The sequence below is a fragment of the Colossoma macropomum genome, unplaced genomic scaffold (genome assembly GCF_904425465.1).
Source record: "Colossoma macropomum unplaced genomic scaffold, Colossoma_macropomum, whole genome shotgun sequence".
NCBI lineage: Eukaryota > Metazoa > Chordata > Actinopteri > Characiformes > Serrasalmidae > Colossoma > Colossoma macropomum.
In genome coordinates, this window is record NW_023495392.1 from 1 (window position 1) to 445,840 (window position 445,840).

At 37.0% G+C, this 445,840-nt stretch overlaps 10 protein-coding genes, 2 long non-coding RNA genes and 1 other non-coding gene across 24 annotated transcripts; 6 read left to right on the forward strand and 7 right to left on the reverse strand.

Annotated features, from left to right (window-relative positions):
- Positions 1-17,211: 17,211 nt before the first annotated feature.
- On the reverse strand, positions 17,212-53,310 carry trpc5a (transient receptor potential cation channel, subfamily C, member 5a). Its single transcript, XM_036562475.1, has 10 exons — positions 52,924-53,310; positions 45,877-46,398; positions 34,462-34,798; positions 32,868-33,007; positions 29,742-30,064; positions 25,608-25,803; positions 24,835-25,038; positions 20,607-20,648; positions 20,308-20,397; positions 17,212-18,504 (listed from the first exon to the last, which is right to left on the reverse strand). The coding sequence occupies exons 1-10, from the start codon at positions 53,308-53,310 to the stop codon at positions 17,620-17,622; spliced, it is 3,126 nt and encodes a 1,041-aa protein (XP_036418368.1). The 3' UTR covers positions 17,212-17,619.
- Positions 53,311-70,313: 17,003 nt separating this feature from the next.
- Positions 70,314-74,135, reverse strand: LOC118802023. The gene is made up of 4 exons (XR_005006610.1): positions 73,890-74,135; positions 72,950-72,996; positions 72,484-72,578; positions 70,314-70,804 (listed from the first exon to the last, which is right to left on the reverse strand). It is a non-coding gene; the product is annotated as an uncharacterized LOC118802023 (long non-coding RNA).
- A 6,022-nt stretch (positions 74,136-80,157) lies between these two features.
- zgc:174945 (uncharacterized protein LOC793867 homolog) lies at positions 80,158-83,126 on the reverse strand. Its single transcript, XM_036562473.1, has 3 exons — positions 82,973-83,126; positions 82,460-82,792; positions 80,158-80,499 (listed from the first exon to the last, which is right to left on the reverse strand). Exons 1-3 carry the CDS (start codon positions 83,049-83,051, stop codon positions 80,390-80,392), a joined length of 522 nt encoding a protein of 173 aa, XP_036418366.1. The 5' UTR covers positions 83,052-83,126; the 3' UTR covers positions 80,158-80,389.
- A 7,609-nt stretch (positions 83,127-90,735) lies between these two features.
- On the reverse strand, positions 90,736-95,594 carry LOC118802025 (OX-2 membrane glycoprotein). Its single transcript, XM_036562474.1, has 5 exons — positions 95,242-95,594; positions 94,773-95,114; positions 93,446-93,748; positions 93,147-93,251; positions 90,736-92,018 (listed from the first exon to the last, which is right to left on the reverse strand). The coding sequence occupies exons 1-5, from the start codon at positions 95,282-95,284 to the stop codon at positions 91,984-91,986; spliced, it is 828 nt and encodes a 275-aa protein (XP_036418367.1). The 5' UTR covers positions 95,285-95,594; the 3' UTR covers positions 90,736-91,983.
- A 13,844-nt stretch (positions 95,595-109,438) lies between these two features.
- Positions 109,439-121,248, forward strand: mpc2a (mitochondrial pyruvate carrier 2a). Its single transcript, XM_036562476.1, has 5 exons — positions 109,439-109,676; positions 112,512-112,552; positions 114,542-114,626; positions 117,518-117,629; positions 119,522-121,248. The coding sequence occupies exons 1-5, from the start codon at positions 109,538-109,540 to the stop codon at positions 119,568-119,570; spliced, it is 426 nt and encodes a 141-aa protein (XP_036418369.1). The 5' UTR covers positions 109,439-109,537; the 3' UTR covers positions 119,571-121,248.
- A 22,411-nt stretch (positions 121,249-143,659) lies between these two features.
- atp1b1b (ATPase Na+/K+ transporting subunit beta 1b) lies at positions 143,660-156,857 on the forward strand. The gene is made up of 6 exons (XM_036562472.1): positions 143,660-143,903; positions 149,100-149,228; positions 153,336-153,491; positions 154,077-154,261; positions 154,510-154,593; positions 154,830-156,857. The coding sequence occupies exons 1-6, from the start codon at positions 143,810-143,812 to the stop codon at positions 155,088-155,090; spliced, it is 909 nt and encodes a 302-aa protein (XP_036418365.1). The 5' UTR covers positions 143,660-143,809; the 3' UTR covers positions 155,091-156,857.
- Positions 156,858-169,760: 12,903 nt separating this feature from the next.
- On the forward strand, positions 169,761-188,579 carry LOC118802020 (cyclic nucleotide-gated channel cone photoreceptor subunit alpha). The gene is made up of 9 exons (XM_036562468.1): positions 169,761-170,077; positions 179,665-179,803; positions 179,977-180,006; positions 180,834-180,986; positions 183,024-183,092; positions 183,681-183,869; positions 183,994-184,095; positions 185,360-185,466; positions 185,561-188,579. Exons 2-9 carry the CDS (start codon positions 179,712-179,714, stop codon positions 186,943-186,945), a joined length of 2,127 nt encoding a protein of 708 aa, XP_036418361.1. The 5' UTR covers positions 169,761-170,077; positions 179,665-179,711; the 3' UTR covers positions 186,946-188,579.
- On the reverse strand, positions 188,579-212,432 carry cfap221 (cilia and flagella associated protein 221). 3 transcript variants are annotated; one of them, XM_036562466.1, is made up of 24 exons: positions 212,266-212,432; positions 208,786-208,963; positions 207,722-207,822; positions 207,369-207,455; positions 205,358-205,453; positions 204,667-204,767; positions 203,406-203,509; positions 202,530-202,689; positions 201,548-201,662; positions 200,927-201,056; positions 199,715-199,823; positions 199,494-199,581; positions 198,157-198,246; positions 197,924-198,019; positions 196,979-197,072; positions 196,294-196,388; positions 194,483-194,563; positions 193,475-193,582; positions 193,183-193,344; positions 192,005-192,163; positions 190,913-191,016; positions 190,349-190,444; positions 189,555-189,665; positions 188,579-189,366 (listed from the first exon to the last, which is right to left on the reverse strand). In XM_036562466.1, exons 2-24 carry the CDS (start codon positions 208,910-208,912, stop codon positions 189,249-189,251), a joined length of 2,532 nt encoding a protein of 843 aa, XP_036418359.1. In that variant the 5' UTR covers positions 208,913-208,963; positions 212,266-212,432; the 3' UTR covers positions 188,579-189,248. The 3 variants fall into 3 exon arrangements, with proteins under 3 accessions (XP_036418359.1, XP_036418357.1, XP_036418360.1); XM_036562464.1 differs by having other exon boundaries at positions 196,294-196,391; XM_036562467.1 differs by lacking the exon at positions 188,579-189,366 and having other exon boundaries at positions 189,602-189,681; positions 196,294-196,391.
- A 425-nt stretch (positions 212,433-212,857) lies between these two features.
- Positions 212,858-216,953, reverse strand: knstrn (kinetochore localized astrin (SPAG5) binding protein). Of its 2 annotated transcripts, none has more exons than XM_036562471.1 (8): positions 216,865-216,953; positions 216,182-216,304; positions 216,064-216,090; positions 215,877-215,973; positions 214,502-214,616; positions 213,704-213,753; positions 213,467-213,541; positions 212,858-213,257 (listed from the first exon to the last, which is right to left on the reverse strand). In XM_036562471.1, exons 2-8 carry the CDS (start codon positions 216,286-216,288, stop codon positions 213,126-213,128), a joined length of 603 nt encoding a protein of 200 aa, XP_036418364.1. In that variant the 5' UTR covers positions 216,289-216,304; positions 216,865-216,953; the 3' UTR covers positions 212,858-213,125. The 2 variants fall into 2 exon arrangements, with proteins under 2 accessions (XP_036418364.1, XP_036418362.1); XM_036562469.1 differs by lacking the exon at positions 216,865-216,953 and adding an exon at positions 216,635-216,828.
- An 84-nt stretch (positions 216,954-217,037) lies between these two features.
- On the forward strand, positions 217,038-239,851 carry knl1 (kinetochore scaffold 1). The gene is made up of 25 exons (XM_036562463.1): positions 217,038-217,131; positions 217,473-217,527; positions 217,850-217,889; positions 219,166-219,225; positions 219,345-219,427; positions 219,514-219,569; positions 219,817-219,841; positions 220,273-220,313; positions 224,509-224,558; positions 224,950-227,880; positions 227,998-228,121; positions 228,225-228,292; positions 228,592-228,690; positions 228,764-228,879; positions 228,990-229,080; positions 229,356-229,472; positions 229,817-229,904; positions 230,006-230,129; positions 230,333-230,437; positions 231,877-231,977; positions 232,077-232,142; positions 234,702-234,811; positions 235,127-235,248; positions 237,526-237,651; positions 239,362-239,851. Exons 2-25 carry the CDS (start codon positions 217,499-217,501, stop codon positions 239,456-239,458), a joined length of 4,869 nt encoding a protein of 1,622 aa, XP_036418356.1. The 5' UTR covers positions 217,038-217,131; positions 217,473-217,498; the 3' UTR covers positions 239,459-239,851.
- A 3,033-nt stretch (positions 239,852-242,884) lies between these two features.
- Positions 242,885-407,771, forward strand: dmd (dystrophin). Of its 9 annotated transcripts, XM_036562454.1 has the most exons (80): positions 242,885-243,120; positions 260,467-260,528; positions 261,795-261,887; positions 263,138-263,215; positions 263,561-263,653; positions 264,068-264,240; positions 265,691-265,809; positions 270,735-270,913; positions 271,693-271,827; positions 276,111-276,302; positions 276,552-276,733; positions 278,080-278,230; positions 280,010-280,129; positions 280,445-280,546; positions 280,793-280,894; positions 281,400-281,579; positions 282,046-282,212; positions 287,484-287,607; positions 287,779-287,866; positions 288,212-288,453; positions 290,288-290,468; positions 293,609-293,754; positions 294,831-295,043; positions 295,983-296,096; positions 296,614-296,769; positions 296,919-297,089; positions 299,125-299,307; positions 299,446-299,580; positions 300,539-300,691; positions 300,814-300,975; positions 301,171-301,281; positions 304,015-304,188; positions 304,414-304,569; positions 304,858-305,028; positions 307,101-307,280; positions 307,588-307,710; positions 308,538-308,723; positions 308,880-308,996; positions 309,558-309,689; positions 312,001-312,153; positions 314,978-315,148; positions 315,292-315,402; positions 317,455-317,600; positions 317,952-318,075; positions 318,238-318,413; positions 318,695-318,842; positions 319,711-319,842; positions 319,962-320,111; positions 324,222-324,302; positions 324,435-324,516; positions 324,604-324,773; positions 328,504-328,621; positions 328,941-329,131; positions 330,688-330,842; positions 334,957-335,146; positions 340,615-340,787; positions 341,453-341,609; positions 344,477-344,594; positions 346,352-346,620; positions 347,715-347,861; positions 348,356-348,434; positions 350,082-350,142; positions 359,036-359,097; positions 365,455-365,529; positions 367,701-367,902; positions 370,024-370,109; positions 371,623-371,780; positions 372,958-373,124; positions 373,674-373,785; positions 373,967-374,103; positions 376,162-376,200; positions 378,257-378,322; positions 378,782-378,847; positions 379,663-379,821; positions 379,973-380,216; positions 392,919-393,039; positions 396,696-396,788; positions 402,306-402,331; positions 403,156-403,184; positions 407,214-407,771. In XM_036562454.1, the coding sequence occupies exons 1-78, from the start codon at positions 243,036-243,038 to the stop codon at positions 402,326-402,328; spliced, it is 10,743 nt and encodes a 3,580-aa protein (XP_036418347.1). In that variant the 5' UTR covers positions 242,885-243,035; the 3' UTR covers positions 402,329-402,331; positions 403,156-403,184; positions 407,214-407,771. The 9 variants fall into 9 exon arrangements, with proteins under 9 accessions (XP_036418347.1, XP_036418346.1, XP_036418348.1 ...); XM_036562453.1 differs by lacking the exon at positions 407,214-407,771 and having other exon boundaries at positions 403,156-403,663; XM_036562455.1 differs by lacking the exon at positions 407,214-407,771 and having other exon boundaries at positions 392,925-393,039; positions 403,156-403,663.
- A 250-nt stretch (positions 407,772-408,021) lies between these two features.
- LOC118802016 lies at positions 408,022-409,102 on the reverse strand. Its single transcript, XR_005006609.1, has 3 exons — positions 408,986-409,102; positions 408,823-408,885; positions 408,022-408,089 (listed from the first exon to the last, which is right to left on the reverse strand). It is a non-coding gene; the product is annotated as an uncharacterized LOC118802016 (long non-coding RNA).
- Positions 409,103-415,033: 5,931 nt separating this feature from the next.
- Positions 415,034-415,223, forward strand: LOC118802028. Its single transcript, XR_005006611.1, has one exon. It is a non-coding gene; the product is annotated as a U2 spliceosomal RNA (small nuclear RNA).
- The last annotated feature ends 30,617 nt before the right edge of the window (positions 415,224-445,840 follow it).

A 445,840-nucleotide genomic window follows, 5' to 3' on the forward strand; every position in this document is an offset into this window, starting at 1 on the left:
CTTCTGAAGTAATTTGGTAGAATATATAATCAAGTACATGCAGACTTCCTATTGGCTGTCTTAGGTGTTCTGCTTAGGCCCACAGTATGAACTTCTTTTCACTGTATCCATAGTTTAGTTTCAAAATAAAGGTTTGGCTGAAAAGCATTGAACTACTGGCAAGGCAGCATGGTCTCCCATCCAGTCACTGATCTGGACCAGCCCTGCTTAGCTTAACAGCTCAGTCAAGCCCAAGGGTTCCCAGCCCCATAGAGCCACAGGTTGAGGCTGGCTTCCAGTATTGGCCATTTAAAGTATCCCACCACTCTATTAGGACTGAATAGAGGCTGACTTTTTTTTAAATTCTTCATTTAAATTGAAAGTTATTTTCATTTCTAAGTAAAGGTTAGGTTCATAACCTGATTGTAACTGCTAATGTCAGTTAGTTTTTAATACAAGCCCTGACCAAGCCCCACACTGCTAAGTTTCTGGCATGACTCCCCACCAAGGGTTCTCATAGATTTGTACACACTGGCTGAAGCTGGAAGCCTATACATGACTTCTGAAGTAATTTGGTAGAATATATAATCAAGTACATGCAGACTTCCTATTGGCTGTCTGTTACGTGTAAGCACGTATTCTGTTTTTTTTTTGTGTGTCTGTGTCTCTCTCCCTCTCTCTTGGTCTCTTCCTTCATAGAGGTACCTGCTCTGGAACCAATCAGAGGCCTGGCTGGTGCAGTTAGGGGAGGAGCTTATGTTTTAAAAGAGGCCTTCAAGATGGCCGAAGAGAGAGGACTGATTACGTGTGCTGTTTTAGTGTGTGTTTTAATCTCTTGTGTTGGGGGTGTGCTTCTTTTAACTTAGTTTGTAAGACGGTCTTTTATGTTAGAGGAAGTGCTTCAGCTGTGGTATTTTACCTGCACACTTTTAACTTTGTTTTACAAGAGATTGTTTGTACCACCTGGGGTTTCAAACAGGTAAGAGGGGCGCGCCTATACATTTGCACCACGTAGATGTCTACTCTGTCTAGCTCCCTAGGTCAGAGGGTGGGCACCGCCACATGTACTTTTGGTTACTGGCAAGGGAAGTTTAGAGTAGTTAGCTTTGGTTTCCTTTTTTTTTTAGATTAGCTAAATACTTTTGGTTTCAGAGTAGGCAAGCGTGGTTCGGTTTTGATATGTTCTTTTCTTTGGTGCCGTCCAGTTTGATTCTTCCAGTGTGCTACTAGGTATCACAGCACTCTGGTTTTATTGATGTTTGTTTTAATAAAAATGGCTATAAAAGCTCTATTTTGGTCTGTTCCTCACGCTTCTAATCGATTCTCACCAGTTCAGTATTTTAATGCCACATGTTACCGATCCCACATGCCCTAGACAAAATGTGGGGTCGTAACATTTGGGGGCTCGTCCGGGATGTTTGGTCCCTTATAATTTGGCATTTTAATGAGCTGGTGTAGTTGAGGTGGGGAACTGTGTGTTAGCATGAGCTTGAAGCTAATGCTAACTTGTTGCATTTGATTTTAGAGCTTTTTAGTGTGTGAAGCTGTTAGTTTGTTAGAGGGATGATTTGTTAAAATAGCTGGTCACTCCAGTACTCCCATTTTGTGAGTTTTTAAAAGCATTGTTTTAGATTTGTTGGTTGAGCTTAGCTTTGTTTGTGGGTCCATCTGACTCCATCAGATGAGGTGGAGGATGTACAGACTCCCCCTACTGTTGTGGAGGTGGAAAAGTTGGAGAAGCCTGTGGCAGTGGTGCTTGGCCTGGTGTGTCTTTGCCTTTGTGTGAGCTGGTCTCTTTGGATCCAGATATGTGGCAGGCAAAGTGTGTTTAAAAGCCCTATACAAAGTACTCGGAGACCAAGAAGGGATTCAACTGTGACTTGGAGATAAGGGTGAAGGAGTTTGCCTTCCCTCCAACAAAACAGTTGGCTTCTACTTGGATTTTACCTCCTATGGCTGGTCACTCTGCTTCTCCCTCCATTTCTTTGTTTGACCTCATTTTGATTCTCGCTCAACCACCTTTTGATATTAGTAAACACTTGGTGCTTTAGTCTTGGCCAATTGAAGTGATCATCTATTTTAGTTCTTGGATTCTGAATATGAAACAGGTCTGATTTGGTTTCCTGACATTTGCTTGTAGGGTCCTTCATGTGGAGGACCTGATTCGGTCAGTTAATCTGACATTTGCTTGTAGGGTCCTTCATGTGGGGGACCTGATTCGGTCAGGTGTTGTTTGTTTAGTAGGACCTGATTTCTTGTGAAGGGTCAGATGACATTAATTTTGTAGGATCTTTCATATGAAGATCTGATTTGGTCATTTGACATTTTTGTAGGGTCTTCCATGAAAGACCTGATTAGGGTCATTTTTCATTTGTGTAAACCGTTGTCATAGGGTCAGTCCATTTGTCTATGCATTAGCTTTAATCCCTCTAACATTAGTCCTTCAGTCCTCTCCTGATTAAATTTTGTACCCACTTTCTGTTAACTTTAGAAACACAACTAGAGTTGCTTTCTTTTGGGTGGGCGTGTTATGTGTAAGCACGTATTCTGTTTTTTTTTTGTGTGTCTGTCTCTCTCCCTCTCTCTTGGTCTCTTCCTTCATAGAGGTACCTGCTCTGGAACCAATCAGAGGCCTGGCTGGTGCAGTTAGGGGAGGAGCTTATGTTTTAAGAGGCCTTCAAGATGGCCGAAGAGAGAGGACTGATTACGTGTGCTGTTTTAGTGTGTGTTTTAATCTCTTGTGTTGGGGGTGTGCTTTGTTTTAGGTATTTTACCAGTGCTTCTTTTAACTTAGTTTGTAAGACGGTCTTTTATGTTAGAGGAAGTGCTTCAGCTGTGGTATTTTACCTGCACACTTTTAACTTTGTTTTACAAGAGATTGTTTGTACCACCTGGGGTTTCAAACAGGTAAGAGGGGCGCGCCTATACATTTGCACCACGTAGATGTCTACTCTGTCTAGCTCCCTAGGTCAGAGGGTGGGCACCGCCACATGTACTTTTGGTTACTGGCAAGGGAAGTTTAGAGTAGTTAGCTTTGGTTTCCTTTTTTTTTTAGATTAGCTAAATACTTTTGGTTTCAGAGTAGGCAAGCGTGGTTCGGTTTTGATATGTTCTTTTCTTTGGTGCCGTCCAGTTTGATTCTTCCAGTGTGCTACTAGGTATCACAGCACTCTGGTTTTATTGATGTTTGTTTTAATAAAAATGGCTATAAAAGCTCTATTTTGGTCTGTTCCTCACGCTTCTAATCGATTCTCACCAGTTCAGTATTTTAATGCCACATGTTACCGATCCCACATGCCCTAGACAAAATGTGGGGTCGTAACACTGTCATAGGTGTTCTGCTTAGGCCCACAGTATGAACTTCTTTTCACTGTATCCATAGTTTAGTTTCAAAATAAAGGTTTGGCTGAAAAGCATTGAACTACTGGCAAGGCAGCATGGTCTCCCATCCAGTCACTGACCTGGACCAGCCCTGCTTAGCTTAATAGATCAGTTAAGCCCAAGGGTTCCCAGCCCCATAGAGCCACAGGTAGAGGCTGGCTTCCAGTATTGGACATTTAAAGTATCCCACCACTCTATTAGGACTGAATAGAGGCTGACTTTTTTTTAAATTCTTCATTTAAATTGAAAGTTATTTTCATTTCAAAGTAAAGGTTAGGTTCATAACCTGATTGTAACTTCTAATGTCAGTTAGTTTTTAATACAAGCCCTGACCAAGCCCCACACTGCTAAGTTTCTGGCATGACTCCCCACCTAGGGTTCTCATAGATTTGTATACACTGGCTGAAGCTGGAAGCCTATACATGACTTCTGAAGTAATTTGGTAGAATATATAATCAAGTACATGCAGACTTCCTATTGGCTGTCTTAGGCCTTCTGCTTAGGCCCGCAGTATGAACTTCTTTTCACTGTATCCATAGTTTAGCTTCAAAATAAAGGTTTGGCTGAAAAGCATTGAACCACTGGCAAGGCAGCATGGTCTCCCATCCAGTCACTGACCTGGACCAGCCCTGCTTAGCTTAATTGATCAGTTAAGCCCAAGGGTTCCCAGCCCCATAGAGCCACAGGTAGAGGCTGGCTTCCAGTATTGGCCATTTAAAGTATCCCACCACTCTATTAGGACTGAATAGAGGCTGACTTTTTTTTTAAATTCTTCATTTAAATTGAAAGTTATTTTCATTTCAAAGTAAAGGTTAGGTTCATAACCTGATTGTAACTGCTAATGTCAGTTAGTTTTTAATACAAGCCCTGACCAAGCCCCACACTGCTAAGTTTCTGACATGAGACCAGACCAAGGGTTCTCATAGATTTGTACACACTGGCTGAAGCTGGAAGCCTATACATGACTTCTGAAGTAATTTGGTAGAATATATAATCAAGTACATGCAGACTTCCTATTGGCTGTCTTAGGTGTTCTGCTTAGGCCCACAGTATGAACATCTTTTCACTGTATCCATAGTTTAGTTTCAAAATAAAGGTTTGGCTGAAAAGCATTGAACTACTGGCAAGGGAGCATGGTCTCCCATCCAGTCACTGACCTGGACCAGCCCTGCTTAGCTTAATAGATCAGTTAAGCCCAAGGGTTCCCAGCCCCATAGAGCCACAGGTTGAGGCTGGCTTCCAGTATTGGCCATTTAAAGTATCCCACCACTGTATTAGGCCTGAATAGAGGCTGACTTTTTTTTAAATTCTTCATTTAAATTGAAAGTTGTTTTCATTTCAAAGTAAAGGTTAGGTTCATAACCTGATTGTAACTTCTAATGTCAGTTAGTTTTTAACACAAGCCCTGACCAAGCCCCACACTGCTAAGTTTCTGGCATGACTCCCCACCAAGGGTTCTCATAGATTTGTATACACTGGCTGAAGCTGGAAGCCTATACATGACTTCTGAAGTAATTTGGTAGAATATATAATCAAGTACATGCAGACGTCCTATTGGCTGTCTTAGGTGTTCTGCTTAGGCCCACAGTATGAACTTCTTTTCACTGTATCCATAGTTTAGTTTCAAAATAAAGGTTTGGCTGAAAAGCATTGAACTACTGGCAAGGGAGCACGGTCTCCCATCCAGTCACTGACCTGGACCAGCCCTGCTTAACTTCATTGATCAGTTAAGCCCAAGGGTTCCTAGCCCCATAGAGCCACAGGTTGAGGCTGGCTTCCAGTACTGGCCATTTAAAGTATCCCACCACTCTATTAGGACTGAATAGAGGCTGACTTTTTTTTAAATTCTTCATTTAAATTGAAAGTTGTTTTCATTTCAAAGTAAAGGTTAGGTTCATAACCTGATTGTAACTTCTAATGTCAGTTAGTTTTTAATACAAGCCCTGACCAAGCCCCACACTGCTAAGTTTCTGGCATGACTCCCCACCAAGGGTTCTCATAGATTTGTATACACTGGCTGAAGCTGGAAGCCTATACATGACTTCTGAAGTAATTTGGTAGAATATATAATCAAGTACATGCAGACTTCCTATTGGCTGTCTTAGGTGTTCTGCTTAGGCCCACAGTATGAACTTCTTTTCACTGTATCCATAGTTTAGTTTCAAAATAAAGGTTTGGCTGAAAAGCATTGAACTACTGTCAAGGAAGCATGGTCTCAGATCCAATCACTGACCTGGACCAGCCCTGCTTAGCTTAACAGCTTAGTCAAGCCCAAGGGTTCCCAGCCCCATAGAGCCACAAGTTGAGGCAGGCTTCCAGTATTGGCCATTTAAAGTATCCCACCACTCTATTAGGACTGAATAGAGGCTGACTTTTTTTTAAATTCTTCATTTAAATTGAAAGTTATTTTCATTTCAAAGTAAAGGTTAGGTTCATAACCTGATTGTAACTTCTAATGTCAGTTAGTTTTTAATACAAGCCCTGACCAAGCCCCACACTGCTAAGTTTCTGGCATGACTCCCCACCAAGGGTTCTCATAGATTTGTACACACTGGCTGAAGCTGGAAGCCTATACATGACTTCTGAAGTAATTTGGTAGAATATATAATCAAGTACATGCAGACTTCCTATTGGCTGTCCTAGGCCTTCTGCTTAGGCCCACAGTATGAACTTCTTTTCACTGTATCCATAGTTTAGTTTCAAAATAAAGGTTTGGCTGAAAAGCATTGAACAACTGGCAAGGTCTCCCATCCAGTCACTGACCTGGACCAGCCCTGCTTAGCTTAATAGATCAGTTAAGCCCAAGGGTTCCCAGCCCCATAGAGCCACAGGTAGAGGCTGGCTTCCAGTATTGGCCATTTAAAGTATCCCACCACTCTATTAGGACTGAATAGAGGCTGACTTTTTTTTAAATTCTTCATTTAAATTGAAAGTTATTTTCATTTCAAAGTAAAGGTTAGGTTCATAACCTGATTGTAACTTCTAATGTCAGTTAGTTTTTAATACAAGCCCTGACCAAGCCCCACACTGCTAAGTTTCTGGCATGACTCCTATACATGACTTCTGAAGTAATTTGGTAGAATATATAATCAAGTACATGCAGACTTCCTATTGGCTGTCTTAGGTGTTCTGCTTAGGCCCACAGTATGAACTTCTTTTCACTGTATCCATAGTTTAGTTTCAAAATAAAGGTTTGGCTGAAAAGCATTGAACTACTGGCAAGGCAGCATGGTCTCCCATCCAGTCACTGACCTGGACCAGCCCTGCTTAGCTTAATAGCTCAGTCAAGCCCAAGGGTTCCCAGCCCCATAGAGCCACAGGTTGAGGCTGGCTTCCAGTATTGGCCATTTAAAGTATCCCACCACTCTATTAGGACTGAATAGAGGCTGACTTTTTTTTAAATTCTTCATTTAAATTGAAAGTTATTTTCATTTCAAAGTAAAGGTTAGGTTCATAACCTGATTGTAACTTCTAATGTCAGTTAGTTTTTAATACAAGCCCTGACCAAGCCCCACACTGCTAAGTTTCTGGCATGACTCCCCACCAAGGGTTCTCATAGATTTGTATACACTGGCTGAAGCTGGAAGCCTATACATGACTTCTGAAGTAATTTGGTAGAATACTGCTTTAAATGGCCAATACTGGAAGCCAGCCTCTACCTGTGGCTCTATGGGGCTGGGAACCCTTGGGCTTGACTGATCTATTAAGCTAAGCAGGGCTGGTCCAGGTCAGTGACTGGATGGGAGACCATGCTCCCTTGCCAGTAGTTCAATGCTTTTCAGCCAAACCTTTATTTTGAAACTAAACTATGGATACAGTGAAAAGAAGTTCATGCTGTGGGCCTAAGCAGAAGGCCTAGGACAGCCAATAGGAAGTCTGCATGTACTTGATTATATATTCTACCAAATTACTTCAGAAGTCATGTATAGGCTTCCAGCTTCAGCCAGTGTGTACAAATCTATGAGAACCCTTGGTCTGGTCTCATGTCAGAAACTTAGCAGTGTGGGGCTTGGTCAGGGCTTGTATTAAAAACTAACTGACATTAGAAGTTACAATCAGGTTATGAACCTAACCTTTACTTTGAAATGAAAATAACTTTCAATTTAAATGAAGAATTTAAAAAAAAGTCAGCCTCTATTCAGTCCTAATAGAGTGGTGGGATACTTTAAATGGCCAATACTGGAAGCCAGCCTCAACCTGTGGCTCTATGGGGCTGGGAACCCTTGGGCTTAACTGATCTGTTAAGCTAAGCAGGGCTGGTCCAGGTCAGTGACTGGATGGGAGACCATGCTCCCTTGCCAGTAGTTCAATGCTTTTCAGCCAAACCTTTATTTTGAAACTAAACTATGGATACAGTGAAAAGAAGTTCATACTGTGGGCCTAAGCAGAAGGCCTAGGACAGCCAATAGGAAGTCTGCATGTACTTGATTATATATTCTACCAAATTACTTCAGAAGTCATGTATAGGCTTCCAGCTTCAGCCAGTGTGTACAAATCTATGAGAACCCTTGGTCTGGTCTCATGTCAGAAACTTAGCAGTGTGGGGCTTGGTCAGGGCTTGTATTAAAAACTAACTGACATTAGAAGTTACAATCAGGTTATGAACCTAACCTTTACTTTGAAATGAAAATAACTTTCAATTTAAATGAAGAATTTAAAAAAAAGTCAGCCTCTATTCAGTCCTAATAGAGTGGTGGGATACTTTAAATGGCCAATACTGGAAGCCAGCCTCAACCTGTGGCTCTATGGGGCTGGGAACCCTTGGGCTTGACTGATCTATTAAGCTAAGCAGGGCTGGTCCAGGTCAGTGACTGGATGGGAGACCATGCTCCCTTGCCAGTAGTTCAATGCTTTTCAGCCAAACCTTTATTTTGAAACTAAACTATGGATACAGTGAAAAGAAGTTCATACTGTGGGCCTAAGCAGAAGGCCTAGGACAGCCAATAGGAAGTCTGCATGTACTTGATTATATATTCTACCAAATTACTTCAGAAGTCATGTATAGGCTTCCAGCTTCAGCCAGTGTGTACAAATCTATGAGAACCCTTGGTCTGGTCTCATGTCAGAAACTTAGCAGTGTGGGGCTTGGTCAGGGCTTGTATTAAAAACTAACTGACATTAGAAGTTACAATCAGGTTATGAACCTAACCTTTACTTTGAAATGAAAATAACTTTCAATTTAAATGAAGAATTTAAAAAAAAGTCAGCCTCTATTCAGTCCTAATAGAGTGGTGGGATACTTTAAATGGCCAATACTGGAAGCCAGCCTCAACCTGTGGCTCTATGGGGCTGGGAACCCTTGGGCTTGACTGATCTATTAAGCTAAGCAGGGCTGGTCCAGGTCAGTGACTGGATGGGAGACCATGCTCCCTTGCCAGTAGTTCAATGCTTTTCAGCCAAACCTTTATTTTGAAACTAAACTATGGATACAGTGAAAAGAAGTTCATGCTGTGGGCCTAAGCAGAAGGCCTAGGACAGCCAATAGGAAGTCTGCATGTACTTGATTATATATTCTACCAAATTACTTCAGAAGTCATGTATAGGCTTCCAGCTTCAGCCAGTGTGTACAAATCTATGAGAACCCTTGGTCTGGTCTCATGTCAGAAACTTAGCAGTGTGGGGCTTGGTCAGGGCTTGTATTAAAAACTAACTGACATTAGAAGTTACAATCAGGTTATGAACCTAACCTTTACTTTGAAATGAAAATAACTTTCAATTTAAATGAAGAATTTAAAAAAAAGTCAGCCTCTATTCAGTCCTAATAGAGTGGTGGGATACTTTAAATGGCCAATACTGGAAGCCAGCCTCAACCTGTGGCTCTATGGGGCTGGGAACCCTTGGGCTTAACTGATCTATTAAGCTAAGCAGGGCTGGTCCAGGTCAGTGACTGGATGGGAGACCATGCTCCCTTGCCAGTAGTTCAATGCTTTTCAGCCAAACCTTTATTTTGAAACTAAACTATGGATACAGTGAAAAGAAGTTCATACTGTGGGCCTAAGCAGAAGGCCTAAGACAGCCAATAGGAAGTCTGCATGTACTTGATTATATATTCTACCAAATTACTTCAGAAGTCATGTATAGGCTTCCAGCTTCAGCCAGTGTGTACAAATCTATGAGAACCCTTGGTCTGGTCTCATGTCAGAAACTTAGCAGTGTGGGGCTTGGTCAGGGCTTGTATTAAAAACTAACTGACATTAGAAGTTACAATCAGGTTATGAACCTAACCTTTACTTTGAAATGAAAATAACTTTCAATTTAAATGAAGAATTTAAAAAAAAGTCAGCCTCTATTCAGTCCTAATAGAGTGGTGGGATACTTTAAATGGCCAATACTGGAAGCCAGCCTCAACCTGTGGCTCTATGGGGCTGGGAACCCTTGGGCTTAACTGATCTATTAAGCTAAGCAGGGCTGGTCCAGGTCAGTGACTGGATGGGAGACCATGCTGCCTTGCCAGTAGTTCAATGCTTTTCAGCCAAACCTTTATTTTGAAACTAAACTATGGATACAGTGAAAAGAAGTTCATACTGTGGGCCTAAGCAGAACACCTATGACAGCCAATAGGAAGTCTGCATGTACTTGATTATATATTCTACCAAATTACTTCAGAAGTCATGTATAGGCTTCCAGCTTCAGCCAGTGTGTACAAATCTATGAGAACCCTTGGTGGGGAGTCATGCCAGAAACTTAGCAGTGTGGGGCTTGGTCAGGGCTTGTATTAAAAACTAACTGACATTAGAAGTTACAATCAGGTTATGAACCTAACCTTTACTTTGAAATGAAAACTACACCAGCTCATTAAAATGCCAAATTATAAGGGACTAAACATCCCGGACGAGCCCCCAAATGTTACGACCCCACATTTTGTCTAGGGCATGTGGGATCGGTAACATGTGGCATTAAAATACTGAACTGGTGAGAATCGATTAGAAGCGTGAGGAACAGACCAAAATAGAGCTTTTGAAGCCATTTTTATTAAAACAAACATCAATAAAACCAGAGTGCTGTGATACCTAGTAGCACACTGGAAGAATCAAACTGGACGGCACCAAAGAAAAGAACATATCAAAACCGAACCACGCTTGCCTACTCTGAAACCAAAAGTATTTAGCTAATCTAAAAAAAAAGGAAACCAAAGCTAACTACTCTAAACTTCCCTTGCCAGTAACCAAAAGTACATGTGGCGGTGCCCACCCTCGGACCTAGGGAGCTAGACAGAGTAGACATCTACATGGTGCAAATGTATAGGCGCGCCCCTCTTACCTGTTTGAAACCCCAGGTGGTACAAACAATCTCTTGTAAAACAAAGTTAAAAGTGTGCAGGTAAAATACCACAGCTGAAGCACTTCCTCTAACATAAAAGACCGTCTTACAAACTAAGTTAAAAGAAGCACTGGTAAAATACCTAAAACAAAGCACACCCCCAACACAAGAGATTAAAACACACACTAAAACAGCACACGTAATCAGTCCTCTCTCTTCGGCCATCTTGAAGGCCTCTTTTAAAACATAAGCTCCTCCCCTAACTGCACCAGCCAGGCCTCTGATTGGTTCCAGAGCAGGTACCTCTATGAAGGAAGAGACCAAGAGAGAGGGAGAGAGACACAGACACACAAAAAAAAACAGAATACGTGCTTACACGTAACAGACAGCCAATAGGAAGTCTGCATGTGCTTGATTATATATTCTACCAAATTACTTCAGAAGTCATGTATAGGCTTCCAGCTTCAGCCAGTGTGTACAAATCTATGAGAACCCTTGGTGGGGAGAAGGGGAAGCTTCTGAAGTAATTTGGTAGAATATATAATCAAGTACATGCAGACTTCCTATTGGCTGTCTTAGGTTTTCTGCTTAGGCCCACAGTATGAACTTCTTTTCACTGTATCCATAGTTTAGTTTCAAAATAAAGGTTTGGCTGAAAAGCATTGAACTACTGGCAAGGGAGCATGGTCTCCCATCCAGTCACTGACCTTCGACCAGCCCTGCTTAGCTTAATAGATCAGTTAAGCCCAAGGGCTCCCAGCCCCATAGAGCCACAGGTAGAGGCTGGCTTCCAGTATTGGCCATTTAAAGTATCCCACCACTCTATTAGGACTGAATAGAGGCTGACTTTTTTTTAAATTCTTCATTTCAATTGAAAGTTATTTTCATTTCAAAGTAAAGGTTAGGTTCATAACCTGATTGTAACTTCTAATGTCAGTTAGTTTTTAATACAAGCCCTGACCAAGCCCCACACTGCTAAGTTTCTGGCATGACTCCCCACCAAGGGTTCTCTTAGATTTGTACACACTGGCTGAAGCTGGAAGCCTATACATGACTTCTGAAGTAATTTGGTAGAATATATAATCAAGTACATGCAGACTTCCTATTGGCTGTCCTAGCTGGATCTTTGCATTAACAATTGTGCCAATATTTAATCTACCTTATGGTGGCCAACAATTAAATAAAATTAGTGCTTGTTCTGTGGTGTTCTGTTACCCACAGCTTGTGTTCAACTGGGTGGAGAAAATCAAACAGTAAATATCAATCAGTATGAGTGGGTTCCCTGTAAATTTTAATATTAAAGGTCCCGCCACCTTTTACGAATGCTGCTCAGACTAAAAGACCTTAATGTTTTCTTGTACATTCACCCATATGAACCTGGTTTATCTGTGCACTGTGTTAAGTCAAGTGAAAGGCTATACCTCCAGGATTGACATCTGTGTATCTGAACCAAGTCTTGCTCCTGGGACAATGTTCTTCCTCCAAAGGTTACTTCTTAAAAGTGCCAAAAATTCTTTAGAGAAATACAATAAGAGAGACACTTTTTGTTCACTAAAAAACCTTTCAATAGCTGGAACGGTTCTTGTAAATGAGTGAATTCGAACAATCTTAATCTTAAGTTTAAAACATCGACATAACAAAGTTTTTTGTCTTAGAACCATATATCCAAGCCAAGATCCTTTTAGGAGCCTTTATTTCTGAAAGTGAAAGTTGCCGACCACTGGAGACACAGTTGACCAAGGGCGCTTCAGTACAGAAAATATCCACACTGAATATATTTGAAGTCGGTGGTGTTTGGGCAGATAACAAGTAGAAAACACACTTGATCAGAGGGTATCATTGCAGTCGTGAAAAGACTGCAGTTTGGGAGAAAGACCCTGTCTGAAACTCCACCTCTTTCCTATCTAACTTCCTATACATTTCCAGCATTCTGCTTCCTGTGACAACGTTTTCATACCCCACCACTTTTCCATATCTGGCTTTTTAGTGCAAAGCAGAAGCTGCCCAAAACTCATACATTGTTTCCTTTCGCATTCCCCCCAACCAAGGTTTATATAACTTGGACTCTTAGTAATGAATTCTTGTAATTTATGTGTAATGCATGTTAATAATCCCAACTCATGATGCAATAAGTAAAAAATGTAGAATATCAATTACTCCAGATGTTGCCTCAACTTGCCAAATAATTAATCATTATATGTTATTCAGAATAATCCATGCACACATGTAGTCATGTTTTAGGTTAGAGAAATGAGACCATTTTACATTTTGTTGTATTATGTATCCCTGGGTAAATAACATGGTCGATGAAAATCAGAGAAATGTCACTGTTATTGTTTGTTCTGAATATTATAAACTTCAACTGCAGAATATCAATTCAACCTAATAAACAATATAAAATACAATATTAAATACACAAAGTGATATTAAAATGAATATATTCTTGATTAATAATAAGAAATTTAAGCAGATGAACATTTGCAGATGAAAGGCAAATAACTTCTTCATTACTGGCACATACAGTGAGATTATTAATAAATTTTTAGATATAGATATTGATTAATAAACTGGGAAAAAGCATTTCAAATGTGAAAATGCAGTAGAGAATGTACTATGTCATTGTGTTGCATGTACTGATACTCTGTTTTACATATCCCCCATGTACTTTTTTTAACCTAAATGCTATTGACATATTTGTCCAGCAGAGGGCAGTCAGTAACTTCTGCTGAAAGGTCAAACACATGGTTGCTTGGTTATTAGCTGTATTATGCTAAAGGGATACACTGCAGCATCTTTTATCACTTGCTTTGTTCAGATTGGGCAAAACAGTTAAGTACTCCTGCTGCTAGAACATATCAGTAATAAGTACTCACTCACCAAATTTCGTAAGGTTTGAAGTTAAAATGATTGAAGTAACATTATCAGAGAAAACAGTCATCTGCTTATAAACAATGTCTTCTTGGGGTTTTTTTTAGTAAAGCCTCTGGACTTGGTATAAAAGGGCTGCCCTTTATGAAGTGCTGGATCAAAAATGTATAGGCTAGAAAAAAATCTGACAGTACTACCATAATTTGGTAAATATTTGTTTAATGCACTCATGACAACACTTAGCAAATTATGCTAGTATTATGCAATTTGTACAGCCTGCTGATTAACTGATTATAAATAAAATTTATTGTAAACCCTCCTCTTAATGGCACTCGCTTGCTCACCTTGCTCCCAGCATAGCAGAAATCCTCTAATCTGGCAAACATTGAACATTTGGAAACCATGTCGTCACTATGGCTTGTGATTTATTTCCGTACCATGTGTAATTGATTTTTCAGTTTTAGATTCTATTGTTTTATTAATAAATGGTAGAATATAGGGATCACCAAGTTCTACTCTGATATCACTTGGTATGTTAGTACCAGCCTGTCCAGCCTGTCCAGCCTGCCTTCCACCCAGTGATTGCTGGGATAGGGTTTAGCACCCCCACGACCCAGGAGGATAAGCTGTTTGCGTGTGTGTGTGTGTGTTTGTGTGTTAGTATCATTATTTAAGTAGTGTAAACTGTAGTGAAAACTGTAATTTTTCCAGATTAGAAATTTATCAATTCTTACCCATGATTAAAATTGCATGTGAGGATATTCTTAATATAATTTATTTAATACAAATTCTTGGTTTGGTATTTCCACATTAGTTCCACAGTATTTTGAACTTATTTTGAAGTCTCACAAGACTCTGGACACTTACTGACCTATAGGTAATGGCTGAACAGACTCTTGGATCAGCTTGGGATAGGCCTAAGGATGGCTCCTGCTTCAGGACCTAGAGAACATATTTTGGTTTGCTAGCAGCATAACTGGCACAAACACACTGCTGATAGCCAAGCACCTGAAAGAATGTGTCCATCATTTGGTCCACCTTTAGGGACAGTGTGGTTGCTGTGTTGTATAAAGTGCATCACACAACCTCATGAGATGTCAATTTCAAATTAAGAGAAGGTTGTTGGGTTGTCGCCTGTACAGAATGTCCCTGGATTGTCCATGTTTTTGGTTGCCTGTTCAAGAAAAAGGACACAAAATGTCCAGGAACCCAAGCATTTTTATATGTTAGTATTTCTTATTTAGTTAAAACTGTTGTTTTTATCCAGCCAAACCATTTGTATACCAAGAATGATCTTAATTGGTTCAAATTACCCTCAATGTAGACAAAGTGATTTTGAAAAATTGCTTTGTTGTTGACATTTAGGCAATAAAGAGCACTTCAAAGCAATGACTAAAGAAGTTCTGTAGCTAAATTGGTCTGTCTACCTTAGACTGCCATTATGAGCACAGCCACCTGTCTACTGAATTTTTGCCACTGATTGAGTGTCTAGGAATTTTACGGGGCTGAAGTGGTAGGACTAAGCAAATGTCATTAACGGAATGATGCTATAATGAGAACCTGAGTGCAGCTTCACAAAGATGTTCTACTCCCAAATGACTACACAAGTGGCCATTTGCAAAACTAGCTAAGCAAACGTTGCTTAGCAAGTAACAGTTACTTCAACAGTGATGTAGAACATATTAGGTAGTTTGTCACATAAATCCCAGTTTGAATGTTGCAAATCATTATAGTTTCATACATTTATTTAAAAGTATTTCATTTCTGTGGCAATCTGAAGTTGCATCAGATGATTTCAGGGCAGGTTCTGCTGTTGAAGTCTACATTATGTTGATGCATTAGGCTAATACTCCTTCATCCTGGACATCACTCCTTCCAGTCACTGCCCACTGGTAGAAAATTCAGGCCCATCAAATCCAGCACAACCAGACATGCTGAGAGCTTTTTTTTCCCCACAGCTGTAGTGCGTATTAAACACAGTGGACACCTCACACTTTAAATTTGAACTGGACCCAACAGCCTCCCTTATTGTTTTACTATTGTAAAACTTCTCTGTAACATAATGCCTATTTGCACAGCTGCACGAATGTTCATTTTTACAAATGTTCTAATCATTCTGTAATATTTTGTATAATAGTTCTTATATGTCTATTCAGACCAGCATAGATGTACAGATATTTGCACATCTCTTTAGCTCCTTTCATATTGGCTCTTTATTATTCTTTGTTATTCTTTTCTGTTTATTGTAGTTTTATTTTATTTGTCCCTTAGTTAAATATTTGTTAATAGGCTGTTTGTTTGTCTGCTCAGTATGTTCCATGTCATACGTGTCTGCACTCACCAAGACAAATTCCTTGTATTCCGTGTAACATACTTGGCAAAATAAAGTGATTCTGATACAGTAATAGAATGACCCTTAGGGGATTTTCACAAGGGGAAGTGATAAAAAACAATAGTGGAATAAGTGCAAGCTGGTGGTAAAAACAGCAGTGGAATGAAAGGCAAGATAACTGAGTTAGACAGGCGAGTCATAGAGAATGCCTACAATGTATATAATAAAAAAGGATAAAATTATCTGAGCTGCTGCATTTGTCAATTTGCATTGGTTAGTTTTCCTTCTTGTGGTGATAGAAAGGTTGAGAAATGGGCGACTGTTAACAGCCAATCTTGCCTGTCTGCTATTTTCATACCTTTACCCAGTCCCTCCAAAAATGGGTCAGAATTTGTTTTTCATTTTTTTGTATCAATGGTGCATGCTAGTATGCAAATGCTAAGGCTCAGCTAGCTGTAGTTAGATGGTGCTAGCTGCTGTAACCAGATCTAAGGGCTTTATGTGGCATGATTTTGGGGGTCTCCCTTTGTTCACATTCACTGGTGAAGCAAAGAAAAAAAGACACTAACACTAGACCTAAAATGATTTTTATATGGTAAATGTTTTTCTTTTAAGAATTTAGTGTTGTTCGCCACAGAAAACCCTTTAAACCTTTAAAAAATATTAGTATTATTTCTTCAGCTATATTTCAATTTGGTTCACTTTTATTTATAGTGATTGTATAACAGAACTTCTCAAAGCAGCTTTACCAGCATATTTCCTAAGTATTGTGTTGTATTTAAATAAATACTCTGACTGTTTTTATATCTGAATATTGGTAACAGCTGTGAAGATACGATGGTGGCTTACCTTTACCGCTTCTTAACCACTGATGTGCACTGGCGTATATTGGCTGGATAAGATAAATCCTTCTTTTCTTTTCTGAAGAAGAAATAGTATGCTGAATAGTATGCTATGATCACATATAAGTGATTTGTAAAGACCCCCAAACATTAAGTTAGAATGAAATTGAGCAGATTTCTAAATCTAATAGTTTCCAGATCATCCAAACACCAATTAATCTCTGAAAACAATGTATTCTGGTGAACACTGTAACTACACAGTAGTAAAAAAATATCTTTTAAACAAGAGAGTGATAATAACAGCTATGATCAGTGAGTGTGGTAATCACCGGCCACTGAAAGGTTTAGAAACTGCCATGCTGACCAGCATGCATTACTTTCATTCGTTTTATCTGTAAGAAATCAACCAGTCAACTTACAGTCATCCTGCAAAAGGCATATTATGTTTGTAGTGTGACTGAACGTAGATTTTCTGGTGTTTATGAGGGAAACTTAAACATAAGCATGTGTTTTGGTGTGTGTGTGTGCGTGTAAAATACTAAACATTTATTAAAGTAACATTCAGTGCTTTATTACTTGCAAGAAGTGCTGTGATAGGACAGGGGTTGCTCATACAGTTATTGTTAACAGTTTAAAGTCTGCTGGCTATAACACTCTTAGTCCCCTCTGTTATCTTAAACTGTTTAATCTTTAAAATCAGCAAGCTATTAATACTTGATATAAGAATAATGCAGATTACTAAAAATGTATTCACTTGTCAACAAGCCACAAGTATTCAAAATGTCTTTGTGTATAACCTGCTTTTGTTTTGGCTCAAATCTTACTGAAAATGAAAAAATATTTCCATCAGTTCAAATAAAAAAGTGTTTGTCATTAATAGAAATGTCACTGTTATTGGTATCATCAAATATTATTGTTGTAGTTAAAGTGCTGTCACCACAGTGCATGCTTGCAATACTATAGCTGTGTGGTCACTGAGTCATCTTGCTCCACCTCACGGTGGGCTGGGTCTGGCGTGTGTCCATCACAAGGCCCGACTAATCCCTGAAACACATCCTCATTCGAGTCCAGGAGGTGAGAACTGGAGGCAGAGAAACTGGAAGCACAGTGCAGGGAAGGGGGCGCAGCCAGGGGCCCTAAAGTCAACAGAATGTCTCTCCCGTTGGTTCTCTGTCTGTTTGTTATCCTAGGAGCGCTGCCACAGTCGGTGGTGGTGGTGGGTGTATCTGCATGATTGAGGTTGCTCTCGTTGCGGGTGACCGGACCATCGCCACGAGAGATGCCCAGGTCACTCCAGGCTCCTGGTGGGTGGAGCAGTCCATCTGAGATAGTGTATGTGGCAGAACTAACACCAGCAGGCTGGGGAAGGTGACTGCCCATGCGGGAGAACAACAGCCCCAGACGTCTGAAGGAGTTCTTCTTAGAACCAGAAAAGCGTGTAAACCTGCTCCACGTTCTCGAGACTGCAGGCCCAGCCGCAGTCACTGAGGAAGTGGAAGAGCAGGGTGAGGGGTTTTTCCTCAGCCCATTGATCTTTGGTCTGTCCTCCCTGTTGTATGTACTTATTGCTGTCGCTGATGTGGGAAACTCCATTGCAGAAAGGGAGTGAAAGAGAGCAGAGACTCCATATGGGGAGCCTGCAGATGAAGCTGCTTTAAAAGCTTTGCCTCTGCTGCTATCACTGTCACCACGGCAGCGGTTATTTGGGGCATCGCCATCATCGCAGGCCTCATCGCGAAGTGTAGCCTCACTACTTGAAGAGTAAGTACGTCGTGGTGGCTTTCGGTTCCCAAGAAGGTCCATGACTTCATACCGAAAACTAGAGATGTCCTGCTTCAGCTCCTAAGTAGGATGACAATTAGTTCATTCAGCACTCTACACAAGTTTCAATAAATACAGTTTACAGAGTTTACAGTTTATTAGGTACACCTACAGTACTATGCAAAAGTCAGCCTTTCTTTTATTCAGTTTCCAGTGAAAACAGGAGTTGAGTATGAGTTTTTTGTTTTCAGTGACAGAAAAAAGCAGAAAACAGTTTTCCTGTTAAATATGTCAACTCCATCTGTATTTAACTTACCTACTTGTTTTTTTTTTTGTCTTCTGCCTCTGTTCCATCCTTTCAGTCTTAAAAACAATGAATTACAGCTGTCTTCCCAACAAAAAGTTCCTAAAGGTGTCACTGACATTATGCTCCCCTTCAAAGAGACACTAACATTCACACAAGCAGTTACCAGAACACACCTGAACTTCTTCTTAATTTTGTTGCACATATCATAAGAAAATGGTTTAAATGAAAAGCCTTGCAAGGTTAAACTTTCTTTGGGTGTGTTAACAGTATTAAATGAAAGGTTTTTTTTTTCGAATTCTGTATTAGCCATTTGTTATACAGGGGACCAAATCGAAACTAAACTAAAAGGGCTGCATAGGCCCTTTAAAAGTATATGTATATGTGCATGTGTCTGTCCCGGTATTGTGAATCGCTGACTTTTTTGATTCAATATAACTTCAAAAGGATTGTTTTTGTCTTTCCTGTTTGGGTTTACAAACTCTTTGCAAACTCTTCTACTCTTAGTGTATTGTACTCGGACTTCAGTAACTTTCTTGGTTGAGAGTGACAAGGGGATTGCAAATTTCTTTCTTACATGCACCTAAAATGAGTAAAGGAGATACTTCTGAGTTCTGAGAAGTACTTAAAGCTTATATTTTTGGGAGATCTCCACAATTACAGATTGGAAAAAATCAGTGGCAAACTATGACTACTGAGCTAGGCCTTTAATTTGAGCCATAAATGTCAAAATGGTCAAAAAAAGGGAAAAAACCCTCTAAGATAATTTCTGCTAGTATCCCTATAGTTTGTTAGTGCTAAGCTATTGGCGATTTGCAGTAACATTTTCTGGAGGTTCTAGTTTAAACACAAACTTGTGAAGCCTCTAAAAGATAGTCCATGTTTTACATAAAGTTTGTGGAGATTACTAGGTAAGCAGAAGATGCAAACAACTTCTAAGACGTGTTGAAAATATACCTGCAGATTTCTTTGACAAACTCAAAGCAAGTCTCCTGAAAAGAATGGCAACTCCAATAAAGGCAAAGAGTGGATACACTAAATACTGAAAAGAAATTATATTATGTTTAGTAGTTGAGGCTTCTGGGTAATTTCTGCGTGATGTTTTCCATGAAAATGAATAACTTGTATTTAAAGGCTGTTTTGACTGAAAATAAATAAATGAAAGGGAGGTCTCCACCTTTTGCAGGGTACTGTACTTTTTCGTTACACTCCTTGGCTATATTATCAGCTGCTATTTATAGCTTTAAGTTACTGACTGTTGCCCATAGATTGTCACACAACTGAACCTTTCTACTACATCCATCAAAGGAAAGATACCACCCTAGGATAACCGCTGACCCAACGAGTGTGAGTACAAGAGTGACAATGTCTAATCCTGACTTTCAAGTGGTTGAAAGTAGTTTAACTGTGAAGTAAATGTGGTGGGATTTCAGAATTTCTGATGAGTTTATTCAGGTATGTTTCTCCACTGCCAGGAATCAATTAGGAAACTATATTGTAAAGTCACCAGTGTTGAACTCTTGAGGTATTCAACTGAATGCATTTTATAATTTGTGAATAAATATATAAATGAAGTTTACCTTAAAGTTCTCCTCCGTCAAGCCCTCATTTGTCTTTGCACTGCGGATCATAGCTGCTACATACCTCTTCACTAGATTACGAATCACCTCCTAAGAAAGAGAAGAGATAAGGGCAAGAGAAGATCAAGCATTTTCCTATTCTTAATGAGCTGGACCTTTTGGTTTGCAAATCAAATTGAGGACAGCAGTGTTAAATTGATTTCTCCTGCCTCTAAATGTGTGTGTGTGTGTGTGTGTGTGTGTGTGTGTGTGCTTGTACACATTTGTAGTTTGTGTTTTTAGACCTCTTTCCTACATACCTGATAGTGTTTATTCTGAATAATCCTGTCAGCATGCTTTTCCTGAAAAGAAAAGCACAGAATTTAATTCACACAAAACACAAAATGCTTAACTTGCTAGGGCAAGGTTATTTCACGTTCAGGGAAATAATTATTTTTCATTTTCTCCCAGTTTCAATCAACAGTAAAAGATAATATCCATAGTTCTAGGTCACTTCTACACCTTGATTTCTAATTTGTTTATTTCCAACATTTTATTTTAAATTTGACTTCTTAATGGATGCTTTGCACTAACCCTTGATGATTAGCTATCTAACTTCATTTATCTCAGTCTAAGTCCAAGGCCAGTGACATGGGACATGCTTATGAGGTGGACCTGAAACTAAGACGCAGTTGTGTTAACAATGATTCAAACCTTTTCCTTCACTCCTTGTATACACAACAAATCTCAACTCAGTTCCTCAGGGAAATTACTGTGGGTTCACACGTCAATGCTGGGCTTGTGGTGGGCTTGTCCAGACAACTTCTACATCAGTCTCTGGAGAGTATGAAATGAGAATCTTTCTGAATTGCTGCCTGCACAGCATCACTGGAGGTAAATGCTTACACAAACTGTGTAGCCAGCGATGAACTATTGTCTCTACCTCTATCTACAAGGTAGGAGTGTCTAATAGAGTGGACAGTAAGTGTACATAGGTTTTAAAAACAGTATCAGTGTCACTGCAGTGCTGAAAATGGTTCACCACCCAAATAATACCTGCTCTGTAATGATCCTGTGGGGTCCTGACCATTGATGAACTAGGCAAATGCAAAAGCCATCTCATACACTACAGTAATACACTGTTTAAATCTGTTATTTTAAGAAAATAATCACACATCATCTCAGCATTCTCTCGTCTTAAAAAAAAAGAAGACCTTTTGTTTATTTCACATTTTTTTCTTTCCAGTATATTCTCTTTCCATCGTACCTAAAACAGTATAAAGTTGGATCAAAAGAGGGAGCAGTGCACTCGCAGCTTAAACTCAAATGCCTATGAGCACAGCCACTGGCTTACAAGCTGCTGAATGCTGTCATTTTATTGGCCTGCTACTGAACAATCTGCATAACTTAGGGCATGCTTCATGCATCCACTGAAAGGTCCTTTAAGGAAGCAAAAGTGATTCTTCTTCTAGGGCAGTGTTTTCCACCCCCTGCCCTGCACACTTCAGGGAACATCCTTGCTTATTTAGTTAAAATCCCTAAAATAATTAGCTGTTTAGTCGAAATAGGTGCATTAAAGCAGGGATAACACAAATTAGTAGAGAAAGTGACCTCCAAGGGCAGGGCTGAGAACCATTATGGCATTGCTCTAAAGAACCCTTTCTGGCACCTTTATTTTTAAGAGTGTACAGATCTTTGACAGTCAAACTATTACTAATTACTAATTAGCCCTTAACCCTCTGTTTTGCATGTTCAGGAGTAGGGTGTCCCGATTTTTGTTGCGATACAGGGGTAGGGTGAAGTGTTAGGGCTACATGACCCTCCAAACTGAGGTTTTTCAGAGGCACACTCCAAACGGAGTGTTAAGAGAAAAAAGAGAAACTGGCAAGATGGCTGCAAAAGCAACCAAAGAAACCAACAAATGTGAGTATTTTCTCCAATAACAAAATACTATAACCGTTGTATTATCTTAGTTTAATGTCATTTCAATGTATTATGGTCCTTTTCTTTTTAACAAGCATAAAAAAATCACTAGTAGTATGCTGATGTCTCAGTAGCTAGCAGCCTAAATTTCTCGTTCCACCTTAAACGGTGCAGCAGTTACATTCTGGCCTCAGGCATCGGAACTGCTGCACCGTTTAAGGTGAATGGGAAAATTCAAACAAGAAGCTGGCTAATAGCTGACTTCAGCTTCACATCATTGAAGAATTAGGGGTGGGCAATAATAAAGAATTGTCGCAGCCCCCCTCTTTAAAGGCATATGATTCCCTACATTTAACTAAAGATCAGAAGCGAGGTTGCTGATCTTTACCGCACCTCTGGTACCACTGCAGACTGGCAGGGCTGCCTACAGAGCACTGCTAGTAGCCTGTTAATGAAGCAATGTTGTTTTTCATTTGAGGTTTGAAATGGGATTTCATAGTGGAAGATTTCAACCACTACTCTTTGTAATTCAGTTTTAAGGGGCAAGGTGACACTCAAAAACAAGGGATAAGGGTAAAAATAAGAAATGGGATTGGTCCTTAACTTTTATTAGCCTTGCTATAACTTGTTCTAGTATCTTAAGATGCATGTATTTATAAGTATTAACAGCTTTGTGCCTTAACACTCAGAAATGTCTGGGCACTTGGTATCTGGGCGATTCGCAAGCAATCACCTTAAGCCTTGCAAAATACACAATTTAAAATGTATAATCTAATAATCTAGTCCCATCATGAAATGAACCACCAGACCCTTCTATGCCTTAACTGAGGACCAGTAATTATAAATAATAGATACAAAACATTATTTTATCATCACTGAATCACTCCAGCAGTCCAGCACATTTCTCTCTCCTTCTCATTTCTCAGTGCCCCCACCCCTCTCTCTCTCTCTCTCTCTCACACACACACACACACACACACACACACACACCCACACACATGCAGACAGCACAATGCTGAGATCAAATCTCTAGAGTTATATAAAGCTGCCTACATGTAAACCTAAAAGCAGAACAGCTATCCAACAATCTCAGCCTCTATCTGATGAAAGCAGTGAAAAAAGAAAACTCTCAGCTGATACTGATATGTACCACGGTCCTGCGGATAGAGCATCTATCCTCAATATCTCAATGTGTGGACTGCTTTAAATAACAAGATATGAAATGCTGTGAGTTATTATTTAACAATGGAATGTTTGAGAATGTTATAAAACAAAACTGTTATAAATAAAACTAATATAGCATAATGACAGCTGAAGGTTTAGTGGTCATTTGTAATCTAGTGTTACGCTTTCTGCAGTGGTCAGGTCAACCTCAATTTTCAGATCACAGTATTGCCTGGACATGTTATCCTACAAAAAAGAAACAAAAAAAACAGTCCTTTAAATTTTAGGCTCTAAAGTTCTACAATTTTTTTCTTAAGTAAATGAATGGTCGTCAGAGACATTCAAATTGGCCATTATGTACAAGTTATTCATTCTTCAGCATCAGGAAAAAAGCAGAAAACAAACTTAATATAACAGCTACATATTAAGATGCTCATGCATTACCTTTACTACCGCTTTCATTCTTTTTGAGAGGCTTGCTTTCAGTTTCAAAGAAATTTGCAGGGATATTCTTCCATATTTTCCACTTCTAAAGTTGTCTTAAAAGTTGGTTGCATTTTCTGTTTCTCACAATCCAAGTAACCAAACACATTCAATGATGTTGAGTTCTGGGCTCCAAGTCCATTGTTCTGCGAACACCAGCAGCTTCATTTACTGATTTGCAAATGTTTTTCCTTTTTGTCTGATTTCTTTTCTCAGTATCAGCTTCTTGACAACTACATATCCTTTCAGACCCACGGTGTTGAGTTGTTACAGTAGAAGCATGGATAGAAACACAGATTTTTTTTTTTCAGATCTGAAGCAAGAGTCTCTCACTTCCAAAAGATGAAAGCTTTAAGCACTGTTTATTTGATGTGGACTGTTTTGGTGGTCTACCAGGTCTTGCACGGTTCTCAATACACCCTATATCTTTTAGCAATTTCTTAACCTATCTTTTCCCACTTATTTTTCTTTGATTTTCTCCTTCCTTATGGAAGTGTAGCTTGCATAAGAATATTATAAATCTAATCTCTAAAATAGCTCCTGAAAATGAATAACCTGGATAACATGGTCATTTTGACAGGAAATTAAGTAAAGGGTGGTCTCTGACTGGCTCCAGCACCAGCCATTTAGGTTGCTTATGGTTTTGATGTAATAAAAATAATGATTAAATAAACATATTGTACCACAAAACCAAAGCACTAAAGCACATGTAAGGCAAAATGTACACACAAAACCTCCAACCACATAATTTGAAGGACCTCAGAGTATTCTAATGTGAATATTAATTTCTCAAATTTGCTTGTAGTCTGCCAATGAGAACGTGGACCATTGTATTCTTAAGCACCACCTGGTTCATAACATAACAAGAATGGCAGATTCTGGAGACAAAAGCCACGTCTTTAGTACCTGAAGACCAAAACTTTACACTAAAATGGCCTGTAATGAAACTGAACTTGTTTAATATATGTATGAGCTTACTGTTAAGTCCTTGAGATTCTCATGTTTCTCATCATGTGGAGTGTCGCCTCTCCTGCATAGCCATCTGTGCAGCCAGAGGCAGAGGTACCAGGCTGACTTTGGGCTGGGGACGATGTTGAAAGGCGGTGGAAGTGTGCCACCCTCATCAAAATAACTCATCCAGAGCTTAGTCCTGGCAAACTTCCATTCAATGTCTGCATGGTCCTAAAGCACACCAGCACACACACACAGACCGGTTCATATTGTCAGATAAAACTTTGAACTACATGACCAGAATCAGAAGTGTTTACAAACGCCCACAAGCTTATATTCAAGAGCATGGGTACCTCATTATGGAATTTTTGGGCTGATAACGATATCTGACAAAACCTTGTTACTGCTGGAATTAATACCAATTTATTGCAGCATTCTCATCTGGATAGGGAATCAAGCCTGCTATCTTCAATGTGCGGTGGTGTTATCCACTGTGTTAGTAAGCTGGAAATGCAAAATGGAAATGCCCAGCACTTGTCACTATAGCTGTGTCAATGCCTTCACAGGCTAAAATATGGAGCTAAATTATTGGTTGTAACCATTGGCTGCAATTCCAATACTCAACTGATAATAACCTTCCCAAATACCTGCAAATTAATATACTGGCTGCCAATATTATGTGTGCCTGCTAACTGAGCTGTCTGTACTTGAATGCTGAAATTAAGAATTTATAGTTCTGTTTCAGAGCAAACAATACATGCATATTCAAGCGTAGAGATTTTGAGGTTACAAATACTCACGGCAATAAGCTGGTATGAGTTGTTCATCATGGCAATAAGCATGTTGAGGAGCACTACCAGTGAAATAACGTTGTAGGTGCCAAACATGGTGGCTCCAACAAACTCTGTGAACTCATGCCTCGCCTTCACATTGGTGACATAAAGATTCAGCAGGCCAAATATGGACCAAAACAGAGACTGAAGAGTCTCAAATAACCTAAGAAACAGATATAGATGGAAAAGATTAATGCCTAGATACAATAATTTTTCTCTGATGTGGCAGTTTTATGATGGGTAGAGCTGATATGTCTCATGCCTGAAAGAATTGACAAACTAATGTTACATAAAGACAGAGGTTTACAATGGCTATTCAATTTACACCAGATAAACATTTAGGGTCGGTTTCCAAGGATTAAGCTTAGTCCTGGGCTACACTTTGCTTTCAGTGGACAATTTCCATTCAGAAGGCTATGTAGTCTGGGACTAGGCTTAATTCCTGTGTGGGTAACTAAGCCTTAATGGCATTGCTGGAAAAAACATTTTCTGTATTTTTAGTCATGGAAGCTATGCAGGCTAATACAGAGCAGCTTGATTGTATGGTGAGACTAAAGTCAGCTCTAGGTATTCTAGATAACTTTCTCAGAACTCCCTTAACTCACTGTTTCCATGGCCAAGGAAAATTTGTACTCAGGGTTGTAACATTTAATGTTATTTATCGTTAAATCATCCAACAATTTTTTTCCAGTATTTTCCATTGTTTCCATTTTCCTTTTTTTATGATTTGAAGACTTTAAATAGCATGCTTCTAATATGACTCTAATATATTGCTAATTAAGCGATGCAATATTCCCCAACATTTGTACTATTATTTCCATCTTATAGTAAGACTTGATAAAAAAGATGTAATCTTTATTACCCTGTAACTTGTCCAGAACTATTTTTCTGCTCCACATTCATTTGACATGTTGTGAGTAGTAAGGAGTTTCTACATTCTACAGCCTCCTTCCTGTCAGATGCTAGATGTCAAGCTCATAGGTAAATAACTATTTTAAAGGGTTACCAGGTTAGCTATTCACAAAATTCATAATTCGGTTTGATACGATGCAGTGGTGTCTTCATTTAATCAATACATTTTCTGATACAGCAAAAATCAGGAGTGCCTGCATATCTGCCTTTAGGTTAATGTATCCATTCTCAGTTCATTGCTAGACGTGCTTTTCCCATTTGCTTTTTTAAAAGAGGGATGGAGGGACAGTCTGCCCTCATTGAGGGCTTACTTGTTTAATTTCTATTATAGGCCATGCAATTTAGTGTCAAAATTAGTATTAAAATGAATACTTTATTTGCTCCAGTCTGTTGAGTGTACTGTTCGATGCTTCTGGATATTTAATTGAGAGGCTTGTATTTAATGATACAATACAATATGCTGTCATGTTATATTCCTATTTTTGCTGAACGTTGTGGCAAATACCTTGAAATAGTTATTCACATTTTTATGAATGCAGTTGTATGCTTGCAGATGCATCTGTATGTTGTGTGAAAGACCACTGGGCATCATTTTTTAGCCATAGGCCTACCTATATATTACAGGGCTTTAGATCAGATGGCTAGTTATTTTGCTGAATGCAAAGGCTGGGTTCACTTAAGAAGCATTTAAAATTATCAGGTTACTGCATGGATAAAAAGCAGATTTTAACATTATCATTCTAAAGAACATTATTCTTAACAGCATTCAAATCTCTGAAGATTCAATTCAACTCATATGACAATATTACAAGAGTCAGTGCTTATTGCAACACTAATGAGAAAATATGTAATCCTCTGGTTCATCTTAAATCATAGTGTCTCTTCTCAGTTCATTAATATTCATGAGATGGTTTGATCTTATATAACATACAGTAACAGGCATTTGTGTGCACATGGATGTGTCATTAAAGACATCATTAATAAGCAGGAGCTCCTGATGAATATTCACCAGTACTCACCTACAAGTCTAGAGTAGTGTAGTGGAAGAGGTGTGTGTGTGTGTGTGTGTGTGTGTGTGTGTGTGTGTGTGTGTGTGTGCGCGTCTAAGGAAGGTGATGAAACAGAAACAGCAGAGGAGGAAATAGGAACAAGGAGGAGGTCAGAAATGGAAAACAGGCAATTTAAAGTCTGCCTTCAGAGGAATACTACACTATTTTTCAGCTGTATCTCTGTCTGCTGCATCTGTATCTGACTGTCAGTCACCACTTCCTCAGCACCTACCCAATGGCTTGTATTGTAAGTGTGTTTTAAGAATGGACATAATTTAAAAAAGTGCTGGGGACAAGGATGAGGGCCAGGCCAAAAACAAAAAAAATACTCGTAATGTAGTGGCAGTCGGAAATAGTGCTACAACGTGTACATGCACATACCCAAAACGCATGCACACATTTACCAGCTGAACTGTTACACTGCTTTACAATTCAAAATGTCTTCCTTGGATTTAGTCTACAAATATTTCTCTTTAATGTATGTGACTTTTCATTATTCTCATTACTTAGCTAAATACACCACATTCAAAAGGCTTTTCACTTTGTTAAGCACTGCCCGGCTTGATTATAGTTGCTTCGTCTGACAAGTTTTGTGTCCACTATGGAGTTTTCAATGGCAAAGGTAAATAAGTGTGCATTGGAATGGGACATACAGAATACCTTTATCTCTCTGCAGCCAAATAGCGCTAAAATAAGCTTACAAACCACAGCCAGAAAGTGAGAAGATCCGTTCAGTTGTATGAAAATGTCTGAATGGCCCAGTCCATAATTGTTTTATTGATGTACAAAGTGACACAGTTAAATTCACATATTTAAGTGGAAATACCTAAATGTGTAATTTTCCTGCAAATTTTAGTGCACGATTTCTATTTATTTGCTGAATATAACTATATAAAATGTGCTATAACTTTTGCACAGGTGGCGTTTTCTGTTTTATTTTTTCCCAATATGTTAAATTCAGCAAATAAACAGTAATTGTGCACTAAAATGTGCGTAAAACATGAAATATTTGCAAACATCTGTAGATGTACTGTACTGCAAAGTGGCAAAATATATGAATATAAGCTTTGTAAGGATAACATTTACTGTACATGCCTCTTTGGGTTTTATTTAATATATTTTCATATGAGCTGAGCTAGCTTGTAAACTGTTTCCATTTTCATGATATGCTTTTTACACCTAATACTTTACGCTTCATCAGTGTAATGTTAACCTGAAACATAGCTTGCTATCTAAGGGTACATAGCTCAAACTCAATATATAAGACAATTAGTAATGTTGTCTCTGAATACACTGTAAGAGCTTATCCCATATCACGCTATTTACATTTGTCTTTATAAAATATCAGAAGGCCTGCACCCACTTTCTATTTTTACTATCTCAGTATACTCACAACAGAACCGTTCTTATTTACCGTTAGTACACTACATAGTCACTAGTGCATCATGTGTTAATGTATTGCTGAGGAATGACTAAAAACACTTTTCTGCAGAGCCTTATAGATGTTTTTAGAAAGTCTTTGAATGGGTATCTGCAGCAAACAATTATAAAAAAAAAAGATTGTAAGCAAACTACACTTTTAAAAAGTGGTAGGGACAAAATTGGCCATTTGGGATATTTTGGAATTCCAAAAAGCGATAGGGACACGTGCCTCGCGTTTGTAGTTTAAATGATGGCTAGTTTAAATAGACCCTGGTCATATTACAGTTTTTTGCTTTTCCAAGTGAAAAATAAGTTAACACATCCTCTATAGAGAACACACTTCTACAAACAACGGACAATGGACAACTACTGTTTATTTGCTGAAATTAAAATACTGGGTAAAAAAAACAAAATGTGGCCTGTGCAAAAGTTATGGCACATTTTTTATTTTATTTGTTTTTCAATATGTTAAACTTACATAGAAACTATGCAATAAACTGTGCAGAAAAAATGATATTTCTAGTACAGAAGGTGTTACAGAAAATAAACAAAACATTATTTGACCAGGAGTTTTCAAACATAAGTATGCATACAGAATGGACCTGAAAAACACCATGGAAATTACTGGCAACTGACCGTGTGACACAGATGCAGCAAATAGAGATTATGTTGTAAAGCACTGAAGTATTCCGTCACGCACATATATATACAAACTCACGTGGAGAAGGCGTTGTTCTGTTTCTCACAGCGGATCCCCTTGCAATGGTTAGGCTCATCCGCAGCCTGCGTCTCGTAGTAGAAGTAGAGCTGGTTGAGGCCGTTGGCGAAGGCCAGCAGCACCAGGCAGTAAATGAAGAGGAACTTGAGGATGTCCAGCAGCATGCGACCCAAAGATATCTGCAGTGGGCCCAGGTGAGAGTTGGCGGTGAAGAGAGAGATGAGCCGCAGGGAGCTGAAGATGTTCGCGATGGCAAATAAGGCCTCTGCCATCAGTGTCGGATGCCACATTTCCCATTCCTCACGTGGACGAGAACTGTTATACTGTTGAAAAAATGCAGAAATCACTGTAAAATTATAGACATTAGCACTTTAAGTCAGACATATCTCTTACAAATGACTTGTGCCATCACTCACTTTTGTTTGTCTAACTTGTACTCAACATGTTACTGCAACCAGCGAAATGCTTTTTTTGGACATATGAGTATTGGATTCAACAGTTCAACAGTATGTATGATAAATGCTATGCACGTTACTATGCTTTACAGTTGGTATGAGGTTCTTGTGAATAAATGCTGTCTTTGGTTTTCGTCAAACATGGCTTCTGGTTCTGTGGCCAACATCTCTGACTCATCTATCCATAGTACATTGTGCTGGTCCTTGCTTTGATATTCAGCAAAGACTAAAGCAAACTTTAGGCCTGCTTTGGGAGGGGCACTCTTTTTTTTTTAAGACAACAAAGGTGCCCCTCCCAAGGAGGTCACATTTGTGTAGTCTGCATGCACATCAACAGTGGCAAAAGCTACCTGAAGATCCTGTGATGAAATTCTTAAAGACTTTTTAGAGTTCTTATGGTCTGCTTTCAGATTTAATTTGCTGGGGCAGCTTGGCCTGGACAAGTTGGCAGTGATTTTAAATCTTTTCCACTTGTAGATGATCTTTTGGACAGTGGAATGAATGTAAAGAAAAGGTACCTATAAAGCAAACAACAAGGTTTCTGCATCAAACATTGCGCAATGACGTGTTTGGCTGGCACATGTTCATAATTCAGTGACTGTGTCTGGCTTTCAGTGTAAACAAATCAGACACATGCGGTCTCTCTATACCAGGCATGTCAAACTGGGGACCTTCCCGGACATAGTGCTGCTGAGATTAGGGTTTATGCTCTAAACGCTCTGAATTCAGTTCATGAAGGCCTTGCTAATTAGCTGATAAGCTGAATCAGGTGTGTTTAAAAAAGGAAAGTGTGCTGAAGTCTGCAGTGTTTTGCAATGACTGGAACCTGACACACGTCCTCTATATTGTGCTCCACTGCAGCCATTGTTGAACTCTCCATCACCATACAATGGCCACACCCCCTACCCTGCCCCCTCTACTGAGAGAGCCAACGAGAGTGGTCTTTAATATGTAAAATTAACACCCATTAAATGACCTTTTCTTTATAGAGGAGCAAAATAACAGCATAAAACACATTATTCGAAGGGTAATTTTTTTTACTCTTCACTGTTGTCTTTCAGTGACGGAAAAATATTTCTCCTTTAAACAGTAGCTGAATGCGTAAACGAATAAACATATAAAACATAAAATGATGAAAAACGCAAATGATGTGGGCTTATAAGCACTGAAAATACAATGTTAGATCAAGTCAATACAGTAAAGGCTGTTAAAAGACAAGGCTGATATAATAAGTTGTATAATATGTTGTGCAGACCACTGTTCTCAACTCCTCAGACACTGACTATGGCTGTTACACTCACCACACATTCAAGTTTTGTACATCTTATGTTGGCCAGAATGCTTTCTTTGGCACAGTGGTGGCCAATTTTGCCTCCATTATTCACATGCTCACAGTGATGAGGATTCACAGTTTCTCTCCTTGTTTCTTTGCCTCTGTTTCTTCTTTTTTTAGGATTCAGTGGACAAAGGAAGGCAGCAAAGCAGTTATTCATTGCTAGGCATAAGTGAGTTCTCTCCTAATTCTTCTAAAGTGTTTTAATGTGGTGATTGATTAATGATTAATTTAGCAGTCTGTATTTTCAGATCTGATTATTGTTTTAATTCATCTTAGCTGCATATGATGACTGAAAAATGGAGCATCCTGATGTGACATACAAACTTCATAAATTTTCATCTCAACTTATTTACAACATTTTTTTCAAAGATAAACAGTATGCTTTTTCATTTTAGGTTATGTCAGTTACATAAGATGAATTTAGGTAACATTTTTCTGAAGGGCAGCATTTGTAGAGCTACATGACACCTATATAAGCCTACACGACAACTGACAAACCTATGTAGACATTTCGGTAACGCTTTACTGTAGGGTTCTGTTCATAAGGCTACATGAGACCTACACAAGCTTGTCATAACAACTGACATAACCCTACATAAATGTCTATAAATGCTTATTCCATCTGTCATAAAGACTACTTTAGCTAATTTGATGAAAACTGGCAAATGAAACCTTTATAGTGAATAAGGCCTGTCGGAATAACCATTTATAGACATTTATGTAGGGTTATGTCACTTATCATGATTAGCTTATGTAGGTGTCATAAAGCCTTATGACCGGTACCCTACAGTAAAGTGTTACTGACATTTCTAAAAGCTTATTCCAACCAGCACCAGTTGTAACAACACTTAATGAGGTGAAATACCATTAAAATTGACAAAAGCAGCGTTAGGACAACTGATGCTTGTTGGAATCAGCCTTTAAAAATGTTCATGAAGAGTTATGTCAGTTGTCATAAAAGGTTTATATAGGTGTCATGTTGCCTTATAAATTCTGCCTTTCAGTAAAGTTATCTAAATTTGTCTTTATTTAAGAAACTTGAGTGAAATAAATAAGAATATTGTTGATTTTTGAAATAATTGTTCAGTGGAGATTTGATTTCAATGTATATTTGAAATTTTATACAAATATATTATATAATCTTGTGGATTATCTTAAACATAGTGTATTTTTGTGTGTCACCCAAACAGGCTGCAGTACGCAAGAGACTTGTGTGGGTTTGAAAGACTTGTCATGTATGGTGACTCACACAGCTGCAGATGGTCATGTAATCTTTGTGTGTGTGAGTGTGTGCTACTGAGTATATACTGGAACATGGTTTGGTTTGTTGCTTACCTTGACATACGCGACAATCTTTAGAGAGATGGTAGCTAAGTAAAGAGAGTTCATAGCGAAGTCCATTAGATTCCACCAGTCATGTACATACTCGGTGAAACCTCCATCCCACATCTCCTTAATTTCAGCCCAGATAAACCCTGTGAGCGTAACACAAATACATACACACCACATTTAGATGAGAAACTTAAACAAATGAAGTAGTTTAAAAGCATTTTGCTATACACTTTCACAAAGTTGCCTGTTTATTAAGTGCACCAACCTTGTAGCTACACTCAGCGGTCATTTTCTCAGAAATACCCCCCATATAGGTGCAATTTGTAGGTTTAGAGATACTAACTGTAATTCATCTGTTGCTGTTCAATTTATCAGCCTCTCTTTACCTCCATCAATTCAAAAGAGACCACCGTAGGACCACCACTGACCAAATATTATTTGGGTGGTATACAATTCTTAGCACAGAGTGACATTACCAGTAAGTGTTGTGTTAATGCAAGTGTACCAGGCACCTCAATGTCACTGTAAGGTTGAGAATAGTGCAGACTTAAAATAATCCATTTAACAACGTTCTTGAAACTGACCACTGATGAAGAGGTACAGTATGAGTAACACAGATTTTGCATGGAAAAATACAACTACAAGATGTACCAACAAGGTTGATGTATCCAATAAAGAGGCCAGTAAGTGTAAACTGTGTGTCTGATGCACCTGCACCATGAGAAGTAACACCACAATGCTACTACAGTGTTGGTACATCATCCAAGAAATAACTGGTCAGCTGTGGTCCTATGTTGGCCTCTTTCTACTAATGGATGGGGTAGAGCGGGGCTGATAAACTGTGCAGCAATTGATGAGCTAGGGTTAGTAAATTCTTCATTTATTAAATTTTTAGTCAAAATAGCCATTATGTACAAGTTATTCATTCTGCAGGAGATATATTTAAGTATAATCCACTTGCATAAGGAAGGTGAAATTAAAAGGAAAATATGTGAAAAAACAGTATATGTAATAATATTAAAATATTATTAAGATAGAGAGAAAACGGAACTACTCACCACTGTGCAAGATGCAGTAGAACACCAAAACTATAATCATTATATAAACAATACTTAAAGCTTTCATCTTTAAGAGAGCTGCTTCAGATCTCAAAAAAAATCCACAGGTGTTTTTGTCCATCCTTACACTGTGAGAAGAAAACTTAACATTATGCTATCTGAAAGGACGTCAGCTGTCATTAAGTAATTACTTAGAAAGGAAAATAGACAAAAAAGAAGACATTTTGCAAATCAAACAAAGAAGCTACTGGAGGGCTCAGAACAGACTGGCTACCCCAGAGCCCAGACGTAATCATTACTGAATGTGTTTGGGATGACTTTTTTTGCACAGTACTGAAGAAGTACCTGACAAAGTTGCAGCTGAATGTATGAATGTATGCTATATATGTTTTGCTCACAGAAAGTACATTTTTTGAGTTTTCCCACAGCCTTCCTTTGAGGGGTCTTACCACACTGAAGGAAAACGATAGCATGCTTGAACATGACAGGATACACACAAACACACACACACACACACACACACACACACACACATTTACCTAGCACCCAGGGCAGTATCATCCACTCCACTACAGTAGGCGGTGGACCTTGCATGTGGAGGTTGGTGCGTGCGATGTGCTGGGAGGCGAGGAGTAGGAGGAAGAGGAAGGTGAGGTAAGAGGCAGTATGGCAAATGAATTTGATGAAGGGCTTCTTAATGAAGAGGCCCAATGAGCTTTTGGGAGCCAGCAGGTAGACAATTGAATAGACAGGGAAGAGAAGGCCGATGATGATGCACATGACCAGTTTGACGGCCCAGTGCCGACGGCGCCATCCTGGAAAGCCATCGTACCAGAGTGTTGCCAACAGCTGCTGACAGTTTGGCTGAGCCACAAACTGTAACAGAGAATAAGAAGGAGGGAGAGAGGATATTTCAGCATTTTACTTGTTTGTGCTCCTTCACTGTAGTGTGTAGGACGCTAATGTATATTTGCAAAATGCACAAAATGTACAATAAATGACCTAATTTGTCAACAATTTTGGAAATAGTTAAATGAGAACAAATGTATCAGTGGTTTATGTAAAAACCTTTGTGAATTTTTACATTTTTTTTATAACTAATTTTTCCTCCCTAGTTTTAAGTCTTTGCCATTTCCCACTCTCAATCTGACTCTGACTGTCCCCTATGGCACAATTGCTAAAATTTGGGCAACGGAAACAAACTTCTGTTGTTTACCGTGTTTACCGTTGCTACTGAAATAATGATCAGTGAACTTGACTATGGTTATATTGTGTATAATACTGTGTGTGTATATTATATATTAGGGGTGGGAATCTCTAGGCACCTCACGATTCGATTTGATTACAATTCAGAGGGCTGCGTTGCGATTATAAAACGATTATCGATGCATCTCAATGCATCTTTTTTTCTATATAGCATTTATATTTTCTCACTGTGTGAGCTCAAGTTTCAAGTTCAAGTTTGTCACTTGCACAACATGTCAGGACATTTATGCATTGAAATGCTTGTGGTGAGGCTCAGCTAATCACTCTACAGAAAGTAAATAAGTAAAAATAAAAATACAAGAAAAACCAACTGAAATATATTAAATATACACAAAATATACACACGATATATACAGAATGTAGAGACAATCAACATTTTAAAGTGACTAAGTGACTCTGTGTTATTGTTATTTAAAGTGACTTGGTACTTTTAAAGCAAAGTATTTGTAATGATCCATAATGAATTTTCCAATATCTTTTTTAATAAAACAAATGGAAGTGATGTGGCAAGTGAACTAACTGGAAGGCTCTCATTCAGTGCTGCTGCTACTCATCTGCGATAAAATGCGCAATTACGGTGAAATAAGATCCAGTGGCAGTGGATGTCCACACAGCATATGTTACAGCTATTCTACCCGTTTTCTTTAGTGATTTTATAACTTCGTTTTGGTCTCATTGTAGAGACGGGGGGATCGCTGTGTCAGTGAAGTATCTTTGAGACGGGACGTGTGCAACATAGCGCGAAAGCCCTGTTTCGCAACGACTGCTCCCATGCTGGTTTGATTTTTGTTGAAAGGACAAAATGGCTCTTCTTATCATTTGGGCTGTGACTCCTGACCTAACCTGGCTTTTAATGCAGAGGGAGCCGGACCCCTATTTTATATAATATGTATATATATATACACAGCACAAATTGTTTTGTAGGGTCAGAACAGCTTCAATGCACCTTATAATAGACTGTATAAGTCTCTAGAACTGTACTGAAGGAAGGGAACAAGATTGTTCCAAAGCATATCTTCTAAACTGGTGTTTTAATGATGGTCTGTCCAATTGCCCTGTGGATGGGGCATTGTCATCCTGAAAGAGACTACTATATTGATCGAATACAAATGTTTTATCATGGGATAAAGGTGTTTAGTCAGTATAATTACATATTGATTTGCAGTGAGTCTGTCCCCACAAGTGGACCCAAACCATAACACAGCCACCAGATCACCTCATAGTAGGGGTCAAGCATTCAGAGGTGTACCATGCTGTTGGTGTGTGCTGTACATGCACTCGCCTGCTTGTGGAGAAAATGGCGGAGGATGATTCATCTGCCTGTATTACTTTTTTCCCCCACATCTGTAGACCAGTAACTATAGTTTTGCACCACTGAACTCTTAAATGTGCATTTATCTTTGTAATAAGGGGTTTAGGCACTGCAGACCTACCATAATATCCCTCTCTATTTAGTTGTGGACTTCCTGCATTGACATTCCCAGTCACTCGAGGAACAGCTGTCCTGATGTGTTTCCTATAGATCTAAATGCAGCTTCACTGTCTACTGAAACACGAGCCAGCGGAGCAGTCTGAAGCTCCTGCAATCAGTGCCCCAATAATGAACGCTTGTTCAAAGTCACTTGAATCTTTTCCTCTTGCCATCTTGATCCAAACTCAAAGTCAACTGGACCTGCTCAGCACTTTAAACATGTCACAAACACAGCCACAGTTTTTCATTAAATATAGTTAAATCTTAAGTGGCTATGACATGTTGACAGATCAGAAAATAAGTACTGCCTAAAAGCCCATTTGTAAAATTGGAAAACACCACAGGGGGACATGGGATGTAAAACTAAAACTCTGAATAACAAAAAAAAGACTTAAAAAGTAAGCCTGACATAAATGTTAATTACATATATTCCTTCTACATATACCCATTACTCTGACAGTGGTGAGGAATTTAACATCATGTCAGTGGGCCTCTGGCAGGCTAGGGCCTCAGAAAACGTGCAGTACATCCAGCATTGCCATGTGCTGTGTGATGAAATAATCTCTCACACATGAATCAGTAGAATTTGTCCTACAAGATGAATTTGGAACAAGGGATTTGACAGGATAATCACATTTGGATGGCGTGAGAGGAGAAACCTGTGACAATGTGATTTGGCTTTACGACAGATTTACCCAAATATATTTCAATTACTCATCTAAGCTGCAGGAAATTCAGAATATGATGAAAAATTACAACATTGTAAATCCAATACCATATCTAGAAAGCACTCCTGTACCTTAGGGCCAGTAGAATCAGTACTGTCTCTTCATATACTGGCATAGGACCAAGGCGAATGTGTGTGCAGATGCTGTAGGGCTTCGACACAGTTGCAACAGGTGCCCCAAACCCTTCTCATCTAACCATTTCCCTCCCTATTCCACTTTCCTTTGACCTTCTTTCTCATACTCCTTTCTTCATGCCAGAGCTCAGCTAGCTCAATCTCATTTTGCACAGTTCAGGTTGGATGTGATTTAAATGCTAATTCACTTAGTCCTTACTGATCCCTTGGCTGCTCTCACTGCAGCAAGGCAATCCTGTAACACTCAGGAACTACTCCAAACAACAGATTACAACTACTGCTGGTTGTATGTGCCTCTAGAAGTGATCCTTTGACTAATCAATCTTCTGGTTCCTGTCTGACTGGGCCTACAAAACTAAGAAATAGGGGTGGACAAAATGATATGTTGGCGTTTTCTGTGACAAATTATTGTCATGCTTTCTGAATTTATCATAGTTATTGTCAGTAGCTCTAGAACAACAAACAACTGCATCTCTCCTAAAAAGATTCTGTCATAAAAAATTATAGAGATCCTGTAAATAACAGCAATCACTTTTTAAACAGCATAACAAGATGTAGCTGACTAGATGGCAGCCAATGACATCATGCCATTTAATTAATTCATTTTAACCAACTGTTTTGCTTTTTCCTCCTCTTATTTCTTAAACAATATATGTTTGCTGACACAGAATTAAAAAAAAAGACTCATAATTTTATACTCAAAGTTTTTTATAGCCTTTTTAAAATTCACCCATTATTTGATGTGTATTATGTATGCATACTTCAATCTGAGTGATCCAAGTAACTGAGTAACTCAAATTTCTCAAACCATGGACTGCTATGAATCTTTATTTGCTGTTTACTATCCAAAACGACAATTGAACCTACATCTGTCTTCTGAGGTTTTATATGTAACGTTGATCATGGTAAAATAATGGCAACTACAAAAAAAGTTTCTATTTTGCTTTACAACATCCTTCATGTACCTTTCCACCATGAATATATAAAATACATACAGTGTCATCCACAAATATTGGCACCCTTGGTAAACCTGAGCAAAATAGGCAGAAAAAAACATTCGTTATCGCTTACCCTTTTGATCTTTCATTCAAAATATAAACATAAATCTAACCTTTTTTGAAGTACAATGATTAAAAAAGACCTAAATCTTATCAGGAAATAAACATTATTTTCAAATCTGTGTGTGCCACAATCGCTGGTACTCCTTTATTGATTATTTTGTGCAGCCTCCCTTTGCAAACCTCTGAGTCTTCTCTTATAATGCTTAATGAAACTGAAAAACACGTGGCAAGGATCTGAGACCATTCCTCCATACAGAACTTCTCTAGAGCCTATGGACTCTCACACTGTGGACTCTCCTCTTCAGCTCATCCCACAGGTTTTCTATGGGGTTAAGGGCAGGGGACTGGGGTGGCCATGGCAAAACTGTGATTAGTGAACCATTTTGTGTTGATTTTGAGGCGTGCTTTGGATCATTGTCCTGCTAGAAGATCCAAAATATGGCCTAGTTTATACTCCCTGGCTGAGTCAGTCAGGTTTTGATTTAATTTCTGCTGGTACTTCATAAAGTATATGATACCATGTATCCAAATAAATTATCAAAGACCAGGTCCAAACAACTTGTGGTTATATAGGTGGTGTTTGATTGTAGTTTGGGAGGAGATGTGACCCCAAGACCTAACTAATGTCTGCAATTCTTTGATCCTTGAAGATTTTTGTCCACTCGAACCATCCTCCTCACTGTACATGGGGTTATTACAGACATATGTCCTCTTCTGGGCAGATTCTTAACATCTCCAGTTGTTTTAAGCTTTTTAATTATTGCTCTGATAGTGTAAATGGGCCTTTTAACTGTTAAGCTATTTTCTTGTTGCCATTTCCTAATTTGTGCAGCTCAACAACTTTTTGTCGCACATCACCGCTGTATTCTCTGATCTTTCTCATAGTGATGGATGACTGAGGGAATTTGGCCTGTGTTTCTGCTCATATGTATTCCCTAGTGACAGAGGAAGTCATGGCTGACCATTTAAGTGTTCCTAATTGCGAAAAACGTAAAATATAAATAGGAATATACTTCACTGAGATTTCACTCTTAATAATTTCAAGGGGAGCCAATAATTGTGAAATATTTTTTTCTTTCAATCATTATACTTCAAATAAAGGTGAGATTCAAAAGGATAAGTAATTAAGAATATTTTTTACCGCTCATTTTGTACACATCTTGTGTACCATGAAAACATAACTGGTACATAACTGGCTTTACAAATCACAAATCAAAATCTGATCATGCTTATATTGTATTTGCATTTTTCAATGAAAATTTATTAGATTACTGAAAGTGAAACAGAAAGTGTTAGATCAACTGACATGATACAGGAAATTTTCTAAACAAAATAATAATAATAACAAAAATAATTTTAATTCAACTTAATCTGTCTGCTGCATTTACTACAGAGTACTGCAGAAAAACACACTCATAACAGAAGCCAATGGGCAAATGGGCAGTTGCTTCAGCTTGAAAGCTTACTGCCTTCAGCTTCGAGTTAACAGGTTTACTCTAAGAATAGGCAAATGTGTTACAATGACTGTCTGAGGTCAGTCAACTGTACGATACGTACAGATAGGGACACTGCTAGTAATTTTGAGCCCCCTTAGAACTTCACTGCTTTACCTCATTTGCCTGTCGCAACATTGAATGTGCCATTTTCCATATTAATCATATTTTGTTGTATCTCCAGAATTCCGAATCTTGCTTTCACCATGCTGTCGTCATTGCTATTGGCACGGTATCTAACACTAGTGTAGTATTATTTAATGAAAATAATAAGACATTTTAAACTAAATAAATAAATTTAGAGTATTTACAGCTATTCATTTTAATACAGGTCCTGGAACCCACCATCTCTCACATGTTCTGCATATTTTGTACAGACATTTGCACACACACCTATCACATATTCAGCAAAGCACACTTTAATATGGTCCCTGGCATCAGGTTGGACTGGAAGTGCTATTGATGGCACTACTGATTGTTATGCGGCTCCTCATTTCTTCTTCTATTACCTCTATATCTATTATCACTTTTCTTTATCTATATTCTACCTACAACTCACACAGGTGTATACACCTCATGTTCTGATTGCACTATATATGCTGCTGTGTCCTAGCATAAAGAATCTAAACACGTTTACATTTATACTATATCTTTATTATTCATCTTTTACTTTTACTATTTATATACAGCACTGCTATTTACTATGTATATAGCAGTGGAGTGGGTAGTCACATACCTCATTTCGTTGTATTTGTGCAGTGACACTAAAGCTATTCTACTCTAACCCAAGAGCAAGCTAAATGTTCAAATTTTTATACGAGATATTTTCTCTCTCTCTTGCTCCTTCTCTAATAGCTTAAATAATATGCATTTAATGGCACCTCAGGTATTATGTCCTTAGTTTGTGCTTTAAATTCTTTCAGTAAGACCCTATTTGTTATTTTTGGGCTGTTTTGACCTAAACAGTATTCACTTCTAGAAAAGGCCTTCACACAGTGGTTATGTTATATTATACACTTGTTTCTATGTAGATCATTATTGTTTATCCAGTAGACAAAGTGCACCCTCTAAACCGTCTCTTTTGTTTGTGTATAGTTTGTTGATGAAGCATCTTTGTCCATTTCAGCTGAAGTATTGTTTAATTTAAAGGGCCTTGCTATTCTTGCGTAGCCGGATGAATAAGATGAATAAATGACGAGGAAGGAAAACGCTGTTGTAAAATCAAACAGGCAACAGAGTGAAAACAGCTCCCACAGAGTAGTTCATGAGCTGCTGTGGATAACTATGATGCAATTGTGGTCAAAATTCATTTCCTTTGTGCTTTATCATACTAGTGTCTACCATGTTTTTGTTTCCTCTTTTGCCTTTTGCCTTCCATCTTCATTCTCTCAACCTCCTTTTTTCTTTCCTTGACTTCCTTCTCTTTTTGCAACCTCCCTTCTGAATGCATCGGTTCTTCTCTGCCTCCACCACTCCTACTGCTTTTCCCAAAATAACAGATTACATTAATATTTTATAAGGAAATTACTTGTGCATGTAGCACCTAACTCCATGTGACAGGTTAAGTGGGGCAGTGGCAGTGCTCACAGGAAGCTATTACATTTGAATGATGAACACACACATTGTATTTTAATATGGGTGGAAAGAGCATCTCTAAGGACACAAAGTCAGAGGAGGATAATGGGAAATGGCTAGCCTTTTTAGAATTGTTGTTTCATGTGTTTAACAATAAAAGTTTTAACACACCTAACTATGATTCAAACATAATATATTATGTGCAGTTTGAAGTCCAGGTAGAACCATGTCGAGGTTCTTCAGCCTGACAGGTTGTCTTGGGATTTGGTGGCTTGTATGACAGAAACAGTTACAGTGCCCTCTAAATTTACTAGATAAGGAAAAAAAGGCTATATATAAACTCAAAGCTACACAATACCTACATAAGCCTTTCATGACAATGGACACAGACCTACATAAACATTTATAAACACATATTCTACTGGGCGTCATTTGTCATAAAGACAAACGTCAACTTTGAGATGATAACATCAATCTATACTTGTCTTGGGAGCATACCAATATTTCAGATCTATAGCCTAGCACACCTCCATGTAGACCTTGTATTTTATCTTGTAATTTGCTTAATAAGTAGTCCTTTAACCAATTACAAAAGCTACAATAATGGTAATTTAGCATTAGCAGCCATATGCAGTGTCCAATGTTATGTTAGCAACAAGCTATCTGTGGTGGAGTTTTTCCACACTGGGTTTAGTAGGTCAAGATGAAACATGAATATTATTGGAGCAAATCATTAGGTTGTTATCTAGACAATAAACTGTTCAAAGACAAGGGGCAGACAGGTTATAAAACCAAGCTGTTGCCTAATGCCTGTAACTGTTAGCTAACCACGCAATCTCCACAATAGCAAATGAGATGTTGGCCCATTATGCCATTATGTAATTCGTTTATTTTTGCCAGCTGTTTGTTTTTTATTTCCTCCAAACATTTAATTTTTGCAAACAAACGTTGTACTGGTTTGATTAGTTTTTCACACTCTTTTTAAAAAGCAGCTTAACCTTTCTGTGTCTCAGAAATATTGCAAAATGTATTCCCATGCTTGTAAATGAGAATATGTTTTTCAAAGCACACTCCTCCTTAACATCAAAAGCCTTCTCTTACACATAAATAACTTTATAAAGTGAGAACTAATCACATGCCTTTTCTAAGAATGCCATTTTCCTTCTCTGTCATATTTTTGGTAGTAAGGTCTATCTTTAATAACCACTATGAGAAGTGAAGGCCATCTGCTTTGAAAAAAAAGCAAGTTTTGGGCTTTTGAACTAAGGTGGATAAATTGTTCACATTCTTCTTTCATACACCAACTACTCAAAGTGAAACGGATACCATACTTCCCTCCCTCCCTCAGTCCCTCATTCCCTCACATAAACAAAAGGCACAACTGCTGCTCAGTTACCCAGGAGCAAGAAATCGATTTGTGTTGTAATACTCAACAACTGTTTGTTCTCAGTCAGCTTTCACTGGTTTTCTGTTCTTAAAGTCTTTCTCTCTGATTTCTCTCTATCTGTATGAGACAGTGAAGGAGTGACTAAGAGAGATATGGGGGGGATGTTATTTAAGCAGGGTTTCAGAACAGAAAGATAAGAATGGCAAAATGCAACATCACATTGCTTGAAATACAGTATCTGTCACAATAATTGTTGCAAATTGTAACAGTAAATGAATAAGATAGTGACATAATTGACTGACATTGAATAATTCTTTTTTTAGGATATATGCAGCTGTTCAGTGATCTAGAAGCACTGATGATACCCACATTTCTGAAACACAGAAATGTTATTTCTGTCTATGACACTGGTCTGCATTCTTAAAAAAGATGCTTCAAGGGTTCTTTAGTAAAGAAAATGGTTCTATATAGACCCATGAACACTCAAAGGACCCTTTGTATGACTAAAGGGTTCTTTGCATTGTGAAATCGTTCTTCAGATTGATGGAGAATGTGTTGTATATGGTTCTATATAGAACCTTTTTGAAAGGGGTTCTATATAGTACCAAAATGGTTCTGCTATTGTTATGATGTAAAGCTTGTAACAGTATAAGAACACTTTTTGGTGTTATATAGAATCCTTTTCAACACTTTGATTATCCAGCTATCCAGTAAGTAGGAGTACTGAAGTTCCATAAGCCACCGCACCTACAAGGTAAATGGATCATTTATATGTGAAAACATTACACTATACATAACACCGTATATAAACAAATAGTGTTGCACCTACACCGATACAGTATCAGTATTGGCACCAATACTGTAACATAAAGAAACCAGTGTCCATGGAGCAAATTCTGTCAGGCACCCGTACTAGTGAGCGAAGCTTGTATGTGTGCCAGTAGATGGAGCTTAATTGAAGCAAGCAACATGTCGGCGGTGTGGTATTATTTCACGCTTTCATGCTCATTGCAAAATCTGTCATGTCAGTATTTCAAACGGCATGACCAGCAAGGATTTAAATAGATAAAATTTAAATAAGCATTTAAAACTCATTCTAATGTGAAGTTATCCAATTAGTAAATGCAATTTGTTCAGGCTTACTATGTCTTGTCTGTGACATAGAGCTAAATAATTAATAATTAAATAATGAATATAATTAGTTAAAAAATGTAAATTTTAAAAAGGCATAAACATGAGGATTTCTAGGTTAAGAATTGGTACTGGTGCATCCCTATGAATAATCCTTTCTCTATTTTTGACCTAACACTATAAATTAAATCCCAAGAAATAAACATATGTGACTTTTTGTAGGATCAGAGTTATTTTTATAGTATTTGATTTTCTAGGAGCACATCACTTCTTGGTTCATCAACTCTCTCACTTCCCTCTGTGTGTATGCATCTAATTTTGTTTTGCACCCATCTTTATCTGTGTTCTTGCCAATTCCTAATGAGACCAACAAACAATTAAAGCTAATTGGAGGTGCATGACTAGTCTATCATTAACTAGCCTATTTCTGTAACACCAAGGGGCTGAAAACATTCACCTCTCACACATCACCATCTTTTTCAGCCTTTCAGGTTACTGTATCTGCTCGTACTGAGTTAGAGTAGATGTACTTGTAAATGTAAGTGTATATATAGAGACATTCAATTGTAGGCACAAGTGTGGATCAGTCTGGGTGGGTAGCATGGCATCTCCCCCATCACTCAGCACAAAGCCAGCCAATGTGGGCATCTACTCCGAGCATGTTACGTTACTGGCAGATTGAAAATATGTGATGGCTGGCTTGACATGTCTCAGAGCGAGCATGTGCTAGCCTTCACTCTCTCAGCTTGGTAGCCTCGTACGATGGAGGTGACTTATCAGGTGGGAATTGGCCACCACTAAATTTGGGGGAAACCTGGTAAAAATTACATAACTTATAAACTATAAATGTGAAACTATGGAAAAAAATAAAATGCCAAAAAGCTTATTTGGAGCAATACCATAAAGGAACCAGATGCTTCCTTTCATGTGAGAGTGTGAAGCCCTTAAGAATCAAACTTGTATTATATTCATCTTGTAAATACTTACGAGTAATCAGTGTTCAATGTAAATTGTAAACAAAATGAAAAAATGAAAAATAAGCATTCACGTGTAATATGGCTGGGATTATAATGGGTTAAAGCTCAAAACAACCTCCACATAATGTGAATGAGTTCCACACCAATTAGAGTTTTTTACTAGAACTGTACATTCATGCTGAGAATCGTTTAGGAACCTTTATTTTTTGACTGTGTACTTACTATTGTGCAAATTCTGACAGAATGGCCTGCTGAGAGGTGGTACCAGCTGTGGTGTTAACTCATGGAAATGTGTTAGGGACAAGTTTGAACAAAATGATTTCCTAATTATGTTAATGTGTAGTTACATCAGAGAATTAAACATGAAGATTCATGACTGACTTCCACTCATGCGCTTTTTTTTTTGACAGGTTTCTTAGAGGAATCTGCACTGCATCTGAGGTTTATTTAATTCCCAATTTGAGAAGGAAAATGTAATACCTTATACACTATTTTGTAAAAATGATTATATTAAAAAAAAAAAACAAAGTTCTTTATATTATATTATAAATACTGTGAATTGATTATACTCCTGATAACTAAAAGGTCATAAACATTATATACCAAAAGTCTGTCTGCTTCAATTTTAATTATTCTCTGTAATATTCAGTACCTTCAGATGAAGAATTGACAGAATGCTTTACATAGAGCAATTATTATCTAGTTTAACTTGAGGTTCTCAAACTCCTCACCTCCTTCTGGTGATACTTCATGGCCAATTTAAGCTTGGCCAGGTCTCGGCACTCTCGCGGATCCAGTTCCTCGCTCTGGTCATCACGGTGGTTGAGGATGGTTTCCAGTTCACGGGAGCTTCGCGCCTGGTCCAGAAGATCTTTGGCAAAGCGTTTACACTGTTGTGAAAGCTCCTCATACTCTTGACGGAATTCATTCTCCACTTTGCTGAGCTCCTTCAATTCCCAGCCCAGTCTAAAAGCAGTGAGGATGGGGTCCTCACTGGAGAGGGCAATGAGTGACGGACTGGCCAAGGCTTTGTAGATGTTGAGGCGGGAACGGGAGTGACGCAGGCTGTCCACCTCAGAGCTGGACACACACTCCACACAGTCACAGCGGATCTGGTGTGGTCTGGGAATGGTGACTTTGTGCTGGACCAACAGCTTAATGATCTCATAATTGTTAGTGTGGGCAGCAAGCATGATGGGAGTGATGTCAGGCGTGAACTCTGAAAACTGGGCATCCATCATTAAAGAGGGTACCTGAGGGAGAGGGAAGAGCAAGAGTAAGAACGGAGAGATGTACAAATTTACAACTTTTGATACTCAGGTAAAACAAATTATCAGCATGCCCAAGAGTACAACTAAAAAACATACTGTACTATTCAAAATTAGCCAAGGCATTTTAGGAACTATGGATTAAAGTGGTAGATTCAGATGATAAGAAAACTTGAGTTAATGAGCTAGCATTAGAGTTAAGAGGAGAGCTAATGCTAGAGTTAAGACTATAAACATTAGAGCTAACAGTAGAGCTAACTAAATCTAGCAGAAGACATCAGGTGGTGAGGGGGAAGGAGGACTTGTCTCATACATAAGGTCTTTTCTCTTCATATGCTAACATGTTAGTTTGTTGAGTGCAGAATTAAGTATTAAGTATTAAATATCTTTTGACTGTTTCAAGTTCTAGCTAACATCAGCTGTCATACGTAGCCTAGATACAGAGATACAGTCATATGACCTCTTTCATTCATATCCCTGGCAACATAACAGCTCACGTTACAGCACTTGTGTTTTACAGCAGCAATACAATTTTTTTAATGTTGCATTTGCTCTGATAGTCTTTTTCTGCAGGCCCTCTACTAGCAATATATATTTAATTAACAATCAAATAAAATATTTTATATTTCCCTATAACTGTTAGATTAACAAGGACACTGCTCTCTGTGTTGAGCTGCGAGTGAGTAATAATGGGTGAAACGGGAGGGGTGAGAATCAAATGTTGTGGAAAAAATTAACTTTACAGCTACTGTGAAAAAAAGAGGTTAAAACGTAAAACTGGTGTTTCACTGAAATGTTGACCTCTATATTTTCTCACTGACTTACCATGGTCCAGCAAATAAATTCCTAAGTAGCAATTTCAGTATTTACTGGCATCTGAAACAGCTACCTGGCACACCCTTAAATTGGACAGTTCATGACCAGCAATTTCTATGACTAGGGCTGAGATTTTACCGCAATTTACTGCACAACAAATTCATTGTACAAGAGAGAGAAAAACTGTGAGATCACACTGCAATGTCCAGGGCAGCTCTTTAATATGCATTTGATAAATAAATAGTAAATAAAAAGTGAATTTGAAAGGAAGATCATATTCTTTATGAATATATCTGCTCAAAGTATAAACAGAAAGCGCTCCTGAAAACAATGCTGCAGTGAAGGATAAAAAACAGATGTGACTTCTGACTAGAATGATGGGAGAAAGGAGTGTGAGAGAGAGCGGGAGAGTTGAGAGAGCAAGAGACGAGGAAGATGATGGAGGACAGACTTCTCTGACTTGATCCCACATGTTACTGGAGAACTGACTGTATTGTGTGTTGCTTTTATATTGCTCTTTTTTCTAACTTCCTATTTACTTGGTTGAAATATTGAAGTGTCCCATCTCAAAATCCCCTTTACTGACATAAAGAAATATCAAATGCTCTTTAACAGTAGCAGACAATGAAGGCAAAAATGTTACTTTTAGTTCAAGCTAAGGGCATCAGCAATCAATAAAACTATTGCTGTACATGCAGTATTGGAATTAATTATTTCTGTGCCTCTATTACTTTTGTCAAACACAAACATATGCACCATTGACTGGGGAAATATTTGATTTCAATGAGGAATTTTATTTTATTGTATTTTTTTTTATGATACATTGACCCCCCCCTTATGTGCAGTTAAACAAATACCCAGTCATTAAATCAACAGATAATCAAAAATTTAAATTCAGAATGCACATCCCAAAAAGCCATCCTCTTATAATCAAAGACTAAATGTACATTAGGATTAAAACATGATCACACTGATCATAAAAAGAGGAAATATCTATGAGATAAGCCAGTGTCTAAATGTTGAAAGTCTGGAGGAGATCAAAGGGCTTTGCATCATACGCAAAATAAGAAGTATGAACATATGGGAGTTTTACAAGCAATTTAGAGGTTCAAGTAGAGGTTGGCAGTTCACCATGTCAGTTTTAGATTATGAGATTTAGGACTGTATATGGTGGTAGACTTATTGAAGTGATTTGTACATGCTATAAAATATGTATAATTCATATATTTTGATATTTAAAGATATAAAATACGTACAGCAGTGTCTCAAGACCATAAACTATTGGAGCTATTTTGCCAGAACAGTCAATGAGCTTTATATGTTTTATTTTTGCAAATAATCAACAATATTTGTCTGATGTAAAATTATGTTTGGTTAAATGTTTGTACTGAATTTGTGTATTTAAAACAGAAAACTGCAGTACCACCATGGCGCACTGGGAGGCCGCAGCCTCCAGGTTAAAAACCAGTGTTGTACATGTTTATATGAAATCTATTGCTTGAGAATCTAATTGATCTTTTTCAGGATGGCTAATACTTAACTGAGCATTATTCGTTTGTTGATGTTCATTTGCTCACACAGGTTCACACATCCCTGAGAGCAGATTGTAAAGTTGTTATTACTATTTTTTCATTTAATAATAAAAACTGATGCAGTTTAGTTTATGTTCATTTGACTTTAGATGGTGAATCTGAATACATTTTAAAAAAGAAAGGAGCAGAGAATAACCTCACCGCTGCTTTCAGTTACAATGCAGTTTGACCAAGACTATATATATAAAATGAAAATTAAGAATGTTTTAGGCTAAATATCTGAAGAAAAAAAAAAACAATCTGATCTCCGTCTTGCCTCAGTCACTATATCCAAATCGGGTGACTTGTGTGGGAATTGTTCCAGAACTTTAAAGGCCTTTTTAGATGTTTTTTGACAAACTCTAATCTGATCTTCCTGTTTTTGAGGCTTACCAATGGTTTACATTTTGAGACAAAGCCCCTGTATTTACTCTGGTGAAGTCTTCTCTCGATTGTTGACTCTGACACAAATACGCCTACCTCCTGGAGGGTGTTCTTGATCTGGCCAACTGTTGTGAGGTTTTCTTCTTCACCAGGAAAAGAAAATAGGTGAAAATGGTTGTAATTCCTTCACCCTTTACCCGATTTAGATGTAACTACCCTCAAATTAAAGCTGAAAATCTGTACTTTCAGCTCATATCAAACAGTTTGCCTAATGGACAGTTGCATTTTTTAAATTTAATATAAACAAACCAATTTACTTTTGTACACAACAGGACCAAATACTCACCAGCAGTGAGGCATTCTAGAAACATGCTTTGTAACATGGATCTATGAACAGTAAGCAGTTAGGCAGGCAAGGTTTGCAAGCGCATTTTATTTTGAGATTTATTAGCAGTCCATTAGTACAACCGTCCTCCCCTCAGAACTCCCATGTGGCTGCAACAGTTGCTATAGTGATAGTAATGAAAAGTATACAAGGCTGTGAGAGCTTACATGAACGCTCCAGTTTAGGCCTCATAGTATTTTTACACGACTAAATCTGTTTAGAGAGATTGCACAAACTGAAGCATCTAAACCCTTTTCTTCTCACACAAACCAAACAAACACTCATTTATCCACTATCATGACCACTGAAAAACAATTTCTATTCTCAATCTGCAGACAGGTACTACGGAAGTCTGAATTTACCTAACATGAAATTGTCCGATTTGATTTTGTGTCATTATTTTATGAAGCCTGCAAAGTACATGTACACTGTATTTTGAATCCTGTGCATGCATTGTTTCATATCAATGTATTTGTTTAGTTTGTAAAGTGTGAGCTTTGGGTAAAGAGAAAACATTTCTGTCTTTCTTGCCTGCTGCTTTACCTTGACTAATAAAATTCCAAAATTCCATTGGCCTACCCCTAACAGGTACAACTGCACCCTGCCTTTGGAGAGAAAGAAAATATTAATCTTGGTAATATAATGTAATGTAACCAAATGACAAAATGCTAACTTAAAATAATAAATTAATCACACAATTCCTGGGATTATGTTGTTCTCATGCTTCAATAATGTTTTTTGCCTCAATTCATAACTTATAGATTTGGCCATCTAATAGGTTGGCATGGGATAATGAACAAAGAACAGACAGGACAAGGTTCATAAAAAGGGATGAATATAGTCAATATAATTATTGGTAATGGCACACTAATGTTTTCAGAATACATAAAAGAAAGTACAACTTCAGTCACTCTCTGATATTAGATAATCCTCAACATCAGATCGCACCCCTTGAAAGGAAACATGGAATCAGACAAATACTTATAAGGTACTTCAAAGAACATCTGGGTTCTTCAAAGCACTTTAAGTGTCTTAAAGGACCTTCAAACTCTTAAACACCTAGTTTATTACCTAGATTAGTCTGCCCGTACATCTATTCTCTCATAAATAAAAAGAGTAATTTAAGATAATGTGTGGGCTCATCAAAACATAGCAGCTGTTAACACAATGATCTAACCTAAATGAGATGAACCCACTTGAACTTGGGTTTTTTGTTTGTTGTGAGATGTATACTAGACTGCTCCAGACTTTGAGTTTTTTTGACAAAAAACACATTTCACATGTGTGAGTGTGGGACTTTTGTGAAAGGTAAAAAAATATACCTGTTCCTTTAAATATGGATCTTATGTGTTCACACTTGGCAATCCAATCATAGGTACGCAGCACTACGTATAGATGTTTACACCTGGCAATATCTATGTGTCTTCGATGTGTCTCCAGGCACCACACAGATTTTGCAACTGCAGGAACAGTACTGTGCACATTTACTACATCTCATTATTACTCTCAATACATTTGCTGTGAGACACATGTACTGTGAGTCCTTGTTAGTGCAAATGTATAGGCTGTTAAACACTGTTGGATCACATTGATTGCAAACACATCTTGAAGCGGTGGAGACGAAGAAAGAAACTACACAGATGCTTCATTGTTGCCAGGGCTGCATTAGGATATTCATACTCACGTTTTGTGGTCATATGTGTTCTTGACCCCTCCAAAGGTGATTTGAATGACTGGATCACAATCCTCGTTAACATGTGGCATTAACATGCAGGTGGTATAATCATAAGTGTCCTACACTCAGTACAGGTATGAATGAGGTACAATGTGTCTTGGATTGTGAACTAATCACCAAACCACCTTAGTGTAAACACTTAAGCGCCTCAATGTGTTCTTGGCAGTGCCGAATGACCACTTTAATAAGAGATGAAAGCAGCTGAGTTGCTTATTTTTTCATCTCCTCTCCTACTTGTTTACAAGTTGCATTAACAATCTTTGTGGTCTAAAGGTTTGTATTAGCCCATACATTCACACAAACAATGATTCATAGGACTTTTGTCTAACAACAAATGCAACAGGAGACTTACATAGTAAATATGTACAATACCCTATAACCAGTCATGATCTCTAATCACATGATTACTGGAGATGCTTTCGAAACACAGGGAAATCCCAGACGTGAGCAGTTATACATCTCATTGTCCACGTATGACCAAATTCCTCAAGATAGATGTAAATAACTGTTGTTAACTGTCAACAGGGCCATAGTGCATCTCCAAGACACATTGGGTCCCGTTCACAACTGTGCTTAGTAAGGATGTACATAGGCACTTGAGTGTTTGATTAAGCATTTGAGCTGCCAGTATTAGAATTCTGAAATCACTATTCAGTTATTCATCCCATTTCATCTCAAGAAGACAGAGAAAACAGCTCAGTCAAATGACATTTTTGTGTTTTAAGAATACAGTAAAATATGGCGAGACTGTTCATATATGCAAGTAAGTACATTATATTACACTTTGCTACTATGACAAACTAACATGTTGGCACCTCGTCCACCGGTAATAAGGCAATGAGTCCTTATCAGCACCCAGTGTTGTACCGGTTACCTGTAACTTTAGCTCGCAGGCTCATCTGAAGAGGAAGCTTCTCTTGGTCATCCAAAATGAAAACCTACCAATTTATCACAGTTATTTAGTGAATCACCAGTGCTTTGACCTATAAGGCAAGACTGTAGCTCTACACCAATTATAGCCAAAGTCCATTTGTTTAATTTGGTCCATTTAGAATGCGCACCCCTAGCCGACTTATGTTTGGATCAACCAGGACATGTGTTAATTCTAAGTCTGAACAGGGCCCGAGAGGAAAACCTACTTTTCTTTTTGTTTCGTACTTCTACCCACTTTTGATGTTTAGATTAGCGCCTGTAAAACCCTTAATGAAATATATATGAAAAAGAAGACACCAGCAAAATCTATATGAAAAAGTGCCTCCAGCAAATTGTGTTCATTTCAGGATGCCCCCTAGTCATTAAGCTAAGGAGTCTAAATGTATAATAATCTTTTAACAGCAGGAAGTCACATGTCAAAATATAAATAGGCGATTTTGAAATGTAGCACATACTTTTCAATTCAATTTCAATTCAGAAAAGTAAGGAATGTTGCAGTGAGAACAATTCTTGGTTAATCTGGCCACTGGATGAAAGGGAAAGATTGCAAGATAACATAATCCAGTGCAATCCAATCAACTAGAGATTTGTCGTATTATGTAAGGACAAAAGGGTGAAATTTGACAAACCACCTCCACCTCATTTCTCTCTCTCCTACTTCTTTTAACATTCACATATATACACACCTGTTTTTCTCCGCTTGGTCTTCTGTGAGATAACAGCAACTCCACCGCTCCCACCACTTCTTTGCGAATGGCATAGAGCAGAGCGTCTCCAGTGTTCACTCCGTGGTCCAACAGCAGCTCCATCACCTCCAGGTTCTCATTTTCTATGGCAATAAGCAGGGCACTGCGGCCCAGTGGATCCACACAGTTTACATCTATGTTGTAATATACCTCTGCTTCCTGTAGCGCATGCTTGACCCCGGCATAGTCTCCCTTCTCTACAGCCGACAGGAATGACCGTTCCTCCTGAGAGAGCTCCACCTCCGCCCGGACGATGTGCAGAGGGATCCGGTCCCGATATGGAGAGTAACTGGATTTTTTGTAATAGAGATGGGACATAGGATTCATGATGGATTCTAAAGGAGAGAGAAAGAAAGAAGAAAAAAAGAGTGTGAGAGAAGACATTGTGATGATCAGTTCATAGTTCATAAAATTTCCATTTAATTGACCAACAGACTTTACAACAAGCTTCAAATTTGACTTTGTCCTAAACACACTACACACAAGAAAGCATGCAAAAAACAGTTTGTATCTGTCATGTCAAAACATTGTGACCTCACTTAAAACAATGGCAAAAATGAGTTTCAGGCAAAACCTTATCTCAAAACTATCATAAAACAACGTCTCAGGCATCAGGCATCATGCTCAGAGCTCAGTAAGGTAAGTCTTAGGAAAATTACACACTTAGGATGTCTGGTTCTGATCTGCAAACAATTTTGACTTTCAATTTTGAAAGTTGTGATTCATTCTGAGTCAAGTTTCTTTCATCTTCTTATCTTAGCAATCTAATTATGTTGAATTTTTGAAAAATTGGTGAAATTGTTCTTTTAGGATGATTTAGAATGTTTTGGAGATTGCTACATTACCTACATTACATTAGCCTCTCAGAAAGAACAAAAGGACAAAATTTTCCTCCTACTAGCCATTTTGTGGGTTAAATGAACACACTATCAACAAATCACTGAAATTTTGCGCAACTGTTTTTTTGCACTCTTGATGTCTTTGCATCAAATGTGTGGTGCTGCTGTAGTAATCAAAAAATTATGCGCGCCATTTTTAATAAGCTCTAAATGCTTAATATGTTGCTGTGCAAAACCCATGTAACACTTAAAACTGTCCCTGGAATCTGGGCTTTCAGTTTATATCACACCACAACGGCAGTGGATCTGTCTGACTTCAAGGCTGCATTCGAGTCACTCAATAAACCTTCTTTTCCTATCTGCTTTCCTTGCCTAGGCCTGACCTGTAGCTTATGGTATCACTAAATATACTGACAGAGCTGACTAGCATGTAGATCCTCATGGCTACCAGACCAGGTGAAATCAAGGCAAGCAGATAGGAAAGGAAGTCTGAAAAATTTGGCAGCCCAAAATATTCATGTTTGCTTAAATTTCACAATGCATGAGACAGAAAGGTATACCACTCTCATCTGTTATGTTTCGTAATAAAAATGTCATGACAGTATGTCTACATTATAAAATCAGTGTAATTTAATACTGATGTCAAGACAATGTGAGTCGATAACAGTAACAATAACACCAACACATTTTATTGATGAGCTAAATGTGATTATCAATGGTTATATAAAGTGTTTGAATTGACCAAAAAATTGACTTAAATATACAATACATTAGTGTAATTAAAGGTCTGTATACAGAATACCATAATATTAGAATAACTTTGTCCATGATAGTATTTTCAAATACTGAAAAAACTGTCAACCTATCTGTCTATAATGGAGTTTTGCTGCCATTCAGAGAGACAACTCTAAAAACTTCTTTTTTTCAGTTGCAGGATGCTGTAAAAGATTTTTCCCAGACCACAAAAAACAGGCAACATCATAACATCGACCCCTAGGGATGCAGGAGTGTGTTCAATTTATTTTCAAAATTTAGTGTATTTTATAGGCAGGTTTTAAGTCATATTTATTGTCTTAAATTCAGTATTTGTTTTTTAAATGCAGTTTATAGCAAAAAACAAAAAAAATGTAGGAATAGTGCATAGTATGAAGCAATTTATAAATATCAATTGACTAGGTGTTTTTTTAGGGCCCTTATCCAAAGTAATCCTTCTGAGCAAGTCACATCAGTTCATAAAAACAATTATGGAAAGTGGTTACTGACAAAATCTAATCATGATCTACAGTTAGTGCTTCTAAATCACATCCTGGTCTCCTCCATTCAATTTGCTAATATGTAAAAATCAGGTAAGCACATCATTTTAGTCTAATGATACCCTGACAAGTAATGCACTGAATTTACTTGATTATAATGCGTACATTCCCGTGAATAAAATATTATATCACCGGAGTTCTTGCCAAAATAAAGGACAAAATAGCCTTGATGTGTTTTATTAATGTGGAAATTATTTCTACATTAATTGTTTTTTCAGTGTAACAAATGTAGTAGAACCTGCACTATTTGTAGTTTACGGGATGGACTATACTTTATTATTAAGCATTATTTTGGAAGTTTTGTACTTTACTCTGGTATTATTGAAACTGAACACTTGTACTCAATTACACAATTACATTTTCAAGAACAAAAAACATACTTTTCCTCTTTACATTTTCATGTACACCTTAAAACTACAAATCTCAAATGCTGAAAGATTTTTTCCTTTTTTTCTTCCAGGTTCCGAGGTATTTTAAATTATTTTTAAATTTAAAAATCCAGTAATATTCAGTCACTGTAATGAAACTGCCTAACTATATATACTAATTCTTTGCATGGCGAGTACCACCCAGTCACCCCATCACATACCACCTACTATGCCCCAATTCTTATTGCAAGTATAGATTCCTTGACATATACCTGTACTCACTACAAGCTGCTTGTGCTTTATTAACCAATTTGACTTGGTGACTTACGACATTCATTCAAACACATTTTTCCCCCCATAGGAATGAGTACCCACCTAAAATACTACAGTAACAGCCTAGCAACACCTTAACAACCACCAAGCAAAGCCATAACAACAAGCAGGAATACCATTGCAACCACATAGCAACACCATAGCAGCGACCTGGAATTACTATAAGAACTCAATTAAGTTATCAAATACAACCAATAGTGTACTGCAACTGCTTTAACTTTTGAAGTTCTGTTAGCTGGCTTTCCCTTTCTGATTTTATTTTGCTGTTGTATCTCACTCCATTGCTGCTCTTATTTAGTGCTAATTACAATTCATGTCTTGGTTATGACAGAATCATCATTTTAATGGACAAGGTTCTATTTAGCCACACAGACTGGAGCAGGAGCACTGAATGCTTTATGATCAGTATTAAAGTATAAAAACGACAGAAGTAAAGTAAAAGGGTATTCTCAGTATGAGAGTAATTTGTATTTTTTTAATTAAAAGGAAACAGCGCTGTATATTTTCTGACAATCCAGTAAGACAGGACTTTCAGATTCTAATACATTTAACAAAATTCATTAAAACACTCAGCACACTGAGTACACACAGAGAGAACTTGTAATTAGTGAGAGTTATTAGAGGTTGATGAGGGATCTTGCTTTGATCTCATTTTGCCTGAAAGAGAAGATGAACACACATACAAACACACCAGGTGTTGTCCTCCATATGGTTCCTCTTCATCTCACTTCTCCTCTTCAGTAATAGAACCAACACTTGCAACTTTTAAACTGATACATGGCCAAACATTAACATAAGTGGCATTAATATTAGAATAAATTAGTCCAGTCTCTTTAATCCTGAAACTAACCATAACCTGAACTTGAACCCTAGCCTAACCTTAACCTTGATACTAGGCCTAACTCAAGTTGTAAACATTAACATGCCCTAACCAAAACAGTAAGCATAAGCCCAATCCTAAACATAATTTACTAAGAAACTATTCTTTCAATTTATGTTTAATCTTGGGCTGTCAGTATTGATTATATTAATGTTGAAGTATTCTACCAATTATTTTGACAATCCAATAATTTGAGATTTTTTTTAAAAGGCCAAACAGTAAAAGTGAGCTTAACAAACCATACATAGTCTTTCAAAGACTCCAAAACAAAGTCACCAGAACACATTCAAACTCATTAAACCCCTCAGTGACCCCCTGTGGCCTGTGGACGGGGGCACTGTCATCCTGAAAGAGAACACTCCCATGAGAACAGAAATAATTTATTACAGGACAAAAATGATTTGCTGTAACTTTTCCCTCTAAGGGGACAAGTATACCTAAACCATGCTAGCAAACTGCCTCTACAAGATAACAGAGCCACCAGATCCCCTCACTATAAGGGTTAAGCATTCGGGCCTGTACCAATCTCTTCTGTTCACTACACATGCACTTGCCCACTTATGGAAAATATGGTGATGGATTACTTGTCTGGTCCTATTACTTTTTTCCACATCTCTGTACATTCATCTTTGTAATGAGGGGTTTATGCACTGCAGCCTTACTATAAAATCCCTCTTTACATACAGACTGTTCTTGCTAATATCCTGCATGACATTCTCAGTCACCTGAGGAACACTTGCTCTGCTTTTCCTTAGATAATAATCGCAGTAACGCATGAGCATCACAATCACTGAATGCGCTCAACCACAATTCCAGTCCTACTTACAGTTGTCTTTGCCACAGATCTAAATGATGTCACCTTCATTACTGTTTCTATTGAAACACTAGCCGGTTGAGCAATCTTTGTGACTCAAGCTCTTGCCATCCATGCTCAAGTAATGAATATGGGTGACAACTTTAAGGAAAAAACTGAATAAATGAGTAGAGAAATATCTTGAGTGCAAAAGCTTCCAGACAGGTGATAAAATTGACAACCTAACATGCTCTGTGGCATGCATAAAAATGCTGAGCAGGCCTAGCTGACCTGAGTTTTGGATCAAGATAATAAGAGGATCCAAAGAGGATTCAACAGGAACAATGACTAAATTTCACATCTATGTGTATACATATATACAAAATAAGACTCAAGATTTTTGGTCGAAATGTTCATTCAGCGACCATGCTGCTCATGCATTAGAAAGATATGTAAAGCAACACCTCCTCAGGTGAAAACTGCAAAAACACAATTTAACTTTACAATGGTGATAATGTCATTTTTACATGGAAGTCTATTCAACTAGTGAAACATATGTTATTACCACATGAATGGATGGGGTGTTCTTGAAGTTATAAAGGTTTATAATTTGCCTACACAGGTCATTGTGTTGTCTTCCACCAAAACTCTTTTACTCATCTCCTCATTGTCTATGATGATATACCATACATGCATGAAACATACAGATTTTAGAATACATTATTATCATATTCACACTTCTCAAGGGCCTCTATTAGAGAGATAATTAGAAAATTAACAGAAATATGGGCATATTTAAACAAACAATCATTACATCACCCTTTTTAATCTTTTGCACAACAGGCCCCATTTAAGCAATTATCTCTGAAGTGCAATTGCAGATGGCTTTGTGTAATGGATCTGTGTTTATTAGTTATTCGATGTCCACATCTCTCTGAGTAACAGCATTAGAGTAGAAGTTGGCTGGTGCAGCTGCTGCTAAATTAAAAGTAATTGAAGCTTGTGTTACTGTTTTAGCCATTTCCTCAGAGAAGATAAATTCACTGCAGAAAAACTGGAAACCAATGAGGACTGTTGCTCAAGCCACATAAGTTTACCAACTTTACCAACACAATGTATGTGTTTTTACATAGCTAACAGTTTGAATTAGGTGGCAATTAGGTATATCATCCTTAATCGTAATAAGAACCACTTTACAAATTGACATTATTATGAAAAGCATTCCATATATCAGTTTCTATAAATGCATATTCTCATACATCTTGCAACGGCAAACAAACTGAAGCTTAAGTTTTTCATTAATGATTCACACACTAAAGCATTCTGCTGTTTCAAACAGTCCTACATTCTGTTCACAGGAAGGTCAGAGCGGTCAACTTGCACTGCAATTTGTGAATATTTCACAACATTCTGGCATTTCTAGATATTGTGTTCTTGTGATAGAGACAGTATACCTGTCATCTAGAAAAGTCTCATTATAAACAACTAAACACAAATAGCTTAAAAATTCCCTGAAATCCTGAAATAAAACATGTAATCTTGCCCATTTCCCTCATTTCTCCTTCATGTTCTGGAGTTAAAGATAAGTATACAGCTTCAAAAAGAATTTTAACATCTCTCTCTCTTTCTCTCTCTCTCTCCCCAACAGGGCACTGTCTAAAAACACTGTTATGTGTTTTATTAGTTTAATTAATGGCAAACAGAATGCAGTAAGATCAGTGTGAGAGCCCGTATTAAATGATGATTCTTATATTGTGGATTCAAAACACTGGCACCGTAAGCAAGGAGTTACCTATAATTGAAATGGTGGTTTTCAACATGGATTAATGTGAAGTCCAAACCAGCCAAGCATGTCATTAATCAGTACAAAAAGTCTAATGTGCATTAAGTATTTGGTTTAAAACAAATACTGCAGTAGCACTGACAAAGCACAATGCCTGTATTATTATAAGGATTATTTCTCCCCCAATTACAGTGCAACACTGACAAAAGCAGCAAATATTTTTTACATTCTGATTAACCTTAAAATAAAAAAATAATGGAAAAAACAGTTTTTTGTAGTAAACATTCTTAAAAAGAACAGTAGAACCACTTTTGATCTTAAGATGAGATGTGAAAAAGATTTTTAAAGTTGAAAGAACTTCCATATAATGTAAAAGTTCTACACCAAGTGTTTCCTAGAACCATACATCTGTTGTATATGCTTACACTTCCTGAACTTACATGATGAGTAATGTAAGATTACACTGCATTTCATATCAACTGCATTGTCATTCTTGGAAAACATAGTTACATCATCTGTGTTTTACAGAATTTTTTTTTTTTCTTCATTTATTTTTAACAGCCATAACCACAATGTGCTGTTGTTGAACAGCTTCATCATCAATCTGGCTGATGAGCTGCCAGGTTGTGGCTCAGTTTTGGCATCAGTGATGCATAAGCAAGGGTTCATACAACTCACAAAAGGTAAAACACTTGAAACTCTCTTAAAAATACAGTTGCCTAAAAGGGTTCTTTGTATGATGTCATATAAGAATGAAAAACTCAAACTCAAACCTCAGGGCCCCCCATATGCTCAGGAATGGAGCAAAAATGCGTGTTGGGAGTTGGGATCCAGCAAAAAAAACTGTGGGGGCCCCTCTGGGGGGCCCCTTGGTATTAGTTTGAGAACTACTGCCCTGAAAAACCTTTCAATCTATGGCTCTTAAATACACTATTTTAGTAAATGAGAGAAGTGAGCGTGAAAAAGGTTTGAACCTCCACATAATGTAAAGGTTCTAGGAACCCTTATATCGGTATAGAACCTTTACATTATCTGAAGATTTCTAAACCTTTTTCAAACATGGTTCTTTGGGGGACCAAAAGTACTCCTCTATGGCATTGCTCATCTTTTCTTGGGTAAAAGACACTACTGAAGGTGCTTCCATACATTTGAGAAGTCATTCAACATTCCGTACCTTCCGTAAGTCTACACACAACACACTAAAAGAAAATAGTCAATTGCTTTGCTAAATCTTTGGCCCAAAGCAAAGCAGGTGGCTTATTTCCCAAACAGACCCTAAATAATATTGGTCAGAAAAATTGTAATTAGATATTTTGCCCAAATCATTCAGCCCTACGTAGGCCTACCCTACATCTATCAAAGGAAAGGGACAACCACAGAACCACTTCTTACCAGATATGATTTGGTAATAAAATATACGGTGCTATGCCAAGGTTTAAATACCCATGGTCAAATGACATGTTCTGTTGAATTTCTAAGTAAAAATTTAAGTTAACACCTCCTCTACAGAGAACTAAAATACAGCATTTCATTGAAAATTTGCTAAGTGTAATATACTTGAAATAAAACATAAAATAAGAAATGTGCCATAACTTGTACAGTCCCCATTCGTTTTATTTTTTTCCAATATATTGAATTTACCCAACAAACTGAGCAATTGTGCATCAAAATGTGCAGAAGTGCGTTCTCTGTAGAGGATTTGTACTTATTTTCACTTAGAAAATCAACAAAATGTAACTTGACTTTCTTTAGCTTATTTAAACTTTGATTACACTACGATTGGTTAGACTCTCATCTTATATTCAAATTGACAGTTTCCATTAAGTGGTCCTTCTATGGCAGGGATGTCCAACGTTATCCGTGAAAGGGCTGGTGTTGCTGCAGGTTTTCATTTCCATCAAGCAGGAACACACGTGATTCTATTTATTTAATCAGTTGGTCTCAGTCCAATTCAGCTCCTGCTTTGTTGGAATTAAAACTCACAGCCACACCAGCCCTTTGCAGAGAAAATTGGACAATAATGTTCTATCAGTCCAAAGAAACATTTTGGCACCCTCACTTGTAAGAGTGGATCAAGAAAACAGGAAATAAAATGAAAATTACATTCAAGATTAAGTTTTTAGGCAAGTGAGTGGGCAATAAAAAAAAGTCTCATCTTGTTCATAGGACAGTTAAATATACACTGCCCTATAGAGTGGGCAAAAATACAATATCACGATACTTGAAGACACTTTTACATTACATAATATGTATAAAAATACTTCCTGATGTTCGAATAGTTGCACCAGACATGCACCAGTGGTGCCACATTAAAAATACTATTAAAAAACTATGAAAACAATGATGTTTATTCAACATTTCACATATTGTGCTGTATTAAATCCAATTAAACATGACTAATTATGCTTTGTTTCTAATGAAACATGCAGTTGCTCATTAATTAAATATTAAAAGTGCACGTCAGCATTTGTGTGCATGTTTGTGTATTCTCAATCATTCTAATGAGCACGACCATAACAAGTGCACATGCACACACGTACTATAATTAAAGCTCTATCATTAATATCTGTCTGTTCTAATCTGCACTAAATCATGTAGTATAGTGACAGTTCTTTTTAACAAAACAAACAATTGAATGCTCCTCCTGTTGTAAAAATCTGTTGAGATTATTTATTTTTTATTTTATAAGCATTGTTTTTTAAAAAAATCCCTCTTGCTTGTTAGTGTTATTTGTGAAATTATGTAAATGTGACTTTGCTATTGTGTAAATGTCTGCAGCTGTCATTTATTCACTGCCAAGTAAAGCTTCTGAATATATCTTTCGGGTTAATAGTCAAAGCTGCATGTTTTTTATTTTTCACTTAGACTGAAGGGTAGAATTAAATTCTACACTACAAAAGGGTGCCAAAAAGAATTCTTTGGTGGGAGGCTTCTTTTAGAGTTAAAAGGCCCATGTCATAAAAACCGAAGGGTTTTTATTGTGGAAAACTGAGTTCCTCACTTTTTTATGAAATAAAAGTGCCCGATGTAGTACAAAAACATACTTAAATAGACTGCAAGAACAGCTAGTTTTAAATTCACTGTTTTTGTGATGTCACAAAACCCAACACAATTTTATATATCTGTCACATTCTATAGTATTTCAGCTCCATCCATTCTTGCCCTTGGTATAAGGAATGTTTCAGCCCAGACAGTTTTTGAATGGAGCTTAATACAGGGCAACCAATCAGAACAGAGATCATTAAAATATGTTGGTCTTGAAGGCACAGTAACAAAAACTGCGTGTTTAATTAAAAGAGCATTTTCCAACCTCTCCTCATTTCATGTAGAAATAAATTATGACTGTTTTTGGTACATAAAATCATCATAAGTGGACTTCTGAGAAAAAGATACAGGCAAAATGTAGCATGTGTGCCCTTTGAAAACTAAATTTCTGTAAATGAGAGGTACAAGTGTGAAGAATCTTACATTTTAAAGGACCACTAAATAATGTGTAGGCTCTATACTAATTACAGTTTCTCCTAGAATCATTCAACCAGCCCAAGACTCATTTAAGAACTTTTTTTAAAGTGACACTCAAAATAAAGTTGCTAAAATGGGTTCTTCGTACAATGTCCTAGAAGAACCACTTCTGATTCTCTGAAAAACCTTTCAACGGATTTTTAAAAATTAGGTGTGTCAGTATGAAGAACCTTTTTAAAGTATCAAGAACCTCCACAGAGTGTAAAGGTTCTAGGAAGCACCTTTAAATTGGTATAGAGCAGATGTGAAGGTTTTTTAAACCTTTAAAAGGTTCTTCACACTCACACATCTCTTTCAAACATGGGGAACTAATAATTGTTCTTCTGTGGCATTGCTCAAAACCTTTTGTGGCCCTTTTTTTTTTTTTAGAAAAGTTTCTATGTTATTGAAATTGTGGCTGGACGCAGACAGTACTGTGAGGCTCTGCAGGTGTAACATGAATATATAAACATTTTCATGCACTTCATGCTTTATTTACATTTATGCATCACCTGACAGTGGGGATGAGGATGTAAGTGCAAGAGTTGCAATTTTTATCATAGCCTACATCATCCACAGGGAACATAGTTCTACACATTGTAATGCACAATAACTGTTTATTTGCTGAATTGAACATACTGGGGAAAAAATATGGCACATTTTATATCTTGTGTTTTCTTCCATTACATTAAACTCAGCAAAAAATTAGGAATTGTGCACTAAAGTTTGTTGCCTGATAATGATATGTTAACTTATTTCCACAGAAAATCAACAAAACATATTTGTATTTTGCATACCACTACAGATATTATTCTCAACACACTAGTGACACTGATAGTGCAATGTTAGTGTATAAGGCAAAAATATATTTTGTTGGTCCCTTTCTGGGTAGACAGGGTAGAGGGGGGCTGATAAACTTCAGCAACCAATAAGCCACAGTCAGTCACTAAACCTACAAAGTGCAGCTATATGGTAGGTGCTTCTGATAAAATGGACAATGACTGTAGGTACAAGGTAGGTGTACCCAGTAAAACTCAATGTATTTGTGCATATACCAAACATCAAGCAATGGTCCCTTAATTACGTGGCATGTTGAAAAAAAATATGTTGATAACATTTTAAGTTTTGAAACTAAGGTTTCATTTCATATAGCTACAATATGGCAACAAAACAAATGAAAGGGAATTACCTTGTTTGTAAAACTGCCACCTGCAATTCATCAAAGCCACTTTATCATTACACATAACGACTATTTACAACCACAATAAACATTTTCCCAAATGCATGATAATAATGAGTTACTGAGTTACTGTTTAGGCTGGAAGGAAATCAATTAGGTAAATGACTGTGCTGAGTCATTACTTCATTAGCAGGCCATTTCTGTGCAGTGGTGTAGGAGTGAGGATATCTTTACTTTACAAAAATGTAATTGCTTTTTCTCTACACCACACTGCTTTTTGATGCACAAAAAGATGCATTTAAGGGTACACATGCAAGAGTGCAAAATAAAATGCTGCTACTAATAATATGATACAATTATTTAAGCAAGAAAACACAAAATGGAGTGCATTATCATTATTGCAAGATTATTGCAAAGTAAAGGAAAAGTATCTTGGCCGCAGGTGTCTTTTGTAAAAGGTAATTAATATTTGATTAGAACAATACACTTAGACGGACATGTGTTTAGTTCCTGACTACTTGGTGCAGGCCACTGTGGATTTGTTGAATTGCATCAGCAGCGCACCTGATTTAATTTAATAAAGGACTGAGCAGCCGACTCCGTACTAGACCGTACTGGAAGGCAACTGACTGTAAAAACTGGGCTGCTTCAAGGACAGATTTGGAAATGAAGCAATGAAGTTACAAAGTAATTAGCTGAACACAATCTAGGCCTATTGAAGTAGCTAGCTGAGCTAACAGCCTTGGCTACAGTAGTTTTTTTTAAACCAGGAGAGAGCTACAGCTTGTTAATAAGTTGATGGTGCTGTACTAACAAAACCATAGCTGTTTAAGAAGGACACATTTTTTTAATTGGCAAAATATAGAACCAAAAGCAAAAAAGGGTGCCAAAAAGAAAGGTGTCAAGAAGCTCACAGGTCACAAGTCACAAGGACACACTGAACAGTAGTTTCATCTCCCCCACATATACGGTTATGTACAGTTATAAATACAGTCAGATATAACAGCACGAGTAGACTGCTTTCTAACCAAGCAGACTGTGTCATCAGAACTGTAATTTGCAGAACTGTAAATTAGTGTGGGCAATTATTAAAATTTTGCTTAAAACAACAAGCTTTGTTGTAGTGTTATTGTCAGCAAGGTTTTAAGCATTTAATTATTTATAATGTGATGCTCATTTAATTCTTAACTTGGAGACCACTTGGCACAATCATTATTTTACATTAATAATAACTTACAGTTTCTTCAGAAACTGACTGCAGCCTGTCTGAAGGTGGAAATCAGCAGAGGTGACTTTTGGTTGACAGGGCCAGACAACACAAGCCATGAGACACTCAGTCAATCCATTTTATTAACTTACTACAAACTAAATATGATTGTCTCCCTTGGTGTCCTCTTTCTCCTTTGCCATTACTTTTTTATTTTCTCTTGTCTCTCCCTGTTGCACTGCTTACTTTTAAACATCCCTATACTCTATATGCCACATGCACACTGATTCACTCACTGTTGCTCTCCTGAGCATTTCCAACTGCCTCTACAAAACACCAATTAGGATGTAGGAGTTAGGATTAGTACTGAAATTCAATAGTTTTATTGATGGAATTACTTCAATCGCGCAGAGTAACAGAATACCTTATGTCATTCAATACCAAATATCAGTCTTTCAAATCGTAGACCCTAGGGTACAATTCTGTAACTAAATTCTGTGACTATACACACACACACACACACACACACACACACACCCACACACACACACACAGTTGTATGCATTTTCTAACATGACATTTTAGTATTTTATTGCACAAGAGAAAATAAAAATAAAAAATATAAAATGTTACATAAATTGCCACATTTTATGTTGAACTGTTTTCCTCAATATCTTAAATTCAACAAATAAACAGAAATTGTGCATTAAAATGTGCAAAATGTGTGTTCTCTGTAGTTCTTATTGTTCTTATTTTCACTTAGATCAACAAAGTATATAATTTGACATATCATTCAATATAATTTAATATTTTCTCTTGTTAATAGCAATAACCCAGTCTTTCTTTTTTTTCTTACCAATGGGAATACTTCTCCTAGGGACACGAAAATCAAAATCTCTTATAATAACAGAAGCTCATGGGCAGCTGCTTCAGGACCTACTCCATTGGCTTTGACATTATAAGCGCAATCTAATACAGGAAACTTTATAATGCAGAGGGGTTAACTCCTGGAAGCCCACAGCACTGCTGATCCCAATCTGCTCTGCAGTGCTTGTGGTCCTCCAGGACTGAGTCCAATATCCCTCCTCTTGTGAATCACCAAACTCTAATCAGCTGATTCAGTAGCAGGGCCCTGATGTCTTTAGGACATTTTCATTATTCAGATGGAGCTCTAGGGGATATGATTTAATCAATTCCCAAAGACATCAAGCCAAATTAACCCTTCTTTACTAATAGTTAGGCTGAGGACTGACAATGCGCTCTATAGAGCAATACTGCGTACACTGTAGACACATTTATGTACAACTGGGTATATGGACCAGAAAGACTCTTAGCACCTTCTCATAGTGTTGCTCCCACCTATGTTTCTCCCTCTTACCAGAATCCTCCTGATAATAAATGAACAAAATCTCATTTCATCTTCCCCCATCTCTCTCAGCAGCACACACTCACAAAAACACACATAGACACACACAAAGTCTGCATAGATAGGTGGAAACTCTCCAGCTGTAGGCTATGCCAGGATATCAATACAATAATTACAATGCAGGGATAAAATGCCTCACGTAAGCCTCTAGCCAAGCTTGGCAATTCACTTAGACACACTTCATTATATGAAAAGCAGGAAGAGGGCTTTGTTTACATAACCATTGTCATGTGGGGAAACTCATATCACCACTGCAGCATTACCAACTCCAACCAATCTGAGCATGTTCACACACGCACACTAATATATATATATATATATATATATATATATATATATATATATATATATATAACCACACGGTTTGCACTGTGTATAGAGTGTGTTGTGTGTATATTGTGTGTAGTGTCTTATATGCCTTTGTGTTGTATGGAACATGGAACTAATGTAAATTAAATGTATAGCTACATATAAATTAAATTAACATTACGGTATTCTGATTCTGATGTAAATGAGGCTTCTCTACACGTGAGAGCAGCAGAAAGTCATTAATGAATCCTCACCTCTAAGGTACCCAATTCATCTCCGTCTGCACTACAGTATAAGTACTTCAGGCTATGACTGGCTAATTCTGTAGCATAAGCAAATTAATAAAGGGACAACTGCTGACTGTAAACTTTGGAGCCCCTTCCACTGGCTTCTCTTACAAAAACCTATTAGAAGAAGGCAGAAATAATGAAATGTGATCCCACGTTTCACAGCAGGTCGCTTACCTGTTATTCCTGTGGCTTTCAGAATCTCCCTCGAACCAAATAGGGCTCCTCACGACGAAATATTCCTCACAGGGCGTGGAATGGGCTCTGTTTCACATGATAGATGCTGATATTGACAGTTTGTCAGAGAGAACCTCATACTGCCGCATGGACCCGATGAGATGCAGCTCGCACGCTTTTCTCTCTGCCAGTCTCTCTCCCGCACGCTCGCTTATGCACACGTTACCCTACGCTTAGCGCACTCACGCACACACATACACATACAAGGGAACTGAAGTGAGCACCCCTTAGTTTAATTTGATACACCCCCACCACCACCATCCGCTGAACTGCCTGTCGCATTAAGCCCCTGATATTTTCATTTTGCATACGAGCAGAAAGATGACGCTTTAACATCTTTTAAAGGGTGAAGTAAAATCCTCATGCCAAGCACAAGGCTGGAGCTGGCTTTGTATTCGCCTGCTTCTTACTTGAATTTTTCGTTCCACGTTAAATGGTGCAGCAGCTACACTATGTCGCCCACAGGGGCCAGAATGTAACTGCTGCACCATTTAAGGTGGAACGGAAAATTCGAATACGATGCTGGCGAATGAGACGCTACCTCACGCACGCAGGCATACAGTGCAGGTGGTCTTGGTGTTTGGTTTATTGACGACAGACTGGAAGACTGCAGTCTTTCACGAAAAGCAGAGCCGCTTTCTCTGTTGAGCTGACAGCAGCAGCAGCAGCAGCGGTGGCGTTTTCTCGCGGTTGGTGTGGCGGTTGTGAGGATGCCAGCAGGCGCGTGCTGTGGTTGTCATGGTGCTGGAGGAGCTGTGGATGCGGTGCCTGTTGGTCGGGCAGCCTCCATTTCCACCGAACTGGAATCAGAGTCGCTCTCATTAGGTGTCCGGTGTTCCTTCTTCCCTAAATGTAGGCCTCACAGCTTTATCCTTTGTGGTCACATTTTGCTGCCAGCTCTGCTAATTAAAGAGGCTGAACAGGGGCTTACTTTATTGAAGGCAAATTCCACGGATATTTAAAATTTTCTCCATATTTCAGTCGTTGAGATATACACTATATGGTATTGGGACACACCTTTTTGCCATTAAATTCAAGTGTTTCATTCTGTCTCAGGTGTATAAAATCAAGCATCTAGCCATGCAGTCTGCCTTTACAAACATTTGTGAGAGAATGGGTAGTTCTATTAAATTTGAGCGTGGTACTGTAATAGGATACCACCATTGCAACAAGTCAGTTTGCAAAATTTCTTCTGTCCTAGATATTCCACGATCAACTGGTTTTATTAGAAATGGCAAGCGGTTAAGACTCACAGCAACTCAACTACGAAATGTCAGACCACATAAAGTTACAGAGCGGGGTCACCGAGTGCTGAGGCGCATAGTGCGTAAAAGTTGCCCTGCTGACTCAATAACTGCTATGTTCCAAACCTCCTCTGGCATTCACATCAGCACAAAAACTGCACGCCAGGAGCTTCACGGCATGGGTTTCCAACCAACTTCATATTAATGCCTTTGGTTTTAGAATGGGATGTCCTAAAAGCTCCTGTAGGTGTAATGTGTGAATGTCCCAATACTTTTGCCTATATCGTGTATGTCATTTAGAGTGTTTTGATGGAAAGTGGTTCATTCTAGAGAAACCTCGGTGGAATTCCCCTTTGAGGAATTCCAAACAAATGCTCTTTCCATTCTGGCAGACTAAAAAGAATCAAAGCCAGCTTTTCAAACCTCTTCTTGATTTCTAAAGTAGGCTAATATTGTTTACAGCGCCTTCCGAGTATGCATTTACATTTAATGGCTCTACTGAGCTCTGTTCTTCAAGGCAATTCCTTTTCAAAAGCAGAAGAGCTGAACCATTTTTTCCCATCATCAGCTGTGCATGAGCACTATTTACATACATTAATGGTGAAAATAAATAGAGCTTTTAAATGTTTGTTCATGTTACTGACTACACTGTAAAAAATGTGACCAATAATACTTAAAAAAATTATGGCAACAAGTGACACGTAATAAAATTGAGTAGATTTTAATTACCTAAACTTCGACTAAAATGCATTAAAGAAGTGAACTAAATTTAAGCAAAAAATTAAGTAAATGTTAATAAAAGCAACAGTTAAAATGTGTTGTACTCAGTAATAGTATGCCACATTGAGTTAATGTAACCCACAAATATTTAGTAAAAACAAATTAATTTAACAAGGAAAATTTAGTAATATCTACCAAGTGAGCAAAATTACTTTATATTTACTCAATATCTGGGGAAAATGTATTTACATTTACTAAATGTCTGGGGAAAACTGGTTTATATTTACTACACTTTACTACAGCTGTGGTTGCCAGAACTTCACCATAAAAATATACTGGCAAGGTATGAGACATTACTGTATGCTTTTTTAGCAGCCGTAAATTTCACTGTTGAGAACTGTTTGTTTACAGTTAATTACTGTGAAAAAAGCATATATTGTAAATGTGTATACAATACATTATTTTAAAAACAACAGGTATACTGTTAACATAATTACAGTCTGTCAGTGATACACAGTATAACTGTATGACACATTACAGTATTTTATTGCAAAGTTCAACTTTACAGTAAATTACCGGCAGCTGTAGTAATTTCATTGCAAACAAATACAGTACAGCACATAAGGAATTACAATTAGTTGGCACAGATTTAACAGTCAACAACTGCTAATGATAAATCACAAAGGAAATAACAAATAATGGGGCGGCACGGCGGCGCAGTGGGTAGCGCTGTCGCCTCACAGCAAGAAGGGCCTGGGTTCAATTCCTGGCCAGGCAACCGGGGTCCTTTCTGTGTAGAGTTTGCATGTTCTCCCCGTGTCTGCGTGGGTTTCCTCCCACGGTCCAAAGACATGCAGTCAGGCCAATTGGACATGCTGAATTGCTCCTAGGTGTGAATGTGTGTGTGATTGTATATGTATGTCTGTCTGCCCTGCGATGGACTGGCGACCTGTCCAGGGTGTATCCTGCCTTCCGCCCAATGACAGCTGGGATAGGCTCCAGCACCCCACCGCGACCCAGAAGGATAAGCGGTTTAGATGATGTATGTATAACAAATAACACTCATTACAATCCAAGGTACAGACTATTTTGATGAACTTTAAGAAACTTTTCTTGCATTAATTAAATGAACAGGATACTCACAAAGCAGTGCTGAGATGCTGAAAAAAAGCAGCATGCATCCATATATATATAAAGGATAAGCAACTTGCCCTGGTTGATCAAGAATAATGAGTCACTGAGTCCAGACTTGACCGAAGAGGGTGCTCATCATGGGATAGAGTTTCACACAGACATGATGTTGGATGATTACTGGAACTTAAAGTGTGCACTGTCACCAGTTCTGCATACGGACTCGCATGTTGACCATCAGGTGTTCACTAGGGACCAGCACAACCCTCTCTGTAGCCAGAAAACCAAAACAAAGCAAAAGTTAGATTAATCAGTGCTTGAGCAGGGAGGCCTTCTGTTGCTCAACTGATCTCCAATGAAGTATACATGGGAGAAACCAGAATTCTGGAATACAGTGTTGCTGGTCACTTTTATAATTGATACAGGGGTTTGGGAGTGAAAGGTTAAAAAAGGTCGCATTTCAATGCTAAGACATCATCAGCATTTGTTTCACCTCCGTTGACTAGCAGCCTAAAGCAACAAACTTAGCAACAAACTACTACAGCCTAACAAGCACGTCACTCGCAACCAACTAGTTCATCTTAGCAACAACCTAGAAACACCCTAGCAACTGCCAACAAACACCTTAGAAACCAACTAATACATCTTAGCAACCACATAGTTCGCCTACATAACAACCCAACAGCCACCTTATGCACCTACACTGTAAAAAAAAAAAAAAATAGTTTGTACAAGAAAAAAATCTAATACCAATTTTCCCAACTTTATCTTGTTCGGTCAACTTCCGAAAATTACTCGTTTTACTGACTGATATCTGTCAACACTAAAATATTTAGTTGAGCTAACATAAGAATATTTGTTGTACTAAGTACAACTAGTCTCAAGCAAAGAGGAGAAGAAGTACAACACAGGTGAACACAGCTGATTAATCAATAATCTGCCACTGTTCTAAGAACGTAAGATATACATTATCATATATTAATATCATATATTAAGCCAATACATACTGTATCATGTCTTGAAAAGTTCACAATTCTTAAAGCTCACCTGTGTTCACATGTAAGCATACATGAATTGATGACACCAGAAATCCTTTAGAAATGATTACGATGCATTAACTGCCTAAGCAAAATATATACAGAATTCAGACATAACGAGTGGAATAGCAGGTAACAGCTACAATGGTATTAACAAAAAATATAAATTACATCACTGTGCTTGATTACATTTATACACTTACTGGCCACTACATTAGGTAATGCTGCCTTGCATTTACTTACTTTTCTATTGAATCAGGTCCATTAAATACATATGTGCACTTTGTAGTTCTGCAATTGCAAATTGTAGCTGATCTTTTTCTCTGCATACTTTGTTAGCCCCCTTTCACATCATTCATCAATGATCAAGACCACCACAAAGCAGGTATTATTGGTTAATTCTCAGCACTGCAGTGACACTGACATAGTAAGTGTGGTACTAGTGTATTAGGTACAGCAATGTTTTAATCACCTCAGTGTTACTGCTGGACTGAGAATAGTCCACTGATGAAGGACTAGAAGATGACCAACACAAACTGTGCAGCAGCAGATGAGCTATCATCTCTGACTTTACATCTACAAGGTGGACTGATAAGGTAGGAATGTCTAATAGAGTGGACAGTGAGTGGACACAGTGTTTAAAAGCTCCAGCTGCACTGCTGTCTGATCCACTCAGACCAGCACGACACACACTAACACACACCACCACCACGTCAGTGTTACTGCAGTACTGAGAATGTTTTATGAATAATACCTGCTCTGTGGTGGCACTGTAGTAAAAAGGGAAGGGGGGGGCACTGTATACAAAGAAACAGATGGACTCCAGTCTGTAAGTCAGGAGTACTGTAAAGATAGCCAGTGAGCATACATGTAGAGTATGCTTGGGAGAGAGAACGAACATCTGAATCCTACCTGTTAAATATACTCAGATCTTAACAGATGTGAAGGTCTCTGGTGAATTTCTTTGCCACTTGCAGTTTGTGAAGATGGATTCCTCATGACTGCATCTAAAATGAAGAAATAAGTGAGCAAAATTAGTAGTAAATGCTCACCATACAAAATATAAGGATAAAGAATCCTGAACAAACAGTAAACAGTATCAAAAATAAATCTACAAAGTAACAAGAAAAAGCAAAGGTATATGCAAAGCAATACAAGCAAGAGCATGTTACTGTGAACATGTCTTTTACAATAGCACACAACTTTAAAGTACTATTGTTTTCATACAACAGTTTTGCAAAGTAAAGAAAAAGGCAAAGCAGGTGAGTCAAACAATACATAATGTTGACAATGTCTTGTCTTGTGTTAAAAATATTTAGCGTAAGATGTACTAATATTACAAAGAGCAATACCATAAAGATACTATAAATTAAAGTACCTGGGACAATTCCTGGCCAGTTGAGAACCACAGGCAGCAGTGGCTGGCTGTAAAAGATAAAACATTTGGTAAAGGTTTAAAATACTATCTGTCAACAACAGAAACAGACACAGGCTCATTTATGTTGGCTAAAAAAAGAAAATATAACATAAGGAGAAGAAACTTTACTCTAACTCTAAGAACTTTAGTGTGATATAGGATTGTTAGCAAGTAAAATCACTTGGCAGCTGAGTTGACCTTATTAAACTAATGCTTTAACTGTACCAGTCACTGGACATCTCCCCCTTAGATTTCTGTTTTTATCCTCTAAACTCGTGTGAAAAAAGCATCGGACATGCTCTGTAGTGTGTGAGCCCGTTAGCCTGCTGGCCACCAAGCTAACACACCCACACATCACAGACCATAGTTAGCTAGCTAGCTAGTCTCTGCGTTTCTGTCATTCAAACCCCAGTCAGTCACTCGACGTCTCCCGTTCAGATTTGAGCCCATCATGGGTCAGCACAGGTTAGCCGGAGTGGACCAGTCGTCCAACAGAGCTATTAATTTAGCCTAAACTCACGCATATGTAGCTGAGCTAGCTGGATTACTTAACCTAGGTTAACTAGCTAGGTTAGCTAGCAACTCTAACAAGTGTACACACTAGTTTATCATACCATAAATTCGACAGCCTTTTCACTTTAAAATTGCAAATTAGCTAAAAAGGTGCCTCTCTCATATTTTGTGAGAGCAAACAGTCATCTAAAAGAGGTGACTCGCTAGCGAGCTAGTTAGGTTAGTGTTAGCTAGCTAGCTAACTTGACTGTTAGCAAGTGATGCTTATTTTCGTTTTGACATATGAAGAGTTGAACATTCACAAATTACAGAATTAGGTTTGAATAAGTATCCGATTGAAAAACTGCTGCTACGTCAAATAAACCAATAATTTATTCACCAAACGCACTTTGAATCCTTTCGTAGTTTTCAGAAGCGGCTATAGACGCGCAGTTGTCGCCTCCGCGGTAAAACGTTGGTGACGGCTCGGAGCTCAATACGGGTGTAATCTGCTCTCCTCAATACAGGTGGAATCTTCCCGTATGTTATTTGTCGACACATCAGAGAACCTCGCCTCTGTCTGTACCTTAACAGTAACATCTGTAATTTAAGTCCAGGCCATGCTTCTATGCTAATCAAAACTAAAATGCATTCGCTAGCTGTTAGCTTAAATGTACGGAGCCCCGCTGGTGACATCCTGTATAAATAAAAATAATGCGTGGCCACGACTTAGTAAGGCGGCTTAATAAGGTGGGAACCTTATTATTTTTATTTATACAGGATGTCACCAGCGGGGCTCCGTATAAATGTGACTTACAGCACAGGAAATTTGAGATGTTTGGTAAGCTGCAGTAACTTAAAAGAATGGGCAACTGCTACAGCGACCTACTTGGAAATTGTTTGTTTCCTAGCAATAATTAAAAAGGTCTTACCTTTGGGAAGTTGGAGGACTGCAACCCCTGAAACGTGTAGTCACTGGTGTCCATGAGGCACAAAATGCGTTGGGCGGAAGTGTGAGGTGATTAAAACCAATGACCTCCCAATGAGTAAAATCTAATCAATTTTCTGCATCGTTGTTGTTCCTGATAAAACATTAGTAAATTCTACTCAATGTATCACAGCCAATTTTATTCAACCAAAACTGTGTAAAATGCAATTAATAAATCATTCAAATTTATTGGATTCAGCTCAGTTTGATTTCTAACTAAACATAGTCTTTTTATTATGTAGAGGTTACTATTAGTTATGTAGTAAATATTAATTAACCCAGTCCTACTTTTTACAGTGTACTCATTCTTCTGGACAAATAAGAATCTATAGTTGTTCAAATATGGAGAGCCTGTTTTTAATGCAACAATTATGTATCTGTTCCTCATACCTGCTTAATCCAAATCTAAGTTTTCTTTAATTCTCCAGGCATATTCAGTTCCATTCCTGGGGGGCCAGCATTCAGCACAGTCTGGTGATTTCCCTGTTCAAACTCACATACTAAACTTGGCAATCAACAGATGAGTTCAATGAGTTGTATTCAAGCAGAAAATCTCAGTTTAAAAAAGCAAGGCCAAAAGTCACAACTGACCCTATATCCCTCAGGCAGCACTGCATTAAAAACCGGCATGCTACTGTGATGGATATAACCACATTGGCTCAAGAAAACTTTGACAAATCGTTGTCAGTAAACACTGTTCATCACTGCAACCATAAATGCAAGTTAAGGCTGTACACTCCTTAAAATAATGGTTCTTCTAAGGTGGCCATGAAAAACTCCCTAAGAGCAACAGGAAAAAACCTTGAGAGGAACCAGGACTCAAAAAGGGGAAACCACCCTCCTCTGATCATTACCTTTTTGCTTTTATTAAACATTTTTAAAATGCTATTTCACAATTTTATTGACAGTGTTTTACACTGAAATTATACTTATATACCAACATTGAAGACATTCTTAGAACTAATTTTGCAGCAACATTCACATGACTTTAATGTACCCACATTCAGAACATTGATACCTTAGTGTCACAGTAAAACTAAAATAATGTTGGCATACCAAAATTGAAGACGGACTGACAACTTGTCATAATAACATTAAAATTATGCTCATATGTTGGATTATTTGCACCCTAGACACTGTGTACTGGCCATTCAAATCAAGTGAGTGCCCACTGTTGGCTAACTGATGTGGACCCAGTTTGGAGTGACCCACGGTGGACTTGTGTCAGGTTATCTGTGGGCGAAACCAGTGATTGCCCATCCAAATCTTTTGAGGGCCCACAATAGGCAATATGATGTGGGCCCTGTGTAGAGAGACCCACAGCAGGCCTGTGTCAGGTTATCTGAGGGCAAGCACAGTGGAATACTGCCCACCCAAATCAATTAAGGGCCCACAATGGGCAAAATGATGTGGGGCCCAGTGTGGAGTGACCCAGTGTCAGGTTATCTGTTGGCGAGCCCAGTGGTGTACTGCCGAAACAAAAACCCTTTAGGGCCCATTGTGGGTTCAGTGATGTGATCCCACTGTGGGCTGACTCACAGTGGGCCAATTCAGGGTTAACTGTTGGCCCTAGCCCACACAGCCCACAGATAGCCCTCAGCAGGCCCACACGGGCATTCTTGCAGGGGCCCCTACCACTGCATCTTGACACACGAGCAGGAACAGTGATAAGTGGCTGCATTGTGGCTTCATCTGATTTCATCTCATCGTCTGTCTGTCTGATTTATAGTGAAGGTGCTGCTGCACCATTTGTTGTGTAAATGTGAATTCAGCTTTCTGGTCTTTCTGGGTGATTTTGTTTAAGTAGTGTTGGAATGACGACTGCTGTTAGGAATAGGAGGCTGTATCCTGATGTAATGACATTGCATGACACCAGCGGGTATAGAAACTGTGTCTACAAAGTTGGTCTACCCACTTTGTGAGTATGTAGAGTTTGGCATGGTCTGGCCTGCATCATGTGACTCCCGAAAACAAAGTCCCACACCGCCTTGCTCGCTTAGCTAACACTGGAAGTAGGTTATTTAAAAATATCTAATGGGGAATGCATTCCAATCACATTTACCTGTTCAACAGTAGGAACAGTGCTGCTCCTTTGCTTTCACCTGCCTGGATATTTGATGAGGCTTAATATCTTGTCAGAATCTGCAGTCTTCTTTATCTTACTATCCTTTTAGTGCCAGTAGGCTGCTGAGAGATCATGTTATGTATGTATTGCTCCATATCAACATTAAGGGTAACATCAGATAAACAGTGAGAATTTTCGCAACATTTATTTGGATATAATATAACTTTGATATAAAGTTCTATATTTGCAACCAGGTTATGGAGTGATTGTGTAGAGAGTCATTTGTAATGTGTTGGTGTATATTTTGAACCGTACAACGCAAATCTTGCAGGACTGAGACTGGTCACTATGTGTTTCTGAGATATAACTTGCCTATTTTACAAGTGATGTGTGATGAAATGTCGCAAAGTATGAGTATGCTAGCAGTACAATATTAAATTTGTGCTAATGGCATAGTATTGGCTTTCAGTACTGCCTGGGAACTGAATCAGCACTGGCCATACAACTGTATAGGTTAGATGGGCCTTTCTGCTCTCAAGCAATGGGAGCAGATACAACTAGCAGATGTCCCTACATCCAGTTCCAAAGTAAAAATTTAATGTAACCCAACATGCTTGCAGAAAATGCTGGGCATCAAGAATATAATGGACCATATTTTAAGATGGTTAAGATGTGAGATGTTAAAGATGTTATAGATCACCTATAACCTACAAGACATGCACAGAGCTGAGTGATTTTGAGTGTGATCACCAAGATAATCAAAACCACTCTAGTGGTAAGAGTTTCTCAAGTAAATCTGAAAGTGTGCTTGCATGTGGACCACCACCATTAGCAGTTTCACAGCGAAACACATTCTCCTGTCTGCATATCACACCTTACCTCTCCTGTCACATTCAAAAGTATTCTCTTCAAAAAGTTTAGGCTTCTGCAAATCTCCCCATGAAACAGTTCCTAATGTGAATAACGTATGACCCATACTGGACATGACTGAACTGATCCACAAAGATGACAAACTAATTATTGTGCTCCTCAAGAGAAATTTTTAAGTGCTCTCGGGACATGCCTGCCAGCCAATGCTAGTTCTTACAGCACTGGAGCTGTGCTGCTGCAGAAAATGCATTATTTTTATTTCAAGGCCACTGGCTGAGGCCCAACAAATGTGTTCAAATTGAAGAGGAGGCACTAGTCTCCACCTGAGCAAGTGAAAGACTGTCTGTGTCTAAGGTTCTCCCTACAGGCCACAAGCCTTTTGGGGTGTAAGTAGGCTCCAGGGCATCAGATGAATTCCTGCTTAGGTTTTCTTTTGAGTTTCTACTTGTCCCAGGAAAGCAGTTTATATTAGCAGATATGCTTTTGCAAGTGTTTGTCCTGCACCATCCCGCAAAAGATAAAGAGAGAATGAAAACGGTTCAGATCTTTGTAGATATAATCACAGCCATGCTCCATACCATAGATCACAGCCTCAAACTTTAGAACACAAAAAGCAGATAAAGTCTGCCCAAAAGGTGATTTAATTCTCTCAGACAGCCTGGTTTAGGAAAAACACCTCCCATATGAACTAGTTCCATGCTGGAGAAAGCAAGATGACAGTGGCAGAGACTGACAATGGGAGAGGATTGCTATACTTCTATGAGAAATTCCCTCATGCAGAATTTCTAGTATTTTTTTAATACTAGAAATTCTGCATCAATCAGCCATCAAGAGATAGTGAAGTGCCATTTCAGAAAGTACAGAGTTGTTTGGTGGTCATGACTGTTCTTTCAAGAGCAGAAAATGAAAAGCTGCCTGAATATAGAAGAGCCATTGCTGCTCACCTTGCAATAGGCTACCACATGACCTTTCAGTCAGGATTATAAATTATATCATTTAGACTTTTTTCAGTTTTTTCAGGATATTTTGTTCACTAAGTCAGATCTAAAGACAGCAACCACAAAAGTGGTCATCAAAGGATGCCTCAAGGATATAACCAAACATAGTACATAGTCATAGGCATAATTTAAATACCCCTGGTCATATTACATGTTTTGTTGTTGACTGAAGCTAAGACAACACATCATAATTTTGGTGCACAATTTGAGTGTATTTGCAGAGTTTAACACATTCTGAAATAAAACATCCCAATAAAATGTTCTATAACCTTTGCACGGGCTACATTTTATGGTTGTTTTTTTTTGTATGCATTGCGGTAATTCGCAAATCAACAGTAATTGTGCATTAAAATGTGCAAAAGTGTGTTCTCTGGATAGAATGTGTACTTGTTTTCATAACATAAACAAAACATGTAATCTGACTAGGGGTGCCCAAACCTGCATATGACTGTACCAGAGCACCTTCTGTATTACAGAGGGTCCACGATATATGCGTGAGATGTCTAAGAATGTAAAGACATGACTCCATAAGCCATGATGCTTTAGGGTGATTTTCTTTGTTACAGCATGTGCTCAGCAGTGCATACTCATGTGGTTTTGTGAATTTCCTGTTTTGAAGGTCAGAGGTACAAGTAGCTAGAAGACATGACATAAGATGTCTCATATAACAAGCTGAGTGGTGTGCTTGCTTCACGTTTTGACGTTACGTTTTTATACACACATAAGCCAAAAGGGAAGACAGATTTCGCATAACGTAGTCGAGTAAAAAGTAAGATATTTGACTTTGAAATGTAGTGGAGTGAAAGTAAAAAGTCACCCAAAATGGAAATACTTCAGTAAAGGAAAGATACACAAAAAAACTACTTAGGTACAGTAACGAATTACATTTACTTCGGTACTGTCCACCACTGACAATTTCATAACTTTGTTGCTGTTAATCAAATTACTAGCATTGGAAACTCTACCCAAAACTCTAGATGGCATATGGCTCTGCTAAACAAAAGCCTTACTTGAGCTCTTTTATATTAGTTTTACCTGGGAAAGAGCTGTAATTCAAGTGATTATTAATGAGGTATGAAACTGAAATCCAGTACAAATTTGCAATGTTTGTAGTTTTTACCAACTAATAATTCCGGTGCAATTCACCTTCTATAATTTGTCAAACCTGAAGATCTGGAAAAAATAGTCCTGTTTGAGTCTTCTAACAGGGGCGAACCCTTACGGCCTTCTATGCCTTCAGAGAAGGCCTATTTTTTCTAAGAACAAAAAAATGTGAGAGTAATTTGTAGTTCATTTTTTGATCAATAGAATCATGCTTGTATTTAAACTCTGCAAGTACAGTGCTACTCTTTCAATGTTAAGGTCTGGATGGAAACAAAAGGGTTTAATTCTTAAAACTCCTAGCAGAAAATTGGCTGATTTGAAATTGTTTTTCTCTGTGGTATCTAGGCAAATATAGCTAAGTGAGCTATTCTATTAGTTAGGATTTCAAGAGCTGAAGAGGATCACTTCTGGCAGAATAAAACATCACTCTAGGCCAGGGTTGCCCAGTCCTGGTCCTGGAGGTCTACTAACCTGGAGTTCAGGTCCCACACATCATTATTTATTTATTTATTTATTTATTTATTTTGAAAACCTGAATAAAACCTAAAAAAAAGCTTGTGACATCAAGCCATGAAATTGGACAAGCAATCTAAATTTTGTTAGCAACATACCCCAGCACAGAAAGGAAGAACCCCCATGTCATTGTACTGTGTTAGTATCTCAAAATAAGTTTATTAAGTTACTGCATATATTGAGAAAGTAGCACATACAATGATATCTTCATAATACATGAAAAGTCTATTTAATAACTTAATGTCTATTGAATCATTTCATTTTGGGTTTTTACATTGGTGCCCAGAATATAATGGCGTCTCTGGTGTGCTCAGAAATGGCTCACTTGATAAGTTTGCAGCACAGGAACTAGACATCTGAAGTGTTTAAAGTCACATTGCAGGGATCCATGAAAGAGTGAAGCTGACTACCAGAAGAATCATATCCACACTGCAACGGTCACTCCGATTCTGACCATTCACATGATTTTTATTAGGATTTTCTGTAAAGCAGACATGATATTTGTTATTGCTTAGAAGATCATGAAACAAATCAAAACAGGGCTCATTTGAACAACAGAAAAATGGTGAATAAAATGTTTTTAAAAGTAACACATTCCACAAGAAGTCTGCACTACGTCACTTAGGTGCAAATACCTACAAATAATGAAAACTATCTGACTGCTTTTTTGCTACATTTCAGTGTTTCTTCTAAGCTTGTTTAAAAATGGTGGTGCTCCAAGTACAATCAAGAACTTGGTATATAACTGCACCATTTATCAAGAACTCACTGAGCCTGCATACAGCAAATGTTTTGAAGAAGACTTCAAATAAATGAAAACCGTAAGTTTGTGGGGATGCAATATAGGTCAGAGGCAAAGACACGTTATCTGATTAAAGGTATTTAATCTAAATTTACTCAGACAAAATTGAATAATCTTACTTTTATTATTGTTTGGATGGTGGCCAGCTTCTTAAGCATACTGTGGTGTCAAAAGTCAAAGAGGAAGTCTACCAGTTTTTCAAAATTCTGCATAACTTTATTGTTAAGATTTGAGCAAAGTCATTCACAGTGGTTTGATGTGAAATGTTTCATTCTAGAGAGACCTAACGAGCCACAATTTTTCACAGTGGTGGTAACAGCAACTGATGTCTATAATGTCTCTAAAAGCTACATCACACCATCACCACACAGCTATAACATGTAATGGTTATGAATATGCTTCCTGACACCTGATGACAAAATTTAACATTTTATACATATTTTTAAGAACGATTCATAGCTCAGAAGTACAGGCAGAGTGTCCCCAAAGAATTTTTTTTTTTTTCTCAAATTAACCACTATTTTACCATTAACGACATTATATATTAAACCTCAGCATACACGTTAGTTCACTGATCATTTTAGAAATGTAAAATATAAACTGTAAAATATAAAAAGTATAAAATAACTGTACTTGCATTGCATATATGGTTCCTATCACCACAACTGAAAGAAATGTCGCTCAGTTTCTCTACAATTAACAATTTCACATCAAAACCTTGTGAATGTTTGTTAAAATCTTAATGACTAAATTATGCATATTCCCTCTTTAATTGAACTGTATATGCTGTATTGCTTGCTGTTTCAGCTTCAAATGTATGACGCTGGTTTTCAACCATCATGTTTTCAAAAAAAAAATTTAAATCGGTTTTGGCCACCAGTAGCCCATGTGATGTCAGGGTTTATCAGAATTAACTTCCAGTCCTACATCTTTCCTTACACAAGACATTAAGACATTAAAGACTGGTAAAATAATCCCAGATCAATGAAAGCTTATTATTCTCAAATAAACCACAAATTTTAAAATCACAAAAAAAGTCTGATTTGCATAGAGACAAAGCGACTTTCATAGTTTTCCTAGATGTTTTTATTGGAAACCAATATGGTTTGCTCATAATTCCTGTTTTGTTTACACATAAAAAGGCACATGTAAGCATTTAAATTACATTTAATAATAAAGACATTTTATGCTCATATTCAGTTACCTAATTATGAAACAGACAACCACAAAAGAAAAATCACAAAACTTCTAATTCCAGCTCACTCCACTTAAAGGATTATACTTGGACTGATTATCCTATCACTTCAGCTGAACTGTATGTTATTTATTGTTACACTCCTAAAAAATAAAGGAGCCAAAAAGGGTTCTTTTGGTGATGCTACAGAAGAACCACTTTTCATTCCCTAAAAAAACCTTTGAAATGATAATTCTTTAAAAAAAATCTTCTCATTTTTGTAAATGAGATATGTAAATGTAAATAATCTCTGTATAATATAAAAGTTCTTTACTAGCTGAAGGTGTTTCATATTAAATCCAAGCCAAAAAAACACTTTTTAAAAAATAAAAGTATAAAAAAGTAATAAAAATAATAGTTTATTTTACAGCTGTTAAGGATTTAATCATTGGTAACAAAGCTCACCTGTTACAGTGAGGTTGAGGAGACGTCCCATGGCTGAAGTTCCAGGATGTCGGCATACTGCAGTACACTGATACAGTGCAGTGTCACTGTGAGACAGATTCTTAAACTGAATAAATACATCTCGTTGTCTGAATCCAGGTTTCTCCATTTTAGTCTCATTAATGTGGATCAGGTATCTGTCAGGAGTAGTGAGTGGCCTACACTGCTCTCCTGGCAAGCACCACCAGGCCTTAAGGCCTTCACACTGCACTTCACTGTACTCCACTGTGCATTTCATAGTCAAAAACTGTCCCTCCATTCCTCTTACTGGCTCTCGTGAATATTTCACATTCACTGCAATACAAAATGAAGGAAGTCAAACAAGAAACAGTAACAAAACCATTGTGAACCATTTAAACGTTGCAGATGTGTTTCAAACAAGAAGTAGTTGAAAAAAGTCATACTTTTGAGCATTTCTCAATAATACTATTGAGTTGAAAGAGTTTACAGCAAAATAGAATGAGCAGGACTTACCAATGCTGTCCTCCGTAGATGACCGTCTAAAAAAAGCGATCAAGAACAAGAACAAAGCAGCGGAGCAATAGGTCGTCATGGCTGCTCTGCTTCAAGCTGTGAGGGAACTGAAATAGCTGTCCTAAATGAGTTTATTCCACCAAGCAGGGGCCACTTCCTCTCACCAGACCACTCTGAAAAAAAAAAACTTGCAGAGAGCACGGAAAGCCTAGTGTCGTTTGCAGGTAGGCATTAAATGATCTGAAAAAAAGGGGTGCGTCAGCCTCATCAGTTTTGAACAAAATGTTATGTAATGTAGTTGATCTTACGTGTGTGTACAGTTAAAATAGACCTTGTGTTCTAAATTTAGTTGAGAACTGTTTCATGTAAGAGCTTTATTATTCATTTCATCTGAGCTACTTGCCTGTGTGTTTTGTGTGTCTGAACAACAAAAACACTTCCTTCAGCACATAGGCCACAAGACTGTACCTGTAACTGTTGCTCTCTGCAAAGCTGCAAAAGATGGTGTATGACGGCTGTTTATGTAGAGGCATAACATTATGTCATCAGAAACCAATAGGAAATAAAATTATATTTAACCTTGTGGTGTAGTTTGAAATATTATTATTATTATTATTATTATTATTATTATTATTAATATTATTATTATTATTATTATTATTAGTTATAAAATGGATTATTGGCCCTGGCAATTTATGAACTTGAAATTAAAACATTCATGCCTTGTGCTTTTGCTCCTTGCTACTTGAAATATAATGGATGATTACTTATGAGCAGTATCAAAAATCAGTTGGCTGGAAATTCATGTGGTCAGTAGAGGTTGTAAAGAATGTGGTATACACTGTGAAACATAAATGGACAAACAGATGAAAACACCAATATATGGATGTTCATATTAAAGTGTAGGCCTTTCCTTTTGACTTCAAGCAGACCTAATATTTCTTGGAAAGCTGTAATTCATGTTCAGAATATTTTTGGTTTTGACAGAAGAAAGAATAGTAGGAAGTAGGCAGCATGGATCCAAGGCCTTCTATTTGATGTAAAAGATGGAAAAACCTGTGGAATCCCTGCATGTCATTTACTCAGTCTGTAATATACAGATGTTTGTTATCATATGTCATACCCAGAGGGACAAGATGAAAAAACGTCTATAAACAAATAAGTAACTTGACAAACTATATCAAGTCTACTTGAAAAAGCTTTGTCAGCAGAAAGTCTTTGTTGTAATGTAACAAGCAAATCATGTGACGGAAATTTACAAAAAGATTGAGGTTGAGTAATGCACATCAAGCATGTTGTCTTGGTGATGATATGATACATGACATGAATTTGATAATATGCTGTAACTTTCCACACACCTGTGTGTAATATTTCTTGAAAAGTTCAGGAACCAATTTTTTTTACCATCATCAGCTTCTGATTTGGGTATTCCAGCAATCAGGGATTCATACAAAGATTAATTCTCTTGTAGAACATTTTATAAACCTGTTGCTTCAGAGTGATTGTTTCCTTGTTTGTCTCTGCCGTCCTGGATTTTTTATCAACCATCTTGTAAGGAAATGGGTTAATCTCAATTATCTAACCAATGCCAGTAAAAAGAAGTAAGAAAACACAGCACAACAAAAATGGCATAAGAACAAAATACAGAAAGCATGAGAGGGGAAGACTAAATGATACTGAGTCAGATGTGTGGTCAGTGAAATACACTTTCTTTATCTCAGTTGCAGTTTAGGCTTAAACACATGTTTAAACCTGAAGGAGTCACATGGATTCTTAAAGTTGCTTTGTCCTGAACACAAACGTAGTGTCTTAAAAATCGCACATTTGTCACTAGATGTCACTGTGTCTGAGGTTTAACTTAGATTTATCTTTAACCTGCTACAGACAAGGGCTTTGCTAGGCCAGTTTTAGGCCTGTTGTATGTGGATGGATATATTGTTTAAAGCATATTACATCATTACATCTGTGCTTAATACAAACTATATACGAAGAGACAGATCTTCTGTATGGCAACTAGATGAAATGGTCATATATATACATATATAAGTGTGTGTGTGTGTATTTTTTCAATTTTCAATTTTATGCCTATTGCTGCACTAAATATTAATGTCAAACAGACATTTTAGGACCATTAAAAAATTCTTCTTGGTGAGCACATCCCCCTAGTTAAGACTTAGCCCCCTTATCTATAAAACTCTAGTGATGCCCCTGGCTACAGACATGGTTTTACCAAGAGTCTTGTTATTGAAGCAAATTTTCATCTCAGATATTTTAGACCTTGCATCATAAATGACTTAAGGCACATTTTAATTAAAGGCCATTTTTTATTATACACACTCAAATGAATGGTGTTCAGTTTAATGTAGGCTAAAAATCTAAAAGACCTGACACATCTTTGAATGGTTCATTGGATTTCTTTTTTGAGACATTTTAAGACACACAGAATTAATCACTTACTAGAACACATACACACATAAAAAGAACTCATAGACTTTGGTATGCACAGACTTTGGCAGGAGTATGGACAAAGGGGTGGATTGTGATATTTCCGGACCAGTACCACCCCCTCCTTAAGGTGTGGCTTCAGTAGCAAAAAATACTACGTGGGAACGTACTACTATGGGGAAACCAGGAGCCATGACAAAGGTGACAGGAGGGGTCAGGTGCACAGTTGACGGAGGCTGCTGGACCAGTGTCAACTAGGGTAAAAGAAACAGAAAAAATCCACTGGAACAATGAGGTCAGGAGTTGCGATGAAGACCAGAAGAACAGGATTTACTTCTGCAACAGAGATGGGAGAAGAAGAAAGGGGGCTAAAAAGAGTACATGGATAGTAAACAGAATACATGAAGTGTTGGCCCTGTTTCCTCCATTTTTGCATATTTGCCACACTAAATGGTTTAAGATCCTCATACTAAATGTAAAATATGAGAAAATGAGGAAACACAAAACCCTTTTTTTTAAGTGATCATTTATTGAAAAAAAAAGGTTTGTAGCACCTACATTGCCCATGTGGAAAAAATAATTGCCCCTTAAACTTAATAACGGGTTGTGCTACCTTTTAACAGCAACAACTGCAACCAAATGTTTCTTATAACCTCTTATAACACATCACTATGGAGGAATTTTGGCCCGCTCTTCTTTGCAGAATTGCTTTATTTCAGCCACATTGAAGGGCTTTTGAGCATGAGCTGCCCGTTTAAGGTCTTGCCACACAGCATTTCAATGGGGTTCAAGGGAGGCCAGTCCAAAATCTTAATTTTGTTTCTTTTAAACCATACAGAGATGGACTTGCTTTGGTGTTTCGGATTGTTGTCTAGCTGCATACATGCAAGCCTCGCTTGCTCAGTTGCTCTTGAGCTTCAGATCATGGACTGATAACAATTCATGGCTCCATCAATTATGGCAAGTCACCCAGCCCCTAAAGCAGCAAAGCATTCCCACACCATCACACTACCACCACCAAGTTTGACTGTTTGTATGGTGTGCTTATTGTGGAATGCTGATGTGATCAAATCCCTGTCTTCCAAATTGTTCCACTTTAGACTCAGTTCACAGAACATTATTCCAAAAGGCTTGTGTGTCATTAAGGTGTTTTTTGGCAAATGTGAGATGAGCATGTATTTCTCTTGGTTAGCAGTGTTTTTTGCCTTGCAACTCTCCCATAGATTCCATTTTGCCCAGTCTTTTTTTAAATATTAATTCATGAAAGCTGACCTTATTTCAGGCGAACGAGGCCTGCAGCTCTTTAGATGTTCTCTGGTTCTGACTTCCTGGATGAGTCATTGCTGTGTTTTTAGAGGAATTTCGGTAGGCCAGCCACTTGTAAGAAGATTCACTACTGTTCCAAGTTTTTTTTTTTTTCATTTGGAGCTAATGACTCTTACTGTGGTTTGCTGGAATCCATTCGAAATGGTATTGTAACTCTTTTCAGACTGATATATTTCAAAAACTTTCTTTCTTATCTCTTTTTGCTTTATTTTATCACAGCTTGTGTGCTGCTTGTTAAGATCTTTTAGCCTACTTCACATTACTGGAAGGGTTCTATCAAAGTGATGTTTACATTCAGTAGAGCTGGCAGTAATGAAGCTTGGGTGTCTAGTTTAATTAATCCTTATTATCAACTAAATGTGGTTAGTTCTGTAACTAAGGAGGCAATTAGTTCTTTCAACAGGACCAGTCTTTTCCTTCAATATGAAATGATCTTTCAAAAATTGTGTTTTGTGTTCATTCAGGTTGTCTTTGTCTTTAAATTTTGATAAAAGACGTTTGCTGAAGATTACGAATAACTACAAAGACTGGGACAAGCATACATAGGAGAGTAATGTGAGATAGAAGGTGAGAGTTGAACTACTTTGAATGGCAAATCCAAGGACAGGACCAAAAACTTTAATATTTAGAGAACACAGTGACAGAGGAAGAGAGAGGGCCATGCCCAATGCTGAGGGCAGTAACAGATCCTTAATTAAAAATTTAATTGAGTTTCTTATGTGGACCTAAATCCTCCCCTAACAGAAGTGGGGATTTAGTGTGTGAATTGTAGTGCGGTTCAGGGGCTAAAACGGGGGTCCAGACATGGTCAGGGAGTAAAACAGAAATTATGACTGTGTCGAGCACTGAGGCTAGAGCGCCACTTATAGATCCAAGTCACTAGAGGGAAGGAGCTTGCTTAGCTGGACTGTACTGGATGTGGATTTGACAGCAGATACCTCAAAGGATGCAACAGCCATGGAACAGGCAAAAGTGATGGGGAGTCCTGGATTGGAACCAGGAGTTGAGGCTGAAGTGCACGTATTCAAAACTTCATCAAGACATATCATATTTGCGAGGGCCAAGGATGGAGCCTGGATTAGCTGAAGGACCAGGCTTGAGCTGTCCTAGGGGTCAGCATAGACTCCGGCAGGGCTGCACCAATGACCTCTGGCAGAGGACCTTAAGCAGCTAGATATTCTGCCAGGGGCTGAGAGGCTTAAGATACTAAGAGCAGACAGAGGGGAAAAAGCAGACATAACCTGTGGATTGTCTGACCAAAGCAAGTTCACACTGTAAAAAATGAAAAGACTACTCAACTCAAAATTATATTTCAAATTATTGTACTGCATTTTTTGAACACTAGGAGTTAACTCAAACTTCTTAGTTTAGTTAAAAGTTCTTCTAACTCACATTTTTAGTAATGCATCTTAGGTAGAAGATATAGAATATATATGCTGTATATATCATTTTCTTAATTCTTTGTACAGGTTACAAATAAAAGGTCAACAAATTTAAGTTGGATTTTTGAACACATGAAAAGTCCTCTAATGTCTGCACTTCATCATCCCCAACATTTGTAGTTTACACAGTTACGTCTCTTTCACTCCATTCCTCTTGCTCCTGTCCTCCTCATGACTCCTACATGTTGTTCCATGATCTTGCTGCTTTTCTAGGGAATAAAAAGGAATCAGTTCCACTGAAAGCCATATATGCCCATGCCATAATACTACCCACTACCGTGCTTGACAGATAAGACTGGAGCTGTTCCTTCACCTCTCCATACTCTTGTCCTCATACATCTTCGTCTCATCTGCCCAAAAGATCTGTACTTTGTTTAGATGATCTTTGGCAAAGTCTAATCTGCTCTTCAAGCTTTTAATACTTACCGGTGGTTTACATATTGTGGTAAACCTTCTGCATTCACTCTGTAAGGCTTCTATTGATTGCTAACTTTGGCACAGAATACACTGGAGGGTTTTCTTGATCTGGCCAACTGTTGTGGAGGGGTTTCTCTTTACCAGGAAAAGCATTGTTCTATCATCCACCACAGTTGTTTTCTGTGGTCTTTAAGACCTTTTGATGTTTTAAAGTTTACCATTTTTTTAAGAATGTACCAGTGGTTGTTTTGGCCACAGCTAATGTTACATTCTCTCTGATGGGTTTGTTTTAATTTCTGATGTCACTGCAGAAATCAATATTCATCAAACCTGGTGAAGTTGTTTTTTCAACTTTCAGCTGTTCAATTTTATTTTAATATCTGGGGCTGTATTACTGGAATTTCTTAACTCTGAAAACTGATCTGTTTAGTCACCATGACAGCTTCAGTTAAGAAACTATTACAGAACAACCGTTCTTAAGTTCATAATCTCATAACTCCAAATGATAGAACAACAACCACACTGTCTGATCCAAAACTGGACATTGGCAACCCTATCTGAAGCTCTTGATCCTGATTAAGATTTGATCAGGATCAACCAAGATTTGGCTGATTTGATAATGGCGTGACTGAGGAGGTGTACAGGTGTTCAGGTGGCCAGTGAGTGAAAATTTCTAATCTAGCCTTAACTTTGATTGTATAAACCTATTCCATTGTTCACTTAAAGTGCTGAACAGCCCCAAAATATATTTTGTTTTTAGAACAAGTTAAATAACATTTTTTTTCTTATTATTTACAGGCTATCTACTTAACTTTCTAGCTCACCATGGCGACAGCTTCTAGCTCTTAGAATTTTTTTCGACCCTTCAGCCAGTTTTACAGACACACATCACACAAACGTTATGTATTTAGAAGAATAATAGTAATTATTTCCAATACATTTGTTTGTTTTTTTTTTCCACCCCTAATGAACAAAACGCCCCTGCACATATCCAAGGCTATACAGCTCAATGTTGTATTCATTTTTCTTGGTCTGTCTGTCCCTTTGTGTAAACCTTATATTTTAGGAGGCTTCACAGATACCTGTTAGGTAATGCAGGGGAAATGATCTAGAGAAACTTACACCCATAGTTTAAGCCAGGCAAGAACCTACCACTAGAGGGCAACAAATTGTTTGCAATAGTGACTCTGCATTACATAGCCATATACAGAAGAAGTCCCTTTAGAAACAATGTGCTTTTACTGTAAAATTAAACAATATTTGTACATGAGTTAAGCATTTACAGAATGATAATGTCTAGGAGCAACAGCATACAAATAATTAATTGGTACAATTAACAATTTATTTGGTAACTGCAAATGATTATTGAAATATATAATTATGTGTGGATGTAAACTCCCATACAAACTCAACTCTAGCAAGATGGCTAAAAATGTTGCCAAATTCTAAGTACCAGTCACTATTCTATGATTGTATTAAGATTTTTTATCATAAAGCCAAAAAGATGTTCAACAATGACTTGGCTTTAAGGTGGAAATCTTAATAAATATTTGGGCTAATATGCTAAAGGAGGCCCTTTGCCTTGTGTAACTACATCTTCACTGTTTCTGCTGTCTGCACACTCACCATAATCATATGTTTTAAGAACTTTCATTATTCAACACAAGATAAAAGCACAAATTGCTATTATGCAATTACAAAAAATTGAGAAACTGAACCAAAAAGTTCCCAGGGGAATAAACCTTAGGAATGCATTGATCCAGATGAAATTTTACAATTATTCAGTAAACTCATTTTTAAGTTAATGAAATATAAATTAACTGTGCATTAGAAGTTGCAGAAAAACGGTTAATTTTAAAAATAGTTTGATCCAGTTGTTGAGTTTACTGTATTTTGAGTTTTAATACAAAAATACAAATATAAAACACCTTTTGCACAGACAATATGTTTTGTTTAAATTTGGTTAAACTTAGCACGTAAACAGTAATTGTGCATTAAAATCTGCAGATGTGAGTTCTCTATATGTACTTATGACCTGGTGTGCCCAAACTTTTCAATATGACCGTATATATCCAGCACCTAGTTTTGTTAATCAATCCTTTAAATTTTTTCTTTTTACTTTTTGCTGTATTTATATTTATTTGTATTCTAATGTTTCATAGTGCTTTTGCTGGCATAAACACACTTACTGCCAAGATAAATAGTTTTTTTTTGGCTGCCTAATAATTTTGCACAGTATAGAGTAAACTGTACCCCTCCAGAAAGGGGCTAAGTCACACTGGCCAGGAAAGCAAATGTGAACACAACATATCACACACACACACACACAAGCATAACCAGACTGTGCTTTAATAACACATAGGTTGACACAAAACCAAAACAATGTATGCTGAAATAAAGCCTGGCCAGGCCTACTCAATACACTTTAAACAGTGTCTCACATTTTCTCAGTTCTCAAGCCTTAATACCTCTCTCAGCTTGGAGGGCTTCTATAAAACATCTGTGCTCCTCCCCCACTTTGTTCATGCTTCCATGATAAGGGGTAGGAGCGCTCTACAGGTGGCTGAGGCAAGAGTGGCAGCTCCGCCTAAAGTATTTTAAACTTAGAATCCTAAAATTAGAATCCTAAATCTCTACACTAGGCAACAGATGCAATTTGTGTCAAGTTGACGCAAATGAATTTATTAAAAGCAGGAAACTGCTATGGAATTACAAGTGAAATAAACTAGAGTAACTAGAGTACATAGAGTCAGTTTCCCAGACTGAGATTAAGCTTAAACCTTGAATAAATTGGACTGTTACAGCCACATTACAAAATCCAGATCCACCACCGTACTTCACAGTGAGGAAGTTCAATAATATATTTAATAAAAAAATAAATAGACAGATACATGCTCTTTATAGGTTCCTATGGTTCCTATACAGTGCTACAGTGCCCAGAAGAATAAGGGGCATAATCAATAATCAATAAGGACACAATCAATAGACAAATCAGTGCACAAACATAACAACAACAACTGAAAACATTCACATTCAGTGGCATGTGGGATGTGGAACATTGTGGATTAATGTAAAAACATTAACATGCATGCAAAACATTCAGTAGTATGGAAGTAGAAATGCTGAATATACAGTAGAATTCTGGAATGATCATTTGTCATATTATGAGTGAGTATGAGTGACAGCAAAAATTTAAGTTTATAAATACTGAAAAAAAATCAAATGGCAATAAATAAATAAAAACACTTTTTGTATATTAAAACCATGTTAACATTCAGAATGTGTTTAAGTGCATTGTTACTAGCTTATGAGAACTGTATTTGAAAAATCCTAAGATGTTAAAGTGCAGAGTGAATGCAGAATGCAGATCTTCCAATGGTGTTAGACCTTTTCTTCAATGCTCCCTTTTCCACATTCTGCAAAAATAAAGAAAATGTCCTTTAGAATGCTTTTTTTTGTATCACCATCATTTTGTCTCGCACAAGTCATCTAATAACAGTTAGAAATACATCTTGTGTAGGACAAAATTAAGATCCTGATTTGTAAACATGTAAACACCTTCTTGCCTAGATATACATACGAGATACAGAAATACTCATTTAGCATTTACTTTGTGAATCTAACTTAACATGTCCCCAAATGGAGGAAGATCAAATCATTGCTCAGATGGCATTCTGTCCTAGCACAGACGCTGTACAGAAGGACATTTTTGTTATATTTAGCACTAGAGTGTTTTTTTTACTCTAAGGCCAATCTCCTAAAGATACCCTGAATTGCCATAGGATTACCAATGGTGGGTCTTTTTTTGGCATTAACTTGCCATCAGTATGCCTTGTTTCTCACTGTGAGTGTTCTGGCAGAGGGATCATTGGCTTCCTACATATACTGACAAAACTGCTAGTATCTGCTGCTAAAAGCAAGTCCATAATGCTACACTCTTAGCAAAAAGAGTTCTGTTTAGTACCAAAAAAGGGTCTATGACTAGCACTTTTTGGTGCTAAATATAGAACCATTTTTAATGTTGTTTAAAGAACCATATCCAACAGGTTTTCCACCATAGAGAAGAACCATTAAAGCGTGTAATAAACCATTTGCTGTCAAATGGCTCTTTTAGTTGTCATAGTTCTATATATTACCATGGTTATGTTACATTATGTTATGTACTTTTATGGGTCCTACAAGGGAAATGTGTCATTTTGCTGCCTAACTATGCCTGATCTGGGAGCATATTATAGATGATAATTAGATACAGGATATCCTTAGGAGAATGGCCTTAAAGTAAAAAAAAAACAAAAAAAAAAAATATATAAACAATATAAATATAACAAAAATGTCCTTCTGTACGACACATTGCCTTGGTAAACCCTGGAAGAACCACTTTTTAAGGGTGTATCACCACCACACTTTGCCAAGAGAATAGTGTTCTCAATGTGGCAGATATGCTAATTGAAAATCTTTTATTAGACTGGCTAAAAAGACAAGCAATCAAAAACAACGAGAAAGCTTCCAAAGATGTAACAAACGAGTAAAGTCATACTACTTACCTTTTACTTTCCTTCTGTGTAAAACAATGGCAATAGAAATGGCACCAATTATACAGATGATCACAACGAAAAAGGCGGGGTAACGTCTGGGTGCCGCATTGTTCTCTGAAAAATAAATGAAAAAAGTTAAACTTTTACGTGTTTATAATTTAAATAGGAAAGTTTTCAAGTGTTGAGATTATATGAAATAGTTTTCCACAGTAAAAAAGTAAATGTGTGTAAAAGGTGTGTTTTGCAATTTTGTTGCCAAAACTGTATGTATATAAGGGAGCATTTTGATGGGTGATATGGGCTTGTACCTGTAGCATCCTGTCGCTGGTCATCAGTCAGATTGATATGTTCACTTCTTGACATTTTCCCACTTTGAGCAACACATTCTACATTTTTTTCATGTAACTGTGACTGTGGCAGTGTGAGGTTTTTTGTAGTTGTGATCGTCCCGTCAACATTGATTACTGTGACTTTTTCTCCTGACTCTATGTCCTTCTCTCTATACCTCCAGTTGACCTCTGGAGCAGGTTTACCCGTGGCTGAGCATGAGACGACAACTTCCTTTTCAGTAGTCTCATCTAAAAACTTTGATGTTGTGAAATCTGATAGACCTGTAAAAAGACAGTAACAGTATTCATTAACATATACTGCACACATTTATTTTTGCCTTCTGCATATGTGTCTGCTAACAGAGATGAGTTCCTTTTAGTTACCATAAAAGAAAATTCTAACAAATATCCCTTGTTCCTCTTTAGGACTGAAACTATGAGTTAATTAGTGACAAGCGCATGACTGCTGGTGTTTCTCCCCAGATTTCAGTAATTAGTCACCTGGATCTGAACTAGTCTTGCATTATTATGTGTCTTGACGTAAACTGTTCTCTATCCTAAGACATTGCAACAGGTGGTGGGCGATATGGCAAAAATATAACATCACGGTATTTCAGAAATGTTCTAGTGAATCATAGTTGTTCAGTGTTATTTAAGTACTGATGATCTGCACAATATGCTCAGAAGACCATATTGTAACATACCGTGATTTAATGTTTTGCGTTAATGATATTGTCATATTGCCCAGCTCTACTTCTAACTGGAGTAGCTGCAGTTTTAATCCGACTGTACAGTCAACTGCAGGGGCAGTGAAAGTATCCAGTGATTTTTTTTTTTCCTGATTTCCTGTCGTTTTCTGACGTGCAAGACAGTATACATTAAAGGCACTGACCATTGAGGTTACATAAACTTTTTTGCTCATGTTTATTATTATTATTATTATTATTAGTAGTAGTAGTAGTAGTAGTAGTAGTAGTAGTAGTATATAGATATGCAAAAAGTGCACAAGCATCATATTTAACGCCACCGAACTGAACAGAAATTACTTATTGCAACAGTCTAATGTCCTCAACATTACGGCTTGAGTTATTTTATACAGCCTGTTAGGCTCGTCGATGATCCCTATCCAATAGGTACAGTATAAAAAAGGTACAGTATAAAACACGCTGAAATATCTCTTCGGACATTATTTCTACGTAGATTTTTGGTGAGAAAATGAGACTTTAACTTTAGGAAAGCCGTTTTAGGCTCAGCATTTTCGAGTGTCATTTCACACATAGCGGAAAAACACCCCGAACAGCCTTACCTTGAACAGTGAGGCATGTCTTTCTCCGCTCGGTTCCGGACGGATACACGTTAAAAGTACAGATGTAGCAGCCTTCGTCCGCGAACGTTATGTTCTTTATCACGATAGTTGTGGCGCTCAGCGTCGCCTCCGTGACCTCCACTTTGTCCAGGTACGAATCGGTCACTTGTTGTTTGAAGTTCTCGCTGAAGGTGACCATGGTTTGGACGGAGTCGTCGTGTCCGAGCCGCTGCCAGGTGACCTGCTTTACTCCAGCAGCGTTTGGCAGCGAGCAGGAGAAAGACGCAGACTGACCCAAATCCGTTAGTACATTTTCTTCAGTCACCAAAGCCGCACAGCCAGCTGTGAAACACAGAACCATTAGAGCGCCGGTTAACACCGTACAACTCTTTACCAAACTTACTTCAAGTACCATTTCTCTGTATATCCGTTCTACAGTGATTTAGAGCCACCCATACGGCCTACATACCCAGTGTTAGCAGGCTTAAGAAAACTGTATAGTCCAGCATCATGTTCGTTCCCCAAATAACCGTTTCCTCTAAACTGAAAGGGAAGCCTGCGCTGCATAGTCTTTATAGTCCCGAAGAAGTAAAACTGAAACAAGACCTGTGACTCAACGTAATTTCATAGTGCTGTTTCCCAGATACGACGCTTGTTTGGAAAGCCCCCCAGTCAGTTCACATGTCAGTTCATCAATCAGTAGTAAACACTGACACGAACCTATATCGGCGGTCAGCATTAATAGTTATTGAGAACAACAACTATTAGTTCTATGAAATGTTTGTGTGTGTGCGTGTGCATACACACACATACACACACACACACACACACACACACACACGCTGCATTGTAGGAAGAAGCCCCCTATAGGGCAAGATGTGCTCATTCCTGGGATTCCTCTAGGAACTTTTTTTTTTCTGTCACTGAATAGTAGTCTCTATATTTTCAATTACAGACTGTAGGCCGTCTGTTTCTCAGCATACTTTGTTAGGCCCCTTTCACCCTGTTCTTCAGTGGTCAGGACCCCCACAGGACCACCACAGAGCAGGTATTATTTGGGTTTTGGATTATTCTCAGCACTGCAGGGACACTGACATGGTGATGACGTCTTGGTGTATGTTGCACTGGTTCGAGTGGATCAGACATAGCCATGCTCCTGGAGTTTTAAACACCTCAGTGTCTCTGCTGGACTGAGAATAGTCCACCAACCAAAAATATCCAGCCAGTGTGACCACTGATTAAGGACTAGAGAATGACTGAATAACAAACTGTGCAGCAACAGATAAGCTTTCGTCTCTGACTTTACATCTAGAAGGTGGACCAACAAGGTAGGTGTGTCTAATGGAGTGGACAGTGAGTGGACACAGTGTTTAAAAACTCCAGCAGCACTGCTGTGTCTGATCCACTCATAGCAGCACAACACACACTAACACACCACCACAACGCCAATGTCACTGCACTGCTGAGAATGATCCACCACCCAAAAATTACCTGCTGCCTGGTGGTCCTGACCAGGAGAGTAGGTCAGAGTAAAAGGGGGCTAACAGAATATGCAGAGAAAAAAAAACTGTAGAACTACAGGTATTTAATACAAGATGTAACAAAGCAATATGTTTTTACCCTTTATATTCCTTAAATGTAACCAATTGTCTTTTTATTGGATATATTACACTGCAGTGTAAAATGCATTTAAAAGGAACCAAATTAGTGGGTGCTACAAATATCTTTTTGGCAGTCTCAGTCTCCTTTGCTAGCTTTGAAATAAGAGAACCGAGCTGTTTTGCTAACACTATAACTGAAAGAAAGCGTAATTTTACAAACTTTTGCAAGACTATCTTGTTTACATCTGTTTTTAAAAACACTGGAGCTGGAGATCCCCCAACAATTCCATCACTCAACAACAGAAACAGATCTTGATTAGGCCAGTCTGTACGCACAGGCATGAGATCTTTTGAAGCTACATTTATGTTTTGTTTTGATATAATACAGAAAAGCTGTTTCCGAACCATAAGAGATCCTTAGATGCTGCAGACAAAATGTGTAGTGTACAGGTACAGTTGGAAAAAGCCCAGGCATAATCATTGCAGACAGGGTGACTAAGCTGGTCTAGTGGCCAAAGCTAATCCACAGTGTCTGGTTTTGTGGAATCAGAAAAAATTACTAAACTAGTGCTGGGAGGGTGAAACCCAGGAAAAACCTTAGTTTTGGCATTTATGTATTAATGCTGGCCTCTGCATCAGGCTAGAAATGTACCAGTAATTTACAATATCTCCTTATTCACTACATAAATGTTTCACTGCATGTCACGTGGTTGCTTGGCTTGTGTTGTGAAAAAACCCAGTCTGCCTTTCCTCATCTGTTTTAGTGTTTTCTTTGCTCTGTACACCCACTTGAACTCAGTAAGGACTAGTTAATGAGATGATGATTTCAATCAGGCATGTAGGGAGCAGGAAAAAATCTAAAATGTGAAGAACAGTGGGCCTCCTGGACCAGGGTTCAAAAATACTTACTTAAACCAACATTTGGAGGTGGTCAGAGATGGATCTTGACCATTTAACACAAGCGTAAACCAAATGCATTTTTGTTATCTGTATACAATCATGTGAGCGGAAATGCGTCTGCCAAGCACGAAAATGAAAGATTATATGCAAGGCTGGAATGAGCCCCAAACCACTCAATTCCAAAGAAAGCTTCCAGTAGGCAAGCTTATCCACTCGTAATGATGAGAAAAGTAAACAAAAGTCAAATGGAAACGGTACGTGCTGACATGGTTTTTACACAGGAATCAATCATATCTCACTGGAAATGCATTTTTAGTGAAAAGTGTAAATGGAATCTGGTCAAAGTTCATCCAGATACGATCCAAACATAAAACACATGTTAATGAAAGGTGTAAACAGGCTCCAAGAGTAACTGTTTTGTTGTTTTGTTTTTTTGGATTTACAGTACTTTAGATATCAACTAACCCAAAAAAATCTTACAATCAAAGGGTTCAAATTAACACCACTTTTAGACACATCACTTAAATCTTTCAGAAATTTTAAAAGAAAGAAAACTGCCAATGATCCAAAGTTTAAAGTGATAGTTTGGCCAAAAGTCACATGTATCCAACTATCTTTTTATGCCACATTTGCCAACACGTTTCATGTCTGAAGTTTGCTTCTTCAGTTTTGCACAGGAGCTACAAGGTAAATTTGGCAAGTAATAGAAGCTTATAGCATTGTGCAAACTGCAGGATTAAATTATTACACACTATTGTGAAGGATGATACCACTGTGATATTATTTCTTTCTTATAAATATAATATTTTTGGATAACGGTACATCACACAGTGCCAGCACTACACTAACATGGTGTACATAAGCTTTCATTACTAGTTATCTACACTAGCCTCATAGCTCCAGTGCAAAACTAAAGAGAACTTCAGCTAGTCTCAGCTATGGCTACAGAGTTAGTGATGCATTAACATGTGACACTTAAGTTCTGATCCATAGAATTTACCCTTGCAATATAAACATGTTTTCTTGCTATTTTACAGGACCAACACAGTATGTATGAAGTGATGCCTAAAAAGTCTAACTCCTATCTTAGAATTATACATTAATACAGTTGTATGCAAACGTTTGAACATCCCCAGTCAAATTGTTTTGTTGATTATCTAACTCATCCTCTATGTCCTCTACTGTTTTTTTTATAACTTACAACTTAAATATGGCATTTTTCTGCAAATTTTAATGCACAATTTCTATTTTTGCTGAGTTTAACATAATGGAAAAAATAAAATATAAAACGTACCATAACTTTGGGCAGTTTCATTCTATTACATAATCTTGTTCGTCACCTTTTCTAAAAAAAAAAAAAAATAAAAAATAAAAAGTAGTGTCCTACATTAATACATCTTAAGTAAGCACATGACAGCATGCTGAATTTTGAACAGTCTGAACACTCTTCTATATATGCTGGTAGTCTACAATTTTCCATTTGATTAAGTAGTAAATTAAGTTATGTGGTAAAATAATTTGTAAAAAATGGTTTAACCTTGCAGAAATCTAATTACATAACACACATGCTTGTTCAGCTGAGAAACAAATTTTATTTTCAAAAAGAATGATTGTACTACCTATATATTAGTTCTATATTCTTGTGCAAAACAGTCTTCTTGTAAAACAGTACAACTGAGCTGTAAACAATACACAAACCTAAACTGCCTCATATAAAAGCTCATATAGCACTAGTGATGAAATGGTTACTGTTTCAGATTTTAACTATCATTAATACCATACTTGATTACCTTGCTTTTAAAAACACATTAAATAGTGTCCAGCATTACCCAAAGTTAGCAACTGTCCCCAGGTCGCAGGCGCGCAGGTGCAGCAGGCAACATGGGATTGTTTGTCAATGTAAACATGGCAGAAGCCAGTGACAGTGTTCCGGCGATTTTTCCCACCTTCTAAGAGGACCAAGCATTTTGTTTTTTAAAAGTGTTAGAAGGAAACTTATGATTCATCTTTGTGACTGCCACCCATTAACTTATTATGCGAATGTGTTCTGATGAATTGTGCTACCTTTTTGAAATGTCCTACCGAAGCGCACATTTATAGGTAGCTCCGTACATAAAACTCCAGATAGGATATTTTGATAGCTTAAATCACCTTGATCAAAAGAGCCTACCAGCATTAAAACTGTGAGGCTGAAGTCAGCTTCTTTTTCACCAGCTTCTTCTTTGCATTTTCCTGTTCCAGTTTAAATGGTGCAGCAGTTATTATAATGACTGTACCGTTTAAGGTGTAACGGGAAAATTCGACCAAGAAGCTAGCGAATTAGAAGCCAACATCAGCTTTGTATTAAAACCGCAGGTAGGATAGTTTGATACTCTGAATGATCTTATCAGAAAATGTTACCAGCATTAAAAAGAATAATTAGGATATTTTGATAGCCTAAGTCCAGTTATCAGGGGGAAGTAGTAATATTAAACGATAAAAGAGTCTGTACCCGAATTAACATTAGTGTTAAGTTTTATTGTATTTTTAATGTTTGAACCGTTTGAACCTCTGACGGCCACATGGTGCCACCTTTAATGTTAGTGCATATTTTACATGGTTTTCATACTTTTACATAAGGTATCGCCTATATTATTATTTAAACGTTTATGCAAACAAAGTGCATAGTGCTGCTAATACTGAAATTGTTTTAAAAGGCTGAAAGTCTTATCGTTTACAGTAGCAGCATGGTGCAGCATAAGAGCTTTTCCCACAAAGTTGTTTGGAGTCAAACCTCAATAATGCTACAGCTGTTTTTAAACATTTATTTGTTCACTGAAGTCCACTGATCACTCTTTGTTCCTGTCTAGGCTAGTTGTACTGTGTGTCAGCACTTCTCATAGTTTGGAGTGAAATGCTATGTTTAAGGACAATATGGCAATATTGTAGGCCTACATAGGGACAATTTGACCTCAAACCCAAGAAATAAGAACTAGGTCAGTGTCACTGAATACAGTCAATGCAATTGTTTTATTGTGTACATATTTACACGATCCTCCAGTACATACACAGGAAATTAAAAAAAAAATCCAATTAGATTGTCCCCACACTTACTGAACCGATGAGTAGTTTCATTTTGGCTGCCTGGATGCCAAATGCTTATATCAAGTAACAAGAAGCAGCCATGACTAAGCATCCCATTTATGTAGTTTTATGACACTGCATAACATGAGAATGAGGCAGCTGATGATTCAGGCAACAGCTATTGAGGGGAAGCGAATGACACAGCATGTCACTGCTTTATTTAGAGAACTGAAATTTAAAGTATAAACTGGACATTCTCCTAACCTGCTGTTAAGAGAACATGCTGTTAACCGTAATTTAATCCTACGCTGTCTCAGCAGACGCTGCTTGTAAGAGCAGAAACTACCCTGTGGTCATCATAAGATGCAGCAAAATGCACAGGGCCAGCAAACAGTTTCACTTTGACCACCATGTTAATATCCTGCTGTTAAGTCTGAGAAATACTCCTGCTCTGTTGGTTTAAAGCAGGTGTGGCTCCAAAAGTGGTGAGGCAAAATTGATGAATCTTTACACACACACACACACACACACACACACACACACACACACACGCACGCACACACACACACACACACACACCCACACCCCCAAAGTATCCAAAATCCAAAGTATGCTAGTGGAACTGTAGCTAACTGACAAAAGACACTGATCTACTGACTGACTAACTAAAAATTAACTCAGCACTACATAAAGCATGTCATGGCGATAAGTCCCAATAAACCTATTTATAAACAGTGTCAGTGTATGTTTTGTACCTGTAGGCTCATTGGCTTCTTCCAAAGTCCTTATATTAAAAGGAGGAGGAGACAATTCAAATAAAGGTGCTTTATTGGCTTGTCAAATAATGCTAGATTTGTGCCTGGGTTACAACATAGGTTACAAAGACTGAGTGTAAAATAAAAATCAATTAATAAATTATGTAAATTATATGTATGAGAGTTTCGTGTTTTTAGATCTTTTCTCAAAGAGATCTCATCTTGTATAATTGGAAGCAACTCCCCTTGTCTATATGTTTCTAGTTCCACAAATATAGGAAACTTTGCTCGCTAACATCTCTATAGAACATCAAATCTTAGTTGAGTGAGACAGCAATAAGAAATATCAAAACTGACATTAAGTAAATTGCACATAGTGCACAAGAGGATACACTACCACAAAGTGTTTACACCAGGTTAGTGGGTCACAGCAGTCCTGTCACTGAACACAATGCAAGTTTCACTGTTTGGGAAATGTTCCACCCCTCAGCTGAAATGGAGGTTTTGTTTGGTTCTGCTGCTGAGTATGACTCTCTGTCTTTTATGCCTGTAGTCCAGTGCTTTGAAAAGTGATAAGTCAAATTCCTGCATACTTCTGTGGTTCCTGTGGCCATGGTTTGAAGCAGTTATTTCTAACCTGGTTCTCAAGGATCCCTCGGTTCATAATTTTGCCCCAACCCACCTTGCAACACACAGGAATAAAGGAAAAATGTGGACCGCTTTGCCCTGAGGACTGGGTTGGAAACCACCATTTTAAAGAAAGAAGACTGGGGCTACATATTGGCAGCATTTTCACAATCTAAAACATATACCACTCAAAATGGTAATTATACAATACAAAGAAACAGAACAGCACAATATATACAACGTAATATTTTTTCTGCATTAAATGTAATAACATTATGGAAAGGAAGGTAAAAATTTACAGGAATTCTTTGACTCAATATATAGCTAAGATCAGCTGTCACACCATTCATGAACTTGTGTTCAGGTAACTGAAGCAGTTCCTACTTTTCTTTGTCACTAGCAGTTACAAAGGTTATCTTTCACACTCTTCTGTTTCAAAATAGACCTACTTTGTAAATATGTATATTATTCATAATTTAAATCGACCTGCTGTAAATTTGCAGTGTTGTTCAAAGAAGAGGTGATGTAACACAGTGGTAAACATGCCCCGTTCCAACTATTTTGAAATGTGTTGCTGTCATCAAATTCAAACATAAAACTGATCAGTTTTAACATCTGATGTGTTGTCTTTGTACTACTTTCAATTAAATATAGGGATTAAATATTTTGCACATCATTGCATTCTGTTTTTATTTATATTTTGTGCAGCATCACAACTTTTTTGGAAATATATTTTTTTATTTTTAGTAATGTCTTCTATAGTGTATGGCTGCTGTGCAGTGATTTCAATGATTTCAGTTATCACAGGACACATAAATTTCAAAGAAATAATGGTGTTTCATATGCAGATTTTAGCCCTGATGAATCTTGCAAGTGCTGAGTCACAGCATTAGTGATGTAGCAGCAGACATATATGGGAGAGTGGGGTGAGTGAGGGTGAAAGAGCAAGCAAGCCAGAGAGCGCGCGCATGCGCACGAGAGAGAGAGAGAGAGAGAGAGAGGGAGAGAGAGAGAGAGGGAGAGAGAGACTACAAACAAGCCAGAATGAAACTAAACTGGACTTCCTGGTTCCCCGGAAGTTCCGGACTTCCCCACTGCTACTGTCACAAGTGCATGTGTAACAGTTTCAGGGGATTTTAAATGGAAATTTACTCTTTGTCTGGTTCAATGCTTAGTTTTTACTCAGGACTTTCCAAGAATTGTCTTGTGCCATCTTCCAAGCCCTTTCTGAATAAACAACCAGAAATGAATTTCTCTATTATGACATAATCCACTAACTGAAGAGCACAGGAAATTGTACAACATATATATTGTTCCATCACTCTTCCTCTAAACTCTAAACCCATGTCTCCCTGAGAAATCTACCAAACTACTGACAGGAACAGGAGGAGAAGAAGGTGGTTCTACGCCACTGACTGTACAGGAAGTGCAGTCATAGGAAATCATGTGGTTACTATTACTGTAAAAACACAGACGAAGGGAATCACTAGATTACTTCATTTCACACAGACGGAGCCAATGGTGTTCCATATAAACCCTTACTTTTGTGTTTTGCTGGAATGTTAGAGAACATTACTAAAGTTCCTCGATTATTTATCTGAAACATTACATTATCAAATTTAGGGTCTGTTAAGTGGTAAAATCATTACTATTGTCTACGTATGATTGTTGAGTTATAACTAGATTACTGTATTTTTATTAAGTAAATTATATTTTCAACAAATACACTAAATACACTTGCATTCAAAGGTTTTTAATCACTGTTTTCAATAATATGAAACCAGTTTTGTCGCAGATACATGTAGGAAATGATTGTGATATAATACTGCCATTCTGTATGTTTCATACAATTTTGTAGGAAGCTGTAAACATGAAGAAATAACGATAATTGAGAATAATTGAGAAAGCTGTATAACACTGAGAACTTTAACATTAATATTATTAATCTCACTGATAATGTAGATATTTGAATTTACTTCATGAAAGAAGTCTAACTAGAAAATAAGAGTTTATTGGCATTTACTATTTTACTGTTTTGACTTCTTCTTGTTCCCAAAATACTTTGAACTGTGAATAAACTATCAGCTCACAGTTTTCAATTTTTCAATCTAAACTGTACAAGTTATTACTGAATAACAAATATTGATATGACAAATGAGGTTTACCTTTATGCATGCCTAAGCACAAACCCACTTGACTCAAAGCTAAAAATTCAACTTTTGAGGTCTCAAAATTGACCAATCAGAGTGCTCTATTTTGTTTTACCAAAGAAATACAGCTCACAGTGACCATAAGAGCATTATCTCCCCTCACACGGAAATGAAAAAAGGGATGCAGGACAGTAAGCACTTTATCAGGTCAATCTCCGAGTTGCATCATAATACTGTTTCTCTTATCTGGAATTGCACAGACTGACTTTTCTTTTCTGTAGAACCTCGTTATTCAAATTTGACAGCTGTGCCACATTATTCCTGTTGGGAGTGGTTTCAGTGAGAGAACTGCTCACCAATTTGCTTACGGTTTTTATTTTTTTTATAATATAATGAATAATGATTTTAATGCCATTTCACACACATGTGCCAGTGGACCTTTACATTTTTACTTTATGTTCTACTTATGACCCAATGGCACTTCATAAGAAGCGGGTTAACCTTACATTTCCCTTAGTTGACTTTTCCTGGCGCAGCAAAGCCAGGGAATTCCTTGCCTGACCAGATATTCTTGCCATGCTTGGTACGGGGAAATAAGTACTACAACAGAAATGCTGAGAGGAATCGCTGCATAATCAGACCACTTGTAAACCAGTCCACACACACAAAAAAGACGGATTAGGGCTGTCACTGTCGGCATTCACCAAACAATAAAAATATGTCTAACTGTAAAACAGCATAGTATGTGGAGCCTTTCAAAGATTCAACAATGTTATAATAAAAAGAAGACTTGACAAATCCTCGACAAATCTTTAATGCCACATTGGGGGATTTATTTCATGAACATGTCAGAGCCAGATATCATATATATATATATATATATATATATATATATATATATATATATATATAGCAGTGTTTAATGCAGAAATCTTAATTTTATAAGTAACCCAAGTACCACCCCTACGATAATGCTAACTTTCTGCTAGCATCTATATAGGGATTTCTGGGATAAGACATTCAAGCAGCATATTCTTTACTTTGTATGCTGCAGTTTTCCAGTGAGGCCTAAATGACATCTAAAAATATTCAGCACAATATTTTTTGAGATTATTGATAATATTGCACTACATTATTACATAGCAATGAAACTGGAAATGAAACGAACTTCCTGAAAAGTAAGCATTTTTTATGCTACAATTTTTTTTTAATTTACAAATTGTGCTTAAAAGTAAATGATGAGGAATACATAAATGTCATTTATTGTAATTGATGTGGCATGGACAATCAAGTAAACCCACAAAGGAAGAGGAAATTCACAACATTTTGCATTAGTCAAACACAGCAATAACAACAGAGCTCTGAAGAAGTCATGTGTCATTCTATAGTCGGCATCATGCCCATACTGGAAATCTCCTGTCAAGTCTCTTTTCTCTTCAGGGAAAAAGCATACTGTCACATCATGTGGTCAGTAAAAATGTTCCAAACCCAATATGGTCTTGTCCTGTGTAATTTCTTTCACCTGACTAAATATACTCTGAATTACAGGGTCCTTTAGTGGTTGAGTCAAACTGACTTGCCTCAGTTAGTTTTCCTGGTTTGATTAATGTAAACATGGTTTCCAGGATTCACTTTTTATTTTGACTGGCCAATTAACATGTACGTCTCCACTGAACATCTTGTAAAGCCAGTTTTTTTTTTATAAAATATTTCAAATTTACCTCTTTGTACTTTTATTCTTTCCTTTGTGCTACTAAAGCCAGGTAGTCAGAGCTGAAAATTTGACATATAGCAACTGTAACTAAAGGAGGCAGGATCAAGTGACAGCAGGGAGTAGTCCATTACAACCATGACTTGGGGTGGGGCTAAAAAGAATCCCACACACATACGCACGCACACACACACACAGCTGCTTATTCTTCAGGGTCGCAGGGGGAGCTGGAAGCTATCCTTAAAAAGAATCATAATGACAGAAAATAATCACTATGATAGCAAATAACAGCATTTTTAAATGCATGTACATTTTAGAGTAGGCTGTTTAACATCAATACATATCTAATCTGCATTTTCATCAGGCCCTTGGCTCAGGGGGGTCAACAGACAGCTGCTTATCTTTGCCTCATACAAAGCCTGCGCCTGCTGCCAAAGTCACTTCACTATCATATTTGACAGCACTTTCTGGTTTATTTTGCTGAGGTTACAAGTCTTATCAGATCAGCATGTAGCAATATTCATATATTGAGGCCTTAACAACCTCATAATTTAGAATATCCAGGGACAGTCAGAGGAAAATGGCTTCATAACATTTTTGTTTACCACAGGGCATGATAGCAGCAATTGTTGAATACAATGTTCCTTAGAGAAATTTGTTTAGAGTCAGAGTTCCTAATATGGTCATAACACCAACTATAAATTATGCACTTCACAACTTCACAGGTAAAAACAATGAACAATGACTAGGTACATAAAGGTGGGTGATATAAACTGAAATGTATTCTTCATTCATTTATTCTGTCTATGATAATATATGATCTATGATATACCCTAAAAAAATAAAAAATGAAGCATAACATGTAAAGTTATTTTAATTATTAATAAATAATACAAGGTTTAAATTTGCCCTATAAAACATAGCAAAGTAAGACATGCAACTGTAAAGCTTTCTTTTCTTTACTGCATAATGCTTGTTGTTGCTCGTACTCTAGTAGCTTCTCCATATTCCCATACAGGGTTTTCTCTGGTGAAAAGATTGCTGGTGTTTCTCCCTTTAGCTGTACAGTCCAATGACATATCTGTATCCACAATATTGTAAATTCCATATCATGACACATTATATTCCTATTTATTATACCCACTATGTAATTTTGATTACTGACAGCAATAGCAATACACTGCAATCCTTCCCATTATTACAGCATCAGTCTCGCTTTCCACAACATACTACTTTATTGGCTTTTTACAATGCATGAGGTGAGTAAGGCTTGGGTCGGTGTGTTGGATCTATGTGACTGGTGAAGCACCGCAGGTTTAGCCTACATTAGTTTCTGTAGTGGTTCCCAAACTTACATACACATTATGCACCAACACATATACATACGCATACCTGTTTGTCGTGACTTTTTTCGTCCAAATACCGTCACATACAAGCTGGACAGGTTTTAGTTCTGTATGAGTGGCGGGGCAGGCTAGAAGTGCTGGACAGATAGCTGTCAATCAAGCTGTCAATCAACCTTAGCCATGCCCACACAGTTCTCAGATAGGACTGATCAGGCCTGATTTTAAGCCATGTTTTATCATATGTATGTCTTCTATCTTTCATTTAAACTTTGCTGGATGTTTAGCTCATGTGTAGTATCATAAAAAATTTTAATAGTTTATTGTGTAAACACGTAAATAAAATGCTGATGGTTAAGCACTAAACACAACAGCTACTTTTCTGTGAAAGTAAAACTAACCCAAGTACACGACTGTATCATACAGGTCTTAACAACAGTTAGTAAAAGATACTCAGTTCATTCACACACAGCAGTGCAACTGAATTTTTCAGGGCAACATCTAAAAAAAAACAAAACGTGCTCCCAAAATACATTTGAAGTGGATCTGACATTGCAGACCATGGGGGAAGTACAAATTGACTGGTGTCAAAATAGCATAGCCAACATTATACTCTGATTAAGTCTTCCCTGTTGAACTTAGACATGTGCTTTAATTGGTGCCTACACACAAAGGTAAGTCACCAGAATAAGTTTGATGTGAATCAGGTCGACCTTGCACCCCCGGGGGGTATAATTTTGGTAGGTTTTAAAACTCCCTCTGCCTATGTAAAATCTGCTAACATTAAAACAAAATTAATCATTACTGCCATATTAAAAAAAAATAATTAATTAGAAAATTAAATAAATCAAAAAAAGTCAACAACTGTTCATGCAGCACAGTGTGTGCATGTTTATAACTTGATAAGCACTCTACATTTGTCCTAGCTATATCACTTAGCTAATTATATACAACTTAGGGTAAATTTGTTCAACATGACATCTCTGAATTGTCTTTCAAAGAGCAGTGAAAGTGGCTTTGTCCAATAAGGACGAGAAAAGAGAAGTCTTAGTTCGTTACATTCAATAAAACTATCATTGTGAGACTCTCTATTTGGCTTTAGGTCCTGTTCTGGTGCTTACTGTTAAGCAAAATTAAAGATAAACCGTTTTACTGAAAATCGTGATTGTAATCTGTAGGTTAGGGTCCATATGCCTTGCCTGACGCGCGTGAACGCGAAGGGAAGTCGGATTCTGAATGCGAGTCGAAAATCTGCACAACACCTGCCGATTACCCCCAGGATATCTGTAGGTCATTCGACGTATCCCCAAACGCGTTTGGAAACCACTTCTCTGGCCACTTTTAAAAGCCAAACTCTTAAAACGCAAGAGTTTTAGCTACAGCAGTCTGTGTATGCGCAGATAAAACTCGCCTCTGCGTCGGTGAATGAAACGTTTGGTCGGCGGCTGTACAATCCAATATACTTACATTATCAATATTCGTCCGCCCCTCTGCTCCCCGAAGTTTTTACTTGGGTTTTACCCAGATTTTACTTCCTCCTCTTACCCAGCTCGCACAGGCGGAAGACCAAAGCGGCAGCACGTTCTAGATGCAACACCGCCATCTGCTGGACTAGCATTGGTACAATTTGTGTGAAGACCTGGTGGTTAAGATGTAAATAAAGTCATTCAGAGTTGTTTGAAGTGAAATGCGTCATTTTAGAAAATCTTACCGGGTCAGAATTGTTCACAGTGGTGGTGATAGGAATCAGACGACTGAAACGTTTAACGTCATTAAAAGCTACCTCACAAAGGCTATTACTTGATATTGCTACCAATATCTTGCCTGATACCTGAAACATTGTTTCATGATAGTTCTGGGTTTAACTTAACTGTATTTTAAATGTGTTCAGTTTTGGATTGCAAATAATATGGCACTGTAGAGATTGCCACCTGGCTCCTTTCGCCATAAAGTAATCTAAACTGGTAATTTTCTCTATAAGGCGCCATTTCATATCAAACCACTCCGATTGGCTTTGTTTATATGGCAAAGAAATTATGCAGCAACTTTGAGATAAATCTGGGTGAATAAGCTTTAATATTGATCTTTCAATCAGTTGTCACTGTACTGATCCATCCACTCCGCCTGATTGACTGCCTGTGTTTTACTGGGGGGAGGGGGAGGGGGAGGGGGAGGGGGAGTGGGGAGGACACGCAGTCGAGACCAGGGTGACATTCACAAGAAGCTACATGATCAAGTAGCCCCACTGCAAACGATATCTTAAAAGAAGCCTCACCAACACACTGTCAGCAATTCAACCCTGATGTATTTAGCAGTACGCCATATTATTTAACGTGTTTCGCCGTTTGTGAGAATTTTTTATGACGTTGTTGCTGTTGGCTAAAGCGCTCAGGTTAATGAGCTGCTGTCCTTGAGAAACAGTAGACACTCAGCACCGACGTGTCCCTGTGTCGCGGATTAAACAGTGGCGGTTTTATGGGCGTGTGCACACTGAGGAGGGCACTGTGATAGGTCGTGCCGGAGGGTGGAGAGATGGTGTGAAGATATGACCCGGCACTGCTGGATGAACGGGTCTTCTCCAAAAATACGTCCAAGGGTAGACCGATCAAACCGCCATGAACTGCACCAAACTCTGCCTTCGACTGCCGCGCCGTTATTATTCGGCCAGTCTGAGGGCTACATACCACAGGACTCTGGACAGGATCGAGCTAATGCTCCCGCCTAAACTAAGACCTCTGTACAACCATCCAGCAGGTAACCAAATCTTCGGCTAATGCCATGACTAACGTTACTGTGTTTTCAAACCTGCCACTTTCACTTTGACAAGGGTACTGAAGACGTAGCTAATCTGTGCGCTAAATGTAGCGTTCGACGGCGTATTTATTCAAAGATGTCTTTCTAATTTTAATGCTTTTCTGTACAATTTGAGGTGTGCAATTTAGCCTTCTTTGTGGTTCTTGCCAAAATGAAGAGTCTGAGACAAAGGCAGGCCAACATCCTCTTTCGCTCTTTTCCAAAGAACCATAAATCATCGTCTACAGCAGCATCCGCAGACTGCTGGTTAAGAGTTTGAGCCGACATTGAGTTGGCCTTATAAAGTCGATACTAAACCGTTTTGTTTACACCTTTTGACGCACTGTTTATACGGTTCAGGCTCATTAGCTTAAATTAGCTTTCAACGTCAAAGTGACCTCATTTATCATGTGAGGGGTTGGAGCCGGCTTCAAAATCTGCGGGCACGCCCACTTTTTGGGTGAAACTAGGATCTTTGTTGATATCCATTCAAAGCACTTTTCATTTATTCTATATTTTTCAACTGCACAAAATATAGAAGAGCATTTCCTCCCTTTAGCTGTTCTTATGTTTATTCTTTCATTTATGACTGGCGTTCAGGATGTGAATACGGTGTTGCACTGCATTCAGCAAGAAAATCAGTGCACTTCAGCTGTGATAAAGTCTGAGAAGTTATGGGAAATTAAGAACATGAAAAATTAATTTTGATGGCGATTCTAAAGGCTTCCCTTTCTCAAAGTTAGAAAAATACCACCTTGGTTACACCTGGCGCCATGCTGCCATTCACTGTAATGAAGAGTGAGCTCATTTTGATTAGCATATTGAGTTGACTGTCCACTGCAACACAAGTGAAATTGTTTGGTTGTAAAATATTTTTTTTGCTAATACTTGTTTGAATAGTAGGCTTTATTATAAGTATTTGTGACAGTGGGACACTAGAGGAAACTGTCAGGATTAACTTTTGGACTTTTTTTTTTTCAAAAAAAGAACTTTTGTTTTTCATTGCCTTATTTAAATTTGGTTGATGTTTACTGAGCCAAGTGAGTGACCTAAAGTCCTCCAGTGTCTATAAATTGTCCTTTCAGTCTTACACTTGAGTACCATTTGAATGAAATACTAGTGGCCATTCCTTCAAAAACTGCAGATATATTCTATTTATATTAAAACATTTATTTACAAAGTGCTTGCTTTTCATTTTCGTCAACACTGCCCCTGAACAGTTTTCCATTTAGAGTCAATTTTGTCATTTAAGGCCTGTAGTAGAGTTAGGTTATCTACACTGGTCCCAAACCTTTTGAGCAAAGAGACAAACGCAACATGGTTTATCGGCAGATTACGTTTGTATTAACAATTGTTTACCTTGAAATCAGTGTTTGAAGATGCCAGCTGACAACAAATAATCAAATCTAAATCTAAACAAATTCTAAATCAGTCCCATATGAATTTAATCATCATTATATTTTAAGGAATATTAGTCTGTAAATCGTTTGGGCTGACTGAGCTGAAAGGCCAAAAGAGAACATATAAAGTATTTTTTTGGCTCTGTACTCGCTACTTGAAGTGACACAGTGATGAGGCCAAAGTGAAGCCTGACATTTCAGCCGTGACAAATGAATGATTTTAGTGCCCATTTTAGAAGGGGAAACCAATAACACAATCTAAATATCTTCAACATAAGTATGTTCTTGAACTCTTTGGTGTTTAGAGGACATTTTGTTCATGTATATTTTGATTCTCTCAGTTTTCAATATCTCATCCATCAGTGAAACTTCAAGATATGTATCTGTAACAAGCGTATTCTTACTCACTAGCGATTTGCATTCCAGTAGTGTCGTGTTTTAAAATACAGTCCAAAGACTGTCCAATCTGGCCTACCAGCAAAGGAATTTTTTTTTTGCACTCCACACATGGGATTTGAAGTGAAACAATAACAAGTGCAGAGTGTCAGCCCTTGATAAATGTGTGTGTGGTGTGGCTCATTTCTATAGATTTAGAGGCATGTTTGCTATGTTTAGCCTCCAGTTGATGGTATAATTTGTTTGGCTTCAAAGCTTCATTTGAAAAGGCGTATAGCGTTTTCTGTTCTCGGACAAGCTTAAAGGCCTTTGCACACTAAACGCAAATTTTTCATGCAGTTTTTTCAGACAACAAACTAATTCGAGCACCTGTCCTCTTTTCCCAGCAGCAAGAACACACTGACCAATCACGGTTGTCTCTGCTGTTGGCATAGTGACAGACAAGCTGATAAAGCAGCTGTGCCCAGCAACTAAAACCTATTGCTAAACTTTGGAAAGATTTTTTTCCTTCTCCTTTCTCACATATGGTATTAACATCTCCAAACACAGCTGAAACGGGGCACGTATTGTGTTGCAGACATCCTAACTGTACCAAAAACTCTCATAAAGTTCTAGCTCTTGAATGAGGTGGTGAACCTCTCTGCCTGCCTTTTACATTTCCAACATGGAAAGTAGCCCACCCAGTGATATTGTTTGCCTGTTTTGTGAGGAGGAAAAATATGTTTGTCACCTGAAGACATTCTGCTTGTTTGTTAATTTTTGTTGTGATGCGATAAAGCTTGCTACTCACTGGTGTATTTGCTTCGTTTCAGTTTATGCTTGGTTTTCTTGGTCTGAAACTGGGGGCTGTTTCACTTGTAGGTGGCCCAGCCTTGTTCTACTTTTTTCAAATTAGTCCAATTTAAAAATTGTACCAACTAGCACAGTACTACTGCGGCCCACAGGTTGAAAGCCACTGATCTACAGATTTGTAATAAGAATTTCTGTTTTGTTCTTTTAGGGCCAAAGACGGTTTTCTTCTGGGCTCCTGTCTTTAAATGGGTGAGATGAATCTGCTATTTAATTTTAATGTTTAACGTTTCTCTCTCTCTCCCTCACTCTCACTCTCTTTCTCTTTCTTTAGTGATGTTAAAGTGTAACTGCATCAGTTTTAGACAACCTCTGCCCTTTTTCCTTTATGAAATGTTCATGAAAAGTGCACTTGCATCAGCTGGGTTATTGCAGTTGTAGTGGTGCAAGAACGAGGTATGTCATTAGTACAAGTAAAATGTAATGATGCAACATACCATTAACTGTTTAACTACTAGTGTCATTACTAAAACTGATTTTTTTTTTTTTTTTAGCACACATGCATATTTGTGTAGAGTCTGAAATTAATTTTCCAAACGCCTTTTATTATTGGGATAACATTTGCAAAATTAACAAATAACCAAGACAAAACACTGCACACAAAGACCAGGAACTTAAGGATGTACAAGGCTTCATAATGCTTAGATTTTAAGAAGGTAGTTTCAGGTTTGTTTTTTATTTTTTTATTTTTTGTCAAGAGCCACAAACTCTCCAGAAGTCAGTACTCAGGGGCTGTCTTGTTGGCCTCTATGACTGGTTTGAGGAACACTGGTATAGATTGAACCTGTACTGCTCCAAGATTCTTCACTGTATTGTAAGCACTTGCTAAGGATCCATGGGGACAGAGAAAGCTGTAAGCCTCAGTAGCTTTAGAGCTGGAACCTGGTTCATCATATTCCTTGTGGAAGCTAACACAGAGCTGGATACACACAGTACAGAAAATGACATACATACCGCCATGTGATGAACCTACCACATGCCTGCAAAAGGTGTATAGTTTACCCCCCATTGGCTTGTCAACAGATCCAGGGTCATTGGCTACTTTTTTGAATCTCTCTCTGAGCCTACCCCTTTGCCAATGTGAATTCAAGATGTGACCAAGCTGATGGGTGGAAAAATAAATGTGATATTGGGATTGCAGGAAAAAAAAGGCTGTGGATGAAGTTTTGGATCTTCCTGTTGTGACAGCACAGCCCCACTCCCAGCTCAACTATGAAACTACATAAGGCTGAGATGGATCCAGGTGCCATAGGACTTGGGCTCCAATGATGTGCTGCTTGAGTTCAAAGAAAGGTTACAACTGGATAATTAACCAAGTGCTAAATATGAAGAGTTTCACTGAAATTTATCATCTTATACAGAGAAGTATAAGATGGATGCTGGATCCGTCCCAAACCAGGAGTGCTCTTATCACTGGCATGGCTGTGAAGAGGCAGCTGACAGTGTCTCAGTACTTAGTCAATCATTCCTGAAGCAGAGGACAGATTAGTATTCTGTTATACAAATAAAGGAACCTGAAAGCATTCAGTATATGCAGAAAAATGTAAATAACTTACTGCTGTCCTGGATCTGGACTTGCTGTTATTACATCTCTTATTGTTGTCTTACTATGGCAGTGTTTCTGAACCCTGGTCCTGGAGGCCCACTGCCCTGCACTTTTTAGTGTTTGCTCTGCTCCTAACACTCATCCAACTAATCAGCTCATTAACAACCAGTATGTGAGTTGAAGTGGGTGTGTTAAAGCAGGCAAAGCACTAAAATGCAGGGCAGTGGATCTCCAGGACCAGAATCGAGAAACACTGCACTATGATGATGTGTGGCCTGAAGAGCCCAAGTTAACCGCCATGCCTGGCAGTCTCTAATACATCTGATCCAGCCAAACAGGGACTTGGGAACAGGTTGATTGGCTGAAGCAGATGTGGCAAATTGTGGTTGGAACTAGGCTCTGTTAGAGGGTAGCTCTCCAGGACCAGGGTTGGAGACCACTAGATTAGGTGTTAGCATTATCCATCTGTCTAAACTATAATTCGGCACTCACCTTAATTGGTTGGTAGGGTTTATGTGATTGGTGTAGTAAACAGTGGAGAAGAAAAACATTGTGATGCATAATAATAAACACATATATACATGGTTACTTTACATAGTTAATCTGTCTTCCACCCATCCCTCATCTCTCCACAGGGTTTGGTTGTTGCCGGGTTTTCTGATCTGACCCGCCCACCAGAAAAGCTGAGCGTCTCCCAGTCATGTGTCATCACAGCCACAGGTACTGGGTCAAGAAGGTGTACGGTTATGTGCAGTTGTCAGAGACCACCCTTCACTTATTTAAACTGCTGTCAAAACAGCTCTTAAGTACAAGTCATTCATTTTTCAGGGGATATTTCTGAGGAAATTAGATATAATCCACTTGCACATTGAAGGTGAAAGTCAAAGGCAAATTACTGGGGAAAAAGAGGCGTTTCCAAAAGTTAAAAAAGGTTTTTAAAAAAATTAATGGTTCCAGAGATAACATGATTCCTAACAACCATGCAATACCTGGTGGACTGCCAGGTATTGCACCATTAATCACCAATAGATAAACAGTACTAAACAGTACTAAAAGCTTTCATCTTTGAGAGAGAGGAGAAAATCAAGCTCTACTCTTGATTTAGATCCAAAAAAATATCCACGTGTTTTTATGTCCATTCTTCCTCTGTGAGAAGACAGCTCAGCAATATGAGTCTGAGAGGGTGTGTAGCTATCAAGAAGCCATTACTGAGAAAAGGAAATAGACAAAAAAGAAGAAGATTTGCAAAACAAGCTGCTGGTGTTCTCAGAACATTTGACTGGCCACCCCAGAGCCCAGACCACAACATCACTGAATGTGTTGGGGATTACTTGGATTGTAAGAAGCAGAAAATGCATCCAGCTTCTAAGACTGAATAAAGGAGGTGTAGAAAAAAAATCCTGCTGATTTCTTTAAAAAACTGAAAGCAAGCCTCCTAAAAAGAATGGAAGCTGTACTAAAGGCTGGACACACTAAATATGGAAACACTTGAAATTATATTTAGTTGCTGAGACTTGGGTGCAATTTTCTGTTAGCCAATGTGTGGTGTTCATGTTTTTGTTACTTAATGAGTTTGGTGGACTACATTGTTTTTCTACAACCCCATTTCCAAAAAAGTTATGACGCTGTGTAAAATGAAAATGAAAACAAAATGCAATGATGTGCAAATCACTTAAACTCTCTATTTATTTGAAAATAGTACATGGAGAACATATCAAATGTTGAAACTGAGAAATTATTATTATTTTTTTTAAATGCATGCCCATTTTGAATTTGATGCCAGCAACACGTTCCAAAAATGTTGTATATCAAGTAAGAATGGAAAAAGTTTCACTTTAAAAACTACAGCAGTTGGTCTTCTTAGTTACCAAACGCTTACAGGGTGTTGTTAAAAGAAAAGGTGATGCAACACAGTGGTAAACATACCCCTGACCCAACTTTTTTGGAACATGTTACTGCCATCAAACACAAAATGGGCATTTATTTAAAGAAAAAAAAAAACAATAAAATTTCTTAGTATTTGATATGTTGTCTTTGTACTATTTTCGAATAAATATAGGGTTTAAGTGATTTGCACATCACTGCATTTTGTTTTCATTGACATTTTGCACAGCATCCCAACTTTTTTGGAAATGGGGTTGTAAATCAATACAGCCATAACAATTTATGTAAAAATACTAGATGTATAAAATATCAGAAGTGGCCAGCATAAGGTTGTCTTTTAGCAGCTGTAGCCAGTCATCAGCCTGTCCTTGTTGTCCACCCTCACAAACACGCACACATATACAAACATATACACACACACACACAGACATAAACACACTAACAGCGGGTCATTTAGGAGGAGAAGAGAGTGAAGGGACATAGCACCTCCACACTTTTATTTCCCATGGGTTCGCCCCAACACCACATGTGTAATGCTTTTTTGCTCATCTTGAAAATTAGGAACTTTTTTCTTAATATCCATTTTGAGTAGAAATCAAATAAATGAAGGCTGATCTCTGACTTTCACACAGTACTGTATACTGGATGTGGGAGTGTGTGTGTCGGGGGTATAAGACTCAAGTTTCTTATTGCACGGTCTGTGTACGCTACTATTTCTGTTTATTGAAGTGTAAACTTCAGAAAATCAGGGTACTTAAGTCTTCCCATGTTCCTATAGTCAGTGACGTCTCAATAGTTATAGCTTGACTAAGGTTCCTGATGTTTAGTTAGGACTATTAGTTATACACGAGGCTCATGTGGCCAAAAAAAGAACCTGAATTGAATCCAAGAAACAAATCTGTAAACAGAGACTGCCAATGGCCTCCTGTGACCCCTGTCGGTCATACAAAATATGTAACCAGAAGGAATTTCCATTCCTCCTTGCTCTCATGCTCTTGATTTCTTATGAATTTGTTTGCCTGAGAAAATTTCGCCTACTACGAATTACGCAAATCACTGTAGTTGACTCTACACAGTGCTGATCTATTCTGGCATCTTCATAGGACATCAGCTGCTTTGTGCGCCATTTTGGTATTTCTGTTCATGCACTTCATAACTTGCACCCCTAAATAGCTCAACCAGTAGTATCACAGATTTGCCACTTTGATTTGTGCCCGAGTACCTACCGGTTGAAGGAAAAAAAGCAATCAAATGAAATGGTGCTGTGCAAAGTTTATAAACCACTTTGTTGTAAAATTACTGGCAACTGCTCTTGATGGAAGCACATTTATTTGCCATTTTTGGCAGTACAGGTGACACTATAACTCAGTGGTGACAAATAGCAGTGTCTGATGTTTTCTGTTTGTGGGTGGTCTCTGATTTTTTGGACAGTAATATATGAATACACACCAAACCCCCAGTTTCTAGGTCTGTAACTTTGTAATATTTTATTAATTGTCATCACCCTAAAGTGCAAAAGAATTCCAGCAAAAAAGTGCAGTAGAAGTCAAAATGGAACATTTAACCATTTTGTATGCAAACATGTGAATTAGGAAACCTTAGTGCAACCTTCAAGAAAGAGCAAGATGATTCCTAGAATTTTTACTTTTTAAAGCTGTAAAAACCTGTCAAGACGTTGCAGATATAGTACCAAAAAGACAACTGTCGTCCCCATGGTACTCTTCCAGGCTTCATTTGGTCAAGGTACTGCTTGGTGATCATTCCGAAGAACTGGGCACTCTTTGCAGTGAACTTTTTCCTGGGTTTGTGTGGAAGCACCCAGCTCATCCGAATCTGGAGGTGAGTATGTATTCAATAATTGAGACTAGGGATGCATCAATACTAATACCGGCATCAGGTACCGGTCCGACACCGTGCTCATTTACTCGTACTCGTAATCATGAAAATTCACAGAGACCAACATTCCGATACCAGTTGATACCATGTGACATAAGCCGAATGTACACTGCTGCGCTAATTAACGAAACAGTGAAGTGCTGACTCCATGACTCCAGCACATTGAAATCTTAACTGACTCCATGACAGACGCAAAGTTGTTGATCAGTTTAAACATTCCTGTCAGTAATACACTGTGCAATTACAGCCCTTTTTTAAACAAACACAAACACAACCACTTCACCGATACAGGTGGAGACATGTGGGTTAAATAAATGGAGACGAAAAAGTCAACATTGGCTACTGCTGTCCATCTATGTTGAATCAGTTTGATTAAATAGAATAGCAATGTACAAATTTTAATACAGGGTTTTTTTGTGCCATATGCACAAAACAAGTATTTAGACTGTACATTGAAATTTTTACTTTGATAATCCTCTGTTTATAAAAAAAACCATAAATAAAGAGGTAGCCATGAATAAGTAAGCTTAGTAGTTTAAAAAATAGGCTCTAGAGAGACTTATTGTCCTATTGTGTACATCACTGCCTGGTTTTAGCTTCAGTGCACACTGTTGGCAGCACTGCTCAGTTTGTCAGTGTGTTACCTCAGTTCTCGGAGTCCAGCATGTTGTTTTAAATAAAATATCTTTATCTGAAATTGTTCATAGACAGAGCAGTCTGTAAGAGCAGTGCGAGTCAACAAAGAACAAGATTCCTAAAATCACACAGTGTATGTCTGGCTTTAGAGGACATTCAACTACAGCTCAACCAGTCAAACAAAAGACTCCAAGAAGACATAAAGCTCCACAAATGAGCTCATTCGATTAGCCATAGATGTAATTCCTGCTGTCACTGCTACAGGGACTGTTGTTGAAAGAAGCATGCGAGGAGCAAAACTATGAAACATACTTTAGTTACAGCAGTACGGAAGCGCTCTTCTGATGTGGAACAAAACCCGCTCTTCTCTACTGCAATGCTTCTTGAGTCAAGGTGGCAATGTAGCTTAGCTAGCTAATGCACTTAATTTAAAATCAGCTAAATGTTAATGATTCAACTGTTAAGAGGAACAGAGGAAAACATGCCCCCGTCCCAACTTTTTTGGAACGTGTTGGCATAAAATTCAAAATGGCCAAATATTTTTGAAAAACCAATAAAATTTCTCAGTTTCAACATTTGATATGTTGTCTTTGTACTATTTTCAGTGAAATATATGATTTACTTTATTTGCACATCATTGAATTTTTTTTTATTTACATTTTGCACAGCATCCCAACTTTTTTGAAAATGAGGTTGTACAATTAAATTGCACATTGATCTTTGTTTCACACATAATCCTCATATACCACTTTATGGTGGAAAATGTTTATTTTTATTTTTTGGTTTAGTTGAAAGCAAGTATATCATACTACACCTGCTCACTTGGTGTGAACAGGCAAACTGCTTCATTGTATTTCATGCCTTGAGACACAAAGCAACTACAGGAGAGTATAATTGTATCTGCACACTTCTTAGATTAAGTTCCTCAACAAAATAATAAATCAAATTTACATTTACACATTTGATTTGGGGGGTCATGATGATTAAAAACCTGGCTGGAATTACAGACAAATCAAATTGACTTGTCAGAATGGCTTGAGCCATCATTATACACGTAGACTCTGTAAACATTAGCCATTTATCAGCTGGACCAATATAACTGCATTCTTTATAAGGCCTAGTTTCTGTTAAGATGTGTATTTCAATGCTGTATTTTTTTTATTTATGGATTTGTGGATGACCCTTTCTTTCTGTCAAAGGTACAACCAGGAGTTAAAGCTGAGAGAAGGTGGAGTGCAACAGTCCTAAAACTGACAGGAATGGAATTGACCGGGTACAATGATAATCTGAGAGAGAGAGAGATTGCTTGATTACTTGATTGATTACTGGCTTATGGAATGTTGTAAATGTTATATTGCGGAACGGTTTCCTTTTCGGTTACTGAAAATGCCATGAATCAGTAATTTTGCACAAAAATGTTATGACACAGTGTGTGACCCAAAACATGATAACCAAAGGTTATATAATAAAATTAAAATGGATGTTGTTTATAATCAAACATATGTACTGAATGCCCTGAAAATCACTGTATTCAAATCATCCATTCAGTGCTAAATAATCTAAGAAGATTACTACAAATTGTAAAAAATACTGCAAAACTGTATTCTGAAGTCTGTGTTGTCTGGTTTTTGGACTGCAGTAATTTGGTGGTCCAGTAGTTTTTTCGCACTTATGACAATGACCATGATTAAATTATGTGACCTGTTAAGGCAATATTATGCTGCAGAGCTAATTTAAATTATTACATTGAGTTGTTAATTATTAAAATTTTAATGCTTTGTGTTTTTTTTAATAGGACTATTTTAAATACATTTTAAATTAATTGCATGGTTACTGGCCTCACAGCCATATTGGCCTGTTATACTGGACAAGAGAATGAGATTTCAGTGCTCACATTAGGTTTTTTTTTTGTTTGTTTTTGTAGACCTTTCCTATCATTGTAGGATAACGATGAATAAGTTTCAGGTTGAAAGCCTTGGGCGATGGCTTCCGACTGCAGGAGAGAGATTTACTCGTCAAAAGACTACTCATTTCTGTTTGTTCAGAAAGGAGTTGAAACTTATGCTCTGTAAATCAGATCTTCTTTTAAACATGCATATAAAACAACTTGTATACAGACAAGTGACATATTAAAGGAAAAAAACAGTTCATTAAGATGATGAACCACCACAAGTTGCTAGAACAGCTTCAGTGTAACTTATAGATAGATATAGCATATGATTTACATAATTTTCATACTCCTCATACCATTTAGTGACCCCTCATACCATGTGGTTGAGGGCATTGTCACCCATTCGCTTCAGGATAGAAATGTTTCATCAGTAGGAACCGATGCTTTATAATTGTATGATCTCCACTCATTTATTTAGTTTTTTCCTTAAATTTTTCACCATCTGTAGATAACATGCATCTGTGTATTCATTGTGATACACAGTGATGTTAGCTTATTGTTCACAGGGAGAGTTAACTAAATATTTATTGTTAATTTTATGTGACTGCTTGAAGCTTAGCACACTCTAAGCGCTGCAATAATAATACAGTAATATAGATTTCAGACAGTTTGACAGTGGCAAATTGCTGCTGTCGGTACAAAACCTTGTATCATCATTTTTGTCCTGTTTCAGTTTTTGACATAATTTAAAAATGCCTGTTTACTTTTGACATTGTCTGCAAATTGCATGATGAACAGCTCAAAGAAAATGACCTAGAATGACTTGGAAAAAAGTCTGATTACATTGCATAAAAAATAAAGTATGTTTTTTCCTTTTCCTGTAAATTATCAGTTTGGAGATACAAGGTTTTATTCCAACAGCAGCAAAATATTGATCAATACATTTTGTTTTTCTTGAATCTGTTGTTTGTTGTGTATTGCATGGACGCCTCCATTTACCAGATCAGTACCTGAATAAAATAATAATTCTTTGCATTCCCTGTCTCTGACTGTGTGCTGTGTGGAAACAGCATTATGTGTAATTAGTATGTTTGCTTGGTTTTTGAGGAACAGAGTGCTTAATGTTTAGTATTAGATAAGAAAACTTAATACTGCAGCAGCAGTTTCAGTTCAGCTCACATGTACACACTCATTCCCCTTACTTGTGATTACCATTTAAAGTGTCTGGCTGTGATAAATGAATTGAGCATCATGTTGGTATCACTGCAGGGAAGCTGTTCAGTAATAATGAAGCAAGCTGCTAAAAATAGCATGTAGTGACGTCATAGCTACTGGTTCTTCATGAAGATGTTAGCATGACGCATTTTCTGCAGGAATCCAAATATTGATATGTGTAATTTTTTTTTTGTCAACAAATGTGTATTTAATTTTTAAACAACAAGAAATCTACTGAAATGAGCGAACATAATATTTTGACACATTTCATGCATTTCATGTGTCAGCTCATTCTATCTGCATCCAACAGCAACTACATAAACACATATGCCTTTTTTTTAATACAAATACAAACATAATTAAACATTTAGGTGTGCAAAATGTAGTAGACAAATGAAAACAGTGATTTGGAAATGCTAAAGGAAAAAAAGACTGCTCATGTAACTAAGTATACTGGCATTATGCTGTTCATTTTCTGGCAAAATAAATTTCAGTGAAGATATATTTTTATTGATGCTCACATCCACTAGGGGGCACTAGAATGACTACCAACAGCATTTTCCATCAATTAAACCCAAAGCTACAGCCTTCAGCAATTGCAAATGTTGAGCCTACCTGGTAGAGTTTATTTCTCATTATTTGGGAGGTTAGCTAAACACTGCTCCAAGCATACAAAACTGTACTGCAATATCAGAAGAAGACTAAAAGGGAAGTAAAACAGGTAGATAAAAGCAAGTAATAATAAAGTGTATTGAAAGCAGTACTCAGAACACATAATATAGGTGTCTCTATCCATCCACACTCTTAACAATAATGTTCTTTGAAGCAGTTCCTTAGAGGACCCACTTTGGTTCCCTAAAGAACTTTTCTATAGATGGTTCTTAAAAACTTTTTTGAAAAGAGTGTGTCAGTGTGAAGAAACTTTTTAAGGTCCAGAGAACCTCCACATAATGTAAAGGTGCTATACCCATTCATTTTTCCCCTAGAACCATATGTCTAAGCCAGAAAAGCATTTAAGTACCTATATTTGTAAAAGTGTGTAGCACAGTTTGTCTAATTTAAGATTATCTGAGGGAGTATTTGTAGGATTATTTTCTCCACACAATGTGATTTGTGACTGATTCAGAATGAACATTAAATGTTACCTAATATGAATATGTATGAGTGCTTATCTGTTTTTCAATGTCATCTTATTTATTAAGTTCTCTGGTACACTGTTGGAATATCTGTAACTTCTGTTCTTCAATTCAGTATTTACATTTTTGTCTTTTGACATTTCTACACACAACCAGCTAGATTAAAATTTACAAACATATACAAATTTTCTGGAACAAATTACATATTTTGTTAATTTTCAAAGTGAAAAGAAGTAAACCATTCTGCAGCAAACTACAAAAATAAAATTTTCTGCAAATGTTAATTCACCTTTATATTTGATAAACTTTTTTTGATTTTAATAAAAAAAAATTGTACTTGTAGCATGTGCAAAAGTTTGGACACCTTGTCAGTTACCAAGTACTTGGTAATAGAGGTGTACACAGAGGTCCCCGAGAGCTTTAGGAAGGGCATCCTCTTTTACCATGGTGGCATAAAATCTTGCCAACTAATGGCAGAACCTTGCACTGAAGGAAATGATAAAAGTGACTAAACAAATAAGGAACACTTATGACAAAATATTTTGAGAATTAGAGCTAAACAAATTACTTAACACTTTACGTTTTTAAAGAGATTATTATAATATAACTGGTGGCTCTAAAAGCTTCTTCTAAAAGCTGACTTCACCCCTTTTGCCACTATAAATGGGCCTTGCTTTACCTACTGGCAAGATTTTCAGACATGCAGTAGCGTTTAAATATGAAGTCCCTCTTGGACTTCCTGCATGTGTGCTTGAAAAAAAGACCACTTGAAATCTTGAATCTTGGTTAGGCCTACATGTCCAATTACACAACAGTTAGGGCCTGGGTGGATAAGTGATATCAGTTCTTTTCATCACCATCAATTGTTTTCTTAAGCATCTTTTACAAGGGGCTTTCAAACAAACCCTTCTCTTTGGGGATGCTACTTGAGGCATAAATCAGTATTATCTTTTGTATTGGTGGCAGATTTTTTTATTTTTTTATTTATTTTTTTTTTACTAGAATGTAAAGATATCTTTTGAAGTGGCTTTTGACAACGTCAGAGACAGCCTTAGAGTCAGCACAGTAAAAGTTTATGTGGAACTACTGAAAACTTGCAGTGATGATGTGATAGTTGGTTAATTTAATCACCTTTTAATCACAGTGTGACAGGTTTCAACTCCTTTTACTTCTGTCTAACCCTTCTGGACTTGAAATACAGTGGTTCATGTCTACATCTGCATGATAAAAACATTTTTATTGTTGTCACAATGAGTTTCCATTCTATCATTGCACCATTAAATGCTGCAATGACAGAATGGATAAAACTTCCTCACATATGCAGCACCAGACTGACGTAATTAGATTCGTGGGGATATATCATTAGAAGCCCAATAAATGCTTTTCCCCCACCAGGCTTGAACTCTGATCTCCCACATGTAGAGTGGGTAACTTAAGTATTCGATTAAACACCCAGTTACAATGTGCACACATGTACAGCTGAAAAACTACTCTATCCTTAACTGCCTGTAAAACATGCTTAAAACATGACTATTCTTAGTCCCAGTGTTGTGTGTAAAACAAACCTGCATCACTATCACCATGAGGAGCTTTCAAAGAATCATTTATTTTTCTTGGTCTACAATTAAAGGAAAAATCTGCATATGTATTAGTATCCCAGCTGATCGCAATTCTTTAAAGCAACATTATGTAACAGTTTTACCTTATAATAACAGCTTTAAAATCATTTTGATGGTACACTGTCTTATAATAGGGAGAATGGCGTTTCTGTCGTTGCCACTCTGGGTCCGCGATGCCTAAAGCGCTATGTCATTTTGGAGAAGTGGATATAGATGCACTTCTCACGAGAACTGCATAATGCTTACAGCGCCACATCACACACCAACCAAGAATTATGGGTCTTTAGCTAGCTCAGTTATTCCAGTATGGACATCATGGCAGAGGCTGCCAAGAGATCGAAGAGGATGCTGTCGGAGGAAGCAAAGAAGACAAGCAAGAGACCAGACAAGAGTACTGGCTTTACTCGTTGGCAAGAGCTAAAAGGGATGCAAGGATGCAACTCTCACGGCAAATGGGAAAATACCAAAAATCTTACAGCAGACTGAACATACCTGCTGATGTTATAAATAAATAATAAATATTTAAAAAATAAATTAATTAATAATAAATAACTTAATTAATCTCAAGTCAAAAAGTTTGGTCAATCTCTATCAATCTCACGCCAAATAAGCCTTGAAAGTTTGTAACCTCCTGCAATAAAATCCTGTAATATTACTGTACCTGTAAGATTGTTCTTTCTCCTCTGACAGTCTTTGCCAGTGTTGTGCCAAATTTTGCGTCCATGACAGAATCCAACTCCTCTTCACTGAGCTGAGGCAAATTTATGTAACTGAAAAAAAGCAGAAAATGCATTTATTGGCACACATCATGGGTATTTCAGAAAGAACTAATTCTAATTCTAATTCTAATTTTGTGTTCTAAAAATTAGAATTAGAAGTTCTAATTTTGTGTTCTAACACCTTTAGAGGGCAGTGGTGAGTAATATTTGTTTATTTGAGCTCAAATTTGGAAGCTACTAAGGCCCAATCCCATCACCCCTTACCCCTACCACTTAGCTCTACCCCTATTTTTTGTGCTCACGTCTAGGTTTAGGATGTCCCGATTCTTGTTGAGATAGAGGGGTAGGGCAAATTGTTAGGGCTACATGGCCCTCCAAACGGAGGTTTTTCAGACTCCAAATGAGAAAAAAAAAGAAAAACAGGCAAGATGGCTGCGCAAACAACCAAAGAAACCCACATGTGAGCATTTTCTCTGTTAAAAAATTACAATAACAGTTGTATTATCTATAAAGTTTAATGTCATTTCAATGTCCTTTTCTTCAGAACAAGCACATAAAACGCTAATAGTATGCTGATGACTCATTAACTAGCTTGCTAAATTTCCTGTTCCACCTTAAATGGTGCAGCAGTTACATTCTGGCACCTCAGGCATCAGAACTGCTGCACCATTTAAGGTGGAACAGGAAATTTCAAACAAGAAGCTATCAAATAGCTGACTTTAGCTAATAAATAATAATAATAAATAATTGTTGTAGCCCCCTCTTTGAAGGCATATGATTCCCTAAATGTAATTAACGCCCAGCAGTGAGGCTGCTTAACTTTACCCTCCTCTGCTATCACTGCAGACTGGCAGGGTCGCCTACAGAGCACTGATAGTAGCCTGTTAATAAAGTAATGCTCTTTTGTATTTGAGGTTGTCCCATTTCATAGAGGAGGCTTTTAACCACTAGTCCTTGTAGCTCAGTTCAAAGGGGCAAGGTGACATTCAAAAACAAGGGGTAGGGGAAAAAAAAGAAATGGGATTTGGCTTAAATCTGTTTTCAGGAGGAAGTATGGATAGCTAGAAAGTAAGATCAGCTAATTTAACCAGTTTAGGCTTGTACTTTAATGGTTGCATACAATACAATAAAATAAGACAATTAAATTTTTAATTGCATTTATTTGTAAAGCAATTCATTGTCAGATAAAATTTATTGATTGTGATAGGCCTGTTTGTTAGCTTTTGTAGCCTTTAAAGAAAAAGCTGTCCAGAGAATGATGACTGTTTTCAGCCTTACAGAAAAAAAATGCTTCTAATTAAATCAGAGGCACACTGTCTTAATTAATAATTTATTCCTAATCACATTGTGACATCCAACAGCTTTATTGAACACTGTCTAGCTGCTAAAGTCCTGACCAATGAGAGTTTAAATACAACAAGCATGAAGACTATATTAAATAAAAATTAATGTATTTTTTACATTTCCCAGAAATCATTATGCCTTCATTATGCCCTCCTTATGTCTGGCAAAACTGTACAATGCTGTGCCCTTTCTGAACTATTATTAAGCACATTAAAAACCACAACTTGACAAGCATTTGATGTACAGTGAACTGAAGCAGCCAGCAGATGTCTATGCTGAGGACTGTATCTGAAACGGCACAAAAATAGTGCAGTGTACTGCATGGTCAAAGTCACTGGCACGCTAGTGAGGTCAATTTAACTGAGGACAACGTAGACTGCAGTGAATGGTGTTTTTATCTGCGAATCAAGGATATTTCACATATTTTAAGCAATTAAGTATGTCAAATTGTTGTAATGAATAGCTTTACCTGTGGAGCTAATAGTTTTTGGTCCTCTGTTATTGCCTCTGTAGTTATTTATTAATGTTTTATATATTTGCATTTGCAAATTCTCACAAATCTACAATTTACATTTTACAAATCTCTCAAATTTACATCGGCTTTTGAGTGCAGAGTATGAAAACAAATGTTTGTTATTTTCTTTTTTACATTAGGACCATGACAACATTGGACAATACTTGGTATGGGAGAAAAGATACAGTATAATATCACAATATTTGGGGTTTAAAAATAGTATAGTATTGTTCCAGGTATCAATACTGAATCATTTAATTACAAATGTTTTTAACATGTGTCAAGTCCGTTATTAGACTAATATATGACCAAAAACTGCATTTTTTGTTGTAGACTGTAAGATGGAGCTGTTTCGTTCTGGTGACTCTAAGGTTTTCATCAGTGATGTCATTATTATGACTGGATAGTGTAGTGGATTATATGCTTCCCTTGAACCTGGGAGAATGGGGTTCAATCCCAATATTCAGGCTCAGAAACGTCAGTATTATAGAACAATAATACTCAGTGGTGAGATTCCAAACATTACGTTTACCAGCCAGAGTAAATAACTCTAATAAAAGCATTTGTTAAATGTGTAAGAATGAGCCTGTTTTTATTGTTATTCAAGCATCTGTAAATATGTAAATATAAGAATAATGTATATTTGAATATTGATTGATTTGTCTATTTGACAATTTTGTTTTGTAAAAAGTAGAGCGAGCTGAGCAGAATGCAAACTTCATTAGACAAATCAGAGAGATTTCTTTTGGAGGAATGATTTGCATAATTGCCAATATGTCACAATATGCCACATTGCAATATGTAGTACCACATACCAATTAGCATATCCTTAAATATTGCAATACAATCATGTTGTGGCTCAAGTATCATGGGGCCTGTAGCAATTCCCACTCCTACCAAATGCATTCTAGAACATTATAATTAATGAATAAGATGGACATGTTCTTATACTAGAGGATGCTGGTGCCCTTGACGAAAACAGATTCCCCCAATCTCTGAGATCACAAGAAAGTGTTGCTTAAACATCTCTTAATACTGGCAGAATGCAGTTTACTGTAAATACAAACCTCACTACGAACCAGCTAAAAATCTATATCTCTTGTTACGCAAACAGTTCTTGTGAAAAGACTACAAGACTATGTACAAAGTTCACTCTTACTATAAAAATTCTAATGGTTTCTTTATATAGTTTTTATTTTCTTGCAATAAGCAGTATATTGAATTCTGAACATTTTGTAGTGTGCAATGGAACAATGAAACCATTCTTGAGGAAAATGCTCACTCTTCTGTTGAACAGCTGTAAGCAGCTGAGACTTGACGATTTCTTTTGTTTTGTTGTTGTTCTTTTTTGCTTTCTGAAAAAGAGAAAAGAACGCTGTCCCACTGCTCTGAAGTCTAATTTTAGGTCCTTGAGGTCATACTGGGAATTTTGTGCATTTCACACTGGAATGTGAATGCAAATGTCAAGCTTGTCATAAAGCGTCTAGAAACTAATGGTCCATTGATTTTGATTGTCTGTCATCTGTCATAATATATTACAATATTAGTTAACAAATCTGTTATGATAACTCATGTCAGCGTATGACCTCTTCTTTAACATGTTTATGGCATGGTTATGTCAATGTTATGTAGCAGCGTTTAAGTAAAAAGTTGCCTTTGAAACAGTGCCATTGTAGTTTTTAGACGTGGTCTCCTAGCACATTTGTACCATATGTAGTTTGTTAGCAAGTCTGACTCAATTGTGTAGCAGGTGCTCATGAGTTTAAAACAGATGTGTTTGAGAAAGTAGTGAATTACTACAATTGGGAAACACTGATTTGTTGCAATTTTTAAATGAGATTTAGTCACTTCCAAAAGTGTTCCCTTGCATCTCCTACATTTTCTGATTCCCCAGCTCATTTGCATATATTCATTTGCACTACCTACTGTCAGAAAGCTTCATAACCAGACAGATTGCTGACGGTAGGTGGCACAATAATACAAGTACAATGTCCTGAAACAACCCATAAATTAGGCCTAAGAGCTATACTAAACTTGTTCAAGGTCAAGTGTATATAAAGTGGTTACATAATAGCAAATTGTTGTCTGACTCCATTTAAAACATCTTTGAAACACCATACATCTGAGGTTTTGTTTACTAAGAAAGGTGTTAATATGCAATGTCATGATGTTGATTTAGGCTGCTGTGCAAGGGATGTAACAATAGACTATTGCAAAATGCAATAGTTCTAAACCTAAACGCTTCCTGCAAATGCATGCTTATACAGCTGCATTCAGTGCAAAACCAAAGCTGACTACTCAACGAATACATAAAACAGGTCACAATAAGGATTGCTGCTAAATATAGCCTGTATCTACCACAGAGAATGATGCGAAGCTGCTGCCAGAAATATCACGGCTGGGGTCTTACATTAGTTCTGTAGGAGCTCCTGAGAATTCCATGTCCGTCACACACAGAAACCTTGCTGTGGTTGCCGTGGCAATAGAGGCAATGACTCAGCGAATGCCGAAATGTGGTGGCAGATATGACTTACCTTTTAACAGAGAAAGGCACATCCCGGAGGAAAATACAGCGATGATAGCATATATATGATATATTCAGTGCCTAAGACAACTTGAGTCTGGAAAATGTTTTATAGTGTTTCAAGAACATTCTGTCTACATAAAAGATTAGTTGACAAGGGGTGCTATAATCTCCCTAAATTAAATTCACATTTATATTCATTCTGAATATACAATCTTATAAAATTATTATATTGATACTCCATGTAAGACATACCTTTATCAAAATAAATTAATAAATTAAATTAGATAAATTAATAAACAGCATAATTAATGAGTTTGTACTACTGCTACAAATTGTAAAACAGGCTCAGCATATCCAGGCATGCATACACTCCCTTTTTCCATGGTTTCCATGTTGAAAGTTGCTGCAGTATTAAATGGTCTTGTTTGTTGAGTAATCTGAGTAAGTTATCAGCAGGAACATCATCTGAGTAATCAGTCTGCACACTAATCCTATGATCTACAACTCTTTATTGTGGCAACAATGTGAGGAGAATTTTCCTTCTTACTCACTCTTTCTCTCTTTCAGCTTTTAAATGTAATATTTCTTTTTCCATGGGGGTATTCCACAAAGTGTGTAGATGTTTGCAGGACGGATCTACAGTAAGGAATACGATCACCTGCATGAATGACTGAAATTACTTCAAAACTAAAGATATCAAACATATTAGCAGCGTAGCTTTCACCTTAAATAGCCCTTATTCAAAATTTACTGAGATTTCTTTAAACAAACTCTGCAATGTTTATTCACCTGCTCTAACTCATCAGGCCGTATTCATTAAGGATCTGACAAGCTGAATGTGGTGTATTATGGCAGAACTTACAAACAAACAGTACAGCGAGAGGTGTTTTGAAAGACTGTTTTAGCGAGACGCAGATATACAATATTAGTCCTTGGTCTACCAGCAGCTCTTATGGTGCGTACATTATTCTGGCATCTCATCACCCAGTAATTTTTTAATTAACCTGTAAAATGTGCAGTTACTTTTTTATTTAATGCAAAGATTCACACATCAACAAACCATGCAGCAATTTAAAATGATTGATTGGGTCTTATCAACTAAACCATAAAAACAAACAAACACAACAAAAATAAGAAACCACTGTAACAGAAAGCAAAAAAACAAAAACAAAAAAAACATTGATGCTTCTTCAATAATGCCATTCTTAAAGTCTTCTGCACATTTCCACTCAGTGAACTTGAAATATTAAAACAGACAGTTTACATTTTTAGGTTAACATGATTATTGTTTTAAGTGGAGCAGATTTGCCTTTTTTACAGATATTACAGGCACTCACACGTGCATTTTCTCCCTTGCACTCTCTCTCCACTTGCATCATCTGCTGCAAAAACACCCAACTAGTTTGCCTGTTATTTGCCTGGCTAGCTCAGTCTGTAGAGCATAAAACTCTTAATCTCAGGGTTGTGGGTTCGAGCCCCATGTTGGGTGTGACTTGTGATCACTTTGTTGGGAGGCAGTCATGGGCTGGAGGGTAGAGAACCACCCTTGTGATTAGAAGGTTGCTGGTTTGATCCCCTGAGCTGACAGTATGTGTTTGAAGTGCCCTTGAGCAAGGCACCTAACCTCCAACTACCCCCTGGGTGCTGTGGCTAGGTCCACTGCTCTGGGCAAGTGTGCTCAATGATACCTAGACAGAGCGATACTTTATTGATCCCGAAGGACATTTAGCAGCCAGTAGCAGTCACACAACAAAGGACAGTTATAATAATAAGGGTGATACAATATAAAAAGAAGAACATATACCAAAAATCTATCTCCAGGTATATATACAACTAGAAATATACAAAAATATGCAATAAGATCTATCCTGAGATAAAAAAAGGCAGTGCAATAATGAATGTTCAAGGAGGCACAGGTAACAGCATATAGTGGCAATACTGAATAAATATGTACATATATTGGTACTGAAATAAAGTGTCTAGGTGTGGAGTAGTGTCCAGATGTGCAAGATGTGCGATAAGGTGTGCAGAAGTGCAATATGTACAGTAAGGTGTCTATATGTGCAGATAGATAAAATAAACCTATGATTTAGCATAAGAGATTCAGCCCCCTAGTGTGTGTGCATTCACTAGTGTGTGTTTCACTGCACGGATGGGTTAAAATGTGGAGGTGAAATTTCCCCGTTGTGAGACTAAAAAGAGTAACTTAACTATTTACTGTTGGTTGATTTCTATAAGAATTTCATTCTAACTTTGTGCTGGACTGTCCTGCTAGCTTTCAGCATTCACCTTCAGCATTCGCCAAGCGTGTAATATTTCAAAGTTGTGCCTTGACCAGGTAATATTTCTGACTCAGGAGTGTCTTGGCAATGTTCTTTGCAGAAACCATTCACATAGGCATTGTCTGTTGAGTAATCTGTGTCTGTTGAGTAATCCCTTCAGTGGGCACACTGAAGTGGAGTGGCTGATAGCTCACTATGCCTACATTGCAAGAGTGCCTCTAGGCCTCATCTTGGGAAGGGCATCTTATCTTATTATTATTATCTTATCTTACATTTAGCCAATACAGTATATCTGACAACAATATATGAGATTGTAATAATGTGTATTTAATGTGTATAAGTTTTCTAGTCATTTTTTTATTTGTTGAAAGTAATTTTATCTAGTGAAAGTATTTTATTCCACGCAAATACATTTGCTTGGTTCTGTAAATGTACCAACGTAATAATTTAAATGTAAATTTAAATAAATTAAATAATTTTAATGAACTTATTTATGTCTACCTCTTTATTTATGTCTTTTTTTTGATACATGTGAACGGAGGATTAGCAAAATAAGAATTTTATTGAACAGTACAAATGCCTTTTATTGTGCATATGACTTTTGAATCTTTAAATAATTCGATAATTTTAATTAAAGTTGCTTAAAACAAGAAAAAAACTATAAATAATGTCCAAAAAAGTGGTGTACATTAAGACTCCAGAGTAAATGGTCTAAATAATAGTGACAGTCACTTAGTCAAATGCATTCTTCCAAGTATAAGTGTGTGAACGCTACAGGAAAAATCCCTGAGTGGAGCCACAAGAGAGAGAGGTGACCAAATGGTTCAAGGCTAGTCCTCATCTGCTGACACTGTCACCTTACCTTTATGCTATTAACTTTATTGATTCAATTAAAAGCTACCTTAACCTTAATGCTTGTTTTCTTATATTCTATACTTGGAAGGGCACAATTAACAGTGCTGGGGAAAACGCAGTGCAAAGTAACACATTTAAGTCATAAACTTCCTCTACATAGATTTTCCATGCCTGTTCTTGTAATTTCTGTGACAGCTGACTATGTGACTTTGGTTATCATAAAATTTGGTGGACAATCTGTCGAAGCATTTAACCATGCTAATATAAAACTGATGGATATAGATCCCCAAACTGAAAAAAGAGAGCCCAAAACTCATCCAAACAGACCATGCTTAGTTTTTGTTCAGGAACAGCTCTGTTACTCTGTTAGCTTTACACTTTATTCTTGATTTTACTTTGAGTCAGCTGTTGAACTGTTTTAAGTGGTTTGATTCGAAATTTTAAAATAACATCAGCTGTTTATAATTGTAACTATGCATTACTGGCTGTCTCTTGTTCAAATGCAGGGACAGTGACAGACTTTTTAAACTGCAATTGGCTATTTCTTTCTAAATAAAGTATTAAAAAGACTATGTGGTTTTTCTTGTTCTTTCCAATTGGTACAAATGTGTATGGGTTTTAGGGAACAACGCAGAAGTAATGAATAGTGAGATTACTTTTTCCTGCAAGTACTTTATACAGTAGTACTGCTACAATTTAATAGAAGTAGTTAGTAATTTGTAATGCATTTTTACACTTTTTTGTGTAACTACCTCAACCTGATGGAGTGTGTGTATATCATCTCACCATCACCTCTCAAGCTCTAGCCAATGCTCCGTCTTTAACTAATCTTTGCTTAGGTTCTGCGAACAGTCTAAATCCACCAATGCTGACTGGTATCTGCCTCAAAGGCCTCCTTGAATGCTGACTGGCATCTAGTTTTCTCCGGATCAGAAATCTGCAGAAGTGTGGACACTTAGAAGTCATCACAGAAGTAACCTGGCTCATTACACGCCCGGCAAACCTGTCCAGGCTGCTCTTGGTCTGGGAAATTCAGCTGTGAAAAGTGGGGAAGAGAGAGGGAGGAAAAAGGGAAGAGGAAGATGGTTTTGCAAGTGCGTCATGGCCCGTGGAAAAGGTTTGAGTGTAATGGTTGTCTTCTTCCAGGGAGCAGCCACTATTTAAAGAGTTATCATAAAGTATTCTTGGGCAGTGCGATAGAAGAACCACTTTTGGCTTCCTGATGAAACATTTTTGTACTTGAGACGTGTGAGCCTTAAGAGCCTTTTAAAAGTTTAAAGAACTTTCACATAATGTGATGGTTCTTTGCCAATTTAAAGGTTTTTCCTTGAACCTTTACATTATGTGGAGGTTCTTTAAACTTTTGAAAGGTTCTTCACACTTACACATCTCATTTACAAAAATTGTTCATCCACTGAAAGGTTCTTCTTTATTTCAGCATCAAGTGGCACAGGGTCTTGAGAGACCCAACTGCACAAATAGTGTTCCAAACAGCAGTTTATATACCATTTATCTGGGGTAATTTGATATCTCCCACCTTACTTCTCAAATTTTGATAGTAGCTTATTCTCTAGTAGGTGTATTTCTTCGTCCATCAATTTGGCCATTGCATGTTGCTCACTCCAAAAAACTGGTTTCAACAGGTTTTTACCAGTCTGCTTTACCTTTCAAGGTCAACTTGTACCTCTCTTCAGTAAGTACACACAGGCCTCTCTGTGAACCCAGGGGCTTTCTAGTGTCTAGAATCTCCTATGCAGACAAACTAATGCCTATCCTTTGTGAGAGAATTAATATTCTCTGTTAGCCAATATTACCTGTTTGGTTATTGATCACAATATCTAATCTATTTGATTACTGATTAAGGGAATGTTTATCCAAAATCTCCGTCACGGGTAGGAGGCATGTCTGTAGAAGGTTAGTTAGTTTCTTTAGTCATAAGGTTCTTGGACAGCTGAACAGCTAAAGTCAATGCAGCACGTCATGCGCTACCCCAAGTTCAAGGAGGACGCTGGAGGCAGGAAAAACGGGTGCAACAGCCATTACTTTAATTTTCACTCCAAATAAAAACACAAAACAAACAACCAAAACCTAGCTAAGCTGGCCACTTTTCAGTGGCTTCAAGCTAGACTTTTGAGTACTTTATCGCTGGAGCTTTTCAGCACTTCACACTGTCGTAGTCTCTGCTGCTGCTCGGCCCTCTTTCTGTTCCCTCTCCACTCTTTCTAAAAGGCGTTCACGCTGCCACCCAGATCAATCTCAGCTGGCTGCCATTAAGGGCAGCGTAAACAGCCGAGCTGAGAGGGAAAGAGAGCTCGTTGCTCCGCCTCCCCGTACACATACAGTAGTAAAATAATACTATAGCTAGCCTGGCATACTAACATAATCGCAAGATGTAGCTGAAGTTGGTCTTCTTTTTCACCAGTTTCTTATTCGAATTGTCCGTTCCATCTTAAACTTTCCAACAGTTACATTCAGGCACTTGCATTCTACTGAACCATTTAAGGCGGAGAAGTTGAATTGTTTGGACTTTTTCTAACATAAACAAACATTGACAATAGCTAGTGTACCATTAAACCCAACCAGGTGAAAAATTCAGCTGTCAACAATTAGTACTGCTCCCTATTTAAGAAGCTAACATTCGCTGAGGTTACAGGCCAGTTTGAAATGGATAATAGTTAGTCTATGAACTTTTTTAAGATGTTGCTAAACTGAAAAATGTATACAAAAAAAATCCATTTTTTTTTTAATTTTCGGTCATAATCAATCCTCACATGACAATATCAATATGAGTTGTTTTTTAAGCAGCTGAATACATATAAGAAATGTAAAACTGATGGTAAAAAAGAAAAGTGTAGCATTTGAAATCCTTTTACCCTCTTTCTCTGCTTCTCACACATACACACAAAGGTCAAAGGTACAGACAGCCACATGAGATGCAGTAAATGCTCTATAATGGCAGATCATTTGGAGTTATTTCTCTAAACAGACAGTTTATGTGGCAATGTATGTAATACTATGCTTTCAAATAATTTTTAGTGTACATTTTTAGCTAGTTTTCACTGTAGAAATCAAAGATGTCCCCTCTTTATTAGTATCGTTATCAGTGGTGGTATTGGGATATTAGCCTTGGTATTACTTGGTATTGAATCAAAAAGAAAATTAGTGGTATAGTCCATTCATCCTAGTCATGCCCCTGGTACTGAGGGTTATATGACTCCAGCGTCATGAAATATGGCAGTAGTTGTAATGAGTATGTCAGGCGGCTTAAACTTTAAAAAAGTAGTGTTGTAGTGATCTTACTACACTCAGCAAGAAAAGATATTCAAGGGTACATCCCAGTATGGAGAGTCCTTGTACAAACTTTAAAGAGGCTAATGTTGTGCACAGCAATAATAGACTTGTTCCTGACCACATTACTTTTTCCTCTCCAGTTCCTTTACAAGGTCCCTCTCCACTATCATATCGTAGTAGAAGGGCCAGTGCACCCATCCAATTTGTTGTAGTTATGTTGCGCTGCAAGCACACAAAGCCACATCCCTGAAACATAACAACATTTCTGAGAGAAAGTAGGGAGGATCAGGGCACAACAATAAAGCAGGGCAAATGTAACATGCATAATATATGTAGTTAAACAGGTTACAGTATAATGTGCTTCTAGTCATCTTCTCATAATCCCAAAGTACCGTCTTTGCTGCTTCTACAAGTTTTTTATGTAATCCATATTTAGTGTACATGTAAATAGTGCAAAATAGATTTGGTCACAATTGTTGTTTGAAGTTATGATCTGTCTCCTTTTCTTATTTAGTTTGTGCTTTGGTCTTCCTGTACCTCATTTTTTAGATAATGTCTATAAAAGGTTTATCCACATTTCATTCATCCTGGCCACATACACAGATGAGCTAAAACATTACAAATACCTGCCTAATATGCCATTAATCCTCTGAGTGCCGCCAGAACAGCTCTGACCCACCAAGGCATTGACTCTACAAGACTTTTGAAGGTGCCCTGTGGTAGCTGGTACTAAGACGTTTGCAGCAGATTGTTTAAGTTCCATAAGCTGCGAGGTGGATCGGCTGTGGATCAGACTTGTTGTTCCAGCACAACCCACAGATTCTTCATCAGACTGAGATCTGGGGGATTTGGAGACCAGTGCAACACCTCGTCAATTTCCGAACAATGTGTGTAATCCTGCTGAAAGAGGCCACTGCCATCAGGGAATATTTCAGTGTCCACATGAATGCCTGAACCAAAGGTTTCCCAGCAGAGCATTGCCTAGAGCAGGGGTCAGAAACATGCAACTCTGGATTGGATTGGATTAATTGGATTTGTGGGTGAAAATAAAATAATCCTCCTTTGCAGTAAAATAAAGCTTTGCTGATAGTTCTTACACAGTTTTAACAAACGCTGCTGTTAATGTGTAACTGTTAATTCACCCTTTAACACTGAAGTTTGACATGCAGACTGCTAGTCACATAGCAATGCAGATATTAATCTGGCAAAGAGAAAGATTTAAAATGAACATCGATAATTTGGAGATGAATGGACTTATTTGCATTTATAAGCACTCATTTGCTTTTGCTGATATGTTTCATCTGCAACGAGAAACTGTCAAACACTAAAAAAGTCACAAAGCTAAAGTTAGCTTTTTTGTTTGCAAGCTTCTTGTTCTAATTTTTCCATTCCACCTTAAATGGTCTAACAGTTACATTCTGGCACTTTTTGCAGAAAAGTATCCTGCAGGAGAGGTGAGAAAAGCTGCTATAGCTGAGCTAAAGCTTAAAGCAGAGCAAAGTAAGTCTGCGTTTTCATTTATATTTTTATCCTATACTAGTACAATAGTACATACTGAGACATATTTACAGCCAAGATGTTAAAATGGACCTAAAATGTTCTGGCTCCCAAGGTGGTTCGATTTTTGTTGAAAGGACAAAATGGCTCTTCTTAACATCTGGGTTGCCGACCCCTGGCCTAGAGCATCACACACCTCCCCAGCAGCTTGTCTTTCTCCCACAGTGCATCACTTCACCAAGTAAATGGTGCGCTCCTACCTGGCCGTCCACATCATGTAAAAGAAAATGGGCCTCATTGGACCAGTTGATGTTCTCCCATTGCTAGAAAGGTCCAGTTCCGATGTTCCATTGTAGGTGCTTTAGACAGTAGACAGGGTTAGCATGGGCACTCTAACTGGTCTGTGGCTATGTAGCCCCATACACAGCTGGGTGCGATGCCCTGTGTGTTCTGACACATTCCTACCATAACTATCATTAAAAACTTATGTGACTTGTGCCACAATCATCCTTCTGTCGGTTCGGTTTGATGAGCTTGGGCGCTGGTTCCTCAATAGGTACCCACTTCGCAAGAGATTAGTGCAAAGAATGAACTGTTACTCATTTCTCAAAACAAAGACAAAAGAGGAGTTGTATGAGATCTTAATAAATGTGTGTATGACCCCATTACCAAACTAGAAAAGAGCATTTCCAAAAGAAGAATTGTTAAACCAAACATTTTGTTGCCAGTGAAGCTAGCCTAAGCAATGGTGTGGTGAGTAAATTAGCAGCCAGCCAGGGCTGGAGTAGCCAGCCAACACTGGACCCCCAAATACAAGAGGATATTTCCCATACTGTCCACATCCAACATGTCAACTACAAGAACCAACTGTTCACTTACTGTCTAATATGATCAAGGCCTTGATATACACCATTGTTACTAGTTAATCAATATGTGTTTTCAATATAATATTTTGTTTTCGTTATAAAATGTATATTTATTAGACAAGTGTAGATCTGATTTGCACCTGGAATCACCTAAGAAGATTTGGATAAATGTTGTTCTGTGCAGTTATGTATTTTACAATAACTAAAGTGTGGAACTAGCATTTACAATGCTTATAGAGAATAAAGGTGACAAGAGCTGTTGTATGCAGCTTTTGTTGTGTCAACTATGATTAATTTCACCAATTAAAGAGCTCCATGGGTGAAAGAGAAAAGTCAGCATTGGCGAAGAGGATAGTGCTGACAGAGGCTATGTAGTTAGCTTCATACGCGTTTGTGATTTTATTTGTATATAGTATTTTCATCTGGAGATGTAAATAATGTAAATGGAATGTAGATAAACAATGATCTAAACATTTTCCAAGTATGAGAAGGCTCCAAGCTTAAATAGCCTCAACATTTTTTTGGCTACAAGTGCTTTTAGAGCAACCGACCATCAAAATGTGCCTTTCATGCATTTTTTAGGACACTTACATTACAATGGAGCCTTCATTTTTTTTGTCTTTGCTTTTTATGGCATTCATGCGTTGTAATATGATGTAAATGTAAGCACTGCATTGTTATTCCACTTTTTGTTTAATACAGAGCTTGCAAGGCTAGTGCTTCATTGTTTTTCCAACTAAATATGCATAATGACCTTGAAGCTGATTTGAATGTGCAACTACTGTACACTGCTCTTCTTCTCATCCTAATCACTTATCTTTCCTTTTCGTACTTGAGCACTCTTCTGTTTCTTCTTTGTTACATTTTCATTTAGAGTCATGTGTTTCAGCTTTTTTGGAACCTTCGAACATTTTAAGTAATATATATATATATATATATATATATATATATATATATATATATATATATATATACATATACACACCAATCAGGCATAACATTATGACCACCTCCTTGCTTCTATGCTCATTGTGCATTTTATCACCTACTATATAGGTGCACTTTGTAGTTCTACAATTACAGACTGTAATTCATCTGTTTCTCTGCATACTTTGTTAGCCCCCTTTTACCCTGTTCTTCAGTGGTCAGGACCCCCATGGACCCTCACAGAGCAAGTACTATTTGGGTGGTGGATCATTCTCAGTACTGCAGGAACAGTTTTTAAACACTGTGTCCACTCACTGTCCACTCTATTAGACACTCCTTGTCAGTCCACCTTGTAAATGTAAAGTCAGAAACAATAGCTCATCTGCTGCTGCACAGTTTGTGTTGGTCATCCTCTAGTCCTTCATCAGTGGTCACAAGATGCTGCCCATAGGATGCTGTTGGCTGGATTTTTGGTTGGTGGACTATTCTCAGTCCAGCAGTGACACTGAGGTGTTTAAAAACTCCAGCAGCACTGCTGTGTCTGACTCATACAAGTGCAACACACACTAACACACCACCACCACATCAGTGTTACTGCAGTGCTGAGAATGATCCACCACCCAAATAGTACCTGCTCTGTGAGGGTCCATGGGGGTCCTGACTACTGAAGAACAGGGTAAAAGGGGCTAACAAAGTATGCAGAGAAACAGATAGACTACAGTCTGTAATTGTAGAACTACAAAGTCCATCCATCATCTAAACCGCTTATCCTTCTGGGTCGCAGTGGGGTGCTGGAGCCTATCCCAGCTGTTATTGGGCGGAAAGAACTACAAAGTGCACCTATTTATTAAGTTAAGCAGAGAAAATGGACAATGAGCATAGAAACAAGGAGGTGGTCATAATGTTATACCTGATTGGTGTGTGTATACATATACAAACACACACACACACACACACACACACACACACACACATATATATATATATATATATATTCTTTATGTTTTTCATTCCTTTATGTTGTCATTTAAAGAACTTTTAAGTCAGAAACGACCCTTCATTTTCTTTTAATTCAAATTTTTATTATTGACAAACTCTACAAGCAAATATAATATTATTGTTTTCCCCCTTGGCCTTTTTCACAACTTCCATTCTTTTAGGCAGATGTGCTTTCAGATTTTCAAAGAAATCTTAGCAATATTCTCAGTAATATTTTTCCATACCTCCAGTTCAGTCTTAGAAGATGATTGCTATATATTCTACATATTATAGAGATCTGGTCTGATAAATGTCTTGCAAGATGTGTCTTATTACATTTCTTTGTGTATTCTAGACAAACCAAATGTCATAAGAATGGTACTATGATACTCCATAATGAAAAAGCACAAATAGGTTTTCACAAGGTTTGTTATTTTTTTTCAAATAATAATCTGAAAAAGCACATTTAAAACTCATTGCTGTGGCACTGCAAACTGTGCATCCTATTTTCACTGATTATCCCTGAGATGTTTCTACAACGTCATTAAAGTTAATTTGTGGTAAATTCAGAACCACCAAGACCCTTCCTAGAGCAGGTCATTCAGCCAGCCTGAGCAAACTGGAGAGAAGGACTTTAATGTGGGTGGTGACCAAAGACCTAAAGGTCAGTCTAACAGAATTCCAGAGGTCTTGCCTGGAGATGGGAGAACCTGGTCAGAAGAACAACTATCTGTGCAGCAATCCACCAGTCAGAAGATTGTACCACCTGTTGAAACTAAGACCAAACTCTTTGGCCTGAGTGACAATTGTTTAATCTGGTGGAAACAAAGCACTGCTCATTACCCAGCCAATTCCATCCCTGTGGTGAAATATAGTGGTGGGATCATGCTATGAGAATGTTTGTTGAGGAAGACTGAAGGAAAGACAAACGGATCAAAGTACAGAAAAATCCTTGAGAAAATCTTGCTTGGGATCTCAGACTGGGGTGAATGTTTACCATCCAAAGTAACAATGACCCAAAACACAAAGCCAGGACAACACAGAAGTAGCATCGGGACAGGTGTATGAATATCTTTGAGTGGCCCAGGGCCCGGTCTTGAACCTGGCTGAACATCTCTAGAAAGACCTGAAAACAGAAGTATGACAATGCTGCCCATCCAACCTGACCTTAAGAGGTTTTGCAGAAATAAATAAGAGAAGAAGGCTGTAATTGCGGCCAAGAATGCTTTCAGGAAATACTATAAACAAAAAAACAAGGGAGCAGTTGGGGGTTAGGTGCCTTGTTCTAACCTTGTCACTGGCGTCTTCAGTGCCTTTATTTAGAGGTTTACATGATTGTACCATATTCCACTGTAGTTATATTTTACTCGCTGTCTTGACTCCAGGCTTTTATTTTTCTATTTTTTAATTAACATTATGAAAACAGGAAACTAAATATAGTGTACCTTTAGGACTTAGTTTGGTACACAGTTGTACAGTACATTGTGTACAGTGTACATTGCTGTCCTAAGGCCTAAGTTTTATATGACAGAGTGGTTTAACCAACCATCAAGGCTAGATCCATCAATATAGATTCACATCTATTGTGAATGCACAGTTCTCCCTAGAAATACCTGCAAGCTAAATACCTCATGCTCTCCCAAATTGCAGGGTGCACTGCAGAAAGTCTTATTACTTTTAAATGATACCCAAAACACGCACTTAAATGCATAGAAATAACTACTTTTAAATTACTGTAACTTCACTGTCCAGTCACTTAAAAAGCACTGTAGCTTCTTAAATATGTGGAGTTTATTTCTTGTGTTGGTTGTTGTGATTATCTAACATGACACCAAAGCAGGAAAACAGGAGTGGCCTCTCCTGCTAATCTGCAAGTAAAGTACATATTGCGTCTATATAAGGTTCAGCAAGGTTTTTCCTTCTACTTTCATACAGGCTTTAAAATGACTATAGCTTTGTTTGCTCTTTACTTCTGATAGGTGGTGCTAGGTAAATTAAGGCAAAATAGTATACAGAAAGGTGACAAAGTAACATAGAAAAGAGAGGGGGGCAACAAACAATAATACAAAGAAACAAAGGAAAAGAGATATGGCTGTCAAACTATCCCAGGAGGTTTGAGAAGCAAAATGACAAATCTTGTGGGACCAGACAAGGCCTAGCATTTATCTAAGCCTCTTTAAAAATATTCAAAGGATCTCCATGTATCATAAAAGAATTTTGTGATTTTGATTTGCAAGAGTGCAATTGTTCCATTTGTATCATGACAAAACTTTAATAGTATAACATTGTAGCTACCATATGCCAACCACCGCAGCCCCCTTTTATATGTAAGGAAAGGAGACTGTTGTGCCACAACAAACCAAAAAATTGCCAAATTATGGTCCTTGGAGATATTTCTCCTAAACATTTTGTTAAAACAACCTGTTAAAAATGCTGCTGCAGTAGTCATGTACCATAGGGCAAAACTACAATAGATGTGATAGAGTTCCCTCAGACACATGGCATCTATCATAGTGTGGGGAAGCTGAACTGTATGTTTTACTGGGTCGAGTGTAAGAGCAATAGAGCCTGTGAAGACCCTTAAAACCACATTTCACATCTATGTATAGAGTGACGATGTGTTCTGGATAAACTGTATTTCCATATTTCCTCAGACAATGCTTCTTTCATGGTCCATGGTCCATGTTTCAATAAGATTCGATAAAAAGCAGAGATGAGGCAAGAAACTAGTTGTCTAGAGTCAGGACAGGAGAATAACAGCGCATAAAAGTATGGCCCTTTCGGTAGAAACTGGATACAAACTGTCCAATTTGTACATACTGAAAAAAACTGTTTTGGAGTTGAGCAAAGTAAGCAAGTCTGTCATCCATGTACCAATAGTGGTCTTCAGTGGCAGTGCTCCAAAGAATCCTTGACACCTTTATTTTTAAGAGTGCTAAAAGTTGAAAGTTAATGCATTCACTGAGGTCACAGAGTGGTCAGGTTTTGTTGGCTCATTAGTAAGAAAGCTAGAAAGCTTGTGACACGAAAGGTGCAGTATCTTGTGATTCTTCCTGCCCACTGGACAAATAGGACACATGATAAAAATAATGAAAAGACTGTGTCAGTAAAGGTGAAATAGGATAGCTCAGGGCTTGAGAAGAGAGTGTGCATGAAATGTGCTGATATATACAGAACATTTTACATAATTTCCCTTGATTTGCTGAGTTTAATACATTGGGGGAGGGGTGGTCAAACATAACATACGAAATGTGCCATACTTTTGTGCATTGGAATGTGGAGACGTGTGTTCTCTGTAGAGGATGTGTTATTTTCACTTATTGAATCATCATGTAATTTCCAGGGGCGCCCAAACTTTTGCATTCGACCGTAAATGTGAACTGTACGTGATTTAGAAAATAAATATTTTTCTCCCGTCAACGCGACAACACCAGACCACATCACGCTGCTTCTGAACCCTTTATTGCATTTACGTCATGAGGTGTGAAAAGCCTCCCTTCTCGCCGCACTACTGACAAAAGAGGCATTTGCGTTTTCATCGACGCATCGCTGTAGTAAAGCGCTCCCCCCGCCTGACCCGCGTCACGTGGCTGGGATGTCGATTTGTGATTTGCGGCAGAACCGCAGGGAGGAGTCTGGGGGGCTGTGGGCGTGTCTGCGTGCAGAGACGGATATATGGCGCGGGCACCTTGCAGAGAGCCGGGTGCTGCTCCATGTCTTGGGGGTGTACGGTGCTCCACTGAAGGGCGTAGTGACTATAGTGATTCCAACGAGGTAAGGAAGGAGCCAGGGCACTCAGCAGATCAAATTAAACGCTCTTCTAAACATGCCTGTTCAAAATAAAGATGACGGAGGATGGAAGAAGTTTCTGTGGAATTCAGAGACGAGGGAGCTGCTCGGGCGCACTGGTGGTAGCTGGGGTAAGTATACATCTGCGAGGCTGCGTCAGTTTCCGTTCATGTAGTTTCCAAACACTGTGGGATGATGTGGTTGTTAAACGGTCTATCTCAGTGCTCTGAAGACCGTCATTCCAGCGCCTACAGTCTGCCTCCCGTCTGCCTCCCGTCTCGTCACGATGCAACCTGTTAGATTTGACTTTGCAGCAAACGTTTCACGGACTTACGCGATCAATGACGAGCCGGCTAACTGATGCGCTGATTAAAATGAAAGGCAGTCTGACTGAACTGTGAACAGCAGGTAGCATTATTTATTTAACAGACCTAATATGCTTCATCACCTTTTAAAGTCGCTCCCGTTGCTCCGTTATCATCCGTCGGATCCTCATCTGTCTCCGACCGAAAGGTGCAGCCAGAGCTTTCTGTCTATTTGTTTTTAAGGCTTTTTGGGCGAGAATAAAAAATCGTTTGGCCATGATTTGCGCCAGTCGCTATGAGATGTACACTGAGGGCAAAAAGGTCATCAAAGGGACAGCAGCGGGTTAGTGCAGAGGACTGGTCTCGCTGATGGAGAACGCTTAGTTCTCTTTTATAAAAGTGGTCTAGATGCTTTGGTTACTTGCTGGAGGCAGGTTTCCTGCATTAATACAGGAAAACTTGAAAATCATATGACCTCCTTGAGTGGAACAGCAGTCTGCTAAAAGCGCAGATCTGTAGCCCGGGGCAGCAAACGCACGTCTCCACCTGGAAACTGTTCCACATATCTGTCATTAAACATGCATGCTGATTAATAACGTGCTCCACACTGAAAGGGTTAAAAATGCATCATTGTCCAAGGTGACTCAAGGTGAAAGGCCTACTCTTTTGGGTCTTGGGAACGACACTGCTCATCTAACGTTTCACACCGACCGGGGATCCGACATCCCTGAGAGCCAACAATAGCATCTCATTGATTATCGTGCGTTTGCCTCTGCTTAGCTACATTCACAAACGTGACCATCGTCCTGCCCTTGTGGATTTATGGAATTTCTGTCATATATATAATGTACTGATACAGCACTATACAAACACATACACACACACACACACACACACACACACATATATATATACCCATATATATATATATATATACACATATGTATATGCATATGATAGAGAGAGAGAGAGAGATCATATTAGTCCTGTTTAATTGAATTTAGTGCAGCACTGTATGTGAAATGTTAAAATCATCATCGTTACAATAATTTTTGATGTCATTTTTAGTTAGGGACTATAATGCATTAAGTATGTGTATCAAAATATTTTGATATACTGTGTATCATGAAAATGTCTTTAAGTATTTTTGATGCAAAGGGCTGCCATAAAATTTAGAGTTTTTTGAATTTCAAATGATAAATTGATCGGGCATAAAACATAAAACACAGATTCTTGTTCCATTAACTTACTACTGGAAATTCAATTAACTCAAAAAATAATTCTTAATAGTAACAAAACACGCCCAAGATGACATTCACAATGTCATACAATACTAAGCTTATGACACTGATTTAGTTCTTGCAGCACTCCTAATCTTGAGGCTGCTGAAGGCAGTGTGTCACTTTATTAATGCTAATGAAAAGAGCACAGCATTGGAATATATGGAATTTGAGTCTGATCAGAATGTAGCATCAGTTTGCCTCTCATGTAACGATTGTCTGCTGATTGTGCTTTTCACTACAATATGCATTTATAGGGTTCTTTGAATTACAGAAAGAAAAACAATTTAATTGGTTCAAAAGCACAAGAAAGGGCACCTGTATTTTTATTTAGAACACTTCTTTGTCATTACTTATAGATGTCACTCTGTGGAGGACAGCAGATTGGCGCAGTTGATGTCCCACAAGAAAACTTCAACTGAGAATGCATATATAAGCATATATATCAGCCGATATAAGGCTGATGGGCAGATATTAGCAAAATGTGCTGGTTTGGATGTCACAGAGGAAAAAAGAAAAAAGCATGAGTGTGATTAAATTCTGTAACAAATCTAGCATGAAATATGACCCTCACATTGTGTGATGTCATATTGTAATCTGTGTATTTCTTCCTGTGGAGTAGTAGTGTGTTTGAGTAGTTTTGAGTACTTGAGACTACTTTTAAAAGCTCATTTTAAGAGAAATGAAACACAGTTCATTGAAGCTTAGTAGTTTTTAAAAGGAAAATATCGGATGGGTACCAGTATCGGCCAATACTTAAGGTTTCAATACCTGTATTGGTATTGGGAAAGAAAAAGTGGTATTGTGCCATCTTTAGCTTTAATGTTTATTTTAATTTTGGTCTTGCAATCATATACCATTTTATGTAAAGGTGACAGCTTCATTATAAAAGCCCTGACTTTGTTGCAAAGGCAGCAGATTAAACATGTCTAATCAACAAAAAAAAGCCCACTAAATGGAGCTGGTTTCATCAGCTGCTTATCAGTGCTACACAGCCACATGTTGTGTAGCTGGCAATATGTGTGTTGCACTGACAAAGCGCTGGTGAAACTGACAGGCGTTAATGGATAAATGTGCGTTCTTTAGTAATTGGGAATATTCTTCTATGCCTGCTTGTTTGTACAGTTGATGATGTAGGATGCCTTTCTAACATGGTGAGTGTATAAATATTGAATACAGAATATGAACAGAAATACAGTCTAAATGATTTGTTATGGAAAATCCATATCTTAAAATGGATTTTTAATTTAATTAATACTTACTGAACTACCATGCACACTTCAGCCAACACGGCCTTCATCAGATACAAAACACAGAAACAAGACAAACACTCCTCCTTTAAAAGATCAACAAAGGGGAAAAAGATTTGCATTAATTACAGGTGGAAACACCTTTATGTCAAATAAGCAAATAAATGTAACATGAAAAGGTTTTTAAACACAAGGTAACACTTTACTTGCTACATATCATTGACCTAAACATGTCATGGCAGATTTCATATGCTGTCATGAGATGTCATGACAGATTTAGTTTGGTAATATAACTGTATCATGTTACCATTACTGGTTATGGCAGCTTATGTCACATGCAATTTTCTGCTGTGTACTCTAGTTAGCTGTCATGACATCAAATATTATAGCATCTGTTATGACAACTACTAGTAATGATAACATGACACTGTTATATTACTGTAATCTGTCATTACAACTGATGGCAGCATGACATCGCCATGACATGTTGATGGCATGGTTTTGTCAATGTTATGTAGCAGCGTTCAAGTAAAGTGTTACCAAAAACAGAATAGACTTTAAAAATGCTAGCCATGTTTCCGACAGTATGCAGTGGTAATGCCTTACGCTCTATTCAAACTACTCTATTCAAACTGATACATTAGGGCAAAGGGAGTTACAGTGGGTGGGACTTTTGCTGACTTTTGCTGACTTTTAAAGATTCAACTGTCCAAATGACACTAATTTCACATCATTAGTTCTAAAAAGCTAATATTTATTGTCCTCCCAACTTGAAAAACTCCTAATGTTCTTTCTCAGTACATGCCATGCAGGACATGCCACATCATTACCTCTTTTGTGGAGAAAAAAAAGATGCTAGGTCATTAGTTTTCAGTTTTCAAAAATGCTACTTAAATAACAAACATGGTAAACATGGTTGCAGTTAATATATTAAAACCGGGCCCTACATGGCACCACCATCATTTCCCAACCCATTAAAATCTACAGAGTTCTCAAGTAACTCAAGTAACCATAAGCACCGTTATCACAAGACAGCAGTTTAGCTTTATTACTGGAGCACTGAGTGCGGCCCAGTAATGCTATAACATTTCCAAAAAAGTTGGCATGCTTTGCAAAATGTAGATAAGTTTCTCAACATAAAATAGCAAAGAACTTGGGGGTTTCATTATCTGCAGTACATGATAATATTGAAAGATTCAGAGAAATCTCTGTATGCAAGAGTCAAGGCTGAAAACCAATATTGGATTGGATGGCTGTGATCTTAGGGCCCTCAGACAGCACTGCATTAAAAACAGACACAATTCTGTAGTGGATCTGGGTGCTGCACTGGCCTGCTTGCGATCCAGACCTGTCACCCACTGAAAACATTTGGCACGTTAAAAAACAAAAAAAAAAATACAGCAAAGGAGACTCCGTACTGTTGAGCAGCTGAAATCCTATATCAAGCAAGTATAAGAGAACATTTCACTTTCAAAACTATAGCAATTGGTCTTCTCAGTTCCCAAATGCTTACAGAGTGTTGTTAAAAGAAGAGGTGATGCAACACAGTGGTAAACATGCCCCTGTCCCACCTTTTTTGAAACTTGTTGCTGGTGTTAAATTCAAAATGGATTAAAAACAATAAAACTTGAACTTGATACGTTGTCATTGTACTATTTGAATTAAATTTGAAATTTATAGGGTTTAAGTGATTTGCACATCATTGCATTTTTTTTTCATTTACATTTTGCACAGCGTCCCAACTTTTTTGAAACGTGTGGTAGCATTGCTTTGGATGCCTTTTCAAAAATCAAGAAATGCAGTAACTAGCTTCAAGAGTTGTGGAGATAACTGGTTAGCACAGACTGTAAGTTCACGCGTTAAGCATACAGCCAACAGTTTGTTACACAAGTACATGCAATACTTTAAAGCAGTGGTGTCAAACTGGGTTTCTTCCAGCCCACAGCTCTGCAGACTTTAGCATTCCTCCACATAAACACAACTGATTTAAAACATAAGCTAAATAGCAGGGTCTTCATGAGCTGAATACCTTAAATATGCACAGTTTGGTTTTATGCCCAAAATTTACTTGTTAAGTTTTGCACAGGAGCTACAGTGCTTATATTTCTAAAAAGTAGTGGAAGTCTATGTCAGCCAGTGTTACGTAGCTTAACGATGTAAATTAAAGCAAGTATGAAGATTTGGGCATTTATGGAAAAGGTCTTGTGTGACGTAGACTGATGTTAGCTGCTTTAACCTTGTAGCTACAGTGCAAAACTAAAGAAGCAGTCTTTGGTCTTGGCTACAACTGAAGTGTACAATTTTGTAAATTACATTTTTCCTCAAATCATTATTTTAAAGCATGGATGTGTGCCTTAAATGTGTTTTATTGTTCTTCGTATGATTTCCACATGCAGCATAGGATGTTGAGGGACTTGCTCTAGGGATTGCTCCTGGCATAGTGAATTCTTACAGAATTCTTACAGTTCTTGTGTCTCTCTCTCTCTCCACAGCCAAAATCCTTCTGTTCTATGTCATCTTTTATGGCTGCCTGGCTGGAATCTTTATTGGCACCATCCAGGCTATGCTTCTCACCTTGAGTAACTACAAACCCACCTGGCAGGACAGAATTGCTCCTCCAGGTAAAAGATCTTTTGTTGCAGCTCCTCAATGACAGCACATTACATTCCCTTCATATTATGACCTGGGACAATATTCTTCATTGTGTGGTCCATGGGACATTTGTATTCCCTAGAGAGCATGAAGGTGGACTGAGTCTAAAGAGGTCATCTAGATAGTTTTGTTTGAAATAGCCTATTACATACTACTCATGCACTGATTGTGACAGAAAGTATTAGGTAGTATGCAGTATGTGACCAAGATGAATTTCCCTAGTATGCCAAACGTACCCAGATGACTTACAACTCTGGCCTAATATCCAGTATGCAGCCAGAGCTGTTTTTGTGATATACTGCATCACATAATTGCTAAAAAGGGATTGGAAGCTTAAGAAAAGAGGCGGGCCTTAGAGTCTAGTCCTGTCTCTGCCCTCTAGAATGATGCAGTATAGTGCTGTCTATGGTACATGGTGGTAATTGTTGCATACTTACTTGTTGCATACTATTCTATACTAACATGAGGAGTAGCATGCAGTATATAGTATATATTAATAATAATACATTTAATTTTAAATGCACCTTTCAAGACCACAAGGTAACAGTACAGTATAACAATAAAAAATAAAAACAGTAAAATACATATACAATATTAAAAGGGAGAGAAAAAAGAATGCACAATCAGAAGTATGTCATAGTGAACAAGTTGTTATTTTCTTAAATTCTTGTACATAGTCCAGGAGGCGAAGCTGTAGAGGAGAAAAGTTCCATAGTCATGGTGCATATCTGCATATCTGAGTGTGGAGTAGTCTAACTGAGGAAGACTGTAATGTTCTGAGAGTAATCATGAATAAGGACGGTGAGATATGAAGGGGTTAAACCATGAAGTGGCTTGATTTAAGTATTAATGTCGTAATTTTTTGTTTTATGGGGAGCCAGTGAAGATCACGGAGATCTTGAATATTATGTTAATGGCAGTGAGTACAAGTTGCAGTATCTTGGACCAGCTGAATTTTATTAATGAGTTTGACAGGTAATCTAGCAATAAAAATATTACAATAATCAAGGCTACATATTACAGAGGCTTGCACAAATGTTTCTGCACTAGCTTTTGAGAGGTATTTGTGAAGTCTAGAAATGTTTTGAGGATAAAAAAATAAGCAGTGCGAGTGATGGCTTTCAGTATGGGGTTCCAATGACAGTGTGCTATCTAAGATGACACACAGGCTCTTAACTTGTGTAATATAAGAAAAAGTAGTATTGTTAAAAGAGATATAGAAATCAGATAATTTAGATATTGTGTATTTTGATACAAAGAAAAGTTGTATTACAGGTAAGCAAATAAAATCATCCATTTTTTTAATCTCTGAAAGACAAGATATAAAAGAGGAAGGTAAAGATGTAGCACAGTAGATATATAGAGCTCAGTGTCATCAGTATAACAATGAAAATCAACATTATAATGACTCATAATGTATTACAATGGGAGAAGATAAATGATAAAACAATTGTTAATTTTTATTAATTGAGAAAAGAAAGTCACATCATGTAGAAGGCAAGAGCAGACAATTGTAAAGAGAAATAAACTGAAGTTGCCTTTCTTAATTGAATAAATGTAGCTCAAATCCAGTATTTTTGCTTTGCTCAAAATCAATCACTGTTCTTAAATGCAGCAACTGTTGGCCCCCAACCCAGTGTTCTTTAGGTCTGAGCGTCCCTCTGAAATTTAGTGAAGAACACCAACCTAGGATAACTTGCTGCGGCCATACACTTGAGCTGAGGATTTCTTCTCAATGTGTTTCTCAGATAACTTTCAACACACTCTTATTATTATTAAAACACAAATACAAGACCAAGGTTAGAAAGCCATGACATTCATGCATAACGGTGTGGTCTTGGTTTTGATCTCAAAAGGTTTATTACAACATGCAGACCACTTGTAAGCCTCAAAAATAGAAAGGACAGCTTAGAGTGTTCTAAAAAGTACAATAAAAGCTTGAAGAGCACCAATTTGATGAAAAATATAAAGTGGAATCCAAAGCAAAGCACCTGATCTATAGAACTTGGTTGCATGAGCATGTCTCTTAAAAATAAATGGAATCAAATGAAACCTAAAAGGTTCTTTGGAGCAGTGCCAGAGGAGAACCACTTTTGTTTCTCTAAATAACCTTTAAATAGCTAGTAAAGTTCCTGTACACTTAAAGTTTTTTTTTTTTTCTGGAACTGTACATCCAAACCAGGAACCATTTAGGGACCATTTAGGCAGTAACAAGAAGTATTCTAAAATGTACGAAAGCATTAATGATTCATTAATTTCTGTACTCTGCTGGAGTACAGAGTCAACATTAATATTGCACTGTTCATATTACAGACTGCACTGTCCATTCTTATTTCAGAAACCCACTTACAATTGAATGATCATGATATCTGAATATTCTTTAGCCAGGTAAGGGACTCAAGCAACATAGAAATCAACTTGAGCTTTAGCTTACCTTGGTCAGGGAAGATTTCCATCTGGCAGACATTCAAGTCTCCATGTGATGTTCTTCTGGTTTAATAATGATGGTAGTGGGGGAGCAAGATCTGTGAAATGGTTGTATCAGTGGTGTTGCCAGTAGTGAGTCTAACAAACAAAACAAGCTTTATTTATCTTTAAACTAAATCAGTGGTCGTCTATAGACTTACACAGGAAGATTTTTCTGGAGCTATCAATTTATTTTCTCAGAAGTGCAGTTATTTTACCTCTGATTCAGATGAGGATGTGAAATGTTTTTTTTAAATTTCCCACATTTAGAAAAATAAGTTGTTGTTGTAGCAATTGAATTTTCATAATTTGTACTTTGGTTGTATAATATTATGAAAATGAAAACAAATTTAATTACAGTTTTAGGCAACACAAGAGTGGTATAGCCCTGCTTGAACAAACATGATCTGCATGGAAGAGTAATGAGAAGGAAACGTTACATGCGACCTCATCAAAAAAGTCAGCGTCTGAAGTATACAAAACATCTGAGTAAGCCAGAGACATTTTGGAAAAAAGTGCTGTGGGCTGTTAAAGTAAATATGGAACTTTTTGGCCACAATAAAAAAGGAGCAGCGCTTGATTAAAAATAAAACCTTGCCAATCATGGGGGTGGATCCATTATGCTTTGGGTTTTGTGGCAGCCAGTGGCACAGAAAATATTACACGGGTAGATGGAAAAATTGATTCAACTAATTATTGTAAATTCTGGAAGCAAATGTGATGCAGTCAATCAAAAACCTAAAGTTGAAAAGCGGCTGGCCTTAACAGCAGGACATTGATCCAAAACATGAAAATCTACCATGAAATCTACCATGCTTTTGCAATGGCACTCACAGTCCCCTGACTTGAACATCATTGAAAATCTGAAGGTAGATTTTAAACATGTTGTGCATGCGAGACAGCCCAAGAATATCACAGAACTAGGAGAATTCTGCGAGGAAGAGTTGGTGAAAACTCATAGAAAGATTCCGAGCTGCCTACAAACAGTGTTTGTAAGCTATGAGATCAGCCCAAGGAGCTGTTACAAAGTACTTTTTTTAACTGTTCATTAACATGTTAAATGTCCTTTTTTAAAAATAGTTTTTGGCAAAGTCTGTTTACCTCTTTTACTCAGAAAATCAACAAGATATGTAATTTAGACAGGGTGCCTGACTTTTTGCACACTGTATGATGCCACTCTACAAAGAGTAATTCTATCAACACTACTAAATGTCAATCCAACTTTATTGGAGGTAATAACATATTTTTACTCTGATAAGTTTACTGTAAAATATTCAAGAAAACCTGTAACCTGAAAATGCAAACTGTTGTTCTGTGGTGCATTAATATGGGAATTTTTGGCTGGTGCTGATAACTGATATTTTTAAGTACATGTCTACTGATGCTAAAACATGAATATTTATATAATGTAAATGTTACAAACATCAGTAACAAATTAGACATCTTCCAGTGCAACTATTTTTTTAATTACAGTGTTTTTTTACAGGATTGTTGACTATTTGGTGTTTTATTTCTTAAACCTGAAATTGTAACATAAAGGAGAGGAAGATTTTTTGGTGGACAAAAAGTTTAAAAGTATTTCCTAATTTTGGCTCTTTATCTGTGCCCAGGCCTTACCCACTCCCCTCGTTCAGACAAAGCAGAGCTGACCTTCAACATGAATGACGTGGAGACATATTTGAAATACACAAAGTCCATGAAAGAATTTGTGGAAGCTTACAATGAGGAAAACCAAAGAGACCAAATGAAGTTTGAAGACTGTGGAGGTAAATTGCCATAGACAGTTCCAAACAATGAAAATATCTGCCATTAGTTACATCTAAATTACGTATGCTGATGATTTCTGCACTATAATAACCATATAGACATTTTCATGCTTCAGGGTGTCTGTGCCAGTATTGAAGGATACATATAATACGTATACAATTGTCAGTGTTGGTTCATTAAAAGCTGTTTACTCATTTAAGATTGAAGATTATATTGTGTAAAATGGTAGCACTTTAAAGTGAAAGTCTATGCGTGGAGGATTAAAAAGTAATTTGTAAAAGTACAAAGTAATTTGTGATCAGAAACCGATCTGAGTTTAGTTTGTTCTGTTGAGACCCTCAACCATCCTTGACCACAAATTTAAATTCATTTATAGTGTTTGACTTTAAGAACTTAAAAACCTATATAAGGAAAATTAAATATGATAATAAATAGAAGTCCTCTGTCAGAACTTTCAACCCTTTCAAAAATGAGACATTACATACAGGATATGGTACCTTATTATGCCTTTCATTTACTTTAATTTACTGTCTTGATGTTGCATGATTAACTAATTATGTTCCTTTTCTTCTTTGTCTTCTCAGAACAACCGGATGAATACAAGCACAGGGGAGATCTGGAAAGTGAAATTGGTGTTAGAAAGTCCTGTCGATTCTCAAGGAGTCTTCTTGGGCCTTGCTCGGGTGTTGAGGACAGAGATTTTGGCTTCAGAGATGGGAAACCCTGCTTGATTGTCAAGCTCAATAGGATTGTGAATTTCAGACCAAAGGTAGGTTTGGATTTGCATAAAATAACACAAATTGTAGTTTCTTGGAACTAATTCAATCCTGGAATGAAAGGAATTGGGTGTGAATAAAAATATGCATATACATTTTATGCTATTTAGATTGTTAAGCTGTGACATTGACTACCTTGATTATACTTCTGTAAAAATGCAAATAGATGCTACAGGTAAACTACTACAGATACAGCAGCTTACACTGAATTAATTATATGTTTTATCTAACAACTAACTAGCCTCCACAGTCCAATGAATCTATCCCAGAAGAGGCCCAGCACAAAGTCCAGCCCAATGTTATCCCTCTGTACTGCCACAATAAGGTAAACTGAATAACTTGTCGTAATCTCACAAGTACAGCTCACCACTTCTTTTGATTCTGCCTTACCAGCACAGGCTTGTTTCTGGAATGGTTTGAATGTGTATGGTCATGTTCTTCAGCAAGCATTTACTGGATCTTCATGTAAAGAGTAAGAATTTTTGACATGCTCACCTTTCACACTGATTTTAGGATAGCTTAAGTTCTCAGCATGTGTTCTCCTTTCTAAAACTTTTTTAGAGAGAAGAGGATGAAGGTAAGCTTGGGGAGGTGAGGTACTATGGTATTGGAGGAGGCTTTCCTCTGCAGTATTACCCTTACTATGGCAAACTCCTGCACCCACAGTACCTACAGCCTCTGGTGGCCATCCAGTTTGTCAACATAACCATGAACTACGAGCTCCGGATTGAGTGCAAAGTGTTTGGCGAGAACATTCAGTACAGTGACAAGGATCGCTACCAGGGACGTTTTGATATTAAAATTACAGTCAACAACTATTGACCTCTGTCATGAGTGCAGCACCTTCACTCTCTCCCAGTTTTAAGGATCATCTTCTGACTTGAGATACACAGGCACCAGTCCCATCTTCCCTGCTGGTCTTCCAGAGTCTCTCACCAAGGGGATGCGCAACAGTTTGTCAGTATATAAGTGTCTCACGTCAGAAAGTGGCCTTTCTGGATAGTTTAGCAGAGGTTAAAAAAGGGTTTCAAAAACTAGTCTGTAATAAACCATTACATGTGGGACCTAACGTTATCTGTCTGCTTCAATGCAAGCTTTTCTGCTTCTGTATAGGGTTAGAATGTAAATGCCTGGAGGACTAGCCATAGCATATATTATTCTACTAATAAATGAAAACAGTCCATGATCTGAGGGACATATACTTTCATTGTAAGTCCACTATGAATGTAGTCAGTACTGGTTTGTCCCTCTATTACTCTGTTGCCACCATGTGTGGTTTTTCCTCCACTTCAACAATGCACGGTAGTTGCAAATGTAGGTTGTCCCAAGCCAAGTCATGTGTGATCCAGCTTTATTTGTCAACTGTGCATATATATATATATGTATGTATTCTTACTCACTGAATGCACAAACACTGTACCATTTGCATTTGGCAGTATTTTAGAGGTGTTCGCATTCGTTCTCTGCTTCTTTCAGGTATAGTTACGTGTAGACTTTTACACTTCTGTTTGTTTTTAAAAATCATTGCAATGGGGAAAAATAATATTTCTTTTTGATTTTATCTCTGAATGTATGTAGATATTGCCTTTAAAAATGAATACTGTCTAAGCTGTATTGTAAGTACTGATGTTAAGTGTCTTCTGTTTGTAATTTTTTTCTTTGCCTGCCTTTGGTCTTAACTGAAGACATCACATAATGTGGTGTATCACATTATCAGAATGTATCAGAATGTTTTAACTGTTTATGTAAGGAGATACATTTCTGTAATTGCACTTGGTTATTTTTTGCAGGAGACTTTTGTGTGTAATAATACCAAAACCATCATACTGGAGCTATTTGAATCATCAAAAGCATTGTGATGCCCATTCTGTAGAATGTTTTGTAGATGTGTGCAGTCAGTGTCTACCATCAAACATCTGCCATATTACATAGTCCCTTTAACTCCAATGATGAAAGTAATCTGTGCTTAGTTTCCCAAAAGTACAACTTACAGAGCATTCCTAGATGGTAGGGCAAGTATGACTTGAAACACTTGAGGCTGAGATTAATTGCACACTGCTTTTGGGGAACATGGCCCTGGACAGAATTAACCAAATAAAATCTGAATAAAATAAGAAGTAACAACATTTTGGCTTTCAGTGTTGATACTTGTTTGTTTATGCTGCTCAATAGGTCATCCACGAACATGAGAAAAATCACATTGTCCTTACTCATGCATATTACTTTTACAGCATTTGGCAGATGCTCTTATCCAGAGTGCCTGACAATGTGATCACTTTACACAGGTAGGCAAAGGTAGTGTTAGGAGTCTTGTTCAAGGACTCTTATTGGTATAGTGTAGAGTGCTTTGCCCAGGCAGGGGATTGAACCCCAATCTAGAAGGCAGAGAAGGCTGAAGTGTTACCCACTACACTATACCAACCACCGTTAGGAAGTGGATAGTACTCCTCCAGAATCTGGTATTCTCTTTAGGTCTTTAGGCTTCTTAATGGCTTGTTCATGTTACATTTAACTGTTCCAAACATCATTGTCATTTCCAATGAGTTATTCTCATAATGTCCAAAATAAATTCAGTTTGTTTTTTGCTTAGACTGAGAGTTGAGGCTTGATTGGGTCAAGGATCCATTTGTTTTCTTTGCCATCCAAGGTACTTTCAAAACTTGAGCACCAAAGTTTAATCAATATTGTTTGCCCCACTTTTTTATTGTCCAGCTTCATATCCTTAAAGAACCAAAGAAAAGTGGTTGGTCTTCCTTTTTGGCTGTGATTAATAATTTTTCCACAGTCTCTTTTACCTCATGTACTGCAGCTAGCTAGTTTGGATTGGCATAAATTAAATTAACTGCTACCATTTTAAAGCCCTTTGGTGCTCTTCAGTATCTATCTTCAGAAAACAGTGTGTCATCCCATTAAAGCTTAAAACTAGAGCACTGACCACCACGGGAGCACTATTAAATAAGGCCATTGACATTAATGTTATTCAAGACAGAAGCGACTAATAGGAGGCTAAAGGAAAACAGAGGTAGGGGTGATGTGATTGCATCTCTTAGATTTCATAGACAGTGATATGTAGATATTTTGACCATCTCTTTGTACAAAGCAGACTGATTTTCATTAAGAGAGGGGTCCCTGCTTGCAAGTAAGTGTAGGGTTTTATTTTGCCTTTCCCAAATCCACACACTAAACCCAACAATGGACATTGTGGCAATAAAATTGTGTTTACACAGGGCTGGAATAAGAACTGGCACCAACATTATGATGCGTGTCTCCACAAACTCTGCAAACATAACACAATCCCTTTCACATACACACCACTTATCTACTAATAATCAGTGGTGGACAAAGTACGCAAATCAGGTACTTGAGTTAAAGTAGAGATACCCAAGGTAAAATATTACTCCAGTAAAAGTAGAGGTCCTCCCTTTAGACATTTTACTCAACTTGAGTAAAAGTACAAAAGTATTTGCCTTCAAATGTACTTAAGTATCGAAAGTAAAAGTACTAAAAGATTAACTAACTTAATGCAACTTAGCAAGTTTAAGTTTAATAAAAACTTGCTTTAAACAAAGGTAAACAAAGGAGACCTGCATCCGTAGGTCTCTGTTTATAAACATAAACTAGCAAAAACAAATTTACTATAAAATGAAAGTGTTTGTATAAATTCAGAAAAAAGACACATGCCAGTCACAACTACATATGTGTACATATTTCTATATTGTGGTCTATTTACACAAAGTTAGGTTAGTTCCATCATTTATGTTGGCATAGGCACCAAAATTTTACGCTGCTGCACTGACGTTGATCTGTATGCTTGCACTGGGTAGGTATGTCCAACAGGTCAAAACAAGATCAAAACAAAGTACACGCTGTACCCTGATTGGTGTGCTTCTTTTGTTTTGATGTTACATTTTTATACACACATAAGTCAAAAGGAACGACAGTTTTGCATAATGTAGTGGAGTAAAAAGTAAGATATCTGACTTTGAAATGTAGTGGAGTGAAAGTAAAAAGTCACCCAAAATGGAAATACTTCAGTAAAGTACAGATACACAAAAAAACTACTTAAGTTACGAATTACATTTACTTCATTACTGTCCACCACTGCTGATAATAACCCAAGACCAGTCTTGCAGTTGTCCAATGGGACGAGACGGCATCAGCTTGCAGTGGTCGCTAATGTTACAATGCACATTGCCAAAGCAATCACTGAAAGGCAACTTTAATGAAGCTTCACAACCCTTACATAAACTTTTCATAAGTTTGACATAAACCTTTAAAGATGTTCATAAAGGCTTTTTTTAAGAAGCATCAGTTGTCATGACGCTTGCTGAGGTGAAATAATAACTCAATCAACAAAAGCAGCCTTTATGACAACCAATGCTTTTTGAAAATAAGCCTTGATAAATGTTTATGTAGTATTATGTCAGTTGTCATGAAAGGCTTATGTACGTGTCATTGTAGCCTTAGGAATGCTGCACTTCAGTAAAGTGTTACCTGATCACTTACTTTGTCTAGATTTTACAAGTCGACAACAACACACTAAATGCTTCAACAAGTTTTATGTTAACAATTGCATGTCCTCCATCCAAAACTCTCTCCAAAATTCCTCCCTCCAAAGACATACATGTGTACAGTAACAGAAAGAATTAAGGGTGGCAGATCAATACTAAAGTATTAATACTTCCGCTTCTGACGTTTCCTTTAGAAAATCGATCCCCACATGAAAATATCAATACTAAGTGAGTTCTTTTTTAACTCCACAATACAGCTGATGTAGTAGTATATTATATGCAAAGGCTTTTCAATATTTCAAATATACATTTTTAATGTCCACATTATCTGACTTTCAATGTAGAAATTATAAAGATTCATCCTTTTTAAAGTATCAGTAGTGGTATTGGGATATTAGTCATGGTATTATTTGATTTCGGTAAAAAAAAATGCATCAGTGGCATCGGGCCATCACTAACTTTGGTTCCTGTTCGTTTATTTGTAACATACCATTCTATGGTCTACCTGTGCATACACAAAATAATTGTCAGGCAGAGAACACTGCCTCCTTCCTGATTGGTTAATATGTTGGTCTGTGTTGAAATATTTAGTTGTTGACTGTAGAGCCCGGGACTCTCACAGAGACATGTTATGCACCCATTTTGGTAACCTGAACCAGTAATGTAACTTGTGTAGATTTATGTACCAAAATAAGTTGTAAATAACTTTTACCCAACTATTTTACAACCACTCTTTTATCACTGAATATGAATTAAACAGGCTGTTTTTGTGTGTAATGTGCCTTTAAGAAAAAATATATGTAAATGATGTGTGTTTTGATTGGCTGATCTTGTATTATGCCTCCTTCAAACAGCAACTCACTTCTCATTAGTTCTGCATGAATGGGCAGCGCTAAGCTGCTGTAGGCTGAATAGGCAGATATATATAAATGCAGTTTTTAGTAAACAACCAATTCAAAACTGGGCTGTTTAAAAGCTTAGTTTCTATATATGGACCATATGAACAGTGGACAATTGGAAATTTAATAATATCTGCATCTGGATCTAAAACCATAGCAACCACAGTGGCATTATTAGTGCTGAAGGGTCTAATCGGCAAATTAACATCAATTCCATTACAACAATGTAAAGCACCTTTAGAGACAGAAAAGGTGTGTCTTGACAAAGAGGAAACTGTGATGCCACACTATAAGTGCGGTTATTGTGATGCCACCCTATCAGTGTGGGTATCATGACTGTGGCTGATAAATATTCTGGCTTTGAAGTTCATGTTATCAAGTATCATCACATGGGTGGTTACAGAATAAATAAATGTAAGTTACTGAATATTTAAAAAAAACGCCAGAGATGTGTTGAACTGTTGACCTGCTAAGCACTATGTTGTTGTTATTTTATACTTATCAGCTGGTGTAGAGTCCAATAAATAAACAATGTGCTTTTGCATCCAAGTGAACACACAAGTACTGGCATTCGATCTTTCTTTAGACTCAACCACCAATGTATCAGTTACCCAAGAACCAAAGATTTGTGTGAATTTCTTGTGCGTGCACACATGCATCAGTGGCATGCAAGGTTACCTCTCTTGAATTCCTTTCATGTAAATTTCACTCATGTAAACTTCACTGATCAGTGCTGACTAGAGGAGAACAGGCGTCTCTTCAGAGTCTTGGCTCCTCTCAGGATTTCTTCCTCATAACCATGGTCACATACTTTTTGCGTAATTTTCAAGTAATATGTTTCCTGCTTTCTTTTCGGACCCTGAAAATGTAATATCGTGTATTTAATGGCTGTTTTGATAAATTAATTAAACAAGTGAAGAGTGGTCTGTGACTTTTGCACAGTGAATGTATTATGGTCATATTACTGCCACAGTAAAAGTCTAACTTTCAATACCCCTGTGGTAGTTTTACAAGGAGAATATTATAAATGAATATTTAATGCAATCCAAACAGCAGAACTAAACTAAAGCACAATTTATTGAAAAACGAAATGAAGAAAAAGCAGATAATGAAAATCCTAATTAGTGACATTGCAGGCTTTCAGTTTAATCAGTTAATTGAATGTATAACCAACAAATTTAAGCGATTTCTGAAATAATCATGTGCTGCAGCCCTAATGTTGCTTTACTAAGGTACATGGAGGCTACAAATTTTATAAGAACCTGTCATTTTTTAATTCCTATTTTTGTGCTCTAGTGCTCAGCAATACAATTTAGGCTATAAATAATGTACAGCCAGGGCAGTAACGAAACATGCTGAGGGTGCACTTGAGCTATTTTTAAAACATCTTGGGTGTGGGAAGGTCTCTTGCTTTTGCCACATATATAACCGTTCTTACGTTACTGCTTATCTGGGTTGCTACCTTCAAACATCCTCTGCCTTTCGATGACAACGGTCTCTAATGGGTATCTTATCATACCCATTCACCAATGTATCACTTTCCGATAAGAAAAACAGGATTATGCCATGGTATTAGTAATACGATCAAGAACAAATTTGTCAGTCTGTGCACAGATCATACACAAAAACAACTGATACTGTTAATAATTTCTCTAACCTTATATTCATACATTTCATTTGCTTCTGTTCAGCTACAGTCATAGCACATTTTCTGTGGCGTCACACCCTCGGCTCTGCACTAATCTGACTCAGCAGGGATTTTGATGACATTTGTTGTAAGGCTAAACATATGCTGAGCATAGCAGAACATTATCAGCAATTCTCAGTGGGAGAGCACGTGATTTTCATGAACTCAGACAGAGGTGAAGAAAACTCAAGCCTCTCACAGTCATCACTAATGCGTTCCATTAAGGTGATATCACAATGAGAAAGGAGGCCATTTGAATGCTTAAGAGGTTTTCTTAATTACTGTGACTGCAGTCATCTGTGTGTCAATTATACATACACACACACAGCTATTAAAGGGCCCGTATACTACAATTTTCTTGAATTTTTATTGTTGTTGCTGAGGTCCACTTACATGTTTGTGTGGTGTTAAATACCAAAAACAGTCATAATTCATTTTTACATGAGCATTTTCCAACCTCTCTTTATCCTATAGAGTTAAACAATCTGTTTTTGTTACATTGCCTTTAAGATTGGTATATGTAAATGGCCTCTGTTCTGATTGGCTGCCCTGTATTGGGCCTCACTTGAAAGGCAATTCATGCTGAAACACTCCTTATTACTTCAGCGTGAATGGGTGTTGCAGGCTGAACAGTATGATTAGGTGGATAGCAGGGCCCTTCAGCTCAGCCCAGATTTTTTTAACGCAGCTTTAGTCAAGAATTAAGCTTCAAGCATTGTTTTTTTAATGACATCACAAAAACATTGAATGCAGGCTGTTTTAGCAATTTAATTTCTATATAGAGATTGTATGCACTGGGTGATTTCAGTATGTTTTATCACCTTACCAGTGATTTTGTACCGCATCAAACTCCTTTATTTCAAAAGAGTAATGTTGTTTTTCCATAATACAAGCCCTTTAAAGCCACAGATGGCAATATCACTCATCTACAGTAGAGGGCATTAAAGCGTTCTGATGTGCATAAGACATTATGTACTACACAGATGTGCACAATGTACATATTGAACACTTCACAGAGCACAATCAATAGTTTGAGCATCATCCAATAACAAGAAAACATATCCTCTCACTATAATATTGGTTAATATTGGACGTACTAATATTTATTTATAAATTTGCCACCCTTGGTAATAAGGAAAAATATTAAAATGTTGTCAGCTTATTCATTACACTGAAAGTGTGAGAGAAATCTAAACTTTTTTCAGATATAATTATTGAAAGAAAAAAATATAAAAAATTAAATATTTTTTCAAAGGAAATTTTCAATGTTACTATTACTGGCATCCCTGATCATAATACTTTGGATGAGGATTAGGAGAACATAGCCCTTCAGCTCAGCCCAAATGTATTTAGTGGGGTTTTAGTCAAGAATCAAGCTTCATTCTGTGCTCAATATTCCATTTTTGTTTTTTTGTTTGAATATGTTTTCTCAAATTCTGGAAGGATTCTTATGTTCTCCAAGTTTTATTACTGAATACTAATGTTAATCACCCTGTAAAGTCAGGACAGCAGTCAGAGCAGGCTGTTAACTTGGCTATGCTTTGAGAAGTTGCAATCAAAAGTGGCCCAAAGTTGGTCCTATAGGGACTGCCTTGTGGAGTTCATGTTATTTGATTTGGATAAAATTGAAAGCTAAATATTTAAAATGCTTAGTTATAATGTTGTGAGTTACATGGTTGTTCTAATGCTGTTAAAACTACTGTAACTACCATAAAATGTATGTAACAATGGTACAGCATTGAAACAACATCAAATAAGTTTGCCACCCATGCTAACACAGAAATGTATGCAATTATTATTAATAACTTTACGGTAGTTAATCAAACAAGCAGTTAATACAAAGAACTCTGCAATAGTTTTAGGCACCTGAGAAAAGCATATTTAAAAACCTACTTATCTGGGCAGTAAGTGTTTATATGCTCATGAAAACATTAATATTATACTAAATATGTTAACACAATATATAGTGATTTTATATATGTCAATGCGTCCATTTAACTATTTCTCTTTCCAAACCTCTCCTCAAGGAAACCTGTACTCAGTATTATTTGTAGCTCCCATCGAACTACTGGTTTGGCTAATCCATATTTAATTAAATTAAATCAAGTGTGCTGGTGATTGAATTTAACAAATCTCTGTGAAAATTTTGAAAACCCAAGGCCAAATTATTTGTTTAATGTTTCGTTGACTTTCTATGTGATAATATGTTAACACATCCCCTACACGGAATAAACTTGAAAATGTTACATTTTTCTAATTTTAGTGCACATGGTTTTAATTATTAAAAATAATATGTTTATCTACCAACGGAACAATTAATGTATGACAGAGTAAAGGCCACAGGATAACTGGTTACTTTATATTACTTATCCAATCATTCTTTAGCCAGACAGGGTCCAGAAAGCATGATAGTGCAAAGACGTTTATCTTGGCAGTTCAACACTTTTGGGAAACCAGGCTGAGCTCAGTAACATGGACTCTCACAGGAGGTAGTCAATTTGAGCAGCCAAGGGACATAAGCAATTATAAACGCACACCGTTGTGGAAATTACTGCTGACTTCTCAACAGCATCCATAAACAAGCCAAATCTCTTGAGATATGTCAAAGTTCTTGAGCAAATTAACCTTACCCTAACTACAATACTGGCCAAATGTATTGACATATCTCTTCTCTAATAAATTGAAACCAAAAAACTGCCTTTATGCTTTTGATAACTTCATACACTTTTTAAAATCAGGTTTTCTCCAGAATGTTTATTGCCACTAATTCCCATACACTACGTTAGAGTCTTGCATGGAGGCTTCCAATCTGGGAGGATGGGGATGCTTGACACCTTTAGCCAATCTCCCCATTTTTTCCAGCTGCAACATCATAAGATAGCTTAGCATGCTTGGAGGATAGTGCTAACTGTTCACAGTTTTGTATACGTGATCCACACCCATGATTGGCTAATAATACCCAAAATTGACAGAAAGACTGGATCTAAGCCATCCTTCCTTCCCAATCAGAGCATGGAAGTTGTGCTCTCTTAAACTCCTTGCCACATATCCAGACGGCTGTATCTCCAACAACAGGACACGGCCCTCTTATCCATTTGTATATGCTTATGTACACCTTGTACACTGTGTAAAAAAAATGAAAAAAGGTAAAAAGTCTGGCAGCAAAGCTGCTAGTAGAAAACTGTTAAACAACAGTTTACCTCTGTAAATGCAAGTATAGTGAATTTTCTTCCCCAATTTAGTCACAGCTAGCATCATGCTAATCAATAGCATTACACTGATCGATAGAGGGCAGAGAGCAGAAGGGCCAATTATACTCTATGGACCATCTCACACATGGCTATATCATCACTAGGACTCAAATTTGTGATCCCCAAACAATACGGCAAACCCTTAGACAGTTTGCCACTCAAGAGTCTAAGCTGTAAATTTACAGTTATATTTTTCCACAATTCCTTGCTAGCAGTGATATTTCTGCCCTGAAGAACAAGAGTTATACTGCTATGATACAGCAATGTGTTTTGCAGTTTACAATGTTTAAACACTACACAATATCAAACCTTCAACCAACTTGGATTGCTATTATATTTTATTTAATTTCTACAGTTTTCAGGGTACAACAGAAATTTCAATACTGTATGAGATAATGTTGACTTCAGTTAAATATAGTATTGGCGATTAATAATGATAAAAAAATAAAATAAACCAAAGAAGAACTTAATTTAAGCTAAATTGCTCAACGCATGGAAATAGTGCTTGAGCACATCAGGAAGTGAACAGGATGCCCCCGTTAAATGGTGACAGTCCAGGGGGCTGTAGCAGCGAGGAGTATTCACCCCTGTTATATTTTTCCATATACTCCAAATATTTGTCTTTTCACTTTATGTTTCATCCCCTTTCCTTTCAAATCAATTCCGTAGTTTGAATTAATAACAATGAAAGTTATTTTCGACAAAGAACTTTGAAATATAAGGCCAAGGTATCTGCCAAAACTGCACAAATTAAAAGTCAAACAAGCATTGCAAGCATTGTTAAACTGATGTACAACTGAATGTAGGCCTATTTCATAAGTATCAATTAACAGACAAAGAGTCAAAGATTTGACAATTACCAGATGTTATGTTAATCAAGGTGATTATAGTCTTTGAATTTCAACTGAGGAAAATTACTGAATCAAACTGATTCTATAAATCTAGCATCTCGTTTGCAACACTAATTTAAAGTTGAAACACTACCAAACTACTTAATGTAATCTCATTTATGGTGGCTTATCTCCTTTCAAATGTTACCCTGGGACTGACTGTCCAGTGAGCTACAAAGGTCAAATGGAGTCTCACTTTAAAGTTTATTGAACTCTGAGAAATTCAGTGTTATCCCAGCAGTGGGGGGTTGGGTTCTTTACTAGGTTTCTAGGTTTAGTTGAACCCTGCAACATACCTTTGACTAACCATGCCATAAACATGGCATGATGCCATATAATAGTGTTACCATTACTGTTAATTATCATGACTGACACCATACCATTTGATGTCATGACAGCTTATCAGCATCTGTCACATGTGTACTCTAGTTACTTGTCATGAAATCAAATATTATTGCATATATCAAGAGGCTTTAGAGGATATAGTAACATGACATTGTTATATTACTGGATATAATCTGCCATGATAACTCATGACAGCATAGGACATCTGCCACAAAACGTGTATGCCAATACAACACAGGATACAGCAAGGCTCAAGTAAAGTGTTACCCTTTTCTGCATGACTCTCTTTCTTTTACAAACAAATCAACCTCTTTTTTGGCAACAACAATCTAATTTGATGACATCTGACCATGGAAGCCAATCCAATGATGTACCAAAAATAGAAAATTCCTGCCACTTGCATTCATGGTTTGATAAGAGAAGATCTTTTATAGGCAGACTGATCACATCTCCTGTTTTCAACATTTCATTTTTTGGCCTTATAATAGATTAGGAATTGGAAACATTTTTATAATTTATGATCTATGGTTTGGATGATTGGTTTCATTTCACTTGTGTGAAATGCAATACACAAGACCTAAGTGAAGGCGATGAATGACCTTTGAAGGATCTGTAATTATAGACAAGAAAAATAAAATATAATTCAGAACATACATCTAATTTAATTTCACTTTGATCTTCTAAGGCTGCCAATAAATGTTACACTTATTTTCGAGGAAGCGTTATCAGTTCAGATGGAGGACTTCTCTTTGTTCTTAAATTGAATAATAACATTTATCTTTTAGCCAAGTTATAATATAATGCTGTTAAAAAAGGACCAAAAAAAAAAAAAAACTCTGAGCTCCTAATCAATTCCTTACTCTCTGCTGTTTGTCTCTGTACTATGAGCTTTGCCTGACAAGCTTCTGACACTTAGACCAAGAAAGAGCATTAGGAGGATTAAACTAGGATTCGACTTCTGTTCAACAACCTGCCCATGCATGCAGGATTAGGGGACTTCACTAGCAGGGGCCTCCATGACTGTATAGGTCTAGGTGAGGGAGCCTAGAACCCTGTGGCCAGTCACAGAAGACACTGACCACAAAAGTGGACAGAGTGCCATCTTAAATCTTGAAGTAGTTAAAAAAATACATTAATATTCATCAACACTTACCATTTATCAACAAATGTTGATAAATGGTAAATAAATGTATTACAGATTTATGATCATAGATGTACTGGGCATTAATGTAATCTGCATTCATATGAAAAAGTTTAAACATAAAATATAAATGTGCCAAATAAACAGTAATTTTGCTTTGAAATGTGCAGAAGTGTTCCTTGTAGATGATGTGCACTTTTTTCACTTGTAATATGTCATTTTACCAGGGATGTCCAAACATTTGCATACAACTGTTAATAATTCTATTATGATGCTACCATTTTACAGTTTAATAGCTTATTGCTATTAATAGCTTAATTGGTAGGAAGCTTCAAATAAAATGAAGTTTTAGATGTATTCAGAAAGATTGACAGTGTTGTTGTTGTACCCTTAATGCCTGAAAAAGGTGTATGAACATTGAGAATGAGGCCATAACAAAATTAATATCCAAACTGCCTCATATTTGAGATGTGGAGATGGAGTTTTAGGCAGATGTCTTAAAAAGAAATTCCTATAAATAAATAATTATGCTGAAACAAAGTAAAACTTAATTCAAATGTGTCCATTGGGCCCACATAAAAAATATATCAACATAATTCTGTGTAGAATTAATACATTTATAAACACATTTTTTCAGTGTACAGTATATTATTTATTATTTAATAACTTTTGAACTGTTGCATAGAACATCTTGTAATGCCTTTTTGCAGCTGATGTAGTATTTCAGGCTGCACTGTATAAGTTAGTACTGAAAAAAATAACCGCAATTGTTAAAATGATGAGTGACTCCAAACTTTTAAACGTAGTTTGGAGTACATAAAAGGTAAGAACTGATAGTTAACGATGACCACTGACTGTTTGTAGCTGATGATCACTATGCTGTTAAGGTGATACTGTAGGATTGTTCAACCTACACACTAAGCATACACACTGAAATTATTATGCATGACTTTATGCTGCAGACGCAGCAGATGGAGGTAAAGAAACGCTTGAATATTTCTTTAAAAACATTAACTGAAAGATTCTTTAAGGAATGAAAAGAGGTTCTTCTAAGGCATCGCTGTAAAAAATATTGTCAAACCTTTATTTTTATGAGCGTATTCCTTAAAGCATTGCTGTATTACATCACAGTTAGCATGTTAATTGGTAAGTGAAAGCACTCCTGCAATTTCTCTGAGAAGTCCAGGCACCTGCTGCTCTGGTCTACACTAAGTCTATTGACTGGATCTGGACGTTGCATCAGACGCTTTGTTTTTACAGTTTACAAAATGTGAATTACCACCTTACTTAACTTACAAACAAAGTATATGCCGAAATAGTCAATGAACACTAAAAAAATTTAAAAACTAACAAATGTTGTTTCATAAGTGCTAACTCCTTACTACTGTTGAAAAGGTTATTTTCTAGAGGGCATGTTAGTTACAAGATCTCTGGTGTTGCTGAATAATCTGTTAATAATAATCTGATTGATAACACTTTACTGTAAAGTTCATAAGGCTGTATCACAGCAAACCCTTCATGCCAACTGTCTTAGACCTCCATAAACATGTATAAATAAATGTAAAAAAACCTTTTATTTAATGTCAAAAGTTTGCAAGTTGGCAAACATTTTCTGTGGACCCTGAGTAATGTAAGATCCATTACCTTTTATAGAATTTAAGCTCTGTTACATCATCAGGATTATGTCACCATGATATCAACTAAAATGTGTTGTTATAATGTGCTAGCAATTCACATAAGAAAATGTCAATATTATAAAAAATAGATGTCACCTTACAAAGGTGTTATTGCGAACTGACATCAAAGTTGACAAATGCAGCCTTTGCAACAGACAAGCTATTGAAATAAATCTTTGTAAAACTCTGATTTGGCTCATGTCCGTTGTGACTGTTGCTATCACATAAAAAAAACTATCCTCGTTTTTTGTCATTTTTTAATTATTTTGCTACTATGAAAATGCCAGTTACCCTATGAATTGTGTTAAAATTTCATGATGAACAGACTAAGATAAATGGTCTGAAATTACTTTTAAAAATTACCTAAAAATTAAAATATTACAAAATGTATTCACTTTAATTGCAAGTTAAGAGATACAAGGTTGTGTTCTGACAGAGACAGAATGTCATGTGGCTCTACTTACACTGCCCTACGCACTTAACAGAGATGATTCTTTAAGGGTTCTTTAGGACAGGCAATGGTTGAATTTAGAACCACTAAACAGAACTTATTTATAGAACTATTTCATGCATAACTAGTTCTTCGTATGGTGAAATGGTTTTTCAGATTGATGTAGATGGAGAACCTTTTTGAAATGGTTCTATTTAGCACCAAAAAGGGTTCTTCTATTGTTACGATGTCAAGCTATTTTCAAAAAGGTTCATATACAATGCATCGTCTATCAATCTGAAGAACTATTTCACCATGCAAAGAACCATTTAAGCATGAAGTTGTTCTAAACAGAACTCATGGTTTAGAATAGAACCACTGCATTCACTAAACAATCCTTGAAGAGCCTTCCTTTATAGGTATGTGCAGTCACCAAGCACTCTTAGGATTATTCAAATCTGCTATTTGAAAGGTTACAACAGATTAGCAAATCGGTTGGAATATTAATGGTCACTATTAAGGGCAATAGGATTTTTCTATGCAGCTCCACAGCAGTCTCAAAACGTATTAAATTAGATGTGACTGTATAACAATGTTGTTGCTGGTGTTATGTTTAATGTCGAACTCTGACTGGGCACCTGGTCAGTCTTTGTCCTTCAAGCTCAGGCGGGCTGTGCTTCATCGAGGATGGAGCACGAGGGACAAATCTGTATGTAAGCAACGTAGCTGTGGAGACGGAGAGAGCACATCCACGCAACATTTGACAGCGGATCATGATAAACGCTTTTCTGGAAACGGATTTCGTGGGAAACTGAATTTCGCTGGGAAGGCAGAGGAAAGCAAAATCATGTGAAACATTCGAATTGCTTCTGGATAGTCCTGACTTTTGTGACAGAATGGAATTACGCTGGACTTTCGAGTTGATCACTTTCTTCATCTGCAGTCAAAGGGACTGAAACATTGTCTTCTGCTCAGCCTGGTAAGTTTAACGCAGCTTTAGTGAGTACCATCGACGGGGAATACCTCAGTTATCTTCTTTTTTCAGGAGTCGCTTCAAAGCCGTCCAGTTTGTTAACAACTTTCACGTAACAGGCTGCCTTAGTGTTATATCAGAAATGGCGTTTCTGTGGCGTATGTTAACAAAGTCCTATGTGAATCGCTCACAGACATATAGAAAAATGAATTATAAAAAGATAATGACATACGTCATGGACAAACAGTGCGAGCAGTAAACTTGCGAACTTCAGTTTTGTCAGATTAACGAAAGCAGCAAAGCATTGACGCCATGTTTAGGCACTATTCGACGTTATTCATTATATATCCTAATGAGATTTATTTTCCGAATGTGTTTAACAGAAGTGTTCTCATCTTTTCACTTACATTCTGAGCCCAGTTTCCTACAATGTCCTCTTAAGATGTGTTGGAAGCTGGATTAGAACAGTATCTGGCTGGGCTAACAGTTCTCAAACACTAGCAAGCTTGGAGTTTACCAGGCTAGGCCCAAGATACCAACACATTGGTACAAGTGGCATATTAGAGACAGGTACTTAAAATGATATTTAGATAAATGTATGTAATTAGTGTTTGAAATTATGCTATACCCAGGTACCAAATGGAAATACTGTTCCTCAGGATTTCTCTTGATTGTGGCTTGTGGACTACAGAGGTGATATTACACACATGAATCTTAGTGGTAGAATTCCATGGGAGGAAAGTGTGTTTTTCTGGTATGAACATCCATAAAATGTATGTATATTTTTTGGATGTTAATAGAGTAATGCAGTGGATTCCAAAAGAATGGAAAAGGGAAACTTGTTTTAATTTAAATCCATGAAAACATCTTACAGCTGTGGTATAGGGCAGCCTTTTACCGCAGCTGTCAAATAAAAGGCTCCCTTAACATTTTCATGACTTTAAATAAAACTAAAACAATCATGGAGCAAAAGCCGTGAGTATTTCGAGAATTTATCCCCCTTACTCATAATCTGAAATTGCTTGTTTGGCAGCTCAGATATCTGTGATTTCTAGTTTCATACAATAGGCTACATCAGAAAACTGTAGTATATTTCAAGTTTATTTAATAGGCTACATAACAAATATCACTGGTAAAGCCCTTGGCTGTGCCGTCTGACATGCCAATAGACAGAAAGTTCAGTCAATACATTTTTAACTAAATAATGTAATTAATGGCATGATCAACAATGTTTGTTGTTTCTGACTCCACAATTTAATTTTGCTAGTGTTAGCTAATGAGAAGAGGGGGCTAAATTACTGCAAATTCTATCCTCACATGTATTACTTAGTTATTAAAATACTAATCAACTTGATCACATTTGAAAATCTCAGTCAAGATTTTTTGTCAAAAGATATCTGTAATCATTTCAAGGCTTGCCCTTTGACATATGAATCCACAGTGCTTGTAAAATATTAAACTGTGAGGCCTTTAGCATTCTAAAGGTTTCTTTCTGAACTTTTGAAGTTTGCAAGGAACGATGGAGATGTCTGTAATGCAGTTGCTAGGGAAGCTGTGAAAGTACGAGGCCAAAGCTCTGGAAGTTAATCACCTCTGATGCTAAATACACATGCATAAAACCAATGAGAGATTTTTTCAAAATTTTTCCTTAAGATTTTAAGAGATTTTCTTTCTTCTTTAAACTTACAGTGGTTGCACAAAATATTTGGACATTTTTGCCATACTTAAAAATACATTAATTGCGTTATATGGGTGGTGCCTTTCAAATTGATATTGTTGGAACAGTTTCTTTGCAGATTTTTGCAGGTTTGCATCTAAAATTTCTTTGTACACACCAAAGTTCATGATCCCATTTATGAACCCTGACATCACTGTAAGCAATACAGCCACAGACTCTTACGTTTCCACCTTTGTTCTTTATAGTAGTTTTTCTGGTTTGAATTTCTCTCCAGGCTTTCTCCACCCAAAGAGCCTACAATCATTTTCATCTTGTGCTAAAAGTGTTTTTTTTTGTGTGTATAACAAAAATGTGAAAATATAACAATGCAGGTGATCCAGCAATATCCAATTTTGAGTGAATATAGAAAAACTAATGGAATTCTAATGGAAAAATTATGCTATAAAAATAGTTTAAAGTTCTACATCATAAAATCTGTCTGCATGTGGAATCTGGTCAGTATGTTGTATAGATACATTAAAAGGCTGAAAAATGTTTGTTGTTTTTTAGAACATTGGAATATACTTCACCAGATTACAGTTAAAGTTTAACTTAAGCCAGAAACATGTATACATAAATATTATAAATAAAGTATGTGTACAGTGTATACACAAGCTCTCATTTTCCTGTGCTGCACAAGTGGTGTTAGCAGTTTACATAATAACAAGTTCACAAATTAACATTCTAATGTAACATTTTTGTCATAAATGAAATAAATGTGGAGTAACATGTAATTTTTGACCTTGAAATATTTTTCTTCCTGGACATGACATGGCCAATTCTTTTTCAAATGTAGCTACATGAAAAGATTTAAGAAGATATCAAGTATTCTTTGGGCTAATTCTTCATAGGAAAGCTTAAAAACAGGAAGATCTGTCCCATGAATTGCTGCAACATGTGAATTTCTCAGCTTGAAACCGCAGCCAAACCGCTTAATCATCAATCCCTTACAAATCTACTGAAGCATTAAGAGACTACACACTGATTGATCCTAGGTTTTGTTGAACAGTGTTCCACCTTCCAAAAAAAATAAAAAATAAATAAGGCTACTTATTTATGCATTTATTTTATTTATATATGTATTTATATTATTATATTATTTACGTTTTTTTATATTGCTATTTATATTAAACTTAAGTTTCTTAAGGGTTTATCAGCTTGAAACCACAGCCAAACCACTTAATCATCAAACCCTTACAAATCTACGGAAGTATTAAGAGAGTATACACTGTTTGATCCTGGGTTCTAATAGAAGTTAAACTGTGTTCCACCTTTAAAAAAAAATCAGTAAATAAATAAGTCTACATATTTTTGTATTTATTTCATTTATATATACATTTATATTATTATATTACGTATATGTGTTTTTATATTGTTATTTATATTAAACTTAAGTTTCTTAGGGGAACAGAGTAAAAAAAGGAAATTCAGTATCAGTTTCAGCCTATACTCTGAACCATGACCATTCCTTCTGACAGTCACTGAACTGACAGCATAACAAGCAGCCCATTTTATTCCACTTGTCAATTGGCCATAACCATGATTATCCATAAGAAGCACCAGACATGTGAGATAAACTGGGGCTACAATCAGACACTATATGCTCTAGCGTCTCATAATGATGGAAGACATTAAGGAAATATTATATTAATAATCTTTGATAAAGTCTGTGGATAGATTAAACCATGGGTATTGTGGTATAGGGAGCAGAGAGAGTTTGCCCACAGAGAGGGAATGAGGGGTTTGACTGATAAACAAAATAGCTCAGGAACTGTAAAGTGGATCAGTAGAATTCACTTTTTTTGGATCTTATGTAGTTATGTAGTAATTTCTAAAATACTTAATGAATGTGTTGGAAACAAGTTTGTAAATTAGGTGAGGAAATGAGAATAAGTAAAAGTGAAAGTAAAAGTAAAATAATCTAGTTGTGTGGCAGACTCACCAATTAGTACTTATAGGGTTCCATTAAGAATAAACTAAAAGACTTTCACCGGGTTGTATGTAGTGAACAGAGACTAAATGCAGTCTCCCCTATCCCCTTCTCAAATCCCAATAAGACTGTAAGCAATACAGAAGTCTAGTTTAGTGTATATGGATATGTATATGTTCTAAAGCCGAAGCTGCTACAGAACGAGACAAGTATTTTTACTATTATTTCTTTGAGGCCCCCCAAAAAATCTCTGTACAGACTCTGCTGTTCTTTTTCTGAAATTGGCCAAGGCAGGAGAAGTAGAGGAGTGGATAAATTTCTACTGAAGTGCTTTCCTTTGCATTCTTCCTTCACCTGCATTGACAGAGAAAGGAGATGTGTCTGATTGCAGAGCAGAGGCTCACTTTTTGCTGAACACCTTAATTCTTGGCTTGTTTTTTAGAACCTGACTACAGTTTGCCATGGTATTTATCTGTTGAAACCCTGCCTATGTCCTTGTCACCTCCATTGTCTGGAATAAATGCAGAACTTCTTGTGCGTACATAAGATGATGGTATTGTCTAAGCTCTTTTGCTACATGGAAGGGACAGACGAAAGGAACGACTTTCAGGAAACCAGGCAGTGATATCTTGGAATGGCTGAAGAGTGAAGTTTGGAGCTCTGGTTATCTTCTTGCAAAGGACAGTTCCTGCAGAGTATGAGTAACCAAGCATTGGAAGTACACATTTACTGGAGCTCCAGGGATATTTAAAAGACTTATTGTTGTGGTTATTCTGGTCAAATGGTACAAGAACTAAATTGGTGGAAACCCCTTAGATAGTAAAGACATAATCCATCTCTAATCTTGTGTGGCCAGTAACTGGAGAGAGACATGACTTGAATACATCCATAATTCCCCTTTTGGCAACACTGTAGGACCAGGAGCTAGTTCTCGACTGGGTTCTGGAGAGGTTGGCTCAGGTATTTGATTGACTGTTTTGCTCTTGTAGTAGATTGTCCAGCCAGGTGGCTGAATTGATAAGCTGGGCCAAAAGGAGACTGTCATCCAGGCAAGCAAGTGCTCACAGTTTTGGATTACTTTTCTACTATCATTGCCTGATGCGTAGTCCAAGGTCAGTGATTTTAATGGGAACGAGGACACTGCAGGAGGAATCTTGTTTATTGAACCAGTTGAGAGGGGCTAACTGCAGACCATGAAAGAGATTGGTGACAGGTTTTTTCACGCACTACAGAGCAGGTAGATGACTAATGATATGATAAATATTGTATTCAAATGGAAACACTTAAAACATGCATAAAATGAGGTCCTTGGAAAATATGTTTACATTCCCCAAATATGACATTTCTCATGGAGTGTGTCAAACAGTGGGATCATAGAGTATAAACTAATTTATAGAACATAAATTAATTGCACATTGAGTTTCAGATTGTACATTACAATTAGTGTTGGACGATTTTCACGATTAACTCGGTTAATTCGAATTAACGATTTCACACGATGTTAGAAATGTGACAGTCGAGTTTGTACATGTTTACATTGCTTGTACTTTAATTAAAATACCAACAAGAACTATTCAAATTTCCAAGACGTTCGAAAAACGCATCTTAAATAAAACAAAACTCGCCTCTCACAGGTCTGTGCGCTGACCTCGGCCGCGCGCGGTAGAAAAAACGTACACAAACACTCCAAGATGGAGGAGGCGGCGCTTCGCAGAGGAGTGAGCTCGTACCAAAGAAAAGTGGGAACATCAGCTGAGTGGTGTGGAACTGGTACAGATTTGAAAAGTCAGATGTTGAACAAATTCACGTAAAGTCTAAGTTGTGTCTAAAGACAGTTGCAACCAAATGTAGCAGTACGACGAATCTGTTCCAGCACTTACGACACAAACACCCAGTGGAACGGGAGAAATGAGTGAAACAACGCTTTGAAATGAGCGGGGTTTCAGTGCGACATTGTGAAGGCCTCAGTACTGCTTGCGAAACGAAATTCTCGAGGGTTGTGCGAAGCCGAAAACCCCTTCGCGAGCTTATAAGCTCGCATACTTTCGGCGGTTTCGTGTTGCTTGTCGCGGATGCTCCACGTGACGCTGTGACATTTTATGATAAGTTTCATGACTGCTGGAAAACGATTCTTTCACAGTTCTAACAGAGTTGTCCATCTTTGTTTCATGGAGTTCGCCCAGCTGCCATGTGCGCGACACGGCGAATGAAGCCTCCGCGCGACGTCTGCGGTTGTTCGTTTTCTCCGCAATTCACATCGTCTCCGTAAGAAGTCTGCTGAGACCTTTACCTTTCAAATGGCTTCTCTTAAGCCTGAAACAGTAGATAGGCTCGTGTTCCTTTCAAGAAACCTGTAAAGAACCTTGTGGTTTGCACTTTTCTTAATGTAAGGAGGTCATGCTTGCACATTATTTAAAGTGAGAGATGCTTGTGAGCTTTAAGGAAGCTGCTTGCTATTCTTAAACGAATATCACTAATTAAGATAATCTTTTATGATTATAATCATAATCTTTTATGCTTTATTATATTTTTTTGTTACAAATTTTGTTGTGCTTGCACAGTTTGAGTCCCTTGAAAGGATATTTACAAGTAACCACTATTTGCACAATTTAATAATTATAGGTGGTGCTGTTACTATTTTTGCACTTCTGCAGACTGTTAAAGTGCAAAAAAGAAATGTTTTTTCCAATGGCATTATGCAAGAACCATCGGAATCGAGAATCTTCAATAAATTTTAAAATAATCGAGATTTTACTTTTTTGCAATATCGCCCAGCCCTAATTACAATACATGCCATTTTTTTCAAATACAGTAGTTTACTCACACCCCTAAATTGAACTAACTTAATTGAACTAACTGAAATGTACTGAAGCATATCAATGTGTGAAAAATCACTCCTTTTAGACATGGCTTTTTGTCTTGATTCAAGAATCAAGCAATAGTTGTCCTGCTTCAGGCCAGATGAAGCTGCTCACACATTCATGTTGGCTAGAGTGTGATATTTTCTTTACATGCTGAACAGCAGTGGGTGGGTGGGGCGGTGGGGGTGGGGGTTAGTGGAAACTGGAGAACTAATGTTGTAGTTAAATACAAACCTCAATTCCAAATTTTAAATAGTAATAAAAACAGAAAGCATTGATTAGTAAATCCTGCTTAAAATGTATCAAATTGAAAACAAAACAAAAAAGATTTCTTTTTATTTTAAATATAAAAAGTTCCAAATTTGTGTCTGCAACACATACAAAAAGTTGGAACAGGAGTATGTTTACACTGTCTTACATCACCTTTCCTTTTAACAATACTTAATAATATTTTGGGAACTGAAGAGGTTTGGATTATAGGTTGAACAGTCTAGCTCTCACACTCAGGTTACACAACCATGCTGTTGTAATACATGCATGTGGCTTAGTGTTGTCATGTTGAAATAATGAAAAAGATGTCATCTACAAGGCAGCATATGTTGCTCCATAATGTTTATATATATTACTGTGTTAGTGGTGCCTTCACAGATAAGCAGGTTACCCATTCCTTGGGCACTGTTGCACCCCCATACCACCACAGGCCCTGGCTTTTGAATTGTACTCCAGTAACAGTCTGGAGGGTCCTATTTTTCTTTGTTTTGGAGAGCACAATGCCTGTTATCTCCATAAACAATCTGAAAGTTTGAACTCATCAGACCACAATACACAATTCCACTTGGTATCCGTTGATTTAAGATGAGCTTAAGACCAGAAAAGGTGGCAGAGTTTCTGGACATTGTTGGCATATGGTTTCTGCTATGCATAATACTTTCTTAACATGTATTACTCAATGTAAACATTAACAGGACAAATCTGTTACACATTAATTACATCTACTTGCTTCAATATTGAGTAATTTTGAAAGCAATCATTTATTATTTTACAAAATAAAAACAAATTTCTTTCTCAGCTTTTTAAAATGCAGTGAGTGGGGAATATATGTTTCTTCAGAACAGTTTACAATTCATTTTAACAATAACCAATAGGATCCATAGAGTCACATGTGGTTTCTAAGAACATTTTCTAAGAAAAGACAAACAATTTTTGGGTTAAGGTAGAGAACTATTCCGGACAGGTATTCTTAGAGACTTTTAAATGTTGCTAGTTTTAGCCTGCCCAAAGTAGAATATCAACATTAGAGTGCAGACTGCCTTTAGCCTTACACAGCTTGCTTTCCTGGAACAGAGCGGAGTGATCCTCTTAACATCCAAGATGTACTGTGTATTTATAGACTGTCAACGTGCTACGGTTTTCTGCTTAATTTTTCTGTCCACGTGTTTTACCTCTCCTCTTTTGTTAAAAGAAAGGATTCTCCAAGAGTTATTTTTGAAAAACAATGTCTTAAGCTCCATGCAACTGATATAGATGTAAGTGCCTCCAGTCAGATTTAGAAAGTCTATTTTTACTCATGCAGAAACTACCTTAAAGGAAACATGTTTGTGAAGACAAATGAAAAGGCAAACCATAGACTCCTGATAAGGCTGTTTGGCCTTAATTTTATGTAACACAATGTATGCCTTACAATGTGATATGTCACCTAGTGTAAAGAGCAGCAGGCTTTTACAAGTGGAGTTACGAGGTTTTAAAACAACGGCGATATTTTTAGGTTATGATCATATTTTCAGATTCTGTTTGATTTTTCAGATTTGATTTTAATGTACTGTGCAAAATCTGACATTGTCCTTCATTTATTTAATTTCAGAACAGCCATTAGGTACAAGTCAGGAGATATTTCTGAGGACATTAGATGTAAGTTTGCAAAACTAGATTTTAAAAAGTAATCAAAAGATTTTGAGAAAGTGGGACTCCTAACAACCATGCGAAATCTGATACACCACCAAAATTGTCACCGTCTGATAAACAGTAAAGCGATCATCCTTGAGAGAAAATCAAGCTTATTTTGCGTTCTCTTATAAATGCAAAAGTCTTTCTGTACATCCTTTCGCTGTGAGAAGACAGCGCAGCGCTATGAGTCTGAAAGGATGTTCAGCTGTAAAAACTAGACAAAAAAAAAAAATTCTAATATCAAACAAAGAAGCTGCTGGTGTTTTCAGAAAATTGGACTGGCCACCCCAGAGCCCAGACCTCAGTATCATTTATTGTATTTGGGATTACTTGGATCATGAGAAGCAGAAAGGTAACCAATTTCTAAGACTGAGAGATGTGGAAAAATATCCCTGCAGATTTCTTGGAAATCTTCTCCTGAAAAGAAAGGTAGCTATAATAAACACAAAAGGTGGATACAAAAAATTTGTGAAACAGTTGATGTTGTGTTTAGTTGTTGAGACTTTTATGTAATTTTCTTTTACATAGGTTTTTTATGTTTTTTTCCAGATGCTGAAAATGAATATGTTGTACTTAATGGCTGTCCTGACTGGAAGTTAAATTCATGAAGGGTGGTTTGTGGCTTTGTAAAGAAAGCTTATTAAAAAATAAAGTTAAAGAAATGTAATGTGATGTTCACTAAACCGTTGAAGAATCATCTTTATGCTAAAAATGCTTTTGTGAAACCCAATTCTGATTTGGCTCAGATAAATGAAAGTTCTCAAATAGTACGTTTTCAGTGGCTGCAGCATTGGCTATAGCGCTATAAGAATCACAAGCTCTAAAGTTTATAATTTCTTTAGAAAAAAGGCCATTTAAGCGTGTCATTTAAGCTTGTGTCTGTCCATAGCTTATGCCCCACCCGCTGTACTCTGATATGCCTGCTTTTGATAGCTGACAGTGGTTTCCACAGCAGTAAATGAGAGATGCTTGAAAGAGAGCAAGGGATGTATTTGTGATAGTTTCAAAATTTGATTTTTCAGTACTGTATTCAAATTGTAACAAGCTTAGCAATAATATGCACGTTTTATCTTTGTGCCACATGCATATTTTGAATTGAAAATTTGCTGTAGTGTTACTGACTCCTGTATCATTTCTGCAGCTGTCGCAAACATCTCCTGTGCAGTTGGTAGCATAGCAGGAGAGGGAATGGCCAAAATCTGCACAGAGCAATCGTACTCCACCCGCAGGTCTGCTTTTACTCCAGAGCCGGACCCCGAGTGGGTTGATAGAGAAGACAGGTCAGATCACACGTACAGTCACACATAGACATATGTATTTTTTTCTTTTTGCTTATCTGAATCTTTGAAATGGTTATCTGAATCTTTGATTTACCTTCATGTCTGAATCAGTGCATTAAGATGTTTCAATGCAATTTCTATCTGATCTGGCATCTGTGTCTCTTGAAAAGCAGGTGTTATTCATCACATGGAGCTTTGGGCAGGTAATTTATTTTCTGTGCCTCTGGAATGACACTGTAAATACATATAAAGTTAGGGGGGCACCACTCACGAATTGTTATGGCCAATTTCGTTACAGCCAAATTAGTGACTGGTGGCCAATGTGTTGGCTGATTTTTATTAGCCTTTTTGTTTTTTAACCCAAAGCTCACACTGTGTGGGCTAAATTGACATGTGAAACACACTAACACATTTCTTGTGCTTTTTAGCCAAAGTTAGCCAAAGTTACAATATAAATAACATTATTTGTTTTCTTTAATGGGCCAAACTGTAATTTAAAAAACAGTTGCCCCTTTAAAAACATGAATCAAATGAATTGCTATATTAAAAGTGAGAGTGAGTGAACAGACTATTCAGCACAGTGAGTCATACATAATTATGCTACAGTGTTTTGATATAGGTGTAGCAGTGAACTAACCTGACTCTAACCTAATAAATTGAAATAAAACACAATAAAAGAAAAGCACAATAAAAAGCCTCATCTTACATTCATTTCAGTGACATCAGTACCCAACATTTCAGTATGTAAATACAGCAAAATACATGTATTTTAGTGGAAACTTGCTTATACAGTGTAGAGCTACTTCTGAGATGTAAATAGACACTTTGAACACTTTATACATGTATAGCTTTATACATGTTTCACAAGATATAGGAACAACAATGGTAAAAATAACTATTTAATGCATTAAGATTAAGACATCTCCCATGGTGGCAGTGGATCAGTAAGTAAAAACTGTTATTTTGCACTTGGCACAGATAACTTGTTTTGTAAATAATAACAATAATAATATGTTTTATCTTGTCTTAGGATATCTCGGTTTGTGCTCAGACATGGAGGTGTATCACAAAGGAAAAAAACTGCAAAAAGCAGTTCAATAACGGAGGGCTCTGAAGATGTTCCGGAACAGGGTGGGGAAAGCTGGGACAACAGGGAAGGTGAAGATAAACTGCGAAAGAGAAAGTGAGTGAGATGTGTGTTGCTTTATTAGCAGTAGCCAGATAAATATCACTTAAGTGAGCCATTTAAAACGGCTAACTGATAATAGTGATTCACCTATGCCACTGCTTTTACAGTGTAGAGCTGTATCTGAGACAGTGGCATGTGAATCATTAAAAGAATTCTCCAGTGTTTTCAACCTAATTTACATCTGCAATCACTTATCTTGGATAGTAATTTCCCTTTTCCTTTGTAAAAGACCTAAAAAAAAACAGGAGAAAGGAAACACATCTGCCCATGTACTTCTATTATATGTTTTAGGTAAACATGTTCTTCTGTTTTTATGTAAATACAGGGGAGCACTTTATTTATGAAAATTTATATATGATCTCGCCCAATGACAGCTGGGATAGGCTCCAGCACCCCCCCATGACCCAGAAGGATAAGCGATTTAGATGATATGTGTGTGTGTGTGTGTGTGTGTGTGTGTGTGTGTGTGTGTGTGTGTGTGTGTGTGTGTGTAATCCAGTGGTGGATGAAGTACACAAACCATGTACTTGAGTTAAAGTATAGATACCCAAGGTAAAATATTACTCCAGTAAAAGTAGAAGTCCTCCTTTTAGACCTCCACTTGAGTAAAAGTACAAAAGTATTTGCCTTCAAATGGACTTAAGTATCGAAAGTAAAAGTAATAAAAGATTAATTATAACTCTAATGTCCTGTTACCATTTTTGTAACAAGACTCTTGCTTCATTAACTCATTTTAGGTGAAAATACTCTAGTGTCACTCTTGGTAAACCAATCTTTGAACAGTCATTAATTCATAGTCATTAATGAATCTTTAGTCATTAATGAATCTTTGTCATTAATTAGTCTAACGCTGATGTCTATTAAAATTATCAAAAGCACAAAACACTGAAGGCAAACAATTTCCATTCGGTAGAACCAAGTGGCTATGAAATAACCTTTTGTGAACAAGCAAAGTTTCGGTTTAAGATTTATTTGCAACTTAGTTACAAGTTTAAGTTTAATAAAAACTTGCTTTAAACAAAGGTTCACAAATGAGTTTTCCTTTACTATATTGCATCTGTAGGTCTCTGTTCATAAACATAAACTAGCAAAAACAAATTTACTATAAAAGGAAATAGTGTTTGTATAAATTCAGAAAAAAGACACATGCCAGTCACAACTGCACGCGTACATATTTCTATATTGTGGTCTATTTACACAAAGTTAGGTTAGTTCCATCATTTATGTTGGCATAGGCACCAAAATTTTATGCTGCTGCACTGACGTTGATCTGTATGCTTGCACTGGGTAGCTATGACCAACAGGTCAAAACAAGCCCAAAACAAAGTGCGCACTGTACCCAGATTGTGTGCTTGCTTTACACTTTTTTCGTTTTGACATGTTACGTTTTTATACACACATAAGCCAAAAGGAACTACAGATTTCGCATAATGTAGTGGAGTAAAAAGTAAATATTTGACTTTGAAATGTAGTGGAGTGAAAGTAAAAAGTCGCCCAAAATGGAAATACTTCAGTAAAGTACAGATACACAAAAAAAAACACTTAAAGTACAGTAACAATTTACATTTACTTTGTTACTGTCCACCACTGATATAATCTGTGTATTGCCTGTTGTTTGCTACATGTGTCAGATAGAGTCTAGGTTAACAAAAAGCTAGAGTTTTCCTTGAAGAGCAGAACTGTCAATACCCATTTTCAGTGGGAAGAATACCTTCCTCTCCAGACTTTTTTTGAGACAAAGCAGATAAACGAAATTTTAGCTTGGGCACATCAATAGAGGTGGGGCAAACAGTGTTGCTTTTTGCATTAAGCTGATTGCATCAATCTATATTCACATCTAAGAAAGTCACATGTAAACTGTTGTGTAAAATAATATATGCTGACAACAACTGAACTGGGAGAGCCATTGAGCCATTCATATGGTTCAACTACTGATACAATTTACTCATGATACACATCCTTAATGCAGTAAAAGCATTATGTTTCTGACTAACTAACGCTTGTTTTGGTTAACTTTGATCTACTTTGCAGCCACAACAGGAATAGTGGTCACTGGCCTCTTGCTACACTAAATATGAATAACTGCAACAACACAGATGAGTAAGTTAGTTAAAGGGGAAATCCACTGAATTTTTTTAAATATAGGAAGAACTTAATTTTTTTGCCTGCATGTACGCTCTACCCTGAACATGCTGGTTTTAATTCAGTTGGGAGTTACCCCCCTCCAAAAGTACACAACATACTCCCTGTCCCCCCATCATTATTTGGGGGTAGTCATGGGCTGGAGGTTAGGGAACCAGCCCTGTGACTGGAAGGTCACTGGTTTGATCTCCTGAGCCTACAGTACGTGACTGAAGTGCCCTTGAACAAGGCGCCTAACCCCTAACTGCTCCCCGGGCGCCTAGGATAGGGCTGCCCACCACTCCGGGCAAGTGTGCTCATGCCCCCTAGTGTGTTGTGCATTCACTAGTGTGTATGTGGTGTTTCACTGCACAGATTAAATGCGGAGGTGAAATTTCCCCGTTGTGGGACTAATAAGGGTCACTTAACTATAATGGTTAAATAATGCAGAAATTTGAAAAATCTGTGGAATTCCCCTTTATATATTATTATAATGTTTTGTACTTTACCATATAATACTAAACTCATTATGGTATGATATTAATCACACAAAATAATTTATTAAAGCAAACCAAAGGATAACAAGGAGATAAAGAAAGATGACAAGAAAGAGGACGTAAAAAAGGACGAAAAGAAAGATGAGAAGGTGGAGAAAAAAGATGACAAAAAGGACGAGAAAAAGGATGATAAAAATGATGCAAAAAAGGATGACAAAAAAGACGACAAAAAAGATGACAAAAAGAAGGAAGACCCACCGTAAGTAGTTGAAGTTTAGAGGATTTAGCAGCTATTTTAGCATATTATTGCCATTCATTAATAAAAATCTTCAAAAGGATTTAAAAAGCTGAACAATTAATCACTAAATATGTACTTTTTTCAGAAAAGAATATTGGATAATGGACCCTGCTACAGATATGTACTACCACTGGCTTACTATTGTAGCAATACCTACCTTCTACAATTTGATGATGCTCATCACCAGGTAATTTATGACATGGTTACATTAAGCAGTTCTTCAGGGCAACAAAGAAACATGGAAAAACAGATTATATTTTTTTTAAACTTCTAAATCCTTCTTTTTAACACCTGCTACAGATTCTATATCAGGGCCTATGATAAGGTCACTCGAGAACATTTAATTTGTTTATGGATCTAGTCACTTATTTTCCCTGGTTCTAAGCAACTTTACTTGGCCAAAAAAGTTATCCATAATATTTACTGGTATCACTTTGTTCTGGCTGTTTGTCCCTGCTGAAATAGAAGCAACCTCAAAGCATGATGCTGCTACTAGTATTCATTCTGTTCATGCTCAATATACTGCTTGACACTGAAACTATAAATTACATGACCACAGCACATTTTGCCAGATTCAGGTGCACTGATGGAAATCACAGTTGAGCTTTACAATGTTTAAACAGTGATTTCCTTCTTGCTGTGTGTGTTTGTGCAGTATTCTGGAATTATTGACTGTTGAAGATTTCAGAGTTTTTACTAGCCTTGGAGTGGCATCTTTTACAGGTTTCTTCATGGTCTGGAAGTTTAGCTTAGATGGACAATTTAGTCATTCTTTGTGTTTTGAAGTGTGTCTTCCACGTCATAAGTACAAAATAAAGACTGCACACAGGTTTGTTAAGAGATTCATGTTACTCTCTTTTCTTGATCTGTGCTTTTTAGTGACTTTCTGCTTTATCTAACTTTTTTCACCATCTCAGTGAGGAATCTTAAAGGCACATTACTGGAATGGTTCTAAGTACTGACAGCGCCCTCCAGAGTACAGATCAACCAAGACAAAGGCTATAAAAACATGTCTTTGTTGTTTAAAAGCTTGCTCTAGCAATGAAAGTATGAAATAAATCTTAAATCTCAATTAAGAGATGTTTTCAAAGAAAGACAGACAAAAATGTCAGGATTTCTTTTTTCTTTTAAGTATTTTACCTCAGTGGAAGGTTAGATTTCTTAGTTATTTCTTGGTGTTAGATCAAGGTGATAAATAATACATTTTTTTATATACTGTACACAATGCTGTTTTTTCTCTTTTTTGTCAAGCTCGCTTTAGATTATTTTACCACTTGGAAATCTGCAGTTTGAGTCTGAGTGTATGCTTTGGACATCGTAGCTATGATCTGAATAGTTATTTGAAAACTAGCATATACCATCCTTTGACTTTTCTCTTCCTTATCCTTAAGTGGATTATCTTGTATCTAATCACCTCAGAAATATCTCCTAAAAAATTGTCATTTTTTTAGAGCATGCTTCAATGAGCTGCAGGATAATTACACCATGCTGTGGATTGCCCTGGATTATACATCAGATGTTATCTACTACATTGACACCTTTGTCAGATCCAGAACAGGTAAAACACATTTTGTATATTTGTATATATATATAACACATTTAGCATAAGTTTGCCTATTTTGTCTAAATATTCATGCTAAATAATCTACCAGGTTTTCTGGAGCAAGGCTTGCTGGTGAAAGATCATAAGAAGCTATTGGAACACTACAAAAAAACACCACAATTCAGATATGACCTGATCGCAATGATACCAACAGATGTATTTATGTTTTATGTGGGCATAAACAATCCTGAATTGAGATTTAATCGTCTTTTCAAACTGTCTCGACTCTTTGAGTTCTTTGACCGAACTGAGACGAGGACGAACTTTCCCAATATCTTCCGCATTGGCAACCTTGTACTCTACATCTTAATTATCATTCACTGGAATGCCTGCATCTTTTTTGCTATCTCCAAAACACTTGGCTTTGGGACAGACACTTGGGTCTACCCCAACATCAGTGATCCTGAATATGGCCGCCTGGCAAGGAAGTATATTTACTGCTTATACTGGTCCACGCTCACTCTAACAACCATCGGAGAGACTCCACCTCCTGTTAGAGACATTGAGTACTTGTTTGTTGTTACTGACTTTCTTATTGGTGTGCTTATATTTGCCACTATTGTTGGTAATGTTGGTGCCATGATCTCCAACATGAATGCTTCACGTGCTGAATTCCAGGCCAAGATTGATTCCATTAAGCAGTACATGCAGTTCCGTAAGGTCACTAAAGATCTAGAGGCTCGTGTTGTGAAGTGGTTTGACTACCTTTGGACTGAAGAGAAGACTTGTGATGAGAAAGAAGTGCTTAAGTACCTTCCAGACAAGCTAAAGGCAGAGATTGCCATCAATGTCCATTTGGAAACTCTGAGAAAGGTTCGCATATTTCAGGACTGTGAGGCAGGCCTGCTCATTGAGCTGGTGCTCAAGCTTCAACCTCAGGTCTTTAGCCCTGGAGACTACATCTGCAAGAAGGGTGACATTGGCCGTGAAATGTATATCATCAAAGAAGGTAAGCTAGCTGTGGTAGCAGATGATGGTGTCACACAGTTTGTGGTACTCAGTGATGGTGCCTACTTCGGCGAGATCAGTATCTTGGGCATCAAAGGTAGTAAGGCTGGAAACCGTAGAACTGCCAACATTCGTAGTGTGGGCTATTCAGACCTCTTTGCCCTCTCTAAAGATGATCTCATGGAGGCCCTGACTGAATATCCAGATGCCAAGCAGGCTCTGGAGGAGAAAGGCAGGGCCATTCTGATGAAGGATGGCTTGATTGATGAGACAGCAGCCAAAGCAGCAGATGCTAAAGACCTAGAGGACAAGGTGGCTATGCTTGAGACAAATCTTGAGGTGATGCAGGCCAAGCTTACACGCATAACAGCAGACTGGGCAGCCAGCCAGGGCAGGATCAAGCAGAGGATCAGCAACATGGAAGCCAGAGTGAAAACACTCAGGGAGGATGACCTGTCTGAGGTAGTAGAGGAGAAGAAAGACTAATAGTTCTATGAAGTTCTGTTACTATTCTTACTTTACAGTAGATCTCAAGGTTGGAACTTGCATGAAAATACAGAAATACAATTACCAAAAATCTTAAATGGATAGTAACTGCCGAGCACCCATTATACAACTTTAAAGAACTCTATTTTATTTTAAAAAAAATGGAGATCTATGGAGTGCTTGGCTGGATATTAGTTATTGGGTTGACTATCATTTATGCTCTGAAGAACTGCATTTTATAAAAGTGAAAATGTCTCAGAATGTGTTGCATTATACTGCATTTACAAAGTGTAATATTATACTAGGAATACAAATTTCCTGAGCTTGGTGGATGCAATCAAAGCTGGCTCCTTCAGTTGTTCTTAATTTATGACAATTTTATGAGAATTTCATGACACCTTATGTAAACATACACATGCATAAGACAATTTTGGGGATTTAAGTCTCTAATATTTGCCATGTCAAACATATGCCTTTTTTAAGCAAGAAAAGAAAAGAAAAGAAAAAATGCACAGCATCAGAGACTTCTCACATCTAAACTCAGGGCAAATTGTTTAATATGTGAGCAATCATATTTTTAGACAGAGACTGTGTTTACTTTTAGCAGGGATCCAACTTCAGATTGTCTTGTTTGAATAAATACTAAATAAAAATGTATCTGCATTTGTCATTTGTTTTAGCAACAGGTATAGTTCAAAGGAGAAATATCAAGCTATGCAATCTGAGAGTTAATAGTGCACAAGTACTTTTAGTTTTAAAATAAGTCCCTTTACATTTAATAAATCTTATGACATTTTAATCAACTTGGAAATAAGTAATTATACTGTCAGACATAAGCAGTTCATTTTACCATGTGCACACAAGTGACATGCATGTAGTAGTAGAGGTGATAAAGAAACCTTCAAATATTGTGAGAATTCTTCAAAACACACAACTATAAAACAAACTTTGGGAAAAGTATCTGTGTTGATTAACAGCATGCCGCAGAACATTCTGACTAAGTTTCTGTCAGCTTTATATTTTCATTCGTTTTTACTACATTTTGAAGAAACATTACAGGTTCACTTATCAGTAAACCAAATGGAACCAGGAACCAAGAGAACATTAATTGAATGAATTACAGTTTTTATAATTAACTCTCCAGTTTTTCTCTCCACACTTTAAAAGCCTTTGACAATGGATTGAAAATCCTTTTGGTATGAAAACAAAATATCTAAAGTTAATTTATATGATTTTTGGGACTTCTGCGAAAAGTTCATTTATGGGGCCAAAATTAAAAATGTAACCATTGTTTCATTTGTTATAAGCACACCTACTCACCTAATACAGCAAGTGAGATTTTCTAGTTTAAAGACTAGGAAAACCACTGTGGGTTATAGAGGGATCTTTGTTCACAATCAAAAGAAATGACGAATCACTCATTGGGCCTGATTAAACTTGCTCTTAATAAACCAGACTGACTAATTCTCTGTAGAACTCTAAATTTCTCTAGAAGAATTTCACACCAAACCATTCAAAATGACTTTATTTACATATGCTAACCATACACTAGAAGACTGAAAAGACTGAAATCTGACACCCTCTAACATCTAAAGACAATGTCGAGAGTGTTTAGTCACAGTCCTCTGCACATTTCCTTACATTACTGTTACGGGCTCAATGACCTTGAATTATTAAAATAGCCAGTATACACTTTTAGATTAATATGATTATCGTTGAGATGTTGGGCAATCACACATGCATTTTCTCCCCTGCCCACTCTCTCTTTCTCTCTCTCCCTCTCGCTCTATCACTATTTGCATGAGCCATAACCTAAAACTTACTTATAATATTAAACATGGTTGATTTCATTGCAAGTGTAAGGCCAGCATTAACCATTTAATTATGCAGAAATTTTGAAAAGCTGGTGGAGTTTCCCTTTAAAGGAACATTCCATGTAAAAAAATTTATGTCAGTGACAGCAAATCAGCACTGGCCATTGTGAAGAATGATGGCTAAATTGCCTTCACTATACAGAATCACGTGTTAAACTGTGGATTATATCTTTGATGCATCATTAACAGTACTTGAGTGATACTTTGCCCTTCACCACGATCTTTTTGCTCTAGCGCTTTTGGGAAACAGCCCCTTTAACCAGCAGAAAAATTTTGTAGGAATCTCTGCCCTGTGCTGCATTTTATATCTCCCCACTCTAAAAACACAATGAACTCCTAGAGAATACTTTATTTAAATTTATGAAAATGTTCATTTTCATTTTGTTAAAGATATATGTTCGTATATTTTTTCCTACAGATAACAAAGATCTATTTGTGGTCATTTTGACTATTATGCCTCAAAGATTGGAGACTGCCCAACACTTCGGGGCCCAGTTTGGTGCTTTGTGATTTCAAAGTTGATTCCATCAGCTGTTCACGTGTTTCTCTAAGAAGCAAACACATATGACAAATTATTTTAATCAAAAGGTATGCACTTTGCACTGAAAAAGAAATTGCTACTTTATACAATACATAATTACAAGCTTTTTGTGCATAATTAGCTCCTCACTGAGGCACATCTAACATTGTATTTAAATATTTATCTTTAAATGTCAACTTAAAAAATGTAATTACCTGTCATCTTTAGCGGCATTTTCTTTTGATGTTTTAGAAGGTGAACTTTCAGAAGGTGCAAACTCTGCTTGAACCATTTCAGGAGTAAGACCAACCGCCGCACGTTCAGCTCTGTTGAGAGAACATACTGCCACTTTAGGTCACGTTTGTTCACAAGAACTGTATATGGGTTATTTGCATTAATATACTGCACACAAGGTTACATATGAAATAATCATTATGCATATATGTATAGGCTATGTAGCCTATGTAAATTTTATGTGTATTTCTTCTGTAATAGAAAGATTGACCAGAACTGCTAAACCATTGCCAGAACTATACCATTAAGTTTGCAAAAAAAAAAATCATGGCACTTTGATTCCACCACCAGTCTTTACCGATCATCCTTTCAAAGAGTATTATTGACTTCTGCATAACAGGCCTAGCACCAGAATTAAAGCATGTATGTAGGCATCCAGAAACCACAGAAAGATACAAAGGAAATACGCTCATACAGGAAAAATACAAAATATTTGAGATATATTTCAAATACATTGTTTCATTCCAAAATGTGTTCCAAACACTGAAGTACAGTAAGCAAAAACATTTTGGGCCATCTTCTCATATATTTTCAAAAGTATTTGATAAATACACAATATAACACAATATATACAGCACAATGTCCCATTATGGTGTGGTGTTACCCACACCATACATCAAGCTGTGCGTCTCACTACTAAAACGTCTAATGCATGGCTGCAAGATGCTAGGCTATGAGTCTCAATTATACTGATTATACACTGATTATGGCTTACACTTCAGAGAGAATCTCATCTTGGATGCTATCAGGAAGGTTGTGCAGGACTGGTGGGGCTTCCAGGGGCAGGAGAGAACTGTTAAAGGGATCAGACCTGCACAATAACAATATCAGTACAGTATATGACTCAGCGTGAACTGCATACACAGTACTGTGCAACAGTCTTAGGTACTAAGCAAACTGTTTAAAATCATTTATCTCAGCAGTAAGTGTGTCTGCCTGTAAATCACTATATAACATTTGAATAAATACAAATAAACAGTGGTTAGGTCCAGTATTTTGGATCATAAACAGCTCCTGGAGCAATCACAGCGAGCCTCTGACCAATCAGGCATGATAGAGGTGGACCCCTCCAGTGACTTTTTTGTTTCTTTGTGTTTGGAAATGGTTAAGCAAACACATTAACATGTAAAATCACTACTTCTTGTAGTATTGCTATCTGTATTTATTATACTTTTAGCTTTTTTCGAAGCAAATAAACACTTAGTTCTCAGAAAACAAAATTTTAAATATAATTTTCTCAGGTGCCTAAGAGTGTGTGTAGCTATATTTTTATTCTTACATGCATGGAGACCAGTTACTGCTTGTTAGAGTTGATGTACAGGCAACAGCAGTCAGGGCCATGGAGGGAAACTTCTTCCATATCATGATCCCTTTTATCATGTCCTGCATAAAATGTCACAAACAGATAAGCATACCTGAATTTTTTACCACCTCTTTCCAAAACAATACTTATGGCAATATGTTAGTTATGCTCTTTATTAAAAAGTTGGAATTTTCTTACAATGAACTTTTTATGGGAAAAACAGCCTTTCAACATACATGGAAAAGCGATACAAATCAACTGATTGACTGAAGCAGTTTCTAAATTGTTTACTTACAGTAATTTCTTTAATTTGACAATTTTATGCCCCTCAATGTTCCTCAAGAGGAGTCAGATCATGACATTCATTTGAATGATCTTTATTTGTTTTGTATCTTGCTTTAAAATATGTCTTTTAACAAGTGTTTAAACAAATACTCCTGAATTTTTCACATGTGGTCTTAACCACACACACACACATTTTCTTAGCCACTTATCCTTCAGGGGGATCAGCAGTGATCAGGTGGAAGGCAGGAAACACACAGGACAGGTTGTCAGTCCATCGCAGGGCAGACAGACAGACATATACATTCACACACACATTCACACCTAGGGGCAATTTAGCATACCCAGTTGGCCTGACTGCATGTCTTTGGACTGTGGGAGGAAACCGGTGGAAACCCTCGCAGACACTGGGAGAACATGCAAACTCCTGTCTTAAATACACCTGTAACATAAAGTCTATTACTCTGGACAACAGACCTGTTGACTCAAAACATCATATTACAGGTGTGTTTTGAGTCAACAAGCTTTCTGCTCTTTTGTAAAGATGAGGAAATGTGCTGAAATTATCAGTAAAACCAACCAACTGTATGCAGTAGATGGAGCAGATAGAGATCAGGTTGAAAAATCTACATAATCCAAAATGTGAACTTCAAACATATTTTAGAGTTTACATATCTCCTTCCCTCCTTGCCTTTACAGACAAAACATTTGTCCGTACTAATGAGTGCGGTTTGCTTTTGGATTCAACTTTAGCTGACAAGAGTGAAAACTTTAACACAGGCTTACCGTTCTGTCTAGGAACTTCTTCTGAGTGCTGGGAGTATAGACTCCAACAATGTTGCCCTTGCAGACAGTGTGTCTTGGCAATGAACAAAGGTGGTACTCTGGGTCACTCTCTAGGTAATTTGGTTTTGGCTTAAAGGCATGCACACCGGGGGCAGGGTTCTGAAATAAACACGGAATAAAGCATCTTAGGGTTATAAAAGCATGTGTATACATTGCTTTGTATACAAGTCTGGATTATAGTACTCTTAAATCAGGACAAAGCTGTAGAACCTCATAATAATGACAGATAAAAAAATAACATCATGGTACTACAAGACATTTTCATGATACACAATAAGAATGACAATATTTTGTTTTTCTGAAGTTGGATGAAAAATTTGTTATATGTTTTACATACTACACTGCAATTAATCCAATTAAAGAAACTAATTATGCTCTCTTTATAATGAAACATGCGGTTGATCATTGTCCTTTAAGTACTTATCATTTCTATGATATGCTCAGAAAAAGATATTGTGATGTATTTTATCATAATAAAACATTCATATTGCGTACCTCTAACAACACTATTGTTAAGGAGTGAAATACATTTTATGCCAGCTGAGTGGATGGATTCACTGTTCAATATGCTAACAGAATAAATGAAATGTACTGAGCACAGGGTACAGGGTAGTAGAAATTAAAGATATAATAAATTAAGAGGGTAATAATCTCAACATTGAAAATACAAGGACAAGTATACAAGGCCATTCCAGTTTGCAATATTTTGTTTTGGAATAAAAATAATATGTTGTTGCTTTCCAAAACAAACAAACAAAAAAACAAACAAGTATCTCCATTTTTTTCCCATTTTTATTTTTCTACATCAATTGAGCACAGCAGCTATCCTTCAAATTCAACATCATGTCAACATCTCATCATGAATTAATCAATAGAAATGGTGCAAAATTATTATTAACATTACATTAGAAGTAAAGAATGTGTTTGCCTTCTCCTGTAAAGTTACCAGATTTTTTTGGACAGCAGTGACATTTTTAAATCTGTATAGTATATAATTAGTGCTCTACAGAAAAGATCAAAAATCAACTGAATTTTGACCCAAGAATCAAGAATCGTACTAAGCCTGAAAATATGTGTATGGTTACACTCTTAGTAGAAATGTAAAGGGAAGTATTTACAAAGATCTTGAGAAGATGGGCATTCAGTGGATTTAACAGATTTCTAGGAGCACTGAAACTCAAGGGGGTGTTGAGCTCCTGCTCTGATCCATGCTCCTCCTGCAGCTCCTTCTCCTCCGAGACTTCCAGTGTATAACACATCACTGTGGGCAACAGCTCATCCTGTAAAAATACACAACACAAACTTACACACTGACCTATACTGAGAATCTTTCAAAAACATTTTAACACATCTTAGTAGTACACACACAGGGTATGCTAGGGATATCATTATCGAAGACTAGTGTGTTACCTGCGCTCCAGTGCGTAATGGCCTATGCAGTTCATATTGGACAAAAGAGACTGCAGCATCATAGGCAGACACTTCCTGATAGCCCATTAGCCTGTAATGCTGAGGAACCTAGAAGAATACCGATTAATGCTGAAATAATACTAATGTAACAATGATGAAATAATGAATAATCAAACATTATTGTAATCTACTAATACTGATTTTACTACTGTAAATATTACTACCCTGGCAGGATCCAACATTGAAAGAGTCAGAGTACCTTGGCATATGGCTGGGTGATAAACCCACTTTTAAATCCCATATTAATAAACTGGCAAACGTAGACAGAAGCTCAGCTATCTATATAGAAAAAAAATTTCCCCATGTATGCAAGAAAAAGAATTGTTGAGGCTACCTTACTATATTATTATCTGTCATGGACTATTGTGATGTAATTTACAAACATGCATCTGCCTCATACCTCATACCACTAGAATCAGTCTATCACTCTGCACTGAGGTTCATTACTGGAAACCTGTATAACACTCATCACTGCAGACTGTAAGAAAAAGTTGGTTGGCTCTCGCTAGAAGCACGGCAGGAAACACATTGGTTTATTTTTATTTATAAAATGCTCTCCGGTCATATGCCAGCATATATTACTTCAATGATGTCTATAAATAATGGTAATTATCAGACTTGCTCCAGTGGTTGGATCACATGCCAGGTACCAAGAGTTTTTACCGAACTGGAAAAATCTGCCTTTAGTTACAGTGCACTTTAGTTTTTTAAACTTTTACTTTCTAACCACCTCCACTCTGCCTGCAACTGTTTTTCTTGATTTTCACTATTAATGTCTTATTTTCATTATTTTAAGTCATCTTATTTTTTTCATGTATTTATTTGTTTATTCATTATTATGCATATTCTTGGAGGTTGACTGATTGATTTTTTTAAATAATATATACTGTAGTGTAGACAGCACATATAATAAATATCTACAAAAAGACAGGAGAGTGCTTACTGTACCTTTAGATTGAAAAAAGGAATGTTGGTAGTCAAATCTGCTCCAAATGGCCTCATATGAACATGTCCAAGTTGGTTCACTGCCTGAAAAAAGCAAAGAAATCAGTCATCATTGTTAAAGAATACTGGACATGAAAAAAATATATGGTAAAGATATGACCATTTTATTCCAATCCCTTATCCATTCTTTAGCTAAATGGATAACCCAACTGAAACTAAAGTCTTTAGGAGTTCCTAAACACAGTCTAGGGACTCCAAGCTGTGCACATTGTTGTGTTTTCCCTACTCTAACATACCTGATACCTACCACACAAGGACCCACACTCATTCATTAATTAACTAACAAGCATCTTGAGTGCTAATTAACTAACAAACACACAAGGTGCTGATTAGTTCATTAATTAACAAATTGATTCAGAAGCATTAGATGAAGGAAAAACACAAAATAGTGCATAGCGTGTGCTCAAGACTGGGATTGGAACACCTGCAATAAATGAATAAAATAAAAGCATTAACACTCCCAGCAAAACTTGCCCAAATTCTTCTCAGGATCTCTGTGGACAGCTTCTTTAAAGAGGTTTAACTAAAGCTGAAATACTATAATATAGCTGCAGGGTGAAATACATTCCACATCAGTGCCTACAGTGAAATTCAATTACTTCTATAATCCACTTCAATGCAGTGTTTGCTATATATTTAGGTAATTACATAAATTATTAGTCTTTGTGTCAGATGAATTGAGGTCCCTAAGGACATTATACCAGAAAATGTAACTTTGAATTTGAATATAATGGTCTCTGAATATAAGTCTTTTTCTTGTTATGTTACATCAGGAATTCCTAATCCCAGTTCTGACAACCTCATGCTCTGCACATTTTTGTGTTTTCCCTACTCTGCATACCTGATTAGTTAAATCAGGTGTGCTAAATGGGACAAAGCAAAAAATATGCATAGCATGGGGTTGCCAGGACTGGGAATGGGAACCCCTGTGCAGGGGTGCAAGTCAAAAATGGAGATGTTTCTTTAATAATGCCATACCAAAGTCAACTGCACTTTTCTTCTTCCAGCACATTAAATCTTTCTACATGTGTTAGACTGATTTAACTTAATAACAGAGACACAATATTTCTTCATATAGAAGTGTTAATTCCAAAGCGGTGGTTCTTTGTATCCAGGCAACACTGAATCACCTGAAATGTGTGTAAAAAGTTACACTGTTAATATAGAGTAGTTGTTTCTTTTGTGTCTTCCTGTTGTTGTTTAAAACCTGCCTAATTTCAGTTAGCTAAAACAACATTGTCTCGCAAGCTAGCGTAGCATTTTAAACTGGAAACTTGCAATTCAAGGGCTGAACAACATGATATTTATCATCAGGATAACATTATGCTTATTTCATGGATATTATCAATACTTAAAGAACACTCTTTTTAAAGTTTCGTTATAGAAATAACAATGAGTCATGTTTAATTGGTTTTAGTGCACCACAGAACATGAATAAAACTCACTGTGTTCATAGTTTTTGATAGTGATTTTTAAATGTTCTTTTTGTGTTCCAACTTAAACTTTAGTAAAAATATACATTGTAATCCATATCATGTATCATCAAAGTATCATATTATAATTTTGCCATTTTGCCCACCCATAAATGATTCTAAACAAAATGTGCTAGATTAGTTATCTGTTTGTATAGGATTTTTGCCAGTGTTCTGTAAAGCTTGTGCAACTTGCCAATAGTTGCCAAAAGAATGCATTAGTAGGTGGAGCACGGATAGGCCAGTTCACAGATTATTTGCTTTTGCAACAGACGTACTTACCAGCTCATCTGGTTGGTTTGCAGGACTAAAGATGGGCAATGTAAAGGGCAGCAACTTTTCTGATGATAGCTTCAAAAGTTGTGGTTTTCCATTTACTACTAAAGCAAGAGAAATAGAAACGAACATTGAAAAACTTGATCTAATCTTGTTCATATACAGTACTAATCAAATGTGTCAGCCTTCTAAGAAAATGATATGTAAAACCATTTGTCTTATATGTAAAGCTGTCTGTATTTATCTTAGGAGTTAAACCTTTCAAAAACACTACCATTACTATAATTACAAATAAACAAATAAAAAATACATTATGACTTGATGTGTGTAAGTGTGTTAGCTGAAGCTTTTCCAAAACTATCCCTGAGGAAGCCCAGGTTTTACAATACCAAGTTTATCTAATCAGTCAGGTGAGCTGCTGATAGAATTTAACAAATTCATACAATGACACAGAAACTAAACCTAACTAACTGTATTCTCCAAAAAACATATCAATAATTTTCAGAAACAAAAAAGGGTATATAGTTCTTTACATTGTTTTTTTTTTCAAAAAAAACAGTGTCAAGATGAAGAGTTTTAAACTGTTTTTATGGCTGTCTAAGATTTTCATACAGTACGGTGTATTTTATAGGCATATGTTAAATGTCATTGGTTAATGAATTGTGTGAAGTAAGTATAACTTTTGCCTTACATGTGTCTTTCTCTCCTCTCACTTGTCTCTTCATATGGGAAACCAGCTCTTGCAACAAAAGCAGCCTATTATTCATACGACATTGTAAAATGACCTGAAAAACACAATATATCCTAAATAACAATATAAGCTTTTTAAAGCTATGCTTGTTATAAAACCCTATAGAAAACCTCTGGGGCCTCATTAATGTACCCTACCAACCTTAGTTCACACAGAATTAGAATTAGCAGAAGACCTCTAACCCTAACTGATTTTCTTTTTTTCCAAATTATGGATGTGGCAAATTCATACTGCATTAAAATAACAGAAAGGATACAAAATTTCTCAATGTTATGCTAGTCCAATGTAAATTAGCCTTAATACTAAAGATACTATTAATTTATACAGACAAAAATTGATTTTTAATGGAGTTATGGAATAACTGATATTTATGATATTTATAACTGAGCAACCATTCTGTTGCCAACAGGACATTCTAAGTCAAACTACATTGCACAGTGACCACAGCTCTGACTTTAACTTGAAGTTCTTTGGAGGTCGGCCTTCTAGCTCCAGGCAGAAGCTGCTCAGAACTCCACCCTAAGGTTTCAGAGTCCTCCCTCCCTTAAACAGTGTCACCTCATGTTGAAGGTCCAAACTTGCAAAATGGAGTTATGGAATAACGGAGGACCATACCTCAAACCTCTCCTCCTTCCAATATAATGACCTAACGCCGTGTGAGTCCTACCACAGCTCGAAAAAGTGGTTCTTCTAGCTCTAGGTGTGAATGCCAGCCCAAATTTTTAGAGCTCTCTCCCCTTCCTCAATCACTCTTTCCCTATACTATGTTGAAGGCAGGATCTGAACTCGCAAATCATAGTTTGACTGTTTTTTATTTTATGATGCAGATGCAAGTACATGCTTAAAATCAATACATACTAATTATAATCGCCACAAATTTGCTACCTTACGAACAGTTTGCTGGAAAAGTCTAAGCACCCTCTGTGTGACCTCCAGCTGTCTACTGCCATAGATGTAAAATGCAGGAATGCAGTAAGACATCTGCAAAACAAGAAAAAAAATATTCAGCATCCATGTCAGTTAAAGCAGTTTTCAAAAGAGAGTCAAGAGAAAACAGCATATGGAGTCAAGTTTAACCCAATTTGTTTAAACCAAATTGTTTAACCATTTGTCATTACCTGCCTTGCATTTCGTAGCACCCAGCACGATGACACTTTTGGCAAGGCTCTGGCAAAATCCACCTCTCTGCCACCTGTGTCCTTTTTTGTCTGGAACATACATATGCATTTAAATATTTGCAGTCCACTGATGTCATAGTGTATAATCACAGTATAATCAAATGCTAGATCAACATGAACAAGCACTAAGTATATACAGTACTGTGCAAAAGTCAAAAGCCATTAAATGTAAGTACAAGTTATTCATTTTTCAGTGCCAGGAAAAAAGCAAAAAACATTGCTATTAAAAAGTGTAGTCTTTGCCATTTCTTACAGCTTCAGTTGTTTACAGAAGACTTGCTTTCAGTTGTTCAAAGAAATCTGCAGGGATAATTCTCAACACGTCCAAGTCCAGCCTTGGTTGCATTTTCTGCTACTTACAATCCACAAATCACATTTTGTGATGTAGAGGTCTGAGCTCTGGGGTCACCAGCAGCTTTTTTTGTTGACAGAAACATCTTTTTAGATGTGAAGCAAAAATGGAGCTTGATTTTCTTGGATCTCTCAAAGACAAAAGCTTTAAGTACTGTTTATCTGATAGTGACAGTTTTAGTGGTCTATCAGGTCCTATAAGATTGTAAGAAGTTCAGTTTTCTCGATATTTATTTTGTAATAATGGTGTCTCTTGCACAGTGCTGTATATAAAATAAAATCAAGCATTTAAATGCTAAATGCTATTAAAAATGATTTTTTTAATTGACTGGTTGCCTTAAAATAATGTACATGTTCAATACTATTAAAACATGATGTATATAGCAAATGGGCATGTTTTGCTTATTATCAAACCAAATATCCTTGCTAGCAGGCCCTGTAATGATGTCACATGGTTGCATTAGACTTTCCTACAGAAAATGAGACAATCCAAAAAGTTTTTTTTGGTTTGTTAGGCTCTAGCTAAAGCTGAAAAGGCTTAAGGACATATTTAAGTTTAATGAGATATTTAGCTTATTGTTCACTCATTGTACAAGATAACTACCATTAAATACTGCAAAAAATGGCAAACTACTATTAGACGGATTTAGTTAATTTTTTAATAATAACGAATAAAATATTTTGCTTGGTCTAAACAATATCTCTTAATAGTCAGGGTTCCTTTCAAGAGATTAGTCCAGTTTCATGGGCATCTGCAATCTCAGCAACAACATTTACTTATTTCTGGGGCACAGAAATTGCATTAATGAACTACATATATGGAAGGAGTTAAAACCATTAACCTACTAATTTTCTTACATTCCTTAGATCTCTTAAGAGGGTGAGTAAATACTACAGTAAAAAATTGAAATTATTAATGATGCTACCATGTACTCAGCAGCTGCAAACTCTTGTTCCTTCAAAATGTTCATTTTCTGTTCTGTGGAGTACAAATATTCACCTAGGTGCACCTGCCTAGAGAAGAAACAAAATTACTACAAGCTCAAATAATAATGTTGCTGCTAATGTACACTGCTCACAATATTTCTCCACATTCAGTATGCTTTGTTGGTGTATTTTATGTGCATATGCATTTCACAGGTCATACCATTGAAGATGATTGGCTTTCTCCTTTTGGACATTTACCCGAACTTTATTTTCAAATGAAGCTTCTCTCATCTGTCTTGTCTGGTGTGCAGTCTTGGTATGGGAAATGGCTTTTTTGGATTAAACACAAAAACAAAGTAAAAATATTTATGATAAATGTTGCATTAAGCTTTGGCTGCAGTTGCCCACAGGAAAACTTTCATGTCTGTTTGTCTTTCTACATCAGGCTCCATGTGTAGCATCTCAAGCATCTTAAAGTAACTGAACCAACCTAGAATTTGTTAAAGTTAGTTATATAATAGCCTCAAATCAGCCCAGTTGGCTGCCCAGTATTGTGTCTTATTCACAGTGCAGTCCTGGCTAAATCACTCTATATAATTTTGGTGTGAATGGGTGGAGCTAAATTGCTGTAGGCTGAAAAGGCATACAATTGAATATTACTCGATTGGCACTCTACACTGTACTGACCGAACCCTAAACTTTTTCATATGATATTGTTAAAGTGATATATGTCATTACTGTGGGACAGTTCATTTTTTTACTAAAAAAAAAAACCTGGGCTGAAGGGGAATGATTAATTTTGCTCATAATATGCATGATACTTATTTTTATGACTGATATCTGATTATCTGTGAAACAACTTGTTATACTATTGTTAATTAATCCTTATTGTTGTCATAAATCACAAATAATACAAACACAATTCCAAAAAAGTTGGGACAGGGCAAAAAGCAATTGAAAAGAATGTAAAAATGTCATTTTCAAAACTGGCTCAATTGGTGTCTTCAGTCTCCAAATGTTGATTAAGGACTGTTAAAGGGAAAGGTAATGTAACCCAGTGCTAAAGATGTTCCATTTTTGGAATGTGTTGCAGGCATCAAATTTGAAATGAGTATATATTTACAAAAAAAGTAAAAATAAAATATTGTGTTTGTGTATTGCTTTTAATGAAATATGGGTCAAAACAGAATTTTCTAATAACTGCTTTCTGTTTTTATGAGCATTATGAGCATTTCACATACTGTCCCTACTTTTCTGCAACCGGGGTTGTAATAAATGACATAGTAAATAAATAATGAACAGAACAAAACTGTGTTTACTCATAAGACTGCTATTTTCCTTTTTATTCCTTTTTCTTTCATATCTTTCAAGGACGTGTGTGTTACAAGCTAGCCACACAGCTGCTTAACATGTAATTCTATTGCATACTCACCTTCTCTGAGGTTCTTGTAGCTCATTTTGTCTTGGGGCTGAATGAGCATCTTAGAAAGCCCAGCACAGGTGGACACATCCATGACAGGTGTATGAGGATGTTGGTCAGATTTAGTCTTCTGCTTTTTGTGCTGTTGACATGATATGAAAGAAGAATCTTTCAGTCTATTGATCATATTAATGATCAAGATATCTGACATAAGCTTATATCAGACATTACATAAAAAGTAAGCTGTTTGGACAATTATTCAAGTAATCAGAGTTCTAACAACAAAAATGCTTAACTTAACATTAACAAATCATACATAGCCTTCAAGTAAATACTTTTTATTGGAAAAAAAAACTAGGAAAGAACTCGGAGGAAAAATATTTATATATACAATATAGGTGCTCCTCAGGCTTTGTTTCTTGCTCTGTAAACCTAAGAGTGTAGAACATGAATTATCATTATGCAAATTAATTACCAACTAATCACTGCCAATTAAGAAAAAAGGTCCATTTTAATAAATGATTTTGTAATTGAGCAATCATGACAGGACTTGTACAGATTTAAGTTGTCTGAAACAAAGCTAACTTCAAACTTGTCTGTAGCACTGATAATGCTACAAATGACACTGCATACCTTCTTTGAAGCCACTTTAAGCTTAAGTCTGCGAGCAGCAGGCAGTGACACAGGAGCGTCAGTTTTTCCATTTTTGGCTAGCATTTTATCACCCTCTTCCTTTTTCTTTGGTTGCCTAATGCAGAGAGAGTACCATAGCACTTACTGTATGCTTGATTAATAACATGCGCATAACAATGCATTATTAGAGCTGCAAGAACTGCAGTGTAAAATCAACAAGGGCTCAGAGGGACGAATGTTTTAAAAAAACAAAAATGTAAACTAACTGTATTTTGCTAGGAACAAAAGGAAAGAAGGAAAAAGTAATCATCCTGAAGTGTTCCAGAATCGAAACGTTAATTTGAAACCTCTGTAAGTAGTTAATAACGTTATTTTTTTCTTTCAGTGTAACTTAATAGCTCTAAATATCCTCTGCACTTCTCCCTATAGTCTCACGATTTTGTTTTGAATCAAGTGTCATAATGCGAGAAACCATTTAGCCAGGTAGCGCATATTTGCATTTTTTAAATACGAAATTTGCTAAATCTACAAGTGCAAATTTTCATTCTGCATTTAGAACTATTTTTATTATAAGAACATCAGGTACATTATTATGGGCTATTCATGCATATTTTGGAGTAATTTACTGATTAGTAACAGTAAAGGTCCATTCCCTGTGTGTGTGGACATGTCCTTATCAATACAAACACAACTCTACAGTCTAACAGCTTTCCAAACATGCTAATTTATTACATTAGGCCTACATACAGCCTATGTAAAAGAACAGAACCATGTTCCACTTTTTCTTTTGTTTGTTTGTTTTTGGTTTTATGTTATGGGCTGAATCACATCACTGGTTTAGCCTAAAGTATTTATTTTTTTTAATTCCGTTTCTGAGCCCTGTTCAAAATACAACTTCACTGAAATTCACATGTGAAATTCATCATCTTTGTTATAAGATCACTCGTAGATTCCTGTGAATGATAAGATCAAGTGTCAGTACCCTAGAATCAGATGAGGAGAGCAGGAGCCGGTCATTGTGCAGATGAAGGGTTTGGAGTTGAACTGAGAGATGACCAGCTGCAGAGTGATTTCAGCAATGCCATAATGGTGTGGTGTAAATGTTACTGTAATGGCTGTCTTTCCATTAGCTGGGATGACACCTATTAGCACAAACATAATAAACTAAGGATTGCTAATAGAGATAGCATGATATCAAACCTTGAATACTGGCTGACACAACATGCTTTAAAAGCTTTTCTTACTGTAGTCATCTAAAATTGCATGCGCATTACTCAGACTGCTCAAACAAACACTTTACTCTCCCACAGGAAGAAATACATATCCAACAACATGAATAAACCAATACCATGGCTTTTTTCATATTTATGTTTGAAAAAAACCCATCAAATATCACAGTCTGAGTCTGCAAATAGAACATTGTGTTCAAAATTAGGCTATTTACAATATAGGAATGAACAATTCTACTACAGTACTTAGCAAGCTAATTATTATTTTATGTTTGGTATATGTGGTTACTGGTCTAAATTATGGCACAAATATAAACCATAGAAAATGAGCCACAATGGTCAGAATGTTAGCCTAATCAATTTTGCATTTAATTTAGATTTTAAAACACTTACTGAGCTTTCTAATAATCTCTGGAAGGCTATTCCAGAGTTTAGGAGATGTAAGAAAATGACCTTCTAAAAACTGAGCTTTAAGTGATCCTAGGAATTTGCACTCAGTAAGCTAAGTGAAGTAGTCTGGATGGGCAATAATGTTTCAACAGATCAGTAAGTTATGCTAGAGCTAGGCTATCATATTACCTATTTTACTTTGAATTATGTTACACTTCAGTGATTCCTCACTGTTTTACCTGATAAAGGCTGGATGGTGAAGGCTTCATGAGGCTGCAAGAAGTGAATCTGGAACTCAAAGTCTATTGGACAACTGCAGCTCAAAGGAATCATGTAACTGGTGCTTCAGAAAAAAATAAATAAAAGGAAAACATTGTGTACAGAGCTTTAGTAAGGGAAGCCCATAAATAATAATAATATTTAAAAATATAAAACAATATTATATGTTACTTTTATTTGAAATTATTTAGAAACAATATTAAATAATATTCAAATTAGAAAGCTCTTTGACATTAAGATGCTTTATGATTTGCTTTTGCAGTGGTTTGACTACAGCAGCTGTAGCTGAAGTGCATATGGAAAAATAATGAGCAATTTTTAGAATGTCCATAATGCCGTCAGTGAACCACATGAAAAACATCCTTGAAGAATAAAAGACTGGAACGAAGTCAGTTGTGCAAGAGCAGATTTTTAATTGCAAGACTATTTTAACATTCTTCTGTACAATACATGCACTTCATCCTAAAATTCCCTTATCTGTAGATTTTAAAATGGCCCTATGCAACCACTGTGACAGCAACTGTATTTCATATAAGACCTGGCCTTCTACCTCAGGAATTGTGAGTTTTAGCCACAGCTGATGTGTCAAGACAGCAGAACAGAGCAGCTGGGACCACAAACCCAGAGGTCAATGGATTTGAAACCATCCTCTGCCAGAAAGGAGCTATAATAATGTGGTTGTTTTAGTGTACTACAGTAGAAAGCTGGAGTCCTGCACAGTTAGAAGATTTTTCGGCTCAACCACACCTGATGCAAATCAGTTAATTGCTTAAGTCTGTACTTTAACCCCTTAAATCAACAAGGCCCACCAACAGACCCAAAGTTTCATTACACACTTACATAACCTAAGAATAGCTCAACCAGTTTGCACTGAAAGCCCTCTAGTTACTGAACAAAAAGCCTTAGTATTTAATAAGCCAAGAAAATCAGCAAACTGTGATGGCCTCTGGCCCTTGTATCCCCCACCAGGTGTGGTAGATAATACTGCTGCCCTCTACACAGCAGTCTGGGATTTCATTCACCACAGTGACAATCACACCATGCTATACTAATAATTCACCGTGGAAAAGTGCATCTATGAAATGAGGTAAATGTCTAATTTAACTGGACATTTCAAATTAATGAACTTTAAAAATTCAAAAAGTATCTTCTGTATTCAATGACAAATTAATTCAGTAAATTACAAAAATAACCTAGGTGGTCAACGATTGAAGAACTTACCTATGATTCAGTGGAACAGCAGGCAGACTGATTTGAGATGGTATATGTAGATCATCAATAACAGGATAAGCATGAACAGGAATCAACAAGTTCTCCTCTCCCTGAAGATGAAAAAGCAAGACACATGCAAGCATGGAACAAATAAAAACACATTAATCTCACCTGTCTCCCTTCATTTTGCTTATGTTATATTCCATACCTCTATAAGAAAATATATTGTTACATGTTGTCAGTATATTTCAGAATATGAATATATTCAATATTTTACTTTTTGGGTTCATCATCTTTCCTATATCTTTACATAGGAACCCATCACATTTTAAATTTGATGGGACAATATGTAACTGTAACTGGACTACATGCTTGTGTATATGCAGCTGTATACTTTGTGAAAATAGTTGAACAAGCCCTTAAAATAATGTGTTCATGCAAGCAAATATGTGCTTTGATATATATACACAACGTGATTTGAATAATACCCCATATAAAAATAATTAACACCAGAGCATGTATTTATGAGATATTATGGGGTAAAATATGCTGACGCGTGTAACTTCTTTTATATATGTATATGTACATACACACACACACACACACTTGTAATACATGTTATGTGAGCGTATTCTTTAACATAAATGTTATAGTGCATGAATTTCAGCATACTGAGGAATGTACACAAGCAATGGCCTACCTTGCAATGAATCCGGATGCTGTCAAAAAAGTATCGCCACTCATTGGGACTGAAGTGCACAGTAATAGTGTAGGAGAGTCCTGGAACTAGTCGACTCTGCATGAAAAACGCACATTCATTTTCAGAAAAATATATTTATGTACCGTATAGTGCAAAAGTCTTATTTGTAGGTATCTAACAAATGACATGTGAAGACAAACTATATGGTCAAAAGTATATGGACATCTGACTGTAACACTTATGTGAGCTTGTTTGGTTTCTTATCCCAAAACCATTGGCATTAATATGGCATTGTCTAGAATTATCCTTCACATGAACTAAGAGGCCTAGCCTGAACCTTGAAAAACAGCCCCAGACCATTTTCTGTCTTCTACCAAACTTTGCTGCTGGCACTATGCATTCTAGTTGGTAGTGTTATCCTGGCATCCGCCAAACCCAGCTTCATCCAACAAACTCCCAGATAGTGAAGTGTGATTCATCACTCCAAAGAACACATTTCCATTTTACATTACATTTCTAGTAGCAGCATACTTTACATCTCAGCACCCAATGTACAGCTGTTGGACTGATGTTGCTTCCAGAGGCAGTTTGGAACTCTGTAGTGAGTGAGGCAACCGAGGATAGGCGATTTTTGCCTGCTATGTGCTTCAGCACACGGCAGCCTTGCTCTTTGAGTTTTCCATGATTTACTGCTTCACAGCTGAGATGCTGTTGCTCCTAGATGCTTCCATTTTACAGTAATAGTACTTATAGTTGAATGGGGCAAATCTAGCACTACTAGGCAGGAATTTCAACAACTGACCTATGACAAATGTGGCATGACAAAGGTGGCATGACAAAGATGCCACGTTTAAAGTCACTGAGCTCTTCAGTATGACCCCCTCTACTGTCAATGTTTGTCTACTGAGATTGCATGGTTATGCTGTTGATGTTATACACCTGTTAGGTGCGGCTGAAACACCTAAACTCAATAATTAGTAGATATGTTCACATACTTTTGACCATACAGTGTATTAGTAAGCATTTATTTGTTAAAATAAAGCAGTAAGCATTTATTTTTATTTTGTTAGCATAACCATTTCCAAACTTCTTCTTGAGGTCAATCAGTATTTGCAGCTAGCATCCAATAACTAGTTTGGCCAATCAATTCATTATTAAATTAAATCAGGTGTGCTGGTGATGGAGTTTAACCAATACATGAAATGACTGGAGTGCATCAAAACATGTTTTACTGTATTTATGATTATTTGTATTTATTTTAATGTTATATAGTATTTTATTGACAAACACATACTCTTTTGCTTCTGGCAGCCTAAAACTTTTGCACAGTATTGTATATAAAAAAATGAAAAAATGTCTGCCCCTTCTTGATTTCCTTTATAACTGTAAACTTAATGTTTACAGGTATATGTTATCAAACAAAATCTTATAAGAGAACATGGCATATGGATAATTATCACTATTTCTTATCACTCTCAGTTATATTTTTACTGAAGTAAATAACTGAATATTTAAAATAGGTCAGACAGTAAAAACGGAAATAGTGGATCAACAGCATACAATGCGTAGCCGTTCAATTAAAAAATGCTTACCTAGAAAACATAAATTGGGAAATCTAAAAGAAATGCATTATAAAATGCATGAAAGTGGGCATTTTATTCCGCTCTGTTTCTTACTGTAAGAGAGAGCATTAGGAGAATATAAAGTATTATCATCATGCAAACAGACAAGTCTAATCATTAGTGATTCATCAGGAAGGTAAATTTTAATTAAGATTTTTTAAATTGAGTAATAGTATCAGCCATAGTTTAATAGTTTCAAAAAATGTTTTTTATTCAGGTTTCCTTTGTTAAATATTAGATTTTTTATAAAGATCTGAAATCATCAATAAGAATACAGTAAATTAGGAAGGGAGCAAGTATTTTTCCATAACACTGAACATTACACCTCCAAGTTACTTTATAATATTATAAACAATTAGAATAATATTTATCCATATTGGCATTATTACCTTTTTTATATAGTCCGTAAGAAAGTACTTTGTTTGAGTGGGGAGAATGTGAACATCAAGCACCTCCGAAGAAACATTGATGAGTTTCTATTAAGAAAAAATATAGCAATAACAATTTCACTAATTCACTTATTCAACTTTATATCTTATCTGTATTCATTTTAATATCTTAATTACATGAAAAAAGGTGAGTTCCAAAACAGACTTTTGCTGAGAGTAAATTTGAGAACTTCATTCATCTATAGGCCCAAATAGAGCCATCATTTTCTGTTTTGTATATAAAACATTTCACGTTATCAAATGTGCAGCATTGTGTGCATTTTAGAATAAATGTCCAGAAACAGTTTACATACCACAACCTTTTTGTAGTCCTTTCCCACTTCAAACCCACTAAAATGAAGCTCTAACGGTGCAGCTTCAACAACATTATTGCTCTTAAGTTTGTCATAGACCCCTGAGGAAAGAAAAAAAACAAAAACACTACAGATATAGAACAGGGTATATCAACTAAAGTCCTCTATTAGTATTAGGAGTGTAATGATATGTGTAACACAATATGCACAGAGAAAGTAATGCAGTTGGATTTTATGCTCTAATAATACAGGGTGATTCAAAAAGATCTATCCAATTTCAAAATAATTTATTTCACTTGTAAATCATTACAGAACAATGCAGTAAATTGTAAATGGTTTAAGTGAGCATGAATTTTTTTTGTCATTTTACAAGTGCTCAATATGATCTCCTCCAGCTGTATGGACAACATCAACAGGATAGTAAAATTCATCCCATACTCGATTGAGCATGTTGGGTGTCACTGTATTCACGGCTCTTTCAACGCAATTTCAGAGATCATCCAGTGTTGTGGAACCAATGACGAATGCTCTGAGCTGTTGGAGGTTCACTGCTGACGAAAATCACGTTGCAGTTATGATGGATTCACTCTTACTGAAGTGGAGAATGCGAAACACTTTCTGCTCAGGGGTCGCCATCTCCTCGCAAACTGAAGGGAGCCTTATTCCAGTGATAGTCAGAAACTCTATGACCCCCTCTTTCAATTGGTATGTAATTGGTTCCTAGGCGCCTCACGGTTGTAAAAATATGGCGCTTTGAAATCGGATGAATCGTTTTTAATCACCCTGTATTTGTGAAATCAGACATACTGAAATAAACTGAAATGGTTTCCATTTTTCTATTCCATTATCATCACCAGATCCTGCAGTCTTATTTTGGTCGTTGACAAAAAAAAGAAAATAATAAATTCTGGCATTCCTTTAACGTATCAAAAATATATTGTGCTGGGATGCAAAACCCATAATACATATTGTATCACAAAATCATTACAACCCTAACTGACAAACAATTACTTAAATTATCTACAAATAGTAAGACTAGCCTTCAAAATAAAAATTAGTCGTACTAGTTTCAAGAAGGTGATGAGAAACATTGCCAGTCCTCCTTGTCTCCTCTACCAGTTGACAAAGAGGAATTTTCTTTCTCTGCACATTGCTGGTGAAATTCTTGGGGGCTTGAAGCATGATTTCCATGTTTGATTCTCTCTACAAATGGACTTGAACATCACAAGCACTGTGCAGCATCTAGGGATAAAACATCTGGATATTAGTCACACTTTCAAGAACAATACACTATGCTGATCATGAAAACACATAGAGGGGTCGCAATTTTAAGGAAAACACAATATAAAGCGTCTTAGTACGGAGCTGAGTAGCCACGAGCCGCCAGAACAGCTTGAATGTGCCTTGGTAAAAACTTCAAAATGCAACTCCAAAATTTCAAATTAAAGTTTCAAGAGAAGCCTGACAGCCTGTAGGTAGAAACTGTTCATTAACCGGGTTGTTCTATCCTGAACGCTGTGAAATCTCCGGCCGGATGGCAGAATGGTGAACAGGCTGTGTGCTGGGTGACTGCTGTCTGACCGGATCTTTTTGATTTTCCTGAGGCAGCGGGACTGGTAGATGTCCTGTAAAGCTGGAAGTTTATTGCCTATGACAGCTTCTGTTGTTTTCACCACTCCTTTAAGGGCCTTACGGTCGCAGGTGGTGCAGCTGCTCTACCAGACAGTGATGCAGCCTGTGAGGATGCTCTCTATGGTGCATCTATAGAAGTTGGTGAGGATCTGAGGAGGCAGACCAAACTTCCTGAGCCTACACAGAAAGAAGAGACGCTGGCGGGCAGATCTCACAATAGTGTTGGTGTGGAGGGACGAGGTGAGGTAATTAGTGAGGTGTACGCCGAGAAACTTAACACTGCTGACTCTCTCCACTTCAGCTCCATTGAAGAATAGGGGAGAGTGACCAACCCTCTGCAGCTTCCTGAAGTCCACGATCACCTCCTTTGTTTTGCTGATGTTCAGAGAGAGAGATTGCTGTCATGGCACCACTCTGACAGAGCGCTAACCTCGTCTCTGTAGGCTGTTTCATCTCCATCAGTGATGAGGCCTAGTACTGTCATCAGCAAACTTGAAGATGATGTTAGAAGTGTGTTTGGCTACACAGTCATGTGTATACAGAAGTACAAGAGGGGGCTGAGTATACATCGCTGGGGAGGCCCTGTGCTCATAGTCAGTGTGAAAGAAAAGCTGTCCCCAACTTTCACCACCTGGGCTCTGCTCGTCAGGAAGTCCAGTATCCAGTTACAGAGATGAGAGTTCAAACCCAAGTCTGTGAGCTTAGAAATGGGTTTGGCAGGGATGATTGTGTTGAATACTGAGATGTAATCTATGAACAGCATTCTTACGTGTGTGTTCTTTCTGCCCAGGTGTGTGAGAGCAGTGTGTATTGTTAGTGCAATGGCGTAGTCTGTGGATCTGTTGGAGCGGTATGCAAATTGGTGAGGGTCCATGGTGGCTGGAAGTGTTGAGCAAACGTGAGCTTTGACCAGCCACTCGAAGCACTTCATGACTGTTGATGTCAGTGCAACAGGGCGGTACATAGCCGATTTCTTGGAGACTGGAACAATTGTGGTATCCTTAAAGCATGTGGGAATTACTGACAGTCTTAAGGAGAAAGGTTAAAGATGTCAGTGAAAACCTCAGCCAGCTGGTTGGAACATGCTTTAAGTACACGGCTGTGAACGCCATAGGGACCGGGTGCCTTGTGTGGGTTAACTGCCCTGAAGGATCTCACTACCTCAGACAGGGGAATGGCTAGAGCGCAGCTCTCCTCTTCCACTGGGAGCTTCTCAGCAGATGAGGTGTTACTTGCCTCAAAACGAGCATAGTGAGCATTACGTTCATCTGCTAGTGAGGAGGAAGAGCCCCTATTACAGATCACAACTTCTTTGTAGTCAGTGATAGTGTGCAGTCCACTCCACACACGTGAGATCAGAGCCAAGATAATTAGATTCCACTCTGTCCCTGTAGCTCCTTTTGGCCAGCCTGATGGTCCTCCAAAGGTGATATCTGGCCTTCTTGTAGCTAGCCAGGTCACCAGAGTTGTAGGCAGCAGCCTAAGCTTTTAGTTTGGCTTGAACCTCAGCATTGATACAGGGTTTCTGGTTGGGAAATGCTCTGACATTGATTTTTGGTACAATGTCTACAGTGCATTCATTGATGTAGCTTGTGATTGAGTCAGTGCATTCAAGTGTGAAGATGGCCTCCTCACGCCATTGATAGACTGATCTGAGAACTGGTTTTGCCTGTTTCAGTCTTTGTTTGTATGCAGGCAGGAGAAGAATGGACGTGTGATCAGCTTTGCCGAAGTCAGGGCTTGGGAGGGGTTTGTAACTGTCCTTGAGTGCAGTGTAGCAGTGGTCAAGAGTCTGTTCGGGTGGGAAATTTAATGTGCTGGTAGTATTTGGGCAGAACCTTCCTCAAGTTTGCCCTGTTAAAATTCCCGACCACAATAAAAAAGTCAATTAATAGTCTCGTACAAAACGTGACATCTGCCTGAGGTGGGATGTAAACTGTGGTGAGAATGACTAAAGTCCCTGGGCAAAAAGCGGTCGAACTTTGACTGTTATGAGTTCAGTATCTGGAGAGCAGTGACTGGGTAGAACGGCTACATCTGTTCCCTATCGAGAGTTCACCATAACACATACCCCACCGCCCCTGCCCTTACCAGAGTCCAGAGTTCTGTCCTGGGGGTAGATGGAGACACCGGCCGGATAGCCACGTCTCTCTGACCGCTAAAACGCAGCAGGTCTCGATGTCGCGCTGAAACTTGATCCGTGCGTTCAGTTCGTCAGTTTTGTTCTCCAGCGATTCAACATTTGCGAGCAAATACTAGGAAGCGGAGGGTTGAAGCACCTTTTCCTTGTCCTGCATAATATCCCGGCGCGTCTGCCCCTCTTGCCACTGCCTAAGATTTTGCTCAAAAAATTTCTGTATATGTTCGATTGGGTTGAAGTCTAGTGAATATAGAATATAAATACTTTTTATGCTTGTCAACCCAGTGACCCCTCTTGCCCTATGGATGAGGACATTGTCTTCCTGGAAAAGACCATTCCATTTCAGCATAGAAATGTTTCATCAAAGCATTAAGGTGGTCAGTCAGAACCTGAAAGGGACTTTGCAGTGACCCTTCCCTTTAAGGCAAGTTTATTAATATAGTACCTTTCATACCCTGCGGTATGAAGTGTTTTATAAATAAGAAAATATAAAGATGATTCAAATTAAACCTTAAAGTATAAAAAAATAATGTAAAGGGGAATGGAAATTAAAACATGATTGAAACAAATTTAAAAGAAATTAATAATTAAATTAAAAATTAAAGTACGATATTATGATAAGTGCCGTTACAGTAAAGATGTACAGTAGACAAGGGGACAACTGAACCCAAACTATGCCTCATAGCATAACACCACCGAACCCTCTACCAAGCATTCAGGCTTAGATCATTGTTTTTTCTTTTAATTTGTCCTGTAGACATGTTACACCTACCTTGCTCCCCGGTAGAATAATTATTCTTTCCACAGGTCGCGAGCTCGTCAAGCTGACGAGCTGGTTGGATAACATTAGTTAATCAAGTTAAAAACAAATAAGGACAAACACAAACGAAGGTTAAGCGACGTAAACCTGGGCCATGTCAACATTTCGGTCACCATAGCGACAGCAAGATCATGGAGACTTGACGTTTTTCAAAATAAAAGCCAAAATCACAAACCAGGAGAAAAAAAAAAATATTTGTACATACCGTTGAAAATGCGACATCCTAAAAAAACGTACGTGCAAAGCGCTACTTGGAAGCATCTAACAGATAGGACGAACATAGATACTTGAATTTTAATGAATATTGTGCTGTAATATTTGCTAGGCACATTGCTAGTCCACTGCAAGACTACTCTATCAGTTATTTAGCAAAACTATGAACCTGCAATTTTCTGGGGTAAAACAAAAAATACTTTATAATTCTAGGTTTTTCGTTTACTAAGTAAACGTGAATAAAATATAGATTCGGCCCTCAGGTTTGCCTAGGAATTAATCTGTTAAAATTCTGTACTTTTTTCCATATCAAAAGTATCAAACAAATAGCATCTTGCAAAGGTCCTTTTTTATTTTTAATGGATTACAAATAACATACGTTTTAATGTACATAGTTTGTTCAGATTCATTTTGGTCAAAAAAAGATCCTAAAACAGAGAAAACCATTTAGTCACTATTAGTAACTACCACTATCGGTATACAATATAAAACAATTATTCATTAAACATAGCATACTGAATAATTCTTTATTGAAGATATAACAAAAGCTTAGCAGTAACAGAATTACAGTGGTTTGCTTCCAGACAGCTGCTTGTCTTTCACTCTAACAGCAGTCTTTCAGCCTCTTCTAATGCTCTCTCCATTTGTTCAGTATCCACACAAAATGTCTCTCTATTCAGGTGAAGTGTATCTCTAGCTTCTTTAAGGCTTCTCATGGTGTTCTGCATCTCCTAGAACCAAACAAGTGAAACAGTTATAACAAAGTATTACTTTAAAACAAGGGTGCCCAACCTTGGTTCCTAGCTCCAACCCCAACCTAGCACACCTGATCAAGTTACTGAATGACTGAAAAATCAGAGTCCAGTTTACTCCAGGGTGAGGCTGGGCACCGCTACTTAAAAAGGTAATACTACATAAAATCTGTAATATTTAAACTTACTGCCAAATGTGTTCCATGCTCTCTTGCAACTTCATCAAACAACTTCAGCTCAGACATCAATTTTTTGGAAACTGTCTGTGAAAGATACACAAACCAAATTTTTCATCTATAAACACTTCTTGCAAATCCAATGCTACCAAAGAAATTTAGATTAAGATGATATGTCTGCCTGTTTCAGAAATAAGTTCATTTAGTGTAATGAATAAATAAAAATATAAAAACGAGGCTGACAATTACCATGAGTTCTTTTCTTTGATCTTCTGTCTGTTCTGTTTTTTCACCTGAAACTAAAACCAGGTTTGAGTTTTAGTATATTGAACTAAACTTACACACTCACAATTAGTACTAAACCTTTAGAAGATTACAGAATACTTTTGAAAAAGTGAAATCCTGAAAAATTCTATGTGCAAAAAGAACTATTTCAAAGCACCTAACTGATAGGACTAGCATAGAAATATGGATTGTAATGGATATTGTTTACGGTCTTTGCTAGGCACATCACTAGTCCATTGCAAGACCACTGTACCAGTTATTTATTTAGCAATACTCTATGAACCTGCAATTTTATGGGGCAAACCAAAACACTTGATAATTCTAGGTTCTTCATTTACTAAGGCAGGCTCATTTACTGGTCAGTCTTAGTAAATATCAGTAAAATATAGATTTAGCCATGAAGTTTGCCTAAGAATGAATCTAGGATCTGTACTTTTTCCAAATGGAAAGTATCAATCAAACAGCATCTTGCAAAAATCTTTTTTTTCCCCCAAATATTAATGGATTACAAATGACATACATTTAATGTACAAACTTCATTCAGATTCACTGTGGTCAAAATCCTTAAATACCGAAAAACAATTACTACCACTTTTGACATACATGCATATACATATGCATGTGTGTTTATTTTGGTCAACTTGGCATGAGGACCAATGAAAATATTATTCTATTGGTTAATAAGTCACAAAGGTCCTCAAACATTGTGTCAGGAAATGTAAAGCTCTTACATGTTGCTCAACATAAACAAAGAAAAATCACCTGGATCAATGTGTTCTGCAATAATAAGTGCATGACAGTCTCTGAGCTTTTTATTAATTTCACTGTTTTCTTCCTGAACATCACTGCATCGTTGTTCTAATACAGCCACATATTCCTACAGAGAAAGTACAAAAGATATATTAAAAAAGAAAACACATGAACATCTAACCATTGTCAAATAGATTACATTTGAACAAGTGCTAAACTTTCTGACAAGGCTCATACAAAACTAAGATTAAAATGTTGCTTTAAACTTTAGTTGAACTATAAGTGAAATGATGTACAAGTAACCTTTGTAATCTACCAAGTTTTCACAGGCATTCTACAATTTACATTTCTGTTTGTTGCTTAAGTTTAACAGACAAGTTGTTTACCACCTTCACTTATTTAGTTTAACCAAATTTCACCAGCAATAGTGATACTAATACTGACACCTTGACTGTGATAACGATTATTATTATTATTTTTTTTTTTTGCATAACCTTCTGTTAAATAATAAACCAGAGGTGGCTGAGGTTTATATCAGAAATGAGTGTGAGGTGCTGGAGGTAGTATAAATTTACTGACCATTATGGACCGCAGACTAGTCAAGAAGCGCTGTTCTTAACATGCATACAGAACACAATTTAGACAGACAACCATAATAATACTGAATGCTGAGGTGGGAGTTTTTTGACACTCAGTAGTATTTAAGTAATTCTGTCAGTACCATAAAAGTATTGGATTTTCTTACCCAGCCCTAAGGTAGGTTCTGCATACTTTGGCAAAGTATTTTAACAATTAACTTAATTGCTTCAAATATTAGCCTATAATATTGTTCCATTAAAATATAAAAAAATTTTGTTACACATTATAAAGGCAAATGACAGTTTGACTCCAGTGTTATTTAGCAGAATTGAGCAAATATGAGGAGCTATTCAATTTTAGCACAGGGATAAGCAACAGAACACATATTTTAAAAATATCTGCAACTCAGTATTGTAGCTTTAAACATTTTCTCTAGTTAGTCCAATACAGATGAGGACCAAACAGAGAATCTGGAATTGAATGTTTTAATGTATGTAAATGCAATTTGTTGAATTCTATACATTCTCAAAATACACCCAAACATATTTTTCCTTGAAAATACAAACCTTACTGACCTGACCGATAATTAAAATGTGATATTACCCTGAAAACAATTCACATGTGGGGCACTGCTAATCGTGAATAGTAATGCAGGCAGTGGCAACTAAATTAAATCCCAGGTTAAACAGTTAGATAAGTATATAAAATCTAACCATGGAATCTAATTGGCTTTGGCAATGTGGATAAATCTCTAGTGTAGAGAACTAATTTGCCTGTGGCTTTGGATACACACCCATACATTTCCTACCTTCATTTCTGAAATCTGTCTTTGCAAGTCTTCGTTTGCTGACACCAAAAGCCGATTCTGCTCCCTTAGATCATGTTGCCCGTATTTTACTGAGGGTCTACAAAGAAACCAAAAATAAGCGAATTAGGCTGCAACTTTTATACTCTGTAAAAATGCCAATCACAGGCGGCCCATTTGCTCTTCTTACCCTCTGAGACCTTTTGCTGAGATCTTCCTGAAAATAAATAACATACCGCATTAGTTTTATTAAAATGCACTAAAAAGATCAAGGACGAAAGAATATTTTCCAGCGCAACCTTTCACACCTCGACAAAATTTCAGTGTCGCTCTTGACATTTGCTTTCCTCGCTGCAGCGTTTGGTAGTGTGGGAATCGCTGTCCCTTTAATTTGAGCTCTTTCCACTCTCTTCATAATTGCTGCACAACACCTAAGTAAAGCAAAACATTTGCTTAAATTTTAGCCGTTCATGTCAATGTTTAATTTGAAAATTAATTAATTTGAGTTAAACAGACGCAGCCCGATAACTCGCGTTAGAGCACACAGAGGCTGTTACCCAACAAATCAGCGAGCTAGCTAAGTGCTAGCTACGTATCTAGGTTATAAAATGGTTGTCTGAAGCTGTAGCGTAGCGACGAAAGACAACCAAAGTTAGAACTCGCATTGCCTGAAAAGAAGTAAATATTTTCAGTCTTTTCAGTCAACTTATTCCCTTAAATACCCAGTTAGCTAGCTAACTAACTAATGTCGTGGAGCCTACCTTCCTATGCAGTCAAAAGAATGGCGCTTCAGCGGCGCGAGGTTTCAAAAAATGTCGCGTCATTTCCGTCAACAACGTCTCTCATGCTGTTATGCCAATAACTGCACTCGTCAAAAACTGTACCGTGAGCATGCGCACAGAGCGAAAGACGCGTTTGTGATATAACAGGCAAAAAGCGTACCCAGATAAGACCCGCTGGAGTTAAACTAATTTATTGCTAAAACGCTTACAATAAATTGTACTTCGATCACATGAATCAATGTATATATAACGTTACGAGAGTGGCGGTGATAGAACTTCCAGAGAACAGTCATCACACTAGGTTTTAAACACCAGGATGTAAATCCCGCCCAAACCCTACTGCGCATGTGCGGATGAAAAAAAACGAAAAGGCGGGTCATTTCAAACATCTGAAAACATGTTCAAATGTTAACCGGCGACAGGAAGAGACGCATTTCGGATTCACAATTACCTCCTAACAAGACGAATTTGTATTGGTAACTCGTGTATATGAAACAGTATAAAATAGTACGCATGACATATTGCTCACTGATGAGACTGTTAGCTTAATATTCAGCTACGTGGTTTGAAATAAACTTGCAATTGTCGACTCTCTTCATACCGAGATAGTTAGCGTTAGCTGGCTAACTAGCTGAACAGCCAAGCGATTTATTGACGAGCTGTGTGCGCGGATAAACAAATAGATCACAAGGGCAATGTACATAGTGAACTAACGAGATTGACAGTTTTAGCTATTTTAGTTTAGGAAGTTATTAGATCAAGTTAATGTTTAATAGTTTAGTGCCGTTAATTCAGTTCTCTTTGTTTATTTTACTAGCTACGCATTAATCTGCTGTTTCTATAATGGAGCATAACGAGCCTCTGAAATTCGGGTAAGTTGTCATTTGAAGTTGTTGGTCTGTTGTATGTTAGCTTATGTAGTTTACCAGTCGTGAAACGATAGTTTTGTTAAGACACTGATTCAGAGTCCGTGTAACTTAATATCAACCGATATAACGTTTAAGAAAATACGGGTAAACATATATGACTATAGCATAAACCTGTTATTATTGTTAGAGACGTTCCCCTTTTTGTGAAATACTGTTTAGCCAGTGATGCCCCAAAGGCAGTATTTTATAAGTTAAATGTGGATACGTGGCACTAGTCCGTGTTGGTAAAGATGTGTAGATATTTCAATGATATTTCTGTCTGTAGGCATGACCCAGATGGATTGTCTAAAAGGAGAATTTCATCGGTACGTATTTGGCAAACACTTTAATAACCACTGTCATTTGGGCTGTTAGAGTGAACAGGTGAGAAATGTGAGAAAAGGTTTTTACTTCTCCAAAGTCCATTTACACTACCGCAGCCAGGGTGGGATGAAGCAACGCTTTTCAACTCCAATCTACTGACTGACAGTGTGAAATGGCCCGACTATTTAAATGTTCATCTATTCACCCATCAGAGCAATCTGTTATTTTAGCTAGACTGTTGCCAAAGAGCAAGCTTTTAATCAATGTTACTCTCAATACCGGACAAAGCATGGCAAACCTTAAACTAGTGTGAATTAAAGACCGGCTGTCAGTATCAAACTGGACAAAAGGCTCAACATTACTGTTCTTGGTTACTTAGGAAATTGAACACTGCAAATTAACCAACTGCAAATTGTAATACTAACAAAGATGTAAAAAAAAAAATAATAAAGAAAACGTGCTTGTAATAATAATAAAAAAGTAAAATCTAGTATGCTGCTTGGCTGTTTATCATGGATTTGTGAACAAAGCAGGAGCACATTTCCATGCAAGTTGCACAGGTAAACAGAACTGTTGGTCATAAGAAATATTATGTAACAAAAAGTAATTGTCATGTATAGTTATTGTAATAGTGGATGACTGCACATCAGCACTTTTAAGCGTTTGTATAAAATTGCTATAATTATTATCAGTTATTTTATTAGTAGTAGTAGTACTATTATTATTACTGGTTGTAGTAGTAGTCGTAGTAGTAGTGGTAGTAGTAGTAATGATAGTTACCAAAACAAAGATTTTTGCAAAGACTGTGAGCCAAGGACAAGATGCTGATAGTTCTGTCTGAGGGGTTCCATCAAATAGATGTTTATACTTGTTACATTTTCACACTAGTATGCTTTATTTAATCTGAACATTTTGAACTTCTTAGTTTGGCATGATTTTAATAGCTTCTTCCCCAAATTATAAGTAAATTGATATTGAACTGGATTTTTTTCCAGTCCAATGTCAGCATCAAATCTGTTCCAAAAAAAAGTCTTTATCCAGCCATTTGCTTTTCCAACTTTGAAAAGAGATGTGCACTGGGTCTTGGTGTTCACTTATGCTTCTCTTGATAGTTTTTACTGCACTTTAAAAGACTTTGATTTTGCATTGAGAATGAAATATATACAATTAAATGCAGCTCAAGCCTTTTATGTACAAAATAATTTAAGTAGGAGTTTGACAAAAATAAAAGCTGTTTAAGAATGCCCATATTGCTAACCCTGTTTATGCTTGATCCAGATTCTGAAAGCTCCCCGGACATCCATGAAAGCTTTTGGAGGTGATCAGGATGAACATCAGGTAATTATGCTGTGACTACGGTAGAACTGGTATGTTGCATGTTATATAATGAAAAACAACATTTTCTGGAATAGAAATAAACCTTGATCCATTGTTTCTTTTACCCTCCACTACCCCAGGAGGAATCAAGACCTATTGAAAAGAGGAGGAATTCAAGAAGAGTCAGTTTTGCCACAACAAATGATGTTCACGTCTTTTCGAAGTAAGTTAATATATATACCAGTTCACACACTAGTCAGTAGGAGGAAGACGATAATGTTTATGAATATTTACCACTCTAATATTTAGAGACATCAAGACTGAGTCTCCGGTACTGGCTCCCATTCAGACCTTGACTGCTGTTGGTGAGTTTGTCCTTTTTTTTTTCCCTATTTAATTTAATTTAAATCTGATAAGTTTTGTAAGGGGAAAATTGTAGCATTTTGTTTCAAAGTGGGTTGAAGTTCCCAGCAGTATATAAACGTATTAACCTAGACGAAATTACATGTTATTAGATATAAAATCTGAACACATGCCCTCTGCTGAATAAACTCATTTTGCATGCTTTTAATTCACTTAATTTCAGTAAGTGTTTTATTTTTAATTCAACAGGGGTCGGTGATTTGCAGGATAAAAAGTAAGTGATTGTATTGCTATGCACATTTTTAAAACATTTTAAAATAGTGTTGAGTATGAAATGAATACATCTCTTTATTGACCTAAGTGTAACTATGATGAAAGGTTGATTCATAGTTTGTGGAAGGGAGTTTGTTGGCACTGAATCTGGACAGTGTTATGTCAAACAACAAATGGGGCCATCTTTTTATATTGCATAGTTTTTATTCAAGTACTTTTTGTTCTGTTCTGATAAATGTCTTTCATTTCAGCTTAATGATCCCTCTACTCACTTCAGTATTTTAATAAATACCATATTAAAAGTTAGATTAACAGAGAAATGCAGACATTCACACTTTTTTTTTCTTCTAAATTGACACAGCAGCCTTAGATTTTCTTATAAATTACTGGGTAGAGTTTTGTCATGTTTGCATGTTTATTCTCTGTTACAAGGATGGTACACTTTGATAACAGTGAAAATCAGCCTACCCCAGGTAAGTTCTGTTTATATGAGAATGCAAATACATTACCAAAAATTACTCATTTAAAAAACGCTGCATTTGTAAAAGGTTTTGAAAAATACCTCACCAACCTCTAGTGGCCGGGAGCATTTCTGGTGTGAAATGTTTTTTGTTTCAGTTAATGCTGTTGTGTCCTGGCTAAATATTACAGGTTTTTTGTTTGTTTTTGTTTTTTTTTCTACAAATGCAGCATTTTTAAATGCTTCATTTCTGGTCATGTATTTGTGTTCTCTTTTGTATTTGCGCTCTCCCTAATGCTGTTGTGTTCTCAGCTTTTGTTTGCTTCGTAAATTTTGTTGTGAAATGACTCAGTGGGGCACTGTAGTTTTGACATTTGAACACTGGAGAAGTCAAATTAACAAGCCAAAAGTAAGATGAAAACACCCTGTTGCTGCTTCTCACACCAAGACACACCAAGACCTGTGTGACTAGCTTTTTCTCTGTGAGCTAGGTTTATACTTGACGTATTGTAAGTGGCATGTTGTCATGCACCTTTGAATTTTTGTAAATTGGCGCTTTATTGAAAATGAATAAATTTGAAGGGAGATTTGCAGAGCAGGTTCACACTTACAGGCCCTTGTATGATACCACTATTGTATCATATCACAGAAAACTGCAGCGACAGTAGCGCTAATTGATTTGATACAGTCTTTCTTGTACTCTGGGTACTCGAAGTTGTGAACTGACTTTCAGCACATCCCACTAAATACTATAAAAATTGTGAAAAGTCACTGAAATTGCAGATTTGAACAGGACTAAAATCAGCTGAGAAACCTTGGTAGCCTAATAAATACATTACTTCCCCACACCATGTAAAACTAATCCCTCCCAAATTGAACTTCAGTTAGATAACTCATTTTGCTGGCTAAATAAATATGTCTTGTAACGTAATGAAATGAAATGGGCGGCACGGTGGCGCAGTGGGTAGCGCTGTCGCCTCACAGCAAGAATGGCCTGGGTTCGATTCCCGGCCGGGAGACCAGGGTCATTTCTGTGTGGAGTTTGCATGTTCTCCCCGTGTCTGCGTGGGTTTCCTCCAGGTACTCCGGTTTCCTCCCACAGTCCAAAGACATGCAATCAGGCTGATTGGACGTGCTAAAATTGCCCCTAGGTGTGAGTGTGTGTGTGAATGTGTATGTCTGTCTGTCTGCCCTGCGATGGACTGGCGACCTGTCCAGGGTGTATCCTGCCTTCCGCCCAATGACAGCTGGGATAGGCTCCAGCACCCCACCGCGACCCAGAAGGATAAGCGGTTTAGATGATGTATGTATGTATGTATGTATGTAACGTAATGAAATGGACAACAATGTCCACCTGATCATGGGCCTCTTTTCCACTGCAGGATTGAACGGTTCTGAGCATGGATGGTAATTGTTCCTGTGGCTTTTCCACACAGGCATGGTTGGACACAGAACGCTTAAAAAAACAGGCTCAGCACATCCCCCCCCCAACATGGTTAGCTAGCTGTACTCAGGGTCACAGAACTGTTCAATGGGCTGACATAATGACATGGCTATGCACTTTGTTTATGTCAGTATTCTGCCACAGCATCCTGCTGCCTTATTTCATACCTGAAAACTTTTTGAAAAAAGTTTTCTAAATAAGTTTATTGGATCAGTTTAGCTTGGCTAACACCCCAAACACCCCAGTACAGGTTTGATTCAACTAACTGGTGCTCTGCTATTACGAGTGGAAATGATAAAAAAACTTATAACAGAGAGAGCACTGGTCTGGTGGGAATTGGAGTGACAAAGCCAAAATCAGAACTGTAGTGTTTTAAATTGAAGACTGCTAGGCTAAGCTAATAAGAATGTGCCTTCCACAGCAGTACATACTTGTTTAGAGGAAGAAGATTCATATCTGAAGTTTGAATGTCTAATGAGGGATAGATGTTCTAAAAATATGTTCTTTGGTGCTTTGAGCTGTATCCTACTGGATGACACTAATGCTAGTGAAGTTGGATACAGTTTAAATAAAGAATCTGAGAGCATGCCAAGTGACTGGTTTTGACCTGACAGATGGAATCAAACATTTTGTGGTAGGTGCTGTGTATGAAGCTATTAGCACGTTAGCAGTTAGCCACTCGTTTATGTAGTTTTCTTTAGTATTTCCTGGTTCTGACTTAGTGGCACAACAGATGGAAAAAGTATGGCCCTTTGGCTCAAAGGTGAAAAAGAGGCCCTATTGTGCAAAGCGTCTGTGTTATGACAAGATGTTAAATCACTCTTTACCAACAAAACCGATAAACATTTTTGTGTATGAGAATATGGGATGACGAGTCAAAATGAAATATATAGTTGCTGAAATTGTGGAACATTAACAAAACCACAGATCCGTTCTTTGGAGTTGGAGTTTTAAACCTGGTGCAGATATCTGTACATGGGTGAGAGTTCAATTTCACTCGTATTTATTCCATTTACACTGCATTTTCACTTATAATGAGAATTTGGGCTACTAATGTTTGAATATTAAATTACTATTTATATAATGTAGGTCTTTCCTCTAGGAACAACTGTCTATATGTTAAATTAGTGCTGGGTGGTTACTGATAAAATTCTAAATCATGGTATTTTTAAATGTTTTACAGTATCATGCTATCAGGTGGTATTAAAGTTTAACATTAACAAAGTTAATGAATTCATGCTTCTTGACTTTCCTTATTTTTAGGCAAATAAGTTAAATGTAAATCATCAAAGATTGCATACCATGAGTAAATTGCAGAAAATTAAATGGCCCTTATCTATTAAATATATCACCAAAAATAAATGGAAAAATTTCATTTTATGTCATGGAAAAGTCATGAAACGAGACTTTTAACAAGACTTAATGATCTTTTTGGGACTGAAGATACAAACTGATCCAGTGTTGAATATGTTACTTTTATTACAGTTTTGAAAGTGTTATACAAGTCTTCAGCTGTGCAACCATATGGGGCCTTTGTTGTTGTAATTTGAGCTTAATAAGACACATGTTTTTAATGGGAGACAGTAAAAAGAATGCCAGTCTAGCACCTGCATTCTTTGATTATGCAGCCATGCTGGATGGTCCTTTTCTTTTTTGGATTGGAGAACATGGCAATATTGACATTATTTCCATAAACAGTCTGAAAGATGGACTCCTCAGACCACAATACATGTTTCCACTGTGCGTTAATCCATTTCAGATGAGCTCAAGCCCAGAGAAGTCGGTAGTGTTTCTGGATGTTGTTGATATATGGCTTCCACAGTGCATAATAGTCTTAACTCTATTGACACTGCTTTGTGTATTCCTGAACCAATGCGGTGATATCCATCACAGAAGCATGCCGGTTTTATTGTAGTGCCATCAGAGGGGTCGAAGGTTATGGGCATTCAGTTGTGGTTTTTGGCCTTTTACGCACAGAGTTCTTCAGATACTTTGAATCTTTTGTTGATATTTAGCAATAGAGGGAGAATTACGTAAAATCCTTGCAATCGTTTTTAAACTTTTGGACTTGTTGCTGATGCATTTTTGGCAAACTGGCGAGCCTCAACCCATCCTCGCTCATAAAGGACTATTCCTTTCCTGGATGCTCCTTTAATATCCAAGCATGATAGCATAACTTATTTAAGATGTTTTTTTTTTTTAACATTTCACAATATTTATAGTAATAAATTTCCCTATCCCAACTTTTTGGAATGTGTTGTAGCCATCAGTTTCAGAATGAACATATATTTGCAAAAACAATGTTCAAACAAAGTTCATTAGAAACAATAATAAATATCCTGTGCTTGTGCTATTTTTGATCAAATACATGTCAATGTACGTTTATGGACTGCTGCTTTCTGTTTTATTTGTATTGTATTTACTGTCCAAACTTTTTTGGAATTGGGTTTGTACGTATTATGTGGTTTTAAAGAGAAATGGAAAAGTTTACTTCATCTACATAATCAATAAGGATGAAACATCAAATCAGTTAATTAAAGTGTATTTCCTTTCTCAGGTCTGCTGTGTAGTAACACAGATACTTTATTCCTTACAATTCGGCCAGTCAAATCTCATTACAGAAAGTACAGCACAGAACCTCCTGTGGTAAAGCTAATCTACTTCTAATAGTGCTTTAATCATGTAAAATTGTGTTGCCATTGTGCTCTACAAAAGTTTTGTTAGTTGCGATTGACTCTCATTAACCTTACTTCTGCAATTTCAGGCTTGGACACCATGTTAAGCATGCCCTTCCATATCTCACAGCTAAATAAGGTAATTGTCTCTCCTGCAAGGTAAATAAATCAGAAAATAATTTTTTTTTCTAAGGTATACAGTTAATATTTTTGAACAGCTAAGGTTTTGAGACACAAAAAGAAACTGTACTGTAGTTCTGTAGTTCCGAGTTGCATAGAGAATTTGGGATAAGTTCCCGAGCAGTTCAGCCAGCTTGGGCTAAAGTTTTCAAATATTTTCATGAGAATAATTCCTAATTAATAGCAATAATTATGGCACAGATAATAAAAATCAACTTGCATTAAGTTATTTGGCCAAATATTATTTTCAAATGATTTGTTTCATTATGATCTCTCTCTCTCTCTCTCTCTCTCTCTCTCTCTCTCTCTCTCTCTCTCTCTCTCTCTCTCTCTCTGTGTGTGTGTAATAGGAGAATTTCTTCCCAAATCCTGTTTTGCCAGATGAATGTGTAGACAAAACTATGTTACTTGGAGAAGACACTGGGTACATGGATATGACACACAGTCACACAATCACAATCGACAAGGAGGTTGGCATTAATACAGAATTTAGTTTCAACATGTTGGAAAATGTCACTGGACTTCACAACTTGAAGAATCAGAATGGTATGCCTTCTAAACCCACTGGCCATGTGGTGAAAGATGCTGTGCATTCAGAATTCAGTGATTTTCTCGCTAGTATATCTAAGCCAGGAGCGCAAAATATTGTGACTTCATCTCTTAAAAAAAATCCAGATCTGTTTGGTTTGAAAGATACAACCAGAGTAGAAATGGACAAGGAGAATGTCCTACCAATCCGTTTTACCAAGCAGGCAGCACATTGTCCAGTCAATCCAGACCCAAAGGGGCTTCGGCCTAGAAGTTCAACAGCTTCATTTCTTGAACAGGACCACATGGATATGACCAAGAGTCATACTGTTATAATTGATAGGAGAGAGCTTGCTCAGCATGATCTGTATTCAGTTCATGGAAATCCTAGAAGCACAAGCTTGATTACACAGTCTTTTTCAAATGACATGGAGATTACTCATAGCCAAACTGCTACAATCAACCTCAAAACCATGGAAAACATAAATTGTAGCATACCACTGAATGTAGATCATAGTAGGTCCAATTTTGACTCTGATACCAGTGAAATGGTTATGACTGAGGTTTTTGATGGATTTCTTCAAGAACAAGAGCAAAAAGTTGTCAAAGACAAAGCACTGACAGCTTTTCCCAAAGCACATAAAATTTCATCTTTTAATCAGTCTGAAAATAGACATGTATCTGATCATAGCAGAGTTGACAGCTTTCAGAATAATCTTTCATTTGCCACTATGGCTGGTTCTGATGACATGGAAATAACACAATCTCAAACTGTTGTCCTTGAGACCAAGTGTGGGGGAGAACCTTTTGATAAATCAAGGAAAGTTCCATCATTATCCACAGCTGAAGACAGTGACAGAGTGGAGATTGCTCTAAAACCCACAGGACATACAACACTAGGGGGTCTTGTATCCACTAAAAGGAGAGAGAGCAGGAGAAAAGTGACATCTGCAGAAGACACTATATTTCCCAGTGAACAGAGTGCCTTTATGGAATTGACATGTCAAACCAATACTTCAGCTATGGTTATGTCCCCAAGTCCTGATGCCATGGAATTGACAGAATGCAATTATGTTGCTATAGACTCTGAAAATATTTTAGCTGCAAATGAGGTTATGTCAAGAAAAGGTACATCTTTCATGCCTCCACCTTCAGTCTCTGCCAAAAACAAAAAGGTTGATTGTGTTCTGAGTGACATTTCAGTTCCTCACATGGCAGATGATATGGAAATGACACAATGTCAGACTGTTGTCCTTGAATCCAAATGTGTGGCGCATAAACCATTTGGCAAATCAAGAAAAAGGTTATCCCTTATGCCAACATCTTGTGACATCAGCAGTGATATCAGCAGCAAGAAAGATATGAAGATGGCTCATGAACTTAGTGGACATACAGCACTGAATAAGTACTCATCTTCTGAGCTGTCTGACCACATGGAAATACATGAGGCCAGTGCATGTGGCATACCTGCTATTCAAGATGATATGGAGCTGACAGGATGCAGGACTATTACCATTGATGCAAAAGACACCCCCTTGGCTGGTGCTTCAAATATCATGGCACAAAACACACCTTGCATGTTATCTTCCAGGTTCCCTGTATTGGATGAAGTTCAAATGGAGATGACTGAAATTGTCAGTGAGAAGCCAGAAAACCTTTCCTCACAAAGGACAAACTGTAAGTCTCCAGTTGCAGCAATGGATGTGGATGCTGAAAATCTTGTAGACAGTCACCAAAATCCTTACTTGGCTGACATGGACTTGGTCAAAAGCCAAGCAGGTCTGATATATGCCAACAGCTGTGAAGTCTCATGTCTCAGCAATGGAAAGGAAAGCTCATCACTTCATTTGATTGTTGGAAATGTAGAGTCTTCTGAAAAAGACTGTGAGATGGAAATTACCGAAGCCTTTTTAATGCCATTTGAACAGCAGTGCTTTGTTGACTTTAAACAGGGAAACATCACAAAAGCAAATGCAGAGACAGTGTCTGGCACCACCGATCAAACAACAGTTAAAGAAGGGGACCATGCTTTGCCAGTAAACAAAAAAACGATGCAATCTGTAATTAGTGAAGATTTTGCAACTGAGTCTGAGCTTGTTGTCAAAAAAGACGAATCAAACCCTGCCAAGTCTAGACGTAAGAGCCTAGCTGATCTACAAGAGAAACTTCAGAATATTGCTCAATCTATCAATGAACCAAATGGATTGCCAATAGGAAGTTATACAGCACCTATAGTCAATTTCTCTGAGATATACCCAGTTGATGAACATTCTGACAGACCCAGTTCTTCAGAGCCTTTAAATGAAACACCTACCTTGAAAAATAATGTCATCTCAGTTAATACTGAGAGCACAGCACCTTTTAACCTCAAGAACTTTCTTACGGCAAGACTCTCACTTGGTGGGGTCACGCCAAAACTTCCTTTACGGACCAAATCTGCAAGCCCAAACCAAACAGAATCAATAAGCACTAATAGTTTTCAAAGCCTACACCTGGAGATACAACAGGATGACAACATGCAGAATAGCAGTTATGTAGTCAGCATGATTAATAATGAGGTACTTCCTGAAGAAGATTTGTCAGATACTGTGGTCAGCTATCTCAGCAATAAGAAGAATGTGCAAGATGTCATTACAGTGGCACCTTTGGCTGAGGTTGTTACTGAGGATGATTTGAATATAAGCCAATCTGAAAAAATGCCATGTGACATAGCAGATGTGGGCGATGGGAAAAAAGAAGCCAGTGAAAAGTTGGTAAGCACAATTACACATTCAAATTTAAGCATGTTTTCTATAATAGTGTTATTAAAGTTTCTTTATTTTTATTATTGTATCTTAAGTTTTGGTAAATGCCATGTTGATTATGTGCAGGGAGGCAATAATTCTGCAGCTTCTGGGGTACAGAATGCTTTAAGCCTCTTGACAAAAATCATAGATGACTCCTGCTCTACCAGCAGTTCCACCAGTATAAAATGTGAAGGAATCTCTGAATCGAGTGAGTTTAAACTATAGTATTTTCAATTATAACTGCACTACTTTTAACTGTCAAATTGTTTTTCACCTGCAACTTAACCATAAATGTTTTCTTTGTTTTGAAGCTCTGAGAAACTCTCAGTTTGATTCACAAATTGATGGGACAATGGATCATGAGTTTGATTTCAACAAGGTAGCTGAATTCATGTTTACCAAAGTTTCATGAAGTGTAAATAAAAGAGGATTATGTCTTATGGTTGCTCAGTGGTTTTGTGAGCAGCCTTAGTATGTGTGTTTTATGATTACCTGAGCCAAAAACATATACAAAACACATCTAAAGCCACCTTGGTGCCTAAACTTGAGAAAACAAGTTTTATCTAGTTTATCTATGAATTAACATTTAGTAACAGTGAGCGAAAACACATTCTATTATGCCAGCTTTTACTGAATGATATTATTGACTATTGTTATAATCTTTTCCCCCCTTTTTAGACACTTGAAGATGGAAGCATTACAGTGAATGAGTTCTTAAGCCACTTTGCTGCAAATACAGTCATTCACAGATCAAGACACAGTGCTCTCCCTGACAATGTAAGTTGCTCATATTTTCCCTGATTTCATCTTTTATGAAAATTGTCACTTATGTAATTTTTCTCTGACTCAGTTTAGAATTACCCAAACCCATTCTGTGGAGGACTTGCTCAGGGAAAGATACATATACCGTCCTAAGCAGAGAGTCTATGAGACAGATTGCCAAAAACTTTCAGAGATGGCAGAGGGGTATGTACTTGAATTGACAGATATCAAATACTGTTTGTGTTTCCCTTGTAAATTACACATTATATGAACTTATGCAACTTAAGAAATTTAAGTGTATAAATCTTTTTCAGATTTAAAAAACAAATGGCAGACCAACATAAACCACTGAGAGACATCAATGGAACACTTCTGCAAGATATAGGTGCCTTCTCAAATGTGCAGGTAGTGTTTTGTTTATATGTCACTACCTGTTGTTGAAAAACCCTAGAGTTAATTTTACCAGTTTTTTTTTGGGTTGTCATGCTGCTAATATATTTCAAACTTTCTTTAAAACATGACATTGCTCTCTTACAGTTCTCATTCATTTAAAGGAAATACCTCAACACATTAATTCATATAATTTATTTATGGTCATAAAGGCAGAATCCTAGATTAGAAACAAAATCTCTAAAATACAAATCTGTAAACGTGCTAATCTGTTGTCCTGTACCCCACAGCTACAAAGATTTGGAAGTAAGTTGAAAGAACGAAGGGTATACTTCCGAAAGATAAGCAAGGCGCTTTCCCATGAAATGAAGAAAGTCCTCTACTCTGAGCTCTTAAAAACAACACAGGTAAGAGAGATTAGAGAATAAGAGCATTATTTGCTGTGTCTTAGCCCATATCTACATTTTCTAATTCAGATCCAAATGGTAGAGAAAAAGATCATGATCTGACGAATTATGAATATGATTCATCAGATCAGATACATGAATACACCTTCCCGCAACTTCTAGTTGTTCTTTTCTTTGCATGTTTGAGAATTGAGATGTGATGAGTTATTATGCAGTGTATAATGTTGCATATACAGCGGGAGGTTGTACATTTGATAAATGATCCCAGGATTGATTTTTGAGTCCACCAAAATAGCATGTTAAACTTACTGAGTTAAACTGACTCTTATTAAATACAATTTCAGGACTCAAAACAAAGCTTGGAGGCTAAAATTACAGAGACAAAAGAGATGTTGAAAGATCTAGATGGATGTGTAAATGACTTGGAGTCTGGTATGGAAAAATTTAATTTCTCATATTCAGGTTGCAAAGCTAATGTAAGTGCATGTGTATATATCTACATAACAAATAATGCAAGTTTGTTTCTTGAAAAGAATTGGCAGCAGTGAATAGTATGCTCATGGGAGATCAACATTACCTCATCGGAGCTGAGCCTGCTTTGAAAGCAAAGCAACAAGATCTTGAAGCCCTTAATTCAGAAGTCACTGAGACAAAAAAGTATGTATTGTTTGTTTTAAGAATTGTCATTTACAGATTAGAACTGATGGATGGAATCATTGCTTTTTAATACATATTCACTGCACGTTTTATGGAAAACAGTTCATAGACATATGGGAGATTGTTGAATATATCACTGCATTATCTCCACACCACAACTGTGATCTAACTAAATAATGCTAACACTTTGTTATTGATGGCAGACAAATGTGTGACCAAGAGCATCAGAGGGTGGCTTTGGTGGACACACAGAAGAAACTGCAAGATGAAGCCAAAGAGCTTGAAAGTTGTATCACAACTCTTTACAGGTATATTTTAACATGACAAACATGAACATGCTATGATGCATTATCCAGAGAAGGATGGGTTCCCCTTTTTGAGTCTTGGTTCCTCTTAAAGTTTTCCTGTTGCTCTTAGGGTGCTTTTCCTTGCAACTGTCACCCTTGGCTTGCTCACTGGGGCTCGGACCTGGATTCTCTGTAAGGCTGATTTGTGACAATGCCTGTTGTAGAAAGCGCAATATTAATACATACTTTTTACTTTTTTGATCATGACCTCTGTCAAAAATAATGGCATGTGACTATTGTTAGAAACTGCAAGTAAATGTTATGATCAGGCTATATTTTTATCCTCTTAATTATTAATAGTCTTATTAATTCTTAATACCAAAATGTCCTACAACATTTGTGTTTTTATTCACCTTCCAAGGATTTTATATACTTAAAGCAGTCAGGGCCTGAAACCTTGTGGTAATTAAGCAGTGAATATTTACATAAATTTTCTTTATGCCTTATTCCAAAGAAGCTTAACAGAGGTCTAGACTTAAATTTCTGTGTGCCTATGAGAGGATAATTTCTTCCCTTAGATTAATGAGTGTGCATCTTACTACAGTGGGCTAAAATCCTATCCTGTGGGAGGTTTTAAAATTATTATTAAAAAACTGTTTGGTCAGTCAAGACAATAATACTTTTATAACTTGAACTTAACAAATATCCACAAGAGGGCGCACTTACACCTTACGCAAAAAAAAAATACTGGGACGGATATTGGAAAGAAATGAAGAATAAATCTGATTAAATCCTGTAACAAATCTAACCTGAAATAGCAGCACTCACATTGTTGTAATTTCCTCCTTTTGGGTAGTAGAGTTTTTGAGTATGAGAGTCTACTTGTAGATGCTCATCTTATAATACAGCTAATTTTAAAGCTTAGTATTTCTGAAAGAAGAAATATCAGATCAGTATCAGGTCTTGGTATTGGAAAAGAAAAAGTGGTATTGTGCCATTTCTTGATAATAATTGGTTTGGCTTTTTTCCTTAGCATAGCAGGGACACCATTGTGGTAGTGGCACATTAGTGAGTATTATCCTGGTATGAGTGTATCAGCAGCACTGCAGGAGTTTGAAAAACTTAATGGCACTGCTGTATTGCTGGACAGCTAACAAAGCAGCAGATGGGCTATAGGCAGTAATTGTATACTTACAAAGTGCACCTGTATGGTAGGTGTACGTTATAAATGGTCAGTGAGTGTAGATACAATCAGTCAAAAAACTTGCTTAATGTCTGGCAACTGAGAGAAGATACTTGCCACACTTACCATAGTTAAATCAGGGCTGACTACCTTCAGATAGATGCAAATCATCAAATAGCTCATCCTCATTCACATATCTGCTACATATGGGTGATTGTTATTGAATATATCACTGCATGATATATCTCCAAGCTCAATGTTGTGTATTATTTTTCAGTTTGAATGAGTGGCGATTCCATGAGAGAGATGAAAACGGAGTGGTTTTTACCTTTCTTCATAACACTGTCCACCTAGAAGTTAAACTGAAGAAGGTTACTGGTAAGTCCTAATACCTTACCCATAAGTGACTTACAAACAAAATATTCATTTAAAACAATGTGGCACAATATTACAACTTATAAAATCTTTTTCTCTAAGAAAAGGAATGGATGCATGACGGTGCAGAACAGGTTGTGGATATATCATTCAAGTTTCTTCTGAATGGTGAGAATTTAATGTAGCTGAGAATTTTCTGTGAGGATGATTAAGTAAAAACAATGCTCATATTATCACTACTCTATAGACAGTATCCAGCTTACACTGTAGTTGTGAAAAATATGCTGAATGCTAAAGTCCTGTGGCCGGTTGCACCAGCTGTGCGCAAGTTTCAATGTGGGCTAGTCGTAATGTAAGTGTAATGTAATGTAATCTAAGTTCAGGTTTATGCATTACTAAATCAGAACCTGTTGCACCACACAAACTAGCTTTAACACTGAGCTTAATAGTTACTAAATATTAACTCCTCCTTTTAAGCAGGTGTAAATTTTGGTGGAAACTAATATAAATCACGTAGAAAGCACAAAAAAGACCAAAAATATGACTTTTTTTTTTGGTTAAGCTCAAAATTGTAACTTTACTTACAGCTCTAGTCATCACCCTGGTTTTAACTCTGAACATGAAGCTAAACACCAACAGCTCCAACTTAGTGAGATATGGCGGCTGCCCAAATGGCTAAACTGAGGCTGCCGTTGTGCTCGGTTATCCAGAAACCATCGATTTTAAAAAGCTTCATATTTGGTTTCTCAGGGAAATAGCAAAAAATAAACAGACAATGGCTATACAAAATTAGTTTAACTTGTAAACATCGTTCTCTTCTATGCTGGATATTTTTTTCTATGGAAAAAGTCAGCAGCTGCCATCACGTTTCCATGGCAGCGGGTTTACTGTTTGGTTCTGAACACGTTATCCTCATGTCAAAGGGACGTACGCACGAGTTAGTTGTTACTAGTTAAGACATGACTTGCAGATTTGTGGTGCAACCAAATTAAATAAAAGGATAGTTTGAAACTAGGGCTGGACGATAAAACGATAACGATAATTATCGCGATATAACTTTTCCTCGATAGAGCGATACGACATGTTCGATAAATGTTCGATATAATACACCACTCTCACACTTCCACGTTCTAGCGAAAGCCTTGGTGGCGTTTTCTACTGCAAGGAAAGCGACACTACTCTGCTGTCGCCAGGAAAGGGAGCACTTCCGAGTTTTTCTACATGATTAGAGAGGGAGGGGGCCACGAGTAAAATGAGTCTTTAGCAACACCTGAAACGCGGAGTTATACGTTCCCTGTTTGAGTGGAGCGACCAGCGATCTGCTCTCCTGTGACCGAGTGTGAGTGACGAGATCAGTGGAGTAACTATACTGTCCTACAGCGAACTCACCTCTTTCCTAACATCCTAACCAGCTTTAGCAGCGTTAAATCAGAATCACAATCCTCAGAACTAAAGCGCTGTTAAAGCGCTCGGACAGTCATATTTTAGTATTAGTGCATTCCCAAGCAACGAAAGTGAAAGAAAGAAGTGGGTTCATGTAAATTACAGCCCTCACTAATTACACAAAAGTAAACTGAGGAAGCTGTGAGGCATTGGAGAGCGGGAGAGCGCTATCTTTCCAGGCTAGCTGTTTTTAGCAGTAGGCTAACTTGAAGCAGCACTCTGTCACTCCACAACACAGAGAATTGTTGATACTATAGATCAAACACGACACAAAAGCACCACTTTCAGTTTAAACGTACGTAAAAAGAGGACTCTATTTGTCTGGTGTTAGATATATTGCGGTTCATCCCTTAAACTACTACGATAGTATAGAGAAATCCAGTCATCGCTAGCTGGTGTTTGAATACTGTGATGTCATTTGTAAAGGGGTAGTCGAGCGCTCGCCACCAGCTAAAAATAATCTTTCTTTTCTTTCTTAAATTATGACTGTTACAAAAATAGCCATGCTTTTCCACCTGTTAAAAACAGCTCACCAGACACTTTCTCCCACTCCCCCATGACAGATTTGTGAAATATTCCACTGTTTGGTGAGTGTTCCGACCATAAAGGATAGTTTAAAACAGCAATTAACCACCCAGGAGCAAAAATCAGCCTTCAAACTTGAAAGAAATAATGATTTGACATTTATCGCGGTATGTATCGATATCGAACGATATGAATTTTGTTTATCGTGATAACATTTTTGGCCATATCGCCCAACTCTATTTGAAACTAGTGTTAACTAAGGTCTTTACCGTAAAGGACTTTATGCTTAAGCTTAAGTAAACATATGCAAACCTGGTGCAACCCAGTCCTAGTGAATAAGAAATCACTTGAGTAATAGAGAATATTCTCATGAACAACATGCAACTGTACAGAAACTGCAGTAATTTGAGTACTTTTCAGCATGTGTTGTGGAATTAATGCCTTTTTTGCCTAGTCGAACAAAAGCTATGCTGTATTTGACACCATCTTAAATCGTAAGGCTTTCTTGATGTATCATAGGTTGGCTCCATATGTTCATACAGGCATTCACAAGTGGCAAACCATTTGTGCTTATATGCATAGAAATTAATCTCAAGAGCTTTGGCCGTTAGTATGCTTTCCTTTGTTTTGTTTTTCCAGTGGACATAAGCACCTCAGATTCTCACTGTGAGAGCTGAAGGTCCATTTAAGTCATAAATATCATCAATGTGATAGTATATTTAAAGGTCATAATGCTTAAATTTTGCTTTTCCCTTACAGGTGAAAGCTCAGAACCCCATGCAGGCATGATTCATAAGTTACTTGCAGAGTATGTCCAAGCCCAGACTAAATGGATGCAGAAGTACCCAACATCTCTGCATATACCAGCGGTAACTGCTATTTGTCATAGGGATGTATGGGCAGGGTCTGCAAAATGTCTGTCAATTGTGTGTAGTAATCATGATTATTCTCAGTCTCCCCTGTTTCTTTTATGCCAGCAGTGCTTTGCTGTGCACAAAGATCTGGTCGTTAAACAAATGATGAACAAATAATGTTAAATGTATGAAGAGAGCTATACTTTATCTGTAGGGTTTTATTTCATACTATATCAATAATACTATGTAGGAAGTCCACATACAAGACAAAGTATTCAGAAAATGTTCATTGAGACCTTGTTCTATGTATCTACGGTCTTCCCACAATAGTTGCTCCACAATGTCAGCTTGGCGGTGAGCCGACTTCGACTCTTAGGTGAAGAGATTCATCAGTTGAAGAAGTGGGGTGGCTTGAGACTTGGTATCCTACATATTACCTGTGTGGACACACTGTAAGTAAAATCCTTAAACATTTATCCTTTCCCTGAATCACTAGGGTTTTTTTGTTTATACTTGGAGGATTATACAGAACAGTTGACTACAGCCGTATAGCTGTCAAATCAATTTTTTAGTTACCAACACCCAAAAGAAGTTAAACGGAAAGGGAAATCATCTTTTACTATTATTAATGTAATTATATTACTGTAAGCTTATATTTAAATGAATATGATTTTTAAGCATGGGGTGTAATTTCACAGGCATTTGACCTAAATTAGACTAATTTTCATGGGACAGCTGACCAAAAATTAATCCACCCTCTACTGCAGTAATCTGCTGAGTACTTTCTTGCTCACATTGACCATGCAAATCTTATATTGGAACATCTCAAGATTTTATTATTGGCTATGTTGTGTTTGCCTCACTGCTTTTTGTCCTCAGATATTAACGGACACTCTGTCTCTTAAAGTTTTACTTACCAAGCTGACTATCAGCCACGAAACTTTGTAAAAAAATAAAATCTTTAAAAATAATTACTTCATAGTGACCCACCTTGTATGTGCATTTACTGATGTTTGGTGAATTTAATGAGAGAAGCTCTTAAATGAGTGCTATACAGATTTCACTTCTTGATATTAAGCCAACAGGTCTCAGTACGATATCCAAACTGCTTGTATTTGTATCCATTTCTCTGTTGTTGGAGAATTTATCATTTTTTAATAGAAGTAATTTTTTTTTTGCTATTAGTTCCTTCAGGTTTGGTTTTGGACAAATGATTCTGAAATAATAACGTAAGAAGCTGTGACTCACTCCACTCCACTGTTAGACTGTTTGTAATGATCTTGCTCCTGTATTAATTTTAGTATGTCAGTGAGAAATCTTAATGATAAGTTAATTAATACATTGACCAGTGCATCAGTCTTGCTTCACTGATAAATAACTTAATTTTGTAGTCAATTTTTATTGTAGTCCTTTTTATTAAGCTAACTCTAATACAGCAATAAACAAGTTTCCCAGCACACAGGAACCCCCCATAATGGCTCCCTAAGCGTTCTCATTTTGTCAGCCAGGACTTGGAATTAATAGACCCAGGGGCCTATAAAAGTGCCTGGGTTTGCAAAAAGAAAGCCAGAATTTGGTGTTAAATCCTCCAACATTATAGACTCCAACATATATTTTCTGTTTACAAACCTTACTGGGAGTGAGCAGCCAGGGGGCAAAACTGCTTTGATAACTTGGCTGCTCACAACATTGTAACAGTCAACTGTTGTAATCAGTTTTTGTAGATTTTGCATTGTTTGTAAATTCTTGTTGACTCAGTAATAAAATTACATTTCTGAGTTGAATTTGTTTAGTTTGTCTTTTATTTGTACATTAATATAGCATTATGTAAACCCTTGGCCAACAATAGTTGACTGACAGTACCCGGTAGTCATCAGGTCTCTATGACTGCCCCACTAGGTTTGCTATTCACTAAATGTTTTGCTAAAAGGAGCTATCCAAATCACAAAACCCTTTATAGCTTGCTGATATGTCCTATGAATTTTGCCCAACTTACCTGGTTTTATTGTTTATTAAGCCTGTCTATCCTCTCCTTATTTGACCATATCAGGAGTATGGTGACACCGTTAGCATCGCTGAGCTAAGTAAACAGACAATTTAGTTGGCCAGTTAATTAGGCTATGGCCTACTGATCAAAACCAATATTATTTAGTTTAGCTATCATTAATATGAATCACACACAGTGCTGTCTTACTCATTACCTAACTAGCTAATGTTGGCAAACAGAAGTAGCAGTGTTCTGACAAATTGTGCAACCTTAATAAAATGTCCTATCGTAACACGTGTTTATAGGTAGAGCGCAAAATAAAACTAGGTGGGATATTTTGATAGCCTAAATTACACAATGCTGAAGTCAGCTTTTTTTTCACTAGCTTCTTGTTCAGATTTGTCCATTCCAAATGGTGCAGCAGTTACATCCTGGTGCCTCAGGCCTCTGCCCACTCAGGCACTATTTAAGATGGAACGGGAAAAATTAAATAAGAAGCTCACTTCAGCCTCATCTAAGTCACTGTGTCAAATGCTACAAGTATAAAAATCTACAGTTTGGATGTGTTGATAGCAAACCACCCGATCTGCCCTATTGATGGCCTGGATCCATAATCTTCTGCAAGGGATGTGATCCCCTCGGGATAGTAAAAATTCTCCAACCATCTGCAGCGTAAAGGACCAGCACCTTTTGAGCTAAATTTGAGGAATAACAACCTTTTTTTCCTTTTTCTCTCTTCCAGAGTTGAAATCTTGTTTTCCAGTGTTACGGCTTTTGCCAAATTTGAGCTAATTCTGGCTGTCTCACCAGACTATCCCTTCAGTCCTCTTCAAATGCAGAAATTTCAAAATCACATTGGCCATACAAGGTTTGGAGACATTTATACATTTTATCAATATTTGTTCCACAATATTGTATGTTTCATGTATTTGTAAGAGTTATTGTTATTTTAGCTGTGTATTGTGGAAATTGGGTGAACAGTGTAGATTAGCTAGATTGGCATTAAAATGTCGGCCCAGAAATCCAATATCAGTGCATTTGTAAAATTAAGTATGGTGATATCAATGTACAGATCTCCCCATTCCTATAGCTTCCAGTGGTAGAAAAAATTGCATCTTGCAAATAAACCTTTATTCAATTTTTGTTTGTTTATTGATAGATTTTATATTAGATAATATTAATAAAACCAAACTACATTTTGTGTTTTAGGTTAACATTTACAGAGCCAAAAATGAGAATTTATCCATTTTTGTTTTTTCATGTTTGTTCTTAAACAAATCCAGTACCTTGTTGAATGTGCCTCAAACAATTCAGCCTGTTTGAGATAGCAGGGGGTACCTAATGAAATGGATCAGTGCAAACTGAGTGCAGTACATAACACAATGTATATATGGTGATTAAATTTAAAATGGGCAGTTAGACAGGTGGCTGTTGTAAGAGAGACTGCCTTGAAATAAAAAAGGCAATGATTGGTTTCCCAGCATTATGTAAAGAGCGACTAAAAAAGGTTTGCACAGGTAAATTCCATACAGTTAAAAAACAAGATTTAACATGAACTTACACGATCTATTTTATCAGTTTCACTTACTACATATGTGCACTTTGTAGTTCTGCAATTACAGACCGTAGTCCATCTGTTTCTCTGCATACTTTGTTAGCCCCCTTTTACCCTGTTCTTAAGTGGTCAGGACCCCCATGGACCCTCACAGAGCAGGTACTATTTGGGTGGTGGATCATTCTCAGCGCTGCAGTAACACTGATGTAGTGGTGGCATGTTAGTGTGTGTTGTGCTGGTCTGAGTGGATCAGACACAGCAGTACTGCTGGAGTTTTTAAACACTGTGTCCACTCACTGTCCATTCTATTAGACACTCCTATCTTGTCAGTCTACCTTGTAGATGTAAAGTCAAAGACGATAGCTCATCTGCTGCTGCACAGTTTGTGTTGGTCATCCTCTAGTCCTTCATCAGTGGTCACAGGACACTGTTGGCTGGATATTTTTGGTTGGTGGACTATTCTCAGTGTCACTGCTGGATTCCATCAGCACTGCTGTGTCTGATCCACTCAGACCAGCGCAACACACACTAACACACCACAACCACATCAGTGTTACTGCAGTGCTGAGAATGATCCACCACCCAAATAGTAACTGCTTTGTGAGGGTCCATGGGGACCCTGACCACTGAAGAACAGGGTAAAAGGGGGCAAACAAAGTATGCAGAGAAAAGATAGACTACAGTCTGTAATTGTAGAACTACAAAGTGCACCTATATAGTAAGTGGAGCTGATAAAATGGACAATGAGTGTAGAAACAAGGAGGGGGTCATAATGTTATGCCTGATCGGTGTATATGATATGGAGAAGACCTGGTTGCTTGTCATTATATGTAGTCACCTAACATCTAGTCATTATATCATTGTCACTAACAGTGTTTTCATATTTTCCACCTTACTGACTCCTTTACGTTTTATCCTTACGTTTTAACTGTAATTGAACTTTATAAGTATAGGTAATGTAGGGCTGTTGGGCTGTTCTCATCTTTGTTCAGTTTTGTTCATTTTGCTGCTGATTTTCCACAGAGCTGACCAGATCAAAGACCTTTTATCCTCTGTTACACCAGCCAAGAACTATCTGACAGAAGTCGTCAAGAGGATTCATGCTCATCTTATGGGATAGGACCTGCATCAAGGATCTATCTACATAATACCTGCAACAATTCACCCTCGTGGCTTAAATACAGTAGTGTTACACTGATATGACGGCTGATGTAACTGTGATTTAATTTAAAAAGTTGTTTTTTGAAAACAGCTCTAATAACAGTTTAGAGGGGATTAAAGTTGTCTGCCAATTTACTGTTTGATCAATTTAAATGTATATTTGTATAAAGATTTTTACAGTAGACGTTGTCACCAAACAGACAAAAATGTAACAGGTTTGCTCTGTTCTTAAGACAATTTTTGAGCTCAAGACACGAGAACATCCTTTTAAATATTCACCTTATATATTCGGTTTAACATGCTACTTCTCCCCAATCCGAGCATATACAGGATGTAGTTTTTATCAGTATAAATCAGCCACAAACTCGTGTACATTTTAATTGATAATACTTTTGTATCTTATATGTAAGTCCTGTGTCAAATAAATGTTCCATATATTTGCTTGTCTTTGTGCCATGTGACTTCTTGCAGCAGTGCTGCGTCTAAAGGGGAGGGCATTGATGGACAATTAACAGGCTTAATTAAATGCTATTCAAAATTCAACAAAACACTTACACCCACCGAAAAATCTTTGACGTTAAGTGTTAACGGTGACAGAAGCTGAAGAGTGGGGAATGTGGAAGAATGTCTGGCCAAAAAAGTGGATACTGACAAGGGAATGTATGAAGCTAGGGGTAGTTCTAGGCTACCGAATACAGCTTCACTGTTTCCTGAAGAAAGGTGAGAGCGAAGCAGAGGAGTTGAAACACAAGCTAAACACCGCTAGCTAGTCAGAGCCGGTTTATGAGGAGCCTGGACACTTCCTATTCCCCCAGTTATATCAAAAACATGGACGTACAGGCAACTCCTATAGCTCGAGTTTAAAAGCTCTTAAAAATATAACAGCAGTGTTAAAATGTTTTATGCTATTCAGTGTTAAGGAAATGATTGCATTCATTTACATTAAAAAATGTTTAAGCATTTATAAACTATGATTTTGCTCAAATGCTCCATATCAACCCATTCATTTTGGACTCACTCGGGAGCGCCCTCTAGCGTTTGAGAAACCCGGAAGACGTTGCAGAGTGGTAATTCTCTCTACAAGTTCTCTGAGCTAGCTAGTTAGGCTGACGCGGAAGAAACCCGTTTGTCACGGTTAAACAATGGAGAAATACTCATGAATTAATGCGAATTTCTATTGAATAACACATTTCACAGTAAAATTAATTACCTTTGCATTTGAGAATGAGTAGCTAAATTCTTTAGTCGTTTGGCTAGCTAACAACTGCTAGCAAAACTTAGTGAACTACTTGGAGGACGTTATGCTGTGCCTGTCAGGTTTGTAACCTACAGACCACTAGTCGTGCGTCATTCTGTAGTCCGTGTTATACACATATCAGCTAGAAACTCCGGGTCTAAGCTCAATTTCTCTATGGCCAGAATGAATGGGCTTTTAAAAAATCGCCTCTGTCGTACCCTGTGATGGATAAAAATGTTCAGAACCCAATATGTTTTATTCTGTGTACATTTTCTCACGAAAATCGCTGGATCCTCTGAATTACGTGGTCGTTAAGGAGCCTTAAAACTAATATTGCCATAAACCGGCTTTCACATTGCTACATGCGAGCTTAACCTACTGCGCATCAATTTGATGTCACTAAGCTACATAAAAGTAAGGCTGAATTTAGCTTCTTTTTTGAGTTTCGAACAAGAAGTTGGCAAATGTCCTGAGAAAATTTCCTTAGATGTTACTAGCATTAAAATAATAATTAGGATATTTTGATAGCCTAAATACGCCTATTATGGGTTGAGCAGTAATATTAAGCTAAGTCTGTACTAAATCAGCCTGATTGCAGGTAAGTTAATAGAGCTTGTCGAATCAAGCTATGTACAAAAAGGAAACATTTATCGTGAGTATCAGATGAACTGCAGGGAAACCTGCTTCTTTTGTTCTGACTTCTTTTCATCTGCCCTCAGTCTGTACGTGGAACGACCACACCGACAAAGCCTGCTGCCTAAGGAGGCTGCCAGTGTAATGACGTCAATTCAGTGCGCAGTAGCATTAGCTTACGTGTAGCAGTGTTTATATTTTTAAGTTTTAACGACCTCGTAAATCAAAGGATCCAGAGATATTCGACAGAAGAATCTTCATAGGACAAAACGTATCGGGTTCTGAACATAGTTATTAACTACGTGGCGCGATAGAGGTGATCCTCGAAAACCCTATTTATTCTGGCCACAGAAAATCAAGCTTAGACCTGGAGTTCCTAATATGGGCATAAGAGCATGGCGCCGACTACAAAATGACGAAAAAATGACTGCAGTTGTCTATTGTGGGCTACTAAATAATAACATTAAAGTACCTGAAAAAATTATTTGTTCATGTTTTAAACAATAGTGAAATTTATTTTTAAAAGTATAAAGTGTAACTGTAGGATTTAGAATGCAGACATCCTAGCTAAGTTACTGTAGCGTTGGTGTGGAAAACCCAGAATCTGCCATTTTTCTTTTCAAGGAAAATACGCTTTATTGAAACAGCAGGCAGAGATGGGAACTAACTAACGGAGAAGAATAGGGGCAGTCAGTAACAGCCAAAAACCACACCTCTTAACCCACAACAGAACACAACACAACAAAACATAACCAAGTAACACATATTACATCTAATAACCCACAACATTAAAAACATTAAATTTGGACTAAATAAAGGCTGCAGAGAGGCGCACGGCATTCTGAGACTTCTTTGATTTGTTTAGATAGTTATACAGTCGATGCTTGTTTTAATAAATACTCTTTATTATTAATTAAATTATATCTAAAGTATGTTTATCATGCTGACTGGTTGAAATCGATTAGGTTACAATTACGTTTAAAATAGGTTCCAAAACCTGTATTTCTTTTATCACTTAAGAAAATATAATCTCTAATGTACAGTATCTGTATTACAGGTGTCAGCTGGGGCCGACAGTGTACATCCAAATATGTTACTGGTGCAGCACTGTGAGGACACAAATCCAGCAATCCATTGCTTGTTGGACTGTCCTTCAAATGTTTATCTTGAGAGGTAGTCAGATTCCCAAGTCCAAAAACATTTGATTCCTTGCTTTTGGTGACTGATTACAAATAAAATTACTGTTGGAGAAAATAATTTTAGTTTAAGCATAAAAGTATACGTTTTCACTACATTCAGAGTTCAAAGGCAAAACAGCAAAAGTTCTACTCTTCAAATGCAGATTATATATATTACTGTGTTGTTATTTGGTCCTGAAAAGATAGGCAAAACCTTTGTTTGTGATGCTGTCCATGGTGACACAAACTGTCTAGTCCATTTTAAGCTCTATTTTAAGATGAGTAGAATCTGCCACCTGTTCCTCCTCTTCTGGGCCTCTTGACAAGTTTGCTTCCCCTGCATCATAACAGTTCATCAACTGTCTTACAGCAGTGCCATTCACAAACTTCTGTCCTGCGTCTAGGAGCTAGTTTTTCTTGAAATACATAGCTTTAAATTTCACTAACTGTGTTATTTTGATAAAGCTTTGAGCAAAACATTTTCTGACATGGCTGAAGCTGGGAGCCCAGAGGACCAGTGGGAAGTAGAAGCTTTTGAGGATGAATTTGGAGAAATCATAAAGACAAGATCAGGTAAGAAGAAACTCACCGTAAGGCGTGCCTATACAGCTATCATACTAACAGCAAACAAGATTTCTGAAAGCAGCTGTTCTGCATGTTTCACTTACAAACATTTGTTGTCAAGAAATGCAAATGTCTTGTATAGATATACTTACTTTTTACACATCATTTGAAATATGAAATGCATAGCAGTATAGAGGCTATAAATGTAATGTAGGATATATTAGTCAATAGGGTTTATACTGAAAACAGGCTTATTTTGTTTTTGCTGATAATATGTTTATTAATATACAGTAATTTTTATTTAACTTTTTGTCTTTACTGTCTGCTCTGCTGTTTGTGGTTGATGGTTTTTTTTGTTGTTGTTTTTTGACAGTTTTGATAGAAAATTGTGCTGTGAAGGATTTTTTGAATGAACAAAGATTTGTGAAATAATCATTTGGCCTAACATCGTATTGCCTATCCTGAATTCTGGTTGGGGTTGGGGTTGGAGTGTGCTATATTTATTCTCCTGTTGAAATATGGTCTTAAAGAGCTTGAAATAGCTGCAGCTGCCTGGTGTAAGATTTCAGGAGCCCTTGTTTTAGCCAGTCATATTGTTGTTGGCTAGCAGTCTAGGGTAATGTAAGCCGAGTAAATTTTACCAAATGGGTAATCCTAGTGTCAGTAATAGTAATAATTGCTGAAATTAGTAAATCAGAAACCTGTAGTTTTAATTATGCGTGAATGGGATTGAAGAAGGTTATTGGGATGAGGGGTGGGCGCTTGTTGTTTATGGCATGCCCTGCTGAGTATCCAAGTAATCTAGAGGATTTCTCAAGTTGCATGTGACAGTTTGGCTCTGAAGGTTTGCAACTTCACCCTCTTGCTTTTCATGTCCATTCCAAGTTCCTGTGTTTATTGCTCATGCTAGGGTGTGTAGCTGTCCCTCTTAATACCAATTTTATGCCTATCTTAATGTGTACAAAATTTACTATGTAAATGTACGTCTATACATAGCAATTTGCCACTGTTTGACACTGTTGAAAATGTTGAATTTTCAGTGTTGAGTGTTGTTCTGGAGTTCTTTCTACACCCAGCATGTTAATAAGACTCAAACACCCAGTCATTATTTATGGCAGTTTCTGTGTGCAGAACTTACTGATCATTACAATGTTAAGTGATAGTGTATTTAGCACTAGTCTACAGATCCAATAAAATTTCACTAAAGAGTTCACACCAATTAAGTGAACTAGTGACTCCAGTGCGGTGAGAAATTAACACTAGTCCAGGTACTGACAGTGTTACAGTATTTAACACTAGAGGTGATGTGAGATAACAACACTTCATAAAATGTAAATTTAACTCGAATTGGTGTGGACTGAGAAATGTTTTAAATTTAACACTCACAGTGTTAACATGTACATTTGTAGTGTATGGTTTTGACCATTTATAATTTTACTTTATTAATACATTTAAATGCTAGCTTAAATTTGCTTGATTTGCTTGTTTTAAGCTGTAATAACAAAGTTAAAGTTCATAGTGGAAAATTTGTTGTCTTAGGTTCTGATTTAAAAACTAAAACCAGAAATTTATATTAAGAAGAGAAAATTCTAAATTTGCTGATATGCACTATAAGATGTGAACAAATACTGCAGTAGATTCACAGTACATTTTTCTGGATGTGTGGTCTTATGAACACAAAAATAGATTTTTTAGATATAAATTAATTCAACAAACAGCCAAATTAAACATATCAGAACTAGTTTACTATATTTAACATGTCTGACCTAGTCTAACATACCTAACATATCTGAATAAGTCTAACATTTCTAACATATATAAACTAATCTAACATATCTGAGCTGATCTAAACATACACTATGTGCCCAAAAGTGGGCTTGGCCCATTTTCTGCACAGGAGTGTATATTAGCTTGCCGGACATCCCATTCCAAAACTGTGGGCCTTAATGTAAAGTTGATTTGCAACTATAACAGCCTCCACTCTTATGGGAAGGCTTTGGAGTGTGTCTATGGAAATTTTGTACCCATTCAGTCAAAAGAGCATTTGTGACACTGATGTCAGACTAGAAGGCCTGGTTTGCAATCAATGTTCCAGTTGATCCCAAAGGTGTTCAGTGGGGTTGGGGTCAGGTCTCTGTGCAGGCCACTCAAGTTCTTACACGCCAAAATCATCATACCATCTCTTTATGGATTTCATTTTGTGCACAGGGGCACAATAATGCTAGAACAGGAAAGGTTGTAAGCATATAATTGTATATGCTGTAGTGTTGACATTACCCCCACTGGAACTAAAGATCCTAACCGAAAGCCTGAAAACAACACCATTATCTGTCCTCCACCAAACTGTTGGCACTGTGCATTCCAGTAGGTAGTGTTCTCCTGTCATCCATAAACCCAGTTTTGGCCATCAGACTGTCAGATAGTAAAGCATGATATATCACTCCAGAGAACATGTTTCCATTGCTCCAGATTCCAGTGGTGGCGTGCTTTACACTGCTCCAGCTGATGCTTGACATTGATCATAGTGATCTTAGGCTTGTGTTCAGCTCCTCAACCATGGAAACCCATTTCATGAAGCTCCTGATGCACAGTTCCTCTGCTCATGTTGCTTCCAGAGGCAGTCAGTGAGTGATGCAGCAGAGGATAGGTGATTTGTACATGCTACATGCTTCAGTGCTCACTTCTGTAAGTTTATGTGGTCTACTGTTTTGTGGCTGATGTTTCCATTTTACAATAATAGCACTTCCAGCTGACCGGGGCAGATCTAGCAGGGCAGAAATTTCACAAACTGAATTGTAAAATTAGGCAAAGGCAAAGTTGGCACCCTATGACAGTCTCTTGGGTTCCCCTTTTGAGTCTTGGTTCCTCTCAAGGTTTCTTCCTCTTGCTCTTAGGGAGTTTTTCCTTGCCACTGTCGCCATTGGCTTTCTCATGGGGGCTTAGACCCGGATTTTTCTGTAAAGTTGCTTTGTGACAAAAAAGCGCTATATAAATAAACTTTGACTTGACTTGACTTGCCACTGATCTGCAGACTGCAGCTGAAACTCCAGAGACACACTGACGATATACAGTACAGCTATTAAAGCCGTTGAAGAATGTCTGATTCTGATATTTCACATTATACAGTGTAGGGATTCCATGTGGCATATTTCTTTTTAGATTTTTACATTTGTTTAGGTGAAAATTACCTTAACCATTTAATTGTTTTTCTGTGAAATCTCCCATGGTCTCTTTACTATGCTGTGGCTGACTTTAGTTTATGTGTGAGTTTATGTAGTGTTTAAGTTTGGTCACCACAGCCTTAACTCAATATGATCCATTCCTCATATTGTGGATAGTCACTTAAGCAGTTTGTGATGCATTTGGCAAATTTCATATGTTAAGCTGCTGTGCCCTACATGTTAATTTAGGGTCCAGAAGCTTAACATATGATGTCATGCATTATCACATTGCACTGCTCATAGAGCAGCTATGTTCTGAAATCTATTTTTGTTGGTGCCTGAAGTTAGAAGGGCTTAGCAGAGGTGGTTGCAAATCCTCCCAAAAAACTATGACTTTTGCCATTGGTTGTCATGTTTCGTCTTTTTTTATGTCCTGTTCTGTCTTATTGTCTTGCTTTAGAAAGTGCTCCTGCCGCCTGTTTTGAAACAGCAGGTGATGTTGCATCGAATCTTATTTGGTTGATAGAAAAAATCTTATCTTTAAATGTGTCACTGAACTTAAAAATGGTTACATACAGTATATAAAGTGCTGTATTGTTCATATTGTGAACAACAAGGACTCAAGATTCAGTTCATTTCTCTTTTTTTTAGTTTCTGAATAAATCAGTGGTTGAGATGTAAACAAAGTAATTCAGAGTGGACTGATGTGAAATGGTTTATACAGTGTTTAAATCACTTTTGAGGGGAGGTGCATAATCCGTTTTAAAACTTTACTATTTAAAAATAATAAGTAAAATGACAGCAGTATGAGGTACATCGTGTTAAGGTTATAAAGAAGTAAAACAACTTGATTTAGTATTTGTAAATTTTTACACATACAGAAGTGAGAAGTAAAAGTATAGCCAAAAGTCTAGAAATTACTGCAAAGAAGTATTTGCTTCCTTCCCAATTTCTGCTATTGTTGCATATTTGTCACACTTGAATGTTTAAGGTGATCAAACTACTTTTAATATTAGACAATGATAAGCCAAGTAAACATAAAATGCAGTTTTTAAATGATGATTTCATTTATTGAAGGAAAAATGCTGTTTAGCCTACCTGGCCCTTTTGCTCCCTAAACTACTAAATCAACCAGTTAACCAAATTCAATTGACTATTGGGTTTAATTCCACCTGCCACACCCAGGCATGAATACTGCCAGACCTGTTGAATCTAAACATCGCTTAAATAGAACCTGTCTGGCAATGTGAAGCAGGCTAGAAGGTCTCAGAAAGCAGCACATAATGCCATGTTGTAAAGAGATTCAAATACAGATGAGAGACAAACTCATGGAAATGTACATATCTGGAAAGGGTTACAAAGCCATTTCTAAGGCTCTGGGACTCCAGCAAACCAAAATGGTCAGAACCATTATCCACAAATAAGGAGTGGCTGGCCTACCAGAATTTCACCAAGAGTGCATCAACGACTCAGGAGGTCACAAAAGAACCCAGATGAACATCTAAAAAACTGCAGGCCTCACTTGCCTCAGTTAAGGTCAGTGTACACAATTCCACAATAAGAAAGACATTGGGCAAAAATGGCATCCATGAGAGAGTTGTAAGGCACAAACCACTGCTGACCAAAAAGAACACAAAGGTTTGTCTCACATTTGCCAAAAACATCTGGATGAACACCACGACTTTTCAAGGACAGTAGGGTTATGCAGCAGGATAGTGATCTAAAGCACACAAGTAAATGCCTCCAAGTCCACCTCTAAATGGCTCAAAACAATTAAATCAAGGTTTTGGAGTAGCCAAGTCAAAGTCCTAACTTGAATCCCATTGAGATGCTGTGGCAAAACCTTAAAGAGGCAGTTCGTACTCAAAAAACTCTCCAATGTAGCCGTAATTTTTAAAATTCTGCAAAGAAGAGTGGACCAGAATTTTTCAACAGCAATGTAAAAGACTCATCACAAGTTATTGCAAACGTTTGATTGCAGTTGTTATTGCCAAGGGTAGCAGTGGTGATATAGGTTTTGAAAAAGTCTTTATCTTCAATAAATGGAATAATCATTTAAAAGCTATGTTTTGTGTTTACTTGTTATCTTTATCTTATATTAAAATCAGTCAGATGATCTGAAACATTTAAATATGACAAATTAGCAAAAATATAAGAAATACTTTTTCACAGCACTTAATTTCAGTTTACCATTTTTTTTAAGCAATGTCCCAATTACATATTGGTTAACTTAAACTGTTATTGTGGCGGTTTATGAGTGAATACCATTTTGTTTTGTCAGTTATATATTTAAATCTAAAGAGTAATGATTACAATTATCAGTAGTAAGTACTGGCCAATAGAGGTTTTCCACTCGGTCAAAAAGATCCAAAGGTTTCTGTTTGATTTTTCTGAAACAAACAGAAACAGACACTCAATAATTATCCATAAACATAATTTTCATGCATTTTGCAAGCATTAAAATGTTCTTCATTAAATTATTAAATAATGTGTTGAAAGGTGTATGAACTACTTTTTTAGTAGCACCAGAATAGTTTGGTGGAAGGCCCTATTTATTGTTGGGGTGTTGGCTATCAATATGTCTTAAATGGAGTACATATTGGTATTTTCATAGTCTCACTATGGTGGGGAGGCTGATGAAGAAATGGGAGGTCCATGCTAAATGAGCACTGCAAGAAGGGGCGTTGCTATTTTCATGAATGTTTAAGATATCTGAAGACCGTCTATTTTCAGTGCAACATCTGAAACCTGTTACAGTCTTCTATTTTGGTGAAGTCACTAGGGTGTTAGGCACAAGTGACATGGAAGTGAGTCATTGAACAATGTCCTTGACAAAATACATAGTTATCACACGATATGGTAATAAATTACCAACAAATATGTAACTGACATCAACAACCTATTTTATTGCTGGCTTATGTGTAATGAATCCTAAATATGAATCTAGCTAGCAAAAGTAATAGTTTGGCAGTGCTCCTCCTTGATTTCACTACAAGAAAATTTTTATTACCTCTGGTATATTGTTTATATACACCTTGGGCCTGCTGGTGCATTTTTTTGTAACACTTGTTTATTCTTTCTTGACATTAGTTGTTTAAGACTAGCTTTCCTGATGACTAAAATAGTGGTTTTCAACCTGTGGGCCAAAGACCCCAGTGGGTGGTGATTGTCCAGCTATTTTTTTTTTTTAAACTGTGAAACTTTGTTGGAATATATAGACATTTAACCGAACATAATTTTGAATATGACAAATACTATTATTTTGATAATTATTTACAAAAATAATAGGTCAAACTCAGTGATTGGCCTGGCAAAATACATGACTGATGTAACCGACATAGCTAGCTAGTTATGTTTATATTTTCACTGCAAGTCAATGTAAAACATTTGTCTTATTGATCATATGAAATGTATCCATCATAATTAAATAAATAAATGGTTACATCTTTCTGAGAGCTGCAAAAGCTTTCATTTTCAGTTGTGTGGGCCATGAGCTGCAAAATGTTGGGAAACATTAAGTTCAACCCTGACCAAACCCACCTAATCCAACTAATGATTGCCTTCAGAAGTCCTTGACTAGTTGAATGATGGGTATTAGATTTGCAGCAAGGTAGATGTCCAAGAGAAGGGTTGGTAAACACTGATTTACAACATGAAAACCACTTATGCCAGGTGGACTAACAGAAATTGTGAGCACATCATAAAGACTGCAATATTCCAAAATTAAATTAAGCTGTTTCCAAACAATTTAAAAATCATATAATGACACCACCATACCATACTGGCACATTACTTTTTTATACATTAATTTATATAGTGTCTGCGCTCTGAGTTGTTTGATCATGATAAATAATGGATGGAGAAAAAGGGGGTTACTCTCTCAAAATTTAAAATAAGATATCAGGTGTCTGTACTGGGTCGAAATCAAGCTACTGGAAGCTGCTGGATCAAATATCAGAGGAAATTAATCTGATCCAACCCTCTAGCTTGAAATAGCACACACTCAGACTGTGTGATGTGATGCTGTTAGCTGTGTTATTCTTTTGTAGTGTACTAGAGTGTCTGAGTAGTTTGAGCATGATAGCCTACTTTTAAATGCTCATCTTAAGTCAAGCGCTTCCATTAAAAATAGCTCATTTTCAGTGGTGTGGATTGATTTTTTTTTTCAACTGGGAGGGTGGTGTCTTGCATATGTATACTTATGAATATAAAAAAGGAATGTATGTATATACACATTGTTTTATATTAAAATGCATGTAAGATTACAGACAAAGCAGCAGATGGAATGGAATATATGACAAAAGCACATGACAAAACAGCTGAATAGATATTATCAGCTTCAGGCACATCAACCTAGAGATAACCAGCACAAGTCCAACTGAAATAAAACAATCGATGTCTAGTAAAATGACAATGACAATATATAGAGACCTTTAGCTAAAGAGTTGAAAGATCATAACCACTAGAATAACCTAATTACATACAGCAATATTAAACCAGACTGGTATATTTAAACAAGGTAGTGTGGGGGGAGAAAAAAAAATACATATATATATATATATATATATATATATATATATATATATATATATATATATATATATAAGGACCACCTCCTTGTTTCTACACTCATCATTCATTTTATCTGCTCCACTTACAATACACTTACAATTACAAACTGTAGTCCATCTGTTTCTCTGCATACTTTGTTAGCCCCCTTTTACCCTGTTCTTAAATGGTCAGGACCCCCATGGACCCTCACAGAGCAGGTACTATTTGGGTGGTGGGTCAATGTCAGCACTGCAGTAACACTGATGTGGTGGTGGTGTCTTAGTGTGTGTTGCGCTGGTCTGAGTGGATCAGACACAGCAGTGTTGCTGGAGTTTTTAAACACTGTGTCCACTCACTGTCCACTCTATTAGACACTCCTACCTTGTAGATGTAAAGTCAGAGACGATAGCTCATCTGCTGCTGCACAGTTTGTGTTGGTCATCCTCTAGTTCTTCATCAGTGGTCACAGGATGCTGCCCACAGGACGCTGTTGGCTGGATATTTTTGGTTGGTGGACTATTTTCAGTCCAGCAGTGACACTGAGGTATTAAAAACTCCATCAGCACTGCTGTGTCTGATCCACTCAGACCAGCATAACAGACAAAGAGAATGTGCCAATAACTCTGAAAAGTGTTTTTGAGGGAAAAAAAAGCATTTGAATAATATCGTCAAGGTTAGATTCACTCATATTTTAGTATACGATCAAGCTAATGAGCAACAAAGACAATGATTATTTTATTTATTTATTTTTAACAAGAGTAGCAAACTAGTATTACTCAATAGTTCAGCCTACTCCATATGTAACATTTTCCATAGATATATTTACAGAGACCACCAGGATTATTTGCACCCTTGTTAAATAATAATAATAATAATAATAATAATAATAATAATAAAAGTCAATAGCTTCTAAGAGGTAAAATCAAGAAATTATGTCAACATAACTTTCCATCAGAAAAAAAAAAGTTTTACATTCAGCTCACCTGTTTGAAATGCCTTTGCATTTGGGCAGACATTAGTTTACAGCACAGGACAAAATAGTAAGGAAAGACCTTAAAAAGCGAAGCTTAAATTAGGTTGAGCTATAGAAACACGTCATAATGGAACCAGTAGCAAAAAGTGTTGTGGCGACTTCTTATGCATATTATTCCAAAATTCCGTTAGGTTATCTGCTCCTATTTCTAGCTGGCGCTCGTGTTTGATTCTAACTATAGCCTATAGGCCATCTGCTATTGCTCAGGCTGTGGTACAGAGTCCCCTTCTGAGGAGGGATACAACAGTTAAAAGTCAGTCCGCGGCATAAGCTACACTTGGCAGGGGCAGACATCACAGTGAATTCCGGGGAAACAGCGATATTTCAACAATCACCTAAGTGAAAGAGTCAGTGTAAAAATATATTGCCCAGGCGTCCATCTACAGCTGCTGTGTGGGGGATATAAGCATGGAGAGTTATTAAGACGCTGCTATTCTGGCCGAACACACGCGTTGAAAGCTCGCCAGGAGTAATATTCAGTCGGCTCCACTGCTTCAATACAGGTAACTGCTCACTGACACCGTGTGATAAATGACGTCTTTGTGAGAATAGCTTACTACAGCGATGTGTTTCGGATTAGATAAGGAGGGAATTCCTGCTTATTGGCAGGCTATTCGAGCCGCCTCTGAGGATAAGACTAAAACTGGCAGAAATATGGAAGTGAGATAGGCTAGTGTTGTACCCTGCTGATTGCGCTTTGTTGTTTCATGAGAAAGCTGGGTCTGATGGCTTTATTAGGTCGTTTTGTCACGCGTTCTATTCTAGATTTAACAACAGATTATCTAACCGGGTGTATGTCAACGATTTGAAGGTGCTGCGTACGCGGTCTCCCAGATACAAATAGGCTCTAACTGGCACGCGCGTGTATTTATCGCGTATCTTTCAAACAGAGAGGGAACATATGTCTTATGAGTCATTGCGCTGATAATTGTAAGCAAAGTTTGGTGACATATTTGTAGCATGGATCTGGTCACGCAGTCCATAGTGCTCTTACATGCCCCCACACACAACTCATTAACGTGTCGAGGCACTTCTTGGAAATGACAAATACCTAATACTGTGTCATAGACTTAATAATGCCATGTACTTTGCCAAGGATTTGCATGTGAATGGGCTCAAGAATTTAGAAGACATTAGAAGTGGCAACGAGGTTGAAAGACATCTGTAGTCTGAAGATGTCTGTAGTTGTGTTTTTCTCTGTTTTGCTTTATTCAGAGAGATTAAGTAGCTAAGGCCGGTACCTTCAGATCCGACCAATGTCTTTGTCCGTTAGCTCCGGCTCAACCTAGTTACCTTATCATCCTATTTGCACAAGGGCGGATATAATCCAGAGAGATACACGCTAGATTGTGGCGCAGACACACCAGCTGCCACCTGCCTTAAGTCACGCGTCTGATCAGTTGCAAACCTGTATTCATTCTCCCGTCTGTCCGTCTGATCCGTTATGTCTGCCAAATTTTAAACGTTCAAAGTGATGTAAAGTTGCTGCCTCCTCTTAAAACAGAAAATGAATCACTTTTCATCATCTACTTCATGAGAACAGTTCACAATAAAAAGTGAACACTGAACATTGTTGCAACAAAATGTTTCAAAGTACAGCAACTGTAGCAGCAGAGGTGTCACCAAATTCATGGCTGAATTTGCAATAAAAGGATCTTACCATAAGAGGTTTAGAAACACAGACTCGTGTGCTGTCATGCTGTTAGTGGAGCTTTCTGACACTTGCAAAACAAAGCCTTGAGCTAGTGTTTGGACATTTGGCCCTTAAAAATGAAGTTTTGTTATACCCTTGTTGGGGTGATGGGCTGAAGCACTACATTTCAGATCATGCAGATATGTATTTGTTTACATTTTTTAAGTCTGTAACCCACAGTGTTTGGCAAAGTACAACTACTGTGAGGTATTGTAGCTGCTATAGTTATTTTTTTGTTGATGAACATAGTAAAATGTGTGTGTGTGTATGCATATATATATAAGATTAAGTAAAAAGAAAAAGATGTTTTAGAAAATCCAGTTTTCTCCCACTTCACAGAAATGAGTAATGATACATTTGTATAGAAAGTAGTGAAGGAAAATTTGGGGTATTTTGCTTTAAAATGTAGTGGAATGAAAGTACTTTATTAAAGTACAGATACTTGAAATAAGCAAAGCAAAATAATAAAGAACATGTTTGTTTGTTACTGTCACCACTGGCAACCAATCAGATTACCTGCTATCTTTCCTATGGTGAGTTAGTTCTTTCATTGTCACCAGCAATGCTTGATGATTAATGTATCTAGGCCACATTAAAAGGAAACCAAAACATGCAAAAATAGAAAAGTTAAATGTTAGTGCTTTTAACAGTGCCTGGCCACCTGCAACTTCAAATAAACTAAACGTAGAAGAAACTGTTTCAATATGCAGATGAACTGCCCAAAACAAGTAAGGAAGGTCAAGGATCACAACATACCAAACTTACACATAACTAAACTGTGGATGGATAAACTTTGTTTGATATTTTCAAGTAGAAAGTTTTTTTTTGTAATTTCAGATATGTGAATACTGTGTCTGTTTAATAACTATTGCTATTCTGAGGATTTTAAGATTTTTTTTTATAAAAAAAAATAGACATAACTTATTGTAATTTGTGCTGATCATATGGTAAAATAGTGTATAGTTATTATCTAACCTGCTTCAGTTTTCAATGTTTTTCCCCTTTGAGGTCATCTGATTAAATTTATGTTTTATGGAGTATATTCCATTTCAGAGTAGCGAGGTCTTGCAAAAGAGTAAAAAGAAAAAACACCGTATAACAACAAAATTGGAAACATACATTTAGAGAGCATACTGGAATTATAACAAGCAAGGACAGTTTCCTTAGATATGCATGAAATTGAATCAAAGTCTCCCTAATCCTGCATTTACTACCAATTCCATTTGTCACATTCCTCAGTTGTTTTTTGACCCAATCTTGAAATCTAACTTGTGATAAATTAAGTCAAATGACTGTTCTTTGAGAGTGCGGGTTAGGGGGATTTGGACAGAATTTAGGATTCTGCAGGGGTTCTGCCAGATCTTTCTCAATATGCATTAATGTTTTATCCTTGACACCTGAGCTTTGTATGACCTGTATAAGCAACCTAAGATGAATGGTCACAGTAAAGTATAGCCAGAATTGGATCAATGAGTTTTTAGTTACTGAACAAATATAGTCCGTAGATTATTTTTTGTATTTTTTGGACCTACCACTGGAGTGCAACTGGTAGGTCTGACAACTTAGCAAAGTAAACAATTACAATGGATGTGGTTAATTTTCACTGTGTATTTTCTTTCAACATGTTTCTGAAAATTAACCATGCTTCAGAACCAAGCAAATGATATGAAACGCTTTAGTGAGATTGAATGTATGAATTTCATATCTGTTCTATACCTTGTTCCCTAACTGTACCATGAATATACAGTACTGTGCAAATGTCTGGGACCACCCTTCATTTATTTGATTTTCAAACAATTATTTAATTTCAGTTTTGCAAATCGACCAAAAGTTGCTGGTTGTCTGTGAACAATAGACTGTCCACTCCTAAGCCCAGACCACATCATCATTGAGAGTGTTTGGGATTAGTTGGATTGTTAGAAGCAGAAAATGCAGCCACCTTCTAAGACTGAACTTCTAAACTGAGGGTTTGTAAGGTTCAGGACTGAATTGGAAATATGGGAAAATATCTTTACAGATATCTTTGAAAAACTGAAAGCAAATATACTGAACAGAATGGAAGCTGTAATAAAGGCAAAGGATGGACATGCTAAGTACTGAAAAGAAATGGTATTTAACTATTGAAGCTTGTGTTTTCTGTTAAATATCTTTTATGCTTTCTTTCCCTGACACTCAAAAATTAATGATGGCCGTTTTGACTGAATTTTTTTAAAAAATTGTAGTGTCAGACTTTTGCACAGCAATGAACATGTCAGTTCCAGTACATTTACATATGCATGTTTAAAAGAAAGAGAAAAAGAAAGATTGAAACACACAGTTCCTAACCCAAGAACAAGCAAGTAGTATAACCACTTCATTATTGTGGTTTAGTTGCAAGGCTTAGACCAGGTTTGTAAGACAAAATCCCTGATCAGTAGTAATTTTATTAAAAATGACTGATTTCCGTCTGACCAGGATTTATTAATCCTTACTTCAGCCTTGCTGTTGATGCAAATGGGATGATCTACCCATTTATTAAAGAGGATGTAGGATGTTTAGAAGTATTATTATTGTTATACACTAGATTTACAATAATAATTCTTTATATGTAAATACATAATTAATTTAGATTCTGTAAATTCAGACATTCTGTTCGAGTCTACACTTCTGGTATTGGCTTTGGAGTGTCAATAGTTATTTACAAAAAGACTACCACCCAGATTACAAGAACTCAGAATGGCACAGTCCCATTAGGGATCAATTTTGTCTCACCACAAAAGACCATGCTAACTCTCAGAAGTATTTCAGGTGTCAGCAAACTCACACTGCTGTCTTAGCACCTAGACAGTCAAGCATTTATTCACCATAATCTATGGAGTCTATGGAATTTTAAGAAAAAGAAGTAGAGCCGTTTAAAATTATGGAAATACAGATTGGAACTCATGGTTCCTAACCCAAGGTGGTCATGGTCTAGACTTCAATATGCTTAATTATGGCAGAGTTTATTACAGACATGGATTTTGGTAATTCACACATAACTTGAATGTCACTGATCTCCAACTGTCAAAAATTGCAATAATGCTAACATGAATAACTAGACTACAACATAGCTGCTTCTCACACAATTATTATTATTATTATTATTATTAAATATACTTAAATGTTTGTTCTATTTGAAATGTGTGCATTGTATTTGTTTAATTTTTACAAAGTTATAGTTACACTATACTACATTTTAGCCATTCATCTTTAGTTTCTAATTCATTTTTTGTGTTTGATTTCATGTTTTGTTGGTGACAACATCTGTACTGCTTTGTGATTGTTTATTCCTCTTACTTTGACCAAAAGATTCTGAAAAAGAGAAAAATAGAGTAAACTTCATTTCCTGTACTGATAGCTGGCTGGATTTACTAAGACATTTTAATGAGTTACTCAGTACATCAGTGGTTTTTAACCTAATACTTTTGTATTTCTGTTCAAGTTTATTGGGAAAGAACATAAAGTGCCCTTCATTGCTAGTTAGAAAATCATTTGTTTATCGAATGCTTCAATCTCTGCTGAAATACATATTTTTGTTTGCGTTTTTGAGAATCTAATTGCCAAGACATTAGCACGTCTTCTCCTAATTTGTGTTCCTAAAATAATTATGATATTACTGAAGTGAAGAATGAAGACCACAACTGAAACTCCTTCCTCCTATCTAACTTCTTGTAAATATATATGATCTCTACCTGCCATTTCCTTTTAAGATGCATTTGCACCCCACCACATCCTCGTCTCTACCCCATTCTTATCTTCTGATCCTATCTGTCAGTTCTCCAGGGGGGATGGACATGATGGAGCCTTTTAGCACAAAGCAGAAACTGCCTTAGCTGAAAAACTACAAAATAATGTTAAGATAGAGTCTATTACATTTTTTCATTGACTTATTTTTTCATTACTTTCATTAAGTATATAATTTCTTCATTACTTCTCGGTGAAAAGCTTTTCACTTTGATTCATACACAAGCAAAACATCAAATTTCAGTCCTACCAAATTCATGTCAATGAAAAATGAAACTGCCCACTATACCAACCTGTCTGAGATTATTCTGCCAATTATTTGCTGTATCACACACCACCAAACAAAGAAAAAAATGATTTCTATAAGCAGTTACTCTTTTTTTTTACTTTTGCTTAAGTATATTTTGGCTTTATACTTGTCTCGTGGGTGACATTGTGGCTGTGGCAGAATATCATTCCACTATATACATGTATGTTGTTACCAAAATCTTTTTCATCTTTGTCTTGGACTTCAGTTATTCATTGATGTGAAGCTATTTTTAAACTAGCTAAAAGTGGTCTACTTTAAATTAAAATGTACAGTCACCTGTGTACTCATGCAAATCTAAGACACATCCACTACTTTTCCACTTTCAGTCTTGTTCTGTCATATTATTTCATGTCTGAAAAAAACAAGTACCTCTGTTTTTATGATTTTTAGTTTTCTAAATTAATCAATCAGTAAATCAACCTTTATTTAAACTCATAGACCCTCATTTACAATGTAGCCAAGCAATACAGTAATCAGTGATTGAGAAGTTGTACAGTAAAAAAATAAATCAAATGTTATAATGAAATAATAAAAATCATAATAGTAAAATTGAATAATAAGAAGGTACCAATAAACCGTTAAATTAATAAACAATTAAAATGACAATATAGTAACTTATCAAGTAACAGATCATATAAGGATAAAATAAATAAAAATATAAATGAAATAAAAGAAATAGAAAATGTATGACAGTAAATTGACAATAATAACTAAAAAGAATACTAATAAAAGAATATATATCCCAGCTACCACAATTGAGGTGGAGGATGTCATTTATATACATGTCAAATGATACTGGTCCGAGGGTCGAACCTTGAGGGACCCCCTTTGTTATTGGAAGTAGCTCTGATTTACTCTGTCCTAGGGCCACACGTTGCTGTCTATCGGATTTCTGGATTTCTAATCCAGTTAGTAGCCCTGAGATCGAAACCAATGTTTTGTAGACTTTTTAAGAGTAGGGAATGATCAACTATATCAAAGGCTTTAGAAAGGTCAATGAAAATGGCTGCACAATGTTTCTTTTTTATCAATGACACTGAAAAGATTGTCTAAGATGAAAGTAGTTGCAGAGATTGTGCTGTGCTTTTCTCTGAAACCAGATTGGTAGTCTAATAAGATTGAATTTCTATGCAGAAAGGCCTTGAGTTAATCATTTCCTAAAGTTTCTAAGATCTTGGCTAAGCATGACAATTTTGAGATGGGTCTGTAGTTATTAAGATCAGTGGTATCATCTCTTTGTGAAGTGGAGTTATTTGTACTTTTTTCCAGATACTGGGAATTCTGCTTGATAAAATAGATAGATGAAAAATATATGTAATATGTTCTAAAATATTCAGGGTCGCAAGCCTTAGAAAAAAGCGGTCCAAACTGTCCTCTCCTGTACTTTTTTAGTATTGATGGTGTTAAGTGCTTTGGCCACTAGGAGAAAAAGGGTGAACTGTAAATAGACCATGTCTTACAGCAGAGAGTTTATCTGTTTTATTGAGAGATGCTTCAATGTTAGTATTATCTAATAAATGTCCAGCAGCTGCAAAGTGAGTATTAAACGCTTGGCAAATCTCTCTCTGATCAGTAAACTGTTGATTGTTAATTACAGTATGATTTGGAATGGGCATTGATGTGTTATTGAGCAAATTAAATGTCTTCCAGAATTTAGAGGAATTTGTAGCTGAGTTTATAAATATCTGGAGGTAGAATTCTACTGTAGCTTTTCTGATGTAAGAAGTACATTTATTTCTTAGCTGCCTATAGGTAGGCCAATGGTCTCTGTTACTGTTTCTTCTAGCTAGGGCCCATGCTTTTTTTCTTGCATTGAGCAAGGAAGATATTTCTGAATTGAACGAGGGGTTTGATCTATCTCCGATTCTCAAGTTTTTATAGGGGGCATGCTTATTTACCACTGACAGGAAAGCTTTGCAAAAATGGTCCATCGCTAAAACAATATCTTGGATTTCAGAAGTGTAGTGGATGTCGCTGAGCGCTAGATCATTTAAAAAGGCTTGATCATTAAAATGTTTAAAATTTCTTCTAACCACCATCCAAGAGCCTGACTTTATTGAACTGGTGCTTCTAATGCATCCGATAGGGCAGTGGTCACTAAAACCAGGGCCAAAGACACCTATAGAAGTAATTTTATCAGGTCTGTTGGATAAAATTAAGTAGTTAGAGTTGATTAGCTGGGATCATGATAGTTAGGTCATGTAGGCTCTGTAATTAGTTGTGTTAGACATAGATTTCCACACACTTCCTTCAGGTGATCGGATGCATTAGTTAACCAATTTAAGTTAAAATCACCTAGAATTATCATTTCAGAGTTGATGTATGGATTTAAAAGCTCAGCTAAATCATCAACTGTGTGAGAGAGTGCGGAAGGAGATCTATATATCCCAACTACCACAAAACTGTTATTGCATCCTGTGCACACTTTTAAGGCTAAGAATAAAACATTTATCTTTGGATAATGAGAAGAGTTTTTACTTGAATAACAGATTTGGTGTAAATAGGCACTCTGCCCTTGCGTTCCTATTAGCTCTGTGTAGATTATATCAGCTCTGTGTAGGTTATGTACATGATTTGAACACAAGCTGCTGCTCTCTCTATGTTGTGTGCAAAATTCATGATAGACCAAAAGGAATGCTTAAAATTGCTTCGAATAAAATGTCATTGCATTAAGTTATATTAAAAGTTAAGAACACTAAAAGTTAATTTTTTTATTAATTTTAAATGTTTATATTTTACAGGTCACTTGTAACCATGTCTGGAATTTAGCAAACAATGTTGATTTTTACCCAATAACATTTGTTACAATAATTATGTGTTTAATGGCATTTTTATTTATTTGCAGATGAAAGGGAGGACATACAAAAGAAAACCTTCACAAAATGGATAAACTCACAGTTTGCTAAGGTAAGGTGACTTTCTAATATTTAATTCTGGGTTTGCCAGTGTATAAGGACACCTATCTCGTATATTTTATTAAGTACATTACCATACACATGCATGCTATAGCTACACAGTTACAGTTCCATCTGTTGCTATACAATTTATCATCCACCCTCTTGGCAATGGCATTGTTAGAGACTGTAGCTTATCTTATTTCTGCACAGTTTGTGTTAGTCATCCTCTAGTCCTTCATCAGTGGTCAGCTTCTGACCACAGGACCACTTTTTGCTGGATATTTTTGGTCGGCACACTATTCTCAGCCCAGCAGTGACACTGATGTTTAGATGATCTAGATTTTGGATCTGCAGCCTGTTGACTCTCAAGATGTGGACAAAAGCGTTAATGCTTAGAGAATTTTTAATCTTTAAACTAAAAGATTGCTGTCAAACTGTTTCTAGTTGTTCTCTCTGGAATTAAATTCATTCTTTTTTTTAGCCACACATCTTAATCTGTATTCGAGCTGGAGCAGTTTTGCCTGTAAACTGAGTGATTACCACCAAGATTCATGATTTCAATTCAGTACGGATCTGCAATGTCTTCTAAGTAATAATTCTGGAACAAATTCTATAATTCATCAAACCTAGAGCTCCTTCGGTAATAATAGTCATGGTTGAATTGATCTTATCGTAATGTAATAACCAAATTAAAAAAAAAAAAATCTCTGTTTATTTGTGCCGGGAGACAAAACTAACCAACAAAATGGTGCTTGATTGGGCATAGTTTCTTTATCCTCAAAACAGGTCTACTGTGATCTACAGCATTTTTGCTGGTGGTTTAATTAGAAGGCAAATGCAAATAAAATATCTTAAGTGCCTCTTACAGGATGGTGCAGTTTTTGACTTGTATTTGTTAAATGAACCCAATTCACTAGCCTAATATTATTGTAACTGGGAGTTAGTTTTTGTTTTCTGGACCCATTTAATTTTAATCTTATTGTTGACGTGAACGTCTGGGCTGTAACGCTTTGATCCAGGCTATCTGGAGTAATTTGGGGAAATTACAGGTATATTATCCTGTATGAAACAGCCAGTCAAATCCCTTACAAATAACATTTATCAGACTTCCTCTGGTAAAACCAGTCCAGCTTGAACAGGGCTTTAGATATCCCAAAATGATGTTAATTTATGCTATTCACAAAGTGATGTCTGCCTTCAACAGCACACTAACAATCTGCCTTCATTACTCTCTCCATAGATACATTTTATAGTGTGTGTTCTGTTCATTCCTTAGGCTGGGAGGGGCCCTATTGATGATCTCTTCACCGATCTGTGTGATGGCCGTCGTCTTCTGGAGCTTTTAGAGGGCCTAGCTGGACATGAACTGGTAGGTATATTTGAATGAAGTGATATACAGTTCATATAATGCATGATGTAAACTTATGTTCGTTTTGCAATTGGTTGTATAATGTTATAATGTTATTAAAAGAGAACATAATCAATGGAGCTCTAGCGTATTTTCCTCAAACACTCACTTTGCTTTTATTTCATTTATTTTATTTATTGTAGAGATGCTTTGTAATAAATGTTAATCATCATTGTCAGGGGTTTTGAGAAGAAGACAGATAGGGGTGCACAATACAAAAACACCCTAGATATAACCAGTCAGTGTTCTTAACTGAAGCTAACTGAAAACATGTGGCCTCCAGACTGACAAAGCTTGAGCAATTCTGTATTGAAGAATGGTCACAAATGCTCACCTCCATGTAAATAGTGAAACTCTTACTAAAAGGATAAAGATTAAATACACCTCCTTTTATAATTATTTTTCATGTTTTGCCTTGTTTCTACACTTCATCAGCTCCATTTACCACATAAGAGCACTTTGTGGTTCTACAATTACCATCTGTTTCTCTGCACACTTTATTAGCCCCATTTTACCCTGTAATTCAATGGTCAGGACCCCCACAGAACCACCACAGCGCAGGTTTTATTTGAGTGGTGGATCATCCTCAGCACTGCATTGACACTGACGTGGTGGTGGTGTGTAAGTGTGTGCTGCACCAGTAGGAGTGGATCAGACACAGCGACATTGCTGGAGTTTTTTAGTACTGCAGTGTCACCTGCTCGGCTGAAAACAGTCCACCAGGCAAAAATATGCAGCCAGTAGTGTCCTGTGGGCAGCATCCTGTGACCACTGAAGAAAGACTAGAGGATGACCAACACAAACTGTGCAGTAACAGATAAGCTGTTTTCTCAGACTTTACATCTAAAAGGTTCACCAACAATGTGTCTAATAGTATGGACAGTAAGCTGAGAATGATGTACCACAAATAATACCTACTGTGTGGCCATTAAATAACAGGGTAAAAAGGGGCTAACTATTGCCTGTGAGTAGCAGAACTACAAAGTGCACCGGTATAATTAGCGGACCCAATAAAATGGATGAAGAGTACATAGATACAAGGTAGTTGTACTTGAAGGGGCTAGTCAGTGTATATCACACACCATTTTGTATCCAAATTCTAGGTTATGAGGCTATTGAATGCACAGAACAAATGAAAGCTAAATATTTTGCAGAGCATTATGTAAATACTGTGCAAGTGTGTAAGATTTATGTATGTACTCTGTCTGTAGGTGAAAGAGCGTGGCTTCACCAGGGTGCACTCACTCAATAATGTCAACAGAGCACTGCAGGTCCTTCAGAAGAACAATGTGAGTCCTAGGGAAAACAGTCATATTTACAGTTCCAGGGTAATCCGAGAAGATCTTGATGAAATTCCATGAACCAGTTTAAATTTTCACCTGTGTTCTAAGTGAAATAACATTACCAAGACAATTTTTAAAAAATGCTTCAGCTCTAAAATTTGCTATCTACTTGCAAGGTATTCTAGCTAATAACTTACTGCTACAGTGCCCCATAGAACATGTTTTTAATTTTGTTAGTGAATGAGAACATAAATTTGTATTTTTGCTTTGTCTTTGGTCTTTGCAAATGACAGTTAGGTCAAATACTTTTTTTTTCGTTATAATTTCTGATTTAATTTATCCTACCTCTAGGTTGAACTGGTGAATATTGGAGGAGCTGACATTGTTGATGGGAATCATAAATTGACTTTGGGACTCATCTGGAGCATAATTCTCCATTGGCAGGTAGGAAAACATGAACTAGGTCATATGTGCATTCATTTGCAAAAGTTTTGCACCCCTTGTTACATTATATTTTGTTGATGTTCTGAGTGACAGTAAGCACACATGCCGGAACACTGTTTGAATCCTCTTATCTGCCTCTGCTGGTGCCCTTCCGTGTGTCGAAGAGACCCTTTTATATTTTGTTTGTTGTTTTGTCCATGTTATTATTATGAATAAAACAATGGGAAGTGGAACAATGAAAAAAACGAGGATTCATCATTTAATTCATATTTTACATGAAACAACCTTTATTTTTATTGAGGAATTCAATGAAAAAAAAGTTTTTTGCTACCTGATTTTTCAAAGACAAACAAACAAAGATTTCTTTCACACCATGCTTACATATGTTCCTTGGATATGTTTCTCCCAATGCAGGTGAAGGATGTGATGAAAGATGTGATGGCAGACTTAAAGCAAACCAACAGTGAAAAGATTCTGTTGAGCTGGGTTAGGCAGTCCACCAAGAATTATCCACAGGTCAATGTTATGAACTTCTCCAGCTGCTGGGAAGATGGTCTAGCCTTCTGTGCTCTCGTCCATAGCCACAGGTTTATTTATTAACTTACATTAAAACCTCTGTGTTTATACACTCATTTTCTAGTTTACTAGCTCTACTGACCTCATAGATGCACTTTGTAGTTCTTTAATTACAAACTGTAGTCCATCTGTTTCTCACATACTTTGTTAGCCCCTTTTACCCTGTTCTTAAATGGTCAGGGCCCTCACAGTACCATCATAGAGCAGGTATTATTTTGGAGGTGGATTATTTCTACTGCAGTGACACTGACATGGTAGTGGCATGTGTGTGTTGTGCTGGTACAAGTGGATCAGATATAGCAGTGCTGCTGGAGTTTTTAACACTGTGTCCACTCACTGTCCACTCTGTTAGGGTGCTGTCACACCTACGTTGTTTGATCCAGACCTTCAGACTTTTTAATTTGGTCTGAACCAAAATAGCAGGTGTGAAAGGTGCCTCAGATCATGGTCTGGACCAAAAAGAGGTGGTCTTGGTCTGGGTTAAACTGAACCATAATTTGGTTTATTTGCAGTGTGAAAATACCTTTTTTGGCTGATTTGTATTTTCAGACCAATTACAGGAAGTTGAGGCAGGGTGTCATCACCCATAAAACAACAGAAGAAGAAAAAGGTCCGTGAGAGAAGAAAAAATGAGTTGCAGTAGTACATAGGGAGAGAAGGAGGAGAAATATTCAATTGTAATTTGGCCCAATGAAAAAGTCAGAAGTCAAAGTCTTGAAAAAAAGGCATAAAAATGCCTAAACTTATACTTTCTAAAAGAATGAGAGAGAGAAGATGTTAATTTTTCTCCATTCAAACTGAAAAGGCTACCTGCCATATTGACAACATGCCGACATCAGACGTACACTCCAAATCAGTCAGTGCCGAGCAGACAAAGCCCACAAAGGTATGTCAGGTTCTTTGGTGAACTTGCTTAATTGCAATTGAAACCAAAACTAACCGGATCAAATGTATGACTTTCAGGTGTGAAAACACCCTTAGACACACCTACCTTGTTTGTTTAGGTTGTAGATGTAAAGTCATGGACAGTAGCTCATCTGTTACTGCCGAGTTTGTGTTGGTCGTCCTTTATCAGTGGTTACTGATAAAGGTGTTTGATGAGTTGTTTAAAAACTCCAGCAGCACTGCTGTGTCTGATCCACTTGTGCCAGCGCAAGACACACTGACAGGCCACCACCACATTAGTGGCAATTCAGTGCTGTGAATGATCCACCACCCAAATAATACCTGCTCTGTGGTGGTCCTGTGAGGGTCCTGACCAAAAAAAACAGGGTAAAAGGGGACTAACAAAGTATGCAGAGAAACAGATAGACTACAAAGTGCACCTATATGGTAAATGGAGCTGATAAAATGGACATTGAGTGTAGAAACAGGAAATGGTTTTAATATAATGGCCGTTATGGTTCTCCATTGAGGTATCAACTAACAAATTTTGTTGGATTTCATTTTTATTTTTGGAAGACCGGAGTTGTTTGACTGGGCTGTGGTGGAAAAGATGGATAAAGCTATTGACCGGTTGGATCATGCTTTCAGTATTGCTGAGAAGCATTTGGGCATCGAACGACTGCTCGACCCTGAAGGTATAATCTAATGTTGTATGCAGGATGTGAACGTTTACATGTGCACTGTCAAGATGATAATATTCAGATCTATGTAAGCATTAAAGTTGCCACTAACCTGCCACTATCATGCCACTGCCTTGCTCTCATATCCTAAATTTTAAAGACATTGGATAAACCCTGACAAAATGGAAGTTCTACTCATTGGTCCAAAGTCCATAGTAGCAAACTTTTCTGTCTTTCTCTTAAACTTCTCTGGCTCTCAATATGGGTGATTATGGCAGTGTGATTGTTAAACTTTTAAATTAAAACCCTTTTTTTCCTATCTGTGTAATATTGCGCGTCGTCGCCCTATCTGTCTTCACCCTATTCTATGAATGATGCTGTAAGTGGTCAGGGGTGGTCTTTGCACAAGGCAAAGGTAGGCATCTGTCTAGGGCCCCTCCTTAGCCAAGGGCCCCATGAAAATACATTTTAGATATATTGTATGTGCTGATGTTTAATAACCTATTCCAAAATATTTATACATTTTAAAAACATTTATTTGCGATTTTAGCATATATTTTCAGTAATTGCAATGCAGCCCCACTCCCCAATCATGTTTATAACGGACTCTTCCCTGTTGTTATGTGAATACACAACCGCATAAATACGGACTGATATGAACAATAATAAGTGATACTTCATATTACGTTTTTATTTGAATTTTGCTACTGATGTGCTTCCATACAGTAGTACATAATGATATAGTTAATGTTAGTATAAAAAGGAATAATCAAGTTATTTACTCAAAACAAGTAATTTGTTAGTTAATAATGACTTTTTTCAAAATGTAAAGGATTATGTTACTTATTACTTCCTGGACAAAGTAATCTCACTACTTATTGCTTCTTACTCTGTACCAAGTTATTTTACTATATTGCTTCATGAACATTTTTGAAACAACCAAAATAATCTGCCAGTGTAGGGAGATAATTTCACTTAACAAATTTCTAGAAAGAAGTTAAACAATCTTACAGTGTTCTTACAGCAATCTCTAAATGAGGCATATTACATATAACCACCAGATTTAGGATGATTTGACTTGCCAAAATAATTTTGGCGGTGTAGTCAGTTTGTGACTAATTAAAAAATGTGCACTTAGTGGACCTCATTCCTGTCTATTACCTAGGGTCCCAGAATGACCCTGTAAGTGGTCTGTGCTTTCATATCATTCCATCTTAGCTATTGCAACTCTCTTTTCATTGGTATTCCAGACAAAACCACGCATAGTCTTCAATATGTTCAAAATTGAGGTGCCTGGCTGTACACTTAGGTTGCAATCTTTCTGCATCATGGTTCCTAAATTATGGAACACATATAGCACAATCTTTGTCACTCTGTTTTAAACTCTCCTCTCTTTTTTTAATGCTTTCATTTTTTATTTTGTTCTTCTCTGTCTACTTGTTCATTTGTTATTGTTCACATGATCATTGATATTTGGGGGGTCCCACGTTGGCTGGCTATTCCAGGATTGGCTGGCTGCTGACTCGCTTGTGTGTCAGATGTTTGTGAAGGCAACAAAATATTTGGTTTAACAGTTCCTTTTTTGGAAATGCTGTCTTCTAGTTTGGTAGTGTGGTTTTCCACACATTAATTGAGATCTCCATGCTTTCTTGGCATATTGTAATTTTTTAAGAGGTATCCCAGGTATAAAAAAGTCAAGTCAAAGCTTATTTACATAGTGCTTTTTACAACAAACATTGTCACTAAGCAGGTTTATAGAAAAAAACAGAACCAAGCCCCCATGAGCAGGCCAGTGGCAAGGAAAAAGTCTCTTAGAGCAATTGGAAGAAACCTTGAGAGGAACCAAGACTCAAAAGGGAAACCCATCATCCTCTGGTTGACACTGTATAGTAAAACAATACCATACGAGCAATATAAACAGAGAATAATGTTTTACCATTAATCCAAAATATTAAAAGCGAGAAAAGGGAACAAAAACAGCCTGTCATTGGACAGAAGTATTTAGATTAATCAGTGATAATTAAAGACTACCATTAGAGGCCTATCAGAGTAGCAATGAAAACATTTCACTGTTACCAGTGAAAACCAGTAACAACTGTTGGACGTGTATCCCAGAGAACCATGAATGTCAATGACTATAGTTAGAAGCCTGTAATGATAATCTATGAATATGAGAAGTGTTCAGAGTACTCTGAGGCAGGTGAGGCAATGTCTACGATTAAGTCATTCAGCAGTATCATGAGAAGAGTCAGTGGCATGCAGGTGAGGCTTTCTGCACAGGGTTGTACAGGAGGAAACTTCATAGTGGTCAACTAGTCCAGAAAGTGACGAACAAGGGGCACTCGATCAAGGCAGATGAAGGAACAGCATCAGACTGCACAGGATGGGCAGTTGTTCAGCTCAGCAAAGAAACACACCGAGAGTTAGTTCTGTTAGGAGTGACTGAGAACAGTTTACAGTGCAGTTTACAACAGAGTGCAGCAGTGACTTCAGAAGTCCTAGCTATTACAGCCTAACTGAAGGAGAGAGCCAGAAGATAACAAAGACATGAGAGCTCCCTGAAATGTCAGCACCCCTATGCTCCACCATCATCAAATGTGAGTGAACGTGAGACAGCACCAACACTTCCATTTTACAATAATACTCTATGACCATGAACCCCCAGATCTACACTTATCTACCAGGGAAAAATGGAGGCTAATTACCGAAGGCTTGACTAAACAAGCAGGTGTTTATACTTAAAAACTAAGGCTGTGCCTGAGTCTCTGACGTGAGCCATATGGAACACTATACCAATCAGTCAGGTAAGATCTTAACCAGGAAAGAGCTATTTCTGTTACTCCTGTTAAGGTTTTCTAGTCTGTCTAGTCAGATGGAGTGGTCTATTTTATGCTGCACTAAGATTAAGCAGACAAATCTTTGATATAAAGGAAAGATTTGAGATAGTTCTATAATTTGATAGCCTACTGGGTTAAGGATCAGGTTTCTTAAACACAGGTCTAATTACTCCTTGTTTAAGAGTTTTTGGTGTATAGCCAAGGCTAAAAGAGGAGTTTATTATTGTTAAAAGTGGCTTGGTTATGTCCAGCAGAAGTTCTTTGAGCAAACTTATAGGAATTGGATTATGAGGATGAAATAATTTGAACTAGCTCTGTTTGTTGAAGTAAGGTAAACAATTCCAACCTCTCTACACTGTACTCAAGTTCTGAATTGACTTTGTAGGGCAGCAGGTTTGTAGTAGTTAACTGTGTTTGGAATTTTTTGCCTAATCGTTTCAAGTTTATTATTAAAGAAATTCATAAAATAATCACTGCTGTAGGCTGATGGTATCTGTAATTCTATAGCTGTTTGGTTCTTAGTCAATTTCTAAACCCAGATATCATCAGCTAAATAATAATGTAGTATTATTATTTTTATTTTCAATCAGAGAGGAGAAATAGGTTGAGCATGCTGTAGTAAGTGCCCTTCTATAGTCTATAAGGCTCCCCTTCCATGTTGACTGAAATACTTCTAGTTTAGTCAGGTGCCATTTACACTCTATATAACTGACACTCTGTTTTATAACTTAAGTATGATCATTGTACCATGAGGCTAGCTTTTTCTGTAGCCACATTATTTAAAGTAGAACAAAAAGTTTCCTCTAAGCATCCATCCATCCATCCATCCATCATCTAAACCACTTATCCTTCTGGGTCACGGTGGGGTGCTGGAGCCTATCCCAGCTGTCACTGGGCGGAAGGCAGGATACACCCTGGACAGGTCGCCAGTCCATCACAGTTCCTCTAAGCATTCAGTCATAATATCTAATTTGGCAGGTTCAGAGAGACAGCTGATAGCAGTTGATAGATCTGGGAGGTTTTCAATAAAGCTACTGTGGAGGATGGTACAGTACGCTTAACATGATAGCGTGGGGATAAACATATATTGTGACCAAAGCGTATTTCATGTGAGATTCCGTAAAAATAGAGACTGCTGTGCTCTCGGGGAGAATGATCTATGTTTACATCAAAGGTCAAAAATAAGTCTACAGTGTGGTTGCAATAATGAGTAGGCTCTGTTATATTTCGATATAAGAAACCAAAAGAGTCTAATGCTAACCATACACTAAAAGACTTTAAAAAGACTTTTAAAAGACTAAAGTCTGACACCCACTCACATCTAAAGACATTGTTGATTGTGTGTTATGAACTAAACCATAAAAAACAAAACAAATATAAAAACCACTGTAATAGAATGTAAAAACATTAATGCTTCTTTAATAATGCCATTCTTAAAGTCCTCTGCACATTTCTCAAAAAGTCCTCTGCACATTTTTTAAAAAGTATGTGTTTTGCATCATGGCATTTTGGATCGACTTGCTCCTGTCAGAATTACTAGCAGTACAATAATACTCATTACATGTGTATAACTGACTAAAGTTACTGAAGTTAAGAAGAAATGAAAGCTTTAAGATGGGAGTGTTTTTTAGAATTCTCAACAGCAGTTGATATGAACAAATAGTTGAATGAATGACCTGAGCAAATAAGCATGGCTTATTTGAATCAATTATTTTTATATCTTTGCAAATAGGTGTGGCTTATCAGAATAGATTATTTTTATGTCTCTGTGTACACACATCAAATTTATAAAGGCATTCTTTAGGCATTCTATGCATAGCAAATATAAGTACGTTATGTCCAGGAGTGACATTGTATTTTGCTTTTAAACAAAGTGACAATTTGCACTATAATAATTAAGTGATAGTGCAAACAACTGAGAAAATCTGGAACGTTTTGATCTTTTGAAACTCTTGTGTTCAAAACAAAGGTTTTAAAAAAGTATATTCTCTGTGTCATTACATTTTGGATTAGCGTGCTCCAATCAGAATTACTGGCAAAATAGTACTCATTACATGTGTCATATTCATGTGTATAACTGACTGAAGTTTCTTTTCTTTCCAGATGTGGCTACTGCTCATCCAGATAAGAAGTCTATAATTATGTACGTCACCTCCCTATTTCAAGTGCTGCCTCATGGTGTGAGTATGGAGGCCATCAAGGAGGTTGAGACTCTGCCTCGAACTATTGTGACTAAAGAGGAACACTTGCACTTTCAAACACAACAGCGTTACTCCCAACAGGTCAGTTATTTAAATATTGATAATGGGGATAATGGGTATGTATGCCTTACATGTTTTAAGGAAGCTATAATAAAATCAACAGAGAAGTAAACAAAAGTCTTCAATGGAGAGTATAACAGAAGAGTTTTCAAAACTGGAGTTCAAAAAATGATTAAAAAATTGAGAAAGTAGGATTCATAACAACCATGCAAGACCTGGTGACCACCAAACCTTTCACCATCAGATACAGTACTTAAAGCTTTCATCTTTGAGAGACATGAGAAAATCAAGCTCCTTCTAAGAGGTGTTTACAAGACACATTGAAAAAAATCCTTGCAGATGTCTTTGAAAAACTGAAAGTCTTCCTAAAAGAATGGAAGCTGTATGAAAGACAAAGGGTGGACACACAAAATACTGGAAAACATGATATCATATTTAATTGTTGAAGCTTCTGCATAATTATCTGTTAAAAAATATGTGTTCTGATTTTTCCTGACTCTGAAAAATTACTAACTTAATGGCCATTTAGACTGAAAATTAAATAAAAGGATGGTCTCTGATTTTTGCACAGTAATATAAGTAAAAAAAAGTAACTGTTGAATTCTTACCCTTTCTTTATGACATCATTTTGCTATCCTAGTTTGAAACCTTTCCTTGTTTTTATTCAAAAATTCTCCCTGTCTCTGATTGCCTTTTTCCTATGTGTTGTGTCTTATTTATTCCTGTTCCTATTCTCACTTATGTTAAATTGCTGGTGTCATATTTCATCTTTGCTGTATTTTTCTTTTTCTGTCTTTCAGATCACAGTCAGTGTCGCTCAAAGTGAAGTACGCAGCCCTTCTCCTTCAAGTAAGCCACGCTACAAAAGCTATGCCTTCACTCAAGCTGCATATGTCAAGACACCAGAACAGAAAAGAAAGAACCCCGTCACACAGGTTAGTCTTTTGGAAGTATGTCCTGTCTCTTCCTTCACACAAAGTTTTGTATTCTGTGTGACAGAGTGTTAGGAATGTCTACTCTAGCTGTAGTACAGAGAGTTGGGTTTACGTGATCTAGAAACTCTTAACTCCATATGCTACGGAGTCAGTCCTGTCCAAACACAGATTTTTAGAAAAAGCTAAAGGTAAAAAGATCAATTTACACATAAAAAAAAAATCACCTGAACTCTCCACACCTGTAACAGTCCCAGTTCATAACAATGTGATAGTATAATATTGCTCCCCAAAAAAGTTAGAAGGGCAAGTACAAGAAAGCCTGTCCAGTTGTCCCATTCAATGCACCTGCACTCTGTAGCCTAGAAATATTGAACTGTTCCCACTCCAGTTACACTGATTTAACAAGCAAGTTTTAATATTATTTAAACCCATGAATTGATTTAATATTGAAATAATGGAAATGGTTAAATGAAAACATACATACATAATAAATCATATGAGAAAACACAGACATTTTTTATATTACTTATGTTTATTGTAATGTTTACTCTAATCTGAGCAGATAAATGCTTACTGCCCAAAAAGACAAAAAATTGTAATTTTCACAGAAGCCTAAAACTTTTGCACAGTACTGTATATATCATCACTGTCTTGTTAAAACTTTGTAACACCATTAATGTCTCTTTTTCCACATCTTCCAAAAACACTAGCTGCCTTTTATTTTGTATGATATTTTATGATGGATGGACCAAACTGGCTTCAGTATGCCTTATCTAGTGTTGATTTATGTGCATTTGACTCATTAAATTTGCTTGTGTTTAGACTTAGTATTTCATTTAAAAAAGCTTAAACTCATTTATACATACTGCCCTAACTCCAGTTCCAATAGTGACAAACTGTAGCTCCGAAAAAAGATTTCTCTTAAAAGTAATCTGTGAACATTACCTTCAGTATACACTGGAAATCAGCTGGAGTGAAATTGTACTGTAGTGTGTTATAAAACTTATTTTTATCATTTTGTCCAGGTGAATTAATAACAGTTATTAAGAAGTGTGGAGTCACAGCTTGTGCAAACTACAACTTGTGCTAAATGCTGCAACAAGAATATCAACAGGCCCTAGAAAACAAAATCGTATTAGACGAGCTTTAGCATCACTCCACTGGCAGCCTGACTGCTTTAGAATTGACTCTAAAATTTGATTCCTGTTTTTCACATCTCTTAATGGTTTAGCACCTCTCTAAATGCCTGGAAAACTATGTTCCAAATGATGATGAAGTTCATCCACTTTCCATGTACCAAATATTCATCAGGCTCCTTCTATGTCTATTTTTTTAGGTTCGTCTGTATATATTTTACATGATTTTTTGATAATTCACCTTATCTGATCTGGAATGAGCAAAGCCCTCCCTTTATGTTCATAGCAGTTTATGTAGCCATCTTAACCTGTCGTTATTAGCTCTTTAGTTAACCTGCCACTCACCTCTTTTGCTTTCATTTTTGTGTGGATGCACATGCGTGTCTGCGTGCATTATGTGTTTGCGTGTATGTGTGGTGTTTTTCTGTTCATCTGTTTGTCCTCTTTTGCTCTCTTCCCCACTCATATCACATCTTCTCTCCTAACTCACTTTTCTGACCTCTTGTTTTATTTTTTTAGGCACTATTGAATCAGCTAAAGGTTATGGTTATTCATTTTAATATTAGCAGCCTTGTTTCAAAAATTGATCTTCTTAGAGCCTGGGTTACTATTTACAATATTATCACATAGTAAAATCACAGATGACAAAATTAAAATTGTCAATGTTGTACTCTATAGAGCTGATAGGGCTTCTAGATGAGATAGGTTTACCATGTTTATGCAAATGTTGTTTCTGTGTGTGTTACTCCTAATGTAGAGACAGTTAATTTTGAATGTCTTTTTATTAACATCATTCTTCATAATAACAAACATTTAACTACTGGTAACATTTCATAGACTTCCTTCTGCTCCGATTTACTCTTCATAGTGTATTTTACCAACTGTTAATTCTCTGGAGAGGCATAATGAAATTATTATTTTGGGTGACTTCAGTAGTAACTGGCTTGATCGTTCCTTCTCTAATGATAGAAACTTATTTGCAGTCTCTTTTTGGACCTAATTTTTCCACTATTACAGCTCTTCTAAAATTTACTAATGATGTGTCCTCGTCCTTTGATAAAGAACAACTTACTGTTTTTTTATTGATCTTTCCATGGCTTTTAATATGGTTGATTACTGTCTTTTCTGTGATAAACTCTATTTTACTGGTTTAACTCTCTCCGTAACAGACATCAGTGTGTTGTCTTTCAGGGTTCTCAGTCTGACTATGTAGTCTTTGAAAAAGGTGTTCCACAAAGTTCCACCTTGAGACCAGTTCTTTTTTTCTGTTTTTATTAACAACATACCTCAAATATGTCTTGTTCATCTTGTGTTGATGACAGATATTTACTCTTCTAACTGTGGTATATTACAAATTCAGAATTCCTGAAGTCTGATTTTAATTTGGTCCAAAACTGGATTTGTAATAACAAACATGTACTGAGTAAGACAAAATCCTGCAGGATGATGTTTGATACATATCCTTTTGATTTGTGTATTAATTTCGATGATGAGAATGAGAACGTTGATTTATTCAAATGTCAACTTTGGATTGGCCCTGAACCCTCTTTTAAGTCCCACATTGATTTAATTATAAAAAGAGCATGTGGTTGTTCATGTTCATTTTATTGCTCAATTAATTGTTTTACATATCTAGTCAAAAAAAGAATAATTTCATTCATTCATTTTATTTGTTATTGCCTATTATTGATTATATCAGAACACATCTGACACTTATCTAAGGCCTCTTACTGTTGTATATAATTCTTTATGTAGATTTGTTTTGAGGTGTCCATAAAAAAACTCACCTTTGTTTCATGTATGGTTTGCTTAATTGGTTGCAGCCAAAATCTAGAATGCAATTTCATTGTGTTCAGTTCATCTTCAAACATGTTTATTTTAATTGTTCTTCTTTTTTGAAACAGTTTTTTGTTCCATGTGGATCCTCATATCCACTCAGACATATGCAATATTTTATTTTTTTGTGCTAGGGATGTGGGCGGGAGAGGGTGAGAGAGCTGTTTGTATTTGTGTATTTGCAGCGTATGTTATGCAGTGTTTTTTGTCTGTATGTGTTCTGTAATTTTGCATTTGTGTTTATAAGACCTCTTTAAATTGAGATGCTATATCTCAAGTAACATTTTTTTCATTAAATTAAATTTTCACTGACAATGATGAAAATAAAAATAAAATACATTTTATTTTGGCTTAGTAGAGATGATGCCTACCTAAGATATTTTATAATTTGTTTGCTTTTTTGTGAAGATTTTGTAGGGTGTGCAATTTAAAATATCATATTTGCTGTTTTCAGTCAAGGCTTTGGGAATGGATTTAGGATTCTGGATTAATGTTAAAGGCTATTATATGGTTTAACCCTTAACCTCACTGTCCACCACAAATTTGCAATTTGTGAGCATTTTACTCTTAGAAGTTCAGAGGCTAGTATGTTTATCTGGTTGCTTATCTTTATAAAACATCTCTGCCTAATGACCCCCTCTCACATCCTGTTTCAGCATGTTTTAAGGGTTTTGAACTCAAAAAGCATTAAAACTTTTAAAACCTAAAGGATATAAAAACTGTAAAACTACAGACAGTTGAAGTTTTAGCAAATAAAGCACTCCCCAGGGGCCTTGTAGCTAGACATTGTAAGAGGAATTTCTGCTTCTTCTTCTTTACTGTCAGAAAAGTTCATCCAGTTTACAGTGTTGGAAAGACAGTTTATCAGTGGTTTTAATGTGTTACTTTGATCTGTTGCACCAGACTGTGTGTCAACAGCACAACTGTGGAAGTCGAGTGTTATTATTTCATCACATAAATCAGTCCCTTCAGCCATTTAAAGCCACCACATTCCAACCCCTTGATCTAATTTTGAACCACCCTGATTTTATCTGTCTGCCATTGGACATTCTTCCAGAGCATGGAAAGGTTTCTCAAAGCAGAAATACAGAATTACAAGACTTTAAAAATCACTTTTTTGTTTTAGAAGAAAGCATGAAATGTTCTGGTGGTGGTGACATTTAAGGAAATGTCTGTGACAATTAGTTACACACTTTCTCCTCCACAAGAAAAAGCTTTTCATTACCAAAACTGCTACAGAATGCGGAAAGTAGCTTTATTTGAAAGCTCTTCTTAATCATCACCATAAACCTCTTGTTGTACCTCTTGCAGTCCCCGGAAAGGCTGGAAGATATGTGGCCCTCCCTCAGTCCTCTGCCACAAGGCTCAACCCAGCTAGAGAGTTACCAGAGTGCCCTGGAAGACGTGCTGACCTGGCTCCTGTCTGCCGAGGATGGCTTGCAAGCTCAACCACCTATCTCCTCTTTTGTGGAAGAAGTGAAGGAGCAGTTTCACACTCATGAGGTAATTTGAAATAACTGAGTGTTTGCCTGTGTGGTATAATAATTTTAAAATGTCTAAATATTTTAAACCATGCTGTAGTAAGTACAGTAAGATTACTGAGTTTTTTGTGGTGTTATGCACTTACAAATGTGCTTAAAATAAACCCTTACATAAGCACTTGCTTCCTATGAGTTTGGTAAGGTGTTGGTTGTTTGTGCTTGTTTTTAAAAGTGTGTGTACATATGTGTTTTTGAAATTCTTTGTTTTCAGGGTTATATGGTTGAGTTGACTTCCCATCAAAGCAGTGTAGGTAGAGTGTTAAAGGCAGGGAGCATTCTGCTGGCTGAAGGTCACCTGACTGAGGATGAAGAGAGTGAAATTCGTGAGCAGATGAATCTTTTAAACTCTCGCTGGGAACATTTACGAGTGGCCAGTATGGAAAGACAAAGCAGGTAATGATGAGCTTAATAAAAACTTAAGAAAACACAAAAAGTAATGATGTACTATTAAAAACAAAATTTTTATTGTATACTCTTGAACACCCTTCCAGTTGTAAAGTCTCAGAATTTAATTAACTTTTTAGGACTGGTTAGACAGGTTAAGAGTGTCATAATTGACTGATGATAATTCCAGAGCGTAAGAAATTCTCGGACTCTTCAAACTTTGTGCTAACATTTAAGAACTATGGGCTCCTCGAAGATATGAAAATGATGATGCTTAGAAAACAGGGGAAGGCTGTAAGATCTTAAAGGGTTTCCAGCTCATAATACCACTTTCCAACCACAAGCTTTTGGAATGGCATCATAGAACTAGAAGTGTTCCTTAAAGAAAAATGGGTGAAAATTCCTAAAACAAAAAAGTAAAAAGTTGTATAAAAAAAAGTAATAAAAAGACTCCTAGATGGCACAAAAAGCATTTGCAAGCTGTGATATCTGCCAAAAGGGGAGCTACTAAGTGCTGTCCAAATTTTTGCATGTACAACAATTACTTTTTTTTTTTTATTTCTTTCTGTTTTTCAGTTAATCAAATATTGGGTAATTGTTCAAATTTCCAGAAAAGTTAATAGTTTGCTGAAGATTTTTTTGTTGTTGTTTTTGCTACGCACAGTTTGGCTATGGTTTGGCTAAATAATGTGCACAGTTTGATGTCGATAATTTCAGTTAAATAGCTAGTTTGTACTCTGTATTGTTTGTGTTTGGACAGTTATGTTATATTCATAAAATGTATCATTGCATCATCAAAATGTTTAGAAATGCATCACAAGGTGCAATGGGACAATATTAGGGGTGTTTTTCAGGTTTGATAACATTTTTGATTTAAAAAAAATATTTAGCCAATTTCTGTAACTACAATCCACATTAATGTATATTGTGATATATTTAATGTCTTTAAAGGCACTTGAGGTGTTCTTTATCTAAAAATGGCCAAAAGGTTCATCTTTGTCATAATAATAGTTATGCTAGTTTCTACACTATTTGTTTAGTGAATGTGCTTTCATCTAGGCCTTGTTTTTAAATTTTTAGAGGTTTTTTTCTCTTCCAATGGGTGAACCCAGAACCTGTAATGATTCTGCTTCAAAAATTAGTGAAGCCCTGGCCATCCCTCATTTTTGTTTTGTTCCAATTCCCGGCAGACAATGAACCATCTAATCAGTAGTTGTAGAAAGCTGGTTTCCTTTTGGATGTTTGTAGCTGGAATCTAAAAAATAGTATTTCAAGTATTTCAAGCTTCATATCTATGTCCATGAAACAAAATTTATATTCCATAATAACTGAATTCTGTCACTGATGTTTTCTAGGCTTCATGAAGTTTTGATGGACTTGCAGCATCAGCAACTTAGACAGCTTACCACCTGGTTGGAAGTTACCGAAGCTCGAATTAAACGAATGGGAGCCCAGCCTTTAGGTCCTGAAATTGAAGATGTAAAACACCAAATTGAAGAGCACAAAGTAAGTCATAATTATTATTATTTTTTTCTAGCAGGGCTAAAAGCCATTATAATGTTATAAATGTAAAGATTAGATTGTTATTGGTACATATGAGTAGTAATGCTGTGTAGCTACTTATATTTTCAATGAACACACCTATTGATAATACATTAGAGTATTCTATAGTTGCAAACAAATGGTATTTTTTTCTTCCTTCCTTTCTTGCTTCCTTGGCCATGACATACAATGCGTAGCCACAATTTTGTTGGCTAAATGCATCAGATATCTCAGTGTAACAGTGTAGCTGTTTTAGTTTAAATAGATGGATAAGTAATTAGATTTTAGACATATGGATTTCTGCTTCTTCAGATTTACCTTTAAGAAAAAATGCAGTTGGCATGATGACAGTTAGAGAGTTCACCTGTTAAATGACACAGTGTGCTCTATTCTACCATCACGTTTTTTGTGTAAAGATTCTGCAGTCATGAGATATTTTTATTATCATCGTAGCTTTTTGTTTGCACTTGCCATGTGCGCAAGATAACGATGGTTTAACTTGTGTTTGTTTGCCATTTATGTTAAGGAAGCACCTGATTCATGAATAAGACTTTAAACTTGAAGTGATCAAACATGCACATCATAGTGAATATATAAAAGTGTAGTGATTTTTTATAACTTATTTACATTTTTAATACCTAAATCATGCTATAAATAAGGTTGAATGAAAATGTTTTATATATGTTTTATATCTTTGTGTTTGAGTAAAGATTTGTTAAACAAGAGCCATAACATTGTATAAGTTTAATTAAATATGAAATAAATAGATGCATTTTCTTTTTGTTGGCTCTGTGTGGCGTGCAGTATGCAAGTGTGAAAAATGATGATAGATTAAGGCCTCATCCACCCACAGGCATATTTTTCAATTTTCCCTCTGTTTAAAACAAAAATTTTTATTCACACTAGTAGCGTCTTTGAAATTTTCTTTCTGAAAAATGCTCAAATAAACATGCCAGCCCATTAGGGAGCAATAATACCCCAGAAGATTTAATGTCATACATTTTGAATCTGGCTTTGGTTAATGATCATCAAGTCATATATTTTTACATATATAGTTATTTTTAATATCTACAGTTTCAAAATGAGAGTTAAATCCATAAACTTAAGAATACATAAGAATACAAAGAATAGTTAGAAGCTCATCATGACAATATATTATGAATATGTGAAGAACTCAGTACATTGTGAGCCAGGTGAAACAATGTCTATATTTCTAGTTTAAGTCTGTGAAGGCACCAGTATCATCAGGAGGATGTGTGGGGCTTGCAATTGAGGTTTTCTGCATGACAGATAGCGACATGGAAGCTCCATAGTAGTCGAACTAGTCAGGAAGGCAGGCAAGCAGGGGCACTCAGTCAAGGCAGATGAAGCGATAGCATCAGACCGGACAGGATGGGCAGTTGTTCTGCTCAGCAAAGAAACACGCAGACAGTTAGTTCTGGTTGGGGTGACTCCAACAGGCCTAGCTGGCAGAAGGCCAAAATACAGAGGAAAACACACACAAACACACAAACACACACACACACACACACACACATCATCTATACCGCTTATCCTTCTGGGTCGCGGCAGATGGCAGCAGGGCAGCAGCTAAGCATAGTAATGAACATAATTTGTGGCCATGCATTGACCAGAATTGCAATCACCAAACCTCTACAGAAATATATTTTAATCTTTTTTAAACCGTTTTAAAACCCCCAAATTGTCATTATGCTCTTTGTTAATTATTGGCCACATTTAAAGCTGTTGCAGGAGGATCTGGAGATGGAGCAGGTACGAGTGAACTCTCTGACACACATGGTGGTGGTAGTGGATGAGAACAGTGGAGACAGTGCAACTGCAGCACTGGAAGAAAAGCTACAGGTAAATGTAGATTTTTGAATAAATAAAACCTTTGCTATATTTTTGAGGTTTAACTAACTAATGAACGATCACTTCCATTCTGGTGACAACACTTTCTCCTCCAGTCGTACAGCATTGTAGTGTGTAGCTTGCTGAGTGGAAAGTGGTAACTGATTTACCACGATACGTAACTGATCAGAAGATCAAGCCTGTGAATTACTGTCCCACCCCCCCCACCCCCCCAACAACACCTCCGTGCCAGTGCAGATTACTGCACTTTGGTATCATAATTTTACCTCAATAAACCAAGGAATGCACCTTTTTGACCACCTTTAGAATCTTGGAGAGCGATGGGCAGCCATTTGCAAATGGACGGAAGAGCGCTGGATACTTCTTCAAAAGATCCTGATGAGTTGGCAACATTTCACTGCAGAGCAGGTACAGAAGAGAAGCATGGCCTTTAGCATTGCCACCAGTGTTCACTTCAAATTGTAAAATGTAGTTGTTTTGTTGATTGATTTGTTGTTGAATGTTATTCCCTATTTGGTTACAGGGCGCATGTGAGCAAAGCCACCAGAGCATGAATTAATGTAATTTTTCATTTGGGTGCTTAAATGCTCCCACCCAAAAGGGACTTGCGTTGTAATCTTCCCTTTTATGTTTACATTTATATGCTTTTTTCAGCATTTGTTTGATTCCTGGCTAACACAGAAGGAGCAGTTAGTTCTTTCCATCCAAAGTACCACTGATCCCAATGAAATGGCTGCCAACCTCAGAAAGCTTACTGTAAGTAATCTTCTACAGATAAAATGATTAGAACTGTTTGATAAACAAATGTATTGAACTGATGTCTAAAATTGAATCAATAATACTTGCTTAATAGATTGATTCACGTACTGTATTTGGAAATGCACAAATATTTCAGTAATTACAGAAATGTAGTTCCCTCCAGAAATTTTAGAATTCTGTTACTATACTATACTGTTACTAGTAGTTATTAGTAAAGATCAAAATATAAGCAGCACTAAATCTTCACTTTTAATGCTAAATGTTTTGGACATTTTATTTTACATGTTTTCTGTGTTTGTTTGTTTGTTTTGAATAATTTGGTGCCCCTCTCTTACTTTACTATAAGATCAAACTGATAACAGTATCACTTTTTCATAACCTTTTGTTCGCAAAGGGTGCCAGTATTTCTGAAGGGCACTGAAGCTGTAGTGAATAGTAGAAGATGAATGAATAGTAGAAGATAAACACACACCTGATACTGAAAAGGTATTGTGTTGCACAGATTCTGAAAGCAGACCTTGAACTGAAAAGGCAGACCATGGACAAGCTTTGCACCCTTGTTCAAGATCTGTTATCCAACATTAAGAATAAGGAGGCAGCAGGAAAACTTGAAGCAAGATTGGAGAGATTTGCTCAGCGGTGGGACAAACTGGTGCAATCACTTAACCTCACCAGTACCAAGGTGATGCATTATAAAATTCCTTTGAAATGCAATTGTATGCAAAAGATTGAACACCTACAGTCAAATTCTGTTTTGTTGATTTTTAAAGTGAAAATACATTATCATGAACTTAAATATGTCACTTTTCTGAAAATGTTAGTGAACAATTTCTGTTTATTTGCTGAGTTTAATATGTTTGGAAAAGAAAACACAGGCCACATTTCATATTTATTTTTTTCCAGTATATTAAATTCAGCAAATAAACAGTAACTTTGCAATAAAATGTGCAGAAGTGTATTCTCTGCAGAGTGCGTGTTCACTTATTTTCACTCAGAAAATCAACAAAATATAATTTGACCAGGGACATCCAAAGTTCTGAATACAATTGTATTATTTGCTTTCAAATGCTTGTTTTTATTTCATTACAGTTCAGTCACAGTCTTTAAATATATAGTCTATCTCTGTCTGTCATTTTTGTTCCTTGTAGTTTACAACCAGTGTTACTACATCCCAGTCTGAACTTACACAGACCACTGTGGAAACCAAAGTTACCACACATCAGAAAAAGATAGTGAAGCATACAAAGGATGGTCTAGCTACTCCTCCTCCGCAAAAGAAGCGTCAGATAGTTGTGGACTCGGAGCTTCGCAAAAGGTGAACTTTTACATTTCTTTGTTACACTGAAACACAGTATGAAGTGAATTCTATGTAAACTACTATTTGTGATTTGGTCAAATGAAAATTTTATGATAAAAAATCAAAAATGTTTTATTTTATTTTAGTTGTCTATTTTAAAAAAGTTTTAAATATTTTAGCATCTATATCATGTAAGACTGCCAGTACATTGTCCTCCAGTAACTTCTGATAATCAGGGTGTTACCAGATGATAATGGACTATTTCCTTCCTGACCCACTATAGCATTGAACTGAGAAGACAACACTGAAGAAATTGGCATTAAGGAAAAATGAGACTTATTGGCTCTTCGTTAGTGATTATCATTCGAAGCATATAACCAAACAAAAAGTCATGATTTAAGGACGTTTCTAAATATTAAAAATTCTAGAATTCAAACTAATTTGCTGGGGAAGTGATGCTTGTTTGGTGATGCAAATTACTGTGTATCAGGTATAATTTAGAATACATGACTTAACTGTGAATTATTCTACATAAAAATCGCATTTAAAATCAGTATGAATTGGCAATCAAAACCAATGCTGCCATTGGTAATTGGAAAAGTCATGCAAATTCCTGGGGGGCTGGTAGAGTTTTGGGCTGCTTAGTGAGAGCTAAAATATAAACGCATATAAGCACAGACAAACTATAAATGTTACATCATCTATGTCTGTAATAATTTAGGGTTTAAATCAGCAGCCCCCACTTCAAGTGTGAAGGCCCTGGTTTGGTGATTGTAACTTGATCGAATATAGTGAATAGAGATTAGATGAAGCTGAAGTTAGCTCCACATTTTCATTTCCCGTTCCACCTTAAATGATTTAGTAGTTATATTTATGTGTCTGACTGAACGCTAGTGCGTAACTGGTGCACTGTTTAAGGTGGACCAGAAATTCTATTTAAAAGCTAACATCAGCCTCAAAACGTTAGTTAGACACAACAGGCAGAGCTGTACAGAGTTTACTAGCTATATTTGTTTCAAGCCTTCAGTTCATTATCATGCACAAGTTGTTTTTGATTTGAAGTTCCATTTGAGTTAAAAGATGTTACTGGGGATGTTGAAAAGTATATCTGTCCCTTAAAATATGTAATTTTCTACCTGTCCAAAGCCAAAAGTTAGTCAGTTTTGGTTCTAACAATGCTCTTTTACTACAAAAGCTAGCATGGGCTTTGTGAAAATATTGTAATGGTGGTCAAAAGAAGATTCAACTGAAGAACAGCTTTTTAATGAACAATGAATAGGAACTGGCGCATACAGGCACATACATAATGCTGAACCCACGGGTGTGGTCACCAGCAACCACAAACTTTACACTACCAGTGACCCCCCCAACACACACAAACACCCCATACCACTGGTGTACCGTGATATAATCAAACATCAGAAAACATTTTAGAGTCATTACATTTTGATGGAATGTTACAGAAAAGCAAGAATTTCATGTTTCAGATGACGTGAAATGATGAATTGTGCTTAGTATGATCCAAGCCATGTGCATTAGTCCATTAGCATGCCCTTAAAAAAAATGTTCATAAGTCTGTTAAAATTTTATATCACATGAATGTGATTATTCTACAAGTTCACAAATCATTTCCACTCTCAGCAAAATATGCTTATAAGTATGTAGGTAGTCTCATACATTCACAGAGAATACAGAGCAGACTGATTACAAAGTCAGTCTTGTTTTAACGTCTCAATCAAAACATTACCTGTTTTTGTAAAAAGCAAATCACCTGACATTACATTTTACTTTTGTTATTCTTTTCTCCATTAGATAGGGGTTGACAAGGTTGGCTCGGACGCTTTTGTCAGCCTGGATTGCATGAAGGCTCTTGGTTTCGGTGTAACTTCAGTTTTGCATATCCTTCATCTTTTCTATTTCCTTCTGTCTTTCTTTCTTTCATCTGCTAGTCAGCACTGGGTAGACACATTTCCGTTCATGCAACTTCATGTGGATAACATAAATGCATTCTGTTTACTGTTTTCTGTTGTGTTAAATGCGGCCATGATGTGGGCCCTGTTTACACATTGCATTAACATCCTCAGTGGCTGACAGACATCACAATGTTAAGTCAGCATCGTAATGCCACACCCTTACACGGACAGCTAGGATGCTTTGGCCAGAGTATCCTGTTTACAGCTTAATGTTTCACCAATTATTCATGCTAATAAAGTCATTACATTTAAACTTTTTAATTGTGTTTACACTGAGATTTTTACATCAGCTCTAGTTCAAATATCAGTGTTTGTACTGCCACCATTCTTGAGAAATTAGACAATATTTTTTTTACTTGAGATGTCTAAATTGCACAAAAATGGTCTCATTTATTTGAGCCTCGTTTGTGCTGGTTTGTGCTGTTTAAAGAAATGTTGGTAACACTTTACAATACTGGTCCACAAATAAGCATGTATTAATACTTAACTAATGCTTTTATCACAGTAAATTAATTCATGGACTAATACTTAATACATCAGGAAATAATGAAGTGTATATGTCAGTAAAGAACTGAATCAAATATGAATAACCATTAATAAAGGCAGTCATTAATTATTAACATAATTCTAACTCAGTCTGTTAATTTATACCATGGCTTAATATATTAATTAGGGCCCTTTCTATAATGCATAACGTCTGATGGAGATGATGTAGGTTAACCACATTATGGGCTAATAACCAATACATTAATCTGTAGGAAACTCAATGGCATCGCTGTATGAACATTTTAATTTTTAATTAATGAATTATCAGAAATTTCATTACAATTACATGACAAGGGCTGGACTCAGTTTCATGCCCTTGCAATGTAATACTGATTTACTTCAGTAATAATGTGCCAGGAAATAGACAGTATGTAACGATACATTTGATAATGATATATGATACAATTCATTGCTTAACATGTCTGTGCATCATTAGTCTTTCCATTTATACATCATGTGACTTGTCTAAATTCATCATTAATTCATTGTGATGTGCCCCGCCAAGTAAAGTCATGATGTAAATATGTATTTACAAATCATTATTTAATACATCCATGTATCATTAATATTAAGTGTATAAGACATTATTGATCAGTGAAATGACTGAAAAGCACTACACAGAATTATCAGTGAAGACCATTTATTGAAACACACAATTTTAAACATGTCTTGCAGCATAACTGAGCATCATGAGAAAAAAAAACGATACCGGTTAACTAACATGCATTTCATGCCAAATCAACGCGCTGTTGAAACACCGTCTTTGTGAATGTGTTTAAAAAGATACCACACGTTTTTCTTCTAAATGTACGGCCACCATTTTGTTAGGGTTTAATCTCAAGTGATTCCGAGCGCGTATTAGCTAGATGAGGCTCAGAAATGAGCTTCCACTATTGTTGTTTATCCCAGAGAAGTTGTAGAGAAAAAAACTAAACCTGCTCTGGTTTCTCCACCATTTCTGTCCCACTCGGGCGCGCGCGAGACTGGAGGATCCACAATTGTGCCGGACAAACATTGACTAAAATTAGTCCGATTTTTTCGAAATGAAACGGGTGTACAGAGTGTTTTACTACTGTCTATTCTTAAGTATTATTCTGATTTTCCCAGCGCGGTTCACGTCGCTAAGGCTACATAGCCCACAGGGTATTTATGTTCAGGCATAATTTCAGTCGCACACAGAGGGCTCTCACTCGACGCATGCGCTCTGCAGCACCGCGTTTCTGCTGGATATGAGTAGCTTTTGTGCTAATTTGTAAATCATTCCAACCTTCGATTAATGAACTTACCGTCGATTAATGGGATTTTAGCCTTTGGGAAAATTTTAGTTCAGTATTAGAAGCAAAAACTGAAAAAGGCATAACAAAAGAATGACAGTAAATAAGGTTGGATAGTATTGAATTAGCATAGACGCTAGTCTTTCTGGTTGCATCCTGTCCACATTTATTTAATGATATATTAATGTATTACCCACAGTGTGTTAGCAGATATTTACACCATGACTTTACTTGGTGGGGCACATCATCATTACTTAATGCTGAATGTAGAACAAACAGACTACATATAAATATATTAACTAATTATATTAACTAATAGAATATAATTAAGTATAATTTAAAGTTGCTGTCATGTCATGCAAAATTATTCCCTCAGTTATTTTACAATGTTATATTAAACTTTTATTTTGTTAAATATTTAACCTAAGGATAAATACATTATGCATTAATTCACTGTGATGAAAGCATTAGTTAAGTATTACTACATGCTTATTTGTGGACCAGTATTGTAAAGTGTTACCGAAACGTTTGTGCCATTTTATTTCTCAAAAATATAAAGCCACAATGTTACGATGAGTAACGTCACTCAGCCCCCCATCAGCGCCCAGATCGTGCCAAAATGGTATCATGCGTTTGTCCTGCATTTGTGTTGGCTTGTGCTGCTAAAAGAAATATTTGTGCTGTTTTAATTTGTAAGCTATTAGGGAATGATCTTTCGAAGAGTGACGAGTTTCATAAAAAATAACAGCAACCCTCAGCATTTTTGCTTATAAGTTTACCTAGTTGGTAATGTATAATTTTCATTAACATGAATCAAATTGCTTTCTTTACAAAACTACGGCACTTAATGGGCAAGTTTTTAAAATGCAGTCTAGCTGACTAAAATAAAACTGTGCATCTCTGAGACCCAGTAATACACAGGTGGCATCAAGCCTCATAGTCAACAGTCATGGTAGTTAATAATACTTTGTTCAGTATAATTCAGTCAATCAGATCAACCTTTATTTCAACGCGAAAGTACATGACCAAGGAGCCAAGCAAATAAAAAAGGGATTGAAAAAATAACATTTGTCAACTAAAAAAAATCAAAATCTGCAAAACAAGAACATTTATAAATGTAAATAAATAAATAAAAATAAAAATAAAATAACAGCTCAAATAATAAAATTGGCAGAAAATAGCAATAAAATATGTAGTTGAAACAGTAAAAGTATAAGAACCAAATAAGATAATAAACAATAAGAAAACTAAAAATCTTAGAAATAAAATTATTTAATAAAATAGTAAAATAAAATACAACAGAAAAATAATTAATTTTAAATAAACTGGTTGCAGTAAAATAGCAAAATAAAATAAACCAGAGCAGAAAGGAATTAACATAAAACAGTAGCAGGCAGTGTTTTTAAATTGCCACCACAACAGCCATAGGTTGTTCAGAGGTGTTCAGCATACCTATAAAAAGTGTTTCAGCTGCTCTGTCACAATTTTGTTTACAGATTTGACGTGGACTTCACTGAGATTCATAGTTTTATGACACGCTCAGAGGCCATCTTGCAGAGTCCAGAGTTCTCAGTTTCACGTAAAGAGGGCAGCGTGGCAGACCTCTATGATAAAGTCTTGGTAAGATCCATGAGCATAGTCCATATTGCAGTGAATGGAAGTTCTATCCAGTTACTAGTGAACATATTCACTTTTGGAATATGGATTTTGTTAGGAAAAATATAGAATATAACTGTATTTGGCAATGTGTTATATTGTATTTCATTCTTTTCCCTTTCAATCATCTTGTAGGCAATTGATAAAGAAAGACCAGAGAAGTTTAGGAAGCTGCAAGAAGCAACACGCTCAGCTCAGGCATTGGTAGACCAGCTCACAACTGGTAAAAACATATTTTATATATATTTTATATATATATATATATATATATATATATATATATATATATATATATATATATATATACATATATAATATAAAATAGTAAAAGCTGTTTTTTGACTACAAACAGTCATAGCTCAGTGAAGTTGGGATTGTTTCGGGATTATTTAAATTGTGTTAAAACAGTGTATTATATCATCACACTTGGGATTTAGTTCTATATTCCTCATGTCAGACTAAGCAGTGCAGTCATTGGACAACTACAGCTCAATTACTAATAAATGCTAGGTCAGTATCCGTGACAACAGTTAATTCCAAATTTGATAATGGATTTTTTTTTTCATAGATGGGCAGAATTGTGATGACATTCAACAAGCTGAGCAACAGTTACGTGCCCGGTGGATTGATTTCTGTGCTCTCTTGGCTGAGAGGCTGGCATGGCTGGCCTACCAGACCAAAGTACTGGCTTTCTACAGTCTGTTTCAGGAGTTGGAGCAGGCTGTCGCCAATTCAGAGAACTGGCTGAAAGTGCAGCAACCGCCTGCATGCGAGCAGGAACCACTGAGGATCCAGCTTGAGCGCTGCAGGGTAACCACCAATGTCTGCCTGCGTGCATGGCGTCTTGTTCCTCTTTAGATGTGTTTTCATTGTCTGTCTGTTCTGTGTCCATATGCAGGACAAAGTCTGTCTATTCCTGTGTCTTTCCAGGTAATGCACTTTACCCACTGCATGTGTTAAACTGTTCTCTCATCCAGAACACCATGTACAGATGACCTAAACCAGTGTTCCTTTACTTCAGTACTGGAAGCCTGACTTTACTGCACATGCTGATGATTTATTTGCATGAGTCATATCACTAATTAATGACTTCTTGAGCTGAATCAGGTGTGTCATTGCAGAAGAAACAGAAAACTTTGCAGTGCAAATGGGCCTCATTTCAAAATGCTGATCTAGCAAATATTAAAGCCAAATTTTTCTAACAAGAGCTTTATGCCAAATGTAATCATAGTACTTGATCATTTGCAGAGTATAACTTGTTTACAAATAAAGGCCGGATTAGTTCATTCACATAATTATCCAACACAGTGCTATGTTTCATATCAAAGCTGTATAAGGCCAGTTCCCCACTTTCCATGACTTCTCTACCTAAACCTGAAAGTATTTAACACCTTACAAAGGGCTTATGATCTATCTAATCATCCACAGAGAAAGGATATATTATTTAATACTTTGTGCCTTTTTTAATACTCGTTGCCTTTGTTTATTTCTCCAAAATTAAATCTCTTTTGTTCTTCAAAACACTGATGTGAAACAAAAGCTTCATCCTTTGCCATTTTTACCTGAAATTGAAGACTTAAAGTACTACATTGTTTGTTCTTTATGAGTGAGTGAGTCCAGTTTATTGGGTCAGTCTCTTTAAGTGCATTAAGAACACTTACCATGCTTTGTTTATTGCTTCCTGGATTGGCAAGGAGGGAGGTATTGTCTAGTGCAGATGTACTTTAAGTTGCGACACTTAAGGTCTGATGTGCATCTCAAGTTTGCTGAGATAATTCTTAAACAAGCATACTGTAGGAGGTATTTAAGAGTCTTATAGTGTTCAGTAAACATTTGCTTTTTTGATTCTGATATTGTGTTTAACCTTAATATAATTGCTTGACATGATGTTTACTTGTATTGTTGTTGCAGTTAAAGAAGACCCCCCTGTATAATATTGTAATGGAATATTCCATACAGCGTCCTTGAATGCGAGTATTGAATTAACAGATTTAAGACGGTCAGGTTAGGAGTAATATAGTTTTCTGACCAAAATCCTAATGAGCCAACTATGACTAAATTAGTAAAAGTTTTTTGCTTCAAGATTTTTGTTTCTGAGAAGTTTTTCACGTCTGGCTTGATACAAGTAACCTGCTCCGTAAGCGGCTAAGGAAAGTTAAAGGAAGAGCTGCTACACATACAAAGAAATAATGCCTTATGGCATTAGGGTTGCCACCTAGTGTCTGTAGTTGTAATTGTATGATTTTTTTCCAGGAAACAGAGGAAAGATGGGAGTGTAAACATTGTTGAGCTCTTCTTATTTATTTATTTATTATCTTTAGAGATGAACATCAATAGTAAGGATTACTATTTTTTTTTCCTTTTTTTGTGGCTATAGGAAGTTCCATATTCTTCATATGAAAACAGGCAGTATATTGTGGTATTTTGTTGCCATTGTTATTGCAAAGCTACAGCTCAGTGACTATCACATATTATGTTAGTAACTGTGATTCTTATTAATTCCTTTGGATTTTATCTTTGTAAGTGGACAGAACTGCTTATTGGCAAAGATCAGAGTTGTTGTCTGAGAGTGCTGCTAGGTTTACTGCACTACCAGTGTTTTATCACCAATAACTTAGACCAAATTTTTATTCTCCATTTCTAGGATGAAATAGCTCGCCTCTCTGCACACCAGCCACAAGTAGGGCAGCTACAAAAACAACTTCAGGAGCTGAGAGAGAAAGAGGAAACACCAGTTATCTTTGATGCTGATATAACTGCCTTCCAGGATCACTACCACCAAGTCCTCACAGACCTAAAAGCAAGAGAGGAACAGCTTGTGTTAGGTAAGAAATGGTTGATCATATATTACAGTGGTGATGGTCAGGCTTAATTTTTAAAAAAATCTGTGGGGAGCACTGTCACACATTTTTTGTGCATAACCCATAAACCATGAGGTATGGCATCAAAACTATTTTTGATTTGGAATCTTTGTCTCAAATCACACAAACATGTCTCTTGATGAACCCATTTAACTCGCCTGCTACAAGTTTGAGATAACTTGTGAAAAAAAATTGTATTTAAGCTGCCCAACCTTCACAAATTTGAGCTCAACCAATCACAAGAGCGCTACATCCCAGAAACCTCTAGTAGGCATAGCTAAGTAACAAGAATTCCTGTCTTTGCCCAGTCCTTTCCAAACTTTAGTCTGCATGCTAATGTACAGGGACTTTGACCAACAGAAAATGTAAGAGCATTTCATATAAACTTTATCTCATCCTCTCCAAACTTGTCTTGGAAGTGCATTGCTCTAAATTAGCATTTGAATGTGGGTAGAGTTGTTAACTAGGTGGTGATACTTGTTGATTATTTTTTTGAAAAAGGATAAATCAAGACCTAGGTGGATCTCTATCTTATAGTGTGTATCTTCAGTAATGTCTCACTTTTAAATGAACAGATACACCCAACATGAACTATTTATTTGTGTGTATACAGGGCTGTAACTAGGATAAAATTTTTAGTTAGGTCCATTTTGCAGAAAAGTGACCTACATCACACAGTAACTAAACTAACTACCAAATATGTGTACTACACCAATTGTCAATTTGTCATTTACATTTTTTAACAAAATCATTGCTCCTTTTTACCAAAGCATAATTGTTAGGTACCTTTTCCTTTCATTTATTCTTTTCCTATCCCTCCAGTGTTCCATAAACCACTACTACTGTTCCATAAATTCACTACCCTGTTTAATGTTATTAAATGAATCATTTAACTATTTATTTTCATCTGAACATACATGCTGAAACCTATATATACTAAATCAGTTGATAGTTACATTTATTGAATTTCATTTACCTCTCTCTCTCTCTTCGTTTCTGTGCTTGTCTGTTTTGCTCACTTCCTTCTCTGTTCTCACAAACTGCTGAAAAAGCACACATTAAAAATACTTTGTAAAACTCTATCTGTACCAAACCCCAGCAAATGGGTAGGAAGATATTCATACAGTTAGCCAGACAAAATACAACCAAATGTATCTGCTGATTTCTAAATACTTTACACGATACTGTGCTACCAGTGTACTTCTTAACAGTGAGCATGTTCACTGTAGTATGTTATCAGTAGATAACACAATACAATTGTTGATTGTGAACAATTGTTAATTTGTCCTCTAAACGCTAATATAACCGGCTACGGAGCCTGTAGCCTAAACTGAGCAGCTACTGGAACTAGACTAAATGTGCTGATTATGTGCAGCATTACTAATGGTCCAAATAAAGAGTCATGGTGGTTGCATTTTACAATCATAATCTGTTAAATACACTCACAAACCCTTACATTTTATCGCAGCTATATGTTAGCCTAGTATGTGTGCTGCATACCTGAACATCTCAAGAAGTCAAAAGTGGTCTGGGTAGCATTAGCATGGCATCTTGTACAATTGCAGATAGCAGTGGTTGCTAATCAGTGAGCAGTGGGCTGAGAAAATAAGGCAGAGCTTGGTTTAGAGCATAAATATTTGATTGGCCATAACACAGCGACAATGCTCACAGAAAACAAATCAAATATCACTGTCTTAAAAATGTGGCTTAATAAATATTCCTTCCCCATTTGATTGGGTAGACCTTAAGGGCTATACCCTTGAGTGGCTACCACGTTATCAGAATGGCGCTGTTTCCACATCTAAAATTCTGAACGGAGATACATGAAAAAACCTTTCAGAAACTCTGAAACCGAGGTCTGGGCCTCAGTGTCCTCATAGCTAGTTACGGCCATGTGTGTATATATAGCTTTTTTTATTTCTGTCTTTCTGTATTTATTTTTCTGGAGTATCCCCATCCCGCTTAACCTGCCGTATCCGTCACTACTAAGTGTTTGGGGTCCTCATCATTTACAAATTAAATCCTGATTGGTTCTCTGGACTGCTACCAGGTTCGAAAACAGCTTTCATGGTCAACCAAATGTACCGAACTCTCTGCTAAGTGCCCCCAGGTCCGAGAAAAATCTAAATTGTGAAAACGCAGTTTGTGCCACATGCACTTAGGAGTACAAGCACAGTGCAAAATGTTATATGTGCTCACAATATATCTGAAATGTATATTCAGTTCACTGAACTGCAAAGAGAACTGCAAACTGCTTATTTATCATGTATATGTATGAAAGAGAGAAACACATTCTGTATTTTCCATGCTTATGGCCTAAAACTGTGCATTTAATTTAACCTGAAACTGGAGCACAAGGCTTAGTACTCAGGCTCAAAGTGTAAAAAAAAAATTGTATAGGGAAGTGTTGAGGGTTTGTCCCTGTACTGTTATTTTGTATGCATTACATAACACTATTTTTCTCTATGTCAAAATAAATAGTTGTTCACAAAAAGAGATCTTTTAACATCTAGTGTTATATATTCTGAACAGGACTGTAAAACAGGATTCTTGGAGAGTGGTTTGAAGACAGAGAGAGAAAATGCATATGGGTGAAGATTCTGTTATGTCAGACTTACGTTTCAGGAAGCAAGAAACTGGCTTGCACCAATTTTGTTGGCTGCCATGAGTAATCAACAAAACAGTAGACAGTAGATTATCTTCTAAACCGCATGATAAGCAAGTTCATTACACATATTTTTGCATTCATGGTTTGTACTGAAAATTGAATTTGCCATCAGTGTTTGACATGTTAGATTCCAGAATTGACCACATTTACACAGTTGCAGTACACTGTAAATAAAAAAAAGATAAATATTTTACTTATAATTAGTAGCCTGATTGCCTTTTAATTTTAAGAGTTCATTGAGCTTGAAATAATAAGTTTTTATAATGTCAAACAAGATTTTTGTTTTGTTAACTGTGTTTTGTTAACTGTTATGGAAAGTTCTGTTTGCAGAGCATTTCAGGAATCTCCAGTAATAAAAGTAAAGGGTTTTACTAAAGCTACAGTATTTTAAGTGATTAAAAAGTATAATTAATTTTTACTGTTCCCTTTTCTTTAGTCCAGTCTAGCCTTCCACCTGCACGCTACAAGGATGTAATGGCAGCTCTGATGGCCTGGCTGCAGCAATGTGAGGCCAAACTTGCCCTTCCTTCAACAGCATTAACCGAGTACTCAGTCATGGAGCAGAGGCTCAAAGACATGATGGTATAGAAATAGCATTACCTGGAGTCTCTCATATGTGTAGCAAATAATGGGGTGTTTTTCATATCTGTGTCAGTTCAGTGAGGACTACATTCAGTGATTGAATTGCATTATTTTGTGTAACTGTTGAATGTATGTGTGCATTAAAAGATGAGAAGCTTTGAAGACAGTTCATGAAACAAATTAACATTTACACAATTTTCACATTAACAAAAAAACATTTACAAAATATTGTACTATTACTATTTTTATGCATTACTGTAATTTTTGTAGTTGATTGGCCAAGACATGATTGGGGTCTTTAGTTTCTGTCTTTAGTTTTGCAGTGGAGGCTAATGTAGCAAACAAGTAAAGGAAACCAGTTATATGCAACCAATTAGCATCATGCAAAATACATGTCTAAATCAAGGAATAAAACCAAAGAAGAAATCTAATTTACACAGTTTTCCCCTTATTCCAAATACAGCCAATCAGACAAGGTTTGTTTGTTGTCTTAAATTCTCCTTTGGTTTTTCTCTGTGAGCGATGATCTAAACATGCATTTTGCATGACGCTAATGTAACAAACAAGTAAATGAAGCCAATTATACGCCATCAATATGCATCATGCAAAATGCATGTCTAAATCATCGCTCACAGAGAAAAACCAAAGAAAAAAACTTGAGAAAACATACCGTGGCTGGTTGACTGTTTTTGGAATAAGGGGGAAATTGTGTGAATTAGATTTCTCTTAAGTGAACCTATAACCTATAACAGAAAATAAAGTAATAGAGTGGAATAGAGTAATAGAGTGTATATGAGAATAAAAATTAATGTTTTTGCAAGATAAAAAATAAAGGCTTGTTATTCTAAAACCATAACAAGCAAAAGTGTAAGTCATGAAATTGTATATATATATCACGTAAAATCAGTGAGAACAAAACAGTGTTTGTATTGCACAGGCATTGTGTAGAAACTGAATTGCATGATATTTGGTTAGAATTGTGGTAGAATTTGCAGTTGAGTATTGTACATGCTATAACAGTTACATTTTCTCTTAATTAATTACTAACTAAAACATTATTTTTTGGCATTTTGCAGGCCATTCATGCAGCACAGCAAGAGCACCAATGTGAAGTTGAAGATCTGAATAAGATGGCTGAACAGGTGTTCCAGAAAGCTCCTCCTGATATGTGTCAAAAGTATCGTATTGAGCTGGACAATGTGATGGCACGCTGGAGACGTGCAAGTGAACAAGTTGAAGAAAACATACAGAAGTTGCAGGAGCACATGGCCAAGCTACAGCAGTTCCAAGTAAGTGCGGAGTCAATTGTTGTTTAATTTTGTTAAGAAAGCGTATGTTTGAGACATTGATCATGAACACCTAATTTACTGTTTCACAACTCCAGTCCTGCAATTTAGTCCTTGCTGCAATTTAGTCATATCATTAGCTAATTATCAAATCCCTCTTGAGCTGAATCAGGTATATTGGAGCAGGAAACATGAAACTGATTCCAGATTTCCATCTTTTGATGTTATTATGCAAAGTAGGCTTTGACCTACTTAAAATCCTTGCAATTACTCGCTGAGGAATGTTATTTTTCAACTGCCAGATTTTTTGCTGAAGCATTTTTGGTAAATTGGCAAACCTCAGCCCATCCTCACTCATAAAGTACTAGGCTTTTCCTGGATGCTCCTTTTATACCCAAGCATCATTTGTAATTTCACAATGTTCTTAGTCATATATTGCTCCTGTCCCAACATTTTTTGGAATGTGTTACAGGCATCAATTTCAGAATGAGTGCATGTTTACAAAAAACAGTGGAGCTGCATATTTTGTCTTTGTTCTGTTTTTGTTCAAATACAGGTCAAGGTATAATTATAAATTACTGCTTTGTGAAATTTATTTGCATTTTATCTGTTCCACCTTTTTTGGAATTGGGTTTGTAGTTCTACAAATTGAAGAGAACAGAACAGATCATTTACAGTGAGTAATGTAGCTTAAACTTGTCTGACTACCTCTTATGTTGTATATATAAACCAAGACAAATTAATATGCTAGGCCTTCATGTGTTTTATATTATGTGCAAAAAAGATAAACAGATGAAAAATGTATTAGGTGATGCAAGGAGACAGCTGGGATAGGCTCCAGCACCCCCCGCGACCCAGAAGGATAAGCGGCTTAGAAGATGTGTGTGTGTGTGTGTGTTTGTGTGTGTGTGTATAATGCAAGGAAATGCTTTGTTATCTTAGAATGACACAAAGACCCTGCAGAAGTGGATGGCTGATGTAGATGTCTTCCTGAATGAGGAATGGCCAGCTTTAGGAGACTCTGAGGCTCTGGAGAAGCAGCTGGAACAGTGCACAGTGAGAGCAGTCTTTATTTATTTTGCATGGAGAGAGTACTGAGCCTGTATAGTCATATTATCCTAGGTCATGTTTCAACCTGCATGCGCTGGTGCAAATATGTATACACTGTAAAAAATGTCCTAAAATTCCTTACTCAGACACAATGTTTATTCTTTTCAGTGTTTTTGTCACGAGGCAAAAGTACTACTTTTTGTTATGATGCAATTTCTAAAAACATTTTGAAGAGTTCGCATTCTTTTAGAAAAAGTAAACATTCAAATTCTAAGCCAACAGGACGTTATTGAATTGAAGCAAGTCAAGTCATGGTTTTGACTTGCAAGTCAAGTCATGTTTTTTTAGGCTAAAATAAGGAGGAGGCAGCAAGGTTTAAGGTTTGAATAGTTCAGTATAAATGCTTAAGGTCCTAGAGATAGTTTTGCTGTACAAATTGGGTCAGTACACTAATGACCTGGTTTTTAGAAACCTCAAAATCTTTTTATTTTTTTTTCACAAATATTCTTCTTTCATTTGTTAGGCCTTAGTAAATGACATTCACACTGTCCAACCAAGTCTAAACGGCATCAATGAAGTGGGACAGGCATTAAAGAGGGAAGCGGAGACGCCATATGCTATCAAAATACAGAGGATGCTTGATGAGCTCAATGCTCAGTGGGAACTAATTTGCAAACAGGTAATTAGCATTCAAGGTACTGATTATAAAGTTAACCATTAGGAGGCATTCAAAGATCTAAAAACATTAAATATAATTTAACTGTATAATTTCAACATTGTATTCCATATAATTTTACAAAAAAATATTTTCTGTGGTTCTATTCTTAGGCCTATGCAAAAAAATCTGCCCTTAAAGGTGGTCTAGATATGACAGTGAGTTTGAAGAAGGAGATGCAAGAGATGCAAGAGTGGATCACACAGGCAGAGGAAGATTACCTGGAACGTGACTTCCAGTATAAAACACCTGAAGAACTTCATAAAGCTGTGGAGGAACTGAAGGTCTGTGCTCTGTGTTGGTTTGTAAAACCAACTTTCCTGTTTCTTTTAACTTTTTTTTAATCAAATCACTCTATAACTCTGCATTTTCGAATTTTTGCTTTATCTAATTTTCATGTGCTGTGGACTACAATGCACAGTACATTGTAAAACAGCTTGAAAACAAAAAACAAATTGACACTGGCATTGTAATATGTGTTCTGAAGGGCTACAAGCATGCTCATTCAAGTTAAATGACAGCCACAAATGGAGTCTTTATGGAATATTTATCCTTGTACATAATTATATACTTACCTCAAATGACTTATCCCTTCTATTATCTTTGGGGTCAGTTTGACCCTGCTCAATGTCTCTAAATAAATGATTGACCTTTTTTTTGCTTTATATTTAATGACTTCCTAATTTAATAATTAGCAACTGAGTAAACATTAAATTAACATAACAATATGTTTTCAGTGTCCTCTACACCTTTTGTGCACACCAGTTCTTTGTTTTAGCTGTATAAGACATAAGAAATACAACATTTTACACACATTTGTTTTGGTTGTTATTGAGGTCACTATAACATGCAATTTTATGATCTTCAAAAAAACTTTGTTTTAGGGCCCTAACCTAACAACAATAAATGTAGTAGTGCGAGAACCACTAAAAGTTCACATAAAAAAAGCATTCTCCAATATTTGGTATGTATGCCGTGTCTTCTGCGTGGCAGCCACAGTGATATCAAAAGAGGGATACAAACGAACTCAGAGTCAATTTAATGAACTCAAAGATGGATAGCTAAGAAGACAGAAGGCAGAAGATGTCAAAGGAAACTGTATGGCGAGGCTCGCCAGCACAGCCCAACTGGAGCCCAGCAAGAGAGAGACGGCACACATCTGCCTGCTGCAGTTTGACAGTGAGGACACCCGGGAGCCGTACTCCGCACAGCTGCAAGTGGACGCCTGGCATCATGGCTGGATGGTGGCTGTCACTGTGATGCAGCTGGGAAGGAACTGGAAAGAACCTACAGGTGCTTGTGGGTCTGCTGCTGGAACAATATGATGACGTAGCAGCACTGACTGTGGCCCTCCAGCAATGCTTTAGGCAGGTGCCAGCTCCTGGAGAGTCAGAGGCTAAAGCAAGAACTTCACACTAGCAACATTTTTGTTGGCATCGACGATGCAGTACACAACGGAGAAAACAGATGGCACTGGAGAGGAGGGCCGCTGCTGTTGCTGTGTTTCACCGTGCCCAGAAGGAGAACCCAGCTCTCAGTCTCTCCGCTCTGGTGCCCCGATGGAGAGGACACTTACGGAGCTGGTATTCAGCTGCACACCACGGCACAAAGAGCAGAGTATGCTGAGGAGCCGCTGTGCCAAAGACACAGCCCCGAGAGAGGACTTGGGGGGGGTGAGGAGTGGGCACACTGTGGCACATGTGCTGGCCAGGACTCTGCATGCCCCAGGGACTTTGTTTGGACTGTGTTGGTGTCAGGACAGCTGACCTTTGATTATAATTATAATTTTCTGGAGGTTTTAATTGTTGGGGTCAAATTGACCCCAAGGATAAAAAATGTTATTAATTTTAAAGATAACAGGAGGGTTAAACCTGTTTTTGCAGCAGAAGGTAACTCAGATATTAAAAAGTACTTTAAATGGTTGTGTAAGTGGCATATTAATTTTTTTGTTTTTAAATACGTATTGATAAGTAACTGCTTTTGATGTATTGTATTTGATCTGCTGCATACATGTGATCCATTGCAAATTATATATGTTGCGTGCCGGGATAATTTATAAGAACTTTCAAGGGAGATGAATATTTTTTACAGCATTATATGCTTTCCAGCTGGATAACAACTGTCACATCTCTCTCACTTGGAGGTTGACTACTGGCAGTGATACCTTTTTTTGAACAATATTTTTAATTTTGAGTAATTTTCCTTTTTCTTTTGAATAGCATCAGGGAAAGTTTGTGAATTCAGGTTAATTGAATGTTTGAATGAACTTTGAATGCTTTCTTGAATTGAATGTTTTTCTACCATCTATCACGCATTCAGAGAGCTCAAGAAGAAGTCCATCAGAAAGAAGTAAAAGTAAACTTGCTGACAGACAAAGTAACCAGTTTCATCGCAAAGGCTCCACCAGCAGCCCATGATGCCCTGAAGACGGAATTGGATGTTTTGACTTCGAATTACCACCGTCTGTGTAGCCGGCTTGATGGGAAGTACAAGACATTGGAGGTAAACTTGACAGTGGTGTATCCTGTTATGCTTCCTATGGAATTTTGCTGTTACTCTTAATATTCATAATTCCACAATGGATGTTTTTGTGATTCATTCATAGAACCTAATAAAATGCTCCATTTATCTACTTTGCAGGAAGTTTGGGCCTGCTGGTGCGAATTGCTGGCCTATTTGGAACAGGAAAATGCTTGGATGGATCTACTGGAGAAGAGACTTGATGAGACAGAGAATTTGCAAGGGGGAGCAGAGGAGATAGCAGAGGCATTGGCTGTAAGTACTTGGAACCTTAAACATGAATGTTTTAAAAGTATAAAATTAAGGATATGTTTGTATATATGCTCCCTGGACAAAACATTATGTATTAACTTCCGTTCTTCATTTTATGCTAATATATACAGAGACAAATGACAAATTAAAGAAAAGAAAAACATACAGTTCCTTTGTAAGTAGTCGGGCCAACACAAGCTGCCAGAACTGTGTCAGTGTACCTTGGAATAGGTTGTAGTCTCTGAAATTGTACTGGAGGGATGTCTTTTCAAATTCTTTGAAATGATATTCCCTCACTATAAGGTGCAGATGTTTCTTGGTGTACACTGCACATCTGCTTGCCTACTTGTGAAGAATAAGATTAAGTATTAGTTATCTGACCATATCACTTTTTTCCCTCGTATCTGTCATCCAGTGTCTATGGTTTTTGCATCACTGAACAGTCAAGTATGCGTTTAGGAGAACAAGAGAGAAATGTGCTTAAAAAAGTCACTGACTTGATAACGAACCCAAGCCTGGCTAGAGCCTGATGTTGCATGTGAAAATTCAGCCCAAACCTGGTCTGAAACCTGAAATCTGAGAAACAGTTGCTCTTCTATTTTTCCTTACATATCGCACTAATGCAAGAGCATCACGGTCATTGAATGTACACTTTTGATCACATTTGACCAGATTTGAAGGCAAATGTCACATTATTCACTGTTTCTTTTGAAACACTAGCCAGTTTAGCAGTCTTTGTGGCCTGTGTCTGCTCAACATTTCTCAAATTTTAAGCAAATTTTAAAAAGGTCAGTAAAGGAATGTGCAATTTCATTAGCATTTCCTACAAATATGCTCAGGTTCCTGAAGATGACATGACACGCTTTCGACATATGGCACGAGACAAAGGGTGCACTTCTTGGGGTGTTTGTAATCTTTGTAATACTGTTTTATTATTATTTTTTTTTAATATTCCTTCCAGTCCTTAGATACCGTGATAAGAGAACATCCTGAATATAATCGTAACCAAATACGCGAGTTGGCCCAGACCCTTATGGATGGCAGAGTCCTCCATGAGCTTATTCACAGAAATGTGGAAGACTACAACATTCGCTGGGATGAACTTATGCAAAGGGTAAGCGTTTGAGCGTACTTGTGTTCATGATTTAATCGTAGTATTTATTTTAAACCAAACATGAACCCTAGTTTCTCTTTTTCTCTGCCTCTCTCTTGTGTGTTCCTTACACTCAATTACAGGCACTACAAAGGAAGCAACAGCTGGAGAAGAGCTTGCAGTGGGCTCAAGAAAATGACAATATTCTACGTCTTATCCGAGATTCTCTAAATACAACTGATCGTCATTTAACCGCCTATCTTGCGGATGGTATAGATGCTGCTCAAATACCTCAGGAAGCCCAGGTGTGCATGTTTGTTGATGCACATTCACAGGACAATATTTAATTTGGTGTTGTAATTACATAATCTTCCAGTCATGCATGCAAAACATTACATGATGTTTACATACCTACTGAGACATCCTATCATATCTTACTGAATATCTTGTGAGGAAAGAAACGATCCGTGTATGTATGAATATGCTTCTTTTGTTTGTAGAAAATTCAGACAGATCTGACTGGTCATGAGGTGACTCTGGATGGTATGAAGAAAAAGGCCAGTGAAGCAGATACTTCAGATAAATTGTTGGCAGAAATTGATGCTACATATGTAAGTACTACTAAACTTTTTCTTCTTCAAACTTTACAAGAAAATGCATAATTTAAACAGCCTTATGAATAAGAAACTACATCCACATTAATTTAATAAATATTGAATTATTTTGTCTTCTTAACCAACTTAAAAAAATGGAAAGCCAGTCTATAAAAATGGTCCTAGCTTCTTGGCAGGTTCATTATATGTAGTTTAAATGGTTGGACGCAAGCCGTTTTTTGCCATTCTCACAGGACTGGAAGAACTGAAAATAAGTAGCTACAGCTCTGTGCTGTTTGTTAAGGGTTTGTACTGTGAGAGGCTGGGATGCACAGTCTGGCCTAATTCTATCAGAAAGCATGCAGCAATCCAAAGCTGTAAAGATGAAGAAATGTTGAGTGCAAAGAGCAGCATGGAGCAGTGAGTGTAGTACACAGAGAAAGGACTGTTTTATTCTGTTTATTTCACCTTCCCGTTACCTCAGACTGAGGCCTCAGACTTAACTGGTCTAACAACAATTTCCAAGTCCACTTTACTGAGGGTGGACTTGACTGACCCACTGAGGTTAAGACCGAGAATGAGACTGGACTCGAGTAATACAACACTACAGATAACTCAATTGAGGCTACTAAATGTGAAGCAGACAGTTGATGAATCATTATTTACAATATATAACACGATGACTAAAAACAAGAGTAGAATAGAATGTCTAGCAAAACTTAAAACAGACTTGCCACATCACAGAAGTGAGCATTTAGCCAATAAATGCTCTGTCTTTGAGTGCTCAAACATGCGTGACCACCCTTAACAGAATGAGTATGACAATACAGAAAATGTGTTTATCTGTTATGTTAGCCAACTTCTTTTTTTTACCACTCCATGTGAAATGGAGTATCACCAGTCTGTAAGATTATATTTTTTCAGATCTACAGTAGTAGTACAATGCATCTATTTCCTGAAAAAAAGATGATACGTTGAACCCACGGTTCTGAAAATGTCGCAGGGCTAAGTCACTGACACACTCAATGAAGGGATTTGATTTCATTGGATATCACTGCAGCATGTTTATAATGTATAAGTTTTAACCCAACTCCTTTTCACAGCTGTGTCGCTCTGTGTCAGGTTAGCACCTGCGCCAGTGGTACTGAGACTATATCTGCAGTATTTCTGCCGCACCCACTTACTTCAGTATGTTCTTGTGTTTTAATTTTGTGTTGATGTCATTACAATGAAAACATGGCCCGTTATGTTACAATATATATATGCATTAGCCAATAGAGAGCAAACTGGGTTATGCAGAATCTAAGACAAAAAACAGGCAAGAAAAGTAGAAAGTCCAGCAGGAAGTGTTCAGTGAAAGCACAGATGCTATTAACATCTAAAGATGCCAGATACTTTTACATATGAAGATATGTTTACACATGAAGCCCTGCTGCAATGCCAGTCTGCTTGTTCATTCTGGCACCTCACAGGCAAAGTGTTCGTCAGGTAGATAAATTGCAGGTGGAATTTGAGCATACTTGGACCATCGCAGACATTCTGATTGTTTACTTTGACGCTGCAGTGCTTTCAGAAATTGTACCGGAAGTAAATAGGTTTTTTGCTTGACCATTGGATTGTGGGTGGTAATAAGAGGTTAGGCTAACCGTGAACCCCAACTTTTCAAAAAAGGGAACCAAAACAGACAGTCCAGGGACCACAATCAGATGCTATATTTTCTTGTATGCCACAGTGCTGGAAGACACTAATTTGAAAGCCAGAAATGTAGGTAAGGGAATAAGTCAACAGCCTTTAGAAAATGTATCATCTATAACAAATTTAGTGTTACAGCCATTAGACAAAGATGGGTATGATAAATATGATTTGTGTGGCCCCCGGATGCCTAATGACTAAGGGGGCGTACATCCAGATAAGGACTTGGTCTCAGAAAGCTCTTGCCATACCTCCTCCTGTATGTTCCACTGAGCCACGATGCAGGGTGGTAGTAATCTGTTCTGTGGGCTTTGCTTGAGGAATTCATCATTGTACAGTCTGGATAAAGTGTCAAGTTTAAGTATCAATAGAACACTGACATTTCTATGAAAGTATGCTGTCCTGGCAAATGAGCAAACTCATGACTTGGTCTAGACTTGGGAAAGTCTTTCTCTCGGAGAAAGAAAAAGAGATCCTCTTTAGAGGAACATTCAAAGTGGCAAATATATCCATAGTTGGCAAAGTCTTCTTTAAGTAATTGCCACTGCACTTGATGTAAGAACACAAACCATTATTAAAGTCAGCATGAATCAGAAATTGTCATGCATTTTCCTTCTGTACCATGATATGTTCCTAAGAGATGGTATTAGGGAGGGCTCAGCACTTTCACTCGATAATACGTAGGGGTTTGGGGAATGTGCAAGATACAAACAGGGTAAAAAAGCATAATTTTTGATTTCAGGTTTTGCACAGTGAAAGATGAACAGTGTTAAAAGACTTAAGAAACTAAAAAGTTTATGAAGGCAAGGTCAAACAGGTATCATTACACAGCAAACAGGATTATCATGAGTAAGGAAATTATGGTCGTAACAGGAAACAGACAGACAGAGTAATCAGTTAAAACAAGACTTTGCAAAGCACAGAAAATAAGTTCCACGTAAAAAGAAGCAGGTGTGTTGAGCAGGATGGCTACTGATATGACATGCTGCATGCGACCCAAGAACTGTTTAGAAGTGCTATAGTATTAAGCACACATTTGTTTTTTCTTTTTTGATTTAGAACAAACTTTTGGAAGTGAAAGCAAAGTTTCGGCTTTTCCAAAAACCAGCCAACTTTGATCAGCGATTGAAGGAATGTGAACGTGTGTTGGAAGAGGTGAAGAGTCAACTGGGGGTGCTGAGCATCTGCAGTTTTGAGCAGGAAGTGGTGCAGTCTCAGCTGGAGCAGTGCATGGTTGGTATCAAATGTTATTTGCATCTTTATTACTTTAGGGCTTATCAGGAATTATCCTGTTCTTTACTAATCAAATCAGTCCAGAGCAATGAAACGCTAAACTGTGTAGGGCTGTGGCACTCTAAGACTCAAGTTAAAAACCCCTGTTAACTTTTGTATTTCAGTACCTTACATCAGTGTTTTTTGGTTTTTTTTCAATACATTTTCACTGTTCTTCTCCTGCAGAAGTTATATAAGAGTCTAAGTGAAGTAAAATCAGAGGTGGAGATGGTAATTAAGACGGGAAGGCAGATTGTGCAGAGACAACAGACAGAGCAACCCAAAGAGCTGGATGGCCGTTTGACAAGTCTTAAACTGTTGTACAACGACTTGGGTGCACAGGTGTGATAACATGCTGCAGTAGTGATGCATTTTTACGCTTTTCCATTACAATATCTTACACATTGGCCTTTACAAATTTCAGATGTTAATGAATTTATACTTTCTTAAGTGTATTCAAATGATAATACTTTTACTTCCACTCTAGTGTAATTGCAAGAAGTTAGCTAACTTTAACTAACTCCACTTTAGGCATTCATGTTTATAATTCTTTTTTGGGTTTAATTTAATTTTGTTAATGTTAGTTTGTGAACAGAGTGATTAAGTTGTCTGTCGCTTATATTTGTCCAGGTGACAGATGGAAAGCAAGAACTGGAAAAGAGTCTGAAGTTATTGCGCAAATTTAGGAAAGAGGTAAACAGTCTGACGGAGTGGTTAGCAGCGATTGATAGTGAATTGACTCGCCGGTCATCAGTGGAGGGGTTGCCCAGTGACCTGGAAGCGGAGCTGACCTGGGCCAAGGTAGGTAGATAGATAGATAGATGGATAGATATATCACTTGATTAAACCCAGAGGGAAAGTCAGCACAAAGTACAGTAAAGAGCAAAATATGAGCATATTGTCATATGCTATTATACAGATGCATAAATAGAAGAAGTAAAGATAGATAATAAGATATACTAAAACAATCATAAATATAATGTGCTGTACGAGAATAAGTAAAATCACATAAATATTATGCATTTGACAATGCAGTAGTGCATGTCATGTCCAGTGGATGAACCAAGTGACTATACACTGTAAACGCTAACATGTTAATCAATGTTAATAGTTGTGCAATATGCATGGGTGTATAAACAAGTGGCAGTGCAATATGCAATATTTATGGATGTATAAACAGTGGCAGTGGCAGGTACATAAAAACCCAACTCGGACTAAAACGTTGAAGTAAAATTAATATATTTTGAGTCTCAAGGGCACACTCACTAATGCTTTGTGCCACTGCAAACTGCATTTTGGTGTTAAAACGTGGCTTTTGGCGTTCCTTTAGCGCTAATAATAAGATCTGAGGGGTGGTCTGAGCTGTCTTGTGGTTTTTCCTCTTTGCATATAAGCGCAAAATGCTGGGAGAAGATTATTATAATGAGGCAACTTCTCCAATTAATCAAGGCTGATGGTAAATATTGACTATATTATTTAACGCCTGTGAAAAGCTTGTTATATTTCTGATGATAACATGGTTGCATTGTTTGTTCGCAGAGACAGAGAAATAAGACTTTTTTTTTTTAAATACATTTATTTATTTTGGATGGGAAAAAAACACTTGCAAATGCCTGCCATGTCACATTACTCTTATTGTGATGAAAGAAATGAAAAACTTAAAACCAAATAGTTTTAGAAAAGCAATGTTTTAAACAGTTATTGCCTAATACAACACTGTCAAAAAGCAGCTTACGCCTAAATGATTATTTGATAGTTTTCATATTAAATATTTTGGCTCTGCTTTACTAAAGCTGCTCCTCACTTTGTTATTTCTACATATGGCTTCTGTGCGTGCAGTGTTTTATGTGTGCATCGTGGCAGAAATGTCATTGCCATTGTTTGATTCACTGCATGTAGCTAAGAGGTTACGCTCAAAATCATACAATTCCCAAACGACCTGGGTGGGCTGAAATTAAACAAGAATTGCACAGTATCACACAGTTTCCAAATACACTCAGCACTCATCACTTAACTTCAGGTCATACACCAGCCAAAAATTAATGTTTTACAACAGAAAGTCAAAATAATCACTCATTTTCTCAAATCTCTGATGTATTATGTTGAAGTGATGTCTTATTTTCTGGGAATTATTATTTTACATTTTAATTATCACATATTTTCCCAAAGGGTAATAAAGTCTTGAGAAAAAAGTTATTATTTTGACATTATTTTTAATGAGTCACAGTTTGAATCTGAAACAGATGGATAAAAAGTCTTTTCTTCTTTTACCTGGTGATAATTAGAAAGTTGTGCCTGTGTTCTGTTGCACGAAAGTTCTTAGTAGACAACCCACTAAATTGGCCACCCTATTCTGGTAGTAGTGGCAGTAGACTGTCGGTAATAAGCGCCTTAGTAAATCTGCCCCTTAATGCTTATTTTAATGGGAACATCAGTTATCAGATTACAGACATTCATCTTCAAACCTCTTTTTTATACAATTTTGTATAAAACTTTTGTAGACAAAATTGTATAAAAAGAGTTTTGAAGCTAATAAAATAATAAATAAATAATAAAATTTCTTTTATTAGTTGCATGTCTGTAATTTGTTTCATTTTTTACACATTTTGGCCAGGTTACCAAATATCCCCTTGGTTATCAGTAAAGTATAGCTATCTGTCTGTCGATCTTGGTTAATTTATCACAAAACTTGTTTTTTTATGTAATGAAATGTATTGTAATTGTTCTATTGTGTTTTGATATTTCATAAATTCCAAACTGGTTACACTGGCCAGTTTACAAATAATTTAGTTTTATGTTCACATTATAGCACTGTATGAATATGTATAGCATACAAGATGGCAGTACGTAACTGTTTTGAACTTTTACTTCAGGCCACACAGGAGGATACAGAGCGACACACGCCCCAACTACACTTAGTAAGAGAGTTAGCAGAGGCCTTGAAAGGATTGCTTAGAGGGCAGGAAAGCCTCATCGATGACAAGGTCAGCCTGTTGAATTGCAATTGGATTGCTGTGACATCACGCAGTGAGCAGTGGTTGAATCTTCTACTGGTGAGAGAAAAAGCATCTGTCTTCAAATGAATTGTTCTGCTTGATTCCACATGCCTTAGTGGCCTAGTCTGCTGTTCTGTCCCTTGTAATTAATTGACTCAAATATTTCCATCTTTACTCATTGTTTCTTTACTTTCCATCCCTATGTTTATTTATAGTACGTTTATTCATTACTTATCATATATTTGTAATACAAATCCCTGATACAGTTACTACACAGTTTTGAGTACAATGAAACTATTTAAAAGTTGCATTTCATATTCAGCCTGAAAGAAGCCCGACCATTCATTTCATCTCGTAAACACAGGATTACCAAGGTCAGATGAAAACTCTGGATCAGAATGTTGCTCAGATTAATGCCTGGATGGATGGAGCCGAAGCTCAGATGGACAGGATGGAGAGTCAGGGCTGCAACAAGCATGTTATCAAGGTTTGTACCTTTGCTAATGTATGGAGAGTCTGACAGTTACTTATTGTATTACTTATTGTATAGTTTGTTGTTTACTTGTATCTCACAGTCAAATGTAGATGACAAACTAATTCTATAATGGAATCTCCGTCCTAGAAAATCACAAATTGCAGACAAAAGGGAATTACAGTTAACAGTTATGCTGTCAAATGCTATATTCATCTGCACTGGAATTCTGACATTAACATGAGAGAAATGTATATTTAAAAGAGAGATTTATGTTTCAGAATGTGTATTTCAAGAGAATTGACAATGTAGATTCGCCTCTCTAATCCTGACATTTGCAGGCTGGCCAGCTTAGTATCTTCGATTTGGGTCATACTAATTCCCTTTTGTTTCTGTCGTACCAACTAATTTTGAGAGCTAACACATTAGCTAACTTGCTAATTAAATTGAACAGTTTTTAAAATGCACTTACTGACTGAAATGTTCAACAATAAACACATGTCCTTAAAACTATTTATTACATTGAGTGTGCTACATATTTAAATGATTGTTTTCAAATGATTATGATTCTTTTTGAATGAGGCACAGTGCAGGGCAGCAAGTTGAGTTTAATTACATGTATCAGTTGTGATGTCACAGTAACAAAAACAGCCTCATTATTGTTTAAAATTTTCAGTGTTTGAAGGGGATAAAGAGAAATGTGAAAATAGTTAAATAAAATTAAATCATGACTGTTTTTGGCACATAAAACTACACAAATATTATAACTGTAAAAATAAAATACAAGACATTTAGCATATAATAGGGTCCAATGATTTTACTTTTTGATTTCCCTATAATAGACCAAAACTGTTCAGGGTCTGCAAGCAGAGCTGGAGGAAATGCGTGGAAAATTAGAGGCCGTCCTGAGTCTCGGTGAAGACCTCATTAAGAACAGAGGGGAACACTGTAAAGCTCAAGTGAAGCCAAAGCTGGAGCAGCTCAGGCATCGCTTTGAGATAGTTGCAAAAAGGATTTTAAATGCACAGGTATTGTTTCAGTCATTAAGCAAATAAGAAAAGATCATAAAATACAAGTCCTCTGTGTAAATTGCAGACCTTTACACTTGAACTATCACAAAACATGTAAATTATGATTTTGGTTTTGTATACATGTATTCATTTATGTGTTTATGTATTGTATAGGCCTCTTCCTATGAGTTAGAGGAGTACTACAGACAAGCTCAGATGTGGCAGCAGCTGCTGGATGAAGAGATAAAACTAGGTGAAAATATCAAAGAAGATGATTTCCTTGAGGAACCAGTAAGTTTGTAATTATAAGTAATTTTATCATTATAATAGACAAACAGCAAAATCTAATCTTCCTTTTAAATATATCATACCATGGCTAATTACATTCTTGTGCAGTACATTCAACTGCAGTGTGTACCATGATACTCAGTCCAGACAGATCAAAATTTACCTTGGTTAATCATGGTTTTTATGCATCTGGCCCATTGTTTGGTGCCACTGTTTTTGTCTGGTCAGATGAATTTTGCACCATCTTATGGTAGGAATTTGCAGCAGGCAAGATGAGTCCATGGAGCAGTCTTCCTTTTTAGTCTTAGCTGATCTTGCCTATCATGGAGCCAGGAAGGGCCAAAGTGTCCCCAAAGGTAGTTTTGGTCAGAGGTGGAACTGACATGCTGATCAGTAAAGTGTTTATACTGACATGTAGTAATTGTATTAAGTTAATAAGTTAATAAGTTAAATGTAATGCTTTCCAATAACTTATTATATCTAAAGTTCTTACAAATTCATGTATGCCATTTTGGAATAAAACGTCATATGCACCCTAATGATTTCTGATGCACGTGCCTGTAGGCTGTTGATGAAGATGCACTGAAGAAGCTGTTCCTGAGAGGAGAGAATCTACTTAAAAGAACTGCAGAGCCAGCAAATTCCACTGTTCGTGAAAAGCATAATCTGCTCCATGACAAATACAACACTCTGAAGGTACAGAACTGACAATCTCAGGTGTTACTCCACAGGTTTATGGCAAGTTATAATTGGCTCTTATGTTAAACAAACTGTGTACACAATGCAGTCATAATTGTGCCACTCAAGTGGTTTCAACATGATAAAGCATATTGTACAAAATATCAAAAAAAAAAATTAAACAAATGTAATATACAGGGTACAATGCAACAATATCATCACGTTTGCTAGAAGACATGAATCCTATGCCACAGTCACACACATGCAAATATAGTGTGTGTGTGCGTGCATGTATTGTAGTTAGAGAATCACTCCAGGATTTTTCAGTGGATCAGGTATCAGGTATATTAAGCCCAATCTTGTTTCAATCCTTTGTTTAGTTTTTGCACTCTAATTAGCCCACCATTGTAGAGATGGCATAAATAAGCATTATCCACAGCCTGCAGCAGTGAGTTTTTTGTCTAAATATCAGCCACCTTTCATCTAAACATGAACATGTGTGCATATAGTGTAGAAAGGATGAGGATACTATGCGTGTTAGAGCTAAACAAAATCATAGCACATTCCCCACAGCATGCAGTGTTTATTTCACTTATGGAATCCGGTTGTAATCAATTATTATTCGCACCCAACATTATTAGCTACCCAAGCCGTGTCCTCAAGGGAACTGCAGTCCATTAGGTAGACAGGAGGAATTCAAATGCTTTTTATGTCGAGCAGGAATGAATGACAACTGCTGGAAAATTAAAGAACACACAATGTACAAAATGCCAAGAAGTTCAGTTTAGGGCTGTATTGTTGCATGTAAAGCCAGCTGTCTTTGCTATGTTTAGCCTACAACCTTTTTCAAAATAAATTGGTTTTATTTAAATTGGCTTTTTGGTATGTGAAGTGATACACCTAAGCTTCTCCTTGTGGAGAATTATTGTAGAAAAAATAGGCGCCAACTACAGGAAAACATTGGGTCATTGGCCCCCTCAAAATTATAGAAAAGGGGGCAGCCAGTCTTAAAGCAAAACTCTGAAACTGCACAGTACAGTCTAAAAACAGCTGCTGTAGTTAAACTGCATTTAACTGTAGGGATTTTAAGCGTACAGGGTTGGAATGTAAACTAGAAAAGCTGTGCTGTATTCGGCATGCGCTTGTTTCACTCATGGGTTCCTTCCCTACCACGCAGTGTTAACAGGTTTATGATTTTCATGACAAATCTGTCTAGTTTAAAAGTGCAGTGCAGGTGGAAATTATATAATCAGGGTGTACATTTTTGTTTTGGTTGCTTTCTGAATGTACTCCAGCCACGGAAAAGGTTTGAAAATTAAAACAAATTGTCTTATGAATGTATATTAAGCCTAATTTTGAATAGCTGGTATCCTAAGGACAAACAAGCATGTACAATAAGAGAAGATAGTATCTAGGTATCTAAACTTGAAAGAGGGCATGTATGCAATATCACAAAAAAATGTCTGCGTATTTTGACACTGGCGGCTATTAATTAAAAGACGATTTGAGAGTTGATTTGTTGGATGTAGTGAGATTATTTTTTTTTTAAAATATGTGTGTTTTTTTACACCCTGTTTTGTTTAAGTTTGGATACATTTGGGCCAGCCTGGCTGCTCGTTAGGCTGCAGTCTGGTCCGATGGTCTTCTGTGGCAGGCAAAAACACAGATACAGCAAGAGGTTAACTGACTTAATTTGTGTTTTAATGTGTCTTACATGAATAAAAAGTGTCTTGATGATACTATCCAATAAGTAATGATCCCTTGCTCTGTTTTCCCAGTATGTGATCTGCACGACATTAGTGCAAGGCGATCACTACTTTGTGTTTGTGATTCTTATTTCTTTATCTCTGGAGAGGCGCCATTACTGGATTACTTTTAATAAACACAATGTAAATACAAAAGTGTCTGATAACTATATGATAACTATATAAAATAAATTGTAAATCATTAACATATATTCACGCATTGTTCCTTCTCTTATGTCTATATTCTTCTCACAAAGTTACAAATCTGTCATCAAATTAGGACATACATTTTTTTTAGTTTTACCCAAGTTGGTGGCCATGGTGGAGAACGTGTTCCACAAATGTCGACATCATCAGTGCTACAAAGTTTTCATTTTTGCTACACCTGCAGCTTTTATAGCGCCAGTGCTACATGTTCAAAAGGTTTACATACAGCCACAAAATAATAATTTTGTTCAGTGACTGTGATGTGAAGTTGGATGGCAAAGCCAGATAATAATCAACACCATTATGTTTGACCAACTTTTTTCCTGTTTTTTAGTGACTCTAAATATATATATATATACTGTCTTTGGCACTAACAGAATCTGAGAGCCCTCAAGAGGAAGAAGGCGCTTGCTTTTGCCCCACAGTGGTACCAGTTCCGCAAGAAGTCAGATGACATGCTGCAATTTCTTGACAACATTGAGAAGATGGTGGCAGAACTCCCTGATCCTGCTGAAGAGCCAACTGTGAAGGTGAGTGCCTGAGACTCTGAAACCCAGGTATTATAGGATATAATGTTATACAAGTCAGTTAATCAAGTGTATTAACTACCATACACATAGAATTGTCGCTTTCTGAAGGGACAGCTAACAATGTATATTTATAGTTTCTACATTACTGGCCTCTATTTAACAAGATTGAAACCTTTTTTGCACCTGGTGGCAAACTACCATTGTAGCACTTACACTGGTATTTTTTGTATTTTTTGAATTTAATGCTTTTGTATCAACACACAAAAAAAATTTAATACAAAAAAGCCGTGGGGTCTAGTCTTCTTTGTAAATATTATGATTTCTCGGTGCTGCTGCATTTATTCGAAATGTAAAGAGCCTGATCTAACAAAGCCAAAAATCTTATTTTAACATTTTAACTTTATTCAAATTAAACAACTCAATAATAATTGCACTGTAACTCTTGTGGTGGCAGCTTTAAGCAAGTTAAAGGGGTCATCACCAAATATGAATGTATTGATTATATTGCAAGCGTCTGAATATATTGCAAACGTCTTTATTAGTTAATAACGCTGACCAGTTCTTAAAACCAACTCAAGTTAACAGACATTTTTGGTAATATAATGTTACAGTATATTTCTGAAAAATCCTGTTTTGGTGTCCTGTTTATTGTTAAAACATTTCATTTTTTTCTTGGATTTACAGTTTATCTTCTGGGTAGATGTTAGGATTAATTAATCTGACCTTCAAGGATTACTGAATAGTTTCTAGCAAAAATACATTTTTCCTCCTACTTACTAAAAGGAACTCAGCAAACACTGAAAAACAGACCACTAGCTTTTGGCTGAATTATAATCTTCTTCTTCATCATCTTCTTTTTCTTCTTCTTCTTCTTCTTATTAGTATTATTATCTTGTGACTTATTTTCAAGACTGACATTTGTAATTCTGTGACTTTTACCCAATTTCCTTATGGTCATTGTGTGCAAAAATGGCATTACTTGTGTAGCATTTACAATTCTGATGTCAAAGTGCGAAGACACGCTTTCACTGTCATAAAGTTGCTATGGATCTATTGTAGCACATTATTTATTCCTGATCCTTTTGATCTTTCATTCGAAATATTAAGACAAATCTAACCTTCATTTGAAGTACAGTGATTGAAAAAAGCTAAATCTTTTCAGGCAGTAAATGTTTTTTTCAATGTGTGTGTACCACAATTGTTAACACCCCTTTATTTAATACTTTGTGTAGTCTCCCTTTGCAAAGATAACACTTCTGAGTCTTCTCTTATAATGTTTAATAAGACTGGAGAACACATGGCAAGTGATCTGAGACCATACATCCACACAGAACCTCTCCAGATCCTTCAGATTTCAAGGTCCACACTGTGGACTCTCCTCTTTAGCTCATCCCACAGGTTTACTGTGGGGTTAAGGTCAGGGGGCTGGGATGGCCATGGCAAAACCTGATTTCTGTGGTCAGTATATAATTTTTGTGTTGGTTTTTAAGGAATGCTTTGGGTCATTGTCCTGCTGGAAGATCCAAACTATGGCTCAGTTTAAGCTTCCTGTCAAGTTTTGATTTTTGTTTTTCTGCTGGTACTTGATGGAGTCTGTGATACCATGCATCCGGATTAATTGTCCAGGGCCTTTGGCAGAAAACAGCCCCACTGTATCAAAGATCCACCACCATGCTTCACATTGGGTATGAGGTACTTTTCTGCATGGCTATCTTTGTGTCCATGCCAAACCCACCTCTGGTGTTTGTAGCCAAATAACTATTCTGTTCTGGTCTCATCTGACCACAGAACACAGTCCTACTAAAAGTCCCGGTAATTTTTGGCAAACTGTAGGTGTTTGTTGGTCATTGGTACCAGAGGCTTTCTTCTGGCAACCCCCCAAACATCTGGTTATATAGGTGGTGTTTGATTATGGTTTGGGAGACGTTCTGTCCAGAAGACCTAGCTAATTTCTGTGATTCTGTGTCTGTGATCCTTATAGATTCTTTGTCCACATGAACCATCCTCCTTACTGTGTGTAGGGTCAGTACAGACATGTTTGCTTCACAACTTTAGTTGTTTTAAACTTATTAATTATTCATAGTGGAAATGGGCATTTTCAATTTTGTTTAGCTGTTTTCTTGTAGCCGTTTTCTTATTTGTGCAGCCTAAGAACCTCTGTTGTACTTCATTGCTGAATTCACTGGTCTTTCTCATAATGATGGATGGGAATTTGGCCTGTGTTTCATCTTATATATATATATATATATATATTCCCTAGTGAAACCGGAAGTCATGGTTGACCACTTAAGTATTTGTAATAAATCAGGTGAACTTTAAAACATAAACTTTGAATAGAAATATACTTCAGTTAGATTTCACTCTAAAGAATTTTTAGGGCTGCCAACAATTGTGGCACACATACATTTAAAAGAAATATTTATTTCATGACCAGAAGTAGGTTTTTTCTTTCAATAATTATACCGTAAATAAAGATTATATTTTTGCTAATATTTTGAATAAAAGATCAAAAGTACAAGTCATTAAAATATTTTTACAGGTAATTTTGCTCATGATTACCATGGTTGCCAATATTTGTGGAGGGCACTGTCAGTAACTGAGTAGTAACTGACATTACTTTTTCATAGTGCTTTGTGGTGGAAAGCACTATAACTGTGCATTGATTACATTTCAAAGTAGATTATATTCAGTTCTGACATGAACTCAGTGTTTTTACTCAAATTATGTATTGTTTTTCAGTTTAGATGTGAAAACATTGTGACAGAGATTTTGCACAAAAACCACAGTGGATCCACTCAACAAGACAATGTTTTTTGTCTTCTAGGAGATTGGCACTAAGATTAACCAGCAGCGTCCAGAACTTGTAGAGGTTCAACAACTTGGCAAAGCGCTCTCAGAGGCTGGCATGGTCAAGATTGTGGAACCATGCCTTATTCCTATCAATAAACGTTGGAACCAGCTGGACAATAAGTTTGCTCAAATGCATCACATGAGTGTAAGTATGGCAAAAGAGAAGCCAAGTGATGTATTGAATCTACTGGATGCAGAATAATTTTTAAGCTAATATTTACTGTTATCATAAAGATGATGTCCAGAATGACTGTGATTTGTGATAATGATTTTTACTTCACCATGAAGCAAGTGCAGGCTCTGCTGCATTCCATTGCTGAAAATGAAGAGCGGCTGAACTCACCTGTGTGCTGGTCTGCTGCAACTGAAAATTTACACCAACAAGAAAAGTGCTTTAAGGTGAAGCTTTAAATTATGCAAATTACAGGTTGAGATTGAATTCAGTTAACAAGTCTTTATGAACTACTTTGAATATGTGATCATTAAACAAATATTTTAGATTGCATTAGCCATCCTGTGTGACATTTTGTGCACATATAGATCTACAATTACAAATTTCAGAACTTAGTAGAAACAAAGATCCCCTTGGTAGTTTTCATGTTTTATCATAGAACATTAAATCACAGTGAATTTAATGTTTTTTTACACCGATCAACGGAAACAGACTATTTTATGTCAAAGTGAAAAAAGATCTCTGCAAAGGGGTTTAATTTAGTTTCAAATATAAAACATGAAGAATTCACCCCTGTCAAGTCAGTATTTTGTAGATGCCCCTTTGGCAGCAATAACAGCCTTGATTCGGTGTTCCTGTAAGCTTTGCATTTGGACACTGCAGTTTTTCTGTATCCCTCTTGCAAAACTACTCAAGCACTGTCAGGTGGCATGGGAATCATGAGTGAACAGCCCACAAATTATCTATTGGATTGGGAACTAGGCTCTGATTCAGCCACTGCAAGGCATTACACACAAGGCATAAAACACTTGTTTTTAAGCCATTCATGTGTGGCTTTAGTGGTATGCTTGGGGTCATGGTAATGCTGGAAGACAAATCATCTTCCAGGGTTCAGGTTTCTTGCAGACTGTATGAGGTTTTCCTCCATCCCTGTATTTTGCTGCATTCATTCTACCCGCTACTCTGACAAGCCTTCAATGGCATGTGAGAGTAGAGGTAGATTCATCCCCAAAGTATGATCCTACCAGCATTTTGCTTCATGGTGAGATTGGTGTGTTTATGATTATGTGTGGATGGTGTTTAGTCTCATGGAAAGAAGGCTTAATTTTGTTCTCATCAGACCACAGAACCTTCTTCCAGCTGACTTCAGAGTCTTCCATGTGCTTTCTGGCAAACTTTACCAAAGAGCTTATGTGAATTTTAGCAATGGCTTTCTTTTTGCCACAAGCTGCGTCTGATGAAGCACCTAGACAACAGTTGTTGAATACAGCAGTCTCTCCGATCTCAGCCACTGAGGCTGGTAAATGTCGTAAGTGTCTTGGTGGCCTCCCTTACTAGTCTCCTTTTTGTACGTTTTTTGTAAACAGCCTGCTCTTGGAAGAATTACAGCAGTGCCATATTCTTCCTGTTCCTTAATGATTGATTAACTGTACTCCAATGAAAATTCAGTGAATTGAAAATGTTTGTATCCGGCCCCTGGTTTGCCATATTTTGTCAGAGAGTTGCTTGGAGTGTCCTTTTCCACTCATGGTGTAGGTTATGCCACAATACTGACTCACCAGAAGTTGGACATCCAGATACAGGTGTATTTATTCTACAATCACTTGGAGCCTTTTGACTGCCCACAGATTATCAGAAAGAGTCTGCTTCTATTGATCAGTCTAAAAGAAAAAAAATACCATTATTCTATAATAAAACATGAAAACTTCTTAGGGGTGAATACTTTTTATAGGCACTTTATACAATTTCTTTTGTAGTTTTGAATTTGCCAAATTTTTCGTAGTTTCACAGTGACTTTCACAGTGACTTTCACAACGATCACCTAGATATTTACTTTCGCTAGTCATGCTCAGACTCCTTTCACTATTCTAGCTACAGTAACTCAAACATCATTGCCCATCTGTCACCATCAAAATGTAATGCATTGGGAAGACATACTCAGTTTTTCATGTTTTAGAAATAAAATGAGTACTCACATTCAGATTTTTTTTTGGAAAGGGTTCATAGAGGACATCCCTGCAGATCACTGGACAGGTCTAAAAAAAAAAAGAGTCACTTGCAGTTTGTCACCTTTGTACACTGATGTCTTTGCACTGTGTAAAATGTCACCAGTGTTTGTGTTTCTCATATTTCATCTCAGTGTGAAGTATATAAGGTATTAGATTTAAACTAATACTCAAAGATATAATTTGACATTAAAACCTTCATTTTGCACATTTAAGAAAAATACACATAAAGGGATAATCAGTAGAAAATAATTTTTGTTTTCTATTACTTAGGAAGTGAAGCAAAATTTGGACATACTTGAGACTCCAGTGGTAGAAGCTTTGGATAGGAACAAAATCCACCTTGATGAAAATCTATTAATTCAGCTCCTCAGCACTAACTGGGAAAATCTAAAGAGGCTCTATCAGGACAGGCTAGCGTAAGTATGAGTGTTGAAACTTCAAAGTGCTCCATTTTAATTGTGCTCCTGGTTCTATGTTAACATGGGTCTTAATAAAGTAATTGAACGAATCTTAATATGGTGTTGGGGATTCCCCCAAGGGAAAATGGCAAGGCCAAGTGGACGAGAGCTTGTTAAAACCTGTATTGAAAAGGGCGGTAGGACAGAGTTTACTAGCAGAAAGAAGTTGAGGTTGCTGTCTTCATGTGCTGTTATTGTTTGAAAGCATCTGTTGTTTCTCTAAAAAACATTGACAAAGTACATATATGGCAACTGGTATTTTAAGTTTTCTAGCCTCTCTCTCAAATTGTCTCATTTTTTTTTCTCCAGATATTTCAACAAATGCAGAAAATACAGTGATGAGCTAAAAGCCCTTCAAGGCTGGCTGACTGCTGCAGAGAAAACATTAGTGCTGTATGAGGAAGACCCAAACTTGAATAGAAGCAACTTTAAGGTATCTACTGATTATAGAATCTTGAAATTCGCTGATTTGTATTATACCTTTCTCAGTTAAATCAAGCAAGCAACATGACGTATTAGTTTTAGACATTATGTTCAGTATTTCTCATTAGGTACGTTACTTTAACCTGCATATTTGGGGAAAAAATGCTCACAGGATCTGCAGGAAGTTTTGGAGAAGCAAGAGGCAGCAGTGAAAGCTCTAAATATTATGGGCGAAGACCTGGCCATGCAGTGCAGAAAAGAGGATGGAGATCACATTAAACAGCAGCTTGCTTCCATCAATACATGCTGGACCAAACTGTTCAGTCGGCTGACTGAAATAAAGAGAAGGTAAAAGCTAGTTTGTGAGAAAGTGTAGTTCAGATTGATGTAGCAAATAGCTCCTGAGTGCATCCATTCAAATTTAGCAGGTTGTCAGAAGTATAAATGTTAGAATAATTTATTTACTGTTACACAGAGCCTTCAAAATCAAACTGGCTCTACTACTTCAAACTATTTTGTTGTTGCTTTGTTATTTTCTTTTTTTTTCTAACTACCGGTAGCGCACACTCATAATTTTTCGTACACACGTCACCTATTACTCTGTTTGTACCATTTTAAAAATTTCATAGATCTGCAGGGGAAAAGATTGTACTTACTGAGCTTCATGAAGACATGGGGGAGTTTCAGTCTTGGCTGGATAAAGCAGAGGGTGTGGCTGCTATACAAGTGCAACCAGGCAATAAAGAGCAGCTCGGCACAGCATTAGAAAAAGTGCAGGTATTGCTTTATTTGATGTATTGCTTTGCTTGCTATATTTACACATATTTAGTCAGAGTTTACACACAGAGAAAATTTAATCATGTGGCTCCACTCACTAAGATCCAAAGTTTACGCACATCTGTTAGATACATTACATATAAAATTGCATGCATACATTTAAAATTAATAAATAATTTTGTCGGATTCTGATTTCAGTTTTTGGGTACTGGTCAAATTCTTTATAGGCATTTTTTATAGGCAGTCTTTATTTTAAAACTTGTAGCTCTTGCTATGTAACCTAAATGAACCCATGAGCACCTTTCCAGCAACACAAGCACCTTTCCAGTACTTTCTGTTAGCCAAAGTTGAAAAATAAATTAAACTATTTTCTCTTTCAATGAACCAAATTTATGGAATTTAAAAATTTAAACAGAAGATGTGTTGCCTATTGATATAAGATTAATTCAATAAAGTGCTACATCAAATGTAAAAGGGGACTGGCTATTTAGTACAATGAGTCATGTGAAATTATGCTCTGATTTTGTTATAGCAGCATTCAAGTGTGGCATTCAAATGACTGCACATACCTGCCTCACATTATTTGCATCATTAAATTGCAACACCTGCTGGTGAAAATCTAAATAATAAATTGGCCAATTGCCAATCATGTAGTTGGAGCAAAAATCATTCGATTCCCGTCTTGGATGATTCTGATTGTACATTGTCAAGATTAAAACCACAGTAAAGCCTCAAAGCTTATTTCCACTGTGGTTTTCTGAAATATGTAAAAAGTCAGGCAAAATGTGAATGGAATTAGACAAACATTATTAATGTGTTGTTTCTGTGTGTGTGTGCGTGTGTGTGTGTGTGTGTGAGACACCTTCAGGCTCAAGTAGCAGAATTGCCAAGCAGAAAGCAAGCTTTACACAAAATTAACATCAAAGGTTCATCCCTCCATGCTGATAAAGTCAAACCTCTGGAGAATAATATGAAGATTATTAACATGCGATGGGCCAGGGTAATTCATACAGCCTTATAATATTTAATTTACAGTTTTGTACTCCTCCTGTAATATTACAGGATTTTTTTCACAGTTCTGCTACTAACATTTATCTTTTCTCCTGCTGCACTTTGAAGGTGTCTTCTGATCTTCCTGAGAAGCAGCGACAGATTGAAGATCTCTTGAGAAATTTGAGTCTGTACCAGGAGCAACTTTCCAAGCTCTCCAACTGGGCCTCCGCAACTAGAAGTCAACTTCAGCAGTCATCTGGGGACATTAGCCATAAGGTATTCTGTCGTATTTTTTTTATATGATTAGGGCCAGTAGGATCACAAATCCACTTTAAAGATGTGCATGTACTTTCATGAAACTCAAAAGCTTGGAATCACCATTTAGAAGTATGAAATGGGTGTTTTGAATGATATAAAGCCAATTTGTTAAACATATGTGTATAACCCAGATTCTAAAAAAGTGTGGACACTGTGCAAAATGTAAAAAAAATACAGAGTGCAGTGATGTGCAAATCTTTAAACCCTATGTTTAATTGAAAATAGTGCAAAGACAACACATCAAGTGTTGAAGCTGAAATACACACATCATCTAAACTGCTTATCCTTCTGGGTCGCGGTGGGGCGCTGGAGCCTATCCCAGCTGTCATTGGGCGGAAGGCAGGATACACCCTGGACAGGTCACCAGTCCATCGCAGGGCAGACAGACAAACATACACATTCACACACAGGGGCAATTTAGCATGTCCAGTTGACCTGACTGCATGTCTTTGGACTGTGGGAGGAAACCAGAGAACCCGGAGGAAACGCACGCAGACACGGGGAGAACAAACGAACTCCACACAGAAATGACCCTAGTTGCCCGGGTGGGAATCAAACCCAGGCTATTCTTGCTGCGAGGCGACAGCGCTACCCACTGCGCCACAGTGCCGTGCTGAAGCTGAAGCATTTTATTGTTTTTGAAAAATATATACCCATTTTGAATTTGTTGCCAGCAACACGTTTCAAAAAAGTTGGGACGGGGCATGTTTACCATTGTGTTGCATCACTTCTTCTTTTAATAACACTCTGTAAGCATTTGGGAACTGAGGAGACCAACTGCTGTAGTGTTGAAAGTGAAATATTTTCCCATTCTTGCTTGATATAGGATGTCTTGCTGCTGAACAGTTTGGGGTCTCCTTTATCATATATTTGGTTTCAAAATGCGGTAAATGTTTTTTTTAATGGGTGACAGGTCTGGAATGCAGGCAGGCCAGTTTAGCATTCAGACATTTTTACTACAGAGCTATGCTGTTGTTGTCTTGCTCCAAAACCTGTATATATCATTCAGCATTAATGGTGCCTTCTAGGGCTGCAACAAACGACTAATTTCAATTCTATCAATTACTGAAAAGAATAATTGATTATTAGGATTATGAATCACTACATTACCAAATAACTTTTACATTGCAAATGCTCTCTTGAACGTACCAGTAGCCTCGACGTTAAGACAACAGTGCAGTGTTTAAAACTGTAAACGTTATCTGGAGTGTGAACAGGGTCGCTGTGAATAATAGTTACTTGCTTCCCTTTTCCAACTCCATTAACGATTTCAGAGAACATGCATTTCGAAATAGAAAATGTTACAGCTCAGCTCATAACATGAAGTAGGACAGAATTTACCATTAACATTAGCCAACTAACTTGCTAGCACAACTATCGCTGCGTCCCAAACCACACACTTCTGTACTTCACACACTACACTAATGAGTGCACTTATTAGGGGTGGGGGAAAAAATCGATTCTTAGATGCATCGCGATGCGGACGTGAACGATTCTGAATCGATTCACAAATGTCAAAAATTGATTTTCTAAATATTTAATTTATAATGTAATGTTAACAGAACGCAAAAGGGTGGAACCTGGAAGTGGGTAAGTGCAGCGCCCGGACAGTCTGTGGCGGCACATAACAAAAACAGCCGCAACATTTAATGTCCAGTATGTGTCAGTATGTGATAATGTCCTAGTTTAGGCTAAAAATATAAACGAAAACACAGACTTACTTTGCTCTGCTTTAAGCTTTAGCTATAGCTGCTTTTCTTCCAACTCCGCCAGAAAACTTTTCCTCAGAAGTCGATTAGTTTCTTGTAAAATGTCTCTCAGCGTTCCACTGTTTTATGAGGCTGTCGCTTCTCATTGGCCAGCTTCTTGCTGAACTTTCCTGTTCCACCTTAAATTCTGCCTGAGGTGCCGAATGTAAAAGCGGCACCATTTAAGGTGGAACGGGAAAATTAGAAAGAGAAGCGACTTCATCTTCGCAACTGTTTAGTGTTTGACAGTCTCTCGTTGCAGATTTAACGTACCAGGAAACCAACTGCGCTGCTTATAAATGCAAATAAGTCCATTCATCTCCAAATCTTCGTCTGTCTTTCTCTTTTCCTTTTTCGTTCGCTACTCGTTCGGCGAAACCTCGTTGCTACGTAACCTGCAGTCTTTCGCGCTCCCCCCCTCTATCACGAGATCAAAACCGAAGTTATGAAATCACTAAAGAATATATAATGTGCTGCGTGGTCATCCATTACCACTGGATCTTATTTCACCGTAACAGCGCATTTTATCACAGATGAGTGGCAGCAGCATCTCCAAACAAGAGCAGTGAATGAGAGCCTTCTAGTTCCCTTGCCACATCACTTCCATTTGTTTTATTAATAAAAGATATTGGAAGTAAATTCATTATGGATCATTACAAATACTTTGTTTTGAAACTACCAAGTCCTCACACAGTAAGAAAATAGAAATCATGTATAGAAAAAAAAAGATGCATCGATAATCGTTTTATAATCGCATTGCAGCCCTCTGAATCGTAATCGGATCGAATTGTGAGGTTCCTAGAGATTCCCACCCCTAGCACTTATAATGGTATATGCACTATTTTTACACACTATTTAGTGTGCTAGTATGCAATTTGGGATGGGGCGTGTCTTACCGAGATGTATTTTCTTCACCCAGTGAGCCGACAAGTTTGATCCTCAGATGCTCCAACATGGAGGATGTGCTCCAGTGCCAGCTAAGGTCGGCTTTACAAATAGTACAACTGACAACTTTTTTTCGAAGTTTAGTTCCCACACTTAGTTCCACAGGATTTTGTCTTTGAGGCTGCCATCGCGCTGTTTTGAAGTCTCCAGTAAGCGGTAATGTCAAAATGTTTCTAGTGAGCGAGAAAGACGCGTAATGACGTCACCAACTAACCGACCACTAAATTAGTTACCAACTAATTTTGTCATCGATTTTAGTCGACTAAGTCGAATAATCGCTGCGACCCTAGTGCCTTCACAGATGTACAGGTCACCCATGCCATGGGCACTAATGCACCCCCATACCATCACGGATGCCGGCTTTTGATCGGCTTTTGATGATTGCTTTTGCAGTCTTTCACTGAGTTGTAAACCCCCCATCTTTATATCTGAAAGACTTGATATGTTTTCTTTATACTACGTTCAATTAAACATATGATTTAAACAATTTGCACATCATTGCATTTGGTTTTCATTTACATTTTGCACAGTGTCACAACTTTTTTGGAAAACGGGGTTGCACAAATTCATTCAAACATGATGCTAGTACTAGTACTAGTAAATTCAAACATGATGGTAGTACTCTATGGCTTTGTAAGTTTCAGCTTAACTTGTAGTAAAAAATTAAGACATTTTAGATGTGTCCAGAAGTATGTAGATAAGAAATAATGCCCGTCTACAATCAACTAACATGCCTGCAATGCATGCCTGTCTACACTCAACTGTTTATAAGCCAAACAGAGGAGCGAACAGCAGTGTACTCTAGCTTTGCTTTGAGAAGATGCCTAAACCAAAATATATGCAATTAATCCACACAAATGAAAGTGTTTTGTTAAATTAATTTACTTATTTATTTATATTATTTATTTTGAGATCAAAATAAGTGTGGAAGCTGTCAGCCTGTGCCATCTATGTAGGCACATCCCTGGATATTATAAAATTAATGTCCAGAACACCTTGTAATTAAAAAAAAATAATCTCTAAGCAAGAAATGACTGTAAATAGATAATTATAATATATTATTTATTATTTATCATTTAACAATTTCTTGCTGCTTTCAAAAAACTTGAAATATTGAATTTAACATCTTAAAATACATTCTTGTGTTTATCTTATTAATATTCAACCTACACTGTGCAAGTTATTACTGAATAAAGTAATCGTGAATTAAGACAAGTGATTTTAAACTTTTAAACAGTATTGTTCATTTTAATCAATTGTCAATTATATACAGAAGTTTACTCTCATGTATATTATGTTTTTGGATATGCTTTTCATAGTGCATTGATATCTGCATAGATTTTGTGTTTATTTTAGATTGTTCTGTTAATTGTAGATTGATGACGATATCCAATCCAAGAAGCCAGACGTAGAAACAGTTTTGGCTAAAGAGAGACCACCAAGCCAACCTGAAAGGGTTTGTTATCGAAAGTGATACCACATTTTAAAATATATTTTCAAGACCAAATTTTTAAACTACACCCTATGTACCATATGTGCTATAAAGGTAACAAAATAATTTATTCACGTGATATCTACCCTTTTTCAGGGCCAGTTTGATAGTCTTAATGCAGATTGGATAGCCATTCAAGTACTGCTGAAAGAGTGGAGAGACAAATGCCAAGTTTCAGGTAAAGTTTCAGAAATATCATTTAAAACCAACTATCATGATATTCAGATTGTCACTCAACTTTTTAACTTAATGTTCTGTTCTACAGTTGAAAGTTTGACAGGCAGTGTCCCAGAAGATGCCGCCACAGTGGATAAGTTCAATAAATCGTGGACAGAACTCAACAACTGGCTGTCTCTGCTTGATAACATGGTCCTGACACAGAGAGTGAAAGTAGGAGATCTTGCTGAAATCAGTGGCATGACTATAAAACTCAAGGTCAGTAGCTACATTAGAAGTTATTAGCATGGAGATCATGATGGAAGATAATGTTCTGTACTTGTTTTCTCTACTTGGGCTGTTGTCTTTATGAAACAATCATCTTCTCCCCTTCCTTGGTCAATGAGATTGAATTCTCCTGTAATATCTCCCAGTAAAAATAACTACATTCATGATTCCTTTGATGACAAATAATTCCCTAATGCCATCTCCAAAAAACACAATATGCATGCATCCCTGTATTCTCTGAGGTACCGGATGTTGATGTTTAATTCATAAATCCTGTTCCGCAATGATCTAACATTTGTAAGAAGGATAGTCAGGAGTGGTAGTTTTGTTCTGTACCACTGAAGCTTCCTCCATATTCCTCCCCCGCTTGCCTCTCCTCTTTCTCTGCAGGCGGAGGTAGTCTCTCCGCTGAAAACTATGACCAAACTGCCTGGTGACTGTGTAGGAGATGACTAGCCCTCCCCTCGTTCCCTCATGTCAGCCATGGCTGTGAACTACCATGAGAAAAAGTGTCACCCTAAAATTCAAGGGAAAGCAGTTTCTTTTGCAGTCCCTTTAAGGTTCTTACTCCATTGTTATGTTGTTGCTGCATTTTAACTTCCTTGTAACACTTAATCAGCAAACAATCACAGTACACTGTATGCGCTATACTCTGACCATTGCAGTTTGCCAACAGGGCAGCGTCCCTATTTTTATTTAGTCTGACCAGAGTACATAGTTCCAAAACAGTTCTGATTTGTCTAAATTTTATATGCACATCTGTAGCTTTTCTGTTTGAGTGTTCTTTCATAATGTTGTCCCTGAGAATTTTAGGAAGCTCCTTCACCTTCACCATGCTTGCTATTTATAGCATGAAATCTATCCAACGAATGGCACTGCAAGTGCAATTTACATGACAAACATTTTTATTTTTGCATTGATATGTAGAACTTGCCTGCAGTAATTTTTTTGTCAAAGAACAAAGGTGCTCCTAATTTGAAATATACAGGAGCACACAGAAAAATCTATCAGCACAAATGTAAAATAAACTTTTCTTTATTTCCTATTTTTCTTTATTCCTCCAATCAGCCAGGATGTTTAATTCAGCAATCAGATGCTTTATTGTCAAAGTCCTTAAGGATTATTTGAACAAAATTAGGAACTATTATTTTCAGCTATTCAATTTTTATTATATTCTTTTGTATTTTTTTTCATTTCATCTGTGTTCCTGTCTATTAACTAATTAGCACAAAGTATGTCTTTGTACCAGAAGTTCTTATAAGTTTGGCCTGCAAGTCCATTTGTTGGACAGCTGTTGTTTTTTTTTACTGTCACGTCTTGATAGTTTCTCATTTATTTAAAGTGTCTTATAATATAATCTAAAATTTTCTTAATTACAGTCTAGACTAAGACTTGTTGAAAATTAAATGATACATAATATTAATATCTTTGATAATTTTCAAATAAAAAAAAAAGTCCTATGCTCCTGAATGAAGAGTCATTTTGGAGCTGAAAGCGTCTTATTGGCGAGCTAAGCTGGTTGATGTCGACTGACTCACTGAAGTAAGCCCTAGTTGTGCAGGCTGTTTTCCACATTGTTCAAATAGCCCTGATGCCACATTTTTTGCAGCATGCCTGCAAATTCAACAAAATGCTTTTCCCCTAGTTTTAACTTCTCCATGCAATCAAATTAAAGCTTCATTTGATAGATTTTTCATTGTATAAGTCACTTAGCTACTGGTTGTTTTGCTTAGCGACTGTTTTGGTAGCCTGTTTAAATGCCAGCATGCAAAATTTGTAGTTGAGTACTGTAGTGGCTGTGGTATTTCTGTGATGCTGCATTGTGCCCAGTAAACGTGTGTTTTAACTCATGAGATTTACATTAATGGCCTTTATAGAACAGCAAAAGCAGAAGACACGTAAACCAGTTCTTAACTAACATGTGAGGCTTAACAGCTGTGCAAGTTAGTTGTTTAGCAGGATAGTTAGGCTTCTGATGACAAGCATGATGAGCCAGAAGCCTAATTTTCTTGTCAGGCCCTGTAAATATTGTAATCGAGGCCAGTGTCACGCATCATTAAAAAAAAAAATCACACTGAATACTTCAGACTGTGAATATGATGGTGAAGTTATTAGGCTTAGGGTAACAACATGTTCTCGCACAGTTGCTACTAAATCAGAATTCTGGTTGCCTTCATAACAAGGAGCAAGTGTGAGCATTTTGCTTTTTTCTTTCAGTTTTGGTTTTTGAACATATCTTTGTTTATGCGTATTAATACATACTTTTTGTTTATAAATACAAAGCCAAAAGACATTTTGTGAGTAAATTTGAAGTGGACGTAAGCACTGAAAGAATATTAAGTAACGAAATCAAGAGTCTCTGAAGACTTGTTTCTCTCATTGTACTACCCAGTGGTTAGAGTACAGACATCCTAATTTGCTGGTGAAATCCGAGGACAGTATGAATTTGACCTAAGATCTAAGACAGATAAAGTTGTGTAATGATGTACTTGGAAATTTGTGATATTATGTTTATTTATGTATAAATCTCTTTGAAAGGAAAAATAAATACCGAAAGAAATACCGCAAAAACTTGACAGAGCTTTGGTGGCAGATGTGAATGTGCCAGTGAAAATTGGCATTCTACCAGGAGCTTAGAAGTGTGTCTTTTCTGTTTATTAAACAAAGTAGAAGTAGTATGACATTTCCTTTCATACTGTTGTGTGTTTTTCAGTGGAAAAATGTTTTTTTGGGAGAGTCTCCGAGCTAGTTTAGCATTTTTGCTTGATGATAAATGGAGGTGGTGAGAGGGAGAGGTGAAACATTGATTCATATTTTTTTTTTTCTTTTTCTTCTTATTATTAATTTTTATTATATAATGATGATGAAAACAATTTTATTTTGATGTTTATTTTTATATATATATATATATATATATATATATATATATATCGCTGCTGTCGAAACAAAACCTTGCATCTCCATTTTTGATGTTTTTCAGTTTGTGACATAATTTGAAAATACCTGTTGCCCTTTACACTGTGTGTTAATTTCATGAAGGATGGACAAAAAGGAATGGCCCAGAATTACTTACTTTAAAAGTAAAGTAGGTTTTTTATCCTCCTGTAAAGTTATAATTTTGGAGATACAAGGTTTTGGTCCGACAGCAACGATATATATGAAGCCATTTCAAATAATATGGAAAATCATGTTTAATATGACCATGGACATGAGTTAACGTTCTAATTTAATGTTGACTTTAATACATGACTTGTTAGAAGAAAAAGTACTATAAGTGTTACACAGTTTACTTTGTTTGTGCCGGAAATAAACTAAATTACAGTTACAATAGACATGGGCCAGAAAAAAACTTAGACTTCTAAAAAAAAAAAATAGACTTCTAAAAACTGTTTTTCTCTCTCAAGTGTTACTAAAGATGACAAATAAGATGGCTTAAATCTGCCCAGCAACTGTCTTTTACTTCCTCTTCCACAAAAACACAAAATCTTAATTAGTTTACCATAATGTAGCATGATTAAAGATTGTGTAAGTTGCTATAGGACTAATGTAACAACATAATGCCTAGGAAGCTTGTACATCCACGGGCTCAGAGATTCCTATGCATTGCATGTTAAATCTTATAAATCATATTATGATTTCTTTTCTGTCAAGAACATTGACCCTACTGTATTTTAAGTTACATTCTCTATGAATTATAATGTCACATTTTTTTATATTGCAGTCATCACTGCAAGACATGGAGCAGAGATGTCCCCAACTGAATAAACAGATCACTGCAGCCCAGAACCTCAAGAACAAAACCAACAATCCTCAGACCCGTGCTACAATTACAGATCAAAGTAAATCCATTGTACCTTTATGTCTTTTAAATGGTTTCATTACCATCAACCAGGTCCAGTTTTACAACTTATTATGCAGCTTTTCATGTTGTTTTATGTACTTCCCTCTTTGGAGATGAATTACTTCTAGTTTCTTGCATAGCAGCTGTGTAATACAAATGTGCAAGTAGCTCCTCTTAACAAATGTAACCAGTTTTAAGCTTTTGATACACTTTTAAACCATTTGTGGCAAAATATTTGGATTGATGGATTGGGTGGGTGATATGCCAGTGCCCTCGGCTCCACTACATCATAATTGTATTGTTGTTTTTTCCTTTAGTTGACAAATTACAAGCACACTGGGAAGACTCACACACCAAGCTGATGGACAGGGCTCTTCAACTTCAGAACATGTATCGAGACTCCAGTGATTGGCTGGAGGCAAGAAAAAGGGTGGAAACTCTTATAAAGCAAGCCAATGAAAAACTAGAAGTCTGGAAGGGAACTTCCCAAAGTGCTGATGATTTAAAGGTAAAAATATGGATGCCTTAAGGAGCTGTTCTCTGTTTTGCTAGAAATATTTAAATGTTAGAGAACTGTTGGGGAGAATTGTATGTGTGTGTGTGGGTGTGTGTTGGGGGGGTGTGGGTGTGGGTGGGGGTGTCTTTTTTGTAAGGCTGTTAAGTGGATTTTACTTGTAATTTTTTCACAAACAGACAAAAAATCATGGCAAATAACTTCACAATTTCTTCAGATATAAAAAAAACTTAGGATTCTGATGCTTCAGACCAAAATTTGTAAAACAAATGCCTTTAAACATTACTTTAGGTCTATTTGATAATTAGCAAAACACTACTGAAAATATCAATTTTGTACATAGGTATAGAAACTGCATAGAAGAATCCTAAAACACCCATGATACCGAAATTGTATATAACATTTCGAAACTGTCCTGATGGGCGAATAAAAAAAAGTTAGCTACACTGAGTTCCCTCAGTTACAACCATGCATTTTTTTCTTCAATAACACTGATAGAGTATATTTTGATAGAAATGTGTGTAATTTACAAAACAGAAAGTAAAAGTTTTTTTCGTCTTCATAGGTGAGCAAGCAAGTCAACGTTTAAAAAATTATTTTTGTTGTGCTTAAATGTAAATGTTACATTGTGGCAGTTGTACACAAATTTTGATTTCAAGAAAGCTGCAGTTGTGTGGCATGTTTCATCTTGGCACGGCTATGTATATGTGGAGAGGAGTGAAATATCTTCATAGCAGGGGTGCTCACTCCTTCATTTTCACCCTTATTGCGTACTAGCAGTCAACAATATCGTAGTCCTAGAGGAAATATTTGATTATATCAGATATTATTTAAAATAATTGTAGTTGATTTCCAATCCTCCAGTGTCCTATACTACTAAATATTGCAACATATACACTTATAATATAATGCCAGCTGTGCACATTTAAATTAGATCTTTGAAATTGTCCCTGACAGTACCTCTCCCCCAAAATTAAGTGTTTTTCGTTGAATGAGGACAAGTTTTTTGCCCCCTCAGAGGTTGACATTTGATGTGTAAACATGTAAATCTTGTGTAAATAAAGTTTATTCTATATTGTCACCAAGGTTATTATAGTTTTTAATTTTTCTTTAGATTTTACTTCTATTTAGTTTTTCCTTTTTTTTTTGATTTCAGTTTAGTTTGAGTTAGTCTAAAGGGTGCATTAACAGTTTTAGTTTTGTTTTTTTTATTTGCTGAAAAGTAATAGTTTTAGCTTTTAGTTTCAGTTTTATATTTAGTTTTGCAGTGGACAATATAGTTTTGATTTAGTTTGTATTGCAGTTAATTAGCACATTTTTCATTGCTGGTTTTGTTTTAGTAATAGTTTGAGTTAACTATAATAACCCTGATTGTAACCCCACACTGAACAGGTTTTTGAGCATTTTAGATTTGTGCTTAAAGAAGCACAAAATTGTATTACATTGTGTTGATCTTTATTATTACAATGTTATTAAAGAAGTCAGAATACCATTATTAGTAACTGCACCAGTTTAGAACGTCATTTAATGATAATTTATGGAATTTGCAGAAACTTGCCAAGAATATACAGCAGTGGCAAGCTCAAATGGATGTGACCAATGAACTGGCAAACAAACTGTTGACCCGTTATGCAGATGATGACACTAGCACGATTAAACAGATGACTGAGAGCATGAATGTTGCTTGGGCCAACATCAAAAAACGGTGAGTTAATTGTCTAAAAAAATTATATTATTAATTACAATGTAGATTTTCTTCTCTACTTTCTCTGAAATATTTTTCTCTAGTTTGTATTGCAGGTAAAAGACTGAATCATTATTGTTTGTATGCAGAAAATGTGATGTCTTTTACTGAAGAAAGATAAAAACAATAAATAAATAAAACGTGTGTCTAAAAATAGAAAAATACAAAATGGCAGAGAAGATGCATTTGTTTTGGATTCCTACTTTGTTTTATCAAAGCTTCAGCCATATTACAATGGGCACAAGGCACTAGATATTCTTGAAAGAAACAAAGATGGAATTGTTATGTTAATCAATATACATCAGTACATTAATATATCACATACATAAAATTAGTGTACACTTTTTATGGATATTTCAATTCCTTAGAATCTTTCTAATAATCTCCTTTCTTTTTTGGGTTACAAGAAAACTAACACTCAGCCATATTACAGTGGGCACAAGGCACTAGATATTCTTGAAAGAAACAGATGGAATTGTCATGTTAATCAATATACATCAGTACATTAATATATCACATACATAAAATTAGTGTACACTTTTTATGGATATTTCAGTTCCTTATAATAAAGATCAAACAGGCATACCCCTTTTCTGCTTGTTCTGCCTTGCCCACGTTCCAGGAGATGCCTTCTTGCGTCTTTTGGTTTTGTCTTTTTGTCTGGCTTTCTTTTCCACCACGCCGAAGAACATGCCTCCAAGCCACACCTCCTGACACAAAGTGCCCTCCTAGAGAAGGAAATGGATGTTTTTTTTATTAGATGCCGTTATGAGCAGAATTATATAACCAGTGCAGGTGGATAGCACAGCAGGTTGACTGTCACGTCATCTATAGTACAGCACACCATCCTTGATATTGTAGCTCCAGTTGTGAAACCTGCTAAGGCAGTTTTCCTCAAATTCAGTCATACAGCTGTATGATGAAGCAAAATCAAGAGACAGTTGGGCACAACCAAACATATTTTGGTTTTAGCTGAGGTTTAAAACTTTTTTTTTTCCCAACTAAATACATAAAAATTTATCAATATTATTACTAAAATAAGGCTGTCAAAAGTGGCATATTTAGTTTTGACTACAAAGTACATTGATACAATAAAACGCTACAAAGAAATTCAAATGTATTTTATTTACATAATGTGTGTTTCTTCTGAGTTTGTGAATGAGAAGTTATGTTGTTACAAGGAAATGACAACTGAAACAAATCAGCAGCACAGACTGCAAAATCCAGACAATACTATGCAAAGTGAAGGACAAACAAAAGGGCTGTAGGTGAACAAGATAACAAGGGGTGGAGCTAGGGTGAACAGGAGACAAGACTGGGGCAGAGAGAGAGGTAGAGCCTTGTTGGGGAAAACTTGACGTAGAATGGATGTAAAAGGAGTCAGAGAAATGTAGCAAGAAAAGCAGACCTTGACATAAATAAACTAAAGCCTTCAACCGATTACAGCAGTAAATAGACAGTGGTGACAACAAGAAGAAAACAACTTTTCAAAACAACGCTGTGAACAACAGCCAGCAGCCCCCACATACTTGTTTTTTAGCTAACACTGCAGTCCAGAGTGGGTTTTTGAAAACCAATTTTCCTTGCCCTTTGTGGAATATACTTCCTTAGCTACCAAGATATATGGAGCCAGATTCATAAAACTCATCAGTTACTCAGCTATACCACGTGAAATGTGAGGCACAGCTATGAAGTCTAATTCCTAAAGTCATCATGGAAGTGATTAATGTACCGGCCTCTCCTTACTGCTGCACTAATTTTACACAAGTCAGTCAAAATCAACATGTTAATGAGCTAATGCAGGTTAATGACCACTGCTTAGCATCTGTTTGGGTGCCAAAATGGGCATGCTACTTCACAGAAAACCAATCAAAGCTGTGGATTCTAAGTAAAAAAGTGGAATTACAGCAAGACAAAGAAAAAGGAAAAAGCATCAGCATGTGACAAAAGCTGCATAATCATGCTGAGTTGATAACTTTTAAATTGTGACAGAGCAGACAAATAATGTCTCCCCATCTATATTTGTTTTATTTTTTTGTTTGCTTGTTTTTTGTTAGTTTTTTTTTTTTTATCCTTTTGGCTGAGCCACTGTCGAAGCCATTGGAAAAACACAATATTGAATTCTGTATTAATGCTCTCTGAAATCTTTCTCAAACAAGTTACCTTCCTCCTCATATACTTCTATAACTGCAGTTACAATGTTTGCAATGGTGCTCAATCCAAACATATCAAAACGTGCTTTTTAGATACAACCTCAATTCCATAAAAGTTGGGACGCTGTGTAAAATGTAAATAAATGTAAATAAAAAACAGAATGCAGTGATTTGCAAATCTCATAGACCCATATTTGATTCACAATAGAACATGGAACACATGTCAGATGTTGAAAGTGAGACATTTTACGATTTCATGAAAAATATAAATTCGTTTAGAACTTGATAGTAGCAACGCATCTCAAAAAAGTTGGGACAGGGCCATGTCTACCATTTTGCAGCATCCCCACTTCTTTTACCAACATTCTGTAAATGTCTGGGAAGTGAGGAGACCAATTGCTGGAGTTTTTGGAGAGGAATGTTGTCCCATTCTTGTCTGACGTAGTTCTAGCTGCTCAACAGTCCTGGGTCTTCTTTGCTGAATTTTTCATTTCATGATGCACTAAATGTTTTCTACTGGTGAAAGATCTGGACTGCAGGCAGGCCAGTTCAGCACCTGGACTCTTCTTTTGCAAACCCATGCTGTTGTAATGGATGCAGTATGTGGTTTAGCATTGTTTTGCTGAAATATGCAAGGCCTTCCCTGAAAGACACGTTGTCTGGATGGGAGCATATGTTGTTCTTAAACCTCTATATACTGTTCAGGCTTTTGAACTGTGCTCTGATAACAAGCTGGATGGCCCCTCTCTTTGAAAGAATTACAAATTTTGATTCATCTGACCACAGAACAGTTTTCCATTTTGCCTCAGTCCATTTTAAATGAGCTTTGGCCCAGAGAAGTTTCTGGACTGTATTGACATATGGCTTCTTCTTTGCATGATACAGCTTTAACTTGCATTTGTGGATTGCACGGTGAACTGTGTCCACAGACAATTATTTCTGGAAGTGTTCCTGAGCTCATGCAGTGATTTCCAGTAAAGAATCATGCCTGTTTTCACTGCAGTGCCACCTAAAGGCCCGAAGATTACACTCATCCAATATTAACCATCGGCTTTGTCCCTTGTGTACAGGGATTTCTCTTCAGATTCTCTGAATTTTTTGATGATATTATGTACTGTAGATGGTGGGATGTCCAAAGTCTTCGCAATTTTACGCTGAGGAAAATTTATCTGAAATTGTTCCACAATTTTTTGACACAGTTTTTTTTTCTTTGCTTCTGAGAGATGCTGCCTCTCTAAAATGTTTTTTTTTATTTCCAGTCATGTGAGTAAGTTGCAAGTTGCTCCTCCAGCTTTTTTTTCTTATTAGTACCACTTACTTTTCTAGCCTTTGGTCCCAACTTTTTTTGATATGTGTTGCTGCCATCAAGTTCTAAACGAGTTGATGTTTTGCATGAAATGGTAAAATGTGATTTGTGTTCTATATTCTATTGTGAATAAAATATGGGTCTGTGAAATTTATTTACATTTTATACATTGTCCCACCTTTTTTGGAATTGGGGTTGTATATTAGTTATTCAACAAACTGAGTGTATGTGCATAATTTGTTTACTTATTTCATGTATTACCAAATATGTTTGAAAGCATTTATAAAAGCATTTATAAAAAAGATAAATCAATCCATATCAGCCTCTTACCGGAAACTTTACAGTTGGACTAGTTTAGATGCTATTTTTTGCCTGTGTCACTGTGTTATGAATCGCACATGGCACTTACAAATACGGGCAAAGCGTGGTATCAGCACATCACACAAACAATAAAACACATGGGCAGTTCTTGCTTCTGAATGAAGAAATATGTTTATCAGATGCCACCTCTCCTTAACATCACAGTAAATATACGTTACAATTGGCACTCTGTAAAGTTTCCTTTTTATGCACACAGTGCAACTTTGAGTTGATTAATATTATATTGCCTTTTTAGCGTAGCGGACAAGGAGGCAGATCTGGAGCCTAAACAGCGGCAATTGCAGCACTTTTACATAGACCTGGAAAAGTTCATTAATTGGCTTACTGAGGCAGAAACTACAGCAAATGTCTTGCAAGATGCTGCACGCAAGGAACGGCCTCTGGAGAACCCAGCCACAGTACGCCACTTACTAGAGCAATGGCAAGTAAGTACATAGCTGTTTTTCAGTGTGCCCATTTGAGTTGATAAATGAGGTGTGCAACTGATCATATAAAAGTGCACTAGAGTAGTTATAGCACCACATCTGTGATTTTAAGATCTGTAAACTGATTATCTACCAATGTAGCTAAACCCATCTTTAGACTAATTTTGCCAGATGTTATTGAGCATCGCACCCAGTACACAGTTAAATGTAGAGAAATGTAAAAACATAAATATATTAATAACACTAAAGAAAACTGAGAAGCCTGAAAAACACACACATGGTGACATCTTAGCAATTGTTTTTGTGATTTGCTACATCAGAAATGAACTGTAAATGACACTTCATTTTATGAAATGTCAGTGGCTGAGAATTGTATGTTTTTCACGTTACAGTGGTAAGGTTTTTATTGCAGACAGTCGATAGCAGAGGTATGGAAAATTGACCTGATTAGTTGAAGCAGGAGTACATGCTGCTTTGAACAAAAACTCAAACAATGGGGCCTGCTCAGGAGCTGATTCACTTGAGTGTTCACCCTATGCAGTATCCAGTTCCAGGTTCATAGCTACATCCCCACTTTTATTTTCTTAGCCCTCTTTCAATTCAAATTCATATCAGGGAGCAGAGAATAAAAGTGAAGACAAGGGGTAAACAGCTATTATATTGTTAACAGTGGATCTCTAATGACTAATAGATGCAGGTGATTTTGAAAATGGAAGTGCAAAGGTGGAGATTTAACAGGATCAGACCCAGCCAAAACAGTCCAATCAGTCCAATCAACTGGTGTAGTGGGACATATGTGCAAGCATATGGCATATACGAAGCTCTAAGGAGAAGGGGTTACCATATCCACCAAAAAACAACGAGACATGTTTGTTTATTTTGTAATTTTTGTGACTTGACCATGACTACAAAGTGCACTAAGCAATGAAAGCAAATTATATAAACTGAGAATCAGATCAGATCAATCATTTTATTTCCTCTAATATGTTACATGCATAGGGACTTTATCTTGGTGAGTGCACACATGTACTAAACAAACCAGATAAGCACACAAGACAGTAATAAGGTCCCTCAATTATAGGTAATATGGGAAAATGTATGTGTTTGTGTTGTGAGTGTGAATATACAGGTCACAATTAAAGGAAAAACCAACATAAAGTGTCTTAGTAAGCTTTTGGGCCATCACAAAGTGCCAGAACAGCTTCTATTCACCTTATCATAGATTCTGTATGTCTCTGGAATTGTCCTGGATCAATGAAACACTATTTCTCCAAAAGATATTCTCTCAGTTGATGTTTTGTTGATGGTGGCAAGTGCTGTTTAACATGTTGGTCCAAATTTCCCATAGATGTTCAATTGGGTTGAGATCTGGTGACTTTGAAGGCCATAGAAGGTTCATACCCATCAAACCATTCAGTGACGCCTTGTGCCCTGTGGATGGGAGCGTTGTCATCCTGGAAGAGACCATGCCAATTAGCATAGAAATGTTTCTTTGTTGGATTAAGGTGATCAGTCAAAATAACTTGGTATTGATTTGTAGTGACAGGTGGACCTAAACCATGGCAGCAAAATGTCCTCACAGTATAACATAGCCACTAGACCCCCTTACTGTAGGAGTAAGCATTCAGGCCTATAGTGTTCTTTTGGAGTAGGCCACACATGCACTCACCCGCTTGTGGAGAATATGGAAAAAGATGACTCTTCCAAAAACATCACTTTTTCCCACATCTCAGTAGACCACTGCTTATAGTTTTTTCACCACTTAACACTCAAATATGCATTCGCCTTTGGGGTTTATGTACTTCAGTTCTACAGTAATATCCTCTCTATGTAGTTGTCGACAGACAATTCTTGCTGACACAGTAAGTGAAAAGTGAAAAGAATTAAATGCAACCTTTGCTGCAATTTATAAAAAAAAAAACAACATTTTTTGCAAATGTTGATACAGTAACTTTGTTTGGTTAACTTAAGAATAGAGAAGATATAACAGCAATTGTGGATTGTATAGAAAAAATATAATAATAAATATAGCCGCAAGCGGCAATGAGCGGGTCCAATACGCATAAGCCCAAGAAGCTCTCATGCACTTTGAGCCAAAAGGTCTAATAAGGCCTAATGCAGTTTGGGACATTGAGGCAGAGAGGCTAACAACATTTTTAAAGATTTTAGGTGTTTTTAAGTGCTAAAGCGCCCCCTATTGGTCAATCAGGATCAAATTTCGCAAGCTACATCAGAGTCTCAATTCATAAACATATATACAATTTTGAGATGATTGGACCAATGACTGATGAGCTATAGCAATTTAAGCTAGCAGTGCCATGGCCGCAATGATTTAGTGATGGAGGGAGACCACAATGAGCAAAAAATGGAAAATGTGCTGGATAATTATTTACCTAGAGAGGCTACAGAGTATTTCTAGACCAGTTTTGAGAAGGTATCTTCAAATTCCACGGACTAGTTCGAAAAGTGCTAATTTCAAACAATTAACGATTGAAAAAAAAGTATGCACATTTTTAATAGACTTGTAATGACAAAAGTGTTTGGAAGACTGCACTGCATGAGGGCATCTAAGTTATTTGACCAAAAATCACAATCTGTACAAGATATACTTGATTTTCAGTTATAGCGCCCCCCAGTGGCCAAATATTTTGAAACTTCGCAGGTTGTTAGAAGGTGGTGAGATAGAGATAGCTGTGAAGTATCATGAGGATTGGCCAAGGCTAAGCCTGTCAAATGGCTGCTGAAAGCTTATTGGCCGATGGCGGCCATAAATTTCAATATATCAAAATGTCCTTAAAGAATCACTTAAAGTCTTACTAGTAGATGACACTTGCAAAGTTTCAACTTGATCGGATGTACGGATGCTGAGAAACAGCTATTAAGGCACATTAAGCGTTTACAGCGCCCCCTAATGACCAATGTGCACAAAAATGGATAGGCTACCTCTGAGTCTCCTGTGGAATAAGGCTGTCAAGTTTCAAATTTTTTGGGTGAAGGATTCTTGAGTTACAGATTTTTCAATTAAATAAGAATTATTTTGATTTTTCCAGAAGGATTTATTTGCATATGGCAGCCATTTTTGTGATAAAATTAAAAAAGTGCTGGATAATCATTGAGTCTTAGGCTATGCTGAATTTTTTGACACCAAGAACATGAGGATTGGATGAAAACTGCAGGACTAGTTCGCAAAAATAGTTTTTGCATATTGTGCAAATTAGCTCAAAATCTAAGTGGGCGGAGCTTAATGGTCCAAATTACAAAGTTGTTTTGTTGGACCCAAGGAATCAGGAAAAAAATATGTCATGTCTGGCAAAAATCTGGGGAAGGAATTATAGAGCCAAACGCGTTGTGTTGCGCAATAGCGCCACCTTTAGGCCGATTGGGCTCATTTTGCGAACCTGAGTAGCGGGAGGGACTACTACCTACTGACCAAGTTGCATGTCTCTAGGACTTACGGTTTGGTCTGGGTGATTCGTTTTATCGGAGAAAAAGAATAATAATAAGAAGAAGAAAAACTCTAACAAAAACAATAGGGTCCGACGCACTGCGTGCTTGGACCCTAATTATGCAAAGGTTTGGATGCCCTACAAAGTCAGTACTTATAACACCCCCTTTGGCAGATATCACAGCTTGCAAATACTTTGTTTTAGCCAGCCAAGCGTTTTCCTGTTCTTCCTTTTTAATTTTCTCTACTCTTTTGCAGAACTCTTCTAGTTCTGCCATCTTACTACTGGCAAAGTGTTCTGTTCATCAAATGCTGCTTCTTTTTCCTCTGAGCATACCTTTGATGATTGTATTTTTTATTTTGTGTATTATTATTATTTTTTTTATTATTATTATATACATAGTAAATGCTGCAAATAAATAGAAATTGCGCAATGACATTTGCATGTACATGTCATAATTAAGTTTGTTTCCTGCAGAGAAATGTTTATGTACGAAACATGTAATTTGACCAGGGGTGTGCAAACATTTGCATAAGACTGTATGGGTGCCTCAGAACAGGTGTTGTCAAGCCAGTCCTCAGGGCCCCTGACAGACTATGTTTTTGTTCCATCTTTATGTGGGAGCTGGGATAGAGTATACCTACAGCTACACCATTGAATCAGCTGCAAAAGAACTAACAACCAGAGGCTGCAGTGACAGTAATTCTGTTCCAGTAATTATGAGAGCTTGTGTAGATGTGTGTCAGTCTGTTTTTTGTTTTTAAAAGTAATTCATACTGTAATGTCTTAACATTTTATTTTATATGTACAGTTTTTAGAACAGACACAAACAAAACAAGTCTTGTTGAAAGTACAGTTGCTTGGTTAGCAGAGGGGCATAAAGCAGCCTAAACTCATAGTCAGGAGTAAGTAATTCAGTGAAATAAAAGTTTAAATACCATTACAAAAAAACGTTTGAGCAGTGCAAAAGCCGTAGGTCATAAGACTACTTTAGTTCTGAGTTCCCGATAATACTGCATTGGAACAACGGCGTCTATCAGCATACGAACTGAAGTTTAGGTTTCACTGTTTGACGCACAACATTTGAGAAAACTCAGGAACATATAGATCCATCAAGGTTTTATTTGAGCGCATGTAACTAAGCAAATGTAATTAGTTAATACCAACCCCTGTTGGTTAGTAAGAGGAATATGAGAAGTGACAAGTTGTTTGTCTGGGTCATCATGCACAGGAGCTGGAATGACAGATATGTGCGCTTGGCAACAACACATAGAAACAGCTAAATATGAGGAGGCAGACAAACTTGTAGGATGTAAAGAGAAGCTTCTGTTCTTTCAGAAACCAGTGCTGACCCTTTCCAAAGTAGCTGTGCCCACACTCTCTGTGAACAACAGCTCCACTGTACTTGCCTCAACAGGCATTCTGAAGCCTGCAAACACATGAATAGAACACTAGAATACCTTCTTTCACAGCTTACTGTCTCTCACTTTGTCAGTCTCGCTTCCATACTATCTCAATTTACTCTCTCTTATGCACGTGTACGTGGCAGGGAACTAAAGCGTCTGCACATACTATTTTCATCTGATGTCTCTCATTCTGTGGAAATGTTACACAGGAAGACATATCACATTAAGGTCTGGACTTTATTGTTCTCTTGTATTGTTTTATTTTAACTGCTATTTTCTGTATTTAGTGATGGAAATACTTGTAAATGACATACAGTAAGTATACTCGTGAAAAATACTGTAGTTAAAAAGAAAAGTAATTATTTTTTAGTGTTATTGTTCCTGAAAGTGTATTAATAGTTCCAAACATATATTTGTGTGTGTGGGTGTGTGTGTGTATATATATATATATATATATATATATATATATATATATATATATATATATATATATACACATACATATATATATATATATATATATATATATATAAAATAAACACCAAAAAATATTAAGTTTTAAGTAACATGACAAAAATGAATATGGTAACTACAAACTCTTTGATAACACCCACAGGATCTCAAGATGGAGATTGATGCCCACACAGATATGTACCATTCACTAGATGAAAATGGACAACGCATAGTGGCATCATTGGAAGGGACAGATGATGCTTTAATGTTTCAAAAACGGCTTGACAACATGGGACAACGGTGGCATGACTTGCGTAAAAAAGTTATTAGTATGAGGTAGGATTTATTTATTAATTAAATTCTGCATTTTTGTTTTATGCGGACATCAGAAAGTGTCTCACAACTTGTGGGAGTTAAGTACTAGGTGTGAGATACTAGGTACTAGTGCTAGGTACCAAAGGTACCAAAATAAACAAATATTGTTCCAGCCATTTTACAGGAGCCTATATTATCAATGTAACTATGCCCAAGGCTTTTGAGATCAATGGGGAGAAAGTCCAAATGTATTTTCTTAAGCTTGAATTAAATTGTGTAAGATGACCAACAGGAACATACATCTTACAAGGCTTTATAATGACAGGCTCATTTATTTTCTTTTTCCAAATTCACTATTGTATATTAATTGATTTTTTTTTTTTATTCATATTGCTTTTGATGTATTATTATTTTGCTATCCGGTGTCGATCAGCGGAAGATGGGTTTCCCTTTTAAGTCTTAGTTCCTCTCAAAGTCTCTGATCTTATGGAGTTTTTCCTTGTCACTGTCGCCACTGGCTTCCCTATTTTGAGGCTTGTACCCGCATTTTCTGTAAAGCTGTTTTGTGGCAATGCCCATTGTAAAAAGCACAATATAAATAAATCTTGAATTTAATTTGATTTAATTTAGTTATTGAATCATATTTGCTTGGTAATGTGCTACATTTTGTCCCATTATATCCCCAGGCCTCACTTGGATGCCAGCATGGAGCAGTGGAAGCACTTTCACATGTCCTTACAAGAGTTGCTCCACTGGCTACAGCTTAAGAAGGAGGAGCTGGACCAACAGAAACCAGTTGGGGGTGATGTACCAACTGTGCATCAGCAACTAATCACACACAAGGTTAATCACCCATACATAGTCTTCATAAAGCAGAAAAAATCCTTTAAAATCCTAAATCCTTTAGTGTTCAAGCCTTTGTGATAATTTAAATATATCTTATTGGATTTTTTGGTTTCCCAAGTAAGGTGGTGTATTGCTTGAAGGAGTGGTGGAGTCAGTCAGATTGTATAGACAAGGGAGCAAACTTACAATAATGTACGTTAGGGCTAAATACAATAAAAATCAAAGCTTAAATAAATAGTACTGTGCAAAAGTAGCAGTAAGGGTTTTTTATTAATGAAAACACAATATAGCATTACAATACACACAAATAGACCTAAATACAGTAAAAAAAAACATTAACATGATTTTTTTTCCTTTTAAAAAGGTTTTTAACATTTAGTGCTAACATATATATATATATATATATATATATATATATGTACATTCTGCATTTACCCTACATGCACCTAATAGGCAGTACAAAGTCATAGATGAACTATACCTGAAGTTCCCAACCTTTTGCAGCTCATGGCCCATGCAAAATACCACAAAAGTTTCCATGGCCCACAAGATTTAATGAATCTGATAGTTTAAAATACAAACAAATAGTATAATGTAATCAACAAATAGAAAAACATAATCAACCTATTGAATTTTGCTTGACTGTATAATATAATGCAACATAAACATAAAAAGAAAATTCAACACTTTTCTGACTCACCTAATGAGATGACTGGTGTTGAATGTCAGCTGTCAAGCGCTAGGTGTCTGGCTGAGGCTGAGGAGAGGAAAGTTGCAAATGGAGATATGTCTCAGTTTGATAGATGTACAACCCCAATTCCATAAAAGATGGGATGCTGTGTAAAATGTAAGTAAATGTAAATAAAAACAGAATGCAATGATTTGCAAATCTCATAGACCTATATTTTATTCACAGTAGACCATAAAATGCATATCAGATGTTGAAAGTTAGACATTTTACCATTTCATGAAACACATTAACTCATTTAGAACTTGATGGCAGCAACGCATCTCAAAAACGTTGGGACAGGGCAACAAAAGGCTGACAAAGTGGTACAAATAAAAAACAGCTGGAGGAATGTGCAACTTATTCACATGACTGGGAATAAAAAGAGCATTTTACAGAGACAGAGTCTCTCAGAAGCAAAGATGGGCAGAGGTTCACCAATCTGCGAAAAACTACATCTAAAAATTGCAATTTCAGATTATTTTCCTCAACGTGAAATTATAAAGACTTTGGATATCCCACCATCTACAGTACATAATATCATCAAAAGATTCAGAGAATCTGGAGAATTCCCTGTACACAAGGGACAAAGCCGACAATCAATATTGGATGCTTGTGATCCTCGGGCCCTCAGGCGGCACTGTATTGAAAACAGGCATGATTCTTTACTGGAAATCACTGCATGGGCTCAGGAACACTTCTAGAAATCATTGTCTGTGAACACAGTTCACTGTGCAATCCACAAATGCAAGTTGAAGCTGTATCATGCAAAGAAGAAGCCATATGTCAACACAATCCAGAAACGCCATGTCTTCTCTGGGCCAAAGCTCATTTAAAATGGACTGAGGCAAAATGGAAAACTGTTCTGTGGTCAGATGAATCAAAATTTGAAATTCTTTTTGGAAACCACAGACCTTTCACCAGTTTCATCCGGCAAAGAAGACCCAGGACTGTTGAGCAGCTAGAATCCTACATCAGACAAGAATGGGACAACATTCCTCTCCCAAAACTCCAGCAATTGGTCTCCTCACTTCCCAGACATTAACAGACTGTTGTTAAAAGAAGAGGGGATGCTACACAATGGTATACATGTCCGTGTCCCAACTTTTTTGAGCAGCGTTGCTACCATCAAGTTCTAAATGAGTTACTGTTTTGCATGATTTGGTAAAATGTCTCACCTTCAACATCTGATATGTGTTCTGTGTTCTATTGTGGATCAAATATGGGTCTATGAGATTTGCAAATCATTGCATTCTGTTTTTATTTACATTTATTTGCATTTTACACAGCGTACCAACTTGTTTGGAATTGGTGTTTTAGATACATACTCAGTATGTTTAGTCTCCAAGTGACGGCATAATTTGTTCTGCTTCAAAGCGGTAGTTACTCATTTTAACAGTTTCTTCTCGCTTGAACCCTACAGATATGTACTCACTGTTGTATTTTCTTTGCTTCGGTTTATGATTGGTTTTCTTGTTTTTCTGAGTTTGATACACTGTGGCTGCTTCGCTTGTAGATGCCCAGCTTTCCTTTTGAAAGACCCTGTTTGTAACCATTTGTCCACATTGAATAAATTCTGTGTGATCAAAAAGAGCAATGTTTTATAATGACTTGAACTGTAAATATAAATATTTAACCACTAAATTTTGCAGTAAAAAAAAAGAAAGTAGTAACACCCGTGGCATTCCAGCGTATCAGTAGGCCACACTCCACATGTTGAAAACCACTATGTGATATAAAGTACATGACGCAAAGATCAGTAATATCAAATAAATAGTATAAAGTGTTTTGTTTTTTAACCTAGAAAGTGAAACAGGCCTGTAGACTTAACAAGTGCGCAGAATGTAGCCTACATTCATTTACAACTAAGCTAACACTATGTATTAATGACAAATACAGAGACAAAAAAACATCATGTAGGCTATAGCAATCAAAACTCAAGATGCATCGAGAAGTTTAATTATTACATCTTGGAGCCCTGAATCAAAATCAAATTAAATTGTGCCTAGAGATTCCCGCCCTAACATTACTGTGAGTGGTCTAAACATGATCAATGAGGTGCTGTGAAAGAGATAACAACAGCCTTTTACCATTGTTGTAAATACTCCGATAACTCTAGCTTAGCATTTTCTTATAGGCCTTTAGGAGGGAACTGAATACAAAGGAGTCATCAGTCAATGAAGCGCTTGAGAATGTGAAGAGTTTCCTGATTGAGATGCCTTGTGAAGAGGCTAAACAGAGGCCTGGTCAAAAAGGTATGCCTTTGTATTAGCCAGGAACCAAGGGAACTCTGCTTTACTGTTTACGAGACAGCTATTTTTTACTATAATACTAGGAGGTGTTTGCTATGCCATACAGCCACCATGAATACTGGGTTATTGAAATTGTTTGTTATTTTTGCTGTACATTTATGCACTGTGAAATAAATATTAAGTAGATGAATGAGGCAAAAGTAAAATAAGGTTACAAATAATAAATAAATACAGTTACACTATGTTGTACTTATTTTTGTATGTTTATTTAAAGTTATAACAGATTTGTACCTTTAATTTGTCACTAAACAGCTCTGCTGGCTGCCGCTTCATCATTTTATTAAATAGCTAGTTATAAAACAAACACTGTCAGAAAGATGGTTTAGTAGAATAAACATAAACAGCTGAGAATTAATTAATTGTGAATAAAGAAATGTGAACATTAAGTAAAGGAGATTCAGATCAGCCTGGGGAGAGATCCATTGTTAGAAAAAAAGATCTAGTGCCCTAGCAATTGTATTAAATATTGCAGCGCGTTTGGGATTTTTTTTTTTGTGTTAGTTTTGGGGAGGTTGTTCTACAGCATTTATTCACTGGGTTTTCCTACAGAGACTCTTATTGTAAGACTCTAGCCTGCTGGCTGTGTGTTTGTTTTGGGGGACAGAGAGAAACCGGAGCGGGTGGGGGGCAGCAAGCTGAGGCTGAGAGTGGAGAGGAAAGTTTTGCTTAGAGAGCAAACTGTCAGTAGAAGTTCTCCGTGTGTATGGTGTGGCTGGGCCAACCTTAGTCTGTTAATAAAGCACAACAACGTGCAAAAGCTGTGTCTTATTCTGTAGTAGTAAACACTACATTTGGTGTCAGAAGTGGGATGGTGTGGATGTTCCTGATACCAAGCCGCTTGCACATGGCAACAAACTCTTTGGATTCGAAGTTGCGCCCTTGGTCGCTATGGATGGTCTGAGGAACCACAAACCTACTGAATATCCCCTCAACCAAGGCAATGATGGTCTTAGCCTCTTGGTCTGGCAGTGCATAGGCCTCTGGCCATTTGGTGAAATAATCCATGGCAGACAACATGACTCAGCAGTGCATGAAAACAGCCATACTATGTCAACTCAAACCCAAGGCATGGGCTCGCCCACCTAGAAACTGCTGCAACTGAGCTCGGGACTGCCTTTGGGGTCCTTTGAGTGTAGTACACAAGTCATACCTTCTGCAAAAGTCCTCTTGTGTTTACGTTTTGGGAGACAGAGACAAATGGCGGGGGTCAGCTAGCTGAGGCTGAGAGTGGAGAGGAAAGTATCGGTTAGAGAGCAAACTTTTAGTAAAAGTTCTCTGTGTGTACGTGGCTGAGCCAACTTCAGCCTGTTAATACAGCACTTGTGTATAATACAGCACTTGTGTATAAGTTGTGTTAGAACATATCTCTGTGTATAATGTAAGGCAGGTGTAAAATGTCTATAAACAGATTAGGAGTTCATGCAAGGATTGGTTCTCATGAAGCTAAATACAAATTATCCCAAGTACTCAAAGTGGAAGGTGGTGATTACAGCGGGATGTTCACACATAAAGTGACTCCAGGGTAGTTGAGCAGGTACGGAGGGCAAGCGGAAATGCATCAGGAACTCCATTTGTAGTGCCATATCAGGAGGCGGAGCAGCTGAACAGCTCAGCAGAGAAACACAACATATTGTTAACTCTGTTCTTTATTTATTTATTTTTTTGCAATGACAGTAATTTCTTGTTACTGTGTTCCCCAGACATCCACACAGAAGAGAGAATTCAAAATGTGGAGCTTATATTGCGCAAGGAGGCAGAGGATGTAACCACACAATGGAAGGTACTGGGTACAGCTGCAGTTGACTGGCAGCAACAGCTGGAACTAGCATTGGAAAGGCTGATGGAACTTCAGGATACAGAGGAACAGTTAGATTTCAAGCTTCAGCAAGCTGAGATGGTCAAGGACTCCTGGGACCCAGTTGGAGACTTGCTCATTGACAATCTGTGTAAACAAATAGACATAGTTAAGGTTAGTGGTTTACATCACATTTTCTTTCATTCATGGGTATGATGGCAGGACAAGGAGTGTTGTTAGGGTGGGACAAGTACTGAGTGATACGCATTGTAATTGTTAAGATATTGCATATATATGACATATGCTATCAGAAAGAGTACTGCACTTTTAAGATTCAGATTGGAGGGTGTGTGGCTTTTGTACAATTTGAAGGTTTTTTGCAGGTAGAGACTTACAGTAGCTAATACCTAATTCCAGATTTCAATTTTTCAGTTGCTAAAAACAAACTAGTCTATTGTTGTGGTGCATCATGGAAATGTGCTGTATTTAATTAGGAATGTTGTGCTACTCGTTAACACAATACTATATATTGTCACATTTTTAAAAATCCACAGTGGAATAATAGCCCAAAGTTAATACCTTTAAGGACCTTTGGCAGCAGTTACAGCTGTGTACAAAGCAGGTGTTGCATCTTTGTGTCGCTATCAATTTAGCATATCTTGAGACTGGAATTATTTCTCTTTCCTCTTGGTAAAATTGCTTCAGCAATTAAATTGAAGGCCATTTGTAAACATTAGTTTTTAAGTTATTCCACAGATGCTCACAAACATACATGTTTACCCAATTATAGATCTTGGTGTTTCCTTGTGCAACATTGGAGATATTTTGGTTTTAACTTTGTTTTCTACCTATGCCAAACGAGAGAAGTGGACTTGCGTTTGGTTGGCAGCATCCTCGTTTGAATTCAGGACACAATTCTATTACCCTAACTACCTTCTTAGAAACATTTGCCTAGAGGGGGCCCACTGCAGGACTGACAGAATGCAAGATGCATTCCTCCTACTCTTGTATCTAAAACAAGTCTATAATTGATTACTTAAACAATCTTTCATTCAGCTATAGAATTATATGCAACAAAAAATAAGTACTATGATGGTACCACGCGGTAATAGAATCTTCAAGGTAGCAAAATACTTGATATATAGGCACTGTGTATAGCCACATAAAAGTCATATAATAAAATTATGGTTCATACAAAAGAAGTTATTGTTCTGTAGGTGTTTCCTGTAATAGCACTTAAACTAACTAAGCTTTCTTTAACTGACCAGGCATTCCAGGAAGAAATAGCTCCCATTCAGGATAATGTAAATCAAGCCAACAAACTGGCCTCTACATTTAAAACTCCGGGTATTCAACTCTCACCAGACAACCTGAACAGAATTGATGACCTCAATACAAGATGGAGACTTCTGCAGGTAATTATTATACTGCAATATTTTGGGCAAAAAGGAGTGAGTTCAGCTCTCTTAGGACAACTCATTCTTTTGGTCTGGACATAACTATTTTAAGATTAAGAAGATTTTTTTAACTATTTAAACCATTTCATTTAAACATTCTGTGTTGTCACATAGCTTGGTAACTAATGTATCACAAAAGTCCCAAGGATAGCTAGCGTAGCAGGCAAGGTAGGTATCTGAACAGAAAGGCCTCAAATATTATTTGAAATAAGAATGGTGGCAAAAATGTTGCAGTAGATATGTTAGGTGTAATGCAGCACACATATGTTTGCAAGACAAGTTGAAGACATACCATATGACAATGGAAATACATTTTCACAGACTTGTACTGCTTGACTTGATGTTTCATTCTTTTTCAAGTTTGTCTAATTTGCCTTACCAGCATACTATTTTCCTCACGGAAGGTGTTGCTTCCTTCTTAAAATCTCTCCATGGCTTATGTCTTTCTTTAGATCTCAATTGAAGGGCATCTGACCCAGCTTACCGAGGCCCAGAGAGACTTAGGACCCCATTCTCAAAATTTTCTACAAGGTGAAAGCCTTTCTTTTATATGGTGTTATTAATACAATATCAGTGCCTCTCTATTTTACACAGTAATATGATAATACTACATTAGCCACAATACAATGCATCTTATATAGTACAACCCCATTTCCAAAAAAGTTGGGATGCTGTGCAGAATGCAAATAAAAATAGAATGCAATGATATGCCTGTAAACCATATTTTAAAGGAAAATACTACAAAGACAACATAACAAATGTTGAAACTGAGAAATTTTATTGTTTTTTCAAAAATATATATTCATTTTGAATTTGATGCCAACAACACATTCCAAAAAAGTTGGGACAGGGGCATGTTTACCACTGTGTTTCATCACCACTTCTTTTAACAACAGTCTGTAAGCGTTTGGGAACTGAGGAGACCAACTGCTGTAGTTTTGAAAGTGATGTTTTCCCATTCTTGCTTAACATAGGATTTCAGCTGTTCATCAGTTCGGGGTCTCCTTTGTCGTATTTTTCATTTCATAATGCGGCAAATGTTATCAGTGGCTGAAAGGTCTGGACTGCAGGCAGGCCAGTGTAGCACTCAGATTCTTTTAATACGGAGCAATGCTGTTGTAATATGTGAAGAATGTGGTTTGGCATTGTCTTGCTAAAATAAGCAAGGCCTTCCCTGAAAAAGTCATCCCGATGGCAGCATATCTTGCCAAAACATGTATATATCATTCTGTATTAATGGTGCCTTCACAGGTGTGCCGGTCACCCATGCCATGTGCACTAATACACCCCCATATCCTCATGGATGCTGGCTTTTGAACTGTGCACTGATAACAAGCTGAGTGGTCTTAACCCCAGAGGACGCAGTGTCCATGATTTCCAAAAAGAATTTCAAATGTTGACTTGTCGGACCACGGGACACTTTTTTACTTCCCCTCAGTCCATTTTAAATGAGCTCAGGCCCAGAGAAGGTGGCAGTGTTTCGGGATTCTGTTTATGTACGGTTTCTTCTTTGCGTTTTAGAGTTTTAACTTGCAATTTTGGATGAAGCGACAAACTGTTTTCATAGACAGTGGTTTTCAGAAGTGTTCCTGAGCCCATGCAATGATTTTCACTAGAGAATCATGTCTGTTTTTAATGAAGTGCCACCTAAGGGACCAAAGATAATGGCCAGCAAATATTGGTTTTCAGCCTTGTCCCTTGCATACAGAGATTTCTCCAGATTCTCTTAATCTTTTAATGATATCATGTACTGTAGATGATGAGAAGCAAAAGTTCTTTGCTATTTTATGTTGCGAAGCATTATTCTTGAATTGTTGCACTATTTGCTTGTGCAGTCTTTCACAGAGTGGTGAACCTCTCCTCATCTTTACTTCTGAAAGACTTCTGAAAGAATGGGCATATATATAAAACAATAAAATTTCTCAGTTTCAACATTTGATATGTTGTCTTTGTACTATTTTCAATTAAATATAAGTACATATTACATATTAATGATTTGCACATCATTGCATTTTGTTTTAATTTACCTTTTGCACGGCTTCCCAACTTTTTTGGAAATGGGGTTGTAAAACAGGGGCAGTTGCAGAAACTGTTTACATGATGTCAGTCCCATCCCAGAAAAAACTGATCTGAAAGCACTTATGTGATGTGACATTATTGTTTTTGTTCTGCTTACAGCCTCTGTACAGAGTCCTTTTGAACGCTCTGTTTCTCCCAACAATGTTCCATATTATATAAAGTGAGTATTTCCAAGAACACCTCACTAATTAATTCACTAAGAAATTAATGGTGCTAATAGCTGCTAGGCTATGAGGGTGTCTGTTAGTTAAACAGTTAGATGTTTAATTCTAAAGAAAGCTTGTTTCACAAACTGGTAGCACCATTGTGCAACAATTCAACAATATATTCCCAAGAAAAGTTGTGTGAACCTGAAATGTGATCTGATCCTCATCTAAAAACAATATATACAATAAATACATAGGACAAACAGTCTTAATTAACAACACAAGACTGTACTGGGTCATAGCTTTTCTGAACAAATGGTTTAAACAAGTTAACATTTTAGGAGTAATTCCAGCAGAAATTCAGATGACTCCAAAGTATTCACAACAGTAGGAACTGGGAGATGTTAGTGTACAGTATCGCTATGCACTTGGCACTTATTTAGCCAACTCATATAAGTTACTACTTCAGTACTATTACTTTGAGTTTGTAGTCAGAACATCATTGGCATATCAATGTTTTAGAACAGTAATTTATTAAACATGCATGCGTCTTGTTATAGTGTAGTGGGTAACACCTCTGCCTTCTAGGCAGTAGACTGGGGTTCACTCCCCCACCTGGGCAAGTACCCTACACCAGTGTTTCTCAACCTATGGGCCGCGGACCACCAGTGGACCGTGAAGCACCCTCTACTGGTCCGCAGGCCTGTATTCAGAGGGAAGCAGTAGTCTGTAGTGGGCCGGTAACGTCAGTGTAAGTCATAAAAACATAAAACAAATGATTAACTTAATTATTAAAAATCTAAGAATTAAATGTTTTCAAATTATAATCAATACAAATAGTAATAGAAATGTACAAATAAAATCGTTGCAGTCGCAGCCTAATGAAACATCATCAATCTGAGACAATGCGGGTGTGCAGTGCAGACAGTTAGCCAGAGATGGAGAAGCTTTCAGGACGCTTTGTTTGGTGAGGACTTTTTCACACCTTTTTCTTTACTTCACTCCGTTTTGACGTGTGAACACCCATATTCGGGTCTGCAACAAACAGCTGAACCGGTCCAGCTAAAACCAGCTGGTCTCGATCCACTTCACTTAACTTTATTAAGATTCTCATTATTGCTGATTGTGACGACAATAATTCAAAAGCCCAGTGAAAGGAGTGAGGTTTGGTTATTTCAAATGAATCTCAAAAACCCTCAGAACTAGAGACATCTCAAAACCAAACAGTTACTCCTGTGGGAAAGCCAGTAGAGTACTTTCAGGAACACTTCAAATCACAGTCCACATCTACCTTGTACATTTCTATTCTTTTTTCTTTTTTCCCCCTTTTTCACATCACTACAACCTTGTGTTTCATGTTTTATGTTTTTTAACATAACTGGAAATTTTGCAAACCTACTGACCACCAGAATGGTCGATCTGATCCTTTTTTCAGGCCCTAAATCTCAGGCTTTCAGTGTCAGCATTTAAGAAAAGAAAAAAAAGCTGTATTTAAAGAAGTGGATTTTAGTTTTCCTGTGGGCCGCTATGCTTTGTAGTTATACACAGATGGGCCTTGGGGTGGAAAATGTTGAGAGCCCCTGCGCTTCACTCTGCCAATAGGAGTCCTTGGGCAAGACAGCTAACACTACCTTCGCCTACCTGTGTCAAATGATCAAATTGTAAGTCGCTTTGGATAAGAGTGTCTGCCAATTGCTGTAAATTCCATAACAGATATTTACTGTATCCTCTAGGCTGCATACTATGAGCAATATACAGATTATGCAACTGCTTACAAAACCAATCAGTTTGACCTGTATTGAATTGAAAATGATACAGAAACACAATATATTATTTTTACCTTATGAACCATTGTTTTTTTGTAAATACACACTTGTGCTAAATTTAATGCCTACAATACGTTGGAATGTTGAATAAAGTTGGAATGGGAGCATGCTTAGTACTGTGCTACATGACATTTCTTTTATCAACACTTAGTAATCGTTTGGGGAGTGAAGACAAAAACTGATGCAGTTTTGAAAGTAGATTTTTAAACCTTTCCTCTGTTATGTAAGTAATGTCTTCAACTGTACAGGGCCTTTTTTATTGTATTTTGACCTTAGTAAGACATATTTTTATCGGGAGACGTTTTTCAAAGCATGCCAGTTTTTTATTGCAGTGCTGTCTGAAGGGGTCAAAGGTCATGGGCATTTATTTGTGTTTTTTTCCTTTATGCACCATTTTTCCCTGAATCTTTTGATGATATTTTGCACTGTGGAGGGTGAAACACCTAAAATCCTTGCATGTTTGGCAAGCAGCAAGCTTTGACCCATCCTTGCTCATAAAAGGATCCTTTCTTGGATGTTCCTTTTATATCCAAGCATAATTGCATTACCTGTTTAAGATGTTTTATAACATTTTCACAATGTTCCTATTCTTAAATTAAGAACAAATTTCTCCTCTCCCAACTTTTTTGGAACATGTTGCAGGCATCAATTTCAAAATGGATGTATATTTATAAAAAAACAATGAAGTTGATAAAGTAAAACAATACATATATTGTATGTACATTGTATCTATGTTATTGTTCAAATACGTGTCAAAATAGATTTATAAGTTACTGCTTTGTGTTTTTATTTGCATTTTACCTAGTGTCTTACATTTTTTTGGAATTGGGTTTGTACATTTACCATTGGTCTAGAAATAGCTATTTACCAGGAAAAGTACTATTACCATGATACATATACCTTGAACACTGAAATCATATGCTGTTTATTTATGCTAAATATTTGCTGTTCAAAGATTTGGCATAGGCTGTACTTATTTGTTTTTTTAGAGTTGGATTTTCCCCTAGGCACTACTTTGACAAGTTGTATTAGACCCTAATGATTTGTAGGCATTAGGAATCACTCCTGTGGCTGTCCTTGAGCAGTTCCAAAATTTTAAAGATGATGCCTGTAAGAATTCTAAGATCTCCATAATAATAATAATGATAATACTCTAGCATTTTCTATACATAGCTCTCTAACCGCTTGGTCCAATGACCTATAGGCATAAACAGACCAATAAAAATCTCCGTTTCAGCTGGATTGTGAGACATTTCCCAAACGTGTGGTTTGTCTTTAGTGAGAGGAGTGCCATAGCTCACTAATCCACTAAATGTGATCCACAAGCTAATACTATACACTTTCACGTGAAATCCACTAAATGTCATTTGTAATATTCCTTACTGCTATGTTGCTAAACTAGAATATGACATTCTTCAGAGATGTTAGCTAGCAAAACTGTTTGAGCAGAACTCAGTGAAGTGTGTTGGGTCAAAACAAACATTGACACTGCATATTTTAGCCTAGTCAAGTTTATTTATTTATTTATTAAAACAATACACTTTTCCCCCACCACTTTTGGATGGCAGTTGTTCACAGTGGTGGTGATAGGAACTATATCTGTAATGCTAAAAGCTGCCTCACAGAAAGTGATGAAATGATTACAAGTACGTTCCCTGATGACTGAGACATTGTTTTACAATGATTTCGACATAAGGGTTTGGCCAAAAATGTATTATTTAAATCCATTTATGGAAAAGAGGTACATGCAGGATGTTCTGAGGCAAAACAGCCCGACAACGAAAACAATTTTTTTTCTGATTTACCACTGTTTTAACATTAAAAATAAAAACTCAGAAGGCATGTGTAGGTTCACTGGTCATTTTGAATAGCAAATAAAATGTCTGTATTTGCGTTAAAGACATTAAGGGCCCTGTTTCCTATCAAAACCACTGAAAAAAAAATCATGGTCTGTAAGTTACTCTACAGTGTACATTTCACGCCAAAACAATGGTGTAATCTTGAAGGACATTTTTAAAAAATGTTCAAATTCCCCTTTAAGCTAGAGATTGATGATCTAAGTGTAAGTGAGAAAACATGGGGTGCTGTGGAAATGTACTAACACTAAAGTGTGCTCTCTCTCTCTCTCTCTCTCTCTCTCTCTCTCTATATATATATATATATATATATATAAAACAAAAAATCAATTTCTAATAGCAAAATTTCAGGCAAATGTGTAGTACACCTCGATGGTACGTCTCAGTACCTTTAGTCAGGGAACATAATTGTACCATAATCCACTAAAATTATATTATCTAAGTTGTATTGACTCCACACACCCCATCTCGTCTCCAGGCCTTTTATTTTAGTGTTCTGTTTTAAAACATTAGGTTATGAAAAGTACAAATATGTACTTTTCACCTCGGAAAAACTTTATTTCTAACAGTGTATATGTGTAGAAGATTTTATGAAGGCATAATTTATAATAATAATTAGGCATCAAATATATCGCTGTTGTCGGAAGAAAACTTAATATCTCCAAAATGATAACTTTACAGGAGAAGGAAAAAACATTTACTTTTAATGTAAGTCAAAGGAACCAGACATTTTTCCAAGTCATTTTGGGCCATTCCTTTTGGTGCATTCATCATGAAATTTACACACACTACAAAGGGCAAAAGGGATTTTCAAATTATGTCAAAAATTGAAAAATGACAAAAATGAAGATACAAGGTTTTCTTCCAACAGCAGCGATATATAATAATACAGGTGAAGACTCAATGGAATTGTGTAGAAAGTAGCAAAACCAAGAGGGCTAGTAATTGTGAGACTTTTTATAACAGATTTTTGTGTGTTTGATTTTTTTTTTCTCTGAGCAGTGGTACAAACAACAAAATGTGTTACTGGCATGAACAAAAGTCTGACTTTCTTTGACATTTTCCTTCAGTGCATCAGTTCATTTTTGCTGCATCACTTTAAAGGAATTTACAGTTCTAACTACATCAATTACAGTTCACAAAACAAAGTTTAATTTAATTTTTATTCCTTATGAATGCATAAAAGATATATCCTGAAATATATTTTGTTAAGTTACTGTAATGTGCTTGTAGCCTAATGCTTAATAGGAGGTTCATCTAAATATTTTCTCTGTATGAAAATATTTGATTGTTGATATGATTTGACAATTTTGTTCTGCTATTATTACTGTTGCCATTTTACATTATTAGGTAATCTTTCAGGCGCAATAATTATCACTGCACCGTAGTGAAGACTCTTTTCCCCATTTTTCTCCTCCCTTGTAAACGAAACATCATCTACAACAAATAACACGCAACATACAACCTGAATAATCAGCCATTTTGTCATGCTTGGTGAAAGTTGTTTCAACATTAAGTATCTAAAATGTGCATGTACTGAAAAAGTAAAGATTTAAATTATAGCCTATGAATTATGTGTTAGATCTGTCTCGAACTCGATCTGATAAATCAGTAATGTCTTTCATGATAATTGACTGCTTTACACTCTAACTTGCTATTTAGGGTATCCCTCTGACAAGGCAGCAAAATACTGTTGTTTTTAGCAAGCTAGCTTTACCGTTAGATTCCTCAGTAAAGGGTTTTGGGGGAAGGGAGTCAACGGAATAGCTCCGCCTTGTCTGAGCAGCTCTCGTAAGGAGATTGCAGGGAAATCTGATGCGTTTTCCCTACGGAGAGGAAACACACCAAGGCAGTGACTCGCCACAACATCGTCCTCTCGGATTACAAGATATCGTTTGGATAATATATATATCGTAAACGATGAGGGAACAGCTGAGAAAGTAAGTGCAGTGGGTCAGCGCCGCGGTTAATGTCGATTAGTTTGCCCCGCAAGAAATCAAAGGGCACTGAAGGAGTTTTTCGTTCGTGTTAGCTACGCCTACGGGTGCAGCTGTTGTAGACAATTCCACCCCCCCCACCCCCACCGTTTTCTACAGCCCTGCAGGTGCCTCTCTTCTCTGCTAGAGCAAATACAGATCGATTGTTTTTCGCCGAAGTCATATGCTTCAGTCGTTCTATGTATGTTTTCGCTAACGACCCGCTAACGTTACTTCAGCTGTTCCCGCATGCATCTGCTAATAGATTTTGTCTGATCAAGCAAACACATGATGATTGTTTAGCTCCTTGGTTAGTGGTGTATGCTTAAGATTTTAAATGCATGTAACGTTATTTTGCTGAGCAGGGCCTCTTACCCCACCATATTCTAACGTCACCTTTAAGCTAGCTAACGTTATACGCGACGAACGTTACAGTACCATTTCGTACCAAAGACTGCTCCATAATTTTGGTTGTAATGATGGATAACCTATGTAGATAAGGCTGTGATGTGCTGAATTTGAAGTAGATTAGCATAGTGTGGATAGTTATGCTTATGTGCGTGTTAAGATAACTAGCTACGCGTCCTACTTATTTATTTTCACCCAGTGCAGTTACGAGATGATTTTTGTCAAAGCCCACGTAATGACACTACTTCCGTCTTTTCAGGCGCCTCCTGTATTCAGGTATAGGGATCTCAGTGGGAGACTTGGCACAAGGCCATTATTAGCATGCACAGCTGTCCTACACGGTACCTATGCCTAGGCAGGTTCAGTCCAGAGCATGCAAGAGCCTTATTAAATGACTTTTTTTGTATTGTTGATTATTTTTTCATTTATCAAGATCAAAGTAGGTGATGTTTATGTATAAGAAAGCATGCGTAAGATTAAGCTACCATTTGACAATTCTAGCGACATGATTTTTGTACTTGGAGTGTAAAGTGTGTTGTGTCTGTCTAGTTTTCTGCCTTGTTAAACAATGAATAAATGACTCCTTTTAGTTATATTAGGTACTTCATAGGGCTTGCCAAAACAGCATTTTATTTTACAGGCTTTTGAATACTTACTGGTATATCCAAATTTGTATCCATATTTGTTCTCAAAATCACCCTTAAAAACATTAATCTTTACCTAATTAACCATATTTTTAAGTATGTTTGTCACTGCAGTATATCTAGTAGGCAGCAAAAATGTATTAACAATCAGGCTAAAGCCCATCTGCTCACACACTGTCGCTGTAATAGAATTAGCAGTTTAGCCCTCTGGTTCAAATACAGGCTCTTCTAGCACTTGAATAGTGTTTATGAGTCATCGTATCTAGACACTAAATGTGTTAACAAACTACAATCATTGTTTTATAGCATCACAATTTTAATTTTAGTTGTTTTAGTGTAGTTGGTATTTGTTTGAGTTTTACAAGTTTGCCCTCATATCATGCAATGCAACACTTTGCATTGCATGATTGAGTTGAGTTGGGCAGGTTGATTGTCAGGTTGAGTTGAGCTCCACCGTAGCCATGTTGAGCTCTTGGTCTGTGGCATAAAGAGTCCCCGACTAGAGTGGCTAAAGTTAATTGCTTTGTGCCAGACTCTTTTGCCTGAGAGCGTCCACAAACGGCACTAGGCCCAGTTTTCCTCTTATCCACTGCCAAAATTCTCCACAACATTTGAGCTATGAGCTATCTGGTTATAGTATTGCCCTCACCAGAGCCTAGTAGTACTTAAATAAGGTCCTTTATACTTACAGGTTGAAAATTCATCATACTTGTAGTGTCTCTATGGTATACCAGCCTCATATTGAATATTTTTATTGAATATGAATATTGAGTATTTTCTTAGGGATAGGCAATTAATTGAAAAAGTAATTGAAACCGACATTCAGAACCTCTAACTGATTTAAACTTGCCAATGTCGTTTATTTCGATTTTTTTTTTATTCTGTTAATCCTTTCCCCACTCTGTGTGTTCATGTACTGTCTCCTTAAAAAACATACAACTAAACTGACCCTCATGCACAAAAGAACAGCGTGGGTCATCCAGAGGTAAACTATCATGACTATGAACGAACACCAGTCGCTCCCGGAGCTTTCAGTTTCATCTTCACCAGCATCACAGGAGCGATCATGAAGCTTCACTGACTGACAGCTGGGCTCAACACCCAGAATGTGTTCGAGTTCACCGTAAACAGGGCGCGGTCATTTCTTTGGTTCATGTCCTTGGATCCTTTACTTTTCTTTCAGACTTTTAACTGTTCTTTGACGCAGCAGCCTCGCTCTCCTATGGCCGTGTTCGGCCATTTCTTTCAAATCTCTTCAAACATGAAGGTGTTTTGGATAAGAGATATTGATTTGAGGTCATATAGACTAGTTTTTCCTGTTGCAGAAATCAACTGTAGGGATGGGCAATATGTTGTTTTTTGACAAATGTAAAGTGTAAAATGACTACTTAAGCATATATATTAGTGATGCATCAATGCCATTTTTTAAAAAATGATTACAAGTAAAAGTACTTATTTTTTAGTAACCATGGTAAGTATATGGTAACCTGCTTAGAATTCAGCAGTTGTTTGAGTAAATGAGCGCAATGTACCGTAACAGTTAAACATTCAAATGTGTTCAAAGCAAGTAAAATCGCCTCATGAAAAAGATATAAGTTTGCAACTAACGATTAATTCTGTAATCGGTTAATCGGTCAGTTATGATGATTGACCGATTTTGGTCAAATGATAGATCAAGAAAGAAAAAGTGCACTTATTTCCTTGTCAAAATAATGTTAACAATTACCATAATACATGTTTTATTTAAAAAATTAAAATGCAAGCATTATTTGTCTTCTAAATCAGAGGTTCCTCATCTCAGTCCTGGCGACCCAGCACTGCACATTTTTGTGCTTTGTCTTAGCAAACACACCTGATTCAACTCCATTAACTAATTAACAAGTGCCTCATTGGGATTGGGATTCACTGGGACCGTTCTAAATCACAGGTGTCAATGACATTTTACGGAATAAGCCTAGTGTTTCCCATGCACAGAGTACCCCGCCCCCTCCCATCCTGATACTCTTAGTCAGATGTTTTTTCTCTGACATATCACTAAATTTTTAAAAATACATGGTTTTTACAACATAATTACAAATGAAGATGAATGTCCTTCGCCACAGCAGATAACATTATGGCTTGATTAGCCTCAAGCAGTCTGTAGACTGAAAGTTTTCATCATTAACCTTTTTCTACACCACTGTGATTTTTCCAACAGCCACCAGACCCAAACAACATGCTGGGACCATCCAAAGATGGCTGAGCTCTACCAGTCTTTAGGTAAGTGGGTTTTCTAGTATGTCTAGTATCTATTAATCTTCTGTTACCTACATTCAAATTGGACACTGTTGCAGGCAGGTTCGCTCTTTGGACAGTCCTTAAAACAGCATGAATTAAAAATAACGAATAACAAAATAACAAATTTTATAAAATTATTACTTTTTATTCTTAGTTCTGTAAAACAGTTGTTACAAATTAGTTTTGTTCTTAAGTGTGTAACATAACTTTTAAGGGGTAAAATTCCACCATCAGCACATGTGATTCAATACACTGAAGTATTTTTTAGCCCAGCCAGGTAATGGTTGGTTACTGTAAACACTGGCTGGCTGCCTCGAAGAGGGATTTGGAAATGTTTAAGCTAACACTAAATGACATAAAACCATAAGTAATTGCATGAATTTTTGTTGATGTTTATTTAATGTTAGTATTTATCTAAACAAATTATTATCCAGATAAATACTTTTATATACAATTTTTTCTGACTGTCTGAGACTTACTTTCTTCACTCTGTGCATGTACAGAGGCTCTTTTCCAAAGCGACTTACAATTTACATTTACACAGGACGAAGGCAGTGTTAGGTGTCTTGCCCAAAGACTCTTGTTGTTATAGTTTTGCTCGGATATCGTCAATGACAGGCATGTAACCTGATGCCGATGTGTAGCGATAATTGCCGTTTAGGTAAAAGAACTGAGACAATTAAAGAGGTCTAATTTACCACTAAACAGCTTGAAAAATATGTTGGGAAACTGGGGTTCATGTTTAGGAAGTGTGCGGGCTCACGCACCAGTGGTCAGTTTCACACAGAGAGAGAGGTTAAGAAACCGCCTGTTATTTCTCTTTGCTACACACTGTAATGGCAGCTTTACAACATTGCCATGTTCCCCTTAATTTATTTTACATGAATGGAATTGAACTTCAGCTTGCCTCAAAGTGATTCGGTGCAGTAAAAAAACAAGCTGAAATGATTGGATGTTAGTGTAGATCAGTCAAGATAATTCAAACCCGGAAAGAATGCTCCACTGATGTTCATCTACCCAGGTTCTCAGAAAAGGTAATAAAAAATATTAAAAACTATGTACACATAACATTTTAGTCACTTTTAATCTTAAAACATTGCGTGATAATGGGGCCTTTAAAAGTTCAGTAGAGTAAACTCCGCAATGCCTCTGCTGTGTGTGATTTACTGGTGGTTAGCATGCAAGTCACCACAAATCTGCAGCAGGAGAGTCTCATGAATGCACGTGTTTGCAGTAACATTTCCTATAATGACAGGTGAAGTAGTTCTCAAAATATGTTCATATCATATTATTTAATATGTGAGTTTTATAAGATTTTCACTGAAACACTTAAAGTTAAAAAAAAAGCATTGAAGCTAAAATAGGATAGAAAGTAGGTCAAAGCTGCAGCAGAACCAGAGGGTGGTGATAATAGCGATAATCACGGTTTTTAACTAGAAAATATCCTGCTAATTCTCACCCAGACCTAGTCTATAGTATGGAGGGCAGAGGTGTTGCCCACTACACTGTGCCAACCACCGTAAGCTCCCATAATATGATAGAGATTTGAAAAATGAAAAAAATGTAGGGAACTACGCATGTGGAACATGTTACAAGTACATGTAATCTAAAGTCTGTTTTAGTCTAAGGAAAATTATGGGAATTCTTTTTAGCAGATAGGACTTGCAGCGTTGCAGAAAAATTAATGGTCCATAATAAATAAGTGCTGTGGACATTACTGGAGGCAAAAGCTATACCAAAACTAGAATGTAGTTTTATACCAAATACCTGCTAAACTAAGGTATTTAGTGCTGACCCAGTGTTTTCTATCGCTGTCTAGGGCTGTAACAATCGGTGTGTGTATTTCGGAGAGAGGGAGAGGGAGAGAAGATAGAATATGGCTGAGTGACAGAGATTCGGAGATATTTCAGCCTTCTAAGAAGACCAAGTCTGACGTTTGGTCATGTTTTGGGTTTTATAAGGATGCAGAAGGAAAGTTAATTGAAGATGACCACCCTGTCTGCAGAACAGGCCGAAAGAAAATAGCGGCGAAAGGGGGCAACACATCCAACCTTACGAGTCATCTTCGCGACCACCACCCGCTACTTTTTAGAGAATGCAAGGTTAACTTTAACATAGAAGTCTGTGGGAACTTCGAAATAGAAGAAATGTCACGGTTTGTGTAGTTTAACTTATGTTTATGGTTCGTTAATAATATAAAATTAAGCTTTTAGCGTCAAAAAAAAAACAATCGGTGAATCAGCTGTGAATGGAAACTAAAGCTTTTAACACACATTTCTGTGGAGCAGTGTCTCCAAAATGAGCTCTGAGTTAACGGTCACACAAGCTCTGGAACGAGATGCTGCAAAAGTTCAATCTGCACAGCTCCCCTTTCTCGTCTCGCTTGCAGTATTTACTGTCTGAAGAGAATAACACTGTCTCAAATCACTCAGTGTCCCCTACATAGTGCGCTACTTTTCAAACAAACACAATCATCATTAACAAGCAGTTGAGTTTTAAATAGGGAATTTGTAACCTATTGTTAATGTTGATTATATCTGACTTAGTCGAACGTTTCATGCACTCTTTGGGTGAAGGATTTGCTATTTCATGATCCACAGAGTGCACTACACAGGGAAGATAGTGTGCTTTGAGATGGGACCTTGCGCGAGTAAACGCTGTGTGCCGCTTTTAGGAAAAGCAGAGTTTCAGAGATTAAACTTTAGGAGTGTTTCTGCCACAGCTCAGATGCGTGTTAATTTTAAGTTATGTTTTAGTTTTAAAATGCTTTTAGAGAAGCAGCTCCACAGGTGAAGACACGCGGTGTGAGTTCTACACTGTCTGCAGCTCACAGCACGTCACGCACTGTATTGATTAGGGGTACAGCGCCACAACGACACAATAATGCTGCAATTGCAGTTAGGAAAGAAATCCCCCGAGTGCAGCACTTCTTAGAAGTAGTAATTTTCCATTAAGACCCACCTCAGAGTTGGTCCAGATTTAATTCTCTATGCAGGGTAATCCCTAGTTATTGTACTTAATAATAATAATAATAATAATAATAATTCATTTGCTATTCTTTTGTTTACAGAGTATTACAGATATTGTAAGTAATACAAAAGTAATACTACAAATGACTATATTTTTTAATGTTTATGCAAACAAAAAGTGCATATTGCTGCCAGTTCTATTTGTGTTAATATACAAATTGGTGAAACAAGTTTCTGTTTGTGTATCAGTATTTATTTATTTATTTATTTTACTTTTCAACACATTTGAACAATATCGCGATAATACTGATAATCGTGATAATTTTGGTCATGATAATCGTGATATGAAATTTTAATATCGTTTCATCTCTAATACTGACTATCAGCCTTGGTAGTGCTCTGCCTCTAATACAGCTTTTTTTCTTCTCCCTGGCATTCCATAAAGCCATGCATACACTGAGCAATTTTAGAATTCTTGTTCTTTGGTGACAACTCATACTGCACATTTCAGTCGCCCTTCATATTCAGCCAAGGCCTACGAATTATATGCTTACACTGCACAAAAAACACTCTTGCCAATTAACATGATGCAGTATGCTCTGCTCACCACAGAACTTGTTGGATTCTGACAAACTAAAGCACCGACAGAAGTTTTAATTTTAAAAATTCAGATCTGAGGGAGTGAAGTTGAACAGCTGGCGCTGAAGTGACAGAACAGCAAAATTAAACCTTTACCGTGGTGTTTGAATTTGGGATGCATAAATTCCATTTTTTTTCAGACTGAGTATGAGTACATATTTTTAGTATTGGTACTGATACCACGTCCCATAGAATAGGGAATAACCTACTTAGAATTAAGTTGTTAGTGGAAATGAGTGCAATGTACCTTAACAGTTAAATCATTAAAATCTAGCTGATTTTATTTGAAGTGTATTGGCTAGCTGTGCTACGTTATTTACTTTGGATTGAGAAGCATTGCAGTGGAGAAGAGCGGGTGAGAAAACCACTTCTTTACAGCTGTAAATAAAGTGTATTTCATAGTTTTGCTCCTCATCAATCTCTTTCCACAACACTCTCTCTAGCACAGTGAGAGCAGGAATCACATCCGAGGCTAATCCGATGAGCTCTTGCGTGGAGTTTTACATCTGAAGTCTTTTGTTTGGCTGGTTAAGCTGTAGTTGAATGTGCTCTAAAGCCAGACATACACTCTGTGATTTAAAAACATTTTTGGTGCTCTTTGGTGAGTCACACTGTAAGTTGTGTGCGGATAAAGATTTATATACTCACCCTGTACGAAAATGCTCAGTCCATGCTAACATCATGTGAAACGCAGCCTCTACAGACAGCTCTGTGTATGAACAATTTTAAATAAAGCTGTTTCATTCATAATAACACGCTGCTCACAGAGTACTGAGCAAACACACTGAGAAACTGAGCAGCTTTGCTAACACTGTGCACTGAAGCTAAAAGCAGGCGTGGATGCACACAATAGGACAGTACAGTTTGTGTCTGCCGATGAGATTATTCTCTAATATTACCTAGAATGTGAAGATGATGGTCCTTCAGACAGAGAAGGAGGACTCTGAAAAAGCTTGGGCAGAAGTTCTGGGAAGCTACAGCTTATTTTACAAAAAAAAAAATCACAGTGTTAATGTTTATACCTTGTAATTCTATTTACTCAAACAGGATAAAGTCAGCTTACATGGACTTGGGTAGGAAACGTCAACTTTTTTGCACTCCATTTTGCTGGACTACGTGCCTCCACCTGTATCCTGTATTGGGGAAGCAGTGATTAATGTGTTTGTTTGTTTAAAAAAAAAACAGGCTAAAATGGCACATTGTAGGTCTGGCAGGAATATGCTGAGGCAGAAAGCATTTGATGCATTTCACTCTGCATGTACAATCGGTGAGCTCCCACACCACCAATCAGTTGGCTATGACCAAGTCTATCAGCATTGAATACCTTGGTTTAACAGAAAGATTTGGTGTAGAAACACACCCTAGTTTTGGTATAACTTTTGACTCCAGAAATGTCCAGGTCACCTCTGTACTGTGAACCACGAATCCAGTGATTTGTATTCAGCATTTCACATTCTGTGCCACAATAAATCCAATTAAACATGACTAATAGTGCTCTCTTTTAATCAAACATACAGTTCGGAAGCTTTTTTAAGTACAGGTGATATTAACAATATGTTCAGAGAATTATATATTATTTTGCCTGGCCCTAATTCAGTCATATACGACTGCGATTCTCAATAATCTGTCAGATTGTTTGCTATTGCTAAGCTCTTTGGTAGATTTACATTCTTATCAATATGACAAGCTTATGCTGCGATACTGTAATGTATCAGACGCTCACAGAGGAAACAAAAGTTCTGAGACTTAAATGTTAAAGGTCTGAACCAGAAACGTGATCATAAAACAGACAAGGATCAAAACCAGAGACAAGCGTAAACCTAACAATAGGAACATCAGAAGAGGAGCCAGAAAACAAGCAGAGGTCAAACTAAAAGCTAACTAAGGCAATGAAAAACACAGTGAACAAAGCCAGAAGAAGAAATACCAATAATCAAAATAATTAGCAGGGTGACCACAGTTTTTAATTGGATGCCGTAGACGAGGTGAGTGACACATGATCCTCTGAAGTGTTGTGGGGCTTGGAGTCCATGGAAGAACTGCTGTGCTGGGCGTTATGGACTACAGGACCAGAGGCAGGCGTAACAGACACAAATGCTTAATTTTGATTTTAGCTATGTCTGTTGTTGATTGGTTCAGATTTTTAAGCCTCATGATGGCCTACTGTACAAGTATTGAGACTTACCTTAAAATTAAAATTTGCACTTAACTTTTGTGGCCATTGTTTTTTTTTTAACATTTATTGTGCTATTGTGCTGCAGTATAGGAACAAAGCAATAGAAGTTGAAAGTGTTCAATTACATATGGTCTGCATTGTAGATGTTTTATCGTTGCTGTCAGAAGAAAACCTATCTCCATTTTTGACGTTTTTCAGTGCTTCAGTGCAAAAGAAATGGCCCAAAATGACTTGGAAAAAAGTCTGGTTCCTTTGACTTACATTAAAAGTAAAGTAAGGTTTTTTTTTTTTTGGTTTTTTTTTGTTCTCCTATAAAATTACCATTTTGGAGATGTGAGGTTTTCATCTGACAACATCACAACTACATGTTTGAATACTAACTCCAATCTCATTGATGCGCTGTAATTGATTTATCATGAAAATAATGCAGTATGTCTAGTAATTGCAAAGATGATTGTTTATGCTATGTGTCACAGTTTCGTGTTTATTACACTGTGGGCAGTGGTATGCATCATTTAACCGTGCATTATTTTTTTTATCTTTTTTTCCATAAAGCGGATCTCAACAATGTACGCTTCTCTGCGTACAGGACAGCAATGAAGCTACGACGGCTGCAGAAAGCTCTGTGCTGTGAGTCCATGTGAAATATATTTCTAATTTCGGTAGCACTAATGATTCAATAGTAAGAAGCCACAGGGGATAACTTTCTAATGTGTGTGCTGTTCTAGGCTTCTACTGAACAGTTTAGCAAGAGCTGATGTGTTGCATTAGAGGTTCCCAGCTTTTGTCCTCTGTTGGGACATGTGTATTGTGTTGAACCCCCTTATCATTCGTATTTAAGAGACTGCCTTTCCCTACACTTAATTAGGGATATGCTGATTGAATATGTCTTTAATTTACATCCAAAGTCAGTGTCCACCAATACTTAGTCTCAGTCCAATATTTATTTTTTTCATACATCATACAGTCGCATAGTGCAAATCAACTACAGTGAAGTTAGTAAGTTTAAATTTAGTTAAGATGTGCTGGACTTGCAGTTACTTGAGACAAATGAGACAATAAAATTATCTAGACCATGCAAGCACCTTTTTTTAGAAACTAGTCTTGAGTTGAAAATTTGATAGGTAGTTGAAATTTCCATCTTCTCTTCAGATTCAGGTTCTTGGGCTGTGAGGTAAATTCATCTGTAATATTTCCCAGAATGTAAAGGTAATGGTCCTTCTCCTAAACCTAAGTTAATTGGTGACTCCATTTTGCATGTTTGAGCTTAAGACAGTAGGGAAAACAGAAAAACTTGAGCAGGAGTTCTGGGCAGTTTTTGCTGTGTTCTAAGAAGCCGGACCCGCCCAAGAACTTCAGTTTGAAGCCAGGTTCTCATGAGCTTGGTATGCTTGAGATGATGAGTACCTGAGGAGGGTTGTATAGTGTTAGTGTTATAGTTTCAGAGGATAGCTGCTTGGTTAAAGAATCTGGCACAGGTGAGGTTATGTGGTGAAAAGGGGATCAGTTTGATGTGCATTTTGAGAATGCCTGAGTTGGAGGAGGTGCCCCAGGGGTTGGAGGAATATGATGTGTACTTCAATCATTTTAAGAAACTGAAGGACACGAGGAAAATGGGTTGTAGGGTAGCAGAGATGCTGTAAAATGGTAACCAGTCCATAGTATCTGAAGTTATGGATAAATGCCAGGCATTTTTTGCACTCCTTGAATAAAGCATGACAATTGAGCATGATTTACTGAGGTCTGAGGCATCTACTTATGAGCTTAGTAAAGAAGGTTATGGCAGCCGGTTACACTTTTAATTCTGGAAGGAGCCAGAAATGAATTTCCTAGAGGCAGGTGTCATCCAGAGACATGAGGGGTAATGCAGTTGGCATAGTTGAGGTGGGCCAGGAGCAGGCCACTGCTTGGTACTCTGGGCCAATCAACAAAATTTTGCAGGCAAAGGGTGAAGTAATTAAGCTTGGCCTGAGGAAGAAAAGCCTGAAATGGAAAAGAGTCACAGACTATGCCAAAGAACTCAAGCACGGCAGACTGCCGTTTTGTCATCTCAGGGGCAAGTGGGATTCTGAGGCAGTGGAATGTGGATGACAGGATAGACAGGCCATTAGCATGAGAGGTTGAAGGGACGTTGATGACAAGGAAGTCGGAAGGTGGAGGAATAAGGGCAGCCTGTAGATTAGATGTTAAGAAAGATTCAGCTCTGAGCCTCAGCTAGAGTGTTGGGGCCAGCTTGAGCAAGAGTGGCCAGGCAGTTTAGAAGGTCAGCAAGGAATCAGCATAGCCAGATAGCTGGAGATATGGAAAAAATGCAGGCAGAGCAGCAGAGGTAGGTACATCAGGGGCTGAAGCAGCTGTGGTCGACACAGGCATCCGGAACTTTGAGCTTGCAGTGTCGGCAGGGTGCAGAATGCCTCCCGAAAGAGCTCCATCAATGAGATTATTGGATTGGATCCACTGCAGAGTGATGTGAAGTGTTTATATCCAGTGGAGCTGAGGTAGAGTGAGAACACTCTGCTTCGGGGACAGAGCAGACAAACGGGATGCTTCAGTCTTTGAAAACCGTCAGTAGTCCAGTCTGTTAAGCAAGTGCTGAGATTTTGATGTGGAGGCACATGGACATGCGATAGCTCCAGAGGATCCTAAACTTAAGTTATTTCAGAACACCATTATCTGGATAATAAAGTGTCAGAAAACAGGACAGTTGTGGGGCTAAGTGCTAAGTGCAAGTACTATATTTGGTATTTTCTGTCTACAAAGGCATTCATATTTTGGTGCTGAAAATCATTCTCTTTGTGCAGTGGACCTACTAGGGATGTCATCAGCCTGTGAGGCCTTTGAACAACACAACCTGAAACAGAATGAGCAATTCATAGACATCATGCAGATGATCAACTGTCTGACCAGCATCTATGACCGGTTGGAGCAGCAGCACAGCAGCCTTGTGAATGTACCTTTATGTGTGGACATGTGTTTGAACTGGTTGCTGAATGTTTATGACACGTACGTATGATTTCATTTTTACCTTCAGTACATATTGAAATTCCAGTGGCGTTTTTGTTTCATTTTATGGCGCATGTTATAATTATTGCATATGTTAATAATGATAACTTATTTCAGTAATCGTGTTTTTAGCCAGGCCTGATCCATGTTAAGCCTTATTACAAGATTGTGTAGTACTATAAATATATATATTCATATATATTCATTTATGATTGATGGCGTCTATAAAAGTAACCTCTCTTACACCTGCTGAACGCATACAGATATATTAACATAGTACCTCCCCCATGTTTCACAGTTAGCTTGCTTTGGTAGTGCTGGCCACATCCATGCCGAACATGCTGAACCCAGTCTGATCCAGACAAGTAAATTTTAACTCCATCTGACCAGAGAATGTGCTGCCAGTATTCATTGGGCCTCTTTTCTTGGTTTTTTGCAAACCTTAGTCTATTGGTCTTCAGTCATCTTTCGAGACAAACAGTCAAGCAGCCATAAATATTTGGTCAAAGGTTGTAACCGCTTTAATAATTAGATTTAATTAGAAATGGCCTCATGTGCGATCACTTTTGGTTTGCTGACTTTCTACACTGATTATTTTTAATGCATAGCATGTATTCTGTTGTCCAAATTATTCCCAATGAGTTAAGTCATTTCTTAGATTTATATTTTTGTTATCTTTGATTTTAAAATAAACCAAGCATGTTTGGGGTCAGATAAATAAATAACTTGGTTAACTTACTTGGTAAACATGAGGGGATTTTTCTTGGGGAAATTTCAAGATTTATAATTATAAATCATTTGAAATTTGAAGATTTTCAATTGTTTAGTCTTTAGATTTACTAATGACAACAGTTGTAATTTGTGTTAGTCATCGTCCTGTGGCAAGGTTATCCTATGTAAAATTAACATCAAGGTGACAAACATTGGCTAGCTGCTCTGTGACTGCATGCGACTCCTAAAAAGGTGATGTTACACACAGTGTAAAGTAATCTACCTTCGAAGCTACAGAAAATGTATAAGGATAAATTTCCCTCAACAAAACAGATTTTCTGGTCGTCTTACTATAACAGTCACAATCGTTCTAGGGGACCGCCTGGTGGCTGAAACAATGAATTGCAGCCCCTAGAGCCCTTTGGGTTAGTGTAACCTTTTGCAGAACAAGCATCCTGTAGAGTTGTTATGGCAGTAATGTTAGCAAAATCCTGTTTTGAGGCCTCCAAATACTGCCCAGATGCCAAATGGAATTTCCAATCAAGTCCAATTCTACATGAAATCTGAAACAATCTGCTGGATAATTATGGGTAAATGCTGTTTATCTGTTTATGGGGGAATGGTGAGCAGATTAATTTAAATTAGCAGGTAAGCAAGAGCAGACTAATCTGTGGACCTAACAAACTCTGTGGTTAGTAAATTTTCCTTGGGAAGATAAAGTTGTGAATGTCGAGGTAGCATGCCTTTGTGTGAAACCAAACAACTTCTAATCAGAGTATTAAAATGGACTAGTTTTACTTCTGCACATACACTTTCTACTGTTATATTCATTCAAAGTTCTTTATCTGGTTTATATAATTTTGATAGCTACCTATGAGTTATGAATATGATTTTCTAATTACATTTTGTTCGATAATATTAGGCTTTGAAAGGCATAGAGTCTGTTTGCTAGTGCTGGACAAAGAAAGAGTTTAAATCTGCTTAGTTTAATTTTAGCTGTCTTTTCTAGAATAGTGGATTAGGTGTTCTCTGGACAATTTTAAGCAAGATATACATGTATTATATTGTGTACAATAATGAAGTAATGTGCTGTGATTTGTCAGTCCACTAACCATGTGCTTGGTGGAATTTCAAATTATGACCACACCCACATCAGTGATGCCATGCCAATGAAATCCGTGCTGTTCAGCATAAAGCTTATTCATACCACTTTACCTGATGTCCCACTTTTGTGGGGAAAATGTAAAGATGATGTAAAGGCAGTGAGACCTCAAGTTTGCATCTGTTATACCTGTCCTTACTTTTTTCAGGGACACAAATTGCATTTGTACATGCTTAGTTTTTTAGAAGATTTGAAAACTTGCTAATACAAGAAGTATTTATTTAACTTATTTTCTTTTGTTTTCACAGAGGTAGAACTGGGAAGATTCGAACACTATCCTTTAAAACTGGAATAATGTCCCTCTGCAAAGCTCATCTTGAGGATAAATACAGATGTAAGTTATTTTTTTCTCTATATAGTAGTTTACACTTTGTGTTTTAATTTAATAACAGCTTATGTTTAACAAGAAATCCTCTTTCAGCTTAAGCATTTGTCTTAAAGAAAGAAGGAGATAAATCAACCCTAACAATAATACAAGTACATGACATGTAAAACATTTCATTGGTACTTTCTTCTTCATAAAACACACAATATAATACACATAAAAAGGAAAAAGTATATCTATATCAAATTTGACAAAAATCAAGGTTACAAAAGCTATTTTTTTCAGTATGCTGTAGAGCATGGGTCATCAACTGCCCGACCGCAGTCCAGATGTTGACCCGGCAAAGTATTTCAGGAGACCAAACCAAACACTTGAAAAAAAAAATGCGAAGCCAGTAGGTTAAAAGTGGAAACATCAAGTGCCTGTGCCACTGCGAAACAACAGTCACTTTGAATTATCAAACTGCCAAAATCCTGAGGATTAATAAAATAAACCCAAAGCTTAACATGAAATGTAAACTTGTGGGGGTTGTCCATTCCATTACAGCTCAAGAGTGTAGAGTGCAGACCTTTTTAAAGCAAGAAATTTGATGTCACTGAACCTTCCCAAGCTTTTGTTGAATATCCCTTTTGTAGAGAGAGACTTCTCTTTTATTCCTACTGTTCCCAAGGTGGAAGAAAACTGTTCAAGTAATGCTACTGTTTCTTATGAGTATGTGAGATAAAAAATTGGTAACAATTAAGAACTGCACTACATTTGACTGAGAAACCCTCAAAATTCAGCATTTTATGAATGAGGCTGTTGATAAATGTCTAGAAACTAAGACATTTCTGTCAAGTGCAATACCTTAAAATTAGTCTGTAATAAGTTAGCTTATAAAAGCTACAATTGATGTAAAACATCTTACATTTAAAAGTCCTAGCTTCAAATCAGAGGTTGGCTTTATATTTAGGTTAAACTGTATTTTTTATTTGTTAAAATGAATGATTCTGTTCAAGTCGTTGATGTCCGTGTTTTTGTTGTCAGCTAACAAAGATTAAAATTGGCGGTGGAAATCTTTCTGAAGAAACCACTCTACAATAGGGAACCTGTAGTAGCTTTTTAGGCAGTAGCAAAAATACATAAAGTCACTTTATATGGTTCCAAAATAATACCTAAGCACAAAATAAGCTGTTTACGGTAGCAAAAATAATATGTTAATGAACTAATTTAATTCTCCATAATGACTTCCAGAATGACATCATTCACTTTTTGCACTGAGATTTTTAAAATTATTATTTATTTAGTTTGTTAGTATAACATACATGTATTCATAATATATATTTGTATATTAACTTAATAATAATAACTTAATAATTTTAGATATTAATATATGTGTTTGTGTTAATTAAATTTTATTAGTCTTAAATTTATTTAGTCAGATAGTCTTGGTAATTAAAACAGAGTTGAACTGTGAGTGTGAAGTTTTCCCTCTCTTTAAATGACTTGCGCCTCTCATATTTTCCTCTTATATCCTTGATAGTTCTGTTTAGACAGGTGGCCAGTGCCACAGGTTTCTGTGACCAGCGCCGTCTTGGCCTCATGCTGCATGACTCAATACAGATCCCCAGGCAACTGGGAGAGGTGGCATCATTTGGAGGAAGCAATATAGAACCTAGTGTACGCAGCTGCTTTCAGTTTGTGAGTCGGTTTTGTTTCTTTGCATGGTGTGTTTCATATGTATATTTCAGAGAATGAGAATGCAGCATGTCCTCCACCATGTGGAACTAGTTTGTTTATTTTAATTTCTGATTTTCTTCATTAGAATAGGCACCAGAATAGGCTCTTTCCTTCATAAGTGTTCACAATTTAGACTTAACAGGAGCAGTAGGAAATGCATACAATAATAATCAGTTTTGAATTACATGGGGAAATATGTATTGTGATCATTGTTAGAGTGTCAGATAAAGAGGCTGGGCCCAATAAGCAATATGTTCATGCTTCACATTGTCATAAGTGGTAGAAGAGTTAAAACTGGCATTTGACTCATAAAAATCCAAATCACAGAAAAATCAATTAGAAAAGAATTTAGGTGGGATAAATTCTAATAGAATTTTGCAGGAAAATTCAGTTAATTCCTTAGGGCTCTATATAATGTGTAATATGTGTATGTCATTTTAATATGAGTAGTGTTTTTTTGGTAGTAGGCCTGGACGATGGGGTGATATAATCAGATATTGTTGATGATGAATTAACCTGGTGGTGATGTGTTAAAGGCGATGATCACCATCTTTGTAAAAGAACTGAGGGGAGAATTAGCGAGGATTAATTTACCATTAAACAGCTCAGAAAATTTGTTGGGAAACTGGGGTGGGTGGGGGGGGTGTGGGCAATATTATCGACAATTGCAGTTTTTAACTAGACAATATCATGCTAATTATTTTTAGATATTGCCCAGGCCTAGTTGGTGGAGCTTTTACTTCTGTGGACTAAGGGAAGGAAATCAATCAAACTTATGACTGGTGGGGACAAATAGTAAACAAATTAAATTTAAACTTACAGGCTTACAGTTAATTTTTTTATGCATTTGGTGCTGTTTCAGCTCAACAGTGACATTGCAATAGCTCAGTAGACTGGGACACGTAAGAAGCATGATTCAGGCCAAATGTGCCAGCCAATCAGTAGAAGCTCAACTGTAGGTTACATTAGTCAACAATATACATAATACGAAAACCTCTGGTGCAAATGGAGAAAAGTTGCAGTTCAATTATGAGAAAGTAATTTCATATGCAAAACAGCATTTGCATGCAAGGAAATGCAGTACCATTCCTTGCCACTACCTGACATTTTCTTTTTTGTTGTTTTTGTTTAACTAAAGGCAAATAACAAACCAGAGCTAGAGGCTTCAGTCTTCCTTGATTGGATGCGTTTGGAGCCTCAGTCTATGGTATGGCTCCCTGTACTTCACCGTGTGGCAGCTGCAGAAACAGCCAAACATCAGGCCAAATGCAACATCTGCAAGGAATGTCCTATTATTGGCTTCAGGTACTTGGCTCTGAAAAATAGAAAAAGTTACAGTTCATCTGCTGTTAGGGTTGAAGTGTGTTCTGAGCCTTTTAGGTTATTTTAGTATATGTGTTAATGAAATTCATTGCGTGTCCGATAGACTGCAGTGTGATCTCAGTCTCTTTTTTATGCAATTTTATTTTAGTTCAAATCAATCTCCATCATAATTTTGCATACATGAACAGACACATTATGGCATTGTCATCAGAACTCCTTATTACTATGGTTATGCTTTGCGTCTATCATTTTGGAGGATGAATCGGTGTAAAAAAATGCTTTTTAACTAGATAAGTAAAATTAACAGCTATTCAAATTCAAAATTACTTTTTAAATACACATTACATGTTTATTTTTCCTGCTGCCACATATAACTCTGTCAATAAATTCTAACACTCATATCCATGACTCTATGACTGGGATATACAGCTTTAAATGCAGCCTTTCCACCATTGACTGTTCACTCTGTAGCCTACCATGCTCTTATTCCTGAATCTCTGACTGCAGATTTAACACTTTGCCTTTCTACAGGTACAGAAGCTTAAAGCACTTTAACTATGACATCTGCCAAAGCTGCTTCTTCTCTGGCAGAGTGGCCAAGGGACACAAAATGCAGTACCCCATGGTGGAATATTGCACTCCGGTATGTTTAGCTGTTTTACTGTGTTTATTACTATGGGTATGTATGATATTTTTTGAAATACAACACCCTGCCTGTAATCATTATGTTTTGCATTGGTGTGGGTATCATTGTTGGGAAAAAAGATTGAAGCATTTAGGCATGACTTGTTAATAATTTGTTGGTGTGTATGTTCCAACATTAGACAACCTCTGGTGAAGATGTGAGAGATTTTGCCAAGGTACTGAAGAACAAGTTCAGGACAAAACGCTATTTTGCCAAGCACCCTCGCATGGGTTACCTCCCTGTGCAAACCATTCTTGAGGGGGATAACATGGAGACGTAAGTCATTTTGATTTGCATTTCTGTGTGATCACAAGTGCTATTAGCTCTGCATTGCAGAAGTTTATTTGTGAATTGTTAAAGTTATAATGAACAGGAAAACAAGCTCACTACCTTGTTTTCAAGTTGTTCCTAATGTTTTAAAGTCATGAACCACTTTTTGCTTATAATATGAGTGATGTCTGTTTTTGACACTACTTTGGTTTTAGTTGCTAGGATCTGAGCACCAGAGGTGCTGCTCCAAAAATATTGGCACCCCTGGTAAACATGAGCAAAATGGGCTGTTACAAGCATTCTTTATTGCTTATCCCTTTTCTCTTTCATTCAAAATATTAACAAAAAATCTAACATTCATTTGATGTACAACAATTGAAATAAAAACCACAATCTTAGTAGGAAATGAAATTGTAAAAACCGATGGTCTTTGCAAATGTTTGGACCGTGATTGTTGCTGCTTGCAACTATATTTATTTTTCTTTTTTTTTTTTTTTTTTTATTGAAGTGTTGCGGAATTGGAAAGTACATCTTGAAACACTTATCCTAGAAAAAGTTAAGATGTAGTGCCACACAGTTATTGTTTTCTGTTGGCAAAGATGAGGAAACAATGCCTTTCTTTATTAAAACTAAGATAAAATTAAAAAACAAACTTCATCGATGATGTGCGTGATACTATGATTGTCAGAGCCTTTAAAATTAAGAGTGCTTCTGTGCATGACCTTAACCCTTTTTATTCCAAGTCCACCTCAGGTTTTTTAGAACAAGGACACAGTCCCACTGATTAGAAGCACTGCTCTTATGAAGAATTAAAAAAGCTATTTGAGCTCCTGAGTGGCGCAACCGTCTAAGCGTTGGCCCTATCATCAGGAGATCGCGAGTTCGATCCCTGGTGATGCTACAGCCATCCGTAGCCGGGAGTCCAAGAGAGCACAATTGGCCTCGCTCTCTCTGGGTGGGTAGGATGGCCCCTCCTTCTCCCCCCATCACTCAGCGCGATGCTAGTCAGCGCAGGCGTCTGTTAGCTGACGTAACAGATCTGGCGGTTGGCGCTTTCCTCCGAGCGCGTTCGGCTGTCAAATGACGTTGCGTGAGCGGCAGCTCGAAAAGAAGCGGTGGTTGGCTTCACAGGTCTCGGAGGAAGCCTGTGTTAGCCTTCACCCTCCTAGCGTTGATAGCATCGTGTGATTGGGGGAGTCCTAACTAGCGGGTGGAATTGGAGACGACTAAATTGGGGAGAAAATCTCTTTGGCCTTTCCTATAGACTTTACAGTCCAGACAATATTTAAGAAACAAACACTTCTATAGAAATATGCAAATAATTCTTTGCCCCACTATGAACAATAAAACATTGTCACACATGATTTTTTTGGAAATAAATGAACTGATTGTAAGTTCACTTCTAATCTATCATGGTTGCACTTTTTGAAAATATGTATGTGTAGAGAATTTTTTTGTGTGTTTTTGAATTGTAAGTGTTACCTTTCATTCACACCGGCTGCGATGCAACAAAACTTATTCCTATTCAATGAGAGTTAGCAAATTCTGATGACAGGAGGCAGTGTGAACTTTGGGAATGCAAAGTGGATGGAGTCTTTCGTTATGCAAATAGGAAGCAAAGCAATATGGTGATTACCAATAGGAATTAGGCCTTGAGCAGGGTGGTTCGTGCTTTATCTCCATCACTGTAAAACGCTAGGCTCCTTTTTTAGTTTCTAGATAATTCTTTCTACAAGAAATGGAGGAATGGCAAATAGACAGTAGTTGCAAAGTTTTTATTTAATCCCTGTATAGTGCAACACTCTTCGTGTCTATAAGGAAAGCAAACACACAAGCCGATAAATCTCCAAGGTGTTTAATATTTTGCAGGAATGCATCTGATTTGTTCTTTGGTGTAAGTGCAACCATGGCAACAAACGGTCAGCTTGAGTTCAGAAATGCCCACAGGTAATGTGCGACCCACGATTTGGGCAACATGAGGCAAAAAGTTAGTGGCGGTGTGAACACAGGGTTAGGGATTGTTCTAATTACTACCTTATTTGATTCATTGTTTTTGTCTTACAGTCCTGTTACACTAATCAACTTCTGGCCTGTTGACCATCCGTGAGTACCTTTAGAAAATACTGAAATTCACACAATCTCAGATATTCACATAGTTCAACAAGAAACAGCTGAGCAAATCTGAACAAATGCCTTGTAAACCATGCTCTGTACACAGCATTTGTTTGTTCTTACAAAAGATGGCAAACAGTATCAATCTTCTGATGATAATTTGTCACTGATTATTAAGTTCACCCTCACATATTTCAAATGAAAAGGCATTGAAATACATTACTTGTGCAAGTGATTTCAGTGTCACACAGGTCTTGGTTAGTATGTTATTTTGGCACAAGGTAACATTAATCTAGTATCTATGAAATAAATTGAGTATTGCAGATCATCATATATTACTTATGTATATTATTTGTTTGAAAACATATTCATACACATCCACTGTTTGCATATTATTGTGTGACTATGCCTGGATGATAACATGATAACGAGAATTACTGAAATCTAGATTTAGTGTTTTTGATAAATTAATTATGCTGTTCTGTTTCTCAGTCTGGTTTTTGGCTAGCTTTTCACTCATAAGAGCACAAACCATATTGGCAGCTGTGATAGCTGTTTCATGTTGAAATAATGGAGAGTGTAAAGTGCTGTAAGGTGCAGGAAGATGTGGTTTAAAGAAGGATATATTATGCAAACCTCAAGTCTGAAAAAATTGGGACATCACGTGAAATGCTAATAAAAACAAAGAGCAGTGATCAGTAAATTATGATGATGATAATTATCATTTTACCATATGAACTTATTTATTTATTTATTTATTTTGCTAAATATATGATCATTCCAAAGTTAATAACTCCGACACTTTCCAAAAAAGTGAGGACGGATTGTAGTATGTCCTCTTTTATTTTAACAACATTTAATGATTTGGGAACTGGAATGACCAATCGATCCATTTTTAAAAGAGGAATTTTTTGTGGTTCTTCCATTATACAAGTCTTCAGCTGGGCAACTGTATGGGGCCTGTGTTGTTGTATTTTGCGCTTTATAATACACCATGCATTTTTTAAAAGGAAACAGGTCTGAACTGCAGGCAGGCCAGTCTAGCACTTACACTTTCTGATTGTGCAGCCATGCTGTTGTAACACGTGTAGAATGTGGTGTGACATCATGTTGAAATAAGTGTGAACGTCCTTGAAAAAGACTTTGCCTAGAAAGGAGCCTGTATATCTTTCAGTGTTAATAGTGCCTTCACAGAAGTTGGCAACATTTCTGGACTTTGTTGACATATGGCTTCTGCTGTGCATAGTACTGTCTTCCCTTGCATCTGTGGATGCAGCAGCAAAGGTGTTTACTGGTGACAGTTTGTCATTATCCCAGAGCCCATGAGGTGAAATCCATCACAGAAGTGTGCTGTTTTTTTTAAAGCAGAGGTGTCTGAAGGAAAAGTCACAGTTGTGTTTTTTTGACCTTGCCCTTTATGCATAGAGATTTCTCTGGATTCCATGAATCTTTTGATGATATTATGCAACATAGAGGGTGAAATACCTAAAATAATTGCAATCAGTTATTGAAGAACGGTGTTCTTAAACTGTTGGATTAATCAGTGACAGTGTTCGGTAAAGTAGCTTCATTACTGACTTCTGCTTTTATATCAAAGAATAATTGTATCACCTGTTTCTTGAACATTTCAGAACCTTCCTTAAAATTGCCCCTGTTTACTTTTTTTGGAATGTGTTGCAAGCATCACTTGCAGAATGGGTGTATATTTACAAATTGTTACACAATCAAGCTGATGAGGTAAATCATCAAATATTTAATCTGTGTTTAAAAACAGTTGTAAGTGGATTTTCAAATCAGCCTAGAATGCTATCTTGCTTAAAAGTGAAGGTAAAGTCTAAGCATTGCAATACAGCTTAGCTAGGTTTGCGTAGTCTTATTAGAGGTCAGTGTAGTGCATAGTTTTTTGTGAGAAAAGTACATTTTTTTTCATGAAAATTCTTCTGTGTAATTATAATAAGCTACAGATTTTGTTGTTGCTTAGTAATGTACTAACATTTTAATGTTCTTACTTACTCCCTTCTTGCCTTCTCTGTTCTGCCATTTATAGTCCGGCATCTTCACCACAGCTGTCCCATGATGACACCCACTCACGCATTGAGCATTACGCCAGCAGGTAAGATGCCAGGCATCAAAAAGAGGATGTTGTGAACTGGCGTGAAATGACATGTTTGAAACTAACTTTATATATTATATAATATTTGTGGATTTTAAAAATGAAGTACATCCTACAGTGTTCACACACTGGCCTGTCCTATGTTTTATGGTGTTTTCATTGCTCTAATACAATAATAATTAACAAGCCTTACCTTGAAGTTGAAGTGAGTGCGTTGGAGCAGAGACTAAAGACTTTAACCCCTTTAAACACTAAATGTGCAGGACAGGGTTGGTTCAGGATCAAGGTTTGAACCATTTAAGTTATTTCAGTGTGGAACAAATAGAATGTACTTAAATATGTTAACTATTTGATGTACTGTTGAGTTGAATTGCATATTTGAATGAATATTTAGCTACATCTGTGAGAAACTAATGCAGATTGTTTATGGAAGAGTGAATACTTTTGTGTCTTACACAGGCTAGCTGAAATGGAAAACCGGAATGGCTCCTATGTGAATGAGAATATTTCACCTAACGAGAGCATGTGAGCTTACTTGCATTTGTGTTTTGGTTATATAGGAGCTGTTTAGGAAATATATATGAGAAAACGTGACGCTCTTGAATGAAACTTGAATATATAAACTGAGATCATGAAACTGGAAAATCTCAACAGAATTGAGAATGAGAATATTGTATGAAATCTGAAATTATGAAATGACCTGAGCATATTGAATTAAACTTGTCCCAGGGGTAAAATAATAGTGGATAACCTGAATTTTAGCAACTTATTTTTGTTAGTAATGATTTTTTAAAGCAAACTAAAATACTGAGCTGGTAATGACATAGCTAAGTAACATTAACAACATTATTACTACAACATTTTTTACATTCAAAACATCTGTCTTCTCCAGGTTTCATTTAAAAAATGTTGTGGTTCCTTCAGTACCTGAGTTTTTTCATGTTGCCGAAGAAATTATTCAAATGTGACAATGGCAATGTTTACATTTAGAGGTTTCAGATAATTTGTTGGAAGCTGTAAAAAGTAAGGAAATGTTTAATGTGTTCAGAATGATATTTGTCTTCGTGTTTGTGTGTTTTAAAAATTAATGTGTCGTAAAAGCGATCAAATCTCTAAGTAGAAAATGTGAATTTATTTTAAGTACAACAACAAATTATTAAATGGTAAGTAATACACTGTTTATAATTAAATTGGATTATTTATTATTGAATAATTTGTTGTTGTTCCCAAACAACATAATATTCACTGTTTTGTTGATTTTCTAAGTGATAATACTAGCTGTAATTTTGCATTAAAACATGCAGTATGTAAAGGATGTGTACTTACTTTGTTCATTGCAGGGATGATGAGCATCTGCTGATCCAACACTACTGCCAGAGCCTCAGTCAGGGCTCACCCTTGAGCCAGCCACAGAGCCCTGCACAGATTCTCATATCAATGGAGGGTGATGAGAAAGGAGAACTTGAGAGAGTTCTCAGTGATTTGGAGCAGGAGAATAGGTTTGATAGTTTATTTTTTCAAAAACCTAATTACTTCTTGAGAGCAAAGATATTGTGTGCTCTTTTTTTCTCTACAGCTTTTGTAATGTTTTAATTACGCTATTACACCTTTACAGTTTCATGTGTTATTCTTTCATTCTCTTTGTTTTAGGAAGCTGCAGGCAGAATATGATCGACTGAAAAAGGCTCATGACCATAAAGGACTGTCGCCGCTGCCATCACCTCCACAGAGGCTGCCAGTTTCACCCCAGAGTCCCCGTGATGCTGAGCTCATTGCTGAGGCAAAATTACTAAGACAACACAAGGGTCGTTTGGAAGCAAGAATGCAAATTCTGGAAGATCATAACAAACAGCTGGAGTCTCAGCTTAAGCGACTTAGACAGCTACTGGAGCAGGTGGGTAGGGCATTTCTTTAACCCTTTTGTATACATACTGTGACATTGTAGGAAAGGAAAACACTGAATAACCTTCTTTTCCATTTTTTTCTAAATTAATTCTGTAGAACATTAACTATGAACTTTTGCTGGCTGAACTCACCAGGGCCAGAATAATGCTCAAGTAACAATACTTTTCCTAAAGTTAAGTGTAAAATATTCTTTTATCTATTTTAAAATTGGGTGGAATATTTCAAAAATATTTAACTTCAAGGACCCACTGGAGAGAAAAACAGTCTAAATTACTGAAATGAAAAACTAAATGAATGAGAACAGCCACAGAACACGAGCTAATATAAACAGTCATATAAAAAATATTTGTTATTTTTAGAATTATGTCAAACTTAAGTGTGCATTTCTGCTTTTTATGGCAAAATGGTAAAATGTATGTTTTTGGTTAATTATGGACATACATAGTTCATCAAGGAATAGTTTATTGTGAACAGCCAGTTACCCTTAACAAGCAGCTCAACCACAATCAGACTCAGGCAAAAAAAAAAAAAATCACTTGCATTGTGTCTTCTCCAATACTTGGTTACGCAACCCCCTGCCTTAATAATGGACCCAGTCCTGTCAGGTAAGGATTACACCAGTTTCTTGATTATGAGTTCCTGTCCATTTTAGCCCACTCTTCCACTAACTTTATGCTTCATGTCCAAGCAGGACACAACCTTGACACTCCCATACTCCAGGGTGACAACTGTAGGATGCATAGGCCCAAGTGTCTGTGTGAGTGGTTCACCAGATATGATGGAACAGATATGAATATGAATGCCAAAATAGGCACATAAGACCGCTGGCTTAAAATTGTGCATCCGGTTTGTGAAAGAGTGGGCTAGAATTGACAAACTCTCAAGAGGCTGGTGTAATCCTCACCTGACAGGATTGGTGCTGTTATTATGGCAAAGGGACACATAACCAAGAATGCGAAAAGAAATGATGCGTGCCACCAATATTTTTGTCGGGTGAGCTTTTATTGTAGCATGATGATAATGTTGTACCTTTAAAACGAGAAGAGACAAATGTCATATGCAAGATATATTTGTTCCTTTCTTAGTAACCTTTGTGATTTTGCCTAAATCTCTTCGTGACTTGGTGCCTAAATAAAGAGTTTGTAAAGTGATGTTAGCCTTAGGTTTCAAGCATTTTTTGTGTTCAACAGCCCTTGTAGTTACACAATGAATAACATGCTCACTGCAACCACATGAAATAACTACTAGAGCTGGAGACTTCCAGTTGAGCAACCAGTTAAAGCCCTTACTTTCATTTCAGCAAAAAAGTTACATTATCTCAATATATGTAATACCAGTAAACTTCAAAGAATTTCTTAACACCCAAGTGTTGATGATAGTGTAATATGCCGTTAGTTTAGCATTTTTGTTTTTTCTATTAATTTTCAATTAATATTAATATATTTTTTTTATTTACAACTGAAAAAAATGGGTTGAATATAATTTATTTTTGATCAGTAAAAAAGCATTAGATTACATAGAAAAATGCTGTGAAAAGGGGCGTATCTGCATTTTTTGTTTGCAAGACTGGAATAAAAACATTACTAAAGTATTTGTATCTGAAGGCAATACCCATACACATTTAGCCATGTTTCACGTACTAGTTTGCTGCCCCGCTGCCTAGCCTTACTTAATAAGACTCAAGACACTTAATGGATTTAATGGATTTCCAGCAACACTTCTGAAGTGGGGTAACATCAGCACTTTCTGCATGAAGACATCACAACACCTTCCTGAATTATGAAATAATTTTGTAAGTGCCTTCATAAAGTATTTGTTCAGCATGTCTGTTAACTATGATACAACTGTGGAAAAGCAACACTTTTTACAAACCATAGGTGGACATTACAGGAGAGACAGAGAGGAGAGTTGTCCCTCTCATTATGTTTATATTAACTGTATAATTTTAAATTATATAGTAATATGCATTGAAAGAAATTGTGCTAATTAGAAAATCAAAACAGTTGTTTTTTAAGTTTCGAAAGACTGCATCCCCACTTCTTATACCTCACCAGTAGTTTGGTCCACCTCCTACCATCCCCGAAACATAGATATGCATAAACAGATGCCACAATGGATTTAGCCAGGGACGTCAACGACGCCGCCATTTTGGGGAGAACATCGCTCCTGGACTGCATTCAGTACTGATATAGAGCAGCAGTTTAAGAAAGGTACTGTCCAAAGAATTATTTACATTTTCAAAATCTATTTAAAAAACACAGCACATAGAAAGACGGATAGAAATATATAATGGAGAGAATGCAGCAAACGACACTCATGTTTGTGTGATGTTTATGTATAGTTATGGCCGTGTGGTTGGTGAAAAAAAAACTTGTGTGTTTTTTCTTCTGGGTTTATATTAAGCTTATTCTGTTTAATAATGTATACAGGGGATGCTGACTGAATGTGAACTAGTTATATTAATTTATTTACAGCGATTGTCAATGCGGAGTAAGCATTGTAGGCGCAGCATCCGTAATCCGAATAGATATTCACGCTAGATTCTTACTGAGAGGTTTTTTGCATTTTATGGTCATGAAGATTAGAAGTGATTCACACATGAATGGATTTGCTGGTGTGTGTGATTGTATTTCTAACAGCTTGTCCTAAACTCATTCTTCAGTGTAAGGTGACTGAATACTTTTCCTGCTGCTAACCAGCTTGAACACAGTTATTAAGTACAGCCCCTTTTCCAACAAAAATTAGGGCGCTATGCAAATAGTAAATAAAACGGAATGCAATGATGTGCAAATCAGTTCAACCCTATATTTAATTAAAAAATAGTACAACGACAACATATCAAATGTTGAAATAAAATTTTATTGTTTTTTGAGAAACATATGCCCATTTTAATTTCAGTGTCAGCAGTATGTTTCGAAAAAGTTGGGACGGGGCAACAAAAGGCTGGTAAACTTCTGTAATGCTTAAAAAAACCTGGTGGAACATCTCACAACTAATTAGGTTAAATGGCAACAGGTCAGTAGTGGAATTGGTTATAAAAAGAGCATCCCAGAGAGGCTGATCCTTCAGAATGCCAAACCGCATTCTGCATGTATCACAGCATGGCTCTATAGTAAAAAGGTCTGGGTGCTAAACTGGCCTGCCTGCAGTCCAGATCTGTTACCCACTGAAAACATTTAGGGCATTGTGGAAGAATACCACAAAGGAGACCTCCAAACTGTTGAGCAGCTGAAATCCTATATCAAACAAGAAAATATTTCACTTTCAAAACTACAGCAATTGGTCTCCTCCATTCCCAAATGCTTAGTGTTGTTAAAAGAAGAGGTGATGCAACACATGAAAATGCCCCCGTCATCATTGCATTCAGTTTTTCTTTATGTTTTGCGCAGGGTCTCAACTTTTTCAGAAACGGGCTTGTAGAAATAAAAGCAACCGAGAGCAATTAGTGCAACCTAAATTCCTATGTATTATTTTTATTTATTTTTAGCACTTTGTAGGTGTAAGCAGATTGTCAAAATAGAGAAATGTGCTTTGTACTTGGTGATAATTTTATGTAATATTCTGTTTGAGTTTTACAATTGGACTATAAATACACTTGTATTTATGTCTGGTATTCATTTTTACGACTGCTAGATAACATTAGCGTTTAGAGTTTTTAAATCTAAATCATAAACATGAAAATTGTTAAATTATTGATCTCCTGCCCCTCGCTGCCTTTACACATCAGTTAAAAGTTAATCTAAATATGAATTGACTCTGACACTTGTTATGGCTCTAAACAGCTCCCCTATTTAAGTTTTTGTTGGAAACCTAAGATGCATTAGAAATATAGTGCCACACGTTTAAATAATCATCAGTGTGCATAAATGTCTGAAGATGATAACGAAACAAATTTTGTTAAACTCGGTTGAGTAATAAGGAAGTTATGGCTGAATTAATCATGAGAACTCATTATATATCAGTACATGTGTATTTGTTTTCAAACGGATGTTGACCATTTGAAGTTGGTAGACTTAACCAACAGACAATGCAGCATCTGCAAAAAAAACAAAAAAACAATATATATATATATATATATATATATATATGCTTTTGGAACCACAAATTAAATTGAAAATATATGTGTGAGGATATGGGAAAGTATAAAAAAGGCACAGACGGCTGCATTGCACATAGGAGTTATTTTTATTTCTGCTGTTTGTGGTGCAGTGGTGCTGGCCAGTTGTTGGTGTCTCCTGTTTAATGTACGTAGAATTGGCCAGTCAGCCCTCTCCTCTAGTCATGTTCATCTGCATGTGACATTGCTTATGCAGTTCGCTTTTCTCAGAATACACTTTATTGCATTTACATGATTGTTTTTGGTATTTGAAGCACAGTTTACATCCTTTAAAATTGAAGCAGTGTGAAGTGTACAAGTCTTTTAAATAGTTGTAAACTGTTAGTCACCATACCATTATAACCATTTAATTTTCTAACAGTCAACATTTGATGTTTTGAAATATCGTCTGTATGTTATAGGTTAACAATAAAGCATGTAACATTATTGAAACAAGTCATTTATTAAGGGTCTTTACTAGGGGTGGGCACCTCACGATTCGATTCGATTATGATTCAGAGGGCTGCGATGCGATTATAAAACGATTATCGATGCATCTCGATGCATCTTTTTTTTATATATATAGCATTTTCTCACTGTGTGAGCTCAAGTTTCGAGTTCAAGTTTCAAGTTTATTTGTTATTTGCACAACATGTCAGGACATTTATGCATTGAAATGCTTGTGGTGAGGCTCAGGTAATCACTCTACAGAAAGTAAATAAGTAACAATAAAAATACAAGAAAAACCAACTGCAATATATTAAATATATACAAAATATACACAAAATATACACAGAATATACAGACAATATACATTTTAAAGTGACTAAGTGACTCTGTGTTATTGTTATTTAAAGTGACTTGGTACTTTTAAAGCAAAGTATTTGTAATGATCCATAATGAATTTACTTCCAGTATTTTTTTTTATAAAACAAATGGAAGTGATGAGGCAAGTGAACTAGACGGCTCTCATTCAGTGCTCTTGTTTGGAGCACGAGAAACTGCTGCTACTCATCTGCGATAAAATGCGCGGTTACGGTGAAATAAGATCCAGTGGTAATGGATGTCGACGCAGCACATTACAGCTATTCCACCCGTTTTCTTTATTGATTTTATAACTTCGGTTTTGGTCTCGTTGTAGAGATCGCTGTGTCAGTAAAATGTCTTTGAGACGGGACGTGTGCAACATAGCGCGAAAGCCTTGTTTCGCAATGACTGAGAACTGCAGGTCACAAAGCAGCGATGCGTTATTCGCATTTATAAGCAGCGTAGTTGGTTTCCTGGTACGTTAAATCTGCAACGAGAGACTGTCAAACACTAAGCGGTTGCGAAGATGAAGTCGCTTCTCTTTCAAATTCTCCCGTTCCACCTTAAATGGTGCCACATTTACATTCGGCGCCTCAGTTAGAATTTAAGGTGGAACGGGTAAATTCTAACAAGAAGCTGGAGAATAAGAAGCGACTTCAACCTCGTAAATCAGTCGAACGTTGAGACATTTAACCGATCTACTTCTGAGGAAAGGGTTTCTGGCGGAGATAGGAGGAAAGCGGCTATAGCTGAAGCTTAAAGCAGAGCGAAGTAAATCTGCGTTTTCGTTTATATTGTTTAGTCTATACTAGGACTTTATCACATACTGAGACATACTGGACATAAATGTTGCGGCTCCCAAGGTGGTTTGATTTTTGTTGAAAGGTCAAAATGGCTCTTCTTAACATTTGGGTTGTGACTCCTGATCTAACCTGGCTTTAATGCAGAGGGAGCCGGTCAGATTTCTCACTCATCCAGTAGTGTTTTTGTTGTGTGCCGCCACAGACTGTCCGGGCGCTGCACTTCTGCACTTCCAAGTTCCGCCAACATTATGTTAATAAGTTTAATTATTTACGTTAATACATTAAAAAAAACATTTAGAAAATTGATTTTTGACATTTGTGAATCGATTCAGAATCGTTCATGTCCGCATCGCGATGCATCTAAGAATCGATTTTTTCCCGTACCCCTAGTCTTTACGTCTTTTATTAACCAGTAATGAACAGCTCTGTCAAGATTAAGGCCAGAAATCTGCAGAATACATGCGATTCTAAAAGGACATTTTGCCTACTAAGTCCTGTGCCATAACAATCTAGAACACATTCCATTTGTCAGGATAACAGAAAATAGAAAATTGGCTGGAAAGAAAGAGAATTCATGAAAATTAATGACTGGTGTATCCCTGGTATAAATACAACACTAAGAGAAATATTTCACTTTAAGTCAACTTTAGTTTCATGTTAAATTCCCAAATCTGATTGCTTTATTATAGGATGTATGTTGGAGCATAAAAGCTTTTGTCTTTGAAATACGGTCTTTCAGTCTGTTTTGAAGCCTGTTGCAAAATGTAGCTGTTATGTAGTATTTAAAGTGTCATCCTTGGTTTGTTCACTGGCGCTTGGACCTGGATTTTCTGTGAAGCTGCTTTGTGGCAACACCTGTTGTAAAAAGCACAGTATAAACATTTTGACTTGACTTTACTTTAAGACTATCTGTTCCTGTACTTTTGCTTATCTAGCAATTGGGTGGTCTGCCACCAAAGGTGCCATGTTCTAAGTTAACACATCTATATGTGAATATCAGGAAACAAAAGCTGAAATTCTGATCTGTCTTTTTATATTCATCTTTTAATCTCAAACTCAAATGTCTTCAGAGTATACCAAAAATAAAAGAATTGGTCTTGCTGTTTCAATACTCTCGGAGGAGATTGCATATTTTCTCAAAATGTACCTGTGTTATTGGGGTGAGGTATTAAAAAGCACAATACAAAAATCTAGTAAAACACTGTGTTTTCAAATTAACCTTTATAATGCTCTAGAAAGTTTTTATTCTTTTTTGTATGCAAAATGTCTTGCAAAAGCACCAAACTGCTATCCTGTCTGGCTGGCCTTTAAAATTATTTAGTCCCTTTTAAGAAAATAAATGGTCACGCACTCCAGTACACTAACATGTTGTGGCAATTTGTAACCACTTGACTTAATAATAATACTTCTAGTGTTGTGTTTATACCCAGTTTACATTTTGACTCCTGTCAGTCATTTTGTAAGCAGTGAAAGTTTAGAAGGCATTTGAAATCCTGAAGCGAAAAATTTGTAATAATAATCAAAAAATTATGTGGAGCACAACTTTGTCATTGTGCATGATTGCAGAAATTAAACTGCTACAAGTTTTTGTATAGATGTATTCATGATCATTTATGACATGGCCTGCAAGACTTGGGAAGGTTGCAATGGAATGATTCATATGTAAACATGAAAATATCAGGAGATCATGTTGTAATTATATGCATTATAATGTATTAGTAGACTAGTAACTGCTTTGACATTCAGTTTTTTTATCTACCAGTTCAGGTGGCCATGGTGCGGTGACTGAGTACACGTAACAAAGTTGTAAACATATATCCTTGAAGAAAGGAGAATGGGCTGGATGGGAGTAGTGAATGCGTTGAGTGAAGTGAGGGAAAATCAAATTTTAAGTGAAAATTGTTCAGCTGATTAGGTCACCTGCTGCTTTGAGTCTTCTTGTCCTTTGAAATCTTTTGATTATAGCAACAGACAATAGTGGTGAACTATTTTTTTATTTTGTTCATATTGCTACTTGACTGAGTTTGTAACTTTGATTAGACCACGTTTTGCTTTCTTGTCATACTCTTAAAGGCATTTTTAGCAGACTGCAGGGTTTCTGTACCTGTTCATTATTTTTTTGTTTAACTGTCGAAAAAAATGTTTCATGGAAAGGGGAGACTGTCTGTGACGTACTTTCAATTTATATTGAAACTCCAGTGATCTGTGAATTTATGGGTACCATTGGTAAAGATAAGGAGAAAAGACCATGAAAGATTTTAATTTTTTATCAGCTTGAGGTAAAACTGCTTAAGAAAATAAAAATGCATATACTTCTTTGTTTGTCTAATGCATGTGTCTCAATTGTTGATATCCCTAAAGATATTTTTATGAACAGACATGTATACTCATTGACCTTCTACCTTATTCAAGTACACTTGCGTCTTTAGGAAAGCTTAAGTGGTCATTCATGATTTCCTGTTTTATATCTTGTTCCACTATCAATATGAAGGAATATGAAGCCCAGATCTGGGGAAACTCACACACCTGGAGTTTACTAAACTTTGAATTGAACTTTTTACTCCAGTTTTTTCTATGCTGTAACGCTGTTTTGTGGTGCTTCAGGCAGCACCACAAAAAAAAATGTAACCTTCCTACCACCCAAGTGATGTCTTGGCCTTAGGCAGGCAGGGATTGGCCGACTGCAGTGAGGTAGGCCCTTCCTTTTGCGATCTATAATGGTCAATGTGTTGCCTTATAACGTCATTCTTATTCAGCCGTGCTGCTGCACAGCCTAAAATGTTTTACAAAATTTTGCTCGTTTTCGTCTCGTGTCATGTGGACCGGGTCAGCTCCGCCACTCACCACATGCACTAGCCTGCTAGCTTTGTTGCAGGTGGACATGCTCCACCTTTTTCATGGTCAGACTGCGACTTCCCTTCACTTACAGCCTTCGAGCACACATGTACCCTCCAGCCAGAGGACACCTCACAGCACGCTGAGTTGGTTCACTCTGGTCAGTGGGAGAGAGGTGAGGAGAACAAAGAAATGGAAGACATCGAAGTAGGAGCACTGTGCAGTGATGAAAGAGAGAAAGATGAGTGCATTCCTAAGACCACTGCACAAAGACCCTTACTTACGGAAGTTTTGGTTTGGGTGGCGGTTAGATCTCCCACCTAGGGCAGCCCATTCAGTCAGTTCTAGGAAAACTGTAGGAGCATCAAAGCATTCAGTAGCATCAACAGTTCACCCCAATATGGATACCTGTCTTCCAGAAGTGAGAGTAGGTTTATTTCAAAAGTGGAAAGTGTGGAAACACTTGTGTGCTCCCTTCTCTTGGATTCTAAATACTTTTTGAAAAAGTTATCCCCTGCATTTTGCCAGCAGACCTCCAGGGTTTGCTGGCGTCACACAAATAAAGATATCAGCTCTAGCAGAGCCTTATCTAAAGCAGGAGATATGCTTCCTCTTAGAAAAAGGTGCAGTTCAGCTGGTAGAGAAAGGAGAAGCCCAGACAGAGTTTTACCGGAGATACTTTCTAATTGCCCAAAAAAGTTGGTGGCCTGATGCCAGTCCTGGATCTAGGATCCTGAACAAAACGCTGCAATTAAGAGGACCAGGTCTGATGAGACATGAGAATGTTAGCCAAGCTAGCATCCGTGCTGGAGAAGACTCTGACAGCACTGGGCAGCTCCTTCAGTGACAGGGTGCTTTCCCCGAAGTGTGTGAAGGAGCATTATCGCCAGTCCTTCCTTCCAGCTGCTGTTGGACTGTACAACTGGCACTGCTCATAAAGCGTTGAGTTGGCAATTTTCCTGCTCTGTCTGTCCATGTATCATGCCTAGAATTTTCTGCTGACATGAGTCATGTCACGCTACATCCCAATTCAGTGTTTTTTTGGAAAGGATCCACGCCTGGCGACATGCGAGTTGTGACCAACTGTTATGTGTTTTGGCTTGGGGGAAAATGGTTTCCAGGGAGAGACTGTCCGATTGGACAATCTAGGCTATTTCGTTAGCTTATACCTCTGCCGGGAAGGCTCACCCAGAGGGTCTAAATCGTGCAGTATTATTCTTTTTACATGATAGCCTTGTCTTTCTCGCACCCGGTGCTCAAACCAGCCAATCATTCGCGAGTACAATTTATAAAGTATAAATATACAAAGTATAATCTGTACGAAGGTTTTGTTGTGTCTTTGATCAAGAAGGCTGTGCATCGGCCCTGTCCTTGTGATCAGGTTGGTGGTACACAGTTCAGCATAGTAAGAACTCAGGATCAAAATAAAGTAAAACGGATGAGTTGTCCTATTTTACGCATGAAGAACGAGAGTTTTTACAGTGTTGGCCTTCGCTGATCTCTGATCAGAAGCGGAATCATTTGTCAGTGGTTGTTAACAAGCTGTTGTTTTGCGTATAAGTGCTTCTTGACTGACAAAGAGAGCTTGTGGTTGCAAGTACATTTTAATTTTGGCAGAGGTGGAGCGCAACGATGAGGAAGTGTACTCACAAATGGACGGCTGTTGTTTTGTTTTTAATATCAGTCATATTGTTAAGACATTTTGCATTTGAGTTTGAATTACACATTAAATAATGCACACTTACATGGGAAATGCATTTGTAAATACACATTTTAATTGCCATTTTCGAATTGGTATTTGAATTTGATAAAGTTAAATATGCTGCTATATGAGCTTGTTGACTGCCCAATTATTTCACTGCAGCTTTTAAACGTTACGCCTTAGTATGCACATTTGCATGATAAGCTGCAGTCTTAGTAAACTGAATGTAAATTGCGCTGCTTCTGCGTTCAAAAATACATCTGGCCGTCAGTGAATGTCATTGTGTGTGCCAGTAATTATGATGCATGTGTTTTTGAGAAAAAAAAAGAGGACTTGCTTAACTATAATTAATTACTAACCTACTAGTTACTACTTAGTCTACTACTACTAACCTACTACTTACTACTTAAGTTTCCATGATACTACTATATATGAACAAACGCACTTATAAATTACTTGGAAATGTAATAACCAGCGTTTTGTAGACAGTGAATGGGTAGGGGAAAAGCCCCCAATAATCCCCACTAAATGTAAGTGAACACATTTTTTGTAAAGATTTTTCAGTTTTTAGTGGTGTATCTTAAAGAGATGAAAGATCTATTTTTTTAACATAAGCAAGTTTTTATTATTTATTTAGAACTTGTATGATTTATTTAGAAAGAACTGAAAAGATGAAAAGTAATTTTTTTAGCTGACTAAGCTAAAAAAGACTACTTCTATCCACTTATTACATTATTTTGTTGTTTAGGTATTCATATGTTTGTTTACTTGTACAAAGCTGCAGATATTGCTGTAAACGGAGTCTAGCTAGTGCAAATCATGTTTCTTACACAACAACTTCAAACATAATGTAGGCCTACCACTTACAAGTGGTATGTGGCATTGTCATGCTAAATTGTAGCCAACCATAATTAAAAAATGAAATGAAACTGGTTAACAAATGTAGTGAACCAGATTACATACTCTGACATGTATTAAGATTTCTTTGCAAATATTAAGGCTTTCAGGCTTATTAAACCCCCAGTGTATATAAACCCACAGACATATATAAGCAGCTTCTGTTATTATACACAAAAAACTGATCGCATATATGTCAGAAAAAAAATCTGAATATTGTGCTGATAATTTCTGTAATTCACCTTTTTAAGTACAGTTACCATGGTTAACATGTGTGTGCCCCACCTTGTAAATAGTTGGTAATAAGAGTTGCAAAAAAACAAAACTGATGTTTAATATACAGTGATTTAAAACATATACAAATAGAATGATATATATACACACACATATATGGGTAATTTTAAAAAGCAGGTAAAAATAAAAAATCTCAGTTTCAGTTCAGTTGTCACATTCTGCACATCCTAAAAAATTTGATTTTGCTATAGATGAAGAGGGACCATCAGCTTGTTATCAATGCATAGTTCAAAAACATCTGGAAAGGCACTATCAATGCTGAACAATATATAGAGGTTTTAGAACAACATATGCTCCCATCCTGACAACGTCTCTTTCAGGGAACGCCTTGCATATATCAGCAAGACAATGCTAAACCATGTACTACATCCATCACTACAGCATGGCTTCACAGAAGAAGAGACAAGGTGTTGGAACTGGCCTGCCTGCAGTCCAGATCTTTTACCAGTAGAAAGAATTTGGCTCATCATGAAACGGAAAATCCAGCAAAGAAGACACAGGACTGTTGAGCAGCTAGAATCCTACATCAGACAAGAATGGGACAACATTCCTCTCCCAAAACTCCAGCAATTGGTCTCCTCACTTTTCAGACATTTACAGACTGTTGTTAAAAGAAGAGGGGACGCTACACAGTGGTAGACAAGGCCCTGTCCCAAATTTTTTGAGATGCCACCAAGTTCTAAATGAGTTCATATTTTTCATGAAATGGTCTCACTTTCAACATCTGTTATGTGTTCTGTGTTCTATTGTGAATAAAATATCGGTCTATGAGATTTGCAAATTATTGCATTCTGTTTCTGATTCTTATTTACATTTTTCCAACTTTTTTGGAATTAGGGTATTTATTTGGCTTGAAACTCACAATATTAAACAAAAAAGATGTGTCTGTTGGATAAGATTCTTTGTATTTTTTAAGTCCTGCAGTTAAAATATTTCACAGTGAATGTGCAAGTGGGCTTAAAGTATGTGGGTTTATTAGGGGCTTTTCCCCTATGGAAGCTATTACGTTGTAACAGACTAAACTACTATTAAAAGTGCACTCAGTGGCTCATTGCTAAGTACTTATTATAACTTGCTGTTACTTAGTAGCCCCTAATGCTTAATGTTCAGTGTTAACTATTGAATATGAAGAATCAATGATATAGTAAGACCACATTAAATTATATCAGTTGCATGAGTGCAAAAAAGTACCAAATATTAATCACTGCGCCCACTCCCTTGCCTAATTTGTCTGGTTCCTTTTTACCTATGTCCTAGCCACAGACTGAGTCCAAGCTGAATGGCACTGCCCTGTCCTCTCCCTCCACTGCCTCCCAGAGATCTGACACCAGCCTGGCCTCATTGCGTGTGGCCGCAAGCCAAACCACTGAGACAATGGGTAAATTTCCCTAACAATTTAACTTCATGTTTGGATTAGCCGTTAAGTATTATTTAAGTTCGTTGATTTCTTGCATTTCAAAAGATTCCCTAATTACGACACTATATTAAACTTACATCTAAATAAATGTTTCTTTTAATGAACAAGCTACACATGCATTGAGCTGAATGAGTTATATGCAGCGAGCCAAATCATGTTATATCTGATTAGACAAACCCTCCGTGCACACCGCCAGCAGTGAAAGCAACAAGGCAGCTGGCAGCTCATTTATTTTGAATGAGAGCCAGCCACGCTCAGCAAAGAGCAGTGGCAGGACCACGAGCAACATGAAGCAAGCGAGTGACGCAAAGCTATTTAGCTCTGCTCGACTTTATGCAGAAAGTATGAGCTTATGTTATAGACCAAGTTAACAGTTTTCTTGGATATTGGAAGACATGTATAATCTGCTTTTCTGAAACAGATGCAGGTCACTTGTGATCAAGTATTAACAGTGTGACAAATACGGTTTAGCCTACCAAGCATTTCTCTACAGCAAGATTATAAATTGAAAGAAAAAAACACTGAGAAATAAAATTTTATGGATTTATCTTAATTTGGTTATCCACTTTTAGATATTTTTGTCTTACGTGCTGTTAGTTAATAAATATAGCCTGCCTGCTTTTGCTTCAAAGCGCCGAAGAAAATCAGTGACCAGCTAAAGGCTGCCTGAGTGACGGCAAGTAATTTCATTGCCGGTGTGCATGCAGGGTTACACTAAAGTAACCGTATAGTACATGATTTCTTGGACACTTATGCCAACTGTAATATTTTCGAAGAGCGTGTAGAAATAGTTTGTGCCAAGGGTGTCCTCAGTAAAAGCACAGAAAATAATTCAGGCCCTTTTGTATTGGTGTTTATGTTCAAGTTATGTCCAAATACCAATACAATTTATGGTAATAAGATATGGAACAAATTTAATTGTTCCAGTGTGCTATGGCTATTATGACATTTTATACCATTCATTTTATTACTTGGCATAAAGCCCAGGCTGGTCTCAAGCAAAAAGTTGTTAATGAATTCTTAAGTTTTTAAATAAGGTTTCTTTCATTAATTTATGAAGTTTTAGAAATGTAAACTGCTTAGTTTCTTTTTTCTACAAAAAGGGGGGGCTTAACAAAAAAGAGTGAATACTGTTCTAATGTCATTATCTAAAATGTTATTGTTGTACAGGAAATAACCTGAATAAATAAGAGGAGAAACATAACAGGTGCAAATGCTTCCCGACAAGTGTACAGCATGAAACAGTTAAGTATTTAACATCCTACCATGCTCTGTGGCATGTATAAAATGTTGAGCAGGCCCAGTAGATCTCAATTTTGGATCGAGTTGGCAAGAGAAATGTGACTTTAAAAAAGCGTTCATTATTATGGCGTGAAATGCAGGAGCTTCAGTCACAAAGAATGCTGAACTGGCTAGTGTTTCTTAGTATTTTTATACAAGCCACAGAGCACGGTAGGGTGTTAACTGCTTACTTGTTTCATGCTGTACGCTTGTCTGAAAGATTTTGCACTTGTTACGTCTGTTAATTTATTCAGATTTTTCTTTTAATTGGTTGTCCATCTGTCTGTAAATGTGATTTTTTTTTTTATGCAGATATGTAGTAATATTATGGAAGAAAGCTGTGAAACCATCTCACATAATCCAAAGATGATGCCTTAGAATTATGTTAGAAGTTTTTCAGGTCAATTAGAATTACTTCCACCTCTGGTAAAGTTTAAGAATGGTTATGAAAAAATTGTATTAGCTTTATTTTATATTGAAAATTTTATTGAAAAAGTAAACTTTGAGTTTGGAGAAGTATTGAAAGATTATTGAAAAAAGTAAACACATCTCAGTTTTTGGCTTCCCTTCATTTAGTACTATTTATACCCTTTCTTTGTCAAGATAACAGCACTTGAGGATGGAGAACACATAGGGGTCTGGGACAGTAGAATCATTCAGAATCTCTCCAGATCTGTCAGAGACCTTGTCCTAGCTTGAAGGCCTTGTTCTTCAGCTCAGCTCTAAGATTTTGAGTGGGAACCTGGGAAAGGCTTATTTGGTCAGTAAACATTTTGGAGATGTACTTGGGCTTATTGTCCCAGCCACATGCCCATTTTTAGTCTCCTGTTAGACACCCAGATATTTTGATCTCCTAGGATTTGAATATGTTTGTGATGCCATGAATTTTAACTTTACATGAAAAACAGCCACACAGAATCACTGATTGACCAGGATACTTCACATCAGAGTATTAGATTCCTTTTTCACATCTGGTGATCATTGCCAAAAGCTCTATTGTCATTGACAAAGAGATGTCAACTAATTGTAATTTTGTAGATTTGATGGTTTTAAGATGCAACTCCTTAGAAAGATCCTTCTGCAATTTAAACTATGTTTCTTAAAATAAGAGATTTTCTCAAACCATCCCAAAAATACATTTGGGCCCTAAGCCAGCGAGATTCGCTGCAGCTGTTACTTAAAGCTTTTTAATTATTTCTGCAGTAGTAGTATTTATATTTTTAGAAATTAAAGCTAATTTTATAGTAATTGTCTGATTCAGTAATTTTTGTCTTGTGACTCATTTTGTGTGATTCTGATATCCTCATACCTCTGTGACGTGGGAAATTATTGTTGACCACTGAAGTTTTAGTCATTAGTTCCTAAAGACTCAGCTGTGCTTAGAAAAGGTACAGTAAGAATATGAATTAGATTTTGTTCGCAAACTTTTCTGGAGGTGTCATTAAGTGTGACATTTTCTTTGAAAAATTTTATTCCACTTTAAAGTTTCTCATATTTAGAGTAACATCAAACTGGAAAGCAATGCAGACTCCATTATTGAAGAGTCTCCATTATTGAAACCCTGAATGGTTTTAAACAGTGTTTTGGGGTTGATTTTTAAAGGAACAGAGTTAAACTCACATATCTGAGAAAGTGCTGTGTTAGTGCTTTTATTTTTTCTTGTCAAACTGTGAACAAGTATGTGCTAGGAACTTGAAGATTAACTGTTTGAGGCTTTTCACATCCTTTTTACATTTTGACTAACACATGGCTTAAATGTAGACTTGGAACCTTTTATTGCAATTAAATAATAAGGAGATGCTTTAAAAGTAGTCATTTTAATATCAAACACGCTGTCACTGTTGTATCCACAGTTTCAAATGTCTCATAGATTAGCTTCAGCTAAACTATTCCTCAGTTTTAACTAAATTTACTCCCTCTTGCTGTCTGGTGACAAGGATACATACATTGCTAGGCTAACTTGCCTGCAGAATAGTTTAGGGGCTGTAAGTCTCGTTGTATTTGCTCCTCCTATCTCATCGACTCGTTTCTTCTGTACTTTGAAATAGACAACAAGCAGAAATGTTGTAAAAAGATTTGTGATATCAGAAGTTGGAGTCATTTGAAAGGCAGTTAAACCTTGGTTTGTGTAAAACACACAACAGACAGAACCGAATTTCTGCGGGAGTGGGATAAAATGTTGTGGGAGCAGACAGAAGCTGAATTGAAAAATGGTCCTACACAGACCTCTACTTGTGAGGATTACTCTAAGGGGCATTGCTTAGCTATTGCCTAGTTAAGCCATTGCTTAGTTATTGGTATTATTCTAGGTAACTGGAGTGTGTTATGCATTTCAGGTGATGATGAGCTGCCCAGTCCCTCCCAGGATGCAAGCACTGGACTAGAGGAAGTGATTGAGCATCTTAATAATTCTTTTCCCCAGAGCCAAGGTAAGATGTTTTTGACAACACAAAGACAAAACAGAAAGTTATAAAAAAAATCCTAAAGGTGAAGAATTAGGGGTGGGAATCTCTAGGTACCTCACGATTCGATTCGATTACGATTCAGAGGGCTGCAATGCGATTATAAAACGATTATCGATGCATCTTGATGCATCTTTTTTTCTATATAGCATTTATATTTTCTCACTGTGTGAGCTCAAGTTTTGAGTTTGTTTCAAGTTTATTTGAAATGTCAGGACATTTATGCGTTGAAATGCTTGTGGTGAGGCACAGGTAATCACTTAACAGAAAGTAAATAAGTAAAAATAAAAATACGAGAAAAACCAACTGAAATATGTTAAATATACACAAAATATACACAGAATATAGAGACAATATACATTTTAAAGTGACTAAGTGACTCGGTTTTATTGTTATTTAAAGTGACTTGGTATTTTTAAAGCAAAGTATTTGTAATGATCCATAATGAATTTACTTCCAATATCTTTTTATAAAACAAATGGAAGTGATGTGGCATGTGAACTAGACGGCTCTCATTCAGTGCTCTTGTTTGGAGCACGAGAAACTGCTGCTACTCATCTGCGATAAAATGCGCAGTTACGGTGAAATAAGATCCAGTGGTAATGGATGTCGACGCAGCACGTTACAGCTATTCTACCTGTTTTCTCTAGTGATTTTATAACTTCGGTTTTGGTCTCGTTGTAGAAATGTTGCTGTGTCAGTAAAGTATCTTTGAGATGGGTCGCCTCAGTTAGAATTTAAGGTGGAACGGGTAAATCCGAACAAGAAGCTGGAGAATAAGAAGCAACTTCAGCCTCGTAAATCGGTTGAATGTTGAGAGACATTTAACTGATCTACTTCTGAGGAAAAGTGTCCTGGTGGAGATGGGAGGAAAGCGGCTATAGCTAAACCTTAAAGCACAGCAAAGTAAATCTGCGTTTTCGTTTATATTGTTTAGCCTATACTAGGACATTATCATATACTGACACATACTGGACATTAAATGTTGCGGCTCCCAAGTTGGTTTGATTTTTGTTGAAAGGACAAATTGGCTCTTCATAACATTTGGGTTGTGACTCCTGACCTAACCTGGCTTTTAATGTAGAGGGAGCCTGTCGAATTTCTCGCTCATCCAGTAGTGTTTTTGTTATGTGCCGCCACAGACTGTCCGGGCGCTGCACTTCCGCACTTCCAAGTTCCGCCTTTTGCGTTCCGTCAACATTACGTTATAAATTAAATATTTAGAAAATCGTTCACATCCGCATTGCGATGCATCTAAGAATCAATTTTTTTCCCACACCCATAAGAAGAATTAATGCTTTTACTTTTCAAAAATACTTTTACATTTATTTGGAAGTGGAATTAACATAGATAATTTGCTTGTTCCTTGTTCTTCAGACGTTTGGTTAAATAATTTTCAAGTGTTCTTAAGATATATGTAGAGGCTATTTTTTTAAAAGTGGTGTGTGTGTGTGTGTGTGTGTGTGTGTGTGTGTGTGTGTGTGTGCGTGTGTGTCTGTGTGTATGTTTGTGTATGTGTGTGTGTATACACTCACTGAGCACTTTATTAAGAAAACCTGTACATCTGCAATATTCATGCAGTTACCTGCGGTGCATAAAATCATGCAGATACAGGCCAGCAGCTTCAGGTAAAGTTCACATCAACCATCGGAATGGGGAAAAATGTGATCTCAGTGATTTTTGATCGTGGCATGATTGTTGGTGCTGGATTTATTTCTATTATGCTTTATTATGTTATGTAGTATTTTACTGGCAAAAACACATCTTATAAGATGTACTTCTTTGTATCTTCTGTCCTTTTTGTCCATATCAGGTCCACATACCATACAGGTACTATGTAAAAGTCTTTAGTTAATTTAATTTCCAGTCAAAACGGCCATAAAGTACAGTATTACTCATTTTTAGGAGATGTTTCTGAGGAAAGTAGGTATATGATATTTACTTGCATAAAGAAAGGGTAATGAAAATAAACAACAGGAGTTTGTGAAACATTACTCTGATTGTGAGAGGCACAAAATGCAAGTTCTAAGTTTTTAATATGGAGGTATTAAAAAATATTCCTACAGATTTCTTTTAAAAAAAAAAAGTGAAAGTAGGTCTGATGAAAACAAAAGAACGCTGAACAACAAAAACAAAAGAACACTGACAATTTTGAAATTCTCTTCAGTTGTTGTGACTTCTGTGTAATATTCTGTTAAATGTGTTCTGCTTTTAACTGACACTGAAAAGGTGCGTACTTGTATTTAATTGTTTTTACTAAAAAATTAAATGAATGAAGACATCTCTGACTTTTGCTCAGTACTGTAGATGTGCTTTAATTTTACAGTTACAGATTGTAGTCCATCTGTGTTTATGCAAAATTAGTTAGCCCTCCTTTACTCTATACAACAATGGTCAGGACTCCCACAGGAGCCCCACTGAACAGGTATTATTTGTGTGATTTATCATTCCCAGGACAACAGTGACACTGGCATGGTAGTGTCATGTTTGTGAGTGTTGCACTGGTACAAGTGGAACATACACAACAGTGTTAAGGAAGTTTTTGAACATTGTGTACACTTAATGTCTGCTTTATTAGACAAACCTACCTTGTTGATCCACCTTGTAAAATTAGAGTTTGCGGTCTATTCTCGGCCCAGCAGTGACACTGAGTTGTTGTTTAAAATTCCAGTAACACAGCTGCTTGATCCACTCTGTGTGTTGCACTTTCTTGTACATGCACACACACACTTACATGCCGCTATCATGTCGGTCTCACTGCAGTGCTGAGAATGAACAACCACCAAAAAATTACCTGCTCAGTGGTGTTAAGAACATCTCAATACGTTCAGCTGCATGCAAGTAGAAGGAGTCCAAACATTTCATTTAATCATAATTTCATTTACCCTAACCATCTACCTAGCTGTCTTAATTGAATGAAATGTCATTATCTTGGAAACTTAAAGTTGCATAAAGTTGATCTTTATTTCTGTCATTTTACATGTCTTCATGTTTGGAGTCACACACGTTATGATAGTGCGTGTTGGCTTGTTATGGGCTGCAGAGAATACAAGTAAAAGCTTCTTTGAGTGCCTCCATACTTGAAGAAAACACGAAAACTCCCAATATAGGAAGAAATACTTCTGATATGTCAGTCCGTATGTAAAAGCATCTGCCAAATGCCATAAATGTAATGTAATGAGTTAATTTTAGAGCTTGTTTCATAGCAGTTAAAATTGTGTAACTGTGTAAAACACAGCGAACATTCCATAAAAAATAATGATATGGTGGACACTAAAAAAACCCTGGTAATAATTATATTTCCCAACCTCCTCCTGGAAAAACTAATCTGTTGATGGTTGTTAAAATGTTGCTAAATTGTTGCTAAGCGGATGCTGCAGTATCCAAGGTGGATGGTAATGCTAAAGTGTTGCTTCTGTAAATGAAGTTCCACCTTAAATTCTGTGCCACCTTAATTTTAGTGCTACCTTAAAGAGAGTTCCACTTTAAATTCTGTGCCACCTTAAATTTAGTGCTATGTTAATTGAAGTTCCACCTTAACTTCTGTGCCACCTTAATTTTAGTGCTACCTTAAGGAGAGTTTCACCTTGAATTCTGTGCCACCTTAAAAAAAGTTCCACCTTAAATTCAGTGCCCCCTTAATTTTATTGCTATGTTAATTGAAGTTCCACCTTAAATTCTGTGCCAACTTAAATTTAGTGCTATGTTAATTGCAGTTCCACCTTAAATTTAATGTTATGCTAATTGAAGTTCCACCTTAAATTCAAGAAATACTCACTGACATGTCAGTCCGTACGTAAGAGTGTCTGCCAAATGCCATAAATGTAATGTAATGAGTTAATTTTAGAGCTTGTTTCATAGCAGTTGAAATGCATGAGAATTTTTACTAACACGGAGCAAACATTCCATAAAAAATAATGATATGGCAGACACTAAAAAAATAATGATATGGCAGACACTAAAAAACCCTGGTAATAATTATATTTCCCAAGCTCCTCCTGGAAAAACTAATCTGTTGATGGTTGTTAAAATGTTGCTAAATTGTTGCTAAGCGGATGCTGCAGTATTCGAGGTGGATGGTAATGCTAAAGTGTTGCTTCCGTAAATTAAGTTCCACCTTAAATTCTGTGCCCCCTTAATTTTATTGCTATGTTAATTGAAGTTCCACCTTAAATTCTGTGCCACCTTAAATTTAGTGATGTGTTAATTGCAGTTCCACCTTAAAGTCTGTGCTACCTTAAATTTAATGTTATGCTAATTGAAGTTCCACCTTAAATTCAGTGCTGCCTAAGCGCAATTCCACCTTAAAAGCAGTTCCACCTTAAATTCATTATTTGTGCTGATACTGCTGTGCATTAGGCTGTGAGCGTGAGTCTGTGTGTACTGTGTATGAATGTGTGTGTGTGTGTGTGTGTGTGTGTGTGTGTGTGAGGGATGTCCATTATGACAGCACTTGTGGCAGTTAATTTGAATGTCCTGAGCATTCCGCCTATTCATTTCCTATGGGAAAAAATATCGTCTTTGAATGATAATTTTACGAAAACCATACATCGGATCGCTTAGAAAAGGTATAGGTCCTATGATCCTGCAAAGTTTCGTGGTTCTAGCTCAAAAACTGTGGGATGAGAAACATTTTATATTTTGAGAGTAGACTAATAATAAGAAAAAGATTATGAAGAACAGTACGTTGGCTTTTTCAAGCCAACTAAATTATTATTATTCCATGCATTGACAGTATAATAGCTTATGAAATTTGTAACAGAAACTGTCAATTCAGGGAACTCTGTTAAAAGGGTTATCTTTTTTAAAAGTGCTCTGTAATACTGTAATGCATATGCTGTATGCATAAGATACTGACAGTATTCAAAGTCTCAATTCACAGCCATCATTTTTCATTTTTACACCAGTGTCTAGCTATAGTAGTACACTGAAGCTACAGCGAGATTGTGTGTGCTTGTATTCAAGTGAATCTTCACAGATATGGTTTATAGCCTTTAATGAGATTAAAAAATGTGAGCCTGTTGGCCATGGTTTGGGATTACCTTACATAGCACTTTTGAATAAGTCTGCTACTGAAGGTGTTCCTCTGTTTAACCATGCCATGAAGCGATGAAAGTCATTGTGCAAGATGGCCAGATGTTTATCAAATGTCCTCCATCTTACTGACATCAGCTGGATTCATGCCATTGCCCCAGCACACTAAAGCTTAAAGGATTGAAAAATACAGCAATAAGGAACTGGTAGAAGACACCTGTAGGAGAGGCCAGCATACACTAAAGGACCTAAGCCTCGTTTTTTGTATTACAGCCTAAAAAGAGGTTTGAGACAACTAACAACATTTTGTAGCATGTTCAGTAGTTGGTTATCAATAAACTTGTATTTTTATCAGTGTCATTTTCCTGCCATGTTTGCAAGGCAGACAGGCCAAGACGGAATTAAAGTTTTCTTTTTCCTCTTTTCTGTCTCTCTTTCTCTTCATCTAAGGAGGTGGACAGCTAAAACCATAAGAGGTTAGTATGCAATGACAGTGCTGCTGTACAGGAACTAATATTCTGCTCTCTTCAGTGTTTTGCTTTCCATATTCTCTTGCTCTGTTGTGATGCTTGTAAAGACCCTGTTGAATAAATAACCTTTAACATGTAACCTTCATATAAAATTGGAATACCAGATTATGATTAGCGCTGTAAACATAAAATATTACAAAGTTTTTAGTGGTTCATCCCAGAAATCAGTCAAACATCACTGAAAAACATCAGATCATTCTTTCACAACCGGAATCTACATTGGATGCATTTTCTCCCAGTCACTTTTTATAAAAATTACAATAACTAAGGCTACAAAAACATCCATAAGCAGTCTTGTACAGTGATATTATTGACACATAGACTTTGAAATATGAGCATGACTTATTTCTTGATTCTCATAGTCATTTGAACTGTTTGAGCACAATTAAACAATTCATTATGATTTGAAGTTACGAAACCTGGGTTTTACCTTATGTCATGTAGACTATCGGTATGGGGAACGTTTTTGTATGCGTGTGATCTAGCAGCTTTGTTGGGAGCACAATGCATTTGAGTTCACTCTTGTAAATAAAAAATATTGTAAATATTGTATATTTAAAGAATATTTAGATGTTCAGAATATGTTTAGAAAAAAAGTTAATTCTTTCAAGTTAGATGTGTGTTGATTGAGACTTTCTTTTCAGCTAATTGACATGACTCAGTTCAGCTGGCAGGTGACAGTTAGTTAAACCACACATAAACTTAACCATCTTTAGTCTTTTCAAATGTTTTATTGGTCTTTTCTTTGTCTTTTTTGTCTTTTTCCTCAGGGAATAACATGGGAAGCCTCTTCCATATGGTGAATAACATTGGATATGCCATGGAGTTGTTTGGTCAATGTAATGACAGCACAGCAGAGCAGGGTTTAGACTTAAAAAGTCTTCTCAGTGCATGCTTTTGTAATGAAAACAGCTGGACAGGATATGTTTACAATGTGAAATCAATAAAATCTATTTTTCTGAAGGATCATGGTTCCAGATGATAGAATTCAGTAGTTTCTTATAACTATAGAATTGTTTTATTATTGAAAAAACAGGTTTTTAATCTTCTATGCAATTGTTTAAAAAAGAGAAGAAAAAAGAAGGCTTAAAAGAAGGAAAAGTAGAAAAAAGTGTGATAACACTGCGTGCCATTTCTTTGTACAGGATGTTGGGTACATTTTAAAGTGATTTATGATTTATGATGATAGGTAATTATAAACATAAAGGGTGCTTTATGAACTAATTTTGTTTGTAACAAATAACAAATGCACATTAAAATCTGCTCTGTGTGTGTGTGCGAGCATGTGTGCATATGTGTGTATCTGTAAATCTAGCTGTCTCCCTGAAACATCCCTATGGATGTACAGTAATGGTATTTATGACACAGCATTATTCTATTTTTGGGAGCTCTTGTTTCAACTCAGTATTTATCAGATGTTCTTGTTAACATTCCTGAACTTAATATCATTCATGAACAAAAGGTACTTCCTAGCCTCATTATTACAATTAAGTAATAAGAAGTTAACAGTTTTAAAATAATGACAGGTAAATGGATCCTAATTATATCAGAAGAGGTGATGAAGTTAGGCTAAAATGATATGAAGGTGTTTCCCCTCAACTGAATTTTGGTAGACACAATGTATTTTTCAACCACAGCAATATAGTGCGAGTATGCTTCATGGTCTGCAAAAGTCTTACATACATTCGTATTTTACTACATAACTTATATCATGATGAATGTTGTCAAAATCTTACCTCAGAATATATATTTTGTAAAATCACATTATCCAATCCTAGGTTTGGACTGTGTGGACAGTGCTTTAATCAGGGTGAGAAATATGGGGGGTGGTCTGGTATTCTAATTAACTCCCTGTACCCTATTAATGTCTCAAATTCAAAATTCTGTGGGATCCCTGACAATATTTATGACATTATGCTGAAGATGAGGGAAAAATAGACACTAAAATACAGATTGAGGGGGTGAGGTCATTGTTTAGTTTGCTTCTACTGTCTGCAAGCTTCTGTCTGTGGTGGTGTTAACCATTTAAAGATGCAGCACTGGTCTGCCTCAGGCTGATGCTGTGGCAGTTTGGTTAACTCAGTTGATCCTTCATAGCCTAGCAAGTGTAATTATGCCCAGGAAGCCTCTGAAAAACGTATACCCTGTACACCACAGCATACTCATAAATCTGAAAACCTGGGACTCCCTGAATTTCAGGGGGCATTGCACACACTGGGTATAATAATTTACAAGTTAAAATATTTAACATTTGGTCTGATTTGGGAATGCGTCTCCACCATGTTAAATGCTCCTTTTTGAAATGGTTTGGATTGTTGAGCAAGTCTATTTGAGTCTTCTTAGGTGAGCGTTTTTGGCTCACACCACAGGATTTTTAAAATCATAGCTAATGCTGAAAGCATGAGACACCCCAGACATAATGACAGATTCCACTGTTTTTTTTGTTTTTAGTCATTATTCAGTCATAAAAGACCCTATACTTTTTTACACAGGTTTACGCAGAACAGAACACCACACATTTTGAGATTTTGCTCACAAATCAGTACCCTGATCAACAGTCATGTCTCTCAGAACCTGAGATCTTGCAGAGACAAACATGGTAGGCAACAGCAAATGAAAGACAGTATATTTGTTTTTTACAATGTGTATTGAATATTTTTTAATCATTCTATTCATCTGGGCTCTCTTCAGCTCCGCTTTCATTGGTTAACAGACAACACTTTCATATGAAAGAGCTGGACCCCCCTGATGCTGCTGGGTGTTGAGTTGTAAATATTAAAAGATTTAAAATATAATAATAATTGAAATAAGACACCCTTTGCAATTCTCCGGAGATGCGAATTAGCCACAAAATCCGACCAATTATCTTATAGTGTGGTTTGGGCATTACTCTCTTGAGCTACAACAAAAATGATCTTGACCAGGTATTTTGAAGTTTGTTATTTTACACTTATAATAAGTGCAGCAGAACCAAACAATCACATTTCCAATTTGAGTTATGATGTCCAAAGCGCATAGACATAACGGAGAAATGCTATTTTCCTCCTTATACAGTTCAGTTCAAGGATTGGCTGTCTCAGTGTCTTCACTTTGTTTTCACGTGATTTTAGTAACTTTAAGCTGCTTGTACCCATGGTGCTGCTTGTACTCATGATGTACCCATCATGAGCTTCTAAAACAATTTTTTGGCAGGCATATTATAGGACAGAGGTTTTCAGAATAATGCAGTTTAAAAAGAAATGTAAACTTAAAGTATAGCCGCAAGTAGCAATCTGCGTGGTCCAAGCACCAAGAAGACACCAATGGGTTATGTGGTGGCCTCTGGTCGTAGAAGGCAGCAGATGAAAAGAAAGAAAGCAAAAGAAAGATCTTTTTCTTATGATTAATACCACTAGGTGATATGCTTGCTACAATCTACGCAATTCTGTTTAACGTCTATGACCCGACCTTAGAGTTCAAAGGCAGACATTCTCATGGTGAGCCACAAGACATCTGTGGCACAGCTGCAATTTTTGAAACAACTTGCTGGAAGGAAGCAACAAGGAACCACACACCAATTTACGACAAAGTAGCAACATAAACAAACATAAATGTCTCTGGTCATAGAATTTATTGGTACGGAGCGATAAGGAACCAAGAACCTAGTTCTCACCCTGCAATTATTGTGACTATAATTGAAAATTAAATCATAATACACCCTCAGTTTGTCATTTTGTATATTTGTGTCAAATTTGATTATAATCAGACAAGTATTGATGTATTTTTAGCCTTTTATAGCAGAATAAGACAGGTCATAACAAATTATTCAAATGTTGCAGCCACACTGTGCTGACGTGCAGTGATGATGTTTTTAATAATTAAGATTGTTTTAAGAAAAAAATGATTTAAACTTAAGAATTAGTAAGAAAATGTCTATTTTCCATTTTTTTCAACTGTGCATATACTGTAAGTATTTGCAAAATTGGACAGGAATAATTACATTTTAGATTTTTGGCAGTAAATTGAACATTGTAAGAGCCAACTTAAGAAGAATTTAGCCAAATGTCATATACGTTTCCTCAGCTAATTATTATCAATGTACATATCGATTTTGGTCACAATCAGAGCATGACAGATTTGTGGTCTCCTGTTTCAGAATAGGCCAGACCAAACTGATTGATCCATAAATTGCAGTAACATTGTGCTCAAAAGGCAAGATTTCTTAAATAACTATTGGTCTTGAGACTACCACGGTTGTTTTGAGACCAAGTTTGAGACAATGCAAAAACATGAGGTTTTCAACCTCTGATGATTTACAGAAAAACAATTGAGTTTTTTAAAAGACTTGTATTTGCAAAATTGCCTAGCTCAGTGGAATGCATACAATTTTGAAAATTCCTTTGCCTCCAGCTAGATATTGCAAAGTCTATGGCCATAAGTATGTTTGAAGTCATAAGTCAAGAAGTCAACATTTAATGCTGATGCTCCCTCTGCTGGCCAGAGACGATATTACAGTTACTGATCATGTGGCCAACCTGGCCATTTCCTGTGCGATTTTGGAACATACATTTAATTGCAATGTTTTAGATGTTAATGAGATGTGTAATTCGAAACCATTGTCTTTTCTTTATTTCAATCTTTTGTTTATTTCTTTATTTCAATCATAGAAGGAAATATTAAAAAGGCATGTCTACCATTGTGTGGCTTCCCATTTTCTTTTAACGACAGTCTGTAAACGTCTGGGAAGTGAGGAGACCAATTGCTGGAGTTTTGGGAGAGGAATTTATAATTTTATAATTATAATCTATAATTTTCCCAACCTTTTGTCCCCCATTCTTGTCTGATGCAGGATTCTAGCTGCTCAACAGTCATGGTTCTTCTTTGCTGGATTTTCCTTTTCATGATGTCAAAGGTTTTCTATTGGTAAAAGGTCTGGACTGCAGGCAGGCCAGTTCAGCACCCAGACTTTTCTTCTGCAAAGCCATGCTGTGATGGATGCAGCATGTGGATCAGCATCATCTTGCTGAAATATGCAAGGCCTTCCACAAAAGAGACGTGTTGACATATGTTGTTCTTAAACCTCTATATACTGTTCAGCATTGATAGTGCCTTTCTAGATGTTTAAGCTGCCCATGTCATAGGCACTAATGCAACCCCATACCATCACATTTTCTGAAATTGTTCCACAATTTTCAGACGTAGTTTTTTGCTGATTAGTAAACCCCTGCCCATCTTTGCTTCTGAGAGACTCTCGCTAAAATGCCCCTTTTTTATACCCCATCATGTGAATTATTGGCAAATTGCTCCTCTAGTTGTTTTTTTTATTAGTACCACTTACTTTTCCAGCCTTTTGTTGCCCCTGCCCCAACTTTTTTGAGATGCATTGCTGCCATCAAGTTCTAAAGGAGTTAATATTTTTAATGAAATAGTAAAATTTTGACATCTGATATGTGTCCTGTGTTCTATTGTGAATAAAATATGGGTCTATGAGATTTGCAAATCATTGCATTGTTTTTATTTACATTTATTTACATTTTACACAGCATCCCACCTTTTTTGGAATTGGGGTTATACAATTACGTTCCATTAAGGTGCCACCCCAGTGACTGTGAAAGTATAGGCATAAAAAGTTAAGTGGTTTGTATTTACCCCCATCCTTTCCATGTATGCTTGTACTCTTTTTTTCTCTGCCGCTTCTGGGTCCTCACTGCCCTCATACCTATGCCTACAAAAAAGCACACTCATTTCATCACGAATATAACCTATAAAATAGCCAACTTGTAGCCTAAAGCAAAGAGCATATGTTCTCTCTGAACTGCTACTGCAAGTAATGTTACAAGTAGTGTAAACTATATATGGAATTTGCATTTTACAAGCTTAACCTGTAAATCTGTAAATTGCCCTCAAAAATATGCACATATGTATATGTATCTTATGTTCTTGTCAAAACCAGTCAGGCAGCCAATTAGCATCAAAGACTATGATATACCGTAGTGGTTTGCTTCTCGTGCAGAGCCAAACATAGTGGACCATATGTCTGTGTGCAAACCACAGCTGTTCTGAGGTCAGCTGAGAAGCAATTGCATCACAGGTTACTGGGTAGTCTTGGGATGGAAGCTTTCCTGGACATTAGGCTGTCACATGATCATGACATTGCTGTTTCCACAATCTCATGACTTTAGATATGTGGGAAAAACTTCCGCAACTACCAAAGTCCAGATATCTTTGCCCTCATGCCTACACACAGCCTTGCCTACAATGACTGGAAATTTACCTATTTGTCTAGCAAAAACTCCAGTACATGCTGACAAAAGCCAAACTCTGGTTTAGATATATGCGTAGTATGGAGACATTTATTAGTATCAAATGTTTCATTTTATTTACAGCTATTATAATAAAACATAGTTTGCACACACACACAGTCACAGAAAAAAATAAGCACATAATCATGACTGTACCTAGTCTGGCGAGGTCTGCTACTAACCCCTCTGAGGGGAGATTGCTGGTTTCTGGAAGGACTTCTGTTATAAAAAGTAAGGACAAACCATAGTCATTGTTCGCACACACCCACACACACACACACACACACACAGAAGAAGTAAGCACAAAATCATCACTGACCTCTCCAAGGGGTGACCGCTGGTTTCTGGATGGACTCCTTTCACAAAGGTAAGGACAAAATGTAGTCAGTGTTCACTCAGTCACACGCACACAGGAGTAAACACAATCATGACTGTACCTAGATTGACTGGGTCTGCCAGTGAACCACCTTCTAGATGGACTCCTGTCATAAAGTACAAAATGTAGCACTCAAGCACAAATTAAACAATCCTAGTGAGGATAACCTTTACCTAAAGTAGGCTCTCCTTAAACCAGCTCTCTTTAAAGCTTTTGAGGAGTTTATTCCTGGAGGCAATCTCACTGTATTTCCCTGGATCCAGGAATTTGGAATAGTGCCCTCCTCTTCCTTGCTCCACTCTGTCCACACAGCCCTGCACCACATACTTAAAACAAACAGTATAGCTTGTTGTTTTGTCAGTTTGTACATAGACTTTGAAACTTTTATTCCAATTATTTGTACATATACACAATCATTTTTACACATTCACCTCTTGTTGCCTAGTTCCTTTTCTAGTTCATATAAAAGAGCTAGCAGTAAGTGACCTTTTCTATACGGAAGGCAGACCATTTTCTTTTTCAAAGTCACTTCTGTCTAAAATCTTTTGTTTTCCTTCTGTTATTCATAACGAAAATCTGAAAGCGTTTAGAGTCAAATGGAGATGTGAAGAAGCTATCCAGGAGTTGGTGCGAATAGACTGTGCACATAAACTTTCCATCTTCTCTTAGATGTTCCACAAAGGCAACATCTTTGCTTGTCAGTAGAAAAAATCCATCCCTATGGGTAGCTGCAACATACCACGACTGATTCTGATCACTGGAGTTGCTATGCACATTTTCGATTTCACTCATTCGTTTTGTAATTTGAGCTACAGGATTATGGGAATTTCTCGTAAGTTTCTTCAGTGTCTACAATTTGTTCTCAAAAAGGGAATGCTGAAATGCCCTTTAGGGAAAATTTGAATCGTTCAGTGTCAGTGGATAAAGTAATGCACATTATATACTACAAATTCTTTCCTGTAGAGTTAAGTGCTTTGCATCACAAAGTACATGAGCAGCTCTCTTGCATAACTGTTATACTTTATCCTCATCTCAGTGTTGGACTGTAGAAGGTTTGTCATGGCGACCAAGAGACTCATACCTCTCACTGGGGAGAATTTTTCTTAAACCCAAAGGAATTGCCTGAATTCAGTTGCCTTCCATCTGTCAGCCTCAAAAAGGGGCCCTGGCTGTCGAGCAAATTCTTTAGGCAACTTTTCTGAGAGCTTAACAAGCTCTTAAGACAAATTTGAAAGCAGCAAAAATGAAAGCCTGGACTCTTCAGGACCTTTATGCAGATAACCCAGCAGATGCCTCAATACACCCAGACAGACAAGATGCATGTAGTTAAGAGCAAACCCACTTACACAGTATACTCCACAACATACAAGTGGAGATATACCAGTCTGGTGTTCAGGGTAGTCTCCACTGGCAAACTTTTCATCTGTCTTTTTAACAGCACTTTCTTTAGGAACTAAAGTAATCCAGCCACTACTCCGGACACCATGAATTGTGCATCTCTCACAGGAATCGTAACCAGTGTGAGAAGCTGAGCATTTTAAAAACGGGGGGCATCAAATTAAAAAAACACATCTTTTACTAAGATTTTAAAGTTTTCCACCTGTTTGAATTCCTTCGTTCAAAATATGTTTCAATTCTGAGGTGAAATCTGACATGTAGTCCTTCAGTGGAGCTGGTTTAGATGTGTCATGAAAAATTATAACAATAAAAGGTGGTGCATGATTTAAAGAACACAATTTTAACTGAGAATTGCTGGGTTTGAACAATGGAATGCCATCAATATCGAAAGCCAGTCTGTTTATTGTGCAGTAGGTAATTTGTTAGGTGCTGTTTGGAGATTTTTTTCTATCTCAAAATAAATGCACCACATTCTTGAGCCTCCGCTGTCCGAAAAAGTAATGTTCTACAATCTTTCGGAGGATTTTGTCCATGATTTTGTAACATGCCAAGTAGGTCATTAAAACAGCTCCTTGTAACATGATGCTTTGTTGCCCATTTGGAAAGGTCATGCTCAAGGTTACATGGACAATCTAAATTTGCAGCTTCCTTATCGGACTCAGATGAAACAGGGAAGAAGTCAAAGAAAACATTCCCCTTGTTAACTGAGTTCTGACTTTTTGCTTTTTCTCCTTCATCCTCTGATGTGCTTGACTCTCGCAATTCAGAAGCTACTCTTCTTCAGTGTTTCCTGTAATTTAACACATGTAGGGTGGGTTACACCAACAAGGAATTGTTAATCTAGGTGCACCACTTAATTTTAAACAAGGATTAACAAATCTGTGATTAAAACCTTAATCCGCAATTACAACCATGACCTGCAATAAATCTGTCCACCATGATTATTTCTCCAGGGTAACGATTAACAAACACGGTTACTCTCAGGAGTTTTTGGTAATTTTTGCTTTTTCTGGGTGAAAACTAACACAGGATTACATAAAAAACACGTATCACACACAAAGAAGGACTTCTAAAGACATTTAAACAGTCTCCTTAGGCACAGGCTCGGCAATAGGGGGAGCCAGGTACAAGCTTAGCTTAGTCCTGAGAAGTCTGCTTGAAGTGTACACAAAATACTTTGGTAATTTGAACAAAAATATTTCAAATATAACTGCTAATATAAGATTATTTTTTAATTCATAAACATGTGCCAGTCAGGTACATTACTACAGTGTTTAATACAGAAACATAAGCCAACAATAAGTTTCTTCACATTAATTTCTATACTGAATATGAAGGATATTAGCTGTCTGCTCAGCTAGTCATGTTAGACCTGTTCTTATCTCGGTATATTTAAGATTTTCAGCCATTTCCCTTCATATGCCCCTTCTGTAACTGCAAACATATACACTGCCTGGCCAAAAAAAGTCACCATTTGGATTTAAATAAAGAAATACTTAAAAGTCCTGTAATTGGATAATTACTACAGTAATTAATATGATTCAGCTGGCAACAATTCTTTTAACCCTAATTGTTGCACTAAGTAGCTGCTCATTTCTTAAAAACCATGTTGGCAGACATATACCAGGGTCGTAGAAAAGATGTTACTGTGTTTCAGAAGGGTCAAATTATTGGTCTGCATCAAGCAAACACTAAGGAGATCACTGAACTGGGTTAAGAGCTGTCCAATGCATTGTTAAAACCTGGAAGAATGGTGGTGAACCATCAACTCTGTGCAAGAAATGTGGTTAAAAAAAAAAAAATTTCGAATGACCATGACTGGAGATCACAAACACTTGGTGAAGTAAAATCACTAAAAATCAACAATAGAGCTCACTGCTATGTTTCATAGTGAAAGTAAGAGCATTGTTAGACATACAATGCCACAGGAACTCACAGAATTGGGATTAAACAGCTATGTTTGGGCCTTAAGAGGCCAATCAAAAAAGGCTTCAATTTGCTACGGAGCATGAAGATTGGACTCTGGAGAAAAAGGTCTTGTGGTTTGATGAGTCCAGATTCGCCCTATTCCAGAGTGATGGCCACATCAGAGTAAGAAGGGTACAGTGGGCACTATGCTGGATGGCCACGTGAAGCGTCCATCCAGTGTAGTGCCCACCATACAACCCTCTGGAGGCAGTGTTATGATCTGGGTTTGCTTCAATTGGTCAGGTCTAGGCTCAGCAGTGTAGTGATAAAACGAAGCTGCCGACTACCTGAATGAACTGAATGACCAGGTTATCCCATCAATTGATTTTTTTCCTTCGCTGTAGGCATGGGCATATTCCAGGAAGACAATGCCAAGATTCAGCAGGCTTAAATTGGAAAAAAGTGGTTCAGGGAGCATGAGGATTTCATTTTTACACATGAATTGGCCACCGCAGTTGCCTGACTTTAAAACCAGGATTAAATTGATGGTTTAAAACTAACCCTAATTATTTTAAAACTAGGTTTAGAGTTTGATGCAGGTGAACTAATAGGTAAAACCCACTTAACCACTAAAATTACATATGGCCATTCTATGTCAACACACCTAGGGCCTGTCCAGTTATGTCATGGATTTTAAATATGAATTGAAAAAAGATTAAAACTTTAATTTAATTCATGTAACCAAACAAAATTCCAAAGCTGTGCTATTATTAGTTTTCTTAAGATATCAATTGTTAAAGGTGGCATAGTAAACAAACTTGAATTTTGTTACCCATTCACATATACTTTACTTGTCATTGTATCTAACATCCGAGAAATTCTGAAATGTTATATTTGCCATTTTGGCCTATTTCACTTTTACAAAAGGCATGTAATTCCACAGGCTGTTCGGATTTTCTGCTCGATTCTACCAACATTGAGCTTTTTGAAAAAACAGGCTCAAATGGCCTTTATCCATTACCATGACTGGACAAGCTGTATGCTGGCACAGAATGACTCATATTGAAACATAAATTAATAGATTGCAATATATTTATCTCAGAAGCATAATAGTCTATCTTTAACTTGACACTCACCCCCTACACACCTGGAGGGCCAGTGTCCAGCACAGCCTGGCGATTTACCTGCTCAAACAGATGATTACACTTATCTGTTAATTGCCAGGTTTTGTGGGTGTGTTTGAGTAGGAAAACAACCAAACTGTACTGGACACAAGGTCTCCAGGACCAGAGTTGTGTACCCCTGCTATAGATTCTCAGAGAAGTACTGCACTCCACAGGCGCTCAAATGCTTTAGAAACGCTATGCAGTATTGTCTTTAAGTACAGACACTGTAATGATTATGAACAGATATTTCTGCCATAAAATACAGTGTAAATGTGATCGCACTAACCTAAAATTACATTTTCATGAGAAAGAACACTAAAGCATTAACTTGGATGACTAAACTTGTGCAATAGTGAAATTGTTGTTAAAGACGCTAAGTTATACTGAAAAGGCGATTACTGCACTCCACAAGCACTCAAACACTATAGAAGAGCCAGAAACACTATGTATCATCTTTAAGTGAAGACACTGTAATGATTATAGACATTTCTGCCACTTGTCCTTTTCCTAGGAAGCCTAGGAAAAGAACAAGTACCCATGACCCAGACATTTAGTCTCTAAAGATTAAAAATTTGAACAGGAGCCAAGGCCTACCATCAACTGCCCCAACATAAAAACCTTAGAATAGTAGCAAGAAATTTTGTTGGGGTCTCTGAAGCCCAGGCCCCTGGTCTTTTCTCAAGCTTCATTCGTTTAACCATGAAAGATTAAAGTCTCAGATTTGTGTTCTAATGCTCTGTTCCAGAGCCCACTAACAATGAATTAAACCTTACCACAAGGACAATAATATTAAGATCAAAACCCTCACACCCAGGGCAAAGCTCCAGTAGCATGACCCAGCCATTTAGACTGTAAAGAAATACAGCCATATTATCTTGCAAGAGTAAGGTGGGACATGAGCTCTTATACAAGGCCTCTAACCAATTAAATTAGAATAGGGAATTGAAATTGTGGAGAGAAGTCCAGACTTTTATGCTTTAGTAAACATAAAATCTGAGGTTTGAGACAAAGGTCATGGGCCCTTTATTTATATCTCTATAATCTAACCATTAAGAATAATGACTGTACATTTGGAATGGGAGTTTGGAGGCCAAATCCTTGGGTTTTTTTTTAACCAAAGTCCTAACCTGTTCAAATGGTTGAAAACAAATTGTGAAAGCAGCTCTGAAACCCAGGCAAGGATCTGCTGCCAATGAACCAGCCATTTAGTCTGTAAAGAATAAAATGTGGAAGGGGAGCTCTGAGGCCTAGGCCCAGTGTCTTCTTTCCCACACAAATCACCTTGGAATCTAGCAAATAGATGGCTTAGGCCCAGGCCCAGGCTGAGGGTCTTGTAAAATCTGGGACCTCTGATGCCAAAAGTTTTTTACCCATGTATCAGCTATTCAACGTGAAATAGTAAAATCTAAGTAGAGAACTTTACATGAAAGTCACTAACCAACACCCAACTCCTTAGAATAGGGACTATCATACTTTAGATTAGGGAACATGATTTTTTGCGTCACTATAGGATTTTTTTGACACTTCTTAGCCTTTTCATTAAGATCAAGTATAGTATCTATTCTTATCACTTTAATATCTGATTTGTCATCTACAGGAGGACCACATATTACGTTGTACGTTGAGAAAAAGCAGATGGAAGAACACCTTGCAGTGTAACGTAGCGTCCACCATGTCTTACAATCTGCCCAAGACATGGTGGACGCTAAGTTACACTGTAAGGCGTTAATTGCACTCCACATGCGCACGAACGCTTGAGAAGAGCCGGTGTTGTGCCGAATTCGACAACTGGAGCAGCAAACTTTAAAAGATAGGGATCGGGTTTATCCTCACCAACCAGTTTCACTGAATTCATTGTTAGTAATGCATTAACCACACCACTAGAGAAAAACTACTGTAAAGTGAAGCGAGGTCTTGGCATTACCTGGACATCTGGATAAGTAATGGACAAAGCTCAATAAATTTCATAAAATAAGTTGCCAGCTGATGCAAAATGATTATTAAAAACTACACAAATCTCATTCTGATCTCATATTGAACACCTATCGGCTGTAGCAGGAGGGAGAACGTGAAGGAAGACCTAGGGAATTCACTGCATTGCAGAATTTTGCTGGACATGAATGTGGTTTTGGAAATAAAAATAGGTAACATTTAGATTTAGCTTTTCTTGTCGCATGTGCATTTGTTTCTAAGTTGCCTAAAAGCAATCTAATGACCAGGATCACCAGACTGTCAGGCTAGAGCCCAAGCTTTATATCTTGCTTTGAACAATGCTGACATTTCTGTTGGGAACCAAGGACTCAACCTATGTTGCATTACATTTTTAAGAGCTTGCTCATCAACTTCTAGGTTAAAGGATTTACAAAAATAATAACACTGGAATAGGAGCTCTGAGGTCAGGTCCCAGCATCCCAAAATCCCTTAGAATAAGACCAAGACCCAACCTCTTAGAATAGGAACTATAATATTTGAATGGTAATTTGGAGGCCAAAGCCTAGGGTCTTATAACTGCTCTTCTGACCTGAGGCCAAGAATTAAAAGAAATTGCAATGAAATCTCTGAGCCAATACCCAGTATCATTTTGAAAGAGTAAAGTGGGACATGAGCATTTAAACGCAGGCCCAGAGGCCTCTATTCTATTACAATAGAATTAGGAATCAGTATTGTGGAGAAAAGACCTACCATGACCTAGATTTTTAGGCATGAAAAAATATTTAATCTGAGCTGTGAGCCAAAGGTCATGGGTCCCCTAAATAATAACCAAACCTAAACAATAGTGACTATAATATTGGAATGGTAGCTTGTTCTCGCTGGGTCTTTGAACCAAAATTCCAACCTGTTCAGATGGTCAAAAAGAAATTGTGAATGCAACTCTGAAACCCAGGCAAGGATCTGCTACAAAAGACCAAGCCATTGAGACTGTCAAGAATAAAATATGGAATGGAAGCTCTTAGGCCTAGGCCCAGTGTCCTCTTGTGAACATAAAACACCTTAGAATATAGCAAGTATTTTTTTTTTTGGGAGAGCTAAGGCCCAGGCCCAGTCCAAGGGTAGCCTGCCAAATTGCCTTGAAATGATGAAATATGAGGCTTGATTTTGAGGCAAAAGCCAAAAGCCAAAGAACTAAAACCAACACTTCAGGATTAGTCTCCACGACTTCCCTGATTAGTCTCCACGACTGACATGAAATTTCGATGAAATTCCTAAAGCCCAAGGAAAGAGCAAGTACCCATGACCCAGACTTTTAGTGTCTAAAGATTAAAAATTTGAACAGGAGCCAAGGCCTAACATCACCTCCCCTGACATAAAATCCTTATAATAGTACCAAGAAATTTGTTTGTTTATCTGAAGCCCATGCTCAGGGTCTCGTTCTCAAGCTTCTTTTGTTTAGTTAAGAAAGATTAAAATCTAGAATTTGTGTTGTAAGGCTCTGGTCTGTAGCCCATTAACAATTAACTATATATGCTTATAAGACAGTGACAAAAATATTGAAGAGAAAGACCTAACACCCTTCCAAAGTTCCATTAGCATGAGCCAGCTATTTGGACTCTAAAGAATAAAATTTGTAATAGGAGCTCAGAGGCCAGGTCCTAACATTGTATCACCAACACAAAATCCCTTAGAATGAGGCCAAGACCCAAGCTCTTAGAATAGGAACTATAATATTTGAATGGTAATTTGGAGGCCAAAGCCTAGGGTCTTATAACTGCTCTTCTGAACTGAGGCCAAGAATTAAAAGAAATTGCAATGAAATCTCTGAGCCAATACCCCGTGTGAGCCATTTCATTTTGAAAGAGTAAGATGGGACATGAGCTCCTAAACACAGGTCCAAAAGCCTCTATCCCATTGCAATAGAATAGGGAATTAGTATTGACCTAGTAATCATGACACAGACTTTTAGACTTAAAAAAAATATTTAATCTGAGCTTTGAGCAAAAGGTCATGGCCCACTATACAATATCCAAACCTTATCAACAGTGACTATAATAAAGGAGTGGGAGCTTGAAGTCGTTAGGTTTTTGAACCAAAATTCCAACCTGTTCAGATGGTTGAAATGAATATGTGAATGCAGCTCTGAAGCCCATGCAAGGATCTGCTACTAAGCCATTAAGGCTGTAAAGAGTAAAATGTGAAATGAATGCTGTGAGGCCTAGGCCCAGTGTCCTCTCGTGAACTCCCTTTATATGCAATGGAACAGACCATAAAAACATTTTCATGAGAATGAACACTGAAGTTTTTAATTTGATGACGAAACGTGTACAACAGTGAAATCTTTGTTATAGACGCTAAGTTGCAATGAAAAGGTAACCACCTTCAAAATCGCTCAAACGCTTTAGAAAGGCTAGAAACTCTGTGAAACAAAATGCCATGAACTCTTCATAATGATTATAAACAGACATTTCTGCCATAAAATATCCTTTAAAAGCAATGGAACAGACAGTAAATCACATTTTCTCAAGAAAAAATATGGCTATTTTAACTTTGGTGACTACAGCTGTACAATCATGAAGTCGTGATTTTAGGAGTTTCTTCACAATGAAAAGGCGATTCCAGTGCTCCAAAAGCGCTCAAACGCTTTAGAAAGGATAGAAACGCTAATCAGTATTCTCTTAACGTGAACTCATTATAATGATTCTAATCAGACAATCCTTCACTGAAGCATTAACTTGGGTGAATAAATCTGTACTTCAATAAATACGACTTCATGATTGTACCGGTGTAGTCACGCAAGTTCACGTAGTGATTTATTATTTGAAGAAAATGTGATTTACTCTTTGTTCCCTTACATGTAAAGGGTATTTTATGGCAGAAATGATTGTTTATAATCATTACAATGAGTTCAACATAAGAGAATACTGCACGGCGTTTCCAGCCTTTCTATAGCGTTTGTGTACTTGAGGAGTACTGGAAACGCCTTTTCAGTGTGACCCAGATAGCATGAAGCCTCGGCCGAGCTCGGCAGATCAGCATCGGCTGAGACTCGTCATCGGCCAGCTTGAATTGGGCCGAGTGTGGGTGACGCTCAGCAACCGAAGAGCTTGCAAAAGGGGCTCGGGCCGATTCCCGTATGTATTGACGCGGCCCAGGTGTGCATTCATAGGCTCGGGCCAGTTGCGGGTTACATTCGGCAGTTGGCAAAGGGAGCTCGGGCCGATTCCCATATCTGCTGATACGGCCCAGTTGAGTATTTATAGGATCGGGCCGAGTGCACGTTACAATCGGTGTCTGGAGACTCGGCAAAATGAGCTCGGGCCAATTCCCATACGTGCTCATCCGGCCCAAACATGCACTATAGGTTCGTGCCGATTATGGATAAATCTCAAATGGCTTCCTGGTGCCTGCATAGTGCACTATGTAGGTCTTGAAATAACGGCTCCTGAAACCAAACAGTGCATAATATGCCTTACAAAGAGCCAGCTGGGATTCAGGCAAGTGTGCACAGTTCCCTACTGGACATATAGTGCACTATTTAGTTGAAGAAGTCATTTGAGAAGTCATTAGTTGAAGTAAGGAGCCATTTGAGATTCAGCCTGTCTGCAATCGCAGTAATATTATGAGTCCTCACCGAATTATTAAGAAACAAATACTGAAATGTTGTATTTTATTCTAATACAATTTGGTACAATAATAAGGATTTCTGTTTGGAAAAGGTTATCTAATCACTGCTTATACAAAAAATAACACTGATGATGCGTCATTGGCGCGAAAACGCAGATAAGACCCCACCTTCATTGGAAGTCCCCCTTTCAAGAGAGGCTGCTTTATAATTTTCAGTAAGTTTAATAATGGTTATTTCATAAGTTAAAATGACTTTAGATTACTGTAAACAGTTTCTAATAGGGATTTAATATTAGCAAAAATTAATTAAAAGCTTTGTCTTAGGTTAACTTAGTAAGTCCTTTGAATAGCATATAACAGCTGTGTTACCTAACGCTAGTTGGCATTATCCACACACATTGCAGCAAGATTTCTGTAAATACTTAGTTTTAAGGGTTTCTAATTTATTTAGAAGGGTTATCACACCGAGATTCGCTAGCTAACGTTACCATAATGGCACAAAAATGCAGAAATCTATTTTGTATTCCCAAGCATTCCACAGTGAATTTAATGTTAGCTAGCTAGGTACCTATCTACTTAAGCTAAGTAAAAGCAACATGAAGTTATACCTTACGATACGATACAGTTCATTAGCTAGCTACTTCAGCCTTCCTTCTATTAAATATTTGTTAATGTCCATTAATATTTCTTATTGACAGATTAATTCTTTCTGTGTTCACAGATGATGAACTAGCCTGAAAACGCAGTGGGGTAAGGTGAACCATGTATTGTGTGTGCGTGTCTATTATTTATCTATCGGGCAATAGGACTAAGCGTAAAAGATAATCGTCGCCATGTTGGAAAAATAACCGACAGAACGAGAGGGTACTAGCTGACTGTTAATTCTCTCTGCTACGTTCGGTAATGCTAGCTTCACATGGCACATAGCTCTTCACTCTTCCCTCTGTTTACTTTACCTTAAGTTTAGCTTGAGTGCATGAACCGAAAATGAATGCCGACGTGCTTGAGAACTTATACTTGCTTCAGTGTGACTCGATGCGGTGAAAGGGCAGGCTAGAGTGACTAGGCATTACCCTAAAGAAGCTAGCACCAGCCCAGGAGCGAAAGATCCTCTTATCCTCGTTTTCGCCCGGGAAACAGGTTCAGAAAAGGTAATAAGTAATATTAAATAATATATACACATAATGTTTTATTCACTGTTACTGTTGAAACATCAAGTTATAGAGCTGAGAACAGTCTGGTTCTGGAAACAAAAATCCCATTCATAATCACCATAGGGAATTCTATTTTCATCAAGCCAATGTAGACTTTGAGCTACGAGATTGTGAGATGTTGGTATGCTCCAATTAAAGCCACGAATCAGTCCGGTTTCAGCTTCGTTTCCGAAAAATCGCGTTTTATTCCCTTGTTTCTCGTAAAAAAATACATTACCCATACGTCCTAAAGAGAGCTCCACCAATGAGAGACATCGCTGTTACCATGGCGATTTAAACAGTGTGGTTTAGCGCCAGAAAAGCACGAAGCAAAGCGGCGTCCGTCAGCGATCATCAGCAGCGCGGTTTCACTGTCGGATATGATGAGTTTTTTAAGGATTCAGAGGAGAAGAGAGCTCAGACTGAAAATCAGAGTCCGGCCGTGTAGTGGAGCGTAGTTTGTGTGAGGGGGGCAGGTGGTCGGTTCTGTCAGAGTTAGAAAGACAGCGCATACAGGGCTGTGGGGGGACAAACATTATAAACTCCACACAGATCAACAAAAAAATCCCCTTTACTCCACACATTAATGCAGCATCAAACTTTCTCCACCCTTCAGGCTCCCTTTCAGTGATTATAATTGTCTTTTGGTGCCGAATCAATGAGTAAAATAAGAAGAAATGCCATATTAGGATTAATGTAATTCTTGGGGAGGTAAATAAACTGTACCATGACTTCTAAAAAGTCTGGGTCATGGGTACTTTTGAACAAAATTTGTTCAGGAGCCAAGGCCTAACATCATCTCCCCTGACATAAAATCCTTATAATAGTACCAAGAAATTTTGTTTGTTTATCTGAAGCCCAGGCAGGCCAAGGGACTTGTTCTCAAGCTTCTTTCATTTAGCTAAGAAAGATTAAGGTCTAGAATTTGTGTTGTAAGGCTCTGGTCCGTAGCCCATTAAAAAAATAAACAAGCAACAACAGAATAAACGGACTGTTAATGCTATAATGATGCACAACAAACATTATATGTGCATAAGGCTGCACTGTCTACGATATTAAAAGCATAATATCTACAAAAACACTAAAGAGAAAATATAAAGAATATAAAGAAAATTGTTTATGTTTTATGTTTGCGAGAGGAGACTGGGCCTTGGCCTAAGAGCCTCCATTCCATATTTGATTCTTGACTCAATGGCTTAGTCTTTGGTAGCAGATCCTTGCCTAGGTTTCAGAATTGCATTCACAATTTCCTTTCAGCTATCTGAACAGGTTGGGATTTTGGTTCAAAACCCCTATGACTTCAATATTCCAATATTATAGTCACTGTACTTGAGGGTTTTTATAGTGGGCCCATTAATTTTGGCTCAAAGCTCAGATTAAATGTCTTTTTAAACCTACAAGTATGGGTGATGATTACTAGGTCTTGTCTTCACAATATTAATTCCCTATTGTATTGTATTAGGATAGAGGCCTCTGGGCCTGTGTTTAAGAGCTCCTAATCCAAATTTTATTCTTTAGAGTCCAAATGGATGGCTCGTACTACTGGAACTTTGCCTGGATGTTAGGTCTTTCATGTCAACCTTCTTGTCCCCGGTTCTTTGTTAGTGGGCTATGGACCAGAGCCTGAGAACAAAAATCCTAGATTTAAATCTTTCTTATGTCAACAAAAGAAGCTTGCGAACAAGACCCTGGGCCTGGACTTCAGATAACCAAACAAAATTTCATTGTACTATTACAAAGATTTTATGTCAGGCGAGATGATGTTAAACTTTGGCTCCTCTTCTAATTTTTAATCTTTACACAGTAAAAGTCTGGGTCATGGGCACTTTTGAACAAAATTTGTTCAGGAGCCAAAGCCTAACATCATCTCCCCCGACATAAAATCCTTTTAATAGTACCAAGAAATTTTGTTTGTTTATCTGAAGCCCAGGCAGGCCAAGGGACTTGTTCTCAAGCTTCTTTCATTTAGCTAAGAAAGATTAAGGTCTAGAATTTGTGTTGTAAGGCTCTGGTCCGTAGCCCATTAAAACAATAAACTAAACCTTAAGACAGTGACAATAATGTTGAAGAGAAAGACCGAACACCCTTCCAAAGTTCCACTAGTATGAGCCAGCCATTTGGACTCTAAAGAATAAAATTTGTAATAGGAGCTCAGAGGCCAGCTCCCAACGTCTTATCACCAACACAAAATCCCATTGGAGGCAGCCAAGACCCAACCTCGTAGACAAGGAACTTAAATATTCAAATTGTCATTTGGAGGGCAAAACCTAGGGTATTATGTCAGTTGCACTTCTTAACTGAGGCCAAGGATGAAAAGAAATTGCAAAGAATTCTCTGAGCCAGTACCCAGTATGAGCCATTTCATTTTGACAGAGTAAGATGGCACATGAGCTCTTAAACACAGGCCCAGAGGCCTCTATCCTATTAAAATTGAATAGGGAATTAATATTGTGGAGGCAAGACATGTTAATCATAGCCCAGAATTTTAGCCTTAAAAAACAACATTTAATCTGAGCTTTGAACGTAAAACACCTAAAAATATAGCAAGTTATTGTTTTTGGGAGAACTAAGGCCCAGGCCCAGGCCAAGGGTACCCTGCCAAATTGTGTTGAAATAACGAAATATGAGGCATGATTTTGAGGCAACACATTAGGATAGAGGACATAATAAATCTCTGATTAGCCTCCGTGATTGATACGAAATTGTGATGAAATTACTAACGCGCAAGGAAAGAACAAGTACCCATGACCGAGACTTTCAGTGTCTAAAGATTAAAAATTTGAACAGGAGCCGAGGCCTAACATCATCTTCCCCGACACCAAATGTTTAGAATAGTACCAAGAAATTTTGTTTGTTTATCTGAAGCCTAGGCCCAGTGTTTTGTTCTCAAGCTTCTTTCATTTAGCTGAGAAAGATTAAAATCTAGGATTTGTGTTCTAAGACTCTGGTCCGTAGCCCGTTAACAATGAACTAAACCTTAAGACAGGGACAATAATGTTAAAAAAAGAAAGACCTAACACCCTTCCAAAGTTCTATTAGCATGAGCCAGCCATTTGGACTCCAACATTATAGGCGCTATTGTTAAGGTTTGGTTATTATTCAGGTGGCCCAGGAGCTTTGGCGCAAAAAGCTCAGATTAAATATAAGTCTAAATGTCTGTATCATGGTTACTTGGTCTTGTCTTCACAATACTAATTCCCTATTCTGTTGTAATATAGGCCTCTCTGGACCTGTGTTTAAGAGCTCATTTCCCATCTTGCTCTTTCAAAATGAAAGGGCTCATACTGGGTATTGGCTCAGAAATTTCATTGCAGTTTCTTTTCATACTTGGCCTCCATTCAGAAGTGCAGTTATAAGACCCTGGGCTATGGACTCTGAATTACCATTCAAATGTTATACTTATAAGAGGTTGGGTCTTGGCCTTATTCTAAGGGAATACTGGAACTTTGCCTGGATGTTAGGTCTTTCATGTCAACCTTGCTGTCCCTGGTTCTTTGTTAGTGGTCTATGGACCAGAGCCTGAGAACAAAAATCCTAGATTTAAATCTTTCTTATGTCAACAAAAGAAGCTTGCGAACAAGACCCTGGGCCTGGACTTCAGATAACCAAACAAAATTTCATTGTACTATTACAAAGATTTTATGTCAGGCGAGATGATGTTAAACTTTGGCTCCTCTTCTAATTTTTAATCTTTACACAGTAAAAGTCTGGGTCATGGGCACTTTTGAACAAAATTTGTTTTAAAACAAATTAAAACAATGAAGACAGTGAAAATATTGTTTGAAAGAAAGACCTAACACCCTTCCAAACAAATAAATATGACTACTGTCACTTGGATGACTAAACCTGTACAAGTATGAAGTCGGGGGTTCAGGCGCTTCTTCACACGGAAATGGCATTTCCAGGCCTCCACAAGGGTTCAGACGCTTTACAAATGCTGGAAACTCTACAAATACAATGATATACATCTGAAGAAAAATATGATGACTTGAACTTGGGAGACTGCACCTGCACAAGTGTGAAGTCATGGATTTAGGCGCGTCTACAGTAAATCATAGTTTCTTAAGAAAAAATGTGACTACTTTAACTTGGGTGACCACACCTGTACGATTATGATGTCGTGGAATTAGACGTGTCTTCACACTGAAAAGCCGTTTGCAGCACTCCACAAGCGCTCAGACGCTTTGGAAAGCCTGGAAACGCTATGCAGTATTGTTTTAACGTGAACTCATCATCAACTTTATGAAAAGACATTTCTGGCATAAAATATCATTTAAATGTGTGGGAACAGACAGTAAATCATATTTTCTTAAGAAAAAATGTGACTACTTTAACTTGGGTGACCACACCTGTACAATTGCAAAGTGATAGATTTAGGCGCTTCATCTCACTGAAAAGGCGTTTCCAGCACTCCACAAGCGCTCAGACGCTTCAGAAAGCCTGAAAACGCTATGCAGTATTGTTTTAAGATGAATTCATGATACTATTTATTAACAGACATTTCTACAGTAAAATATCATTTAAATGTGTGGGAACAGACAGTAAATCTTATTTTCTTAAGAAGAAATGTGACTACTTTAACTTGGGTGACCACACCTGTACAATTGCGAAGTGATAGTTTTAGGCGCTTCTTCTCACTGAAAAGGCGTTTGCAGCACTCCACAAGCGCTCAGACGCTTCAGAAAGCCTGGAAACGCTATGCACTATTGTTTTAACGTGAACTCATCATGTTTTTTATGAAACAGACATTTCTGCATAAAATATCATTTAAATGTGTGGGAACAGACAGTAAATCATATTTTCTTAACAGAAAATATGTCTACTTTAACTTGGGTTGACATTACTCATGTAGTAATGATGTCGTGGATTTAGGCGCTTCTTCTCACTGAAAAGGCGTTTGCAGCACTCCACAAGCGCTCAGACGCTTCAGAAAGCCTGGAAACGCTATGCACTATTGTTTTAACGTGAACTCATCATGTTTTTTATGAAAAGACATTTCTGGCATAAAATATCATTTAAATGTGTGGGAACAGACAGTAAATCATATTTTCTTAACAGAAAATATGTCTACTTTAACTTGGTTGACATTACTCATGTAGTAATGATGTCGTGGATTTAGGCGCTTCTTCTCACTGAAAAGGCGTTTGCAGCACTCCACAAGCGCTCAGACGCTTCAGAAAGCCTGGAAACGCTATGCACTATTGTTTTAACGTGAATTCATCATATTTTATGAAAAGACATTTCTGGCATAAAATATCATTTAAATGTGTGGGAACAGACAGTAAATCTTATTTTCTTAACAGAAAATATGACTACTTTAACTTGGGTGACCACACCTGTACAATTGCGAAGTGATAGTTTTAGGCGCTTCTTCTCACTGAAAAGGCGTTTGCAGCACTCCACAAGCGCTCAGACGCTTCAGAAAGCCTGGAAACGCTATGCACTATTGTTTTAACGTGAACTCATCATGTTTTTTATGAACAGACATTTCTACGGTAAAATATCATTTAAATGTGTGGGAACAGACAGTAAATAATATTTTTGTAAGAAAAAATATGATTATTTTAACTTGGGAGATTACACCTGTACAATTGCGAAGTGACAGATTCAGGCGCTTCTTCTCACTGAAAAGGCGTTTGCAGCACTCCACAAGCGCCCAGACGCTTCAGAAAGCCTGGAAACGCTATGCACTATTGTTTTAACGTGAACTCATCATGTTTTATGAAAAGACATTTCTGGCATAAAATATCATTTAAATGTGTGGGAACAGACAGTAAATCATATTTTCTTAAGAAAAAATATGACTACTTTAACTTGGGTGACCACACCTGTACAATTGCGAAGTGATCGATTTAGGCGCTTCTTCTCACTGAAAAGGCGTTTGCAGCACTCCACAAGCGCTCAGACGCTTCAGAAAGCCTGGAAACGCTATGCACTATTGTTTTAACATGAACTCATCATGTTTTTTATGAACAGACATTTGTACAGTAAAATATCATTTAAATGTGTGGGAACAGACAGTAAATCATATTTTCTTAACAGAAAATATGTCTACTTTAACTTGGTTGACATTACTTATGTAGTAATGATGTCGTGGATTTAGGCGCTTCTTCTCACTGAAAAGGCGTTTGCAGCACTCCACAAGCGCTCAGACGCTTCAGAAAGCCTGGAAACGCTATGCACTATTGTTTTAACGTGAACTCATCATCAACTTTATGAAAAGACATTTCTGGCATAAAATATCATTTAAATGTGTGGGAACAGACAGTAAATCATATTTTCTTAACAGAAAATATGTCTACTTTAACTTGGTTGACATTACTCATGTAGTAATGATGTCGTGGATTTAGGCGCTTCTTCTCACTGAAAAGGCGTTTGCAGCACTCCACAAGCGCTCAGACGCTTCAGAAAGCCTGGAAACGCTATGCAGTATTGTTTTAACATGAACTCATCATGTTTTTTATGAACAGACATTTCTGGCATAAAATATCATTTAAATGTGTGGGAACAGACAGTAAATCACATTTTCTTAACAGAAAATATGTCTACTTTAACTTGGGTGACATTACTTATGTAGTAATGAAGTCGTGGATTTAGGCGCTTCTTCTCACTGAAAAGGCGTTTGCAGCACTCCACAAGCGCTCAGACGCTTCAGAAAGCCTGGAAACGCTATGCACTATTGTTTTAACGTGAATTCATCATATTTCATGAAAAGACATTTCTGGCATAAAATATCATTTAAATGTGTGGGAACAGACAGTAAATCTTATTTTCTTAACAGAAAATATGTCTACTTTAACTTGGGTGACATACTCATGTAGTAATGCAAGTCGTGGATTTAGGCGCTTCTTCTCACTGAAAAGGCGTTTGCAGCACTCCACAAGCGCTCAGACGCTTCAGAAAGCCTGGAAACGCTATGCACTATTGTTTTAACGTGAACTCATCATGTTTTTTATGAACAGACATTTCTGGCATAAAATATCATTTAAATGTGTGGGAACAGACAGTAAATCATATTTTCTTAACAGAAAATATGTCTACTTTAACTTGGGTGACATACACTGTACAATTGCGAAGTCGTGGATTTAGGCGCTTCTTCTCACTGAAAAGGCGTTTGCAGCACTCCACAAGCGCTCAGACGCTTCAGAAAGCCTGGAAACGCTATGCACTATTGTTTTAACATGAACTCATCATGTTTTTTATGAAACGACATTTCTGGCATAAAATATCATTTAAATGTGTGGGAACAGACAGTAAATCATATTTTCTTAACAGAAAATATGTCTACTTTAACTTGGGTGACACTTACTCATGTATCAATTGTCGTGGATTTAGGCGCTTCTTCTCACTGAAAAGGCGTTTGCAGCACTCCACAAGCGCTCAGACGCTTCAGAAAGCCTGGAAACGCTATGCACTATTGTTTTAACATGAACTCATCATGTTTTTTATGAACAGACATTTGTACAGTAAAATATCATTTAAATGTGTGGGAACAGACAGTAAATCATATTTTCTTAACAGAAAATATGTCTACTTTAACTTGGTTGACATTACTTATGTAGTAATGATGTCGTGGATTTAGGCGCTTCTTCTCACTGAAAAGGCGTTTGCAGCACTCCACAAGCGCTCAGACGCTTCAGAAAGCCTGGAAACGCTAAGCAGTATTGTTTCAACGTGAACTCATCATCAACTTCATGAAAAGACATTTCTGGCATAAAATATCATTTAAATGTGTGGGAACAGACAGTAAATCTTATTTTCTTAAGAAGAAATGTGACTACTTTAACTTGGGTGACCACACCTGTACAATTGCGAAGTGATAGTTTTAGGCGCTTCTTCTCACTGAAAAGGCGTTTGCAGCACTCCACAAGCGCTCAGACGCTTCAGAAAGCCTGGAAACGCTATGCACTATTGTTTTAACGTGAACTCATCATGTTTTTTATGAACAGACATTTCTGGCATAAAATATCATTTAAATGTGTGGGAACAGACAGTAAATCATATTTTCTTAACAGAAAATATGTCTACTTTAACTTGGGTGACACACCTGTACGTAATGCGAAGTCGTGGATTTAGGCGCTTCTTCTCACTGAAAAGGCGTTTGCAGCACTCCACAAGCGCTCAGACGCTTCAGAAAGCCTGGAAACGCTATGCACTATTGTTTTAACATGAACTCATCATGTTTTTTATGAAACGACATTTCTGGCATAAAATATCATTTAAATGTGTGGGAACAGACAGTAAATCATATTTTCTTAACAGAAAATATGTCTACTTTAACTTGGGTGACATTGCTCACGTAGTAATGATGTCGTGGATTTAGGCGCTTCTTCTCACTGAAAAGGCGTTTGCAGCACTCCACAAGCGCTCAGACGCTTCAGAAAGCCTGGAAACGCTATGCACTATTGTTTTAACGTGAACTCATCATGAATTTTATGAAAAGACATTTCTGGCATAAAATATCATTTAAATGTGTGGGAACAGACAGTAAATCATATTTTCTTAACAGAAAATATGTCTACTTTAACTTGGGTGACCACACCTGTACAATTGCGAAGTGATCGATTTAGGCGCTTCTTCTCACTGAAAAGGCGTTTGCAGCACTCCACAAGCGCTCAGACGCTTCAGAAAGCCTGGAAACGCTATGCACTATTGTTTTAACGTGAACTCATCATGTTTTTTATGAACAGACATTTCTGGCATAAAATATCATTTAAATGTGTGGGAACAGACAGTAAATCATATTTTCTTAACAGAAAATATGTCTACTTTAACTTGGGTGACATTACTTATATAGCAATGATGTCGTGGATTTAGGCGCTTCTTCTCACTGAAAAGGCGTTTGCAGCACTCCACAAGCGCTCAGACGCTTCAGAAAGCCTGGAAACGCTATGCACTATTGTTTTAACATGAATTCATCATGCTTTTTATGAAAAGACATTTCTGGCATCAAATATCATTTAAATGTGTGGGAATAGACAGTAAATCTTATTTTCTTAACAGAAAATATGACTACTTTAACTTGGGTGACCACACCTGTACAATTGCGAAGTCGTGGATTTAGGCGCTTCTTCTCACTGAAAAGGCGTTTGCAGCACTCCACAAGCGCTCAGACGCTTCAGAAAGCCTGGAAACGCTATGCACTATTGTTTTAACATGAACTCATCATGTTTTTTATGAAACGACATTTCTGGCATAAAATATCATTTAAATGTGTGGGAACAGACAGTAAATCATATTTTCTTAACAGAAAATATGTCTACTTTAACTTGGTTGACATTACTCATGTAGTAATGATGTCGTGGATTTAGGCGCTTCTTCTCACTGAAAAGGCGTTTGCAGCACTCCACAAGCGCTCAGACGCTTCAGAAAGCCTGGAAACGCTATGCAGTATTGTTTTAACATGAACTCATCATGTTTTTTATGAACAGACATTTGTACAGTAAAATATCATTTAAATGTGTGGGAACAGACAGTAAATCATATTTTCTTAAGAAAAAATGTGACTACTTTAACTTGGTTGACATTACTTATGTAGTAATGATGTCGTGGATTTAGGCGCTTCTTCTCACTGAAAAGGCGTTTGCAGCACTCCACAAGCGCTCAGACGCTTCAGAAAGCCTGGAAACGCTATGCAGTATTGTTTTAACATGAACTCATCATGTTTTTTATGAACAGACATTTCTGGCATAAAATATCATTTAAATGTGTGGGAACAGACAGTAAATCTTATTTTCTTAACAGAAAATATGTCTACTTTAACTTGGTTGACATTACTTATGTAGTAATGAAGTCGTGGATTTAGGCGCTTCTTCTCACTGAAAAGGCGTTTCCAGCACTCCACAAGCGCCCAGACGCTTCGGAAAGCCTGGAAACGCTGTGCAGTATTGTTTTAAGGTGAACTCATCATATTTTTTATGAACAGACATTTGTATAGCAAAATATCATTTAAATGTGTGGGAACAGACAGTAAATCATATTTTCTTAACAGAAAATATGTCTACTTTAACTTGGTTGACATTACTCATGTAGTAATGATGTCGTGGATTTAGGCGCTTCTTCTCACTGAAAAGGCGTTTGCAGCACTCCACAAGCGCTCAGACGCTTCAGAAAGCCTGGAAACGCTATGCACTATTGTTTTAACGTGAATTCATCATATTTTATGAAAAGACATTTCTGGCATAAAATATCATTTAAATGTGTGGGAACAGACAGTAAATCACATTTTCTTAACAGAAAATATGTCTACTTTAACTTGGGTGACAAAACTTATACAGTACTCAAGTCGTGGATTTAGGCGCTTCTTCTCACTGAAAAGGCGTTTGCAGCACTCCACAAGCGCTCAGACGCTTCAGAAAGCCTGGAAACGCTATGCACTATTGTTTTAACATGAACTCATCATGTTTTTTATGAAAAGACATTTCTGGCATAAAATATCATTTAAATGTGTGAGAACAGACAGTAAATCTTATTTTCTTAACAGAAAATATGACTACTTTAACTTGGGTGACCACACCTGTACAATTGCGAAGTGATAGTTTTAGGCGCTTCTTCTCACTGAAAAGGCGTTTGCAGCACTCCACAAGCGCTCAGACGCTTTAGAAAGCCTGGAAACGCTATGCACTATTGTTTCAACATGAACTCATCATGTTTTTTATGAAACGACATTTCTGGCATAAAATATCATTTAAATGTGTGGGAACAGACAGTAAATCATATTTTCTTAACAGAAAATATGTCTACTTTAACTTGGTTGACATTACTCATGTAGTAATGATGTCGTGGATTTAGGCGCTTCTTCTCACTGAAAAGGCGTTTGCAGCACTCCACAAGCGCTCAGACGCTTCAGAAAGCCTGGAAACGCTATGCAGTATTGTTTTAACATGAACTCATCATGTTTTTTATGAACAGACATTTGTACAGTAAAATATCATTTAAATGTGTGGGAACAGACAGTAAATCATATTTTCTTAACAGAAAATATGTCTACTTTAACTTGGTTGACATTACTCATGTAGTAATGATGTCGTGGATTTAGGCGCTTCTTCTCACTGAAAAGGCGTTTGCAGCACTCCACAAGCGCTCAGACGCTTCAGAAAGCCTGGAAACGCTATGCAGTATTGTTTTAACGTGAACTCATCATGTTTTTTATGAACAGACATTTGTACAGTAAAATATCATTTAAATGTGTGGGAACAGACAGTAAATCTTATTTTCTTAAGAAAAAATGTGACTACTTTAACTTGGGTTGACATACTCTGTACTAATGCAAGTCGTGGATTTAGGCGCTTCTTCTCACTGAAAAGGCGTTTGCAGCACTCCACAAGCGCTCAGACGCTTCAGAAAGCCTGGAAACGCTATGCACTATTGTTTTAACGTGAATTCATCATATTTTATGAAAAGACATTTCTGGCATCAAATATCATTTAAATGTGTGGGAACAGACAGTAAATCACATTTTCTTAACAGAAAATATGTCTACTTTAACTTGGGTGACAAAACTTATACAGTATTCAAGTCGTGGATTTAGGCGCTTCTTCTCACTGAAAAGGCGTTTGCAGCACTCCACAAGCGCTCAGACGCTTCAGAAAGCCTGGAAACGCTATGCACTATTGTTTTAACATGAACTCATCATGTTTTTTATGAAAAGACATTTCTGGCATAAAATATCATTTAAATGTGTGGGAACAGACAGTAAATCTTATTTTCTTAACAGAAAATATGACTACTTTAACTTGGGTGACCACACCTGTACAATTGCGAAGTGATAGTTTTAGGCGCTTCTTCTCACTGAAAAGGCGTTTGCAGCACTCCACAAGCGCTCAGACGCTTCAGAAAGCCTGGAAACGCTATGCACTATTGTTTTAACATGAACTCATTATGTTTTTTATTAAAAGACATTTCTGGCATCAAATATCATTTAAATGTGTGGGAACAGACAGTAAATCATATTTTCTTAACAGAAAATATGTCTACTTTAACTTGGTTGACATTACTCATATAGTAATGATGTCGTGGATTTAGGCGCTTCTTCTCACTGAAAAGGCGTTTGCAGCACTCCACAAGCGCTCAGACGCTTCAGAAAGCCTGGAAACGCTATGCAGTATTGTTTTAACATGAACTCATCATGTTTTTTATGAACAGACATTTGTACAGTAAAATATCATTTAAATGTGTGGGAACAGACAGTAAATCATATTTTCTTAACAGAAAATATGTCTACTTTAACTTGGTTGACATTACTCATGTAGTAATGATGTCGTGGATTTAGGCGCTTCTTCTCACTGAAAAGGCGTTTGCAGCACTCCACAAGCGCTCAGACGCTTCAGAAAGCCTGGAAACGCTATGCAGTATTGTTTTAACATGAACTCATCATGTTTTTTATGAAAAGACATTTCTGGCATAAAATATCATTTAAATGTGTGGGAACAGACAGTAAATCTTATTTTCTTAACAGAAAATATGTCTACTTTAACTTGGTTGACATTACTCATGTAGTAATGATGTCGTGGATTTAGGCGCTTCTTCTCACTGAAAAGGCGTTTGCAGCACTCCACAAGCGCTCAGACGCTTCAGAAAGCCTGGAAACGCTATGCAGTATTGTTTTAACATGAACTCATCATGTTTTTTATGAAACAGACATTTGTACAGTAAAATATCATTTAAATGTGTGGGAACAGACAGTAAATCATATTTTCTTAACAGAAAATATGTCTACTTTAACTTGGTTGACATTACTCATGTAGTAATGATGTCGTGGATTTAGGCGCTTCTTCTCACTGAAAAGGCGTTTGCAGCACTCCACAAGCGCTCAGACGCTTCAGAAAGCCTGGAAACGCTATGCAGTATTGTTTTAACATGAACTCATCATGTTTTTTATGAACAGACATTTGTGCAGTAAAATATCATTTAAACGTGTGGGAACAGACAGTAAATCTTATTTTCTTAACAGAAAATATGTCTACTTTAACTTGGTTGACATTACTTATGTAGTAATGAAGTCGTGGATTTAGGCGCTTCTTCTCACTGAAAAGGCGTTTGCAGCACTCCACAAGCGCTCAGACGCTTCAGAAAGCCTGGAAACGCTATGCACTATTGTTTTAACGTGAATTCATCATATTTTATGAAAAGACATTTCTGGCATATAATATCATTTAAATGTGAGGGAACAGACAGTAAATCACATTTTCTTAACAGAAAATATGTCTACTTTAAGTTGGGTGACAAAACTTATACAGTACTCAAGTCGTGGATTTAGGCGCTTCTTCTCACTGAAAAGGCGTTTGCAGCACTCCACAAGCGCTCATACGCTTTAGAAAGCCTGGAAACGCTATGCACTATTGTTTTAACATGAACTCATCATGTTTTTTATGAAAAGACATTTCTGGCATAAAATATCATTTAAATGTGTGAGAACAGACAGTAAGTCTTATTTTCTTAACAGAAAATATGTCTACTTTAACTTGGGTGACCACACCTGTACAATTGCGAAGTGATAGTTTTAGGCGCTTCTTCTCACTGAAAAGGCGTTTGCAGCACTCCACAAGCGCTCAGACGCTTTAGAAAGCCTGGAAACGCTATGCACTATTGTTTCAACATGAACTCATCATGTTTTTTATGAAACGACATTTCTGGCATAAAATATCATTTAAATGTGTGGGAACAGACAGTAAGTCATATTTTCTTAACAGAAAATATGTCTACTTTAACTTGGTTGACATTACTCATATAGTAATGATGTCGTGGATTTAGGCGCTTCTTCTCACTGAAAAGACGTTTGCAGCACTCCACAAGCGCTCAGACGCTTCAGAAAGCCTGGAAACGCTATGCAGTATTGTTTTAACATGAACTCATCATGTTTTTTATGAACAGACATTTGTACAGTAAAATATCATTTAAATGTGTGGGAACAGACAGTAAATCATATTTTCTTAACAGAAAATATGTCTACTTTAACTTGGTTGACATTACTCATGTAGTAATGATGTCGTGGATTTAGGCGCTTCTTCTCACTGAAAAGGCGTTTGCAGCACTCCACAAGCGCTCATACGCTTTAGAAAGCCTGGAAACGCTATGCACTATTGTTTTAACATGAACTCATCATGTTTTTTATGAAACGACATTTCTGGCATAAAATATCATTTAAATGTGTGGGAACAGACAGTAAATCACATTTTCTTAACAGAAAATATGTCTACTTTAAGTTGGGTGACAAAACTTATACAGTACTCAAGTCGTGGATTTAGGCGCTTCTTCTCACTGAAAAGGCGTTTGCAGCACTCCACAAGCGCTCATACGCTTTAGAAAGCCTGGAAACGCTATGCACTATTGTTTTAACATGAACTCATCATGTTTTTTATGAAACGACATTTCTGGCATAAAATATCATTTAAATGTGTGAGAACAGACAGTAAGTCTTATTTTCTTAACAGAAAATATGTCTACTTTAACTTGGGTGACCACACCTGTACAATTGCGAAGTGATAGTTTTAGGCGCTTCTTCTCACTGAAAAGGCGTTTGCAGCACTCCACAAGCGCTCAGACGCTTTAGAAAGCCTGGAAACGCTATGCACTATTGTTTCAACATGAACTCATCATGTTTTTTATGAAACGACATTTCTGGCATAAAATATCATTTAAATGTGTGGGAACAGACAGTAAGTCATATTTTCTTAACAGAAAATATGTCTACTTTAACTTGGTTGACATTACTCATATAGTAATGATGTCGTGGATTTAGGCGCTTCTTCTCACTGAAAAGACGTTTGCAGCACTCCACAAGCGCTCAGACGCTTCAGAAAGCCTGGAAACGCTATGCAGTATTGTTTTAACATGAACTCATCATGTTTTTTATGAACAGACATTTGTACAGTAAAATATCATTTAAATGTGTGGGAACAGACAGTAAATCATATTTTCTTAACAGAAAATATGTCTACTTTAACTTGGGTTGAAATTACTCATGTAGTAATGATGTCGTGGATTTAGGCGCTTCTTCTCACTGAAAAGGCGTTTGCAGCACTCCACAAGCGCTCAGACGCTTCAGAAAGCCTGGAAACGCTATGCAGTATTGTTTTAACATGAACTCATCATGTTTTTTATGAACAGACATTTGTGCAGTAAAATATCATTTAAACGTGTGGGAACAGACAGTAAATCTTATTTTCTTAACAGAAAATATGTCTACTTTAACTTGGTTGACATTACTTATGTAGTAATGAAGTCGTGGATTTAGGCGCTTCTTCTCACTGAAAAGGCGTTTGCAGCACTCCACAAGCGCTCAGACGCTTCAGAAAGCCTGGAAACGCTATGCACTATTGTTTTAACGTGAATTCATCATATTTTATGAAAAGACATTTCTGGCATATAATATCATTTAAATGTGAGGGAACAGACAGTAAATCACATTTTCTTAACAGAAAATATGTCTACTTTAAGTTGGGTGACAAAACTTATACAGTACTCAAGTCGTGGATTTAGGCGCTTCTTCTCACTGAAAAGGCGTTTGCAGCACTCCACAAGCGCTCATACGCTTTAGAAAGCCTGGAAACGCTATGCACTATTGTTTTAACATGAACTCATCATGTTTTTTATGAAAAGACATTTCTGGCATAAAATATCATTTAAATGTGTGAGAACAGACAGTAAGTCTTATTTTCTTAACAGAAAATATGTCTACTTTAACTTGGGTGACCACACCTGTACAATTGCGAAGTGATAGTTTTAGGCGCTTCTTCTCACTGAAAAGGCGTTTGCAGCACTCCACAAGCGCTCAGACGCTTTAGAAAGCCTGGAAACGCTATGCACTATTGTTTCAACATGAACTCATCATGTTTTTTATGAAACGACATTTCTGGCATAAAATATCATTTAAATGTGTGGGAACAGACAGTAAGTCATATTTTCTTAACAGAAAATATGTCTACTTTAACTTGGTTGACATTACTCATATAGTAATGATGTCGTGGATTTAGGCGCTTCTTCTCACTGAAAAGACGTTTGCAGCACTCCACAAGCGCTCAGACGCTTCAGAAAGCCTGGAAACGCTATGCAGTATTGTTTTAACATGAACTCATCATGTTTTTTATGAACAGACATTTGTACAGTAAAATATCATTTAAATGTGAGGGAACAGACAGTAAATCATATTTTCTTAACAGAAAATATGTCTACTTTAACTTGGTTGACATTACTCATGTAGTAATGATGTCGTGGATTTAGGCGCTTCTTCTCACTGAAAAGGCGTTTGCAGCACTCCACAAGCGCTCAGACGCTTCAGAAAGCCTGGAAACGCTATGCAGTATTGTTTTAACATGAACTCATCATGTTTTTTATGAACAGACATTTGTGCAGTAAAATATCATTTAAACGTGTGGGAACAGACAGTAAATCTTATTTTCTTAACAGAAAATATGTCTACTTTAACTTGGTTGACATTACTTATGTAGTAATGAAGTCGTGGATTTAGGCGCTTCTTCTCACTGAAAAGGCGTTTGCAGCACTCCACAAGCGCTCAGACGCTTCAGAAAGCCTGGAAACGCTATGCACTATTGTTTTAACGTGAATTCATCATATTTTATGAAAAGACATTTCTGGCATATAATATCATTTAAATGTGAGGGAACAGACAGTAAATCACATTTTCTTAACAGAAAATATGTCTACTTTAAGTTGGGTGACAAAACTTATACAGTACTCAAGTCGTGGATTTAGGCGCTTCTTCTCACTGAAAAGGCGTTTGCAGCACTCCACAAGCGCTCATACGCTTTAGAAAGCCTGGAAACGCTATGCACTATTGTTTTAACATGAACTCATCATGTTTTTTATGAAAAGACATTTCTGGCATAAAATATCATTTAAATGTGTGAGAACAGACAGTAAGTCTTATTTTCTTAACAGAAAATATGTCTACTTTAACTTGGGTGACCACACCTGTACAATTGCGAAGTGATAGTTTTAGGCGCTTCTTCTCACTGAAAAGGCGTTTGCAGCACTCCACAAGCGCTCAGACGCTTTAGAAAGCCTGGAAACGCTATGCACTATTGTTTCAACATGAACTCATCATGTTTTTTATGAAACGACATTTCTGGCATAAAATATCATTTAAATGTGTGGGAACAGACAGTAAATCATATTTTCTTAACAGAAAATATGTCTACTTTAACTTGGTTGACATTACTCATATAGTAATGATGTCGTGGATTTAGGCGCTTCTTCTCACTGAAAAGACGTTTGCAGCACTCCACAAGCGCTCAGACGCTTCAGAAAGCCTGGAAACGCTATGCAGTATTGTTTTAACATGAACTCATCATGTTTTTTATGAACAGACATTTGTACAGTAAAATATCATTTAAATGTGTGGGAACAGACAGTAAATCATATTTTCTTAACAGAAAATATGTCTACTTTAACTTGGTTGACATTACTCATGTAGTAATGATGTCGTGGATTTAGGCGCTTCTTCTCACTGAAAAGGCGTTTGCAGCACTCCACAAGCGCTCAGACGCTTCAGAAAGCCTGGAAACGCTATGCAGTATTGTTTTAACATGAACTCATCATGTTTTTATGAACAGACATTTGTGCAGTAAAATATCATTTAAACGTGTGGGAACAGACAGTAAATCTTATTTTCTTAACAGAAAATATGTCTACTTTAACTTGGTTGACATTACTTATGTAGTAATGAAGTCGTGGATTTAGGCGCTTCTTCTCACTGAAAAGGCGTTTGCAGCACTCCACAAGCGCTCAGACGCTTCAGAAAGCCTGGAAACGCTATGCACTATTGTTTTAACGTGAATTCATCATATTTTATGAAAAGACATTTCTGGCATATAATATCATTTAAATGTGAGGGAACAGACAGTAAATCACATTTTCTTAACAGAAAATATGTCTACTTTAAGTTGGGTGACAAAACTTATACAGTACTCAAGTCGTGGATTTAGGTGCTTCTTCTCACTGAAAAGGCGTTTGCAGCACTCCACAAGCGCTCATACGCTTTAGAAAGCCTGGAAACGCTATGCACTATTGTTTTAACATGAACTCATCATGTTTTTTATGAAAAGACATTTCTGGCATAAAATATCATTTAAATGTGTGAGAACAGACAGTAAGTCTTATTTTCTTAACAGAAAATATGTCTACTTTAACTTGGGTGACCACACCTGTACAATTGCGAAGTGATAGTTTTAGGCGCTTCTTCTCACTGAAAAGGCGTTTGCAGCACTCCACAAGCGCTCAGACGCTTTAGAAAGCCTGGAAACGCTATGCACTATTGTTTCAACATGAACTCATCATGTTTTTTATGAAACGACATTTCTGGCATAAAATATCATTTAAATGTGTGGGAACAGACAGTAAGTCATATTTTCTTAACAGAAAATATGTCTACTTTAACTTGGTTGACATTACTCATATAGTAATGATGTCGTGGATTTAGGCGCTTCTTCTCACTGAAAAGACGTTTGCAGCACTCCACAAGCGCTCAGACGCTTCAGAAAGCCTGGAAACGCTATGCAGTATTGTTTTAACATGAACTCATCATGTTTTTTATGAACAGACATTTGTACAGTAAAATATCATTTAAATGTGTGGGAACAGACAGTAAATCATATTTTCTTAACAGAAAATATGTCTACTTTAACTTGGTTGACATTACTCATGTAGTAATGATGTCGTGGATTTAGGCGCTTCTTCTCACTGAAAAGGCGTTTGCAGCACTCCACAAGCGCTCAGACGCTTCAGAAAGCCTGGAAACGCTATGCAGTATTGTTTTAACATGAACTCATCATGTTTTTTATGAAAAGACATTTCTGGCATAAAATATCATTTAAATGTGTGGGAACAGACAGTAAATCTTATTTTCTTAACAGAAAATATGTCTACTTTAACTTGGTTGACATTACTCATGTAGTAATGATGTCGTGGATTTAGGCGCTTCTTCTCACTGAAAAGGCGTTTGCAGCACTCCACAAGCGCTCAGACGCTTCAGAAAGCCTGGAAACGCTATGCAGTATTGTTTTAACATGAACTCATCATGTTTTTTATGAACAGACATTTGTGCAGTAAAATATCATTTAAACGTGTGGGAACAGACAGTAAATCTTATTTTCTTAACAGAAAATATGTCTACTTTAACTTGGTTGACATTACTTATGTAGTAATGAAGTCGTGGATTTAGGCGCTTCTTCTCACTGAAAAGGCGTTTGCAGCACTCCACAAGCGCTCAGACGCTTCAGAAAGCCTGGAAACGCTATGCACTATTGTTTTAACGTGAATTCATCATATTTTATGAAAAGACATTTCTGGCATATAATATCATTTAAATGTGAGGGAACAGACAGTAAATCACATTTTCTTAACAGAAAATATGTCTACTTTAAGTTGGGTGACAAAACTTATACAGTACTCAAGTCGTGGATTTAGGCGCTTCTTCTCACTGAAAAGGCGTTTGCAGCACTCCACAAGCGCTCATACGCTTTAGAAAGCCTGGAAACGCTATGCACTATTGTTTTAACATGAACTCATCATGTTTTTTATGAAAAGACATTTCTGGCATAAAATATCATTTAAATGTGTGAGAACAGACAGTAAGTCTTATTTTCTTAACAGAAAATATGTCTACTTTAACTTGGGTGACCACACCTGTACAATTGCGAAGAGATAGTTTTAGGCGCTTCTTCTCACTGAAAAGGCGTTTGCAGCACTCCACAAGCGCTCAGACGCTTTAGAAAGCCTGGAAACGCTATGCACTATTGTTTCAACATGAACTCATCATGTTTTTTATGAAACGACATTTCTGGCATAAAATATCATTTAAATGTGTGGGAACAGACAGTAAGTCATATTTTCTTAACAGAAAATATGTCTACTTTAACTTGGTTGACATTACTCATATAGTAATGATGTCGTGGATTTAGGCGCTTCTTCTCACTGAAAAGACGTTTGCAGCACTCCACAAGCGCTCAGACGCTTCAGAAAGCCTGGAAACGCTATGCAGTATTGTTTTAACATGAACTCATCATGTTTTTTATGAACAGACATTTGTACAGTAAAATATCATTTAAATGTGTGGGAACAGACAGTAAATCATATTTTCTTCACAGAAAATATGTCTACTTTAACTTGGTTGACATTACTCATGTAGTAATGATGTCGTGGATTTAGGCGCTTCTTCTCACTGAAAAGGCGTTTGCAGCACTCCACAAGCGCTCAGACGCTTCAGAAAGCCTGGAAACGCTATGCAGTATTGTTTTAACATGAACTCATCATGTTTTTTATGAAAAGACATTTCTGGCATAAAATATCATTTAAATGTGTGGGAACAGACAGTAAATCTTATTTTCTTAACAGAAAATATGTCTACTTTAACTTGGTTGACATTACTCATGTAGTAATGATGTCGTGGATTTAGGCGCTTCTTCTCACTGAAAAGGCGTTTGCAGCACTCCACAAGCGCTCAGACGCTTCAGAAAGCCTGGAAACGCTATGCAGTATTGTTTTAACATGAACTCATCATGTTTTTTATGAACAGACATTTGTACAGTAAAATATCATTTAAATGTGTGGGAACAGACAGTAATCATATTTTCTTAACAGAAAATATGTCTACTTTAACTTGGTTGACATTACTCATATAGTAATGATGTCGTGGATTTAGGCGCTTCTTCTCACTGAAAAGACGTTTGCAGCACTCCACAAGCGCTCAGACGCTTCAGAAAGCCTGGAAACGCTATGCAGTATTGTTTTAACATGAACTCATCATGTTTTTTATGAACAGACATTTGTACAGTAAAATATCATTTAAATGTGTGGGAACAGACAGTAAATCATATTTTCTTAACAGAAAATATGTCTACTTTAACTTGGTTGACATTACTCATGTAGTAATGATGTCGTGGATTTAGGCGCTTCTTCTCACTGAAAAGGCGTTTGCAGCACTCCACAAGCGCTCAGACGCTTCAGAAAGCCTGGAAACGCTATGCAGTATTGTTTTAACATGAACTCATCATGTTTTTTATGAACAGACATTTGTGCAGTAAAATATCATTTAAACGTGTGGGAACAGACAGTAAATCTTATTTTCTTAACAGAAAATATGTCTACTTTAACTTGGTTGACATTACTTATGTAGTAATGAAGTCGTGGATTTAGGCGCTTCTTCTCACTGAAAAGGCGTTTGCAGCACTCCACAAGCGCTCAGACGCTTCAGAAAGCCTGGAAACGCTATGCACTATTGTTTTAACGTGAATTCATCATATTTTATGAAAAGACATTTCTGGCATATAATATCATTTAAATGTGAGGGAACAGACAGTAAATCACATTTTCTTAACAGAAAATATGTCTACTTTAAGTTGGGTGACAAAACTTATACAGTACTCAAGTCGTGGATTTAGGCGCTTCTTCTCACTGAAAAGGCGTTTGCAGCACTCCACAAGCGCTCATACGCTTTAGAAAGCCTGGAAACGCTATGCACTATTGTTTTAACATGAACTCATCATGTTTTTTATGAAAAGACATTTCTGGCATAAAATATCATTTAAATGTGTGAGAACAGACAGTAAGTCTTATTTTCTTAACAGAAAATATGTCTACTTTAACTTGGGTGACCACACCTGTACAATTGCGAAGTGATAGTTTTAGGCGCTTCTTCTCACTGAAAAGGCGTTTGCAGCACTCCACAAGCGCTCAGACGCTTTAGAAAGCCTGGAAACGCTATGCACTATTGTTTCAACATGAACTCATCATGTTTTTTATGAAACGACATTTCTGGCATAAAATATCATTTAAATGTGTGGGAACAGACAGTAAGTCATATTTTCTTAACAGAAAATATGTCTACTTTAACTTGGTTGACATTACTCATATAGTAATGATGTCGTGGATTTAGGCGCTTCTTCTCACTGAAAAGACGTTTGCAGCACTCCACAAGCGCTCAGACGCTTCAGAAAGCCTGGAAACGCTATGCAGTATTGTTTTAACATGAACTCATCATGTTTTTTATGAACAGACATTTGTACAGTAAAATATCATTTAAATGTGTGGGAACAGACAGTAATCATATTTTCTTAACAGAAAATATGTCTACTTTAACTTGGTTGACATTACTCATGTAGTAATGATGTCGTGGATTTAGGCGCTTCTTCTCACTGAAAAGGCGTTTGCAGCACTCCACAAGCGCTCAGACGCTTCAGAAAGCCTGGAAACGCTATGCAGTATTGTTTTAACATGAACTCATCATGTTTTTTATGAAAAGACATTTCTGGCATAAAATATCATTTAAATGTGTGGGAACAGACAGTAAATCTTATTTTCTTAACAGAAAATATGTCTACTTTAACTTGGTTGACATTACTCATGTAGTAATGATGTCGTGGATTTAGGCGCTTCTTCTCACTGAAAAGGCGTTTGCAGCACTCCACAAGCGCTCAGACGCTTCAGAAAGCCTGGAAACGCTATGCACTATTGTTTTAACGTGAATTCATCATATTTTATGAAAAGACATTTCTGGCATATAATATCATTTAAAATTGAGGGAACAGACAGTAAATCACATTTTCTTAACAGAAAATATGTCTACTGTAACTTGGGTGACCACAGCTGTACAATTGCGAAGTGATAGTTTTAGGCGCTTCTTCTCACTGAAAAGGCGTTTGCAGCACTCCACAAGCGCTCATACGCTTTAGAAAGCCTGGAAACGCTATGCACTATTGTTTTAACATGAACTCATCATGTTTTTTATGAAACGACATTTCTGGCATAAAATATCATTTAAATGTGTGAGAACAGACAGTAAGTCTTATTTTCTTAACAGAAAATATGTCTACTTTAACTTGGTTGACATTACTTATGTAGTAATGAAGTCGTGGATTTAGGCGCTTCTTCTCACTGAAAAGGCGTTTGCAGCACTCCACAAGCGCTCAGACGCTTCAGAAAGCCTGGAAACGCTATGCACTATTGTTTTAACGTGAATTCATCATATTTTATGAAAAGACATTTCTGGCATATAATATCATTTAAATGTGAGGGAACAGACAGTAAATCACATTTTCTTAACAGAAAATATGTCTACTTTAAGTTGGGTGACAAAACTTATACAGTACTCAAGTCGTGGATTTAGGCGCTTCTTCTCACTGAAAAGGCGTTTGCAGCACTCCACAAGCGCTCATACGCTTTAGAAAGCCTGGAAACGCTATGCACTATTGTTTTAACATGAACTCATCATGTTTTTTATGAAAAGACATTTCTGGCATAAAATATCATTTAAATGTGTGAGAACAGACAGTAAGTCTTATTTTCTTAACAGAAAATATGTCTACTTTAACTTGGGTGACCACACCTGTACAATTGCGAAGTGATAGTTTTAGGCGCTTCTTCTCACTGAAAAGGCGTTTGCAGCACTCCACAAGCGCTCAGACGCTTTAGAAAGCCTGGAAACGCTATGCACTATTGTTTCAACATGAACTCATCATGTTTTTTATGAAACGACATTTCTGGCATAAAATATCATTTAAATGTGTGGGAACAGACAGTAAGTCATATTTTCTTAACAGAAAATATGTCTACTTTAACTTGGTTGACATTACTCATATAGTAATGATGTCGTGGATTTAGGCGCTTCTTCTCACTGAAAAGACGTTTGCAGCACTCCACAAGCGCTCAGACGCTTCAGAAAGCCTGGAAACGCTATGCAGTATTGTTTTAACATGAACTCATCATGTTTTTTATGAACAGACATTTGTACAGTAAAATATCATTTAAATGTGTGGGAACAGACAGTAAATCATATTTTCTTAACAGAAAATATGTCTACTTTAACTTGGTTGACATTACTCATGTAGTAATGATGTCGTGGATTTAGGCGCTTCTTCTCACTGAAAAGGCGTTTGCAGCACTCCACAAGCGCTCAGACGCTTCAGAAAGCCTGGAAACGCTATGCAGTATTGTTTTAACATGAACTCATCATGTTTTTTATGAAAAGACATTTCTGGCATAAAATATCATTTAAATGTGTGGGAACAGACAGTAAATCTTATTTTCTTAACAGAAAATATGTCTACTTTAACTTGGTTGACATTACTCATGTAGTAATGATGTCGTGGATTTAGGCGCTTCTTCTCACTGAAAAGGCGTTTGCAGCACTCCACAAGCGCTCAGACGCTTCAGAAAGCCTGGAAACGCTATGCAGTATTGTTTTAACATGAACTCATCATGTTTTTTATGAACAGACATTTGTACAGTAAAATATCATTTAAATGTGTGGGAACAGACAGTAAATCATATTTTCTTAAGAAAAAATGTGACTACTTTAACTTGGTTGACATTACTTATATAGTAATGATGTCGTGGATTTAGGCGCTTCTTCTCACTGAAAAGACGTTTGCAGCACTCCACAAGCGCTCAGACGCTTCAGAAAGCCTGGAAACGCTATGCAGTATTGTTTTAACATGAACTCATCATGTTTTTTATGAACAGACATTTGTACAGTAAAATATCATTTAAATGTGTGGGAACAGACAGTAAATCATATTTTCTTAACAGAAAATATGTCTACTTTAACTTGGTTGACATTACTCATGTAGTAATGATGTCGTGGATTTAGGCGCTTCTTCTCACTGAAAAGGCGTTTGCAGCACTCCACAAGCGCTCAGACGCTTCAGAAAGCCTGGAAACGCTATGCAGTATTGTTTTAACATGAACTCATCATGTTTTTTATGAACAGACATTTGTGCAGTAAAATATCATTTAAACGTGTGGGAACAGACAGTAAATCTTATTTTCTTAACAGAAAATATGTCTACTTTAACTTGGTTGACATTACTTATGTAGTAATGAAGTCGTGGATTTAGGCGCTTCTTCTCACTGAAAAGGCGTTTGCAGCACTCCACAAGCGCTCAGACGCTTCAGAAAGCCTGGAAACGCTATGCACTATTGTTTTAACGTGAACTCATCATATTTTATGAAAAGACATTTCTGGCATAAAATATCATTTAAATGTGAGGGAACAGACAGTAAATCACATTTTCTTAACAGAAAATATGTCTACTTTAACTTGGGTGACAAAACTTATACAGTATTCAAGTCGTGGATTTAGGCGCTTCTTCTCACTGAAAAGGCGTTTGCAGCACTCCACAAGCGCTCATACGCTTTAGAAAGCCTGGAAACGCTATGCACTATTGTTTTAACATGAACTCATCATGTTTTTTATGAAAAGACATTTCTGGCATAAAATATCATTTAAATGTGTGGGAACAGACAGTAAATCTTATTTTCTTAACAGAAAATATGTCTACTTTAACTTGGGTGACCACACCTGTATAATGCAAGTCGTAGATTTAGGCGCTTCTTCTCACTGAAAAGGCGTTTGCAGCACTCCACAAGCGCTCAGACGCTTCAGAAAGCCTGGAAACGCTATGCACTATTGTTTCAACATGAACTCATCATGTTTTTATGAAACGACATTTCTGGCATAAAATATCATTTAAATGTGTGGGAACAGACAGTAAATCATATTTTCTTAACAGAAAATATGTCTACTTTAACTTGGTTGACATTACTCATATAGTAATGAT

Excerpts from the sequence above, each read along its gene's own strand:
- trpc5a (XM_036562475.1), bottom strand. The coding sequence starts at position 53,310 with ATGAATCCTATGTCCCATCTCTATTACAAAAAATCCAGTTACTCTCCA. Across the intron at positions 46,399-52,923 it reads GACCAAGCGGAGAAAAACAG|GTACCCTCTTTAATGATGGA; the intron begins GTGTGTATATAT and ends CCTCTCCCTCAG. Across the intron at positions 34,799-45,876 it reads TGAAGTATCACCAGAAGGAG|TTTGTGGCTCAGCCAAACTG; the intron begins GTGAGGAGTTTG and ends TCTCTGTTACAG.
- zgc:174945 (XM_036562473.1), bottom strand. The coding sequence starts at position 83,051 with ATGACGACCTATTGCTCCGCTGCTTTGTTCTTGTTCTTGATCGCTTTT. Across the intron at positions 82,793-82,972 it reads ATCTACGGAGGACAGCATTG|TGAATGTGAAATATTCACGA; the intron begins GTAAGTCCTGCT and ends TTTGTATTGCAG. Across the intron at positions 80,500-82,459 it reads CCTCAACCTCACTGTAACAG|AAAATCCTAATAAAAATCAT; the intron begins GTGAGCTTTGTT and ends TCTGCTTTACAG.
- LOC118802025 (XM_036562474.1), bottom strand. The coding sequence starts at position 95,284 with ATGATGCTGGACTATACAGTTTTCTTAAGCCTGCTAACACTGG. Across the intron at positions 95,115-95,241 it reads CTTAAGCCTGCTAACACTGG|CTGGCTGTGCGGCTTTGGTG; the intron begins GTATGTAGGCCG and ends TGTGTTTCACAG. Across the intron at positions 92,019-93,146 it reads ACACAGAAGGAAAGTAAAAG|AATGTGGAAAAGGGAGCATT; the intron begins GTAAGTAGTATG and ends TTATTTTTGCAG.
- mpc2a (XM_036562476.1), top strand. The coding sequence starts at position 109,538 with ATGAACTGCACCAAACTCTGCCTTCGACTGCCGCGCCGTTATTATTCG. Across the intron at positions 112,553-114,541 it reads GGGCTCCTGTCTTTAAATGG|GGTTTGGTTGTTGCCGGGTT; the intron begins GTGAGATGAATC and ends ATCTCTCCACAG. Across the intron at positions 117,630-119,521 it reads CAGCTCATCCGAATCTGGAG|GTACAACCAGGAGTTAAAGC; the intron begins GTGAGTATGTAT and ends TTTCTGTCAAAG.
- atp1b1b (XM_036562472.1), top strand. The coding sequence starts at position 143,810 with ATGCCTGTTCAAAATAAAGATGACGGAGGATGGAAGAAGTTTCTGTGG. Across the intron at positions 143,904-149,099 it reads GCGCACTGGTGGTAGCTGGG|CCAAAATCCTTCTGTTCTAT; the intron begins GTAAGTATACAT and ends CTCTCTCCACAG. Across the intron at positions 154,594-154,829 it reads CTCTGTACTGCCACAATAAG|AGAGAAGAGGATGAAGGTAA; the intron begins GTAAACTGAATA and ends AAACTTTTTTAG.
- LOC118802020 (XM_036562468.1), top strand. The coding sequence starts at position 179,712 with ATGGCCAAAATCTGCACAGAGCAATCGTACTCCACCCGCAGGTCTGCT. Across the intron at positions 179,804-179,976 it reads TGGGTTGATAGAGAAGACAG|GTGTTATTCATCACATGGAG; the intron begins GTCAGATCACAC and ends CTTGAAAAGCAG. Across the intron at positions 183,870-183,993 it reads AAAAAGAAGGAAGACCCACC|AAAAGAATATTGGATAATGG; the intron begins GTAAGTAGTTGA and ends TACTTTTTTCAG.
- cfap221 (XM_036562464.1), bottom strand. The coding sequence starts at position 208,912 with ATGGAAATCATGCTTCAAGCCCCCAAGAATTTCACCAGCAATGTGCAG. Across the intron at positions 205,454-207,368 it reads TTACGGACTATATAAAAAAG|AGTCGACTAGTTCCAGGACT; the intron begins GTAATAATGCCA and ends TTTTTCATGCAG. Across the intron at positions 202,690-203,405 it reads CACCATCCAGCCTTTATCAG|GTGTCATCCCAGCTAATGGA; the intron begins GTAAAACAGTGA and ends TTGTGCTAATAG.
- knstrn (XM_036562471.1), bottom strand. The coding sequence starts at position 216,288 with ATGAAGAGAGTGGAAAGAGCTCAAATTAAAGGGACAGCGATTCCCACA. Across the intron at positions 216,091-216,181 it reads GACACTGAAATTTTGTCGAG|GAAGATCTCAGCAAAAGGTC; the intron begins GTGTGAAAGGTT and ends ATTTATTTTCAG. Across the intron at positions 213,754-214,501 it reads TGCAGAACACATTGATCCAG|TTTCAGGTGAAAAAACAGAA; the intron begins GTGATTTTTCTT and ends ACCTGGTTTTAG.
- knl1 (XM_036562463.1), top strand. The coding sequence starts at position 217,499 with ATGGAGCATAACGAGCCTCTGAAATTCGG. Across the intron at positions 220,314-224,508 it reads TGAAAATCAGCCTACCCCAG|GCTTGGACACCATGTTAAGC; the intron begins GTAAGTTCTGTT and ends CTGCAATTTCAG. Across the intron at positions 227,881-227,997 it reads AAGAAGCCAGTGAAAAGTTG|GGAGGCAATAATTCTGCAGC; the intron begins GTAAGCACAATT and ends GATTATGTGCAG.
- dmd (XM_036562454.1), top strand. The coding sequence starts at position 243,036 with ATGGCTGAAGCTGGGAGCCCAGAGGACCAGTGGGAAGTAGAAGCTTTT. Across the intron at positions 271,828-276,110 it reads GAAAGAACCCCGTCACACAG|TCCCCGGAAAGGCTGGAAGA; the intron begins GTTAGTCTTTTG and ends TACCTCTTGCAG. Across the intron at positions 328,622-328,940 it reads TGCTACAATTACAGATCAAA|TTGACAAATTACAAGCACAC; the intron begins GTAAATCCATTG and ends TTTTTCCTTTAG.